The sequence below is a fragment of the Dromiciops gliroides genome, chromosome 5, assembly GCF_019393635.1.
Source record: "Dromiciops gliroides isolate mDroGli1 chromosome 5, mDroGli1.pri, whole genome shotgun sequence".
NCBI lineage: Eukaryota > Metazoa > Chordata > Mammalia > Microbiotheria > Microbiotheriidae > Dromiciops > Dromiciops gliroides.
Genome location: NC_057865.1, coordinates 172,476,540 through 173,053,255, shown reverse-complemented (window position 1 = coordinate 173,053,255; position 576,716 = coordinate 172,476,540). Strand labels below are relative to the sequence as shown.

General features: G+C 38.0%; 1 protein-coding gene across 4 annotated transcripts; it reads right to left on the bottom strand.

The window, feature by feature from the left end:
• Positions 1 to 118,858: 118,858 nt before the first annotated feature.
• On the bottom strand, positions 118,859 to 436,749 carry SFMBT2 (Scm like with four mbt domains 2). Of its 4 annotated transcripts, none has more exons than XM_043967955.1 (21): positions 436,625 to 436,749; positions 384,475 to 384,627; positions 372,098 to 372,192; positions 367,987 to 368,227; positions 268,811 to 268,899; positions 266,664 to 266,910; positions 253,218 to 253,315; positions 229,754 to 229,855; positions 225,879 to 226,026; positions 216,326 to 216,408; positions 210,245 to 210,371; positions 189,940 to 190,053; positions 184,803 to 184,845; positions 178,370 to 178,440; positions 174,690 to 174,829; positions 148,556 to 148,665; positions 136,878 to 137,053; positions 131,797 to 131,963; positions 131,137 to 131,397; positions 129,812 to 129,940; positions 118,859 to 124,135 (listed from the first exon to the last, which is right to left on the bottom strand). In XM_043967955.1, the coding sequence occupies exons 2-21, from the start codon at positions 384,575 to 384,577 to the stop codon at positions 123,995 to 123,997; spliced, it is 2,685 nt and encodes an 894-aa protein (XP_043823890.1). In that variant the 5' UTR covers positions 384,578 to 384,627; positions 436,625 to 436,749; the 3' UTR covers positions 118,859 to 123,994. The 4 variants fall into 4 exon arrangements, with proteins under 4 accessions (XP_043823890.1, XP_043823892.1, XP_043823893.1 ...); XM_043967957.1 differs by lacking the exon at positions 436,625 to 436,749 and adding an exon at positions 434,137 to 434,240; XM_043967958.1 differs by lacking the exon at positions 436,625 to 436,749 and adding an exon at positions 432,384 to 432,507.
• Between the last annotated feature and the right edge of the window lie 139,967 nt (positions 436,750 to 576,716).

Sequence of the window (576,716 nt, the reverse complement as noted above, 5' to 3'; positions counted from 1 at the left end):
TCTAGGTCAAGTGACTTTCTCAAGGCCATAGAGGTATAAAGCATCAAAGATAATATTTGAACCTAGGTCTTTTATTACAATAGGGCTAGGGCTCTTGATCTCTTGAACTTTGGCCCTGGGTCCATGATGTCACTAGTGGTGAGAGGCCACTGTATCCAGACCAAACCATGCTTCACCATGGCCATTTTCTTGCAATCTGTCCTGTCTTTCTGTTTCTTGCTCTGGAATTAGAAATTGAATCAACACTACCCTTATTCCTGGAAAGGGTGTTGCCCTATTGATCACTCACTCTCTCAGTGATTTGCCAAGCCAAAACACCTTTTACTGCACCCACTCCCCTAAAGTATTGTCTCCCTTTCTCCTAATTATAATATAAATTACTTGAGAGTAGAGACTGTTTTCCCCTAGTATTTTGTATCCCCAAAACTTAGCACAGAGCTTGGCACATAGTAAGCACTTAATAAACTTTTTAAAAATTCATTTAAAAGGGATAATTGACTTTGGGCCAGGTCCCTGAATAACACAATTTACTCAGTGGTTTAAAGACTTTGTCATGATTGACATCCAGAGAAAGAATTTCCTCCACATACCATTCATGCCTTTTGGCTCTCAGGTTACCATCCTCAGAAATGACGTCTACCCCTAACCTGGCGTTATATAGTATGAAAAAACATCCCTGTGAAATCCTTGACATTCCTCAGGGAGAACACAAATGCAGTTGTCATTATTATTCTTGGAAAAGATTCAGCCATTAGGAGAATTGCTATTTCAAGAAAAAAGGCAGCTGCTGCCACCAGGAAAAAAAGGCTTGACTGCCCAGGGAAGGTTAGAAAGAGTCATCATTTTCTGAAAGGTTTTGAGGTTTTTTAATCTGGCAGTATTGATGAGTTATTGGATGTTATTTATATATGCTTGGCATTTAGTTTGCCTCATACCCTAGATATAATAACTGCCATGGTAACAGTCAAGGAGAAGAGCACACTTGTATTATTAATAGTTTCCATAGCATTTTATAGTACTGTATACAGTAAAATCTTATTAATTTAAAATACAAGGTAGTTGTGGTGGGGCAGTTTGAAGTAAATCAAGTTTGTATTAGCCAATATTTTGATTAAGGAGCAACAGATTACTTAGCTGTGAAATTTATTTTAATACTTCACAATACAGTGGGAACAGCACTGCATTTGGAGTCAGAAAACTGGGGTTAAAATCTGCTACTTAAATAGTTAAGTAACAGTCAAGGTACTTAACTAACTCTATGAGTTACTTAAGTATTTTTAAGTATCCTCCCATATATACAAGGCTGTATCTGATAACACAATCCTAATTAACATAACTAATAATAGGTTCTAAACTTTCATGCCTTTGTCAGGTGAGAATACTTTTAAAAAAATTTTTTTTTTTTGGCGGGGCAATGGGGGTTAAGTGACTTGCCCAGGGTCACAAAGCTAGTAAGCGTCAAGTGTCTGAGGCCGGATTTGAACTCAGGAACTCCTGAATCCAGGGCCGGTGCTTTATCCACTGCGCCACGTGAGAATACTTTTTGACTGAATTATGGAGTCGATCAAATAAACCAAAATGGAGGTGCCAGATAGGTGAAAACAATTCCTGGACACCTGTACTGAATTAATTAACCAATCCACAAAGGTAGGCACAGACAGCCTAATCAAGTGGGGAAGGAGTGAGGTGCTTCAGGCTGATGAAATTAGATGATGACAATAGGGGAGGAGGAGGAGAAAATGTTTAATGAGATTCATCCACCTCTGAGCCTTTGTTGGTTGGTTGGTTGTTGTCCCTCGTTCTTGAAGAATACCAAAATGACATCACTACATTAGAGTCAAGTTACAGTGTGTCTGAGTGTGGCTGATCAGACCAATACAAGCTCAGAATGTTCTGCTACAGGTCAGGCACAAAAAATCCATGTGAACATCTGGGTTGGATTCTCTAAATTTGAGCATCTGACATTTCTTTTGAGTTACTTCAATTCTACTTTGCTCACAGAGCCAGCACCTTCTCTGATGAGGGCAGACCATGCTGGATGGTCCCAGTGTCTCCCATGTCATACAATCAATTCCAAAGTTTTTAAGAGAGACCTTGAGAGTGTCCTTATATATCTCTTTCTGACCATGATGTGAGTGCTTGCCTTCTGTGAGTTCTCCATAAAATAGTCTCTTAAGCAAGCATACATTTGGCATTTGAACAACATGGCCAGCCTATCGGAGTTGTACTCTCTGTAGTAGAGTTCAAATGCTTGGCAGTTTAGCTAGAGAGAGGATCTCAATGTCTGGTATCTTTTGCTGCCAGGTGATCTTCAGAATCTTCCTAAGGCAATTCAAATGGAAACAATTCAGTTTTCTGGCATGGTGCTGGTAGACCGTCCGGGTTTCACAGGCATACAACGATGACGTCAGCACAACAGCACTGTAGACCTCCAATTTAGTTGTCAGTTTAAAGCCTCTTCTTTCCCACATTTTCCTTCAGAGCCTCCCAAATGCTGAGCTACTTCTGCCAGTGCATGCATCAACCTCATCATCAATGTGTACACCCTGGAAAGTATACTGCCAAGGTAAGTGACCATAGCTACATTTAAAACTGTAACTGATTGGTTCCACATATGGATGGTGTGGTGATGGCCGATGGAGCACCTGTATGTTCTTGGCATTAATTGCTAGGCCAAAATTATCACAAGCAGAAAAGAATTGGTCCATACGTTGTTGCATCTCAGTTTCAGAAGTTGCACTGAGTACACAACCATCTGCAAACAAAAAAATGTACATATATCTGGACCTATGCGCACAGTATAAGAAAAAGTGATTCCAGCAGAAGCATTTCTTCAACTACTTTAAAAGTCAAGCTTCAGGAGCATTTTGAAGAGGCATACACTTTGCACACACATACTGAGTGTGTATGAATATATGTGTGTATATACATACATATATACATACATACACATATAAATAAAAACAAAGAAATATGCAAAGAAATGAATGAATGCACACACACGGCTAGCAATTGCCTGAGTGAGTCTGGACTTGAACTCATGAAGAAGAGTCTTCCTGACTCTAGGCATGGCACTCTATCCACTGTGCCACCTAGCTGCCTACAGATAGATAGTATTTGGTATATATTTTGTAACAACTGTAGTAGCTTACTAGTTGTGTGACCCTGGCCAAGTCACTTAATCCTATTTGTCTTAGCTTCCTTATCTATAAAATGAGCTGGAGAAGGAAATGGCAAACCACTCCAGTATCTCTGCCAAGAAAACCCCAAAAGGGGTCACAAAGAATTAGACACAATTAAAAGTGACTAAAAAACAATATAGATATAGATCCTGTGTTTGTATTTGCCGTGTGTGTGTCTGTGTGTCTGTGTTTATTTTACCTCCATCCATTCTGTCATTACTACTGGACTAGCAACAAACAATGCATACATCAGGAAGCTGAGAGAGGACAAAATAGATACTTAGAATAGGTGGCTTTAGGATCTAGAAGGATCATTGCCCTTCAGAGTCCATCAAAAACATGTACTAAAGGTGCGTTTCAGGAGGGGTCCACAAAGGGAGAAAAAGACTTACTATACACTTGTTTGGAGCCATATATGCTAAGACTGTTCCCTAGATCAAAGCTTCTTAAACTGTGAGTTGTGACCCCATATGGGACTGTATAACTGGATGTGGGTGTTGCAAAAAAATGGGGCACCAAATGTTTGATTTGTGTACATGTTTTATATACCTATATACCAAGGGTCATGTAAAAAATTCTTGGGCAAAAAGGGGAGACGAGTGGAAAAAATTTAAGGAGCCCTGCCCTAGACTCTCTGTAAAATTGCTGGAGAGTGTGTCCCAGATATTGGGGGACAGTAGAATATTTGACTTTGGTTTTATCCATTCTCTCTCAACAAAAATCACCTTGTAAAAATTAATTGATACTTGGTTAACATCAGTAGCTAGATGGCTCAGTGGATGGAGAGCTGGATCCAGAGTCAGAAAGAGCTGTATTCAAATCCAGCCTCAGACACTTACTAGTTGTGTGATCCTGGACAAGTCACTTAACCTCCATCTGATTTAGTTTTCTCATGAATACGAGGGTATAATAATAGCATCTACCTTACACGATGGTTGGTGAAAATAAAACCATATAATACCTTTGCAAACCTTAAAGTGCTATATAAATGCTAGCTAAAATAATTATTTCAATGTTATTATAATTATGTATGTGTATTATAATTATTAATTGGTATCAGAGCAATATCAACTGATTAATTGGTATTGAAGTATACTAGATACGAGCTAAAGAACAAAGCCATAGACCACCCCAACCCTTCAGGGTTACCCCTAAAACCTTGATGGGAGATGTAGGACAAGCCTCTGACTACCCAACCTAACAATGTTCATGAGTTGGGAGAGATATCTCAGAGCATACACTGTATTTAAATATAAAATGATTTTTATGCATATCCAGCTGTTTTTTTCAGGTAGGGAGAAGAGAGAGTCCTGTAATCTCAATGGTATATAGTTGCACTGATACACAAATTTTCTCTTTGTTTGTACAGACCCTGTAAATTATTGTCTCCACTTTCACTAGAATTAGAGAATCACTTCAATTTCCTGCTTTCCTTTGCTAGTAGAGACCTGACATGAGTGTTCTAGGTAGGCCACTTGGCCTTCTGTCCCACACTTAGTAAATGGAAATAATTGTATCTGGCCTGGCTTGCCATAGCATGAGATAATGTCCTATAAAATAGATTGGACTGCTTGCTGGAACTAGTCCATCTATGATATACTCTTGACATTTAAATCCAAATAGTTCAGCTCTATTTTTTTTAATTCAGTGGTAGAAATGAAATCTGAAAAGAAGCTTCCAGGGGACTTAGTGGGGCTTGGGGCTATTTTTTGTTTGTTTAATTCATGAGAACTAGTATGACACTGGATAGAATTCTGAATTGGAATCAGGAAAACCTTAAATCCTATCTCTGACACTGGCTGGGTAACCAATGGCAAATCTTTTAACCTCTCTGAACAATCCATTTTCCCATCTCAAAAATGAGGAGGGTTTGAGCAAATGGCCTCTAAAGTCTCTCCTGGCTCTAAATCTATGATCCCAGTATCTTCAATAGCACAAAGTGAAGGATTCGCTTTATAAAGAGTAGGAAACCAGTTTTCAAGAGAAGCCTTCCCCCCTGCAATATCCCTAAAAGTTAATGCATTCTTTGATTAAAGACCCCCATTGATGAAGAACTCACTACTACCAAAAACACTATATTCTGCTTTTTTTAAGTTGATGTAGACTTTAATATAAATGACAAAATGTCAGAGGATTTTTGGATGAGTAAATGAATAGATAGATGAATGAATGGGATGAGTGAATGAATGGATAGATGAATGAATGAATAAACAGATAAATGAATGAATGAACAAATAAATAAACGACTATCATTGCACAGGAGTGTGACATTGGACAAGCTTAGTTTCTCATCTGTAAAATGAAGAAAATTGTACTAGGTTGTTCTAGGATCCCTTTCGGTTTTAAATCTATTGTCATTGAGTCGTTTTTCAGTCCTGTCTGACTCTTCCTGACTCCATTTATGGTTTTCTTGGCAAAGATACTGGAGTGGTTTGCCATTTCCTTCTCCAGCTCATTTTACATATGAGGAAACTGAGGAAAATAGGATTAAGTGATTTGCCCAGATCACACAGCTAATATGTGTCTGAGGCCAGATTTGTAATCAGGGTTTCCTGACTTCAGGTGCAGTACTCCATCTATCATACCACCTAGCTGCCCACTAAATCTACAATCCTATGAAAATGTGTGGCTGCTTTTTTCTGTAGCTACCCTATGACCTGGTGAGCAAGAAGACATTCTTTCACTTAAAGATGACAGGTGAATTTGGATCAGAAGGGGAAACATAAGGGCATATTCTGCTAGAGATTAAAAAGGAATCATTTGTTGTCACAAATTGAAAAGTAGAAGGGAACTTGTGGTTTAGGCAAATGATTAACAAGGAAGGAAGCAGGCAAAGTGAGACCCAATCCTTTCTAGGCCAAAACTCTTCAATGAATGTTGACAATAGAATTTCAGATTATCTTGAGTATGAGAAGCTAAATTGAAAGTGGAGTTAGACACAAATGTCTCTCAAACAGAAATACTTCAGTGAATTTTTGTTCAATAATCATTTAGAAAAATTTGTATAGAAAAGAAAAACATTAATAGCTTCTTTAACATTCCAGTTGCATATCCCAGGATCTGTCATTTCTACAAGGCTGTTTAATATATGAAATAAACTAGGGGCTTGGAGGAAGAAGAGGGAGGAAGAGAAAGAAGAGGAAGAAGCATTGAAGTACAATGAGGACATGGTGGTAGAAAAGCAGAAAGAACTGGAGACAAAAGAGAATTAAGATAAAGAAGAGAAAAAGGGAGAGGGGGAGGAGATACTTTATTTTACTGGTTGGAAAAAAACACCATAACAACCTCCAGTGCACTCTCCCATAGAGACTATAGATATTGTTACTACAGCTTTAAGGAATCATTGAGTAGTTTTTGAGAAGACCAAGAGTTTAATTGGTGTTATGGAGAGATTATAAATTGTGGTGGCTGAAGAAAGAACCAGGGCAAGGGGAGGACTGAGAGAACTTTTTCTTGAAAGAATTGAGTTTAACCTGTATTTTTCAAAGAGACATGTTAAGGATTTTTGAGAAAAGACTTTAATTGACCTCCTGAGAGAAGTAAATGGTAAGACTGTGTTTCCAGAATTAGAAGATAGCAGTTGTAGTGATGGTTAAAGATGACTGTGGGTGTAATCTGTCTCATAGGTGGTATGTTGTAAATAATCATTTGTCTTTTTTGTTGTTGTTGGTAGGCTGTTAATAAGTAGCATAGACAGAAATCTTGATATTAATGATTTAAGCCTAGGACTTTAGTGGGGTTGAAATATAGAAAGGAATGGATAAAAGCTTATGGGAAAAGAAGTATCTATTGTTTATTCAATAACATTTAACAAACTTGAGTGGAAGCTTAGAGCTAATTGATTAATTAATGAGAGAAATATTGTGGTTTTTGGCAATTAAAAGAAAAATATCAGAACAAGCCCCCTGGACTAACAGAGAACCTGGAATTATAGAATGAATAAGAAAAAGTAACCAGTAGTAGTGAGAGACAGTTGATCATCCCACATAAGCTGCTCAGAGGTATCTCTCATCAACCCTTGCTACAAAAGAAAAACCTAAACTGTAGCAATTTTAACTAAAAGGAAAATGGTAAAATAATCTCTGAGGAGTTAACATACAAAGTATGTTTCTCTCTGTCCCCACTGAAGATAGTGCAAGAGGAATTACATTCTGATTGGAGGAGGGATTTAGGTTTTAAAAAAAGTTGCTAAACACTGGAATCAATTACTAGAGTGGCCTATGGAAATTTCTTCTCAGGAATTTATTATTTTTTTAATAACAGGATAGCCAGTGATCTATGCTAAGAGGCAATAAAAAATGCTGATCTCATATATCCTGCTTCCTGTATACTTCCAGTGTGTGCATTGAACATAGGGATGAGGGCAAAAATAAATGTTACAATATCATAAACCTGTTTGTCTGGGTCAATTCCAGCTTGGGAAATTAAATTACATTATACCAACCTGAGTTTTCTTCAAATTACCAACTGGGTCGCATCATTTTCCATTCCTATCCCAACATGCTGTGAATTGATGCTGTGCAGCTGCTGAACAGCTGTCTATTTCCACTGCAGGGGTGACCACATTTCCATAGTGAGCAAAGTAGTACTTGTCCAAAATGACAATCAGTGATCATCTCTGGGATCGAAGCTGGCTTGTAAATGGATATTCTCTAAGTGATTCTAATAAAAATTGGAGGGAGGAGAGGAGTTTAAAAGAGGTTTTCAAGCTTTAAAGTCAGAGAGACAGATGGTGAGAGTATACTCATGGGTCTATTGATTTGTTATATATAAGGGTTTCCTGTAGTTAGAACAAGACTATAAATGTAAATTCCTAATGGAATCCTTCCCCTCACTGTTTTTTTCCCCCTAGAAAGATTGTTAGATTATGTTCCATGATACAATTAGTCCAGTATTATTGTAAAGGTTCCCCACTTGCACAAAAGTTATTAATTCCTTCAACAAATACTTATTAAGCACCTTCTATATGCAAAGGTAATAAGCTAATCTCTAGGAATATGACAAAAACAAATCCATCTCTGACCTTAAAGAGTTTCCATGCCTTTTTATATCTTCCTGACTTCATTTACCCCTACCCAGTTGAAGCCCAGTAATTAATGTCAGCATATGGTACCCCATCCCTAAGGGATATAAATCTCCTTCCCCTCATGAGCACTTAGGCTCACAAGGGACCACTTGAAACTGAAACCCAAAGGCTTCAAGAAAGGATTTGAGCCTGAGACCACGAAATCTCTCCTACCCTTTTGAGGGGGTTTCTGCCTCCTCTCTAGAGATCTAAATAGTCTTTGTGACTTATAGCTCTGCCCTTCTTGAGGGTTCCCCCGCAAAAAGGGAAATTTTTTTAGCATTTGTTTTTTAGAATTTCATTTTCCAAATTACATGTAAAAGCAAATGTCGACATCAATTAAAAAAAAACACTTTGTGCTCCAACTTCTCTTCCTCCCTCCCTTCCCACCCCCACCCCAAGAACTCAAACAATTTCAATATAAATTATACATGAGTAGTCATGGGAAACAATTCTACATTAGCTAGGTTGTGAGAGAAAACAGATAAAAACAAAACTTCAGATTAAGGAATTGTCAAAAAAAAATGTGTTTCAGTCTGTTTTCAGATACCATCAGTTCTTTCTCTGTAGATGGATTGCAATTTTCATAAGTTCTTTAGAGATATATTGGATCATTGCCTTGCTGAAAATAACCACATGCTTCCCAGCAGATCATCTTACACTAATGCTATTATTTTGTATACAGTACATTTCTCTCTGTTTCAGTTCATGTGGGTCTTTCCAGGTTTTTCTGATAGCATTCTGTTCATCATAATTTTTATATAGTACCTTGAACCTGACAGAGGATTTTCTTCACAATTGCCCAGCAGAATAGATACCATATGTTTTGACATTGTAGTCAATCACCGTAACTATTTCCCTCCATCCCATTCCCTTCCAATGATATTTACTCTATTGTCTATCTTATTTTGCCCTATTCCTCCTCAAAAGTGTTTTGCTACTGACTGCCCCCTCCCCTGCTCTACGTTCCCTTCATTCACCCTTCCCTCCTTATCCTCTTCCCCTCCTACTTTCCTGTAGGGTTAGATTACTCTTCCCAATTGGGTGTGTGTGCTATTCCCTCCTTGAGCCCACTCTGATGAGGTTAAGATCTTTGAGCTAATTCTGTTTTCTAAATTTTTCTTCCTCCCTCCTTAACAAAAGCAATTCAATATATGTCACACATGTGGTGTTAAGCAGAACATCTTTGTCTTCCTCGAAAGTGTTTTATTTTTTTACAGCTCCCTCCCCCAAACTTCCCCCCCCCCTCCCATCTCCTTCTCCTCCCACTTTTCCTCAGGGCAAAAATATATTACTATACCTGCTTGAGTATGTATGTTATTCCCTCTTTGAGCTGATTCCGATGATAATGAGGTTCACTCACTCCCCCACTTCTTCCCCCTCTTTCCCTTTACTCCATAAGCTTTTTTCCTGTTTCCTTCATGTGAGCTACCTCTACCCATTCCACCCCTTCCCTAGTCTATTCCTCCTACCCCTCCCCCCTATTTTAAAGATGTCATCATGCATTAGCTAGGTGGCACAGTGGACAAGGCACCAGCCCTGGGCCCAGGAGGCCCAGAGCCCACATCCAGCCCCAGACACTAGACAACCCACCCTGTTTGCTCCACAAAGAACAAGGGTACAGAAAACAAATGCTTTACAAATAACATCTCTTCATATTCAGCTCAGACCTGTGTCCCCTGTGTATTCCTTACTGGAAAAGTTCTTATGAGTTGGAAGTATTATTTTCTCATATGTGAATGTAAATAGTTTAACCTTTTAATGTTCCTCATGATTTCTTTTCCCTGTTTACCTTTTTATGATTCTCCAGGGTCTTGTATTTGAAAGTCAAATTTTCTATTCAGTTCAGGTCTTTTCATCATGAATGCCTGAAAGCCCTCTTTTTCATTGAAGTCTCATTTTTTTCCTCTGAAAGATTATACACAGTTTTGCTGGGTATGTGATTTTTGGCTGTAGCCCAGTTTCTTTGTCCTCTGGAATATCAAATTCCATGCCCTCTGGTCCTTTAATGTAGATGCTGCTAGATCTTGCTTTATCCTTATTGGAGCTCCACAGTATTTGAATTCCTTTTTTATAGCTGTTTGAAATATTTTCTCCTTGACCTGGGAGTTCTGGAATTTGGCTATAATATTCCTGGAGGTTTTCCTTTTGGGATCTCTTTCAGTAGGTGATCGGTAGATTCTTTCAATTTCTATTTTAGCTTCTACTTCTAGAATATCAGGGCAATTTTCCCTCACAATCTTTTGGATGACAGTGTCTAAGCTCTTGTTTTGGTCATGGTGTTCAGGTAGTCCAATGATTTTCAAATTATCTCTCCTGGATTTTCCAGGTTAGCTGTTTTTCCAAGGAGATATTTCACATTGCCCTCTATTTTTTCACTCAATTGGATTTGCTTTGCCATGTCTTAGTTTCTCATAAGGTCACTAGCTTCCATTTGTTCAATCCTAATTCTTAGGCAATTATTTTCATCAGACAGTTTTTTATCTCTTTTTTATCTCCTTTTCTGTTGACTTTTTTTCTCATGAGTCTGCCGTAGCACTGTCATTTCTCTTGCTATTCTTTCCTCCTTCTCTCTACATCTTCCTTCTATCTCTCCTACTTTCTCTTCAAAGTCCCTTTTGAGAGCTTCCATGGCCTGAGACCAGTTCATATTTGGCTTGGAAGCTTTGGATGTAGGGTCTCTGTGGTTGATTTCTTCTTCTGAGGGTGCCCTCTGATCTTCCTTGTCGCTGAAGAAACTTTCTATAGTTCTGAACTTTCTTTGCTTGTTCATCTTTTACTTGACTTTTAAACTCTCCACTTGGGGGCCCTGCTTCTTGGCTACACTACTGTTCCCAGATTCAGAGGGTCCTGGGTGTTTTGATTTGAGGGAGGGCAGGTTTTACTCTTGCCTGGCCTGTTCTCTGGTCCAAAGATAACCTCAAGCCTACTTACTAAACAACCAACCAGGAAAACTTTCTGTGGTGTGGTTCTTAGCTTCAATGAGCCTGTGCTCCTCCCCCACCTGGGCCTCCTGCCACTCAGGATTTCATCCTGGTTCCCTGCTGGGGTGGGACAGCCAAATTCTTCCCTAGGTCCCACTGATACCCCTACACGTTCCCCACTGGCCAGCTGTTCTGCCCTCTCACCCAACAACATATTCAGTTCCAGAAGACACTGCTGCTGTAGCTGATTCAGAGGCTCTGGGGTAAATTCCTCTGGTGCATTGTGCCTGGGGACTCTGTCTGAGTGATGGGGGGGGGGGTTGGACTTTAGTTGTAGCCCAGCACAGCCCCTGTAATCTATCTATAGCTGGAAAATAATCTCAGCCCATATTTTTGTGTTTTTTTCTGCTCCAGTGGTTCTTTTATTGCTGTTTTTGGGGAGCTCTGTGCGTTTAATGTCTTTCTTCCACCATCTTGGCTCCGCCCCTCAAAAAAGGGGCTAGAGAATCAAGTGACCACCTCATTTGGTGGATTTCTACCATATTCCTCAGAAACCTATGTAGTCCTTTCAACTTGTAGTAATAATTTTGCTCCACTGTTAAGGGAAACAACTTGAGATTCGAGATAGTCATTTAACCCATGCCTCTAACAGACCTCTAATTTTCCCCAAAGAAACATGCAGATCGTTTCCTGTCAGCACTCCATTGGTCCACTGCTATTGTTACCAATCCAGCCTCAGTACCCTGTGTCCCTGTTGTGGTGCCCTCTCATCCAGCTTGTGCTTCATCACTCTACTGCTTACATGGATTCAACTCTCAGTTATACACTGCCTCCAGGCCATTCGTTTTGCCTAAAGTTCTTGGTTCTTCCCACTACTGTCACTATTTCCCATTGTTTGTTATCATCTCCAGAGAGGTGATGCCAATTCCATATAAATATTTTATTATTTTCCAGTTACATATAGAGATAGTTTTCAAAATTTGTTTTTATAAGATTTCTTGTTTCAAATATTTCTCCCTCCCTCCCCTCCCTCCCCCCACAAAGACAACAAGTAATCTGATATAGGTTATACATGTACAATCACATTAAACATATTTCTGCATTAGCCATGGAATGAGAGAAAAATCAGAGGAAAAAGGAAAAACCTCAAAAAAGAAAAACAACAACAAAAAAAAATAGAAATAGTATGGTTTGATCTGCATCCAGATTCTACCGTTCTTTTTGTTTTTCTGGATTTGGAGAGCATTTTCCATCATAAGTCCTGTGGAACTATCTTGGACCATTGTATTGCTGATAAGAGTCAAGTCTATCACAGTTGATCAACACACAATGTTGTTGATGCTGTGTACAGTGTTCTCCTGGTTCTGCTCATCTCACTCAGCATCAGTTCATGTAAGTCCTTCCAGGTTTCTCTGAAATCCAGCTGCTCGAGATGATGCCAACTCTTAAAGAGTTAGAACATGGAATAGGGTCTCCTCAGGTGGCTATGCAACCTTCTCTCTACTCATTCTACTACACCAATTTTCACTCCTAGCTGAATTAGCAAAAGTCCTCTTCTCGTGCACACTCTCTGTCCAGCTACCAGGAAATGTACTTCCCTATCAGTCAACCTCTTCCACTGAATCTTGGGGTCCTGGGACTCACTTTGTGCTCTTATATCATTTGACTTTACAATATCCAAGGACAAATCATGAAAATTCATCTGTGTCTGCCTTGAAAAAAATTGAAAAAACAAAATAAAAAAGGTTCAGAGCTAGGTGTTATTCCCAAAAGAAGCACTTGTGTGATAGAGTAACCTACCATCATACAAATGTCTAGCATTTCCCCTCTCACATTGCTGTTCATGATAAAATGTGTTCAGGTATATTGTGAGTTAAAGAGGCTTTTGTGGACTCAGGTGTAAAATTTAACCACTATTTATCACATTGTTTCTAAAGGAAAGTGTTTTTAATGTCAGCATATGGTACCCCACCCCCAAAGGATATAAATTACCTCCTCCTCATGAGCACTCAGGTTCACAAGAGGCCACTTGAGATGGAAACTTGAGACTTGAGTAAAATTTTGGAATATTATCTATTCCTAAATTAGCGACTACTTGCACTAAGACACTTTTTTCTAGTGTTCAAGATTGGGTTGCAGGTATTTGTATGAAAGTCATGAAACAAAAAACTTTAAAAAATCCTTCTATCCTTTCCTCCTCTGTTCTTCCCCATCAGACTTCTAATAGCAATAATACTCAGTGATGGTATTTCATTTGTGCTTAAGGTCTACCTCCCCAAACTAACATAGTTCTTTCTTGTTTATATTTTATAAGATATAAATCTGAGAAAACAAAAGATTAAGATTTGTGGAGATATTGCCATAGATAGAGAACAAGGAAAAGAGCACCTGGAGGATGAAAGAAGGAATGAGATGGAGTAAGTTAACTATTTCTTAAAATGAGGTGCCATGAATGAAATCATGCTTGTATTGAAAATCCTTTTCATAATATGGTTTCACAATATATTTAATTTCTAATGAATGTTTTTCAAGATCCAATCTGTGACCTGATTCAGTCCTTTGGTCCAATTTGTCCAGTTTTAGGGAAAAGGATGCTAAATCTTCCCACAATGAATGTCTTACAATTTAGTTCTTTATGCATTTTTCAGGTAGCCTTTTCTTCAATTATTTAGTGACTATATCATTTAGAGAAGGTGTGTTTTATATTCATATTGTTTCATTATCTATGGGACCTTTAGGAGTAATGTGATTGTCTCTCATGGTTTCATAGATTTGTTGCAGGAAGACAACTCAAAGGCTAGTTAGTCCAAATCCTTCATTTTACAGATGAAGAAACTGGAGTTTTGATATTTATTTCCATGATAGTTTTACCTGAAATCATGATAGTTATGCCTACATTTTTAGAATTAGCTGAAGCATTATGAATTTTATTCTAGTCCATTCATATGAGTTCTATAATGATTTATGCTTCAGGTATGTTTCCAGGAGGCACCAAATTTCTGAGTTCTGTTTTCTAATCCATTGTGAAACTCTGTTACTTTCAAAATAAGGCTTCTCCTCCATCATATTCTGCTAAATTGCTTTTTAAAAATTAGTACAATGTACTTATAAACACCCAATTCAAGTCTCTTCACTTATCTAGAGATATCTTTCGATCCTTCTTCTAACACACACACACACATACACACACCCCCCACACATACATCTCACACTCAGATACTGGAATTCCACTTCTACTTCTACTTGTGGGATGTTTCCTACATTTCACTACCTAATTTAAAAAAGAGTAAGATTTCAGATTGGATTAGTGCTAAAGATTCATTCACCCTTTGATTACGACATGAAAGATGGTCCTTGTACTAGGGAGGCACCAAGAATTCTACAGGGTTAGAGAAATGTGCTCTTGAGGGCATTGAAACAGTTGTGTTTACTACCCTTACCATCTACCTAAGATCTGGATAGCTGTGTCATAGACTTTGATAAAGCCCACTTTAATACTTGAGTTGTACTTTCAGCTCTGCTCTCTCTTTTTCATTCCATGGCGGTAATTCATACCACATAATCCTCTACTACTATCAAATGAGTGTTGCTGACAATTATAGGCTATATGTGAGGTGTTGTTAATTGAACAAACACACTAGACTCCACCTCTGTCATGGGATGCATTCCTAAGTTATTTTCCAGATTCAAGCTATCTAGGGTATAGCTAACTCAGGGCTTACTAAATCTGCTTGTTCTTCTCTCAGTCTCTAACCATGCATTTGGACTCTTGAACAAAAAATATTTTTAAATAGCTATACACTTTGAGAGTAATTCCACATAGCATGAGAATGTACATAAGTGGTTTGTTTTGTTGTTGTTGGTTTTTGTTTTTGTTTTTTTAAAGACCTGACTTCCACCTGCAGGCCACATGCCTATAGTCGATATGTTTGAACACTTTCCCACCCAGCCCCTCAAACTCATTCTCCCACTGGCCAGAAGGAAATCAGGAAGTAGAGTAGTTGAATGAGTAAGAGGAGCAGGGGGCTTTTTAGGCACAGTTCCTAGGAAGCAAGAGGAAGATCAAGACTATGATAGAGTCACCAATTGCAGTCTGCTGACCCCACCTTCCAGCAAAGTCATAGCTCCATTTGCCTTCCCTATGATCCTCTCAGTCTCCCAGTTCCCCACCTGCTTGGCAGGAAAAGCATGAGGAAGCAGCTAATCTTGGAGCTGAAGAAGCAGAAGACCCTCACTCTTGCCTATTTTTCAATATGGCTTTTTTGCCTTTCAGTTACATGGCCTCTTGTTAGAAGAAAATTCCTTCCAAGGTTAAAAGCCCCCAGAAACTTGGGGAGCTTGGGCTAATTAATGTCTCTATTCTCTTTCTACCAATCCTCCATAGAAATGTGCATGGCACGAATTGGAGAATAGGCAGAAGAGATACCATCTCACTAGAGTCTGAGAATTATACAATATCATTTCTGATTTTGGGAGGGGGTCTTCACTAGGGTTTTTTTTTCTGCAGTCATCAGAACTTACACAATTACAAAAATACAAAATGACACAGTTCATCTACATATTTATCGCTTAGGATTAACTCCAACCTAGCATAGACATACAAGAAATATAAAAACACTTCGCTTTTCCCCAAGCTCAGTTCAGGTATCACCCATTTCATGATGTTTTCCCTGATTTTTTCTCTTCATATTACCTTGCTTAATAAAGTAGTGTAGTTTATTACTAAACACATATACATAGGAAAACCAGTACTATGTCTAGTTAGGATGAAGATATTATTGCCTGGCTTTAATATTTGTTTCTATGCCTTTTTCCTATTCCCATTCATTGTCATGGATGAACAAAATAATTTTTGTGTTGAAAATCTTGAAGTGAGTGTCTGGACCTCAGAAGCTCCTGGAAATTTATTCAAAATTATTGATGGCTAGATACATTTTACCAATAGGACATTAAATAGGGAACCACAAAGATATTTTTAATCATAATAAAAGTGAGATTTCTGATGGGACCTTGACCTTTATATAATAGCACAACACAAAAATGTATTAATGAAATATTTCCTCAATTAATCTGGGGCACAGTATACAAATACACACACCATTGGCCAGAATGCTTAACATGCATAAGGAACATGCATGTGGAGGCACATAAGTAGGGAAGATGTATGGCCAGACACATGCATGGATGGATACACCCATAAGGAAAATGTGGGGGCACATGAACATATAGAAAACACTTGGCCAAGACCCACATGTAGAGGTGGCTCGCCACTGATACTGCATGAAAACAGATGTCTTCTGGTGATATCTTTGACCTTCTCCTGCCAGATATATAATGTGTGTTTGACAATAAGCCTCACTTATGTTTGCGATTATGATACTTAGGGTATAAAGGACCCTGTGATTGGCTGGGGTAGCATGGATTCAAAAGAGTTAAAAAAATAGATACGTATAAACAAGAAGTTACTAAATGCCAGAGGCATCTCTACTCCTTCTTCCTGTCATCACCATAGGATTGGACAATTTAGAGATGGAAGAGAATTTGGAGATCATGTAGTTAAATTCCTTATTTTTCATGTGAGGACACTGAGGACCAAGAATGTGAAGTGACATACCCAAAATCCCACAGTAAGTAGCAAAGCCAAGAATCAAACCAAGGTCTTGTGACTCCAAACTTGGTGTTCTTTCCATTATTTCTGGCTGCCTCTTAGTGGAGATTTAGACCCCTCCTACAGGAGTCTGACAACTACAGACTGTGCACATTAATAAGTGCGGGAATTAATTAGGCTCTGTGTGGATATGCATATATAGTAAGATTAATGAGGTTTCATAATTAACAGACTCTTATTTCAAGGATCTGTGATTTCAATAGTGTGGATTCACCCTCCACCAATGTAGATCACAATCTCTCTCCATCTTTATGAATTACAGAAGCAGGAAAAAAATAATTACATACTAGTCAACCTTAGAGGTAGCTAGGTGGCACAGTGAATAGAGGACTAGGCCTAGAGTCAGGAAGGTTTGAGTTCAAATTGGGCCTCAAACACTATCTGTGTGACCCCAGGCATGTTACTTAACCGTATTTGCCTCAGTTTCTTCATCTGTCAAATGAGATAGAGAAGTAAAAGGCAAATCATTCCAGTATCTTTGCCAAGAAAACCACAAATGGAGTCATGAAGAGTTTGACATAACTGAAAAACTGAACAAAACCAATCTTATAGTCAGTCATTTGTGTAATTTAAAATTCTAAATGCCCCCCCCCCCAGTTTTGGGGGGAAACTGACTAAAATCACTGATAAACAAGTTTAGAATTTTTTAAAGATAGCAAAAGAAAGAGAAAGATTGAGAAGAGATTTCTTATAACCTGGCAATCCTAGCCTTCCTAATCTCCCACTTCTGAAGTTCCCTGCCACCATGCCGATGTCTCGCAGCCAAAGAGGAAGCACAGTCCCACCAGCGTCTCCTTCCTCCTTCGTGTCCTCCTCCCAGAAATGGGTGGCTTCTCAAGTTGATTGGCTGGTAGCCTTGATAGACAGTATCCACGAACAAACATCACTTCCTGATGCAAAGGACCTTGACCACGTAGCTTGCCCTCAGAGGCCTTCTCCTCATGGTGGAGCTTTTCTACAGTAATTCTCCAGCAGGTGGCATCATTCCAATCATTACAGTCAATAAACATTTATTAAGTACCCACTATATGGCAACCACTATGCTAAGTACTACAAATACAATGATGGACAAAAGCAGTCACTAACCTCAAGGAGCTCACAGTCTACTAGGAGAGATGACATGAAAATGGCTGTACAAATGAGATATATACAGGATAAATTGTATAGCATCATCAGCAAGAAGGCACCAGAACTGGAGGAGATCAGAAAAGGCTACTTAGAGATAGTGATATTTTATCTAGGACTTGAAGGAAGTTCAGGAAGCTAAGAGGCAGGAATGAGGAAGGATTCTAGATGTGGGGGACAGCCAGGGAAAATACTCAGAATGAGGAGATGAAGTATCTTATGTAAAGAAAATCAAGGAGTTCAGGACTACATGGAGATCAGTAGAGAGGGAAAGAAGAGATGTGAGATGCCAAAAGACTAGAAAGATGGGGTGCAGGGTGGTTATGAAGGACATTGAAGGCCAAACAGGGGGTTCCGTATTTGATGCTGGAGGTGCTAGGGGGACAATGGGATTTATTGAGTACGAGGTTGAAATGGTCAGACCTCTGCTTTAGGAAGACCACTTTGACCACTGAGCATATACTGGAGCAGATAGAGACTTTTTGCAGGAATATCAACTGGCACATTGTGAGATAATGAGGGACTCTGCCAAGGTGGTGGCAGTGTCAGATGAAAGATGAAGGCATATATAAAAGATGTTACAAAGCTAAAAATCAACAGGTCTTGCAATAGATTGGATGTGGAGAAAGTGAGAGAGAAGGAGGTATTGACAAGTGACAAAGTGACAAAGAAGGAGGTTGTGAACCTGAATGCCTGGAACGAGGGGGGTGTCCTCAACTGTAATTGGGAAATTGGGAAGAGAAAAAGGATGAAGGAGGGAAAAATAATGAGATTAGTTTTAGACATATTAAGATATATTTGGGGTGGAGCAGCTAGGTGGCGCAGTGGATAGAGCACCAGCCCTGGATTCAGGAAGACCTGAGTTCAAATTTGACCTCAGACACTTGACACTTACTATCTGTGTGACCCTGGGCAAGTCACTTAACCCTCATTGCCCCAAAGGGGGAAAAAAAGATATATATAGGATATCCAGTTTAAGATGTTTAATAGGCAATTAAAATTTTGAGATTAGAAGGCAACAAAGAGACAAGAGCTGAATAAGGAGGTTTGAGGCTTATCAGCATATAGATGATAATTAAAACCATGGGTGCTGATGAGATCACTAAATGAAATATGAAATCATATATATATACATATATATATGGAGAGAGAGAGAGAGAGAGAGAGAGAGAGAGAGAGAGAGAGAGAGAGAAGATCTCAAGACAGAACTTTGTGGGACAAGCACGGTTAGGGAGTAGACCTGGCTATAGATCCAGCAAAGGAGATTAAGGAGTGGTAATGGGAAGATACATTTGAAAATATTTTGCCCCTTTATTTTTTATTGATATATTTTGTTTTTGCATTACCTTCACTTCAAAATAGGCATAATGAACCCTAACATAGATTTTTCTTAATTAAAAAAAACAATTTGGCAAAACCAACCAAAAAAGCAACCATAACTGATAATATAGTCAACATTCATGGTCTCCCAAATCTGTAAAGAGGAAAGAAAAATACATTTTCTCAACCCCTCTAGAGCTAAGTTTATTCATTATAATTACACAGAGTTTAGCATCACTTTTTGTTCTTTCCATTGTAGACATTGCATACACAAGCAGGAAAAGGAAGACCATGCAATGTCTTCCCATACTTCCTTATATCAGTTATGGTTGCTTTTTTGGTTGGTTTTGCCAAACTGTTTTTTTTTTTAGCTTGAGAATAGACTTTCAAGAGATTAAAAAATCTTTGAAAATCATAACGGTTCAACTATTGTTCTATTTTAATCCACTAATCATGTTTTAATATTGCCATCATTTGAGACAGTGTTAATATAATAATGACAATAATATGAATAAATACCTAGCATGTATATAGCACTTACTATGTATCAGGCACTGTGCTAAGCACTTAACAATCATTTTCTAATTTGACCCTCACAACAACCCTGGGAAGAAAGTGCTATTATGATCCTCACGTTATAGATGAAGAAAGTGAGGCAAAAAAAGGTAAAGTGATTTACCCAGGGTCACGCAGCTAAGAAGTATCTGAGGCTATATTTGAACTCAGGTCTTTCTGACTCCAGGCCAGGTGCTCTACCCACCATGCCATCTAACTGCCTCAAGGACATAGGGGTGGGAAATTGTAAAAGTGAAATAAGTATGAAGATTAATGATATGAGAATGAGTCTGAAAGGTTGTTGTGGAAGACCAGGGTGGCAAAGTGAGGGAGAATACTTGGCATTAAGGTGATAAAGAAACAAATACTTTAAGTAGGAAGAAAAGAATCATAGGCATCTCTTAATGGAGTGTCTAAGCATTGACACAAAAGCATTAGAATAAAAGCAAAATCATTAGAGATTCAAAAATTTCCTCAATCTTTTCAAGGTGTGACTTGGTTTTAACCCCACAGCCTTCTCCATCTCAGGCTACCAAGAGACTGAGATGGGGAATAGAAGCCACAGAAGGAAATAAACCATTGGACTTGCAGTCAATTCATGGAGACCATATGAAGATCTTCAAAAAAAAAAAGAGTGGAGCTGGCCCTTCTGAAATGGAAGAAGCTGTTTATCTTCCAGGAAATTATGATAATTATCCATTGCTGACATCAAGTGAGAGATCATGGGCTAAGTTTCAGATGCAGAAGAAAGGTAATGATCAGTGATTCCATTTGAGAAGAACTGAAGAAACTACTTCCTTCTTGACCTAATAATAGAGGATCTGCTTTCTCCTCTGGGCATGTATCCAGGAAATGACAGGAAAAATTCCCAAGATTTATCAAGGATTAGGGAAGTGATTTTTCAGTTGTTTCTGATTCCTTGTGACCCCATTTGGGATTTTCCTGGCAAAGATACTGAAGTGGTTTGTCATTTCCTTCTCTAGTTCATTTTACAGATGAGGAAACTGAGGCAAAAAGGTTAAATGACTTGTTGAACTCAGGTCTTCCTGACTCGAGCCCCAGTGCTCTATCCACTGTGCCACCTAGCTGCCAAAAATTTGTCAAAACTGATAGCACACTTTTTGGTCATTCAAATGAGAACAAATGATACTTCTTGAAGGATCTAGAAAGTTTTGCTAAGAACTGAAATCTTTGCCAAGGCATTCAAGTGTTTATGATCACAGGTGAAGTTTTTTTATAACTGCTGTCAATAGCAAGGGTGACAAAGAAAAATGATGATTTGGAAAGCAAAGAGCTGTTTAATAACATGGTATATAAGAATAGAACTTGGACTTCTGGATGACAGCTTAAAAATTAGGGATGATGGACTCCTGAATGATTATGGAATTCACCTAAAATAACTATAAGAATATGTAATATTTGGAGTCTTGAAAGCCTAATAAAATAAATTTAAACTGAGAAGAAAGGAGGGGGAAAATGTCTGTGAATGTCCAGGGGCTACAAATATTATAAAGAATAGCTACAATGGAAGAGAAAAATAGCTCAGGAGTTAACAGGAGACAAAATTCAAAAAGAGAAGCACTCATAGTAACAAGGTCCTTTGTAAATTCCTGGGATGCTCTCTCTCTCTGTCCTTATTTCTAATTCTTAGCTTTTCTACCTTCTTCCAAGACTCAACTCAAACCCCACCTTTTTCAGGAAGACTTTTCCCATCTTCCCTCACTCCAGTCCTAATACACACATGTGTGTGTACACACATACACACACACACACACACACACACACACACACACTGCTTGTGTTTTCCCTCAGAGATTTATATTCCATAATGTATATATCATATCCATGCATGTTATATACTCTCCATTAGGGTATGGTCCTTGATGTTAGGGATGATGTTTTTGCCTTTCCTTGTATTCCCACCTCTTAGTCAATGCCTGGCAAATAGTAGGCACTTAATTAAGGCTTGCTAAATGACTGCTAAACAGGTTGGACTAAAGAATGTGTTCTAAGGAGGTAAGTTTTACATCATAGCTATCACTGAGACTTGGTACAATGGGGACTTTGAATGGAATGAGGCTCTGGAAAAGTATTCCTTATTCAGAAGGCATAGGAGAAGTAAGAGTCAGGATTTAGCAGAGTGTGAAGGAGCATTGCCTCCTAAGAAGGTATGCTTATGTGGATGTACAGTGGATACACAGCACTAAAAGGTTTGTTAGCCCCATGCAGACAGGGAGGTCCAGGATACAGTTAGATAAAGGAAAGATTATGACCTTGTCCTCTACTTAAGTTGTCTTGGTGTGGCCCACTCATTTGTTCATTTCCTGGGAGAGAAAAATTCTGTGAGGAAATGGAAGACCGCAGATCCTACAAGACTTCAGAAGTTTTCTGGAAAATAACCTCTCACAGGATGCTGACTAGATGTTGTTTAGCTGTTGGAAATTAAATTAGGCCTGATGTGGACTGTCTGACCCCACATCAGACAGGGAGACCGTTGTCATGGTGAATAGCTGAAAAAAGGTATGTAGAACAAAAGATAGAGCATAGGATGTGGAGTCAAGAAGACCTAAGTTTGGATCTTGCCTCAGAAACTTACTAGCTGTGTGGCCCTGGGCAAGTCACTTAACCCTCATTGCCTGAAAAAAAAATAATACTATCTATTTTACAGGCTTGTTGCAAGGATCAAATGAGTTAACATATATAAAGTGTGTTGTATACTTTAAAGCACTATATAAATATTATTAAAAGCAGATTGAAGGCCATAGGTGTTAGCTAGCTTGAGTGACTTACTGGTTTCTAAAGGAATTTCCTTCTGGGAAGAGTGACCCATTCTACCTTTGCAGTTAAGGCTCTGAGAAACAAAGAGTCTTCCTTCCACTCAACAATGGAAGAAAGCTAAGTGTATGAGTTTTCTGTGTTTATAAAAAAATGCTATATAGAGAAAGTCAATGGAATTTAAAGTAAAATAGAAATACAGAACCCACTATTCCTCCTCTGAGAAAGCTAAAACATCCCCAGCTGAATATTTCCACTGAAGTCAGAAAGAGAAAGGAGAGAAGAGCTTCATCACCTTATGCCCAGTGTAACCGTACCAGCAGCAACAACCAGACCAGCTGTACACTGTCAAGCAATGGCCACAGGAGACAAGCAAGAAGAAATTCCTGGCAGAGATAACAGTTCCAGTGGAGATTAATTACATGCCCATCAGAGATTGCATGCTGCATGAACCATTCAGGGAAAAGTCCCAGTGGTAGCAATCTATACCATGATATCAGTATAGTCTATATTTTGACCCTCCACTTGTGTGGCCTGGCCACATGGGATCTGTCTGTATTCATTCTTTCCACTGGTATTATCGGTATTTGTGGGACAATGTTCCCCAGTTTTATGTGAGAAATGTTTGATTGTTCCTTTTCTTATTATATCATTTCACTTGAAATACTACATATGAACAAACCATTGTTGGTTTAGTGTTTATGTGGCAAACTGATACAGATAGATTTGTCCAGTATTTTTCTGGAAGTAGATCACATGATATCAAGCTAATTTAGATAGATTCCTACTGATTCCTCTTTATTGATTTTTATGGTAGCTACAATTTGCTCCATGTTATGGATTATAAATATGTTAGAAAATTTGTCAAATTGCCATCTTTGTAACATTTATTTTTAAGAGTTTGAATATGTAGGCAACACATTCACAGACTGTTAAAAGGCATTATTTAATGGAATTTTGTGGCAATTTTTTTTTATTAACAATGAGCTTATGACAAGGATAATAAAAGAAATGGATAGAGAGTAAGAGCTGGTAGACACAATCCTGGTTGTGTTCATTTTTTCTGCAAAGTCAATTCAAGCAATTAAAGAAACATTTATTCAGCTCCTACTACATTCCGATCCCTGAGCTATAAACTGTGAAGTCTGAGTGGTTAAGTTTGGTAGCAAGAGGGGACAAGAAAAGATTTGGAAGAACAACTATGGGGAATGAGACAGAGTTAACAATGGTAGAGCAGATGGTTTTTTGAACAACAGAAAAGACTCCTGGGATATGTCCTGTGAATCTGTGATGGGTAAAGCCAGACAACATGACTTCTTCTCAACCTTCTACAGATAGCCTCAAGTGGAGTAAAAGAAAAATAAATAAATAAAGCTTAAATTAGTTAATTTAATTTAATATCATTAAAATATAAATTTATTTGCCTGAAACCATTTGTTCTATTCTGTCTCAACATTTCCACAGAGGAGAATGAAAAAGTGTTGCTGACACTTTGATATAAAATGCCAGAATGGAGCTAAGCAGGACACTATAGATAATGTTCTTGTCCTCTACTCTTAGTTTTAAAGCAGCCATAGATTCATTGAAAAAGCAAATCTGTGCCATGGAAAGTTTAAAAAGGGATATTTTCAGAGAAACCTGTGATACTTGTATGAAATGATGAGAATGGAGTGAGCAGAACATATTTTTCCATGTTTATGTGCTTGTTGGCTTCCCCAAAAAGATTGCCTTTCTTTGTATCCACAGCTCTTTGCAGTATATAGTAGGAACTCAATAAATGTTTACTAAGTGACAGAACTAGGAGAATGATTGACACAGTAACAACATCTTAAAGAAAAACAACTTTGAAACACTTATGAAATCTAAACAATACAATGACCAACTTCAGCTCTACAGGAGTAATGAGAAAGCTGCCTACCTTCTAATTGATGTGTGATGGGCTCAGTGTATAGAAAGAGACATTTGGACATTATAAATGTGTGGATTTGTTTTTGCTTGACTATGAATATTTGTTATAAGCAGTACATTTTTCCTTTCTTGTATTTAGAGGGGACAACTGAGGAGAGCTAAGAATAGGGCTGCCAAAACAGAAGAGTAGAGAGCAAAGAAGGTCACTGAAAGCATTTTTAAATGCACAGAGGAGAACAGAAGGGAGTAGAGAAGGAAACGTTGATGGGGAGTACAGCTTTGAAAGTAGAATTTCCAATTTGTGCTATACTGTTTTTTTAAAGCAAGTTGTACATAATAAAGGGTTTTTTCCTGTTCTACTTTGTATAAGGAAATGTTCTTTTTTCATTTTCTTGATGTCTGTTAAATCTTGAATTTAAAAATGTTTATAAAAAAGAAAAGAAAAGAAAAGCACAGACAAAGCATGCTGGATCATCACAGATGACATAAGAGAACTGACTCATGTAGCCATGTGGGGTTACTATGATGGACTTTCCCTGAAATGAATTCGAAAGTTCAGGATCCCAGATGAGAATTAATCAATTTCCAGTTAAAGACTCACTGACCAGGAATTAAGGTTCAAAAAATATAAATCCTGAAGGTACTAGTTAAGTTGAAGTGGCTCTCCTCTCTCTCTGTTCCAAAGTAAGATCTCTTTTTCTGCAGAGAAATTTTAGCTAAGGTGCTGGGGGTGAGGAGGGAAGGAGCACTCATGGGGAAAAGATCTGGAAATGGCTTTTCTCTTGGCAGGTCTTTCTTCATGTTTGATGACTAGGTGTGTTAGGATTTCTTCTATCTAAAATAGCTGTAATTAGGAAATCTTCAGGGTTTTAACCTAGAAGAGCTGTAGCAGAGCCCACTCATTCTTTGATAAGGAAGGGAAGGCAGCCCAGAAAATGTTTCCACCTGAATCCAGAAAAAGGAGAGAAGAGCTTCACAAATATTTGCCTAATGGAGCTATGCCACCAGTGAGCCAACAGCAACCACAGGACCAAGTGAGCAGCCGCCATGTGAGACAAGAAAGAAGTGATGCATAACTGAGACTCTTCATCTGCTTAAATCTTTGCAAGCTAACTATCATGCAAAATCTGGAGCGGTGGAATCAGAGAATTCAGGGCTCCTAAGTGGTGCAGTGAATAGAGTGCTGGGCCTGAATTCAGGAAGACTCATCTTCCTGAGTTCAAACATGACCTCAGATATTAATCAGCCATGAGACCCTGGGCAAGTCACTTAACCCTAGTTGTCTCAGTTTACTCATCTGTAAAATGAGCTAGAAAAGGGAATGAATGACAAATCACTCTAGTATCTTTGCCAAGAATATCCCAAATAGGGTCAGGAAGAGTTGGATACAACTGAACAACTACTTCCTGAGTCCAGGCCCGGTGCTATATCCACTGTCTACCTAGCTGCATAGTTACATTCAAACTATTCCAGACATATGTCGCAAACAGGCACATATTTTCCAACCTCACAAATGAACAGTCCTTGGTTGGGGTGCATACCCATTTTTGTGCACCAGCTTAAGTGGGTAGCCAAGGAAGCTACTCACTCTTGGTACACATTTATGCAATACTTCTTAGGCTCACATTTACCTTGATGATTACAGGGTCTGTATTGGGTAAAACCAGGCTGGTGCTTCATCTCCAGCATAATGGTAGTGTTGGCAGTCTAATTGCATATACACACCCAGAAAACAACAACAAAAACAACAATCAGCAACCATTGAGAATGAGCTTACAAAATATAATTGTGTAGAACTGGGTAGAAATGTAACTGGGTATAATGTGTTTGATAGAATATCTAGACCCCCTCTCTCACTCTATTACGAGCAAGGTTGGATCTTAGGGAGCTTCTCAATAATTAATATGTTCTTACCCTTCCATTGGGCCACTCCAGCAACTCCCTGCCAGTTCCTGTTCCCCTCTTCATGGCCTGAATGAGGCTCATTTTGGAGTGGACCACCTCAGACTTCAAACTCCACAGGTCTATCACAGTCACTGCTACCTCTGCCCACCAAACAGCAAAATAAAGTTCCATGGGACTCTCATTAGGGGAAAAGACTGTCACAGAGGGAGAGCTCTTGGGATCTAAGAGCAAGGTTAAGTCGGTGGGTTAAGTATCCTCCCAACTACCTGAGAATTCATCAGGGCCACATGACTGCCTTTTCCTAGGTCCCTCCTCAGCTACCTTTGTGGATGTAAAGGAGGAAACATCTGGATGTCGATAGTAGACTTCAGTCATGCCCTGCAGTGAGAAGGATCTCCTATTCAGATATGGACTAGGCTAGAATACCTCTGAGGTCTACTGGAAATCTCTAATTCTTCTTTAATAAAGAGCTAGTATCGAATTCTCATAACTCCCTATAGAGGCTGTTCAGTTCTTATAGGAATGAATCTTTACAACTCTGTATCATATCAAATATGTCCTTGAGCTTACTACTACGAGGGAAGGGAAACAAACATTTATTAACAAGAATGCTGCTCATAATGACAGGTGATATTTACAATATACCATTTATAATATAATTCCTCCCTTGTTGAACTTAATGGATGCAGTCCACACTATCTAAGCTAATTATGGTTAAGTAGTCCTTCATTTAATCAGATTATCATTAGCAGCATATAAAAAAACCTTAATAAAGCAGTCATGCTTTAGCACATAACAGATAAAGATTAAAATCATGGCTATTGGAGATCTTCTAATTCAACCAACCACAAATGCGTCATGATGAAACTTTTAAGGAGGAGAGAGACCTTAAGTGAAAGGCTAATCCTCCAACTGGCCTTTCAATAGTGCTCAGCTGAATTGATTTGGATAAATACAAGCAGTTCTGCTGTTTTCAAAACTCAAATTTATTCCAACACAATTGGTATATTAGGGAATAGTGTGAGCATAAGAAGGATTTGGGGTTTGCTTAGGCATGGTTTTATCATCCAGGAATACTGCACCATTGGTGGGGTGTGCATGGGTAGGGGCAGGGGCGAGAGAATGGGGTAGTGACCTCTACTGATGAATTGCCCCTCCTTCTACTTTACCAGCATGTAATGGGGCCTGTGGGAAGGGGAACTATCTGGTTCTAAATGGGGCTAAGGGTTGTAGAGGCCATCTTCCTAAACCTGGAATACTGTGAGAGCTACCGGGAGGTCCAGGATATAATACCTGAGGGGAGTGGGAGGTAGGGACCTGGAAAGGTAGGCACAAAAAGGAAGGGCAGACTGGGAGACCGTTAATATGCCCCTCCCCTATACCGGAAGAGACACAATAGTCCACCTGCCCCTTTAAACCTCTGCCACTCCCAAACCACATGCCCTGGAAAAAGCTCAGCCAGAGATGGTCCACAGAGATTTCTTCTGTGGAAATGGGTTTGGCACTGTGACGGGGGTGGGGTGTAGGGGTGCTCTACAGCGCCTCACAATGAGCCCGTGCCAAAGGTTTCCCACTCTCGGTCATAGTGTGATCCTACCTGTGCCCCGCAAAGGACAGCAGCAGGCGTTGTTGGGGACTCGGGTCACATGGTGAGAGTTCCTAATGCGGTGGCTTTGTCTGGAACTGAGTTTGGATGCCCGCTTCCAACTTCAGGTCTTTCTCAAGGTAAACCGCCGTATTTACTATTTGTCCTTCTGGTGCAGTAGAAGCTGTGGGTGGAGGAGTGTTGATCTGCACCAACTACTCTACTTCCACCACGGGCTGGGGCTGTAAAAGTCAGAGCACCTGCCAATCCCTAAGCAGCCCAATGCCCACGATGCCTTCGCTATTTAGTGTAGTATTTACGGCGTTCTTAAAATTTGGCATCTATAAAACTATGTTACCGTTTTTATGAGGTTTCTATCTTTTTTTAAATGTGTCACTGATGAAATTTTTTAACATTGTTCCCCTAACCCCATTTCCCCCACAAGTCCTGTGGTTTTTATTGCCCAATTTTGCATATCTCTTTCCTTTTTTAAAGCCTTATGTCACAGTATAGCAGAACTGCCTATAGGTATTTTTCTTCTTAAAATCTCTTTGAATGAAAACTTTTCTTTGACAGCATTTTACAGGGTCAAAATCTTTACAGATAGATAATTCTCTTATTTCTTATTTGTATGAGTGTGTCACAGTCTAGCAACAGACTATACATACATATATACATACATAAATATACATAATATATTACACATACATATATTACATATAGACATATAGTATAGACATATATACTATGTGTATGTTATGTATATACACATGTATATATTGAATATTTCAAATGCAATTTAAGAGCAGTCTTTAGCAGGGAAGAATAATTACAAAATAAATTAGAGGGGCAGCTAGGTGGTGCAGTGGATAGAGCACCGGCCCTGGATTCAGGAGGACCTGAGTTCAAATCCGACCTCAGACACTTAACACTAGCTGTGTGACCCTGGGCAAGTCAATTAACCCCAATTGCCTCACCAAAAAAAAAAAATTAAAAAAAAATAAATTAGAGCTGTATACTCTTATTTGAAAGGCCAAATATTTGTTTTAAATGTTACATTTTTCAAACCATTAAAGGCTGAAGGGTTTGTGATTTTGATTTTTCCAAGTAAGCCTAAATTTCACACATATTGCGTGTCATATAGGAGCTAGCTCAGCATTGACAATTGGTGAATATATAGGATCTAAAACAATAATTGTTATAAATATATCTATATGTATGGGTACACTTATTATAAACACTTTACAGATGAGAAAACTGAGGCAGATAGAGGTTAAGTGACTTGCCTAGGGTCACAGAGCTAGTCAATATATGAGGCCCTATTTGTTGAAAAATATTGTTGAATCAACAGATATTTATTGTTGCCCAGAACTTATGTGTGTATGTATGTATACATATATAAATATATGTGTACCAATACACACATTTTCTATATTCATAAAAACAGAAAAATGGTTTTATAAAAACTTTTATTTCTATTCTATTGACCCACATTCTCAACCCAGAAGTTTAAACACAGTGATAGAAGTGACACCTAGTATTTTTCTGGATCCACAGGAGGCACTTATTTCATTAGACAGAATTCAGCAAATTTATTAACTGATATGGCATGAGTGTTAGCTGCAGAATCTGTTTGAAGCATATATTGATCAGGCAGAGCAAAGTAAAAGAGATTGTGATGAAACCAGTATAATGATATTGGGATCAAGAGAAGAGGATATCCTGATAGCTGAGAGTGTGAGGGAAGGGCATTAATTAGTAAATGTAGGAGGAGCTAAAACAAACCCCATCAGCCACATACAATTTCTTCAGCTTAATAATATTTGAAAACTATTTAATAGGTTGGTATAGTAGGTACTCTGCATATATTTTAAAGTTCTTGGAAGAATTATCACATTAGCTTAAGTATAAATCTTTGCACATAAGTAATGGAGTTACAATATGCATAGCAAACCTCTAATAATCACCTCTTTTATATTTCACATTTCAATGGCAAGGTGATATTTAAGCATTTCCTGAAAGTTTCATTATAACAAGATGAAATCAAACAGCTCAGCTTCAGGGAAAAGGAATGGAAAAGTAGTAAGAAAATAGTTTAACAAATGGTAATGCTGAGCTTGTATTCCTGAGAAAGAACTGTAGTCTCTTCAATTTTCCATCGAAATGCAGCCCTCAGAGATTCTTCTGATGTTTGGGAAGTCAAATTGTCTTATTAAATTGTGCAGAAATTGACAGATTCCAAACAAATAGAAGGAGTAATCATTGGAGAGTGTACAATAATCTGGCAATATGGAAATTACAAATTATAATATTTCCCCCCGAGTAACTGAAATATGCAAAAGAACAACTGCATAATACAATACAGTTTGTGTAATCCCTGGGTAACTGCTGTTAGCAAGCTATTTTATCATACTTGCACACTTCTCAGCTAATAATGAATGCACAAAATTAAGTTTTAAATGAATTATGAAATCTTTCAAAGTTCAGTTGTTACATAAAGCTCCATTGGCAAATAGCAAAAGACTTCAACTTACTAGCTGCATAAATCTTTTTTAAATGATTGTGTTTACTTTGACACCTTTAAAAAGGCCTTTATTTTTCTATTCTAGATTTTGGGGAGGAAGGATCTATTTTTCACACTATAACTATATATTGAGAGAGGTCCTGTGGTGTTTATGGTGGGTAGAAAGTTGGTCTTGGAGCCAGAAAACCTTTGGTTAGGGTCCTAATTCTCACATACGGGCTATTTGACCCTGAACAAGTCATTTACACTCTCTTTGTTAAAGGAAACTCTTTAAAACTCTAAGTTGTAGAGCAGGTGCTGACCTGAATTGGTAGAAAGAATTTCCTCCCCTGGGAGTTCCCTTTAATTAATGAAACCACAGTTCAGTACCTATCCCTCTTGTAGATTGTATTCCAGGTATGACAGGAGTGGGAGTATTATTAAATATCATTTTACAGCCATGATAATATTCTAATCAAGTGTTATTAACCTACACTTAAATATACTGTGCTAAATATATATACACATATCTAATATTATAATTATACTTAATATTGTGATATACTTAATGTTTTTTCTAGACACTAGGAGAATCTACTAAGAAAATGAATTGTTGGTGGTCATTACATTATGCAGCTTTTAGTTGTTAATGGTTTATTGTCAGTGTGGCAGTATAGAAGTCTCCAGTGGAGAACCTGAGAGATCTTGGAAGTCTAATAGAGACTGAAAGACCATTTGCTGAGTATATTTTAATGGAGATTCCTTTAGTGTATGGATTGGACTAGATGACCACAATGCCCTTATGAGTCTCCAATTCTGTGATTCGGGGAAAATGCAATAGAATAAAGACCAGTTATAGGTAGAGGGAGGGATGACTGATTACCTGTGTGTAGTTCCCTGAAGTTACTGGCAGAATTACATAATCTCAGAATTGAAAAAGACCTCCTGGGTGGTCTAATTGAACCCATGTCTGAAGAATTCCTTCCTCAACTTCTTTGACAAGTCATCCTCCAGCCTCTGCTTGAAGAACTCTAAGGAAGGAGAATTCATTGCCTCCCAAGGCATCCCTTTCCTCTTTGTGATAGCTCTGAGTGTTAGGAAATCCTTTCTTGCACTGAAGCAAAGTCAACTATTCTACAACTTCTGTGCTTTACTCATAGTTCTACCCTCCAGGGTGAAAGATAAGTGTAATTCTTACACTTTCACAAAAAAAATTATATCCCATTGAGTATTCTCCAGGAAAAATATCCCCAATGGTTTCAACTGATCCTTGTATTCACTGACTGGTTCTCTCCAGTTTTCTTTTAAGCCCAGTCACTTTCCCCTGGCTGTCTTCCTGAAATGTGCTACCCAGAAAATAGTATGGTATGGTGTTCTCTATGGTAAACCTATGCTTAGAAAAGTATTTCTCTCAAAGCCTGCTGGTTGGACAGACTTCATGAGTCTTCCAGAGCTTCCATGGCCTTGACCCTGTTGGCCAGGTTAGACTGGTAAGTGTAGAATCAGGAGGGAACAATGTCTATGAAAACAAGGGAGGAAAAGTGCTGAGGAAGAGGAGCTGGCTACTAGTACAAAAGCTACAGATAGGTCAAGAACAGCGAGGATTTTTTGTTTTTAGTGAGGCAATTGGGGTTAAGTGACTTGCTCAGGGTCACACAGCTAGTAAGTGTTAAGTGTCTGAGGCTGGATTTGAACTCAGGTCCTCCTGACTCCAGGGCCAGTGCTCTATCCACTGTGCCATCTAGCTGCCCCTAGAACAACGAGGATTTATAAAAGGTCAAAGGATTTAGCATTTAACAGATCACTGGCAATCTCAGAGAGAACAGTTTCATACTGGTGGGGCAGATGCCTGAGTGCAAGGGTGTGAGGAGGGACTGGGTGGTGAGCATAAAGCAACCGCATGTGTATCAAATTCCTCTTTCTAGGAATTTAGCAGTGAAAGGGAGGGAAGTGATTAGACAGTATCTTGAAGGATTGCTGGGATCAAATGAAGACATAAGAAGGAGATCAGGGCATATTTGTGGGCAGTGGATGTGGACTCAGTAGAGAGGGTGAGAGTGAAGATCAAAGAGAAAGAGAGAATACGGCCAATGAGGCTTAGTCACAAAAGATATGGGAAGCAAGGGAATGGATGTAGAGAGTTATTGAGGTGTGGAAGTAGGGGAGAGAAAAGGCCTCACAACAGGTGGCCTCAATTTGCTAAGCAGAGAAATAGATGAGGTACCTGCGGAGGGTGGAGAGGAGTAGGAATATGGAGAAATGGGGGAGAAGGGGCAAGAGGGGGTTGGGAATATCCATTTTAATGACCATTCTAACAGTTGGAGCTCTTCTATTTTTCTGTCTGGCTGGGGTTGACACAAGGAGGATAAGCTACTGTAGGTCACGGGACCTCGCTCCCACCTGGAGCTGGCGCAAAGCCTAGAGTGCATGGTCTAACCGCTACCTCTAACTCACTGAGTCTATGTTTCTGCTTTTCAGTGATGGAGGTTAGAGGTGGCTACAAGATAGCTTCAGAAGGTATGAATACTGAGCCTCCCAGCGGTCTGGGAGAGGATCCCAAGCTAGGCTTTACATCTAGCCAGCCCAGTATCCAGGCCTTGCTGAATGATTTGATACGGTCAGCGGCTCAGGTGGTGCGATGGATAGAGTGGTTGGCCTGGAGTCAATAAGGAGTGAGTTCAAATCTTACTTCAGACACTTATTAGCTATGTGACTCTGGGTAGGTGAGGAAGCTGAGGCAGACAGAGATCATGTGCCTTGCCCAGGGTCATATAACTAATAAGTACCTAAGGTGAGATTGGAATTTGGGTCTTCCTGACTCTAGGCCCAGTGTTCTTTCCATTGTGCCATCAAGGAATTGACTTAGACATCTACCAGACATGAATATAAGATTGATTGGATGATCGGATATTTGGGATACGTTCTCTTTCTTGATCTTTAAAGCCATTTCCCCTACCCCAAGTTTTCTACAATTAATTCTGAATTTTTCCCTCCAGCACAATCTCTGACTCATCTCTTTCCCTAAATCGACCCTTTAGTGATCTTTCACATAATCTCTGTTGCTATTATCTGGGTTATTGTATCCATTACTAGACTGTGAATGCCTTGTCTGCTACCTGCTTAGAGAGAGATATTTCCACCAAAAGCAATTCAGATTGAAGAAATGGTATATGCTGTCCAGGTGCAGCTGATTCAGAGGAGCATGAGAGATGGGGACAATCTAGGCTAGGCATAGAAACACCTGTTTGCAGGAAATAGTGTGAACTAAATCAATGTTTAAGTTTTCTGTGAAACTCAGACATTGCAAAAATTTCAGTCTGACTTTTGGGTCACTCATCAAAACTTCTGTATTGGAAACTACTTGATCTAATTATCAATTTCTTTTTCTCATAATTATCCATTTTTTTCTCATCTAGATATTACTTTCCATCTCTGACCACATCCCAACCCCAGCTCAGCCCCTGCCTCTCTGGCCACCAATTCTGGTCCTGAAAATTATCCCCCTTTGTTCTTGGCCCTTTCTCTCTGGGCATCTTCCAGTACAGACTTTTCTTGCTTTCTGATGCTAGAGATCCAGAGCTATGAATGACTTCAGTCACAACAGGTCTCACTTCCTAGCTTCAAATCAGGTGGGAGTCAGGAGGGGGCACTGTAAAAGTCTTTCCAGCTTTTATTATGTAGTCCTGAACACTGAGTATAATTCTCTTCATCTCATGAGCTCATAATTAATACTTGCTCATTTGTTGACATGACATAAGAGCATCTTAATTCTTGTGTATTTGAGCTCAGTGGACTTAGAATTCTAACCAAAGGAGACTAGAATTTGGCACCTAGTGAGTGCCCCAGGATCAGATCTTTTAGTCCAAAAGGACAAACTCACAAAACACTCAATAACCCAATCCCAGTAGGGAGGTTGGGAGGGTGGTGGCTTAGAGAGAGGCCCCATAGCCCTTGTTCTAATGTGTTTGAGCCTTCATTGGAGTTTAAATTGAGGGACACAGACAGCACAATTCATTTAATTACCCTGCCATTTTCACTGAATGCTCTTTGACTTAATTTCTTCTCAATGAGTGTAAAGCGTCAAGAGACTCTCACATAAACATGGAGTTGCCTTTGACAGCTTCTGGGAAAGAGCCCCAAGGGAGGAAAGGATAAAGATTTACAGTCCTCCAATAGGATTGCACAACAGCTTTTGGCATCATAACTTTCAAGGGCTTAATTACTGCCTTTAAAATCAGAGCCAGAGTTGGGCACCATGTGGTAGCCTGTACAAGAAAGAAACAGCAAGTCATAAATCCCATGGTAACAGCAACAACAACTACAAAAATCTGAAAGAAGATGCTACGGCCATCACAATGCTCCACCATATTCCTCGTAGAAAGAAGCTTATATTTATGTAAGAAAAAGGACAGGGTAAAACTGGAAAGAATAGTGGGCTCAGAAATATTGGGGAATCATAGCTGGAATGACCTTAGAAGGCACATCACTATGTAGGTGATCACTAAGTGCCCAGGTACAATGTGAAGCACTCTATAAATATTATCTCATTTCATCCTCACAAAAACCCTATGAGGAAGGTGTTATAATTTTCCCCATTTTACAGTTGAGAGAACTGAGGCAGACATCAAATAGCAAGCCCAGGTACACACAGCTAGTAAGTGTCAGAGATCAAATTTGAACTTGGATCTTACTGACTTGTGCTCTATCCATTGAGCCACCCAGATGTCTTTAGCATCTCATATTTTTAACATCAGTATTTTTCCAAAGATTTTTTTTTTAAATTGAGTAGTGGTATAACATGGTCTCAAAATAGTTACAGTTAAGTTTTGCTTAAAGGAAAATGGGGAAATGTATAGTATGCTATAAAATATTAAAATAATGAATTACTCAAGAATTGTGAAAGATATCAGAGAAATATACATATAGAAAAAAAAACACAAATGGAGAAATGACTGCTGGACAGAGATAGCACATGTGTGTTTTGCTAGTATAAATGCAATATCAAAATTATATAGATGGGACCACAGATTCATGGGAATACTGGGTTAACCAACATTTTTATGATAACGTATACATTGGAGTAACTAGCATTCCTATGATAACCTGTAATTTATTAGAGGAAATAACCCAGTAGTCCATTTTATATGAAAATATAAATCCATCAAAAATAACTCCTATATAATGAAAAAATGTTGTTAAGTCCTTAATAGGAAACATACAAGTATTTTAGAAAGGAAAAGGACAATGGATTACTAATTGATATCTGTCCTAGTCACACTAGAGCTTACCAAGCATCTATCAGAGAGAAGAGAAAGGGCCAAGACAAGATCTTTTCCCACCAAGAACATAAAAAGAGAAGAGAATCTACTGTCCTCAATCAATTTGAAAGAATAAAAGCAAATTAATCATTTAGGTCCACGCACTACTTCAGCTTTTGTCAGCTAACATGCTTCTAGTCATATTCCCTTTGGTATGCTCCTCAGCTCCTCCCCACTGAAGTTTAGTTTACATCTTAGAATCTACATTCTATCTGAATTGGAGATTCCCCAGCCTCCTTCTTTTTTAGAGCATATTATTGGTGCTTTGTTTTGTTTATGTCAATGTCATTTGGGGTGGAAAAACAAGCCTCTCCCTCCACCTCCAGAATGAATCATCCATCACAACAAAGAAAAAAATTATGCACAAACACCCAGCAAAATGACCACATCTGATGTTATATTCAATATTCTGCCCTAATAGTTTCTTACTTCTCTGCCATATTTCATTATTTGTTCTTCAAAGCAATCATTATCTTCTTAATTACTCAAACTGAAGTTTTTCATTAACATTTCTGTAGTAATTTTGTATATTTGAGGGACAGGGTCAATTTATTTCACTCTGCATTGGTTCGTGTAAATCTTCCCATGTTTCTCTGAATTTCTGTTAGTCACCATTACTCACCGTACAATAATAATTGATTACATTAATATACTAAGGAGGTTTAGCCATTCCTCAACTGATGAGTACCCATATTGTTTTCAGGTATTGATGTCACAAAAAAGTGCTATTATGAATATTTTGCTACATGCTTGACCTTTGTTTCTTTTGTTGGGAATATATCCCCAGTAGAGGGGTCACTGTGTAAAAAGGAATGAACAATTTAATCACTTCTCTTGAATAATTCCAAATCAGTTTCTACAATAGTTCCCACCCCTTCAATATAGATTCTTCCCATTTTTGGTAATCCTTACCATTTCCACATTATGAAGTGAAACCTCCCAATTGTTCGATGTACATTCCTCTTCCTATTAGTAATTGGTAAATGTATTTTGTAGTTTATAATTTCTTCTGAAAACTAATTGCTCACTTGTTTTTTGTGAGGCAATTGGGGTTAAGTGACTTGCCCAGGGTCACACAGCTAGTAAGTATTAAGTGTCTGAGGCCAGATTTGAACTCAGGTCCTCCTGACTCCAGGGCGGGTGCTCCATCCACTGCACCACCTAGCTGCCCCATTGCTCATATTTTTAATCCTTTATCTACTAAGAATTGGCTCTTGAGATTATAGGTCTGTGTTAATTCCCAATATTGTTTGGATATCAGTCTTTATTAGTGTTTTTTGATGCAAACATTTTTTTTCTCCCACTGGATAGTTTCTCTTATATTCTTTCCATTGATTTTATTCACGCTAATTTTTTTTTAATGTAAGTAATTGAAATTGTGTTTTTTTATCTTTAGTGGTATCTGTCATTGCCTTGGTTAAGAATTCTACTCAATCTGTATTTGTTCTCTGAAAAAAATTATTATGTGGCCTTATATATTCAGGCTATGTATTCATTTCGAACTTATTGTGTTATAAAGTATAAGAGTTTGCCTAAAACTAATTTCTGCTAAACTGCTTTGCAGCTTCCCTGGCAATTCTTATCAAAAAGGAAGGCCGAACTAGAAAATTATGTTCTTGAGTTTATCAAACACTTTTTTTTTGCCTCTGTTTCTTCCTTATCTTCTCTACTCCGCACAAGTACTTTTCAAGGTTTTAGTCAGTATTAAATTGTTTCAATAACTACTGATAATTATCTGCTATTGCCATGACCCTTGCATTTGTTCTTTTTCCCTATTATTTTCCTTAAGTTTTTAGGTGTTTTATTCCTTCAAATTAGTTTTATTTTGTCTAGTTTTACAAGGCATCCTGTTGATAATTTGATTAGAACAAAAGTAAATCTGTACATTGTTTCAGGTAGTATTATAAGTTTTACTCTATTCATCTGTCTACATCTACAAACTTATTTCTTTCCAGTTATTCACTAAGGAGTAGTTGTATTCATGTAAGTCCTAAGCACATCTTGGTAGGTAAACTGCCAGATAGTTTATGAATCTTAAAGCTATTTTGAATAAATTTATCTTATTGTTTATTCCTTGTTCTTGTTAATGCCATAGAAATGCTAATGATTTTGTGTTCTGCTACTTTACTGAAGTTGTTAATCAGCTCAATTAGTTTCTTCATTGAATCTCTGGGTTATTCCAAGAACATTAGCACGCTGTCTGCAAAGAGGGTTAATTTTGTCTTCTCTTTACTGACCTTTATACCTCGAATTTTTATTTTCTTGTTGCCAGTTAGCTTTTCTAGAACAACATCAAATAGTAATTTTCCCACCCACACATTAAAAACATTCAGGAGTCCTTGAGAGATAAAACAACAGAAACGCTCCCATTGAGAGCCCTCTGACCATAAACATCAGACAAGGCATAATGCAGAGAGATAATCTGCTCACCCAAAATGTTTTTCACTGTGATAGAGGAGATCTAGTGCAGATTCTAAATTGAAGAAGGAATCCCTGTGGATGATGAGGTTCTCCAGGTGTTCTGATTTGCAGATGATTCTGCAAGCTGCATGATGTGCACAGATACTACTTAACAAATGGAATGAGTGAAGAAAAAGATGGAGAGGTTTATTAGACAGTATTAAATGAGTGGGAATGCAAAATGCAAAGTGGTAGAAAATGGGGGCTGCCTTCTCCACTGAGAAAATGGAGGTTGCTGGGAAATTAGGTGCTGTGCATATGGATCCAAACCAATAAATAGGAGAGCTGGGAGTAGGACCCCAGAATTCCCAATTATTCTTTAGCTCTAGGGCACAATATCTTTCTCTGTGCAAGTCTCTGACTTACTGCCATGCAGCTCCAGGTGAAGGACACATATCTTATAAGCTGCAGCTGTGATGCTTAGAGAGCCCACAAGCTTTAGCAGAGAGAGAAAGACTGTTAGACTATTTGGGTATTTTCCAAGCTTTAAGTATTCTGCAAGTAAAGAGGGATATTGAGTTTCTATGGCCCCTTTTTGCAAGGATTGAGTTCAATGATAAATATACTTGTAATGGAAATCTCACTGCCATACCTACAATTTATTGTCTGCATAGATCTTTAAGTTTAACAGCTATTCATTAGTGCCTGTTTTTATGAATCACTATTTAGTAGAGTTGGTAGGAAAAGAGATTCTACACAGCTGCTCTTTTATTGGGTCAAATTTTTTTTTATACTGTGCCCTTTTGGAAATAGGACTGAGGGTTTTGTTCTTTGTTGTTTTTAATCTGACTTAGGGTGTTCATTGGAAAAACTATTACACTGGTTTTTCTTATTGATTTATAAAGTTGCTATTATAATGTGCAAGTGCTTACACTTTCTAAAAGGGATTAGTTATAAATAAATATTACTACTTAAAGGAAAAGTACAACATAAGTCTCCCACAATACTGTCACCTATAATGGGTAAGTGGTATCACCTATAATGTGTAAGTCATCGTATCATGATGATAACTATCTGAGAAGTGGGTAATGAACAGGAAGAGGGAAGCCAGTGTAAGAATTTATGAAACTAAACTATCCCCTGGTATCCTTAAACCTAAAGAGAGAAAGAATGGGAGCCAATGAACAGGAGTAGTAAAACTAATGGTGACATATTAAATTTTGATTAGGCCAAGCCTCAAACCAAGGAAGAGCAAAGGGCCTAGTGGAAAGGGTTTTCCAGTGGATTCTGCAGCCTAAGAAATATGACCCCTGGAAACCCTACGTTAGATCATGATTAACTCTCCCATCAAGGTGGGAATAGCTTGTCTCCCCTCATCTCTTGGAAACCAGAAAATCTTTGTCAACCAGATTATTCTAAAAGAAATTCAAAATGGCAAATCCTTATTGAATAGCCAATCATAGCTAGTACTGGTTTAAGTGCTGAAGAGGAAAGTGGGGAATAGGCATGGATGTAGTGGTAAGTAGAAAAGACTGTGGCATACTCCCTGCCTTCAAAGAGCTTACAAATTATTTGGGGAGATAAGACTAACACGTACCACCAAACAATTATAGGACAACAAAAGAGAATATATTGAATAATGAAGTGATATGCTTTGTATAATCATTTTTGGCTAGAGCTATTTGATATTTGGATAGCTTATTATAGTTTACATTTCCACATAGATTGCATCATTTTATCATCATGAGGTATATATTTTTATTTTTTCCTTTTTGCAGGGCAATGAGGGTTAAGTGACTTGTCCATGGTCACACAGCTAGTAAGTGTCTGAGGCTGGATTTGAACTTAGGTACTCCTGAATCCAGGGCTGGTGATTTTATCCACTGTGCCACCTAGTTGTCCCCTCATAAGGTATATAACACAAATAGTTTATTTTTCTTTAACTGCCTTTAAAACACTTGCATTAGTAACTTCCATTTTAATATCACATTTTCAAACATATTCCTCTTTCTCTCCCATAACAAGTAAGCTATCCATTCATTGTGTAACAAAGATTTTTTTTAAGGAGAAAAATGGTTTAGCAAAAACAACAATACATCAAGTCTAGGTAATATTAATGCCATTATTCCAATCACAATAATAGCTTATGGTTATATTGCAGTTAGTTGGCATGGTGGATAGAGCACCAGGCCTGGAGGCAGGAAGACTCATCTTTGGGAGTTCAAATCTGGCCTCAGACACTTACTAGCTATGTGACCCTGGGCAAGTCACTTAACCCTGTTTGCTTTAGTTTCCTCATCTATAAAATTAACTGGAGAAGGAAGTAGCAAATCACTTTAGTATCTTTGCCAAGAAAATCCCAAATGGGGTCATGACTGAAACAACTGAACATCAATAAGAATATAAAGTATTATAGTTAATTACTTCACAGCCATGCTTAAGGGACACAGTGTAGTACAGTGTAAAGAACACTTGCCCTGGAGTCAGATCTAGATTCATATCCTATATTTGACCTTTAAGGCCTGTGTGACCTTATCTCCCTGGTCCTCAGATTCCTCTACCATAAAATGCGCAGGGTTGGATTAGGGTTGCCTTAGAAGGCATCTGAGGCCTCTTCCAACTCTGGATCTATGAGAGTATGATCCTTTGGTAGGAGGTAAACATATTATCCCTATTTGAAAGATGAAGAAACAGAACAAGAGATTAAGTGGTTTGTCATGTAGCAATTATTAGATGTGGGACTTAACCCAGGTCTTCTGTTTCCATGCGTATAGAAGAGGTGAGAGTTTAAATAGTCCCTTTAGAATGAATGAGGAAAAATAGGTGGAGAGGGATGGTACACAGAGGTTTATCATCTTCTTTTCCTGAGAAGGTAAAGAGATATAAGTTGAAAAATGGGAGATCTTGTATTCTAGGACTAAAAGAAATCTTTAAAGTTTGTAGAGTGTGTGGGCTAGATGGCCTATGGGATTTGAGAGGAGTTTTAGTCTGGTTTCAGTTCACGTGAGTAGGTAAAAATATAGGGGATCCAGTTTCTAGGCTATATGTGTGATTGAGGGGCTCATGCCATGTGACGGTAGGGTCTTCTGATTGGTTGTGGAACTGGAAGAACTGATAACTCAAGTTACTGTACCAGAAATGAATATGTAAAAGAAGTCGCTCTTCTCTATAATGCTTTCCTTCCTTTGGAGCTTCAAGAAGGTAGGACTACTTTGAGAAGCCTCTGAGAATTGGGCAGGAAGATGGTTAGTTGCCTTTTCTTCAACCTGGCCATGTTGGTTGTGAATGTGTGAGTGTCTCTGGACTTTAATGTTTTGATCTTTAGCAAATGAGGTGAGATATACATGTTCAGGCAGAGACCTCAAGTTCAGAAGAGCCACAGGTCTCATCAGAGGTCCCATTGGCAACCAGACATAATGATAGCTAAATACAGTGGAAGCAACTACAGTTAAATAATGACTATCATCCAAGGATGGCATCAGTTTGAGGGAGAGGTACTGACTATGAACTTAAGAGAAGCAGGGATCCTACCCAGGATGGAGCAACATTTAAGGAAAACTTGGTAAAGTCTCCAAAAAGAGGGGGGGAAAACCTATTTGTAGGACAGGATTGTGAATACGCCTTCACCACACGCTTTCCCTAAAATTATGCCTCACTACTATTATTCTTTGAGTTTGGATCTATTCTCCCTAGGGACCTTATAAGTAAAAAAGGAGTGTCCCCCTAGTGTGGGATGAATGTTTTAGAACTGTTTTTGCTATACCTTCTCAATATCCGTTTTTCCTGAAAGCTAATAGAGTCAAGTAGTTGATTTGTGATGGTGAGAACCCTGATGGAGATCCAGGAGCAACAATATTAGAAACCCCAGGTCTTGGGGGCGGCTAGGTGGTGCAGTGGATAGAGCACCAGCCCTGGATTCAGGAGGACCTGAGTTCAAATCCGGCCTCAGACACTTAACAATTACTAGCTGTATGACCCTAGGCAAGTCACTTAACCCCAATTGCCTCACCAAAAAAAAAAAAAAAAAAAAAAGAAGGAAAGAAAGAAACCCCAGGCCTTTAGAGTGATCCCTAGAACCTTGATGTGAATGGTCATTTAGCCTCTTAGGACCCCAACTTGTGAAAGCCAGTGCTATGTGGGGGTTTGAGCTCTAGGAGTCTGCTACAAAGTCTTTCAGTCCATTGCTTTCAGCAAGGTTTGCACCTAAGCCATGCAGACTTACTGACTAATCCTGAGAAAATGAAACAGAGAAGCTGATTTTTTTCTGGTTATGGTCTTGTCACTAATAAGTTGTGTGCTCCTAACCAAATCACTTCATAAAATCATAGCATTTCATAGTTGGAAAAGAACTTCAATGTCCAATCCCAACCTGAAAAAAAATGTGCCTGAACATAGTTATCCAGACTTTCACTCTAGTGAGGGAATCTCACTTAGACCTTTCTCATCTCCACATACTCTGTGATCCGGTGACACTGGCCTCCTTGCTGTCCCTCACACAGGACACTCCATCTGCCAGCATCTTGCACTTTCACTGACTATCCCCCATGCCTGAAATGCTTTGCTTCCTTTTCACTGCCTCTTGCTCCCCTGGCTTACCTCAAGTTTCAACTGAAATCCTGAGCCTTCAAAAAGCCATTTCTGCATCCTCCTTAATTCAAGGGCTTTCCTCTTGATAATTACCTCCAATTTATCCTGGATACATCTTGTTTGTATATATTTGTTTGTGTGTTGTCTCCTGTGTTAGATTATGAACTCCTTGAGGGCAGACTATTTTTGTTTTCTCTGTATCCCCAGCACTTTGGACAATGCCCGGCACATAGTAGGAGCTTAATGAGTGTTTGGTGACTTAACTACATTGTGAGACAGACATTGCACATTTGGATAGCTCTAATTTTTAGGAAGTTTCTCTTTATATCAAGCTTCTATTTGCTTCTTTACTACTTCCAACAATTTTTCCTTAACTTTGTCTTTTGGGGCCACACAGAAGAGATCTGATCCCTCATCTAGACTATGACATTTAAAGCATTTAAATATAATGCCATATTCCCCCCAGGTTGTTTTTTTTCTTTCCCAGCCTAACATCAAGAGTTCCTTAACAGAGCCCTCCTATGGCATGGGTTCAAAGCCCTTCACCATTCCCAAAGCCTTCCTCTGGATGTTCACCAGCTTAGACGTTTCCTTTTAAGTGTGCTTCAAACCCGAGTTCAAATCTGGCCTCAGACAATCATTATCTCTGTGACCTTGGGCAAGTTACTTAACCTCTGTCTGCCTCAGTCCTCTCCTCTGTAAAATGTGGATAATAATAGTACCTACCTCCCAGGGTTGTTGTGAGATGAAGGTAAAATGAGATAGTATTTGTAAAGTTTTCTACAAAGCAGAAGGTGTTACATCAATGTTATTGAGTCATTTCAGTTGTGTCCAACTCTTCTTGAGACCATTTGGAGTTTTTGTTGTTGTTGGTTTTGGGCAACAAACATTTATTTAATTTTTTTCCAGTTACATGTAAGGGTAGTTTTCAACATTCATTTTCTTAAGATTTAGAGTTCCAAATTTTTTTCACTCCCTCCCTTTCTTCCCCCCTCCACAAGACAGTAACCAGGTTATATATGTACAATCCACAAGTGCTTGTTATATCAGTTCTTTCTATGGGGGTGGATAGTACACTTCATCATTAGTCCTTTGGGATTGTCTTGGATCATTGTATTGCTGAGAGTAGTTAAGTCATTCACAATTGCTCATCCAACAATACTGCTGTCACTATGCACAATGTCTTCCCAGTTCTGCTCACTTCACTATACATCAGTTCATATGAGTCTTTCCAGGTTTTTCTGGGATCATCCTGTTTGTCATTTCCTATAGCACAATACCATTCCACTACAATCATATGCCACCACAGCTTCTTCAGTCATTCCTCAATTGATGGACATTCCCTTGATTCCCAATTCTTAGCCACAACAGAGTCGCTATAAATATTTTTGTACAATTTCCCCCCCTTTTCTCTTTTAAATAATTACTATATTGTTAACTGTTTCCTTCCATCCTATTCCCTTCCCCATGATATTTATTCTATTATTCATCTTCTTTCTTCCTATCCCTCTTCAAAAGGGATTCTCTTCTGTCTGTCCTCTCCCCCAATCTGCCCTCCTTTCTTTTGCCCCTCTCTCTTTATCCTCTCCCCCTCCTATTTTCCTGAAGGGCTAGAGAGATTACTCCACCCAATTGAGTGTGTATGTTATTTCCTCCTTGAGCCAATTCTGATGAGATTGAGGTCTTTGAGTCAATCCTGATGAGTGTTAGGCTCATTTATTGCCCAGATTAAATAGATTTCTCCACCCAATTGGGTGTGTTTGTTAATCCCTCCTTGAGCCAACTCTGATGAGTTTAAGGTCTTTGAGCCTTTTCTGATGAGTGTAAAATTCATTTACTGCCCTGCTCCTCCCCCATTTCTTCCCCCACTCCATAAGCCCTTTCCTGTTTCTTTTATGTAGGACTTTACCCCACACTACCTCTGCCCTTCCCCCTTCCCCAGTGCATTCCCCTCACCCGTCAAGTTAACCCTAAAGATGTCATCATGGGGCAGATAGGTGACACAGTAGACAAAGCATCCACCCTGGATCCAGGGAGATCCCAGCCAAAACCTGGCCTCAGACACAAGACTGCACAACCTCAGGTATGTCCCCCACCACCAATTTTTTATGGTTCTCTAGGGTCTTGTATTTGAAAGTCAAATTTTCCATTCAGTTCAGTTTTCATAAAAAATACCTGAAAGTCCTCTTTTTCATTGAAGTTCCACTTTTTTTCCTCAGTTTTACTGGATACATGATTCTTGGTTGTAATCCCAATTCCTTTGCACTCTGGAATATCATATTCCATGCCCTCAGATCCTTTAATGTAGAAGCTGCTAGATCATGTGCTATCTTGACTGGGGCTCCACAGTACTTGAATTCTTTCTTTTTGGCAGTTTGTAATATTTTCTCCTTGACCTGGGAGCTCTGGAGTTTGACTATAATATTCCTAGGACTTTTCCTTTTGGGATCTCTTTCAGGAGGTGATTAGTGGATTCTTTCAATTTCTATTTTACCTTCTGCTTCTAGAATATTTGCAATTTTCCCTGAGAATATCTTGGAAGATGATGTCTAAGCTCTTTCCTTGATCATGGATTTCAGGTAGACCAATAATTCTCACATGATCTCTCCTGGACTTTCCAGGTCAGCAGTTTTTCCAAGAAGATATTTCACATTTCCCTCTATTTTTTTATTCATTTGGATTTGTTTTATTTTGTCTTGTTTTCTCATAAAGTCACTAGCTTCCATTTGTTCATTCCTAATTCTTAGGCAATTATTTTCATCAGAGAACTTTTATACCTCCTTTTCCATTTGGCCAATTTGGCTTTTCAAGCTGTTGACTTTTTTCTCATGTTTTTCCTGCATCACCCTCATTTCTCTTTCCATTTTTTCCTCTACCTCTCTAACTTTATGTTCAAAGTCCTTTTTGAGCACCTCTATGGCCTGAGATCAATTCATATTTTTCTTGGAAGCTTTAGATATAGGGGTCCTGATGTTGACATCTTCCTTTGAGGGTACACCTTCATCTTCCTCATCAATAAAGAAACTTTCTATCATCCTTACCTTTCTCTGTCTGCTCATCTTGCCTTTCTTTTACTTACCTTTTAGCTCCTTAAAGTGGGGCACTGTTTCCAGGCTGCACTATCCCAAGCTTCAGAAGGTCCCAGGTGGTATGATTTAAGGAGGAGCAGGTTCTTCACTTGCCTGGCCTGTTCCCTGCTCCCAAGATGACCCCAGACCAACTTGCTAATCAACCAGCTTTGTGTTTTTTGGTTGTCAGCTCTGACAAGCCTGTGCCCCTCCCCCATCTGGGCCACAGCTACTCAAGCCTACCTCCTGGTTCCCAGCGGGAGTGAAAAACACAAGTTCTGCCTCAACACCAGCATAAACCCTTGTAGTCTCCCTCCTGCCCAGGGCTCAGCCCTCTCACCAGGCTGTGAGCTTAGTTCCAGATGACACAGGCGCTTTAGCTGATTCAGAGGCTCTGGGGGTCTTCTTCTCTGGTGAAGCCTTTGTGGGACTGGATCTGTGTCAGGGTGACTGTGGGGTTGGGCTCCACTCCTGTCTCAGCACAGCAGCTCCCTACTTCTGACCTTCCAAGCCGTTCTTGGTTAGAAGATGATTTCAGCACATTCTTCTGTGGGTTTTGCTGCTCCAAGCATTGTCCTATGGCATTATTTGGATGTTTTTTGGAGCAATCTTGTCATGAGTTGGAAAGCTCACTGCCTTTCCTCCGCCATTGTGGCTCCTGAGATGAGTCTTGGAGGGGTTTTATTTTGGCAAAGATATTGGAGTGATTTCCCATTTCCTTCTCCAGCTCATTTTACAGATGAGGAAACTGAGGCCAACAGGGTTAAGTGACTTGCACTGGTCACACAGCTAATAAGTGTCGGAGGCCAGATTTGAACTCGAGAAGATTAGTCTTCCTGACTAAGTACCCAACACTCTATCCACTATTTCACCTAGCTTCCCAAATGCTGTTAGTTATCATTACCATTATTTTAATCTTAATTCAACCTAAGATCATATTAGTTTTCTTATCTAATTGATGCCATTCACACACACACACACACACACACATATTTGGAGGGGGGCAGAGCAATGAGGCGTAAGTGACTTGCACAGGGTCACACAGCCAGTGTCAAGCATCTGAGGCCAGATTTGAACTCAGGTCCTCCTGAATCCAGGACCAGTGCTTTATCCACTGTGCCACCTAGCTGCCCCCAACCATTCACTTATATTGAGTTTGCTTGCCTTCAAAACCAGTTCTGTTACTCGTTTCATAGGGTCAGATGGTTTCAGAAGCAGAATTAGAGATCATTTAATACATTCCCTTTATTTTATACTCTTCTACCCTTTGGAAAGGAGAGACCTTTTACAGATAGAATTATTTTATAGGAGTTTTTGGTAATTTGAATAAGGAAAGTATTAGTGTTACATGTGTTCAGCCTTATTATCAGTTTAAGTAAATTCCTAATGTCTCTCCATCAAGATTCATCAACTGGGGGTCGACTAGGTGGTGCAGTGGACAAAGCACCGGCCCTGGATTCAGGCATACCTGAGTTCAAATCTGGCCTCAGACACTTGACACTTACTAGCTGTGTGACCCTGGCTCTGTGACCCCCAATGCCCTGCAAAAACCCCCCCCCAAAACAAACAAACAAACAAAAAAATGATTCATCACCTGGAAATTGTGATTACTCTTCTGCCATTGACTGTTCATTTAGGTCTAAAAATGTTGAGAAGAGAGAATGTAGCTGATTGGCAAAGTAATATTATTAGCATTTGAACTTGGACATTGGAGCATTTGCAGAGCTGGGTTTTAGCCCTTTCATGGACATATTCTGCCAGCCCTTCCCACAGTGACCGATGTTTTAAAGGTAAAACATGTAGCAGCAGTGAGTGACCATGGCCATAAGTAAGTGTCCATGGAAAAAATTCTTATATATTTACTTGACCTCAGATTTAGAAAACATGTTAGTGCTCTAATCTAACTTTTTCTCCCTCTGATTCCCTTCCTTAGGGGGATCATTGAAAAGTGAAATATTCTCATTTTGCTTTTGAATCAGAAGAAAGTGAGAAAAATATGAGAAATCCATCTAACAAGAATTTCCTAAATAGATGTAGGGATGGACAGCCAGACAAAAAGAGCATTTATTAAATATTATGTTCCAGGGCTGACTATATAAGTAAGCAAAAGCATTTCTGCCTACTAGGTGGTTATATTCTAATTAGGGGCAAACAATACATAAAAGAGAGCTGGGGGGGGGGAAGGGCAGGTACATATGCAATATCAGGGTGTGTAGATTAATAAAAAGTGATGTGAGGGCCTAGTTCCTGGAATGATAGGGCAAAAGCTCACTGATCAAAGACCAGTGTCATAGGCTAAGAGTTCAAGACTCTGGTGGGAGGCAGATGAGGAGGCTAGCCAGAGGGCAGGCAGCACAGCAGCCTTGTGGATGAAAACTAAAGCTGTATGTATGCAAGTCCTATTAGATGAATGTACCAAAAGCAAAATCGCTATGTCATCCTGACACAAGGCTCCCATCTTTGACAAAGCTAGCAACTGGCATTATTTCATCAAAACTGATGGCTTGACTAGGCAACAAATTTTAGTTTTAAACTCCAGCCTATTCACATGAATCATTTTTCATTATTAATGACAGGTAAATTATGAGTGTGCAAGTGGGTGTTGTCTTTCTGCCTTATATCATAAAGAAGGCCTTTGGGAAAAAAGCTGTAGTTCTATGTAACTTCTCAAAGGCAGGCTACAGGGGTCTGCATGGTGCACTAAGTAAACCTTTGATGATGATGAATGCCAACAATCTCAAAGGGCCTCATTTTGTATCACTCATGAATTATATCACAGTGCAAGTCATGCATAGAGGCAGCCTACAATGGGAGCTGTATCCAAGTGTAACAGAACTGGACATCACAAACAAATTATAATACTCGTCATTGTCAGCTGTATTATTTTGAGGAATAAATGTCAAGATAATTAATATTCCTCAACAGTTGATTTTAAAAATTGAGGGTTATGATTATTTTACCCTGCAACTATATAAAAATATGGGCATGCCCAGGTGTCTTTCTTTCTTTCTTTCTTTCTTTCTTTCTTTCTTTCTTTCTTTCTTTCTTTCTTTCTTTCTTTCTTTCTTTCTTTCTTTCTTTCTTTCTTTCTTTCTTTCTTTCTTTCTTCCTTCCTTCCTTCCTTCCTTCCTTCCTTCCTTCCTTCCTTCCTTCCTTCCTTCCTTCCTTCCTTCCTTCCTTCCTTCCTTCCTTCCTTCCTTCGTGCAATGAGGGTTAAGTGACTTGCTGCTCGGGTCACACAGCTAGTAAGTGTGTCAAGTGTCTAAATCTGGATTTGAACTCAGGTCCTCCTGAATCTAGAACTAGTGCTTTATCCACTGTGCCACCTAGATGCCCCTGGTATTTCTTTTTTTTAAAATGTAATATGCTGAATTTTCCCCCAAATACATATTAAAACAATTTTTTAGAAAGTTTTGAGTTCCAAATTCTGTCTTTCCCTCCCTCCCCAATTTAATAAGCAATCAGATATAGGTTATACATGTGTAATCTTGTAAAACATTTCCATATTAATCATTTTGTATAAGAAGTCTCAAAAGAAAAAGAAAGAGAGAGAGAGAGAGAGAGAGAGAGAGAGAGAGAATAGCATGTTTCAATCTGTATTCAGACAATATCAGTTCTTTCTCTGGAGGCAGATAGTATGCTTCATCATTAGTCCTCTGGGATTGTCTTAGACCATTATATTACTGAGAATAGCTAAATCATTCACAGTTCTTCATCGAACTATATAACTGTTACTGTGTAAAATATTCTCCTGGTTGGTTTTGTTTATTTTTTTCATTTATATACAATTTTTTATTGTTCTTTTTTTTTTTTTTTTGGTGAGGCAATTGGGGTTAAGTTACTTGCCCAGGTTCACACAGCCAGTAAGTGTCATGTGTCTGAGGCCAGATTTGAACTCAGGTCCTCCTGAATCCAAGGCCAGTGCTTTATCCACTGTGCCACCTAGCGGCCCCTTGTTCTATTATTTTTTTTAGAATTTTATTTTCCCCCAATTACATGTAAAACCAATTTTAACATCAATTTTTAAAATTTTGTGTTCCAAATTCTCTTCCTACCCCCTTCTCCCCCACCCTGCCCACTGTAAGAACACAAGTAATTCAATGTAAGTTATACATGTGTAGTCACACAAAAATTTCCATATTAGGTTGTGAAAGAAAACAGAAAAAGAAATTAAGAAAAAGAAACTAAAACTATATGCTTCAAACTGTATTCAGATACCATCAGTTCTTTCTCTGGAGATGGATCATATTTTTCATAATTACTTCAAAGTTGTCTTGGATCATTGTATTGCTGAGAATAGCTAAATTATTCACAGCTGATAATCTTGTACACAGTACATTTCACTTTGCAACAACTCATGTAAGTCTTTGTAGGTTTTTCTGAGAGCATCCTGCTCATCCCACAATTTCTTCAGCCATTTCCCAATTGATGGGCTTCTTCTCAGTTTCAAAGTCTTTGCACTAGAAAAGGGCTGCCATAACATTTTTTGTACATATAGGTCTTTAACTTTTTCTTTTTTATATCTTTTTGGATACTGACCTAGTAGTGGTATTACTAGGTCAAAGAGTATGCATGGTTTTATAGCCCCATAGCTATAGTTCCAAATTGCTCTATAGACTGTTTGAATCAGTTTACAACTTTACCAAGAGTGTATCAATGTCTCATTTTCCCCATATCCCCTACAATATTTGTCATTTTTCTCTGCTGTCCTATTATCCAATCCACTAGGTATGAGGTAGTAACCCAGAATTGTTTTGAGTTGCATCTTTCTAATCAATAACGAGTTAGAGCATGTTTTTTTCCATATGGATGTAGATAGCTTTGATTACTTCATCTGAAAATTGTTTGTATCTTTTGATCATTTTTCAATTGGGGAAGAGCTCTTATTTTAACAACTTTGACTCAGTTCTCTATGTGTTTGAGAAATGAGGACTTTATCAGACAAATTTTCTTCAAAATTTTTTAACAGTTACTATTGCTAACTGCATTTCCTTCCATCCTATTCCCTCCCCATGGCATTTATTCTATTCTCAATCTCCTTTTGCCCTTTCCCTCCTCAAAGGTGTTTTGCTTCTGACTACCCCCTCTCCACTCTGCCCTCCCTTCTTTCACCCTTCCCCCCTTATCCCCTTCCCCTCCTACTTTCCTGCAGGGTAATACAGATTACTATATCCAATTGAGTGTGTATGTTACTCCCTCTTTGAGCCAATTCTGATGAGAATAAGGTTCCCTCACTCCCCAGTACCTCCCCCATCTTCCCTCTACTGTGTAAGCTTTTCCTTGCTTCTTTTATGTGAGATACTTTACTCCATTCCATGTCTCCCTTTCACTTTCTCCCTGTGCATTCCTCTCTCACTCTTTAATTTTATTTTTTAAAGACATCATCCCTTCTTATTCAACTCGTACCAGTCCCCTCTGTCTAAATATACTCCTTCCACCTGCCCTAATAATGAAAAAGTTCTTAGGAGTCACATGTATCATCTTCCCATGTAGGAATATAAACAGTTTAAACTTTTAATATCCCTTATGCTTTCTTTTCCCTGTTTACCTTTTTATGCTTCTCTAGAGTCTTGTATTTGAAAGTCAGATTTTCTATTCAGCTCGGGTCTTTTCATCAGGAATATCTGAAAGTCCTCTCTTACATTCAATTCCCATTTTTTTGCATAAAGGATTATACTCAATTTGGGGGGTGGGTGAGTAGATGATTCAAGTTTGTAATCCAAGTTCCTTTGCCCTCCAGAATGTCCTATTCCAAGCCCTCTGATCCTTTAAGGTAGAAGCTGGTAAATCTTGTGCTATCCTAACTGTGGCTCCACAAAACTTGAATTGTTTCTTTCTGTCTGCATGCAATATTTTCTCCTTGACCTGGGAGTTCTGGAATTTGGCTATCATATCTCTGGAGGTTTTCATTTTGGGATCTCTTTCAGGAGGTTATCAGTGGATTCTTTCAGTTTCTATTTTACCTTCTATTTCTAGGATATCAGGGCAATTTCCCCTGACAATTTCTTGGAAGATGATGTCTAGGTTCTTTTTTTGAACATGGCTTTCAGGTAGTTCAATCATTTTCAAAGTATCTCTCCTGCATCTATTTTCCAGGTCAGCTGTTTTTCCAATGAGACATTTCACATTGCCTTCTATTTTTTCATTTTTTGGTTTTGCTTTATTGTTGAATTTCTCATAAAGTCATTAGCTTCCTTTTGCTCAATCCTAATTTTTAAGGAGTTATTTTCTTCAAAGAGATTTTGTACCTCCTTTTCCATTTGACCAGTTTGGCTTTTCAAGGCATTCTTTTCCTCATTGGCTTTTTGTACCTCTCTTGCCATTTGACCTAGTCTGTTTTTTAAGGTGTTATTTTCTTCAGTATTTTTTTGTGTCTCCTTTACCAGGTAGTTGACTTTTTTTCATGATTTTCTTGCATCACTCTCTTTTCTCTTTCCATTTTTCCCTCTACCTCTTTTACTTTATTTTCAATGTCCTTTTTGAGCCCTTTTAAGGCCTGAGACCAATGCATACTTTTCTTGGAAGCTTTGGATGTAGGAGCTTTGACTTTGTCATCTTTCTCTGAGGGTGTATTTTGATCTTCCCTGTCACCATAGAAACTTTCTGGGGTCAACATTTTTTTCTGTTTGCTCATTTTCCTGACTTATTTCTTGACTTTTAACTCTGTTAATGTGGGGCACTGCTTCTAGGATGGAGAGTACACTGCACCAAGCTTCAAGGATTTTGTTCACCTGTTTTCAGAGATACTTCTGGGAATTTGTAAGTTTTTAGTTCTCCCAAGGTTGTATGATTTAAGGACAGGTATGTTTATTACTCTCCTGGCCTGTGCTCTGGTCTGCAAGCAACCACAGGCCTGCTTTTCTTCCCTGGAACTATGAACACAGTCCTGCTTCACTGTGGCTGCAAGCTCTTGTGTTCCTCCCCCACCCTAGGACTGCTACCCAAGACTGACCTGGATCCCAATATGGACAAAACAACAGAGTACTGTCTTAGTGCTAACAAAGATATCCCTGTAATCTCCTTCTGGGCAATTGTTCGACCCCCTCACCCTCTGTGGGCTGAGTTCCAGATGCAGTTGCTTCTGCTGCTGATTCAGAGGTTCTCAAGGCCTAGTTTTCTGTGGCTGTGTCTGTGTCTGTGCTGGTATGGCCTATGCTGGGCTGCACTCCACTCTCACCTTTCCTATTGACCTTCTAAGTTATCTTTGGCTGGAAAACTACTTCTCCCTGCCTTTTTGCAGGTTCTTCTGCTCCAGGAATACTCTTATGGCATTATTTGAAGGTGTTTGTTGGAGTCTTGGGGAGAGTTCAGGCAAGTCACTGCCTTTTCTCTGCTGTCTTGGCTCTGCCCTCTTCTGGTTGTGTTTCCTTTAGTATAAGTTCATGTAAATTTCTCCAGGTTTTTATGAAATCATCCTGCTTGTCATATTTTATAGCACAATAATATTCCATCACAATTATACACCACAGCTTGTTTAACCATTCTCCAATTGATGGGCATCCCTTCAATTTCCATTTCTTAGTCACCACAAAAAAGAACTGCTACAAATATTTTTGTACAAATAGGTCTTTTTTCCCTTTTTTTGGATGTCTTCAGGGATATAGAACTAGCAGTGGTATTGCTGGCTTGAAGTGTGTAGACAGTTTTACAACCATTTGGGCATAGTTCCAAATTGCTTTCCAGAATGGTTGGATCAGTTCACAGCTGTACCAGGTTTGGCTATTTCTAAATATTGACTTGCTCATGGAATATCACTGATACATCTTTGCTGCATTATACTGGGGTGGAAAGGAGGAGGTTTGTGGGAGATGGCAATTGAAGTATTGTTTTAAGAAGCAAATGGACTTCCAGCATAGAGGCATCAATCAATTACAAAATGCCATCCCCAGTGTTTCTGAGGTATGCTTCCCCATACAACACTACAGTCAAAAGAAAGTGGAATGAGTGGAGCCATGTATTCAGTGAAACTGGCTTAGCTGAAAGGTTCACCAAAATAGCCACTTTAAAAAAATTGCTTGTTCAGATTTTCAGGTGAGACTATGTAATCATTTCAATAACATCTACTCCCTTGTGGAAGGAATAATAATTCCCACGGTCATGACACATAGGTTGGGTTGTCTTTCCCCAATCTCTTACCTGTGAAGGCTAGCTTAGTTTTCCTTAAGAAGTATTTGAATTGATCTAGATCATTGAAGGACATCTATGTGGCACAATTGATAGAGTATTGGGCTTAGAGTCAGGAAGACTCCTCTTCCTGATGAACTCAGGAATCTGGCCTCAGACACTTACTAACTATGTGATCCTGAGCTTAACCCTGTTTTCCTTAGTTTGCTCATCTGTCAATAAGCTGTAGAAGAAAATGGCAAACTGCTCCATTATTATGGATTATGACTAATACTACTGACTTAATTTCATGGTGGCCAGTATATAAAAGCCAGAAAATGAGGAGTCAGGGGCTTCTCTCTTAGGCTAGCAGACCAGAATGGCTAATACTGAGGCAGAGAAACTATACCCAACTGAATCAATGTTTTGTCCTTGCTGAATATCCTTTTCCTATTGCAGCTAAACTCCTAGATGTTCTGAAATTGTCTCATTTCATTCCAGTCCTAAACTTGAAACATTAGACCAATCTAAATCAGTCAGTGAGGCAATAAGAATTTATTAAACACTTTCTATATGCCAGTAACTGCACTAAACAATGGGGATACAAAAAGAAGGCAAAAGCAGTCTCTTGCCTCAAGAGGTCACATAATGGGGAAGACAACTGTGTACATCTAGAAGATATACACTACAATGGAATGTAACTGTAATGGGCAAGTACTAGGATTGTAGTGGGAAGGGGAGAAGGTAAGACCAGGAAAAATGTTCCACTGAAGATGAGATATCAACTGACTTTTAAAGGAGGTCAGGGAAACTAAGAGCTATAAGTGGAGACCATTCCATGCATGAGGGACAACTGTGAAAAAAAAAACAACAGTCAGGATTATCTTGTGGGAGAAACAATGCATTTTTGAACTCAGATTTTCCTGACTCTAGACCCAGTTCTCTATCTACCTAACTACTACTGCCCAAGAACATAAAAAGGCTTACATGCTATGTGGGATTAGCACCCTTTGGACTAGATGGAAATCCCAAGACATTGTAAGTCACCTTACCTTGACCTGCTGACCACAAGTGTTTCCACATGGAAATGAGGAAGACCTTGTCAACCACAACTTAATGCTATTAGATTCTTTTTTTAGTTGTCTTTGTATTATTTTGTTTTTATTTAATATTTATTTTACATGTAATTACATATAAAAACAATTTTAACATTCTTTTTCTTTAAATTTTTAGTTCCAAATTCTCTCCTTATGGTTGGGCTATACTGATATGATAAAGATAACAACACTACCTAAAGTAATTTATAAATTTAGTGTTATAGCAAATTACCAGAAGATTGTTTAAGAAGAACTGGGCAAAATATAATTGTTTTTATTATTTAGGGGAGCAAAAGGTATAGAACTTCAAGTCAATGAAAAAAGTACAAAGGAAGGTAGGTTTAGAAAAACAAGATCTCAAACTATAGTATTATTTTTTTTTAGTGAGGCATTTAGGATTAAGTGACTTGCCCAAAGTCACGCAGCTAGTAAGTGTCAAGTGTCTGAGGCTGGATTTGAACTCAGGTCCTCCTGACTCGAGGGCCAGTGCTCTGTCAACTGTACCACCTAGCTGCCACTCAAACTATATTATTTTGGTTTTTTTGTTTGTTTGTTTTTTGTTTTGTCTTTTTGCGGGGCAATGGGAGTTAAGTGACTTGCCCAAGGTCACACAGCTAGTAAGTGTCAAGTGTCTGAGGCCAGATTTGAACTCAGGTACTCCTGAATCCAGGGCCGGTGCTTTATCCACTGCACCACCTAGCTGCCCCCTCAAACTATATTATAAAGCAGTAATCCTCAACACTTTGGTTCTGGTTTGAATTTAGAAAAAATTATTAATTATACAAATTAGGCAAATAAGACCCAGAAATAATTGAACACAGTGTCATTCTGTTAAGTAAACCCAAGGAAACAAAGGACTAGACTAAAGATTACACATTTTGTAGATAGAAATTACACTATAATAAATTACTATAGTAATCTAGTATATGATAAACCCAAAGATCCAAGCTTTTGGAACAAAAACTCATTATTTGACAAAAACTGCTGGGAAAACTGGAAAATAGTATGGTAGAAACTCGGTATAGACCAACATCTCATACCACATACTAAATTAAGGTCAAAATGGGTACATGATTTACATACAAAGGATGATATTGTAAGAAAATTAATGGAGTATAGAATCATTTATCTGTCAGATTTATGGCCGGGGAAGAATTTATGACCAAAGAAGATATAGAGAATGAAAATAAATGTAAAATAGATCATTTTGGTTATGTAAAATTAAATAATTATAAAATTAAATTATATAAAATTAAAAAGCTTTTGCATAAACAAAACTAATGTAGTCAAGATTACAAAGGAAGTAAAAAACTGGAAGAGAATTTTTGAAACAAAAATCTCTGATAAAGGCCTCATTTCTCAAATATATAGAGAACTGAGTCAATTTTTTGGTGGGTTTATATACATTTTATGTTTTTTTCCACTAAAACCACTTTATTTATTTAGAATTTTCCCCAAGTTACATGTTTAAACAAAATTTCACATTGATTTTTAAAACTTTGTGTTCCAAATTCTTTTCCTCCCTCCCTCCCCACCACCCCTTAAGAACTCAAGTAATTTAATATGTTGTACATGTGTAGTCATACAAAACATTTATACATCAATCAGGCTGGAAAACAGACAAAAAATTTTAGATTGAGGAACAAAAAAATTTATACTTCAATTTGTATTCAGATACCATCAGTTCTTTCTCTGTACATGGATTGTATTTTTCATAAGTCCTTCTGATAGCATCCTGCTCATCATTTCTTCCAGCACAATAGTGTTCCATCCTAATCTCATTCCACAATTTATTCAGCCATTCACTAATTGATGGGCATCACCCCAATTTTGAATTCAACTTTTTTTAATATCTTTTAGGATACCAACCTTGTACTGGTATTGCTAAGTCAAAGAGTAAACATGATTTTATAGCCCTTTGGCCATAGTTCAAAATTGCTCTACAGACTGTTTGAATCAGTTTACAGCTTTACCAAGAGTATCTTAATGTCTCATTTTCCCCATATCCCCCACAACATTTGTCATTTTCCTCTGCTGTCCTATTATCCAATTCAATAGGTATGAGGTAGTACCCAGAATTTTTTCGACCTGAATCTCTCCAATCAATGGTGTTAGAGAATTTTTTTCACATGGTTATATGTGACTTTGATTATTTCATCTGAAAATTTCATGTCTTTTGATCATCTGTCAATTGGGAAATTGCTCTCTTTTTAACAAATTTGCCGAGTCAAATTTATAAAAATACAAGTTACTCCCCAATTGATAAATTGTCAAAGGATATGAACAGGCAGTTTTCAGACAAAGAAATCAAAGCTATCTATAATCATATGAAAAAAATGCTCTAGATGACTACTGATCAGAGAAATGCAAATTAAAACAACTCTTACGTATCACCTCACACCTATCAGACTGGCAAATATAACAAAATGGAAAATATTGGATGTTGGGAGGATGTCAGAAAGCTGGGATGCTAATCCACTGTTGGTGGAGTTGTGAAAAGTTCCAACCATTCTGGAGAGCAATTTGGAACTATGCTCAAAGGGCTATAGAACTGTGCATACCCTTTGATCCAGCAATACCATTGCTAGATTTATATCCCAAAGACACCCCCCAAAAGAGAATAAACCATATTTGTACAAAAATATTTATAGCAGCTCTTTTTGTGGTAGCTAAGAACTGGAAATCAAAGGAATGCCCATCAGTTGGGGGATGGCTAAACAAAACATGGTATGTGATGGTGATGGAATATTATTTTGCTACAAAAAAAATAACAAGCAACGTGACTTCAGAAAGGCCTGGAAAGACATATATAAAAGGATGTATTATGAAGTGAGCAGAGCCAAGAGAACATTGTACATAGAAGCAGCAATATTATTTGATAAAGAACTGTGAATGACTCGACTATTCTCAACAATACAATGATCTAAGACAATCCCAAAGGACTAATGATGAAACATACTATCCACCTCCAAAGAAAGAACTGATATTAATGGAACAGACTGAAGCATGCTATTTTTTACTTTCTTTTAATTTTGTTTCTTTTAATCAAGTTTTCTTGTACAAAATGAAAATATGGTATGTTTTATATAATCATATATGTATAACCCATATCTGATTGTTTGCCACCTCAGGAAGGGGGGAGTGAAGGGAGGGAAAGAGGGATAAAAATTGGAACCCAAAACTATAAATAAAAATGTTTATTTCTAAAAAAAGATTACCCATTCTGCAAAAATTTGTGGAACAAATGGAAAGCTTTATTGTACAAATGTGATTTAGACTAACATCTCACACCATATAACAAAATAAACTCCAAATGAATAAAAGATCTAGATATTAAAATGTCATAAAACATTGCAGGAAGGTAGAGGATATTTTTGCAACTATATGGAAGAGAGATGATGAGGTAGCAATATCAATGTGGGGGAAAAGAGCCTCAGTGAAACCTTTAATAATACACAGAAAAGGGCAGAAATATTCAGAAAGGAACATAGACAAGAAGAACCATTTCATTACTATAATAATAAATTAGTATGTACTTTAAAAACGGCATGCAATAAAAATACTCTGGTTCATATGCGATCCTTATTTTTCCTTTGTATATTGAAATCTTGTTTGTTGGTGTTTGTCAAATGTACAATAAAAGGAAATTTTGAAAATTAATTTTAATTTTTTTACAATTAAAGATTTGGGGCTTTTTTTCTATGCTTATAGTTTGTCATTCTTTTGAAAACAATTTGTTCATACCTTTTTACCATTTATCTATTGATACAATGGAGTGGAGCCCAAAGAGAGAAGAAAACTTATTTTTTAAACTATTACAGGGGCAGCTAGGTGGTGCAGTGGATAAAGCACTGGCCCTGGATTCAGGAGTACCTGAGTTCAAATCCAGCCTCAGACACTTGACACTTACTAGCTGTGACAGACCCTGGGCAAGTCACTTAACCCCCATTGCCCTGCCAAAAAAAAAAAAACAACAAAAAAGAACCCCAAATAAACTATTACCAAAGAGTTTTGATGACCATAACTTTATAGTATGGTTTATCTCCTTCATTTTGACTTTTCTGATTGGTTTCCTTAAAACCCTAGACGTTTTATTCTTACAAATGATTTTTTTCTACTTCTAAAAATATTCTTTTGTTCATGAAAGTGGTATATCAAAATATTTGTAAATTAAGTAGTTTTGTCACTTTTTATTATATGGCTTGGTTCAGCTATGAGCAATGAATAATGGACAATATATTTTCCAGTTATTTGTCTCACCTGCTTTTCTATCAAGTGGACTTTTTTGTGGTTGTGTCTAAAAAAATTATTTAGCCCATTTCTCTAAATTAGAATTGAGGTGTTTCCCCCCATTTCTAAAGAGAAATGATAGCCTTTTCTATTATTTTTGAAGTTAAAAATTCTTACTAGTTTTTGCAAGAATTATATGCCTACTAATGGAGGGGGGAAGGGAGTAAACCAATTTGTCTTTTATTTTTTTAAATACATAATAGCTTCCAAGCAGATGTTTAAAATATATAGTGATACCTCTCCTCCTGTCTTGTGGGTTCTCATTCAGAGCTTATTAATTTGCATTTTTTATGTTCATTTGTCCCATTTTATTTAAAGACCCAATTTTAAAGTTAATTATACCTTTCATTATCAGATTAACAGTCTGTTCTTGGACCCACCCCTTTACCAAGAATTTTAGGATTGGATCAGCTTGTTTCAGGCTCAAGCCTCTACCAGAGATTAGGAAATAAGTAAGATACAGATGTGAAACTTGCTAGATTGGAAGACTCTGAGAAGAAAGTCTTTCTTTAACCTAAAGCAGATGGGGGTTGTCAATCTTCCTTGGTCAAGCTTAAGGGCTTGTAATACTTCTCTTGAAGTCCTATGAATCAGTGGCTGTAGTAAATTTCTACTTGTAATCCTTGCCCAATACCAAGAATCTTGGATCCATTAAGTTCCCCATATAAGGTATTCAATGTTAATAAAGTCTCATATTTATAAGTATAGTTCCTGTAGTGCTGTATTTGTCAGATACTTCCATTAGCAATTCCATATTCTTTCTGTTCAGTATGCATTTCCATTGCTTATAAACTGCTTTCTGCTCTCAGTAACTTCTCTCAAAGTTTATGGTTCTCTTTCCCAGGACTTGTAGAGGGAAACCAGAAAGCAGTGCTCCTTAGTTGAGTCATAATAACTATGACATTTATAGCTCTTTCAAAGACAAGCTCTTAGCAACCTTATCAGAATATGTTGGAGATGTCTGAGAATGTCACATCATGGGCTTCCCCAGAGCTCGATGGATACTGGTTGAAAATATTATAGAGAATTTCCACATTCAGGTACAGGATAGAATAAATGTCCTTTAAGTGCCCTTACAACACTACGATCTAATGTCTACCTCTGTTGTGAGCTATCATGTCAAAGTGCACTATCTGGATAGGCATAGTCAGGTGAAACCTTGGAGGAGGTCCTCACCTGTCTTTTTTTTCTTCGAATAGATTTTTTAAAATTAATTAATTTATTTATTTTTACATATAAGGTATTTTATTTTTCAGTTATATGTAAAGATAGTTCTCAACTTTTGTTTATACAAGCTTTACAATTTCAGATTTTTCTCTCTCCCTCCCTCCCCTCCCTCCCCCTTCCCCTAGACAGCAGGTAATCTGACATAGGTTTTATATATATATATATATATATATATATATATATATATATTATACACACACACATATACATATATACATACATGCATATACATATATATATAGATATATATCTATACACACATATATATGCATAATAACATTAATCCTATTTCTTCATTAGTCTTGTTATAAGAGAAAAAAATCAGAGCAATGATGAAAAACCTCAAAATAGAAAAAAAACAACAGCACCATAAACAAAAGCAATAGTATGGTTCATTCAGCATCTATACGCCACAGTTTTTTTTTTTTTCTTGGATTTGGAGATCCTCTTCTATCATGAGTTCCCTGGAACTCTTCTGTACCATTGCATTGGTGAGAAGAATATAGTCCATCACAGTAGATCAACACTCAATGTTGATGATACTGTGTACAATGTTCTTCTGGTTCTGCTCATCTCACTCATCATCAGCTCACGCAAGACCCTCCAGGTTTCTCTGAACTCCTCCTGCTCATCATTTCTTACAACACAATCGTTTTCCATTGTATTCATATATCACAACTTGTCCAGCCATTCCCCAATTGATGGGCACCCCCTCAACTTCCAATTCCTTGCTACCACGTAAAGAGCAGCTATAAATATTTTTGTACATGTGGGTCCCTCTCCCCTTTCCATGATTTCTTTGGGAAAAAGACCTAAAAGTGGTATTGCTGGGTCAAAGGGTATGCACAGCTTTATCGCCCTTTGGGCATAATTCCAAATTGCTCTCCAGAATGGTTGGATCAGTTCACAGCTCCACCAACAATGAATTAGTGTTCCAATTTTCCCACAGCTTCTCCAACGTTTATTATTTTCCTTTTTTGTCATTTTAGCCAATCTGATAGGTGTCAGGTGGTACCTCAGAGTTGTTTTAATTTGCATCTCTCTAATCATTAGAGCTTTAGAGCATTTTTTCATATGGGAATAGATAGCTTTGATTTCTTCATCAGAAAACTGCCTGTTCATATCCTTTGACCATTTCTCAATTGGGGAATGACTTGGATTCTTATAAATTTGATTTAGTTCCCTATATATTTTAGAGATGAGGCCTTTATTAGAAGTACTGGCCACAAAAATTGTTTCCCAGCTTTCTGCCTCCCTTCTAATTTTGGATGCATTGCTTCTGTTTTTACAAAAAAATTTTAATTTAATATAATCAAAATCATCCATTTTGCATTTTATAATATACTCTATCTCTTGTTTGGTCATAAACTGTTTTTCTTTCCAAAGATCTAATAGGTACACTATTCCTTTCTCTCCTAATTTACCTATGGTATCACCTCTTATGTCTAAATCATGTATCCATTTTGACCTTATTTTAGTATAAGGTGTAAGATGTTGGTCTATGCTTGATTTCTGCCATACTATCTTCCAGTTTTCCCAGCAGTTTTTGTCAAATACTGAGTTCTTATCCCAGAAGCTGGGGTCTTTGGGCTTATCAAACACTACATTACTAGTGTCATTTACTACTGCATTTCCTGAGCCTAGCCTCTTCCATTGATCTACCACTCTATTTTTTAGCCAGTACCAGATAGTTTTGATGACTGCCACTTTATAGTAGAGCTCCAGGTTTGGTACTGAATAGAATTTTATTTTCCAAAATACATGTAGAAACAAAATTTTAACATTAATTTAAAAAAAAAACTTCGTGTTCCAACTTCTCTTCCCCCTCTCCATTCACATCCCCCCCCCACAAGAACTCAAGCAATTCAAAATAATTTATACATGAGTAGTCATGGAAAAATTCCCATATTAGCTAGTTTTGAGAGAAATTCTCTTTCTCTTACCTGTCTTTTTTAATCATAAAAGTATTTTATTATTTTCTAGTTACATGTAAAGAGTTTTCAACATTTGTTTTCATAGGACTTTTAGTTCCAATTTTTTCTCCCTCCTTCCCTCTCCCCTCCCCAAGACAGAAAGCAATCTGATATAAGTTATATATGTACAAACACATTAAACATATTTCTGCATTAGTCATGTTGTGAAAGAAGAATCAGAACAATAGAGAAAAACCTCAAAAAAATAGAAACAGTATGGTTCAATCTGCAATCAGAATGCACAGTTCTTTTTTCTAGATGTAGAGAACATTTTCCATCATGAGTCCTTTGGAGTTGTCTTGGATCATTGTATTGTTGAGAAGAGCTAAGTCTATCACAGTTGATCACCACAAAATGTTGCTGTTACTGTGTACAATATTCTCCGGGTTTTGCTCACTTCACTCAGCATCAGTTCATGTAAGTCTTTCCAGATTTTTCTGAAATTTACCTGCTCATCACTTCTTATAGCACAATAGTATTCCATTAGATTCATATACCACAACTTGTTCAGCCATTCCCCAAATGATGTTTATTCCCCCAATTTCCAATTCTTTGCCACCACAAAGAGGGCTGCTAGAAATATTTTTATACATGTGGTTCCTTTTCCCCTTTATATGATCTCTTTAGGATACAGACCTTGTAGTGGTATTACTGGGTCAAAGGGTATGAGCAACCCCATAGCCCTTTTGGCAAAGTTCCAAATAGCTCTCTAGAATGGCTGGATCAATTCACAATTCCACCAACAATCCATTCATGTCCCAATTTTTCCACAGTTTCTCCAACATTTATTATTCAATGTTTTTTGTCATATTAGCCAGTCTGATAGGTGTGAGGTGGTACCTCAGAGTTGTTTTAATTTGCATTTATCTAATCAATAGTGATTTAGAGAATTTCTTCATATGACAATAGATTGATTTGATTTCTTCATCTGCACACTCCCTATTCATATCCTTTGACCATTTCTCAATTGGGAAATGACTTGCATTCTCATAAATTTGATTTAGTTGCTTATGTATTTTAGACATGAGGCCTTTATCAGAAACACTGGCTGTAAAAATTGTTTCCCAGTGTTCTGCTTCCCTTCTAATTTTGGCATTGCTTCTATTTCTATTTAATGTATTCAAAATTATCCATTTTGCATTTCATAATATTCTCTATCTCTTGTTTGGGCACAAATTCTTCTCCTCTCTATAGATCTGAGAGGTAGACTATTCCTTCCTCTCATAATTTACCTATGGTATAACCCTTTATGTCTAAATCATGTACCCATTTTGACCTTACTTTGGTATACAGTGTAAAATGTTGGTCTGTGCCTAGTTTCTGCCATACTATCTTCCAGTTTTCCTGGCATTTTTTTTTGGCAAATACTGAGTTTTTATCCCAGAAGCTGGAGTCCTTGGGTTTATCAAACTACATTACTATACTCATTTAATACTGTGTCTCCTGTGCCTAACCTATTCCATTGATCTATTGACTCTATTTCTTATATTGTATATTATATTTTATATTGACTCTATTTCTTAGTACCAAGATGATATTTGTTATTATTTTTTTCTAGTTGTATAAAATAATCTTAGGTAGACTGATTGGTATGGCACTGAAGAGGTAAATTAATTTAGGTAGAATTGTCATTTTTATTATATTAGCTCAGCCTATCCATGAGCAATTGACATTTTTCCAATTATTTAGACCTCATTTTATTTGTGTGAAAAGTGGTTTGTAATTGTGTTCATAGAGTTCCTGGGTTTGTCTTGGCAAGTAGATTCCCAAATATTTTATATTGTCTACAGTTACTATAAATTGAATTTCTCTTTCTGTCTTTTGCTGCTGAGCTTTGTTGGTCATCTATAGAAATGCTGATGATTAATGTGGATTTATTATATATCCTGCAGCTTTGCTAAAGCTGTTAATTGTTTTGAGTAGTTTTTTAGTTGATTATCTAGGATTCTATAAGTATACCATCATATCATCTGCAAAGAGTGATAGTTTTGTTTCCTCCTTGCCTATTCTAATTTCTTTACTTCCTTTTTCTTCTCTTATTGCTAAAGCTAACATTTTTCGTACAATATTAAATAATAGAGGCGATAATTGATATACCTATTTCACTCCTGATCTTATTGGGAATGCCTGTAACTTACCCACATTACATCCAATGTTTGCTGATGGTTTTAGGTAGATATTGCTTATTATTTTAAGGAAAACTCCATTTATTCCTATGCTCTCTAATAGGAATGAGTGCTGTATTTTGTCAAAGCTTTCTCTGCATCTGTTGAGATAATCATATGATTTTAGTTAGGTTTATCATTGATGTGGTTGATTATGTCGATAGTTTTCCTAATGTTCAACCAGCCCTGAATTTCTGGTATAAATACCACCTGGTGATAGTGTGTTATCCTGGTGATAAATTGCTGATTTTATTTAAGATTTTTGCATCAATATTCATTAGGGAAATTGGTCAATAATTTTCTTTCTCTGTTTTGGCTGTGCCTGGTTTAGGTATCAACACCATATTTGTGTCTGTTAAGGGCTAAAATTCTAGCTAGTCTGTCTAAAATATCCAATGAGTGGTCGCCAATAAATTATAAGCTTTAGCAAGAGTTAGATTTTTAAGCGTTTATTAAAGAGAATAAGAATTTGGTAAAGAGAGAAAGAAAGGCCTAGATTCCTATCTATTAAAGGGAGAGCACATTTCTAGCTCCGCTCTCCACCAGAGTCCAAAGGAAAAGAGCCTGAGACCGAGCACCAGTCTCTTCCTTCCTCCTCCACTTGTTCTATAGGATGAGATTATTGAGTTTCCAATTAATTTTCAGTCTATCTTTTCATGGCTCTTTATTACATTTAATTTTTATTGCATCATGATCTGAAAAGGATGCATTTACTATTTTTCTTTCTACATTTGACCATGAGGATTTTCTGTCCTAATACATGGTCATTTTTTGTGTATGTGTCATATATTGCTGAGAAAAATGTGTATTCCTTTCTATCCCCATTCAATTTTCTCCATAGGTCTATGAGATCTAACTTTTCTAAAACCCTATTCACCTCTTTAACTTCTTTCTTATTTTTTTTTTAGTTAGATTTATCTAGTGCTCAGAGGGGAAGGTTAAGAATCCCCACTAGTATAGATGTGCTATTTCCTCTTGTAACTCACTTCTCTAAGAATTTGGATACTATACTACTTGGTGTATATATGGTTAGTATTGATATTACTTCATTTTCTATGGTATCTTTTAGCAATATGTAGTTTCTTTCCTTATCTTTTTAAATTAAATCTGTTTTTGCTTTTGCTTTGTCTGAGATAAGGATTGCTACCCCTGTTTTTTTTCTTTTACTTTAGCTGAAGCATAATATCTTCTGTTCCAATTTTTTACCTTTACTCTATGTGTATCTCTCTGCTTCAAATGTGTTTCTTGTAAACAACATATTGTAGGATTCTGGTTTTTAACCCACTCTGCTATTCACTTCAGTTTAACTAGAGAGTTCATCCCATTTACATTCACAGTTATGATTACTGTCTATTTTCCTCCAGACTATTTCCCCCTTTGTCCTTTTTGTTCTTCTTTCACCTTATTCCTCCTCACCAGTGTTTTGCTTCTGACCAATGTCTCCCTCAATCTGTCCTCCCTTTTATCAGCTCCCCCTCCCTTTTCTTTGCCCTTTCCTCCCCTGGTTCTGCCCTCCCTTCTATCAGTTTCTCCCCTTTCCCCTTACCCTGTTACTTCCCTAAAGGGTAAGCTAAATTTCTTTATCCAAATGAGTGTATATGTTATTTCTGCTTTGAACCAAATCTGATGAGAGTCAGTTTGAAACAATGCTCACCCCTCCCTTCTTTCCCTCTATTGTAATAGGGGTTTTTGTACTTCTTCATTTAATGTAATTAACCCCATTCCATCTCCCTTTTCCTCTTCTTACCATATATTCCTTTTTCACCCCTTACTTTTCTTTATATAATCACATAAAAGTCAATTTATACCTATACCCTCTATGTATACTTCTATTAGCCCAGAAATACAGTTCTCCAAAGTTATAAGTATTATCTGCTCCTCTAGGGATGTAAATAGTTTAACCTTATTGAATAATGGTGTTGTTTTTTTTTTTTTTACTGTTTACTTTTTTATACTTCTCTTGAGTCTTATATTTGAAGAGCAAATATTCTGTTCAGTTCTGGTCTTTTCATCAGGAAACCTTGAAAGTCCCCTATTTCACTGAATGTCTATTTTTTCCCTTGAAAGATAATGCTCAATTTTGCTGGGTAGTTGATTCTTGGTTGTGATCCAAGCTCCTTTGCCTTCTGGAATATCAAATTCCAAGCCTTTGGATCTTCTCATGTTAAAGTTGTCAGTTCCTATGCAATCCTGACTCTGCCTCCATGATATTTAATTTTTTTTCTGGCTGCTTGCAGTTTTTTTCTCCTTTACCTGATAATTGTGTAATTTGGTTACAATGTTCTTTTGAGTTTTTCTTTTGGGGTCTTTTTCAGGAGGTGATCAGTGGATTCTTTCAATGACTATTTTATCCTCTAATTCAACAACGTCAGGGCATTTCTCCTTGATATTTTCCTATAATATGGTGTCTAGACTCTTTTTTTTGATCATGGCTTTCAAGTAGTCCAATAATTCTTAAATTATTTCTCCTGGATCTATTTTCCAGGTCAGTTGTTTTTCCAATGAGATATTTGACATTTTCTTCTATTTTTCAATATTTTGATTATGTTTGGGTTTTTTTGTTTTGTTTTTTTGTTTTTTTGCAGGACAATGAGGGTTAAGTGACTTGCCCAGGGTCATACAGCTAGTAAGTGTTAAGTGTCTGAGGCCGGATTTGAACTCAGGAACTCCTGACTCCAGGGCCGGTGCTCTATCCACTGTGCCACCTGGCTGCCCCTACCAATTCTAATTTTTAAGGCATTTTTTTTTCAGTAAGTTATCATACATCCTTTTCCATTTGGCCACTTTTTTTCCCCACATTTGGCCAATTGTATTTTTTAAGGAATTGTTTCCTTAAATAAGTTTTTCTGCTTTGTTTTCCAAGCTGTTGATCATTTTTTCATAATTTTCTTTCATAACTCTTATTTCTCTCATTTCCCCCTATTTTTTCTTCTACTGCTCTCATTTGATTTTTAAAATTCTTTTTGAGCTCTTCTAAGAAGGCTTTTTGGTCTTGAGACCAATTCATCTTCCCTCTTGAGGCTTTACATGTAGGTATTTTGATTGACAGTATTATCCTCATCTGAGTTTGTATTTTGGCCTTCCCTGTCACCATAGAAGCTCTCAATGGTAAGGGCTCATTTCTGTTTCTTACTCATTTCGTAGTCTAATTTTTAACTTATAAATTTGAGGTCTGCTCCTGGGGCACATGGGCTATTGTTGCAAGCTTCTTGTGCTGGGGCATAGGGAAATGGTCCATGGCTTTCTGTTCTGAGGCCTCTGTGGTTTTTGGATTCCTCACTGCCCTGGGCTTGGTCTTTGTGCTGGGATGGTTTGGCCTAGTTGCGCCTATTCTGTGGGTGGTTCTGTACCTGGCAGTTTGCCCTCTCAGCCTGGGCTGGTGGGTCTCAAAACTGGCCTGCTGTACCACCAGCCTTCTGAGCCAGGACCAAGGGGCCTTAGCTCCTGATATTTGCTGTGGTCAAGAGCCTCCTTATGATTTGCCCAGATCCCCTCCTCACTGGCCTGAGCTGTGCTGTTCTCCCCTTTCACACAAGTAAGACCAACAATTTCTGAAGTCTTCTAAATTATCTCAGGTTGGAAGATTGTGTGTGTGTGTGTGTCTGTGTGTGTGTGTGTGTGTGTGTGTGTATCTTTTTGTAGGTTCTTTAGCTCCAGAGTCCATTTAGAGGCTTGATTTAATATTGTTTTTGAGGGAAACTTGGGAGAACGTAGGCAATTTCCTAGCTTCTTTCTGCCATCTTGCCTCTGCCCCTTACCTGTCTTGATACAGAAATTGCTAGTGTGACTTATGCATAGGGACTAGAGAATAATAACCTAATTTGTTGTATGGTTTCCTCTAAAAATTATCTTAGGTTAGCTGGCACCCTCACTTCATTGGTAGTGGGTGAGGAGAGCCTCTAGATGGATTCTTAGGTGCCTAGCCACTGCCAACCTGGCCAACCCTTCTCCTAGGGCCTTCAGAGAGGGTTGGGGGCATTATGGAGATGGCAACCTATGCCCTGGCTTCCTCCTTTCCTCTGCCCTTTACCTTTCCCTAGTAAAGAGAATGATTAGAAGTCTGGGGACCAAAAGGATGTCCACTTAATCTCAGATTTTAAATGGATATGAAGCCTTGCTGGTGAAACACCAGTAAAATGTAGAGTCTATTTGGATGCCCCCACAATGCAGCACCCTATGTGCTCTGAGTTAGGTCAAATCACTATTTATGTAATTTAGGGATCTCGCGTCTCTCAGCTAGGTGTGTCAGACTGCCCCCCCCCATCTCTCCTCATTATAGCCTCTTTTCACACAAGCAGATTTAAGCTCCCAGAGATAGATCACCATCATGTAATTACATCCAGTTGGTTAACAGTTCATAGCATAATCTTGTTAAGGGAAAAGGCAATTCCTGTAGTTATCACTCTTGCTCTTGAGCCCCCATCCAATGCATTTTCTATATACACAACCAGCCACTCATAAGGTAATATATTCATACAGTGTATGATATTTACACAACTAACCACTCACAAGAATGACATTTCTGTGATCTTAAAAATAACAGTTTATTTGACAGTAAAGCAAAACAAATAATAATACACATGTTAAACTTGGATCATCAGTTCACTCAATAGCCGTTTTGAAGAGTAAGTACACACTTACGGGAATCTGGCAAGGAAACACATGAGGGGGAAAAACTCATGTGCTTAGGGTAATTCACAGCTCTGGACAGCAGGCTTCGATGTTATTGATCCATTCAAGAACATCTGCACCACAAGAAACTGCTTCTCTGCTCACTACTTAACAGCTGATCCTTACCACTTTTCAGCTGGGGAATTCTTTTATCTTTGCCACTCAAACATAGTTTTACAAGTTCTTTCAATTAACTATCACCTTTAAAGGATTTTTTAGAAAATGTAAGCTTTTAATGTGAATAGCAGTTGTCTTTAAGCCACAGAACTACAAAGCTCATCAGACTAGCTATCTCGTAACTATACAGACTAGCCTGACAGTTATTCACTCACTTGGATCTTTCATTGTTCAATCAGAATGTAGTTCACAGAAACACAATTCAGGCTGATTCTTTAAACTAGCTCAACAGGATATGAAAGTAGCTGCAAAGCCCTCTATGCTTTTCATCCTCAAGATGGAAGTGAAAGCAAGGAGCCCTTACAAAGATGTTAATCCCTCTCTAGTTCTAGGGGATGGAAACAGCAAATGTTGGAGGGGCTATGGAAAGACAGGCACAATAATAGACTTTTGATGAACTGTAAAATGACATAAGCTGAATTTTTAGTCATTGAAAAGTCAAATGAAGGTTCCACAGAAAATGAAAAATACCTCTCCCTTCATGGCAGAAAGACAGTGGACCACTAGGGCAGATAATAGTGTACAAATTCAGGCATAATCATTGTTTTTGCTTAACTGTTTTCTTTGCTACAAAAGATTGCTCAGTTTGGGAAGTGTAGTGAAATTATTGCTATAAAGACAAAAATCATCAGTAAAACATTTAGGCAGCAGCTAGGTGGTGCAGTGGATAAGCACCAGCCCTGGATTCAGTAGGACCTGAGTTCAAATCCAGTCTCAGAAACTTGACACTAACTAGCTGTGTGACCCTGGGCATGTCACTTAACTCTCACTGCCCAGTAAAAAAACAAAAAAAAAATTTAAAAATTATTTGTCTTCCTCAGCAAACCTCATTGGAATGCTACTTAGATTTACTTCCCAATAGTGAATACATTCCAACCCCTTCTTAATTTCCCCATCCCAATAATATGGAACCCCAGCAATTGAAGAACAAACCCTGATTTCTAACCCCAGCTGTCTATCTCATTCTTAGGATTTACCCTAATGTGGCCTGCAGAGGACTGGATTCAAATCATGGAAAGCACCAAGACAGTTAGAACTACAAAGTGGGTGGCAAAAAGACTTTTTATTGATAGGGGATTAAGCTCATTTCCAGCAGGAGGAGGAAGTCTAGGTAGAGACTTTGCAAAAGAACAACTGGTAAGGGAACCTCATCATAGTACCTGATATGCAGAACACCCCATGGCACAAAACCTTACTAGTCACTTCTGTCTCATGGCAGTTACAGTTAAGGGAATTCACCCAGCCAGGTTCATACCAATACCTGTTTGTGACATATAATTCTGCTGCACAGGCTCCAACTGGGGTCACTACTATAGATGGAAATTGAGAAAATAGATTTCTTTCCAGTCATTCGTAACACTTCTTCCTCTCTTGCTCTCTTCTGGCATTCGCTGAGATCTAGATATCTCCCTGGCCACCGTTTGCAGTATTGGTTTCGTTTTTCCTCATACTTGCTCAGGAATACCCTTTGTTCTCCATTGCCACAAGATGGTGTTGATGTAGATGATGATGTTAGTATATATTAAATCATTTGATCTTCAGAACAATCTAGTAGAGGTGGTGCTCTTACCTTCATTTTACTGAGAAATTTGAGTCTGGGAGAGCTTGCAATTTGTTCACTCCAAAGTCAGACAGGTTTTGTACTTGTGACTTCCTAACTTAAAGTCCTATGCTCCTCACTACAGAATAGATGCTTCTGAATTGTGTTGCTAAAGAAGACTTTCGAGAGCCTTTTGGACTGCAAAGAGATCAGATCAGTTAATACTTAAATTAATTCAGACTATTCATTGGAAGTACAAATACTAATGTGGAAGCTGACATACTTTTTTTTTTAACCCCAGGGGCAATGAGAGTCAAGTGACTTGCCCAGGGTCACATAGCTAGTAAGTGTCAATTGTCTGAGGCCAGATTTGAACTCAGGTCCTCCTGAATCCAGGGCCAGTGCTTTATCCACTGCACCACCTAGCTGTCCCCAGCTGACATACTTTTGCTCACATAATGAGAAGACATGACTCACTCAAAAAGACCTTGATGTTGGGAAAGATTGAAGGCAAAAAAGACAAGGGGACAACAGAGTATTGGATGGATAGTATCATGGAAGCAATGAGCATGAGCTTGGACAGACTTGGACAGAGAGAGCAGGACAAAAGGTCCTATGGTGCTTGGGATCACAAAGGGTCAGACACAACTGAACAACAAAAAATAATTTTATTACCCTCTAGAAATCATTTTTCAATTAGCAACATTTCATGCAAAGTAGTTGCCTAAAATTTCCAATAGAAGAAATAGAAGGTAATAATAAATGATACTATGTATTTAAAATATGAAAAAAATTGTTCTCTGTAAAATGACTGATTCAGTTGAGTATATTTTCATAGTATCTTGTGTCTATGAATTTGACACCCTGGATTGATTTCATTCAGGGACCAGTGTAGCATAATTTTGATCCAATTACACTTTTATTTCTTAGAAATGCTAAATGTATCACATTTATAATAAATTTTTAATGTATTTTTTTAAAGTCCTATTCTCCTACCTGCCTCACTTTCAGACTGTCCCTCTACTATTGTCACTAAAGAACCTCTGTTACTCTGAGATTCATGGAATTTAAAATTCATTGCAGATTCTGGCAGCTGTTATTTACTGACCCTTTGGGCATTTATTCTTTTTTTCAGTAACTTCAATGCCTAGTTCACATTCTTCCTCTCTGTCCAACTCCTTCACTAAAACTTAGGGGTTTCAATAAGTGGTAAGGTTCCCTCAAATACGTTAACTTCCTAGTTCCTCAATCTACTGAGATCATTCCTTCACCTCTTATACCTATCTTTCCATCATTCATAAGTATTCCTCTTCCATGCTCAAGATCTCCCAAAATCCTATATCTGAACATAATCTTGTATCTTTCCCATTTTCACCCTATCCCTTACTCCTCCTAAACCTATTTGTCTTCACCTTAACTGCCAATGCTTCCACATGTATGTATGTGCATCTGTATATAGATATCTATATCTTTTTATAATATCTTGCATTTACCCTTTCATATCCATACTGTCACCTTCATTTGAATGTAAACCCTTTGAAGGAAAGGACTGTTGTTTTTTTTTTCTTTGTTACCCCAGCATTTAGCACCTACTCTGGCCACTTCTAAGTGCTTAATAAAAAATGCTAATTAGACTGACTAGTCATAGAAGTGAGGCAGAAGACTATTAGGACAGAACAATGAAGACATTATCAGATGGGGTCTCTATGTCATTTATTCACTTTTTTTTTCTTTACCACAAAGGATAAATAGGGGAGGGAAATGGAAAGGGAAGAGAGGAAGTATGCAGTGCCTTCTGTTAAGGGCTAAAATTCTAGCTAAACTGTCTAAAATATCTAATGAGTGGTCGCCAATAAATTATAAGCTTTAGCAAGAGTTAGACTTTTAAGCATTTATTAAGGAGAATAAGAATTTGGTAAAGAGAGAGAAAAAGGCCTAGATTCCTATCTATTAAAGGGAGAGCACATTTCTAGCTCCCTTCTCCGCCAGCGTCCAAAGGAAAGAGAGCGAGCCTGAGCGCCAGTCTCTTCCTTCCTCCTCCCACTAGCCCGCGTCACTTCCTGACTCCTGGTCTTGCCCTCAAAGACCTTCCCTTCATGGGCAGAACTCCTCTACAGTAAGTATCCAGCAGGTGGCGTTATTCCAATCGTTACAGTCCCCCCTGTTGTTCCTCAAGAAACAAAATGTTTCCTTGACGGAACAGTAAAAAGAATATAATAACTATTGCTAACTAATAATATGTGAACAACAATATAGAAAAGGAAGAGAGGAAAGTTTTGTCCAGAGGGGCGATTTTTTTTTTGTCCTCATGAACCGACGCTTTGACATTAGTCTTGCAAAGGGAGGGCCTCTGCAGAGAGTACATGTTACAGATGGTGTATATTATAACAGAAAGAGAAAAAACACAACAAAAACAACAAATCAAAACTGTTCATTTAAAGTCTCTGAAAGTCTTTTCTCAGATGTCCTCTAGGTGTAGTCGTGGAATGGAAGTCTTTTCAGGGGTTGATGTGTGGATACTGGTAATCAGCCAGGAAATTTCCTACAAAATTGAGCTTAACACAACTTTAAAATAGCTTTGTCAATAATCAAATCCAACAATGAAAGTTCTCAAAAACATGTCTAAGGGAATTCAGAATCTTGGTTGTTACACATGAAACATATAATAAAAAAATTGAACCATTCTTTAAAATTATAATATTACCATAGTCCCCCCCTTATGGAGGGTAATTGAGAAGACAATTGCTGCGATATTAATTATTAAAAATAATTTTTATCTTTGTTTCATCACTTTTTGCATCATCTGCCTAATTATCCTCATGCCATTATGAGAAATTAGAAAATCTAATATAATTGGTAACAGGTGTCAAGGCCAAATTCAACACTGTTATTTATCATGACACCTGAGATAATTATGGGGGTTACCATAAAAGAACAGAGAAATGATGGGATATGAGCATTCCCACACTTGAGCAATATGTACTGTCCATGCAGTATGCCAGGTCTAAAATAGGTGGATGGAATATATGTCCATGCCACCGAACATATTGGAGGAAACTGAGTCAGACTTAATCAGATGCATGGGATTGAGATGTCCATGGCATCAGGCATATAGGAGGGAGCATAGAAGCCAGGTGTAGAAGTGAGATGGGTGGGATGAATACTTCCAGCCATCTGTACAATATTGTGGGGAAAAAGAGAATAAAATATTAAACCAAGAGAATCCAACCTCAACATTTGTCAAAAGCCGTTCCCTCGGCCATACCTTGACTTCATGCATGTCTCCCCTCATGTGACAGTTCAGTGTCTGCTCTTGCATGTATTCCTCTTGTGATTGGATGGCATCTTGGCCAACTGGCATCTGATAACTCAGAATAAAGGCAATTAGTGTCTTAAATGATAAGTTCCCATAATCCAAGTCTCATATGGATTTAAAAATTGAGGATAATAAATGATTGCAAAAAATGTGAATACATCTTGACTCAGAATATAATATATAATTATGCAACAATTTCAAATAATACCTTTTTTTTACTTAGTATACAATTACTTTTGTGAAAAATCTTAACATATTTAAATACAAGTTAAAGCACAACACAATCCTAAAGAAAACTTTTTTGAAAAAAGAAAACTTTTACAAACATTCCCCTTTTTTTTTTAAAATATGCTTATCAAAAATAATACTTCTAGAATCAATTTACACTTGCCATGGCAACCAATTTGCCAAGGAAATGCTTTAAAGAGTTTGATCAAATAATCAGTTGAGGAAAAAAAAATAACAAAAACAAACAACTCAGAATATGGGAGCACAATACTCCTAGAATTAACATTGTATTATGAAATCAAAACCATGTTTAAAAATAGATAGATGAATGAATAGAAGAAAATACACGTGGAATAATAAAAGACAATGAAATTCAAACTAGGGAAATCTAAATGAATATGAATTTAATATCAATAAGAGTATTATAAAATATAAACTTGATCACATGACTATAAAAAGCTTTTACAAATATTCTCCTTGTTTTAGAAACTAAGTATAAGACACAATCTCAAAAGCATGAAAATCTCTATGAAAATAAACCCATACCATTAATTTCAAAATGTATATATAATAGCACAGAAATCCTATGTAACCTCTGAACTGATACTATTACTCTGAGTGAATTCAGAACACTTTTGATTCCAATATCTAAAATCCCCAATACTCATATCAATACCTTGCTGTTTACTTCTACATTTCTGTAAAATATATATACTTCCATGGCAAAAGAAGCGGAGTCTTGAACTATGGTGATGATTGTCATTCTCATTCAGCTTAAGGTTTTCTTCTTTAACCCCTCTATATTGTCTGTCAGTGTTTTCACCATACAAATGCTTTATAAGATTACTAATTAAAGACAAAAGCAGGTTAGCAAAATTATGAACAAATCGAGCATATCTGGAATTTAAAGGGTTTTCTAAGATTGTCTCAGAAGCACAGCCAGGCTGGGGAAGGGCTGAGCCTAAAGCTGCAAATGCAGGTAGAAAAAGTTGAGCATGCGCATCAGATCTCTGGACTTCCCAGGCAGGGGAAGCTATGGGCTTGGCCATAGGAGGAGTAGAGGGTGGGGTCTGGAGAGGAGGGGAGGGACCAGAGCAATTTGAATCAGACTTGATTTTGAACTCAGGCCTGGATTCCTCTTCCCCCACTTTGCCTCCAGGTGCTAGGGGATTAAAAGCTTCTAGAGGGTGGGTCATTGCCTCCAGGCATGCAAAATTAGAGCAACAATTAGTGTTAGAACTGGGAAAAGCTGCGGGAATCTCTACAGGTTTCTCTGAAAAAGCATGGTTGGGAGAGGGAGAGATATTTCTTTGTGGTAGTACATTGCTGGCTCTTCTAACAAAAATAAAAAGAAAAACAGAAAATCCACAAAAACAAAGCATTAACATGATCTTATCTCCCATTTGTCTGGTTAAACAGACTAAAATCAAAAATAGGATAATTAGGGAGTTTAAAAGGTCCATTTGAAAAAATTTAAAGGGAAAACACAGCCAGTACGCCAGTACTTAGCAGTTAAAGGGAGAGGGAGGGGAAATTTCTTACCCAACCAGAAGATCAGAAGACAGGTTTAGCTTATCCCTTCGTGGTCGCCATCTGTTAAGGGCTAAAATTCTAGCTAAACTGTCTAAAATATCTAATGAGTGGTCGCCAATAAATTATAAGCTTTAGCAAGAGTTAGACTTTTAAGCATTTATTAAGGAGAATAAGAATTTGGTAAAGAGAGAGAAAAAGGCCTAGATTCCTATCTATTAAAGGGAGAGCACATTTCTAGCTCCCTTCTCCGCCAGCGTCCAAAGGAAAGAGAGCGAGCCTGAGCGCCAGTCTCTTCCTTCCTCCTCCCACTAGCCCGCGTCACTTCCTGACTCCTGGTCTTGCCCTCAAAGACCTTCCCTTCATGGGCAGAACTCCTCTACAGTAAGTATCCAGCAGGTGGCGTTATTCCAATCGTTACACTACTATGTGCCAAACACCTTGCTAAACAATTTACAATCCTTATCTCATTGATTCTTACAACAACTCTGGGATGTAGGTGCTATTATTATCCCTACTTTTTAGTGGAGAAAAGTGTGTCAAATAGAGGTTAAGTTGCCCAGGGTCACACAGGAAGTAAGTGACTGAGGCTGGATTAGAACTCTGATCTTCTAGCACTCTATCCTCTGTGTTAACTACTTACCTATAGCTAAATTGAAAGGGTCCAAGTTTGAAATGACAGATGTAAACATAAAAGATTTTGTAAACAAAAAAAGTAATATAGGGAGCAGCTAGGTAGCACAGTGGATAGAGTACCGGCCCTGGAGTCAGGAGGACCTGAGTTCAAATCCAGCCTCAGACACTTGACATTTACTAGCTGTGTGACCCTGGGCAAGTCACTTAACCCCAATTGCCTCACCAAACAATAATTATTATTATTATAATATAAAACCAATTGAATATATTTAAATTTATTTTTATTCTGAATTTAACAAACACCCAGCAAAGCAAACTATTTTTTATTACAGAGAAGAAAAGATTACACATGAAACAACTATTATCTACTATATACATCTTACTTTTCCTTTCAGGTCTATAATATATTCATTGTAAAACTGTCAAAGCTTTTCTACTTCTCTGTTTCCTTCAGACTTTCTTTCTGTTTTTATTTGTATTTTCTTCTCATTTTTTTCTTGACTACCCTATCAGTATTGACCTTCATCCCTTCCAATCTCCCCAACCAAAAAAGGAGAAACAAAACCCTTGTAACAAACACATATAATCAAGAAAAAAATATTCCTATATTGGCATAGTATAAAAATGCATATATCATTCAGCAACTTGAATCTAACAACTCTGTGTCAGAAAGTGGTAGCATGCTTAATCAGCAATCTTTTGAAATTATGGTTGGTTATTACATTGATCAGAAATTTCAGGCTTATAAAGATTTTTTTCTTTATGATGTTATTATTATATAAATTGCTCTCCAGTCTCTGCTCATTTTACACATATCCAAATTTTCTCTGAAACTATTTTTTCTTAGAACACAATAATATTCCATTGTATTCATATATCATAATTTGTTCATTCATTCCCCAGTTTGTGTCTACTCTGATCTTTAGTTCTTTACCAAAGGGCACACATAATTGAACGATCTTAGTTACATAGTTCAAAACTATTTTCTATATAATGGTTGGAACAATTCATAGCCGTACTAGAAATAAATGTATTTTCCCACAGTCCCTCTACTAATCATCATTTTCCTTTTGTAATTTTGCCAGTCTGCTAAGCATAAGGAAGAATTTAGAGGTTGTTTTAATTTCCTCTTATCTAATTAGTAGTGATTTTTTTCATATGACTGTTGATAATTTGGATTTCTTCCTTTGATAATTGCCTATTGATATGTTTTGACCATTTAACAATTAGGAAACACCTTGCTCATATATATTCTTATTTTTTCAATTAACAAGCATCTTCCCTCTAAACTTTCCTTCTTGCCCTTCTTCACCATACTCCCAAATCGATAAGGAAGAGAACCCTACAATAGATATTCATCATTAAGCAAAACACCTTCTCTCATTGACCACATCCCAGAAAACATCTTACTCTGCATATCTCTCTGTCAGGAGGTGAGAAAGATTATAAATTATTGTATCTTTTTAATTGTTGATCATTGCATTGTTCAAGACTTCTTGGGGGCAACTAGGTGGCAAAGTTGATACAGCACCAGCCCTGGATTCAGGAAGAGTTGAGTTCAAGTCCAGCCTCAGATACTTAACACTTACTTGTATGACCCTGGGCAAGTCACTTAACCCTCATTGCCCTGAAAAAAAAAATTTAAAGACTTCTTAACCCTTTCAAAATCATTCATTTTTACAATGTTATCATTATAGTATAAACTGTTCTTCTGATTCTCATCAGTTCAAAGTGACATGAATGTGGAATCTCCCCTCCCCCTTTCTCATTTGTACAAACCTATACTTGCACCCCGAAAATTTTGTGACATAATAAATTTTGTTATACCTTTATTCTTCTCTTTTCCTTCCCAAGTATTTTTATACTCCCCTCCCCCAACTCTTTCATTATTCTTTTAGAATCATCAAAACATTACAAAATTCACTCTTGGATCCTCCATCTTATTTGACTCCTTCTATAATATCTGCTGACATCATTGCTCTCAAGGGATACTGATATTACCCTCCCCATTAGAATGCAAAGACTTTTAAAATATTTTCTGATTGTTTTCTTGTATTTACATTTTTGTATTTCTCTTTATTTCCTTGCTAGTGATTCAGTGTTACCACTCAGCTGTAGTCTTTTCATGAGGAATACCCCCAAATTCCCTGTTTCATTATGGGTCCATTTTTCCCCCATAAGATTGCACTTAGTTTTACTAAATAAGTTATTCTTGGTTGTAATCCTAGATCTTTTGCCTTTTGGAATATGATGATCCTTGTTCTTTGCTCTTTAATAGTGGTGGTTACTAAATCTTGTTTGATATTGACTTTGATTTTTTAGTACTTGCATTCTCTCTTTTTGACTATTTGCGCTATTTTTTCCTTAGGCCCAGAAACTCTAGATTTTGACTTTGATGTTTCTGGGAGATTTTATTTTGCAATTTCTTTCATAAAGTGACTAATAGCTTCTCTCTATTTTTACTTTGCCCTCTGGTTCTAAGAGATCTGGATGGGTTTCTTTCTTTCATTCTTTTTTGTTTTTTTAATTTTTTTAGTGAGGCAATTGGGGTTAAGTGACTTGCCCAGGGTCACACAGCTAGTAAGTGTTAAGTGTCTGAGGCCAGATTTGAACTCAGGTACTCCTGACTCTAGGGCCGGGGCTCTATCCACTGTGCCACCTAGCTGCCCCATATATTTTATTTTATTTTATTTGGTTTTTTGGGGTTATATTTGTTTTGTTTTTGCAGGCAATGGGGGTTAAGTGACTTTCCCAGAGTCACACAGCTAGTAAGTGTGTTAAGTGTCTGAGGCCGGATTTGAACTCATGTACTCCTGAATCCAGAGCCAGTGCTTTAACCACTGAGCCATCTAGCTGCCCCTTCATTCTTTTTTAATCTTTTTTTTTTTTTTTTAGTGAGGCAATTGGGGTTAAGTGACTTGCCCAGGGTCACACAGCTAGTAAGTGTTAAGTGTCTGAGGCCGGATTTGAACTCAGGTACTCCTGACTCCAGGGCCGGTGCTCTATCCACTGTGCCACCTAGCTGCCCCCATTCTTTTTTAATCTTAAAAGTATTTTATTATTTTCCATTTACATGAGAAAATAGTTGTCAACATTTGTTTTTGAGATTTTGAGTTCCATATTTTCCCTCCCTCCTTTCCTTTCCCCCTCCCAAACATAGAAAACAATCTAATAAACCTTATAAATGTACAATCAAATTAAACATATTTCTGCATAAGTCATATTGTGAAAGAAGAATCAAAACAAAAGAGGAAAAAAACCTCAAACAACAAAAACAACAACAATAACAAAACCAAAAAAGAGTAGAAACAGTATGGTTCAATCTGCATTCAGATTGCACAGTTCTTTTTGCTGGATATGGAGGGTATTTTCCATCATGATTCCTTTGGTATTGTCTTGGATCATTGTATTTTTGAGAAGAGCTAAGTGTATCACAGTTGATCATTATACTATGTTGCTGTTACTGTATATAATGTTCTCCTGGTTCTCCTCACTTCACTCAGCATCAGTTCATGTAAGTCTTTCCAGGTTGTTCTGAAATCTGCCTGTTCATTTCTCACAGCACAATAGTATTCCATTACATTCATATACCAAAACTTGTTCAGCCATTCCCTAATTGATTGGCATTCCCTTGATTTCCAGTTCTTTGCCACCACAAAGAGAGATGCTAGAAATATTTTTATACACATGGGTCCTTTTCCCTTTTTTATTATCTCTTTAGGATACAGACCCAGTAGTGGTATTACTGGGTCACAGGGTATGAACAACCCCATAGCCCTTTTGGCATAGTTCCAAATAGCTCTCCAGAATGGCTGGATCAGTTCACAATTCCACCAACAATCCATTCATGTTCCAATTTTTCCACAGCTTCTCCAACATTTATTATTTTCCTTTTTTGTTATATTAGCCAGTCTGACAGGCATGAGGTGGTACCTCAGAGTTGTTTTAATTTGCATTTATCTAATCAATAGTGATTTAGAGAATTTTTTTTCATATGGCAATAGATAGCTTTGATTTCTTCATCTGAAAACTGCCAGTTCATATCCTTTGACTGTTTCTCAATTGGGGAGTGTCATGAATTCTTATAAATTTGTTTTAGTTCCCTATATATTTTAGACATGAGACCTTTATCAGAAACACTGGCTGTAAAAATTATTTCCCAGCTTTCTGCTTCCTTTCTAATTTAGGCTGCATTGCTTCTGTTTGTACAAAAACTTTTTAGTAAAAAACAAAACAAAGCAAACAAACAAAAAATCCTTTTTAGTTCAATGAAATAAAAATCATCTATTTTGCATTTCGTAATATTCTCTATTTGTTTGGTCATAAATTCTTCTCCATAGATATGAAAGGTAAACTATTCCTCTCCTAATTTACCTATGGTATCACCCTTTATATCTTTATTGTTTCCCCCTTGCCTATCTAATTCCTTTAATTCCTTTTTCTTCTCATAGCTGAAGCTAACATTTCTAATATAATATTAAATAATAGAGGTGATAATGGACATCCCTGTTTTACCCCTAATCTTATTGGGAAGGCCTCTAAATTATCCCCATTACATATAATGTTTGCTGATGGTTTTAGGTAGATACTGCTTATTGTTTTAAGGAAAGCTCCTTTTATGCCTATGCTGTCTAGTGTTTTTAATAGGGATGAGTGCTGTATTTTGTCAAAAGCTTTTTCTACATCTATTGAGATAATGATGTGATTTTGGTTAGTTTTCTTTTTGTTGTGGCCAATCACATTGATTTCCTAATGTTGAGTCAGCCCTGCATTCCTGGTATAAATCCCACCTGATCATAGTGTATTGTGCAGGTGATAAATTGCTGTAATCCCCTTGCTAATATTTTATTTTAAATTCTTGCATCAATATTCATTAGAGAAATTGGTTTATAATTTTCTCTCCCTGTTTTGGCTCTGCCTGGTTTAGGTATCAGCACCATATTTGTGTCATAAAAGGAATTTGGTAGAATTACTTCTTCACCTGTTTTCCAAATAATAGTTTTAGTATTGGAATTAATTGTTCTTTAAATGTGTAGGAAAATTCACTTGTAAACCCATCTAGCCATGGAAATTTTTTCTTAGGGAATTCAATTTCTTTTTCTAAAATGGGGCTATTCAAAGCCCTTTTGGCATAGTTCCAAATAGCTCTCCAGAATGGCTGGATCAGTTCACAATTCCACCAACAATCCATTCATGTTCCAATTTTTCCACAGCTTCTCCAACATTTATTATTTTCCTTTTTTGTCATATTAGCCACTCTGATAGGCGTGAGGTGGTACCTCAGAAGGGCTTTATTTCCTCTTCTGTTAATCTGGGGAATGTATAATATTGTAAATATTCATCAATTTCATTTAGATTGTCAAATTTATTGGCCTACAGTTGGGCAAAATAGTTCCTAATTATTGCTTTAATTTCCACTTCATTGGTGGTGAATTCACCCCTTTAATTTTTGATATGGGTAATTTGGTTTTCTTTTTTTCTTTTCTTTTTTTTAAATAAAATTAACCAAAGGTTTATCTATTTTATTGATTTTTTTCCTAAAACCAGCTCTTAGTTTTATTTGTTAATTCTATAGTTTTCTTACTTTAAATTTCATTAATCTCTCCTTTAATTTTCAGAATTTCTAGTTTACTATTTCATTGGTAATTTTAATTTTTTCATCATAAAAGCTCTCAATGGTAAGGGTCCTTTTCTGTTTTTTACTCATATTTTAGATTTTTTTTTTTTTACTTTTAAATTTGAGGTCCATTCCTGGGGCACAGGGGCCACTGTTGCAAGCTTCTTATGCTGGGGGATAGGGTCACTGGTTTTCTGTTCTGAGGCCTCTGGGCTTTGAAGATTCCTCATTGTCCTAGGCTTTTTCCTGTGCTGGGATGGTCTGGCCTATTTGTGTCTGTCCTGTGGGTGGTTCTTTAGATGGTAGTTTGCCCTCAAAGCCAGGGCTGGTGGGTGTCACAGCTGGTGTACTGAGCCAGGACTGAGGAGCCTGAGCTGCTGATCTTTGCTGTGGGCAAGAGCCTCCTGCTGACTTGCCCAGACCCCCTCCTCCCTGCCCTGAGCTGTGTTGTGCTCCCGTTTTGCCCAATTGAGAAAGCGCTTTCCTGAAGTCTTCTAAATTGTCTCGTTTTGGAAGATTATGTCTCTTTGTCTTTTTGTATGTTTTGTAGATCCAGAATCCATTTAGAGGGTTGATGTATTGTTATTTCTGAGGGAAACTTGGGAGAGCTCAGGCAACTTCCTGGCATCTCTCTGCCATCTTGGCTCTGCCTTGAGCCCAAATCCAGCCTCAGACATAAGCCACTCCACCCTGCCTGCCCCACAAAAAGCAAGGATAAATGCTTTACAGATATCATCCCTTTGTATTCAATGAACACCTGTGCCCTCTAAGTATATTCTTTCAGCTGCCCTAATACTGAGAAAGTTCTTATGGGTTGGAAGTATTATCTTCTGATGTAAGAATGTAAACAGTTTAAACTTTTAATGTCCCTCATGATTTCTTTTTCCTGTTTACCTTTTATTATCCCCCAGGGTCTTGTATTTGAAAGTCAAATTTTCTATTCAGTTCAGGTCTTTTCATCACAAATGCCTGAAAGTCCTCTTTTTCATTGAACTCCCATTTTCCCCCCTGAAGGATTATACCCAGTTTTGCTGGGTAGGGGATTTTAAGTTGTAGTCCCAGTTCCATTGCCCTCTGGAATAGCATATTCCATGCCCTCCAGTCCTTTAATGTAGAAGCTGCTAGATTTTGTGTTATCCTGACTGTGGTTCCACAGTATTTGAATTCCTTTTTTCTAGATGATTTTTTTTTTCTCTCAAGGAAGAAAGATGATCCACTATAGTTTCTCCTTCAATTTCTTATTCATTGCTTGATCTGGTATTCTTCTTAGATAGTACTGAAGTGGTTTCAGTGGGTACTAGTCCATATTCCTCCTACTCTGCCATTTTGATTGTGACCATACTTATAAATTTAAACCAGTGCTATATATACTTTGCATGTGAAACTTTTATCAGAGAAACTTGCAGTAACTTTTTCTTTGGCTATCTCTTTCCCTTCTAATGTTATCTTGTTTGTTTTTGTTTGCATAAAATTAATCAGTTATTCAACAGTCAAAATTGTATATGTTACCTTTTATAATATTTTCTATCCTTTGTTTGGTCATGAGCCCTTTTACTATCAATAGCTGCAGAAAAGACTTTTTTTCCTTGATCCTCTAATTTATGATGCAGTCTTTTATATTTCAGTCATCTACCATTTGGAACTTACTTTGTTATATGGGGTGAATTATTAGTTTAAACCCAATTCCGTCAGACTGCTTTCCAGTTTTCTAATAGCAACAGGTTTTATTGAATAGGGAGTCCTTACCCTAGTATTTCGGGTCTGCAAGTTCATGAAGCTGATATGTTCATTTCCTTCTATATGCTTTGTACCTAATCATATACATTGATTAACTTTTCTATTTTTTTAAGCAGTACTAATTCATTTTGATGATTATAACTGTAATATATATTAAACCTAGAAAGGCCAGGTTCCCTTCATTCTGAGGTTCTTATTATTTTCCTTCAGATTTTTTACCTTGTCTTCCTCCAGATGAATTTTGGGATTATTTTTCTGATTTTATACAGTAATTCTTTGGCAGTTAGATGGGCAGGCTACTAAATAAGGAAATTAATTTAGGTGATACCATCACTTTTATTATTTGGAAAGCCAACACTGAGCAATTAATATTTATCAAATTATTTATCTCCTCTCTCTCTCATATATATACATATACATATATACATATACATATACATACATATATATATATATATATATATATAAAGACTGTTTTGTAGTTGGAATCATATCATTTTTGTATGTTTCCTGTTTGTTACATTCCTACAGACATTATACAATCTATAATTATTTTGAATGAAATTTCTTCCTCATTTTTTTCTTGGTAATATACAGAAGTGCTGAATATTTATGTTGATTTAGATATTAATTATATTAATTGATTTTATTTGACACTTTAGGATTCTCTAAATAGACTACCATATTATCTGCAAAAGCAACTGATTTGTTTCCTTTTTGCTTGGGATTATTTCCTCAACCTTTTCTGGTTTTATTGGTATAATTTGTATTCCTAGCACTTTCACAAATAATAGGTGTGATAATGGAAAATTTTGTTTTGCTCTAACCTTTCTCCATTGCATACAACATGTTGAATTTTTGATAGATAACTTTTGTCAGTTTGCCAAAGCTTTTTGCATCATTTTCATAATCACATAGTTGTTATTATTGTTCTTAGTATTCCTGATATTGAATCTACATTGCATTTCTATTATAAATTATAAGTCCAACTTCATCATAATATTTAAATATGTGTTTGAAACTCTTTGCTAATATTTTTATATTGTTATTCATTTGGGATATTGGTTTATCTTTTTCTTTCTTTGCTTTTTCTCTCCTTAGTATTAAGCATCAAAACTGCATTTGTATCATTAGAAGAAATTTTGGAGTATCCCCCATTTCAGAATTAATTGTTCTCTTGATATTTGATAGGATTCACTCGTAGAGCTATCGTGTCCCTATTTTCTTTTTTTGTGTGATTTTTTGTTTTTTTAAATTTTTTTAGTGAGGCAATTGGGGTTAAGTGACTTACCCAGGGTCACACAGCTTGTAAGTGTTAAGTGTCTGAGGCCAGATTTGAACTCAGGTACTCCTGACTCCAGGGCCGGTGCTCTATCTATCCACTGCGCCACCTAGCTGCCCCCCTATTTTCTTTTGGGGAATTTATTTGTGGCCTTTTTGAGTTCATTTTCTTTTTTTCTTTTCTTTCTTTTTTTTTGCAGAACAATGAGGGTTAAGTGACTTGCCCAGGGTCATACAGCTAGTAAGTGTGAAGTGTCTGAGGCCGGATTTGAACTCAGGTACTCCTGAATCCAGGGTCAGTGCTCTATCTACTGTACCACTTAGCTGCCCCGAGCTCATTTTCTTAAACTAAGTTTTATCTAAATTCATTTTTCCTTGTTCTGTTAATCTGGGTATAATATTTTTAAACATCCATTCATTTCATCTAAATTATCAGTTTTATTGGCATATAGACATGTTTTTTTTATTTTCAATTATTCTTTTCTAATGAATTCTCCTTTTTTCCTTTTCGATACCGAGCATTTGGTTTTCTCCTTTCTTTTTAAGAAAGACAAATGAGGGGTGAAGCCAAGATGGCAGAGGAAAGTCAGTGAGTTCCCTGAGTTCTCCCCAAGACCCCTCCAAATACCTTCAAATAATGTCATAAGACAATTAATTCCTGGAGTAGCAAAACTTGCAAAAGGACAGGGCAAAATCATTTTCCAGCCAAAGACAACTTAGAAGGTCAGCAGGAAAGGTCTGTGTACCAGGGCGAGAGTGGAGTGCAGCCCGTCATAGGCTACGCCAGTGAAGACTCAAACCCAGTGTAGTACACACTAGCAAACCAAGCTTTGGGAGCTTATGACTTGGCTGTGGCAGCAGCTGCTTCTGTAACTCAGCCCATGGACAGTGAAGGGGTCAAGCACTTAGCTGGGGGAGATTACAGGGGTCTCTTTTCTGTCTCTGAGGCAGGACTCTGTTGTTTTTCCTATGCTCAAATCCAGGTTGCAGTCTTGGGTGACAGTACCAGGTGGGGGAGGGGCATAAGCATACAAGAGCTTGCAGCCACAGTGGAGCAGGGCTCTGTTCTGGGTTCCAGGGGAAGCAGGCCTTTGGTTGCTTATAGATCAGAGCATAGGTCAAGAGAGTGGTGATCATACCTCTTCTTAAATCATACCACCTTAGAAGAACTAAGGACTTACAAATTCCTAGAAATATCTTGGAGAACAGCTGCTCAAGCCCCCTGAAGCTTGGGACAGTGAGCCCTCCTCCCTGGAAGCAGTGCCCCACTTTAAAAAAGAGTAAAAAGTCAAGAAATAGGCTGGGAAAATGAGCAGACAAAAAAATTCTGACCCCAGAAAGTTTCTATGGTGACAAGGAAGATGAAAATACACCTTCAGAAGAAGATAACAAAGTCAAAGCTCCTACATCCAAAGCTTCCAAGAAAAGTATGCATTGTTCTCAGGCCATAGAAGGCCTCAAAAAGGACTTTGAAAATAAAGTAAGAGAGATGGAGGAAAAAAATGGAAAGAGAAATGAGAGTGATGTAAGAAAATCACAAAAAAAGAGTCAGCAGCTTGAAAATCTGAATTGGACAAATGGAAAAGGAGGTACAAAAGCTCTCTGAAGAAAATAGTTCCTTAAAAATTAGGATTGAGCAAATGGAATCTAATGACTTTATGAGAAATCAAGACACAATAAAGCAAAACCAAAAAAATGAAATAATAGAAGGCAATGTGAAATGTCTCATTGGAAAAACAACTGACTTGGAAAATAGACCCAGGAGAGATAATATGAAAATTATTGGACTACCTGAAAGCCATGATATAAAAAGAGCCTAGACATCATCTTCTAAGAAATTGTCAGGGAAAATTGCCCTGATATTCTTGAAGGAGAAGATAAAATAGAAATTAAAAGAATCCATTTATCACCTCCTGAAAGAGATCCCAAAACTTCTAGGTATATTATGGTCAAATTCCAGAGCTCCCAGGAGAAGGGAAAACTATTTCAAGCAGCCAGAAAGAAACAATTCAAGTATTGTGGAGCCATGGTCAGGATAACAGAAGATCTAGCAGCTTCCACTTTAAAGTATTGGAGAGCTTGGAATATTATATTCCAGAGGGCAAATGACCTGGGATTACAATAAAGAATCAACTACTCAGGGGAAAAATGGGAATTCCATAAAAGAGAAGACTTTCAGGCATTCTTTATTTATTTATTTTTGGTAAGGCAATTGGGGTTAAGTGACTTTCCCAGGGTCACACAGCTAGTAAGTCTCAAGGGTCTGAGGCCAGATTTGAACTCAGGTCCTCCTGAATCCAGGGCCAGTGCCTTATCCACTGCACCACCTAGCTGCCCCATAAGGCATTCTTGATGAAAAAACCTGAGCTGAATAGAAAATTTGACTTTCAAATACAAGACCCTAGAGAAGCATAAAGGTAAATGGGAAAAAGAAATCTTAAGGGATATTAAAAGGCTAAACTGTGTATATCCCTACATGGGAAGATGATACTTAGAATTCATAAGAGCTTTCTCATTATTAATGCTGCTGAATGGAGTATATTTAGACAGAGGATACAGGTGTGAGTTGAATAAGATGATATCTTTAAAAAAATAAAATTAAGGGGTGAGAGGAATGCACTGGGGAAATGGGAGAGGTAGAACAGGGTAAAGTATTTCACATAAAAGAAGCAAGAAAATCTTGTGGAGTGGAGGGGAAGATGAGGGAGGTGCTGGAGAGTGAGTGAACCTTATTCTCATCAGAATTGCCTCAAACAGGTAATAACATATACACTCAATTGGGTATAGTAATCTATCTCACTCTGTGGGAAAGCAGGAGGAGAAGGGGCTGGGGGGGTGTGAAATAAAGGAGGGCAGAAATTGGGAGGGTGCAGTCAGAAACAAAACACTTTTAAGGAAAAATAGGGTAAAAAAAATAGAAAATAGAATAAATGTCATGGTGAAGAAATAGAATGGAGAGAAATACAGTTAGCAATTATAACTGTGAAAAAAAATTTGAAGTAAGTTCATCTGACAGGCCTCAGCTCTCAAACACATAGAGAACTGAGTCAACTTTGTTCAAATAAGAGCCATTCCTTAATTAATAGATGATCAAAAGATATGAAGTTTTCAGATGCAATAATCAAAGCTACCTATAGCTATATAAAAAAAATGCTCTAACTCACTATTGACTGGGAAGATGCAAGTCAAAACAATTCTGGGGTACTACCTCATACATAGTGGAATGGATAATAGGACAGCAGAGAAAAATGACAAATGTTGTAGGGGATATGGAGGAAATGAAACATTAATATACTCTTGGTAATGTAAACTTATTTAAACATTCTGTTAAAACATTTAAACTATGGCCAAAGGACTACAAAACCAAGCATACTCTTTGACCTAGTAATATAACTACTAGGTTGCTATCCAAAAAGATTTAAAAACCCCAAAAAGTTGATTTTGAAACTGAGATGCCCATCAATTGGGGAATGGCTGAACAAATTGTGGGATGAGAATATGATGGAACACTATTGTGTTATAAGAAATGATGAGCAGCATGCTCTCTCAGAAAAACCTGCAAAGACTTATATGAGCTGATGCAAAGTGAAATGTACTACATACAAAATAACAGCAATATTGTAAAATGATCTGCTGTGAATGACTTAGTTATTTTCAGCAATAAAACAATCCAAGACAACTCTGCAGGGCTTATGAAAAATGCAATCCATCTCCAGAAAAAGAACTGATGGTATCTGAATACAGAATGAAGCATAATTTTTTAGTTCCTTTTTCTAAAGTTTTTTTTTTGTCTGTTCTCTTTCACAACCTGACCAGTGTGAGAATTGCTTGAGTTATTAAGGGGGTTTAGGGAGGGAGAGAGGAAGAGAATTTGTAACAAAAGTTTTTAAAAATCAATATTAAAATTAGTTTTTACATGTAATTTGGGAAAAAATAAAATTCTAAATAAATAAAAAGAAAGACAAATGATCTGTTTTGTGATTTTTATTAAACAAAAATAAACCAGTTGTTATGGTCTCAGAGCTCTTTACAATGAAGCCCATTATCCATTCAGCTACCAAAGTGATCTTTCTAAAGTACAAATCTAATCATGTCACTTTCCTATTCATTAAACAACACTGATTCTCCATCTTCTCTAAGATGAAAAATAAAATTGTTTGTTTGGCTTCTGAAGGCCTTCATAATCTCATACCTTCTTACCTTTCCCATTTCATCATATTTTATTTCCCACATCCTAAGATCCTATGACATTGCTGTTCCTCACACAAAACCTTTTCACCCAATTATATGCATTTTTACTGGTTGTCCTCCATGTCTGAAATGTTCTCCCACCTTACTTCTATCTTCTGACTCCTTTCATATCTCATTTAACATCCTACTTTTTTTCCTTTCCTGAGTTTTTTTATTGGTAATGCCTTCCCTCTAAAATTAATGTTCATCTACCTTTGTTCTGTGACCCACAAATTCTTTAGGAATAAGTTATTTAATTTCTGATTTTAATCTATTATTCAAGGTTCTTTTAGGGTTTTTTGTAAGCAAAAGATGTTTACTTTTTTGCATTTATTTTGGAGGTTTTAGTCCCCTAATAAGACTTTTGTAAAAGTGCTATATTATATACAGCTCAGGAATAAGCAAAAGCTTTTCTATTTCATTTTAAGAATAACCAGAAATAAACTATATCTAACTTTTCTATTATTCTGTTCAGGTATTAATTTCACTCTTGATTAGTTTTTTGTTAGATTTGTCTAGGTCTTAAAGGGATACTTGAAGTTCCCTGCTATTATAATTTCACTATCTTTGTTTCTCTCTGTAATTTTATATACTTTTCCTTATCTGACTTCCTTTTTGTTTGCTCTGCCATTTAGTATATATCTAGTAAGTACTAATATTGATTCATTATCAGTTTAGTATAATTCATTGCATATATAATGTATTTTAAAGTTTATAATGCATTTTAAATACTGTATAAAGTATAATGTAGTTTCCCTGTTTCTTTTTTTTTCTTTTTTTCTGTATTTTTCCCTGTTTATTTTAATCATGTCCACTTTTACTGTTACCTTGACTGAGGATATGATTACTATTTTTGTTTTTATAGTTCACGTGAAGCATAATATATTTTGTTCCAGTCCCATATTTTAACTCTGTGTAAATCTTTGTTTCAAGTGTGTTTCCTATAAATAACATATTGTTGTATTTTAGTTTATGATCCATTCTGCTATTCTTTTCCATTTTACATGCACAGTTATGCTTATTAATTGTGTATTACCTTCAATCCTATCCTTTTTATGCTTTTTCTTCTATGTGTTCCCTTTCCCCAACCATCTCTTTAGAAGGATGGTGGTGAACAAGCAGTGTGCCTAACTCTAGGGAGCTAAAATTGAAATGACCTGTTTCTGCTCTGTTGCTCTTCTCTGAACTATTAATTTTTCTTTCAAGTCTTTCCTTCAAAGTTTTCACTTCTTATAATATCAATTTTTGCTTTATTTTTTCTAGGTTATCTTGTAGGCTTTGTGAACAACCCATTTTATTTTCAAAAGGTCTCCTGAAGGTTGTTGTGATGATTTTCTCTTTTCCAATGTTTTACTCTTCGTTAACTCAACTCACAACATTTCTTAAAACTATTTAATGCCTTTAGATATATTTCTATGATTTGGGATTTATTGCTTGGACAAAGCTCTCTCATCCCATGTTCTTGAATGGGATCCCATTAGGTCCCAGGTTTTTGTTACAGGCTTTTACTTCCTTTGAAGTTTCTGTGCTTAGAGGAGTGGTAGATTCTGGGGAACTGGGTGGTCACATGTGTTTCCCCAGTTCTAGATTCCTTGAAGAGAACATTGTTTATTTTTCGCAATTGCATGTAAAATAATTTTAAACATTCATTTAATAAAAATTTTGAGTTCCAATTTCTCCCCCTCCCTACCTCTTCTACTTCCTTCCTGAGATGGTAAGCAATTTGATATAGGTTATACATGTGCAATCATATAAAACATTTTCATATTTGTCATGTTGTGAAAGAAAAGAAAGACCAAAAAGAAGAAAAAAAAGAAAGTGGAAAAAATACTCTTTGATCTGCATTCAAACTCCACCAATTCTTTCTCTGGAGGTGGATAGTATTTTTTTAACATGAGTCTTTTGGAATTGTCTTGGATCATTGTATTGCTGAGAATGTCTGTCATTCACAGTTGATCATCATACAATGTTGCTGTTACTGTGTACATTGTTCTCCTAGTTTTGCGCACTTCACTTTGCATTAGTTCATATAAAAGTCTTTCTAGATTTTTTTCTGAAATCATCCTGTTTATACTATTCCATTAAATTCATATATCACAACTTGTTCAGCCATTACCCAATTGATAGACATCCCCTCAATTTCCAAATCCTTGCTACCACAAAAAGAGCTTCTATAAGCATTTTTTTTAAACAAATCGGTACTTTTTCTTTTATAAAAATCTCTTTGGAATACAGACCTAGTAGTGGTATTGCTGTATCAAAAGTTTTATAGCCCTTTGATCACAGTTCCAAATTATTCTCCAGAATGGCTAGATCAGTTTATAACTCCACCAACAGTTCGTTAGTGTCTATTTTCTTACATCTCCTCCAACATTTATCATTTTCATTTTTTGTCATAATCTGATAAGTGTGAAGTCAAAAGCATTTTTTGCATCTATTGAGATAATCATTTGATTTTTGTTGAAACTAGCTCCTAATGTAGAATCAGTCCTGCGTTCCTGGTATAAATTTATGGTTCTTGTGGTATATTGTTGTAATCTCTTTGCTAGTATTTAAATTTTTGCATCAATATTCATTAGGGAAATTGGCATATAATTGAGCAAAATAGCTCCTAATAATTGTTTTAATTTCCTTTTTTTTTTGTTGGTGAATTCACTACTTTTATTTTTGATACTAGTGATTTTTTTCTTCCTTCTTTTTTAAAAAATCAAATTGACCAACAGTTTATTTTATTGGCTTTTCATAAAAGCAGCTCCTACTTTTATTTATTAGTTCAATGGTTTTATTAATCTCTCCTTTGATTTTCAGGATTTCCAATTTTGTGTTTTATTGGGGATTTAAAATTTATTCTTTTTTCTAGGTTTTTTTTTTACGTCACATACAATTCATTGATCTGTTCTTTTTCTCTTTTTATTGATGTAAGCATTTAAAGATATAAATTTTCCCCTAAGTACTGCTTTGGCTGCATCCCATACATTTTGGTATATTGTTTCATTGTTGTAATGTTCTTTAATTAAATTGTTTTTATGATTTGTTCTTTGACCCACTCAATTAATTTTTAATCTATCTTTCCATGGCCCTTTATTGAATGTAATTTTTATTGCACTTTCATCTGAAAAGGGTTCATTTAAATTTCTGCTTTTCTGTATTTGGATGTGAGGTTTCTATGCCCTAATACTTGGTGAATTTTTATATAGGTGCCAAATACTGCTGGGAGAAAAAGTATAGATAGATAGATTGATAGATAGATAGATAGATAGATAGATAGATAGATATTCCTATTAAGTTTTCTCCAGAGGAGTATCATATCTAAATTTTCTAAAATTCTATTCACCTCCTTAATTTATTTCTTGTTTATTTTGGAGTTAAATTTATCTACTTCTAAGAGGGGAAGGTTGAGGTCCCCCACTAGTATAGTTTTACTGTCTGTTTCCTCATGTAACTCATTTAACTTCTCTTTTAAGAATTTGGATGCTATACCACTTGATGTATACTCATTTCTTATTGACATTCCTTCATTTTTGTTAACTTTTAACAAGATATAATTCCCTTCTTTATCTCTTTTAATTAGTGCTATTTTTACCCCTACTTTTTTTTTTTACTTCAGCTGAAGGATGATAGCTTCTGCTTCAACCCCTTACCTTTATTCTGTGTGTCTTTCTCTTTCAAGTATGCTCTTTGTAAACACCATATTGTAGGATCCTATCTCTTAATTCACACTTCTGTCTACTTCTGTTTTATGGGTGAGTTCAATCCATTCAATTTCACAGTTAGGATTATTAACTGTGTTACTTCCCTTCATCCTATTTTCTCCCTATCTATTCCCCCCCACCCCATCTTGTCTCTCTCTGTCTCTCTCCTCCCCCTCTCCCTCTCTCCCCTTCCCTCTTTCCCTCCCTCCCTCCCTCCCTTCTCCCTCTCTCTTTGTTTCTCTCTGTCTCTCCCTCTGTCTCTCTCTTCACCATGTCCCTCCTCACAAATGTTTTGCTTATGACCATTGCCTCCCTTCTATTACACCCCCCATCTCTTAACTACCTTCCCTCCTACCTAAAGGGTAAGATAGATTTATGTATCCAACTAAATGTGTATATTATTCTCTTTGGGCCACTTTCAATGAAAATAAGGTTCAAGCATCACCTACCCATCTTTTCTTCACTGTAATAGCTCTTTTGTATCCCATCATGTGAGATAACATATCCCATACCATGCGATCCTCTTTTTCTGCCTTTAATTTTGTTGTTGTTGTTTTTAATATCATCCCATCATAGTCAACTTATACCTATACAAGTATCATCTTCCTGGGTAGGAATGTGAACAGTTTAACCTTATTGAGTCCCTTAGGTTTTCTCTTTCCTGTTTACCTTGTTATGCTTCTTTCGTGTATTATGTTTGAAAATTAAATTTTCTGTTTGGCTCTGGGTTTTTTATCAGGAATGTTTGAAAATTCTCTGTTTCATTAAATATCATTTATTTCCCCCTGAAAGATTATTCTCAGTTACACTGGGTAGGTGATTTGGGGTTGTAATCCTAGTTCCTTTGCCTTCAGGGATGTCATATTCTAAGGCCTTCAGTCCTTTAATGTAGAAGCTGTAGAGCATTATGTGTCCTGTCCACCTAGTCAGGGTGCTTTTAAGGTCTAATGAACCACTGGGACTTTCCTAGTTGAATACTGCCCCTTCTGTGGTGCTTCAATGCTACCTGGTCAGGATGCTACCCTGGAGATTTCTCAGTTAGGTCTTTGCCAAAGACTCCTATGCTGGAGTTTGTAGCCTATTGTGAGGAGGCTTAACGCTAGCTCCCTGTTCAGGTTTGACATTGGAATGAAATGAGGCATTGGAAATTCACTAAACAGTTAATGAACAGTTATTTTACCCTACAAAAGCAAGTTTATGCAGCAATGATATAGTGATTGATACCCAGCTTGTCTTGTCCCTAGCCCCCCTTGTCTCCAATGGAAAGGTGTCTGGCCTTCAGAGTAGCATATTATTACTCAAAGGGTCTTAAGAAATTTACCAGAGGGACTTTGACTCCATGTGGGTGGGGCTTTTTATGCCTCTAGGTTCCCAGAAAGCTGCATCAAAGGAGAGAGGAGTCAATCAAGTTCCAGGGACAGCTTGAATAATTCTTAGGGAAAACTAATCCTTGTTGTGGGGGAAATGAGGGATCCTTATCCTACCACTCAGCCTGTTTTCTACATTTGTGCTGGCTTCTTTATCAAGACCCCTTTGTTCAGTACTTGGCAGTATTGAATGAATTTACTAAAATTCTTTGGATTTTTTGGTCATTGTTCAGTCTGGTACTGTTTTATTTTTTTAAACCATGGTTGTTGTAAAAATGTGAGAGTTGGGATCCTCTGTACCTCTCACAGCCATCTTTCCTGGAAGTCCTTACATGATGTCAAATGCATTTAAAAAAGAATGCATTTTGCATTATACCATGACACTCATAGCAAAGTTTGGCTGCTTTTTAAATTATCCTTCAACTTTAGGATGCAGTCAGTCCTGCATTTGGAGAACACATTTATTCTGGTTTTGGAAATTCCCATTATGCTTTTGGCTACCATTGCCACAATAACCTCAGGTTTTTGGAAGGAGGCTAATAACTAAAATTTCTGTCAACATCTTCAACAAAAAGACTACAAGTAGGAAATTGGATTTGCTGATGCCTGTAGTGTAATTCATTTTCTGCTTTACATGTCCTAATATCTATACTCAAACTTGAGCAACCTCCCTACTGGCAGGAGAAAGCTATGGGAAAAGTGTAAATATTGTGGAAGATAAGAACTCATTTGTCTGAGCCTTGAACATTATACTGGAGGCAGTCACAAGCTGCCAATTTTGTCACACACCTAGTCAATTCAGGATCAGGGCCTCGTGTCTGAGAGATTTTGTACAGATTGTCACAGATGTCAGTCATGCCTGATCCAGAACAGTCTTCTGGTGACCACTTACTCACCCTTGTTTCAGTGCTCAGAATCTTTCTCCTTATTCCCATAGGCTTTGTGTAGGGCAAGATTTGGGAGAATAACAAAACAAGAAGATGGTAACAATTATATTTTAACCAGAGAAAGGACTGTATATTACATGAAGATGTGTGACCCTTCTAAAACATTAAAAATGTCTGCACAAAACCATTGGGATATTGTTTTTAAGTAGTCAAGGGAGACAAGAGATGTTTTTACCCCAATTTTGCCAATAATGCTTTCTCAATGGTAATATAATTTTTCTGCTTAAGTTTTACTTCCCTTCTAAGACCCTTTTCTAGTCTGGTATAACTTTTTCAAATGTTGCTAAGGATTGCTGGATTTTTTTTTAAAGTCAATAAAATACTTTGAGCCACATAGCAGGATGTCTGGTGGCTATACAGAAACATAGACATGGCTTTACAAATTTAACTGTAAGTAAAGGGGACTTTGTTAGCTATATTTTGAAAAATAAGCATGATTAGCTCCTAACAGATTGTACTTGTTTAAAAAATGACTACAGTCAAAGGTCTACAGTTAAGGAAGAGAAGAAAAACCCCTCCATACCCATATTGGACAGAAAATCATGTAGAATCTACATTTATTCATTCTCAACCCTTAGATTATCTCTCCCAGTGAGTGTTGTGTGATCTCAAGTAAGAATATTAAGAGAACTTTTTCTGTCAATTTCCAAAATCCGTTCAATAGTAATGTGCCTAGGACTGACTGTAAAATGATTTGAAAGTATGAAAATATTTCACAATAAAGAACATTTTATACAAAGCATAATGTAGAGCAAATATAAATCACTAAAACTTAAAAATAGGGTGCAGCTAGGTGGCACAGTAGATAAAACACCAGCCCTGGATTCAGGAGGACCTGAGTTCAAATCCGGCCTCAAACACTAGTCACTTCCTAGCTGTGTGACCCTGGGCAAGTCACTTAACCCTCATTGCCCTGCAAAAAACAAAAACAAAAACAAAAAAACTTAAAAATAAAACCATTAATGGATAGCTTTGGTATAATGGAAATGTATACTATTGGGATCTGAGGCCTTGCATTCAAATTCTGGCTCTCATGTTTCCTACATCTAACAATCTGAACAGTTCCCTTGGGCATTTAGCCTCCCCAGGCCTTAGTTTTATTAACTATAAAATGAGGTGGTTAGAATAAATGGCCTCTGGGGTCCCCTTCCTAGCTCCATGTCTATGCTCCTTAGATCCTATAACCCAGTCTGTGTTTTGCTCTTTGATAAAATTGATTTCAGAGTTAACTTTGTCTTGACATATATGACCTACAACATAGATTGGCCCAGAGTAGGATAAATATAATGGATGAGGGAATCTAAAAGTCATGTGAGAGAGAGAATGCAGCAATGGGAAGGAACATGAAAGTTAAAGTCAGAAGACTTGGTTTCTGGAGCTGCTGTGTAAGCTAAGTTTTTCCTCCTCACATTTTTTCATCCATTAATAGAGGCAATGATATTTTCATTTTCAACCTTGCATGGTTGTGAGGAGCAAACAAAGCAACACATGTAAAGGGCTTTGTGAACCTAAGGTATTATATAGAAACTATAGGCTTTAGATCAGGAAGGGACCTTAGAAATCTCCTAGGCCAGCACTTCTTTTTGTTTTGTTTTGTTTTGCAGGGCAATGGGGGTTAAGTGACTTGCCCAGGGTCACACAGCTAGTAAGTGTCAAGTGTCTGAGGCCGGATTTGAACTCAGGTACTCCTGAATCCAGGGCCGGTGCTTTATCCACTGCGCCACCTAGCTGCCCCCAGCACTTCTTTTAATACATGATAAAATGGAGGCTCTGAATGAAGAAGTGACTTGTTTGAGGTCATGCAGATAGTAACAGTTCTAGTATGTGAACCCAGGTCCTCTGATATAAATGTGCACTATTATTATATGTCCTAGTCCCAATTCCGTGCCCTAGATAGGAAAGTTAAGTCAAATGAAAGAAGATGCTTTTCATGATAATTTTCTTTAGGTCCAAGGACAAGTATATACTTTGTTACATGGTTGTCCAAAAGGAAACCTCTAAGGTATAGTTCTTGTTGTTTACTAAGAATGCTTCTTATCCAAGTTTTATTCAAGTTGATTTAGCCCACTGGGGCAACTTACAGTCTGTGGAAATTTCTCTTTCTGTCAGTTCTATGCTAACACCCAAGCAACCCAGTCCACTCAAAGATTCATCTGGTAAATCTGGGAATTTGTATGCATTGTGGTGAGGGTGAGAAATGGGGCCCTTTCATTTTGTTCTCCATGCTGATTACTTATTGCAAATGCATTTCCCTGTGTGGAAATTAGTTTCAATATTTAATTTTGACTTGACACTTTATTATTTTATTCTGAAGGCAGCAAGGTGTACTTTTCTTCTCTTCACACACTCACATGAAGTGTATTCTTTTTCCCCAAAAGCAATATAAGCAACTTTAAAATATTTTAACATAGCTGCAGCTGTCATCAAAATCTTAATAATTTTGTTTTATATTGTTTTCCTACTGTTAGACCCACAGTTCTTTGGGGTTTCTATTAAGAAAGGATTGAGGGTTAGTCTATCTCAAGGACTAATTAATTGTTCCTCAGCAATCTGGATTATTACAATGGATTAATAGGTTGCTTCCACCTCAGAGGTGTGATGGTTAATGCTTTTAACAACCAGCTCTCAAGAAAAAATATGTATCCCCAACATCCCCAACAACATTAACATTAACATATGTTAATCTACATTAAGATATTTTGCCATCATTTTCCCAAGTCTAGACAGTCAACAACAAAATAATATATCAAGCTCTGATTTGTATCATTTGCTGATTTTTGAGATATAAGTACTCATACCAAAAAATTTAATTTATCAGTACATAGTAGTAGTTTTGAGCTAGGTCCATTACATCTCTACACTTTGTTCTCTCCCCTTTCCCCTTTTTATAAGGCTACCAGATTAAGCAGGTTCCTCATCCATAGACTTCAACATGTCATATCACTACTCACTCAAATGGCTTCTCATATGCTAATTAATGAAATCCAAATTCTTAGCCTGACATTCAAGGCTCTCTGCTAACTTCATTCTACCTTTCCAACTATACTGTTGTTCTCCATGTATTCTAAGTTCCAGCTAAAACTGAACCACGGTTGGTTTGCAATTGTTTTTGTTAAAGTTCTTTTATATGCCTGGAATGCCTTTCCTCAACTACCCTTTCTGCTGATCTCTTGAAATTCTGTCTTTTAAAATCCAGTTCCAATGTCAACTTTTCCAGAAGGTCTTTGTTTGGAGGCAATTAGAGTTAAGTGACTTGACCAGGGTCACACAGCCAGTAAGTTTCTGAAGCCAGATTTTATTTTATTTTTTTTAATAAAAGTATTTTATTATTTTCCAGTTACATGTCGATACAGTTTTCAACATTGTTTATATAAGATTTCCAATTTCAAATTATTCTCCCTCCCACTCCTCCCTTTCCCCCTACCCTATACAAAAGGTAATCTGATATAAGTTATATATATGTGTGTGTGTGTGTGTGTGTGTGTGTGTGTACACACACACAATAACATCAAACACATTTCTGCATTAGTCATGTTATAAGAGAAGATTCAGAGCAAAAAGGAAAAACCTCAAAAAAACCAGCATCCATATTCCACAGTTCCTTTTTTTTGTGGGTTTGGAGAGCCTTTTCCATCATGTGTCCTTTGGAACTTTCTTGTACCATTGCATTGGTGAGAAGAATCTAGTCTATCACAGTTGATTAACACATAATTTTGATGATACTATGTACAGTGTTCTGATTCTGCTCATCTCACTCATCATCAGTTCATGCAAGTCCTTCCAGGTTTCACTAAACTCCTCCTGCTCATCGGTTCTTACAGCACAATAGAATTCCATTACATTAATATACCACATTTTGTTCAGCCATTCACCAATTGATGGGCAACCCTTCAATTTCAAATTCCTTGCCACCACAAAAAGAACAGCTATAAATATTTTAGTACATTTGGATCTTTTTCCCTTTTTTATGATCTCTTTGGGGAAAAGACCCAAAAGTGGCATTGCTGGGTCAAAAGATATGCACAGCTTTATAGTCCTTTGGGCATAATGCCAAATTGTGAAGCCAGATTTTAAATCAGGTCCTCCTGACTCCAGGGCCAGTGTTCTATCCACTGCAACACCTGGCTATCCCTTCCATAAAGGCTTCAATAATCTTCCAAATCAATAATGATTTTCCCCATTGGCTAACACATAGCTCTTGCTTTTGCCCTTCTATTATACGCTCATCAAACACTATTTTATATTATAATTAAAATTTTCAAGGAAAAATAGAAAGGTGTGTGTGCCTGGTGAGGGAGAGCATGTCACAATATGTTACAAACCAGATGATTCAAATGGGAGGTGATGTAAAAAATACTATCAAAGAAATGTATAATCAGAAATAAAGATGGGATGGTTTTTATGGTGAGAGTAATAGGTAAACAGTGAACAGCCTACATGTTCCATTGGCATCCTAGATGTCAGAAAAGGCTTCCAGGCAGGGAGTTGAGTAAACTCCTTATCTTCATTTCATACACCATACTATTTACATATTATGCTTTTAATTTATATAATATGCTATTTCTCTTGGTGATCCCATCAGTCTCATGGATTCAATTATCATCTATTTGCATATGATTCCCAGATCTATTTGCCCATCTCTCAACTATCTTCTGAATTCAGTCTCACAACTTTAATTACCTATGGGATATAGTATCTTGAACTGGACACCCCTAGACATCTTAAACTCAACATGTCCAAAACTTAATTCATTATCTTTCCCTCCCAAATTGTCTCCTTTTCCTAAATTCTTTATTACTACTGACAGTATCACCATCCGCCCAGTTACTCAGATCCCTATTCTGGTTATCATCCTCATCTCCTCATTATCCATCACCACCATCTCCCACCTTAAATCTTTTGCTATGTCTTATCCATTCCACTCACTCAATATCTCTCCTATGTGCCACTTTCTTTCCTCTGACATTGCAATCACTCTGGTGTAGGCTCTTATCAATTCATATCTGGACTATTGCAATAGCCTTCCAATTGGTCTTTTTGCCTCAAGTATATTCCCATTCCAGTCCATCCTCTATTCAGCTGTCATAGTGCAATAATTAAAGCACAGGTTAGACAATATCATCCTTCTATTAAAAAGTTCCAGTGGCTATCTGTTGTTCTCATGATGAAGGGTTTTAAGGATTTTCCCTCTGTTTGGCTTTTAAAGCCCTTCACAGTCTTGTTCCTTCCTTCTTACTGTGAGGGCCAAAATTTGATATACTGAGCATTATTTGGGTGACTCACCTTAATATTGGGGTCCCAGAAATATGAGGGACCTTTAAGGTTTAACCCTCCCCTCTGAACAGCCCTTTTTTAGATATTTCTCCCAGGCCAATAAGAAAGGAGCCTCTAAGCATTAGTTCACAAAAGGATCAGATTTTATTACTTGGGAATTAATTAAACAACAAAGGTGAAACTAATAAAAATCAAAGATAAGGAAATAGGAAAATAGGATTACAGATGGATATTCTTAACTCTAAGCTTAACCCAGACCCTTTCCAATTTAGCTAGTTCAAAGGAATTTAGGGTTTTCTGTAACTCACCAACCACCAAGACAGAGCGAACACGCGCCACCACAAGGGGAGTCGACAGATAGAGCACAAACATGTGCTGCGCACCACCACCACCACACGGGGCCAAGCAGAAAAAGCAAGAGCGAGCTCGAGTACGGGAAGTAGCCTGCCTCCCTTCCGGGAGCTTTCAATCTCCCCTCCCCCAAAAGGGGAGGTCCATCAAAAAGCTCAGGGTGGCCCAGGTGTGGCCCCTCCCAAATGAGTTAGCTAAAAACAGGAATATTATTCTTTACTACAAATAATTTTTACCACACTACCTTTCCAGTTTTCTTATGTATTCCTGCCCTCCACAAACTCTATAAGCTAATGACACTGGTCTCCTTGAGATTTTTTTTGACAGGGCAATGAGTGTTAAGTGACTTGCCCAGGGTCACACAGCTAGTAAGTGTCAAGTGTCTGAGGCTGGATTTGAACTCAGGTCCTTCTGAATCCAGGGCCAATGCTTTTTCCACTGAGCCACCTAGCTGCCCCCCTTGAGGAATTTCCTATTTCCTTATTGAGTAAGAAAATCAATATTCTGATTCCATGCATTTTCATTAATTGTTCCTAGGTCTAAAATTCTCTCCCTCCTTCTCTCTGCCTCCTGGCCTCAAGTCTCACCTTAAATCCCACTTTCTACAAGATCTTCTTAACTCTAGTGCCTTCCTCCGAGATTGCTTTGAATTTTCTGTGTATATATTATTTCTGTACATAGTTATTTATATGTTGTTTCACTGAACTGTGAGTTCTCAAGGGTAGGGACTGCATTTGTGCTTCTTTGTGTCGTATATAGGGGCTGCTAGGTGGCATGGTGGTTTGAGTGCCAGGCCTAGAGTTAAGAAGATGAGTCTTCTGGAGTTCAAATCTGGCCTTGGATGCTTACTAGCTGTGACCCTGGGCAAGTCCTTTACCCTGTTTTCCTCAGTTTCCTCATCTGTAAAATGAGCTGGAGAAGAAAATGGCAAACCATTTAAGTTTCTTTGCCAAGAAAACTCCAAAAGGGGTCATGAAGAGTTGGACGTATCTGAAAAATTACTAAAGAACAACAAAAGTATTCCCAGTGCTTAGCATAGTGCCCACCACATAATGGGTACTTTAAAAATTGCTGCTTCTTCCTGTTGAATCAAGTCTAAATTCATCTTTTTGCAACTTTCACTATTCTAAAATAATGCAAAAGAGTTACAAAATGGATTGAAAGGTGGATTCCAATAATATGCTTCTCTCTCATATATAAAAGTTTAATCCAGAAATATCCAAGAAGATTCAAAATGAAAAATAACTCTAAAATTTACCATGTTATTGACAAGTTATGAAAAGTGGAAGTAGCACTAATATCAGACAAAGTTGAGTTCAAACCAGAAAATATTACAAGAAATAAATTATACAATAGGAAATAGATTGAGGATACAAATAGAAGGGTTGTTCTTTGCAATGAGAATGATCATTTCATTAGAGTCTCGGGCAAGGGAAAAGATAATGGGTGATAACATAGAATTTTGAGGTATAGAGTAAGGGGAATGGGGAGCTCATAGTAAGTAGCTTCTGTTTTGTCAATCAGTGACAGGTGAGTTCTGCAAAGAGAGAGGGAAAGGTGATTTTAGAGAATACTTAAGGAGAAAATAATTTGGAAGAAGTGCTGTGGGGATTCTAAAAGTAAATTAGGGGAGATTAAAGAATGTAGCTGCACAACACTAAGGGCCTAATTGAAATGAGATTGCAAAATTGTAGTGGACTCATTTGGCAGTTATGTGACTTCTCCACCAGTACTCAGAAACAAAAAATGTAGGAAGATGGATTACATACAGTGTAATCAATCCAGGTTTGGGATTCTGCAGAGCATGACTGGTGATAGGATATGGGCACAAGGAATTCAAAAGTGGAGTGCAGCATATACTTATTGTAAGGGCTGGTCAACTATGGAGTCAAGACTGAATGGAGGAAATTGAGGCTATAACCAAAGTAGGAGAACAGGGAGGAATGGAATGACAGCAAGTCCTAGAGAGGATAGATAATAGATTTTGAAGGACTAAAACAGAGGAATTAAGAGATGAAAGGACAGGATAAGGTCAAAAAGAAAAAAAAATTAAAGATTGAGACCATGAAAGTAGTAATGTTATGGATAATTATGAGATCTAATTTATGGGTGGCTAAGGTGATGTGAAAATGTCAGCTAAAGAAATTGAAGGTTATAGGGGAATCTTAGATGGCTCCATTGAGGAAGCAGCATTTAAACTAGGCTGGAAAGGATTGTAAAGAGCAAATAGGGATAGAAGAAAAAAAATTCCAAGCCTAAGGAATAGCATCATCAGGGTAAAGAGCCAATTAAGTACAATGGACAGCAAATAGCCAGTTTTACTAGAGTTTAGAGCACATGAAGAAAAATCATATAAGACTGAATAGTATCAGATTATGGAGGGCTGAGGAGTTTGCCTTATTTAGTTGATTAGAGAGTAATTGAAGGCTAAATAGAGGAGTGATGTAACTAGATGTGTGTATAAGTAAGATTAATCTGGCATTGGTGTTAAAGATGAATTAGAGAGGGCAGAGAATGGAAGTTCTGTTAGGCATCCTATTGTAATAATCCAGAGAGATAGTAATGAGAAGATAAATGCAAGAGGGCTAGCAGTGAAAATAAAGAGAAGGCAGTGTGTCGGGGAGATAATGCGTAAGTGGAATCCCAATCCCCTAGCCAGCAAATTCCCACCTCCAAATAATTCAGTCACCATCTGCCCAGACAAAAATCCTTTCCCCTGCTGTCTTACTCTGTGCTCCCATCCTTAGCCGTCTCAGGCCATCGTGATCCATAGCTTTCTTTATTCTCATGTTCAGCTGTGTCCTCTCGAACCCCTCTTAAATTGCTGATTAACTTCTCTTCATCCTAATGCTTCTGGTATTTGCAGAAACCTGCCTCCCCATGGAAGACTTAGTAGCCCTCTTCAGTATTTTTCTTTTCTCTCTTGCTTCTAACATACTGGGCTAAAAGGAAGAATGGGCAGATTATTTGTTCCTCATAGTCACATCTAGATCATCTCTTCAGTACAGACATTTGGCAACTTATCTGCCTTAGATGTTCACTCTATTTGACTATATCATTAACTCTAGGACCCTGCTGTGACCATCTACCAGGTAAAAGGTCACTATCTCTCTGTTGTTAAGAACTCCACTGTTGTTGAGTCGTTTCACTTGTGTCCAACTCTTAATGACTCCATTTGTATTTGTTTTTGTTTTTGTTTTGTTTTTTGGCAAAGATACTGGAGTGATTTGCCATTTCCTTCTCCAGCTCATTTTGCAGATGAGGAAACTAAGGTAAACAGGGTTAAGTGACTTGCCCAGGGTCATACAGCTAGGCAGTATCTGAGAACAGATTTGAACTCAGGTCTTCCTGACTCCAGGAAGTAGCACTAACATTAGACAAAGTGGAACTCAAACCAGAAAGTATTACAACAAATAAATTATACAATAGGACTTTAGTACCTGGTTCACAATCTTCCTTTCTACTTCAGTCCCTCCCTTACTAAAGACTTCAACATACATAATATCCCTTGTGGATTTTGAAGTTTGACTCTGTGGAAGAAAATACATTTGGATGAAATGTTGGAAGCATGATATTGGGGAAAGGGAGAAATAGTAGGAATATGGAGTGGCTAAATACTCATTCTTATTTGTCTTTTCTTTTGGTTTACATATATCAGTCCATCACTGGACCTCTCAGGTGTGGGTACTACATTAGTGCAAATCCAATCAATTTATACTTCTACATTATATTTGATTTTTGTCTGTGACTTCCCATAAATCCTTCACAGATTGGCAGCCAAGCATGGTGGAAATCATGCTCATGTCTTTTGGGTAGCAGTACAAGCATTCAGGCCATTTACATGTTGATCCCTCATTTTTGCTACATGACTTTTTAAATCAAACATTTCCTAGTTGAACTTTTATTTCATCACTTGAATGCAATTTCCCTCTAGTGCCTATGCTACATGGTTATGAATCATTGACCACCACAATCTCTGATGAAGCAAAACTGTAGATGATACAAAGAGCAATGAAAAAATGCAACGTTGGTATAAATAGGTTGCTACAATGAATATAAGTAACATATGGATTATCTAGGAATGTACAGATCAGCCTATTCAATTTTGCGGGGGCATACTCAAAGAAGCTTCTTTGGCCTGCTTGACTTTCATCCTCTCTTAAGAGAGAAGTACAGCAAATGCTGAGCAGAGGACACTTGAAAACAAGCACATTAGTTAAATACTACCTAGCTTCCCACAGAAAGGGGTCAAGCAACACAAGCTAGTAGGTGAACTCCCCTTCCAAGGTATTTCATGCTTCCTTGGTTAGTGAGCACCAATTAAAATTTTACTCTAATCCACCTGCAGCTTGGAGACCTCTGTTAACTTCAAGTGGCCTTGGCTAATTGCTACAAGAATGTTCTTGTACAACTTCCCATATAAAAATTCAAAAACATCTTATTGCAACATTTATCCTATTCCACATTATGATATTACATTGCTGATATAAAGGAACACTGAACAGTGTTATTATCTACACATTTAGAGTTACAGAGTTGTGGATATTAGCAAATGTGTGTTTGTAATAGACTCTTTAATAGTATTATTCAATGCACAGAATAACCATTCCCTGTACATTAGTATTTACATTAAGAATATAATTTATTTTTAATGGAATATTCTAGGGTACATTGGAGCATTTGCTGATGTTTCAGAGCTTGAAATGGGATTTCTCTCCAAGTTCATTATCTCTTCCTTTCTCCAGCATCTTGTTTCCTTTCTGCTTATGCAATTTTATTGTGATATCTGGCAACAAAATAAAAATACAGACTACAGGAATCTTCTGATTTAGTTGCTAGTGGAATATCATTCAGCTACTGAGACCAACAGCATTACGAAGGATGGTTACAGAATCCATTAGTTACAAATATGTATAACTTTTCTATAGAAATCCTCAGTTTCCTTTCCTTCCAGTTTCTCCTATTGGTAGTAGAAGATAGCAGATTTTTCAGGGACATACAGACAGATGCGACTCAAGCAATGGACCTCAAGATTTAGAGCTACATGTCTAGGTAGGTCAGGGGAGAAGTAACTGGTTGAGTACCAGGTTGTTTTACTTGGTCATTTGGAGGAAGAAATCTCTCTTGAGTAGCTGAGGTCCTCATTTAGATGCTATACAAAAGTAGTCCAAGGCTCCTATCCTTTTTATCTATCTATTTATTTATTTGCTCATTCATTCATTCATTCATTTTGTTTATCCTTTTTATTCCCTAGAATATGCTGCCCCTGAGACAATGCCCTGATTTGGGGTTACTCCCTTTACCCATTAACAGTAAAATGGACTCATTTCATGGGAAAAATCACTCAGGACATCTGTAAAGCCTCAAGTAATAAACAGATTTTTCTTTAGATTATAGGATTTGGGCTTAAGACCTAACTCTCACACATACTGGCTGTTTGACCCTGGGCAAGTCACTTAACTGCCAAGTACTCTAAGATTATAATCATCTATAATAATCATATAAAAATTCATACTATAATATAGTAATCTACAATAATACAATAATTATCATCTTTAAGATTATAAATTGCAGAGGTGCCAACCTGCATTGGTAGAGGAAGTTCCATGATTAGGGAGTCCTCAAAAAACACAGGTCTACTTGCTCATCTCTTATATATTAAAGAGTCTCTGAAGTATACTGTAACTGAAAATTTGTGATTCTGTCTAGACCACCACTAAGCATTACTCACTACCTATAGCTGTATAACTTTAATAAGTTCCTTAAACTCTGAGTCTCAGTTTTCTCCTCTTAAAAATGGATGCACTACTTTTTTTTTTTTTTTTAGTGAGGCAATTGGGGTTAAGTGACTTGCCCAGAGTCACACAGCTAGTAAGTGTTGTGTCTGAGGCCGGATTTGAACTCAGGTACTCCTGAGTCCAAGGCCGATGCTCTATCCACTGTGCCACCTAGCTGCCCCCTGAATGTACTACTTTTAAACTGAAATATTTTGAGGTTCAAAGTGATATTTAATGTAATATGTTTGATAATCCTAGAAAACTGTATAAAATTGAGTGTTTATTCTCCCCTCTCTCCATCCTTACCCCCTACTCAATCAACTCTACTTGCTCCTTATTACTTCCAGGAGCAAATATAAAATGTTCTATTAGGGGGCAGCTAAGTGGCACAGTGGATAAAGCACTGGCCCTGGATTCAGGAGTACCTGAGTTCAAACCCAACTTCAGACACTTGACACTTACTACCTGTGTGACCCTGGGCAAGTCACTTAACCCTCATTGCCCTGTAAAAAAAAACAAGAGTGATTGAAAGCATTTTCATATGATTATAGATAGCTTTGGTTTCTTTGAAACTACCTGTTTATATATGTTGAGCATTTATCACTTGGGAAATGACTTTCATTCTTACAAATTTAACTGTTATCTAAGAAATGAAGCCTTTATCAGAGACACTGACTATAAAAATTGTTTTCTAGCTTTCTGCTTTCCTTCTAATTGCAGTTGTCTTGGTTTTATTTGTGCAAAAGCTTTTTAATGTAATAAAAATGATCCATTTTGTAATGCTTTTTATCTCTTGTTTGGTCATAAACTCATCTTTTCTCCATAGATCTGAAAGGTAAACTATTATTTGCTCTCCATTTGCTTATGTTATTACCCTTTATGTTTAAATCATGCACCCATTTTGATATGATCTTGGTAATAGTGTGAAGATGTTTGTCCATACCTGGTTTCTGACATACTATTTTCCATGTTTCCCAACAGTTATTGTGAAATAGTGAGTTCTTATCACAGAAGCTGGGATCTTTGGTTTTACCAAACTTTAGGTTACTATAGGCATTTACTACCATGTCTTATGTACCTACACAGTGCCATTGATCCATCACTCTATTTCTTAGCCAGTACTACATAGTTTTGATGATTGCTGCATTATAATATAGTTTTAGATCTGGTACTACTATGCCAACTTCCTTTGCATTTTTTCATTAATTACCTTGATATTCTTGAACTTTTGTTCTTCCAGATGAATTTTGTTATTTTTTTTCTAGCTCCGTAAAATAATTTTTGGTAGTTTGATTGGCATAGAACTGAATAAGTCCAATAATTTTGGCAGAATTCTCATTTTTATTATATTGGCTCAATCTAGCTATGAGCAATTGATATCTTTTGTCTGGGAAGTGTTTTGTAATTGTGTTCATACATTTCCTGAGCATTTCTTGGCAGGTAGATGCCCAAGTATTTTATGTTGTCTATTTTAAATGTAATTTCTTTCTCTTGCTGCAAGTTTTGTTGGTCATATGTAGAAATGCTGATGATTTATATGGGTTTGTTACATTCTGCAACTTTGCTAAAGTTGTCAATTGTTCCAAGTAGTTTTTTAGTTGATTCTCTTGGATTCTCCAAGTATGCGATCATATCATCTGCAAGGGACAATAGTTTTGATTCTTCATTGCCTATTCTATTTCCTTAATTTTTTTTTCTTCTCCTATTGCTAAAGGTAACATTCTAGTACAATTTTGAATAATAGTGGTGATGTTACCCATCTTTGTTACACCTCTGATCTTATTGAGAATGCATCTAGCTTATCCTTATTATAGATAATACTTGGGGGTGGTTTTAGATAGATACTGGTTATCATTTTTTTTTAGTGAGGCAATTGGGGTTAAGTGACTTGCCCAGAGTCACACAGCTAGTAAGTGTTAAGTGTCTGATGCCAGATTTGAACTCAGGTACTCCTGACTCCAGGGCTGGTGCTCTATCCACTGCACCACCTAGCTGCCCCACTAGTTATCATTTTAAAGAAAGATCAATTTATTCCTATGTTCTCTAGTGTTTTAATATGAATAGGTGCTGTATTTTATCAAAAGCTTTTATATATATATATTGAAATATTAGTTTTGTTATTGATGTGGTCAGCTATGCTGATAGTTTTCCCAATATCGAGCCAGCCCTGCATTCCCAGTGTAAATTCCATTTTGTCATAGTCTATTATCCTGGTTTAAATTGCTGTAATCTCCTTGCTAATATTTTATTTAAAATTTTTGCATCAATATTCATTAAGAAAATTGGTCTCTGATTTTCTTTCTCTGTTTTGTTTCTTCCTGTTTTAGGTATTGCCACCATATTTGTGTTATAAATTAATTTGGTAGGACTCCACCTAGAATAGTTTATAAAGTATTGGAATTAATTGTTCTTTAAATGTTTGATTAATCCACTTGTAAATCTGTCTGGCCCTGGGGATTTTCTCTTAGAGAGTTCATTGATGACTTGTTCAATTTCTTTTTCTAAGATGGGGTTATTTAGTATTCTACTTCTTCTTTTACTAATCTAGGCAATTTATATCGTCATAAATATTCATTGATTTCACTTAGATTGTCAGATTTATTGCCACACACATGAGCAAAATAGCCATAAATTATTGCTTTAATTTCCTTTTCATTGGTGGTGAGTTCACTCTTTTAATTTTTGATACTGATAATTTTCCTTCTTTCTTTTTAATCAAATTAACCAAAGGTTTGTGTTTCTTAAATTATTGGGGCTAAACTGTGCTTTCTAAAATTATGGCTACTTATATATTAATGTGTATTTATATAATAATGTCTATTGCACTTATTTTGCCTGCTACTTTTTGGTGCTTGATATTTTTGAGGACCAATAATTCAAGTAGATTTTGTTCTTGAACAGTGCTCCAGGAAATGTGACAATGACAACATTTGTTGGCTTGAGGTCTGATTTTTTTATAAATATACTGATATATAAATATACTTTGTAACTAATTGAAACATGCACAAATTTATATAAGTATGAAAACATGAGCCTCTGTTAGAAAAGTGAAAGATGTTGAATGTATCTTAATCTAAATTAATCTAGTATGATCAGAAGAAAGAAAGTTTGGGTGTCATAATTTCTCTCCATGGGGTTAGATAATCAGTTAAAATGTATTTTTAAAATCTGTACCACAAAACTTAATGCTTCAATAAAAGTTGGCTTAATTAAAAAAAATTAAAAAGAAAATTGGATGCTATACCATTTGGTACATATGTTTAGTATTAAAATTACTTCATTTTCTATAGTACCTTTTAGCGAGATGTAGTTTCCTTCCTTGTCTCTTTTAATTATATCTATTTTTGCTTTTGCTTTGTCTGAGATCAGGATCTCTACCCCCACTTTTTTTTACTTCAGCTGAAGCTTAATATATTTCCACCTCGGCCTTTTACCTTACCTCTGTGTGTGCACATGTGTATGCACACGTGTGTGAATGTATCTCTGCTTCATATGTGTTTTTTAAAACAATATATTGTAGGATTCTGGTTTTTAATCCACTCTGCTATCCACTTCTGTTAAAATTACTAACTGCATATTTCCCCAAATCCCATTTCCCCCTATTTATGCACCTCTGCCCCCCACTCACACTCTCTCTCTGTTTTTCTCTGTCTTTCTGTCTCTCTCTGTCTCTTTCTGTCTCCCCTTCTCCCTCCTTCTTTCACCCTGTCCCTCCTCACCAGCGTTTCACTTCTGATCGCCGTGTCCTTCAATCTTACCTCCTTTCTATCAGCCCCCTGCATTTTCTTTTCCCCTTCCCCTCATATATATATATATATATATATGGGTAAGATAGGTATCTATAGCCAATTGAGTGTCTATGTTATTACCTCTTTGATCCATATTTGATGAGAGTAAGGTTCAAACAATGCTCACCCCCTCCCTTCTCTCTCTTTACTATAATAGGTCTTTTGTTCCTTTTTATGTGATATTTACCCCATTCTGCTTTTCCCTTCCTTCTTCTCCTGGTATGATCCTTTTTTCACCCTTTAATTTTTTATATCATCACATCAAAGTCAACTGATACCCATAACCTCTATGTAAATATTCTTTCTAACTGTCCTAACAGATACAGTTCTTAAAAGTTACAAGTATCATCTTCCCATGGGATGTAAACAGCTTTATTTTATTGAATAACATGTTTTTCTTCCCTGCTTACCTTTTTATGCTTCTTTTGAGTCTTTTATCTGAAAAGTGAATTTTCTGTTGAGTCCTGGTCTTTTCACCATGAAGGTTTGGAAGTCCCCAATTTCATCAAATGCCATTTTTTCCTCTGAAATAGTATGATGTTTTCCTGGGTAGTAATCCAGGTTCCTTTGTCTTCTGGAATATTATAAATGTAGGAGAAGCTGTGGGAAAATTGGAACACTAATGCATTGTTGGTGGAGCTGTGAACTGATCCAACCATTCTGGAGAGCAATTTGGAATTATGCCCAAAGGATGATAAAGCTGTGCATACCCTTTGACACAGGAATCCCACTTTTGGGTCTTCTGCCCAAGAAATCATGGAAAGGGGAAAGGGACCCACATGTACAAAAATATTTATAGCTGCTCTTTACATGGTAGCAAGGAATTGGAAGTTGAGGGGGTGCCCATCAATTGGGGAATGGCTGGACAAGTTGTGGTATATGAATACAATGGAATACTATTGTGCTGTAAGAAATGATGCGCAGGAGGAGTTCAGAGAAACCTGGAGGGTCTTGCGTGAGCTGATGATGAGTGAGATGAGCAGAACCAGAAGAACATTGAGTGTTGATCTACTGTGATGGACTATATTCTTCTCACCAGTGCAATGGTACAGAAGAGTTCCAGGGAACTCATGATAGAAGAGGATCTCCAAATCCAAGAAAAAAAAAAAAGAACTGTGGAGTATAGATGCTGAATGAAGCATACTATTTCTTTTGTTTTTGGTGCTGTTGGTTTTTTTTTCTATTTTGAGGTTTTTCATCATTGCTCTGATTTTTTCTCTTATAACAGGACTAATGCAGAAATAGTATTAATATTATTATGTGTATATATATGTGTGTGTATATATATATATATATGTATATGTATATAGATATACAGATATAACCTATATCAGATTACCTGCTGTCTAGGGGAGGGGGGAGGGAGGGGAGGGAGGGAGAAAAATCTGAAATTGTAAAACTTGTATAAACAAAAGTTGAGAACTATCTTTACATGTAACAGAAAAAATAAAATACCTTATTTGTAAGAAAAATAATAAAGTAAGTGGAAGTGGCGTTGAGGAGAGTTGGAAAAAGAAAAAAAACTCAGAACTTATTACTAACAAAAAAGGCAACTGTGCAAACATCAGTAATTACTTATGATTCTAATGACCTACTTTCTCTACAACTTTATTTTATTTTATTTTACTTTCCACCATGTAAAAACTTTATGAAAATAATATATACACAGGCATTAAGGGCATTGTTAATGATGGTAGTAGAAGGAAACGGGCAGGCTTTCAAAAGTGATATTCCATTATAGACCACATCTTTGTCATCAAACAATGCATTAAAAGTTCCAGGTAAATAGAGGGTCCCACTGGGCTTATTGTTTGTTGATTCTTTTAAAAACATTTAATTAGGTAGAGCAAAATACCACCTCAAAGTGTCTTTTCCAATAAAGTATCCTCCATGGACATGTGAACATTATAGGAAATCATGTAAGATAGAAAAGCAGAGATAATCTTGTTAGATAACCATCATATGTATTAATCAAGGACTATAAGGGGGAGATGAGTATTTGGCACTAGTGTTCACTGTTGTCATGGAGAGTCTGCACAGAGATCAAGCTGAATAGATGCACTATAAATGATGTGATCTGCTAGATGTTCTTGTTTGCAGATTATATTGGTTTGGTTATATTAATCCCTGAAACATTGAAGAGCCCCAGAAATAATATCCATTATTATTCAAAGAGTTTGGCTTAATTATCCATGAAAGAAAAGCCAAGTGGATGAGGAATGTTTATCACCCTATGAAATGGAGTTGGATGGCCTATCGATCTAGCTATATTTCAGCATATATGTGTGTGTGTGTGTGTGTGTGTGTATATATATATATATACACACACACACACACACAAGTGTATATATATATACACTTGACTATGCATGCCTGTATATGTCTATATTCATACATATAAGGGAAGAAGGGAAAAAGCATTTATTAAGTACCTACTATGTATTAGGCAATATGATAATAAATATTTGTTACAAAGATCATATCGCATTTGATTCTCACAACAACCCTGTAAGGTAGGTGCTCTTATCATTCTCATTTCACAGTTGAAGAAACTGAGGGAAACAGGGTCACAAAACTAGTAAATGTCTGAGGTTGCATTTGAAATCAGGTCTTCTTCATTCCAGGCCCACTGTTCAAATGCATCACCAGCTGCCTCTATTTAATACATTCAGGCAATATGGTATGGTGGATAGTTGCAGCCTTGGGGTCAAGAAAATACATGCACATACTATATATATATGTGTGTGTGTGTGTGTGTGTGTGTGTGTGTGTGTCTATTCGTCCACCCATCCATCCCATAGAGGTAGCATGGATTAGTAGTAGATGGTGCCAGGTTTGAGTCAAGAAAAGCTATCTCCCTGATTGGTTGTGTAACCCTCACTAAGTAACTTAACTTCTTAATGTTGTTGAGAAGTTGCTGACCTTCACTGGTAGAGGGAGTTTTCTCCACTGAAAGTTACCTGTATTAGGAAAATAAGCATTCCAGTGTTTGTCTGTCTGTCTGTCTTCTATCCGTAGTCTATCTGTGGTCTATCTATCATCTATCTAGGTATGGTCTATTTATCTATCTATCTCATCTGTCTGTCTATCATCTATCATCTATCATCTACCTATATCTATCTACCTATCATCTATATATCATCTCTCTATCATTTTTATGAGGCACTACTGTTCATAATCTACCATCATTATCTGTTAACACCTTATAAATAAGTATATTCAATATCACAAGAATAATGATATAAAAATGGGTCTTTGTTTCAGTAAGAAGTTTGGGTTCATTAAAAAGTGTAATTTTTCAAAGATAATTCAACCCATGCATTTCTTCCTGTTCAACTCTGGACCAAATTCATTGTTGAGTAGAAATGTCTTCTATCCAAAATGTGTGTATACACATGCAACACAGGCACACACACACACACACACATACACACACATATACACACAGTATGACTATTAGTACAGCATGCCTGTTTTTCCTTTGTAACCCTATGTCCTTTACATTACTAATATATCTGTGGAATGAAGGAAAACATATACAGTTATATACTGTGCAAATATGTGCCATATATGTAAACAGACATATATATATATATATATATATATATATATATATATACACACACACACATTGGATTTTATTTTTGGTTGCAAGAATATCTTGAGAAATGTTGTCAAAAGTCTAGATCAACTAAACCAATAACATTTTTTAAGTCTAATAACTCCAAGGAAAAAAGGATACGAAGTTAGTCTGGTATAATCGGTTCTCAATGAAGTCATGCTGGTTCTTTGGGATTGCTGTTCCTGTCCTATAGATAGTCACTGTTTTTAATAATATATCCTAGAATTTTGCCAAGTTAAAGAATATCTATTAAATGCTTATTGAGTGACAGGCGAAAACACAAGCAGAAAGATAGTTCCTTCTTCTCAGGTATCCATAGAATGAAACTGAAAAATGTGGGGTGAAGGGAAGGTACAGAGCAGATGAAGGTATCTGGTGACAACATAGAGAAAGTCCAGGAGAGTCAGAAGTATAAGCTGAAGTGGAAAAAAGACATTGTTGGTGTAGATGCCCTGCTTAAAATGTTGGTGCTGGGAGGAAGTAGACAGGCAGACAGGAAGGGGGAGGAGGAGAGAGGGAGACAGACTGCATGGATGTAGGGTACTTCCACTGCTTAAAGTCCAGGAATTAAGTGAGTTTCCAAGGCCAAGTGAATTTCTGGGGTAAAATCTCTCAGGGTCCTGGAAAGTAGTTCATTTGGATCTGGTGACTTGGACTCTTCAGTGACAGCCAGACACTTTCATACCACCTTCCTACTTGGGTTTCAACTCCTTATCAGCCATTTTTCCTATTTCCTGGTTTTCTTCAAGACTGATCTAGTGTCATCATCTGCTCAAGGCTTTTCTTCATCTTCCCTCCCTCCCCTCACCCAGTTGTCATTGTTTCATTACCAAGATAGAGGTGTGCTTTAACCAGTTCATATTGGATCCCAGAGTCAATTGTTAATTTTTCATTGTATTTACATTTTATAGTAAACTCTACAAACAGGGCTTTCTTTGTTTCGTTGATTGTGTAGACAAGGAAGTAATGGAGAAAATGTTAATGATGAAGATTAAATTATAAGTATGACATGCCTACTTCCTTCCCCACTCCCCAAGCCATTTGTTAAATATTTACCAGTATATCCCCGAATGTAAGGTCCTTAATGCCAGAGATTGTTTTGCATACCTGATGCCTGGGATAGCTAGGTGGTGCAGTGGATAGAGCACTGGCCCTGAAGTTGGGAGGACATGAGCTCAAATCTCACCTCAGACACTAACTGTGTGACCCTGGGCAAGTCACTTAGCCCCAATTGCCTTTAAAAAAAACCAAACCTCTGGGGTCACCTCGAGTCGTCCTGATGTAAATCTGGACCCAGATGGCTCTGGAGAGAGAACAGTGAGGTTGGTCACCTTGCATAGCCTTCACTTAAATTTAATTCAGTACAAGTAGAGACATCACCTCAATGTCGTGGTCCTCTTCAAGAAGGAAGGACAAACAACAACAATCAACAAGGAGTAGGGCTTCATTAATTCTTATTTATTAATTTATTAATTCTTATAATCAACAATGGAACCTTTTGAAATTTCTTCTCCTAAATGAGACAACTGCAAATTTCCCCCTCCTCCGTCACAAACTCTAAGATGATGTAATCACTTAAGTAGTTTTTCTTGTTGAGAAGGAGGTCCAAAACCCAAGTTTTCCTTGTCAGTTTCTTCACTTTGTGAAAGATTATCATTGAGACAAATTTTAAAAAGTATTAATTGCTCTTCTTTTGGCAGGGAACTACAGCAGATGTCTGGATAATTGAAGCCCCCTCTTTCCCCTCCTCTCTCCCCATTCCCTTCATTACTATTTCAAGCACCAGGCTTATGATCTATATCCCAGATTCTCTGATGTAAATAATTTTTATTCCTTCCTCCATTTAATATTTAACTCAAATATTCTCCACCACATATACTCTGTGATTTTGGGATTGTTCTCTCACATTACTACATATATGTGCATGTATTTTATGCACATGTATGTACATATACATATATACACATAATACTAACAACATCATACCCCTTAGTCTCCTCTCTTACTTTTGAATAAGGTATGTTCTTCTAAGGCTATATTCCACTCATAAGTCCCATCTTACCCTTAGTAAGACTTTAGTAACTCAAGACCTAGGAGGCAGTAGAAAGAAGCACCAAATTTCAGTGAATAAAGCCATTAATTCACTCTAATAAAGAAATCACTGAATCAAGTCCATATAATGCCAAGGATAGGTAGAAATGCCAATTATCTGAGTATTTGGGGGAATATCAATTGAAATGAATCTTAATTTTCCTAATATTTAAATTCCTATATTGGAGTGATATGAATACTTCAATGTCTAATTTTGAATACTTTATGAAAAATGTTGCATAGAATCATGAAAAGTAGTAGCACATAAATAACTATCCCTATTTGCTGGAGGAAAAACCAACATAAATTAAGAAGCAACATTAACAATGAAACCACTCCAAAAAGGCTGTATAGAGAATTAATTTTCCCTCAGAACATTACTATTTACTTAAGCTTCTGAACATGCAAACTTTTGGTGATTGTTTTCCCTACCAGTAGAGGTCTTTTTACATCTATAGACATAGACATACGGTTGAACATCTATCATCTGACAGATTACAAAGGCGATATCAGCAATAAACCATAATCCAGAAAACAGCAAAACAATGTCATCAAATTGACCTGAAGGGTAAACTGGTGTGTGTGTGTGTGTGTGTGATTTGAGATTTTTTTTTGGCTTTTTTTAAAGCATCATTTACACAAATCACTCATAGAAGTATTCTGAGTCCTATACTTTAAACCAATGCCAAAATGAGTTGTATGAATTCTCTCTTTGGTTTTGCTCGACATTAAAAATAACAACAATCCTTGATGGAATTATTTCCTTATAAATCATTGCAACCCATCTATTATGTCGCAGCTCTATTTTCTCTTTACTGACAAAATGTCTAATCTTTGTATCATACTCAGTGAAAGCAGTGTTCTTATAGCATATATTTTAGGTGGTCTTTGAAACACTTACTAAACATTGATTATGTTCTTACCCAGGACTTGGATAAAGTAACAGTAGTAGCAGTAGGGATTTTTTTTCTTGTCCACTCTGTTAAACTACACAATACAAAGAGAGGAAAGGACCTGGTGAACGTGGACAGGGCAGATAACCTAAATAAGTGATCAAAGTGGAAAGAGACCTTTGGGATTAAGGAAAAAAAATACATGACATTTAAATAGTGCTTTCATTTTTTAAAGGTATTTTTCTTTTATGGTAATCTGCACCTGAGATTTCATTGGTTTAGGGGAATTCCCAGTGTGCAAATTCCCTTCCCTCATCAAGATCAGCAACTGGTCTCTAATCAATTCAGAGTTTCCTGGTACCTCTGAGAAGTTGAATTTCTTTTAATCACACAATCAATATAAGTTAGGGGTCACATTAGAACCCAGGTCTTCTTGACTCCAAAGCAGGTCCTCTAACCACCATCATGTTAGCTATCTTTATATTTGTTACCTTACCTAATCCTAACCGTAACACCAGGATGAAGTGGAGCAGGTATTATCTCCATCATACACAGAGGGTTAGCAATTTGCCCAATCAATCAGCTAACTGTACAAACAGGTCTTAAACCCCAATCTATGTTTTTCCACTGGAAGACACAGAGTTTGTATCTATCTGTATCTAAAATGGTCAACAAATCCTGCACTAATTGAAACAATTGGAACCATTCAAAATGGTATGGTTGTTGGTTCTGACTTCAGAGAAGCAGGGTGGATTTTTGGTTTTGTGGCTTATCTAAGTTTGCTATCTACTAGAAACCGATATGCTTCCAAATGGGCTGCCATTCTTTGGTAAGACTTATCTATAGTTTCTGAAGAAATATTTGGAAAGATATATTCATTTTCTCTTTGGTACAATAATTCAGAAGCCAATAAAAATCCTTTAGTCAATAGCAGTGGAATGCCAAATGTGATGACAACCAGTGATGGTGGTGGCAGACCTAGATCCAAATGCTCACTTAACTTACCCATGTTCTAGCTCCCCTGTTAATAAGCAGGATAGAATCATCTGATTATACACATTAATGTTCCCCACACCAAAAAAGAGATGTGTAAATCAACTTCAGCCTTTATGTTGTTAGCACATCAGGACCAGAATTAATATATAATCATGGAGGGCCATCTACTTTGCTTTGGCAGAAGAAATTAACCACCTTGAGTTTTGGCTCTCAGATAAATGTTTTAACCTCTACATAGTACTTTATACTAAAAGAAAAACTATCATGAAAAGATGAGTCATTTGAAGGAAAGAAGTAGTCATTTACTCATCTTTCAAATATAGGTCAGACACAAGCAGTGATTGTGGTATTCATTATTACTTTATTAACAATGTGGCTTACAATTTTTCAAGTAAAAAGGGGATTTCTTTTTCATTTAGAATAAAAATTAAAATATAACTCTGAATATAGATTTTCATTTATTTACATGAAAACATATATACAGAATACAATCTTACAGCAAACTAACAACATGCCCTTTGTCCTGCAAATTTCAAAAGTAAAAACACCATCAATTTTCTTTTACACACCAAAAAGTACACAACATATGAATCAAATTTCAATACAAACTATTCAAACTGGAATGCAAAACAGCAAAAGGGCTTTCAACATTCGCCACTAGAAAGAGTTTATGCTTCTAAACATCATGCTATTTCCCATTTTTGGACAATAAATGAGAGAAATTTTTTTGTCATTTTTCATTTGTCTCAATTTCCCAGCATACAAATTATTATTATTATCAGTTTTTAGCAAAAGATTGTCATCCTACAATTTTATTTTTTCTTCAATACATCATTCCTACCCACACGGGACCACTGTAATTCCTGGTTAAGGTTTGGCACTGCTTACATTCTCATTGTTATCTGACCTTAACCATTTTCACTGATAGTTTAAAAAATTAAATGGAGATAACTTGGGAAATCATACTAAGTATAATTTAAAATAATGGAACAAATGTGAGAAAACTTGGCCAGAACTGAAAGAAGCATCATGTGTTGGCATTTTTAGTGTGATAGAAAGATGTCTGGGTAAAGTAAGAGGTTTGAACCAGACCAATTAGGATTCAAACCAAAATATTTAATGGACACATGGCATACTATGACTCTGATGATTGAAAATGGGAAAATATATGGTCTGCAGAATTTAACCACACCAAATTTAATTTAAAGGGAGGGTAACACAGATTAATTTTGTGCATGTTTTCTTATAAGAAAAATTGCACATTCCTAGTAGAACATTATCACTGTTATCATTGTAGCTACTTTTCTATAATTTTCATTTGCTTCTGAATTATTATTGCACCAAAGAGAAAATAAGAATATCTGTTTCTCCAAAGTTTTCTTCTGTAGAAACTATGAATGTCTTACTCTATCGAGTCCCTTCGAATATCTGTGTTTTCTAAAAATGGAAAAAATCGAGTCTCATGATCTTTGTCAAAAAGTGACTCTGATGATCCAAATTACAGCAAAGTTGTTTTTAAAACTTTTTTTTTCATTTTCAGTTATACAGACACAATTATAAACTCTTCTTATTTTTTAAGAAAGTATGAAAGCCCCCTAGTGCTTCCAAAATATGGCAGCTTAAGGAGAAATATCTTAGAATGGGGTATTTGCTACAAGATATAAAGGCAATTCTCAGTGTTCTGCCTGACTTAACCTTCTTAGCTCTAAGAGGAAGATTAGGAAATTCTAGTCAATCTTTGATGGGCAGAAAATGATTCATTTCCTAAAGGTAAGTATTAGCCTGCATGATGGGCTTGAATCATTATAATTTACTGAGGAACAACTAAGAATTAAAGTTTTCTAGTGTAGTCCAAGGGCCAGGGGTGGGGAGGTGGGGTGGAAATGGATAGGGGTGGTGGGGCAATGAAAACCATTAAATTTTAAACTTTATGTCTACATTAAGTTTTGCTAACTCACATCATGTTTTAATATGCTATGGGAACTTAATTCTGTAAAGGAAAATTAGTGAATCTTTTACTATGATGATATTATTCCCATTATTTACTTTTTAAAAATTATGTTTCCCTTCATTTTTCCTTTGTACAGCTATAGTCCCCATCTTTAGTAAGGATATATATGTATGTGTGTGTGTATACACACACACACACACACACACATATATATATATATATATAAATATACACACATATATATCATATATATGATACATATTAGGGAACAGGAGAGGAAATTACTATCCTTCTGATGGGATATAGCAACATAGTGTGACTTTTTGGGGGTGGGTGCCAAATTGCACAATTGCAAAGACTGTTTCTATATGGGACAAGAGGAATTAAGTCAAGTTTTAAGGGTAGTGAGTTGCATAACGTACATAGAACCAAAGTATTTGGGGGGAATCTAGTCTCACAAATATTTTTAAGGGAAGGCAAATGACATATAGGGAACTGGGAAGAAATGATATGGAGGAGCTATGACAAAGCACTCTGGAGAAAAGTTGAATAAAAAGAGACTGTAGCTATTAGCTTGAAAGGGGCAAAAAGAGATTGCAGTTAGAGGTTTGGGAGAGGTTCAGAATGGTGATGATGGTGGTCTTAAGAGTTTTCCTGGGGGCAGCTAGGTGGCACAGTGGATAAAGCACTGGCCCCGGATTCAGGAAGACCTGAATTCAAATCCGACCTCATACACTTAACCCTCATTGCCCTGCCAAAGGGGAAAACAAGTTTTCCTGCCCTAATTAGCAGTGGTATAGAGGAAAAATTTAACTGGTCTTCAGAAACTTTTATTACTTTAATAGAAATGGGGGAAAACTACATATCTAAAGAGGTTTTTGTGTATGTGGTTTTTTTTGGGGGGGTGAGTCATGTTAGTTGTTCTAATTTGGGGAAATTAGAGTGTATATACTGAATTTAAGAATCAAAAGTTCTGGAAGATATTAGCAACTATATTGAGATGTGGGTCACTGCTATACATTAAGCATTACAAACTAAAGGGAGGAAAGCTTCTGCTATCCCTCACTTATTTTATTTGAACATTGTGGTCCTAAAATGAGTTCATTTTTTTTCCAAGAACTCTGAGGATTGTCACAATGGAAGACACTCTAATTGAACCAGTCATAGGCTTGACTGAGACTGTGTCCATCTCCTCCTCCTACATGCACAAAAAGGTTGAGTCAATACTACACTCACCCCATTCTTGTCTTGTTTGGCAGAGAGAAAATAGTGAGAAAGTAAGTGATAAAGATAAGGAAAACAACAGGCATTTAGTTCCATGAATCCAAACCAAGGCTGATCATCCAGAGACCAGTCCCACTTTGATTTATGGGCTTCATTAACACACCTGTTGGTCATGATGATGTCTCACCCTTCCCTCTCCAATTCCCCTCTACTTCCTGAAAAGGGCAGGAGAAGTTGATATCAATACAAATAAAATGTTGCAGTGCGGTTGGCTCATTTCTTCATATCAGTTTAAATGAAACAAAAATAGCATAGTTTGAAAAGGCCACAGAGAAAAAGATCATAAAGAAATGTCCACCAAGAAAAGGCCAGAATTCTTGACGTCTCTCAGTAACGTTTAACTTCGGGATACAGTATTTTGAGCCAAGGTAAATGAGGACACAGGGCTAGGAGACCCAAAGTGTAACCAAAGTAGCTTGGAGAATTCAGTAAAACTCTACTACAAACCAATGATGAAACACAAGGCATTTTTCTAGCATTACAATGATGTCAACAAGCATTGTTCTACATGATGCTCCATCAGGGTTCTCTACACAAAAGTCCATTCATTAAATGTTTATGACGTGGCTGTAAACAGTAGCTTTAGGCTGAAACAAACACATCTCAATAGCAGAAGATATATGTGTAACTTCTCACTATTGTCTACACCAGTCCCAAATGCTGAATAAGGGTCAGCATTTCTAATCTGACTTGTCAGAGAAAGTTTAACAAATGAAATATTTCCATGATGTATACAGGAGTGAGCTCAGGTCATAGGTTTATACACTGTCAATGCTGAAACCAAATTTTGAGTGGGGAAAGATCAAAATAGTTATTTTAGATAAGGCAGTAACTGCAGATGTGAAACAATTGTGGAGCTCAGCTTTTGAATAATTTAGGACTTGTCACCAATTTAAAAAATAGATATATTTTAAATGGTGGATTAAAACTCACAACAGGTTATAATAATTCTTTAAGAAACTTCCATGTCTTGATGAATGCTTGAGTTATTGATTGGATCTCATGGATGATTCTTTTAGTCCAAGAGTACTCTTATCCTGGAGCCACACAGAGGTCGATAGGTGGTCTATTTCCTTAATACTTAATACCTGGAAAATGTTCCATATTGGTCAGGTTGGGGATCTGGATGGAGGCGGCTACTGTGTTACTAGGGGAAGTCCAGTTTTGTCTACCCGGATAATGCCATTAAGAGAACGGACAGCAAATGATTTGAGAGCAGAGGGTCTTCAGTTCACAGTAATCCTTGTTAGATCTCCCATTCATCCTGTTGAAGTGATCTGTGAAATCTGGGCTACTTAAACCCAAACGAAGCCAAGTCAAGCTGATAGGTAACACATTTTGGAACTCCGCCCCAAGGAATTTCAGCTTGTCTATGACAGAAGTCTCAAATAACACCTCATCTGACATGTTCCATTTCCTTGTTTTGTGATGCTTAAGTAATTCCTTTCAACATGTTGTCCTATAGTTCAACTTCCTTAGGAAAATTACAAGAACTCCCTTCCTGATCTGGTTATAAACAAATTAAAGGGACAAAGCTTTATTTCACTAAGAGTTCTGAACACTGCTGTCTCGGCAGACTTTTTCTAGATTACAGTTCTCCTTTCCCACGCTCACTTTTTCTGAGTGCGCTGACAAAACTAGAGGATTAGTTGGGCTTTTTCAAAATGATATCCTGCTTTAATATATATCTATCAACACTCATGCCATAAATGTGACAGAAATGTGTTGATCACTAGGATCAAATTGCAACAGCAAAAGTCATTTGAAAATGTGATCACACACATTTCAATATGAAAGAAGTGTGGACAAATTTGCTGGAGGCTTATTTGTAGCTCTTAATTTTTTTTTAATTGCCTGATAAATATCCCACATAACTGCAGAACAAACACACCACTGACTCCTAACCTTTGTCTCGAAAGGAGTAGGAAACCTCAATCAGAAGGTGCTGTGGGTTTAGTGGGAAAAGGGGAGCGAGGTCCCACAAATTTTTGCTATATCATGGGATGCCACAATAGAAAACAGCAAGTTATGCTCTTAGCAAGCAGTTGCTGTGGTACTTCAGTGTGCTTTAAAAACAGAGACATATTAAATAAATGTCGGGGACGGGGCTGGAGGTTGGTGGAGAAGTCTGCGTTTTTCTCACACTGAGATTTTTCTTAGTGCTTTAGTTTCACACTTCTGCAGGCAGAAAAAAAGCCTGTCCCCAAATGGCCCATCCCCCATGCAGAAATCCTCCGAGACAGGAAGGGCTGAAGTTAGTTGGCATATTGTGCATAGAATGCAACTTTAACTCTTTCAATCTGATGGCAAAGCTTGATGGCAGGCCCCAGCTTCAGCTCCATGCACTCCTGTACTGTGGGAAGCGTCAACAGTAGAAGGGCTTGGCCGTCAATATCCTGGCAGAAGAAAACAAGGGTTAGAAAGGAGGTTCTTAAAGTTTTTTTTTTATCATGGATTCCTTTCACAGTCTAAGAACAATGTTTTTAAATGCACGAAATTAAAAAAAATATATTATAAAGGAAAACAATTACATTGAAATAGCTTTAAGGGGCAGCTAGGTGGTGCAGTAGATAGAGCACCAGCCTTGGAGTCAGGAGTACCTGAGTTCAAATGCGGCCTCAGACACTTAACACTTACTAGCTATGTGACCCTGGGCAAGTCACTTAACCCCAATTGCCTCACTTAAAAAAAAATAGCTTTAAACGAGGGAAAAAGAAGAAGAAAGTTCCTGGACCTTAGGTTATTTACTCCTGTATTACAGAGACAAATGATTAATTTGCTGGAGCAGTGCTATCCCAAGGTAGGTCCCTGGCCACATAAGGATGCTTTCTCCTTTGGTGAATGTTAGGAGACCTCTGGATTACTCTGAATCCAGTGGGAATTGCAAGATAAGTTAGCTTAAAAATTTCACCTTTATTTAGGGATACAGCCTAAAGCCTATTTTGACCTACTCATCACTTATAAAGTTCTTATTTCAATGGCATTTATGTATCTTGAAACAAAGACGGCCCTAAGATGGATTCCCTATCTTACTGAGGCTTGAACGGAAAAATCAGTCCTTTGGATCTTAAAATAATTTTTTGGGGGTGTTCAAAAGTATTTGATGAAGTAGGATTAGTTAATGGCTAGCTGCAAGCAAGGTAGACTAAAAGTGGAAGGAAGGGGCCTTGGAAGAAGAGATCTGAAGGTACCAAAAGTCAGGGAGGAACAAGAGGGCTGCAATGGAAGGTAAGAAGATATCAAAAATACATCTTACCTATTCACAACTTTTGTGAGGACCAGCCTAAAGTACCCATAAACACACACACATAAGTGATAAAGAGTTGCCTTCTTGTAGAGTGGAGAAATTCAGAGGTAAACTTTAACCGTAAAAATTTAAGCTAACTCTTTGACTGGATAAGCACTGACCTTGTGAACAAATGCCAAAATCTAGCATAATGTGGATTTGGTGAGGAGTGCTACCAGTTTCCCTTCCCATTACACTTATCTGGCATGGATGTGACCATACTCAAGATAGATTATGGAGCTGAGAAGCCAAGAAGCTGCTACTATTAATGGAAAAGAGTATGTAGGCTTTTTCCCCTTAAATACTTAATATAGAGGGAAGCCCTACAATCTTTTATAAATGGTTTCTTCATCACCAAGTCTCAAAGAGATTTTAAGGTAGCTTCTCTGGAAATGGAGGAAACCAGTGGTCAAATTGTAATTAGAACTTCCCAGTTTCTGAAACTCACAAGCTTATCCTGGGCATGGGATGCCATGATCTTTCTAAGCTATAATCATGCAAGTGCAATCAACATATAAGACATGGCTAACATCCACCAACAAACAGCAGATTATTAGTTTATTTTGCCTACGCGAAGACTTGTGTCTTCAAAATAACGGTCTGTTAATTTAACTGATCAGAATCCTTAGCACAAAATGGTGTTCAAAACAAAGGTCTACCAAGCTTGGCAACAAAAGACTCAACACAGATTATTTATTTTTCATTTAGTCTAACTCAAAACTGTCATCTTTATGGGCTTAACATGCTAAAATAATGAAAACTGCCATCTGTATAAACAAACCAGAAAGCTAGGTATAGATATGTCGATAGCAGTGTTGTCAATTTTGGTTTTTGATTGCTGACAAACATTAGGCATGACGTATATCAAGAAATCACTGTCCTAATGCTAAAGATGCAGAGTTGTCATAGATTGTTCAAGTTGTAAGGGACATGAGGAAATTATTGTGCTCCAGTTCATCTGTAAAATAAAGGGTTGGTCTAGTTATCTCTAAGATTCAAATATGATTGCATTCGAGATTATAAATTACAAATGCCAACCCAAATCCAAACCTGAGACCATACGTTTATTTGCATTGTGCTTTATCATGCTTATTTCCACTTGTTCTATCTAATCGTATTTTCAAAACATGCCTGTTTGTGCCTAGCAGACAGTTAAAGTTGTTTGCCAAAGGTTACACAGCAATTCAATGACATAACTTGAACCTCTGTCACCTGATCTTAGATATAATTATACTACACCCAGGGTTGCTGATATCTTCAGTAGACACCCTCAAAGCAAGCATTATGACAATTGTTATTTTTAATATTAATATTGTCAATAATGGGCTAACATTTTAAAAGTTTAAAAGCACGTCACAAATATTTATCTCATTTTATCCTCACAACAACCCTGCAATTTACAGATAAGAAAACTAAGGCAGACAGGTTAATTTACTGGCCCTGGGTCACATACTTATTAGCAAATCTCTGAGGGAGTAAGTGAACTCCAGTCTTCCATACTCCAGATGCAGTATTCTGTTTCCCATGTGTCTGTACCATGTGTCTTTAGTACCAGTCTACTATGCCTACTACTTTTATATGCTAAGAATGAAAAACTTAAAAATGATCCAACAGTTCATCCAAACTTCCCTAATACTGCCAAAGGGCCATCATCTTCCCCATCACCCAGGCTTGTAATCTAGGTGTCATCCTCAATTCTTCTCTTCTCATTCTTTCCACATATCTAATGCATTGCTGAATCTTGTTCTTTTTACATGAATATATCTAACATGTCCATAATTATTTTTATAATTAAAATGTGACCTCCTTGAGGGCAGGGAATGTCTTTGGTTTTCTTCCTGTCCCCAACAGTTATCAGCACAGTTCCTGGCATACTGTGCACATTTACTAAATGACTTGTGACTCGACTTAAACAAAACTTAATCTTTGATTCAGAAGGCAATTCAGTGTCTTGCAAGGGTGCAGGATGATTATTTTAAACATCAATTATTAGTATATAGTTGTGTAGGTATAGAAGGTATAAAATTGTCCCCCCCATTCCCCTTTAAATATCAGATATTCAGTTAACTTTTCTGTCAAAAAATCTTTCCTATTAAAATGTTAGAAAATGGACCTCCCAGGATTAAGTTATTTCAGCTTTTCTGTTCTGTGGATGGTAGGTATGTACATGTGCAAGTTTGGAGAATGAAATGATAAGCATGCTCATTTCAGCTGCTATAAAATTTCAGAACTAAAAGGAAACTATGAAATTCTTGGAAGTGCTTCTTTTTTTGTTTCTAACAATTCATTAGTTTATGATATTGAAAGTAATAAATGTATATAAAGATTCTACTTTTTAAAACCTACAGAGTTATCATATGTTTCATTTAAAATATCTGAGGGTCATCCACTGGAAGCCTCAGTGAAATCAGGGTCTTAATGTTTAGCCTAATAAACATCTTTGCCTTAATGCTAATTTGTTAAGAAGGTAATTAAGGGTCTAATTGAACAAAAAGGGGGGTGTCAAATACCCATTTACATTAAAAGCCCAGTTGTTAACAGCTTTCTACTATGACAGGCAAAATGCTTAAAATTAAATTTGATTTTAAAGATGAATAAATGTACCATCCCTTAAGGTTACTCTATTTTCCCCTTTCGATGGGAAAAAACTCCCAAAAAACAAAAACAAAACCCTAACATTCTCAACTGTCAGTAACTGGAGCCAAGCTTTTGCTAACTGACGTTGAAAGGGCCACATAGGGGGCTAGAAACCCATAGGATCTAATGAGTAACACCCCTAAAAGTAGATTTGGGACAAGAATAAAGACAATAAATAAAGACAAAAGAATAAAGCAAAGTAGAAAGAACCCTGAATTTGGAGGCAGAGGATCTGGGTCTGAGTTTATAAAACGAGGGGGTTGTTGTCCCCTAAGATATGTAAGTCAACCCCAAATTTTACTAAGTAGACTGTATTTATATGTATATAGGTATGCATGGCCAGTTCCCTAATGGAAATGGCCATTTTAATCTATTTCTTATGACAATTTAGCAGTTGGATATTAAAGCATCCGTTTTTTGTTTCTGTCTTAGTTGCTGCACACAGTTTTCTATGGCTTATAAATCGGTCCCTTATTAGCACCTAACCTGGAAAGCAATTGTTCAGTTTGCAGTTTTATCAGTGGTTCTGCCTGAGTAGTAAATGTTTCTCCTTTAGGTGTGATAGTAGGGTGGAAGTAGAATTCTGGAAAGTAGTATAGACAGCGCTTGCTTAGCTACCAATAACCCTGATACATGTTTGAAACAAGATTGAGCACATCATATTCAGTTTACTATTAAAATGGAGAAGATTCTATATACACCAACAAACCCTAAATATGATAGGCCCTGATGTCACGTTTTTGTTTATTGTGTTTTCTTACTTTTGCTGGCTGGAATATTCCACATCAATAGAAGTGCTTAGTGTCTGTTATAGAAAACTGAGTTTCTAAGTCAAGGGTATCCATGAACTTGGATGGTGAAAAAAATTACATTTTCATTTTCACTAATCATTAATCTCTAATTGAAATGTAGCATTTCCTTCAATTATTAATTAAAAAAAAAACACATTATTAGATCCATAGGGTTAATTCAGCAGTCTGCCACAGAGGACCAAGACAACACAAAAAGGTAAAGAATTCTTCTTCTAATTGAAGACTTTTCTGCTTATCTAGAACAGCCCCTGATGTTTGGACCCTCCAGAGCAACAGGCTATTGACCACAAGAGAACACATAACATTCTTCCCTCCTATAAAAAAATAACAACAAAACTTCCCCTGCTATGGACCATAAGAAATAGGTCCATATCTTATCCCTTCCATTCCTTAATTTTCTTAGCCTAATGGTGGGAGTATTTATGAATCTATGGAACTTGTCCATGGGTACATAGGACACACCACCATTTTCTGGTGGCCTTTGAGAAGAAGGAACTTGCAAATCACTAAGAAAAATTTGGTAGCTTTTTTTCCCCTTCACTCTCCATCCCGTCAGATGATTATAGAAATGGTGGTCTTTTTTCGATATATTTTTGTAAGGATGATAAAAATGTGGTTTTATTCATTTTTCAAACACAAAGTCTTTTTAAAAAATGAAAATTCAAGTGAAAATTACTTTTTCTACTGGAGAAAATTATTACTGTAACTAAAAATTGTGAAAATGCAGATAATGTGCTATGTTGAACAGGCATTGTAAAAGGAAACACTGATGGCTTAAATTTGAATTTGTCCACAAAGCTAGCAAGTCATTGATAGGTGGTAATTACAAATTTCAAGGAATACATATTACTTTATAGGAGGTGGGGGTAGGTAGTAAAACCTTGATATCATCTTTATTTTAAGAGACTAGACAAAAAATGCTACAAGTTTTTGCATCTGTAAAATGAGAAGTGATCTTCTAGCCCTAAACTTGACATGCTGAGAAAATGCCCATCTTTGGGTTGTACAGAGGAAAGACATTATTTACAACTTTTTGGCAAGGCCCTCACAGATTCTTCACTTTCACTTTCCACAATGAAACAATAAGCCACTAAAAGTTGCAGTAAAACCATAGTCCATGTTGGCAGGAGAAGGAAATAAAACTCATGAAATAAATTTGAGTTGGAACAAACCTCAGAAGTCATCTTGCCCAACTCACACCTGAGTAATAATTCCAACTACAACATACCTGACAAATGGTCAAGTAAGATTAAATTAAATTTTAAAAAAAGTTTCTTAAGCATCCCCATGTTCAAGTAAGAAGCAAAAAAGAAGAAAAAAAAAAACCAGTAGCATACCTGTTCCTGAAATATTTTGGCCAAAGGAGCACAATCTGTCAGTTTAATAAACCTCACAACATCTGTCACCGTCCATTCCAATGGGTTACTCTCCAGAACAAGCTTTTCTTCCTCTTCGTGTTTTACTTCCTATAGGAATTCAGATGTGAAAAGGAGTAAAAGGAAATGATAAGTATTGGGGCAATAATCTTGATTAATTTTGAAAACCACTGAACCAAACCCTTCCACATATAGGACATTGGTAGTATGTAAGATACATTAATTCTCTCAAGTCCCCAGACACAGAAAGCTTCAATTTACTAAATAGACTATCAATAACTAGGGTCAAGGTCATGCCTTTAGGGGTTGATATGACTTTAGAGCACAACACACAGGAGCAAAAAAAAATAGTACCTATGGGCTATCTTAATGTATCACATGTTAATAAAAAGGCAGGACATTTTAGGCCTTCTTTATAAATAAGCAAACTACGATATATAAACACAACTGATGATTTGCTAAAACTGATGGCACAAGAAGCTGTGGTGCATGTGTTTGTCTTTGTGGACAACAAATAGGGATATGTACTCAGCTCTGTTAAGTCCCAATTCAGTGCTGCTTTTTTTACTTAGTCTGAAATTCCACCTCCTTGAAATATGTCAAAAGGTGGTATGCCGTATCATTCACAGATTCGCCACTTGGCTATACACACAAAAACAAAACTCAAAATGCAGAGGCTATAAATATATTGAAATGGGACCAGAAAAAAATCTGTAATCCCAGATTCAAAAGGGAGATCACTCTACCCATGCTCTTGGGACCTAACCCACTGCAGACTGGATGAGGCTCTCTTCTGTTTTCAAAAGACTCGAAAAAAGGCCGTCTAACTCTTTCCAGTCACCTGTTTTGATGTGCAACAACCCCAAAAAGAGAATCCTATTATTTGAAAGGACTCCCAAGGCCATATAATCAAAGCCATCCTTGAACAGGAATCATCTCTACAATGTCCCGGACAAGTAGCATCCTTTTGAAGGCCCACTACCTCCAGGGCAGCCCACTATACTTCTGGACATCTCTCACTGCTTTGATTTTTTTTTTTCTTTACAGGGAAGTGAAACCTGCCTCTCTTTTTCTTCTAACTACTGCTTCTAATTCTGCCATATGGGGATATCTCTGTTCCACGTGTTGGCCCTTCGAATGCTTGATGACAGCTATCCTGTCTTCTCCAGGCCAAACATCAAATACTCTTTCAGAGAAGTTTTTGTTTTTGTTTTTAAAGCTTTGCTCTATGCCCATGGACTTAATGCACCAAATCGAACCCTGAGGGGGGCTCTCCATCCCTTTACCTCTGTCCTCTCCTGTTTGACCTGGGGGCATTTATCTCCTTCAGCACAGGAGAACGTCTGTGCTTTCCGGCTCCTCCTAGCTCTTTCCACAGGAGGCGGTCTGTCTAATTCTGTGCTGCTGCGTAACGTGACGGCTCTCCTGGGACGGGCAGAGGGGACTTCTGCTGAGGAAGTGTCAGTCTGGTCATCCCGAAGCTCCGAGCTGGTTTCCTCACTCCCCGTGTCCTCTTCCATGGCATCTGCATCCTCTTCTTCACTTTCCTGCCATAAAGAGAGCATCTGTTCAAAAGTAGTAAAGCTAAAAGAGACTGGTGTGTCTAACAGGGGAGGGAAGACTAACAAATCAGCCCAAACCAGGCTTCTCATTCTCAGGGAGGCCTTATCCCCAACAGGGATACTGCACTTTAAAAACTAGCTTGCATGGTCTGTAAAGACCAAGTATCCTTAATATTCTTATAATCTGTTCCTACTTTGTGACTCTGGCCCAAGCTATGACTGAGTATATCTGTGCATAAGTTATCATCCTTCCTATAAAACAATCATGCTCAGCAAAAATGGGCTTATATCAGCGCACAGCAGTTATAATCCTCTCTATAGAACAATCACACTTATCAAATGTGGGCTGATAGGACTTTTTTTTTTTTTTGGAGAGATACTCACCTCTGCCGATCCTGCCGCAAAGTCTACTGTAGATGATCGCCTTTTCTTCTGCACAAAAATGGATTTCCTTCGTTTCCTCCGTCTAGTTGGCTTAGGGGGCCCAACTTCAGTATTGTTTTCTCCAATTGGGGGTTTAACAATCTTCCTTCTCTTTCCATAATAATAAGCTAAAGGAAAGTTAAAATAAACTTAAAAGTTTCCATAAGTAAGATACTTACTAACAATGCCATTTGTTCTGCTCTCAATAGAGATGAAGAATCCTGGGCGTTTTCTCTAGCTGCCCCCCCAGGTCTGAAATGCTCTCCCTCTTGCTCAACCCTGCATACTGACTTCTCTGGCTTCTTTTAAGTCTCAACTTCTTTTCATAGGAAATCATTCTTAGAAGAGACTTTAAAGGCTATAGGTCATATCTTTTCACTGGTTTTGACGAGAAGGTGGAAGGGTCAAAAATGTCATCACCAGTATCTAGACATGTTCAGTTCTTTATGCTGTTTACTATAACAATCTCTATCAGGTGGAATGTTCTTACCACTTGTACCTAGGTCTCAATTTTGTGGGACAGATACATAAAAGCTGTCCCTTAAGAGACCTCCACTTCATTTCCTAATCTGAGCAAGACAAAAATGTTCTGATTTCAGAGCACAAGGCAAAGCATCTTCTAACACTTACTAGCTATGGGCTTGGTCACTTACCTCTAGCTGCCTCAGTGTCCTCATCTGAAAAATGGAATAATAATGGCACCTTCCTCCCAGGGACAAAATGAAGTATTTGTAGAACATGTTGCAAACTTTAAAGTACTATAAAATATTAGCTATTAAAAACTCTGACTTTCTTCCAACTCAACTACTCCAAAAAATAAAAAATTTAGTTCTCTGACATGAAATAGCGAGTAGTAGTTATCAGTATAAATGCCAACAACATTCCAGGGAGAAATAGGTGTCTTCGATCAGCACTAATGAATAATTCATTCATTATATGAACTAAATTCATCATCAATTCCCCAATTATGAGAATGAATACATATCGTATGAATGAACTACATATAGTCATGATAAAGAGAACTCATTAATTAATCAGAAGTTCATCTGTCCCACTATGTGATTCTCGTTTTATAAAAGCACAGTGAAAAGTAGCAAAGAAAGTTTTCTGGGATGGGGGAAAAGCCAAATTTTTGCAAAAGTTCAACTTCAGTTGCAATTATCTGCCCCATATAATCTATATAATCTTAAATCCTGGTCTGTAAAATGATGAGGAGGACCATATGATTTCTAACATCCCATCTAAATTATATGATTCCTCAATAAACAAGCTAGAATTTAGTCTATACTGATGACGTTTAATGACCCATATTCATCAATCAAAGCAGTAAATGAGAATAAATAATTTTAACCCCACTGATTTAGATAAGTAACAGTAGAAAATTTTCATATGGATGATACTTGTGCAACCCCCCCCCATAAGATTCTAAACAAAGCATTTATAAATGTGATTTATCATCATCTTCGGATCAGCCTCTTAATAGAGGCAAAATACCCCCTAAGAACCTGGAATGATTATAGAGCACTCTCTCCCTATTTCTCCTGGGACACAAGTTGCTGAGCATGCATATACTACTGATACATGAACAATACCTCATATTTATTTAGCTGAATGTACAAGATAGAAATGAACAAGTATCCATTTATGTCGGGAAATTCCAAACTGGGCATGCAGTCTGTCGAAATCTAATTTTTGGAAGTAGGACTATAGAAATCAGGGCTGGTTTTACAGAATGAAGTAAGAAGTGTGGCATCTTTTAAAGCCTTTGAACTGGATTCAAGAACTTGCACCTTACTGTTCAAAATTCTACCCAAAGATTGTTTTATCTTCTTCCCTCTGGCTCTTTATAAATTCAATTCAGCCATCAGCAATATTCACTGTGAGCTGACCCAAGGGATGTTAAAAGATTTTGCAGCTTATAAAGCAAGACCTAGAAAAATCTTTAGTTTCACTTTCAATAGTATTTAATTTTAATTGCAGTTGCCTGCTTTTCCCCCTCCTAAGCCTGAAAGGAAAGAGTGGCTTCTTTTTCCTCTCAATACCAGAGGCCAAGTTTGGTGTTCAGTCCTGTCCTCCTGCTGTACTCACTAAGGGTGGCTCCTGAGTGGACCACAGTACTGTGAGTACTAAAACCCTTTTACAACTCGCTGTAGTTTTATAGACATTGAATTCAATTCAAACATTTATTAAGTTTCCTCTTTATATCAGCCATCACACCAGGTTCTGAGGAATATAAAGATAAATAAAAGATGGTCCCTGCAGTAGAACACATAATTTCATATGGGAAAATGGCATGTAAACAAATAATTATTACATGTATACAAATAGCTTATATTATACATGTGTACATGCCTATGTGTTTGTATAACACAAGTTTGAGAACTGATGAGAATTCTGGCATTTGCAGAGTGACAAGCATCCCCTCTCAGCCCTGAGAACTTAGGACGACTGAAATCTTTGAAATGAAGACAGATGTGAGTCATGCCTTGGAGTACTTAAAGGGACACACACAGTCTTCAAGAGACAGAGAGGAAGGAAAGGGGGATAGTAAGAGCAGCAGCAGCAGCAGCAGGGAACAGTATCCACAGTCCTTTAATGAGCTGAGTTAGAAAGATTTGCCAAGTGATAACTTCATGGGAAAATTGAAAGGAAGCCTAAGCTGTGTGAGAGAAGGGAGAGATGGAGGTAGGACAAGGGGCCCTGTAAGCATCTCAGAACAGAGGACTCGGGCTTCTGCTTGTGTTTACTACTTCAAGGCCTAAGGGATGTTCTCAACAAGTTCTGCTTTTTCCCCAACTTCCCCTCTGTGTTACTGTTCAGTAACAGACAACATAATATACTCTGCTTACTTTGTTTACCTAAGTTTCCTGTGTCCTGATACAACCCCAAACATAAAAGATACTAGGGATTAGCTAAAGCTATACAAAAACTTTCAATTACAACTGAGTCAAATATCTATCTAAAGGTTAAGGGTTTTGTTTTTTGTTGTTGGTTTGTTTTTTTAAACTGGGAGCTCTGAGCTATTATGATTACACTGTTACTTATTCATCTGATACAAAAATCCATAAAACATCAGAGAGAGTCTGGCGGACCAGAGACACATCATATTGAACCCAGGAGAAAAGTGAGCTAGAAGTTGTAATCAGTTTGGCTCATTAGCCTCTGGTGTGAGAAAGGAAAGAAACCCTGGTGGAAATAGGCAATAGGTAAGATATATAAGGGTAGGTAACGGACAGCCAGGTGATGCTGTGGATAGAGTACCAGGCCTAGAGTCAGGAAGACCTGAGTTCAAATCTGACCTCAGACACTGTGTGACCTGGGCAAGTCGTTTAATCCTTTTTGCCTCAATTTTCCCGTCTGTAAAACGAGCTAGAGAAGGAAATGGCAAACCGCTGCAGTATCTTTGCCAAGAAAACCCCAAATGCAGTCACAAAGAATCAGACACAGCTGAACAATAACAACAAAGGTAAGATAATGTGAAACACATGTAAGATTCAGCTCCACCACTTCCAGAAGAGAGGAGGGAACAGAAACAAAAGTGCATTCTGTATCATCGCCCAATGCTGTTGCACAAATAACTATAATATAAAGCAGAATGTGATAAATGCCTAAAAGAGGGACAATGTTCTGTGAGAATTCAGAGAAGAGTGGAAAGCTTCATTGAAGAAGAGGCATTTAGGTCAGACTCAAAAGGTTGGGAGAGGATTCCCATGCATCTGGGATGATGTGAATGATGGCATGTAGTTAAGATCTTTAGAGACATGTCTTAGGAACTATGAGCTCAATATAGCTGGGATATTCATTATTTGGAGAAGAGGAAGAAAAGTGTGGAGGGGTAGGTAGATCAGAACAGTGTTATAGATGGAGATTCTGTAAAAGGTAATACTCTGTCCCATTCAGTAACGATTGCTTTCTCTTAGAACAGACTGGCCCAGTTGGAAATCAGTAGGACCTCTTGGGGGTAACAATGGCAGGTGACAACTTCCATTACAAGCCCTATCTGATGCCCATCCACTGACTCATGACAATTTCATGGTTCTCTTGCTCCTGGCCTTGTGACTGCTAACTGTGAACCAAGATAAGACGTAGTCTTTGCAGAGGAACACCTGGTCCAGGGTGGATACTTAATGAGACCACATATCCCTGCAGCAGTCTAAACATCCATTTTTTTTTTTTGGTGAGGCAATTGGGGTTAAGTGACTTGCCCAGGGTCACACAGCTAGTAAGTGTTAAGTGTCTGAGGCTGGATTTGAACTCAGGTCTTCCTGATTCCAGGGCTAGTGCTCTATCCACTGCGCCACCTAGCTGCCCCAGTCTAGATATTCTTGGTGGCATATTCATTCACTTAAGCTACAGCTTCTCAAATGACCTAAGAAAAATAATCTGTGTTCCCCAAAGTGTTTAGCCAAGTGGCTGAGAAACTGGGTCACTGACAAATATGATGAACAAAACTACTACTACTACTACTACTACTACTACTACCACCACCGCCGCATCAACATATAAATCAGTTTAATCCATACATCAACAAAAATATTCTTTTTCTTATTTTATAAATCGTGTTGTCTTTAAGAATTTTCAAAATCATTCAACCTTCCGAGATTCCATTTGATGTGGAACAACCTCTGTTGTCTGCCTAATGATCTGTCTCATTGCCTCTTACTATTTTATTTAATATTTAAGAAGTAGTGTAGTTCAGTGGATAAAGAATCCATCCTAGAATCAGAAAGGCTCAGGCTCAAGTGGTGACTTTCTTCTCCGTACCCAAAGTAGTTGCCAATTTTCAATGATAGAGGGAGTTTCCCAAAATAATAAAATCACAGATTTGTTCTAAACCCTCCTCCCAACTCAAAAGACTGATATATGTCTAGAGAAGATCCTTCATTCCTGTGAAAAAAAAGTACTGAAAAATGACTAGAAATAAGAGGCAGAGTGGATTGTGGTGGGCATAGGGCTTTTTTTGTTTTGTTTTGTTTTGGGAGGGAGGGGGGTGGAGAAAAGGAGAGATATTAGTTTGTGCTAGTTCTGCAATGAGGACTTACTGTATTTGGTTTTGGTGTGGATGGAACAGTTTTCTGGGCAGATTTCTGTAACCAGAACAGGACTAAACAGATTTGGACAGCATTCCAGCTTGGCACAAACTCTCTTGCAGAAATCTGCTACTTGGTCAGATGTTCGTACAATCTTGACAACTGCCCTATATGTTTTACCTCTGTACCTAGGAAGAGAGAAACAAAGTTGTTTTTTTTTTAAAACCTGACTTTTATTCATAGTGCCAGTTTCTAGCTCAGGTTGCACAGATATCATATTTTAGACTAATAAAGCAAATTTAAAGTGGTTTACTTTATTTGGTTTCATATTTCTTAGTAAATTCAATTAAGTTTCACTAAAATGCAAGCACCTATTAAGTGTAAGGAACTCCCAGCCCTCCCTCCAGAAAAGAGATAAAATCAGACATTTGTTCAGACTTTTGAATATAGTAGAAATTGTAACACACAAACACACAGAGGTGCAAAATCAAAACATACATTTGTCATTAAGTACAAAGGAGTTGGGTAATGCAAAATGTTACAAGAAATTTAGAGGGTGAAATCAATTCTGGTTGAGGGAATCAGGCAAAGCTACAAAGGAGAGGTGTCCAACTCCATAAGCTGTGCTTTGAAGGAAAAGAAGGATTTCAAACAGCAGTGATAAATGGAAGCAGAGGGAATTTCATTTCAAGAATGGCAGACAAGAGGATAAGACATGATAAGGGAAGGATGAAAAATGAGAATGGGTGAGTCAGTAAGTGGCAAACTCATCAACAAGTTTTTTTTTATTTGTAATAAAGTATTTTATTTTTTCCCGTTACATGTAAAGATAGTTCTCAACTAGCAAGTATTTTTATGCTGTAGTAACAATGAATTTTGTTTATAAATGGTTGATGATATGAAGGAAGTGTTAAAACAATCCAGTATAATAAAATTTTTCATTAAGTTTATTCTCATTTAGTAATGTGCAATTTAATACATGGAGCATAACTAATGAACATTAGTACCAAAAAATAAATGTTATTAAATTAAACTTGGGCTTTTACATCACATTTCATTTTTGAAAAATTAAGTATACATAAGTAATTATATTACCATTTTTAAAACTATGTACTTCAGAACAAAGAAATCTTGTCTTGGTAAACACTGCATAGCTGCTTCTAGAAATTCAACTGATTTTTATTATTCAAATATGGCATTTCTACAAAGAAGTGACAAGGAGAAAGACCTACCTACAACGCAAGGTCATTTTTTTTTTAAAGAAGTAAAAAACCAAAGAACAAGCCCAGAGCCTCAGGTGTGAGGAGTAACAAAGCAATGAGGGAGTCCTAGCATCAGGTCTGAACAGACATTGCCATAACAAAGACTTTTTTCATTTGGATCTCACATTTAATATGTTATAGTTCAAAGATTACTTGGTTACTTATTAAAACTAGGAGAGAGAATTTATAGATAGTTATGACTTCCAGAACTACGTAAACAAAAAGATGCAACTCTGGTGAAAGCCAGAAATCTTCCTCCTATCTAAGCTTCACAGTAGAAGCTAATAGGAAAGCTACATCTTGAGTTACCACTTATCCCAATTTACCCACAAGAGGAGAAAGATACTGGATAAGTAGGTAGAGTCCCCCATTCTCATCCCCTTGCTTCTTAAGTTTGAACTAGTGTCTCTACTTTTTCCTCTAAAATGCAGCCATTCTGTCCAATGATACTACTAGTAGGCCTATACCGCAAAGAGAATAAAGAGGGAAAGGACCCAGTTGTACAAAAATATTTATAATTGCTCTTTTTTTATAGTGGTAAACTTGTGCCCATCAACTGGGGAATGAATAGCTGAACAAATTATGATATGTGAATGTCTCAGTATTAGTTGTACCATAAGAAATGATCAAAGGGATGGTTTCAGTGAAACCTAGGAAGACTTGTAGGAAGTGATACCAAGTGAAATGAGCAGAACTAGAAAAATGTATACATTAACAATAATGTAAAAAAAAAATCTCAATCAATTTTGAAAGACTTAAGAACTTTTAACAATGCAATGACTAACCATGACTCCAGAGAACTTATGATGAAGCATATAACCCAACTCCCAACAGAGGTGATGGACTCAGGTTAAAGAATGACACACACCTTTTGGACATGGCAAAGATGATCATTTGTGTTGCTTGAGTATTCATATTTGTTATGAGGTTCTTTTTGTTTTTAGTGAGGAATAGGAAGGAAAGAAGATAGACTCTTGCTAATTGAAAAAAATCAGAAAATATTTAATGCACCCATTCTAACTGCAATTCCCTTTAAAAAAAAAAAAAAACCCAGATTCACTCTGAGGAGAAAAGAAGGCAAGAAACCAGGGAAATCCAAATTATACCTGTTAAATCACTATTCTCATCTCTTTTGTTGAACAATGTTGCAAACAGATCAATTGTTTCTCCTCCTGACAGTAGCCACTGGTTCTTGTAAGTCAGTCCCTTTTAGGGTCCCAGCTCTATAAAAATCCTCAGGAATTTTTCCTCTTTTCTTAGAAGTGAAGGCACCACTTTTTTTAAACCTAAAGGAAATTTCAATGAATACCCTGAGGGTAACAACAGAGGTTCTGGTATCTAAGCTTTCCTAAATGTTTATTTCAGTACACAGTAATTTCATCATTGGAACTTATCCATCTTTTGTATATATCTGCAATATTACTGATCTGGGACAGAAGGACCCAAGAAATTATTCCGATGCTTTTTATTGATATGATTCCAATCCTAGAACACTGTAGTGGCATAGAAAGGCTTGGAATGATCTCTTTTCTTATGAAGGGAAACGCTCACTGAAAGGTTATGTGGCCGTCCCAAATTCAGTGGGCATCCCAACGCCCAGGCCAGAGCTATTTGTTGAAGAGTATGCTGTTGCCTTACAGAGACCACGTGACTTACAATGTGACAAGGAGCAACTCAGCACTCTCAACAAAATCTTTGGTTACGATGAGGACATGGGTTCTCTTTCCTAGGTAGATGTTGCCTACAATCCATAGATTCCTCCCTCAGGTCATTTGACCTTCTTCCATCTTTCAACATGTCTCCAATTCTTTCTGATCTTTATGACCATTAAAATTGGCTCAGTGATTACATCCACCATGTCTTTCTATACCTTGGGATACAACTATATCACCTTGTGTTTCAACTCCCTATCAGATAATTTTTGTGCTGCTCTTTTCAGTCCAAAGATCATTCTCCTTGGCAGAAGAAAGAAAAATAAAGATTGAATAATTCTGCCTTTTGTCCATCATTCCTTATCAAGGTCCCATCTACTTTTCTTTGATGCTCCTTTCCAACATTGTTAGAAAAAAATGTTTGCCTTCAGCAACTACTCTTTCAAATCTCAATTCTACTTTTCCTTTCTGATCAACCCCTCTGGTATGCTAGACTTGACTTTCTACGTAATGGTGGTTTTTTTAAAAAATCCTTGGTAATAAAACCATATTCTAAGTCCTAATCAGCATCCTTCTTCTTTAACTCTAATAAGGCTTCCACGATCCACTCCTGGGTAGCTCTCACCCATGACATTCATTGATTTAAAATGAAAACGTCATCAAATTGTGTTGGTAGCATGAACTACAAAAATGCATTGACTGAGGTTAAAATAGTATCCAATCTGTACTTTGTCACTGTTATCTCTTACAATTTATACAGTCCTTGGGATGATTGGGTTTTGTATTAGAAGGCTAAAAAACAGACTTTTGGATGAAGTTTTAAAATTATAGAAAAGTAGAAGTTCAGGGTCTAGATGAAATCAAGGTCAAGGCTTAAAGTGAGGAACCTGGGGCTCACAAATATATGCATGTTTACTGAATTCTCTAACAATTGTGTCTCTACCTGTTTCAAATGGACAAACAAGTTATGCTATAACCAATGTGTATTCAGGATAAAGATTAAACTGCCTAAGAGAAAAGATATGGAGAAAAAGTTCCCCAAAGCGTATGATAATTTGGGGGGGGGGCAGAGATAATTTCTTAGGATTCAACTGGAAAGTAATAAAAAACGTAAGAAGGAAGGTTAATTATAAACTATTTCTTAAATCAGGATAGTTTCAACAAACATTAAGCACTTAGTATAGGCAGAATTTTAGGCTATAGAAAAGCTATTATCATTAAAATTATTGTTAGCATTATGTTTCTTAGTGAATGAAGATGCAAAGAAAACTAACATATTAGGTCTGCCCTAAAGGACTTTATAATGTAGTAGGGGATATAAAACACGTACAAAAATAATGAAAGAATATGATAAATGAAGAGGCAAAGTAAAAGACATTTGAGTTCTGATTGGGGGAAGGGAAAGGGGTGACTGAGGATGACCATGAGAAAGGTAGCACCATGTGAGGTGTGAGGTGTCTTTAAAGACAGGTAGAAACTTGAAGAACAGTAAATAGAGAAAGGCCAAGGGTACTTGAATTTTGGGCACAAAGGAGCTGAATTTGACATTGATGAAGAAGATGATGGTGGCAATGATGATAGTTTGTGTATGTAGAGTGCTTAAATAGTTTTTCAAATTGTTGTTGTTCAGTTGTTTTTCAGTCATGTCTGACTCTTCATGAGCCCATTTGGGGTTTTCTTGGCAAAGATCCTGGAGTGGCTGGCCATTTCCTTTATCTCATTTTAAGGATGAGAAAACTGAGGTGAACACGGTTAAGTGATTTGCTCAGGGTCACATAGATAGTAAGTGTCTGAAGCCAGATTTTTTTTTTGTTTTGGTTTTTGGTTTTTTTGGTTTTTTTGCAGGGCAATGGGGGTTAAGTGACTTGCCCAGGGTCACACAGCTAATAAAAGTCCAGTGTCTGAAGCTGGGTTTGAACTCAGGTACTCCTGAATCCAGGGCCAGTGCTTTATCCACTGTGCCACCTAGCCGCCCCGCTGAAGCCAGATTTTAACACAAAAAGATAAATCTTTCTGACTCCAGGCTAGGCACTCTAACCACTGTTCTACTTTGTGCCTCTATAGTTTTTCAAATACCTACACATATTTTTTTCCTGTTTAGTTCTGTAGGAAAGCTATCACAAATATTCCCCTTTTACAGATGAGGAGACTATGATTCAGAGCACACTTTCATGGCATATCTAGGGCAAATGTCTTGAGGGAGTGGTCTCCATTGTTACCCAACATATCTAGGGTCATATAACCAATCAGGTGGTGCTAGGACTATAATGCAGAACTTTTGATCCCTAGTTATACTATTATCATATTGCAAAGGAACACTAGAATCAATTGTAGGGTTTGTCCAGTGAAATTCTCCCCAGAAGAGGGGAAATGTATGACAAAGAAATAACTCCTTTGTTTTGTAGCTTGAATGTATGAAGAGAGACTGCCGAAAAAGCATGGTTTCACATTTTCTATTTCCTACTTTTGATGTTAACCTGGAGGAAAAAAAAATCCTTAGCTATATAATTTATTAAATGGTCCAGCAAAGCTACTGTAAACACTGAGATTTTAAAGCATGCCTTACGAGTAAGGAAGAGAAAAAGCAATGGGGAGATATTAAAATGAGACAACTAAGTTGGTTCACAATAGAAAATTCCCCAGCATTATAAATCATCTCAGAAAGAAGGAAAGGAAAAATGGAAAGATCACTGCATCAGAACTGAAGAATGGCAAAGACACCATAAAAGGTAGTTGGGCATGAAGAGAGAACATCCATTCCAGGCAGCTCTTAGGTAGGGTGTTCTAGTTAAATCCTTAACCTAGTTAAACTCTTTCCCCTGCTTTTCTTTAGAAAGTAAAAGCTCATTTGTTGGTTGGTTTTGCTCAGTGAGGTTTTTCCTGTTGTAAAGATGTCAGGAGATCAAATAAGAGAGTCATCAGACTAGATAACCTCAAAAGAAAAGGGAAAATAGAGTTCAGCAGACATATCACAAGTCTGACATTGAGGCATCCACATAGTAGTGAGGGGAGAATTCAATTCATCAGACATCCAGCAGAGGCCTATGTCAAAAGCAGAGAAGCTGATACTTTTCTTTGTTTGCCTTAATGATAATTTTCATCTTTGAGAGGTGGATGAAACAATAAAGGTAATTCTCATTATATGACAGTTTTCATCGACCAGGATACACTAATTGCTGGGGTTGTCAATAATGGGAATCTTGGAGGGAAGTGATAACCCCATGTTAGAATTTATGGTAGAAAAAAAAGAGGAAAGATGGTCAGCGAATTGGACATGCACCCTCAATTTGGGCAAACCGAGTTGCAGAGTATTTAAAGGAAAATTAGATAGGATCCCATAGCCAAAAAGTCTTGGAGGGAATTCAACCCAGTGGGAACCTGAAGCTCAGAAGTATAAAATTACAAAGACAAAGCGAAACAATTCCAAGGAAGAGGAATATGGGGCACTGAAATCAATGTAGAACTCATCAACCTACTCAGATTTTTAAAAGACTTATACAGATTGTGGGAAGCGCAAAAATAATAAGAGACAAATTCAAAAGTTTGGCATGATCCTCTAAGAATTAAGACCAAACATGGCCCCAGAGAAGAGATGATAAAATGCACATCCAATCTTCTTCCTTGTAGAGGTGGAGGACTATGGGTACAGAACATAGATACACATAGATACACACATGCCTTTAGATAATCAATGGATTCTTTCAATTGGCACTTTGCTCTCTGTATTCAGAGGTTCTAGGCAGTTTTCTCATATTATTTGTTGCATTATGGTATTCAAGTTTTTGCCTTGTCATGTTCTTCCAGAAGAGAGGTGTCAAACATGCCTCACTGCTTGAACTAGATTAAAATGTAATTAGGAAATATTTAACAAAACAAGTAAAAATACAACACAACATAATGTTAATGTGATTTCTAAGTCAATGTGAAACCTGTAGGGATTCTAATGTAGTTTTGTGGCCCTCTTTTCTATTCAAGTTTGAAACTACTCTTCTGGGAGACCCATAATCCTTAAATTATCTCAATACATCCTGTCTGTGAGATCAGATCACATTTTCTTTAACTGTTTACTGTTTTGTTGCTTCTCTTCTTCTTCCAGAATGTCCTTCACTTTCATATATTCATATTCCAAATCAGCTATCCTCTCATTTGTTTCTTTGATAAGATTTATTCCCTTGGATTCAAATTCTTCTATTCTGTCAATTATTTATCCGGTGCAGTCCATAAATTCATTCGTATTTCTTATTTCTCTTTTAAACCATGCAGTAACATCATGCTGGGGTTCCGCAGGGTCCTCTGCCTCATCAGGTGTTGATTTCTTTTCCTTTGTCCTGTAATACTTTTTCACAGATGCTTGAATTCTCTTCCCTGATCGGGAGGCCATTTTCTCTTCTGCTATTAATATCTTCCCTACTGATTTAGCTGTTCATGCTCAGAGTTCTTAGTTGAGTTTTCTTCCTCCTGATAGCTTTGGTAATTTCAGATTTTCCCCTTTTATTTTCCCCTTCTGATTCCTTTTCTTGTGATGCTGTTTTAAACATAAAACCAATTCAGTCTCCACCTACATTGGGCAATTCATGTTTCACTGGCCTCCGGTTCAGCTTCTCCTTCAAGTGACTTCTGGGAGAATGGAATTGGCCTCAGAGAGTTGCTGGGCTCTTTTCCCTGGGCCTAGTAGAAAATCACCCGGCCCAAAACTCATCCTGCCCTGGCTTCCTAGGTTCTCTGGCCGAGTATCTCCATAGCACAGAGCACTGCTGTGGTGCTGTCCTGGCCAGGACAGGCTTCCCTCCCTGCCTTTTGGTTTTCCCTGGAAGAAAGAGGATGGAAGGGGAGTCGAGTTCTGCTCCAAGCCTGTGGGTTGCCTTGTCCAACCTTGCTCCTGGAACCCAGTGGGAGGTCGGGGAGGGATCGATGGGTGCATTAATAATTATGGTTTAGCCTTGTATGCTTTTTTAGCTTCTTAGGTTTTTTTCTCTTTCTTAGTGTCCTTGACCCTGGAGAAAGCTGAAGTTGATTTATCACTTGCACATAATTACTTATTTTAGAGAGGTCACACAGAGCAGAGAAAATACTCCTCTATCTTGTTGGTCATGTAACCCAGAAGTCTCCATTGCATGTACTGTCAGACATGTACAATAGGATAACTGACCATGAACTGAAAGGGACCTCCGAGGACCTCCCAATGGTCACACAGGCAATATGGCCAAGCCAATATTTTTAACCCAGGACATCTGACTCCCAATCCAACATCCTATCCACTGGACCATTCTACTTTGTGCTGGCTAATTGTGATGAACTGCTTTTTATCCTAATGGAAAAAAAAGTATTTGTTATAAAGGGGTTGTTCTCTGGGTAGGGTAGTAGTGATAGATGCATTCAGAAATGAAGTTGAAGGAAAATGATGGATGATAATGAAATTATTTTAAAAAAAGAATAGTATCAAAAATTGTCAAAGCTCAAAACAAATTGCAACTGGTGAGGAACCCTAGCCATCAAATGATAACAGAAAGATGGCTCTCTAATGTGGTAGTGGTGGTGATGGTAGCAGTAGCAGCAGTAGCTAATATTCATGTAGCACTTACTATGTGTCAGGTACTTTTCTAAGCATTTTACAATTATTATACCATTTGATCCTCACAATAGCCCTGTGAGGCAAGTTTAGAAAATATGCCTAAAGTACTGGAGAACAAGGAAATACGATAAAAGGGTCTTTTCTGCCAAAATATCTAATAGTAGCTGACTGAACTATATTATGTAACAGCTCATTTTTATCACTGGTATTCAATAAATGGTCATTGATAAATTGATAGACACCTTAAATACTATTTAAACACCATAAGAATCTCTTATGGGAAGGAGGAAAGTCTTTTTTGATGCCACATACATGAATAAGAAGACACTAGAAAATCCCTACAGAAGACACATGATAATTCTTATGTAGACAGTATACATCGATATAGACCCCTTGTTCAATGATACTTTAAACTCCTTCCAATACATAGGTCTTTACAATAAAATGTGAAAACACAAGAACTAAGAATGATAAGTGATAGTAATCGCCTTACCCCCACTGGATAATCAAAACAATATCTTTCTTTGAAACACTGTTTGCAATTGATTTGGGGACATATACCTTTGACAGCTAAGTGAATTAAATGCAAGTTAATTTATTCACAACAGCAAGGATTTCTGCCTTTCAACTAAGTGGGAAAAAGCCCTCTCCTTCCTTTCCTACCAAAGTAAACAGCCAAGTTGTCAAGATCTAAAAAGCTGTCATTCTACATCAGAAGGAATGAGGTGACTCAACATGTAGTAAGATAACACTAACATTCCTGCTGACTATAAACCTGTCATCATTAGCAGCTGCTCAAAGATGCTATTGTGATCTAGCGTACTCGAAACCCAGTTGAGACAGACATTTTCTCATTATAAGTTGCTGTGTAAGATTCTGAAATGGAACTTACTGTCATATTTGATATAATAGGTAATACGTTGCTTTTAGAATATGGCAGGGCCAGATTTCACAATGCCTGTTTTGATTTTATTAGGCTGGATTTAATAAAAGCCCTGATCGACTTGGCAACACAAAAACTAGTGCAAGCTCTGCAAAAAGGACCATCCCTGTTTTGGAGCATTTGGAACAGGCTACTTAGACTTTGCCACTGATATGAAGGACACTCAGTACTGAATCCGCTTGAGGAGGAATTCCCTAGGGAAAGTGAAGTTGTTTGAATGCTCCTATCTGCAGTTGACATTTTGCTGATAGAATCAACCCTGACACTAAAGAGCCTTCCAGATTAGAACCATAATCATTCAAAAAAGCTCAATGTAACCATCCACACAGGAAAAACAAAAGGATGGAGAATACTTTCTAAATGATGATTTACCATATATATTTACAGCATATAAAGCTGATCATCAGGTTAGATAGATAGATAATCTTGGATGGACACTGCAAAAAGACAATGAACCAGCCCCAGCATTAAACAGAAGGAAGATTGAAGCAAATTGTGTAGTGCTTTTAATGACCCCAAGCTTCTTCCTGAAATAAAAACCTGTTATTTTAATACTAATCGTTTCTGGTGATGGTATACGACTTTAAATTAAAATGGGTTGTATCATCCAAAAAGCAAAGCAAAGCATAAAGTGAATATTAATAGGCTTCAGCACAATACCAACAATTTACAACATGAACAAAGCATTGCATGTTATTATTCAAGAGATAAATGGTTGGGTCATCTATAAAGAAGCAGGGATGACAGAGTGTGAGTCATATAGGTATCCAGGTAATAGCAAGAGACCTTGATGAAGGCCCCATCAAGTTAGGTTGATTCCTGTAAGATTAATGAGAAGGCATGGACAAGAGTCAGATGAGATAAAAAGGCATGGGATCTATGATCTATACCCACAGAAGGGAATACCCACATTATTCAGCTCATAGAATCACTAAAATTATCCTTATCTGTATCTATTAGATTTATTCCATGTGCACTGGATTTAGGGTTATGTTTGGGGACCAAAAAAGAAAGAGATTTTCCTGGCTGCCCAGATAATGAATCACCTTCCAACAATTAAGATTTGCTATGATTTTCTAACACTATGGACTGACCACATATGATAATGACTCTACTACTACAGATAATTTCCTTTTCTGTGCCATATATGAGGTTGGTAACAATGAGTTGCAGACAGATTTTCCCTAAAACTTCCTTGAAAATAAATGGATGGGGGCCGGGGGGGAGGGCAGCTAGATGGTGAAGTCAATAGAGCGTCGGCCCTGAATTCAGGAGGACCTGAGTTCAAATCTGGCCTCAGACACTTGACACTTACTAGTTGTGTGACCCTGGGCAAGTCACTTAACCCTCATTGCCCCACAAATTAAAAAAAAAAAGGAATGGATGGAAAAAGTCAATTTGTCTGGAGCAAAGTACATTGTCTACCTATGTATTCCTATATCCACTAACACATTTGGCTAAGGGCCCTCAAGTTCATATTTCTGGAAACTGAAAGCAAAGTAAAAATTTCTCCTTAGTAAGTTTACCTGCAAACAAATGGGAGTTGAGAAAATACCTACCGTCCCAAGACACAATCACTACTACCTTTGATCAATCCCAAAGAAATGTTAATACATTGTCCTAAAAAAAAGAGAATACTTCCAGAGAGCAAGTGCTGTGTTTTTTCATATGCTCTTTCTGGTATTTTAACTAAAGATATCAATACAGCTAGGTCCAGATCAGTGTGAATAATGAATTCCCTAAGGTAGATGCATTATTCTCATTTGCACTGCTTATTTCCAATGGACTGGAACGAATTATCATATTTTGTATCATTAGAACTTCAAAAAAGTATGAATTCAAATATATGACACTACAGGCATTTCACTATTTGTGCTAATCAGGGACTTGTATTAAAGTATGTTCTTCATATAAATGAAAAGCCTTTCTCCTTTAAATCCACCAAAGCCTACATATGTTCACTTTAAGGATACAGTATCAGAGTCTACTTTTCAAATGAATCAATCTGATATTTGCTACTGAACAATTAAACAAAAAAAACCTTTGAAACCTATGCTTACATATACTGCCTAAGTTCCTGTCCTAAATGTAATTAGATATAATAAAACTCTTATAAATCTGTTTTCATACACAGTACATATTACTTCTGGACAAAAAATTTAACTTCTTTTAGTTTTTTAAATAGCTCATTGCTGAGTCAATAAGACATAGAAATTTAAGCATTACTTAAAGCCAGGTGTCCCAGAGTAGAAAATACTCACTTTGCTTTCAGGGTCTCCTCTTGGAAATTCCACTGTGGGTCTTCCACAAGCTGTAGTTCCCTCAATACCCTTCCGGGCTTGTAAGCTGCATTAATTACCATGCTAAGAACCTAAAAGGGTGGGGTGGGGTTGAGGGACAGGAGGAGAGAGAAAAACACAAAAGCAAAACAGTCATCATGGTGAACTTCAGTGATGCTCATTTGTACAGAAACAATCAAGCTATCACCCTCACACCCTTGACACTTGAAGCAAAATAACTATTTCACCTAACTTAAGTGAAACATCTTGGTTAAGTATGAGAAGATCACCTTGACAGATAACACTAGACTGGTTCACCATCAATTGGCTACAGCAGGTGATGACCTCAATCCAAGTGGTTAGTGAGCTACTCATTACAGAGAGGGAACTTACTTTCATTAATTCTTCCAGGATAGATGAATTAAAACCACTTCTAAAAGAAAGAATTATGTATTCTTCTCTCCAATGGGATGTTGTTCTGATTACTTTTTAAAGAACTAAATCTTTAAAAGCTAAAATACAGATGGAACAAATAAAAATAAGACAGTCTACTCATTTTGCCATTTCCTGTGCTGACAGAACCATTTATGCCTGACCTATGAACAGGTGTAGCTAGGTAACAATTCTCTGCAGTTTCCTTGGAATTCTCCCAATTTATGAGTATTTAATCCTTGGCAAACTTCCCCTGAAATATATCTATTTAGGAGGCTTTGGCTGTGAATCTAATTCTCATACAGCTCTTCCCTGACTTGTCACTTCAACTCAATGGCCAAGAAAATAAATACCAGATAGTATCTTTTTAAAAGGTTATGTTGATAATTCTTTGTTTTTATGCTACCCCAAACTGAATGCTCGCTTAAAACAAAGACAAATAGTCAAGCACAAATGAAACAAAACAACCATATCTGAGAGAGTTGGCAATGTTTTTCACCTGTCCCACATGTCATCTCCCAAGGGGAGGGGAGGATGTTTCATAATCTGTCCTCTGGGACAAGAATGGGTCATTGAAATTAATCTAAGTTCTATGGTCTTTACGTACTGTTTTCTTCAATAATGTTGTAATCATTGTTTATATGGTTTTCCGGGATCTGCTTATTTTACCTTGTACCACATTTTGTGCAAATCTTCCTACTTTTCTCTGAATTCTTCACCACCATTATTACATATTGTACAACAATAATCTATTACAATTTGTTCAATCATTCCTCAATTGATGGGTACCCACTTTCTTTTCAGGGTTTTGTGTTTCCACAAAAAGTGCCATTATGGATATTTTGACACACATGGGACCTTAGATGCTCATTTTTTCATGATGCAATTTACTGAACTAAAGAGACCTTTTTTCTATGAATACAGAAATGCTCATCTTATTTGGCATTTAAATACAATTTTTAAAAAAATATAAAGAAATACATAGAAGACAGGTGATATAAGTGTTCAAAGAAAGCAGAAAAACTTGCACAAAAAATCCTAAAAGTGAGAAAAAAAATCTTATGTGATTGGTGGATTGACACTATCATCAAAGCAATATACATTAATGCAATGCCACATAGTTAGGTCAGGCCTTATAAATCAATAAAAGATGAATACTCAGCCCCTGAAGGAGGACCGTACTGACCCAAATATAAATGACCCCCAAATAATGGCTGCACCCTCAAAATGAAGTCTCTTTGAATGCAAACAACCTGGTTTGGAACTTGATTTCAGAAAAGAAATCACTTTTTTTGCCTTAACAATTAAAATTAATTTTAACAGCATTCATTAATACGATAAAAGCTACATGGAAGGTATAGCTCTTCTTCCTCAGGTTAGGCCTCTGCTGATGTTTTGATGGTCTAAATGTCTCTCCATCAACATGTTTCAGTAGGTATGCTAAAAGGCCACAAGGATGAATTACAAACAGTTCTAGTGTGATTGTGTGTATGTGTGTTTTTATTAGAATCAGCATTTGATTTTTATTGTTGGCTGTCACTACAGTTTATGGGAACCGAGCTTTAAAATAAATCTAATTAGAGCTGGCTGAAATAATGTACAAAGTGTTTACCAACAGACAATAAAATTTCAGCTGATTCTGTTCATTCTTTTCTGCTGAGAAAACCCCAAGAGCTACATTGTAGTAAGCTGAAATGCATTTTGCTCTTGTGGAAGGAAAAAAAAAAAGACCCATCTAGCTCAATTTAATACAGAAGTAGGCAGCAATTACATTGTACAAAAACATCAAATGTTTTACCTTAAAAATGAGGGTGTAACATATCATTCATCTCCAAATTCTCTCAGCCTTTTTGCAAGGAACCGAAACCTCTCCCTAAAGTAGCTTGAAGTACTTTTTAGCCATTCCCATGAAATAGCTTAGGGAGGCTACACTAGCCAAAGAGCTTATCCGGATTTGCTATGCATATTCCAGGAGTTTCTGGTGTATATGCTAAGGGTACCAAATGATAACAAAAGGGCAGTGACCCCAACAGAGAGTACTCCTGGCAGCTGAGGATAAGAGGGGAAGGGTCACAAATGCAGAATCAACAGAGCTTCTAATCCCAATTTGCTGGTATGTGGGTGGCAAACAGAGCATTAAAAAAAGGAACCATATACTTCTTACAATGCAGAGTCCTATGCAGCTATGGGAGAATCACTATGGAATCATTCTCAAACATTGATTGGATGCCTACTGCCACAGCTACAACTTATTCCTGTTACTTCTAAACAAATCAATGCAACCATTATCAACCTGTAAATCATTTACTCAATAATATTTAACAAATAACTCAAATGTATATAGAACTACCTACAGAAAACTCAAAGAAATAAATATAAGCATTTCTGCCTACAAGAAGTTTACAAATGAGTTTGGAAAATAAGACATTAGGGTTTTAAGTAAATATGCAAGATTAATTACTAATGGTGCCTTATGGGGAATATAATAATTTGATACTCTGCCTAATATAATAATATAATAGAATTAGACTATGAAGTAGTTCAACTGTAACTTTATGTACCCTTTTGCACAGCTACTCTCATAAATAGTTAGTTGCCAAGTACATGCTGTGATTTAATTTTTAGCCTTGAAAAAAGTTTCAATGCAGAAATTAATTGCTGTTTCATAGAAGCTAATGATAAGAATGTTTTTAGTCAAAAATGTATCAAAGTAGTGTGGGAAGTTTTTACAAGGAGGCAAATTAGAAGAAAAACTAGAGAAAAGTACAAGATACTCAGTGTGATAGCTTCCATGCAATCTATTTAAACAAGCTGTTAAACCTTTGGAGAAAGGAGTCATGACAGTAACTCTGATCATAAACATTTTAAAGCAAATTTATTGTTCTTCAGTTGTGTCAAATCCTTCATGACCCCATTTTGGGTTTTCTTGGCAAAGATACTGGGGTTTGCCATTTCCCCCTCCAGCTCATTTTTTTTACAGATGAGAAACTGAGGTAAACAGGGTTAAGTGACTTGTCCAGAGTCACAAAGAAGTATTTGCGGCTAGGTTTGAACTCAGAAGGATGAGTCTTTTTGACTTCAGGCCCAGCACTAGGTGCCCCTTTTTAAGCAAAGTTAAATCATTAGGAAGTAGTCAGTACCACAAGGAGATGAGATCTGGGAAACCATCTCAGTCAGATTTCCCCTGGTTTCCTGGGCATGCACATGGACATGGCAGGCAGCAAAAGCCAACAGGGTTTAGAGCTAGTTGCAAACAGCCAGTAGCAAGCAGCCCACAAAACTCCAGAGTGCAATTGGAACCAAACTAACATATAACTGGCATATGTTTAACAACATAACAATACAACATAGAAATTTTAATTTGTGGTTTTCCAAGTCAATATGCCACTCATAGCAATGCCTTTCTTTTCCATTTTTATTCTCATTTGACACTACAGGTTTAGAATAAAAGCTTCTTGGGCGCAGTGGATAGAGCATCAGCCCTGGAGTCAGGAGTACCTGAGTTCAAATCTGGTCTCAGAGATTTGACACTTGCTAGCTGTGTGACCCTGGGCAAGTCACTTAACCCCAATTGCCTTACCAAAAAAAAAAAAAAATAGAATAAAAGCTTCTCAGGTGGAATTCCTTTCACTGGAAATTTTGAAAAGACTGAATTACCATTTGTTGAGTATGCCATAGAGGAGATTCTTGTTCAGGTATAGGTTGGGCCAGATAGTTTCTAAAATCAATATTAATTCTGAGATTCTGTGCTATTCTGAACAGTCATGACAGATAAGGAATGAGATAGGCCCAGACCACAGTAAGAAAAAGAGAATGGATTACATTGAATTTGGGAAATTACACATATAGCATTTCCAATGATCTAAAGCTCATCCCTAATATATAAAAGTAACTTTAATATATTTTTATTTTTAACAGTCATTATTACCCAGTGATGATGCTATATGGGTATGAATCATAGAAAACTGTGATCTTTGAAGCATCAAAAAAAGTATGTGACTCAGTGGGCAATGGAGAGATACACGATAAGTGTAACTGGTGGTAGCAATGGTTACTTCCATAGAGGAAGTAGTGTAAATGGGGAAAATGAATTACTACTTACATACATTAGACAAAAACCCAAAGAGGGCAAGATAAGGGAAACTACTATCTTTGAAAAAGGGACATCCAAGTTAAAGTTATTAATAGAAGGAGGAGGAACTTCTTTAAGGCAGTTTTAAGGTTGAATTAATAAAAGAAATAATAAGAATAACAAAGAATATACTCCCTTCCAACAGAATAACTGGAAACTATTTACTAACAATTGTAACATGAAATTATTTAGCAAATGTGCAGCTCTAAAACTGTTTATCTGGTATGTGACAGGTCCACCTTCTTTTCTAACTGTACAGTTCCTTGATGATATCGTTTACATCTTTCTTTCATTCCACTGAGAATCTTCTGGCATGCCGTCATATCTATTATCTGTTGTAATATTTTCTCTTTTGAAATCAACTTTGTCTGATGTTATTGCCCCTCCCACTTTTCATGACTTGACAATAGCATGGATTTTTTTTTTTTTTGGAAGAGAGCTTTTAAGACTTTTAGTCTACCAAGTGAAATACTTTTGGTGGGGGCGGGGGAGGGGAGAGGTAGTCAACATAAAAGAAACCTATTAAATTGTATATAACATTATGAGTGAAAGATTGCTTACAAAGTCTCTTCATGTTTTCACCAAGGATACTCATTATTTGTGACTAGATCATTTTAAAGGTGATTTTTTATAAAAATGGCTAAACAGGCATGAGTTTCTGAAGTTGGTTACATTTTCAAAATTTCCCCTTCAAATATAGTAATAGTCTCTGTGATATTTTCTTTTCACTAGTAAACTTTGAATTCTTCAGCAGATCTTGAGTCCATCAAAATGGGGCTGTCCATGAACAAACCAACCTAGCTGAAGTAGCAAGGTACCCTAAGGGAGAGATGTGAGGCACACTTTTCCAGACAAGTCAAACCACCTTGAACATCATCTTCCCTGTAGACCCAGATAGAAATATCTTAGTACACTGAACTCCAAATCCTTGGGAATAGCCATATTTCCAGATCATAGCCATCATTCTGGGAAGCAACCTCTCTGGAGATCAGTTTGATAACTGCTCCTGCAAGTGCTACAGGTACAGTTACTGAAGAAGCAGAAGAGAAAATTCTTTCCAAATTCCTTGTCCTTGTCAAGTAGTTGGGTATCATAAATCAAAATTATTTTATTGGTGGAATTAATATTAAAGAAAAATCATTATCTTTGTTGCTTGTACCATAAGGATCATGGGACCTTTCTATCTAGCTGTCTTGTAGAGCAGGTACTATCTTACTCTCCTATTTTTACCATCCAGCAGTTAGCATAGTGCTTTTTACATATTCAGCACTGAATAAATGCTTGTTTTTCCATTCATTAATTCAAATACTTTTTAACAATGTAGTGTCTAGTATATCCTATCTTCTTTTATTGATCTTTCTTTTCTTAATAAAAGTATTTTATTATTTTCCAGTTACATATAAAGAGTTTTCATCATTTGTTTTCATAGGATTTTTAGTTCCAAAGTTTTCTCCCACCCTCTCTTCCCTCCCTCCTCCCCCAGACAGAAAACAAACTGATATAGGTTATATGTGTGCAATTACATTAAACTTATTTCTGCATTAGTCATATTATAAAAGAAGAATCAGAGCACAAGGGAAAAACCTCAAAAAATAAGGGGAAAAAACAGCCCCAAAGTAGAAACAGTATGGTTCAATTTGAATTCATAATCCACAGTTCTGTTTTCTGGATGTTGAGAACATTTTCTATCATAAAGTTCTTTGAAATTGTTTTGGATTATTGCATTGCTAAAAAGAGCTAAGTCTATCATCATTGTTCATCACACAATGTTGCTGTTACTGTGTACAATGTTCTCCTGGTTCTGCTCCTCTCAGCCAGCATCAGTTCATGTAAGTCCTTCCAGGTTTCTCTGAACTCCTGCTCATCATTACTTTGCACATTGATTTTTTTTTTTTTTTGGTGAGGCAATTGGGGTTAAGTGACTTGCCCAGGGTCACACAGCTTGTAAGTGTTAAGTGTGTGAGGCCGGATTTGAACTCAGGTCCTCCTGATTCCAGGGCCAGTGCTCTATCCAGTGTGCCACCTAGCTGCCACCATACATTGATTTTTAAAAAAACTTTGTGTTCTAAATTTTCTTCCTCCCTCCCTCCTTGACCCTCCCTATGAAATCAAGCAATTCAATATAAGTCAAACATATGCAGTTCTTTCTCTTTTTTCCCTTTCTTCCTTCCTTCCTTTCTTTTTTTTTTGCAGGGCAATGAGGGTTAAGTAACTTGTTAGGGTCATACAGCTAGTAAGTGTCAAGTGTCTGAGGCTGGATTTGAACTCAGGTCCTCCTAATTCCAGGGCTGGTGCTTTATCCACTGTACCACCTAGATGCCCCCATATGTGTGCAGTTATGAAAAACACCTTCTTATTAGGTTGTGAAATAAAATAGACAAAATAACTTTAGAATGAGGAGCTAATAAAATTATACTTTAATCTGTATTCAGATTCCATCACTTCTTCCTCTGTTGATGGTTTGCATTTTTCATACATCCTTTTAATATCATCCTGCTTCATCATTTCTTTCACAGTTACTATTGCTAACTGTATTACCCTCCATCTTATTCCCTCCTCTTGATGTTTACTCTATTTACTATCTTCCTTCACCCTATCCCTCCTTGAAAGTGTTTTGCTTTTTACTGCCCCCTCCCCCAATCTGCCCTTCTTTCTTTCAGCTCCTCCCCTCCCACTTTCCCTCAGGGCCAAAATATATTACTATACCCACTTGAGTATGTATGTTATTCCTTCTTTGAGCCAATTCTGATGAGAGTAAGGTTCACTCACTCCCCCACTCCTTCCCCCTCTTCCCTTCCCCTCCATAAACTTCTTGTTTCTTTTATGTGAGCTAATTTTTCCCAGTCTACCTCTCCCTTTCCCTTTCTTCCAGCGCATTCCTCTTACCCCTTACCTTTATTTTAAACATGTCATCATGGGTCATCTAGGTGACACAGTGGACAAAGCACTAGCCCTGGGCCCAGAAGGCCACAAGTCCATATCTGGCCCCAGACATAAGCCACCCTACCTTGCCTGCCCCACAAAAAACCCAAGGATAAACAAAAAATAAATGCTTTACAGATATCATCCCTTCATATTCAATTCACACCCGTGCTCTCTAAGTATATTCCTTTCAACTGCCCTAATATTGAGAAAGATCCTATGAGTTAGAATTATTTTCCTCCTATGTAGGAATGTAAACAGTTTAATATTTTAATATCCCTCATGATTTCTTTTTCCTGCCTACCTTTTTATGCTTCTCTAGAGTCTTGTATTTGAAAGTCAGATTTTTTATTGAGTTCAGGTCTTTTCATCACAAATACATGAAAGTCCTCTTTCTCATTGAAGTCCCATTTTCCCCTGAAAGATTATACTCAGGTTTGCTGGGTGGTGATTTTTGGCTGTAGTCCCTGTTCCTTTGCCCTCTGGAATATTATATTCCATGCCCCCCTGTCCTTTAATGTAGAAGCTGCCAGATCTTGTGTTATCTTTACTGTAGCTCAACAGTATTTGAATTGTTTTTTTCTAGCTGCTTGCAATATTTTCTCCTTGTCCTGGGGGTTCTGGAATTTGGCTATAATATTCCTGGAGGTTTTTGTTTTGGGATCTCTTTTAGGAGGCAATTGTTGGATTCTTTCAATTTCTATTTTACCTACTGCTTCTAGAATATCAGGGCAATTTTCCCTGACAATTTCTTGGAAGATGATGTCTAAATGCTTTTTTTGATCATGGTTTCCAGGTAGTCCAATGATTTCCAAATTATCTCTCCTGGATCTATATTCCAGGTCAGCTGTTTTTCCAAGGAGATATTTCATACTGACCTCTATTTTTTTATTCATTTGGATTTGTTCTACTGTGTCTTGGTTTCTCATAAAGTCACTAGCTTCCATTTGTTCAATCCTAATTCTTAGGCAATTATTTTTTTCAGAGAGCTTTTGTATCTCCTTTTCCATTTGGCTATTCAAGCTGTTGACTTTTTTCTCATGACTTTCCTGCATCACTTTTATTTCTCTTTCCATTCTTTCCTCCACCTCTCTAAATCTTCCTTCTATCTCTCCTACTTTCTTTTCAAAGTCCCCTTTGAGCACTTCCATGGCCTGAGATCAATTCATATTCTTCTTGGAAGCTTTGGATATTGGAGCTTTGATTTTTTTATTATCTTCTTCTGAGGGTATATTCTGGTCTACCTTTCCCCCAAAGAAGCTTTCTATTGTCCACTGCTTCCTCTGCTTACTCAGGTCAACCCAGAAGCAGATGTCTGGTTGAAATCTTATTCTCTATGGTTGGAAGCTTGGTGTGCCTGTGCCCCTCCCCCACTAGGCCACCACCACTTGATTTGGCCCATTGCTTCAGAACTGGGGCACTTCACCCCAACTTCAGCTGAAATTGCAGCCACTTCACCATGGCCAACCACCAAACCCCCTCACTGGTCCACGAGCTGAGCCTCAGAAGAAGCTGCTGGCTCTGAAGACTCTGAGACCCTGGAGGTGCAGTCTGTTCTGGCCTGGGTATGCACCACAAACTGAGCTCCTCTCTCAGCCTACACAGCAGGTGATCCCAATTGCCATCTTTGACTGGAAAATAGTCTCACTCTATTCTTATATAGGTTAGGCTGCTCCAGGAATTGTCTTATGGCATTATTTTGGAGTGAGTAGATGGGTTTATCAGGAAATTGGGGGAGTCACAGTCTTTCCTCTACTATCTTTAGCATGGAATGTTTAAAAGTAGCTTTTCACTTGAAATATACTTAGATTGTTCTGGATTAAATATATTTTTGTAAAGCAGCATATTATTGGGTTTTCACTATTCTGTGACTTTTACATAAAGGAAAGTGAAAGTTGCAAAAAGATGAATGACATGCCACCAACAAGAAGCATTTATTAAAAAACACCTACTAAGTGCCAGGTCCTTGGTTAAACACTGGGGATAAAAAGAAAGGCAAACAACAGTTTCTAGCCTGAAGTGCTCACAGTCAAACAAGGAAACAATATGCACATAACTTTGTTCAATAAGATACATACACAGGATAAACTGAAATAATGCATACAGGAAAGGAATTAGCATAAAGGGCGCAGGAAAAGGCTTCTTACAGAAGGTGGGTTTTTCTTTTCTTTTTCTTTTTTTTTTGGTGAGGCAATTGGGGTTAAGTGACTTGCCCTGGGTCACACAGCTAGTACGTGATAAGTGTCTGAGGTCAAATTTGAACTCAGGTCCTCCTGAATCCAGGGCCAGTGTTCTATCCACTGCACCACCTAGCTGCCCCAGAAGGTGGGGTTTTAGCTGAGACTTGAAGAAAACCAGGAGCCTGAGATGAGGGAAAGCAACCCAGGTAAGGGGGCCGGCCATTAAAAAAATGTAGTCCTGGAGATAGAATATCTTGTTTTAGAAACAGCTAAGAGGCCAGTGTCATGGGAATGCAGAGTATGTGGAGCAGAGTGAGGTGTAAGACAGGGAAGAGGACAGGTTATGAAAGGCTTTAAAAGTCCAACAGGAGATTTTCATGTTTGATTCTGGAGGTCATGAGGAGCCAGTAGAGTTTACTGAAGATTGGTGAGGGGATGGTGGTGGTGACGATGATGATGGCGGTGATAGAGTTTTAGAGCTGAGAGGAAGAAGAACAGAAGTGTAGAAAGACATGAGGCAGGGAAACCAAGCAGAAGTATGTTTTATTACAAGAGTCAAGGTATAAGATGATGAGGGCCTGCAATAGGGTGGGGGAAGGGTCAGTGACAAGAAGGGGGCATATATAAGAGATGACTAAACATGGAAACAGATTAGATATGGAAAATGAGAGTTAAAGATGACACCTAGGTTGCCAACCTGGGTTCACCACCTAGGTAAAGAAAAAAGATATAAGGAAAAAGAGATCACATTTGTATTACTTGCATACAAAAAAAGATGTAAATAACATCAAGAAACTGTACAGCTGGAAAAGAAGGTGGACCTGTCACGTAACAGATGAAAAGTCTGAGAGCTGCATGTGTACAATGCACATTACTAAATAATGTAATGTTACAATTGTTAGTGAATAGTCTCCAGTTATTTTCTTGGAAGGGAATACATTCTTTGTTATTCTTATTATTTCTATTATTAATTCAAACTTAACAAAACTATCTTAAAGGAAGGTCTTCTTGCTTCTCTTACTAGCTTTAACTTGGATTTCACCTTTTTCAAAGATAGTAGTTTTCCTTGAAATTATCTTGCCCTCTTTGGGCTTTTCTTTCCCCCCCCTCCCAGCCTGTTTCTCTGACACCCCTTTTTATCCCTAGTGATTTAACCAACACAGCGTTCTGAGTATGTTCACATTTTTCAGCAATGATTTAGCCTTAATTATTCAATTACTTATCTTTTGGCCTGGGAAATAATTAAGCATTTTATATAAATTTTTCAGTCTCTATGCTTCTCAAATATCCATCTCCCATCATTTTAGAGCTGCAAATTTGTTGGATAATTAATTCTGTGTTTCTGGATCATGTTTCTTAATTCTGTAAATTCCGTATTCCAATTTTTTCAGTTTTTCCTTTGTCCTCCATGAAAATAAAATACTGTGATCTGAAGTCAATTATTTCTGTCCTAGGAGACTGAAGTATTTTTCTTTACTGTTGTAGCACTGAAGTTTAATCTATCTGTGTGTCTGTCTGTCTGTCAATCTCTCTATCTATATGGATTCTTCCTTATTGGGGTGCTGTGCATGCTATTTAATTCTGGGAAATTTTCTTGGATAATTTCCTGAAATATAGTACCCAGATCCTTCTCTCCTTCCAACAATTCTCATCCATTCCAACAATGACATCCATAATTCTGTTATTTTAACATGATCTCACTTCCAGGTATTTTGATGTATATGGATATAACCTGAATAATTCAATGATTTTTGAGTTCATATTTTCTATCTGTTCTTCATTATATACAATTATAGTTTTCTATTACAATAAATCTATTGCCTTATGGATTGGAAGGATTTTCTATGATAAAATTCACACTAATAAGAATAAAATAATAGTAGCTAACATTTACACAACACTTTGCATATATCAGCTCATTTGAATAGGGAGAAAGAGACAGACACACTTACCCAGGGTCACAAAGCTAGTCAGTGTTTTTGGCAGGCAAATCTAGCACTCTGTGCACTGTAGTACCTAACCACCTTCTCACTTTTTCATTATTTACTCATATTCTTTAACTTTAAATTTCCACTTAATTGTGTGAACAAAAAAAATCCTTTTTTAAAAATTTGGTCTTATTTTTTTTAATATAAAAAACTGCTGTATAATTTCATTGAAGTATCCCTTTGAGTATGTCCTTAAGATATCCTTGTGTATTTCTAGTTTCATTTCCATTGTTCCTGGTACTTCAGGTGATTCATTTGCTCTGAAGCAGGGCATCTTAACCTCATATCCATGAACTTGTTTTGTTTTTTTAAATATATTTTGATGATGATATTGCAATATAATTGCCTTCCTTTGTATTCCTATGTATTTTATTTTACACACTTAAAACATATTATTCTGAAAAAGGGGTCCATGACACACAAATGTTAAGAACCATAATATTTTTAATTGTAAAAGAATTGCTTTGATCATTTAAAAATAATTGAATGGGTATGAATGCTTAAGCTGTTTCTCTTATTTTTTATTTGCCTATTTGTTATTGGAGTTTTAGGGTTTTTTAAAGTATTCCATCCCCCTCTTCAAAGGAAGTGGCAGTAGTGGTATCAATTTTTTGCATGAGAAAGGTGGATACTTTTAATTTTAAAAACACCACAAATTCATTTCAGACTATATCCTCCATCTGTAAAGATACATATATCAGATACTTCATTAACATCTTAATGAATATGATTTATGTATTATCCACTTATTTGAATCTAGTTTACATGTTATATGGGAGTGTGATTTGGTTCAAAAGGACTTAACCACTATAAATTCACAAGTTAACTGATTTTGAAATGTAATGAATAAATTAATAAGGTGAGTTCACATCTTGTAGAGCTATCACTTATTATATAGTAAATTATTTCTATCTAGATTATATATGCATTACTACATACACTCATAACTGAGTGTATTTTTTCATAGTTCCTCTAACATAAAACGTGTAGCATTTTTGTTTCTACAATAAAATACTTGGAATATATGCAAACTTAAATTCACGTATACTCCACCCTGCCCTTACCATCATATACAAAAGTATTGCAAACAATGGGCAAACCCTTTGATTTATTTATTATAAATGTCAGGTCAAATGATTGGGTATAACTTAGCCATTAAATATCTCATACTGAGGTCTGTGCTCACGATGCTTTATAGATATTTCATGTATTGATTATAAATATTTCCCTTTAGATGAATATATTAAAATGCAGCATTTTCCTACCTTCTTTTGGAGAAAGTAATTTCAATCCAAGTAACATTATCATTCCCTTTTAATATTATTTCTCTCTGCCCTGACCACATCCAAATTTTGAAGTGTCAATGTCCCACATTCTACTATAACCTACTACTCCATCATATTCACTTGGCTTCAGGCTGTTCTCCAACTTGTTTCTCATACATAATATGACTTTAGCTACTCCATGTCTTTCTTTTTTGGTAATTCCATACCCTGGTCCCAGTGGCCTGTGGCTATCACAAGCCTTCACATAACCCCTGAAAGAGGATGAAAGACACCATCTCCCACCAAAAAAAAAAAAAAAAAAAAAAAAAAGGATACCAAATTTTGCCTGGAAGTAGTAATTCTTGATGTATTTACTAAAAGTAGTAACCTTCACTGGATTTTCTTTTTTTGTGACCTGTTTCCTAACTCATTAATTACATTAATCATATCCCTATTGTCCCTAACAATGTCTCCCCAGACCAAGAAAAAATATCAATAAATACACCTTCAAATTCTATTGCAGTATTCTATTGTGGTTTATGGAATATTAGGTACATGGTTGTTGTTGTTTGTCCTTCATTCTCAAGGAGGACCATGACATCAGGGGGTGATATCATGACTTGCCGTGAATTGGATTTAAGAGAGGGAAGGCTGTGCAAGGTCACAAACCTCACTCTCTGCTCCAGAGCCATCTGGGTGTAGTGGCAAGATACACATTAGGATGACTGGAGAGGGCCCCACATGTTTGAGGCAATTGGAATTAAAGTGACTTGCCCAGGATCATGTAGCTTGTAAATGTCTGATGTGAGTTTTGAACTCAGGTCCTCCCAACTTCAGGGCCAGTGCTCTATCTACTGCACCACCTAGCTGCCCCCAGCAGGTTAATGAGAAAATTTTGAATGAAGGAAGGAAAAGATGTGGTAGCAAACTGCTTGTTTTACTAGCTATACCAACTTCAGTTCAACAATTCCTTACAACATCCCTCATAGAAGTATCAATAGTGTTGTTTGGGGTGGAACTTATTGTTTTTTCTGGCTGTACAATCACATTATTTCTCTTCTTTTGTAAAACTGCTTTATGTGGTTGGAATGCAAGAAATACTGTCTACAATTACACTAAGTACAGCTAGATTTTAAAAATTCCTTATAAAGATTAGTTAAGAATTCTTAAGTCATACCAAGACATTAAAGATTTACTTTTTAAGACATATTTAGTGTTTTTAAAAATAATAATATCAAAAAGAGAGACAAGGATCAAACCCAGAGTCATATAGACATGGGTTCAACTTTTTTGCAACCATGGGCAAATTACTTCACTCCTCTGGGCCTCAGTTTCCTTATCTGGAAAATGAAGGTACTATGTGCTATACCTACCTATTCACAGTGATTTAGAAACTTCAAGTGCTATATTTATATCATCATCAAATGAAATCAGTGAAGATTAGCTTGATCCTTCCTTTTCATTCATACTCTCTCTTCTATATTTTAAAAGTTTTTAGGAAACATATATATACATATACACATATATACATACACACACACACACACACACACACACACACACACACACATATATTTGCAGGGCAATGAGGGTTAAGTGACTTGCCCAGGGTCACACACCTAGTAAGTGTCAAGTGTCTGAGGCCAGATTTGAACTTGGGTCCTCCTGAAGCCAGGGCTGGTGCTTGATCTACCTGACTGCCCTGTAGGAGGCTTATAATAATAAAGGGAATCAAATTTAGCCCAAAACTTTATCATGCTGCCTTTATAATTTAACTGAAATATTTACAAATGACTGTCCTTTAGAAATCACTTTAAAATGCTAATTCTAGGTATTATGAAACAAACTAAAATTTTTAAATGCAACATGACTACCTCAAGATTGTCACCTGCCTCTGCCCAATGTCCACCTGCCTGAAACATCAAGCAAAATGAACTAAATTTTAATTTTGTTGCTGATCCTTACCTGACTTATTATAGGATTTTTTCTAAGCAACACAGGAACTCTTGCTTGTACATCACAATATGATTTGGATATTTTTGATAACCAAGTGTTTTTTTTTAATATATCTTATTATAGAGGAATATTTCTTTCATGAAAGGTAAAAAATACAAAAATATTTCTTACTTCAAATCATTGTATCAATAAACACCTAATAAGCACCTACTATGTGCCAGGTACTTTGCTACATGCTAAAAAAATACATATAAATACATACCCCCCAAATTCCTACTCTTAATAAATGATTTTCACAAGCTGATTCTAGTTTTCTTAGTAGATAAACCAAGTAGTAAATCAAGGTTTTTGGGTCTTGAAATCTTCTGACTTCAAGCAAATATATAGAGGTTCAACTAGTTTGATGCTGTATTTTTTTTTAATCAACGGAGCCACTGAGGGTTTTCTCTTCTGCAGGGTCTGGAAGGAAACAGTAGGGATGCAGCATTTAGTCGCCTCTCTCTAGATTCCTGTCAGGGTCCTTTCTTCTGTTTCTCAGTCAGCTAAGGGTTCCTAAATATGGCAACTGAACATTGCCTGCAAACCAAGCATAACAAAAAGCTTTCTTCTCTTCAGATTCCTACCAAGATCAACCAGATTTCATCTGGTTTGTATGTTCTATTTTGTCAAAAAAGGAACGACGAGTCTGACTTCCCCTAAAGCTCTACCAGCCTGTCCTGTTTTAATTACGAATTTCTTCATAAATGGGGGAGCCTACAGTGAATTGCATTTTTGTGAGTTTATGGAAGATTCACTGGGTAGGGTTATAAAGTGCTTCAGAAGCTCAGCAAATTCATTCTTACAGAGTTCCAAAAGCATAGTCTTTATTTTGGTAATTTACTTCCAATTGAGTACTAGGATTTTCCAAAAAAAAAAAAAGTTTCCTTTGAAAAAAACATCATTTGAAAGGCATTTGAACAAAATCTCCTCTACTTTGGAAGGCTATTTATTTCCTTCGCTGCCACCCCCCCCCAGTAGGATTCTATTATCATATTAGGAACATCCTCTTGCAATGACATTATCTTTTAGTCTCATTCATATACAGATGAACACTGAGGAAAACTGACAATGCTTGAAAAAAATGTTTCTCCTGGGAAAAGAGCAGAGTAAAATGTACCATATGATGGTGGTCTCCTCCTTCGTGAATACACAATTCCCAATGAAGTCAAGAAGAGGCATGAGGTATAAGGACAGATGAGAAAATGAAGTAAGCAAAGTAAAAGATCAATTTGACTTTGAAGAGTGACTTTGTTCATTTTTTTTAAACTGGAAGATTCCCTTGCTCTGTGAAAATCCAGGGAACATTGTGATAGCAGGACCTAATGCAATGACAGGCTCACTATTAACATTTAATAAATATTAAAATCACTGTTACAATTCACACGTTTTAGGATGTTTCTTTTTGGGGAGTGGCACCTTGAAAATATTTTTATTTGATTTTTGAGAATAGTTAGTAGATGAATTTTGTAACTACCTCTCCTAGTCAAATTTCTACCCACCCATCCTTCAAGGATCATGTGGTAAGCCACCTATTTATCAAAACTGATCCTGATCCCAGTAATCTGAGATGGTCTCTTTTGACTCTAAACGTTCATGGTCTTTACACTTGGTACAAATCAATCCCTTCAATTAACAAGCATTTATTACATGCCTGCTAGCTGCCAGGGATACACAAACGAACAAAAACGAAACATCCTTGCTAGTTTGAGATGTCTGCCACATATCCAGTTTGACATGTATAACAGGTCATTGGAGATGTGAGACCAAAATTCAGGAGAGAAGAGAGAGGGATATATAGATCTATGAGTCATCTGCATGGATTTTCATGCTTACCGTATTAACAGTAGAGTGTAGAGAAAAAAAGAGGGCTCAGGAGAAACACCCAGAGTAGGGTAGGGGTAGGAATCTGAGGAGTAAGACAGGAAGGTCTCTAAATGGATAGTCAACAGTAGCAAATACAGCTGGTAAGATGACGAGACCATCAGCAGTGGCCATTAAGAGACCTTTGGTAAATTGAGAGAGAGCAGTTTCAGTAAAGGGATGACATGAGAAACCAACCTACAAAGTAGCTGAGGGAGGACTAAGAAAAGATGAAGTAGAAGCAGTGAGTGCAGACAGTTTTTTTTCCAGAAGTTTGGTTGAGAAAAGGATGAAAGCTTGAAGTCACTGTAAAGGGTAGTGAAGGCTGAGGGATGGGAGCAACTTGAGAATGTCTGAAGACAGGAGAGAAGGAATCAGTGAAAGAGATAGGCTGAAGATTCAAAAGAAGTCGAGAGAGCAGATAATTAAGGCTGTAATCTCATGGAAGGGATGGGAAGCTCAATGAGATCAAGCTCACATGTGGAGAAGCTGGCCTTGGCAAGGAAAAGGTAATCTGATTTTAAGAGGCTAGAGGAAATGAGAGAGCAGGAAATCATGTCAAGGGGCTTTGACATAAAAGAAAAAAGAATAAGGAACTTAGAGCTGATGGGTTCAATTTTCTCAGTGAAATAAGAAGCAAGGAACTCAGCTGAAAAGATGGGATTAGGGGGAATTCTAGGAGATTTGAGAAGAGAAGAGGTTTAGAAGTATCTACAGCAAGGCAGGGAATCATTTAGAGAGGAATAAAACGTTTTCCTTGCTGCACCGAGGGTCAAGTAGGGATCAGACAACACAAATGTGAAGTGTACTAGGTCAGCATGGTCGCACGAGCAGCCTGTGAATAGGAGCAGAGCAAACAGATGATGGGAGTGACCCAAGGTTGGGGTTTGGCAAGAGATGAGTATGACAAAAGGTCAAAGGATTCAAGGAGGGCGCATTATGGGATTGATTGGGTTAACTAAAAGGCTGAGATTTGGAAAGGATGAAGGTGCAGTTGGAACAGGGGTAATCACCCAAGAAAGGACTGAAAGGTGGAGGAATCAGGGGACCATGATGTGGGTGAAGAATAAGATTAAGTGTGGTGAGGTATAAAGAGTGATAGAATAATAAGAAATTGCGATCAGATAAAAAATGTCAGTTATTGATCAAGGAAGTGGAACAGTTGTATCTAAATGGTCAAATCTATGGTGAGAACATCCATGAAGAACCGAGAGATTAAGACGCTTGAAAGAATATTAACTAGAGAGGATGCTGTCCCCTAGTATAAGAGCAGTAGTTGGTGCTGAACCCGTTGAGTAAAAGAGGAGAATAAGCTGGGGGCAAGTACTCTCTGTGTAAAGGGTGAAAAGTCTTAGTTGAGTAAATTTCAAAGGCAGGGAGGTTGTTGAAGATGTTTACAAAGGGGCAGTGGGGAGGAAGGAACATTTTGACTCTTTCTTGGGGACCAGTGGATTGAGGTATGAGAGAAGGAACATCGAGTCAGTGCTAGAGAAACAACCAAAACTTCAGCATTACCTGGGAAAAGCCATGTCTTTGTAAATAATAGGATGTTGGTTCATCATGAAATTCCAGAGGGCCCAGTGAGAAGAGATGAAGTGTGACACAAGGAAGGGTGGAGTTGGGGAGAATAGGGGTGAATGATTGCAAGGGTTGAGCAAGAAGGAGGTTACTCCTGTGTAAGCAATGATTAAGTAACACCAGGATATGGAGAGTGACAGGTGTTGGGAGTTCACCTGTCATATGGCAAATCAAGATCTTCATCAAAATTAGTTCATTTCAAGTCTTCAAAATTAGAATGTTCTATACATCCACATGTAAACTGCAAAGGTTGAGAGCTACCCTTTTCCCTCTTGCATTCTTTGTCATCAAAACTTGCTAATTCTTCTCTAAAAAATGTTATGAAAGGAAGCCAATAAAAGCTGCCCCATATGCAATGAAGGAGGGGTTCATAGGATGCAGCAAAGTTCCCGGCTGGTAAATCAAAAAGTATAATGAACATAGGGAAAACTTAATCGGGATAAAATATCCCACTGACCAAGAAGTCAAGAATGAGAAGTAAGTAGATACAGTCAATTATTCAAGGAGGAAGATCTACCTCTGGTCATTAAACCATTTTGGGGGGCAGCCTCATTCCAGTGTATAGAAAATAACACCACTAACAAAGAATCCTCTCACCTGAAGAGCAACAAAGGTAGGAAGGAGGTTAGCGGGCACTCCATTCAATGCAGAATTCTAAGGCATGGAAACCAAATAAAGCTTCAGTGCAGTGTAACAAGTTGAGATTTCATTGGAGCCTCCAGCTCAAACCTATTTCACATGTCAGTGAAGCAAAGAAGGGTAGCAATAGGCCTGGAATCCTCAGTGACAGCCTGTCTGCTCCCTCTCTTTCCACTTCAGATGGTGTGGATGGGCAATATTTCAATCCTCCGCTGTGTTGTTGGAAATCATAATCCACTTGACTGGCTTATATTTGTCATACTTATTGGAACCATCTCAAATCCAGAGATAATTACTAGAGGGCAACGTTTTGCAGACTTGCTAATATTCTATTATCCCAAGAAAGCTAGAGAGAAGAGCTGTGATGATGGATTGTGATCACTAACAAATCCTAAGAGTCAGGTTGGTAATGGGCTGAAAGGTTGCTCAATAAAGGCTGTACTTAGGAAGGAGGCATTTTTATTCGATTATGTACAGTTGTAATGCCAGGACCTACTGCAGATAAGATATCATGGAAACACTAGCATCTAATGTCTCTCACAACCCAGATGATTTATTTTAGCACAACTTGCCTTCCAAAATTGCCACTCAGGGTTGTAAAGTAAATCAATTAATCAACAGGCATTTACTAAGTGTGTGCTGTGTGCCAAGTACTGTGTCAGGTGCTGGGTATACAAACAGGAAGAATGAAACAATCTCTTTGTTTGAGGAGTTTAAGTTCTCACAAATGAGCTGATAAGTAAATATATAAGTATATACAGATTAAAATAAAGAGAATAAATACAAAGTTGTTAAATACGATTTAGTTTGGGAGAGAGGGCATAGAAAAGGGTGATAAATAAGGAAAGACTTTATACAGAAGATAATGCTTGACTTGCATCTTAAAAGAAGAGGTAAGCAAGAGAGTATTCCAAGTATGGCGGATGGCCAAGACAAAGGCATGGAGGCCAAAGTTGAACCTCTGTGTGGGAGGCACGGGGAGAAAGTCCACTTAGGTGAATCCCAGCGTGTGGGAGGGGGCGTATTCAATAAATCTGGGAAATAAGTTGAGATCAGATTACAAACATCTTAAAAAGCTAAACATTTGAATTTATATTTTCTCCAGGAGGCAACTGGAGTTGGCTGAGTTGAGGGGAGGGTCATAGACCCATGGCTAATATACAGGTGGGAAATAATGCCAAGAATTTAGTCCTTTCAAAGTAATGGAGATGTTGAAGGGGAAGAAGAAGATGCAATGATTCAGTATGAGTGGTGACTCAGTCCCCACACCTCAAATTTCTCCTTTTGTGACCTATTACTCCTCCCTGCTCCTCTAACACATACACCCACACCCATACCAGTACAACACACACAGGCATAAGCAGCTACAGCGTCAAACTGAACCTCACAGTCTCCTTCTCTTTGCACGAAAGTGGGAAGAATGCATACAGAGAAAACTGCACTGCCTTCAAAACCATCCTCATGGTTAGCAGCATCTCCCTGTCATGGCAATGATTTCACCAGTTTATGAAATATTACATCTTGCAGCACCTGGCCCCAGCTCTAGCCTGAATTCTTTCTCCCCCTCTCTCTCCCCCCCATTCATTTTTTTCACCATCTCTTAAATGTTCATGACTGTTTAACTAATTATGTCTATAATTTTGCATTCCTTGACCAGGTAGCAATAGACACAAACTTCTTCCTTTCTCATTCCTTCCATCTTCTGGGTCTGACTGAGACCTGGATAAATCTTGATGACATTGCTTCTCTCTTCCTTGGCAACATTTTCTTTCGGATTCTGTGCTCACTGATCCCAGTGAGGGGGCCCTAGCATTCCTTGTTCCCCATTGCTCCTAAGATTCTCCTTCCATGATTCCTAAAAAACACCCCCATATCTCCCTGAACCTCAAAAAGCACTGACTTGATCCTACTCTACTACTATCATCCTAAGTCATTTCATCTAAACTCTTTGAGAAAGCCATCCACAATCAAAGCCTCTGTTTCCTTTCTTCTCACTCGTGAAAATGATGCAATCTGGCTTCCAAGCTCATCGTTATCTCCTAGATCTAATGGTCTTCTCGGTCTTGATCCTTGATGATCGTTCAGCAGTATTTGATAGTATTGATTCTCTTCCCTTCCTAGGCAGTCTCTCCTATCTAGGTTTTCCTGACATTGCTCTTTCCTGGTCCTCTTCCCGTGTATCTGATTCCTGCTTTTCGATCTCCTTGGCCAGATCTTTAGCCATGTCACAAGACATACCCACTGAGAATGGGTTCCATCCAAGGCTCTTTCCCAAGTCCTCTTCTCTTTTCCTTATGTATGTTAAAATCTATACACCCATGGGGCAGCTAGGTGGCGCAGTGGATAGAGCACTGACCCTGGATTCAGGAGGACCTGAGTTCGAATCTGGCCTCAGACATTTGACACGTACTAGCTGTGTGACCCTGGGCAAGTCACTTAACCCCAATTGCCTCACCAAAAAACCCCCAAAAAACAAAAAACAAAATCTATACACCCAGTCCTAATCTCTCCCTTGAACTACACAATCAACTTGCCTTTTGGACATCTCAAACTGTATGTTCCATAGGCATCTCAAACTCAACATGACCAAACCCGAATTCATTATCTTTCTTCCAAAAACCTTCCCCTGTTCCAAAGTTTCCTATTACTACTGAGTGTACCACCCACCTCCCAGTCACCCAGGCTTGTTAGCCTAGGTGTCATCCTTAACTCCTGTTACCCCAGAAATCCCAATCTGGGTTTACCAAGTCCTGTTGTTGAAACATTTTCCCCTTCCTCCTTCTGATAAACCTAATGCAGGCCCTCATCACTTCAAACCTGCACTATTGCAATAGCCTTCTGTTTGGTCTTCCCTCAAAAGTCTCTCCCTACTCTAATTCATCCTTGACTTCACTGATTCCTATCCTTTTGTATCATGGCTTCAAAGATTTCCCAAATGACTATATTCACTTTATATTTATATACATGCTTGCTATCTCCTCTATTATAATAGAGAATCCTTTCCAGTTGAGATTATCTCATTCTTTTTATTTCTATTCCCAGAGCCTAACACACAGTGAGCACACAATAATTAATTATGTAAGGTCTCCTCTCTCACTCTAGGTTCTACCTATCCAAAGAAAAACTCCTCCTTATTCAAACACTAACACCACCTTTGTTCCTTTAGGTTGTTGAGAAATGAGGTGTCATTTAGCATTATGAATTTCCTAAATGTGTTGATACCCTTTGCTTTTACATCACTGTGATTTCCGTTGTAACCATTCCCTTCAAAAGAGTTATCAGTTGTGACAAATAATTTTTTTTTTACAGAGGAAGAGAAAAAAAACCATCCAAACTGATTAACATATTTTAAAAAAGATGTTAAATCCAATGCTCCACACCTGTTCCCCTCAACCCACCTCTGCAAACTTTTAGACATGTATTTCTGATACCACTGACTGCTTAAAGAAGTAGAGATGCAAAATTTAAAAAAATTAAATTAAAAAAAGTAGAGATGCTCTGCCTTTTCTTCAATTACCTTTTCAATGTTAAATGTTAAACACACACACACACACACACACACACATACACAGAGGCACTGGTGCTAAGGGAAAAAGCATTAGCATAAATATTGGTTTGGCATAACTTATATTTTTCTTACACTTATGGAACTGAAGAGCTTGCAATCTTCCCCTGCCTCATGCACTTTGTAAACATCAGCAGAAAACTAGTTCTATCATCAGCAAACCGCTCAGGCCTGGTTTGAAATTTGGCCACTGTCACCTATCACACCATGAGCTTTCTGATTAAGAATAACTAACTAGTTTTGACTTAAAAAAATCATTTAATAAAAGTCAAACAATCCAAGCGTAGAATGGGCTTAACCTTAGGCTGCCCTGTTGGCCAACGTACCTGACAGATATCTGAATATCTTATTTCAACAACTGGAAGACAATTCACTCAGAAACAGCCTTGAAAAATCCATTAGTTCAACATATTTTCCCAGGCGTTTTCAATGCACCCACATACGCCCCCACACACAGTGTCATAACAAAGATGTGCCTATGGGCACTGAGTAGCAGTAACTTTCAGGAAGGCAATAACTAGTGAGGATCTCATTTTAAATTTTTATTAAAATTCTTCCTTGTGCCCACAATCTGATATCTTTTTGGCTCAGCTTAATTTCTTCTGGGTTGGTGGTCCCATGGCAAACTACATGGATATTGTTAATCAAGGCATCATATCACATATCCCATTTGCTTTCCTACCTCAAATGGCTAATGGTTAGGGAGAGCACTCAGCAATTGAATCTACTTTCCACCTCATCTGGGCAGAACCTCCGACTGCCAACTTGTATGAAACAATAGGATAAACATCTTGCATTTCCCTTCCCTGAAAAATTTAAGGGGATAAAAAGGGGGGGATGGTTTCATTTTGCTGCTGCCTCATTTCATGTGTTAAAGCTTAATTTTTTGTGCCATGAGAGAAATTAACTACAAAAGGATCACTATTCAATACTTGTCACAAATGAAGAGGAACATTGCTGTCCCTCTGCTTAAGAGAGAACCCTGATGTTTAGGGAAACAACAAAAGAATAACTGTAAGAAAAGTCCAAACATTGAACTGTAATTCCTATTAATCAATCTACCTCTGCATGAAATAAGCTCACCTGCAAAGAGGCAGAATAACAAAGAATCATAAAGTTGGAAGAGATTTTTAAAAGGTCAGCTAGCCAACCCTATACCTCTGTGGTGGAAAGAGTTCAGCCCTGGAGTCAGAAGGACCTGAGTTCAAATCTGACCTGACACTGTGTGAGTCTAGACAAATCACTTAACCCTATTTGTCCCAGATTCCTCATCTGTAAAATGAGCCAAAGAAAGAAATGGCAAACTGAAATAAGATAGAAACAAAGAATAAAAAGGATCTGAGGAAGCTGAGGAACAGAGTTGTGTTGGAAGAGGGGAAGGCAGAAAAATCTGATACAGGGGAGAATACCTGAACTGAGGAGAGAAATATAGAAAAAGGAGCTCACAATACCTCAAGAAGAAGAAGAAGAGTTAAAGGGATCAGACTGCAATAGTGGGGGTTGGCGGCTCCCTGGTCATAAGTGGGTATGGAGGCTGCCTTCTGTAAACCTGACATTACTAAGAATGAAGTCAGTCTGTTGTCTTCTGAATTCCTGTTTTAGGAGGCAACCAGGCACTTCCAAAAACTGATGACCATGACTTACCTCTGGTCCTTTGTGTGCTGACCATTTATATTGCCAAAAGCTGAGTATTAGGAACCTTGAGGAAGGCATTGGGTGGTTTTCATTTTTGTTTCTAATCAGTCATGGACTTCAAAAGAGAAAGCAGAAATTATGAAGTGTACAGCTGATGAAAGAAAGTAATAAGTGGCCAAGAATGAGATATGGATTTCTGAATTGTGGGATGGTATCTCATGGCCAGGGATGAAATATGACTGACAACAACTGGTTAAAAGATACATTTTGTCTGGAGTCCCACAATTCAAAAAGGCTTTAAGACAAGGAGAAAGGGGGAACAAATGAAGCTTACATATAGCCACCAGGTTAGCTACCCAAAGAGTTGTTACAATGCAGGAAGAATGATAGTAGGCATGCCCAGATGAAGCTATCCAAGAAAGAATCATAGATTTTGAGCTGGAAGGAACCTTAGAGGTCATCAAATTTAACCTTCTCATTTCATGGATAAGGAAACTGAGGCAAATGGAGGTTTAAGTCCCTTATCTAGGATCAGTAAGTGAAAATTGAACCCAGGTCTTCCTGACACCAAGTCAGTCACTTCTTTTCACTATACCACATTAGCTCAGGCACTCAAGGCTACTGTCTCTGTTATCCTAGAAGAGAAGAGTCAACAGAAGAAGTCTAACAGAAATGTACAAAATAAAGTTAACAAAGTGAATTAGAAATCTTAATGCAAGGGGGCACATTTAAACTCAAAGACATCACTGAACCTGGCAAATGAAGTAAGTTTCAGAAAAGGGAGTATCTTTTATTGAAAGGAAGGAACAAGACAGGTTGGGGGATAAGTGGGTTGGGAGAAGTATCATTTTATTTTAAGATATGTTCATTTGAGGAAATCTAAGAATCACAAGGGGAAACTGTTGCAGGAAATGCCTTCTCTTGCGGAAGAAAGGAGGGAGAAACAGAAAAATATACGACATAACAGGCCAGAAGGAGTAAACATATGAGTTCAGAAAACCCATCAAGACTGAGGAGAAAACACGCTACAGTAATGGCAGACTTCAATCCTCTGGCTCTCTGCTATGGATATTCAGCTGAGAATGGAGCCAACATTCATTTCTTGGCTCAACAATGACAGTTACATCCTTCCAAAAAGGTAAAGAGACTGACTAGGGTAATTGCTATTGTGGTTCTGAGTATGACCCAAATCTGTACCAGCAGAATTAAGATGGAGTCTTTATCAGCAATGACATCTTCTAATAGAAAAATGACAATACAATAATATATTATAGTTATTATATTGTATCACCTACACTAAGTGTTTGTCGATACTTTGTTTTCTGGGTCCCGAATGATGCATAGTTGTGGAGCCTTGGCAGGGGAGTAGAGAAGATAGCTGTGGAATGAACAATCTGGTGTGCCTACATCAGGAAAGGAGTGGCTCCTTTGGGATTAAAGCCATCAGAATACCCAACAGTGCGTGTGGGGGAAATCTAATGAAACAGGGTAGGGAAAAGTGACAGATTTTGTAAGTAACCACTGAATCCTCAAACCAAAGGAGTTTTTATATATGCATATTTTTAAGAACATGAACTGCTCATAAGTCTTTGTAAATACTGATGATAAATGACAGAATTTTAATTTTCACAAATGAAAGACAATACTATCAATAACTGGGACTATTCCCCTAATCCCTCAGGTTTTTGTCCTCAAATTCCATCAATGGTATCAATATGTTTTGGGTTTTTTTTGCAGGGCAATGAGGGTTATGTGACTTGTTCAGGGTCACACAGCTAGTAAGTATCAAGTATTTGAGGCCAGATTTGAACTCAAGTCCTCCTGAGTCTAGGGCTTGGTGCTTTATCCACTGTGCCACCTAGCTGCCCATCAATGATTTTATCAATGTATACAAATAACCCACATAAAATCATAAAAAACAATACCTCTTTAAGAACCAGCACACATTTGCCAGGTCCAACAGATTGAGGTAGCTCTGCGATTCTTCCTTTGTTCAGGTAAGGGCCTGAGAAACAACGATGGTTGATGAAAAGCTGAGGGCAGCAGTATTTCCCATTGACAGTACCTGATGGGGAAAAAAAAACAACAACATGATTCCTACTTGAGAATCACAATTTTTGTGCATCAGGGAACAACCAGAAAACCGTGTGAATTCATTGGGCTGGCAAAGCTCCGTGAAGAAGTAAGTCATCAGACATCCTGACTTATGAGGAATCCAGAGTTCAAAAGGGAACTGGTTTCAAAAAGGAATGTTTGTACCTAGAGAGTTTTAGAGAAGACAGGGCAAAAATCAAGATGTATGGATTCGGGTCATAATCTCGTAAAGAAACTTGAAAAATATCCAGGTACAGAGTTGTAAGCTTTAGAAAAAATTGTTTTTCTATAAATGTAGTTATGATTCTTATAGTAGAGAGAGGGGTGAACTTGAAATCGGTCGGACCTGAGCTGAAACTCTGGCTCAGACATTTACTATTTATGTGACCCTCATTACTTAACCTTGCTCAGTCTCAGTTTATTTGTCTGAAAAATGGGGGCAATAATCAAACCTACCTCACAGTATTATTCTTTTTTTTTAATTAATAAAGTATTTTATTTTTTTTCTGTTACATGTAAAGATAGTTCTAAACCTTTGTTTATACAAGCTTTACAATTTCAGATTTTTCTCCCTCCCTCCCCCCCCCCCAGACAGCAGGTAATCTGATATAGGTTTTATATATATACATATATACACATAATAACATTAATCCTATTTCTGCATTAGTCATGTTATAAGAGAAAAAAATCAGAGCAATGATGGAAAACCTCAAAATAGAAAAAAAAAAACAACAGCATCAAAATCAAAAGAAATAGTATGGTTCATTTAGCATCTATACTCTGCAGTTCTTTTTTTTTTTTTTTCCTGGATTTGGAGATCCTCTTCCATCATGTGTTCCCTGGAACTCTTCTGTGCCATTGCATTGGTGAGAAGAATATAGTCCATCACAGTAGATCAACACTCAATGTTGATGTTACTGTGTACAATGTTCTTCTAGTTCTGCTCATCTCACTCATCATCAGCCCACACAAGACCCTCCAGGTTTCTCTGAACTCCTCCTGTTCATCGTTTCTTATAGCACAATAGTATTCCATTGTATTCATATACCACAACTTGTCCAGCCATTCCCCAACTGACGGGCACCCCCTCAACTTCCAATTCTTTGCCACCACGTAAAGAGCAGCTATAAATATTTTTGTACATGTGGGTCCCTTTCCCCCTTCCATGATCTCTTTGGGAAAAAGACCCAAAAGTGGTATTGCTGGGTCAAAGGGTATGCACAGCTTTATCGCCCTTTGGGCATAATTCCAAATTGCTCTCCAGAATGGTTCGATCAGTTCACAGCTCCACCAACAATGCATTAGTGTTCCAATTTTCCCACAGCTTCTCCAACATTTATTATTTTCCTTTTTTGTCATTTTAGCCAATCTGATAGGTGTCAGGTGGTACCTCAGAGTTGTTTTTATTTGCATCTCTCTAATCATTAGAGATTTAGAGCATTTTTTCATATGGGAATAGATAGCTTTGATTTCTTCATCAGAAAACTGCCTGTTCATATCCTTTGACCATTTCTCAATTGGGGAATGACTTGGGTTCTTATAAATTTGATTTGGTTCCCTATATATTTTAGAGATGAGGCCTTTATCAGAAGTACTGGCCTCAAAAATTGTTTCCCAGCTTTCTGCCTCCCTTCTAATTTTGGATGCATTGCTTCTGTTTGTACAAAATTTTTTTAATTTAATGTAATCAAAATCATCCATTTTGCATTTTATAATATACTCTATCTCTTGTTTGGTCAAAAACTGTTTTCCTTTCCAAAGATCTGATAGGTAGACTATTCCTTTCTCTCCTAATTTACCTATGGTATCACCTCTTATGTCTAAATCATGTATCCATTTTGACCTTATTTTAGTATAAGGTGTAAGATGTTGGTCTATGCCTAATTTCTGCCATACTATCTTCCAGTTTTCCCAGCAGTTTTTGTCAAATACTGAGTTCCTATCCCAGAAGCTGGAGTCTTTGGGTTTATCAAACACTACATTACTAGTGTCATTTACTACTGTATTTCCTGAGCCTAGCCTATTCCATTGATCTACCACTCTATTTTTTAGCCAGTATCAGATAGTTTTGATGACTGCCACTTTATAGTAGAGCTCCAGGTTTGGTACCACTAACCCACCTTCCTCACAGTATTATTCTAATGATCAAATAGGATAATATATGTAAAAGCATTTTGTACACCCTTAATTTACTACATAAATGTTAATTAGTGTTACTGTTATTATTATTAAAAGACAGGGTCAAGTCAGTTAATATTTCTTTGTCATAAGCTGGCATTTAAAATAAAAACAAAAAATTCTCAATTTAAAAGCTCTAAGTCCCTGGAAGAATGCCAACAGGCAAAATTTATTTTCTGAATAATTATAAAGGGTAGTATTCTTTGACATGTATATGTATAGCAGCTAAAAGTTGTACCTCATTAGGTAAGTTTACTGCTTGTCTCCAGCAAGCTCTTATAATTTGCAGAAAAAATTAAGTTATTAGCTAAAGCCTGGCTGAAGAGATTTAAATCAATTCTAAATTCTGAATGAATATCACTGATGTTTCAGTTCAAATGACTTCCAGTTGGAGATGGAAGTGTTAACAGATTTCAGGAAGGTTTGTTCTCATGAAGAATTCAACAAAGGACACAAAAGGTAGAGGTATAAATGTTATTTTCCTGCATCTAGGAAAAAGGGAGTAAAAGAACAATTATAGACTATAAAAAAGTAGCTGACATGGTTGTTTGAACCATTCTTTAGACTGAATTCGACACAACTGGTAAGATTATTAAGCTGGCTTTTGCATTTACATGAAAATTCTTCAGTAGGATTAACCCTGCCAAGACCTTCATAGAAAAAATAATTTTAGTAAGTCTACCCATAAAATTATGCCTTTTAATACAAAGATAGCTTCAGATAAAGGCATTCTTTCAATGTCTTGCAGCTTTTAAACTCAGAAATCTTAAAATGTAAGATCCTAAGTTTCTGAACCTCAGAGAATTCCAAGTTGATTTTTTTATTTGACAGATAAGTGTTTCTTAACCAAATATTACTAATACACAACCATCACTATTATCTTTGTAGATTAACAAAGGGTAGCATACTGTAGCATTTTCAGAAAATGAAGTAAGATTTCCAAAAAAAGAACCTCATGTTAATTTTTTCCAAAGAAAAAACACCTCCCCCACCTCACAAACCCATGGAACCTATTACCAATTCTCAAACACAGTCAAGTCGAAGGAATAATAGAAATCAATCAATCTAATAATCAAAGAATCTATCATTCTCTGGTAAAAATGTGTATTGGTAGACAAAAATTAACACAGGTACTGACCAGAAGGTGATAGAAAAGGAGAAAGGCATTCATTTAACCATTGAGGAAATAAGGAAGAAAAATATCCAAGTAATCTCTGAAGAAAAAGAACCAGTTGTAAAGATGAGGGAGACATTAGGATCCACTTAAAAACTACCTGCTATCCAGAGAATCAAGGAACAAGACAGCAGCTAGGCACAGTCTGGCTTAACTCACCTGTTGTATCTGGCTGAGGAAATGAACAAAGGTCATGAGGTATTTTCTCAACAGGCACTGTGGATGGCAATCTGTTGATAAAGAACAGAACACAACAAAACTAAACAAACCCTGCTTTGGACCTCGTGCTTAATTAGGAGAACCATGCCTTCCTATTACCTGCTTACTGGAAAGAATACTGACCTTGGAGTCAGAAGAGACCCAACTTCAAACCCCCCCATCAACCCCAAGAACCAGTCACTCAACAAGAACCTCAGTACCCCCCTCTGTAAAATGGGAATACCTGTAGAACCTATGTAATTGAGTTAATGTGAGGCTCCAATGAGATAAGGTATAGAGAGTCCTTTGTAAATCCTAAAATGCTATGTAAAAGCAAACTATGATTATTAATCTACTGCATGAGATTAAGAGAAAAACCTGTGGCCACCCTACTGCTAGCAAGAAGGGATGTTTGCATCTTGGAGCAGTGTGAGTAATAATTTCTGAAAAGTTAAATTTAGAGGACTTGTCCGCCGTCAGTGTTAATCCACAAACCACCCTGCAGTAATAAAAGGAGCCTGTCATCTGCACGCTCTCGTTTGCTGCCGTTAGATTTGCCACAATAAATTGGAAATGCTATGTTGCTTCTGATAAGACACTAATTATGTCAAGTCTATTTTACATTCAGTAAAACTCTGACTGATTCAAGTCCAAATATAAGCCATAGATATTGTCATTACCGTCAGTATCTGAGAACTGTTATGGAGGGCACTGTAGTGTCGTGGATAGAATTTGCCTCAGAATCAAGAAGACCTGGGTTCAATCTATCAGGAAGCATTTATTCAGTGCCTAATATGCCAGGCACTGTGCTAAGCCCCGGGGATACAAAAAAGGACAAAAGAGAGCACCTGCCCTCAAAGAGCTTACAGTTTAATGAGGGAGACAGCATGCAAACAAATACATACACAGCCAACTATATACAGGACAAATAGGAAATCAAATAAAAGGAACAGCACTTGAGGAGGCGGGGAAGGCTTCCTGTAAAAGGTGGGGTATTAGTTGGGATTTAAAGGAAGCCAGGCAGGTCAGTAGAGAGAAGTGGATGAGGGAGAGCATTCCAAGCATGAGGGACAGCCAGGGTTGAGAGAGTCTTGTTTGCGCACCATCCAGGAGGTCAGAGTCACAGATTGAAGGGTACATGTTGGGGAGTAAGATGTAAGAAGACTGGAAAGGCAAGAGAAGACTGGGTGATGAAGGGCTTTGAATGCCAAACAGAGTTCTTGGTATCTGTTCCTGGAGGCAATAAGGAGTCACTGGAGGTTTTGAGTAGATGGGATGACGTGGTTGGACTTGAGCTTTAGGAAAGTCATTTTAGTGGATTGGATGTGGGGCGAGACGGATTGGAGTGGGGCGAGACTTGAGGAAGGCAGACCCACCATCAGCCTATTGGAATAATCCAGAATTCAGACCGAGCTTCTCTCTGTGACTTCTCAGAAGCCAAGGGGAAACTAGCTCTAAAACGATAAACTGAAAAACAGTAGTTGTTGATCTGCAGTGATAGAGGGAGCTTTCTAACTGGGAGTTTCCCATACCAATTAAATCAAAGGTCAAGTTAAAAAAAAAGCCACACTTTGTAGAATACTTGGAGGGACCCTGTGGGCTGGTCAAGATGGTTAAGTATTATCCCTTAAGAACCACTTCTCTGTAGGGAAGATGAAGACTTCGGGAATATGTTTTTTCATTGCTGGTTTTTGTTTAAAGGCTATTCATGCTCTTAAGTAAAATAAATGTTGGTATATAATTACATAAATCTGAGGATTTCCAAAGGTCTCAATGGGTATTTTTTTTTTTTTACTGCCTTTGCAGGAACACCGATTCCTAAACGTGGGAAAACCATTTAATATTACTCTTCATGTCAATTCTCTCTAAAGTAAAATGGAGATGGCAAAACTAATCTGTTTTATAGGGCTTAGTAAGACATAACTAATCAATAATACTGTAAAACCTATTATGAAACATAATGTTATGAAACTGCTTCAAAATTGGGACATAAAGACACAGATTGGGTATATGATCCTGTTTCACACGCTTCAATTACGATTGTTCAATGGCTTATTAGAAACTCTTACGGATAATTTTGCTATCACAGGATATAATCCCTTTACCCTTTGATCCCTAATATCACAAGAAACACCAGGAAAAAAAGGGGGCCCTGAAGACCAGGCCTCCCCCTCATTTCAGTTATATCCTTTTAAACAATTCTCTGCCACAAAAAATAGTTGAGGGAAATAAATATGTAAAAAGCAACAGAATACTTTACCTATACAAGGTGTCCCAAAAATCTTAGTGCAGTTTTAAGGTTTAATAGTTTAAAATGGAAGTAGACGAATATCCCCCCCTATTAGAATGTGAGTTCTTTAAGGGCAGGGGCTATCTTTCACCTATGTTTGTATCCCCAGTGCTTCTCACAATTGTCTGGTACATGGTAGACATTTCATAAATATCGATTGATTGAAATCACATGCATGTGAAATCATGCACATGCATGACTTGCCTTCCCTCCCCCCTCCCCTTTTTGGGACCTTATCCATTATTTTATCAATGCAGGAGACCTGGTTAGTATGGAAACTCTCTCCACTGATAAATACTGGCAACGTAACTGCCACTTATAGCCTTAGAGCTGGCTGGGGCACTAAGAGGTACTTGCTGAAGGTCACACAGCTAAAATGTTTCAGAGGCACACCCTGAACCCAGATCCTCTTAACTCAGAGGTCAGTCCTTTGTCTGCCATGTCACACTGCTTGCTGTGCTGCCCCTATTAATAATAAAAAGAATTCTGATGCCGGATACCAGAGGCCAAATTTACCCTCTTCCAACCAATTGTTGTCAATCAAGTCATCTCTGCTTTTTTTTTTTCTCAGAACTGCTATGCAGCACGGAGCTGATTTTTTCAAAAATATAATGACATTTTACTTGGAAAAATAAATTGACAAGAGGAAAGGAGACTTTGAAGCCTGATTTGAAATGTGACCTGGTGAATGAAGAAATGTACTTTTGGCCTCTCTCAATAAGCCCATAATGCAAAGCATATTGTTTCCATTGTTTTGACCTTTTCTCCCTTCGGATCCCATAAAAGACTCTGTTCCAGTTCTGTAATGTAAAACTCTCTAATGCATTTATTACATATTACTTTCTACTGCAGCTGAATCCCACAGGCCTCTACTGAACTGTAAGACCCATGAGGACAGGAGTCATGTCTTACCTAAACTCTGCGTCTATCTCTGCACCTACCATTATTATACACATGAGGCATTTCATATTAATTTAACTGAGTTCTAGGATGAGAAAAACTTAAATTATTAGGGGAACATGACAGGGATTGCTTTGAATGGTCTATTTCAAGAAATTCAATTCAACAATTCAATGTAGTTCAACAACTACCATGTGCAAGGAAGGCATGGTGCTAGGGACTGGGGACATGTAATTCAGAAATCACAGTCCTTATGCTTGAAGCTTGAAATTATTATTATATTAAAAACATTCATTATTATTTATTCAGTATTCAGAGAATCATTTAGCAAGTAAAAGGTATAGGGAAGGGGCAACTAGGTGGCACAGTAGATAAGAGTACTGGCTCTGGATTCAAGAGGACCTGAGTTCAAATCCAGACTCAGACATTTAACACTTCATAACTGTGTGTCCCTGGGCAAATCACTTAACCCCAATTGCCTCCCCCCCAAAAAAAGAAACAAACAAACAAACAAACAAAAAAGGTATAGGGAGCCTCTACCAGTCATCCATCCTTATTTAGTATAATCTGCATATATTTTGGTGGCTGACTTTAAAAGTTAGCAGAATGTAAGCTTTTTAAACAAAAGACAGAAACTTAATTACATGAAGTACAGAAAGCAAGGACGTTACTGTAATGACATTGACACTGTGAGATCGATGTTGGTCTTTCTGTCATGGTCAAAGAACTGCTACCTATGCTCCAACTGAAGGCTTGTCTCCCTTCTAAAATGGAAATTGAAAAGGGCTTAGAGGATGCTCCTTTGCACTCCAAGTGATCAGAGAGAATAAAGTGATCCTATAAAGGAGGATGAAAAAGAGCTTCAAGTCTGTAAACAGAAAAAAAAGAGCTTGAAAGGCAGAAGTTTTCTTCTGATCTTTTTCAGGAAGTGAGAGGGAGGAAAATAAAGGGGAAAGAGAAGGAAGAACACTGAATATCTGGAGCTAAAAAAAAAGAGATGAGGTTACTCTGAAAGATAAGGGAGCTAGCTACTCTAAGGAGAAGTAGCTGCTCATCCTTCAAAGAAGGATGATGTGGAAGAAGCCCAAGACCATATCATCCAGTAAAAGTCAGAGGAAGAGATGAGTTATGCATGAAGAAAACTTTGCTGATCTGATAGCAACGGGAAGGAGTTCCACTTTCTTCCTAGGGCATGCATTTATCCAGAAAGGGACCAGGACTTTTCCTAACACTGTCAGACTTACTGACAAGTACCTATTTTCAGTGATTCATGATAATGCCAGACCCTAGAAAAATTCTAAAGATTATGAAGCCTTAGGCAAGAAACCAAAGACCTTAGGAACAAGGATAGTGTATACCCCCCCCCAACCACTATTGGCAAAGACTTTATGAGAGAATGGTGGATTTGGAAAGTGGTACCTGATAAATGGATTTGGATTTCTGGATCATGGATCAAAATGGGAATTACAGCATCTTGGACAGGGATGAAGGCTAATGGAACAAGGTTTTTTAAGAAAATGTATCTGCCTAGAATCTTCTAAGTCTAATTAAGGGATATGGATAAGAATTAGATTTGTGATTTCATTGACATGGGGAACAACTGCCAGGTGAGGGAATTTTTTCTACCAGTTGGCACCTTCTCTTATGATTTACGGTTTTATAGAATCCTCTAGGGCATGGAGAGGTTAGAGGACTTGCCCAAGGTCACAACAGTAATAAACCACCAAATCTAACTCCCTTATCTTTTGATTCTGAGGTTGGCTCTCAACCACAATGTCTCTGATTTTTAAGTAGAAAAACAGTGAACTGAATGAATGAGCATTACCATATGTTTTGTCACTGCTCCCTAAGATCCAACAATTCTTACTATTTGCCTTATGGCTATTCCCTCCAGACTCCAGGTTACTGACATCTGACCTGCCATTGTAACCCTAGTAACTCTTTGGATTTGACATTTTTCCTATTTCTTCCATTTAAATAACAATAGGTAAAATTTATATAGCACTTACTATGTGCCAGGTCTGTGCAAATAGTATTTCATTTGATCTTCACAACAACCCTCAAGGGAAGGTGCTATTATTACCCCCATTTTGAAGATGAGGACACCGAGGCAGACAGAGGTTGAGTGAATTGTCCAGGGTCATACAGCTAGTAAGTGTCTGTGGCCAGATTTGAATTCAGGTTTTCCTGATTCCTGGCCCAGTGCTCTTCCCAGTGCACCACCTGGTTGTCCTCTGCAGCCGTATCCTCCTAGATGCACAAATTATCTCCCATAATTTGAATGGAAGCTCCAGCATACTCTCAAATCTGTATATTTCCTCCCAGAACTTCACAGGGGAGCCACCCAAAGAGCATTCTGACTGTCCACCCACCATCCTGCACTCTTGCCACATAACTAGCTCACCTCTTCCTGACACTTATCTCTTCGGTGTTCCTAGGCTCTAGGTTAGGCGTAGCTTGCCTATATTCACCATGGGCCTCCCCACTGCCTTCTGTGCCACTCATTTTTAGTTCTTCTAAGGCAGTGGAATTCCAAGTGTTTCTGCCACAGAGCAACACCAGTAAAAGGCTAGTACTGAAAATACAGTCCTTCGCCTTCATGCGAAGCCTGGGGTGAGGTCAACAAAAGAAGTCTATAGTTTCTCCAAAGCAATGCAGTCTGCTCTTTTCTTGTTCAATTCTGGGGCTCAATTGATGGCATGTTTATTGGAATTACAGATGTCACAAAGCTTGGAAGGATAGCTAACATACTGGCTAACAGAGTCAGAATCCACAAAAGAGCACAGCAGGTGAACAAGACAAAATGTATTACGGTAAAATGGAAATCTTTCACTTGAGGCCAAAAGAAAATCTACTTCGTACATACAAGAGGGGTGTGGCACCACCAGACTATTCAATGTAATAAGATCTGGAAGGAGCAAAGGTGCAATACAGGAGCTACCTAACAAAGTCCCTAACCACTCTGGGATGCTGTAATTCCACGTGCAAAGGGCCTTTTGCTTTAAATATTCTAGATCCTGAAGAGCCCAGCAGAATGTCTTGCACTAGCAGGTTAAATTAGCAGGTTTTGATTGAAGGAAGAAAAAGATGTGGTAGCAAACTAGTTGTTTTACCAGCCCCCTATAGCAGCTTCAGTTTAACTGTTCCTTACAACATCCCTCATAGGAAGAAATATCAATAGTGTGGGTTGCGGGGGGGACTTACTGTTTTTCTGGTTGTACGACCGCAATCTTTCTCTTCTTTTGTACTAGAAAGCAGGCAAAAAGGAAAAAAAAAAAGAGCTGTGTTATTCTGACATTTGGGCAACTGTATCTTAAGAAAGTGTCTATTATAAAAATACAATGCCCTTAAGGTAGCATTTTTAAAAGAGAAATGGCTGCAATCATATATTAATTTCTTTTTGTATAAAAATAAGTTTTTAACTCATCAGAAACATGTTCTAAACAAGACAGAATACATTTAATGTTATCACTGCATGGTGTGCTATATTTTAAATGCTCTTTTAAGAAAAGGCAGTGAAAAAACTCACAGATATTGTACCATGTAGAAATACACTGTATTTGTTGCAAGCAAGACTACCCAGCATGATTTTTTCTACAAAAACTCTAAAGCCTGAATACTGTTTCTACAATATTATAATCTCAATTAGGTATGATTTTTAACTAAAACACATTTTATTCTTTAAAAGGGACTGACTGATGCATTGTAAATTTGGCTGTCAAATATTAACATAAACAGAAAGATTTTTTTTTCACATGTGAAGATATTTTCCTGCAAATAACCCTTTTCATTTAGATTTATTACTGTCTATTTTTCACCTTAATAAAATTAGACCATCACTTCCTGACACATTAATTTTGGCATAAACCAACTACATCTCCCCCTAAATAAACAGGAACTAATTCCAACACATGAAAAGCTGTGAAAATTGGAGAAAAGTGTAATATACTTTAGATTATTAACTATAAGCTTTCTTTTTTCCCGTCTGGACCTCTGATGTCAGTGATGTAGGGAGTTCTTGGTGTGTCAACTCCCTCTCTCAATGCAGGCACACACATTGTTTGAAGCTGGAAACCCTCTATTTTTTAGACAGTTGCATGGGGCACTGAGAAGATTAAAGTGATTTATATCGGGTCACAAAAGCAGTATGTGTTGGAGCCTTGAGTTGAACCCATTTCTTCCTATCCCTGGAGTGCCAGCCTCCTATCTAATATACCATATTGTGAGAAGCAGTATCATTCAAGGGAAAGAGGACCGATTCTAGAATGAAAAGATCTGGGTTCAAAATCTGCCTCTGATGCTTATCACTAAGGAATCTAGCCCTCAGTTTCTTCAGCTGAGTGTTAGCCTAGATGACCTCTAAGGTCCCTTGCAGATATGTCTCTTTGATCTTATGGTCCTGCTAACCTCAATGTTAGCTTATTTGTCAGAAATTAAATCAGTAGTAACAAGACAGGATCTGGAGGTGATTAAAGTAGTCAATAGAACCCCTCATTTCGATACTTCGTGTTGTGTCCATTACCAAAAAATACTCTAAATTTGGTGAAACTCTAGATTCACTTATAACTTCTAACAATCAATGCCTGTTAATAAGATTAGGGAACTCGACACTAGACACAGAAAGTTGCAATAATGTGGGAAAATACTATCGCATTCACCTTTAATTTATATAGCCTCTTCACTCAGAACAGCTTTAGGGTCTTTTACTTTCACAGAGGAGTGTCAGCTCTAAACACACCAAATTTAGTGAGAAACTAAATGTGGATCAAGTTAGGGAAAGAGCCCACAATGGTGAAATCCGAGATTGTCTATAAAGGCAAAGCTTTAGAAATGACGTGAGAAAACTCCATCACTCAGGCAAAAACACCAGCTGTTAGGGATGAACTGATTCTCCTCATCTTAAAACCCCAGCAAGGTGGTGGTGGTGCTGCCTGCTGCAAGAGAGGGGGTTTCTCAGATGGCAACGGGAGGAAATTCAAAAGCCACTTCATACTCCACACCTCTTTTGTTTCCAAGCCTAACTGCCCCTCCACCATTCACTGCAATTGCTCTGTTTCTTCAAGCCCTTGTTATCTCTCACCTGCAGTACTTACTGCAAAGGCCCCCTAACTCATCTTCTACAACCAGCTTTCCTCTCTTCACACTGTGGCTCACATAATCTTCCCACTGCACTAGTGTGACCCCAGCACACCTCTAACTAGCCTGGTGCTTCCCACTGCCCAGGGAAGAAAGTATCACTCCCTTATCTTGTTACACAAGAGCTTTTATATTCAGGCACCAAGTAATCTGACCAGTCCTATCCTACACTATTTCCCTTTACATTATTCTACATTCCGTCCACTCTCTGTAGCCCATACCCTTATTCCTCTGTTATCTCCATATCCATGTGTTTCCCATTTGCTTCCTCCACCCATATAATTCCATCTTCTCACATCCCCAGCCAGGGAAATCCCTACCTTCTTTCAAGACCCAACTCAGTTGCCATATTCTCAATGAAGCCTTTGCTAGGCCCTGTCCTCCCCAAGGGATCTTCTATCTGGTTAAATTTCTTACAGCCCCTTGACCAGACATCTCATTTTCAGTAACATTTCTCCTTATATCATAGTCATTTTACCCCTTTAGAGGGTATCTTAGCAAATCTTTCTGTAGGTGCCTAGAGCCTAGGACATTGCCTTTTAAGTGCATAGCAGATATTTAATCAATGTTCATTGAATTGAGCTGATTTTGTATTTGTAAGGACTCCTGAAAATGAAGATTCCTTTATGGCTTTCAGTAACATATTCCCACATCTAAGAATCATCCCTGGGAAAGAGAGCTGAATTATGGCACACTTGAAGACAAGAAACCAACTCTTAAAAAAGGACTCCGTTTTCAGTCTCTGAGTGTGGCAACAGTTGTAAAGGTTTTAAAATAAAGCATGGTAGGGAAGGCATTGTGAATTTCTGATACAGAAAGCCAGACAGAAAGATAATTATTGGCCACCATTGAACATCCATCATCCAGTTTGCAACTGTGCCCTAAAAACGACCTGGGTTTTCCATTCACTTTTTTTTTTGGTGGGGCAATGAGGGTTAAGTGACTTGCCCAGGGTCATACAGTTAGTAAGTGTCAAGTATCTGAGGTCAGATTTCAACTAAGGTCCTCCTGAATCCAGGACCGGTGCTTTATCCACTGAACCACCTAGCTGCCCTCCATTCACTTATAGGGGACATCCTATATGTACTGTCTCTCCATTAGGATGCAAGCCTTTTGACCCCAGTCATTATTTCTGCTTTTTAATTTTTTTTTTATCATATAATAGGCCCAGAAAAGGTAGGCAACTTTGTTACAGTTATAAAAACTAGTTAGTAGTTTCTGAGGACGTTCAAGTGGTATAGTGGGCAATAACATTAGATTTGGACTCAGGAAAGATCAGAGTTCAAATTCCATCTCAGACAGTTGTGAGTTCTATGACTCTGGGCAAGTCACTTCATCTTTCTCAGGCTTAGTTCCCTCCTTTATAAAATGGGGGTAATAGCATTTACCTCATAGGGTTGTCATGAGAATTAAATCAGAATATGTAAAGCACTTTGCATAGGTGAATTGAGGCTAGTATCCATTTTTGTGTAGAAAAAGGTTGAAGGGAAAACCTTCGATAAGGAGAACCTATGCAGTAATTCTGGAAACTGGACCTGTGTAATAATAATGTTTTTATTATTTTTTTAGTCATGAACTATTATTCTATCTATAGCTCTGATTGGTAATTTTTTCCACGTTCCTGTAACATGTTGATAATGTGACCTTTATAACTAAGTCACATATGCATTTGGAGCTTATCTTAGTATAATATGGTCTAAATCTAATTTCTACCCTATTGCCCCTCCCTAAATGCTGAGGTACTACTATTCATATATCTTCTATGCCCAAACTCTCCCTTATGTGCCTGACTTCCTTTGGTATTAGAAGCTCAGTACATGAAAAAAATAAATACACACACAGAAGCCACTTTATACCAAGATTGTGTATATGTTCCCTCTATAATGCAATGATCTTTTTGCTCATGAAAAATTTTCAGAATTAAAATGCATGTGGCAGGTACTCATGTATACTGCATACATTTGAAAATATAGGAAACATAGAGTTTAAGTGACTTTACTCAGCCAAGAGTTTTCTGAGACTAGATTTGAACTCCAAGCCTAGCACTCTATTCACTGCACCATCTGATGTTTCTCTGCATTTTGGAAATAGCCAAGTGTCATCAATGTGAGCTCTTTTTTTTTTTTTTCAGGGAGTTCCTAATTCCTATAAAATATGAAGGTATGTGGCAGAAGAGAAAGACAATTAAATTAGGTTTCAGAGGAGATCTGGTTTCTAGGCCCGATGGTCATTTATTGGTTGTGTGATTTTGGCAAGCTAGTCAACCTCTCTGATCATCCATTTCTTCAATGAATCAGACAAAGGAACAGAACTACATCTCCAAGGTCCCCTTCCATGCTTGAATGATGTCATTTTGTGATCTCTGAAAGGCATGGAAAGCACACTGGGAATAACAAAAAAGTATGCATTTTCTTTAGTTTTTTTTTTTTTAGGCAATTCTAACATGCCAGATCAGCATGAATCTTTTGCCAAAATCAAGCACCCATGAAATGATGAAAATAGTTTTCAAGTATTTCAGTTTTGTAGTAAGTATCTTTTGTTGGAGATTTCTTGCAGCATTCTTAACCTAAAGACATTAAACATGAGGCCTTGCAGTATGCCCTTCTGCAATACACAGACCAGGAAGAAAATGCAAGATTCAATTGCCTTAATTTTGACACAGTCGAATACATTGAAACAAACCAGCTTCACCATGTCCAAGAATGACAAATCTTATTGATGACTCTCTGTTAAGCATCCGGTTAACCAATTGTTTACAGTAAGTTGGTAAATAATTGGAACCAATTATGAATCTTTTCAAGAAAACCTTGTGAGAAAAAGTATCCCCTTCCCAACAGCCATAATGTAAAAATATGAAGTAAAGATATAGATTTAACTTAGAACCTTTCAAATCTACAAACTGGACAGAGACACTAAATATGGAATCAGAATTTCTGATGGCTGTGTAATTTTATAATATTTAGAAAAGCTTTTAATATCGGGCCTGGCACATAGTAGGTACCACATAAATGCTTATTCTCCTCACTTCCCCCATTTGCAACTTGAGAAATGGCCAATAATTACTCCTGGATGTTATAGGGATGAATGAAAAAAAGTGAGAATTCTTTAGCTCTCTGGGAAATCAACTGATCTTAAGACTTGGTATGACAATTACTTCAAAACTGGGATAAGCTCTATCACAACTAGGTGTACTGACTATACTTACAAACTGCTTTGTGTGGTGGAGTTAAGGGATAAGCATTTGCTTCACACCAGCCAACTGGGAAGATGTCCATAGACTCTACATCAACAATGTACTCTGGAACAGGAGGCTGCAAGCCTGCATTGGAAAGAAGCAAAGTCATTAATTACACAAATCTAAACATTCTTCACTAGTAAGAGAAATGAAGTTATAAAAAATAACAGTATATCTGAAGGATGGGGCTCCTCAAAGGACTAGGCAATACAAATCCTTCACAATGTCAAAAAAGGTACTAGGTTTAATTTGGCAGATAATTCCTGTTTTCATTGGGAGTGATTCCACTATTCAAGTTCACCATTCATCTATGTTAGAAACACTGACATGAAAATCTTATCATTTATAATACATAGCAAGTTCAATTGTAATGTAGTTGTGCTGATAACCAGTGCTCTAAATTTCTTCTAGACAAAGCCATAGGGAAATAATTTCCTTGCTTGGCACACTGAATGGATACCACTTTAAATGGATCCTCATATTTATAAGTATTTTTTAAAATCAGCATTTATCTACACTGAATAATGCCATAATTCATTTTCTCCAATGAAACAAAAATTATATGGTAAAAATCCATTATAAGATGGTTATGATTATACTGACTCTACTATATCATGAATTAAATTGTACCCCTCCCCCAAACCAGATAACTCTTATAGGAAATGTCTAACATAACAGTAATAGCTTGATAGCCTATAAAAAAGTGGTATTCTGGGGCTGCTAGGTGGTTCAGTGGATAGAGCACTGGCCCTGGATTCAGGAGTACCTGAGTTCAAATCTGGCCTCAGATGCTTAATACTTACTAGCTGTGTGACCCTGGGCAAGTCACTTAACCCCAATTGCCTCACTAAAAAAACAAAAACAAAAACAAAAAAGTGGTATTCTTAGTCCCAATTATTTATAAGGAAGTTTCCATCCATTTGTTTTCTACCTTTGATTCATTACAAAATAGATGGTTTGAGGATTGAATGCATCAATCCATCAAGTAACAAGCATTTATTAAGCCCAGATAACATGTCAAACACTGCTAGGTTCTGGGGGTGCAAACAAAGAACAAATTCAGCTTTTGCTCTGTAGGAACAGGGGCAGATAGAACATTTTCACAGACAAATAAATATAGGACTTATGCAAAATAAATGCACGGTGACTGGAGATGGAAGGACAGGATGATAAACAAGTAAGGGAATCAAGGACAGCCTCTAGAAAGAGGTGGCACCAGAACTGATCCGTGAAGGGAGCCAGAAGTTCCCAAAAGGAGGGAAAATATTCCATGGAGGAAGCCTATTTGAAGGTACAAAGGTGGAAGATGAGTAAAGAACATATGGAACAGCAAGTATGCCAGTTAAGCCAGTTAAGCTGGAGTGCAGAGTACATGAGGGGGAGTAATGTATAATCAGTCTAGAAATATAGACTCGAGACAGATTGTGAAAGGCTTTAAATACATCACTTAGCAGAGTATGTGCTCTTAACCTAGAGTTAAATAAAGCTACTGACATAGATAAAATCACTCTGAAATATGAATCAGGTCATATGTACATATATACATTACCATTATTATTAGTTACCTTGAACTTTCAATGTATTCTCAAAGGCACAAAATTATTATAATTATTATTCAACCCTGACTTTCTTTGCTCAAGTCTGCCATAATTTGATGGGCGTGTAAGTTTAAGCAAAAGAACAGGTTTTTTAGAGCATATTTTTCAACAAAGCTTACTGATTAAAAATCGTTCTAGTCCAGTATCTAACTCAGTTGGCAAAAAAGCAATATCAAATAATGAATCAAAAAATGCCTGCAAGTGAAGCAACTGCCCAAAAAACAGTTCTAAATTAATGAAACCCAGATGGAGAAGTGACTCTTGCTACACTGAAAATCTCACAAATCCCAAAGGTGGTCAGTAAGGCAACCTCTTTAATGTCTTTTCCCCTTATAACAACTGTACATCTTATCATCCTTGGGAAGATAGTGCTAAAGGGATTAGAAAGGATAACATAAACACTGCTTGCTTTGCAACTGCGCAATGCATTCCTTAACCATTGAGACTGCGTTTTTAGATTGATCTACAAGTAAGATTTTACTATGATCAAAGGATTTTGCATTAAAGGTAACTCTCCTGGGCAACTAAGAATGTGTTTATATCCTATTCTTCACTTCATTTTTTCCCCTAACCTTATCAATGAATCAACCATTTTGAGCTTTATTATCTATACTGATTTAGCAGTGTCACACTGAATCTTCACATAAGAAATTAATCTCATTAAAGTCACTCTATATATGTTAAAGCCACCTTTCTTTAGCCCTGAACCCAAGCCCTTTAAGCTACATACCCATGAATCACTCAATAAATAATAATTGAAGAAAAAGGCCTATTTCTTTTATGTAAATGCTCACTTAAAAGTCAGATTAATGAAGGCCAAATTACCTTCAGGAAGTGAAATCAGCCACTTCCTTAAGTGGTAGGCCACTTCCCCCTTAATGGGATAAAAATAACAAAAGATCTAAGAATACTTTCTGATGCATGAGCTGTATAAATGATCCTCCTAACTGCCATGGTCCATTTTTAGACCTTAAAATAGTTCTATTCTTTGACATGGGAGGGGAGAGAAAGGAGGGGGTAATGTCCTCAGATCAGCTGATATTTTCAACTTCCAAAAAAGCTCTAATTGCCCTTCCAACTGCAATCAATGCATCATGGCATCATTCAACTGCTGACACACAAACAACTTGGGATGAGAATAGAATTCAGAGAATCTAGTTCTATTCAGAAAGTAATTCAAGTAATACTAGAGCAAAAAAAATGAAGGCAGCTTCTGTGTGCCATTTATGCACCTATTAAGCTCCAATGATGTTCCAGGCCCTTTGCTAAGTCTTAGGAATACAAAGGTACAAATAAAAGAGGATTCCATGACTTCAAAGAGTTTATACTTTCTCTACGTTGTACATTCCTCTGAGGGACAGTTCAAATGATAGAAATCATTGCTCTGAGTGTGTATGTCACTATCATTTTCCAAAGAGCAGTCAAAGTGAGGACAGAAATATGGAAGAGGCAGAAGCAACTTCAAGGCAAACAGAAGTAGGGTTATCAAAGACATTTAGAGTCACGATATCTAAAGCTGAAAGGGAATCCCCTCCTACTTATTGATGAGAGAAGGGAGGATCAGATAGGCACAGGGGCTTGCCCATAATCACACAGCAAGTCAGCAATAGCATTGGGACAAAATACTGGATCTCCTGACTCCTTGGATAAGGGCTTCTTAAAAATTATTCCACAATCTTCTCCTCTTTGTAAATCAGTTCGACATTAATCTGAGGAAGAAAAACTGTTAATTTGCATGTCAGCTTCTAGCTTTATTTTTCACTTTCTTGGAAACCAAAGGAAGCTCCAAATTTGGATATGTTCAGCAAAAGTAGATGCAAAGGAACAAGAAAACCCAAGGATGAAAAGTTGGCTCTATCCTCTGTGAAGAACTGAAAAATGGCACAGTTTCATCCACCTGCCTTGCTTTAGGACCCCCCAACAGTTCTAACTATGAGCATATATTTTGTTTTTACTTGCTCAAAGAATATGTTTTCCTCAGACTTCTATACAACCTATTGGAAACTATGTGGAAACATCCACATAAGGATGAAGAAATACAGGGGAATCAAAGGAAGCTTTCATCAAAAGAAAATGCTTTAGGTAGGGAAACCATAAAAGGGAACAACCCTACTAACCTTCTTAGCAGAGGTGACAGCAGAATCTGAAAGGGGTGGGAATGATAAAAGGGAGACATGAGGAAGTGAGAAAGGTAATTATTACTAGTAAAAATGGACATAATGCATGTCATACAAAGGTATATAATTAGTTATATTGAATGTATTAACTTCATCAACTAGTTGCCTGCCCAAACAGGTTGGTTTAACAGGCATGTGATGTTTTGCATTATTTCTTTATTGAAAGAAAAAAAAGAAAAAAAAATCTTCATTTTTGTTTTAGGTAACTAGAAAATATGATGTAACTCCCCGACTTACTCATGTTCCAAGATCCTGTGCATTCTATTCACCAAGCAGGTTGATTCACTTTTATGGTGATGAGAGTAGGGGAAGAAGGAAACAATACTGACTTTTGGCTCCATAGATTCTGGACTTCTCTGAATCTCATCAATGCACAGATTATGCCCTGCAGTTATATATGTACTCACTCCCTTAAAACTGTTGCTAAAATCTCAGTTCCTGTGTCTTAATGTATGCTGAAAAAATGATGACTTGACATTAAATCAGTTCTGGGAGTGAACAACATCTTACTTCTCTAACCCCATAAAGCCAGTTAGACTCAGATCATGATAAGCATCATGGTGTATTTGACCAGAACATAGTATATAGTACTTTGGACAGTCACCCTTCATCCTAACAATTGTGAGCTCAGATAGATTGCAGGGCTTCTTTACAGCCATGGGAGCCATTCTAAGGCAGCACCATGCTAACTCACATTCAATGATTGTCTCTCCCTACAGTACATATAATTTTCCCATCGTAAGATCTGAATCACTTGACTTGGTTTACCAGGGACCAGTTGGTACCAAATTAGACCTTCAGGTCCAGCTTAAGCCAAAAGAGAACTGCAGAGACTCTCATGAAATCAATTTTTCCTTCAGAGGTTGAGAAACGAAGAATAATCTGTCCTACTGATCAAGAGTTCTACTTCGCTGCTAAAATGCTCTTAAGGGCCACGTGCCAGTCCACAGGGCCACGTGCCAGTCCACTACATGGCCCAAATGAACCGAATACTTTGTAACCCTGGGTCACCATTTCCTTAATGGCACTAATAAATTCTTTGATTGTTTGGATTTCTTTACCTAAAACCTAAAAGTCTGGGTAGTTCAATATAAACATAAATAATCTCAAAACTGCACAGTAACTAAAAAACCGTTTTCTATACTCTAACAAAATATACTCTTGTTATGCAGTAAACTTAAATTCATTTGGCAAGTATGTCCCCTTCTTTTGAATGTGCCTAATTTGATTTGATTGTTTATGTGTCTTAGCACCATTACTGATTTAGGTAGTGTGAGTTGCTATTTGTTTTTCCTTTCATTTCTGTTTTTTCTTATAAGGGTCTCCCTGAAAGAATACTTCACAAAATGCATGCATGTTTCGATTTTATGCTGCTACTTCTACAAATAAAAACATAAGGGAAATGAAATTAGTCTGTTGAAGTTTAGGATTATAACCAAAGTTAATGTACACCTAAGGTGAATTTTCTTAATACCCACTGACCTTCCTTTTAAAATCCCAATTTTTATCTCATTTGGTCCAGATTCCTTTTTATGAATGTCTACAAATCTGAAGGAAGCAGAAGGATGAGGTAAGAATAATATTAATAATTGATAAATGTTCACTTTTTTTTTAGTGTTTTAAGGTTTGATGAAGAGCTTGCTTTTTCTATGTATGTATAAAGTTAAAAGCACCTAAAAACATTTACTAGTTCAGTCACTAAAAAGAAGTTAATAATCAGTCTTAGAAGCAATATGGTATAGTGGATATAGGGCTGACTATGAAGTCAGGAAGACCTGAGTTCAAGTCCTATGCTTGATACATACGGGCTGGATGACCCTGGACAAGTCATAAGCTCTCCGTGTCCTAGGCCAGGGCTTCTTAAACGTTTTCCAACTCGTGAGCCCTTTTTGCCCAAGAAATTTTCACACCATCCCAGGTATATAGGTATATAAAACAGGTATATATAACCTTTGACTGTTGCCGAATTTTTCATGACCCCCACATTCAGTTACACAACCCATGTGGAGTTGCAACCCACAGTTTAAGAAGCTAAGTTCTAGGTAACTCTCTAGGACTTTAAGTTGCAGGGAAAGAAGATGTAGATCTGAATTGTTATAGGGACTTTCCCTGTCAGGAGTTCCCTACATCACTGAAATCACAAGCCCCGTCCTGGTTACTTTATTGCTTTCCTTAGCCGGAAGACAGTTGGTGCAAGTATAGAAATCCCCATTTTACAACTTGCTAAAAGAAACATAATCAGTGTTGTCCTCATTGTCTTCAGAAAAATATAAACTACATCACTTATTCATGATCCAAGGTATTTTCCACTCTATTATCTAGCAAGCCTTATTTACTTTTAATGATACCAGAAGGGGATGTATTGACTTTGGGCACCTTCTTTGAATTTCTCATAAATGGTTATGCGACTTGCCTTGGGTATGACATTTAGTACAAAGGGCTGAGAAATTCTGGCTTTTCCAGATCTTTTTGAATCCTGACGCTGTGAACCAATGTCTACAAGTCTTGGTTTTTTGTCATTTCCAAACTGGATGAACACATAATCTATGTCTTTATCTGAGTCATTGATAAATATATGAAACCACTTAGGGACATAGGATCATAAATTTAGAGCTGAGTCAAGCAAAAATACCTGAGGTACTTTCCTACAGATCTCCTTTCAAGCTGTAACTGAATCAAGAACCCAGAGTCCATGATGATTTTTAGTTTTTGTTGTTTATCCATTCATTTCTGTCTGACTCTTAGTGACCCCATGGACCATAGCACACCAGGCTCTTCTCTCTTCCACTATTCCAAGTCTGTCCAAGGTAATGTTCTTCAGGTCCACAATACTATTTATCCATCTCATCCTCTGCTGTCCCTTTCTCTTTTTGCCTTCAGTCTTTCCCAACATTAGGGTCTTTTCCAATGAGTGGACATATGTAAGCTGATTTCTATTTAGCAGATCCAAATAAATTACATTTCAGGATACAGAAAGAATTGGCAAATGTGAATGCTGAGTTGATATTCATGATCTTTGAAAGATCAGACAAGAAAAATGGTGCAAAAGAAATAAAGAAGCAGATGACATGCTGATTTTCCAAAGAAGGGAGAAATTGAAGTCTGTAAACAACAGGCCCAGGAGCTTAAATTTGCTTTCTGGAAAAACTTTAGAACATATGTATGGTTTGTTAATGTAAAGAAAAGAAGAGTTGTGATCATTAAAAGCCAAGATAATTTCCTCAAGACTATGCCATATAAAACCAATTCATTCAGTTTTGTAAGAAAATTGCTAGCACTAATAATTCAGGGAAATACTTTACAGACTTAGTTTACTCTTAATATAGTGAAGCATTTGGCAAAGTGTCTCATGCTGCCCTTGTGGAAAAGATGGAAAAATAAGGGCTAGATAGTAATACAGTAATGCTGATTTACAGTGGTTTCAATGGCCAAATACAACAAATACTCATTAACAGACTAGTGCCAACTTGGAAAAAGGTCTCTAATGGATCATCCAAGGGATTTATCCTTTAATGCTTTCTACTGAATATTTCTATCAATCATTTCTATAAAGACTTGGAAAGTATGCTTGTCAAATCTTCAGATGACACAAAGCTAGGAGGGTTAACAATCATGATCCCAAATTATCTCAACAGGCTAGAACATTAGGATGAAGTTTATAAGATGAAATGCTATAGATATAAATCTATGTAGACATAAAGCTATATAGACAAACAGATGCAAATATGAACTACATTTAGGTTAAGATAATTAATTTCTTAAGTATAAGAAGTATAAGTAGACAACAGTTTATGTGAACAAGATCTTTGGGTGTAGACTATAAAGCCAGTATGATCTAATAATTCAATTCAATAAGCACTTGTTAAGCCTTTACTATGAGACAGGTACTGTATGATGTGGCAGCCACAAAAGCTAACATGATCTTAGGCTGCATTAAGAGACACAGTATCCAGATTCTTTCTTCTGTCCTCTGAACACGTTTGGAATACTGAGATCATTTCTGGGCACCCCATTTTAAGAAGGGCATTAACATGATGGAATCTGTCTAGAGTATAGCAACCAGGAGAGTGAACTACCCTCAAAAATATGTTGTAAGAGGTCCAGCTCAATTGACTAGGAATTCTTGGCCCAGAAAAGAAACTATTTATGAGAATACATGGTAACTGTTTTCAAATAAAAGTAAGGGCTGTCATTACAAGAGAGAAATGACTTATTCTGCTTGGCCCCCAAAAGTGGATTTAGGAAATGATGGGGGGAACCTAGAAAAGAGGAAATTTAGGGTTGATGTAAGGAGAAACTGACTAACAATGATGGTCATATAAGCAACTGTAGAGTGGATCGCCTAGAGGTCTCCAAGCTAAAGGCTGGAGATGCTGGATGGAGGAAATTCTTGTCCTGGTATAGGTTACACTAGATAGATGGTCACCGGGGTCTGATTTTATAAATTCTTAAGTGCCATCTTGAAAATACAAGTTATAAATCTTCCATTTGTTCATGATTGTAATCACCTGTAAGATCAACAAGCAGCTATTTCACAAGCGCTTACTTTGTGTCATATATTAAACAAAGTACTTTATAAAGTTCAAAGTAAAAAAGACACGGCTCTTGGTGCCCTCCCCTTGCCATGAGTTTACAGTCAAAAGCTATAAATAACACAGTCTCACAAATCCCTGTCATTTATAGAATATATTTTACTTATATTACCGGGGGAGAGCTTTATGATGTCCAGACAGGTTAGTGACACAACAAGGTTAGAGTTCCGAATGGGTTCCCCTGATCTAATCTTTGATACCACCCTGGTATATTTGAGGGATTCATCTCTTTGTATTTTGAAAAAGAGAGGAGTTTAAATTCCGCCATGTGGATTTTGACTGACCAACCAAAGAGGGTTTTTGTCACCATCTAGATGTGAAAATGGGTAAAACCAACCTCTAAATATACTTAGTCTAATACCACCACCTCAAAACCAAGGCGATTGAAAATTCATCGCATCAGACCTCTTGGGTTTATATAAATAAATAAAACTAGAAAAATTAACAGGGGCCAGAAGGGTTATAGGTTTTGGGTCCTCATGAGTATCCCTCTCTACTGGCTAGGACAAAGCAATTTACCTTGTCATTTTGGTAAGGTACATTGAAAAGAGAGGCGGCATTGAAGTTGGAGGATCCAGGTTTGATGGTCACCTCTGATGCTTACTATGTGTGTCACCATAGGCAAATCACTTAATCTCTGCGAGTTTCTGTTTCCTCATCCGTAAAACAAGGGAAATGGCCTCCAAGCCCACTGAGGTCTCTGCCAACTCTGAGAGGCACAATTCTATAATCCATTGTTAATTCTCTCAAACTCTGAATGATCCAAGGTGTCCGCAACCATGTGGCATAAAATACATATGATTAGTGCTAGAAGTGTTCATTTTATATTACATTCAGATCAATAAATAATAGCCAACAATTATGTAGCACTTCTGGTAAACAAAGCATTTCACATCTGTTCCACCATTATTCATGAATATACATTTTCATTTATTCATGCAGAGCTCCTCTTCCCTCTTCTGCTCAAAAAGGATGTCACTGCGACCTAATTGTTCACTGATGTTTGTAGTGACTGACTAGCAAACACTTATAAATCTAAATGGGGTAGAGCAATTCCTAACATTTGCTCACATCTACACATAATATTAATATAGTCTTTTTCTCCCTAAAATGGTAGTGCTACAAAATGATCCATCTTGTGTTGAACTCCAACCCACTACATAATCTTCATGACTCACTTAAGGCAGCTTTCAGCTTGGCTCCCAACAAAGTATTCACCATAGAAACACATACCTCCAACTATCCCTTTAGTTGTCCCTTCAGTGACTCAGTACCTGTAGTACCTATTCCAGTCATGAGTCTTAAAGTCAGGTCAGCTAACAGTAAAACAGAATCCTGGCCTCTAATGATACTGAACCATCCTGGGATAACCAAGTACCTCAAGTCATTAAGAAAAAAAAAATCTGGAAAAACTCCAAGGGATGAATTACCTAAAATTCTGTCATGCCTGACAGATACTGTCCTATTCCCAATTCCACCTCCCAACCCTGCCCCCCATACACACATAATTATACACAATTAAACTTAATTCCACGATGACCTACTCTCCCAAAATGGCAAGGTAAAATGCTTTGTCTTAGATGGTAGAGAAGGATCCTCATGAGTATTCAAAACCTATAACCCTGCTAACCCCTGAAAACTTTTCTAGTTTTATTTATTTATATAAACCCAAGAGGTCCAATGCATTGGATTTGAGCTCTCCAGAGCTACAAAAGCCTGCCCCTTGCCAGCTTCACCTGTTACATCAAGAAGAATATATGTTAATTCTGGGGCCTACATATTACTCTAGTCTCACAAAAGACACCTAAGACAGTACAGTTAGACTGCTGGGCCACCAGGACCTGGTGAATTTCTTTGCATCCTCCACAGATATGGCTGCAGTCCCTGGCAACGTCTCTGAATTCTGTCACTGACCTTCACCTGCTAAGAGGCCACATTGTTGTTACTGGTGTGTTCTTCAACTTGTTTAACAAAATATTCTGATTCATTCCTGCACGGATACTGCCCCACATGTGCACTCCCAAGTCTTTCCAACTTCTGTTTAGAGCTGCTTTTCACTTAAATGTCCTTCCTTAAATTTTAATGGCTGGGATACCAAGTTTACCTTCCAATTGCAAAAGGCTTTTCTGAACTTGCTAGGCATAAGTATCAATATAACCATGGCTTATGACTAGTTGCCAATTTGAAAAAGAAATCATACATTTAATTCATACTTTAAACACTTCCCAGGACACCAATAAAGTTGACTGCCTTGTCCTCTGAATCTTCATGGATTTCACACAAAATTGCAACCTTCATGCCTTTCATTCTAATTAAGATTTGTGTCTTCATGCACATCCCCATTCTTCCTAACTTCTCCCTTGTCGTTTGCTGTTACCTCTGGGGGCAGCCACCTGATAAAGATCCAATTCCAGCCAACCCTGCTGCTCCACAGGGCCAAGGAGTGCACCATCATTGTGCGGGAGCTCCCCTTTCCACAGGGGATAACATATGGTTATGGATTTAGCATGGCTCAGACACAAAACTTACCCAGGAACATAATTTACTCTGCCTAGCAAAGTCTCATTAACTTTAGGTCAGTATTCTCTGACTCATTCTAGGCTGAGCCAATTGGATCAATGTTTCTGTTACCAATTTCTAACAAAATAACCCCTTGCTCAACCAAATCTCATTCTTGGGCCCAGCAAAAGTGATTCTTAATTCTAGACAGGCCTAAAGAAAATGAATGAATGAATGAATGAATGAATGAATGAATGAATGAATGAGTGAGTGAGTGAGTGAGTGAGTGAGTGAGTGAATGAATGAGCAAGCTTTTATTTAGCATTTGCCATGTGTCAAACATGATAGTAAGAGCTGAGGATACAAATGCAAAAACAGTCCCAACCCATAAGGAACTTATATCCTGATCAAGGAGACAACAAAATGGGAAACAGGACCAGAACGGGATAAACTGGTCTGCACAGATGGGTTGACTGGATCTTAGAAGAGTAGGCCAACACACCCCATCCAGGAATGAAGACGAAGTGGATTTGATCATGGCTCATGGTTCGAGAGCTAGGAGATGGGGGTGGTGGAAGGTGGAGTCTTGGGGAGAAAAGTAGTACAGCAAACAATTCTAGAAAGGACAGCCAGGTATCAATCACCTGTGGGAACCCAATCTTGGAATTCCCAGAAGATGAAAATGAAAGGTAAAGAAAGAAAGAAATACTCAAACTCTGACATTAATGAAGTTACCTAACATCCCCAAGCATTAGTTTTCTTATCTGTAAAATGGAAATAGTTTACAGAATACATACATATACATACATATATACATGTACATGTATACACACACGCACACGTATATATGTATGTATGTATATATATATGTGTATGTATGTATGTGTGTATGTATATATATATATATATATATACACACACACACATATACACACACATATATGTTATAGACAGATTTAGATACAAGGACATGGGGAGGACAGTTCTGGGCACTGCACAAAGTGCCCTGACCTTTAAGCTGTCTGGGCTTCTTTAGAGCCCTATACTTCATTTTCAGTTAGTTGCTACCTTAGGGGATACTCTATCAAGCCCCTCATTCTCCACACAATTCCACACTTGTAATGGTCAGCTCCTCTCTGTTGCTTCTGATCTACTCCAGGCCGTAGCCAGAGTCCAGGGAGTAGAACTGAATTAGGTAAAAAGCAGCTGAAAGTGGAAGGTCCTCAATATTACTGTGGTCTGCGATATTTTATGTGACTTGCCAACTTGAATTATTTTAACAATGTAATATATATTTCTGATGTGGAATATATATATATGTTTATGTGTATATATATGTATATATGTACATATGTATACCCACATATAAATGCATATATGTGTGTGTGTGTAGAGATATATCTATATCTATATCTATATATATCTATCTTGTGATCCACTGGCTTTCTTGCTGCTTCTTGCAAAAGGACTTCCTTCCATTTCTTCCATCAGTTCCGTGCTCTTCCGTCCCACAATTCAGGCCCTTTTCAATGGCTGTCCCCCATGCATGGAATGTTCGCCTGCATCTCTCCTTCCTGGCTTCTTTCAAAACCAAGCTAAAACCCCAGCTTCTATAGGAAACCTTTTTCAATCCCTCTTAATTCTAGTGCCTTCCCTCTATTAATTATTTCCAGTTTATCCTGTACATAGTTATTTTGCATGTTGTCTCCACTGTTATGAGCCCTTTCAAGGTAAGGGCTGTCTTTTTTTTTTTTAACCTTTCTCCGAAACCTCAGTGTTTAGCACAGTGTCTAGCATATTGTTGTTCAGTTGTATTTGACTCTTCCTGATCCCGTGAACCACAGCATGTCAACACTATCAATAGGGTTCCCTTGGCAAAGATTCTGAAGTGGTTTGCCATCTCCCTCTCCAGTGGATCAAGGTAAATAGAAGTTAAGTGATTTGCCCAGTGTCACACAGCTACTAAGTTTCTGAGGCTGGATTTGAACTCAGGTCTTTCCAACTCCAGGTCCAGAGCTCTTTCCACTGAGCTACCTAGCTGTCCCTACCTGAAACAAACTAGATGCTTATTAAGTGTTTATTGACTGACTCCTCATTTGGAAAAGTCTGTGAAAGCTTCCAGCGCAGTATAACATATTATTCAAATGTAGATTTCTTTCCTCGCCTAATGCCCTGAAAAAAATGAAAACGTTAAAAAGAAGTGATCTGTTCTAAACATCAGCCACTAGGAACGAGGTATGGAATTCTGATTAGACCCTGGCTTGAAGTGAAAAATGAAGTTTTTTAAAGAGTCTAGGAGCATTTCTTCTCGGGAGACATGACCTCCAAGAGCAACAAATACACAGCCTTCTAACTACAAAGTGCTTCAGAGCTAATACAAGAAACCATGAGGACAAGCTGATCTAAGGATAACTTCAGAGGTTCCTCTGGTCCATGTTTGTCCTAAAAAGAAATCTGAAATGTATATGAGGTGACTTGGAATATTTTTGCCCTGTGCCTGGTTTAATGTGGCTGCTATGCTGCTGGCACTGACAGAGTAAATATTAGTCATAATGATAATAGCAATGATGACAATAATAGAAGTGATTATCTAAAGCAGAATGTTTATATAAAAGAAAACCCATTCCCAAACACAAAATCCCATCATCACAAATTGTTCTTGATGACTGTCAGGAGCTTTTATGAAAGAGCTTGGAATCATTTCCAAACATGCACCTAAAATAAAAATACCCTGCTCACAGATCTGTTATTCATTCCTCACCCTCCAACATCTGCTCCTTTACGAGCCCTTGAAAGGATATGCAACTTCAGAGGAGTCAACCATTATACCAAAATGATCATTTTAATTATCTAAAAGTGGTCCATCAACTACTTGGTAAAAATACTTCAAATCAATTTAATGCATAAAAATAACTAATATAATTAGTGACAAGCACTTTGCAAATTGAAAGTGTGATTTCAATGCTCTATAATCAGAAAAACCACCATCATAAAAATAATTTAACAGTCACAAAGTGACCAGAATGAACCTTCACTGGCTCCCCTTCACCACCCCTCCCCCTGGACTTGAGAAGAGAAAACGTAATAAATGTGAAGCTATGATTAATGAGAAGTATGATTAATCTGTCACTTCAAACATTAAATGCTAAACAAGGGCAAACAATCAAGCAAAGACCAGCAGAAATTGTAGTTTTCTAAGTGATGGGTGAGAGGCCTGATTTTCCTTAAGCTTTTCAGTTATTTTAAAGCTTTGAGAACATAGGCTAGATTTAGCCAGTATTGAATGAATCTGGGATCTCATCTGACATGTTTTCTCTTCCATCAGGGCAGATCAATCTTATTTGAGGTTTGTCGATGTTCTCCAATGAAAACGTATTCGACATGTTATGGAATCTGGCCTCTAAACCATTTTAAATAGTGAAGGATAGGATCAATGAGGCACTAAGGCTGTCAATCACATTATTCTTCCCTCTCACCACAGGGCTGGCCCATCTCCTCTTCCAATCATTTATTCCTTCAGTGATACCTCTTATTCTACCTTCCTATGCAGAGGTCATTATTGGAAATATGCTGAAACTACCAAACATCTATTACTGTTGCCTTTAGTGTCACTCACAACTTGGATTCTCGGGAGCTTGTGATATTTCAAGATTCACAGACATAATGTCATCATGGAGAGAAGAACTCTGTTGAATATATGGAGTTTTGTACTAAGATTATTAAAAGTTTAGTACATTTTCCCCAAACCCAAACCACTCTCTTCCTTCTACTCAATTCTAGAATCAACACATGATATCTAGTGCCCAGTCTAAATGGGTGAACATATCAAGATAATTCATTTCTTATTGTTCAGTCATTTCAGCTGTGTCCAACTCTCTGGGACCCCATTTGGAGTTTTCTTGGCAAAGATACTAGAGTAGTTTGCCACTTCCTTCTCCAGCTCATTTGATTGATGAGGAAACTGAGTCAAATAGTGTTAAGTGACTTGCCCAGGGTCACACAGCTACCAAGTGTCTGATGCTGGACGTGAACTTGGGAAGATAAGTCTTCCTGACTCCAGGCCCTGCATTCCATCCACTGCACTACCTCACTGCCCAGGATAATTAGTAGCTGTGTTGTTTGTTGTTTTAAACCATTCATTTTTATTTGTTTGGACTGTTAGGAAGATCTCTTCTGAGAAATCATGGATCTCAATGAAAGACCCAGAAACAACTGGAATGCCTCACCATCAATAGGGAATCTCTCTTCCATTTGGACCCTGTAGAAGTCTTTCTCCATAGCTGGAGCAAACAACTTTGGTGATCACGCAACTCCCTGTTTTAGATGCTGCCTGACATTAATCATCAGAGAGTCACTGAACAAAGATATCTTTGTGGCTATATTTCTCAAAGAATACTGTATGATTTTAACATATGCATGACAGACCCTTTCTTATAAAAGCCTTTAAAGATGAGCTTTGTTCTATCAAATCAAATGCTTTTCTGTAATGAACAAACACACACAATAGAATCTTGTATTGGCTACACATTTCAGTCAGTTCTGCAACTGCATGCATAGAAAGTGTTGCAGAGAATTATTTATAACAGCTTGCCTTTCCTCTTTTCTTATTTTCATCAAAGGTATCCTTCAATATGCATCTCTCTCATTCTTATGGTGGTTTTAAAAAGTGTGAGAAAAAAGCATTTGGGGACATGGTTATTGATGTACTCTCAATTGCTTTTTCAGAGTGCTTGTGTCTTCTGTGATTTTTTTCCTAGTATTTTGCAATGTTTTCTTTGAAGTATCTTTGTAAAATGATCCCTCAATATTTTTAAGATGATTAGTGTTCTATAAACTTTTAAAATTATGTACCCTTACCCATATTTAAGCACATACTCCAAACCATGTATATTTATTTTTAAATTATGTACATATAATGTACCAATATACTAATATATGTACATCATAAAATATATGCAAAAATAGAAATTTTAAAAGATGAAATAATAGTATTGTTAAATGGTGCAGACATCCTTTTTACTCTCTAACAATACTATTCATATACTATTTTTTTCAATGACAGCAAAGTGATTGCCTAGGCTTTGTTATTTTCAAAATAATTTTGTGCGTGTCTTATAGATTTGTAAATAATAAATGACAGTAATTATTCAGTTGATGTAGCTAACCTAGCATGTTAATTTCTTTTTTGTATTTAGATTATTTTACTGAATATTACACAATATAACAATCAAATAACAGATCATAACAGTCAGAAAATATAACAGCTTCTCAGCAGGAGTCCTGTTTTTCTGTATGTATATATTCACATGCACAAAGAAGATACAAAAGTGAATGGAATGATTTCAACTCAGCAGAAAGTCTTCAAAATGAATTCATTCTCTTTATTTATGTGCTTCTGTTTACAGACATTAATTTCCTACTGATGCTTGCCTATTTTAGTTGTGTTTCTCTGTGAGTGTGAGAAAGTAGAGTGATCAGTTTGACTTCCTGAGTGCAGGAGAGGAGTAATTCATAACCAGGCTAGAAAGTGAGGTTAAAGGCAGGTTGTGAAGAGTTTTAAATGCCAAAGAAAGGAGTTTACATGGATAGTAGAGCCACAAGAGGTGGCCACTGGGGAGGGCATGGTCAGACCTGTGTTTAAGGGAAATCACTTTGACAGGTATGTAAAAGATTGAGTAGAATGGAGAGACCAATTAGGAGGCTATTCAATAATCCAGGTAAGGTGATTAAGGTTTTAACGAGGGTGCTAGCTACGAATGAAAAAGGCTGGATATGAGAAAGATGATGTGACTGTAGAAAAGTCATGATGTGGCAAATGAGAGATGAGGATAGCACTGAGGTTGGGCCATGGACATGACTGGAGAGCCCTCAACAGAAATAGGGAAATTTTAAAGAGGAGCACCATTTGAGGAAAAGGATAACATAATGAAATGTGCAGTGTAGAGTACAAGCCATCCATGCTTGGTCATCTCATTTGATTCATTCTGTCTCATATAAATTAAAAAAGAGGTGGGAGGGGCTCTCACTCAGGAGTCACTGCCCTAGCAAACAGAGTCTATCCTCTGGGAAGCTCATCTAGGGAAAGCAAAAGGTATGTTGAGGAGTAGAAAGTTACCCAGTAACACACGTATAGCTACTGATATGGATAGTCTAAAGCCAACATTTGATGGGAACAAGTAGGAGGTTGGGAGTTTGAACAGTGGTAAGAGAGGACAGAGTAGAGGAGGTGCTAAGCCCATAACTGGTGAATGGTTGTGCTAGAGAGATTTATATTTTGTCAACATCTGACCCTCTGTTTGGCAGATCACAGGAGAGATCATGCCTTGGGAAAATACTGTGGCTCCCATTTTGGAGACTGAGTTTACAGGCTTCCTCAGAGTATATTTGGTCTGATCCAACTACTTCTCCTATCTTCATAGTTTTGTGTAACATTTCTACTTCCTGTTGGAGAAGTTCTTCTGATATCAATGACAATAATAGGCTGTAAAACATTTGTTCCATTTCACATAAACTTATCACCCTAACAGGAGAACATCTGCCAATGCTCTTGGGATGATGTGGTAGACAGTTGGGTTTTACACCATACATTTTGAAGAATTATCCTTGCATCCACAATTTTACACTATTTTATAACTTAATGTGGCTCTGAACATTCCTCTATAGAATTCTACAGATGTATTTGTATTCTAAACCAGTGTAGTCTTTGACTGCATGCCTTTTCCTTTGGCATTTTGATCACTAATATGGTTCAGGGACTCATAGTGCTTCCTTGGTGTAATGAATGATTTGTTTGTTTTAGCTGAAACTGTTGTTCATTAAGATCGACATTTTTGCTTTTTCCATTTTCTCTCACTGATGGCTTATTTTAATATATCAGGTTGAAACCATTATAACTGCATGCTGATATAGAACCTGATGTTGATGTTAACCTCTGGTCCAAGTAGCTGAACATCTGACTGCATGCATGCATGCATGGTTGATTTTGATAGAACTTCCCACATCAATAACCAGACATTTACTTTCAGTTAGCCTATAAAGAACTTTCTTTTTGTGATATTATTTCACAATCACCTAATCATATCTTCACCACCTTCCAAGTCTCTCTTGCAAGAGATACAAAAGCAGTCTACAAGCTCTTGGCCTTTTTTTGTTTCTCGAACCTGAGACATTTTTCATTATTTCATTATTTTCATCTTCCCCTGTACCCAACTTTGCATTGAAATCATTAATTTAAAAGTTACAAACATATGTTAGACTATATCAGATTGCTTGCCATCTTGAGGAGGGGAAATGGAAGGGAGGTGCAGAGAATAATTTGGAACTCAAAATCTTATAAAAAATTAATGTTGAAAACGATCTTTGCATGTAATTGAAAAAAAATACAATTTACTAAAAAAACCCACCATATGTTATAATACTAGATTCAACAATACTATTTTTAAAATATCTGTATATGGTCTAGGAAGCTGGACACTGTACTTTCCAAATCTGTTATAAGTATTCTATGTTAACTAGATTTCACCTAACAGGCTAGTGACAAGACTTTAGAAATGTGAAGAGTAATTAAACAAAAGCTAAATGAATTTTTCCAAAGTACAACATACAATGTAGACTACTAAAATAAGATTATTACTGTTTGAAAAATGAAATAAACACGAGATGTTGCGCATAAATGCTTGAGAACCAGAAGGCTGTGGAATCTAGAGGGTTAGGCATTAGGTAGGATGTCAAAAGCCTTGAAATTGAATCTCAGGCACATCTTAATGGCTCTGTTAGCTTCCCCACCTATAAAATTCGGGACACTATTACTGCTGTGTTTGTTAACTAATTAACAGCTGTAAAGCACTCTGAAAATATAAGCTGCTAAATAAATAATGACTGCAGAGGAATTTTAAACATAATGTGTTAAATAATAATGAAACATGGGCTTCCAACTTTACCATTTTTGTTTTCAAAGAAAGAATGTAAACAAACCTTAAGCCTTGGAATACATGTTTCATCCCAGTGCAAATTAAATTCAGTGTTTTGAAAATACAAGAAAAATCTTATTTCTCCGAGGATAGCCAACTCAGTCCTAAATGTGGTAATGAAAACAAAATGCAATCTCTTTCTTCTGTTTAACCCTAACAGGCCATGCCATTTTGAGATGTACTAACTTGAGAAACTGGATATTTTAGAGGATTATTATATTATTCAACTGGACCTTAAAGTGTAGTAGATTGATTGAATGAGCATAAAAGTCAATGTTACAATCCAAATGACAACAGTCATTAAAATTAAGTGTTAATGAATTTTAAAGTATTTCTTGGGGACTAATGGTGCCAACACAAATAGAATTCTTTTAAAAAGTTAATGCCTAGAACAGCTGCTCTCTACCTTTTCCAAACCAGTGTTAGGATGTAAAATGCCATAAGGCTGAGAATGAGGCTCATAAAACTATAGACTACCTAGGAACTTTTGATTTTGTTGGACTTATTTTCTAGGGGAAAGGAGGAAAGACAAAGATACCTCAAAAAGTTCCAAACTTTATGCTTATACATTAATATTTTTAAGGCCTTCTAAGATAAAAACCACAGATAGGGAGAGTCAAGATTATTTCAATACACTCATACAAGCTATTTTTTAAGCATTTTTTTTCTAGAAGACATACTTATCTTATTAAGTGTCTGAAATAACAATACGAGGGCATTATGGAAAAACAAAGTGTTGTTGAGGGTTTTTTTAAAGCTCAAATCCATTCTCATTACTTCTTCCGGAAAAAGTGGCAACAGAAAACTATCGATTTATCTCTAAAGTATCCCAAATCTCATTAGCGTTCCCCTCTTCAGAAAATACAATTCTTAATCTTCCCAACTCCACTGATCGTGCTTATACCTCTACAAAGAGCATACATAAGGAATGATCTGTGCAGCACTGGAAGAATTCAGGTAAAATCCCATTCATTACACAGTTGATACAAAAGCCAATCCGTTCCATTCTTTTGGAAATATAAAACAAAACATCTACTAAAGATAATGAAGCAAAAAGAAGGTAAACAAATAAATAATGCAAACATGCAAATATTTTATCTAGATAATAAGACCCCAACATTCCCGTTTTAGTGACTCATGTTAATCTGATTGTAGCATTAGCTTTTATGATCATACAAGCAAAAAGACCACTGTGTTCCAAACATAATTATCTCACCAACATCTCATTTCATGAAATTATTAGTTAAGAAGAGAGGCTCGGAATGAATTTATATTTGATTAGTTTCACTTACTTAAGAATATTGAATAACTTAAGCCTCATTTGCATAAAAGCAGAGCAAAGGCAGGGCTGCTGGGGGAGAGACTATTAGAAGAGCAGAATTCACATGCACACAGGAAGTGTGCTAAGTTTCTAAAAGGCTCTTGCCACATGTACATACCTTCCAGGTGAAGCCACATCAACCTTCCTTTCACACTGATGATAGAGGCCACACAGAGTTCCCCGGGGTTCCTGGGGTTTACAACTTCAAGCTTCATGTTCTTTGTAAAACCACGGCTGAATGATGTCTGTAAGGAATCAAGCATGCATGTTGAGTCAATATGTACCAAGCCATGGTAAGATGAAGTAATTAGGCCATGCAGAAAGAAAATGGGAGTTTTTATTCCATTATCAGCAGGTCAGAGCTATGAAGAGAACTGGAAATTATCTAATCAAATCCCCTTCTTTTTCAGAAAAGAAAACTCAGGAACAGAGTTGACTCATCCAAGGTCACACAAGAGTTAAGGGGCAGAGATGGAATTCAAAATTCAGATCTTCTGTTTCCAGTTCATAGTATTTTCTACTATGCCAGTTATTCTAATTCAGCTCCATTCCATGCACCAATAAAATAGTGGAAGCATGGAACCATTTGTCCAGCTTCTTTCCAATATCCATTAGAACTGATCTGATGCCCTATTAGGGGGGAAAACTCATGGCTGGAAGCTAATTTATAAAGGATCAATAACAAAAGTTACCTATGAGTTTACTTTACGAAGCATTTAGATGTGGCAGGGACCATAGGTCTTTGTAGCTCTTAAATCATGTACAGAGGCTTTCTGGGAAGGCATTAAAAATGAGCACATGTGAACTGGACCCGTAAATCCCCAGACAACTTTCTTTTACAGCTTTATTTAAGTATAAACTTCCCGGCAGCTCGGTGGCCCATAAAGCACTGGCCTTGGAGGCAAGAAGACCCAAGTTCACATCCAGGCTCAGACACTTACTAACTGTGTGACCCTGAGCAAGTCACTTCACCCTGTTTGCCTCAGTTTCCCCATCTGTAAAATGAGCTGGAAAAAGAAAACCAAACCACTCCAGTATCTGTGCCAAGAAAACCCCAAATGGGGTCAGAATCGGACAAGACTGAACAACAAAAAACGTTGTGATTTTCCTCCCTAATTCCTAAAAGGGAATCTTAATCCCCCTGCTTTTCAGCTTCATTTTACGTGAATGTAAGATCTTTGAAGGCAAGAACTGTCTTTCTTTCTTGTTACATTTGTATTCTTAGCCCTTAGCACAGTGCCTAGCATTGTGCTTAATAAATACTGTTAATCAACAATTTCAGTATCATTCCGGCATCAATTTAAAAAGAATACCTGGTAGTGAGTGAAGGGAGATTATAGTTAAGTGAGATTTCATAAAGATGACTGACCTCATCATGAATGGACTTTAAAATCTGCTTTTGCTTTTATATTCAGGATAATAGTTCTGATCCTTCCACACTCTTTTGATTAGTATCATTTGTGGCCAATGAAATATTTTTGCAGAGTTAAGGTGACAGTTTAAAAATCTATGATTAAGGAATGATCCATAATGAATTTGTCCAGATAGGATTCAAACCCAAGATCCTAGCCTTATTATCTAGCTATGCACTAAAAAGCTGAGCTATCTGGCCACATGCAAATACAGCATCTAGCCTCCCCAAGCAACCTTCCATCCAAATACTTATTAAGCATTTAATTTCTCAGATTAAATAGAATTGGGGCTATTAAGAGGAAACCAGACATAGGAAAGGGTACTAATGAATAAGTGAGTAACCAAAGCAAGCAAACAAAAATAAGAAATAGGAAGAACTAGATAATTCACAAAACAAAATCAGTATCTGGATAACAGAGTTGTTCTGTCTTTATTTGATGCCATTCTGTTTTCCCTTGTGCCACTTAGATGAATGTGAACAGCTATCACTGCTTTAGCATACATATGCTTGCCCAAATTATATTTAGTTCAGTAAATTATGTGAAGTGATACTAGAATATTTGAGAAAAATATCGCTGTCATTGTATGCCCACAATACAACAATGAAGTAATGATGTGGAATTGTCATGTGTGTCAAAGAAATCAGTCTCATTACTTTGTAATACCTCCTTGTATCATTCAAATAAAGTCAAATGTAGTCTTTAAACCATAAAAAAAAAAATAATAATCTACCATGTAAGTGGAATGGCAAGTTATTTGCATCCATTCACACCCAAATCGATTGGTTCCATACTATTACTATTCTTTGTAAAGTCTTACTCAAACACATTCCCTGTTCTTCTTACTGAAGGGCCCATATATTAGGCACTGAGCTTCTCTCAAACACCGGACCAGGTGCCTACTAACCCTGTTAGTCAGTGAGTTACACTGCTTTCTATTGTAGTTAACAGGGAAAAACTAAAACCACACAATCTGCTTTCCTTTCAACTCACCGCTTGAGGCTAATTTGTAAAGGATCGATAACAAAACAGTTACCTGTGAGTTTATTTTACTAAGCATTTGGCTGTGTGGATCCATTTCATAACTGCCTATGATTGTCAAACATCCCCAGGGAAATGGAGACAATGCATGCACTTCCGCATTAGATCTGCGGTGCTACACTGGAGATGTGTGATTAAAAAATGAATTTATAATAAGCATTCTATCAAAGGGCTCTTGTAGTGAGCTGACAAATTCAACAACTTGCCAGTTAATGCAAGGCATATGCCAACAGGCAGATTATAATCCTGCCTATTAAATAAATCAAGAGCCAGAAAACAAAAGGGAGAATTTTGGTAATAAGCCTTCTGCTAATGAATACACAACAACAACAAAATAATTAAAACCGATTTCATCTTTAGGGAATCACCATCAAGGTTCAAGAGCTGGCAGGTGACAGGGGACATTTATGAGTCCCTCTATTTTAAAGTTTTATTTAACAATGGGAGGAGCAGAGGCCAATAACAGTCACAGAGGACTCCAAAGAGGAGAGGATTAAGAAAATATTTAAAGTCAGGGATGAAGCTTGACCCCTAAAAAAACTGGAAATTAGGTAGAGATGTTCAGAATTTTCTCCTTACACCCAAAAAGAATGATAAAAATATGATATAAACATAATAAGAATATAATATAATATAATATGAAAAATATCTCCCTTAGCAGGAAAAAAAAATACAAGAAGAAACATATTGGGGAGTTCTCTATGGCTCCTGAGGTATATGGAAGAGCCTAGGAGCCTATTATTTCTAAAATAAAATACAAACTGCTATTTGCCATTTAAATGTCTTTACAGCTTAACCCCTTCTTAGCCTCCTAGTCTTTAAGAGAGTATTTTTTTAAACACATTCTACAGTATAATCATACTGGCCTGACTGGTCCTCACACGTGACAATCCAGGGCCCATCTCTGTCTTTGTAGGCTGTCCGTCCCCCCCCCCATGCCTGGTACATTCCTCTTCCCCCCCTTCACTTCTACCTCCAAGATTACTTCTTTCAAAACTCACTTCAATGCCTTCCCTCCCAGGACACCTTCTTCCTTCTCCCCTCCATCTGTTTGTGCCTCCCCTCTAAGGCAGAGGTTTCGGGAGTTTGAAAAAATATTTTTATGTATTTGTATTTTATATTTTAAATATGATTTATATATTACATATTATATGATTTACATTTTTAATTGCTATATTTCAACACGCATAATTGGATTCTATGTTTTATTCTAGGCATTTATAAACATTATTCTACAAAGGGTTTCACCTAATAGCCAAGGGGCCTGTAACACAAAAAGAAGCATGCTGCTCTGTATTTATCTTGTATGGACTAATTTATATATGCTGTCTCCTCCATTAGAATATAAACCCTTTGATGGCAAAAACTGTTTTTGCTTGTTCTTTGGATCCCAAGTGCTTAGCCAGGGGTACCTGCAACATAGTAAGCACTTAGTGAATGCTACTTAGATTGACTGCTGTCTAGCACCAAGAAGAGGAAATTCAATCCTTTTATCACCTACCATCCCTTTAAAAACTTGAAAACAAATATTATGTCCCTTGATCCTCACATGCTAAGACCTTGAGGCTGTTTATTATACTTATTGGGCACTCCTAGATTGTAAGCTCCTTGAGGGCAGGAATGGTGTTTTGCCTCTGTATCCTCAGAGCCTGGCACACAGTAGGTGCTTAACAAATATTTATTAACCAACTGTCTCTTTGGGACACATCAGGTTTATTAATATATTCCTAAAATAGTATCTGACTAAACATAAAACTACAAATATGGTCTGACCTGTGTGGAATATGCTTGGATGGTCATCCCCCTTGAACAGTCTCTAATAATCGTATTAGCTTTTATGGCTGCCCAACCCATAAGGACTCATTCTGAACCTGAAATCCACTAAAACCTTACTTTTACAGTTGAGGAAACTAAGGTCCAATCTAAATCCAAACTAAGATGAAGACTTTCAATTCAATTCAAGAAACATTTATTAAGAATCCGCTATAAGGGGCAGCTAGATGGAGCAGTGGATACAGCACCGGCCCTGGAGTCAGGAGTACCTGAGTTCAAATCCGGCCTCAGACACTTAACACTTACTAGCTGTGTGACCCTGGGCAAGTCACTTAACCCCAATTGCCTCACTTAAAAAAAAAAAAAAAGAATCCGCTATAATAAGGCACTATCAACTAATAGCAGTTTATTTTTAATATTAAGGGACAAGAAGTTTCCTTTATTTCTGATCAGTTTTCTCATCAATAAAAGAAAGGGGATTCTTAAGGTCGTTTTGCTGAAATGCTAGGAACTGATAATGTTTTACAAACTCTAGGATGGGAACTATGATGATGACAATGACGCTGATGTCTGAGGACACAGATTCATGAGATGAGCTCAGTGGACAGACAGAGAGCACTGCACTTGGCACCAGAAGGGTCATATGCTCAGATATTTCCTAATTGTGTACGATCACTTAATTTGTCAGAGCCTCATTTTCTTCATCTATAGAAAATGTGAAGAAACCCAATCTCTGAAGCATTCCATGTGAGCAACTGTGTGTGGCCAAAGAAAAAAAGATAGGAAGCCATCATGGCCACAAGCAAGGGAGGAGAAAGAGATTAGGGAATAATTAGGGTCAGTTTTAGCTTAGTTAAGTGGGAAGATCACTGACAGCTAGACAGCACAGGGTAGTCCTGCAGACTCAACAGAACTCAAGTTCAAACGAACCCTCAGACAATAGCTGTATATCCTTGGGTGAGTCAATTAACCTCTATTTGCCTTGGTTTCCTAAATCATAAAATGGGGATAATAACAGCACCTACCTCTCAGAGTTGGTCTAAAGCTCAAATAAGATAATATTTGTAAAGTACTCGGCACAGTGCTTGGCACATCATGTTATGTAAATGTTTACTCCCTTCCCTTGCTTTCCTTTCTCTTCTCTTCTCTTCTTGGAATCAGAGGACCTGGATTTCAATTTCGGCCCTGCTATTTACTGTTTGAGACAACTGGACAAAGTACTTAAATTTGGGAGGAGAGGTGGGCCCTAGTTGTGCTATCTGCAAAAGGAGATTGGTTGAACTAAAGCCCTTTCTTCTAGTGCTCGATGTGTGATCCAGCTTCTTCCCAGTAAGCCTATGAAGTCAAAACGAATAACTTCTACAAACTATTTAAGGCAGGCAATCACTGTGTGTAAAATAACGTGTTCTCATATGTAATTATGGTTACTTTATGTGCCATAAAATCCCAATGACTACACCAATAAGATCCACTTGAAAAAGGTGCATGCTCAGAACGAGCTAGTTAAAAACAGACTATCAAAGAATAAGCCAATTAAAGGTCTTTGAATAGCCCCACCCTCAAACACATACACATGCTTAAGGGGGTTTTAAGAACATGCTTTAAGAATGTGCTTTGGGGGTGGTGGAGTTCAGTTATTTGTAACACTTCTAGGATAGCTTTTAAGGATCACGGGCAACAAGGTCAGAGACATGATTCAAAAACTCCTAAGCTTTTATGATATGACAACATAATGATATATCACGTCCTTGTACATTACTGTGGCTCTATAGAAAAACTCATAAACAGACCTCCAGATTCACGAGGCCTTAACAAGACTACCGACATTCAGGATATTTATACACAAAAGCTAATCCTTCAAGTTTTCATATATTCAATGAGAGAGGAAAAGAAAATAATATGTCAACCAGGGGAAGAGTGCTAACACTGGATAACAATCTTATTTAATTTGCAGTAACAAATAACACACTTACATTTCTGAAACAGAAATGAGGCGCAGCCTCGGCACCATGCTGTTTCTGATAATCTGCCCAGTCAAAGTCCTGGCCAGCATAACCTGTACATGATAAAATAAATGAAAAAAGTATTTGTTAGGCCAAACTAGAGATGAGTCAGGAAGTTTGTGATACTTCCATTGCTGAATGGATAAGAGATACAAAACTAAGTCCTGATAGGTAGATTACTTTCAATCAATCAAATAATATTTATTAAGCACCAGATACTGTGCTAAGCACCAGAGATATAAAAAGAAGTAAAAGAAAATCCCTGCCCTCAAGGAGTTTATAATCTAATGTGGGAGACAGCATGCAAACAAATATATACAAAGCAAGCTTATATGCAGGATAAACAGGAAATATTTAAAAAAGAGAAGGTACTGCAATTAAGAGAGTCTAAGGGGGCAGCTAGATGGCGCAGTGGTTAAAGCACCGGCCCTGGGGTCAGGAGTACCTGAGTTCAAATCCGGCCTCAGACACTTAACACTTACTAGCTGTGTGACCCTGGGCAAGTCACTTAACCCCAATTGCCTCACTAAAAAAAAAAAAAAGAGAGAGAGTCTAAGGAAGGCTTTTCTGTAGAAAGTGGGACTTTAATGGGGACTTCAACGGAATCAGGAAGGTCCACAGTTGGATAAAAAAAGGGAGAGCATCCCAAGCTTGGGGAACAACCAGATAAAATGCTCAGAGCTGAGAGAGGGAGTGTCTTGTTCACAGAACAACCAGGAGGCCAGTGTTACTGTCTCTAAGGGTACATATGTAAGCTGATTGCACTTGAGGTCAAATAGTGTTACCTATGTTTGCAGTACCATTGGACCAGTGGGCAAGCTTATATAGGAATGAATAGCTGAAAGAAACAAGTATTTGGCACACAGTCCATCAACTTTAAAATTTTCTTTAAAAAAATTAAGAAGGTATGATACATCAATTTCTTTTTTCCTTTAAAAAGCAGCAATTCCCTGATTAAAATAAAGGTCAAAATTCAACCCCCAAAGTATATTTGTAACCATTTAACTCCACACTCCAAACTGTCCCAAGTTAATAGAGGAAAGGTTAACACCTCTCTATTACTCTGTTTTCCCTCGTGACCTAGATGGTATACAGCCTGATGCCTTTACAGGTTCTCTAACCTTCTCAAAGGAAAATGAAGCCCTTACATTTACACCTTGGTTTCAGCTGCCTCACTTATAGTTTCTTTCTCCTGTTGATTGGTTCTTCTATTTTTACAATCTGGCTCCTTAAAGGATCAAACCCTTTTTCCTTCCACTAATAAAAGTTTTTCTTGTTTTTTGTTTTGGTTTCTTTAAGGTTGTATTGATTTCTTTGTGAGCTTCTATAGTCATCTGGCTTTGGAAACTGTCTTTTCAGGTCAAAACACTTATGTTTACAAAAACAAAGGAAGTATCTCAAGATGAGGTAGCAGTATCATGAGATAAAAAGAACACCGTTCTGAGAGTGAGAAGATCTGGGTCTTGGATCTGCCACTAACTAGCTGTATGACCTTGCCTGATTAACCTTTCTTAGCTTTCATTTCCTCATCTTTAAAAAGGAGGGAGTTCGCATAGCCAATGCTCTGGAGGACCCTTTTAGGCCTAATATTCTGTCATTCTAAGATGATAAATTGATTTCCTTTGCCTAGCTTAGCAGAACATTTGCTTTTTTCTTTGTACGGGGTTCATTCCCTTCTCTCTTCATGAAAGAAAAAGAAAAATGAACAGGAGACAATTTGGGCCCAGCACACTTCCTGAAGGGCTCCGCAGTCTCACCCTCTAAGGACAATGTGAAGGAACTATTATGTACAGAAATGTGAGTAACTATTATGGTTCCCTGGGATCTTTTGGTTAAGAATTAATTTATTTCGGGGCAGCTAGGTGGCATAGTGGATAGAGCACCGGCCCTGGAGTCAGGAGGACCTGAATTCAAATCCGGCCTCAGACACTTAACACTTACTAGCTGTGTGACCCTGGGCAAAGTCACTTAACCCCAACTGCCTCACCAAAAAAAAAAAAAAAAAGAATTAATTTATTTCTTTGGATTCAAGGATGATGACAACAATCAATTCTTTAAAATATCCAACAGAGAGAAACCATCTTGTTTTATTTTTAAAGTTGAATTGATGATTTTTGTTTTTACACAAGACATCTGTCAATATCTCCCAACATCTGCACTACCTCACACACACACACACACACACACACACACACACACACACACACACACACACTCCATCCAAAGGAAAAAAATAGTTAAGCAAAACCAACACACACACAACAACTATATTAGACAGTGAAGACAGAAACAACATTCTACCCCATGGTCCCCATCTGCCCTTCAAGAGGAGGGAGGCATGTTTCATTTGGAGAAGCCATTTTCTAGAGATGGAAGAGCCTATTGGTAAAAGCAAACAAATAATTGTAATATTTATTATACTCCATAAAAGGCAAAGTATAGGAATCCCCTAAAACATTAAGATCTTTGAAATTGCGAGGCTCAGTGTTTTAAGGGACCACTTAGCTAACTTTAGAAAAGAAGCACTTTAATTCAGGTTCCACTGCTGGCTTGCAAGGATTGTGAAGTCCCCAGTAAGTAAGTGTTATTTGTACAGAGAATAAAAGGCCTACAGAAAAATGAAAATCTGAGCATGTAAAATTGTCTAGAAAAATTAATTTAATGTGATTGTACATATATAACCTATATCAGATTGCTTTCTATCTTGCGGAGAGGGGAAGGGAGGGAGGTAGAAAAATTTGGAACTCAAAATCTTATGAAAACAAATGTTGAAAAAATTAAGAGAGACCACATCTTGAGTCCAGCTGGGCTACCCTGTTTCTCTTTTTTGTGTGTAGGGTTTTTTTCGGGGGGGGGGATATAAGGGGGCAACTGGAGTTAAGTGACTTGACCAGGGTCATATTTGAATTCAGGTCTTCCTGACTCCAGGGACAATGCTCTATCCACTGTGCCACCTAGCTGCCTTAAGCCACCCTATCTATTTATTTATCTATCTATTTCTTTACGGCAGGCAATAAGGGTTAAGCAACTTGCCCAACATCACACAGCTGATAAGTGTCAAGTGCCTGAGGTCGGATTTGAGCTCAGGTCCTCCTGAATCCAGGGCCAGTGCTTTATCCACTGCACCATCTAGCTTACCCCCACCCTATTTCTTACCCCCCATTTTCTTATTCTTCATTGAACACTGTGACCTGCTTTATTTCTGCCAAGACTGTTCCATTCGTGTCTGGAGTTACTTGGATCTGGTGGCTACTGTCCTCCCTGGGTCTCTCTTATGGACCTTTTCTGCAGCCAGGCCTCCCTCCTTGGCTCTCCTCTCTAAACTTCCACACCTCTTTGCTTCAGCTTCTGTTTTCCTCTACTAGCTGTGAGGATTACACATAGAAGCTCAGCTAGCTTACAAGACCACCAGGACAAATGACCAGGTGTCCTTAATACTTCAATTAACAAACTCATGGACCTCTTAACTTAAAATTAAGATGGTAACCCCCCCCAAAAAAACCCAACAAGAAGAAATCCTCAATGTCATATATAGCTTCTCTCTATGGTATAGGCATAGCCACAATGATGTTTGTTTTCTATTAAGTAATTGTTTGGGAAAATTTGGGGAATCAAGTACCTATTCCTCCCATATCTGGACCCAAAATGATTCACAATAATAACTTGGTTCTCAAAACAATAATCTTCCCATAGGCCTTAGTGCAATCCTTTCTCTACCTAGCTTTACCTATTTTTCCTTGGGTACATTTGATCCCACAATTTGATGTAATCTGAGGCTTCTGAAAACAAGTACCTTTTGTGAGAAGCAATTTCTCTTCCCTTCCATCTCCACATATGTTCTATCCCCCTTGTAAGCTCCTTTGAGAAAAGGTACTGTTTCGAATTTTAACCCAGGAATTCAGTGCTTAATAAATGTTTGTTTTTTGTTACAACCGACCTGAATTGCAAAAAGCTAGGTTTCCATTCTGTCCCCTTTGCCTAGAATCTCATCATGCCTATTTCATCAGGGAGTCTCAAAATCGTAGTATTATTCAAGTTGGAAGGAACCCCACATGATTAGCTGGTCCAGTCTCTCTTCTCTCTTCCAGCACTGGCAGCTCATTACCATGCCCCAGGAACAATGTCGTTTCCTTGTGCAGTACCACCTGCTTAGACTTTTCCTTCCTCCCCAAGGGACCTCAAGTCACTTCATCTCTTTAAATTCCTCTTCCTCTAGGCTTGATAATGAGCTCTTTTTGTACAGCAGTTTTGTGACAGCTCCTGGAGAACTGCTATATAAAAACAAATTGCTTTGGATTGTATTATAAAGAGACAGGGGTCAATTACCCTCATTAATCAACAAAGACAGAACAAGAAGTAACAAGGCTTAAGTGAAGTCGGAAAAATGTGTTTAAAACCCTGTAGAAGAAACAAAAGCATGCATAAAAACTTCAGAACTATTAAGATTTGCAATAAGCAGTCGGGGGAGCCTATTAAAATCTCAGTGGCTACAGCCAAGACTGATTGATCGGGATGAAGTTCTGATTGGCACAGGTCCAAAGGGGATAAAATAGATGATCTGTTTCCTTGCTACCAAAAGAAATTGACATTAGACAGATAGCTTCATGATTTTGTTACCTAGATCTTGGAGAGGACTCCAATTATTCAAAAGATGACATATTGATTCAGTATCTACGAAGCATGGGACACTGCATTAAACACTGGCAGATGCAAAACAATAGCAATAACAATAGTAGTGGTGTGTGTGGGGGGTGGGGGGGAACCATACTAGATTGAGGGTTATGGAACCCATATCCTCATTCTGAGAACACTATTTGCTACCTGTGTGGTATGGGTCAGTTCTTTTAACCTCACCTGAGAATGCTGAACAACACCCTGAATAGTTTTTAAGTGGGACATTATGTTTTTTCAGTCAATGTTTTATTCTACCAATTAAATGATTTAAAAAAAATACGTAACAAGCCATGGGATCCTAAGTAGATGTCTCTCTCTCTCTCTCTGTCCCTCTCTTTCTCTGTCTCTCTCTCCCTCCATTCCTCCATCTCTCCTTCCCTCTCCCACTCTCCTCCTTACCCAGGGTCAAACAGCTGGTAAATTTTGGGTCTGGATTTGAACTCAGGTCTTCCTGACTCCAGCGCTGGTGCTTATTCACTTCACCACCTGGCTGCCCTTTGTGGTATTCTCTTAATAGTCGTTTTTAAAAATAATGAGGGGCAGATAGGTGGAGCAGTGGATAAAGTGGATTCAGGAGGACCTGAGTTCAAATCCAGGCTCAGACACTGGACACGAACTAGCTGTGTGACCCTGGGCAAGTCACTTAACCCTCATTGCCCCGTCCCCCCCAAAAAAGTAATAATGTGGCCCAAGAGCTTTGGTCTCTTTCCCCACTTCTACCTTTCTGTATCTTATGAATCAATTCCCCCAATGCTCTTATAACTGTGTCATCACCTCTAGTACAGATCTCCTCTATAAACACTAGCTCTATTCCAGTTGTTTTCTTGTCATTGTTCTCTTCGAGTCATTTGAAATCAGAATCAAAGTGTGAAACTCTACTGTCCTTGATGGTGAAAAAAAGTTTGGTATAAAAATTTTTGTGGATCTTTACAAACCATCAAAATCTGCAAGATCCTTAGCATTCTTTCCATCTACTCTGCTGCAATCAACTACAGAAACCCAGAGGGGCTCATGAACTACAGTAATTACACAGGCCTGAAAGCTAGTTTAAATTTTTGTTCATGGGGCCAGAGAATTCATCAGTTCTTTCTTTGGAAGCAAATGATATGCTTCATTGTTGGTCCTTTGGGATTGTCTTGGATTATCGCATTGCTGAGAACAGTTAAGGCATTCACACAGTTCTTCATCAAACAATATTGCTGTCTCTGTGCATGATGTTCTCTTGGTTCTGCTCACTTCACTATACATCAGTTCATACAAGTCTTTCCAGGCCTTTCTGAAATCATCCTGCTTGTCGTTTGTTATAGCACAATAATACCAAAATGTTCTTCATATCTGCAATCTAATTTTCTTAAAAAAAAAAATCAGCTAAAATCCTACCTTGTACAAGAAGCCTTTCTGAGTTCTCTTTAATCTGTGCCTTCCCTGTGATTAGCTCCAATTTTTCCTACCAATTATTTGTCCATAGTTGGTTTTTGTGTGTCTCCCCAACCAGACCATGAGCTCTCTGACAGCAAAGACTGTCTTTTGTTTTTCTTTCTATCTCCAGAGTCTGGCAAATAATAAGCACTCAATAAATGCTTGTTGACTTGACTTTCCAGCATGGCAAAGTCTGCCCAAGCTTGTCCCCAAGAACTCAGGATTACCTCCACAATGTAATGAGATGCTGCAGTAAGGAAGGAGAGTAAAGGATTAAGAAAAATGTGATAATAGGAAAAAGAGTCTAGTAGTGATCTGTAAGATGAATGGCAGGAGGGAAGGCCTAGAGGCATGATGGTGAAACAGAGACCTTCAAAATTCCAAGTGTTTAGTAAGAGAATCTAGCCTAAGGTAAGAGCCATAGGAATGGAAAATCAGGAAGGATCTGTTGCCAATAACTATGGATTCAATTTAATGCCCAAATCCAATTAAATCCCAAAGCTAAACCATTACTATTGTGATGGAGAGAGACAGAAGATAAAGTGGCTACCTCTGCCATATATCTTCTGTGACTAGTAGCCTCAGTAACCATATGCCTACCCTGAGCAAAATTACTATAGACTTTCTTCTCCCCTGATCTAATTAATTGAATGCTTGATAAAATTATATTCTACCCGTTCCATGCCTAGCTAACTTCCTCTGGCTATTTTAGCCAAGAGAAACACTTAGGTGGAATATGAGAGGTGTCTTCAAATATTCAGAGAGCTATAACCACAGAACTGAGACCCAGTTTGTTAGCTTGGTCTCAAAGGGCTGAACTAGGCACAAGGGGTACAAGTTATGAGAGTTATCAAAATGTGCAATGGGCTATGTTGGCAGTAGGTTCTGACTCAGATGGGGTCTAGAGTAAGATGACCACTTGTCAGAGATATTTTAAAAAGGATTGTACCAGTAAGACTAAGCTTCTGAGGATTTTTCCAACTCCGAACCTTTGATTTTATGGAATTCTTAAATCTCAGATATCTAAAGACCCCAGGATTGTTCTGTAATTGAACAACAATACGTGGTGGGTCAGTTATTGGCAAGTTTTTCACAGAATCGCACTCTCCAGAGTTGGAAGGCACCTTGGAGGCTATCTGGTCCATTAATGAGGGGAATATAGAAATACTCAATGACTTACTTTTCAGTCAGTCAGCTAGGCAATAAGTATTTATTAAAGACCTACTGTGCGCCAGGCACCATGCTAAAATGCTGGGTATACAAAGAAAACAAAAGACAGTCCCTGCTTTCAATTACAATTTAATAAGGGAGAAAACATGAAACACCTATGGATGGACAAGGTATAAACAGGATAAAATGGAGATAATCAATAGAGGGAAAGTACTAGTATTAAAAGGGATCAGGAAAAGCTTCTCACAGAAGATGGGATTTTAGCTGGGGCTCGAAGGAAGTCAGGAAGCAGATCTGAGGAGGAAGAACGTTTTAGCCATGGATGATCTACCAACCCTACTTGGTAAATATCTAAATAAGAGACAGAAATAGGACAAATTTGGTATTACAGACGAGAAGTGTGATTGGAAATCTCCAAAGAATTGAATTCCAGATAAGCAGAAGAAGAAAGAGTTTGATGAGCAGTTAACAAGTAGGTGCCTCTGAGAACAACTGAGAATTTACTTAATCAAGAATGAGAAATGCAAAATAGAGACTACAAATATTGATATTTTCTTGCAGTAAAATATGGTGGTTCAAAACAGTTAATTCAATCAGAAGCTTTTTGACACTATCATACATCCAATTGGTCATTATAGGACCTTAGAAAGTACGACATACAATGCCATCATGTGTAGTTAAAGTACTATAGTACCGTCTGTCAAGAGTAAATCTCTTGGCTTTCATTTTAAAACCTTTGATGTTAAAAGTGATAGTAGTTAGCTGTATGACCTTGGGCAAGTCACTTAACCCTCATTGCCCAACCAAAAAAACCCAAACAAAATAAAACTGATAGAAGTGATCTTCAAAGATGGATGAGTTCAAATGTCCTAGAGTTTATTGTTTAGCTTTTCTTTGTATCTTCAATATTTTTTGAGGTAAATTTCATGCCTATTACAAGCCATCTATACTTATAGAGGTAGTTAAAGTCAACCAGTATTAATGTGACAAATAATCTCCTTCTCCAATTTTGTTCACCAAACTTAGAATCACCAGCTTGTTCGCATCTACCAGGCTACCTTCATCATGTGTTCAAATTCAATTTGAAATTTAATCTTCTCTGTGAAGCCTTCCCTTGTGGGGCTGCACCTTGTTCTACTTTCCCAGCAGAGTAGTAGTTGGGGGAATGTTGTGGAGAAAGGAGGAGGAGGAAGCAACTGAGTAGGTTCAAAGTTTGACTCAGCATGCTGCTTTTGATTTAGAATACAATCTTAGCTAGAAACTGGAGGAGGCCTTTAGAGATCATCTAATCCAATCACATCATTTTAAAGAGGAGGAAGTTGCAGACTTGTTCCAGGTCACAAGCAAATACATGACACAGCCAGGTCTTAAACCCACTTAATTGGGACAATGGCATATTGCCTGACAGTGGTTCAAAGAGTGAAAGGAATTCCTGGTCCCTGATTCTCAGCAATAATTTATTTAGCCTTTTCTTGTAACTACCTGCATCTGGACATGACTTATAATGTACCAGACGTAGGCAGGCACTCAGGAAACCTGGGCTTCTTGGGGAAAATGAGCTCATTGAGCAGAACACACAAAATTAGAAAAGCCAACTTCACCAGAAATAGGGAAAAGAGTATTAAATGTTGTAATTAGGAAAAAAACATTTCCAGTCCTATTCACCTTTGCTATTGTAGTTATTCCCCTCTCCTCTCTGTCGCTCTGTGTATCTCTGTATCTCTGTCTGTTTCTTTCTCTCTCTCTGGCAGAAGTCTCTGGTTGTGTCTGTATGTCTGTCTCTGGTGTGTTCTTTCTCTCTCTCTCTGAACTAGGTAAAACAGGCCATTTTTTATCTCATTTCGTACCTAGACTTAATCACTGAATGGGCATCGCCCCAGACAAACTGAGACCTGGGAAAGACCTTAGCTTAAAAATGCCATTGCCTCCCATTGCATCCAGGATCATCTCCGGCCATCCTGATTAACACCTTGCCAATGGAGTCAGATGGCTCTAGAGGAGAGACTGCAGCAGATGACTTTGCACAGTCCTGACTCACTTCAACCCAATTCACATGCAAGCCATGACATCACCTTCCTGAAGTCATTGACAACCAACAACAACACTTCTCTTATGGCTCCCCAAATTTACTTTTGCAACACTTCCCGTTCAGCCATTATTCACATAAGCAAAGGTATCATTTCATTGTGGATCAGACGAAACAAAAATCCAACCACCCAGCCATACCCCAAACCAAAGCAAGATATTAATGAATACAAACCCTTGGGTGGTGTGAGGTTGACTCCATTTTTAAGGCACCACTGTACAGGTAAAATCCCTAAGGAATCTGCATGGCACAGCATTGAGATTTTTTTAGCTTCTGGTCTCAAGTCATCAATAGTCACTTGCAAATAATGATTGTTAAAAACCTAAATGTAAAAAAAAAAGTCAAATGTTAGTTCTTATGTTGCTGAATCCCTAGATATTAAATACTGCCACATTTCTATGCATAGGCAGAGAATGAATGTTTTTGATAGGGATGATTTAATCAGAAATTACTGTATTCCTTGTGTGTCACTGAATTAGTCTAGTTGTCAAAAAAAAGTAGAAGTGGTTATCATGACTTTTTTTTTCAGAGAAACTTTAAAAGTACCTGGTAATTTTTTAAAAGATAGATAAAGAAGAAAAAAAAGAAAATTCAATATATAAGAGCTGGGGGTGGGAGAGGAGAATATCATCAGAATAGGGAAAATTAAGAAAAACATAGAGGCAATTCACTTAGAAGTGACCCGAAGGAAAACTAAGATTGACATAGAAAGCTTGTCACTTGACCAGTCAACAAGCCAGGCACTGTGCTAAATTCCTGGGATACAAAGAAATGAAGCCCCTGGTCACTTGGTACTCCCATTGTCATGGGGGAAACAATGGAGCAAACAACTACACTTATGTACAAAACACAGGGTAAAGTGGAGTTAATCCCAGAGGGAAAACACTAGCAGTGGAGGAACTGAGAAAGGAATCTTGTAGAAGGTGAGGTTTAAGATAAGTCTTGGAGGGAGCCACAGAAGCTAGGAGGCAGAGGCAAAGATGGAGAAGCTTCCAGCCACGGGGGCCAGGCATTGGGAAAGACCAAAAGAGAAGAAGGGCAAGGGGAAGGGGTAAAAGGAATAGCAGAATGAAGAGCGGGATGGGGGAAATGCATACAATTAGGACAAAAGGGTCATACAGCAGAGCTGTCCCAATGCAGGAAAGCATGAAAGATGAGGAGAAAAGAAGGGTCAAATGAGGCCAAAAGGTTAGTAGTAAACTTTTCCCAACTTGTCAGAGAGGCAGGAACCAAAGACCTCTGATTCTGATCCGCAAAAGCCACCTTTCTCGGGAGGTGACGTCGCGACCAAGGGAGGCTTCTGAATAGCACCTCCATTTACACAACTCCTTTAGGGAGTGGTTGACTAGTCCCTTGATTCTATTGCAGTCTTCAGGTAATATCAGTACAACAATAAATGTAATAATAACAATTCCATTGGCTAGGCTTGGATGCTAGAGTTTTACATAGCTAACAAGAGTGCAAGAGACCAGCTGGCCCATTTCCTTACTTACAATGCATGTTACACACATGTTGTGGAACCACAGAGTACCACGTCTAGTTCAACAAACACTTATTTTCCAGAGAAGGAAACTGAGACCTAGATAGTTTTAAGTGCCTTGTCCAAGGTCACCCAGACTGCTGGTAGTAGAGTCGGGATGAGAAGCCCGGATTCTGAATTCCCATTCCAGTGTCCTTTCTACAAAAGCACGGTGATGTTATTCTAGAATCACAAGGATAGGGGGCTGCTAGGTGGTGCAGTAGATAAAGCACCGGCCCTGGATTCAGAAGGACCTGAGTTCAAATCTGGTCTCAGACACTTGACACTTATTAGCTGTGTGACCCTGGGCAAGTCACTTAACCCTCATTGCCCTGCCCCCCCCAAAAAAAATAAAAAAAAAAAAATCACAAGGATACACTCCCTTTAATGCTCCAGCTGGGTGCTTTATTAAAAGTTCCAGTTCATGCCTGTCTGCATTTGTCTCTATTCATTATACTGTTATTTTTTTTTCCTTTTAAACAATTTTCCTGAAAATAATAGCCTTGGACAAAAAAAAATGAAATTTAAATTATGGTAGTCATAACAACATGGTTTATGCAATACTGCACAGTGCACTATTCTAAAACATTTCCTAAAGCTAAGAGGAAATATATACTTGTAATACTCCTGAGACACAAGAAAATTCTGTGGCACCTCTTTACTAGAAGATGAGTCTTAAATAAACACATGATAGTTACTCATAATAATTCTGTGCACTGGAATTATCAAATGTTTGAGAAGTATGATTATGAGAGGGACAAAATGTTAAGTAGGATAACTAACTGGTTTTTTTAATCTTTGATACAAGGACACTATACAAAGGAATAATGGCATGATAAAGAAAACAATTAAAATATTAGGGAAAACTTGTTCCAGATAGGTCTGATTAATGAAGAAAAATATCCCCACCAGTAAAACCCCCGAAAGAAATATTTCCAACTAGATGGGGAATAAAAAGGACTTAGAAATATGTGCAGACACAAAGCTATACCAATTAGAATGAGTCACTCTGTAACTATGATTTAACGTCATACATAATAATGAACTCCTAAGCCCAAAAAAGTGGGGCAGAGGTGGAATCTTTGGTCTTACCAAGCTAACCCCAAAAGCTGTAGCCACACATTGTTATTCTTTAAGCACCAGGTGAAGGTGCTATTGCAGAAATCATTGTCTTTTAAGACAACTTGATAAATAATACAAATAAACCTGCAGCTGGCATTACTGTGTCAACTGTTGCTGGAAAGAAGGGAGACTGGCCAGGCTCCAGCAAGCTATCATTCGTCAATATTTGGAAAGAAATATGCTAACCCTAAAAGCAAACCAGTATGAAGATCTCCAGATGGTAAAGTGGTTCAAGATATGAAAGGGAGAAGTTTAAAAAAAAATCTATATACCCTGGCTCTTGGATCATCATTCCTAAATACTATTTTATTTCTCAAATCTGAGTCATACTTCTCTTTCCTTCCCCCCCACCCCTACCAAAAAAAAGGCATATCTTCTACAACATTTGTTGTATCTGAGAACATAAAAACTAAAAGGAGACAGATGGTAAGGATTAGTGGTTCCGAGAAAGCTACTATTTCTATTAGAAAGCAAAAATACTCCTAAAGAAGAAAAGGTTAAAATATGAACTTTAGAGCCAGGAGCCTAGTTCATTGGTTTAAATGATCAGAGGGCAATTACCTGAAATATTTCTTGCTTCAATCCCTCAAGGTTCAATAATTTTGTCTCACTGGGGTACTCCCTACATTACCACACATCCCAACCCCCATATGCCTGAGCAGACAGGTCTCTGAGATTTGTTGTGGCTGAAAAATTCATCACCCTGCAGCCAATATGTTGATGAGTCTATCCAAATTTAGCTAGGCTGTTCCTCAGGCGACAGACTGACAGAGTCAGTTGCTAGGCCCCTACTTGAAGCCCTTCCAAGCTGGTAGGCTCTGCCAGAACTTGTTGGCAATAACCTCCAAGAACACATGGTCAGCTCCACACCATGAGGAAGCATCAAGGCAGCAATTTGGTGGGGTTACCCAAATCGCATAGACTAAAGAAGAAAAAAAGAAAGAAAAAGAAAAACAACAAGTATATCCAAGTTACTATCAGGTAACAAGCAAATTAATACTGTGGTGATAATATATGACCCTTACCTACAAGCATGAAGGCTAGGAATACTATGGGATTTTATACTTGATCTTGGAGGTGACAGGGATCCATGATGAGATATTGGGTTATGATCCTTTCTCCAGGCTCCAAGACATTATTTACCTTCAACACCTCTGCCTCATCCCAGTAAGATGGGAAGGAGCCATATCACCCTCCCCATCGTATACACAAACCATCTGATGGGATTGACCCTAGACTATTCAAAGAATCTCTAGCCAAACTAGAAATAGTACCAGACTGTGAAGTAGCAAATCTATGTTTGTGTCTGCTGGATGGGCCCTTCTGCCTCTCCATGCACAAAAAACATTCCAGAGGCCTGCCTTGGAGGCTGAAGCACTTGTTTAATCCCCTGTTCAGGGGGGCTCACCTTAGTCACTGATGCAGGACAGATATTAAAGGGCTCGCTCATATCCACTGCCTCCAGTTTCATCCCAACTGTGAAGAAATGGCTTCGTAAATCCGCATGATCCTGTGGGGGGAGGGGGAGAGGAATGAAAAAGAGTGAATGCAACTACAGTGCTGAAAATTAACTCAGAGACTGTCAGGATAATATCCTCCAACATTTTATTTGGCAACAACTGAAATCTGCCTGAAATAATTAACTCTCCCGGCTTCAAATTTCTAATTATTGCAACATACAGCAACTTTGATTATTTTCTGCAGGCTAATAGCTTTTTTTTCCCAGGAATTTGGAGGAGAGGGAGGAAGGGGTTTGTCCAAAGCAATCTTTGAATTTAGAAAGAATAAAGAACAAATTCCCATAATGTGGCTTTTCTCCTAATAGGCAGGAAATGCTATTAGTTAAAATACAACCCAGTTATGCTAATAATAGTAATAGTAATAATAACAGCAACTCCTTACATTTATATAGTCCTTAAGGTTTGTAAAAACACTTTCCTTACCACGCTGTGAGGTAGGTAAAAACAATCATTCTTTTTAAAGGCAGACGCAGCAACATGGTTGAATTATAAGCTCTCTTCTAATGCAGATCACAATTCCCCTACAATATGGGTTCTTAATGGAAGTTTTTAAAAATTTTGATAACTGCATTTTCTATGTAACTGTTTGTAATCCTATATGTCTTATTTTATTGCATTTAAAACCATTCTTCTAAGAAGGGTTCTACAGACCACTCCAGACAAAGGGTCCATGCATGACACAGGTTAAGAATGTCTGCTCTAGCGATTATCTTATGGGTTTTATCCCTGTCTTCCATCACTAATTGTATCCTATTCCCAATCAATCAATAAACACTTATTAAACACCTCTATTTTGGAGATGTGTGCATATAAAGGTTGCTAATTGCTGTATGAATGATCAAGACCTCACCTCTACTAAATAGGTTTAAGCATTTCTTCTTGTTTACTCGTGGGATGCCAGATTTATAACCCCCTCATCACAATCCCCTTCAGAGTTCTGCTGCCTTCTCAGGGAAACAAATTCCAGCATTCACTTTAGTCATACAGCTATAGATACAGCTGGCTAGAAGCTTGAAACTAGGATTTATCTTTCTGAGATGAAGGCCACCTCATCACTCACAGGCTATATAAATAGAGGCGGATAAATGGATGTATTTACAGCCTAACCCATAGGAAATAATGGCCACAGATAAATTCTGGCATTTCAAAATACTTACTTTAGTTGAGCATGAAGTGCACAGGTCTATAGGGGAATTTGTTTCCATTTTTCCTTGAATTAAAAGCTAGTCTGATTAATTTAGCTTTGCTAATTTAAGTCTGACCACAATCTACAGAGTCCACCAAATGCAGGAGAGCAATGCAGAGGCAACTACCATGGATCAGATGTGATTGAGCCATCTCTACAAATAATGTCTGAAGGGAGGCTAGGGGAGGTCTAAAGTCGTTGAACTTAGGAACTAATGATCCAGTATTGCCTCTAGCAGACTGTTACCACCCAATACCTACCCTCTTCACCATTCCAGTTCCTCCATTGGAGCCACAGATTGTAAATACCCTAATGGCAACAGATGCTATTTCCCCCCTTAATCTTCTTGCCCCATATACCCCTCTAGAACTGTCTGCACAAGGAAATTACTCCCCAAATTGCTGCTTATCTGGACCAAACAACAAGCATCAATTAAGTGCTCACTGTGTACCAGGCACTAAAAAGACAAAAGTGAGACAAACAGCTGCAGCCTCTGAGGATTATATATATTCCAGGCTAACAAAACTACACAGAGGAAAATGAACACCCACTACCACCACTACCACCACCACCAAAGTCACAATTTACAAAAATTTAAATTAATTTAATTTTAATTACACAGTTTACATTTCATTGGTATGGCAAAGGGATTCTATTTAATAATAAGAACCAATCTACTTTATTTATTTATTTTTTGCGGGGCAATGAGGGTTAAGTGACTTTCCCAGAGTCATACAGCTAGTAAATGTCAAGTGTCTGAGTCCGAATTTGAACTCAGGTCCTCCTGAATCCAGAGCTGATGCTTTATCCACTGAGCTACCTACCTGCCCCCAGAACCAATCTACTTTTAAAAAATCATTAGAAAAAGGTAGCTGAGAAAAGCAAGGCAGAAGAAGAGAGAAATAATAGTAAACATTAATTTAGCACTTATTGTGTGCCAAGCACTGTGCTAAGTACTTTATAAATATTTCATTTGATCTTTACAGCAACCCTGTAAGGGAGGTATCATCATCACCCTCCTTTTACAGTTGAAGAAACTGAGGCAAAGAGAGGTTCAGTGACTTGCCCAGGATCCCACAAATTAGCAAATGTTTGAGGTTGGATTTGAACTTGGGTCTTCCTGATTCCAAGCCCAGTGTTCTATCCATTGCACCACCTGGCTGGTAGTAGGAGTAATTCAAGAATATTAACATAAAAGTTAAAATGAAAGCCACTGGTTGGTGGACAAGTTATGCCTCATTAACTAGGCACAGATTCAATTCAATCTGCAAGAACTTAGTAAGTGCCTACTATCTATTAGACACTAGAGACACAAAAACAAAAAATTACTTAGTTTCTGTCCTCGAGGTGGGGGCAGGGAGAACATTTACATACATAAAATTATACAATGGGGAGGAAGGAATGTGTTGCACAAGGGACACTAAACTTCATGTCTAAGGAATAGCCCCCAAAAATGCATTTGGCTGGAACATGAAGGGGAATAATGAGTACAATTATCCCTTGCACATCATAATTTCCCCATTGTGGTTGTACTATATCGTGGAAATTAAATGGTAATTTGGTGGGGGGTGGGGGAGAGTTTTGCAGAAACTGTAGATGATACGCAAAGGCCAGAAGATGACACAGAAAAAGTTTATAAACTCAGAAACGTATAAAATATATATATAGTATTGACATATTTTATCTTTTAATACCATAATAATTCAGACTTCTCTTGAAGGGCCAACAAGTTTTATGCAGATTTTCCAGGAAGCCGAGCCCCTAACGCCCTGCAGTGTGGAAGGGATTTCTATAATAATGACAGAAAGGTAGGCAAGAGGCAGATTGTAAAGGACATTAAATGCCTGAAAAAGAAATTTATATTTTGCGCTAGAGGTACCACTGAACTTACTTACTGAGCAGAGGACTGGCATGATCAATTCTCTGCTTTAGGAACATCATTTTAGAAGCAGTGGAGAGATACACTTGAAAGAGGAGAGACCCCAAGCAAGTCATCCAATTAGGGGGCTACTGACACAGGCCAGGTGAGAAGTGATGAGTACCTGAACTAGGCCTTGGTCACCAGAGCTGTCAGGAGTCTCTCCTAGCAGTAAGCAGAGCACGCATCAGACCTGTACTAACATTTCCAAAACTCCTAGGGTCTTGAGGGCCCAACCACTGGTCCATAAGCTGGTAGTTCATAAAAGCTGGAAAGACTCTAAGTACAGGCCTGGTGACTGAGTGTAAGATGCTCACTATCTGAGAACCAATCTAGTTCAGTTCAGAAAGGCTTTTCCCCAGGCTGGGTGCAGGGTGATGAATTTTCTCTCTGGGGCAGCTCTTCATCTATTAATCATGGAAGGTTTGCAATCCGCGTCAAGGGAGGGAGCAGGCACAAAATTACAGATTGTGAATGAGGCATTCTAGTCTGTCAACAAGCAGTCAACAGCACTGAAGAGCTTACTTATTATACATAAGTGGATCTTCTAAATTACAGAGATTTATGAATTTTTTTAGGCACTAAAACCTTGACTTTAAATATTTCTGATGGAAACTTTTTGAAATTGCATTACACATTCCTTCACTTTCTAAAAACAACCTATGATGCTAAATGTAATTTAAATTTGTGAACCTCAGTTGTGTTGGGGACGGATGTAAGACCCAGATTTGTGACTTCATTAAAGTACATGTCTCCTCCCCAGTTGGGATGTTAGGGTTTTTTTCTGCCTTTATTTGCATCCCTCACCATTTAGAACTGTGCTTTATGCATAGTAATAAGAAGGACAGGATCTATGACTTAACTTGGATAGGGAATTCCCAGGTGAGAAAATTCACTCTCTACCAATCCAAGTTGGCACCTTCTCTGCAAGATATAGTTCTAGAACACTGAGAGTTGAAGGGTCTTGCAGAGAATCACACAGTTAGCAAGTGCCAGTGGTGGGACCTGAACTTGGGTCTTTCTGGCTTTGGGTCTGGCTTTCTACCCATTCCTGATTACTATACTATAACACTAATGGGCAGCTAAGTGGCACAGTGAATAGAGCATAGTGGATAGCGTCAGGAAGATCTGAGTTCAAATCTGGGCTCAGATATGTACTAGCTGTGTGACCCTGAGCAAGTCACTTAATCCTGTTTGACTCAGTTTCCTCATCTGTAAAATGAGCTGGAAAAGGAAATGGCAAACCACTCTAGTATCTCTGCCAAGGAAATCCCAAATGGGGTCCCAAAGAATCAGACACAACTGAAATAACTGAAAAATAACAAAAATAATACTAATATACTATTTTGATACTGCAATATTTTCTACTTCACATTTACTCACTTTCTCAACAGAATGATGAAACTGATTTAAATTACATTGTTCATAACCTACTTGCTTATTTCTTCCCTCAAAGTTTCTATCAGTGTTGACCTTTCGTATTTGTTTACATTCTAGCTTAACCTTGCCTGCCTCATCCGGGCCCAGAATGCTAGGACCTTTTATATTAGATTAGTCCAACTTGAACTATTCATCTGATTTTAGACCTCAGATCTACTTTATCAAAGGATCATGGATTTTGAGCTAAAAGGGAGCTTAGAAGCCATCTTATCCACCACCATCCCACCCTCTTTACAGATAAGGAAAACCGAGGCACAGAAATATTTATTGACTTGCCTGGGATCACAAAGGCAGCAAGTGAAACAATCTGGACTGGGACTCAGGTATCGTTACACCAAATCCATGCCTGTTTGCAAGAGACTATGCAAGGCCTACCCCAGGTTTCCCCAACTCCTGTAAGTCTATTCTTCATCCTGTGCTCCCAGTCTCATCCTGATCTCCCAGACATAGATCTACATCCTGTAACAACATTTTAGGAACACAGCGTCTTCTGTGCGGTCTTATTTAAAGACCCATTTGTCTGGTGGAAGGCCTCTCTTTTGGAGTAAATTACATCAGTTTGAAGAAAAATACTTCCTTCAAGGCCTTTCTGACTTCTGTGTTTATGCCATACAGTTATATGGCTGTGGCTATATTCCACATGGTTGATGTTACTGGATGCAAACTTCAAGGTAAATGTGCTGTTAACAATGTTATTTATTATCTTCAGCTTAGTGGTCCATGAAAGGCTTCTAGGTTAAGAAAAGATGACGTTGACAAGTAAGTCACACAATCTCCCACTGTATCCTTAATTCTTAATCTCTGTATCCTTAATTCAGTCAAAGACAACTTCTTTGTCTCTCTTCTCATCTATGAAAATGACTATATAACACATTTACCATAGAGGGTCAGGATGTGAAATACTAATTAAAACGACAGTTCTGTACATTTAAAAAACAATACTGCATTTATTCAATAGTAATACTTACTGGTTACTATCCCACATACATAGGTTTTTTTCAGATAAACATTTATTGATTTCTTATGTTTTTACATAACCTACATTTTCTAGTGCATCCCTCCCTCCTCTCCCAGAGAATCATCCCTTATTTTAAAATTTTTATAAAATGAATAAAAAAAGAAAGGGGGGGGTAGGAAATAGTGCAGCAAAACTAACCTATATTGTGAAAAAAGTCTGTCATTTGCAATGTTCTTAGCCTAAATTTCTTCCCCACCCCCTCACACCCTTCCAACCAGGCTGGTGATAAGAGAAGTATAGGCAACAGAAAACAAAATACCCTTAGCCATACTATTAATTTTGCAATGAAATCAGAGAGATGACTCACTCTGGACAGATCTAGTCTGAGATCAGTCCTACTATCAGTACTGCAAGCTAAGGAAAGAAAGAAGTTTCAAGTTCTTGCAGATAACCCACAAAACAGATAATCTGTCTATCAACAATCAAGAACTCACTATTGTGTGAAAGATTCATTTTTGCCTTGGGCAAATTCTGGGGTATAAGTCCTACACCAATATTATTAGATCAAGAACAACATCATACCTAAAATCACTTGGCACTTGCTAAAGCCTCAGAACATTTACAAATATGTGAGATAATATTCCAAAAAGTGTCCTTTTTTCAACATTGTGGAGTCCAGTCAAAAGGGATGTAGAAAACCTACTTCTCCTTAATAGATGTTGATAATGCCATTCCCATCTACATTCATTCGCTACACTTTTTATTCTTGCCCTAAAGTAGTTTCATATTGATCAAAAGTAAAATGGCATTCATTTTATTTGAAGAATGTCTTTTCAAGTAGCTGTAACAATTTCTCTTCAAGGGAGCTTATTTTTAGTCAAGTATAGTACTAGTGACATTGAAAAAAACTTGCTTTCCACACTCCTGTTTCAATCAATTTTATTCTCACCAGTGCCTAAGTAGGAGTTGGATTGTACTGGATGACCTCTGAAGTTTCTTCTGACTCCAAATTTCTGTAATCCTCTAGGTCACTCACTTGTAGTAACCAGAAACAATGGCTTCAAGGAGTCACACTCACCCTTCTGGGACACAAAGAGGTCACTGTAATGGAATGCTACTTTGTCTTTCTCTGACGAGTGACTTGGGCACTAGGAAAACATAGCTCTCTGTGTGTTTTGGTTTTGTTTTTACTAGCTAGGGAGGCCTAAAGACGAGTAAAAGGAATGGTTTATGGGGCAAGCTCCAAGAAGAGACCAAGGAAGATGAGCTGGAGGGCCCATTAAGAAGGGCTAGCTGTATAATGATATAGGGCACCTCTTTCTCAGAGGCAGGATGAGAAGATACCGTGGCATAGGAGTAGCCACAAGATGGTAGCTTTAGAGCTGAAAGGGCCATTAGAGGCCATGGAGACCACCCTCTTAATTTTACAGATAAGGAAACTAAGACTAAGAAAGGGAAAAATGGCTTGGCCAAGGAAGCATCTGAGATCAATTTTTTTTTTAATTTTTTTTAAGTGAAGCAATTGGGGTTAAGTGACTTGCCCAGGGTCACACAGTGAGGTGAAATTTGAACTCCGGTCTCCCTGACTCCGGGTCACCACTTAGCTGCCTATGAGTGCCACCCTAGCATGTGAAAAGACTTTATAGAAAGGCCTCAAATAAACCCCATAGATTTTCAGTGAGGTGTTTGTGGGAAAACATGGATAAGGTTACACAGGATAAGGAGGCATAAATGGGTGGCAATATGTAGGAAAAGAGGGAATTATCCACATCCATGAGATCAAAGGTCCATGATACATCGTGCCCAGAATGGAGGTGACACTTCCACAGTACTCTGTCCTGGTAAAGCACATTTGGAGTATTATGGCCAGTTCTATATACTTTTGGAAGGGCATTGCTAAGATGGAGCATTTTCAGGACAAGGTGACCAGGATGGCGAAAAGACTTCAAATCACAGCAAATCAAGAAGGAATGGGGGCATCTCTGATTAAGCTTGAAAAAGGATCAGACTAACCAAGAATCATTTCATTGTCTAGGGGACTAGGACCTAGCCTAGCTAGGCAGCACTGTTTTCTCATCTATAAAATAGAGAAAAAGGGGACTGACTAAGTTCACTGATCTCCCAGGGGAAATGTTAACTGATTCTTTGCAATCATTCAAATCATAAATGGTGAATCATCCTAGTTAAATTAGTTAGCTTTAGGTGTTGCTTTCTTCTGGAAAAAATAAAATGAAAACTTGATGTTGGAAGTTTCTGCTCTTTATTTGGATGAAAGGCACGATGTATAAATATAGCTATTAATAAAATACTACTGCCAAAAGGGATGGCCTGATATCAGTCAACAATGATGGGGCATAAACAAAGTTGGGTTGTTTTTTTAAGCGTGACAAGCTATATTATTGCAAACTGAAGCTTTTGATAAATTATAGACATGACTGAGCTTCAGTCCAAGTTTGTGTGGTAGGGAGCAAAGCATTTTATTTATTTCATTTACAAAGAGATAAAGTAACTGAACACAACATGGGTTCATTTTAAACGCGACTCTTCCCTTACTTGTGTCATTTTGGAGTTGAACACTTTTATTTGCACTCCAGATGACTAAGGAATTTGAAGTTATGTTCTTTTTAATTTGGGATGTAGCTATCTGCTAACATTCCTTTCTTTTACTCCCTTAGATGATTACATCCCATCTGACAAACAGACCCACAAATACAGCTATTAAAGCTTAAAATTGCACAAAGACTTTTGGAACATCATAATACATATATGTGTATATATACACAAATGCACAGGTATGTGAATAATGTATGTATACAGAATAGGTTCCAAATAGTCACCACAAACATTTTTAAAAGCACTTGTTGAGGATTTTAATTAACACACACACACACACACACACACACACACACACACACACACGGCAGAAATCAACATTTGAATGCAGATCTCCACTACTGACTATTTCAAGATAGATGTTTTAGCTGAGTCAAACTGTACATTATTCTTTTCATAATTCTTTTCTTCTCTCTTCTTCATGATGTAGTATGAGGAAAAATAATATTGATGTAAAAAAATCTTGAAAAGAGTAACAAAATATTTTTGGTATATCATCTTTTCATCAAAAGAAATGATACCACACAAGATTTTTTTTCCAGTTCTGATGCTCTGATTGCTTTAGTCCACAGGGAATTAGAACATTGCATAGGCTTCTCTTCAAGACCCCAATTAATTTACATAATTTCTAAGAATAGGTTTCAGTGAAGTGAAAGGTTGTTAAATTAGTAGTATACTCAAACTGATACATAGTGACCTGCTCTTTCCATTCCTTATTCAAATAGACATAGGTAGTAGTATGCTACACTTAAAAATCTCCAATGCAATTATTGTATTGTTGCTGTTTCCTTCCCTATCAATGACCTAGTACTCATGTTTAGGAACTCTGAACCAAAACCTTATGCAATAAAAAATTACTACCTTAAATATTGGTTTCAACCTAAAATGGCAATTAGGATGCCAGCATTTATTAAATCAATAAGATCACTGGATTTGTTTTTTTGCAACAAATTAAATTTAACTCGTGAACTATTTATAACAAAAATGTAAGCTTCTATAAGCCAAACTCATAAAAAGCACTTCTATTTTCAGCTTACAGTGGCAAGATACAGGGTTTTGTTTTGTTTTACAAGTGAAATACTAAAGAAAAAATGCAAAAAAAAAATGTGTTTGTGATGAGAACCATGCTCTGCAACTTGAATCCAAATGCTTCTAACTGGAAATTACTATTTTCACAATATTCTGAACAAGTAGCTCTCCAAAGTCTGTCAACAAATGGATCAATATAAAGAAGGGTCAGTACTAACTGCATTTCTTCAATAATAACAAATAGCACCTTGAATATATTTTTAAAGGGGTAAATGATCCATTCTTCCTTATATATATTAACATCATGAGAAAGGTGAACCATAAGCAAGGATTGCCCTGCCTTCCTCATATCTACTTAATTCTCTCCCCAAAAACCAAGGGCCCTCCCTCATGTTACCGCAGCAACACTCTGTATAGTCTGAGTACTCCGGGCTGCAAGAGAGCATGGCAATATCACTGCTGGACAATTTTCCCCCCTAGCTTCGTACCCCAACCATGAGAAAATAGCTGGTGGAATTACTGATGTGTGCCCCTTCTGCTTAGGGCATTGAGACAACTAAATGTTACCATGGTAACATCACTGAATGCTCTTAACTATACTGCCCCCGCCACTAAGTCCTTATTCAGGCCTTTCCCTTCAAAGAAGGAAGTATGTAATGAATAACAGTTCTGAGGGGGGAAAGCATGGGGGCGGGGGGAAGTGCCCACAAAATGCACAATTTTGCTTCTCCTTCTCTAGCTGTTGATTCAACGGCCATTGAAAAATGACCCTCAAGAGTAATAATCTTGTGAATAAAATGAAATGCAACCCGGCATAACATCTCCTCAATGGGAAGGCACACAAACACCCAAGGAGAGGATCAATACTGCATATAACCCATTCATCTCCTTTTTTCATTCCTCCTGCCCTCTGCTTCAACTTGTTACCCCTCTACTTCCAGCCAAGGGGACAAAGTAGACTTTTGTTCTTTCCAAGCCTGTGTCCCTTCCTTTGTTTCCAAGTCTCCATAGGTAAGCCACCCCGGGCTACCTTCAGCCCTTCTGGGATGCATGGATCACCATGGGCTGAACCTCCTTTAGTTAGGGAACCTGACTTATGCAACGACGACTCTGTGCTGCGGTCATCTTTCTTTAATGCCATAAGGAAGGTTACTCGTGTGTAACTAAAACATGTTGTAAAGGGTTAGAGAAAGAAAAAAAAAACAATAATACTGGCAACCCCCCAGGGTATTTCATACCATTTAATCTATGTTTATAGAAATAGAGAGGCTGTTTAATAGCAGAAGTTTTCTTTATCCCAATACAGAACAACATCCTGTAAATAATTGAGTCTCTGTTTAGGAAAAGGGAAGGCTCATTCTGACCTCAGGCACAGGATTATAGAGGTCATTATTCAGAGCCAATGAAAATGTGATTTAAACCAGTAAACATTTATAAATACATAGTGCCTACTACATGCAAAACGCTGTTCTGAAGGCAGGAGCAAATACAAATTTAAATAAGGCACAGTCCCTGCCCTAACAGAGCTGATCATCTAGAAAAAGATATGGTACAAATCGATCAATTAACATGCATTTAATAAGTGCTCACTAGGTCTAGGAATTATGCTGAGTAAGCTGTGAGGATAAAAGGCCACAAGAATACTCAAGGAACTTACATACTAATGAATGTAATAATAATTTATAAAACTAAGAACAACAAATAACTAAGGAAAAGTTAAATTGTGGGTCCTTTACACATGGACAATTTTCATATGCAATATTTTGTCAACTATTCATTTTCTACTTCTTTGGCATATTAATTGCAAATATTTTGATTCAAATGAATGAAATGCATAATTCTCACCCAGTTTAGTAAACTCTTTAGGTATTTTGGGGGGGGGGGGTTAGGTTGTGGTAGATTAATCATTCTCTTCTTTATTTCTATGCCTCATAGGCTGTGCTATCTATACCCAGTGGTCTCAAAAAGTCTACACATATGGAGTATGTAAAAGTCCAACATATCAGAACCACCTTCTCTAAGATCAAATAAACCTAAATGGCAATCACTGCTCCTTATGAAAATAAGATAAGCCACCAGCAGTCAATGGAAAATTCTGAGGAGAAACAGAGAATTGTAAGAATCATTGAATCATAGATTTCAGATATTGTTGTCCTTTCATTTTATAAGTGAGGAAACTGAGGCCCAGAAAAATTAAACAACTTGTCTAAGTTCACAATGAACATTGCTTAAAATCACCTGTCATTTTTTATTAAATATATAATCCACTGAATTATAGAAAACTAATTCAATGAATTATATATTCAATAAAAAGCAGATGGTTTTTTAATTTAATTGGGATATTCTATATTCAATTATATAACTGTTATAATAGCTAGTATATATTATATCATAGTTATAAATATATGTGTGTATCCATACATACATATATTCGCACACACGTGTGTGAGAATATAGGATCTCACTTCAAGATTTGCCAAGAGTTTTACAAATATCTCATTTTATCCTCACAACAGTCCTGGGAGATATGTATTATTATTATCCCTATTTTTACATAAGGGGAAACAAAAGGCAACAAAAGTTAAATGATTTGCTTGGGGTCACAGGGTTAGTGTCTGAGGGAGGATTTGAACTCAGATTCTTCAAAGTTCTATCCACTATGCCCTTTCCGTTCCGTGTGTGTGTGTGTGTGTGTGTGTGTGTGTGTGTGTGTGTGTGTGTGTGTACATATGTATCTGGAGAGAGGGGAAGTGGAGAGAGACAGAGAAAGAGGCAGAGACAGAGGCAGAAAGAGGAGGAGGAGACAGGGAGGGAAAGTGGGAGGGCAGGAGGAGGAGAGGAAAGAGAAAGAAGGGGATGGGTGGAGAGGGGAAAGCACTAGGTGCCTGACAAAATAAATTCAAACTTGCAACCATTCCTTAGGCATCTACTACTTGGCAAGGCATTGGTCTACCTGCTGAGGAACACAAAGTTAAAAACAAAAAGCACCTGTGTCCTCATCGAGCTTGAATTAACCTTGTACACAAACAGATACAAAGTTCATACAAAGTAACTGGGAATGATAAAATATTTCCTATCAATAAAATCACAACTCCCCCATACCTTCTCATCTCATCTAATTTCAATCCACATCCTCACAGCCATCATCCAAAAGGTCTATGAGACTCAGAGCACTGGCGTTTCAGCCAGAGCAGCATTTAGGTCTTCAACTGTTTTCCTTTATTCTTTTTCTTTTCTATTTCATTTATGTACTAAAACAAACATTTCCATAACATAGTATAATAAAAAAAGACAATTGTACATAAAACTGCAAATCTATTATGCACCACTTGCTGTTTCTTTTAAATATATAATAACATTATCATGTAATTTTTTTATTTTTTCTTCCCCACCTCCAGAGATGGCTACCTTATTCTTGCTAGACCTGTTTGTGAAGTTACACTTCTATCTGCTCTCTTTGATGCCATTTCTTGTGCCCAAGTCTTCACTGCTGGCCATCATATTAAGTTTTTCTGTTATGGTCTATCCTAATCCTCTCACCTAGAGATTCACAGAATCACAGCTCAGAGCTGGAAGAGATATATAGTTGAACCCCTGCCAGAATAAGAACCCCCTCTACAGCTTCCCCAGCAAGTCTTGTGAGCCTACACTTTGAAGGCATTCAGGTGAGCCCACTATCGAGCAACCTGACTCCCATTCTCTGTTGAGTAGCTCTCTTAGTGTACAATGTTTTCCCCTGCCCTAAGCCTAAATTAGCTGCAGTAGTCTACACACACTGCTTCTAGATCTGCTCTTGATCCCTTCAAGAGTTCTAAGCCCTCTCCCAGATGGCAAACTTCATGAAGACTGAGCTACCTTACACCCTAAGTGTTCTCTTCTTGAGATGAGATAACTTCCACCAATCCTCATGTCAGGTCTCCAGTTTATCAATCAATATTCTCCCTAAAACCTGATCCCAGAACTGAATTGCAAATGCGGTCTGATAGGGCAGGGTATAACAGAACTGTCCTCTGCCTAGTCTTGGACACTGTCTCTCATGACATCCTAAAATTATATTGGCTTTAGTTAACTACCACATCACACCACTGACTTGTAACTGAGCTTGTAGTCAATTGAAATCTCCCATGCCTTTTCTTTTTTAAATACATATTTATTCATTGATATCTATCTTTCCCCCAATCTTTTTCCAAATAAAATGTTAGGTGGTCATACCTTCCCCCATCTTATACTTGATGAAAATTATTTAGGAGGGGAAAAAAGTCTCATGTGTAGGACTACATTTATCACTAAATTTAATCTTATTAGATTTGGCCCAATGCTTTTTAGCCTGGCAAGATCTTTTTGACTCCTGACTCTATTACCCAGTCTTAGTTATCACCTTCTCCTGCATTAAGCCTCTCCTCATCTCTTTAACTGCTACTTCCCATTAAAACTTTTTTTGTGCCCATTAAAACTTAAGCTCCTTGTGAGTAGGGATTGTTTACTTTGTTGGACTTGTACCTCTGGTGCATAGCATAGTATCTGGCAAACAGTAGGTGCTTAATAAATACTTGTTGATTAACCAGTTATCTCTTCTAGCTTCTATAAGCTTGTCATCCATGCTTTTTATTTAAGTCATTGACAAAAATGTTAAACAGTACAAGGCCAAGCACCAAAGACTACTTTCCAAGTTGACATCAAACAATACTCCAGCTATTCAAGAAGTTCAAAAAGAACCTTATACTATCATCTAGCCCCCATCTCTCCACCTTGTATACAAGAAAATGTTGTGGGAACTATTACACTATGAATCATATTATAGTGCCTAGTTATTTTCTAGGACTTTTCTGATGATGAGAAGATGTTCTCTTCTTAGAATTTTGTAACTGTGCCTTGTGTGTATTTGTGTACATGTGTGAAAAAACTATGGTTTTAATTGTTTCTCAATTTCTTTTGCTTTTACCCCTAAAATCAGATAAGGTCTCCCTCATTCCCTAAATTTCTATTTCATAATTGTCTACTTGGTCTAAGGCAGTTCCATAGCACCTAGAATCAGAAATGCAATCCTCCATATCACCCGATTGGTCAAAAAGCATTGAAGACACTACAATGCTATATTTTCATACCTCTTCAACCAAGTATTATTATACTCAAAACATTTAAAAAATTGAGCTGAAAACAGATATAATAAATAGCACCTTGTTTTTCCGAACAACTGCCATTCTGGAGCCTTGAAAAGAAGGGATGACCTTAATGCTCATCAGAGATGGAAATTTTCCTGTCCAAAAAGGGAAACTAAGAAACCATCACTGGCAGAGCTGAAATGCTCCTATCTCAACCTGGACACGAATTTGGAGAACTCTACCACCTTCTTCCCATCTCCACCCCTCCCCTGAGGTCTGGTAGAGAATCTCCTTCACTATATCTCTTCTGAACATCAAAGTCTTGTGCAGAAGTTTTCTCTTTTTCCCTTCATTAATGTAGAATTACCTGAATTAACATATAATGAATCATTCATTTGGAGAAGCCTTTACTGCCAAATGTGGGAATTGAAGAGAAGAATGAGATCAAGTCTTTTCATTTTAAAATTCCTCAAACTAACACAAAGGAATCTCATGCAAACTGATGCAATGAGTGGTCCTAGTTAAGAACAGCAAGAGACTTTGTTAAGTACTAAAATATAAGTATACCAAATAACTGAATATACTAAGCATACTAAATAAATAAACAGGTAGATAGACAGACAGATAGATAAATGTGCTAAAATATCTGCTAAAAACAGAAGTGAAATCTATTTCAACATGATCTACCACCTACCATAACTAAGAAAGATCTAAATCCAAATCTGGCCCCAGACAAGCTGTGTGATCCTAGCCAAGTCCTTAACCCTGTTTGCTTTAATACAATGGAGAAGGAAAAGGTAAACCAGTCCAGTATCTTTACCAAGAAAACCCATGGCTAGTATGGTCCACATGGTCGTGAAGAATCGGAAATGACTGAAGAACAAAACCACCTACAACCTGGATAAGTCCCTTATTCTCTTAGAAAGTCAGTTTCCAGGGCGGCTAGGTGGCGCAGTGGATAGAGCACCGGCCCTGGATTCAGGAGGACCTGAGTTCAAATCCGGCCTCAGACACTTGACACTTACTAGCTGTGTGACCTTGGGCAAGTCACTTAACCCCCATTGCCCCCGAGGAAAAAAAAAAAAAAAGGAAGTCAGTTTCCTCATCTGTAAAATCAGAGTCTTGGACTCTAAAGTCCCCTCCAGCTCTAAATCTACGATCCTATAATCCTATTAATAGATGCAGCTTTGAGATTTAGCTTGTATTATATATATATATGATACTAAGAGTTATATTTATTGTAAGATCATAACTTCATAAAAGTCAATGTTCCCTACGGTCCATTTGTAGCCATGACATTCACGTGCTTCAAAATTCAAGATCTAATTCACACAAAAAAATGACAAAAATACTTCTTCCTCCCTACCTCCCCCAAACCACATTGCTCAACTTTCTAAAATAATTCACTCTTATTAGAAATAGCCTTTTCGGGGCAGCTAGGTGGCACAGTGGATAGAGCACTGGCCCTGAATTCAGGAGGACCTGAGTTCAAATCCGGCCTCAGACACTTGACACTTAACTAGCTGTGTGACCTTGGGCAAGTCACTTAACCCCAATTGCCTCACCAAAAAAAATAAATAAAATAAAAATAAACAAGAGAAATAGCCTTTTCCCCCATGTCTTGCTGAAAGTGATTTCTGTATGAGATTCACTTGCCTGCAATTTACCAAACTGGGAACTCTACCATAGCAGAGTATTACCAATACCACAAAAGGAAAATAATCAATACTCATAACTACCACTCAAACAGTACTTGTACTATTTATGAAATCATTAACAGGAACCTTTCCCCTCTACCAAATGCTTGGAACAAGGGGACATGGGGGGTGCTGTTTTGAGAGATAATAGAAGGACCCTTTGCAAAATTGTATTTGAGGGCCCAGAATTTATAGCACCAGCAAATACAGAGAGCAGCAAGCTGCCGAAGAAATGCAGAAAAGCCAACCTTCAAACATATCCAATTCCCAAATACCATTTGCATTTTTTCTTGATAAGAAAAATTATCAGGGAAGGGAAATTCTGTCTTTAGACATGGCCACAGGTTTTTTCATAGCTAATGTATTAAGCTGCTGAACAACAAAATATTAATCACCATAGAAACTGCAAAAATCACAATCCATCCGTGCTAAAATTCTAATGGTGTACATCCTTTCTTACCCCTTTGGCAATACCAGATGGAGTGAGAAAGAAAGTCTTTTCTCTCTTTGTGGCACTTAATCTTCCCTCCACAGACCTAAACCCTGGCCTCATATGAGAAAATAGAAGAGAGAAGTTTTTGCTAAAGGTTAAGTCTACATGCATGCTTACAGATATGTTCATTTATATCTAAGAAGAATTTAATAATAGGGTTAAGAATTCTCAGCATGTCCTGTGATCAAACTGTCTTGAATATTCTTAATCAGATGGGAATATGTACATGGAAAGCATTATTCAATGTCTCTAAAAAAATCAATATTCCACACAATATTTTTTCATCATTTATTATTAAATGGTAATCTACAGGAAAGGAATATACTAAAGAGAGGATTAACAATACAGGTCTTTGAGAGAAGACCCACTGAGCTTTAGCTAATGCTTTCACACTACAGTATACCATCATAAATGTCCTTCCTAAATAGAGTTTTGGGGTGTTGTAACTAACTTACACCAAGAATTCCACCTATGACTTGCTCATATTGGGAAGGACCTATGCCTTGGCTAGAGAGACCTTCTCCATGGTCTTTTGCTTGAAGCCATTCCTGATCCCTTTAAATGCTACTGCTCTCTTTCCCAAACTACTTTGTGCTTGCTTATAATATTCTCTTTAGATTTATTTTAAATAGTCATATATGTATTTATTGCCTCTCCCATTGGAACATAAGCTCCTTCTGAATAGGGAAATCCTAGCACAGTGCCAAACACATAACAGGCACTTAATAAATGTTTGTTGATTGGCTAATTCACATAAATCATCCTAGTAAGATTATAAAAAGTTAATATAGGTTAGATTTCCCCCACCCTCAGGTTTTATGTAACTGGATTTTCCCCTTTTTGTTTTTACCACAGTAGTGGTCATAACATAGGAAAATCTGTGCTACTTTTTAGTTGGTGGTAAAAATGCCAACTTTAGTTTTGGCAGTTAGTCCTTTTAGGAGCTAAATTAGATAGAAAGATAGAGAGGAAGTAAAGTGAGGGAGAGAGGTGGAAAGGAGAGGGGGGAAAGGGGAAGGGGAAAGGGAAAAGAGAAGAAAGGGAGGAGGGAATAGCTATTGATAGATACACATAAGGAACTCTTCAATAAGTAAACTCCCTCTAATAATGCAGATCTGAACCTTCTTGGCAACTTACAGTAATCAAGGACTGTTTAGGGCACTGAGAGCTTAACTAACTTGTCCAGGGTCCTGTCAGTGTGTCCCTAAGGGAGGAGTCTTTCTGACAATGGCCAGCTCTCTATCCACTTTGCCACACTCTCTCTTCTTCCTACTCTCCATATATGTATACACACACGTACACTCATACAAATTTAACAGTTAATAGATTTCCTTGAATTCCTCTTCAACTGAGATGATTTCTGTACTTGAAATTCAATTTCGTGGGTTGAGCTACCAACACCTTTCTTTCTAATTCACAATGAATCACAAGCACATTCACTGTTTCTATCATTTATTGTACATTTCAAACATTTTCACAGAGGATTAAAAAAAAAATCCAAGGATCAAGTGATGTCATTTCTTAAAGACATAAAAAGGGATAATAGATGTTGGTGGCATTTCAAACAGTGTTTTCCTTTCCTTGCACTTACATATTAACGAGGGTGGTTTAACAAATCCTCCCTCCCCCACCAACTTTAGAAATTTGCATTTCCTTGGAAGACAGAAATAGTTTGCCAATAAATGGCAAATTGGGAATACTTTTCTTCATTTGCAGAACATCTGTTTGATAGATACATTAGCTGCCACTGAAGCTGCTATAATTTAAAATTTACAAGCAAGTAGGGTGGAGTGTAGATTACAAGTTACAAAAATTACAAATAATGAAAAGTACTATGAATTATAATAAACAGCATAGATCTGCAAAAATCTCAGAAAAGATATTCCATTATTTTTCAATATATGTATTTTTCTTCCTCCGCATACACATATTGTTCCCTTCTAAAGCCTTTCTAGAAATGTGCAAATTTTAAAACATCTAAGTTGTATCTGTACATCCCAAGGGAATTAAAGAACTGAAATTATCATTCAAATAATTCTAGCTCCCCAAACAACTAGCCACCTAAGAGCCTTACTTTACAAAGGTAATGACATCATAAATAGAAACCTAGCTAGTCTCCATACATGTTAGGTTCCCCATGTATGTCTAAATATGTCCAAGCTTATATCAACATTGAGGCATATCACAATGGTGGACGGTAGAGCCCACTTCTCTAATGAGAAGCCAGCCTTCACTCCTAAAACCTGGATATTTAAAGAACGCTCATGTGATACTTAATCAAATGATAGCTCTGGTGGCTCCACAGTGGGACACAGTGTGAGACTAATTTGGTCATCTTGGCTGCTAGATATTTTCATATCATTCTCAATCAATGGGCTGCCTTTTCTAGCTCTGATGATTACAAAGCTGGCTCAGTCTCCGATAAACCTACCCTGCTCTAGACAATTTATTCAAGATTGAATGAAATGTCAACCTGACTTTTAAAGCAGCCACCTGCCAGTAGACCAGTATCAGCCTTACCCATAGACTGAGCTGGAAGGGACCTTGGTAATAATCTAATCCAATTCCATCATTTTGCAGATGAGGACATTAAGGCCTATTAGTGAGTAGCTCAGAACTAACTAATGCATGAACAGTTCATTAAAGACATAGTTTACCAAAAATTTCAGTAAAAACAAAGGCAAAACACAAGCAGCTTTGATAGTTTTTGGCATAGATGGAGACAACCTTTTCATTCCCATCTACCCCCACCTCTATCCAGGAGGTGGGAAATAAATGTAACTAGATGCTCTGCCTTTTCCCTTTTTACCACAATGTTGGTCATAACATAGTTTGGCAAATCTGTGCTACAGTTTAGTTGGTAGTGAAAATGCCAACTTTAGTTATGGTATGTAGTCCTTTCTGGAGCTAATTTATAGAAGGAGGGAGGGAATGAGAAAAAAGAAAGGAAAGAGAAAAGGAAGGGAAGGGGAGGGGAGGGGAGGAAGGTAAAGAAGGAAGGAAGGAAGGAAGGAAGGAAGGAAGGAAGGAAGGAAGGAAGGAAGGAAGGAAGGAAGGAAGGAAGGAAGGAAGGAAGGAAGGGAGAAAGGAAGGGAGGGAGGGAGGAAGGAAGGAAGGAAGGAAGGAAGGAAGGAAGGAAGGAAGGAAGGAAGGAAGGAAGGAAGGAAGGAAGGAAGGAAGGAAGGAAGGAAGGAAGGAAGGAAGGAAGGAAGGAAGGAAGGAAGGAAGGAAGGAAATCCTTCATTAAAAAAGGGGTGGAGTCTACCTTTCTTGAAACTTGAGTTTATAACCCCACTGGTAACCCACACTAGTTAAAGGTGATCCTGAGTCTGGCAGCAATATATAAAAGTACACACACATATACTTTATGCTGAAAACTTTTGTTGGCTAATGTGATTCATCCCATCAAACACCCATTTATCTGAAGTGTAAAAAGAATGGCCTTGAAATATTGTTCATCTCAGCCCATTAAATGTGCTTAGCTTTGACTTGTGTCTCATAACAGCTGAACATTATGACAATTTCCCACCACAACATGCATCTAGGATGATTCATTGCTGAATCCAAACATATATTCCTTGCACCACAATGAAAATAACTAGAAATAAGTTTGCCTGCTGGGAAACAGTGATGATCAAACAGTGATAACAGGGAAAATACTGAGTCTATTTTTGGACTCTGCAGGAACATATTTGCATGCTGAAACTTCCAAAACTTAAGAAAAACAAAATGGATTTTTTTTCATTCTTGTATTTTTAAAAAATTATGACCACCAGTGATGCAGCCTAACAAAACCCATATAATTTCTTTAGGATTAATTACCTTCATGTGAATGTAACTACCTACCACAGAATTTGGCTACGTGTTTAAATTTTTTCTTATTCTGCTCTAAAATACAACAATTTTCAGTATCTTAAAAGTTTTACAATTCCATCAATCAACAAGCATTAATTATAACTGCCTCCTATGTTCTAAGGACTGTGCTAGCGATACAAAGACAAAATGTGTCAAACCCTACTTTCAAGAAGTTTATATTCCGTCTGAAGTTTAAATGACTGGCATGCAATTTTTTGTGGAGGCAATCGGGTCTTCCTGACTCCAGGGCTGGTGCTTTATCCACTGTGCCACCTAGTTGCCCCAAATGTACATGCAATTTTTGATCAATGACCAACAAAAAGATGAATCCACAAAGAGCTTGAAACTGTTAATCCAATGTATGAGTCATTCAAGACCTTTAGGATTTCTCCTACTCACTAACTTTAAATCATACCACACTATGAAGTAGTAACAGAAGTTGATATTAAAAAAAAAAAAAAAAAGAAAGAAAAGTTGCAACTGTGGGCCAAATTAGGTTTTAAGATGTGCAATAGCACTCATTCAAATGTAAGATTAAGAGAGATTGTGGCAATATTTTTTCCATTTTATCCAATGGAGCAATAAACCTATCCACAATAAGAATACACGAAAATATGTACTAGTTGGGCACCTCCTACATACCCAATACTCTTGTTAGATAGGCATTGTGAGAGATACAGAAGTGGCATATTCCCTGGCGTTTGCCCCCAAAGAGATTTGGATCAAGAGAAGGAAGGCTAGGCAAAAGAAAAATTACCAGAGACAAATTCTCAGGTACTTCATGAAAATGACTAAGTCTAAACAGAAATCAAAAGAAAGAAAAGACTGGGTTTTGAAAAATGTAGGTGAGCTACCAAAATATTAATCATGATTGATTTTTATTTTTAATTAAACTAAGCAAACAACAACAACAAAAACCTACTGGTAGGTTTATTCATTTTTTTTAAAACTTATGAGCTTTTCCAAATGTATTTCTAAATAATCAACCTGTACTTCTAATTATGCCCTTATTATATTAACTCAAGATACAAAATTCATTAAAAATGAAATAAGAAAGTTATAGTGGTTTATATATAGCTTCATTTTTCAGTATCACCTCAGGAAAGCACAAAGGATTGTGTGGTACATTATCTGAAGCGCTTATACGTTATTTCATTAACAGGATCAGTCAGAAAAAAAAATGCCTTGGCAACCCTGATTTGTCAGCAATTACTGCTACTGGTACAACAATATCTTCCGTCAAGCAGATTAAAATGTTGTAAACATGTCAAGCAGTTCATCCTTAAGACATATATCTATATCGTAAATTAAGAGATGTGTCTTTGTGGCCCCATTTTTAGAGGCAGGGAAATTATACAACAGAAAGATGAGTCATTTTTTTTTCCCAATCTGCCAAAAAAATTGAATCAGTAATGGAAATAAGACTCAGAAGACAAACATCCAGATGACTATCGATCCCCTTCTTCAACAAGCAAACATTTATTATGTGACTAAGATGTATGGGGATTTTTGAAAACAGTGCCTACCTTCAAGGAGCTTAAAAATTATGATTTTATTACATTTTTAAATCACTGCAAATATTACCATAAAACACAACCATGCTATTCCAGTCTAGAAAATTAACATATATATTATACTGGCTTGGAAACTAACCGGAAAAACTTCTAAGATTCACAGGACCATAGATCTAGATCTGGAAGAGGCTTCTAAGGTCAATTTGGTCCAACCTTCTCATTTTACAGATGAAAAAACTGAGGCCCAGGCAGATTAAATGACTTGACCAAAGCAATAGAAGAATCACAGGCAGGATTTGAACTCAGGACATAAGACTATATATTCAATGCTCTTTCCACTGAACTATGCTGTACTAGAATGGACTTTTCCATCTACATTGGGTGATGCAGTGAGTGGATAAAGGACTGCACCTGAAGTCAGGAAGACTTGAGTTCAAATCCAGCCTCAGACACTTACTAGTTATGTGACCATTCATTTAACCTCCCCTCATTTAGCCTCAGTTTCTTCATACTACCACCCAGGGTTGTTGTGAAAATATTTGTAAAGTGTTTTGAAAACCTTAAAAGTGCTAAATAAAATGATATAATGACAGTGTTTTCCCTTTGTCCGATATGCAAGGGATAGAACACTGGGCTGGGAGTCTGGAAACAGGTTCTGGTCTCTGTGTGAACTTCAGTTTCTGTGGACCTCAATTACCCCATCTACACAATAAAAAGGTTGGACTAGGTGATCTCTTTTCTACTCTGAATTCTATATTCTAATTCTATAGATATAAGCATTTTTCTCCAGGAAAAAAAAAATATTCCTACCAAGTTAAAGTTCTCAAAAAATACAAAAGAAGGGGCAGCTAGGTGGTGCAGCAGATAAAGCACCAGCCCTGGATTCAGAAGGACCTGAGTTCAAATCCTGCCTCAAACACTTGACACTAGCTGTGTGATCTTGGGCAAGTCACTTAACCCTCATTGCCCTGCCCTCCCCCGCAAAAATACAAAAGAATATCAGGCATTCAATCCATTTCAGATTGTTTGAAATTTCACAAATTTCCTGTCATTATAACAAGTAGACAGGTAACTCCCACTTACATATGCATTAGGCAATCAATACCTTTACCCTCATGGGTAAAGGGAAAAACTGAAAAAGTTACATAAAGCCACCTTAATAGTCTATGCTCAATATATTGTCTGCTGAATCAAAATTGAACTCGGAAAGGATAGTGGGTCAAAACTAGAATTCAAATGTCAAACCTAATTCCTTTTTCTTTTTATAGGGCTATAGATCTAAGGCAAGAAGGGACCATCAACACTGAGCACAACCTCTTCATTTACACAAATGGATAACTTAAGGCTTGAGGAGGTTAAGAGATTTGCCCACCATCACAGAGGGAATACACTGCAAAGCTTGGATTAGAACCCAAGCTACCAAACTGAGGGAAATAATTGATTAGAACATCAACACACATTTTGTGTAACTCTGAAAACATTCACACATTTATTAATTTCTGGCCTCCCGTCCAAACCTATATTCTAGAGAATAATAAACAGCTTACCTTGAACACTTCCATCGGAAGAGGAAATTTTGCAGCATCATTAAGGGATTTTTCCAGAGCACATTTCCATTCAGATGTTGTCTTCAAAGAATAGATTTCTGGGTGAACAACAACAAATCACATAACAGTGTATAGGCCAAAGAGTGCTACAGCTCTGTGTATTCATTCACAAATGTTAACTTTGCAAACCCTCAGTAAAACCTAATAACCACAGCAGTTACACTGTAAGCACTACAAAGACCTACTCCCAAATTTGTGAGATTAATGGCAACTTGGGATTCCATTATTCAATGTGCAAAATGGGCTAAACAAGACTCCTCTAAAGGGAGCATTTGCATACACTCTACAAGCATTCTAAAAGGGATTTAATGGTATTAATCACATTAGCAAGACCTTCAGTGATGCACTACCCACAAATCACCTAGGAAACAATATCCACTGATGAAGAACTTAATATCTGATATATTTCCATACTAAAAAAGCGTTCTGTTGCCTATCAGTCACCATTATTACAGCACATTTGTCACCAAATCTCTAAGCTTTCTGCATACTGAAAAAGAGATCCATGTAAATCATAAAAATTACTGAAAGGTAAATTAAAATTTACTAACCAAGTTTAATATTTACACTTGAAATGTTGCTGTTAACACACCACATGCTACCCATATTTGTTTCTGGGGGAGAAATTACCCATTTGGGTTATTCACTCTGAGTGTAAAAAAAAAAAAAAATTAAAAAGAAATTGTCAAGTAATGTTTTTACCTGTGGCTGAAACTTCAAGGGAATTTTATGATCTGATCTCAACAGATTTAAGACCTTATCAAAATAGGATTTGCAGAAGCACTCACTGGAAGTGGATATGTTTATGCCATCACTATATCAACCTAGGCTACTTTAGACAGACAGACAGGATATGAATATGAATTTAAGTACAGTTAAAAGGCAACATTAAACATTTGGGGCTATATTTTTAATTCCTTGCCTGTCTGCTTTTTAACATGTGGCCATATATTTTGATCCTCAGTGCTTCGGGATTCACCTTGTTCTCTAAGACCTTGTAGGATGTGTATGTGTTCATTGTCTCTTTATTATTTTCAATACCTTTTTTTATGGTAGGTAGGAAATGCTGCCCAACCTCACTGAACTATCAATGCACTGATGGCTGACGAGGTTCAAAAAACCCAAAAGGTATCTTAGTATTACTCGTAAATAATGGCAGCCTATATTTGAGCACAAATGGTACTTCTGTATTTGGGGGCAAAGGCTTGTATTAAGGCTTTTTTTTTTTTTGTAAATAGAGGAGTTACCGTTTACAACCAATTAAGGTAGAGGGATAAAAGGAATAGATCATGGAATTTGGCAATAGTGCTACAAAGTCAGTCAAGTCCTGATGTGTCTTCATAGCGTATATTTAACTTCTGATGGCTAGGCTAACACTTAGGAGATAGAAGGCATTCAATGAACGCTGATTTGCTAATTCATTAAATGGCTTTTCCATCATAACAAACTGCACAAGAGAAACGATTTTCACGGAAGTTACTAAACCTGGGACAAAAATAACCAAGATGATAATATGCTGAAAATATGGTTTAAGGTAATTAAACAGTTCTTCAAACACTGAATGCTGCATTGCTTTTAAGTAGCCAGACTGGAGTGATGGCTTTATTCATTATTAATTAACCACCTACTTTTTTGTTATTTTACACATTAGGGGATTTTGATTAGTATTAACTCATTCATTCTCAGGATAGAATAATGTGCTTCACAAAGCCCTATTCTGATGCTTCAGAGTAGCACTGAGGTGAATCTGAAGTCTTAAAGACTTTGTGAGTGGAGCACCAGGTGTGAAAGGTTTACCATGCTGGATGAGTCTGATACCAGCAACAATCTGAATCTGCTTTCCAAGGACTAGATGAAGATCACCAAAAAGTGAGCCATTTGGCCAAGGCAACCCAATAAACAAAAATACAAAATGGCCCAAAGTCCTATACAGGTTCTCTGGTGACAGTGGCAACATGGCTGAAAGGGGGGAATCAAGTGTTATAAATTACATATTTTAAACATTAACTAGGAGTTCTGTTTATTACTTTTTAAAAATATATAGATAATAATTTCATTACGTTAGTTTCTCTCATATATTTTATGAATTTGAAAACATTGTTCTAAGATGTCTTTCTTGATTGCCCAAGTGGTCCACACTACCAAAAAGTTTAAGACATTTTGAATGTCTGAAACTCTTATCTGATGGTTACTCTAAATTGGTACTCTAGCCAAGCAATCTACAAGAGCCTTGTCCAATGGCCACTGGATTTACATACTACTAGAAGAACTAAATACTATCAATATTGGCATTCTCACTCAACATGGAACCAGAAAGGTGAAATAATGAAAATAGAAGATGGCTCAGAGGTTCCAGTGAGAAAGGCAAAGGAAGGATTTGGTAGAATTGGTTTTATCCTATGCCCACTCAAAGGCAACACCATTCCCATGGTATATTTGATCATCTTATGTTGCAGAGGTCATGATAAGACTACCATAAAAATAACAGCAGCTTATATACCAACATCTATCTATTCAAGAAGCTGAAGACTTTAAAAAATAAATTCCATGAAGAACACAGTTAGATCCTCCAAATTATATGTATCTACATTTGATACTGGATGACTTCAATTGCAAAGGTGGAAACTGGTGAAGCTGATAAGATATATTGGAAAGTATGAATCAAGGAAAAGGAATGAGAGGCCAAAATGGAAGGTCTATACAGATGCCCCTTGTCTATGAATACTTTCCTCCAGAAAAATAAAATCAGTAGGCACTAAACATTATGAGCTAAATAATATTGCCAAAAAAATGAAACTGATTATATTTTAACAGAAAGGAAATGATTCACTACTTGATAATAGGAGTCATTCCTGAATCATCTGTCAGGGTACAGTGTGACCACTGACTTGTTAGATTCAAGTACAAAATTAGTACAAAGCCAGAATAAAAATAAGAAAGAAAATATGGTGTACAATTAAAACAACTCAATCTGGGCAGACAAATATATTATTGATAACCCCCCAAAAGAAGATATAGATGGAGGAAAGAACATAGACCACAAACTACAATCATTTTATTCAGAAATTTTTTGAATAGGAATCAATTACCATAACAAAAAGACCACAAAACATCCTAAAAGGTTTTTGAGTCAGCACACACTCGACTTATTGCCAAGTGAAGAGAGTAAAAAACAACACGTGTTTAGAAATAAAATTGTTTGTAAAATCTTATGGGGAAGGATGATGAAGATTATGAGCAGTATTATTTCATAAATCAGACAGATAATGTTAAGAGTAAAATTGGTTTAAATAGGGGCAGCTAAGTGGCTCTGGATTCAAGAGGACCTGAGTTCAAATCCAGCCTCAAACACTTGACACTTGCTAGCTCTGTGACCCTGGGCAAGTCACTTAACCCTCATTGCCCCCCCGCCAAAAAAACTGGTTTAAATAAAACTTGGTAAGTGACCCAAGTAAGGAAATAATCCCAAGAGAATCTAGAGATGAAAAATGGAAAATCAAAAAACAAAAGAAAAATGAAGCACCTCTATATATTTATAACAAATGTTTTTTTTTCACCATCAAGGGGAGTAGAGTCCATATATATAGACTCTAATATTCCTGTGTTTGATGTCCTTATAGAGGAGATTGAAATGATGTTAAATAAAATAAAGGAAAAGGAGCTGGATTAGACTAAGTGTACATAGAAGAGATCTTGGCCAGTGGTAAGAAAATTGTGAAGTTACTGAAGGACAGAGCCATGAAATAAATGAAGAAGGAGAAAATACCAAAGGTATGGAAATGATCTGTCTTATATGACTTCTTTTACAGGTACATCAACTTTTTATGAAGATAAACTATCCACATAAATCAAGGGCACCCTTTGATGAGGGGATAAGAAGGGAGCAGGTAGGCTTTTGCAAGTGGTATTACATAGCTGACCATACCTTTACCATCATACAACTGACAGAAAGATACAGCAAATCTAGGATTCCATTCTGCTTTAATGCTGATTGTAAAAAAAAAAAAAGCATTTGATTCATTAGATCAAAGCACTACTTTGAACACTTTCTTCTAACAAGGTGCCTCCTATTTATATATCAAAGTGATCAAAAAATTGCTGAAAGATCTAACAGATATCCTTGGTAGATTAATGAGTGAATGAATGGAAAGAATGAATGATAAAGCATTCACTAATAGTATGTGCCAAGCACTATGCTAAATTCTGGGGATAAAAACACAAAGGGTTAGGCAATCCCTGCTCACAAAAAGCTTATACTCTAAATGGACAGAGTAATGTTCAGCATCAGGGCAGATAAAGATCTGAAAATTCTAAGAACAGTTATATAGTGTGAGAAAATAATGGGTCTTGGAATGCCCAAAAGCCCCAGCTCAAGGGGCTTGATTGGATTGACTAACTCTGCTGATTAACTCACTTAAAGTTAATTCAATTAAAATCACACCTGCCTGGCCCTCAAGAGGGTGTGTTCTCAGAGGGTGTGAACGCTGACCTCAACACGGGACCACCCTCAAGTCCAGTGAACCAATGGATTTGGGTGATGCTAGCCAATTAGCTTGAAGCAGTGTGTAAGGACCACCTCTCCTCTGGAAGCAAAGAAAGCTTCCAGGGGAAGTTTTGTCTCTCAGACAGGCTCGTGGTAGAGGACTTAAAGGAAGAATCAGGCCAGGCTGGAGCTCTAGGCTACATAGGCCTTTTCTTAACTTTCTGACCTCGGTGTTCTCTTTTTATTAATACTTGGCATGCTTTAATGTTTAATGCCCCAAAACTGGTGCTAAAGCTTCTAATTTATAAGTAACAACTATATTAGAAACCCCAGCTAATTGTCCCCAAACTTGGGACAGAAATAAGGCGACTACACATAGTTTTACACGTCACAATAGCAAGGTATAAATAGAAACTTAGAGGACAATATTAGGTCAGATGATAGTGCACAGGGATCATGAGGGTAGGTTAGGACAAATGGTAAATCTCAGAAAACCTTCAGATTTCAGAGGCTGGGCAGAGGGAAAGGCCTAGGAGCCTTTCATCTTTTCAGAAGGATTGTAACTGATGACTTCTAGCTCATCCAAATGGTGTCTCCTCGCTGAGGTCTGTGGAAGGGTATTACTGTTAGCAGTCTTTGCTGCCTGGTCTCCCTGATGGAGTATGATCTGAAATATCCTTCAATCAAATAAAATAGGGAAGTGTAGGCAAAGTGTTTGCTCCTACCATCATGGAAGAGATCCAGAGCAGAGTCCAAGGCAAAGAAACATTCCCTTATAAATGATGAGAAAGCTATATGTTCCTATTGGTGACTGACACCTTGAAACACTGTGGAACCTCCTGAAAAAGATCCATAACCACTCTAAAGAATTAGATCTGAGGGCAGCTAGGTGGCGCAATGAATAAAGCACTGCACTGGCCCTGGAGTCAGGAGGACCTGAGTTCAAATCCGACCTCAGACACTTGACACTTACTAGCTGTGTGACCCTGGGGGCAAGTCACTTAACCCTCACTGCCATGGAAAAAAAAAAAAATAAGAATTAGGCCTGACTCTCCACATAGACTGGGTTGGAGGAAGGGTGAAAGTACACAAGTGGATGGATATAGCATGAAAAAAAAAATTGGCACAGTACAAGATGTAAATTTTATATAAATGATGACAACTTCACAAGCATTCTTTATCATTTGTGTGTCTTCTGTTTCTCAGGGGGCAAGAGGTAGCCCCACCAGATTTTCAGTGACAGTAAGAACAATGAGTCATTTGTGGATGAAACTGGGAAGGCCCCACTCTCCAGCAATACCAAGTTAGGAAAGCTTGCATCTGACTTAGTGGGTCACCCGACTGAAGTCAGAGTAAAATGCACATGGGTAGTATGCACCTTATAAATGTAAGCATGCCAGATAGGGATCAGCCTAGAGTGATACTGATAGTAATCTGGGACTGGCATGCTGAACCAGGGATGCTGGTTACTGCAAGGGATCAACATATATGAAACATTTTTAAAGGAACTGGGTTCAGAAAGAGAAATAAAATGAGGACATGGGATAAAATGAATAAGAATGGAGAAGTACAAGTAATCATCAGCTTGCTAGCAAAGCATTAAATTAGATGAGTGGCTCAGCTGAGAGAAACAGAGTGAAAAGCCGCATCCTTTGGAGCCAAAAAGAAAACAGAGGATTTCTGTGAGAGGAGCCTAAAAGACATTAAGTCACTGGGTCAAGGAGTATCAAGAGAACAACTTCAACAGAAATCAACAGAAGAGAGGCCTAAGATCCACCTGCCAAAGAACTCTACTATTCCAAGGGCCTATGGATTTCTCTCAAGACCATTAGGTCTGGGCCCAGATTAGAAGTAAAACAGACTTGCAAGAAATGGCAGATTATGACTAAAGGAATGCCATGTTGACAAGAAAGGAAATCAAACTAAGCAAGGGACTCTTTAACATTCTAATCTATGCCTAAGTACTTAATGAAAATGTATATATTGATAATATTTTAGTTATGTAGCTAATTAAATTAATTAATAGTTTTGTTATTGGTTAGATTAATAAAATAAATACACAAAATAATGACAATTAAATTGTATTCATTAACAATTACTATATTTAATTAGTTATAGCATTCCCTGAGATTTCCTCATCGGTAGTAAAGATGATTTGTACACTCGAATGGATTCTGGCTATGATGTATTACAACAGTCAAAATGCATTTTGCGGGTAGTAGAGGGGAATGAAAAAGAGAAAGGAAAACTATGAAATCCTCCACCATCACCACCACCCCTGGCCCATGGATTTTGGAAAACAAAGTATCTTCTTATGGGATTGGGGAGCTTCCTTTTAGGGTGGGGGTAGGGCACTGCCCACAAGGTTGAAGGCAAGGCCAAGTGCTACTCAAATTCACCAGATTAATAGGGAATTTCTGTTTCTCCAGCCCTTGAGGCACCCCACGATGAGGGCTCCATCTGGATTTCTGACACAGATCAGTCTTCAAACTATGCCCAAACCAGGGATTACTGAAATCTTCTCTGACCAAAGCCCCAAGGCCAGGGGCGTAGGAGGTAGGCATAAAATCATAAGCCAAACCACACCCAGAAAGGGGCTTCAGCCAGTGCATAGAAAAGATATCTCTGTCCTCCTTCTAGGAATGCTGCAGATGAAAATGGAATTTAACCCTGGGGCTTATTTCTCTTTTTGTAAAAGGTGAAAATTAACTGCAGTGTGGTCAGTTATGCTCAACCACCTGCAGAAGCTAAACACCGAATCGTTTCAATAAGCAGAACTGCACATGTGTGCAATTCATTAGACGGAGGCATTTAGATTACACTGGCAAGTTTATGGACAATAAACAGTACTGTTAAAAGAGCATAAAGCATTTTCTTAAAATGCTAGTGTTGCAGGTAATTTAACAAAGTGCACCATGTCAATGTGTGTTTAGGGGAAGTAATAAGCAATTAAAATGTGTCCTGATTCATCTTTAACTAGAAGCCTACATGAAAATGAGGCAATCTTCCTTTGTAGGATTTGGCAACTTGCTTTATAATAAATGTTACGGGAAGCCTGAGTGTCAAAACTAACTTGGAAAATCCTGAGCTGAAATAACTTTATTCAATTCAACAATTATTAAGGGAATACTATATACAAGGCACCATGCTAGGCACTACCTTTTGTTTGGTTGGTTTTTTAAGGGGAGGGGATGTGACTTCGTTGGTATAGGGAGAAAACTCCCTCAACCAAGGGAGATCAGCACGTGCCTGGGGCACTGGGAGGTTACTGACTGCCTGGGGTTATAGAGCTATGGTACATCCCCCAAGCCAGCTGGCCACCTAGAACATAATACTGACTATTCAGGCACTGGGGATAAAGGGACAAGCCTAGAGAAACAGTCCCTGCCCTCTTGGAATTTACTTTCTACTAGGCCCAGGTGTTCTCATCCTGAGGTATATGGACTTTTTAAAAAGGAAAGGCTAAGACCAAGGATATAGGCGGAATGACTGGCCTTAAGAACAAAACGAAGCAGCCCTGTCCTCAGAGACTGAAGTGAAGGAGGTAAAGATGTAGGGAGGTTTCAAGGGAAAAGCTAATGGCCTTGAATTTCTCAGTAAGGCAGAAATGTATATTAGTCTGCTGGGGACTGAGGGACAAGGGGAGAAAAAGAATAAGAAAGAGAGGCGGGTGTCTGGATCAACTTGGATGGCTTGTGGGGAGGGAACATGACAAAGTATCAATCAAAAAGAAAAAAAGGATTATTATGCCCCAAGTCAAGGTCCAGATGAGATTAAATAGCATGAGTTTGCAGTAGACTCAGATGACAAGATTATTTGATTTCTTCTAATGAACCTCACCAGCAACACCAGGAGCAGAAAAGAAGATGGCGGATTTGAGGATTGGCAGGAACTACATGATGACAGGCAAGAGGTAAAGGGCTTTAACGGTGATGGCTCAATGTACAATTAATTGGTCAACTGTGAGCAGAGGAAAGAGGGAGTGAAAAGAGATGACAGTACTATAGTAGTAATCATGAGGATGAAAAATAGATCTAAGATTAAGGTTATGGAAGGACAGGAACAAAAATTTTAAAGTTTGAGATCAAATAGGCAACACATTCACAGGTCTAAAGATCTAAAGTATGATCCACTATGGAGGCTGCTAACAAAGAATGAAAATAAAAGCAACAGAATTAAAAGAGGTCAATAAGCTAGGTGTGGCAAAGGGGACACCAATAGGGACACTATATTCCTCAAGGAAGAGGGTAGGAGTGATGGGGAATAATGTATGACAGATACAAAATTCCTTTATTAGAAAGGGATTTTAACTTGAAGGCTGGTAGGCAACAGCATTTGACAACATTTTGTTTTGGTGGAATGTTCATTCTAGAGATATCAAAAAAAAAAAAAAAAAGAATGCCAGGTCAGGAAAAGACCTCAAAACCTCAAGATGACTGTCCCTCCAGAATGATTCTAGTCAGGGCATCATCCATCCACATGCCTTATTGTCTTAAATCAGAACACTTGGGAACAGAAAGGGCCCGATTCTAGTAACACTCTACCATGAGACCTCATGTCCCTACTGTACAGATGTGCTGAGTTCAGACACCAGATTGAAACTGTGAGATTTAAAATTGGATATTAGATCATAAATCTCCCCTACTTAACTTTTCCCTTAATTTATCTCCCAGACTAGTAAATGGAAGAAGCTTCTGGTTTTCTAGATAGAGCCTTTATTGTATATAAGGTGTTGTTGATTAGAAGGATAGGAAAATAGAAATACAGTACAAATCGTCTTAAATCTAGGCTTAGTCTATATTCCTTATAAAAACTCACCAAACCGAAAAGGCCACCTTTGGAGTGAGGGAGACCGTCTGTGCCGTGCCGCCAGGAGTCCCGCCAAGCAGGACCTTCTCTCCACCCCGGAAGTCAAAAAAAAACCCGGCAGGCAGTCTGACATGCGCAGCAGGCGGACTGTACCCGGCAGGCAGTCTGACATGCGCAGCAGGCGGACTGTACCCGGCAGGCAGTCTGACATGCGCAGCAGGCGGACTGTTCATCTCCTCCCCAAAAGGGTGGTCCTTGAAAAACTGGCGTCTTTCAGTTATCCTAACCGACTGTTAAAAACTTTCATATTTTACCACAAAACAAAAAGACAACAGAATGCTCAGTTCCAACCACACTCAGAATCAAAAACCTAGTGAGACGACAGCCACCAAAAAAAAGCAACTCTAATTCTATTCAACAGGAACATAACAAAGACATAGAAATGAATGCAGCTCATCCCAAAACTACAATCAGTCATGAACATTTATTAAAAAGCTATTATGTACCAATACTGTACTAGGCCCTAGGGGTACAAAAGGTGATATGGTAGATAGAGTGCCAGGCCTGGAGTCAAGAAGACGCATCTTCTCAAGTTCAAATCTGCCTCCAATAATTACTATCTGTGTGACCCTGAGTAAGTCACTTAACCTTGTCTGCCTCAGTTTCCTCATCTGTAAAATAAGCTGTAGTATGAAATAGCAAACCATTCCAGTATCTTTGTCAAGAAAACACTAACTAGGGTCACAAGGAGTCCAAAAGGTTTTAAAACAACAGAACGACAGCAGTACTGCTGCCTTCTCTCTCTTATCTCCAAAATCTATATGAAAATGCTCTATACCCACACCAAGAATTTACATCACAAAAACAGGAAAAGAAAACAGTAAAGAGAAGAAAATCAACTCTGGTGAAGTCTCCCATTCATAAGAGGATGGCTTCTTGGAAGGTTCAAAGGATCAGTAGAAACCTTCAAGTAGAGATGATCCTGAATGAGACATCTATGGTCTTCCTGACACTGCATCTTTTTGAGTCCAAATAAGTCTTTTGCTCCCTTATCCTAAAGTCACACGATCCCTCAGATCATCTTTAACTAAAATTAATGGTACATAGACTCCCTGAAGCTTGGAGAGATAATCTACAAAATGATTTGCTTCAGCAAATAAGGAGGAGGGGAAGGAAAAGTTTATGTTTAAACAGAGGAGGATAGAAAGAAAAAGAGGAGTGAGAAGAGAGAAGAAAAAGAAATGAGGAGAGAGAGCGATAACAAAGAGAGGGCAGTTGGGTTGCACACTGGATGGCGTCCTAGGCCTGAAGTCAGGAAGACTCATCTCCTTGAGTTCAAATCTGGCCTCAGACACTTACTAGCCCTGGGTAAGTCACATTACCCCGCTTGCCTCAGTTTCCTCATTTGTAAAATGAGCTGGAGAAGGAAATGGCAAACCACTCCAGTATCTTTGCCAAGAAAGCCCCCAAATGGGGTCACAATGTGACTGAAATAACAACCGCCTAAATCACAAAGGGAGGAAAAATAGTTAATTCTGTGCAAAGTAGCAGAACACCAGCCAACAACAGGCTATCTTCATCACATCTACCTATCTGTCTGCACTCAGCTAGTGAAGAAATCAGACTAGACAACATTCATTTGTTCAACAGTAAATGGAGTCAGATCCTTGTTACCTGAAGGGGGGGCTGTAACTGTAATTCACCCTCTCTGGCATTACAGAAATGAGATTATAATATAAACACTACATCTGTTCTATCTTTAAAGTTTTAAATACTTGGAACAGCTTGATTCCTTGATTTTCCCTTTTTTAATACAAAGCTAATATCTTTCTTCCTAACTCATATGGGTGTCGAGAGCCTTAATCAGATTACAGCCAAGTTTTCATCTTGTAATTACTATATTTGGAGAACTAAAAGGCGCTGAGCCTCTGTTTCCACTTCCTCTCTTTTCTTCCTCCCATTCCACCCTCTCTCCCAATTAAAATGTTGAAAGGACACTTCCAGATGATGCCCTGCTCTTCTCTCATCTTTAAGGACTACCATGAGCTCTCCAGAGAAAAAAGGACTACATTTGTCTTGGAAAATGAATGAGATTTTTTTTAAGATTAAAAAAGGCATTCACTGCTAAAGAGAAGGGTACAGTACAGATTCCACAGACAGATGTCTCATGATAATATTTTCTATCCGTTCTACCTAAAGGTGATGTCAGTGTTTTAGGAATATCCCAAAACATTCAACAAGCTGCTTATAATTCTTTGTTTGGTTATCAGTTTTTGGAATGAATGGCAAAAGAATCTCCTTCAAAATTTTATAAGGTAATTATATCCTGAATTGATATTTACACAGCCAACGTTTTACACAGAGTACAATCTTCTCTACTAAGCTATGGCTTTTCCATGGGATCCAATCTTAGATACTTCCTCACAATACTGACATGCCCTTTGTTTCTTTGGCTATAGAAATAGATTGTTATTATACTCCAAAATTACCCAGGTTATAAATAGACTTCTTGGCTGCCTTTCAAAATGTTGCCAACAACAATAATAATGAAATACCATTTAACATTTCTATAATCTCTCACAAATTTTAAAAGGAATATGAATATTTAAGGGAAGAGAACTAGGAAGTAAATATTTTGCAATTAAAAGCCCTTGGGAACAGCTACAGAAAAACACCTTGGATTTGTACTATAATACAAGCTAATTCCCTTTTTAAAAAAAATTAGGAAGCAGGGGAGATCCCCTCGGAGGAGAGGTCTGAACCAGTGATCTCCCAGTAAAAAAATTTTTCTACCAACGCAGATCAGAAACTGTTGGGGTCTTTATAGTCCTAGAGAGCTACCTACAGAACCAAGACGTTAAGTGATTTGCTGATGGTCACACAAACAATATTTTTCAGTCAGAAATCGAACCCAGGTCTTCCTCACTCTGAAGTCAATTCTATCCACCATGCTGTGCTGCCTCTTTTGAGAACTAATACCTAAGGAAAAGGCTCTACTATCTTTAATAACCCAAGAAGTTGAGTTTCTTTCCAAAGATGGCTTTTCCAGAGGAAAGAATATTTTTTCTGTTGTATCTCAGATTCCTCAATAACTCCATTTCTTTCTAACTGAAATTTTCACATCCAAATGTTGATAAGGTCCATAAGCAGTGAGACATTTAGCTGCAAAATGTCTCACAGCCAATAATAATACTTTCGGCCCATAATAAATGTTTCTCATACACATGTTATACAACTGTTTGGATGTAGGCTGCATAACAACTGGTAAAAAAAAAAAGGGGGGGGGTGGAATCAAAAGAACAACTCCAGGAAAACTGGAGAGAACTGAAAACTCAAATGTTGCTACACTGTTCAATTGTTCAATGGCCTATTCTTATCAGAATAGATGACCACTCTCATTTCCTATGACACTGCAACTTCTGAAAGGATCATAAATCTTGAGCTGGAAGGGTTCTCAGAGACCATTATCTAGTTGAAAACCCTCATTTTGCAAATGAGGAAACTTATGCCCAGAGAGATTAAGTGATTTGACAAGTCGAACAAATAGTAAGTACCAGTCAGAATTTGGACACAGGTCTTCTAACTGTACTAAGCTGCCATCTCTTATGTCCTACTAGACTGTAAATTCCAATGTTAGGTGACCGGAAGGGTGCAGCGCACATAGTGTGTATTTCATAAGTGGTTTGGGAGATTTTTTTGCCACTTCTTTGTCACAAATTATTTACTGAGTTCTAAGATCATACTCTTTAGAAGCTATTAAAATGCATATTTAACCTTCAGCAATCTGTGTGCAGAATACAAAGAAGCACATCATTCAGTAGATACCATAAACCCAATTTTCAAAAGGACTCCTTGTTGAGTCTCAGATTTTCCTTGCTTAATCATTAAGCAGCCACATTTGAGAAGAACATGAAATAAAATTTTGTGGCTATCGGCAGAAATGGCCTTGCCAGGTCTCAAACTTCTTTTTATTCACCAATTTATTTCCCAGGATCCAAAAATGAACCTGGGCATTCATTTAATTCTAAGGAGGGAAAAAGTCTTTTGGAAGATGTTGTCCACATTAAAATGCTGTTACATGCATTAACCTTTACCTGAAGGTGGATCCATTCTGTATTTATTCTCTTGACACCAACCGACTGGTCGAAGTCTGTAATCCAAGTAAAACAACCACTGGTCATAGGATTCAGTCTCCTCCAATCCCACATAGCGAAGGCGTAATCTTCCTCCAACATTTTCAATCACACTAACTATCCAGTACTGAAAGGGGTTCTGAGAATCCTGAAGTTCTATTAAGGAATCAACTGTAATGAGGTCTACAGGGTTTTTCCCTCGCAGAGGCTGTTTAAACAGAAGCAAAACTCCTTATTTTAAACTTTATTTTGAGACTTCTCATGGAAACAGATGACAGCAGAAGATTATATTTTTTCACACTACCATCTAAGCTATCATCAAACAGTCTGGTGTTTCCCTTCCCCCCACCCCATCCTCTCCATAGCCAACCCCCACATTTTCCTTCTTACACACACACACACACACACACACACACACACACACACACACACACACACACACACACACACGATTTTGCCAATTCCTATATTCTAGCAACAAAATCACATATAAACAGAAAATAACACTTTGCATTTATTTCTTACCAAACAAACCACCACCACTACCACCCCACCTCCCTTCCTTATTTGGGTAAGGATGTCTTTAGACTGATTTTAATTTTAACAGGTAAAATAATGCTGGGACATAAAACATATATTCATTAATAGAGAAAAGGCTCTTCTCTCAAAAGATGGTTATCATTGGGGTTATTAAAATGGCATAGTTTAACACTCTAGGAAAAAATATCCCTTTAAGCATTAGCACAACTTTAGATACCTAGTACACTCTCCTGTCATAGATATATCTATGTCTGTAATGGTTAATGTCCATCAGTAATTAACTAATTTGTAGACCATGATTGTGTAGTTATTTCTTTTCTCAAACTGACCTGAAAGTTGGATTACTTAACCTACTGTTGAAATCCTCATTAAGAATTGTTACTCCATTAAAAGGTATTGAAATAATCATCCTTGCTGGGAAAGGGTAGCATAAAGTACCATGGATCTTTAACACATTTTTATTTTCTAAACATGCCAAATAAAAACAGCAGCTATCAATTAAACAGAACATTGGAGTTTTCTGTTTCTTTTAAAAAAAATGTCAAAATGATTAACTTATTTACTGATGGCCATTTCCTAGTAGAGGCCACAAGCCTGCATGTATTTTATTCATGAATACATACATACATACATATGTGTATATATATGTATGTGTGAATGAATGAATGAATTCATGAATTCATGAAAAAAGGAATAAAGAACTTACGGACAAAACTCCACACATTATATCACATTTTTTTACACCTAAAAGGATTGCTTCTTTGATTTTTAGCATTATTGAACAAAAGCCACCAAACCAAAGCGTTTTGCTTTTTTTAGGGGATTATTAAATAATAGATTCTGCAAAACCAGATGAAACATATTTGGCAGTTCATTTTTCAGTCCAATAATGGTTTATACCTCAGTACAATAACTTTGTTATTTTCATTTTACATAGTAAATATACAAATATATCTTGTCACAACAGTCTGTCAAAGAAAAATAATGTTTCCAAATGCACTCTCATGATTGTCAGCTATAATATTATTTTCTTCAGCACAGCCTATAGTTTAATACCAAAAGTCTAATATTAACCTTAATACTTAAAAAAAAAAACAGAGTAAGCTATTTCCATTCTGGTTTGCATAAGGAAAGCTTACTAGGTTATTAATTTTCACTTGAGCTATCTTACCTCAGGGTAATCCTTCTGAAATAAAATATTTAGTGTGGAACCATTTATTAAACTAATCCTAGAGCCTGCACTAGAATGTGTCTAACTTCAGTTGTGACATGAGGTCCTACAGAATGATATGAAAGTAAGCCATATATTAACTACAGTAATGTAGTGATTGATACATGTTACCACAGATGAAGATTCTGCATTACCATGAGCATAAATGGCCAAGATTTATGCAGAGCTATTCGTGGACTTTGATTTAAGTGCACGAAGGCACAAGCTCTAAAATGTTTATGCCAAATACAACACATTCGATATTTGGGGGTCCTAAGTTAGAGGGTGCGCACAAACAAAATGTGACCTCCCCAATCAAAGAAATAAGCTAAAAAGCAAGAAAATACGTAATACATACACCTTCCAGTAAATTGGCGGGTGCTGTTCGAGAGCCAGTCAAATCATGTATAAGAAAATCCGTCCAGTCTGTGTACTTCTCTTTGATGGCTGTGAAAAGAAAAGGTAAGGAAAGAACACGTAAACACAAAGAAGTCAACCGGTTAAAAGCCAATCGCTATTTCAATGACTCTAATGGGGCCAATGAATCAACTAACAAATACTTATAGGCTTACCTATTCTGGGACAAACACCGCACAAGGGTATTAAAAAGGAGTATAAAGATGCAGACCTTGCTTTTAAGAACTTTACAATCAGAATAAAGATCTGAGATTTATATCTATTTCAATCTTAGTACAAACCAGAACATTAGAAATTGCCAAACTGGAGGGCAGAGACAATGCACACTACAGAAAGTCAGAGATGGGAAAGACTTGTGAGGACAGGCCAGACTATAGAAAACACAGAACAAAGAAGTGAGAGCTAAAAAGGATGTTCTCTAGTATAAAGAAAGTGTAGGGACTGATGATGGAAGGTTTCAAAAGCCAATAGCAAGCCACTGAATAGGCAGCTGAAGCTAAGTTAAATGGAGAGGGGCAAAGGAAGGTGGGGCGGGGAGAGCAATGTTAGAGAGGCAGTTAAAAAAGTCAGGCAGCACCTGAATCCTCTAAGAAGGGGTGACATTATAAATGAGGAAGAGACAGAAGGGAGATAAAGTTTGATTGTTAACCAAGAGACAAAGACAGGGAGGAAATCAAAGACTATCCCCAATATTTGGGTGTGTCTTAGGATCCAATAGAATGGCTCCAGGTTGGAGGTATATTTCACATACAGCAAAGTACAGTCTGTACATACAATAAACACTTGAACACATACAGACACACACACAAACACACACAACTGCTTTGCAAATTTAATTGAATTCTGCATGGATATTTCTTACAATCTTGTGAAATTATACATAAAACGTGTTTATTAATGCTTAGATGTGCACACAGACTTCAAAAAGATGTTATTGTTTATTGCCACCATCCATGCAAAAAACAATGGGCATTCCTTTTAGGAGCGCATGTGAGAAAAGCATAGCCAAACAACTACAGCTGCAAGAGACAACTCGATAAAAATCTTGTCAACAGAGAATAAATGTCAAGGAAGACATTATCTGTCTAGGTTCTTGTCAAGACTTGTGAACAAGTTCTAAGATTTTCTACTGCATGTTAAACTATCATCTAGGTGGCACAATGAACTTGGAGTCAGGAAGATCTAAGTTCAAATCCTGTCTCAGACACCAACTATCTGTGTGATCCTGGGCAATTCACTTAACCCCTGCCTCAGTTTTTTCATTCATAAAACAAGGATAATAATAACACCTACCTCCCAGAATTATTGTGAGGATCACATGAGATAACTTTGCCATAATAAATATATTTAAAATAAGTAAAAAGGCCTAATATTTCATTAACTTTAACGTTAATAATAATGCTTAGTCCTTAATAAATGGTAAACTCCCTTAATTTATACATATTGACTTTTATTTTCAAACTGAGATCAGAAATGTGTTGTGTTATAAAGCAACTCCTTTTAATAAACTTCTGAACATTTAGTAAACTTTCTGGAGAGAGGGAAACGGGGCTGTTCCGTGGATCATCAAATAGCCTTTTTTTAAAAATACATGGAGTGAGATTTTAATCAACAGAAGATAGCCCTTTCAACTCAGCATCCATTCAAGTCATTCTTACCTTGGCAGGTCATTAAGTGTTATTTAAAGACTCAAACTCTAGGAATTCATAAATCCAATAGCATAATTTTACACAACAGCACCTTAACAAAGAAGTCTTGTCTCACAACAGGAAATAAGTACATAAGTGAACCTAAATTCCAAACCACCAAAATTTTTTGTGAGTATATTTCAGGATAACAGGAAAATATTATGTATCTTAATCAGAGCTGGAAATGTCTTCTGAAAGAAGACAAGTACAGAGCAGGAGACAGTAGAGAAAATTATTCTGATTCAAGCTTTCAGCATTTGGAAAAATAATGACAATTTCGAACTTTGAACCCAAGCCCACACAGTGTAAACAGTTCAACAACTTGTCAGCTTTCAAGGAAGTCTCCTTAGGACAAATTGACATAGCTCCCAATCAGTGTAATATGTTCAGGACCTCTCTCTTAAACAATCAGGCTCTTATGTTGGGGGTCAAATGCATTAAAAGTGACAACCTACTTTCCTTATCTCTGACTGATGTAACAGACAGCAAGTCAAACATCCTATCTTAAACATATCAGCTCTTCACTCATTTTTGTGATTTCAGGAGGTGGACAGGTCCCCTCGGCTGAAATACAGGTCAAGTTTCACTGAGATACTTCTTCTCAGGCACACGTAGTCAGGAAATTCTTTGGATGACAAAGTAACAAACTTGGAATTTCTCTTCATTTTCTTGTTATTTTCTTTTTTCATTTCTTTTTCATTTTCTCTAGTTACTTTTTTGCAGACAGTTGTTCCCTCTCTGAAAAGTCAAATTTCCTATAATTTACCTCTGGGATAACACAACATAGACTTTTCAGAGTCCCTTGGACAGCAAGGAGATCAAATCAGTCAATACTTAAAGAAATTAATTCAGGTTATTCACCAGAAGGTCAATTACTGACGCTTAAGCTCAAATACTTTGGCCACATAATGAGAAGACAGGACTTGTTGGAATAGATGCTGATGTTGGGAAAGATTGAAGGTAAAAGGAAAAGGGGCCAACAGAGGGTGAGATGCATAGATAGTATCATGGAAACAATGAACATGAACTTGGACAGACTTTAGTGAAGGATAGAAGGGCCTGGCATCCTATCGTCTACAGGGTCACCAAAAGTTGGACACAACTGAACAAGAAAAAATCCAATAAAAATGATAACTTGAAAAAAATTTCTATCACATATTACTTTTATAGATAAGACAACCACCATGAAGAACCATGGTAATGGGTATGCCCTGTTAAGAGTAAAAGTCCATGGGGGCAACTAGGTGGCACAGTGGATAAAGCACCTGCCCTGGATTCAGGCGGACCTGAGGTCAAATCTGGCATCAGACACTTGACACTTAACTAGCTGTGTGACCCTGGACAAGTCACTTAACCCTCATTGCCCTGCCCCCCCCCAAGAAAGAATAAAAGCCCACACATATAAAGAATGATAAAAGGTTTCTAGCTAGCTAGGTTTCTTCATTAGGTTAGTAAGTACTATAGTCCCGAAAAGACATTTAAAATTATCAGTCTAGTTGATATTATCTGGTTGAAAAAGAGAAAAATTTAAGTTACTTAATCTCTCAATCTAATTCCTCCTTATTCCTTTACTAATGTCAAAGGGGTTTTCTTTTCTCATAGTTTTCTTTTAATAATTTTTTTTCTGCCTAGCTTCTGGAATAAACTCTCTCCTGAAAGGTGCAATTACATTGTAAAATACATTTAAACAGTTTTCAAAACAGGTTTTCACACAAAATCAAACGACTCAATAAGCTGGTCTTATACACACACACACACACACACACACACACACACACACACTCTTTGAAGCTATATAGCATTATGTAAGCAAAAACCTAATTCAGCATCTCTAATGGACTGTAACAATCTTAAGAATGTGCCGTGGTCCCTGCAGTCACAAGAAATCTGTAGCAAAAATGCACTCAGTGGTGCACAACATGCCACAGGAGAGTCTGGCTGTTTAAAGAACACCACACAAAAATAAAACCAATGACCAAGACAGAACAGGAAGGGCTGAGGGGGAAGACAGGCCCATGTATCAATAGCGACAGTGGCAGTAGGTGATTTCCAGGCAACTCACGTTCCAAAATTGGATTGTTCCCACTTAGAAAAAAGTCATCTCTTCCTAAAAGGTGTCTGTCTGTGACTTAATTAATCCATTCAAACTCACCTTTGTTCACAACAGAAATGGGCCCATAAAACAAGATGCCCAATAAAAGTATAAAAGGCTACAGTGGGAACTTAAAGAACATGTCTTGATGTATCTGGAAACTTATTAACAAAGGACAAGGAAGGCCAGTCTTGAATTGTTGCTGGGCAAATTTAAGGTACATAAGAGGCAGAATAATATAGTGGAAAGAGTCAGTCAACAAACATTTATTAAACATCTATTATGTGCCAGGCACTAGACTAAGACTTAAATGTCCTAATCCTAATTCACACTTGCCTCTTTAGGGTAATAGGTCTTTGAATCTGTCTCCTAATTCATTAGACTGTGAGCCCTGGGAGGACAGGGACTAACTTCTGCCTCTTTTTTGTATCCCCAGTGCTTAGCACGGGTGTCTCGTATATAATAGGTGCTTTTAAAATGTGTATTGATTGACTATTGAATAAAATGGAGATAGGACTTATAACACACACACACACACACACACACACACACACACTCACTCACTCACTCACTCACTCACTCACTCACTCACTCACTCCTGGGGTTATTGTATGAGGAAAGTAACATAAAGCACTACACAATGATAAATAGTCACTATTATTCCTCTATTCAAATCCTATTCAAATGACTAATCATGGAGGTAAGGTCTAAGGCCAGGCCAGTAGCCTTGGATGATGCTACCAAGGAAAGAAGTACCTTGGGTATGAACCCAGTGCTGAATTACATGCCTGCTGTCAAAGAAGCAGCAGAGCTCAACTGAAAAGGGCTAAGACACCAGGCTAGATGGAAGGTAAAGACCTTTTTCAGATGTGGCAAGGCACCGAGTGATAGAAAACTTGTGAGCTGAGTCATGGGGGTACATTGTGTTCTCAATATGATAAAATCCCAGATCTCTGAAGCATCATCAAGAAGCAGGGGGCTCCAGACTTATCTTTGCCAGAAGTTTTTAAGAAGAATATGAACAAAATCTTTCGTAACTGGTTCATCAAGGAAGAGAGACCAGATTATCTCCTAGAGTCCATCAGAGTCTGTAATTCAATGATTTCATCAATTAGAGAAATCAAATGGTAAGTTCCTAGTGTGAGGGGTATATTACACCAGGGAGTATAAAGGTCACAAAAGAAAAGATAACATTATTTCTGCCTTCAAGAATCTTACAATCTAGTTAAGGAGACAACATAATGAGAAAAGAAGATGTGAAATACAAAAGAAAAATGCTGGACTCAATAGCTGGAAGAATCTGGGTTTAAACCCTGACTTATTAGTGTATGAACTTCAACAAGACCATTAACCTCTGATCCTCAATTTCTTCATCAAATGAATTTCTTCATCAAAATGAGGATAATATCACCTACATTAGCTACCTCACCACAAAAACTATGCTATGCAATTGGGTAGACCACCCATAAAACCAGTTATTATTAGTATAAATATCCAGAACAGAAACTGGGCAATGAATTGGGTCCAGCACTGAATGGAAAGAGAAGAGGTTGGACCGACCTTGGGAAACTATGCTATGATTTCAGTGACCTTGGGCTTCTGCTTTAAACAAGGGCCCATTTTTTAACGTAAATAGTCTTTCAGTGATACTATATGGCTCCAAGCCAAAGAACACTGTGGTGACCAACACATTAAGGTGGGGAGCTACTTCACCATTTATAAAGGACAGTGGTGAATGTGAGTGGCCAGTGTCATATTACCAGCAAAAAACAGGTGTAGGAGAATAGATGTAAAGGACATCATTAGAGAAATATATGACTAGAAAAGAAAACAGACTCATCATGTACAGGACATACAATGCCAAAAGTCCTACAGGAAGGCCCACCAGAAGGAGCATGACAAGAAAACACGGACATCGCAAAGGGAAGGAAGGCACATAAGTGGTATAATCAGCACTATTAAGAGAGAGTGCATCTATCCGTGGCATCACAGATCCACCAAAGTACTAAAGAAATGCCCCACGGGGTCTCATTATGAGCATGAAACAAGGTAATACACATAAAGTGCTTTGCAAACCTTAAAACTGCTACCTCTGGGGCAGCTAGGTGGCGCAGTGGATAAAGCACTGGCCTTGGATACAGGCGGACCTGAGTTCAAATCCAGCCTCAGACACTCAACACTTACTAGCTGTGTGACCCTAGGCATGTCACTTAACCCTCATTGTCCTGCGCAAAAAAAAAAAAAAAACCCAAAAAACAAACACACACACACACACACACACCAAACAAACAAACAAACAAACAAACGAAACCAAAACCTGCTACCTCTTATTATACAATGACATAAAAGTAAAATAATATAAATTGGGACTGGCCAAAACATGTGAAGTTATCAGTGAGGAATTGTGCTCCACACTAAGCCCTTTCCAATTAAAACTTTAAAAAAATCTTCTCAGGGGCAGCTAGGTGGCGCAGTGGATAGAGCACAGGCCCTGGAGTCAAGAGTACCTGAGTTCAAATCCGACCTCAGACACTTAACACTTAACAGCTGTGTGACCCTGGGCAAGTCACTTAACCCCAATTGCCTCACAAAAAAAAAAGAAAGAAAGAAAGAAAAGAACAAGAAAAAGAAAAAAAATCTTCTCTTTCTAATTTGCACTTTTCAAGGAAAGTCCCACCTAATCTGCTGAACACACTTGACAGAGGCCTGCATTTTTCCTTTAAAAATGATTTAGCTAGCAATAATGTTATTCCATGTGGTTGAATACTAATTTCTCAATTTTCACTTCTGTTGTTTCACCTAGGGGGAAAACCACATTTCAGAACTGCAATCCTAATTCTATGACTATGAGAAGATTATGTTTCATTCATTGGATAAATTCTTAGAAGTCTATTCAACCCTGATCTCCAAAGCAAAATGGGATCATTCATTTTCTGACAGATATCATCAAAGCCAAATTGAAAATGCAAGTAAATGTACCTATACAAGAGAAATGGTTCTGAAAAGTTTCATTTAAATCTTTATTTTAATAGCCTAAATAAATAGCAGTTGAAATGCATAAGAGAAGAATTTTTTAAAGGCAGCCTGTATGAGTTTCCTTTTGAAGGAAGAATCTTTTTATAATCTGAATAATAATTTCTTTTTCTTGAAATTCAGATTTTTCTACTTCAAAACTATTATTTTTATACTGAAACTTACACAATTTGTTAATAACATAAGTTATTACCAGCTTTCTTAAATACTCTATTTGTGAGAAATCTGAAGCATCAAAATTATACAACTCATAATTCTTAGAAGAATTTTTTTTCATTTTTTTACAGAGTATAATTTATTCTAAGTCCAGCCTTTCTGACCTTAGGATTACAGATCAGTACTAATTTGGCTATGATGATTCTGTTTAGAATCATGTGTCAATCAAGGAAATTATACTGGAAAATAAAAATAAAATTGATTTGACTTTCTACATGTTAAATTCAATTTGATTTTTTTCCCTAAATTAGTCAAAAGTATCTTCTAACTTAAGGTCTCTTTCCACCAAGTGTAGTCCCTAGTTTACCCTCGCAACAATTAATCTTCTAACAAAAAGATCTGCAATTTAAAAAGAGCACTGTGTAGACGATTTTTCTTCAATTTTTATAAGAGGACTAATATAGTTACCAAGGTATATACTAAAAAACATCAAAATGGATGCATATGTACACATAGAGTTCACACCATATTCCCCATCATTTGGATATTTTTCCTACATTTAAATCAGATATATGTGTTTTTACTGCTTTTTATGTTATGTAGTAATGCATTATTTTGAAAGAAAAATTGTAATCATATGTTTTTCTAATTTCTAACACATAAACATAACTATAATCATAAAATCCATCAAATCTGGAATGGATTTACCTCAATTCAAACTGTGCATCTGTGTTTACTGCTTTGCTCATAGCTCTATTATTCACTTATTCTAACAATCCAATGTACCTCTCTTCTTACTATAGGTGAACCCATTTCAATATAAATTCCCTGTGTTTATTTTTTTAAACTATTCAAGTGGAAACCATGTCAACAGTAACGGTTTCATGTGTGTATTTGTGTGTGATGTATTCTCTTTTTTGGCGGGAACGGGTGACATTTCCTTACTGTGGGCCTTTGATGGAAGAATCAAAGTTCAACAAAGTTGTTCCGACAAGGACCAAGATTACTGCATCTATATTTATAGGTTTTGGGTTTGATTGTACCAAGGATTCTGGTTTCTATAGTTTCTGTACACCAATCCTCACCTCTGAACTCTCTCTGTCTCTGTCTGTCCAATATTTCAGTTTCCTACATCATTGCCTCCACACATGATCTTCCTGCACTCCATTCTGCAGTACCCAGAAGCCCTCACCCTTATGCTATCCCACTCTTGACACTACTTTCTACCCACACTTCTCTCTGCCACTCTGTCACTCCTGGCCCTGCTGTCCTCCAACCTTTGCTCCCCTGAAATTAGGAGATACAAATAATTACAAAAGAAGACTCAAAAAGAGAAAAACAACATTCACAAACTTGTGAAAACGTCTGTTTTACATCTTTTTTGTGCTCAACAGAACTTACTGAAGTTCTGTCAAATAGCAATCATAGTGTACCATCCATCAGAGCTCATATATAACCTACAATGACATCAGATTTATTTAATAGTATATTTGTATGCTCATGTATCTTTTTTTTCTGTCTCGTTTTCAGATTAACATTTGTTTACATTACTCAGGCATATTAGAATTTATTTTTTTTTCTCTCATAATATATGTTCCCAAATATCTATGGGGGGGGGGGGTCTGTCTAGAGTCAAAGACTTGTAAGTGGCCACTGGAGTTCTACTTCACTGTGGTCTTTTGGGCATCTCTAAGCCAGTCCTTTTCAGATAAGGGCAGACAGAACACATGAGTTGATGAGGCTACGGTGCTGTAATTCCATCTGAATCATCTTCCTTCCCCCTTCCCCACCAGCAAAGGGACTAACCATTCCCTGTGAACACACTGAAGTCCTGCTAACACTCATTAGAGCAATCAGAGGTCTACTAAGCTAAAGTAATTACACTAACTTGGATGAATTAATAACACCTGCTTCTAATAGAATCAAGGTACACCTCCTGCCATCTGGCATAATTTCTTTAAAGGGCCAAGAAGTTAAGTGGCCTTTAAGACTATTAAAGGGAATTTTAAAATCTTGGCATTGTCCATTGTTTAGAGAGATTCATCTAGTAGGAAATTGAATTGCTGTTGTTAACTCATTTCCTTCCAGTCTTTTCCAGGAGCCAATCGCCTACTATCATGGATGCAGATGTAGAACATGAAGGCAGAGAAATCCGTTCCAAATTCTATAAGTTTTCTGTCTAGTTGGACCCATGTTTGTGTTGGAAATAAAAACCAAACTCTTCATTTCAAATCATTTGCTCTAAGCCCTCTTACATTTGATATAATTTTCTCTTAAGGCATTAGACACTTCTATTTCTTTCCTTTCTACTAGCATAATTTTCCTAAGTACCTATTCCCTATAAAAAAGCCATCAATTCCAAATTGACAAGTCACCTAAAGTCCACAGTTCTAAGTTCAATGGAATTAGACACCTGCTTGCCAGAGATTTTATCCCCTCAGGGCTTTCTCTTGTTTACTCTCATAAAATAATTTTTGTGTCAGAGCAAGATTGCCTTCATTGTGATTTTTCAAAATGCCACATTTAGGTACAGGAAATAGAAGAATAATGAGCACACGTGCATAAAAATCTGCACATTAGCATGAGAATCACATATGTCCAAATAAATGATTCAGTCTGTTTTCAGGCAATTTACAATTTAACATGATTATTAATTATTTTTATTTATTATTAGTATGTTATAATGAAGGTTTCTATTTCTTGATTTGCCCCACTTCCTCCTTCTCTGAAGTACATTTTATTCAATAAGTGCATAAAAACATTAGAAAAGAGCAACTAAAATGAATAGGTGAAAGCAGGATTAATGAGGGCTGAAAAGGAAATTTCCCCAGGCCACATCTTTAGGAACACTATTCCATATATTAGAATGAGTTTCAGGAAGTTTACATAGTTTCTTGGTGAAGAGTGGGAGGGATCACCATTTTACCCATTCTGAGAGCACATTTTTCAACCTTGAGAATTTATGTCAATTATTAGTAATATGAGAAAAGCATAGAAAATGCGTACATACGGTGTCCCTTTGATCCTTACAACAACCTTAGGAGGTAAGTTCTATAAGCATGATCTACATTTTTAAAAGATAAGGACACTAAGACTCAGAAAATGATGGTCACATGGCTAGTACAATGTCAAAGACACTTTAACCGCAACACCACATTAAATCTCTAACAGGCATATCTAACGACTTAAAATTTCTTAATGATTATTTCTTAAAACATTCTGTAGGTTTATAGAAAGCGCTTTCACCACAAGATGCCTGTAAGAGACACAAAGCATATATTTTCCCCATTTGAGAAAGTCAAAAATGGTGGCCCAAATAAGTCATGTAATTTGTTCTAGGTTATATACCTTTAAAAGTACTATAACTGAGATGAAAGCCCCATGTATTCTGACTAACTGCAGTGGTCTTTTGACTACACAGTACCTTCTGGTGTTTCTTTGCATAAATAACACAATGAATTCTGAACTAGGCCAGAATAGCAAATAAATTGTTCATATATTTTGATATAGGCATATGTCCCAAGGAGGTCAAAGACATCTAGAAAGACTTGTATAGACCCAAACAGAATTTTCTGTTGCTAATAAAATGAAATATACCAGATCCCTGATACTTTGGAAATGGATGAACAAATTGACATAAATTAATATAATGAAATATTTTTAATATAATGGATGGCTATTCTGTAAGACAAAACAAACATGAATAATTCAGAGAAACATGGGCCTTCTTTGAACTGAAAGAGAGACAACAACACTCAGAAGTGAGCACAATAACATGAAGAAAGACAAGACAGAATCCTGAACAATGCCATGCTCATTCTTGATATGAGGACTTATAATGAAGCATGCCTCCTCCTTTAGTAGAGAGGTCAGTCATGACTGCAGGTGTAGAATGAAGCATAGATCAACAGATTGGGGGAGGGGAGTGCTAATCATAGTTCTCTGTAATGAAGGTAGGTTTTGATGGGGAACTAGTATTGAGAAGTGACAAACAGAAGTCAATAAAATAGTAGTGGCTTGTGTATCTATGTGTAAAAAATAGTAAAAAAAAAACCCATTTCAATGACTTTAAATGTAACAATTAATTCGTATGGACTTTAAATTACTTAAACGACAATTGTTATATAAGAACTACTGAAAACTAACTGAATTTTTACTTCTTTTCTCAACATGCAAACTGAATTTCAAAATGGGTAAAACAGAGGGAATTTTTATTCTTAGAAGACTCTTTGGAAGTCTTTAGAGGGTGGGTTCATATCACAGAATTACTTTAAATTCAAATTTCTTCCAATAGATTTGAAATGTCATTTGATTTAGAAAAAATCTACTTTTTCTTTAAACAGTTTCTGGGGTGTGTTTTTTTAAGTGCCTACCTATCACAGAAGTGAATCACACTTTTCTCATATATGAGCAAAGTACAATGGGCATTAGACACTCCAACAGGAAATTAGCAAATCATGACTTTTCTTTTCTTTTGGTGAGGCAATTGGGGTTGTCACTTGCCCAGGGTCACACAGCTAGTAAGTGTTAAGTGTCTGAGGCCAAATTTGAATTCAGGTCCTCCTGAATCCAGGGCCAGTGCTGTATCCATTGTGCCACCTAGCTGCCCCAAATAGTGACTTTTTAATATTGATTTGCTCAATAAGCATTTATTAGTCACCTCCTATGGGCAGGTACTATGTTAGCTGCTAAAGAGACAAAGATAAAAATGATATACCTACCTCACAGAACTTTTATGTTATATTATAAAAGGGAAATAACATGTATACTGAAAAACAAATATAAGAAATATAGACAGTCACTTCTTTTTTTAATAAAATATTTTATTATTTTCCAGTTACATGTAGAGATAGTTTTCAACATTTTATAAAAGATTTCTAATTTCAAATTTTTATCCCTCCCTCCCTCCCTCCCCAAGACAGCAGGTAATCTGATATAGGTTATATATGTACAATAACATTAAACACATTTCTGCATTAGTCATGTTATAAGAGAAAAATCAGAGCAAAAAGAAAAAAACCTCAAAAAAGAAAAACAACAGAACTAAAAACAAAAGAAATAGTATGGTTCAATCAGCATCCATATTCCACAGTTCTTTTTTTTTTTCCTCTGGATTTGGAAAGCCTTTTCCGTCATGAGTCCTTTGGAACTTTCTTGTACCATTGGATTGGTGAGAAGAATCTAGTCTATCACAGTTGATCAACACGTAATGTTGATGATGCTATGTACAATGTTCTTCTGGTTCTGCTCATCTCACTCATCATCAGGTCATGCAAGTTCTTCCAGGTTTCTCTGAACTCCTGCTCATCATTTCTTACAGCACAATAGAATTCCATTACATTCATATACCACAACTTGTTCAGCCATTCCCCAATTGATGGGCAGCCCCTCAATTTCCAATTCCTTGCCACCCCCAAAAGAACAGTTATAAATATTTTTGTCCATGTAGGTCCCTTTCCCCCTTCCATGATCTCTTTGGGAAAAAGACCCAAAAGTGGTATTGCTGGGTCAAAGGGTATGCACAGCTTTATCGCCCTTTGGGCATAATTCCAAATTGCTCTCCAAAATGGTTGGATCAGTTCACAGCTCCACCAACAATGCATTAGTGTTCCAATTTTTCCACAGCTTCTCAAACATTTATTATTTTCTTTTTTTGTCATATTAGCCAATCTGATGGGTGTCAGGTGGTACCTCAGAGTTGTTTTAATTTACATTTCTCTAATCAATAATGATTTAGAGCATTTTTTCATATGGGAATAGATAGCTTCATCAGAAAACTGCCTATTCATATCCTTTGACCACTTCTCAATTGGGGAATGACTTGGATTCTTATAAATGTGATTTAGTTCCCTATATATTTTAGAAATGAGGCCTTTATCAGAAGTACTGGCCATAAAAATTGTTTCCCAGATTTCTGTCTCCCTTCTAATTTTGGATGCATTGCTTCTGTTTGTACAAAACCTTTTTAATTTATTCAAAATCATCCATTTTGCATTTCATAATATTCTCTATCTCTTGTTTGGTCATAAACTATTTTCCTTTCCAAAGATCTGAAAGGTAGACTGTTCCTTCCTTTCCTAATTTACCTATGGTATCACCTTTTATATCTAAATCATGTACCCATTTTGACCTTATTTTAGTATAAGGTGTAAGATGTTGGTCTATGCCTAATTTCTGCTATACTATCTTCCAGTTTTCCCAGCATTTTGTCAAATACCGAGTTCCTATCCCAGAAGCTGAAGTCTTTGGGTTTAATCAAACAGTACATTACTAAAGTCATTTACTACTATGTCTCCTATGCCTAGGCTATTTCATTGATCCTCCACTCCATTTCTTAGCCAGTACCAAATAGTTTTTTAATAGAATTTTATTTTCTGAAGTATATGTAAAAACAAAATTTTAACATCAATTTTTTAAACACTTTGTGTTCCAACTTCTCTTCCCCCCTCCCCTCCATTGGCACCCCCCACCCACAAGAACTCAAGAAATTCAAAATAAGTTATATATGAGTAGTCATGGAAAAATTCCCATATTAGCTTAGTTGTGAGAGAAAACAATCGAAAAAACCCCAAACTTCAGATTAAGAAATTGTCAAAGAGGAAAAGAAAAATAAATTTTAAAATGTGTTTCTATCTGTTTTCAGATACTATCAGTTTTTTCTCTGCAGATGGGCTGCAATCTTCATAAGTCCTTGAGGGTTATATTGGATCATTGCCTTGCTGAAAATAACCACATGCTTCCCAGCAGATCATCTCCCACTATTGCTGTTATTTTGTATACAGTACGTTTCACTCTGCTTCAGTTCATGTAGGTCTTTCCAGGTTTTTCTGATAGTATCCTATTCATCATAACCTGTATATAATACCTTAAGCTTGACAGACAATTTTCTTCATAAAAGCCCGGCAAAGTAGGTACCATATGTTTTGCCATTATAATCAATCATCATAACTTATTTCCCTCCATCCCACTCCTTTCCCATGACATTTACTCTCTCTTCTTTTGACTTATTCCTCCTCAGAAGTGTTTTACTTGTGACTATCCTCTCCTTCACTCTGCACTCCCTTTTTTCACCCTCCCTTCCTTATCCTCTTCCCCTCCTATTTTCCTGCAAGGTTAAATAGATTGCTCCTCCCAATTGGGTATGAAAGCTATCCCCTCCATGAGCCCACTCCAATGAGATCAGGGTCCCTGAGCTAATTCTTTGTTCTAAATTGTTCTTCCTCCCTCCCTCCTCAACCCCTCCCTATGAGATCAAGCAATTCAATATGTCATACTAGTGCAGTAATGCAGAACATCTTCATCTTCCTTGAAAGTGTTTTGCTTTTTACTGCTCTCTCTCTCAATCTGCCCTTTCCTCCTTTTCCTCTTTCCCCCTCCCCTTTTCTCCCTCCCCCTCCCCTCAGGGCAAAAATATATTACTATACCTACTTGAGTATGTATTAGTCCTTCTTTGAGCCAATTCTGATGATATTAAGGTTCACTCACTCCCCAACTCCTTCCCCTCTTCTATTCTCCTCCATAAGCTTTTTTCTTGTTTCCTTCATGTGAACTACCTCTCCCCAGACCATTTCTCCCCTGCTCCCTCCCCCAGTTTATTCCTCCTACACCTCAACCCTATTTTAATGATGTCATCATGGATCAGTTAGGTGGCACAGTGGACAAAGCACCAGCCCTGGACCCACAAGGCCCCAAGCCCAAATCCAGCCCCATACATAAGATACCCCACCCCATCTGCCCTACAAAGAACAAAACATAAATGCTTTACAGATATAATCCCTTCATATTCAGTTTAGCCCTGTCTTCTACGAATTGCATACTGAGATAGTTCTTATAATTTCAAAGTATTATCTTCCCATATAGGAATGTTAACAGTTTGATCTTTTAATATCCCTCATGAAGTCTTTTTCCTATTTACCTTTTCATGCTTCTCCAGGATCTTGTATTTGAAAGTCAAATTATCTATTCAGTTCAGGTCTTTTCATCACAAATGTTTGAAAGACCTCTTTCTCATTGAAATCCCATTTTTGCCTCTGAAAGATTATACTCAGTTTTGCTGGGTACATGATTTTTGGCTGTAGTCCCAGTTCCTTTGCCCTCTGGAATATCATATATTCCATGCCCTCCGGTCCTTTAATGTAGAAGCTGCTAGATCTTGCTTTATCCTTATTGGAGCTCCACAGTATTTGAATTCCTTTTTTCTAGCTGCTTGCAGTATTTTCTTCTTGACCTGGGAGTTCTGGAATTTGGCTAAAATATTCCTGGAGCTTTTCCTTTTGGGATCTCTTTCAGGAAGTGATCGGTGGATTCTTTCAATTTCTATTTTAGCTTCTGCTTCTAGAATATCAGGGCAATTTTCCCTCACCATCTCTTGGAGGATGGTGTCTAAGCTTTTGTTTTGGTCATGGTGTTCAATGATTTTCAAATTATCTCTCCTAGATTTATTTTCTAGGTCAGCTGTTTTTCCAAGGAGATATTTCACATTGCCCTCTATTTTTTCATTCAATTGGATTTGCTTTACTCTGTCTTGGTTTCTCATAAGGTCACTAGCTTCCATTTGTTCAATCCTAATTCTTAGGCAGTTATTTTCATAAGACAGCTTTTTCAGTCTCCTTTTCCATTTGGCTTTTCAAACTGTTGACTTTTTTCTCATGACTCTCCTGCATTGCTCTCATTTCCCTTTCCATTCTTTGCTCCTTTTCTCTACATCTTCTTTCTATTTCTCCTACTTTCTCTTCAAAGTCCCTTTTGAGAGCTTCCATGGTCTGAGACCAGTTCATATTTTTCTTGGAAGCTTTGGATGTTGGAGCTTTGACCCTGTTATTATCTTCTTCTTCTGAGGTTGTATTGTGGTCTACCTTGCCCCCAGAGAAGTTTTCGATGGTCTTCTGCTTTCTCTGCCTACTCATCCTGGCTTACTATTTCTTGGCTTTTAACTCCTTCTTAAAGTCTCGTGCTGCTTCCAGTACACACTGTTCAAGCTACAACGTGGCCTGAATGATGGATGGGCTTCTTCTCAGCCTGCCTGGCCTCGCTTTCATTTGATTTTAAACTCTCCACTGGGGGATGGGATGGGAGGGGTCTGCTTCTTGGCTCCTCTCCTGTTCTCAGCTTCAGAGGGTCCCAGGTGTTTGGGGTTGAGGAGGGGCAGGTTTTAATCTCACCTGTCCTGTCCGGAGATAACCTCAGGCCTATTTATTAAGAAACCAACCAGCAAAGCTTTCTGTGATGTGGTTCTCAGCTTCCAATGAGACTGCTCCCCTGCTCCCCTCCCCCACCTGGGCCTTCAGCCGCTCAGGATTTCTTCCTGGTTCCCTGCTGGGGTGGGACAGTCGAATCCTTCCCCCCAGTCCACTGGTACCCCTGCACTTATCCCTCACACCAGCCGTTCAGCCCAACCGTGCGCTTGGTTCCAGAAGACACCTGTCAGTACCAAATAGTTTTGATGACTGCCGCTTTATAGTAGAGCTTCAGATTTGGTACAGCTAGCCCACCTTCCTGTGCATTTTTTTTCATTATTTACCTTAATATTCTTGACCTATTGTTTTTCCAGATTAATTTTGTTATTAATTTTTTCTAGTTCTATAAAATAATTTTTAGGTAGTCTGATTGGTATGGCACTGAATAAGTAAATTAATTTAGGTATAATTGTCATTTTTATTATATTAGCTCAGCCTATCCATGAGCAATTGATATTTTTCCACTTATTTAGATCTGATTTGATTTGTGTGAAAAGTGTTTTGTAATTGAGTTCATAGAGTTCCTGGGATTGTCTTGACAAGTAGACGCCCAAGTAGTTTATACTGTTACTTTAAATGGAATTTCTCTTTCTATCTCTTGCTGATGAACTTTTTTGGTAATGTATGGAAATGCTGATGATTTATGTGGATTTATTTTATATCCTGCTACTCTGCTAAAGTTGTTAACTGTTTCAAGTAATTTTTGTTTTGTTTTTTGGTTTTCTGCGGGGCAATGGGGGTTAAGTGACTTGCCCAGGGTCACACAGCTAGTAAGTGTCAAGTGTCTGAGGCCGGATTTGAACTCAGATACTCCTGAATTCAGGGCCGGTGCTTTATCCACTGCGCCACCTAGCTGCCCCTCAAGTAATTTTTTTGTTGATTCTCTAGGATTCTCTAAGTGTACCATCATATCATCTGCAAAGAGTGATAGTTTTGATTCCTCCTTGCCCATTCTAATTCCTTTAATTCCTTTTTCCTCTCTTATTGGTAAAGCTAACATTTCTAGTACAATATTAAATAACAGAGGTGATAATGGACATTCCTGTTTCACCCCTGATCTTATTGGGAATGCCTCTAACATCTCCATTACATATAATGCTTGCTGATGGTTTTAGGTAGATATCGCTTATTGTGTTAAGGAAAGCTCCACCTATTCCTAAGCTCTCTAGAGTTTTTATTAGGAATGGGTGCTGTATTTTAGATAGTCACTTCTAAGGAATTAGAGCACTCACAACTATAGGAAGTGGGGTAAGGCTGATGTTCTTCCAAAAGATACTGAGGAGAAACCGGACAAAAGAAATGAAAGATAGCAGTACCATGGAAGTTTAGGTAGGAGAGAGTACCTAGGACAGAGGTTCTTAACTATTTTTGCATTATGGAACCCTCTCGAAGTCTGGTCAAGCCTATGGACCTTCTCTCAGAATAATGGTGGGGGTTTTATGTATAATTGAAGGAAATGCTAATTTTTAAGGTTAATGAAAATAAAAATATAAACTTCCCTTATACAAATTCACAAACCTTCTGTAATCTGTCTGGATCCCAGGTTAAGAATCCCTGGTCTGGGAGGATAAATTAGGTAACAATGTCAAGTGCTAAAGAGGGGTCAAAGAGCTAACACAAAGAGGGATTAAAAAGAATAAGAACTGAGAAAAAGCTGTCATATTTAACAATTAATACAGTATTGGTACCCCTGGGAGAGAGCAGTTTCAGCTGTGTAATGAGGTCAAAAGTCAGATTGCAAGGAGCTAAATTTTGGAGGGAAGTGAAGCAGTGGGTGGTAATGAGTGTAGACAGTTTTTTTTAAGGAAGGGATGGGGGGAAGGGAGAGAGAGTGAGAGAGAGGGAGAGAGGAGAGGAGAAGAGAGAAAGAGAAAGACAGAAAGAGGGAGATAGAGTGAGAGAAAGGGAAGGGAGGGGGAGAGACAGAGAGAGAAGCTGGGGTGGTATAGGTGGTATGAGCAGAAGAGAAGGCAGGGAAAAGATGGCAAAGGGGGTGGTACAGTCAATCTGGGAAGTGAAAACGGATTGGCATGAAACTGGAAGACTACACAGCTGAGAGGATATAACACAAATCTGTAGTGAACACAGCACTGTCATAAGCCTTCTTCCATCACCAATCAATGGCACATGTATAGGGTTAAAAAAGGCTGATAATGGAAGTAATATAGGGTTGGGGTTTGGAAAAGGATGGGCAGCAGCAGGAGGAAAGGGAAGAGATTCAAAGGTATGGGATAACACAAAGTTCAACTGGTTTACTATGGTCATGATGCACCAAAGAGCCCAGGAGAAACCAAAAGCAATATGACACGTATCCATTGAACCAAAACGTACAGCTAATCAGGATATATTTATTATTTAGATATAACTTCTGCAAACCACTGACTTCTCATATGTAATTATGCTACTTTCCAATTCTACCAGATCAGCAAGTCAAAGATATAAAATGTCACTTTTTTCTTACAAATAAAGATTTTTTAAAAAATCTTTAAGTCAGACAAGCAGAGTGACTTGCAGAGAGGAGGCACTAAATAAATACTTGAATTGAATTTATTCTACCTAAAGTCCATTATATCATTAATAAAAAATAAAAATCTTATGACAGAGCAAGGAATGTTCCTCTCAACAGATACAAATCGGATTAGTATTAATTTATAACTTTATAAAGATCAATTTTGATTCTACCTTCCGTACCTATAAATACAATTATCATTATATACAACTTCAGAGAAAGACAATTAAGAGAGTCAATATAATGATTCTATCTAAGTGTTCAAACCAAGATCTACCATATTTATAACACACATTGAAATTTCTCTCTTTGGTGAAAGTAAAACAAAATTGGAAGCCTGCATTTCATGAGAAAAGTGTGGTACACGAACAATCAAGTGCAGCTTTCTTAAGCACGATATTCCTATAAGCATTTGGTAAAGCAATCAAGTAAATGGTTAGACAGGTGGTAGTTAACCGGCATGTCTGCAAGCAAATCATGCTCCTAAAACACAGTCAAATTTTGTAATACTCAAGAAAACTGTCCACTACCTGCCTTCCAAGCTGCTTCAAAAATAATTAGAATTCTGTTTATGAAGCAATTTGTATTCCTTAGGAACAGATAGAAATTCAAGGCATTATTCTTCATAAAAAGAAAATTTCCAAGTGTTTTCACAAGCTCAGTTGTCTCAAAACAAAATGGTTATACAGTTAAAGAAGATTTAAATTCTTCCCAGTACTGCTCTAAATGTACTTTACTATTCCCAGGACATACATACATACACATATACATACATACACACACTCTCTCTCACACTCATTTGGCACCTTCAAAGCATATGAATATTTAACAGCTAAAAACTACAGAGTTATTAATAAGAATTAATATTAAGAGTGATTATGTGTATACATTTTGGCTATACATGAGTTTGCTCTGAAAAATGAAAATAGAAGTCAAGAGAACCTGAATTCAAACGCCCTTCCTCAGACTCTTACTCATTTAATCTTTATGTGCCTCAGTTTAATGATTTACAACCTGGGGGTGGTAGGAATTAAACTTAATGGCTGCTGAGGTCTCTTCCATTTTGAAACCAATGATCCTATGAAACTACATTGGAATATTTTTTAATTTCAGAAGACAGAACCATTTAAAAACTGCTTTTTTTTTTTGAACGTGAATAATCACAAATCAAGTAAGATACACCACATTATACACATTTATGTGTTGATCAAATGTGATAGACTAGATTCTTCTCACCAATACAATGGTCCAAGATAGTTCCAAAGGACTCATGATGGAAAAGGCTCTCCAAATCCAGAAAAGAAAAAAAAAAGAACTGTGGAATATGGATGCTGATTGAACCATACTATTTCTTTTGTTTTTGGTGCTGTTGTTTTTCTATTCTGAGGTTTTTCCTTATTGCTCTGGTTCTTCTCTTGTAACATGACTCGTGCAGAAATATGTTTAATGTTATTTTATATTTGTGTGTGTGTGAGTGTCTCTGTGTGTGTGTGTGTGTGTGTGTGTGTGTGTGTGTGTGTGTGTGTGTGTGTGTATCCTATATCAGATTACCTGCTGTCTAGGGGATGGAGGGGAGGGAGGGAGGAAAATTTAAAATTTGCAATCTTATATAAACAAATGTTGAAAACTATTTCTACATGTAACTGGAAAATCATAAAAATACTTTTATTAAAAAAAAGAAACACCTTGGTCTCCCCTAATAGAATGTACAAAATACTGCCAAAATCAGGAAACTGTTTTCACATAAGCCATGGAACGCATACACTCATAGAATGTGGTCAAACTGAAATTCAGACCCCACAGGGTCTTTAGAACTGGAGGTTCCTTCCAGACCAACACATTCATTTTATAGATGAGGAAACTGAGCCCTGGGAAGGTTAAGTGATATGCCCAAAGTCACAAAGGTAATATAGTGGCAAAGCTAAGATTTGAACCCAAAACCTCTAATTCCAACTCCCATGTTCTCTCCCCCTGTATGTTGCTACCTCCCAAATAAAAGCCTATAGCAATATCTATATGTATATGTATAGAGATATATAGATATAACCTATATCAGATTACCTGCTGTCTAGGGGAGGGGGGAGGGAGGGGTGGGAGGGGTGGGAGGGAGAAAAATCTGAAATTGTAAAGCATGTATAAACAAAAGTTGAGAACTATCTTTACATGTAATGGAAAAAATAAAATACCTCATACATAAAAAAAAAAGCCTATAGCACCCAGTATTTCCAGGTGATCTCCTAACCAGGACTTAGAGAATATACAAGATCAGGTGCATTCTGGGTGGTATGCCCATAGAGCTGATCTTGCTCAAAGAAGAATGTCTTAGGATTTTGTTTTTTCAGCAATATCATGTTTCCAGAAACTTTCTATTAAAATCAGTCTTGTACATTGGGGACCTATGATTTCATTACTGGGTAGGTATAAGAACTCCCTCCCCCAGGCAGATCTCAACCAGTACATAACAAAGTATTAGAGATTTGGCTGAGGCCCCAAAAAGTTAATTGATTAAGTGACCCAAGCACAGCGAACATCAGAGTAGTTGACTGAAGTAAAAATCTATCCAAGAAAAATCTATTTAAGAATGCCTTAAAACAATAACAAACAAAATTCTCTAAGAACCAGTTCATTGTCATCCCTGGAAAGCACTGTCAGGGTAAAATTTAAAATTTGCTAAGGGTAAAAAAGTGAAATAAAAGGTAGAATTTTTTTTGTAAAACAAGAATGCACCATTCAATAGACCAAGCATGTCCAAAGGTGCTGTCCATTACACCTTTCAGAAGCTTTCAGTCTAGGGTAACAGAAGCAAAAAGTCCTGCATGTTATATACATACTTACCCTTAATTGTAACTCTTATTAATAACCCCCATAGTTTTTAGCTGTTAAATATTCATCTGGTTTAAAGATGCCAAATGTGTGGGGGGGGTATGCATGTGTGCATGTATGTATGTGTGTCCTACACTGGGCATTTGTAATAAAAGAGTGTTAACAGGTCTGGATGAGCTCTAAGATCAACTCCAACTCTAAAAGTCTATGATTCTAGGAATCCATTATACTGGGCAAAAAAAAAAAAATAAGATAAGGAATTTATTAAGAATCTGCACTACTTTGGGGAATACAAATAAAGCCCCACTCTTCCCAAGTCTCAGGCAGCTCACAGGCTAAAGGGAGACAACATTCAAACAAATATCTACAAACAAGAGATAGACAGACAGACAGACAGACAGACAGACATGGAGCGGTTAAGTGGTGAAGTGGATAATATACTGGATCTGGAGTTAAGGAGGACCAGATTCAAATCTGAGCTCAGACACTTACTAGCTGTGTGACCCTGAGCAAGTCACTTAACTCCTGCCTAAAACTAGAGAAGGAAATGGCAAACCATTCCAGTATCTCTGCCAAGAATACCCCATGAATCCTTGATGTACATATAGACTATATATACATATAGAGAGTGAGATGATAGATATATGTGTGTATATAGACATTGATGTATGTAAATATACACATGTCTATATGCACACAGATACATATGTACATGCATATGCATATCCCTATATAGGATAAATTGGATTCATTTATAGCAGCTTTTTGTGTTGACAAAAATGGGGAGTAGCTGAACATGCTATGGTATATGAATATAATGGAATATTATTGTGCAATAAGAAATAATGAACAGGCAGATTTCAAAAAAAAATGGGGGGGCACGCAGCTAGATGGCACAGTGGATAAAGCACTGGCCCTGGATTCAGGAGGACCTGAGTTCAAATCTGGCCTCAGACCCTTGACACTTTCTAGCTGTGTGACCCTGGGCAAGTCACTTAACCCTCACTGCCCCACCATAAAATAAAAATAAATAAATAAAAAATAATTTTTAAAAATTGGGAAAGACTTCTCTGAACTGGTGCAAAGTGAAATAAGCAGAACCAGGAGAACATTGTACACAGTAATGGCAACACTGTGATAATCAACTATGAATGACTTAGCTCTCTCCTCAGTAATACAATGATAAAAGACAGTTAAAAAAGATTCATGATAGAAAAATGCTATCCACATACAGAAAAAAATCTAAAGTACTCTGAATGCAGACTGAAGCATACTATTTTCATTTTATTTTTTTGTGTTTTTTTTCCTTTCAGTCTCTTTCTTTTCTCACAAATACAGCTAATATGGAAATGTGTTTTACATGATTGCACATATATAACCTATATCAAATTGCTTACTGTATTAGGAAGAGTGGAGAGAGAAAAATTTGTAACTCAAAATTTTGTAAAAAATGAGTGCTGGGGCGGCTAGGTGGCACAGTAGATAGAGCACTGGCCCTGGATTCAGGAGGACCTGAATTCAAATCCAGCATCAGACACTTTACACTTAATAGCTGTGTGACCTTGGACAAGCCACTTAACCCCAAATACTTCACCCAAAAAAAATTAGTGCTAAAAATTGTCTACATAAAATTTTAAAATAAAATACTATTAAAAATAAATTCTTCAATTAATAGAGGGAAAAGCACTAGCATTAAGGGAATCAAGAGATAATTCTTGTAGAAGGTGGGAATTTAGCTAGGACTTTAGGGATACTGAAAAGCCCAGCTGAGGAGGGAGTTCATTGCAGGAATGGAGGGAGGGCCAGTGAAAATATACACAGTTGGGAGATGGCGTATCTTATCTGAGGAACAAGGGAAGAGCACAAATTGCCCAAAGTAGGGCATATCGTCAAATAGGCAGTCCATTGAGATGGTTCAACATCTAGTGTCTTTAACAATCTGTTAAGACATCTTTATTTGACTATTTCATCAATATCTCAAACTCATTATCATCTTCCTTAAATTCATCTTTTGAAGACACCACTGTTCTTCCCTTACTCGGGATTACCTTCAGCTCTTCCTATCCCCTTCATTACCACATTCAACAATTTGTCATATCTTGCTAATTGTTACCTCCATAACATATCTCCCATACTCTCTATTCTTACCACTTATGTGGTCAATATCCTAGTTCAGACTCTCATCACTTTTCTCTTGGACTATTAGAACAACTTCCTTAGTCGTCCCCCAGATTCCAGTCTCCCCACTGCCTCCCATCCATTCTCCACACAACTGCCAAATTAACCAACCATGGGTCCTGCTCAGCCTTCACAGCCACACTGGGCGAAACAGCTCCTATTAAAAAGAGGAAAGCCACCCCCACCAATTGCCAACCAATTGCCATATACAAGGAAGGCAAGCCAGCCTCGCTGAAGCAGCCAGCCACCCTAAGAGACAGGCAAGTCAAACCAACACCGCCTTAGCCATCATTTCCCTTCAGACTCCACTGAAGACAATCTGGAATCCTAACCCCAAGAATCTTGAAGCAGTCCCTGTGGACACAGAGCCTGGTGACTGCTCCTGCAGCTATTGAAGACTCAAAGGCAAAGTGTTTGCCAGCGTGTTAGCACTCTCAAATGGTTCCACATCAGAAACTGGTAAGATTTTGTCAGTAGAAATGACATTAAAGAGGAGGCATTACCATCTGTTTTGCTGCTGCACCCTGAAGACCATGGGTGCTTTCTACCCAATTTGCAGCTAAAGCTTTCCTTCCCTATATGCAGTCTTCCTCTTTAGAATGACTGAGTAACTTGATAGCAGGGATTCTTTAATTGTATTTCCAGTACTTAACACCATGCTTTACAAACAGTAAGTGCTTTCATTTCATTCTCCTACGCAAAAATGTTCAGAGATAGGGGGTGGCTAGGTGGCACAGTATATAAAGCATTGGCCCCAAATTCAGGAGGACCTGAGTTCAAATCCAGCCTCAGACACTAGTTGGGAGACCCTGGGCAAGTCACTTAATCCTCATTGCCCCACAAAAACAAAAACAAATAAAAAATGGGGCAGTTAGGTGGCACAGTGGATAAAGCATAGACCCTTGATTCAGGAGGACCTGAGTTCAAATCTGACCTCAGACACTTGATGCTTACTAGCTGTGTGACCCTGGGCAAGTCACTTAACCCTCATTGCCCCATCCCCCTAAAAAATGTTCAGTGACTCCTAGGTAAGATACAAACTCCTCAGTCTGGGCCCAACTTTATTTCCAGATTTATTTTAAATTACTCCCTTTCACAAACTCAATGTTTATGAACCAGCCCTGCTCATTATTCCCTAAAATCAACATTTTGCCTCCTGTACCTTGGCATAGGCTTTCTCCCAACCCTGGCATGCAATCCTTTGTCACCTTCATGCCTCTCAAAACCATTGGATAATGTTTATTTAAATGAATTAACGGATTAAATTAAATGAAAGTATTAAAGTATTTGAAGGTCTCTGGTAGAGACCTGGTCCCAGAAGACAGAATAAGAAGGAATATGTAGAAGTTGCAGACCAGCATTTACACTTAATAGTAAGGGAAAACTTCATAATTTTGGGGAGTAGTAGTTTAATGTACTTCCACAGAGATGGTGAGTTCTGCCTTCCTGAAGGTCTAAAAGCAAAAGTCGGGTGCCTTCTTGTCTAGTGACTTCATACAGAAAATTTTTGTTCAGGTATGAGTTGGACTGGATGGCATTTTGGGTTCTTTGATTTCATGAAGAAGCAATGTGGATAGATAATGAGCTGGGCTCATTAGTAAACACACACACACATACACACACACACATACACACACACACACACACACACAATCTTGCTAAACTGTGAAGCTTGAATTTAAGAATATTGATCTCCAAAGAATCAAAATTGCAAATCACCCAAAGAGCAAAAGAGAGAAATGAGAGAGATATAAGTAGATCATTCAGTCATTAAACATTTATTATACACCAACAGTGAGCCAGTGACTGTGCTAAGGACTGGGGATAGACAGAAAAACAAAAGACAGTCCCTGTTCTCAAGGAACTCAGTCTAATGCAAACAGCTACATATAAACAAGCTAGATGTAAGAAAAATTGGAGATAATACTAGTTTCTTCCCTCTGTTGTTTAAGTAGGTATGCTACATATAACTGACCAGGATTTAAAGGCAAGAAATAGTATAAATAACAACATTAAATTAATATATAATGGAAAAAGGAGACAGACTATTCATGTAGAAACCATGAGTAATAATAAATGGGAAAGGGAAGTGTGCTGCTCTGGTAATCAGAGAATGTTAAAATACTGTAAGTTCTCCAGCTGGTTGGGCAGGTATTCTCTATGGAGGATTTATAGAAGGACATGGGAAAGAATCACATAGGATAGCGGGTATGGAGAATTTGCACAATATTCCTGGAGGCTGTACCATATACCAGTAAACTCACGGTACACTCAAATATCAAAGAAGAAATACTGAAGAGATTAGAAGTCAAGAAACCTAGATTTTGATCTAAGAGTTGTTTACTTTTCTTAGAAATGATTTTCCAACAAATGTGAGCCCCCAAAGCAAGTATCCAAGCCATTCTTCCCTTTTTCTGTTCAGTCTAACTTTCTACTGAAAGTTAGGTAATATTGAATTTGTTCCCTACGAGGAAAAATAATTTGCTATTTAGAATTATAGCCAAAGTATCAGAGGAGTTTCACAAAACTCTTTAAGAGAGCCACAGAGACAGGAAGACCCCTCTTCCCCCGTAAAAGAAATAAGCAAAATGTCTGCTTGCCCCCAAGTAGCTCTGACCATAAACAGAGAGTCTATAACCTCAATCTAGATCACTTTCTCGACTCAAAAAATTATAATCAGTTAAAGTCCTGATCATTTGTACTTAGTACAGTGAATGGAACACAATATGATCTTGGTAAATGCTTCTTCCCTTTCCCCAAAGTGCTGGACTTGGCCTGTGGATGACCCAAGTTCAAATCCTACCTCATATATTTACTAGTCCTGTAACCCTGGGCAAGGCATTTAACCTCTCAACAATTTCCTCATCTGAAAGATAGGAATAATAGTGCCTACCTCACACAGTTGTTGTGAGAATTAAATGAGATAATATATAATATATAATTATATATTATAATTATATGTAATATATAATTATAATATATACTACCAAACTTTGAAAACCTTAAAGCACTATATAAATGCTAGTTATTCTTATTATCATCATCAGCTAATTGAGAAATTTTCAAGACTTACCTTTGTAATTTCTTTTAAAGTCCCTTATATCTAACCTAAATATATCTAGCAGCAGTTTCAACTCATGTCCTCTTAGCTAACTTTACTGAGCACTCACAGAGAGTCACCATTCTGCTTACCATAAATCTGCCAACTCTAATGCATGTTGTTGAAATACACTATTACAGGTCCAGTTTCAATGGTCCTACATTATTTTCTACGAGTTAAAAGACAGTGGATGGAAGAGTCAATGATAAAGATAGGTTATGAATTCCTCTCAAAGTCAGGAGAATTCAAGAAAGGCCCCAAACACATTGGATGGGCTCCCATGCCTTCATTTATGGAAGGTCATGGACAAGAGTGACACAGGACAGGCAAGTATGGAGGGCTGGTGGTCTTCGTGAATGGAGGAGGAACTTCAAAAGTGGACTCATAGATCCATCTGAATAGGAATAATCTGTCTTCTGAACTTCGATTAATATTGTCACAGTTGTGACAATATTCTTTGCTTGGCCATAACGCTATGGGGAATTACTATTAAACAACTTTGCAGGCATCTATTGCCATTAACAAAGATAAGTAACTTGAGAATGCATTTAGCACTTTAATAGCAGTTGTGACACCGATTCCGTGTAACCCGAAGTCAACCCCCTGGAAGTTCTCCTTATTGCTGTCCTACAGATGGAGATTCTCAGTCAATGATACAGGTTGTCAAATAACATCATCAGGAATGGTTGGCTGTTGTCCTTCACTATCGGACATCACTCTGTTGGGGTCAAGGTACAGTGTGTCTGATTAAGGCGGATCAGACCAACAGGAGCTCAGAAGTCTCTACCGCAGGTGACACACGTATAGTCCATAAAATGAGGAATTAAGAAATAAGGTATGGGGCAGCTAGGTGGTGCAGTGGATAGAGCACCAGGCCTGGATTCAGGAGATCCTGAGTTCAAATCCAGCCTCAGATACTTGACACTTACTAGCTGTGTGGCCCTGGGCAAATCACTTAACCCCAAATGCCACACAAAAAAGAAAGAAAGAAGGTATAATGGCTAAATAGAATGACTGTAAAAATTTTTACGTATGAAGTGCTATATAACAGCTCAAGTATTTAAAAAAAAATTATCTGCAACAGAAAAAGAGGGTACTGAGAAATGGCAAACAAGCTCTTCCTTCCAGCAAAGCTGAAAAGTCGAAATATTTAAACCATTATCTCTATTTAATTAACAAAAAATAACACACCAGTATCTTTCTGGGCTTTAACTCTTGCCCTCATTATGTTCACTGAGGAGAAAGCTTTGAATGAGGAAAGTCCTTGAGGACTTCCTCTATATGATAGTTAAAAATAAACAAACAACAAAAAAGCCCATGCTGTAACCTATCATAAAATATCTCAATAACCATTGTGTAGCAGGGTCACTGTATGTAAAAGAATATGGAGTTTTTCTGCATGACAGTAATTCATTCTGAGTGTACCATAAATTCTGCCTGCTTTATTACACAAATAGAACTCATCTGGAATCACTGCATGAGCCAGTTCAAGAACTCAGCTATAAATAGAGCCTGGGCAAATTCCCCAAATCTTCACTCTATTAATAAAATGAGATCAAAAGATGTTTGATGAAATATGCATTTACAATGAGAATTATTTTAAAAAGGATAACATTGAGATTAATAGCCATTTATGTGCCAGTTCATTTTAACACTAAAACCACAGTAAATAAGATCTGGGAGTTTAACAAAATAAAACCATTTTGTAAATCCTGGAAAGCTATTCAACTACTTATGCTGGGCAAGAATTCTCATGCTAAATAAGAATAAAATGGTTTTTTTTCTTCATTCTATTCATGGAGTACCTCCATTGGGAAAGGCAGGTTAAATGGGAGGGGAAAACATTCAGGCCAGCCAAGGTTTGTTCTCATTACAAAGCTAGGTTAAGACAACTAGGTATAGTGTCACAACTCCCATAAGCTCTTTGCCACTTTTACCACTTTTTGTATTGTAAAATATAGCCCTACAAGCTGAGGAATCACTCAAATTCTGTTAGTATTGAGAATAAATGTGGAAATCTGCCTTTCCAGGGAGCCATATCCAGCCAGGTACTTGTCCTTTGAAATGTTCTCCACAGATAAAGCCACCTCTGTAATCAACCAGCAAAAAGAAAAGAAAACCAGATATGCTACCATTATGAATCCTCTTAGGACACTGAATGACTTTCTTTTTTAGGAGATGCCTCCTTGGTTACAATCTCAGTAAAGAGATGGATGTCATTCAGAAGAAGAGGCAAAGGTTAAAAGGTACAAGAGGAACAGAATGATCACACTTCCACTTAGAAATTGGGTAAACTTTAGTCAAGTTGTTTTCTCCTCACTCTATCTTGGCCTCCTGAATCTATCGCATAACAAGGCTGGGTTATTTATCCAACATGATTTACAGATTTAATATTCTATAATCTGATGACTTTACTAATTGGTTCGGTCCACTCCATCAGACCCACCCCCAAAATATGTTCTTTCCTAAATATCAACTGGAACTGGAGTCATCCCCAAAGAATTACAAGACTCAGTGACTCAGTTTCCCAAGTTTTACTGCAATACTGTGAGTGGTCACTGAGTCATGTAATTCTTTTGGGACAACTCACGGTCAATTTGATCAATTAATCCCATCCCACATCAGTTTGATCAAAGGAGGAAGAGGGAAATGGTGATGAAAATCCAGTAACATGGAAGGGGTCCTCAACTGCTAAGGCAACACTAAGGATAATGATAAATGCTGAGTAGTCTTTTGCTTATGCAAGACTTCAACCCAAATATACCACTTGTAAATACGTGGAGTATATTTCTTAAGTCAATTAAAGGCTATTACTAATAAATAAACAGATTACATCCCACACACCAACTTGATAATAAATTCAGAATGTATTTTCACATAGAAATCATGTTATAAATAGTAATTTGTACCATTACAATGGGAATAACATATTTCAGCTACAACTAACCATCAACATTATTCCAACCAGTAAATGCTGCCTACCAAGTTCTAACTCAGGGACTTTCTTATGCACATACGAAAACTGCTGTGCATTATAGGTAACTGTGTTGGCAGGGGCTTTGTTTTGTTTCAGTTTTTTAATCCCCTCCCTTCCCCCAACCCAGCATTGAGCATTCAGCAGGCACTTTAAAAATGTATGTTTCCTCTGTCCCTAAAGCAGTAACAGCTGGGCAGAGAAAATAAGAACAATGCTTTTTGTCTAGTGTGGCTCTTCCCCCAAAGGAACAGATGATCCTAGGCCAGTGAGACTAGATAACTGTCCATTTGCATGACAAAAAGTACTTCTATAGGGCAATCACTCCCCAGTGTTCTGAAATGAAGAACTAGAGAAGACATGCACTTACGAGTGGCTCCAGCTTACACAGGAGGCTCAGACAGCAGGGTACCAGGGGAAGACACTAGAGGCCAGTGTTACTCTTATCCCTTAAGTCAACTGTTACCAAAGTTAGGGATTCCCTGTTTCCAAAAAAGCTCTTGTTGAATAGCAGGGGTCCCAATTTACAATATTAACTAGAAAAACCATTCACCACTGCTATATAAATGGAAACTCTCTCCTGGAAAACCTGCTAAGAGTGAGTAGAGGTGTAGCAAATAAGGAGTGACATCTGCACTTGACATGGTCTTCTCTCTCTAATAACCAGACGTCTTCAAAAACTACCATTTTTTAATAGACACTGAAAACAACTGGGCCCTCTCCTGCTTTTTTTTAAAATTAGAAGTACTTTTTTTTTTTTAACAAAACACATCTTGCAAAAAAAATTACTGCAAAAATTTAGCTTGTGTAACCAACTTCTTAATTGCGCAAATAGTAAGTGTAAAGTGGTGTCTGAGCCAATTTGAAATTGAGCAATCAATCCGCTCAAAAATCTTCCTCCTAGAGGATAGAATATCACATTTCTGGCAAGATTGTAAAATCGTATTGTATCATCTAGCCCAAACAAGAGCACATATGATGTTTAAGGAAACAACACTAAAAAGACGTGCTAGGACATAGTCAACACTGTTGAAATACTCTGCATCCTTGCTGTTCTCAACACTAGGAAAGCCAGCGAAGGGGAGGGCAGTCTCTAGGGAAGAGCCCCAAGGAGCCACCAAATAAGGCTATTTCATTATGTTCCCTTTTCATGCAAAGCTGGACTTGGAGTAGGAAGAGAACAGGGTTCAAACCCCATCTCTGATGCTTACTAATTATATAACAACTACTATCATGGAAGGCAAGTTTTGGGCTATGCGTCTTTGGAATCTTTTTTTGGATCAAATGCCTTTCTTTTCTCCCACTTAAAAGGATTTGAATAGATTCAACAGTTAGCTCAAAACAGAGGTCTGATTGTTAAAATCTCAGTGTGAGCATTTACATCAGAGCAATCTGCAAATACTACATATCAAAGCTTGATTTACTGTTTTGTTAATTGTCTAGGCTTGAGGAAGTGATGGAGAAATTGTTAGTGATGCAGATTAAATGGAAAGTGTGATGTATTTCATTTACTTATTTATTTGGGGGGAGCTGGTTGTTAAACATTGACTAGCATACCTCAATGGATCACTCTAAATCCCAGGATCCTTGGATCTCATTGCCACCTAATTGTCTACATACTCCCAGTCCTCCTTTAATATAGCTCGCCTAAGTTGCCTTATACCTGTGGTTTCATACTCACTGTTTCAGATCTGACACTTCTACTTTATGCCACCTGTTTCTTGCTTCTAATGTCTCATTATCTTAAAATATCACTATAGATTTATTTTTCTAATCCTATGCTAAATAAGAACCCAGTGAATACTACAGACCCCTCTAGACTAGAACCTCACAGTGAATCTCAGCAAGCAAAAGAGAACTGGCTGGAGGAAACAGAGCCATCTTTGTTGCTGGGGAATACTTTGCTTTGCTGCTATGAAATACTTCAATATTCCAAGGATCTGTGATTTCATCAAGATATGTAAATCCTTAGCTGAAACAGATCACACCCCACCCAGTACTTCACTAACCAGTCTTCACAAGATGCTGGTCTTCACTTTGTGGTGCCCCTTCTGGTATTAAGCTTATCTAGTCATTCCCTGGGCCAATTTACAAAGCTCCTTCAGCTTTGAGAGGTGCAAGGGCTTGCCTTCCACTCATATAGCCAAAAGAGAGAGTCGAAAGTCACTGTCCCACCTCTACTGGTTGCCACAATAAGATCTGAATGGATTCTCCATGAGATACGAGTGTTGTAAATCATATCATGACCCCCAGCATTGCTGTTATCACAGGAATCACTGCATCACACATCTAGGACTTGAAAAGTTGTTGCCACACTCCCCAAAGTTAACAGTATAGCCTCACCTTCCAAGAGGTTTTTAGAGGAAAAGAAAAAGGAACACACAATTTGTTGCCAAACTTGGTAACACAGTAGAACAGGAGATGTCTCTATGTTCATCCAGTAATGAAGGTCAATCATAACAACTGGCAGGGTAGTAGTAGTTTTTCCCCCATTTAAATGATCAACAGTGAAATTACAATTACTATGTTTTCCCAATATGTCAATAGTGAATTTGATTTCATTAGTTAAGAATAAATGAGGCACAGGAGCAGGCACGGGAGGGAATAAGAACATCACTTCAAAGATTGCTACTCACACCACCGCCGCCACAAATGCCAAAAGTTTTTCAGTGTAATGAATGTCAAAGGAAATCAAACTATCTATAATCATTTTTTAATATTTGCCATGTACAGTGTGGGGGATATAAAGAGATAATGCACTCCAAGTGCTTTGCAACCATGAAAACACTATTATCAACTTCTTCAAATAAATCCTTGTTTACAGATGAGGGAGGATGTGTGGTGCAATTGAAAGAACACATGCTTCGGAATTGGGGAAGCTAAGTTCAGATCCTGGGCCTGCTGCTTGCTACCTGTGTGACCTCTCTGCTGACCTCCAGTCTCACATCTCTAACTGCTTTCCAGACATCTCAAACTGGATATCCAATAGACATCTTACACTCAGGAAGCTCCCTACCCCCAGCACCCCAGCCTCATTACTGGAAAAGGCAAGACCATCATCCCAGTCCCTCAGGCTCACTACCTAAGAGTCATCCTGGACTCCTCACTATCTCTCACCCCCCATATCCAAGCTTTTGCCATGGCCTGTTGGTTTTACCTCTGAACATCTCTCGAATATGCCCCTTGTTCTCCTCATTCCTAGTCTATTAGCAATAGCCTGCTGGTAGGTCGGTCTGACTCAAGTCTCTCCCCACCCTAATCCATACTCCATTCAGGCACTACAGTGATTTTCCTAAAGCATAGGTCTCATCATGTCACTCCTCAACTCAATAAACTCCACTGGTTCCCTATTGCTTCTAGGATGAAAATCAAAATCTTCTGTTTGGTATTCCAAGTCTTTCACAAGGTAGCCCCCCTCCTACCTTTCCAATCTTCTTACACCTTATTCCCCAACACATACTTTTTAAACCCCTGACACTGGCCTCCTGGCTGTTCCAAGAACTAGACATTCCATCTCTTGGTTCTAAGAATTTTCTCTATATAGAGAAGATGTTGCCTGAGCTACATTTTTTTTGGCAGGGCAATGAGGGTTAAGTGACTTGCCCAGGGTCACACAGCTAGTAAGTGTCAAGTGTCTGAGGCCGGATTTGAACTCAGGTACTCCTGAATATCTGGGTGCTTTATCCACGGCGCCATCTAGCTGCCCCCCCAGCATTTTTCTCTAGCTATCCCTCACACCTGGACTGCTCTCCCTCTTCATCTCCATTTAGTGCGTTCCCAGGCTTCAAGTCTCAATGAATTCTCACGTTCTAAAGAAGTCTTTCCCAATCCCTCTTAATTCTAGTGCTTAATCCATGTTGACCGACTGACCTTGCTTAACTGGCCCTAGTTTCCTCATATGTAAAATGAATGGTTTGAACTAGAAAATCCTCCCTTTCTAGCTCTAAATATATGGTTCCTATGAACACTCATCAATTCATCCACCCATTTAGGTTGCTTAATAGTTAAGTTCTGGGCCCTAGCATTTACTGTATCTCATTCAATGACAATAGCTCAGAATGTTCCCCCAAAAAAAGATGTAACAACAAAAGCCATTAAAATAAACATTTTAAAAATTAAGATTACATTTTAAATAAATATAAATAATAATTTTCCAATAAATAGTAATAATAGTTCACCATGGTTAAATGACAAAACTGTTAAGTAGGACTGAAAACACAGGTCTCATGGCTAAGTACATGCTTTATTACACTCAAGAAGCTAATCTCTTTAGAAAGATATATATATGTCAAATGAGTAAGTATCTCGATGATTGAAAAGGAACACAAACCCTGATTTTCTTTGATACTCAGATCATTTACTCACTGGCTCTCACTAAGCCTCTTCTAGCCTACCTTGGCCATGAAAGGGAGTAAGGTACTAAGGAAAGAACAATGGATGTGGAGTCAGAGGGAAGGAATTAAATCCTATTTCCATCCATTACTCCCTGTGTAACTCTGGGAACGTCATTTACCCATTTCTGGGACTCAGGTCCCTCACTATAAAATGAGGGGAATGAATTCAATGGCCTCTGAAATTCCTTTCAAGTCTAGCTCCATGAGCCTAGGATCTCTGCCACCTCAAATGGATGAGGTCTGTGACAATGAAAAAGAAGGCAATGAATGTGAGCCTGAATATCTGCTCATGATTATAGTATACAGGCAACCATGAATCTGTACATCTTTAATGCTATAACATTGAAACAACCAAGCAATGGCAGCCATGAAAGTCAACGATGTCCCACTTGGCCTGGCTCCAAAAATGACCAAGCACACATCATAAGGAGAGCAAAGGCCTTGGCCACATGCTGAGCTCCCTAATTCTTCTCTAGTCTATTTCACAAAGTTACCCAACCCCATCCTCAATCGGCTCCTTTACTCTTGTCTCTGAGGAAGAGACAGCCCATCTTCTGTTCCAAGGCCAGTCCCTCTACTACTCTTGACTCCATGTGATACATCTTCTCCAGTAGACCGACCTCGCAGTTATCCCTTCCCAAACCCCTCTTTGTTGTTCACTCTCCAACTCTAAAGACTTCTTACATATTCCCTATAAATAAAAGGTTTCCCCCATCCTTAAAAAAAACCCTTCACTTGATGCTACCATCCATCCCCTCTATTTCTTGCCCTCTCAACCTCCCTTACTCAAACTCCCAGAATAAGCCATCTACCCTCACTGCCTCCACTTCCTTAATTCTCAACCCTTTGCAATCTAGCTTTCAACACCATCATCTACTGAAACAACTCTACATGGTTATTTCTGTTTCTCAGTCCTCACTCTTCTAAAATTCTCACTTTTGACCTCTACCCATCTTTAATCCCTGGCTTTCCTCAAAGGTCAGTTTAAACACCACCATATACAAGGTCTTTTTTCTGATGCTATTATCCCCAGGTGTTCATGTGTCCAAAAAACTAGTTCATATTCATATATATATACACACATACACACACACATACACACACACACATACACATGTATATATATACATATATATAAACATACACACACACACACATATATATATAGGTGAGGCAATTGGGGTTAAGTGACTTGCGCAGGGTCTCACAGCTAGTGTCAAGTGTCTGAGGCTGGATTTGAACTCAGGTCCTCCTGAATCCAGGGCTGGTGCTCTATCCACTGTGCCACCTAGCTTCCCCTCATATATATTTTTATAAATGTATATGTATGCAAGTTCCAAAAGGATAACATCCATTTCAATTTCATTACTCTTATTGTATCCATGGCAGAGAATATAATTTACATCTAATCAATAGTTGACTGCTTGCCCATTTCTTCCTCCTAAATACTCTCTCATCCCTGGGTTTTTCTGTTGCAGCACTACGGTGATTTTCCTATCTACCTGCCTAACTTTTCTCATCATTCCTGGGTTATATACTCTGTATGTATGGGTGTGTCCCAGGGCTTTGTCTTCTCTTATCTCTATAAACTCTCTTTCTTGTTGATCTGATCAGATCCCATCAGTTTAATTCTCTCTCTGAAGATGACTCTCAAATCTATATATCTAACATATCTCTTTCTCCAACTGAATATCTCTGACTGTCCCATAGATATCTCAATTCAACATATCTAAAAGTTAACTCAATTTCTTTCTCCACAAACCACTTTTCTTCTGAATTTCCCTATTACTATCACAATGGACTATCACCTTAACCCACGTTATCAACTTTGAAGTCAAACCTGTCTTGCTCTTCCCCCATATCCAAGTTTTGCCAAGTTTTGTTGATTCTACTTCCACAGTATCTCTCACACATTTGTCCCCTTCTCTACATTCACACAGCTAACAACCACTGCCCTCATTATCCATCACTTGGACTACACTGCAATAGCTCCCTAATTGATCTGGCTGCCACTGCTCTCTCCCCTTCCCAAGACATCATCCACAGAGCTGCCAAAGTGATACTCCAGAAGCAAAGTCCAGTCATGTCCCTACAGTGATTTCTAGCTTCGGGATAAAATAAAAATTCCTCTATTTAGCATTTCCATGCCTCCATTGTCTGGCTCTAATCTATTTATCTAGACTTAATTCACCTTATTCTTCCTTGGGCTACACTGCAGCCTAACTATTCTACCTGGTGTTCCTTGCACAGATTGACATGTGTACAGGGTATGCCAAGTATAGTTGGACATGGCCTGTCTCAAAATAAAAAATGTGTCTCATGTGGGAGCAGCTAGGTGCCATAGTGGATAAAGCACCAGCCCTGGATTCAGGAAGACCTGAGTTCAAATTCAGCCTCAGACACTTCTGTGTGACCCTAGGCAAGTCACTTAACCCTCACTGCCCCGCAAAAAACCAAACCAAAACCAAACCAAACCAAACAAAAAAAGTTCAGTTATAGTTTCTTTGGTTTGACCAAAAAAAAAAAAAAAAAGGAGTATACAATGTTGGCCTTAAATTTAAAAAATCTTTACATACACAGGCTAAAGGAATATACCACACATGCACTTAAGACTATACATTTCACCTCCCATACATCCCTGTGCCTTTGCATAAACTATCTCCCAGCTACCCACTGCCTCTTAGAATTTGTAGCTTCACTAAATTCTCAGCTTAAGGATCATCTCTTATATGAGACTTTTCCTGATATCACTCATCACCCACTGAATATGCTTATTGTATATCTTATATTTACCTATGTCCTGATGGCTTCTCCCCCAATAGAAAGAACACTCCTAAAAAACAGGCACTATTATATATATATATATATATATATATATATATATATATATATATATATAAAATTAATACTTGTGTTGCAGGTTATAGAAGGAATTGGTTGTCTTGCAGTCACTGCTGTTATTTATTGCTGGACATAATGCTACTATAAAATTAGTGAGAAAGAAGACAAGTTGCAATTGTGGTAGAAGATAGAGCCGATCATACTTTTTTAAACTACATTTATCTAATTGTGTGGCTCATCCTCTAACTTTAAAAGCTGTAATTAATTTTACCCAGAAGAAACTCCTACCTAACTGAATGAAGAAAACAGTATATTTTGGGCATGATAACCACAAGCTTTGGCAAATTCCAAATACTATTATAAATACCAAAGGTTATATCAAATACTAGCTCTGTTTGCCATTACCTCTTAACATAGCCATAGTAAAAATCATATTAATCCGATATATCTCCTCTTTCTAATCAAGGAAATGAGTACATCATTACTGCTCTATCCCCCAAAGGAAACTGAGAATTAATGAATGTCATGACTGGCTTGCTATATCAAAGGATCACACAGCTAGGTGGCACAGCGGATAAAATACCAGGCCAGGAGTCAGAAAGACCTGTGTTCAGATCTGGCCTCAGATACTTACTAGCTGTATGACCCTGGGCAAGGCACTTAACCCTAATTTGCCTCAGTTTCCTCATCTATAAAATGAGCTGGAGAAAGAAACCATTCTAGGATCTTTGCCAAGAAAACTCCAAATAGGATCACAAAGAGTCAGACATGATTAAAAAGACTAAACAAAAACAAAATCATAGGATATTAGATTTTAGAGCTCAAAGGTACCTGAGAGGTAAGTGATTGGAGACAGTCTTCTCATTTTACAGATAAAAACATTGACATTCCAAGTTTTATTTTATCAATAACTCAAGGGCTTGTGATTTCATCAGTGTGGGAAATCCCACACCAAAGGTGTTTAAAACCCTTCTGTAACTTATAGTCTTAGAAAGATTCCTGAAACAGAGAGAGATTATGCTTTGTACATGGTCACACAGCTACTAAGTCTAAGAGGTAGGATCTGAACTCAAGTTTTCCTACTGACTCTAATCAATAGTCTACCCAGTATGCCATGCTGCCCTTCTCAATAAAATTCTACTTTATTCTAATTTTACCTTAATGAAATTCTAACTAATATAAGCAAGCTAACACTCAATAATCCATAGTAATGTAATGGAGGAAAAGTAAGTGATACAAATAATAAAAACTATGAATAATTTTACATTATAAGTTGACATGAACGGCACAAATTTTAAAGGCAGACTATATTTCTAATTATCTTCCATTTGGGCTAATATTAAAACTGATGTGTATTTCCTGAATACACGACTGAAACATGGGAAGATGACTTAAGGATGTGGAGAAGTAGCATGGCATAGGAGAAGCCAGTCAGAGAAAAGGAACCCCAAATACAAGCCTAAGCTCTGACACTTGCTATCTAGATAACTCTCAAAAAGTCGTTTAACCCCACAAAGCCTCCATTTCTTTACTTGTAAAATGATGGTAATAATAATAATACTCTTTCTCTTACCAAATTGTCTTAAGAAAAGTGATTCGTAAGCAACACTGTATTATACAAATGAAATTTATTACTGTTATGCTGAATAGCAAGAAGAAACAAGGCTGGGTTTAAACTCTGCTTTGATTGTATTTCTTTTTTTTAATTTCTAATTTTAATTTTTAATTAATTTCTTTACTTAGAATTTTATTTTTCCCCAATTACATATAAAAACAATTTTTAACATCTATTTTTTAAATTTTGTGTTCCAAATTCTCTTCCTTCCTCCCTCCCCACTCCCCTTCTTTAAGAAGGCAAGCAATTCAATTACTTTGAAAAATGTAAGCATAGTTTCCCATGACCAAATGACTTCTAAAAAAACCCAAAAACCAAAACAAAACCTCTGTGCAGAAACAGACATAAAATCAGTTATTTTCTTTTCAATAATCTTTAATATATTGGGATCCAGAAGGGAGTTACTGAACTTTTGCACAGAATACAGAATAAACGTTTCTAGGGGCCAGGGCTGCACCATCAGCCCTTGATGCAGACAGTTCTTGGCTATGGAGAGTAACAGTTGATAAATTCTTCCACTGAGAGAGACTCATAATTCTTCCATTTGGAAATTAAACTAAGGAGAATGTAAAATGATTCAGAAGGAAAATCTGGCTAATAAATCCTTCACAACCTCCCCTGGAATCCAGGTAGCACTAACCCACCTGAGTTTATCTTGACTGACTCACAGCAAGTACAACTATCCATGCAGTCATTGAGCTACCCAGAGCAATAAATGATTTCCCTGCAAACGGCTATGATTAATCACCAGCCTTCAGTTAAAGTCAATATCCCACTCACATCATGTTGGCAAAAAGAAAAATTTGGTAATGAGAAATGGCTTTACTTTATCTAGACGGAAGACATATAAATTACAATCAGATTATGTAGATAAAATACAAGAGCTAAATTTATCTGCTGTGACTACAGTTGTCACAGCCATCTTTTAATGCCTCTAAAAGGATTCATATTAGTGCCAGAGTCAGAGGAGAGCTTTATAAATAAGAGAATAACAACATCTGAAACTATAAATTTGTAATCCATACAAGTATCTTTCCCTTTATGATAGCCATCATCACTCATATAGGCCAAAAAAGGCCAAACAACCATGGTGAGTAACTTGGGTCATTAAGTTTGGGAAAAAGGTTACTCATGAGGGCTGATGATAGGTAAAGAAGGGATTAAAGTGGCATTGTACATAAGAGAAATCTATTTGAAAGTGGCACAGAAAATCAAGCACTGGACCCAGAATCAGGAAGACCTGAGCTCAAATTCAGCCTCAGACACCTTTTAACTGTATTACTCTGGGCAAGTAACTAACCCTGTTGGACTCAGTTTTCTCGTCCGTAAAATGGGGGTAATAATAGCAGCACCTATGTAAACAATGGATTGGGCACCAGAAGTAGAATCAGGAAGACCTGGGTTCAAATTCTACCATAGACATTAATTAACTGTATGGCCCTGATTAAGTTATTTACCTTCTCTGTACCTTAATTTCTTCATCTGTAAAATGAAAAGACTAGATCCAATGACCTACTTCTAACATCCCTTCCAGCCCTCAAATCTAGGATCTTATGACTTACCAAGCCAACTGTGCCATTTGTTAATTCTCAGTTCCTTTGGGGGATAGAACAGTAATGATGCACTTATTTTCTTGATTAGAAAGAGAAGATATATTAGATTAAGATGATTTTTTACTATGGCTATATTAAGAGGTAGTGGCAGACAAAACTAGTTCTTGTGAGGTTGTTGTGAGGATCAAATGATATGATATTTGTAAAGTGCTTTGAAAAATTAAAATGCTATATAAATAGTGGTGGTGGTGGTGGAGATCGTAGTAAAAATCCAGGGGTAGATTCAAAGCAGAAATCATTTAAGTAAAAATCAATAAAAAGAGAAACAGTGATCTAGGCATTTGTTCCCAGATGACTTAGGAATAAAGGGAGAATAACTAAGGAAGCTGTAAAGAGATCACAAACTTGGCACAGAGACATGATTTAGCAATGAAGGATGTTTAATATCCAGACATCTGCAGGTGCTCTACCCCTACAGTATGGAAAGTATCTGATGAACTCCTGTATTACTTCAACAATAATCCCATTTTCCCCCCAGAAAATAGAGGAATCAACAAGAGGAACTGCTATTCCACACCTCATTCCAAACATCAAGGAAGACCTGGATACTAATGCAGAAATGAAAGGAACATTGGTAGGCAAACACTCCATCTTAAAATTTGCCAAAGGGAAGGAAAAAAACCCTGGGTACAGTGTGACACAGACCCCCAATTTGGGGAAAGCAGAGTTTAGGAAATGGAAATATTGAATCTCCTGGCCTAAGATGCTAGAGAGGGAAGACAGCTAAAGAGGAATGGGAAGCAATTAAAAATGAAATTCAGAAGATATTAACATAAAGAATTCTACTGAGAAAGAATCGACAGGCATATATTTAAAGACAACTAGAGAAAATGGAAACAAGAGTAAATAACCAAGAATGAATACAGAAGATTGGCACAGTCTTGTAGAAACTGTGTCACAAACAGTAAATCTTAAGAGTGAGCTATGGCTCTCTATTAATGTTGCTGACAAAAAGAAGTCTTGTGGGGTTATGCCCAAAGCAGGATGGAACAGTAATTACCATAATAATGGTAAGCAGTAAAAAGGTAGAACTAGTCAAAACTTATTGTTTCTTTTTTTCTGCTAAAAAAGAATGATCTTCATAATAGGCAAGAAAACAAAAGTCACTAATGGGGAGTTATAACCCAAGAAAAGGGAGGAAATATTAAAAAAGCACCTAGCTAATCTCAATATATCACAGACTGAACAAAAGGAATCCCACAGCCTTAAAACAAATGGCTAGGATTCCTGAAGCCACTTTCAGTGTTTTCTGAATGACAGGTGAAAATAGAGGAGGTGCTATAGAATTTAGATAAATACCCTGGTTAGAGGAGGGGGAGGGGAAGGGGAAGGAGAAAAGAAAATAGGACATGGCTTCTAAAAATTATAGGCCACTGAACTAGTGTTGATTCCCAGAAAAATTCTACCACTCTTCTCTCCTACCATGAAGTCTCACTAACTTTACTTTTCCTCCCTTTGGAAATTAACTTTACTAGTTAACTTGTTTGAATATGACTGCCCTCAACCCTAAAATCACCACTGTGCCCCCCCACACACACCCCTACTTTTGCTACTCATATGTCAATCTTTAATCCAGGGTCCCTCCCACCATCCACCTAATTAATTCTTTTTTTTTCTTTTTTTTTTTTTAAGTGGGGCAATTGGGGTTAAGTGACTTGCCCAGGGTCACACAGCTAGTTAGTGTTAAGTGTCTGAGGCTGGATTTGAACTCAGGTACTCCTGACTCCAGGGCCGGTGCTCTATCCACTGCACCATCTAGCTGCCCCCACCTAATTCATTCTTACTCCCAAGCAACGGTGATAAGATTAACTCAAGTCCAAATGAGCTGAGTCTAAGCTAGTCTAAGAAAACTAAGAGGATTTATTTGGTTTGGGGTTTACCCACACATATTGGAGAATGGAAAAAGATCAAACAAAGGATGGGATGATGATAACCTGTGTCCTATTGAAAGTACAAATGTCCACTTCTCATTTTTGTTTCTGTTTTTTTCCAACAAGGAGAATGACCAGTGAACTGGAAATGAAAGAATAAAAGTGGCTTCTAGGGAGGAAGCTGATACCCAAGATAATTAAGGAAATAGTCAAACAATGCTTAGCTGCCCCTCTTGAGGTTAAGTCATGTGGATGAATCGTATCCTTGAGACTTGGCAGACATTATTGCTGAAGCACTATGGATAATCTAAAAGATGGAGAAAAGAATAGAAGAGGAAACTCAGGAATTGAGAAGGGTGAATGTGAGGAATTTAGCAAATGGTAAGAGAATTGCAAAATATAGATCAGTCAGTCTTACTTCAATTCCTCGAAAAATCCTACAAAATATAAAAAAATAGGGCTAGTGAGCATCTGGAAATAAAATGGTGATAACTGTGGCTTGACCAAGTACAGTTCATGCCAGTCTAGGATTTCCTTTTTTGATGAAAGAACTAAACTGGTAAATCAGGAAATGCTGTAGATGTTGTAAAAGTTGTTGTTCTAGGTCTTTAGCAAGATATTTAACAAAGCCTACCATGTTCTTGTGGAAAAGACAGACGTGGGTGTGATGACAGTAAGATTAGATGGATATGAAGCCAATTGGGTAGCAAGACCCAAAGTTGGCTTGATGGAGATCTCCAGAAAAGTACCCCAAGTTCTGTGATGGATGAAACCCTATGTTGTTGAAGCATTTTTATGAACAACTTGAATAAAGGTAAAGCTTTCATACTGGTAAATTGTTCACCTCACATAAAGATGTAAGAGATCATTCAAATGCCAACTGACCAATCCAGGATGCTCCCCCAAAATATATCATAGGGTCATAGATTTAGGGCTAGAAGGGCTCTTAGAGGCCAGTGAGCCCAAAACCTCATTTTACTGGGGGGAGGAGGGGAAGGAAATTAAGGCACATAAATGTCTAATGCTTGATATGAACTAAATCTTCCTGAATACAAGCCCAGCACTCTATCCACCGAGTCACCTAACGGCCCCAACAGGCTAAAATTGATATTGATAAACTTTGAAACTGATAAAGTGAAGAGCAACCAGATGAGGAAAAGCTAGACTGGAGAAGAGGCATCAGGGATGTTTAGCCCAGAGAATGGAAGACTCAGAAGGACATGACGATTGTCCTCAAGCACAGGAGGGACCACAATGTAGGAAAGGGGTTTAGCTTGGACTGCTTGGCTCTAGGAGACAGAACTAAAAAGAATGTGGGATGGTTACGTGGCAATAGCCACACTGATGAGATCAAACAATCAGGTTGGCTGATACTATCTCTTTAACTGTACGATAGTCTATAATATGCACATTTAACATAATTTTTTTTTTAAAGTGGACTTGACCTGATTTAACATTTGTTTTCAACATAATGATCTATTTACTCACCAGATGGTTTCTGCCCTTCAAGGGAGCTTCTAGTACATCAAAATGGTGTTTCTTGATTCAAGCAAGACGAAAAATTATGGGGGCATCTAAGTGGTGTGGTGGATAAAGCAATGGCCCTGGAGTCGGGAGGAACTGAGTTTAAATCCGGACTCAGACACTTGACACTTACTAGCTGTGTGACCTTGGGCAAGTCACTTAATCCTCATTGTGGAGAAAAAAGGAGGGGGGAGGAGGAGGGAGGGGGGAAGAGGGAGGAGGAGGAGGAGGAGGAGGAGGAGGAGGAGGAGGAGGAGGAGGAGGAGGAGGAGGAGGAGGAGGAGGAGGAGGAGGAGGAGGAGGAGGAGGAGGAGGAGGAGGAGGAGGAGGAGGAGGAGGAGGAGGAGGAGGAGGAGGAGGAGGAGGAGGAGGAGGAGGAGGAGGAGGAGGAGGAGGAGGAGGAGGAGGAGGAGGAGGAGGAGGAGGAGGAGGAGGAGGAGAAGGAGAAGGAGAAGGAGAAGGAGAAGGAGAAGGAGAAGGAGAAGGAGAAGGAGAAGGAGAAGGAGAAGGAGAAGGAGAAGGAGAAGAATCCTGAAGTCAGGTGGTAGACACATAACACACTCAAGTATAAGCAGAACAAAGCACTATTTTATACCAGGGTTTCTTAAACTTTTTCCACTTGCGACCCCTCTTTTGCCAAAGAAATTTTTCACGACTTCCACACTCAGTTACAATACCCCATATGGAGTCGCAACCCACAATTTAAGAAGCTAGGTTTTATTCCAACAGGATATCATCTGCCACCCACAATCAGTGAACTAGGGATGTAGACCTGAAGAATTAGGTCCTTTCAGGTGAAAGAAGAAATCAAAGTATAGAATCTCCAATGGGATGATTTAAGAGAGCCCTATCCTGAAATCAAAAGATTCCTTTCAACTCTAAACTTGTTATTCTTGGGGCTGTTGAAAAGTCATACAAAAGTACCTTTGCTTTGACTTCTAGCAATGCCACATTTACAAATTAAAGTCCCTGGGGTTGAAAGATTTATTGTGTCCTCTTCATCATGATTAACACCACTATTTCCTTCCTCTAAAGGATCTTATGCAGTACAGCCCATAGAACCACAGAATTTTAAAGTTGAGACAGTTCCTGGAGTTCATTCTACACTTAAAAGAAAAGATACCCTTGATAGTATATCTAACAAGTTTTCCTTAAAGACTTCAGGTGAGATGGAACCTACACCCTTCTGAGGAAGCTCATTCCACCTGTGATTAGCTCTAATGATTAAGTACCTGTACCTTCTATCAAGGCCAGATTTGCCTCTTGCAGCTTTTCCATACAATGCTCCCAAATCAGGCCTCAGAGACAAATCAGAGCAACTTGAATCCCTCCCCCTTGCATCTAGTAACTGTTCAGATATTTGAAGGCAGCAGACCTTGCCCTACCTACAGTATCTCTACAGTATCTTCAGGCCAATCAACAAGAATTTTTTTAGCTAATCCTTAAATGCTATGAGCTCAAAGCCATTCACTCCTCAGTCTGCCCTGCTCTGGAAATTCTCTAGATTATCAGTGTCCTTACCAGAAAGGAAAACAATATCTAGGTGTGGTCCAACCAAGACAAAACAGCAGGAATGTCCCACCCTTATTCTGGGTTATTGTCTTTCCTTATTGCATCAGCCTAAGATCAGATGCTTTCTGGGGTGACATATCACATTATATTGATCTTGTATCACAATAAAATCCCTGAGATCTTTTTCAGATAAACTGCTTTTTATCCACACATCCTCTATCTTGTATAAAGATGGTTCTCTCTGTATACATTATTATTATGTCGGTTAAAAATAAATTGAGTATAGACCCCAATTAGGACATGACTTCAGATCTGCCCAGGGCATGCCTGCCAAACGTAAATAAATATATTAGAAGCCTGATATAACATAGGAAGTCTATGAGCTACATATTTTTACAAAAATCAGTGTTAAAAAAAGGTTTCACTCTATTGTCAGAAGGGAAAAAAATTCCTTCTCAAAAGGGCAGCAGATGGAGTAAGGCAGATGGAACTTACAACATTCAACAGGCTTAGCTGTTTCCACTTACTTGGTTTCAAAATAATTCAATCTGAAAACCTGGTTTCAGCAGTTAAATAAAAATCCACACAACATTAACAAACAACAAGGCCACTGTTGCATTATTGCTACTTAAAATAAGAGCAAATTCTAGGCAACTGAACATCAGTAACGAATGGTCTTCCACAAGACTAATCAAGCAACTGTACTCTGATTTCTTAATGATTATTTCATCACTGGGATTTACATACAGAAAAATATATCATCTCTGCTTCTAGAAAAGAAACCAGTAGACTGTTTTATAATCTGAATAAACAAGGATGTAAAGGGCTGTGTTAGTTAGCCAAGAATTCCTGAAGAAGGTCCAGGTCCAGTGATTGAAACTGTGCAGTAAAGAACAGTCAATGGTTACACAAAAATCTGGGGGTTGAGGTCTACAAGTTTATGTATGTTCTTATATAAGAATGAGGAGACAAATATGCATGTGATCAGAAAAAAAGAACTTAATTATATTTGACAAGACAAAATCTCTAAAAGTCAGAAAAAGTCAGGGGTCCTAAACTGTGCTAATTTAAAAACAAAGCACAGGGGCAGCTAGGTGGCGCAGTGAGTAGAGCACCAGCCCTGGAGTCAGGAGGACCTGAGTTCAAATGCGGCCTCAGATACATGACACTTACTGGCTGTGTGACCCTGGGCAAGTCACTTAACCCCAATTGCCTCACCAAAAAAACAAACAAACAAACAAACAAACAAAAAGCACACTGCTCTCAGCACACTGAAGAACACAAACACAAATGCACATACAAATACCTGTCTTCGAAGGAGCAAAAAATGCATGACTCCTCCCTCCTCCCCCAGCAGAATTCCAGTGTTGATCAATTTAATGTTCCATTCAATAACTGGCCGTTCAAATACCCTACTATAATAAATAGAAACAACTCAGCTTGTCAAAAACAAATGGTGTCCCCAAGACATTTTTTTTCATAAAAGCACCCATCTGTGGTCAACTGAAATACCTAGATGATGTGACAACCCAGTCTAGAAATAAATATTACATTCAGATATCCTTGAGAATATGGTAGGTGATGTTGTGAGATGTAATCAACAAGAGGTTAAATATAAAAACAATCTATAATATGATAAAAAAAAAACATTATCACTAGCATTAAAGGAAATCTTCTGTTCCTGCCATATGGCATTAGGAGTTATGATGATCCCTTTCTCTACATTTCTTGACTTCTCATGGGTACGAAATGCATCATGTGAGATTAAATAAATGCTTGCTGAATAACACTGGATTCATGAAGTCTCCATTAGAGTTTTGAATAGTTGATGTAACAAGTGATATTTCATGGTTCAAAACATTTAAAAAATGTTAAAAATTTGTTTTAATATGTAGTTGGGGAAAAACTAAAAGATATTCAATTTTTTAAGAAGAAAAGGAAAGCAAAGAGTTCATAAGAGAGCACACCTAACAACCCTTGACGAATCTATATTATCAGACTCAAAGGAAGTGGTAATGAATGGCAGAATTTAGATGTGATTATTGAGCCATTATTGGTATTGTTTGAAATATCCTGGGAAAATGGAAGAAAAGTCTTGTTATCAAAGGAAAAAAAAACATGTTTTCAAAAAGACAGAAGAAAAAAGAATAAATAGAAGAGAAGGAAGAGATGAAAAGAAAAAGGAAGACAAAGAAAAGAAAAAAGGAAAAAGGAGAAAAGACTACAAATTAACAGAACAGTCAGCTTGACTTTCATTCTTGGCAAAATCTGAAAACATATTAATAATTATTTATTTAGCCAATATTTAGAAAACAAACAATAAGCACAAATAACCAGAATTACTTCATAAGGACAAGTAATTCTAGATTAACCTCATTTTACTTTCTGAAAGGATTATTAAACATTTCAGCAAAGCATTTGACAATTTTTCCTATTATCCCTTTGGGGGGAATGGGGATGTGGGCTAGATGATAACAGTTGGGTGGATCGGGAACTGGTTGAAATGGCGAGGTCCTAAAAATAATAATAAATGAGTAGGAGCTTGGGTTGACCTTCTCTAGCAACTTTCTCTAGAAAGTCGGATGCTCATCACAAAACAAAAATGGAAGTTTTGTGTATGGATGGTTCTATAGAGAATTTGAGAAGAGCCTCAGAAGATTAGAACCTGGGTGTGCAGTCCACTGGGCAGCAATGTGGCACAATGGATACAGTGCCAGGCCTAGAGTCAAGAAGACTCATCTTCCTGAGTTCAAATCTGGCCTCAGATACTTACTAGCTCTGGAACCCTGGGCAAGTCACTTAATCCCATTTGCCTCAGTTTCCTCTTCTGTAAAATGAGCTAGAGAAGGAAATAGCAAAGCATTCCAGTATCTCTGCCAAGAAAACCTCAAATGAGGTCACAAAGAGTCAGTCACAACTGAATAACAACAAAGTAAAGTCCAGTCAACCAGGTACGGTTCTAGCAACTTAAGGTCTTGGAAGCTGACAAGCTCCAAACCAAAAAAACATTCAGAAAGAAATAAACTGCTGCAGGAGGGATACAATACCAAAATGCAAAGGGAAACTCCCAAACTAGGAAAAAAAAAGATTAAGATATTCTATGAAGAATATTTACATCTGAATGATGAAATTGGCTATATCCTATAAAGAAATGGATACTTTGAACTAAGAGAAGACAAGTGCATCTGAAGAGAAGAGGCATGATAAGAATTCTAGCTGGGATTTATCATTGCTTCATATTGGATTAAGCAAATGAGGTAAAGGCAATGAGGCTGTTTGATGGAGAATTGGTTTGGACAGCAAACAACCACCCAACTGATGATTTTGATGCTTGAGGACAGTGTATGCAGGCTGTGGCACCAAGAGTACAGTGGTACCCAACTGACTAACATACTACTCAGAAAAAGGCCAAACATGATAATTAAGCAAAGTGTTAGCAATTTCTCTTCTAATTATATGACATAGATTTGAGACTGAGTTATCTTTCCTTTGAAAGACTGTCTGATTCAAGTAATTTTTTTGAGTGAAAGGAAAAGGGAACATTAGTTTAATATGGAATTTACTCAGATAATTATTTTAAAACGGGAGAAAAATAAATTGGTAGATACAAATTTGGAGTAGCTCTTTTATGGAAGGACCCAAGTATCTGACCCTGATGCTGGGGCCATTGAAAAAAAAATTAGCATATCAGAAAGTATTTATGAAACATTTGCTATGTACCAGGCACCAGCTTAGGTGCTGAGAATACAAAGAAAAATGGAAAAGCCTGCCCTAAAAGATCTTATATTCTATCACTAGAGACAACATGTACATAAGTTGGATAAAAGCAGAGAAGACTTTCCAATGTTAGCAGATAATACAGAAATGGAAGGGATATGTACCACATGTGGTGACAGAATCAGGATCCTACAAGATCTCATCTGGCTATAATGTATAACCAAATCCAATACCAAGAAATTTAATAGTGACAAAAGTAAAAACTTACACATGTGCAAAATATCTCAAAGCTTCTATATTCCTACTCCTTCTTGCTCTAAAGGTTACTGGAGGGTGTACTCTTATTTCAAGAAAAGAGTCAGTTTTGAATTAAGGGGTCCCTGCCCCATTAATTAAATTAATTAATTAATTGAAGCACCTCATCAATCCAATCCTTTTTTTTTTTTGCAGTGCAATGGGGGTTAAGTGACTTGCCCAGGGTCACACAGCTAGTAAGTGTCAAGTGTCTGAGGCCGGCTTTGAACTCAGGTACTCCTGAATCCAGGGCCAGTGCTTTATCCATTGCGCCACCTAGCCGCCCCATCAATACAATCCAATGACTCACTGGGGCCACATTTGGATCAAGGCAACCCTGTCATACTGGTGACAGTTGTTAACTTCTATACTGCCAGGAATGGATAAGCAGGCATTCTTATACTGGCTCCCTGTTCCTGAGTGGGTGACAGGCATCATATCACACATTCCATGATGAGCCAGGAGCCAATGCAGGCAGGCTATTAACAATGGGTGATGTAAGTTGTAGCAAGGCAGATATAGGCTTTCGAGGCAATGGACTACCTTGGGTAGTAGTGAGTTTCCCCCGACTAGAAGTTTTCAAGCTAAGACCAAATGACTTCTTTGCTTTTGGAGGATTCCTAGAAAAGATTTCTTACTTGGGTACAGGTTACATTATATTTCATAGGAGGACAGGATCACAGACCTAGCACTGGAAGAGACTTTAAGAGCCATCCAGTCCACCCTACCCTCAACTGCCAGATAAAGAAACTGAGGCCCAGCAAGGTTAAGAACTTGCACAAGTTCACACAGGTAGAGTGTCAAAGGTAGGATTTTAACCCAGGTGCTCTGAATCCAGAGCCAGAGCTCTTTCCCCTGTACCATGTCCTCTAGGATCTCTTCCAACTCTGGAGTTGTTTGGATACAGAGATACTTTAAAGGTGATGAAGGGTAAGTGGGTAAGACATCAGCCAGTGAAATGAGAATAAAAGACGAAACCTCCACGCATTTTATTTTCAAAGGAACTGTTGTAAAGAGTGGCTACTCTTCACGAGCATGGGCATCAAGACAAAAGAGCTTAAAATTATCTCAACTACATATTCCACCATTTTAAATTTCTTTCATTTGAATAAACAACTATTGTTGAGTCATTTTTTTCATGACTCTATTTGGGGTTTTCTTGGCTTTCTTTAAAGAAACTACAGCAGTTTGCCATTTCTGTCTCCAGCTCATTTTACAGATGAGGAAAGTGAAGCAAACAAAGTTAAGTGACTTGCCCAGGGTCACACAGCTAATAAGTATATTGAGGCCAGACTTGGACTCTGGAAGATGAAACTTCCTGACTCCAAGTCTAGCACTCCATCCACCTAGCCATTTAGCTGCCCAACAACTCCTTCAGGATGCAAATATCTTCTTTCCCTCCTCCTAAACACTAATTCTACTAATAATTCACATTTTAAAGCAAGTGGCTCTGAGCAGATCCCTATCTAGGAAGTGTCAATTATGGGGAATAGGGACAAAAAGAGTTAATAAGAAAGAGCAAATCGACATAGATGAGTTTACTACTCAAACCCACAGTTCCTCCAACTCCCATTTCTGTACTTACTGGAAACTAAAAACTCATTAACCTTTGCCAAAGAATGCCAAGAGCCGTCTCTATAGTTCTAGATTTAATCTTATGTACTGCAACCATTTAGCAGGGTTTGCTAACTTATCAATATATTTGTGGCTCATTATTAAACAATTACTGCAATTTCAAGGTAGAAGAGATTCTTCAGATAAAACGATTGTGAACTATCGGGCAGCTAGGTGGCAAAGTGGATAGAGTGCTAGACCTGGGGTCAGGAAGAATAATCTTCCTGAGTTCAAATTCATCCTCAAACACTTACTTAATTGTGTGACCCTAGGCAAGTCACTTCACCCTGTTTGCCTCAGTTTCCTCATCTATAAAATGAGCTAGAGATGGAAATGTAAAACCACTCTAGTATCTTAGCCAAGTAAACCCCCAATTGAGTCATGATAAGTCGGACACCATCAAAAAGCATGAATTGTGGAATATGATATTGCTTTCTCTCAAAATATAGTCTCACGTTTTATGGGACACCCACTGAAGAGACTGAAACCACAAAATTTGGGGGAGATGACCATAATCAGAGAACTTTTATTCGTTTTGCTGATGGGGGTCAGTTGACCGAGGTAATAAGAATAACAGCTAACATTTATATAATCACTGGCTTGCTATCAGTAAACCATCAAATAGCTGAATTTTTAAGTCTTGTGTCACATCCTAAAATGGGTCAGTTACCACCTGTGAACTTAAGATGCAAGGAGGAACTTTGTTCAATAACAAACACTAATCCTTCACAACAAAAGCAGAAACAAGAACCCTACCCAAGTGAATGCACACACTGTTGTGTCTTCTTGGGCTTTTTCCTGGTTTCATCAAGCATTTATTGAGTAGTTATGTGTCTAGAACAATGAATATGCACACTGAGGAGCATTTATGACTCATCTATCACCATACTAGAAAAATATACTATATAGACCATTCCATAGCCAAGCAGAGAATAAATGAACAAGACAAGCCAGCTAGAAGAGGTTATCAGTAATTCCAGATCACAGAAATTCTACTGTAAGGAAGAAAGGCTAAGATCTCTCCACATCCCCCCTCAAAGCTACACACAATTCATTTCAGTTCAAGAAACTGCATTTTACAAGCATTTATTTGAGTTCACAGTAGCTTTGTCTTTTGCAGTTTGTTCATTTTGATTGAGTGACATCAACTCCCAGCTTAAAATCAAAAGCTTCAAGCCAGGCCTCACATGTAACCAAGTGCAGACTACTTTGTTCTCTCCTTCAAAAAGGTTTATTCTACACAATACCTGTGGTACTAGAAAATAATATGCTGTGTCCTCCATTAAAACAAACTGAGTTCTAGATTTAACAAGACTATTGAGAGAAGGACCTGATTTCAGTGGGTTACTTTTTTCCTACTTGACTCTAGTAGATAAAATGAATGGAATCCTGTCTTCTCCCCAAAAAGACCAACAACAAAGATGCTCAAAGACTTGACAAAACGAAAACAAAAAGATGAATTACCCTCATTTACTCTAATATGCTGTCAGATATACCATAGAACTTTAATTCACTGAACATGTTTTCTTTTAGTATCAAACAAGAAATAAGCTTTTTTTTTTTCTATGCAATTGCTATGTTTTAAATTAACTGGTAACTCATACTTAGATTGTAGCTTCCAGAAAGGACTTGATAAAATCGTACAATTAATTCTTGGGTATCCTCCCTACAATAAACATTAGAAAGGGGAAAGGGGAACCCCTCCCAAAAAAAAAAAACACAAAAAACTAAGATATAGTAGCCACATCTCCAAGTCACACACTAAATCAGGCAGAACTGATTGAACTTCTAACATACACAGAAACTGTTTCTTCCCTCCGACTTTGCTAAGAAATGCTAGGAAAATGATATTTTCTAAACAAAATAACCAGTTCAATGGAAGATGATAAAAGACTTCAGGTGGAATTTTATTCATCCCGCTAACAAAATTAGCGAAATCCAACAAAGTCATGATGAGAAGTCAGAATTACCAAAGTGCGGGCATGTATTTATTATTCATTTATTGTCTATTTATTGTAATAGTCAGTGATTTCCACCCTAAGAGGTCCATGAGATAACAGGACTTTGTCCTTCTCTTCCCCATTGGTCACCAATTCCAGCACTGGTCAAAGAAATAAAAAGAATGAAGCAGACTACCTTAAAAGAATTCCTATTCAAAATTACACTGAATACTTTTTTTATAACCTATTCCCCCAGGACCCTCCATGTGTTGTTTTTAATTAATAATGTGACAAGTTTTATTACAGGATTACTCATGTATAATACAAGCTAACAATCATTCTAGAGGGAAATAGGAGGAAGCCCTTGTGTAAAAACATCCAACCTTTCAAAAGGCTAGTCTGCCCTAAAGCTTCACCACAGCATGTACAAGCATCTTGGCAGTGGCTGAGTCTAAGATCCTGTCAGAAATGATGTGCCTGATTGAAACAGACACAATAAGGATATTTGCCAAGTCTCTGTGCAGGCTTCTACATTTTCTTACTAGATTTAGAATGAAACTATTTCTTCAAAAGCATCTATTGACTAAAAGTTCTCTTTACAAAGCTTTCATATGTACCAAATACAGCAAATGAACAACAGGGCAATAATACATCCCTACATTTAGGAAAGGGCACGAAGAGAAAGGGGGAAGTTGTAAAAGAGGATAAAAGAATGGATAGGTAGGAGAAAACAGGTTATAAAAAAATCTGGAAGGCATGAGTTCTAGCAACAACAATAACAAAACAATCATTTTTTCCCAGTCATTTTTCCTCGTGTTAATGCTTCAATTTAGAGTTGGTTGGGTTAGGGTTTTGTGGGGAGGTTTTTTCTTATAGAAAGTCTACCTACATCCTTTTAAAATATCTTTTCATTTAAAATGCTTGTCTTCTTCAACTGAGGAGACCCTCTAGCCAAGATAAGTTAGGGGAAAAGCACTGAGAAAAGGATACAGTGCTACATAAATATGATCTTTTTATAAGTAATAAAATGTCATCTATGGAGAGTAGAATGAGCTAAACCTGAGCTGTGAAATTAGATTTGAAATCCTCTGAGGCACTTCTGGGTTTTCTTCTATGAAATATGGGAAGACCTAGGTGGAATGTACCAAGGCAGAGTGGACAGAGCACTGGTGTCTAAGTTCAAATTCCACTTTAGATGCTTACATGCTGTGTGACGCAAGTCACTTCATTTCTCCGTCTCGATTTTCTCATCTTTAAAATGGGGGCGACAGTACCTATAACACTTCCTTTACAGTCTTGTCAGAATCAAATGAAATAGGGTTTTAGATATTGCTACCATTATTGACAATTCTGTTGTTGAATCGTTTTTCAGTCATGTTGAACTCTTCGGGACTCCATTTGGGGTTTTCTTGTCAAAGATATTAGAGTGGTTTTCCATTTTCTTCTCCAGCTCATTTTACAGATGAGGAAACTGAGGTAGACAGGGTTAAATGACCTGCCCATGGTCACAAAGCAAATAAGTATCTGAAGCCTGAGATTAGTCTTCCTGATTCTAGGCCCACTTCATCACATAGCTGCCCTTTATTATCAATAACAATAGCATAATAATATTTACATTGGCTAAAATAAACCTTTCAAGTCACATACCCATAAAGTTTGCCCTTCAATTTTCTTTTTTTTTTCTGTCTTTTTTTTTTTTTGGCAGGGCCATGGGGGTTAAGTGACTTGCCCAGGGTCACACACCTAGTAAGTGTCAAGTGTCTGAGGCCGGATTTGAACTCAGGTACTCCTGAATCCAGGACAGGTGCTTTATCCACTGGGCCACTTAGCTGCCCCCACCCTTCAATTTTCTAAGCAGTGCATAGTGATTTAGTTGCACAATTCTGATTGAGTTTTATTTTCAATCATGAAGTGAAATCATGGCAAAATGCATTTCCCATTCCTATCTTTCCATATCTACTTTAAATTAACTACTTCTCTTCTTTTTCCTTAAATATTTCTTCTTCAACTCAATCCAAGACTGGCTCTTTTTCTTCAACATCCTCTGGGTGGTATAAGAGAAGGCCATAGAACCATGCAGCCTTCACCTGGGAAATACCACGGAAGCAAACAGGTCACTAAAAGCCCTACACTCCTTTTTAGTGACTTCTGCCTTTTTGTGTCTCCTTTTATCAAATTTTACTAAGGTCCTAACATGATCTGTCATTTCTATTAGAAAATCTGGTTATGAGTTTTTAAGTACTAACCACATCAAAAGGCTCAACTATGGTAAGTCATGACAGACAGGGCCATGTGCCTCTGAAACATCACTAGGAAATAAGTTTACTAAGAAATCCTTCTATCTGATAATGTCAGGGCCTAAAACCTTGATTGCCTTTCCCAGTGACTGCTACCAGAAGTCATGCCTGAATGCCTACCATACCACTACTGCATGTTCTAAAGAGGTGAGAACCTTTGCCTTGATGTTGGCAATGAAAAGTGAGGCCTATGAAATGAGATCCTGAGTGCTCTGGAGGATTCACTAAAAAACAGCAAGGATTATAGTTATCAAATCCACCACCAATATAGACTGCAGCAGGCCCAAGGCCTTGTTAGAAGGGTTCACAAAAAAACCCCAAAAAATAAAAAACAAAAATTTAAATTTTTTAAAAGGTTCCATAAATCATCGTGGTGATGTGTATTCACAACATAAACAGCATTTGGGGATGCAAAGACAAAATGATTCAACAAAGCTAGAAAGAGTTAACTTCTGATGAACAATCCTTTGGTGAAGAGCTAGATACGGCAGCATGGCATATGAGAAGTAGACTAGATTTATATTCAAGGGGAAAAAAACCCAAATTAGATTTGAATTTGCTTCTGTGTGGCCATAACCTGACAGTTTCAATTCCTCCTCTCAGTTTCAATTTTTCATCTGGAAAATGGGGATAGCAAACACCTGTCATGTTTTCAGTTGTGTCCAACTCTCTGTGACCCCATTTTGGGGTTTTCTTGAGAAAGATACTGGAATAGTTGGACATTTCCTTCTTCAATTCATTTTGCAGATGAGTAAACTGAGGCAAACAGGGTTAAATGACTTGCTCAGGGTCAAACAGCTAGTAAGTGTTTAAGGCCAGATTTGAACTCATGAAGATGAATTTCCCTGATTCCAAGTCCAGTGCTCTCTCCACTGCCACATAGCTGCCTGAGTATGACAGGTGTTGGGGGCAGCTTAATGGTACAGTGGATAAAGCACTGGACTTGGACCAGCTTGAGCTCAAATTTTGCCTCAGAAGGCACTTATGAGTTGCACAATTTAACTGTTCTCAGCCTCAGTTTCCTAATATGTAAATGAGAATAACAGCTCTTACTTCAAAGGGTTGTTCTATCAAACACGATTATATATGTAAAGCACCTTGCAAATCCTGAAGCACTAGATAAATATCATTATTATTATTATTATTATTATTATTATTATTATTATTATTATTATACCCTACATCACAGGATAGGGCAGTTGGTAGCACAGTAGATAGGATCCCACGCCTGGAGTCAAGGAGACCGGAGTTCAAATCCAGCCTCAGACACTTACTAGCTATGTGACCCTGGGGAAGTCACTTAACCCCATTTACCTCAGTTTTCTCATTTGTAAAATGAGCTGGAGAAGGAAATGGCAAACCACTTCAATATCTCTGCCAAGAAAACTAAAATAGGATCATGAAGAGTTGGACAGGACTCAAACAATTCAACAACAACAACATCACAGGGTTACTGTGAGGATCAAATTGAAACCATGTATGTAACATGCTTTAGAAATTTTATGACTATATAAATGTCAGGTGCTACCATAAGCATTAATGAGACGGGTCATCAGATGGAATTTATGCATACACGTGGTATGCATGCTGTATCGATGTCTGCTGCATCATCCAGCAAATACCCAGGGCCACCTATATACAAGGTACAATGAGCAAAGAGAAAAAGCTGGGCAGACTGGCTCAAACTACTGGAATTCATCTCAGACACCCCCAAGGCAATCTGTCTCAAGGACCATAAGCAGATCCTGCCACCCCAGCCCCAGGGATCAGCTCAAAGGATTAGAGGTCTCATCTTGGTTTTTTTCCCCTTTGTTTCTTGCCAGAAGAACAGCGGTGAAGGTTTATTTGTTGTTGTGTTGAGTATTTTTTTAAACAAGAGGAGTTTTCTATTATTCCCTCTCACCAACATGTAGCCAGCCTGTTTCTCAAGATTCCCCTTTTGTACATGCTGAAAGATGAATCGATACCATCAGCCAACTTTATTACATTTCTCATTATTTTCAAAAATAACGACTCAGGCAAGGTCTGTGGTTGCTATTCTGAGATCCTATAAAAATCAACTGTTTCAGGTCCACTCTTCCCTTCAGAACATATCTCGTAATTAATTTGAATTACATCACCTGACTTCTTATGATCAAATACTAATTAATCCCTTTTGTCCCATAAGGGTATAGCATGTAAGGAAAGTAAATCAGCACCCTGGTGGCCTTATGGACATACATCACATATCCCTTCATACTTTTAATCATGCATCCTCAACACAGCATAACCCCAGGAGGTATATTACATGCTAAATACAAGGTGTTAATTTATAATCACCATAATTACATAATCAAGAAAAACTCCATCAAGCCACCTTTTGTCCTGGTAAAAGAGTGTGTTCATTCTCATTCATTCTCTCTCTCTCTCTCTCTCTCTCTCTCTCTCTCCCCCCCCATCCCTCCCTCCCTTCCTCTTTCTCTCATTTGAAATACAGCATGCCCTTTCCCTTGTCAAAAGTGCTTATTTAATTTTTGCTGCTGTCACAAAACCAATCACACACTGTCATACCTCTCTTGCTGTCAAGAGACAGGAAAAAACAACAAGTTCTCTAATCTTTGACTTTTGATTCCTTTACTCTCTGTCTGATTTTTGTTGCACAGTAAAAACCCTTTTGTTGATGAGTGACTGTCAGCATGTTTGAAATCATTTTCAAACACTGGTAGAGTCAAACTCAGATATAACATGCCTTGAATCCAAGTACAACATCATTACAACTCTCGCTTAACCTTGGTGTGGGTCAGGAACAGATATTTCATTAACTTTTGGTTATCCTTAAAACCATCACAATCGTCAGATTCTCTTTGGGGTTTGTGTTCTCACAAAGGGACTGCAGCCTATCAAATCTCTATTCAGTATCTTGGTATTACTAAGAAGTAATAAGTAATGTCAATTCCACTACTAGCTATTTTATGCCACCTCATATATCCCCAAAAGACTAAAATCTTATCCTATCCTTCCATCATTTTGGAGTACACTTACCATATAAATTAACTCCAAATACATTGGCATTGGTCTTGCAGTTTGTATTTCATAAGAGGAAGATAATATACATATTGGATGGGGAATTCAAACAAGCTATGTCTACCACACTCATCAAAGAAAACAACTATCAAACACAATGTACTGACAATCAATAGAATTTAGTAAGTACTGAGACAGCTAGGTGGCACAGTGGATAAAGTACTGGTCCTGGATTCAGGAGGACCTGAGTTCAAGTTTGGCCTCAGACATTGACACTTATTGGCTGTGTGACCCTGGGCAAATCATTTTAACCCTCATTGCCCTAAAAAAAAAAAATAATTAATAAGTACCGACAATGTGCCAGTAACTGTACTGAGTCTGGAATAAAAAGAAATCCCAAAGTTACCTTTTGGAACAAGAGGTCTCAGGAAAGATGATGATACCCAAAGCGGTCATGACATGAAGGATCCAATCTCTTTTATCAAGTGTAAATGTGGCAGCAATCCCTACTCACAAGGAGCTAACATTCTAGTGTGTTCTGGGGTTTTGTTCCTGAACCACTAGCCAGCAACTTGTGTGTTTATCTAGATTCAAACCATCAACTCTCACTTTTGATGTCACAAAAATGTCTTCTCATTAGCACTACAACTTCACACAAGGTCTATTGCTCTCAGCAACATAAAAGAAACTGTGTTGTTGGTCCCAAGGAATAGCTAGAAAGTAATTCTGTTGGCCTCAGTTTTCTCTTCTGTAAAGTGAGACTAGTTATCATCTATAAAGCACCCCTTATTTACTCTAAATCTATGATCTACTCCAACCCCTTTATTTTACAGTAACTTGCAAAGTTAAATAACTTACAAGTGACTTTTAAGCAACAGGCACTTGATAAATGTTTAATTTAATTTAATTGGCCAAAAACACATAAAATGAGTGACCAAGGTAGGACTAGCTCTGCCCCCTGTCTTCTGACTCTCGGTTCAGTATTATTTTTATTATACCCTATTGCCCATGGAGAAAGGGAAAGGGTTACAATATTTCAGAAATGCATATGTAATATAACCATTAATTTTCATCTTCCATAATGACCTTGTTTCCTATCTATAAAATAAGGATGTAGATATAACTATTTAAAGAAAGTCAGATATGTTAAAAACAAATAGTTAGAATATATTCTTTAAAAATTATAAAGAATAGTTTCCATTCGGAAGCTCACATACACAATTGGTTTACACGTCCTACTCCATTAACTCCAGTACCTCCCTACTACCTCCAAGTTCAAATATAAAAACCCTCTGTTTCGCATTTAAAGACCTTCATGATCTGGTCCCTTCCTGCCTTTTGCCAGCCTGCCTATCTGCAGCTCTCCACACACAATGCTACATGTCTACGCCTTTACATTCATTGGCTGTCCCCCACGTCTTGGATGCCTCCTCATTTCCCTGTCTTTCTTCAAGATTCAATTCATATCCTATTTTCTCCAGAAGCCAATTCATCTTCCTGCTAATGCCTTCCCTTGGAGATTACCTTCCATGTCCGCTGTGTGGATCTTATATGTATATAGTTACTTGCAATTGTCTCCTCCTGAGGGAAGGATCTGTGTTTTTGCAATTTTTTGTATCTCCAATGCTTAGCACAGTGCCTGCCACATGGTTAAGAGATAACAAATGCTTATCAACTGGCTGGCTAACATTTAGGAATTAGAAGTATCATACCGTATCATATCACATGCTACACTAGGACGCTATAAAGTTTTTTTTTTTGTTTGTTTGTTTGTTTGTTTGTTTTTGCAGGGCAATGAGGGTTAAGTGACTTGCCCAGGGTCACACAGCTAGTAAGTGTCAAGTGTCTGAGGCCGGATTTGAACTCAGGTACTCCTGAATCCAGGGCCGGTGCTTTGTCACTGCGCCATCTAGCTGCCCCAGGATGCTATAAAGTTGAAGCCAGTGATGTTGATAATGCTAGCTGAGCCCCTTAAGGGAAAGGACAACTTCTCCACGGGATCATTTATATTTTCATTGCATTTGGCTGAGTAAAGCATTTTGGTGTTATCGTTCAATCACAAGCAATTCTTCATGACCCCATTGGGGTTCTCTTGGCAAAAATACTAGAGTGGTTTGCCATTTCCTTTTCCAGCTCATTTTACAGATGAGGAAACTGAGGCAAAGAAGGTTAAGTGAGTTGACCAGACTCTGAGGCTATGTTTGAACTCATGAAGATGAGTCTGACTCCAGGCCTGGCACTCTATCCATTGTGCCACCTAGATGCCCCAAGTATGTCATTATCCCAATGTTAAACAATGAAAATGCCTTATCAGATCCTTCCCTCCAGTTTTTCACCTATATACTATATCTACAACTAAGTTAAAGGGGTGAATAATTTAATACATTAATTATTTTAAAATTCTTTCCATAGATTAACATCTCTGTCAATTCACATCTGTAACAGTTGCTACAGTTGTGAATTTTGATGGAAAATGAACTATAGAACATCAAGTCTCTATTAATGTGAAGGCAGCAAAACCCATGCCTAGGACACTGTGTATATGACTCTGTGGGGGCTAAGGATAGGCTTAAAATACACTTTACTACTACTACTAGTAGTAGTAGTACTACTACTATCACCACCACCACCATGAATAATAATAACAATGAATAACAACAACAGTAATAATATAGCTGGCATTTTAAATAGCTTCTAGAGTCAGGTAGACCCCAGTTCAAATTCAGCCCAAGACACTTACTAGCTGTGTAAACCTGGACAAGTCACTTAAACTTCACCTATCTCAGTTTCCTCAACTATAAAATGAGGGTGGTGTAAGAGCACCCACTCTGCAGGATTGTGATGAGGATCAAATGAGGTACATGTAGAAAGCACTTACCACATGGTGCCCAGCACTTGATAGTCATATACATAAATGCTTATTTCCTTTCCTGATATCCATCTATAGAAACAGTGCTTGGACAAAGTAGGTGCTATATAAATGCACATTCCCTTCCCTTCCCAATATGCCTTAGTAAAGGGGGTTTCCTCCTTGGGAGTTTCCTATACCTTTTAAATCACAAATCCAAGGACCCCTCTAAAAAAAAAGTGGTGTAAGGTATAGTATATGCTTTTGGATGGAGAAAGATGATTATGAGATGAAAAAAACTGAGAGCTATTGATTGTAATACACTGTGAAGAGATGGTTCTAGGACAGTGTTTCACAAACATCCCCCCCCCCCACCGTCAGATCATAGTATTATTCTTTGTCATTACAAATGCCCACCCAAGAGACTCAAGCAGCATGAAATTATAAGTGTGAGCTCTATACAACTCAGTTACACCTACCCCAAGTGTGCCAGGGCATATCCTTTGAGAACTACTGCTTTTAGATGTTATCTGGAGATTATTCAGAAATGTATTCTGTTCAAGAAAATGGTCTTTTAATGGCTCCTCCAAGAAAAAAAAATCCTTCCCTTCCCCACTCCACCCCCATGTTTGTTTGAATAAATTCAATCAATGTGCTGTATTGTTGCTTACTGTGTCATTCCTAGACTCTAGAAACATATGGTTTATCCAGGAAACAATACCCTTAAATGATGACTATGGACCCATCATAATGTTGTAGAATGAAAGAAAAATCAAATGCTATTCACAGCTGGCCCAACAACTCACTGTCAGATCCACCTGGCCCAGGGAATACCAAGTGTTCATTGCACAGACTTCATACTTTTGTTTCCCTTCTGTCCAAAAACAAACCAAGACTCCAACCAAGACTGAAGCATTAAGAACAGTGCACCAAAGCTTACTATTTGTTGCTTTGGATTTTCAGAGTTCCTGAAAGTACCTCTGTGGTACATCTCAAAATTACTTCCTTCATTACATTGGCATGGAAGTGTAGAGAAACATCATTAAGATGCCACAGCTAGGAGGTGAATAAAGTGTTCCAGAGGACTCCCCATCATCCTCCCAGAGCACTGGGTCACACTGTTAATTAAGAACATTATTCTCTACCTGCACAGCCTTAAATGCTATTATATTGATGGCCAGCATAAAGGTTTTTCAATAGCTCTCTGTAACTACAATATCTCTGTTTCACCTTCAGCTAAAGAGCCACGTTTATTTTAACTTGCCATTTTCAATTTTCACTAAATGAGTTCAAAACACTTTTTTATTTTCCAGGCTGAATTAATCTCATTTAATTTATTATTCCAACCACACACCCTTGAAAAAAAATAAATTTCTTCCACAAATACTATGTGATCATGAGCAGATTATTCAACCTCTCTGTGCCTCAATTTCCTCCACTGTAGAATGAAGGGGCTGTTCTTGATGGCCACACAAAGGAACCTTACAACTCTAAATCTATGACCTTATTATCCTAAATGACAGGTTAAATTTACATGTGAGTGAACTTTTATTTTATAATTTAATTCATCCACATTGTCTCTGGGAAGGCAATATATTAAAATACGTGGTTGTTTCCATGATATGATTTGCAGCATAACATTTTATGGTGACCCTAATTATCTTGTGCTCCTGTGCCTAAAGAATCTAAGCAGTATGTACCTCTAGGTTGCTATGGAGAATGTGCTGATCACCACGATTAAAATTTCAAACTAAATGTATTCCCTTCCTTGAGAAGGGAATTTATCCTGAGAAGCTTTCTGAGGCTATAAACAAACTGTCATAAAATCTGTGCTAATTTTAGAAAAGGAAACTACTTCAGTTCTATTCATATTAGTGAAACAATATATTATCACAATCAATGTTGGGTTTCTTAAGCAAAAGTGCTTTTTAAAAGTTAAGGTACAAATAACAGGCAAGTGACTATTTTTGTTTGTTTATGACAAAGGATTGAGCCTGATACTGGCAAAGATCCTGGTCTATGACTGCCGAAATTGTTAACAATTTAATTAATTATCTGGGAGGTACTGGAACTCTAGCCATATTTTAAAGTTTTAACGGCTGTACCTTTTATACTGTTGAGTTGTGATTACCAAAGGACATTTATTCATTCAAAAATAGGGGCGAGAAAGAATAGTAGAAAACCAGCTCAAAACATATCTTTAGCCAGAATTTTGTTTCCTGATACAAAATTTAGGAAAATACACTAAGTGGAAATTGAACATTTTTATAGTTCAACATACTTCCACATAATTCCATTTGCATAATGGGGGAGGGCATAGGATCACTTTAAAATAAGGTTCTACTTTATAATAATAAAAGAGTATGTTAATATGTTAAATTGAGTCATAAAAGCCTATTTTCTGTGTAATTACCTTTTCCTTTTCTCCTGTTTTCTTCCTCACTGCTTTCTTTACACTAGAATTAGCTGGAGCTCAACCCTTAACAATAATCCTGCTTGGCACTTACATAAAGCTTTATAAACACTAACTAATTAATCCATACAACCACCCCCATTTAGCATATGAAAGTACCAAAGACCGAAAATACATGGCAACTGATTGGCTATGCCTTGTGGATTCCATCTTCACATCTCCCACATCCATCCCCTTTCTCTCCACTCACACAGGCCACCACCCTGGCCACTTCAGGTCCTCATCTCCTTTCACCTGAATTACAGCAATAATCTACCTAATTTAAGGGTCATATAACCTTTTTTTGGGTCATGGACCTCTTTGGGTCTCTGGATTCCATCTCAGAATAATATTTTTAAATACATAAAATAAAATACTCATGATTACAAAGAAACCAATTATGTTGAAAGAGATATGGAAATACTTTTGAAACAAATTAATGGATCAAGAATCCCTGTGCTAATTGGTCTCCTTTGCCTCAAGTCTTTTTCCTATTTCGATCCATCCAGTACAGTCTTGACTATGTAATTCCCCTGCTCAAAAAATTCATTTTCCCCCACTGCCTCTGGTATCTAGCACTTAAAGCCTTTCACAGTGTGTTCCTAGCCTCCCTCCCCAGGCTGTTTTATACCTTACTCTTCTTCATGCACCTGACATTCCATCTCCTGTCTCTTTCCTTTTGTACAATTATCTCCCAAGTCTGAAATGTCCTCCATCCGTGCCTCAATTTCTTAGATTCCTGGCATCCTTCAAAAGTTCAGCTCAAGTTCCTCACCTACTATAGGAGGCCTTTCCTGCCCAACTCCCTCACCTGCTGTTACATATCCCCCATTACCTTATATATACTGTGTCTGTGTATGTGTATCTTGTATTTACTTAAAAGTAAGTCCCTTTCCCCTAAGAAAACATAAACTCTTTATAGGTTGGGAGAGTTTAATTTTTTTTTTGTCTTTGTATATACCATATCAAAAATAGCAGGCTCATTATACCAAATTTTATTGATGAAATAATATTCATAAAAAGTGTTTAGAACAGTGCCTGGCACATAGTAGGCACCTTAAAAATGCTTCTTCCTTCCCCTTGTCTATTATATAATTTCAGCAACCAAACTACACATCCAACTTGTGCAAACCACTGCTAAGTTGCTACGGGGCTACCACTTTACATATTTGGGTTCTCTGATGCCATCAAATATCAGTCACTGGAAAATCATGATGTCACTAACAGAGCTAGGGAAGTGGGGAGGAAAAAGATGGATTTGTGAAGGAAAACGGAAAAAAGTTTCTCCAGGCATGCCGAGTTTGATGCAATAGAAAAGGGTTTAGCTGCAAACCTTCAGTAGCAGGCAGGTTGGAGATCTGAGGCTGGGCCTGAAGTGAAAAAGAAGCAACCAAAGATGCCAATTTGGGAATGAGCAGCAGCAGCAGAGCTGAGGGAAAACCTCTCCAAGGAAGAGAGAATAAAGAAAAAAAGAATAAGAACTAAGTCTAGGACCCCAGTGCCTGGAGGCAAGAGGCAAGAATAGGGGGGAAGAAACAAGTCAATGGCCACAGAGCTCTGGGGAAGAAATGAAACCAAGGAAGAAAAGGCCACTAGATTTAGTAACAGAAAGATTACTGGTAACCTCAGAGAGCAAAGGTTTCAGTAGAATAACAGGTAGATGCCAAGCTGCCGTATTAAAAAGAGAGTGAGTGGAGAGAGAATGAAGGCTGAGAATGTGGATTAGAAAAATCTAAGTGACCGTGGTGGCCAGATAATTCCCCATCAGGCCTGATTCTGGACAGAGCTGCTGTCAATCCTCTGAACTTCCTATACTGAATTCCTGTAACAGAAACAAAGAAGGAAAATAAAAATAAATTTTGGAATGATTTCTCACTGATTACTTTTTATTGACTTAGCTATGTCATTTTTTTATTACTAATTACTATACTAACTTATTAAGGATGTTTATAAGTCTCAATGAAACTGGTATTATCACTATATGAATGGACTGGTGGCCCTGTCACTCTTAAAAATTAGATGTTAGCCTCTTGGCCAGAATGGTTCAACATGCAATGCTCAAATTAAAGTGATTCCTAGGTTCATGAGCACAAATTAACTTTTCTATGGTTAAACTGCCCTACAAATTACAAACTTATTCACCAAGATAGCTTTAAACAAAGAAATTGGGTCTTATAAAAATTCTCTTTAAAAATCACCTTTTCAATAGAGCACATGATTTCAGAAAGACAAAAATCAGGATAAACTCTCAGCAAGGGGCAATTTTGATCTACAATCACTTTATGACAGTTTTCAAATATGGTCTGCAGATCTGCCTCCAGCTGGCCACCCAATGAATCTCTTATAGTTTGTTGGGTTTTTGTTTGTTTGGGTTTGGTTTTTTTTTTTTGGTTTTGGGGGGTTTTTTTAGTGAGGCAATTGGGGTTAAGTGACTTGCCCAGGGTCACACAGCTAGTAAGTGTTAACTGTCTGAGGCTGGATTTGAACTCAGGTACTCCTGACTCCAGGGCCGGTGCTCTATCCACTGTGCCACCTAGCTGCCCAAGTCTTTTATAGTTTTAATATTGACAACAATCATCAGATCTATATTTTATTGTGTGAATTGAAATTGTCATAACTTGATTACTTCTGAGGGTTTGTAATCTAAGAGTGGGTCATTTCTCCATGAGTAATAATATTATTTTAAATAATGATGATAATGATAATTATAGTTAGCATTTGGATAGGCCTTTAAAATTTGCAAAATGATTTACAAATATGATCTAATTTGCTCCTCACTACCCATTTTACACATGAGGAAACTGAGGTAGACGAACTTCCCCAGGTTCACACAGCTAATAAGTATCTGAGGCTGGATTTCAACATGGTTCTTTCAGACTCCAATATCCATACATTCTCATTCTGCCTGACTCTTGTCCATGTCTTTCTTCCCAGAGGATCTTCCCATAAGTGCTGAAGACTTGCCTCTGGTTCTTTTAACGTTTTGTGGATACCAATTCAACAGTCAGGTTTTCCAACAACTATTACTCACTCTCAACATATGACCAAGCCCAACTCCTTTTCCAGCCTTACATGTCCTGAGAGATTTCTTGCATGACTTCTTAAAAGCATATCATCACTAGTAATATATTCCAACTTACTCTCAGACACCATGAACCTTCCCAGTGCCTGCAATTTTTATTCTTCTAGGATCGTAGTGTTCCAAGATCCACAGACACTTTATGTTTTGGGGGTGTTTTTTGTTTTTTAATGGGCTTAGGTAGCAGGAAACATCTTGGAATGATGGACAATCCAAGACACTTTCCAAAATGAAATCCATCTCAATCCATCTCAAATCCCTCCACATCTCATTATCCATCTACATGGCCTAAGACAAATGCACTGATGCACCTTTTTATGATATTGGACTTTTAAATGTTTTCTTTGATGTACAATCTAAAGCTATACCAGTCTTCATGTTCATTCGGGATAGTCAGTTCTTCTTACCACTTACTAGCTCTGTGATTTTGATCAAGTTACAATTATTTGAGCCTCAGTTCTTCATTGTATGTCTGTTGACAATTAGAACCCATACTTTAGTCATCTATCTCTCACAGTAAGAAGCAGGCATCCACACAAAGTGGGTGCTCCAAAAAACTTCACTGAAAGTGAGAACAAATTAAGCTAATTATCACTAACAGGATTTTTCCTAAGGCCCACATTCCAATGTATAAAAGTCTATTTACATGTAACCAATGGTTAATTTGCATGTGATTTATACATCTCTCAACAGATCATGCAAGCTTTGTTTAAGCTTCCTTAAAGTTACAATCTGATTGCTGTTCTTTAAAAGTTAACCTTGGGCATCTAGATGGCACAGTGAATAGAGCACTGGCTCTGGATTCAGGAGGACCTGAGTTCAAATCCAGCCTCAGACACATGACACTTACTAACTATGTGACCCTGGGCAAGTCACTTAACCCTCAATGCCCTGCGAAGAAGAAGAAGAAGAAGAAGAAGAAGAAGAAGAAGAAGAAGAAGAAGAAGAAGAAGAAGAAGAAGAAGAAGAAGAAGAAGAAGAGAAGGTACCAACGTATGCTGATAAAAGAAATTTTCTCACCTGGGAATTCCCTAAACAAATAAAATCATAGGTCCAGTTTATATCCTTGAGAGAGTCTAGGTGTCTCAGTTGTAAAGGGCTAGGCATGGAGTCAGAAAGACCCAAGTTCAAATCTTGCCTTAGAAGCTTAATAGCTATGTGACCCTGGGCAAGTCACTTAACCTTCATCTGCCTCAGCTTTAAATAGGGATAATAATACCTTATCAGGTTGAGAGGAGCAAATGGGATATCTGTAAAGCACTTTGCACAATGTCTGGTACGTGAGAGACACTTAACAAATGCTTGTTTCCTTCCAGATCCCCAAATGAGAAAGACTCTGAAACATTATGTCATTAAAGTAAAGAGTAGAGTGGAGAAGACCTCCAGCATTTTTTTTTGAGGGGGATACTTAAAGGCACATCACTCAGACATGCCCTCCAAGAACCACACAAGTCTTGGAAAGGAAAAGAGGAGATAACAAGGCATGGTTCTAACCACTGGGTATATTCTCTTCAATCTGGGCCTTCTGTTAGAATCTATACAATTTTGTTTTAAAGAAAACATCATGTCCTTATGTAACTAGGGTATCTTTTCTCATTGGCAAGGAAAGTAGAGCTTGCATTTCTAGATAAATTAATTCTGGATGTCTCCATCTGTGATGCCAAAGCAAGTGATATTATTTTCACCAGATCAGCAAATCCTCAGGATTGCTTAAATGGAGTCAAACTGTGGCACCGCCATGTTGTTAAAACTGCTATGGATGGCTCAGCACTGTTGTTAAAGTTAATGCTTAATGCTTGGGAACCATCTTTATTAATGTTTTAAAGTTGGAAGTCCCTTTTACTTTTAGGCCCAAATAAAATGATTACTTTCCAAGTCCAGGCATCAGTGGATGACTTTTCTTATGAAGTGGCCAAAGAATTAAATGGCTACTTCAGTCCCCTGGGAAAGAGATAAAACCAGGCAACTATGTGGCGCAGTGGATAAAGCACCAGTCCTGAATTCAGGAGGACCTGAGTTCAAATCCTGCCTCAGACACATAACACTTACTAGCTGTGAGACCCTGGGCAAGTCACTTAACCCCAATTGCCTCACCAAAAAAAAAGGAATGAAAGGGATAAAACCCTCTTCTCCTTGCTATTCCTTGCACAGATGCCCATTCAGGTGATTTCAGAGGTAACCACACGGTTTCCTATAATCTGTTCTATGCCAAACAATCTGTCTTCACTGCCAAAATCCCTTGATTTAACTGAGCTACAGAAACCTACAACCCCTCATGACCTATCTCTACCAGATACTTGCTTTTGGCCATCTAGGAAATAATTTTTTATCTTCTCAAAAATATCCTCTAAAGTCATAATATTCTTTTTCTACAACCAAATAATCTACACTCATTAGGAAATCCATGAATATTTATCAACTAATTACTTTGAAAATTTTCATTCATTTCACCAAAAACTAAAACAACATATAATGAAACTAGGAAACATGTCTTTTCTTCCCAGAAAAATGATTTAGTTCAGTTATGTAGAAGGCAAGTCATAAATCCCAAAATAAGCTCCAATGGGTGGATGACTTACAAATTAGAGGAACATGGAAGAAATGTCTTTTTGGATCCATGGATAGAGGAAGAATTCATGACCAAACAAAGGTCAGAGAGGATTACTGAAGATAAAATGGATTATTTTGTTTACATAAAATTTAAAAGGCTTTACACAGGGGGGAAAAACAATAATGTGGCTAAAATCACAAGGGAAACAGTTACATGAGAACTTTCTGGCAAATTTCTCTGATAAAAGGTCTCATTTCCAAGATATGTAAGGAATGTATTCAACTTTGTAAAAGATATAAATATAGATATACAAACACATAAATGTATACATTTTAGCAGCTTTTTTGAAGTGTCAAAGATCTGGAAAGCAAGGAAGTGCCCACCAACTTGGGAATGGTTGAACAACTTATGGTATATGAATGTAATAACATCGTGTTGCCAAAAAAAAAGGGGGGAACAGTTTTAGAAAACCCTAGGAAGATTTGTATGAAATGAAACAAAGTGAAGTTACCAGGAGAAAAAAAATATATGTAATAACCATATATAACACTATAAACACAGTCTTGAAAGGCATAAGAACTCTTATCAATGCAACAACCAACAACTTGATAAAAATCAGTGAAGCATGGTACCCATCTCCTGCCAAAGAGGTGATGAACTCAAAATGCAAAAATGAGACCTACATTTCTGAACATGACCAAGGCATGAATCAGTGTTGTTTGACTGCATATATCACTTATAAAGGTTTGGGTTTTCTCTCCCTTTTTTATAAATTATCAAATGGGTTGGAGGGGAGGTTAAAAGAGAAGGAAAATTATTCTCAGTTGAAAAAATTTTTTAAAGTTCCATTAAAATTTTAAATGAATGAATGAATGGTAATTCTGTTTTACAGTTAATTTGTTTACATAAAGAAAGAAAAGCCGACTTAGGGTCAGAGCACCTAGGTTTGAACCTTGTCAGCTGCTTTCTATCCCTTGTAACCTTAAGTAAGTCGCTTTACCCTCCCCTATCTCAGTTATTTCAGTTCTTTCCCTTAGAGGGTTAGACAAGATGTTCTCTTTTTTTGGGGGGGGGGGCAATGAGGGTTAAGTGACTTGTCCAGGGTTACACAGCTAGTAAGTGTCAAGTGTCTGAGGCTGGATTTGAACTCAGGTCCTCCTGAATCCAGGGCCTGTGCTTTATCCACTGTGCGACCTAGCTGCCCCGGACAAGACGATCTCTTTCCAGCTCTAAATGTATAAGCCCATTATCCTTATGGCCTGAAAATAGGTGTATTCCAAAGATTCAGAACTCATCAAATAACACAAAAATACCAAGAGAGAAAGCCAGAACAGCACTTTCATACTTGATTTCAGTTACCTAGAAATTTTTAAAGCTCAGAGGTTTGGGGATAGAAAAGGTAAAAGACAGAGAAACTATAATTAAGTGGTAATAAAATCTTCCCCTCAAGTACTTTACATAATGAACTCTAAAGTACATCTTCCACTTTGCCTTTATATTATGCCAAAGGAGAATAAATTCAATTTGGTTGAAATATATTTGATTCTGAAACAAATGGCTATTAGGAAAAAAAACTGGTTGAGTGTACCCATTAAATAGAGGCAATAAGGTATATTGAAAAGAGTGGTAAACCTGAGATTAAGAAAAATCTATGTTCAAATTCGGCCACCAACACTTTATTAATTAATCTATGTGATTGTGACCTCTCTGAGCTTCAGTTCCTATATCAATAAATCAAGATAGTGCCATTTACCTCACAGGGTTATTGTGAGGATCTAATAAGATGTGAGGGTAGCAGAACTTGGGGCCATCCCAGGGAACATGTTCCCTAAGCTCCCCTGAAATGTATCTTGGCACACATGACTAAGAATTTAGTCACTCCCTGGTTGCTTCTAGCCATGTAGTGACCCAGAACTGAAACTACATGTGGGTCTTAATAGGATGAAACAAATCCTGATTGGTCCCTTGGTGCTCCCTTCAACTCTACTGCAGCAGAAGAGGGGTGTATGTACTGTGTCACTTTTAAAAAAATGAGAGAAAGCTTCTGGCTAACTCACTCTTACCCCCATTGGGCACAGTGTAACTCCAAGAGTTGCATTTGGGGTTCTCCACTTCGATATACAGTACTGTCAGTTCCAGCCACATGGCAGCTTGTGCAATTAGACAACTAGACAAGCTTTCACCTGGGACCCTAAATGCCTTTTACTTGTCTCTTTACTGATCTTAAGGCAACAAGTATCTATCCAGAAATCAGAGTGCCCAAGCTTGTTAATTAAATGGTCCAAAATTTCAAGGGCCCATCAAGTCAGAGCTAAATGACAGTGAAGTAAGTTTCTACATTCCAAACAGGAGGGTTCACCCAGGCCTGGCTGTTTTACTACCAGCCATGCCTTGGGAGCTGTGTAGACAATGCAGAGGTGAGGTTAAGTATAAAACGCCTGAAAAGCAAGCCTACAAACTACATTATGTTCTGATGAGGCTTAAGTATACACCCCCAAAGAGTGTAAAAGTAGTTGTAAGCTGTCTCTGAATTCTGTTTAAATACTGTTTTTTTTATGAAATGAGAGCATTTGGGTGTTCTGTGCTTAGCAGTCCTTTTGTGACGAGCAAATAAAAATTTGTTTCATACCTGATTCATACTGTATACTGAATACCTTTTTGATCACACACACAACACACACACACACACCTTTTGGAGAAACCCTAAATGTGAGCTGAGATCTGAGCTTTAAATAAACTGTCTGAAATGCTAAGTTATAGGGTTTAAGGAATCAAAAGAATATGAGAAAAAGAAGCATAGCCCCACTTTTCATTAGAGGCCAGGCTTCCCCAAGATTGAATCTGGTCAAGCTGTATTCCTGTGTCTCAGGCAGAAGGCCCCCTCAGTAAATTGTGTGCACAGAAATGATTCCTCAAAGGTTAGACATGTAAAGCATTACAAGGCCAAATGAATGTAAAAATGTAAAACTAAATGTAAAACATGCAAACCTTACAAGGCCAAATACATGTCGATTATTAGTAGTAATCATAACAGTAACTCTCCTATCAGCTACAAATCTACCCAAGTTTCTGACTCACAGGGTCTCTACTTAAATTTGTAATGGGTTCAAGGGTCAAATATAAAGTTCCCCCACTACTGAGAAGTTTGCTTATGCTATTCAGAGTACTAAATATGTTAGCTCTATTACTATACACCCTTAGAGGAAGTACTCTTTTATTCCTCAGGCCAGGTAACAGCAATGAATGACCTAGAAGAGTCTCTGCAATTATAAAGCACCTACCACACTCTCACAGGTATCCCTAGGTGGGTTACCAACACATCCCAATGCCAATTTCATGTTATAGATAAGGAATTGTGCTTTAGGTCGGCCCGAGGTTATAGAGCATAGTAACAACTAGTAGTGCAGTCAGACATGAAACCTCTAAACTCTAAGAAAGCATTTAGTAAGTGAAGAAAAAATTTCAGTCTATGGAGTAAATATTAAATTAGGTCCCTGTACATGCCCAGTAACCTCACTACTGTGACTCAAGTAATGATTAGATATTTATAGCAGCACTTTTTATGAAAGCAAAACAACTGGAAACAAAACATGTACCTATTGTGGGGACCAATTTTTAATTGGGGAGTGTTAGCTAAAGCGGCTCGCCACAATATTGGGGCAAGGAAGGAGACAGACAGCCTCCCTCAAAACAGAGTAGGATTTATTTAACAAGAACGAACTTAAAAAAACACAAACAGGATCAGTAGGATCAAGGGAAAGGAAATAAAATGGGGAAAGGGAAATTATACAACCTGAACAATATCACCGCCCATGAATCAGCTGAGAACACACAGCAGCATCCTGTCACCTTCCAGCTTCAAGCTAGAATGGTGAAAAAAAACCTCCCTTCTTCCCAGTGGACCACAGGCTGACCACACACAGCCCCCAGCCAATTGGCTGGCCACTCTGACAGTCACATGACTGCCTTCACTGGGCTTCCAATCATTATAATTTTGCCAGGCCCATGTAGACGTCGGCGAGTGGTGATGACGTGAGGTGCCAGTGCCATGGTGACAGCTACAACAAGTGGGTGGAGCACTGTGCAGTTTGCGGGGCCCCAGGCCAGTGCACAAGCTGAGGGTTTTTTTTGAAATTTCTAGCCAAAAGATGGGATCATAAAAACCTCAAATAACAATTATTTCTTTATACTATCAATGGGGAAATGCCAAACAAACTATGGCACATGCATATAATGGAATATTTTTGCAATGTAACAAAGGACAAATACAAGAATTTCAGGAAAAGAAAGGAAGATTTATATGAACTGATGGAGAGTAAAGCAAGTTGAGCCAAAGGAACAATATACACAATGACTAAAATAATGTAAAACAACAACCAAGAGGCAATCATGCTCATATTAATTTCATTGGCCAATCTAGTTTTGGAGAAAGGATGAAAAAAAAAAAAACCAACACATATCCTCTCAGTAGAAAGGTAGTAAACTCTGGAACAAAATGTTGCATATGATGTTACAGGATTCCATTTTGTCTGTTGTTGTTTTTTTCCCCTTTATTCCAGAGGGAATTCAATTGGAGGAGGGGGAAATGGACAGGGAAGGACACTAAAAATATCCTTCTTTTTTTTCAAAGAAGTAGTCCTGTGAGATAACATAGTAAAGCCCAGTGCTCACATCCTAAGACCGTGGTGGCACAGATTTGAGACAGACATTAATCAATTAAGAGCTTATTCTGTGCAAGCAACATAATATAAACGTAAAAGGAATATAAAGAAAAAGCAAAACCAGCACCAAGCCTGAAGGAACTTACATTTTAATAAGAAGACATAAACAATGAATAAATTCACATGAAATCTAGACAGATTAGAGAGAAGATAACCTTAGAGAGAAAGAAGGCACTAGCACTGGAGGCCACCAGAAAATGCTTTCTGGTACTTCAGCTGAGTCTTTAAAAAAAATAATAAATATTTATATTTATAGTTTTGAGTTCTACATTTTACACATTTTATCCCTCCTTCTCTCCCTCCCTTTCCTCCTCCCTGACGTGGTAAGTAATCAAATATAGGTGTGTGTGTGTGTGTGTCTGTCTGTCTGTCTGTCTGTCTGTCTTTGTCTAATTATGTAAAACATTACCATATTAGTCATTTTGTACAAGAAAACTTGAATAAAAGAAAAATGAATGAAAAAAGTGAAAAATAGCATGCTTCATTCTGTGTTCCATCAATATCAGTTCTTTCTTTGGAGGTAGATAGTATGTTTCAGCAAAATCCCTTTGGGATTGTCTTGGATCACTGTATTGCTGAGAATAGTTAAGTCATTTGCAGTTCTTCATCAAACAATATTGCTGTCTCTGTGCACAATGTTCTTCTAGTTCTGCTCAATTCACTATACATAAGTTCATATAAGTTTGTCCAGGCCTTTCTGAAATCATCCTGCTTGGCATTTCTTATAGAACAATAATATTCCATCACCATTATATACCACAGTTTATTTAGCCATTCCCCAACTGATGGGCATTCCTTTGATTTCCAATTTTTAGCCACCACAAAAAGAACTGCTATAAATAGTTTTGTACAAATAGGTCTTTTTCTCTTTTGGGGGATGTCTTTGGGAGTGGTATTGTTGGATCAAAGGGTATACACAGTCCTATAGCTCTTTGGGCATAGTTCCAAATTGCTCTCCAGAATGGTTGGATCTTTTCACAACTCTACCAACAGTGGATTATTCAGCTGAGTCTTGAAGGAAGTTAGGGATCCTAAGCTTTGAAGGAAAGGAGGAAGAGCATGGAAAGGCAAAGAAGTGGGAGTGGGGCTTTTCTGTGTAAGAACCAGCTAGTAGGCTAGTGTGACTGGAGAGAAGAGAACAGGAGGGAGAGTAATGCATTAAGAAACTAGAAAGACTAGGAAGGGTGTACACTGTGCACATCTTTAAATGCCAAATAGTAGAGTTTATATCTGATCTGAGAGGTAATAGAGGGCCAGTGCAGTTTATATAACAAGGGAGGAGTCAAGTGGAGAGAGATAATAAAATAACTATAGCTTTGATCCCAGATAAGCCTTAATACTTTTGATGCCAAAAAACAAAAGATAAAAATATGAAGCAATGGAGAGTGTACAAAAAGTCAATATGTAACAGAATTACAACATATAATGCCCTAGGTTTAAATGTCAGGAAGTGGTGTATGGGGATAACACTTAACAAATGAACAGAAACCTAGAGATGCAGTTTTGTTGTTCAGCAATTCAGACACAGAAAATATCTCTGAGAAAAATATTAAGAGCATTTGGGACAAAATGGTGGGGTATTTCTTTATCCCACCCTAGAGGACACAAGTACTAAAGTTGTTTATTCCTATGTAAAGGAAGGTCATGACTCAATTTATCATCAAGTAGATTAATGCTACTCACCACTTTCATGTTCTAGATAGAAAAAAAAAAAGACACTTAAAAACAATACTCTGTCCACCTCCTGATCAGGCCACACTTTAGTGATTTAGATATATCAATGAAAAAAGCTATTCAAGAAAATATCCAGGGTGTATTTTAAATACTTAAATGCTAGCCAGTAACAAAGAATAAGAAAAAGAAAATGTGTATCTTATTTGACCAGATAAAGGTCTGACAACACAGGATAGCTCCATATAGTGGGGCTTTCTTTCTGAAATAATCAGAGGAAAGAGAGCCACTCAATAAATTGGCCTGATCTGAGAGTCCAATAAATACACTCCTAAAGCATGCTGCTCATCCCTAGGCAGTAAGTGAATGCCTTCAGGGGATCATTTAGAAAATTACCACTGTTGGGGCATTTAATGATATCCTGGCTTACTCAAGGATCACAGCCAACATCTTACCATTGTGTAGACTAATGATTACTATTGAATTTATTAGACATTTATAAATACATAACATGGAAGCCGCACAGCTGTTTAGTGACAAAGTCATTTCCCCCAGAATGGTTTCATTCAAAGAAAGCAGTTGTAAATCCAGACATTCATCCTGGGTCTAAGAAAGAAAAATTAAGTTTTAAACTGGCCTACAACAGGACAAAACTTCTTAAGTCTTACTATGTGTTTGGTTTTGGTGTTGAGGGTACCGTGTTTTTAACTTCTCCTAGCAAACATATTTTATTCATACACATAATAAAATTTTAAAAAATGAAACAAAAAGCCGCCAATAACAACCTTGTCTACAACTACAATTCCTCCACTGAAGATAAAAGTACCCAGATGATTTTTTTTTACATCGTTCAGGTGAGGATTTGTTTAAAAAATAAAAAGGGAATCCTATCTGAGAGTCAATGATGGCCTTCACTCAGACATTGACTTTGGGCTCTACATCTTGCTTTGCTTTAAGTTTAAAATGTCATGGATTATCAAGGAAATGCTCTGAAATAACTATCTTGTTATTCATCTATGACAACAAGCAAGTGACAGTAGCTTTTTTTTATTAGGTGGGGAACAGAATAAGTATCTATAAAACACCTACTATGTTGCAAGGCATTGTGCACTTTACAAATGTTTTCTCATTTGATCCTTACAACAGCTGTGGAAGGAGGGCACTATTGTGATTCCCATTTTACAGTTGAGGAAACTGAGGCAAAAAATGTTTAAGTGACTTACCCAGGAATAAACAGCTAGTAAATGTTTGAGACCAGATTTGGACTCAGGTCTTCCTGACTCCTGACAGAGCACCCTATCCACTGCACCATAGAGTTGCCTCTAGATAACATTTCCTACCTAATCCAAAGCAAGTAGGGATTGTTTTATTCTTTTTCTTTGTTTTTCCAGCACCTAGCAGAGTACCTGACATATAGTAGGTGCCTAATAAACATTCTATGACTGATTAATTCATCATGACAGGGAGATGATTCTGGGGGCTCAAACTATGCCAACAGAGTACAAAGTCAGGCAGATACTACCAACTAAAAAAGCTTTAGGTATGAGCCTAATAATGGACTAGATGTTGCCTAAGGGCCAGCTAGCTCAGTTAAGGGAGGCTCATTACCAGGATGGTCATGCAGTGATGACTTCCAAACAATACCAGTTCTCAGAGATAATCCACTGGCTTATAAATGAGTTGTATTACATGTCACTGGAGGAAGTGCACACCCCCCAAAATCTACCATATATGATTGAAGAGTCACTACCAATGACCTCTGGAAGATGCTCAAAAAATGGTAACAGCACCAACGGACCAGCAAGAGGTGAATGCTATCCCAATTTGGAGTGGGGGGTGGGGGGAGGTAGTAAAACAAATGAGACTGGAGCTTGAACACTATAGGAGTTTGACTCCCATCCCTGGCAAAATTTTAGCACATAGTATTAAAAGAATGGCTCGTGAACCATCTAGAAATGGAAAGTCAACTTGGCTTCATCAAAAACAAATTAGAAGGGGGCAGCTAGGTGGCACAGTGGATAGAGCACCAGCCCTGGAGTCAAGAGGACCTGAATTCAAGTCCCGGCTTCAGACACTTGACACTTACTAGCTGTGTGACCCTGGGCAAGTCACTTAACCCCCATTGCCCAGCAAAAAAATAAAAATTAAAAAAAAAAAAAAGATGGGGCAGTTAGGTGGTGTAGTAGATAGAGCACTGGCCCTGGATTCAGGAGGACCTGAGTTCAAATCCCTGCTTCAGACAGTTGACACTTACTAGCTGTGGGACCCTGGGCAAATCACTTAACCCTCATTGCCCTGCCCTCCCTTAAAAAAAAAAAAAAAACAAATTAGAGAACAGAAGGTGATACACAAATCATTATGCACCTTCAAAAATAAGGTGGGGGAGCTGAAGTACACTGTCAGACACAGTCAAGATGGCAGTCAGTTCTCCTTAACTGTTTTTCCCTCCCCAATCTACTGCTCTGCATCTAACCTCCCAGCGTTTGCCACCATGGTGCATCAGCAGCAGCCATCCTACCCTGTAGCCTCATTGCCCCTTTGGCTGCCTAACCCTACAATATCCCTCCACCATACCACACTGGTCCCCTTCTCCCATTGCTGTGTTCCTCCTGGAACCTCCATTTTGGGAAGGGGTCCAGCCTAGCCAACTTTCAATCCCTGGAGGAGCATTCAAATAAAGGCCAAAAAGGGGCTTCCATTTCATGCCATGTGAGGATCAGTTAGGGGAAAAAGAACCAAGATAGCTGTTTTCAAGGATCTGAACGGCTGACACTGGAACTACATATGAGACTATTTCTGCTTGACCCCAGAGGGAGAATTAAGAATAATGGGTAAAAGTTGAGAGAAGTAGATTTAAGCTTCCTCTAATACAGTGACTCTCAAAGTGTGGTCTAGGTGAGCAAAGTCAAAACTATTTTCCTAATAATACTAAGACACTGTAATTTCTAATATGGCCAATATGAATAGATATAATGATGACATAACAAAGCCTGGGGGGGGGGAAAGGGGGGGAGAGTCCTTGATAATTTTTAAGACTGTAAAGAGGTCCTATGATTTAAAAGTTTAAGAGCTATTCATAGAATGAAAAACTTTCTAACATTTACAAGGGTTTAAAATGGAATAAATAGTGGACTCCTCACTAGAGTTATTCTGGCAACAGCTAAATGATCATTTTTCAGGGATGTTGGAGAAGGAATTATTTTTCCAGTATAGGTTGGTCACTGGGGCCCCTTCTAGCTCTGAAGACATGTGACTGTGTAACATTATAGATGCCTGAAGCATTAGACCACACTTATTAGTCTCTTAATACTGTGAATCAAGCCTCTAATACCATACACTTAAGCAAACTTGGTAAGTAACCATAATGAAATCAAAAAAGTAAAATACTCCCCTTTCTTAAAAGTAAAGAGAAACAATGACTTAGAAAACAATTTACTTTAGATGAATCAATTCTTCCTTTTTATAATGAGTATATATCCTCACCTACCCCCATTAATAGGGAATGCCTATTATTAGGGAGTTGTGGGGAGGCTGGAAGGAGGTATGGACTACAGTAGGACACACTTGTCTTTCTTCACTTAAAACCTGAGAGGAAGAGACGGGGAGGAAGAAAAAATTTGGAACTCAAAATCTTTTAAAAATAAATTTTGAAAACTATCTTTACATGTAATTGGAAAAAATAAAAGACTATTTAAAAAAAACCCTGTCAGGAAAACAATGACCAAAATGATATTAAATATATATGACTTTGATGACTGGTATGGATGACCACAAGAAAGAACTTCATGAACTATTAAAGAAAAGATTAAGAAAATAACACATCATCAGAACACATTTCATTAAAAAAAAACATCAAGTTTGACCAAACGAGCTTGTGATTTTTAAAATTTATACAATTTTTAAGATAAACAATGCCAAACACAAAGGCAGTTATAGAATTAAGGAGACAGAAAACATGTTCTTTCCTAAATCACTCCAACACTAGATTCCCTCAAAAAACAGTCCAATTGGTCTTAAGTATAAACTGCCATCCATAGCCATGTGGAAGAAAAGAGGTAGACAATGAAATAGGATGGAAAGATGAGAGAATGCTCATCTTAAACATCATTCCAATCACCCTCATTAGGCTAATTTTTTTGGGGGGGGGTTTGTTGTTGTTGTTGGGTTTTTTTGTAGGGCAATGGGGGTTAAGTGACTTGTCCAGGGTCACACAGCTAGTAAGTGTCAAGTGTCCAAGGCTGGATTTGAACTCAGGTACTCCTGAATCCAGGGCCGGTGCTTTATCCACTTCCCCACCTAGCTGCCCCCAATTAGGCTAATTTTTAATTATTCCTTTTGCCTAAGTACTGTAGCAATTCCGGGGAAGCCAAGTTAGGCATTGTGACTAAGTCTCCTGAAATCCTCTCAACTTCACTGTTTGTCATGCTGTGTTTATCCATGTACTTGTTCCACGATTTATAAACCATATGGTTACCAACTCCTAGGATGTCGAGTTTCCCAATTTCATCTCCATGACTGTTAGCAGCCTATGAAGGCCATGCAACTGCAAGCCAGAAGACTACCAAAACAGAACAATCCCTTAATGGTCTTTTTTTTTTTTTTTTAAGTGAGGCAATTGGGGTTAAGTGACTTGCCCAGGGTCACACAGCTAGTAAGTGTTAAGTGTCTGAGGCCGCATTTGAACTCAGGTACTCCTGACTCCAGGGCCGGTGCTCTATCCACTGCGCCATCTAGCTGCCCCTAATGGTCTTCTAAGAAACACTTAATACCTGTTCCAAACAGTGGCACTGATTTCTGCAAATATACTTTACTTTAGATTCAAAAAATAAAAAGATAGTATATACTCCCCCTTTTCCCCTATTTACAAAACAATCATCATGGTTAAAAGGTCTAGAACATGAAATTAGAAAGATCCGAGGTAGAACTGTGTCACAAGGCTAGAAAAACCTTGCTTTCAGATAGAACTACCTAAACCATCTTAGAGAGACAAGTCTTTCCCTTGTTTCCTAAAAACATCTACAGAAATAATCAACTAGCCTTTAAGACAGTTTAATGTCTAAACTAAATTCCTTATGCCACAGGTCATAGGCCATATCCAGAGCTGGAAGGGGCCCTTATAGGCAATCTAATTCAACCTCCTCATTTTAGTTCTATCAGCATCCTCTAAAACATATACCCTACTTTTTAAATGTATTTTACTTTTAATTTATGGAACAAAACATGCATTTCCATAGCACAGTATAATAAGAAAAAAGATGATTACACATGAAAGTACAAATCCATTATGTACAACTTGTTATTCCTTTTAAACATATAACAAAAATAATAATTTTCTCTTTTTTCCCCCTTTTTTTCTTTCCTGCTCCTCTCCCACCCTAGGAATGGTGACCATTAGATGACACGTGTGTGTGTGTGTGTGTGTGTGTGTGTGTGTGTGTGTCTAAATTCATTCTACACATACTTCCATTTATCATTTCTTTCTCTGGGTGCAGATAGAGTCTTCCTTCATATGTCCTTCAGGGTTAATTTGGGTATTTACAATAGTCAAAATGTAGTTCTTAAAACAATATATACCCTATTTTACTTTCAAATAAAGTCCCAAGCAGCAAACCAAAATAAGACAGGGTCACTCTCCATCAGGTTTATGATCTCAATGTGTGCTTTGTTAATTTAAAAGGACATTCAGCCTTTTTTTATTCAAGATTCCTACCTACAGGGAGATTCCTCAAACTCCCAAAGAGATTCCAAAGAGCTTAATGCTCTTAAATCAAGAACTGGGACTCTGGAAGTCTACACACTCTCCAGCTCTGTATAAATTATGTAGTATGAAAATTCTGAATGGCACTCATAAAAGTTTGGAGAGAATAATAATTATGGTGAAGTAGCAGGAAGCAACCTAATAAGCTTCTAATGTGATTATAAAACTTGAGAACAGAAAGGGACCTCATAGATTTTAGCCCAACCCTCCCTTTTAACTGATAAGGAACTTGAGCTTAGAGAAATAAAAACTTGCTGCCAAATCAGTTACCTTAGTACCTGATTGGTCTTTTCTACTGTACCACAATATCATGCCTCTGTTATATGAAATATCAATATAGATTACTCTGTGTACGTATGTATGTATGTGTATGCATGTGTGTGCATATACACACATACATCTCTAGATATGCATATATGTTTGTATGTGTATGTGTGTTGCATTATATATAGGTATGTATGCATATGTGTGCATATACATGTATACCTAAATACATATACTTAAGCTGAATAGATAAACATGCATTTTACGTGTATATGTGTATGTACTGGGGCTACTCTTCTTACTTCAAAAATCACTATTACTGAGGAAGTAGAGGGAAGGAAAGGGCATTGGTATGACAAAGATATTAGTCGGCATGGCTACAAGGCATCAACCATACCATGCCCCACTGATGCTCTTAAATTCCTAAGGTTAACCTAGTACACCTGTATTGGTTGCCTATACCACAATCACTCTGCGATCATACAAATCCATAATTAATTGGGTTCTTAATCTCTGTAATATCTCTTTCTTTGTAAAAGGAAGACAGATCAAAATGTTTTAATCAGTAGTATTATCTTCAAATTACAATGCACCACTTGACAACTGTTTTGCTATACAATTCCTCTTCAGTCATTTCAGTTGTGTCCAACTCTTAGTGACCCTGTTTGGGGTTTTCTAGGCAAAGATACTGTAGTGATTTTCCATTTTCTACTCCAGCTTATTTTACAAATGAGGAAACTGAGGCAAGTTAAGTGACTTTTCCAAGGTCACACAGTTAATAAGTGTCTGAGACCAGATTTAAACTCAGGTCTTCCTAACTGCACACCTAGGGCTCCATCCACTGTGCCACATAGCCACCCTATATATATGAGTATATAATGTATATATAATTATAAGAGAAATTAATTTTTATCAAAGAAAAGCAAATCAGTAGCTCTATCTACACATATATGTATATATCTGGGGATATACATATTGTATGCATATGTATATACACCTGTATGTGTATGCACATAGGCATAAACATAAAACTACCTAAGTCCTTAAGGAGCACAAGACTCCACAAAGAATAGATGATTTCATACACTATTACAGATGTACCACAATACAAAGACTCAGTGGGACAGCTAAACAGCACATCTGATTTATCCTAAGTATTGGGAAGAAGATAACAGCTTGGGTCATTAATCTCTTTAAAAGTTAATACAGGGGAAAGTACATATCCCATTAAATCAACACCAGTAAGGACAAGTTTAAAAATCCAGCATACTAAACTAGCTGGGGAAAGTATGCATTTACAGTACAAGAAAAGCCAGGAGAAAATGTCTCGGTGTTAAATCTTAAGAATTTTTTTACATTGTCTTTGAGATGTTTTCTATGGCTGAAACAATCATTTTATATGGTAAATTCAAATTAGCTAAATGAGCCATCTAATCAAGTGCCTCAATATAGTTAGAATCTGGGAATTAGGAGGTAGGAGGAAGGATGGAGAGGAATAAGAGTTTTGTGGTGGTGTTTTTTCTCCAAAGGAAATAAAATAGTATTAAAAAAGCAAAAATGACTGAAATCTGCTTATTTTATAGATTTTTACATTTGAAAATCCTCATATGGTTAAAACATAGAATACTTATGCTAATATCCAGTGCTATACTCTTCTGAAAATAAAGTTTCCTTTGTTAATAAAAAAAAGCCTTGAAATGGGAGTGCTAAATAAGCAAGCATTTCAAAAAATAAAATTTGATTGAAACATTCTGTACTTATATGTTAAAGGGCTGCTACCAGCTATGTTAATAGAATATTTAATTGACATTTATTTGCTGGCTGGTTATTTATGTTAACATCCTCCCTGCATAATACTTCACGGAAATCCACTCTAGAAGGGCACATAAATACATACACTTAACTGAAAGGACCATTAACAGTACTTATAAATCTAAAGATCCACATACATTAGAGGATCTAAAATTAATTTTGATGGGCTCACAAATTACACGCCAGACCAACAGATGAAGAATGTGCCAAGAAATGGGTAATTCCTTCACTGGTATTCCCAATGTTAAAGTAAAAAAGTATTGTTTTCCTTAGTTTCACAGAATACATCTGTGACTAAGTAATATTCCAAATCAGATTAAACAAAGCATATAAATTATCATGTGATCTCTTTAGAGCAATTAAAAAAAACCCACCACCAAACTTTGAGCTAGAAAAGCCATAAAATGAATTTAAACTGCCTTTGGGGTTTTTTTGAAGATTTTTGTTTGTTTTGATGACGCGTTCTGCACAGTTTGCTTTGCTTTACAATAGCCTTAAAAGAAATTCATCATGTAATTTTCTGAGAAATGAACAGAACAGATGCTAATAACATGAAACAAATGTCTATTGTGGAAAAATAATTACAGATTTATAATGGCTATAATGTACTCCATAATCCATGATGGGCTTTAAGAAACCATTAGTAACTATTGTGTAAATATGGTTATTATGGACTTTTTAAAAAATTAGCATTGTTTACTTAACTATCTCCAACAGCTTTGTTGTTTGAAGAGAGATAATCAGAAAATAAACAATTATGGAATTTCTTAATATACGGTTATTTTCCAACTCTGTGGAGTTTCTCTGAAATTATATGCCTTTGGAAATATAAGTTGATCATGGCAACAAGATGCCAAGGAACAGGCCTATTAAAATGCAAGTGCACCTCACTTTATGTAAAAGTTCTGAAATTCACTTATTTTTGTTGTTCAATTTAAAATGTAACAAAAGACCTTTTAAAGTTAAGGATAATTCTTAATGCAAATAATCATCCTCTAAGTTATCAGTGCCTAAAACAGTAGGCACTTAATAAATACTTGAAACAAAGACATATTTGACATCGTGATTCTAAGGGAGTAAGGCAGGGTTTGGGTTTTATTGTACATGGCACTATATTATACCACATCTAATTCACCTAAAAAAAGTCGTAATAATATATAATATATTATAAGTTATATTATTACATTACAATTATAATATATAATATACTGCACCCTATGGTGCAGTATAGCAAATATTTGAATGGGTGAAAAGTCAAGAGACATGACTTCAAATTCTAACTCTACCATTCCACTTTCAGTTCCAAGAATGAGGGACTAAGAAATAGCAAAAATAAGAATTTTAGCATAACATGTACTTGTCATCATTGTGACTATGAAAAACTTTAATAATATTAGTGGTGGGGGAAACAGTATTAAAAATGGGTTATAATTTAATTGTTATATCTGAGAGAAAATGGCATAATGGATCGAGTGCTGGGCTAGCAGTCAAGAAATCTTGTGTTTAAATAGACCCTTGGGGCAGCTAGGTAGTAGCACAGTGGATAGAGCACCGGCCCTGGAGTCAGGAGTACCTGAGTTCAAATCTGGCCTCAGACACTTAACACTTACTAGCTGTGTGACCCTGGGCAAGTCACTTAACCCTAACTGCCTCAATCAATCAATCAATCAATAAATAGATCCTTGCTAAGTTGTGTTACTCTGGACACACCAGTCCCTACTTAAAATGTCATGAAAGAATTAGGCTTAATTAGGCTTACTTTCGTGTGAAGTGTTGGAGAGATAAAATAGATGAGCAAGACAGTTCCTGCTCTCAAGAAGTTTCTACTCTAATTAGGGCAGACAATACATATAACAAGGTTCAGCTGCAGAAGAGATAGAATGGGCCCATTAAATTCTAAAAGTGCAGCAGAAGGAAGGATGGCAAGGCCCAGAGCATTTTAGTAGGCACTGTTCAAATGGCAATGCCCAGAACTGTGGTGTCCTAGAGGTTTTATGGTTTATTTATGCCATTTTATGGGGAGGCCTATAGTTAGTTCCTACAAGCTCATCCAAAAAGTTTGAGCAGCCAAAGTAAGGAGACCTGAAAGAGCCTGACTAACCATCATTTGTCACCATCTAAGTCATGGGGCAGCTAATTGGCAAAGCTAGAGCACTGGCCCTGGAGTCAAGAGGAACTGAGTTCAAATCTCACCTCAGACACTTATTAGCTGTGTGACCCTGGGCAAGTCACTTAACCCCAATTGCCTTAAAACATTTGGGGCTATCACCAGTTGTCCTGATCTTACTACTGGACCCAGATGGCTCTGGAGGAGAAAGTGAGGTTAGTGACTTTGCACAGCTCCCCCTCACTTAAATCCAATTCAGTGCAAGTCATGACATCATCCCAATGCCATAGTCCTCTTCTGGAAAGAACAAACACCACCACCACCTTCTAAGTCAGAAATGAGCTGAGGTTTCAACTGGTAGATGGAGTAGAGTTTCAATTATGGAATTATAGATGCTTCATATAAATAGGGCACAAGAGGTTTTATCAGAATTCTGTCATATGTGGCTATGAGTTTTAAAGGAATAGAATTTAAACCATGGTATATATGTCCTGATCTATGCAATGATAATTAACTATAATTCTGTAATTTTACTGTAGCTCAAATAGCACATTTCTGCCACAGAGCTCAAAACATTTTTCTGTGATCTCATTTTTCTCAGTCACCTTCTAAAAGCTAAGTAATTTAGATGACTACTGCTGTAGCTAATTAATTGACCAAAATATACTAAGACCTCATTAATTCTACACTGTAAGAAAATGAGTTGAATTTTTCATACTAAATTTTTACCCACACACTGAATTCTTTTAAAAAACTGAAATTGACCCTTTCCAAATACCAGCATTTGTTTAAATTTTAGCTTTTTTTTAAACCACTTTAACCATAATTTGTCAGGTTCTTAAATAGGTTCTAAAGAATTAGAGCTAGAAAGGCCCTCCTACACCCTCATTTTATAGATTAGAAGCCTAAAGGTCAAGTTACTCAGCCACAGGAGCAGTAAAGAACAGAGCTGGATAAAGCCTAGGTCTTGGGCTCCAAATTGAGCGTTTCTGCCACTACACCAAACTACCTTCACAAGCACATTATACTAACATAATTTAATTTCTTTTTAAATGACTTGGAGGAAGTTAATTATTAGCATGAATCACTGTATTATGCTATATATGATAGAGGGATACCCTCAAAAGCTACTGATCTGTGTACAGGGTTGTCTGCCCCTAAGCTAAATTACCCCAAAGCTATTGTGGTATGTATGCGAATCTCTTTAAAAAAAATTTTTTTTTCCTCCTCTTTTACTGTCAACTGTTGTTAACCTGACTTTCAAAGTCCTCTTCCCTCCTCACCAATCCTTCTAATTAATTAATCATGGGCTTGAAAATCATTTAAACAAGTCTGTTAGGATTAAATATAAAAACAAAAATAAAGGGTGTGGTTTGAGTAAATGAGCCAATGTGACATCAATTTCAGCTCACTGAATTAGCCTCTATTGTCTTTTTTACTGATTCAATAATGTTCTGGACATATAAGCCCTTCTTTCTGTGGATGTGTTCTCTCTATTCTAAAGTGCTCGACTCTTTTGCCCAAGTCCCAGAAATTACAGCTGCAAACATACCCATTTTCCCGAAGTAACATAAAATAAACACAAAGGTCTTTCAATTAATCAGGAGGAAAGAAGGAGATCTCCAAGCTTTTGGCTCCAATTTTCTTGATTTAAAACTGACAGATTACACTTTAGAGAGACCTTTCAATTTAGTAATCGTTGACCCACCACTACAGAAGTGACAGGCCACTGCGCCTGCATCAGGTTAGCTCAAATGCCATAAATTTTCACTATGGGTTAACAGTCCTATTAAAACGATTAGCATAGATAGATAAAGACAGACAGACATTCAGACAAAAAGACATACTTTTTTTTAACAGAAAAGGATGGGAGGAATCTCTCCCTATGTCAATGAATGACATACAACTCAGGTTTCCCAAGAGTATCACTTCAAGCACTTTCCACAGCCTTTCCAGAGGACAGAGATCTGGGCAAATCAATCAACCATCAATCGATAAAGAAGCATTTATTAAGTGCCAAGTACTGTGCTAAAAATCCTGGGGGTTCATAGAAGAAACAAAAATAGACCCTGCCTTCAAGAAGGTTACATTCTAACAGGATACAACATGCAGATAAATAGAACATATATGTACTAAATATTTTTTTAAAGATAAACTGAGAATGTAGTGGGCCAAAACAAAAAGGAACAACTTGCCAAAAAAGGCAAAAATGAACTGTCATCTGGATAACTGACATTAGTTTCTACCTAATTAAACCTCTATTCAACAAATGAGGGTGTCACCAGGGTGTATCTGAAAAGTCCAAATATTTGTTCTATTACAAACATACATTTTGCCAATATATGTGCAAAAACAAAAAAGGAAAAGGAAAAAAAGCAAGCCTTGAGCTTAGAAGAACAAAATAAGGCCCACACCTCACAACAAATAAGGGGGAATAAATAATTAAGGTGAATTTTAATTTTTTCAGACATTAATTATTGCATCATGTATGTATTACTATATACTCTCATTGTAACATCTGTATAAGTATTCTTCATAGTTTCTGCAATACAAACACTTTGGTTCATCTTTATGAAATCAAACATTTTTTAAAAATACATTTAAATTCACCTTGAGCCAGCTAAGTGGCACAGTAAATGGAGCTCCAGGCTTGGAGTCAGGAAGATTCATCTTCCTGAGTTCAAATATGGCCTCAGACGCTTACTAGCGGGTGTGATCCTGGGCAAGTCACTTAACCCTCTTTACCTCATTTTCCTTATCTGTAAAAGAGGCTGGAAAAGGAAATGGCCAATCCTTCCAGTATCTTTGCCAAAAAAAACTCCAAATGGGGTCACAAAGAATCGGACACAACTACAAAAAAGACTGAATAAAAACATTCGCCTTAGTAACCACTTCCCTTCTATATGATTTCATTAATACAACATGTTTGTTTACAGAAACTAATGCGAAATTAATACTAATTACTGGCCTATCTATTACTTGGAATGTTTTTAACCCTTCCTTCTTGCTTTCCCATGAGTTTTCTTAGAGAAAAACAACTCTCCTAGATGTCAAAGAAGTGAATACTTAAAATATTTCTAAATCTCTCAGACAGTTGGGTGATCCCAATCACATAAATGCCTTTGCTCTACAAGTTATTAGTGATAATGAACCACTGCAACGACTCTTAAGATTACACTTCTAAACATCTAAATCTACAAGACACAGCTTCCTGACAGTGAAGTATGCTAGAACAGTAACTAAGGGGGCCTGTGCAAATGTATCCTCTCAAAGACTGTAAACAACTCCCAATTACATATAAGGCACGTTCATGATGACTGTGGCACAAATATTACATTAGCCTCGGGCAGACGTGTTAACATTTTCACCCCTGTTTTTACAAAAGAAGAAACTGAGGCTCAGAACAGGTGATCTGCCCCAAGTCAGAGAACTAATTCCTGTCACAGCTAGAATTCAAATCCAAGCCCTGCGGACTCCAAACATATCCTCTACATTTTCTTGTTGTTCTAAAATGGGAGAGGTTTTCCTCTGGTTGGAATGGTTTATCTACACTCCTGCCATAAAAAAATAGGAACAATTACTTGACCTCTCGAGGATCCTTCTGTGCGGTCCATTATATCCCATGGTATACATGTGGCATCTGATTTTCCCAAGCTGAAGTCCACTTAAATGAATAGTATTCGAAAGTCCAGCACTAGCCCCCAAGCGCTCAACAACAAGCAATCTACAGGTCATGCACAATGGGCAAGGCACAAGGGATACAAAGTCAAATATGAAAATTGTTCCTACCCTAAAGGGGCTTATATTCTACTCCTGGGAAACAGCGTATAAACTGATAGATAAGTAAAAATATATTAAAAGTCACCGGGGAGAGGAAACAAATTGGTGGAAGCAGAATTGAACCTTAAAAGGAGGTAAGGATGCCAAGAAAGAGAGGAAAGCAGGGATTCCAGGGGAAGGAGTAAGAGAAGGGGCAACCTGTACAGAAACAAAGAGGTAAGAGATGGAATGTCACGTCAAGGGAGCGTGAAGAAGGCCAATTTGGCTGGAGAGTTCTGTGAAGGGGGAGGAATATGAAATCAGTCAGGAGAGGGAGTCAGGAGCCAAGTCGTGTTTGATATGCCAAACAGAGGAATTTGCATTTTTACCTAGAGGCAACTGGCATCCACTAAATCGCTTTGAGAGACATGGTCAGACATGCACTTTAGGAACATCAATTTGGCAACTGGATAGATGATAGATTAGAAAAGGGAGAGACTGGAGGCAGGGAACCAATTAGGAAGCTACTGCTGTAGCCCAGGGAAGAGAAGAGTGCCTGAACTAGGATGGTCGGTGAATAGAAAGGGGACAGATGTGAGGGACACTGTGAAGGTAATGTTGGCAACTGATTGGATGCTATTAAAACTAACAAGTAGAAGGAATACAAAGAAATCTGAAAGGACCTTTGTAAGCAAAACCGGAAGAATTGAGCATACATTCCAACACAAGGAAAAAGAATGAGACTGAATGGACAAGGAATCCTGATGGGGACTCAAAAGGAGTGATTAAAAAACCTTTCTATCTTATGCACTGAAATTAACTAATTAAATGTAAATAGTTACAAAGCAAGTTGAGTTGGCTGCATTGATGCTCATTATTAAGTTTTAATAAAACACTGGGTTTTTATTAAAGGCTTCTGGGCAATAGAAATACCTGTAAAGAGTACACATCCATATTTTATTCCATAGAGACCATCCTTGGACCATGGCTCAAAGCCTATTTACCCAATTATACTTTCATTTTAAAAGGCTTGGTTATCAAGTACCGGCACAAAGACAGTACAGAAAAGTAACATCTGACAGCCTCCCAAAGGGAGAATTAAGGAAAAAATCCAAAAAGCAAACTCAAGCCCCAGACACACTTCATAATAAAGGCACATAAGCAACTATCTTATTCAAATCCTTAATAAACATTTGTATACCAGAAGGGTATATACTAGATGAATTATTTGTAAGTAAGCTTTAGTAGACCCGTGCTCCTGGAGAACATTAAGCATCTAAGGAAATCAACACCAGCCTTAGCACCTAAATTCTAAAGGAAATAAGAAGAATCCTACTGAGACCTATATGTTAAAGCTTAGGGTGGGGGCAGCTAGGTGGCGCAGTGGATAGAGCACCGGCCCTGGAGTCAGGAGGACCTGAGTTCAAAGCTGGCCTCAGACACTTAACACTTACTAGCTGTGTGACCCTGGGCAAGTCACTTAACCCCAATTGCCTCACTAAAAACAAACAAAAAAAAAAAGCTCAGGGGGGAAAAAAGGAATCATAATTCTGTTATTATATTTCAAAGGAACTGGCCTTATATTTATGCTATTTTGTTTAATTTCAAACCCACCTCCCACTTGTTGTGCTTCAGTTGTTAACCATCATGGCCTACTCTGTGATCCCTTTGGGGGTTTTCTTGGCAAAGACACTGGAGTATTTTGCCATTTCCTTCTCTCTCATTTTTTTTCTTTACAATTAAGTAAATTGAGGTAAATGTAGTTATACAACTTGCCCAGGATCACACAGCTGATAAGTGTCTGAGACCAAATTCGAACTCAGGTCTTCCTGATGCCAGGCCTGGTGCTCTATCCACTGTGCCACCTAGCTACCCTCATCTCCCACTGCCCCCAATATCAAAAGCACTAAGAAATAACTCCTATCCACTATCAAACTGATAGTCATTAAACTGATCATATCTTTTGATCCCATCAATGATCCCATTAAGGAAGTCAAGAATAAAAAGAAGTAATAATGACAATAATAATAAAAAACTATAATATTAGCTAACATTTATATAACACATTAAGGTTTATTCACAAATATTACTTCATTTGATCCCCTAATAACCCTGTGAGGTAAGTGCTATCATGATGCCCATTTTAAAGATTAGGAAACTGAGGCTAAGCAAGGTTCAGTGACCGGCCCAGGGTCACACATGTATTAAGTGTCTGAGGCCACATGTGAAGACTCCAGGTTCTGCACTTTATCCACTGTGCCACTATATGTCCTCATAAATAAACAAGTACAGTACTGTAAATGAAAACATTAAAAGGTAACTAACCTCAGATTAAAGACAAGGACCAGTTCTGATTCCAGAAGAAAGGTAATGAAACAGTTTTCCAGGAATAGTGCAGCAAGAACAATACTAGATTTAAAGGACCCAGGTCCAAACACCACCTCTGTCCCTCATTACCTGTATGGCCTTGAACAAGTCACTTAAACTCTCTAGCCTCAGTTTTCTCATCTCTAAAATAGGTTGGACTAGATCAAAGCTTCTTAAACTGTTGATCACAACCACATATGGGGTCATGTAACTGAATGTGGGGGTCGTCTGCAAAAAAATTGGCAACAGTAAAAGATTTCTGAACATACAAGGACAAAAATTATACCTGGGGTTGCATAAAAATTTCTGGGACTTTTGCTTAATTGTTTTTCTCTGTGATACAGTTGTGGGTATGGGGGGGGCATTTTGAATACCAAGAAATGTCTGTGGCTTTTTGAAAAGGGCATCAAAAAACACATAGCAAAATAAAGGTATATGTGAATATGTTCACATAGTTTTTACCAGACCTCTCAGGTTTCCACCTAAGCTTTCTTTCTGTTAATATCATAATATTCTAAGACTCATCTACTCGAATTATTGTCTGTCAATAATGTTAAGACAAAAACTACCATGGCAATTACAAGTGTACACAGTACTCTCCTCTTTTAGTGCCTATAATACATCCCAGAGAAGGCATTAAGATAATGCCAGAGGAGATTCTGGTCTGTTGGCTCAGCTGTAAGACGGAAATCCATACCAAATCCAGCTGTCAATCACGACATCCACGCTCATGCTTCGCGGAGCACAAAATGAATGTTTGCATTCAAGCTTTAATATGGTTTTAAAGGCAACCTACTTACAAACGGAGGTCACCACTGTGACATTCTCAATCCCCTCCCCACCACGGACACACACACAGTGATCCGTGTCTGCCCACTGAACCATTCCCACCCTCCTTGTAAGAACCATAGGAGAGTAGATTTGGAGTTGGAAAAGACCTCGGATGTCACCAAGCCGAACCCCTTCATTTTACAGATAAGGAAACCAATGCTCCAGAGAAATGGCTTATCCAAAACTACCCAAATGCTAAGTAACTGAGCAGGAAGTCTAAATCCAGCACTGTTTCTACCACATCATGCCACCCCACCTGACTCATTGTCTTTCCCTTCCTCACAAGAGTCAAGGGACCAGTCCTTTGCCCAGCTGCAGTAAGAATAAAAGTACAGATTTTTTTTTTAGTTGGAAAGCACATTGGAGATCATCTTGCTGAGTCCACAATGGTTAGTTTGCCTAAGGTTATATTGCTAATTGATGGTAACCCATTCCATAATTTTCACTGACATCTTCTGGATTCTCTATACAAATTCCAAACATCTTGCAGATGCTACTGATGTATTTTTAAATGTCTGATCAATGGTTTTTTAAAATTTAATTTAATTTTCAATTCAGGGAACAAAACATGCATTTCCATAACACAGAACAATAAAAAAAATCATTGCACATGAAACTTCAAATCTACCACATACAACTGGCTATTCCTTCCAAATATACAACAATCATGTAAATTTCTTTTTTCTTCCTTTCTCCCCTTCTCCCAACCCTAGAGAAAGCTACCATTCAACTATATATATGTACATATATATATAGTATTATAGAATTTTATATATATACACATATAAAATTCTATACACACTTCTATTTATGTTGAAGCAACTAACAGAATTACTGAGTTTCCTATATGCTGCATTTCCACTCACATAAGATTCCTGATGTTAGCTTCTTTGCCAACACAATACCACTGCCAACTTCCACAGAGTGCACCTCACGACTCCTGCATCACTTGCAAGACATCAGCCCCTTCCCTATTTTTATATCTCTAACTTGCTTTTCTTCCCCTTGCAAGAGAACTGCTACTATACCCTACCACTCCCTGACCCAGACAGGCCTACTTCAATTTTTAAAGGTCAGTTAGATTTCTCCTACTTTCCAAAGAAGTCCTTATCCTCCAGGCTGACTCTTAAATAGTAATAACTGTTCACTGATGTCAGTGGTCCAACTGAAGAATAGTCACAGACAAGTCCTGGCATCATTTCTTGTTTCTACAATTGCTATAAAATGACATCAGGCAAAATCAGTTCCAGGAAGTAGGTAGAAAAAACAGAACAGGGCTGAAGGCTGACTTCAATCTTTTTTTCCTATATCTTCATAAACACTGCTTTATTCAAATTAGTATTTTCTCACTTGCTAACTTAACATGCATATCTGTTATTTCCCCCAATGTAATATAAGTTTCTAAAAGGCAGGACCTGTTTTTTTTTGTTTGGTTGGTTTTTTTGTTGTTGTTATTTTGTTTTGTTTTGGTGAGGCAATTGGGTTTAAGTGACTTGGCCAGGGTCACACAGCTAGCAAGTGTCAAGTGTCTGATGTCACATTTGAACTCAGGTCCTCCTGACTCTAGGACTGGTGCTCTATTCACTGCACCACCTAGCTGCCCGCCTGTTTCATTTTTGTGTTGGAACCTTTAGTACCTAGCAAGAGTGTGTGGCATTTAACGAGCCATAACAAATGCCTGTTGATTGCTTGATTATATGTATATTTCCTAATTTCAGTAATGTTGCTGCTTCTTTGAATAGTAATCAGAAAGTCACTATGCCAAGAGAGCTAAGTTTGCATATTAAATTGTAAAAATAATCTGATTCTGAATGTTCAAGGAGACCTTTTCTTTAATTTTGACCACAGAGAGTAGACACAAAACCTTCCTTGGTTCATAAATGTGCACCATCATATAACACATGCGCAGATGCACCTCAGCAATTATAAGATACCTCCTAAAGGATGCCAAGCTGCACCTGCCAATGAAGGCAGCTCCCTGCCCACAGATATTACACTATGAGGTAATGTCACTCTCTCTCAATAAATAACAATGAAACAGTCAGTGGATTAAATGATTTCCTTACATTATCACCATAAACAATAATTATTTGGCAGCTGCCCTTTCCAAGCACTGTATGTGCTGATGAATAAATCAGGCATTATTGATTTGTTCAGCCAAAATGTTTTACATTTTACTCCTCTAATAAGAGCCATAATCTTCTGCTGCAGTAATGTAGTATTTTTTTCTTAATACTTTTATTATGAAAGATTAGTCCCGATTAGTCCTATCTAGGTTATAAGCAAGTACATGGTTCTTTGAACTGGCAATCTGTGACTAAAGCCTGGGCCTCTGCAAGCACATCCTTATTAATGGAGTTCTCTGACGGCTGATGAAATCAAATCTTAATGACAGATAGTTGAGCTGCCGCCATGCTGTTTGCCTCCTCATAACACTTAATGGAATAACTGCTGCTCCCATTAATTCACAGATAAAATTAATTTAAAAGAGCAATGCAGGAAAATATGGCAATGTGAAGAGCTCAAAGTGCTTTCTAAAACTGTCATCTAAAATAATAAAATTCTCCTCACAACAAAAATGACTTGAGAAAAGTATAATGACCCTGTAGATGATCTCAGAATGCCACTCACTATATTTATGATCTACTTACTGCAGAGGCCTTCGACTTTCAAAGAAAGCAAGTCCCTTATCACAGTGCCCGGCACACAGTAGGCACTGAATAAAAGCGTATTTTCTGGGGGAAGCTAGGTGGCGCAGTAGATAAAGCACCAGCCCTGGATTCAGGAGGACCTGAGTTCAAATCCAGCCTCAGACACATGACACTTACTAGCTGTGTGACCCTGGGCAAGTCACCTAACCCTCATTGCCCTACAAAAAAAAAAAAAAGGAAAAAAAAGTGTATTTTCTTCCCTTCCCTTCTGGACACCCCCTCCCCCACTGTCTTGCCTAAGAAAATATTGACACTACCCAAACACAGAAGCAGTCTCATCCCCAACCCAACTTTGTGGATGTCATTGCCACCTCTGCTCCCAAATCATAGTATCCAGAACTTCTATTTGTTCTCTCTGCTTACATGAAATAAATGGGCTTCTGCCTGCACAGTCCTTTCTATTCAATGACCAAAATCACCTTAATACAGTGGCAATGGAGAAATGGGTCAAAGCTTACACAAATAAATCTCTCACTGCAGTTTTTTATACATTAGTCAAGTCAAAATTTACAGTCACCAGTGATGCCACTTGACTTCTGAGCTACATATGGAAACCTTGAGCTAGGCTTCAATGGACCAAGATTTTGGTCCCAACTCCATCACAGAATCACCAACTAACTGCAGTACAGGTTCACAATCTCTCCTTGCCTCAGGGTACACAAGTGAAATTGGGAGAAAATCTTGTAGTATTTACTTGTTTCAAAAGAGGCATATTAGAGATGATTACAGGGAAGGGAACTTTTCATTTCATCCCCCGTTTTTATAGATAAGGAAACTGACGATCAAAGGAGTGACTTGTCCAAGGACATACATTCTGCTAGTGCCAGAGATGGAAACAAAATCCATTTCTCCTGAATCTTAGGTCCAAGGCTCTTTTTACTAAAATATACTACTAATAAAGGAATGTCTAGACTACCTTCTAGCAACTCAAACCAGATCAAATCATGCATTTTCATCATCCGAGTTAATATTTAGTATGACACCTTCCAAATTTAGCCATAGCTAACCCAAAATAGTCACAAGTTTCAACTCCACAGTTTAAAGGGTCTATAGTTGCCTCTCTAAGGCTCAAAAATCCAAAAACAAGAATCCTGGATCAAAAAGAGATTCTACTGTTCCCCTGAAGAACAGCAGCCTCTGGCTACAAAGCAATAATTATCCTGTACTAGAGCAATCAATAAAACCTCTTGCCCCATGACCTTGGTATTTCCTGACTTTGTTCTCTGGGCTGCAGATTTGTACACCATATTGATTATTAGCTAAATTTTTAAAGTTTTTTTTTTAAAAAAAGAATAATAAAAGAGAAACATCCTAAAAATCAACATAATTTACTGTTGTTAGGATAATAAACCTTTCAACTCTATTAGTGTTGAGTTACTAGGCACCATTTGGGTGGGGAGGGTTGCAGGTTTGCTTTTTACAAGGCTTTTTTCTGTTTTCCCTTTTGAATTTGTCATGTTTGAGGTGACTGGTTCTTGTTTAACAGCACAAATCAGTAGGTTACAAATGTGGCCTACTGCCTCCAAATTCAGCATTGTGTATCAGGCTGACTCTCACGATGCTCTAGAGAGAGCATAAAAACTAAGACGCAGTTGGAACCTGACCCCAAAATAGCTAATCAGAGTTTTTCCCCGAAAAATCTCCTTCATCATCATAAAAGCAAGTATTTTATAAGCAAAGATGTATTTTTTTTTATATTTTTTTTGAGATATTTTATTTTTTCCATTACATGTAAAGGAAGTTCTCAACTTTTGTTTATACATGCTTTACAATTTCAGATTTTTCTCCCTCCCTCCCTCCCCTCCCTCCCCCCTCCCCTAGACAGCAGGTAATCTGATATAGGTTATATCTATATATATCTATACATATACATATAGATATATATATACACACACATATATATACACATAATAACATTAATCCTATTTCTGCATTAATCCTGTTACAAGAGAAAGAATCAGAGCAGTGATGCAAAACCTCAAAATAGAAAAAAAAAAACAACAGCACCCAAAACAAAAGAAATAATATGGTTCAATCAGCATCTATACTCCACAGTTCTTTCTTTCTTTTTTTTTCTTGGATTTGGAGATCCTCTTCTATCATGAGTTCCCTGGAACTCTTCTGTACCATTGCATTGGTGAGAAGAATATAGTCCATCACAGTAGGTCAACACTCAATGTTGATGATACCAAAGATGTATTTTTAACAGCAATCAATCAAATATGGGAGATGGAGGGAGAGTGGATAGAAAAATTACAAGTGCTTATCCCAGTATTCATCACGAGATCTCTCTCTCTCTCTCTCTCTCTCTCTCTCTCTCTCTCTCTCTCTCTCTCTCTCTCTCCCCCTCTCCCTCTCCCTCTCTCTCTCCCCCTCCCTCCCTCCCTCCCCCTCCTCCCTCCTTCCCTATTTCCATTCATCTGTCTCTGTCTCTCTTACTGTCCCTTTCTCTCCTCTTCTCTCCATCCCTCCCTGTCTCCATCTATCCACCACTGTATCTCTGATTCTGTTTGTCTCTCCCTCCGTGTATGTGTCCTTCCTGATGAGGGGAGGCAGGAGAGACAATCACAGTGATGCCAAACTTAGCTTGGGCACCCACTTGAATGCAGACCTGCTGTAACTCCGAACTCCCTAATTCAAATGATTCACCAGCCTCCATCTCACCTTCAGCAGGAGCTGCAGGCATAGGTCACCAAGTTCAGTTCAAGGTTTATTTTGCTGAAAAAGCCTTTATCTGTCGCTGTGCCAATGTTGCTTTAATCTTCTTTAGCAAATGAAATGTACTGGGGATCTGTAGCTCAGTTGGTCAGAACATGTTGTGATAGAGGTCAAGGTCACGGAGTTGATCGTCACACAGACCCGCTGTGTACATGGTAACATACCATCATTCTAACCTAAACCTGTTCTCTCATCAGTGTACTAAAACATCTTAAGAAGGACTAGGCAAGGGACAGCTAGGTGGCACAGTGCGTAAAGCACCATCCCTGGATTCAAGAGTACCTGAGTTCAAATCTGGCCTCAGACACTTGACATTTACTAGCTGTGTGACCATGGGCAAGTCACTTAACCCCCATTGCCCCGCCAAAAAAAAAAAAAAAAGGACCAGGCAAGAAAGTGCAAATAGCCCAACAAAATCCAGCCTCACCAAATAACAAAGAAAAAGCCTTATTACTAGTGGGTCAGGTATTTTAAAAGACAGTTAAGTTTCATAGCTTGGAAAACTAAAGTGATTTATAACACGTCATGCAAAGCTAATATGTCATTTAACTTTAAAACATTACAAACTCAAAACATCATTAACCCTAAAACACTCTTACATTTTGAAGGTAAGTTCTACATTAAATGCATACAGGAGAAGAGATTATAACCAATATTTTCGATACAAGTGAATCTGCTCACACACGAAGCATAGAATCATGAGATCTGATGCAGAAGCTTCCTCGCCTGAACAGCAAAAGATCACAGTTTCCTAAATTCTACTTCCAGTATTCAGCCTAATCCAGTTTTCAAGTGACCTTAGGGGTAGAAATTTCCCAAGCTCCCTTGAGAATGATGTAATTTTTCCACATCTGTTTGGTTTTCTCAATGCTTCACACCACGACCGACCGTTTCTTGACAAGGAGGCAGATTAAAGCTTATTAGAGGAAGGCTACTTAAGATGCTCAACAGTAGTGTTCAAAATGTCAGCTACCCAAAGTAAAAGGAAAAAAAAAAATGATGTCATCAATCTCCAAAGGAAAAAAAACCAGACTCTCTCTTTGGCATCCTCCCTTCAGTTTTCCTTCCCCCACCCCCATCAAATATAAAAAAAAACAAAAACAACAAAAAAACCAATTTTAGCTTTGTGCTCAAACATCTTCATCTGTTAAAGGCTGTGGATGGCGACGCTGTCAGATCGGACTCTGACATCTAGAAATGGATTCTTTGTCCTATCCTTGTCCCTGCCAAAAGGAAAAAAACAACGACCTATTCCTCAAATAATGAAACAAAACACTATTTCCAAAAAATGTATCAGAGTTGTTTTACCACTAATAGTTTTTTTTTTTCTGGTTCCAATTCAACATCTCTATATGATTTTCTTTCCACTCCCGTGGCAACTATGAACATCAGGATAGAGACACAAGAAAGTCTTCAAAATGGAGAACAGATGAGTAGAGCTTACCATCTGGTGGCATCAACACCTTGTTGTTTTGAGTACACCATCCCACGGGATGAAGATCAGCCGTCATCACATCGCACCAGAAATCAGCCTTTCGATCCTCTCCGTAGCCACAGTAACGTAGCAGCAGGAGCTGTCCGCATGTGGTTATGATGGTAGCCACCCAATATGTGTCTGGATTGTTCTTGTTAGCCACTTCTAATTTCATCCCAGGCTGAAAGCTGCTCTGAAGGCTGATTTCCACCTTATAGAATCAGAAACACATTGAAATGATTATAATATGCAAAGTAGAGAGAGATCATTTACATAGATAATAGCAATCAATAATGATACAAAGTCCAACCCAACTGTGCCCTGATTAAACAAGTAAGGAATGGAACCATTGTTGAAAGCAACGCACAAAGTTAATGCTATTATTCTACAACCTTGGCAGACAGATAATTTTTTTGTGAGGCAATTGGGGTTAAGTGACTAGCCCAGGGTCACACAGCCAGTAAGTGTTAAGTGTCTAAGGCCAGATTTGAACTCAGGTCCTCCTGACTCCAGGGCCGGTGCTCTATCCACTGCGCCACCTAGCTGCCCCCCAGACAGATATTTTTTAAACCCAGCAATCTACCAACATGTTTGCCAATTCAGAAAAACCATACCAACATTGGTCTAAATTTCACAATATCCCTTTGATGATGTGTCAAAAGTCATCAGCATCCAACAAAGCATGAATGCCTATGCTGAAATCACTGTGTTTGTACTATGGAGAATACAAAGAAGAAATGTTCTCTGCCCTCAAGAAGCTCCCAATCTCGTAGAAAATAAATATCCATGGACTGAAAGACAGTGCCAAGACATTTCTAAGTGAGCCAGTGGGTGATTTACTTTTCTCAACTACAGCAATTATTCTTTTTTTTTATTTATTTTTGGGGCCCCTGGGGCAATGAGGGTTAAGTGACTTGCCCAGGGTCACACAGCTAGTGTCAAGTGTCTGAGGCTGGATTTGAACTCAGTTCCTCCTGAATCCAGGACCAGGGCTTTATCCACTGAGTCACCTAGCTGCCCCTCACAGCAATTATTATAAACCATCTGTTGAAGCAAAGATAGGGTTGTGATTTGTGTCTGTGAAGTAATATACCCACACCAATGAAATCATGGCTCTCTGAATTATAGAAGTATAATTGATTATGCCAAAGGCTTGTGGCACAGTGAAAAAATGATGGGCTTGCAGCTGTATGACCCTGGACGAGTCATTTAACCTATATGCCTCAATTTTATCATCTGTAAAATGGTGATAATAGGAGCACCTACCTCTCCCTGGGTTGTTGTGAGGATCAAATTAAGTAAGTCTCAAATGCATGCATGGCACATGGTAGGTGCTTAATAAATGCTCATTTCCTTCCTTCCATATGCAGGTATGAAAAGCAATTCTGAGACTTGGCTCTTTTAGCATTGTCAGGCTGTGCCTTAGTCTTAAGGCTCTGGGGTTTTATGACCCGTGTATGGCAAGTCAATGGCACGGTCATTCATAAGCATTAAAGCTCTGTCCCTTGAAGGTAGAAGTCAAAGAATCCTTCGCATCAGATAAGATGGAAATAAAAAGAACTTAAACAAAGGGAACTTTGTATCTCCCTTCACAGTGGAACATCCCACTTCCAACCGAGTTGCCAAGCTTAGAGATTCAACACAAGCACTAAAGGAGGGAAAGTATAAGGCACAATCCTCATTTTGGTCTATGATGCCCTGAGTACTTGGGAAAGTGGCCCTAAAAGGAATGTGTTCCTCAAACAAATTCCTACTTCCCACAAAAAACTGTTTACAGTGCCTTAAAAACACATACCCTCAAGCTTAACCTCGACTATAATGCTGCTAAATACAATTTCTTTATTTTAGTAATAACCCAATTAAGAAAAGGATTGTGCTTTCTTTGGAAGCTTGTCCAATGGTGAATATAGCATCACTACTCTTCAGAGAAGCAACATTAATGATAAAAACTGTTTTCTTTGGCTCAGATTCAATAAATTTTATGTAAATTTATAGCAACCTAAAACTAAGCACTTCTAACCACCCAAGAATCTCCTTTGACTGCTGAACCTCAGATGCTGTGTTTAAAGTTAAAAGCTACATCCTAAGTTGGAAAATATTAACTAATATATTCAGACTAAAAGTAAACACCCTGATGGAAAGAATAGACACAAGTATATAGAAATAGAAAAGAGAACAGGAACGTGTAACCCAGGAAAAATAAAGCTTTCCATTTCAAAGCCATCACATGACTTCTTACACAGTCAAAAAAGTGGCTCCCTGACCCCAAATACCACCCAACTACCTTCTCATTCGTTGAAAAAGCCAAGAAACCCTTTTCTTTAAAATGAGCCATACAAAACTCTTTAAATCCAATCTACAAGCCTTGTTTCAAGCCTCTCCCAACAGATAAGTGGTCACAGGATGTGAACAGCTTTCAAAAGAATTGCAAACTATCAACGACTATTATTAAATCCTTCACATTAGTAATAAAACAAATACAAATCAAAACAACTCTGAGGGTTTGCCTCACATCTAACACAACAACAAAAGATGACAAAGGGCAAAAACAGTTAATGTTTTGTGAACTTCTGAGAGACAGGAATGCTAATACATCATTGGTGGAGCTGTAGATTCATCTCTCTGACTGCTCTGGAAAACAATTTGAAATTCTGCAAGAAAAGTAACTAAACTACTCATACTCTTTGACCCAACTATCCCAGTACTGGTTACATCCCCGAAGAAGTCAGGGGTTTTTTTTTTTGGTTTTGTTTTTTTTTGGCTTTGAACTCAGATACTCCTGAATCCAGGGCCGGTGCTCTATCCACTGTGCCATCTAGCTGTCCCTAGAAGTCAGTTTTTTTTAAAAAAAGACCCCAGATATATGAATATAGTCAGAGCAGAATTTTTTTTGTAGGAGCCAAAACTGAAAGTTAATAAGTAGATGTCCAACAACTGGGGAATGGCTGAATAAATTGTGGTAAAATGATTCAATAGAATCATACCATACCATAATCAATCAATAAATATTTATTAAGCACCTACTATGTGCCAGGCACTGTGCTAAGTGTTAGGAATACGAAAAGATCAAAGACAGTCCCTGCCTTCAAGGAACTTACAATCTAAGAATTCCAATAAGATGACAAATCTGAGAAAATCAGAGAAGCATGTGAGGATTTCTATAAGCTGATACAGACTGAAGTGAGCAGATTCCAGAGAACAATAAATAAAACGACAATAACAGAAATTGAAAGAACACTAAGAGAATGGTGAGACTCTCCTATTTTAACCATTGGTCTTGGTTCCAGGGAACTGATGATGAAACCCACCCTCCTCCTTTCAGAAGGGAAGCTGCAGAATTTTACTTAATGCTTATTCTTTGTACAAGAGATGCTCATTTGAGGGAGGGGTATTCAGAAATAAAACAGTTTTCTTAATGCGAGACTCCATCATCCCCTTCTACCTGACCCAAGGTTCTGTATATACACAAAGAAAAAACTTTCATAGGTACATAAGGGTAGAAAATAAAACCGAACCAAGGTCTGTCTGCTTGGTTGTTTTAACAGAGCATCCCAGGAACTACTCATTTAATTTGCAGACTTTCTGTCTGTCCATATTAATGGCACCTGCCTCAGGCTGTGTTCCCCTAGAGAGCAGGGACAACATCTGTCTAATTTGTTTTGCACAACACCCAGCACACCACCATCTACAGTCGGTCAATATACACACTGAGTGAGCGCCCACCATTATTAACTATGTGCTTAGGTATTATGATGTCTGAGAAGAAAAACAGTAGGCAAGTTTACAGTCTAGGCTGGTATGTTTAAATCAATATTACTCAATGGCAATAAAGATATTATTTTGAAGGACAAGAGAACCCTTTATTGTAGACCCTTTGCAGGTAAAATAAGATTCCTCATATCTTCTTGTCAGCTCTACTTCTTAAGACAAACAAATATAAAACAGCTGAGTTTCCTTCCATCCTTCAGTTTTCAATGGCTCTTTGCTTCTTGGTCGTTGTTTAGCATCTATTTCTAAACTCACCCCAAACCATCTAAATGCAAAGCATAAAAAGGGGAGAAAAAGAAATGGTTTTACATACATGTTTGAATGACGTATGAGGGGCAGCAATTGCACCTGTTTCTTCCAAATATTCACCCCAATTAAAGTCGGGATCTTCCATGCTTGAACCTTCATCTGTTCAAAAACAAAACGAGACAAAATTTAAACTAAAATAACGCCCCCCCGCCAAAAAACATAAAAATATTAATCCCAAAGTAAAATAAGTAAGGCAAGAGCAACTCAGTCAGACCATAATGATCTTTAATGCAAGAAAAACTGATGCGCCAGCTTAAAGGGATTTTGTTGGCTTCTGTGAGTGGCTTTGGTTTGCTGGTTATCAAGACAACTGCTGGGGAAATGAAGCCATGAAGGAATTCCACTTTGAGGTCCTGTTAGCATCAAGGTTTTAATAAGCTTTCTAAAAACAAAACAAGATGCTTTACAGCATCCTGGCATTTCACTGACATCTTTGCTGAGCACAGGTTTGGAGTTATTGAACATAGATACATCAGACTTCAAAGGGATGACCATGGGAACCCAGGAAGCAATGAGATGTCTCTCTCCACACGGGGGCCTTCAGACATTTTTATTCATTCCTCTCTCTTTATGTGTTCACTGAATTTACTATTTGCTTAGCACTATATTGGGTTCTCTGGAGAGTACCATAAATAGAATCAGCCTTCTTAGGGTCATTAAAAATCTTTATTTGATGGATGAGGAAACTATAACAGAGGACTGATAGGCATTTTGTTCAATTAGTATTTACTGAAGGCCTACAACAGACAAACAATTAATTGTACTAAGTGAAGATTACATTGGTTAACTAGTGGCAGGACAAGCACCCCATCCAGAGGTTCCAGTGCTCTCTTTCCACTGTTCTTAAGGATACACAGTGATGCCATTCTCACTAGAAAAAGCAATCCCTGCTTCAAAAGACCTTACAATCTGATGAGGGGGAGTTACCAGCCCAATAATGGAAAACAGGAAATATAAATAAATACACAAAATGGTGCTGAGCCTAAGATGCCATCTACGGTCACCTTTCATCCCGGAGAGAATTTTGACCTGATGTTATCACTCTGTTATCAGCAGACTTCCTATAAAATCTACCCAGAAAATTCATTGAGAAATTACCTACGACATATCTAGAACTATTTCATCTCCAGGAATTTCTCACTTCATTATGGGCTGCAGCTATTTTGTATCTACTGACACACACGTGTTGTCTCCCTGACAACATGTAAATTCCTTGAGAGTAAGAAATGGGGTTTTGTGTTTTTTTAGAGGGGGGTTGGATTTTGTATCCCCCAATCTCCAATACCTAAGTACAGTTCCTGACACATAGCAGGGGCTTAAATGTGATTAAACACCCACAACAACTTAATATTCTTCTTGCAACAAACATGTTGTATAAATCATTTTCATGTTCGTTCAGCTTGATAAGACTCAATGACTACTACTGTCTTCACAGGACAGATGTAAGTAAGATTTTAAGCCTCCCTGTACCTACCAATTTGAAAAATATCTAAATGTGAATTTAAGGGAATAGGCAAAAGGTGACTAAGATCTCTCTCACCTGGCTTAAAGGGGTAAAATAGAAAAGAAGAGCACTGATTCTTTAGGACTTGGGTTCAAATCCTGACTCTAACATTCACTACCTATTTGAGAACTGGAATAAGTCACGATCTCCTGGGGCCTCAATGACCCAACAGTAAAATAAGGAAGGTTGGATTAGATGGACTCTGACATCCTTTTTAGATCTAGTATTCTAACTAACATGCTTCCTATGAGACCTCAGGCAAAGTCACTTACTCCTTCATGGGCTTTCTCATCTACAAAATAAAAGAGTTAGACTAGACAGCCCCTGAAGAGGTGCCCTTTCAGCCCTGGATCTAAGACCCTATGAGATTCTTTTCAAAAGGCCTCTGAAAATTGTCTCTTATGTTTTTTGCTTTCCTTCTGAACTTGGAGACATTTGTTTTATTTTTACAAAAACTTTAAAATTTAATATACTTGAAATTATCCATTTTACACCTAAACGTTGCTCTCTATTTCTTGTTTATTCATAAATTGTTTGCCTATCCATAAATCTGATAAGCAATATGTCCCATGTTCATCTAATTTTCTTGTAATCTCTCTCTTTATATCTAGATCAGGGCTTCTTAAACTTTTTGCACTTGCAACTCCTTTTCACCCAAGAAATTTTTACACGACCCCAGGTATATAGGTATATAAAATAGGTATACATAACTTTTTACTGTTGCCCAATTCTTGACAACCCCCACATTCAGTTGCGTGACCCCATATGGGGTCACGACCCAGAGGTCATATCTCTCGGTCATGTTATCCACCATTTTGACCTTATCTTGGTAAATGGTGTGAGATATTGATCTATGGCCAGTTTCTGCCATACTGGTTTCCAGTTTTCCCAACAATTTTTACCAAATATAATGAATTCTTATCCCCAAATCTTAAGTTTTTGTACTTGTCAAATACAAGGCTATATTTATTTGCTGCTGTAAATTGTATGTCCACTCTCCTCCATTGATCTACCTTTCTATTGCCCTAATAATAGGTCTTGATCTATTGACTTTCAATGTGTTACAGTAGACTACATGCAAATTTGGTCCTCCTAATATTTTAAAATTTGTGTTCAGTATACTACTTCCTGATGAGACCAGTAGATTCTGTATAGACTTATCATCAGGAAATTCCAAATAAAGTGCACAAAATATTTGCAACTTAGGACCACATAAACTAGATCTCAAACATTTTATCAAGGAAATTCTAACAATCCCTTCCCCTAGTCAAGTCAATAAGTATTTATTGAATGCCTACTATGTGCCAGGCACTGGGCTAAGGAAGTACTCAAGAGAACTTCCCTATTACTGTAATGAAAATTCACCATGTCACATTAAGAAAATCCTATAGCTCCTCAGTTTTAAAGAAAAACACATATATTAATCAATAATAATCACTGTGAAGTCTCTTGATTTGGAAGACAGAAAGCTATCTGAATGACCAGAATATTAAATTATTAATAAATAAAAAATCCATTCTCAAGTTCCCAAAAGAACCTAGGATACATGTGCTTTCACAGAGGAAAGGAAAAAGAGTTTGCTTGTATTTTACTGTCAAATAAAGATACTTGGGCAGCTAGGTGGCGCAGTGGATAAAGCACTGGCCCTGGATTCAGGAGGACCTGAGTACAAATCCAGCCTCAGACATTTGACACTCACTAGCTGTGTGACCCTGGGCAAGTCACTTAACCCCCCACTGGCCAGCCAAAAAAAAAATGTAATTGGCAAATAAAGATACTTGAGGCAGCTAAGTGGCACAGTGGATAAAGCACCAGCCCTGGATTCAGGAGGACCTGAGTTCAAATCTAGCCTCAGACACTTGACACTTACTAGCTGTGTGCACCCTGAGCAAGGAAGGCACTTAACCCTCACTGCCCCACAAAAATAAATAAATAGATAAATGAATGAATGAGCAAACAGAGTAAATAAACAAATAAATTAATTAATCAATCAATTAATTAATTAATTAAGAAATATAAAGATACCTTTAGGAACATAGATCCAAGGCCAGAAGGGACCTTGGTGGAGTTCAACAGACCCCCCCCCCATTATACAGATGACAAAAATGAGGCAAGAGATTAAATGGCTTGTACAGGGACTCACTGCTAGTAAGTGTCTCAGATGGGATTTGAAAGCAAGTCTTCATGAGTCTCAAGACCAGTGCCCTATCTACTACACCACATTGCCTCACATCAAGTTTACTTTCAACACTACAGCATATTCCTGAATGAAGAAGTACGAATTGGGGGGAGGTGAGGGTGAAAAACAAAAGAACATGTTTATATGTCTATGTTCTTTTACATTAACTAATATTATTTTATTCAATTACATACTTCATCCCCAAAAGACTGTCAATGAGAATTCAATCTGTGCAAACTTTAAAAGAAAGAACAGTAAATATTGAGAAAGAAATGGTGATCAGCTCCTGATCTTTGGAAGGCTTTCAGAGTGGCATGAAATGAAATGTTAAGCATGAGCCTGGAGATAAAAAAAAAGGATTTGAAATCAGGTAAGGCCAATGACTTCTCACTCTGGAGAGTTTCTGGATGATGTCACAGCTTTTATTTTTTTTCCACCTCTTTCTGAAAGCTTACTCAGTGTTAGCTGGTAACATTTTAGTATAGTACAAAAAAGATTTAGCCATCTCATGGGAGGAAATAACCTCTGAACATATCTATACATCAGATAAACTCAAGGCTTTGAGGAAAGAACTGAGACCTCTCTTTCCGATGACCATCTTGGGCAGGACTCTTCAAATGGGTAAAATTACATGTGATGGCCCTTGAGACACCTGTCACAGTTTTAGGAAGCCAGCTGAGATTCCTGGGAAAATCCTAATAAAGGCCACTTTTGTAAGCTATAAAATTAAATTAGGGCAGACTGGGGAAGAAAATATACTGTTGAGTCCTATTGGAATTATTTCACAAAACAGGCAATGAATCTACCATTCAGTACCACATTAAATTGAATCCCAGAATGAGTTAAGGGGTTCTGCTAAAAGATGTAGGTTTTCCCAATGAGTCTTGATTTCTTCCTTCCCAAATAGAAAAATCCAAAGAATACAATGGTTGCTATATTCCCATCACTGGGGGGGGGGGGGAAAGACAGGCCCCCTATTCATCCTGACACTCCCCCAGTCTGAATTTACATCAACATTTTATCTACAGACTTCATCAGGAAATTACATTTATTGTGTCTGTAAAAATAATGTCAAGGAATCCATTTATCACCGTGTCAGAATATTGTTTTGCTTGCTTTTATCACACAGAAATTGAAGGAGCTGAGAATTCCCAGAAATTGTGTTTTAGTATATTTCCTTCTTTGTGCTTCTTGTGATAATGCTGTCAATTTCTTTTGCTGGAGAGGTCTTCAGTTCCTAGGCTACCTCATCTCTTTGTGCTCATTCCAGGCACGTTGCCCGTGTTCACAGGATGAGGAGTAATTTTATGTTGTGCCTATTTCATTTACAGGACTTGGGTGTCAGTTATTGATCCTCACTATTATTTGAGCTTTCTTAAGGAAAAGAGACCAGGACAGGAGAGGGAAAGAGATTGTTAATAAGTCTCCAAGTCCATTGTTTTAACCTGAAGTTCTGTTTCAGAAAAACCATCACTGGCAGAAAACACAGCAGTTCCCTGACCAGCAACAGGCAGAGAGATAGATACACACGGGAGAAACAAACTGGTATAGGGCAGGCTAGATTTTCCCTTTCTTCATCCCAAAATGACAAGCTAGCTAGGCCCCATGTCACAGTTGTTTGGACTTCCGAGTTACTTAAAAAAAAAAAAAAAAAGCATCTGAGGTTTGGGGTCATTTAAACCTGGCTAGATGTTTGGTTAAAATAGTCATACCTAGATGCATAGTATGGATCTGTTAGATTCTATACAGACCCCCTGAACATTGGCTCTGAACATAGCATACATTTGTACAGTATTCTATTGATCAGAGATTTCCAATAAATATTGAGCAAGCTTTCTAAAACTAGCTTCAGAATTGGAAAGGATTCACTTTTTTTTAACAAATGTCAAACTTTAATGCTTACTGTATTAGTGTATTTGAATATATCTATCATCAAAGGTTGAAACCACATTAGAATTCTCCCATTTCTTTGTGTGTCCAAAGTGACATTCTCACTCTTCCTATCTACAAAATGACTGGTTATGTTCCCACTCCCAGTTACTCCTCCCTTATTTTAATACCCATTTCTACTTTCACAAAGCCTCTTTTTTCTTTGGAGAACCACTAAGGGCTCCCCTGATGTAACTGTGAAGGCAAAATAACAGGGAATGCACATAAGAAAGAATCAAGAATCCCCGACCGCAGAAAATTAGATACAGTATGAATTGTGAGGACATGGTGGTGACTCAATGGATAGAGCACTGGGATTGGCAGTGAGGAAAAATTGAGTCCAACTCTTATTATTTCATGTAATCCCCTAAGCAAGTCACTTAACTACCCTCAGAATCAGTTTCCCTCTCTGTAAAATGGGAATGATAATAACCTCTACCCTCCCTGGATTTTCATGAGGACCCAATAACATGTAAAGCACTTTACAAATCTTAAAGCCTCTATTGTAGTATAGCATGTTATGTCACATTTGTCACATCTTATCACATTATGTGATGTCATATCACATATATCATATCCATGCTTTCAGCAATCCAACAAGAATAACCAGAGGGGGGAAAAAACCGCATACAGAACCCTGGTGTACCTGGAGCCACAAACTGTCAGAACAGGCTTTCCGAGAGGGGCGGGGCCAAGATGGTGGAGGAAAGACATTAAACCCACAAGGCTCCTGATACAATCACCCCAAAAATAGCAATAAAAGAACCCTTGGGGCAGAAAAACACACAAAAATACGGGATGAGAGTTTTTTCCAGCTTTAGATAGATTTCAGGGGGTCATGCTGGGCCATGAATAAAGCCTAACCCCACAATCTGGCCGACACACCAGACACCCACCAGAGGAATTTGCCCCAGTGCCTCTGAATCGGCTGCAGCACAGGCGTCTTCTGGAACCAAGTGCTCAGTCTGACTGAACGGCTGGGGGGGGGGGGGTAAGTGCAGAGGTACCAGTGGATGGGTGGAAGGATTCGACTGTCCCACCCCAGCAGGGAACCAGGAAGAAATCCTAAGTGATGGGAGACCCAGGTGGGGAAGGGGAGCAGGGGAGCAGTCTCATTGGAAGCTGAGAACCACACCACAGAAAGCTTTGCTGGTTGGTTGCTTAGTAAAGTAGACCTGAGGTTATCTCTGGACCTGAGGACAGGCCAGGTGAGATTAAAGCCTGCCTCTTCTCAACCCAAAACACCTGGGACTCTCTGAAGCTGAGAACAGGAGTGGAGCCAAGAAGCAGCCCCTACCACCCCCAGTGGAGAGTTTAAAATCAAATGAAAGTGAGGCCAGGCAGACTGTGAAGAAGCCCAACCATCCCTTGGGCCACGCTATAGCTTGAACAGTGTGTTCTGGAAGCAGCGCCAGACTTTAAAAAGGAGTTAAAAGCCAAGAAATAGTAAGCCAGGATGAGTAGGCAGAGAAAGCAGAAGACCATCGAAAACTTCTCTGGGGGTAAGGTAGACCACAATACAACCTCAGAAGAAGAAGATAATAACAGGGTCAAAGCTCCAACATCTAAAGCTTCCAAGAAAAATATGAACTGGTCTCAGGCCATGGAAGCTCTCAAAAGGGACTTTGAAGAAAAAGTAGGAGAAATAGAAAGAAGATGTAGAGAAAAGGAGCAAAGAATGGAAAGGGAAATGAGAGCAATGCAGGAGAGTCATGAGAAAAAAGTCAACAGTTTGAAAAGCCAAATGGAAAAGGAGATTGAAAAATTGTCTGATGAAAATAACTGCCTAAGAATTAGGATTGAACAAATGGAAGCTAGTGACCTTATGAGAAACCAAGACAGAGTAAAGCAAATCCAATTGAATGAAAAAATAGAGGGCAATGTGAAATATCTCCTTGGAAAAACAGCTGACCTAGAAAATAAATCTAGGAGAGATAATTTGAAAATCACTGGAGTACCTGAAAACCATTACCAAAACAAAAGCTTAGACACCATCCTCCAAGAGATGGTGAGGGAAAATTGCCCTGATATTCTAGAAGCAGAAGCTAAAATAGAAATTGAAAGAATCCACCGATCACCTCCTGAAAGAGATCCCAAAAGGAAAAGCTCCAGGAATATTATAGCCAAATTCCAGAATTCCCAGGTCAAGGAGAAAATACTGCAAGCAGCTAGAAAAAAGGAACTCAAATACTGTGGAGCTCCAATAAGGATAAAGCAAGATCTAGCAGCTTCTACATTAAAGGACCGGAGGGCATGGAATATGATATTCCAGAGGGCAAAGGAACTGGAACTTCAGCCAAAAATCATGTACCCAGCAAAACTGAGTATAATCTTTCAGAGGCAAAAATGGGATTTCAATGAGAAAGAGGTCTTTCAAACATTTGTGATGAAAAGACCTGAACTGAATAGATAATTTGACTTTCACATACAAGATCCTGGAGAAGCATAAAAAGGTAAACAGGAAAAAGACTTCATGAGGGATATTAAAAGATCAAACTGTTAACATTCCTATATGGGAAGATAATACTTTGAAATTATAAGAACTATCTCAGTATGCAATTCACAGAAGACAGGGCTAAACTGAATATGAAGGGATGATATCTGTAAAGCATTTATGTTTTGTTCCTTGTAGAGCAGACAGGGTGGGGTGTCTTATGTCTGGGGCTGGATTTGGGCTTGGGACCTTGTGGGTCCAGGGCTGGTGCTTTGTCTACTGTGCCACCTAACTAATCCATAATGACATCATTAAAATAGGGTTGAGGTGTAGGAGGAATAAACTGGGGGAGGGAGCAAGGGAGAGATGGTCTGGAGAGAGGTAGTTCACATGAAGGAAACAAGAAAGCTTATGGAGGAGAGTAGAAGAGGGGGAAGGAGTGGGGGAATGAGTGAACCTTAATATCATCAGAATTGGCTCAAAGAAGGACTAATACATACTCAAGTAGATATAGTAATATATTTTTGTCCTGAGGGGAGCGGGAGGGAGAAAAGGGGAGGGGGGAAAGAGGAGAAGGAGGAAAGGGCAGATTGAGAGAGAGAGCAGTAAAAAGCAAAACACTTTCAAGGAAGATGAAGATGTTCTGCATTACTGCACCAGTATGACATATTGAATTGCTTGATCTCATAGGGAGGGTTGAGGAGGGAGGGAGGAAGAACAATTTAGAACACAGAATTAGCTCAGGACCCTGATCTCATTGGAGTGGGCTCATGGAGGGAATAGCTTTCATACCCAATTGGGAGGAGCAGTCTATTTAACCCTGCAGGAAAATAGGAGGGGAAGAGGATAAGGAAAGAAGGAAGGGCAAAAAAAGAGAGTGAAGAGCGAGGGAGAGGATAGTCATAAGTAAAACACCTCTGAGGAGGAATAGGTAAAAAGAAGGTAGAGTAAATGTCATGGGAAGGGAGTGGGATGGAGGGAAATAGTTATGATTGATTATAATAGCAAAACGTATGGTACCTACTTTTTGTTTTATTTTGTTTTGTGAGGCGGTTGGGGTTGAGTGGCTTGCCTAGAGTCGTGCAGCTAGTGGGTGTTGAGTTTCTGAGGCCGAATTTGAACTCGAGTCCTCCTGGCTCCAGGGCCAATGACCTATCCACAGCGCCACCTAGATGCCCATGTGGTACCTACTTTGCTGGGCTTTTATGAAGAAAATTCTCTGTCAAGCTTAAGGTACTATATAAAGGTTATGATGAACAGGATACTATTAGAAAAACCTGGAAAGACCTACATGAACTGAAGCAGAGTGAAATGTACTGTATACAAAATAACAGCAATAGTGGGGGATGATCTGCTGGGAAGCATGTGGTTATTTTCAGCAAGGCAATGATCCAATATAACCCTGAAAGACTTATGAAGATTGCAGCTCATCTGCAGAGAAAGAACTGATATTATCTGAAAACAGATGGAAACACATTTAAAATTTTTTTTCATTTCCTCTTTGACAATTCCTTAATCTGAAAGAAAAAAAAAAAAAGAACAGGCTTTCCTTTAAACAGAAGATCGACCTCACGTAGAAGAAATATAATATTTCTAACATGATGGCGTCATTGATGAGTAGAAGAAAGCACTTTAGCAGAAGGAAACAACAGTTAAGGTTTCGTAGACGTGAAAATCTGGTGCTTAGCTGGCTTCTAAAGGCTTCAGAAAGCTTCTTATGCAAAGGGGCACAGCTGCAACAGAAGGCAGGTGGCTTGGGGTTGATATGCTAAGCAAGCAAGATATGGCCAAAGCCAGAAGCTTTAAGAGTTGAAAACCACCACACTCACTCAGCAAACACTCAAAAAAGAAAGACTTAAGAAAAACTTGAAAGTATATTAGTAGGGGGCAGCTAGGTGGTGCAGTAGATAAAGCACTGGCTCTGGATTCAGGAGGACCTGAGTTCAAATTCGGCCTCAGACACTTGACATTTACTAGCTGTGTGACCCTGGGCAAGTCACTTAACCCTCATTGCCCCCCCCCCCAAAAAAGTGTATTAGTTAAAAAAAACTAATTCAGGTCAATCCAGCAAACTCATATTTAGTGCCTACTCCATGCATGGCATTGGAGAGAAAAGATAAAATGGAAACTACCTGCCTTTAAGGACCCCTCATTCACTGAGGGATAAACCCAAAGAAATAACAATAATAACAACAGCTAACACTTTTAGAATGTTTACTATGTGCCAGGTACTGTGCACCTTACAATTATTATCTCATTTGATCCTCACAGCAACCTCAGTCATTTATTTTTAAGTTGTGTCCAACTCTTCATGACTACATTTGGGGTTTTCTTGGGAGAGATACTGGAGGGGTTTGCTATTTCCTTCTCCAATTCACTTTACAGATGAGGAAACTGAAGCAAACAGGATTAAGTGACTTATCTGAGGTCACACAGCTACAAAGTATCTGAGGCCGAGATTTGAACCCACAAAAATGAGTCTTCCTAACTCAAGGTCTAGAACTCTATCTACTGTGCCATCTCGCTGCCCCATAACAACTAAATAGACAGATGCTATTATTATTCACTTAATAGATGCGGAAATTGAGGCAAACAGAGGTTAAATGATTTGCCCAAAGTCACACAACTATTTAGTGTCTGAGGCTGGATTAGAACTCAGCTCTTTCTGATTCCAGGCCCAGCCCTATGGTCATTGCATAGGAGTGGGAAGGTTAATGGAAGAGGAGTTCAAGAAAGGTCTCCCGTAAGTTGTAGCCCTAGAACTACGGAACGAAAAGGTATTTTAACAAAACCAAAACATAATGAGATCATCAGCCCAATTATGTCAGTCCTAAAGATTAGGTCTATAAAGAATGCTTCTAGAGATTTCCACTGGGAGAGAAATATGTTTCCACTTGTCTTTTCTCATTTCCACAGCTCCATAGAAAGAGTATGCTGGTAAATATTTAACAACCAGCTCTTCCAAGAAAAAAAAAAAGGAAAAAAATGTACCCACAATAAATTTCATCAGCATTATTGACATTTTATCCATCACTTTCTTAAGTATCTAAACAGTCAACAAAACAATAAAGAAAGTCCTGATTGTTGCTTTTGAGGATTCTCAAAGTGTGCACTGTCACGCTGAAAATTTTACAATCTGATGGACAAATTATTAGCCAGCTCCAAAACAGCCCTACTCCAGAGGGCATTTCAGGCCTTTATTTTATCCATTCGAGGTCCTTCTGAATCCTGACTTTCTCATCTGCCACATTAGCTACCCCTCTCATCTGTGTGTTCTGTGAAAATTTGATAATCCTATGTCTTTATCTATGTCACTGACAAATGTGTTCAGCTGGATCTGTGCTGGACAAAGCCCTGAGACATATCATTAGACTTCCCTGTAAGTTGACATTGATCCATCTAATCAGCCCTCATTTAGAAACCTCATTTCCTGAGCTATATACCCTTCCCATAGTCTCTTCATCTTGTCCATGAGGATTTCATGAAAGAACCTTGTCAAATGTCCTCCCTTCTCAGAGCATTTTCCTAATCCAGCTGTCTAAAGGTCTCATCCAAAAAGGAATGAAGTTAGCATGAATTACTTGTTCTTGGTGAATAAACCCATGCTGGAGCCTAGTGATCCTTAAGTATCTACAAGGTATCCATTTTTAATGGCCTGTTCCAAAATTTTTCTAGGGATTAATGTCAAGATTACCATCTATAATTTTCATAGCAAAAGTGGAAATGACCTGGAGGTCATGTAAATCCAATTACTGTCAATGTAATTGTCTTACTGTACAAAAGAGGAAACTGAGCACCAGGGAGGAGACACATCCAGGATTCAAATCAAGCTCCTATGACTTCAAATCCTTTCTTCCAACACCATGTCACTCTGCTGTCGAGACCAGGGCTCCTTAAACTTTTTCCACTAAAGACCAAGAAATTTGAACACAACCGTAGGTGTGTGTGTGTGTGTGTGTGTGTGTGTGTGTGTGTATGTGTATAGGTACACATAAACTTTTACCACTGTCTTTTTGTTTTTGTTTTTTTGTTGGTTTGTTTGCGTGGGGCAATGAGGGTTAAGTGACTTGCCCAGGATCATACAGCTAGTAAGTATCAAGTGTCTGAGGCCGGATTTGAACTCAGGTCCTCCTGAATCTAGGGCCAGTGCTTTATCCACTGCGTCACCTAGCTGCCCCTGGCTTTTTACCATTATCAAATTTTTCATGACTGGGGGCATTGCCCCATGCAAACAAACCAACAAAAAAACTGGAATTACCTTCCTCCTATTCTGAAAAAAACCCACAATGATTTTATAACTCAAATAGTAAAATGAACCTGGATAAATCAACTCACCTGAATCATATTCATTATTACCATTGGCTGGACTGTTACATTTCTCCAATGACAAATGGGAAGTCTCTTGCATGTTGGAAACCAATGATACACTGCTCTCCATTCAAGGAAAACTATATTCTTCTCCCTATTTCATCCTGTAGGAAGAGTTTCCTTAAAAAAAAAAAAAAAGCAACACTCAGGACAACAGAGTCACATATTAGGACATATTCATCAAGTCAACATATTTCCTATTTCTCCAGGAGAAGAAATCTTGTCCTACTGAATTTTTATTATGACTATTAAAATTTAAAGTACTCTATCTAATGAAGACTCCATAGGCATCAGGAATCCTGGGGTCATTTCATTAAAACCAGAAAAGAACATGGTCAAACTCCTAACTTCATACAGCTCTTTGGATATATGGCCGCCATCTTACTAAGGGGTGATTCACACTGCCCACACTCTAATCACTGGAGTAGACAGAGTTCTGGGCTTGGAGTCAGGAAGATCAGTTTCAGTCTTGCCTAGGCTACTTATTAGAAGCATGACCTCAGACAAATAATTTTATAAAATGTGAATAGCAGCATCATATACCTCAAAGTGTTGTTGTCAAGGTCAAATCAGATAATCTCTGTCAAGAATTTTGCAAACCTTAAAGCAATATGGAAATGCCAGCTATTATTATTATTGTAATGGAAGGGCTGACCAATGTGGGCTTGGGTGTGCCTTCCCTGATTGGTATTAAAGTACATGAGAAATATTCTCTGACTGGTTTCAGTATAACACATGGCTACTTAGAGTGACTGAAAGGGGAGGTACTGTGTGTTGAAGAGGAGTTTTCTGGTTGGCTGAAGAATCAGAAGAAATGATAACTCAAGTGGTACTGGGCCAGAACTGAGCCCAGGTACAAAAAGATCCATCTACCCCTCCCTCAACCCTTTTAGAGTTGTATCATGTCTCTCCAATTAGATTGTGAGCTCCTAAATAGCAGACATCTTTTGCCTCTCATGGTATCCCCAGCACTGAGCACATTGAGTTTAATAAATGCTTACTATCTGATTGACTATCTTCCTCCCCCTCCACCTGGTCGATGGTGCCTCTGATTCTTTTGTGCTTATTCTTTCCTGTAAATGAGCATCCTGAGATGAAAAGTGCCTAGGTGATCTGTGAGTTGGAAAGAGCTATCAAAGAGATCGCACTGATAACTAGAGTTAAATAGCAGCAGGATCAACCAAGTCCATTAAGGGACCCAGTATATTCAGTGAACAACTTTGCTTTGCTCAGCCCAGCAGTGGCCTGGCCCATCTGTCAAAACACCAGGCCCTTCAAGAAGGTAACCTGGCTGAGCCAGAGAACAATTAGTTCATCAACTACAACCAGTGGGAACTCCTCAAAGGGAGAAGAAAGCAGGAGTTGAGAGGCACTCCTCAGCCCTACCCATTCTCTACACAAGTTTGTACTTTTAAATTCAACCAGGGACTCTCGAGGGAGAGTGTGCTTTTCAATTTACTGGATTATTTTGTAACAACGACTCTTCTTGCTATACCATCTCAGCCAATATCATCTTATAAAAGCTATTTGATATCAAACGGCTGGTCAATACTGGGAGGCATATGCAATGGGGACTCATGAGCAGCATTATTAGAAGCTTCCAATCCCTCAGGGTTATCTCTAGAACCTAAAAGAGAACAGTAATACACTCCCCTTCTGGGTTGAGTATTGTTATAATAAAAGGGGGGGAGAGACTGGAAAAGTGAGTCCAGGGGAAGGGATATTTTATTATTATTATTATTATTATTATTATTATTATTATTATTATTATTATACTCATCCAAAACTTAAAATAATCTTCATACTTGATTTCACAGACAGCAAGAGTTTCAAGACCAGTTCTGTAATGCTAGGCAAGTCATCCAATAACACTGGTTTTTTCCTCCTTTAATAGCTGACAGTTATACAGTATTTTACGGTTTGCAAAAGCTCTAAATATACTTTTCATCATTTGATCTTCTCAATGAGCCGTGAAGTAGTAAATGCTATAGGTATCATTATCTCTTGTTTTAAAGATGAGGCATCTCAGAGAAGGTAGGTGACTTGTTCTTGAGCACACTTCTGAGGATGGGTCTGTTTTATTTAAACCCAAGTGTGTATTGACTGATTGCACTTCCCCCTATATCACACTGGTTTTTCTTTAACTGACTACAACAAAGGTTCACCAGTAAATGATTAGAAAGTTCCTGGGGGAAAAAATTGTATACATGACTTTTCTTTAAGCAGAAAGAGAAAGACAGTCAGAGACAGAGATCAATTTGGACAGAAACTGACACCTTCATTGAAATATCAATGTTGTTTCATTATAATATTCCCATAGCTTCTAACTGCCACAAAAGATATGAAATTGCAAAAGCAATAAAATGGAAGACAAATACATAGAACAGAGGAATGACCAAAACGATAACATTTCCTAGGGGCTTATGTAAGCCATCACTAAACACTAGCTTATTATGATACAAGAAACTGCATGTACTGTATGTAGTATTATGCTGTATGCTCTTTGTTCAACCATTTCAGTCATATCTGACTCTTTGTGACCCCACTGGGGTCTTCTTGATAGAGATTCTGTAGTGGTTTGCCATTTCTTTCTCCAGCTCATTTTACAGATGAGCAAACTAAGGCAGACAGGAATAAGTGACTTTCCCAGGGTCATACAGCTAGTAATTGTCTAGGCTGGATTTGAACTCAAGAAGATGAGTATTCCGGGTTCCAAGCCCTATTCTTTATCCCCCATGCTACCTAGCTGCCTCCCCACCAAAAAAAGTTTTTCATAATCAGGGTGGTTGTTGTTGTTGTTGAGTCTTTTCAGTCATGTCCAACTCCTCCTGACTCCATGCGGGGGGGGGGGGGGGGGGGGCAGCATGCGCAGTTCTTGGCAAAGATACTGTACTAGTTTGCCATTTCCTTCTCCAGCTCATTTTACAGATGAGAAACTGAGATAAACAGGGCTAAGTGACTTGCCCAGGATCACACTGCTAGTGTCTTTGACTAGATTTCAACTCATGTAGATCAGTCTTCCTGGTTCCAAGCCCTACACTTTATCCACTGTGCTACTGAGCAATCTAAATATTGAACTCTTGTCCCTCACAAAGCTTATAAACACAGACAACTGACAGTAAAGGCGATATCATGAGAACCATTTGCGCCAAAAGTATAAACTCACTTTCTTCACTGCTCCCAGAGATGGTACAAAAAGAAAGCTGAGTCTATTGTTACCAACAAATTATTTGATGAGTTCCATTCCTGACCCTGAGCAAGTCACGGAACCCTGTTTACCTCAGTTTCCTCATCTGTAAAATGAGTTGGAGAAGGAAATGACAAACTACTCCAGTGCCCTTGCCAAGAAAACCCCAAATGGGGTCATGAAGAGTTGGACATGACTGAAAACAACTTGAACAAGAACATTCCTGAACAATTAGTTCCTAAATATCATTAATTAAAAGGAAACTGTCTAACGGACAGATGGGTTTAACAGAGGGTTTAACAGGCAGGAGGGGACAGCCTGGATCAAGGGCCCTCCTTGAGAATTCCCAGAGTTGGAAAGGGCTCTCGGACGCCACAACCTGTGCCTTACAACAGATCTTCTCTACAGTATTCCAAATAAAAGGTCATTCAGCCTTCACTTGAAGACCTCGAGTGAGGATGAACCTACCTTAGCCTTAAAACAGGACATTCCACTTTGGGATAATTTGAATTCCCTTCCTAACATCATTATTAAATCTGCCTTACTGCAATTTCCACCCTCTGCTCTGAAGTCTGTCCTCCTAGGCCAAGCAAAGCATGTCAAAAAAAAAAAAAAAGAGCCTTCGCATAACTGAAGCCAGCCTCCTTCCCCAAGTCTATTCTTCCACCAGCTAAAAATGCCCGATTCCTTTGACCGTGTATCTCTTGATCCATTCTAGAGGCCGTATGATTGGGTCTTCTTCACTAGCCATGATATGATAGACTGAGGTATTCGCGAGGTCTTGCAGAGAGACCGTAGTATTAGAAAGAAAGATCATGATTGATTGGAATCATCTCTTCCCCCTGACACACTCTACCACCCCCAAAGGAGGGCATGGGTTGTTTGCAAGAACAGTCTTCCCATTGCCAAGATATTGAGCAAGAGTAGAACTGCCATGATTTGATCAATAATGGGTGGAGAGACCAGCACAGCCAAGGGTTTAGAAGCTTCCTCATTCCAAAATGGTTCAGAGGTTTCATCAACTCTGCCTTGAGTTACCCCGAAAAGCTCGAATCCTTTGTTAACATCAGACACAACACAGCCTGCCACTAACACCAAGACTAACTTCCTATTGTGTTTCTATCATTTCCTATTTTCCTTAAATTTACTATCTTTAAATTTTCTCAAATCTGAAAATGCTGCAGTCCTTCATTAACATCAAGTGACCTGTACAAAGGGCCTGTCACTAATATCCAAATTCTAATTCCCTACATTTTCTACTATTTCCTATTTTCCTTAAATTTCTTTTCCTTAAGTTTTCCTATCCTAGAATTTTCTATTATTTCCTATTTTCCTTACACTTAAGGATCAATGCTGCTGTCCACTATAGTATATACCACATGTCATCACTAATGTGCTTGGGATAACAGGGTGTGTGGAAAAAACACTGAGGTCACTGGGTGCAAGTTACTCACTGTGACTGTAACCAATCAAGAGACATTTTAATGAGTGGCTACCTCCGGAGGAACAAGGTATTGTGTGTGCTAGGCACTGCTGGAGATTCAAATCAATATAAGAGGCAGTCCTTAACCTTTATAAGCAACAGGGGCATTGAGCAGACCATCTTGTTGAATGACACCATGACCTACATTTCACAGAGGGAAAAGGAAAGTTGTGTTTAGGGTACAAAGGAGACCAGAGGCTTACTACTCCCCTAAAAATTCTACTAAGCTGCCTGGCATCATGGGAATTTGCCCAGCTTGCTCTCTGCATGAGTGGCATGACCCTACCAATGTCTTCCCCAGGAAAACAACTCTAAATAATATGGATGGGGGGGGCACCCAAAGGGCAGAAGGAGAGGGGAACAGGGAATACTTTAAGAGATGATTCTATGAGAATATGGGAAGCAGGAAGACGGAATTAGTATATAGTAGATCGTGGAAGAAAAGCACAGAAGAAAAAAGATAATGTTGATATGGTGTTCCACAATATACAAAGAACTTTCCTGACAACCACCCTGTGAAGTAGGCAGTGCGTTCCATTTCACATTCAAGGAAACTGAAGCTGTTAAGAGTCACCCTTGACAAGTAAGGCTAAGAATTAAATCCAATTATCTCTGTCTTCAAATGCAACTTCCTTAATAAACACTGAACAGCTTTCCTTTACTATTTGGCTGTATGCAAGAAATATTTATCCAGTCCACCATGGGCTCCAATAAAGAAGAATCAGTGACATGATCTGGTCTTTCCATCCAACTTAATTTGCAACATCTCTTCCCCTTGTCTTTCTCCCAGAATTCTTTGGTGTCCTTGGCATTCAGTGTTCATTTTACCTAGCTCTTACCTATATTCATTTAAAATATCAATGTTTAGTATTCAATGCTCATCAAAATGTATAAAAAAATTTAGGAGGTAGAGGTATAGTATAATACGGCCTGTCCCATTCCTCACAAACACACATACAGATAGACATGGATCCCAATCGCTGCAGTCCCCCCACCCCGGCCCCCCACCATTGCTCCATCCTTAACGAATTTCTTCTGTCACTGCTCCTTGCTTCCTTCTTCCACTTCCCACTCACTTCCCCTCCACAGCTTCCATGAGGTTCTGATTCAGTCCAGGACCACACTATGGCTCTTTATCAGATTTTCTTTTGCGTGCAGCCTCAACTGGTCCAAAGATGCTTTTGCTGGAAGGAGTCCAATTCTTCTCCAACAGGGTCAGATGGTTTAGGGTTCTCTGTTGGCCTCAGGGGGACTTCTCTTACCCAAAGAACTCTATCCCATTGTAGCTGGGTCAGGGGAAAATCAATGGCAAGTTTTTCTCCCTTTGATTTCTCTGGCAATTTTTGTTTTCCATGGCTCAGGCTGGAGAACATGTTCCCAGGCCTTTAGTTGATAATAAGTACAAGGAAGGTAACAAAGCTCACCCCAGGCTACATAAATGGTGCTATTGATGGCGCCTTATGGCCAAAGTGTAGGGCTAGGAGAACAGGATCCAGGTGGAAAGATACATTTTTTTTTTTTAGTGAGGCAATTGGGGTTAAGTGACTTGCCCAGGGTCACACAGCTAGTAAGTGTTAAGTATCTGAGGCCGGATTTGAACTCAGGTCCTCCTGAATCCAGGGCCGGTGCTCTATCCACCACGCCATCTAGCTGCCCCAAGATACATTTTTTTTAGCTAGGAAAGATCAGGTTGAAAAGATCATCCTGTATCTTAGGAAAGGGAAAGGGTTTGATTAAAAAGGTCCTTTGCTAAGTTTGCATTTTTAAGTGGTTTACTTGTCAACTTTTAAGTTTTAGTTTCTTTTGCTAGATAAATAAAAATAAAATCCCTTATGACTGAATGTTCAATAAATATTGCTTTTAAAATTCCCTAGCTGCACATCCTAATGAATTGTGCAGTACATAGCTCTATCTCTATCATTATTTGCTCAAAAATTTTGTGATCTCCAATATTTTCCACTACTAGTGAAAATTTGCTTCCTTTCCATCCCCTTGCTCCCAAGGTGATGTAGCACAGTGGAAAGAGTCAAAAGGACCTGATTCTTGCCAGTTACTACCTGTGGGATGGTGAGAAAGTCATTTAACATCTCTGAACCTCAGTTTCTCCACGTGTAAGAAATGAAGACGATTGAAGGTTGTCTGCCTCCAAGATCCTTTCCACATTAAAAGCTCCTACTCTCCTGCCTCACTTTCAGTATCCTCAAGGGATATAAACCAATTTTAATATTAACTTGAGCAAAACAAAATTGGAAAAGTAAATCTGCAGAGAAAAAGAGGGAGGGAGGTGTGGTAAGAGACAAGTAGGAATCAAGTAACTATTACAAACACAACGTTGAGGGATTTAGCTACCCTTTTGCATTATGCATTCTGGTTTTAGCATGGATAATCAAGAGTGAATAATTAAGGGCTTGAAACATACTTGTTTATCAGTCATAAATTCTAGGATCTCTTGTAAGCTATTAATATTTCAGTGACAAGAGAAGAAAACTTAAAAAAATACCCTGAACCTGATATGGACAAGGTGATTTGTATCAAGTCTTACTGAAGAAAGGAATTTATAACCATGCTTTTTAAAAATTATCTTAAAAATAATCATCAACCATGCCTAGAATACTTTCTTTTCAATTCTCCACTGAATGGGGAAAAAAATTATTCACCACAACCACCAAAAAACAAAACAAAAAGGGAAAACTTAAGTAAAAATCACCAAAAAAAAGAAAATACCAAGAATGGGAAAGTTTCCATAAATTTAACTAATGGTAAATCAGCTAAATATAAGTGGCCAATATGACATTTTTTAAAAGAGTTGAAACTTTTATTATTCTTTACTGGTTTCAATGTTTATACAACTAATCAGATAGTGCTGAAAGGTTAATCTGGGATATTTTCTGTTTTGTTTTGTTTGTTTGAGGCATTAATTTAAGTGTAACAAATCATTAATTTCCAACAGTACTCATGGGTAGCAATCCAAATACCATAGGAAAAAACAATTTACTTAGTGGCTTAAACTTTTTTTTTAATTGGGGGCGGGGGGTATTTTTACTATTGGACCAGGCCTGTGATTTTTTTTTTATAATTAACATTTTTACTTAGTTTTGAGTTCCAAATTCTATCCCTCTTTCCATCTCTCCCATCCCCCTCCCTGAGGCAGGAAGTAATTAGATATAGATTATACCTGTCCAATTATGTAAAACATTATCATATTATTCCTATTATTTAAGAAAACTCAATAAAAGAAAAAAATGAAAGAAATAAAGTGAAAAATAGCATGTTTCAGTCTGTGTTAAATCAATGTCAGTTCTTTATTTGGAAGTAGATAGCATGCTTCATCATCCTTTGGGATAATCTTGGATCATTGTATCACTGAGGAGTTGTCATTCACAGTTCTTCATCAAACAATATTGCTATTACTATGCACAACATTCTCCTGGTTCTGCTCATTTTACTATATATCAGTTCATATAAGTCTTTCCAGGCCTTTCTGAAATTATCCAGCTTGTTTGTCATTTCTTATAGCAGCATAATATTCCATAATAATTATATACTGCAGTTTATTTAGCCATTCCCCAATCGATGGGCATTCCTTCGATTTCTGATTCTTAGCCACCACAAAAAGAGCTGCTTTAAATATTTTTGTACAAACAGGTCTTTTTTCTCTTTTGGGGATGTCTTTAGTATATACACCTAGCAGTGGTATTGCTGGATCAAAGGGTATGCACAGTTTTATAGCCCTTTGGGTATAGTTCCAAATGGCTCTCCAGAATGTTTCTATCAGTTCACAACTCCACCACCAATGGATTAGTGTCCCCAATTTTCCCACTGCCCCTCCAATATCCAACATTTTCCTTTTTTCTTATATTTGCCACTCTAATAGGTGTGAAGTGGTACCTCAGAGTTGTTTTAATTTGCATTTCTCTGATCAATAGTGATTTAGTGCATTTTTTTCAGAGGACCATAGATAGCTGTGATTTTTTTGTCTAAAAACTGCCAGTTCATATCCTTTGACCATTTGTCAATTGAGGAATGACTTGTATTCTTTTTTTTTTTTTTGCAGGGCAATGATGGTTAAGTGACTTGCCCAAGGTCACACAGCTAGTAAGTGTCAAGTATCTGAGGCCAGATTTGAACTCAGGTCCTCCTGAATCCAGGGCCAGTACTTTATGCACTGCGCCACCTAGCTGCCCCCTTATAAATTTGACTCAGTTCTCTATATATTTGAGAAATGAGGCCTTCATCAGAGATACATGTTTCAAAAATCCTTTCCCAGTTTTCTGCTTTCCTTAGAATTTTGGTTAAATTGCTTTTGTGTGTAAAAGCTTTTTAATTTTATATAATCAAAATGATCTATTTTACATTTGCTAATTCTCTCTATATCTTCTTTGGTCCTAAATTCTTCTCCTGTCCATAAATGACAGATAAACTATTTCATGCTCTCTTAATCTGCTTATGGTATCACCCTTTATGTATAAATCACGTGCCCATTATGATCTTATTTTAGTATATGGTGTGAGATGTTGCCAACTTGTGATTTCACTAAAATGTGGTAACTCCCAAGGAGGAGACTCCCTCTACCATAACAGACCCAGCACCTGCTCTGTGACACCAAGAAGTTAAAAGTGACTTGTCCAAGGTCATACAGCTCCAGGTTTTCCTGACTCCAGGGCAGGCTCTCTAGACACTAAGTCACAATGCTTCTGGGAAATTAATGGAAAGGTAATAGACCAAGTAACCTGGGTATCAACTTCAGAATCATTTGTCTATGAGCATTTAAATGAACTGAATAGACCAAATCAATACCAAATCTGAAGGATAAAGATGGAGAAATTTTGAAACTGTTTAACAATTTAACATAAGATAGGAAGAGGGAGAAGGAAAAACAAACACAAGTAAAAACAATGACTCAAATTACTACCATTGCTTTGGAAAGTTTAACTGATACAAAAAAGTCACCATAAGGAGGAGACCAGAATAAGCCTGAAACTACCTGAGACAACAAGTATTTATTCATCCTACCTGTGGGTGGCAGTCATGAGAACACCCATTCAGAAGACAAGCACATTTGTAAAGTACTGAAGATGATGGAAGATACAAGCTATGTGGCTATGAAAAACAAGACAAAACATCAGAGGAGAAGATGATCTTGGTGAGAGCTTGGTGTGAAACTTAGCCAAGATATGTCATTCCAAGAGCTTTGTAGATGAAATTGGAAAGCACAATCAGAAAAATACCATATGAAACAAATCTTCTAACATTTCTATGGTGAGCTAAACTAATCGGCAATGAAATTACAACCACCATATCTGGACTCTAACTCTGCAATATTCTCAACATATTGTATAAGAAGGTGACAATGGTTTTATGGGGGAAATCAGGAAAATTTCTGTACCACATGGAAAAAAACTTGTGCTAGAGGTGACAGAATTTTAAAGACTCTAAAAATAAATAGACCTGAATTCAAACCCTGGCTGTGGCCTATCATAACTATGTGGCTTTCCGAAAGTCACTTAACCTCTCTAAGTCTGTTGTTTATTATAAAATGCAAGGACAAGATGGCCTTTAATGTTCCTTCCATCCCTAAACCTATGAGACATCTACCCATCTACGTAACTTCTCATCCCTATAAAATCTTTAGGAGAAATAATAATCCTTGATAAATATACAAGGAAAGAGGCAGCATGTCACATATTTTTTTCTATAATGAACTACATCTTTATTGGTAACACAATTAGGAGACAGACACAATATAAGGTCCTTGTGTGTCAGATCCTGGTTTGTCAACTTCTGATTTTGAAAAAGCATTTCACTCAGTTGAGCCCAAGACAAGCATAAAGCCTCTCTTAAGAAACAGTATCTTCAAAACCAATTTTTAAAAATGTTACACAATCACATCATGGATAAAAACAGAGATAACTGTGGTGACCTATTGTATGTCAATAACAAGTGAGGCATAAAACGCTTCTCAAAGTTGTTCACCTGAGTCACAAAGCATTCCCTGAACAATGTATAAATAGAATGGTATGGTTCTCTAGCTACTTCTGGTGTCAGATGATGCCATATACTAGTTGCACTGAGCCCCAGAATATTATCATGATGAAGGGTGGCCTTGGAGAAGAGTTAAGAAAATGTATGACCCTCCCACTTTACAGAGGTGAGGGACTACAGTTGAGGAATACTGCATAATGCTGGACATAGATAGTGTATTAGTTTTGCTAAGATGCCTTTTTTCCCTCTTCTTTTTTTAATCTTAGAGAGGGGAGGAAATAATCAAAAATATATACAATGTGAAAAAAGGTAAATAAGATTTAAAGAACTATAGAGGTATTGGTGCAACTGTCACAATGTTATCCACAAACTGATTTATCTGGAGTAAACATTAACATCTATAAGAAGTCCCTCTTCCGGGTCTTACGTGAGCTGATGATGAGTGAGATGAGCAGAACCAGAAGAACATTGTACACAGTATCATCAACATTGAGTGTTGACCTACTGTGATGGACTATATTCTTCTCACCAATGCAATGGTACAGAAGAGTTCCAGGGAACTCATGATAGAAGAGGATCTTCAAATCCAAGGAAAAAAAAAAAGAAAGAAAGAACTGTGGAGTATAGATGCTGATTGAAACATATTACTTCTTTTGTTTTGGGTGCTGTTGTTTTTTTTTTCTAATTTGAGGTTTTGTATCACTGCTCTGATTTTTTTCTCTTGTAACAGGATTAATGCAGAAATAGGATTAATGTTATTATGTGTATATATGTGTGTGTATATATATCTATATCTATATCTATATGTATAGAGATATATAGATATAACCTATATCAGATTACCTGCTGTCTAGGGGAGGGGGGAGGGAGGGGAGGGAGGGAGAAAAATCTGAAATTGTAAAGCTTTTATAAACAAAAGTTGAGAACTATCTTTACATGTAACGGAAAAAATAAAATACCTTATACATTAAAAAAAAATTTAAAAAAAAAAGAAGTCCCTCTTCCATTTGTATTCTATATTAGGTATGCACTATGATAGTGTTAAACACCTTTATTAAGCATGCATCTATTTGGCTTAAGCCTTATTCTATGACCATTTCTAAAATATGCCTAGTTACATCTTTAGAAGAATCTTGTAAGATTTTGACATATGAAGAACAGGGACAATTATCACATGTAATAAAAGCATGCAAGAAAGAGCTTTTACAGTAGAGGTGAAAATGGGTAAGATAGAGGGCAACACTTGAACTTCACTATCATTAGAATTGGCTCAAAGAGAGAATAACATACACACTAAGTTGGGTATATAATTCTATCTTTCCCAACAGGGAGGTAAGTGGAGGAGATTAAAAAAGTGGGGAAAAGTAGTAGAAAGGACAGCAGATTAAGGGAAACAGTAGCAAAAAGCAAAACAGACTTTTGAGAAGAAACAGGGTAAAAAGACAGAGGGAGAAAAAGATAAACAGGGAAAATAGCATGGAGAGAAAGAGACAGTTAGCAAACATAACTGTAAATGTTAATGGGATGATGAACCCACCCATAAAAGGGAAACAGATAGCAGAGTGGATTAGAAACCAGAATCCTACAATAGGCTGTTTAAAAGAAATATACTCGGGGCAGCTAGGTGGCGCAGTGGATAAAGCACCGGCCCTGGATTCAGGAGTTCCTGAGTTCAAGTCCAGCCTCAGACACTTGACACTTACTAGCTGTGTGACCCTGGGCAAGTCACTTAACCCCCATTGCCCCGCAAAAAAAAAAAAAAAAAAGAAAAAAGAAATATACTCTGAAACAGAGAGACAGAGTAAAAATAAGGGGGTGGAGCAGAATATATTATGATTCAGCAGAGGAGGAGGAGATAGCAATGACAATCTCAGACAAAAAAAAAAAGCACAAAGAAGAGAGAAGCAGGGAAACTACATTTTGTGAAGGTACCAAAGAAAATGAAGTAATACAAATACTAAACATAGATCACCAAATGGCATATTATACAAATTCTTAAAGGAAAAGCTAAATGAATTACAGGAGGAAATAGACAATAAAACTTTAGGAGGAGGGGACCTCAACTTTCCCCTCTCAGAACTAGATGAATCTAACCATAAAATAGATAAGAAAGAAGTTAAAGAGATAAATAGAATTTTAGGAAAGTTATATGTGACAGCCCTCTAAATAAAACTGATGGAAATAGAAAGGAGTATGCTATTTTTTTCCTCAGCTGCACATGGCACCTTCACAACAAATGACCAGGTATTAGGGTATAAAAAACTCACAAAGGCAGAAAAGGAGAAATGTTAAATGCATCATTTTCAGACCATAATGTAATAAAAATTACATTGAATTAAGGGCTATGGAAACATAGATTAAAAATTAATTGGAGGGGCAGCTAGGTGGCGCAGTGGATAGAGCACTGGCCCTGGATTCAGGAGGCCCTGAGTTCAAATCTGACCTCTGACACTTAACACTTACTCGTTGTGTGACTCTGGGCAAGTCACTTAACCCCAACTGCCTCACAAAAAAAAAAAATTAATTGGGAGCAGCTAGGTGGTGCAGTGGATAAAGCACTGGCCCTGGATTCAGGAGGATCTGAGTTCAAATTCGGTCTCAGACACTTGACACTTACTAGTTGTGTGACCCTGGGCAAGTCACTTAACCCCAATTGCCTCACCAAAAAAAATTAATTGGAAACTAAATAATCCTAAAGAATGAATGAGTCAATGAGCAAATCATAGAAATAATCATTTCATTAAAAAGAAGGAAGACAATAAGAGAACATAGTAAAATTTGTGGGATACAACCAAAGAAGTACTTAGAGGAAATTTTTTATCTCTAAATGTATACATCAATAAAAGAAAAAGCAAATCAATGAGCAGGGAATTTTTTTTAAAAAGAACCATTAAAAATCCCCAATTAAACAACAAATTGGAAACCCTGAAATTCAAATGAGAGATTAATAAAACTGAAAGAAAACCATTGAACTAATAATAAATAAAACTAGGAGCTGGTTTTATAAAAACAATAACAATAACAATAAAATAGATAAACCATGAGTTAATTTGACGTTTAAAAAGAAGCAAATCAAATTACTTTTATCAAAAATTAAAAGGGTGAATATGCCACCAACAAAAATGAATCATCAGAAGCTGTTTTGCCCATCATATGCCAACAAATCTGACAATCTAAGTGAAATGGATGAATATATCCAAAAAAAAACATTTCCAGACTGACAAAAGAGTAAATAGATTACTTAATTAACCCTATCTTAGAAAAAGAAATTGAACAAGCCATTAATGAGTTCCCTAAGGAAAAATCCCCAGGACCAGATAGATTCACAAGTAGATGCTATCAAATATTTAAAGAACAATCAATTCCAATACTATATAAAGTATTTGAGAAAATAAGCAAAGAAGGAGTCCTTCCAAATTCCTTTTACAACATAAATTGACAATGATGCCTAAACCAAGAAGAGCAAAAGTAGAGAAAGAAAACTATAGACCAATTCTCTAAAAATATTGATTCAAAAATTTTAAGTAAAATACCAATAAGGCAATTACAACAATATATCAGAAAGACCATACATTAGGACCAGGTGGGATTTATACCAGGAATGAAAGGCTGGTTCAATATTAGAAAAACTATCAGGATAACTGTATCAATAACAAAATCAACAAAAATCATGACTATCTCAATAGATGCAGAAAAAGCTTTTGCCAAAATACAACATTCATTCCTAGTAAAAAAAAAATAAAAACCAAAAAGTAAAAATAAAAAAACACTAGAAAACCAACTCAAAAACTAGTTTAAGCAATCAACAATCTTCAGAAGTTGCAAGATATAAAATAAACCCACTGAAATCAGCATTTCTATATTATTACTAACAAAGTCCAGCAGCAAGAGTTAGGAAGAGAAATTCCATTTAAAATCACTACAGACAATATAAAATGCTTGGAAGTCTACTTGCCAGGACAAATGCAGGAACTATATGAACACAATTACAAAATACTTTTCACACACATAAAGTCAGATCTAAACAACTGGAGAAATATTGATTGCTCATGGGTAGGCCAAGCCAATATAATAAAAATGACAGTTCTAACTAAATTAATTTAATTATTCAGTGCCATACCAATAAAGCTACCAAATATTATTTCATAGAGCCAGCAGAAAAAAAAATAAGAAAATTCATCTGGAAGAACAATAGGTCAAGAATATGAAGGGAATCAATGAAAAGAAATATGTGAAGGAAGGTGGCCTAGCAGTGCCAGATCTCAAACTGTATTACGAAGCAATAATGATCAAAACAATCTGGTACTAGCTAAGAAATAGAGTGGTGGATCAGTGGAATAGATTAGGTACACAATACACAGTAAATAACCATAGTAAGCTAGTGTTTGATAAACCAAAATATCCAAGTTTTTTCTGACAAAAACTGCTGGGAAAACTGGAAAGTGGTTTGGCATAAACTACATAGAGACCAACATCATACATGGTACACCTTACACCAAGATACGGTCAGAATGTGTATGTGATTTAGACATAAAGGGTGATACCGTGAGCAAATTAGGGGAGCATGGAAAATTTAACCTGTCAGATCTCTGGATAAAGTAAGAGTTTATGACCAAAAACAGAGGTAGAGAGGATTACAGGATATAAATGGATAATTTTAATAACAATGAATTTAAAAGCTTTTGAATAAACAAAACCAATGCAGTCAAGATTAGATGGAAAGCAGGAAAGGGGGGGGCGGGGGGGGGGGGGGGAGATTTTAGAAAGCTTCTCTGATAAAGGTCTCATTTCTCAAATATATAAAGAAATGAATCAAATTTATAAGAATACAAGTCATTCCCCAATTAATAAATGACCACAAGATATAAAGAAGCTGTTTTCAGAAGAAGAAATCAATGCCATCTATAATCATATGAAAAAAATGCTCTAAATCACTATGGACTAGAGAAAGGCAAATCAAAACAACTCTGAGGTAGTACCACCTCACACCTATCATGTTGGCTAATATGACAAAACAGAAAAATGACAAATGTTGGAGGAAAGACGGAAAAAATGGGACACTAATGAACTGTTGGTAGAGTTGTGAATTGACCTAATCATTCTGGAGATCAATTTGGAACTATGCTCAAAGAGCTATACAACTGTGAGTACCCTTTGACCCAGTAATACCACTACTAGGTCTATATCCCAAAGAGATCAAAAAAAAAGGAAAAGGATCTATATGAATAAAAATATTTATTGCAGCTTTTTTGTGTTATCAAAGAATTGGAAATTGAGGGATGCCCATCAATTGTGAAATGGCTAAAGAAGTTATGGTATATGATTGTAATGGAACACTATAGAGCTATAAGAAATGATTAGCAGGATGTTTTCAGAAAAACCTGGGAAGATTTATATGAACAGATACAGAGTGAAGTTAAACAGAACCAGAACACTGTACACAGCAATAGCAACACTGTATGATGATCTGTGAATGACTTAGCTATTCTAAGCAATCAATAATCCAGGACAATTCTAAAGGACAGATGACACTGTTCTTCCCCAGAGAAAGAACTGATCAAGTCTGAATGCAGATCAAAGCATAATTTTTTTCACTTTATTTTTCTTGCTTTTTTTTTTTAAACATGGCTAATATGGAAATATGTTTTGCATGATTTCACATGTATAATTGATATCACATTTCTTGTCTTCACAATGAGTTGGTGGGGAGAGAGAATTCAAAACGCAAAACAAAAAAAAGTTAATGAATGTTAAAAATAAATAAATAAATATTGTTTTTAAGATTTTGACATATGCTAAGAAGACAGCTTGTTGAATAAAAGCCTTTAAGGCAGCATTCTGCTGTACCAAATCAATTTTGTTTTTTTTGCAGTCAAGAAACAAATGAGCTCTTGTATTTTCTAGCCCTTTCAGTCAGTTTGATTGTAAAGATAATGTCTGCTGTAGGATATAGCTTCTGAAAGCCTGCCTGTTCCCTTCTAACACTTTTATCTGATGAGAGTGGAGGTTATTCTCATAACGATTTTGTAAAGATGGAAAAGAAGGAATATGGTTAGAGTTCCAGCCACTGGTATTTTCTTGATCACTTTTTTCTTGGTAATAATGTCCAACAATAATATTCTTTAAAGACTGAAAATCACTTCATTCATGTCCCCTAAATTGTACCACCCCGCAGTACAGACCTCCCGTGTATACAGGTCTGGAAAGGATGTTTCTCCCATCTGGGTTTTCTTTCATGCCATTTCTACTCTCATTCAGTGCATCAGAGACTGTCCAGTCAACAAACATTTATTAATCACTTATGGGCACAATACTAAGTATTAGGGATACAAAGAAAGGCAAAAACATGGTTCCTGCCCTCAAGGACTTCACATGCTAATGGAAGTAGACAAACATGAAACTAACTAGGCACGTACAATATATAAAGAGTAGCAATTTCAAAAGGGAAAGTTCGAGCACTAGGAGGGCCTGAAAAAGGCTTCCTGCAAAAGGGACCTTAGCTAAGATGATGGAAGGCAGGCACCAGAGTTAAGGAAGCAAGACATTACAGACATGGGAGACATGAATAAGTTGTGAGCCTGGGTAACTTGTAGGCTGGTATAGCCCTCAAAAGTATTAGAGAATTTCAAGGGGGGGGGGGGGGGGTGTCATGCTTTGGGGGGAAAGAGAATGAATTCTGTTTTAGACATGCTAAATTTAAGATGCCTACAGGACATACAGTTTAAGATATCTTAAGGTGAAGATGAGACACTAGCTGTCAGGAGAGAAGATTTTCCTGGATAAATAGATATGAGAATCATCAACACAGGGATGGTTATTAAATCCATAGGATCTGATGAGATCCAAGGATGTGGAGTTGTTGGCCATTTTCCGGGATCATCAATCTAAAGCTGACAGGAACATCAGATATCAACTGATTCAACCACTTCATTTTACATGAGGAAACTGAGTTCCAGGAAGGCTAAGTGATATTTATCCATGGTCAACCCTGTATTGTCAGAAGATAACTTAAAACTCAGGTCCTCTGACTTTAAAACATTGCTCTCAAAAAAAAACTCCAAAAAAACAAAAAAACAAAAACAAAAATAATGCTCTCCATTACACCACACTCTTGGAAGAAAATTAACATCAGTTACCAAACATAAGAGTTGAAGTAAGAACGAATAAAGAAGAATAACTTTGTTCTCCTTTTCCAACCTTAGGAAGGTTTCCAAATTACTTCATTAATTTATTGAATTTTGTTTAAAAAAAAAATCTGAAGGCAGCTAGGTGGCACAGTGGATAAAGCAATGGCCCTGGATTCAGGAGGGCCTGAGTTCAAATCCAGCCTCAGACACTTGACATTTACTAGCTGTGTGACCCTGGGCAAGTCACTTAATTCTCACTGCCCCGCTCCCCCCCAAAAAAAATCCTTCACCTTGCCCAGAACCAATTGCTACCTACTTCCAGAATAATTTGGCTCCCCCACCTTCCTTTGAAATGTCTATTACCTCCTAAACCATTATTCTGAGCTCTTCCACTATTCAAAATGTTAAAACTCCAAAGGTTCCTCTTTGAAAGTTATAACGGGGGAAGCTTGGTGGCGCAGTAGATAAAGCACTGGCCTTGGATTCAGGAGGACCTAAGTTCAAATCCAGCCTCAGACACTTGACACTTACTAGCTGTGTGACCTTGGGCAAGTTACTTAACCCTCATTGCCCCACAAAAATTTAAAAAAAAAAGAAAAAAGAAAAAAAGAAAGTTATAACCAAAGAAATCCAACACACCAAATCAATCTGATATCAGGTTCCCTTCCCTACTCCATCAGTCCATTTTACCAGCAAGGAGGTGCCCTATGAAGTCAAGGAACATTTTTTAAGATACTGGTAAGTAGGATTCGATACAATTTAATGTGCTCAGTGAAATAATGAGACAGTGTTTAGTATATTCAGCACAGAAAAAACATCCATATTGACATTATTGCTATAAATGAAACAAACAAACAAAAAACTAAATGGAAAGGTGACTTTATACCCTTCCAGAAAAGACAAATACAAGTGTCAGGAGTGTGTATCTTGTCAAGTACTTCGGAGAGTACTGATTTTTATCATCTGCAAAGAAGTTGGCCTATAAACTTCGATTTTATTCAAATTGAATTGTTTGTTCATGCAGTCTGATGCTCTCATCTTTATCCTTTCTTATTATTGAGTGTTAACTTTGACCTTTGTTCTAACCAATAAAAATCCTTTTCGACTAACATTTATTAGCACCTACTATGTAAAAGATGAAATGGGAGACAATAAGGAAATAAAGACAAGTTCTGACCAGAAAAAAAATGATTCTAGAATGACTGTCTTGTCTATAACGAGTCAATTTCATTATAACAGACAACTTAATGTTCTATAATCCTGTTAAGGATCACCATTTCTAGGATTTTCAGATTCCCTTCTTCAAAAAAAATTCATGATCTATAGATATGAAACCTCTAAGTAATCTACAAACATCTTTTATTTCTTGATTTCCAATCCAAATATTACAACATACTTTTTGCCATACTCCCTCAATAAAATCAACTTTTATAATAAAGTCAATTTTTTACAATAAAGTCAATGAACATCAAAATATATGATGATGCAAAAGAAAATCCTATGAACAATTTGACTTGATATACTGATAAATTAACTTAATATCATGGCAAATTGTCTCCACTACATAGACTACAACTCCTGGTTTTTATCTCTCTTTACATTTACCCCATTCATCATCTCATTTATCCCCTTCAAATTATCCTACTTCAAATTATTACCTATACTGACACCTTGGAAATTTAGAGCTTATTGTCCAATGCTAATGATTGGAGTGATTATTTTTATTTTTTGGTGGGGCAATGTAAGTGACTTACCCAGGGTCACACAGCTAGTAAGTGTGAAGTGTCTGAAGCCAGATTTGAACTCAGGTCCTCCTGAATCCAGGGCCAGTGCTTTATCCACTGCACCACCTAGCTGCCCCCAGGAGTGAATATTTCTTAATACTATACTTTTAAATATTGAAACTTTATGGGTATCGCAAAGATCATACAGTATAACTAGGCTGGATTTATGCCAAGAATGTAAGACTGGTTTAAGGTTAGGAAAACTGTAAGCATAACTGACCATATCAGTAATAAAAACAAAATCGCAAAAATTAAAATATTATCTCAATAAATGAAGAATAAGCACTTGACAAAAAACAACTCATTTCTATTTTTAAAAATTCTAGAAAGCATAGGAATAAGTAGAGCTTTTCTTAAAATAAGAAGTAGTATCTATCTCAAATCAAGAGCAAACATCATCTGTAATGGGGATAAACGAGAAGTCTTCCCAATAAGATCTGGAGTGGAGCAAGACTGTCCATTGTCACCATTATTTTTCAATACTGTCGTAGAAATGCTATCTGTACCAATAAGACTACCAAGAGAAATTAAAGGAATAAGAATAAGCAATAAGGAAACAAAACTATTACTTTTGTGGATGATAAGATGGTTTAAAGAACTTTAAATAGCCAACCAAAAAACTAGATGAAATAATTAACTTTAATAAAGTTGCGGGATATAGAAAACCCATAAAAATCATCAACCTTTCTATATAGTACCAACAAAGTCCATCAGAAAGAGAAAGACAAATTCCATTTAAAATAACTATATGCAGTATAAAAAAATTGGAAATCTATCCACCAAGACACACATAGGAAATGCAGAGATCCAACTACAAACACTCTTGACACAACTAAAAACAGATGTAAATAACTGGAGAAATATTAATTGCTTATGGGTAGGCCAAGTCAATACAATAAAAATGACTTACTACCTAAATTCATTTACTTGTTGAGTGCCACACCAATAAAACTACCAAAGAATTTAATAATTAAATACATCTGGAAGAACAAAAGGTCAAGAATATCAAGGGAATCAATGTGTAGGGGGGTGGGAGGGGAGGGATGTGAAGGAAGCTTACTTAGCAGTACCAGATCTCCAACCATACTACAAAGGAGTAATTATCAAAACAATTTGGTAGTAGGTAAAAAAATAAAGTGGGTTGATCAATGGAATGGATTAAGTACATAATATACAGAAGCAAATGAGCGCAGTAACCTAGTATTTAATAAACCTAATGATCCTAGCTAGTGGGGGCAAGAACTCACTATTTGACAAAATTGGGAAAAGTGCAGAGCAGCCTGGCAGAAACTAGGCATAGACAAACATCTTACACATAAACCAACAAAAGCTTAAAATAAGTACATGATTTAGACACAAAGGGTGATATTAAAATAAAATTGGCAGAGCACAGAAAAAACTACCTATCAGAGCTATGGATATGGAAAGAGTTCATAATCAAACAAGATAGAGAAATCCTCAGGAAATAAAATGGCTAACTTTGACTACATAAAATTAAAAAAGTTTTGCACAAACAAAATCAGTGCAGCCAGAATTAGAAGAAAATCAGGAACCTAGAAGAAAAAAAATTACATTAAGTTTCTCTGATAAAGATCTTATTTCTCAAATACATAGAAGAATGAGACAAATTTATAAAAATAAAAGCCATTAACCAATTGAAAAATAGTCAACAAAAATGACCAGGCAGTTTTTCAGAGAAAGAAACCAAAGAAATCAAACTCATATAAAAAAATGTTCTAAATCACTAATAGTAAGAGAAATGAAAAACTAAAACAACTCTGAGGTTAATTAAAATACCTCACACTGATCACATTGGCTAAGATGAAAAAAAAAAGGAAAATGACAAATGCTAGAAGGGATGTGGAAAAATAGGTATACTAATGTAGTGCTGATATAATTATGAACTGGTCCAATCATTCCAGAGATCAATTTGGAATTATGCCAAAAGGGCTATAAAACTGTGCATATACCTTTTGACCTTGCAATACCACTACCAGGTCTATACCCCAAGGAGATCAAGGAAAAAGAAAAAGAACTCATACATACAATAAATATTTATAGCAGCTCTTTTTGTGGCAACAAAGAACTAGAAACTGAGGGGATACCCATCATTTGGGGAATAGCTGAACAACTTATAGTATATGTATATAAGGGAATATAGTTGTGATATAAGAAATGATGAAGGGGACCTTTTCAGAAAAGTGTGGGAAGACTTATATGGACTGATGCAAAGTAAAGTGAGAGAACCAAGAGAACAAAGTACATAGCAACAGCGATAATGTAAAGATAGACAACTGTGAGATGCTTAACTCTTATGAACACAATGATCTTCCAGAACTCCAAAGGACTCAAATTGAAAAATGCTATCCACCTCCAGATAGATAACTGTGGGACTCAGAATACCGATTAAAGCACGCTGTTTTTCTTTTTCCTTTTTTTAATATGGTTAACATGGGAAAGAGCAGCTAGACGGCTCAATGGATAGAGTGCCAGGCCTAGAGTCAGGAAGATTCATCTTCCTGAGTTCAAATTTGGACTCAAACACTTACTAGCTGTGTGACCCTGGATCATTTAAATCTGTCTGTCCCAGTTTCCTCATCTACAAAATGAGCTAGAGAAGGAACTGGGAAATCACTCCAGTATCTTTGCCAAGAAAACCTCAAATGGGGTCATGAAAAGTCAGACACAAATGAAAATGACTGAACAGAAATGTGTGTGTGTGTGTGTGTGTGTGTGTGTGTGTGTGAGAGAGAGAGACAGAGACAGAGACAGAGAAAGAGAGAAAAGGAGGGAGGGAGGGAGGGAGAAAGGGAAAGAATGAAGGGAATGAAGAAAGAATATTTTATAAGATACTAGGATGTACTTCACTTTTGAAAAATGGTAATATGAAAATCTGAGTTTAGAAAATGCAAAAGACATCAAAGCCAGAAGACCCAAAAAGCCCAGAAGCCCTCCTAGTAAGCAAACAATCTCCTTGTCAAGCAGAGATGTGGTAACCAGGGATAAGCAGACAGCCTTAGAGTACAAACCTAAACAAAACACGGTCAAACATGAGAGAAGACTAGTGTATATCACTTTACAAAACAGCAAAGTGCATTCTAGGAGGGAAAAAAACCCCTCCAGGTATCATGCTAAGCAGATGATGGCCCCTAAGTAGCTATAGGTTGTTAATTCTCTGGGCCTAAACTTAATAGGAGTACTAGAAGAGAGTAGACCAAATTTGGGAAATAATCTATCATTTTCAAGTTGGAGCCCAAGTTATTCCCTGACATAAAACTCATCCTTTAACTCTATTAGTCTCTATGGGATATTACATAGTTCCAAACCATAGAACATTACAATCTCAGGAGAAGCACAATTTAAGGGGAACTGAAGGAAATGGAAAGATACATGATGAGTGCTAACAGATTTACAGCCAATCAACAACAAAGGTTACACTCAAAGAGGCAAAAGATACCATCAAGAATGTGTAGGAATGGAAGAGGAAGGAGGCCAAGGGCCACAGGAGGAGCAATGAAATGTCCTAGGCAAAAGATGCTATTTGAAAGTGGTGCTACCACATTTGTATTTTATCATGTTAGACTTTTCCCTAAGTCAGACTTGCCTAACCACAAAGTAGTCTAAATTAGTCACTTTATGATGTCTTTTACTTTTGAGGAACAGTTTGAGAGGAAAGAGCCTGTTAGTTCTGTCTGACAGAAAAATGTGGAACTTAGAAGTGAGAATTTATAAAATTCCGACTACCCTTAGAAATCAAGCTGTTTTTTCAAAAAACAGACCTCATCTGACATTCAAAGTCAAAATGATTACTGGAAACGAGCTTGCAAGAAGAATTTGTGAGAAAAAAGAAAATCAACCAAACTGAAAAACTTAGGAGGGCTCTGATGAAAATTCTCACTAAAATTCTCAGTCACTCTAGGATCTAGCCTCAGTTTCCCCTTCAGATAACATGGAAAATAACAGCAATCCCTTCCAAGAATATCCCATAGGACCTATATTTATAAATAAATTTGATGAGGAAAGTCAGTATGTTAAGTGTCATATATCACTATCACTATGTTTTGGGGGGGGGGGGTTTGCTGGGCAATGAGGGTTAAGTGACTTGCCCAGGGTCACACAGCTAGTAAGTGTCAAGTGTCTGAGGCCGGATTTGAACTCGGGTCCTCCTGAATCCAGGGCCGGTGCTCTATCCACTGCACCACCTAGCTGCCCATCACTATCACTATGAACTGCCTTCTAGTTATCTTCATCCTGTCACTGAGATCACTGATAATGTCTAAGAGCATATCCTTCCATCAACTTCAAATACTTCCAAGAAGAGACACAGGCCTTGCGTCCTTCCAGCATCAAGTGGAAGGGGTTGATTGTTTATTGGCAGTAAGTTGGTGAAATTTCACCATCCCCAGAAGCTTAGGGTTTGATTTTCCTTGATTAGCAAAGCAATCTACTCCTTTTCTAAATGGCCTCATTGGTTTTCATTTAAAACAGACTGAAATCTGAGACAAACTGCTGCCCAAGCGCTAGAACTTTTTTTTTTCTTTTACAATCAAATTGACACCTCAATGCTAAGAAACATAATACAGAATGATAAGAGCACAGTCAAGGCATGAAAACGAGGTCTAAGGCAGCCTACTATTCCCACAATAACAACTAAAGACCATGAATTATAGGCCACAATATATCACCTTTAGACCTCCCAATCAAATAGCATGCTAGTATGTAGTGAGCTGTAGTATTAAATTTGTTGTTCAAATTTGGAATATATGAAATGAGAAGCTAAATGCAGCAAATTGTAGAGGATCCAGAAAAGAAAAATTCCAATCAGTGCAGTACAGACTTGATTTGCATTTCTTTGAAAGGCTATGTTTTTTCTTGCCTACCCCTGCTGTATTCATTCAATAAGTATTTACTGAGTGCCTACCAGGAATCCAATCCAGCTATATACTATTCATAAATGGCCATGAGGATTACAAAGATGAATAAGACTTGATCATTGCCCTTCACGGGGTTTAACAGTTAGTGAGATATTCCACTTCTCACCCTCCATGATCCTACAGTCTATTAGTCATCCCATTACACAGAACAGAACAATACCAGACCAGCCGAACAAGGCCAACTTTCTCTTTCTAAAGATGAGAAAAGTGAGATTCAGAAAGGTTGTGACTTTCCCAGAGTTACACAGCAACTACCCCATCAATACAGCACTTAGCACAGTGCCTGGAATAACCTGCTTTCCCAGCACCATTCCAATTTGGGAAGTCCATGCTTCTTGTCAGTTTAAAAGGGACCTTTAGGAGATGTCCATGGGGGAGAAAAATCATTGTCTTGCACTTTCTCAGACTAACTTTTGGGTATTCAAACAAAGTATGCCAAGTCACGGCAACTCATCTTAAAATATGAAACCTAAATAGGACATTGGAAGAATTAGGCCAGTGTGAAAGTCATAAATTCCCAATGAAGTTAATAACCCTGTACAACTCATATTGAGAAAAAAATATTTGACATTATTCAATTAGTATTTGGTACAACACAAAACATTTCAGATGTCACAATAAATTTGGTCATATAATTAGACAGATAGCAGTATGGTCAAGGTACTGGTTTTTAAGCAACAGAATGACTGAAACTGCAAAAAGGCAAAGTGTGTTTTAAGATGTAACAATAGGGGTAACTAGGTGGCACAGTGGATAGAGCACTGGGCTTGGATTCAGGAGGACCTGAGTTCAAATCCAGCCTCAGACACTTGATACTTAGTAGCTGTGTGACCCTGGGCAAGTCACTTAACCCTCATTGCCCTGCCCCCCCCCAAAAGATGTAATAATAATAAATATGTAAAAGTGATATGAATGTAACCAATAAAAATTATTCATGAATTCCTAAGAAAAATAATCAGATAATTTCTTCTCAGGTGACATTTTGTAAAAGTAAATATTACTTGCCACTTTAATGTTAATTATATGTAGGCTGCATAAATGTACATTACATGTAATTATAAATAGTTTCAATATATTGTATATATATGTATATGTACATATATGCTGCAGATTATTTTCAAAGGCTTTGTAGAACCAGAAAAGTAGAGATATAGGCAAGAAGTAATCGATAGTTTTTCAATCATCTTTTTATCTCATAATCCTTAGTTAATGTCCTCCCTTGTCTCCAGCCTTTCACTTCTCCAAACCATTCTCCGCTGAAGCAGTCTTTGTATAAGAAGGGCCTAAGTCACCTGTATCTTTTGCTATCTCTAGTGTTACCTTTATTTACCACCAGACTTCAATAACTCTGGAAAAGGAAAGTGAGGCTGATATCTTTGTTCAACTCTTCCTCACTTAAATCCCATTCACGTGACAGTCAAAACATCACCCTGATATCCTCATTGAAAATGAAGGACCCAGTGGATAGAGCACGGGCCCTGGATTCAGGAGTACCTGAGTTCAAATCCGGCCTCAGAACCTTGACACTTACTGGCTGTGTGACCCTGGGCAAGTCACTTAACCCCAACTGCCTCACCAAAAAAAAAAAAAAAAAGAAAGAACATGAAGGCCCACCAATAATAACCTTAAAGCCAAAGTCAGCAAGTTGACTTAGAGTTGATGTTGACCCTGAGATTTTCCCCTGTGGAAAGTAAGCTTCTGGAGGGTAGAAATTATTTCATTTGTTGTCTTTGTATCCCTAGCACCCAGCACAGTTCCCCACACGAGTTGGCACTCAATTAACATTTGTTGAATTGAAATGAAATAATATCTGATTTTTTTCCTACGCATTGGTCCTCTTCCCTAAATTGTCATTTCCAGTCCTAACTGCTCTGGGTTTCCATTTCCTCATCTTTAAAATGAGAGGTAGCCTGGATGGCCCTGAAGTCCTTTGTGGGTCTTTTATAAGCCTAAGACCCTATGAGCAGTAAAAATAGAAGGAAAGAGTATTCCAGACAGAGAATAGTACAGCATGTGTCCCAGGATCATACGTGTGAAGCCGGAAGTGATTTCCGGTCTAATTTTCTCACATACAAATGAGGAAACCGAGAATCAAAAAGGTTAAACAATTTGCCCAAATTCACCTGCATCATAAACATCAAAGACAGGGCTTGACCTGCGTCCTCTGACTCCAGATTCAATGTTGTTTTGTTTTGTTTTTTCTCCATTGTATCACACATTCCGGAAATGGCAGGTTATCCAGTTTGGCTGGAGCACTAGACATGTACAGGTCATGCAATAAGGCTGGAAAGGTAAGTTTGAACTAGATTATGGAAGGACTCGAATACTAGATTAAGGGTTGCTATATAATCAAGATCAGTAGTAACACTGCAATGTAGAATCCTCTCATTTGTAAGCTGATACCCAAGAGGGTATGGCCCTTAATTTTCTATCTACAGGTATGTGGAGTTATATGAAATTAGGGGAAAACTCTACAAGAGAAGACTGAATAAAGGTATGTTCTTTTGAGTCACTCCTGACATCCTGAACAAAAAATTTACTTTGATGTGGTACTGTCAACATCACTACTGTTTCTCTTATTAAAGGGAATAAATCTTTCTGATCATAAATCATCATGATTTTAAATATGTTAATGTTTACAACAAATACAAGCAGCATGGTATAATGCATAGAAAGCTGGCTTAGAAAGCTGGGAAGGCCTGTGTTCAAGGCTCTCCCTCTGCCCTGTATTGGCTGTCTTATGGGAGGAAATCACTTGACTTCTGTTTTCTCTAGGCCAGGGCTTTTTCCACTTTAGCCAGAGAAATTTTTATGCGACCCCGGATATATAGGTATCTAATATAGCTATACATAACCTTTTACTGTTGCCAAATTTCTCACAACCCCTAAATTCAGTTACACGACCTCATATGGGGTCACAACCCACCGTTTAAGAAGATTTGCTCTAGGCTGGGGGTGTCAAACTTAAATGGAAATGGCTCTGTGCAGACCTACATAGTGACTTAGAAAACTACAAATTAACATTGTCTGTGTTGTACTGTACTGTTATTTATTTTGTGTAAACACTTCCCAAATACATTTTTAATCTCAGTCTAGCTGCACTCCAGAGTTTTGCCAATGGAGACTTTGACAGCTTCCCCCAGGTAAACTCTCTCTTGAGATTCTAGGTTGCAGAAAAGGTGACAACCTGCTTTGATAGAAGGAGTTTCTTCTTTGGGGGTTCCTTGTACTAATGAAATCATAGGTGCTGTCCCCATCTCTCAATAAAAGCAAACATACTGTATATGTAACACAAAATAGATGTTCCTGTGAATCAAATTTGTCCAAATCAAACAATATGTTAAATGTACTTTAATGGTTCTCTATTTAAACAAATTTTTTTTTTTCTGTAAAGCAAAGAATACTTCTTTAGGTCAATAGTCCCCTTCTAATGTTTCTGTTTTATACAGTATATTGTATACTGAGTTTTCCACAAATGGAACAGACCTTTAGCACTAAGACTACATCTACCGTGTAGTTGATTAGTAGCTTCATTCACAGCATTCAAGGAACTTTACAAATGTTTTGTAAATTAGTCATGCTATTTTTAGATCCCATTTTGCAAAACCTTTTGTGCAATTATACTGTGGAAAAAGCTAGAAAATTAATTTCAACCCAACTGGGGATCTATAACCAAGTTGAGGAGACAAGATACACACATGAGTTAAATGAGAAAAGAAAATATCCCTTGCTTTATGCAACAGATGTGCTTCTAAAAATCTCAGAAAGTCACTGAATTTAGAATTGGAAGGGATGCCTGAAGAGCATCTGATCTAAACTGCTAGACTTTGGCGGTGGGTGTTCGTCCTTCGTTTCTGAAGGGGACCAGCGGCATCATGGGCAAAGTCCTGACTTTCAAGGAAATTGGATTTAAGTGAGGCAGAGCTTCTCAAAGTCCTTAGCCACACTTTCTCTTCCTGGGTCATCCAAGTACAAGTGAGCTACCGGAGCTCAAAGAGATTAAGTTACCAGCCTGAGTAGTAGACAGTGGTGCCATAATTCAAACCCAGGTCCTTTGACTCTAAAGCTAGAGGTTATATTCAGTGGGGCATGCAAATTTAGCATTTATACTTCATACCATTTAATGTTGAATAATTACTTAAAGTATCTCACATGCGAAATGTGATCCAGTCCTGTATGAGATTCACACACACACACACACACACACACACACACACACACACACACAGAGTTTTAATTAATTAGCTAATTCACATGAACTAAGTAGAACTGTTGGTTATAACATATGTAACAGGCCTGAATCAATTAATAATTCTACCTGAAAGTGAATATAATTAATTTTATGATTAAATTCATGAATCTATCCATTATTGCATATTGCATATACAATATGTATAGTACATTTATGGATGAATATCCTTTTTAAAAACACTATTATCTAAATATTATCTAATATAATTTTTTCATAAAGCCAATCAGGAATAGGAACTGGACTTCTAATTTCTCAGGTATAAGGAACTCTCAGTCAAAGAAACTCCTTCTACCAAAGTAAGCTGACATCTTCTCTGCAATTTACAGTCCCAGAGAGTTAACTTCACTGAAAGATTAAGAAACTTGTCCAGGAACACAAAGCCAAGACTTGTCAGAGGCAGCACTCAAACCTAAATCTTTCTGGCTTCCAGCCAGTCCTCTCTCCATTACCCGGAGCTGTCCCAAATGAAACAATCACAGCTAACTAAATAAACAAGACATGGGGAAATCCAGATTTCTAAGACTAAAACTAGGTGTACCTAAATAAAATAACACCGAATTGAAGCATAGGCATGGGAACAGACTAGAAATGAGAGAGGAATAAATCTCAGAGATGAGGATTAGTCACAGAAAGTTTTATGAAAGAAAAAGACCTTAAGCAGATCCTTAAAACAAATAGAAGAGGTAGAATGATAGAGAGAATGGAGCATTTGATGCAGGAAAAAAAAAAAGTAGCGTAAGAGTATGGAAAAGAGCCAGATTCAAGTACTAGGTGCATGGACAGGAACAAGGAGGGTAAGATGGAGACAACTAACGAAGAGACTTGAATGACAAGCTGAGTTGGGTTTGACAAGCAATCAGTACCTCTGCTGGCTTATCGACAAGGAAGATAACACTAACACGTGTTTTTTTTTTTAATCTGTGTCATTTATTAGATGGCGAGGAGGAATATTTTGAGATATGGGTGAGGTTTGGGAGAGTAAGAGAAAAACATGGGGGAGATATAGAGAGACACGTAATTGAAAAACAATTAAGTTGATGGCCAAAGATAACCAAAAAAAATGTTAAAAATAAATAAACAACTAGATTCAAAAGCCCTAGTTTCCCAACTGTCTTTTACTCTAGCTTTACCATACTCCCTCTACTACATAATAAAGGCTTAGCAGAGACAATTCCCACTACCATGTTTGACCCCAGAGCTGGCTATATTTCAATGACAATGCTGTAGGGAATGGATTAGAGGGTGGAAGAGGACAGAAAGAATCAACGTGCTATATAACTGTCAAATGTTATTACAAGGGCAGTATCCAAACATCCACATCTCCGTATGGAAAAATCAGGAGTACAATTGGCAGAGATCACACACACCATAGCAGAGCACTAAAGAATCTTTGAAACCTGTCAGATTTCTATATTAAACCATCACCAGCTGCATTCTGCTTTTTATACTTAGCCTGTCTGTGCTAATGCTTATCAATGACTTCCTCCCTCCTGGGGGGGGGGGGGGGGTATTGTTCAGCTAGGTCCTGCCCTGCCTCAGAAACTCCTTAAACACAGCAGAGCCTAGGCAAAGCCTTTACTGTAGGGAAATGAATTTGGAGGCAGGAACCTCACCTGACTCCTAAAAGGCCTTTTCTGAAAGTCTGAAAAAAGGGTGAATTACTATCTTCAGGAGTCGTAAGAATAGTTTCAAAATAATTGCTCTTAGGAGGTGAGGTTTAAGGAAGAACAAAAGTGCACCACTCTGAAGAGACAGCCAAGATAACAGAAAAGTAAGTCCTAGAGCCCTAGTCAGGAAAGGCCTACATTTACATCCTAATTTTGCCACTTACTACATGGACTCGGTCTTTGCTTTCCAAATATTAAACATTCTTACTTGACCAATTTTTATGCATTATATGGGAGAACCGGAAAAGAAAAGAAAGTTCAAGGAAATGGTATTTGATTCAGCAAACCAACACCTATGTCCAACATACCACTTTCTCAAGAAGCCAGGAAAACAGAACAAGTGTTTAATGAGCACTTATGCTAATGTGGCTAACTTCTCTCAGCCTCAGTTTCTTCATCTATAAAAGAAGAGAGTTGGGCTAGGTGACATTTAATGTCTCTTCTACTTCTAATGCTTGATGAATTATAGATCTACCTGCTGGAACAGGAATCAAGAAACCTGAGGAGCAGCTGATCACCAAGCTGACTTCCATCCACTCATTTTTCTATTAAAGACCAAAATCAAGGATTCAGGTTAGAAAAATGAAGGAAAAGGACTCCAGAATGAGAGCTGGTGCTTCCTATCATCAAATATCCCTCTCATTGGTGCAGTGCAGAGAGCACTGGGCTTGAAAGACTCATCTTGAGTTTAAATTCAGCCTCAAACACTTAGCAGCCGTGTGACCCTAGACAAGTCACTTCACCCTGTTTGCTTCAGTTTCCTCATCTCTAAAATGAGCTGGAGAAGGAAATGGCAAGCCACTCCCGTATCTCTTCCAAGAAAACCCCAAACGGGGTCACAAAGAGTCAGGCACAACTGAGACAAGTCAACAACAGCCCCTCTAGAAGTTACCAAGTCAAGACAGCTTTAGAGTAAGAGATATAGGTAGATCTAAGCAAAACTGATAAAGCTAATCAATAGTCAATGGACTAAATTGATCACAGGGCGGTTTAGAGGCAAATGTTAAAAAAGAAAAATAAACTGGACTGAGAAGATCTGTGTTTAAGCCCACAACACACAAAATAACTGGCAGCAAGACATCATTTTCTATCTATCTCAATTTTCCAAAACACATGCCACTACACTCTCTAGAAGACTTTCAATGTTCAGGAACATTTCTCTAAGCTCTCCAAATAAGCAGTAGCCTGCCCCTCTTCCAGACAGAGCACCAACTGGGAGGCAAGACAACTGCCTATGAATGTCTGCTTTTTGATTCCAGACTTCCAACCCAAGTCATGCACACAAAAACTGGCACCATTTCCATCAAATGACAGATTTTATTTTCCGTAGAATATTCGGTTTCTGCTTTTGTTTAGTTCTACTATAAGCATGCAAAGGTTTAGGGGGTTTCATTTGCTTACTTTTAAAAAGAAACATACTGGGAGAAGCATCTTTATAATCTGGAAAGAAAGAAAAAGGAAAATGATTCACTGGCAACACAAATGCTTCTCAAGTGATTTTTTAAGTACTGGACCTGGTAAAAGAGTTTAGGATGGATGTTTCTTTAAAAAAAAAAAAACCTGAGAGATTTGGTGCAAGATGACAGAGTACTTGACTTTCATATAACTCCAGCCTAAAAACCTAAAAAAGAGAAAAATGTGTGCCAAACCTAGAGCAACTAAAGCCGAAACCCAAAGGATAAGACGATAGAAACAATACAAGATACCAGCCTCATGAAATCATATCTGAGAACTGTAATACTTTAAAAGCTCCCACTCTCAGTGTTCCCACCATGGCACAGAACACAGGCAGAACAAGAAACTTCATGGGCTTATGTTTCAGGGTCTGGAGGTAGGGGCCTCTCCCAATTCCCAAAGGCAGTAGTAATTCAGCCTGAACTCTTCCCCCAGTCCACCAAAAGCAGAAAACACTGATAATACAGATCCAAGAAAAGGAAAGGGGAGTGGGAAAAGGGACAGAAAGAAGATGCTGAGCTGGAAAAGATGCCCTAAAAACCTACCTGGGGTCAACGAGCTCGCGAGCTCTCTCTCTCTCTCTCTCTCTCTCTCTCTCTCTCTCTCTCTCTCTCTCTCTCTCTCTCTCTCCCTCTCTCTCCCTCTCTTTCCCTCTCTCTCCCTCTCTCTCCCTCTCTCTCCCCCTCTCTCCCCCTCTCTCCATGAAGTTTACTCTGGGAAAAGAACCAGTCATGCCCTGACACTTTCCAAATGCCCAGTATCAGGGTTCTTTGTAGGAGTAGAATGACAAAGCAGCAAAGAAGAAAGCGGTCAAAAATTAGGAGGTAATTTAGAGTCAAAGCTACTAGGATATAAGAAAAGAAAAAAAGGCAAAAAAACAAAGTCCACAAGAAAAATGGAGCCTAGCTCTCAAGCACAGAGACCAACAGGGGGACTCACAAAAAAAGATTTTAAAAAGGAGTAAGAATTCAAAGAGCACATTGAACAAAAAGATAAACCCCAAATTCACAATAGGAAAAGAAAAAAAAATTCTTCAGAGTCCCCAGAGATCCATGAAACACCAGAATTTGATTCAAAAGTCAAATAAAACTTTCAAAAGAAGATATCAGGGAACAGCTAGGTGGTGCAGTGGATAAAGCACCAGCCCTGAATTCAAGAGGACCTGAGTTCAAATCTGGCCTTAGACACTTGACACTTACTAGCTGTGTGAACTTGGGCAAGTCACTTAACCCTCACTGCCCGGAGGAGGAGGAGGAGGAGGAGGAAGAGGAGAAGAAGAAGAAGAAGAAGAAGAAGAAGAAGGAGGAGGAGGAGGAGGAGGAGGAGGAGGAGGAGGAGGAGGAGGAGGAGGAGGAGGAGAAGAAGAAGAAGGAGAAGAAGAAGAAGAAGAAGAAGAAGAAGAAGAAGAAGAAGAAGATATCAGCATGCAAATTAGGTTGGAACTCAAAGCTCCCAAAGCAGAATTAACAAAGACAAACAACAGAGTAAACAACTTAGAACACAAGCTAGAGAATGTTTTCAAAGCCTTAGAGTAACTAAACAAGAGAATGACAGATCTGAAATTCAAAAATACTCAAGGAGAAAAAAATTTACAAAAAAGGAGATCAGAATAGTTTTGAAAGGAGACATGAGACTTCTGGGTCACCTGATTAATAAGATGGTGGACTAGACATTTTCTTTGATACCCACAACCTCTCAAACCTCTACAAAACAAAAAGTGTGCCCTCAAAATAAATCAAATTCAGCTGTCTCCATGATCTAGGGCACCCAAGAATAGACAAGAATTTTTTTTTAATGTACTGATGCTCACTGACCCTGAGCTCACAAAGCAGCCCTCCCTCACTTCCTACACTACCAGGAATGAGGGCACAGTAACCGACCCAAGGACACCAAAAAGGCTTACAATAAAAACCCACCTGTGGCAGCCAGGTGGTATAGTGGATAGAGCACTGACCCTGGATTCAGGAGGACCTGAGTTCAAATCTGGCCTCAGACACTTGACACTTAGTAGCTGTGTGACCCTGGGCAAGTCACTTAACCTTCATTGCCCTGCAAAAAAAAAAACAAAAAAACCCACCCCTACAACTTGGTCCCCCTTGACTCTTTCCAGTGCCTGGAAACCCCAGCTCCAGATGCAGATCTTTGCTCTAGTTTCAACAGCCCCAGAAGCAAAAATCTGCCAGGGCCTGGAACCTGGAAGCACCAAAAGCTCTAAAATGCCAGTGAACTATGGACCAGAGAGTGGGACAAGTCAGAGGAACAAGACATCATGCACTGCAGGGGTAGGGAGGTGGGGAGGAAGCAGCACACTGTGCTGCACTCCACCAAGATTATGGAGAAAAGTACAAATGGGAGCAGTTCTGACCACCAAAAGTTGGACAGGGCAGAGACTTAGGCTGATAAACTGTACATTGCCCAGAAGAGAAAGAAGCTGAGATCCAGCCCCCAAGGAAAGAAACCACCATCAGAGGGGAGGGGGGAGTCAGAAAGTGAGTAATAGGGGAAATAAGGTGGGGGGGGTGGATTAAAAGCATCAAAAATTTCAGGAAAAATAAAACTCAAAGACCCAAACAGATCATAAAAAATAGAAAAAGACCCACATGTACAAAAATATTTATAGCAGCTCTTTTTGTGGTGGCAAAGAATTGGAAATTGAGCCCATCAACTGGGGAATGGCTAAAACAAGTTGTGGTATATGAATGTAATGGAATACTATTGTGCTGTAAGAAATAATGAGCAGGCAGATTTCAGAAAAACCTGAAAGACTTACCTGAAATGATGCTGAGTGAAATGAGCAGAACCAAGAGAACAACAGCAGTGTGTGATGATCTACTGTGAGAGACTTAGCTCTTCTCATACAATGAACCAAGACAATGCCAAAAGACTCATGATGGAAAAAGCTCTCCAACTCCAGAGAAGGAACTATGAAGTCTGAATGTAGAAGGAAGCATATTATTTTCACTTTTTTGTTTTTAAGCTTTTTTCTTCTTTCTTATGGGTTTTCCCCTTTGTTCTGATTCTTCTCTCACAATATGACGAAAGTGTAAATATGTTTGACATGATTGTAATATATTACCTGTATCAGATTGCTTATTGGCTTCAGGAGGGAGGAGGGGAGGGAAGAGAAGGGAGAAAAAAATTGGAACTCAAAATCTTACCAAAATTAATGTTGAAAACCATCTTTACATGTAATTAGAAAAAAGAAAATAAAATACTATTTTTTAAAAAAATCAAAGAACTTGAATAGAAGTAGATAAACAGGAAAAACAATAATGTGGCTTCCAGGTCTAAAAAACAAGCCCAAATATCTGAAAAATTGCTATAAAATAAAGAAAAATGAGCCAACATTTGATGAGACAGAGGATCCTGTGGAATTTGAGGAGAACATGGAACCACAACACACTGATTCTGAATGATTTAAAAGATAAATTATAAATATGAGAGCAGAATCTATAGCATACACAGCAAAAATGATGAGCAGAAGAGAAAAACTGGAATTTGCCATGGCAATTGCTCAAAAAGGAATGAGAGAACTATAGATTGGGAATGCGAATACACAAAAGTGAAGGGCAATTTAAAAGAAAAAAACAATAGCTGGGAAACATCTTTTACAGCCAGTATTTCTGATAAAGACCTTATATCTAAAATATATAGAGAACTGAATCAAATATGTAAGAATACAAATCGGGGGCAGCTAGGTGGCGAAGTAGATAGAGCACCAGCCCTGGAGTCAGGAGGACCTGAGTTCAAATTTGGCCTCGGACACTTGACACTTACTAGCTATGTGACCCAGGGTAAGTCACTTAACCCCAATTGCCTCACCCAAAAAGAAACAAACAAAAAAATACAAATCATTCCTCCATCGAAAAAAATTTAAAATTCTAAATATTACCCCAAAAAAAGAATATTGTAAAGTATCTTTTCACATAATTGGGAAAAATTTTTAAATAACATAAAAATACATTTAAAAATCAATATACAATATCAACACATAATAACAAAATACAAAAAGCAATAATAGAAATGGAAATCTCATTTCAAATAACTACAAAATGCAAAGTATCTAGGGATCAACCTCCCACAAAGTACAAAAAAACTTTTATAGATTCGATTACAAAGCACTCCTTAAAGAAATAAAGAACTTAAGTAGTTGGAAGAATATTCAGTGCTCGTAGCTAGGCTATGCCAATATAATTAAAAATGGCAATACTACCAAAAGTAATTTACACTTTTAATGCTATACAAATCAAATTACCAAGGGGATACTTTATAGAGGTTAATGAAATAATAACAAAATTCTATTTCAAACTACATTATGAAGCAGCAGTCCTCAAAACTGGTATTTGGTTAAAGGATAAATCAATGCAACAGACTAGAAAAGAATATTCAGAAACAAGAAAGCTCAATTACTCAGTGTTTGATAAAGTAGAAAATATAAATCACCTAAGGAAAAACTCCCTATTTGATGAAAATTTCTGGGAAATCTGGAAAGAATAAATTAGCTTTAGACCAACACCTTATACCACATCCCACAATATATTCTAAATGGGTATAGTATCTTAATATTAAAGATCATACTGTAAAAAACACTAGAAGATTAAAAAGATCATATATCTCCTGAAGCTATGGTTAGATGTATTCATAACCATACAAAAGATAGAGACAATTGCAAAAGATAAAATAGATAATTTTTGAGGATCTGAAACTGAAAATCTTCTGCACAGACAACATTAATAAATCTGTGATAAGAAAAGAAATGGTTGAATGGGGAAAATCTTTTGTAGTAAACTCAGATAAGGGTTTTGGTATGCAAGCTATGTAAACAATTAATAAGTATATATAAAACTGATAGCTATTTCCCAATAGATAAATTGTCAAAGGATATGAAGATTCATCAAAAGAACTGCAAAAGTATTCACAACTACATGAAAAAATACTTCTAAATACTAATAAGAGAAATGCAAATCAAAACAATTATGAGGTTTCACCTTACTCCCTACAAATTGTCAAAAATGACACCAAAATGGTGTAAATATTAGAGGAGTTATGGAAACACAGGCACACCAATACAGTGTTGGTGGAACTGTGAAATGGTACAACCATTTTGGAAAGTAATTTGGAATTATGCAAATAAAGTGACTAAAACTGTCTATACCTTTTGAACCAGAGACTCCATTACTGGGCTTATACCCTAAGGAAGCCACACATAAGAAAAAAGTCTCCATATACAGCAAAATATTTATAGCAGTACTTTTTGTGATAGTTAAGAATCGAACAAGGTAGATATCCATCAAGTGAGGAATGGCTAAACAAATTCTGGTACATGAATGTAATGGAATATTGCTGTATTGTAGGAAATTATATGTGATGAATATATAGAAGCATGAGAAGATCTATATGAATCGATGTAGAATGATGTTAAGCAGAACCAATAAAACAATATACACAGTAACTACAACAATCAAAACTGGAAAGAACAATGACACACCAAAAAATTAAAAGCAAATGTAACAAGGCTCAAATAGGTCTCCGATAAAGACATATGACAAAACACCCCCAAACCTACTCCTTTGCAGATATGAGAGATTCACAGATTTTACACATTTCATACGTTTTCAAACTTTTTCAATGAATTGACCAGTTGTACTGACTTTTTAATCTCTATAAAAAATGCCATCTGTCATATGAGAAATTTCTCTGGGAGGAGGAGGGTTACATGGGATACTATCATGAAGTAAGAAAGAGAAAGTATCAATAAAAACTTTTTAAAAAAAAAGAACACACGAATTCTCTACAAGCCAAAGTAAATGACCTTGAAGATAACATGTGCAAAGATAAATTAGAGGCTATAGTTCTCCCAGAAGAACATGATAAACTTTACAAACCTGGATACCATACTACAAGAAACATCCAGAATTTTTTAATATGGACAATAAACTACAGACTGAATAAAACCACAGATCATCACCAAAGAAAAACTTTATTCTTAAATCTCCAAGGCATACAATAGTAATATTTCAGAATTTCAATATCAAACAACAAAGTCGGCCAGCAGTGAGGAAAAAGGTCTTCAGCTATGAAATAACCTCGATTCAAATCACTCCGTATTACTCATAGTCAAGAAATCAAAGAAAATAACAGAACAGAATGGTCCAAAAAGCAGGGGAACTCAAGTGTGAACCCCAAATAACATTCTGCAAAGCCGAGTCTAATGATTAATGGGAAAAGAGAAATTTTCAGTAAGAGAAACATTTGTGAGATTTCTGGGAGACAAGCAAAGAGACAGAAAGAAGCAAAGGGAGTAAGAGAGGTGGGGGAGACATGAGTAGAACATTCAACTCAAACATACCAACAAGAAAACAAAAGAAGGGTAAATAAGTATAATTATCAAGGAAAAGATTAAGAAATAGAATTCTCATAGTAGACGATTTTTTAAGAAGAAAAACAGATTGAACAAGAGAGACCAAAAAAAAGAGAGAAAGAAAGAAAGAAGTAAGGGGCAAAACAAATCTAAGAGGCTGAAGATTTAACAGGATCTTAAGCAATCAGGAGACAGGAAAAAAACTGAACCAATATTCTCTGGACTTGGGCCACAACAGTGGGAAACACTTAAGCCAGGAGAGAGGAGGTAAAAGAAAGAGGGGAGCTGAAGATATAACTCCACCAAGGCCAGAGGTAGGCAGAAACGGGATAGTAATTTATTGTCTTAACTGTAGTAGGTGGTTTTAGTAGAATTATATAAAAACAATAGAGGCACAAGCCTGGGATAGGAAGATTGGAATGTGGATCTCTCCTTTGAAAAAGAAATTAAAAGATGCTATTAAAGAAAAAGCCCAAGGGAGTAGGAGTGGGGGAGGGAGAATGTATGACAGTAATGAGCCTTATAATGAATGGGTTTTGTCTAGGGTCAGAATTCTTAATCTGGAATCAAAAAAAAATTTGCTTCAAAATATCTGGTTTCTTTTGTAATTCTATGTATTTAATGTTATGCATTTAAAAACATTATTCTGAGAAGAGGTGCGTAGGCCTCACCAGTATGCTAAAGGAGTCCATGACTAAGGGACCAGAGGACCTCTTTTTCAGAGGAACATTAGTGCTTCCCAGGACAGCGCACCCTCCTGGGAGAAAGAATGGATAGACTGGGGACACAGAGGAGATCCTGGAACACAGACCTAGAGCTAAGATCTCCTTAACAGCAATACTACTGTACTATAAGAAATGATTACCTCAATGATCTTAGAAAGACATGGAAAGACTTGCACAAAATAACAGAGCAAAATGAGCAGAATCAAGACAACATTGTATACATTAAAAGTGATAATTGTTTTAATAATGACTTTGTGATTTAAACCATTAAAAAAAAGACCAACTTTGAGCTAATAAGTCATTTTTGACTATTATAAATATATAAAATAACTCTAAAAGACATATGAAGATGCTATCTGCATCAAGAGAAAGAGCTGATGGAGGGATGTACAAAATAGTTATAACACACACATATACATATATTCATATATATATATACATGCACATATATACATACACACATACATACACCTATTTGTGTATAATAGTAGCCATCTCTAGGATGAGGGATAGAAGGAAGGAAAAGAAAGGAAAAAAAGAAAGTTACATGATAACTTTATTATATATTTAAAAGGTACAATAAGTTGTACATAATAGATTTGCCGTTTCATGTGCAATCATCTTTTTATCTTATAATGCTATGGAAATGCTTTTGTTTTATTCCATAAATTATAAGTTAAATAAAAATGTGAAAAATAGAATAAAATTAATGATGATGGGGAAAGGGGGGAATTTTTAGCCACATACTTAGGGGGAAGAGAGTGAGGGAATGGATCAACACATTTTTTTTTTTTAACTGAGGCAATTGAGGTTAAGTGACTTGCCCAGGGTCACACAGCTAGTAAGTGTTAAGTGTCTGAGGCCAGCTTTGAACTCAGGTCCTCCTGACTCCAGGGCCGGTGCTCTATCCACTGTGCCACCTAGCTGCCCCCAACACATTTAAAAAAAAAAAAACAAATGAGATGTTACAAAGGTAATTATATTTACCTTAAAATATGATCTGAGTTTTCACCACTGTCCTATGAGATAATAGGTAATAATCATAGCTGGCCATTTATAACTGGAGACTCTAATATAGTGGTAGAGTTGAAAGAACACTGTATTCAGAGTGAGAGAACTTGGGTTTGAATTCTGGCTCTGCGGCTAGACAAGTCATTTTAACTCTCTCCGCCTCAGTTTCCTCATCTGTAAAATAAGATAATGAACTACATTTCTTAGTTCTTTTCCTATGATCTGTGTGACCTAGAGAGCAATTTTTAAGTAAAAACAACTGTGGAAAAAGCACTTCATTTAGAAATCAGGAGACCTGAGTTCCAATATCCATTTAAATATGTATTGTCTGTATAATCAGAGATAAGCCATAATATCTCTGAAACCTCAACGTTCTCTACCTATAAAATAAGGGTAATACTGATACTATATCTAGCACAGGGTTGTTGTAAGAACAGTGCTTTGTAAAACTGAAAGTATTTGGGACAGTGGATAAAGCACAAGCCTTGGATTCAGGAGGACCTGAGTTCAAATCCAGGCTCATATCCAGCTGTATGACCCTGGGCAAGTCACTTAACCCCCGTTGGCCTGCAATAAATAAACAAACAAACAAACAAACAAACAAATAAATAAATAAATAACTGAAAGTATTCTTTTAAAAAAACATGAATTTGGGGGCAGCTGGGTGGCACAGTAGATAAAGCACTGGCCTCAGATTCAGGAGGACCTGAGTTCAAATCCAGCCTCAGACACTTGACACTTAACTAGCTGTGTGACCCTGGGCAAGTCACTTAACCCTCATTGCCCTGCAAAAAGACACAAAACATGAATTTCAGAATTCCATGTACCAGGTGGATGCTAACCACCATACCACATTTCCTTTCCCCCATTTTCAACTCTAAGGAATACGAAAGCCAAATGATTCTCTGAAAATTCTGCTACTTCCACTTGGCAAACATTGATTTTTCTCTTGTGCTTTGAAAAGAGCTGAAATTAATTTTCATTCATATAGAGTAAAGAACCTTTGTTTTGTCAGTATCATTGCCTGAGGTCAACTCTGCCATGGGAATAGGGTCTATGAACAGCTGATGAGCCAGGAGAGGAAGTACAAGACGGTGTTTATATAAGGCTAAGATAAATACCAGCTTTTGTTTTTTGTCTTTAGTTTTCTTCATGATCAAGAAAATCAAATACAAAAGAAAAGCCAAAAACTTAAGTTTGAATCCAAAGTCTGTTTTCATCAGCTGCCAACACTTTTTAGAAAATGAAAATGCCAGCTCCTTCCCAGTCTTTTGATTTCTGTTTTCCACCTCTCCATAAGACAGTTTTCTTATTTTTTTCTTCTTTATATATTTAAAGGGTACCAGTACTGATAGAAGGGGGGAAATGAAATCAATGTATAATCAAAATCAAATGCCGCTCAATACCTTAGCAGCAATTTCAGAAAATTAAGTCCTTTAAAATCTTTAATGCCCAAAACTCATATCTTGGCCCTGTTTGCTACTCAACCTTTTTTCAAAGTTCATTTCCCCCACATTACCATTTATAATTCAAGTCACAGGTCAGTGAACATCATTCTAGTCTACCCCAAATCACATTACCATTAATGTCTTTAGAACTCACTATGTGCCTTGCACACAGTAGACACTTAATAATTAAATGAATTAAATATTGTGGAGTTGATGCAAACATTGGCCTGATCCATTAAGTGCTAATGCACTTAGCAGCAAGACCATTTGATGCCTGCTGTGTCTTCAATAGAGTTGCCCGGGCATCTTGCTGCCTGGGCCTCCAACCAATAACTCCTAAATGAAATGATGACTTAATCAACATACTGTTTTCTGGTGTCACCCCATAGTAAAAGTAGTGCCTTTCAAAAAAGCACTAAAGCTCAAAACTTAGCCTTTAACATTTTGGATTGAAATATGCATTTAAGAAAAATACTGTTTAAGTAAATTTGTCTATTTTACTTTTTATTGTTACCTCTGTCTCTTATATAGCTAAAATTTTCCTTAGCCATAGTTGTACAAAGTACCTCTATCCATTCTCCTCTAATGTTTTTATGATATGATTATGATTAGATCATAGATCCATTTGGAACATATTGTGGAATAAGATATAAAGTATTAACCTGAACTTAATTTAAGCCAAACTGCCTTCCAGTTCTCCCAGAAGTCTTTGTTGAAAAAGGAGTTCTTATTCCAATAATTTGCGTTCTTATGTTTACACAACACTAAGGCAACTTTGTTCAATTGCTTCTTGAGTCTTGCTTGGCTAATCCATTCCCCACTGGTCAATTTCTTTTTTTTTTTTTTCATCAGTATCAAGTAGAAGCATCATGGCACCATGGATAGAGATCTAGCTGGGCTTCCTATTCAGAAAGACCTGAGTCTCACACTGTCAGTGTGACCTTGGGGAAGTTAATCTCTTTCTGTGCCAGTGTCTCCAAATTTTTTGATCGTGTGCTCCGATCAGTATTTTTTCCTAAGGGTTATGTTTTTTTCCGAAGAGTACCTCCATTGCTGGTGCTGTGGGTGTCTGGGTAGGGTTGGTTAATAACTGCCCAGACAGACCTGCCCCTGACTTACAAGGAAGAGGTATAGAGGAGGATTATGGTCTGCAATGAGTAAAGGATAACTGTGGTTGTGTGGGACAATGGACATAAAAGCTACCATCAGGTAGGCTGATCATACACTACTTGGGATCTTACCACTACCTCCCCACACTTTGGAGACAACCACCAAAGAAACTCTCTAAGGCTATAAACAAGAAGTGCTGGTAACACTGGGAGAATGTTATTTCCTATTATTAGTACAGGGCTCCCTATACTAATGAAGTCACAGATGAGTCTAAAAACATTGTTTTGATAAGTATTAATTGAGTTTTAGTAATTCGAGACCTACTTCATTCCTACTTTTTGTCATTATTTTCCTTAAGATTCCTGATCTTTTGTTCCTCCAAATTAATGTTATTATTTTCCCTAGTTTGAAAAGTACCCTATTTAAAGTAGTTTGGTAGCTATGGTGCTAAATCTGTATCAATGCAGCTATACTAAAAAGAGAAGCTGTGGCTTGGGAAAAATCTTCACAGCAAATCTCTGATAAAGGTCTGATATCCAAGACATATAAGAAGCCTATTATAAATATGTAAGAAGATCCATAAACGGGGCAGCTAGGTGGCGCAGTAAATAGAGCACCAGGATTCCGGAGGACCTGAGTTCAAATCTGACCTCAGACACTTAACACTTACTAGCTGTGTGACCCTGGGAAAGTCACTTAACCCTCATTGCCTCACCAAAAAAAAAAAAAAAAAAGAAAATAGAAAATATTCAAAGAAGATCCATAAACAAGGTGTTAGATGTTAGAGCATTGGAACAGGAAGTTTTCAAAAAGGAAAGAATAGCAAGCCAACCATAAAGAAGAACTCTCTGAAGCACTATTAAGAGAAATGCAAATTTACACAATTGTGAGGCTTCCCCCTAAAAGTGATAATCAGCAAAAGTGGAGTACAATTGATGCATTATTGGGAGAGCTATGAATTTATCCAGTCACTTTAGAAAATAATAAGATATCTACATAATATTTTACATACATTTTTCCCATTTGATCAGCAAAATAATCCTAGAACTTAGGTTTTGTTAGCAACTTCATTTTATAGAAATAAGAAATAAGACTCACAGAGCTTAAATGACTTGATAAAAATAAGCTAGTATCCAAGGTACCAACCCAGGTCTTCTTGACTCCCAAATTCAGTGTTTTCTCTATTATGCCTTGCTGCCTTGATAAACAACAGTGAATTATGATAGAAAAGTTGTACCCTCTGACCCCAGCCATACCACTTTTCTGGGTATATAACTCCAAATAGTCAAAGACACTGGGAAAGGTCCCAAACTTTCAAAAAAATAAAAATACTTATAGCAGTATTCTTTGTGGAAGCAAAGAGGATACCTATCAATTGGGAATGGACAAACAGTGGTATATGAATGGAGTGAAATCTATTGCACAATAAAGAAAAGACAAATATGAAAAATTCATAGAAACTTGGAAGGTCTATATGGATTGATCCATGAACAGTAAGCTGAGCCAGAATAAGTCATACCATGATCAAAACAAGGTTTGTTTTAAAAAAAAAAAAAGGTAAAAAACATCAGAATTACGACCTTTGTAGTGAACAATCTTCACGTCAGAGGACTGATGCCTCCCTCTTTCCATCAGAGAGATAGTGGACTATGGCTATGAAATGAGGCGCATATAGTTGGCCAGACATGGCCAATAAAGTTGCTTTTCTCTGATGTACTTCTTTGTAAAAAGGGAAAATTCTACAAGGGGAAGAGGTAGTACAATAAGACATTTTAAAGTACTTTAGCATAGTAAATGGACAAAATTATTAACACAGTCAAAAGACCATCCCATAGTCATTTTTCGTCCTTACTCCCCTTACCCATCAGACACAGTACCCTTGGTTATTGAATCAAGAACAAACAATAATATAGTAATGTGCTCACAGATCATATATGGTAGCAGAGCCTGAAAACATGGGAATTTACACTCAATTCCTACTTAATTTTAACTGAAATAAAAGAAAAACTATATAGCAGCAAATATAGCAGGGAATGGGTCTATTTCAATAGTTTGGGGGGGCGGAATGTTTGGTTGGTTTGGGTTTTTTGTTTGTTTTTTAAGAAAGGCTTTTTCTCAGTCAACAAAACTCCATGAGAGAATTCACAGGATGAAAATCTTCCCCACGAGGAGTTACAGTACATCTCTTTGTACCTTCTCAATAGTTACAGCCAGCAATGTCATTCCCTGCCCTACTTTGCAGAATTTTTTATTATAACAGATATAAACACTATGTATCTAGACAGACATATCATTTTTATAAAAATCAAAAAGACATGAAAAAGAAAATGAAGACAATAGCTCTTTCGCAAACCAGTGTCAAAGGATGGCATCTTGTCATAAGAATAAGTGACATGAAAGTGAAAACAGTTTGATTATTATGGACTCCCAGATAGTTGCCATTTATAAGGATGCCAAGAACTATAAAAAAAAAAATTATGGTCTTTTTTTTAAGTATTTGCAATGTAATACAGATGACAGGGGGAAAGGGAATGATAATGCATACAATGATAATGCTTACTGTAATTATCTTACAACACTGAAGTTAAAAGTTTTAATTTGATAATTGTAGAAAGAGGGGCAGCTAGGTAGGGCAGTGGATAGAGCACCGGCCCTGGAGTCAGGAGAACCCAAGTTCAAATACAGCCTCAGACACTTAACACTTACTAGCTGTGTGACCCTGGGCAAGTCACTTAACTCCAATTGCCTCACTAAAAAAATTAAAATAAATAAAATTTTAAAAACAGAATAAATGTAGAAAGACTGCCCCCAAGTAGTCAGTTAGTTCGTTAGTTAGTTAACCCTGGCTTTCACCCTAGGACCAGCCCATCTTTTCCAATCATACAACTCTTTGATGATTGTACTTGAGTTCTTTTCCATAGATCTTCATCATTCATAGATGTTGCTATTTCCACATACTCAGCTCACACACCTCTCTGTTGCCCTCTGAGTGACATGTATTATTAATTCCTCAGAGACCGAAGTGTTCCATGACTCAATAGACATATAACAATTCTGAGTACTAAGCAACTTTAGAAAGCTACTATGATTTCATGTCTTATCTAAGGCTGCCAGCTGAAAAAAAACCAACCCTAGTTAACAGTGTATGTCTCTCCTAATAAACATCTGGCATAAAAATACGGTTAATACATGGCCTTATTTCCCCCATTTTATCATCTTATGAACTGGCCTAAGGTTTGAGGGTTGGGTTTTCTTTTTTATCCTTTTAATCTTTCAAAAGGAAGAGAGTAGGAATGAAAAGTCTTGGGCTTCATGTTTGATTCTCCTGAAAAGTAGAACAAGGTGTGAAGAGGGGTCATGGAATCCCTATCTTCAGAATTCTTTAAAAGTAACATATGGATACTCTTTAGGTTCAAATGATTCTACATGAAGAATGATTTCATCAAGCCCTGGGATGGTGGGAGCTGAAGCAAGTCACATACTTCTCAGAGGATTTTGCACCCTCAGACAAACACACAATGATCCTACATCATCTGTGAACTCTCCACTTAAGGACTTTTCAGTTTGGGTTTCTCCAGGCCTCTCTAGTACAGCTACATTTCCAAACACTTAGGAAACCGAAGTCATGAAGTTGACTTAGAGATCAACTCATCCAACCACCCCATTTCACAAGTGTGAAAACTGAGGCCTAAAGAGCCTTAAACAACTTTTCCAAGGATTAGGTAGGGCTATATTAGAGACTGCCTTTGTCACACTCATATTACTTAATTTCAGTTCAGAAGATAGATTATTTAGGTATACTTACTGCACAAGCTAATAAACTCAAAGAATTTTTGAACCAGAGGGTCAGCCAGGTGGTGCAGTGGATAAAGCACCAGCCCTAGATTCAGGAGGACCTGAGTTCAAATCTGGCCTCAGACACTTAACACTTACTAGCTGTGTGACCCTGGGCAAGTCACTTGACCCTCATTGCCCCTTAAATAATTAAAACAATGAATTTTCGAACCAGAAAGGACCTTTGAGGCCAACTAGCTCAATTCTCTTATTTTGCAAGGGAGGAAATTGAGGCCCACTGAGGTTAAGTGACAACCCCAATCTTCTCTGAGCAGGATCTCAGTAGAAAAGAAACTGTGTCCAAAAATCTAGCATGAACAGAGCAGGTGGTAACACCAAATGGACACTCAACCACTCACTCTTGCTCATAGAGACACCATGTAAATAAAACCTTTTTTTCTCTCTCTCTTCTGGTAACAGACAAACAAAAGAGGAGCTTTAAAGTCTAGCAAGGGCCCTGGTTGTTCTTAATTACATGCATATAATTCCTAATTCAATTGAAGTACATCCTTTCCTTTCCCTTAATTGCTAAAAAACAAGGTGTCCATCACATAGCATCCCTATGTATGCTCCCCATACATCTGAAGTAGGGTTGAGAGAAGGGATTAGAGGAGAAACAAACTGAAACAAAGCTAGAAGATGCCTCCTCAGCTGGTTTGGGCAGGAATGGGTTCTGGTAATTTAGAATTCTTCATGATGAAAAGGGGAGAGGGAAAAATCCTGTGCCACCAAGTGTTCCTCTAGAATTCACCCGGCCATTTAAAAAAAAAGAAAAAAGCACGCAGCCTAGGGTTATTTATAGCCAGGAGAGTTCAAAAATTAGTCCATAATTGCTTCAAGAAAAGGTGAGGATGAAAAACTCTTTCCAATCAATTCCTCTTCATCATTGGAGAATTTCAGTTCCCAGCTGGACAGCCTATCATAGGTACAATACGCCTTGGGTAATGGGGGTGGGGAGTTTTAGCTATTCAGAAGCACTTCGGGGTGGGAGAGGAGGTGGGGAAGAAAGGGTGGGAGGATGAGGGAGGAGGTGATTCAAGCCCCCACCATCACCCTGAGGTCTGAGATTTTCTCCAGGGTGTTTCTGCCAGAAACAGCACAGAACCCAGGGGGCTTCAAGATAACAAATTTAAGGCCTCAGATACTGTCAGGTTCTCAGTTTGTGTGGGATTCGAGATCTTGTCAAAAGTAAGGTACTCTACCAGCCTAGAACACAGATTTAATATACTTTGTAGGGCAGTTTAGCGCTAGAAAGGAGAGGGTGGGTACTGTAAGGGAGGAGTTCTCTCCTTTTAGGGGTAAACCAGTTTTTTTCTAGGGAAGGTCTATATGTGGGAGGGGGTGTAAAAAGGAAAAGCTAAAGGGGGGGGGGTGAGGGGAGGGAGAAGTTACACACCTCCTGCACTAGCCAAGGGCGTATTCCCCAGTTTCCAGGGCTCGCAGCAGTTCCCCATCCTTCCCCCTCTCTCCCCTTCCCCCATTCCCTCCTCTTTTCCCCTCCCCTGTAAAAGCATACCAGATTTAAGCCCCCTCGCTGGGTTTTCCACCTGGATGAAAAGACTGATCCATTTACTTGGTGGAGGACACAGGCTTCGACTTCTCAGTTCCCAAATCGCTACTGGGTTAGAAGCATATTAGGGGTAAGGGAGAGGGGGAGGAAGAAAAGGGGGAAGCGATTGATCCCGATTAAAGCAGGTTCGGCCCTACGTAGGAAATCGGTTTCCCACCAATCCGCTCCGATTCAGCCGAGTCTGCGCTACTGCTGAAATTGACAAAACGTGGTGCGGGGGAAGACTCTCCTTGGAGCCGGGGGCTGTCTCCTCTCCACGTCCTTGCGCTAGGCAAAGGGGGCTCGGGGAAGAGGGGGTCACATAGTCCAAAGGAAAAGATATGTATATATATATATGATGGCAGGGCATATCCGAGGAGGTGGAGAAGCAAAAAGTTCGTATAAAGGGCAGGGCTTTTGTTAAAAATGGTATCTACTTATATTTCCCCCCAAAAAAGTCACCCCCCCATCAAAATGTAATGTCTTGAAGCCTCTCATCCTCCCGAGAGCCCCCACTTAAGCCTGAAAATAAAAGATCCTGGAGGCAAGAGGGATTCGAATTCTGAAAGCGAAACTGCAAGAAGTTTGGGGATGCTCTTTCCTGTTTCCCTGGGAACACCCCCCCATCTTTCCCCTGAGGTTTCAGTGTCACCTGTGGCCTCCCCAACCGCAAAAAGGCAAGTCCTGGTGTCCTCGGACAGATAGTGGGAGGGGGGAGGGCAAAGTGGGGGATCGGGGGGTTGGCAAGTTCTTCGACTCGTAAAGATCCCCGTTTCCACGTCATTTAATCCATTTATTGGCACCCGTTGGTTAGTAACCTTGCCAGTCAAAGAAACAGCTGAGCTGGCTCTTAGGGTAGCTTAGTTAAAGAGGCGGTGGGTCTGGCCCGACTTCTTAACAACCAACCTCTTGGTTTTCTTTCTCCCTAAAGAAAGAAAAGTACACACACACACACACACACACACACACACACACACGTATCCTGAGGAGTTTGATAAACACACGCACGAATGCATTTTCACCTCCACTGTACAACCACGATGCAAAAAAAAAAAAACTGCAGGTTTCGTGGAGTTGGAGTTAATGCTTTGCTTGTCATAAGCGACGTCAGGAGGAGGGGAGGTGTTCCCGGCTGAAACTGCAGTTTACGAGCAAAGAGCCATTTTAGGCTGGTTTCCTACTTTACCAAAGCCTCTTCTGTTTCCCACAGGCAATCTGGAAGAAGGGGCGGAGAGAAGGGGGGAAAGATGGGACGGGGAAGGAGCTAGGGCTGCTTTCCCCGTTATCAAAACTCTTTATTTTAGGCTTTTCTCAACTCCCAGCCACTGCAATCCCGATGGGGCTGAAATTACGCTCCTTCCCTCTTTGCTAGCCCGTCCCTCCTCCTCCTCCTCCTCCTCCTCCCCCTCCACTGCCTCCGCCGCCGCCGCCACCACCACCTCTGCAACATACACATTACACACGCACGCTCACAGTCCCCACTTCTCCCTCCCCCCACCCCCTCCCAAAAGACCCCCGGAACCAAATGAATTGCAAAGACCTTTTACACAATGTAAGCATCCGTTTAAAAGGGAGAAAGAATAGACTGTATCGATCCCTCCTCCACGCCACTAAAAATACCCAAAGACCAGATTATTGCTTCTACTCCCAACCCTACCCGAAATATCTCTATATTTTTTAAAAACCTAATTTAAAAAAATTAAAAATTAAATGCACTAACTTTCACTTCTGCACGACGGTGCGCCCGGCTCCGCTCTGGTTAAGTTTGCAGACACTGCGGAAGGCAGAGCCTCACTGGTCTACGCCCCCCTCCCTCTTCTTTCCGCTCTCCCTCCCCCTACCCTACGCTAAAGCGCTAACCTTGCCCCTACTCCCTCGGGGAAGGATTTCTCCCGCTACTACACTAAGCAATCGCAGCCCAGTTGTGGCTGCATCGTGACTCTTGGCGACCCCTGTCGGTGTGGCAGGAAGGATCAGAGGCTCATAGATTTAGAGCTGGAAGGGACCTAAGCCCAGCACAGTCATTTTACATAGGTGGAAACTGAGGCACGGAGAGGGTGGGTGACTTGCCCAAAGTCACACACTTATGGTCTGAGGGACCCATCCAAAGCTTCTTCAACAGAAGAAATCATTAGGATATTTCAGCTTTAGGGTTTCCTCCTCCCCATAATTTGGGTTTGTTTCTATAGTTGTACTTTCTCTGGTTCTCAACTCTAAAGTATGGCCCTCAAATTTGGGACTCCTCTTCTAGTACCTTCCCTGGGGTGACTGAGCAACCCCCATGGGGTGTATATCCTGCGCTTCTGAATGAATGTTCTAGCTTTTATCCACCCCAGAGACACTAAGCCTGAAATTTCACCCCCTTGCTCATCCCTCCCCATCCCCACTGATTCCTGGATTACACCTTTCCAATGCCAAGCACTCTACCTACAAGAGTAACCCATTTTCCCATGTAAACCTTTCTCCCAGTACATCTCCTGACTTTCAGAAAGCGCATCTCCAAGAAGTAATCAGGAATAAACTCCTTGCCCAGCATCTTCGGCTCTGCTTTTAAGGTCCTGTCATCCTCTGATGCTCTATACTCAACGTTACTCTCCTCTCCACCCCGCAGCCCCCCCCCAACCCCCCTCCACACACAGAGAAAAGAAAGAGCAGTCCAATTCTTAGCACAGCATGCCTCCTTGCACCGGGAAGAAGGGGGAGAAAAGCCACCAGCGTCTCCAACCACAACTGCATCAGACACCGGACAATTAGCCTTTTTTAATAGGGACCTCCTTGCTCCACCTACTGAGAGAGCCTTTGACAGCGAAAAGACTACAACATAAACACCGAGAGGGGGAGGAAGTGGGGACGAAGTTATCTCATGTACATCTAAAATAAATTATTACATCCATCATCATGTATTTTTACACCCTGAATGAGAAGAGGGAACTTCACTGTCTTCTCCCCCTCCCTTCCTTTCCTGTAATGGACTTTACACACCGAGAATTTTACCGCGGAAAAAACTAGGACAGGTTCGCCCCTATCTTGCTTTCCCATTTAATTCGCTAAAACACCTCCCAGGGTAACCAAAGAGAATAGAACCTAAGGGGTGGTATCTCCTGTTGGGTTTTTTCCCACCTCAAAATCTTTATTTTCAGTTTTTAAAAGACACCTTAGCCCGCCATGTTGAAACTGACACGATTTATAAATATTCATTTACCGCAGTTGTAGAGCTTCGGAGAAAACACGTAAGGATCAGGCTCTAGATATCTGTCCAACATCTCGTGCACCTACACACACACACACACACACACACACACACACACACACACACCCTCCTCCCTCCACTGCTCACCCCCTTTGGTCGCCCCTTATCAAAATAAATAAATAAAACAGTTCGTGCAGGGGTTTTTGCTTGGGGGGAGGGGGGGAACACCAAGAAAAACAAGAGAATAAACTCTACACTACAGAGAGATCAAGTCTAGTCAATTCGAAAAAAAGTCACATGAACAGGAAAGCCCCAAATGACAGGATATTACTTAAAAAAAAAATAGAAGAAAAAAGCAGAGCCCATCCATTCCAAAGCACCCTCCAGAACTAGTGGTAATTTCATTTTAGCTACATATGCAAATCCTCCCCAACACTACTTCCAAAAAATAGATATATGGATATCTATACATACATCTATAAATTCACTAGCTCTTCTCCCAACCATCGTTGCCCCCACCTTACCCTGCAGTTGTTCCCAAACCCCCCCCCAAAAGGGGAGCCTTGGAAGAAGCAAGAGGATAGGGGTGCCAGTGCAAAATGAAGGGCATTCACCAATAAAGATGTAAAGGAGCCAGTGGGTACGAGGGTGAGGAAGACTCACTTTACAAAACCAGACAAAACACTTTGCAACTAGGGTGCTTCGATCTCCTGCACACTCACCCTCGCTTTTCAGAGATGGGCAAAAGGAAACAAAATTTTTTTTAATTTAAAAAACCATTGCAAACAGGCAATCAGGGAGAGTTTGGGAGTTTGAGGTTGGGGTGGTTTCCTTCCATGCATAGCCTTTGCCCCTTGCCCAAAAGCTCTCCTCCCTCCCCCCAACGCAGCCTTTTTTTTTTCTTAAACTGAAAAAAAAAAATCTGCTAATCTGCGCGCTCAACCTGCCAGCCAGAGATTTCCTTAAACATACTAAGTGTGGGACGCCTGGAGAAGCAGCGCCGGGAGCGACGTCTTACCTGGATGAAGTTTTTTTTTTTTCTCAGTCTCTAAAAGGGCAAAGCCCCCCTCAGCTCAGTTGTGAAAAGGCGATCTGCGTGTGTCTTTCTCTCCCTCTCCCCCTCTCCCTCTCTCTCTCTCTCTAGCTCTCCCTCTCTCTCTCTCTCCTCTCTCTCTCTCTCTCTCTCCTTCCCTTTGCTCGCTCGCGCTCTCTCTCCTCTCCCTCCCGCTCTCTCACTACAGACTCATTCCAATATGGCATCCTCCCTCTGCGCATGCCCGACACTCTTTTTTAAGATGATTTTTTTTTTTGCATTCAATTCCTTCAATGACCTTTTCCAGCGGTTGCAAAATTTCTTAAATTAACTGGCCTGCGTTAACAATATAAGCTCCCTTTCCCTCCACCCGCCCACTAGTCCGAACCAGTCCTTTCCGCCCTCCCCCCAAGCCCCCGCTCCCACCCCACCCCAGCTCCCCCTTCCTCCTTTTCTTTAGGTCCTCTTCATAGACTAGCAACTGAAAGTTTAAATCGCCAGCGGTGAAACTGACAAGTACAAAAATGTGACTGGATTGTTTTGTGTTTTGTCTGTTGGCTGCTTCCTTCGCTCTCCTAGTAATTTCTTTCTTTAAAAAAATTAATCCAAGTGTACAAGCTTGCAGGTTCTTCGAAAGTTTGGGGGGGGTGTTGTTTTTCTGTTTTACTAATGTTAACAAGTGTGGAGAAATAACCGTAAGCAACTTTTGCCCCGCCCACTCTGTTGCGCCCCAGCCTGGACTTAAATTGAGGCTAGTTCCTAACAGGCTTTCAGGAACCTTTTACCAGGGAAGAGAGGAGACCACATGGGGAACTTTCCCACCGAATGGGAAATTAGCTAGGTGTTCCCAAAGCTGTACTGATTTATGGAGAGAGAAAACAAAACTATTTTATTTATTTGACATGTTCTAGAAGTGTTGAAGTGGAACTTTGGGATAATTCCAGCACTAGGTAGGAGCTTGGGACTGGCTACACTCTTAAAAATCCCTTCCAATGTTAATAAACCCTATGATATTGTCAGTAAGGTGGGCTCTGCCCCCGCTGGTGCATGGTACAAGGCTCTAGGTCCGGAATGGAGAGGAGGCAGGTGTAGAGAACAGAAGGTAGAGAAAAGTGGGGAATGAAACATTAGAGACTCAGCGACAGCGAAAAATTACAACATGCAGTTTGTCGGAGTGAATTCATCCCAGTGGTGCTACATCCTGGGCTTTGGTTTAAAATCAGTCCATTACCCGGAAAAGCAGTTTGGGAGGGGGGATAGGGAAGGACACAGTCTTCCCTACCCACACCCTTCGGGTTGATGCCTGATTGATTCATTGATTGATTGATTGATTGGCAGAATCCTAATGAAATCACAGCCTCCCCATACAGGGGATTGCGTGGAATTACTGAATAGGACCCGGTGTTTTTAAAAGCTTGGATTTAGATTTTGCCCGTGATTTGGGGTTTGGGTTTTTGAGGGAAAAGTGGGTCTGTGATGGTGCTTGAATACTAAGGGAATTTTTGTGTGTACTTTTTTTCTCCTTGGGAAAGTTGGTGTGTGTGTCTGGGGGGGGGGGTTCCCCAATTGCCACAGATGGAAAAAACCTCTGGGTTTTATGGCCGCTCCTTTCTCCTCCCCTCCCCCCTTGTCCATCGCGGTGGCCCAAGTTGTATAGAAGCAGTTTGTCTCGGTATCGAAAAGGTCCTAGTCCCTTGCTCCACCCATTCCTCCCCCTCCCCCACCCTCACCCCAAGAGATAAGTAAACTTTAGGAGTCAAGCATGCTGAAATGTGGAAAGGGTACTTTGGTCTAGCCTCTGATGAGCCTCGGGGCTACGGGACTCAAGCTAAGGACTGACCCCGGGAGGAAGAATGTGTCACCGGTAGACGCTGAAAGTAGCGAAGTGTTGTCCACAAGTTCAAAGACTGATCTGGTGACTATGGGTCACGATATGAGATGGGAAGATGGGTACTGTGGGAGTGGGACGCAGTTGAGGAGGGGGATGTTAAGGCCCAGGATCCGGAATTTCACTTCATCCTTTGGTGTTCTGAAAGACTTCCCCCGACAGCTCAAAACAATAATCGCCAGAATTAATGCAATGCCCGAGCTACGTACAGGAGGAAAAGTATGCTTCAAAATTCAAACTATCAAATTCCCCCTTAACCAAAACGGCGGGTTCAGGGGGTCTGGGCTCGAGAGTAGGGAAGGGGCACGCTGCGGGTAGAGGTGTGCATGCAAACACATTCAGACTGGGCGGTAGGTCATCCAAATCCGGCTGTTTCTCCCCTCCCCCCTAGAAAAACTTCAAATATGATCCTGGGATCCTAATTCTAGGAAGAGTGGAGTCAATGCCCTTCTCCGCATCCCCACGACTTTCCCCCGGAATTGGCAGAAATACACTTTGGACAGAGTGATTCTTCCTCCTCCAACCTTCCCTGCTTACAGACCCTCAATCCCATGCGCGCGCATCAAGTAGTGCCCTAATTCAGCCCCGGGGAATTGCGGGATTGTCCCCCTTGCACTTTGCGCAGCTCCGACCTTAGGTAGAACAAAAGTGACCGATGGTCACAGCATCCTTATTAATGCAAGTCCTGATCAGCCAAGAGAGCTGAACCTGGCTCCTGAGCCCGGCGCTTCCTGTCCTATTATACCAGCATACACACTTGGAGACACATGACCTTGTGCGTATCCGAACTAGTGTGTTGGAGAAAGACCAGGGCAAAACCCAGGGACTGCCCGTAAGTCAGAGAGCTGGTCTCCGTCCACGTGGACACTTTACATTTTTATTTGCTAAACCCTTCTTCACTCAAATGCTCTCCCCGGCACTGCTCTATTCATCTGTGGACTTACTGTCCACAGATGCCATAGATGAAATTTACTGTTTCATCTTCAGAGGACACTTCGGCTGTCCAAAGGCCGCTCAGAGATCAAGAGCCCTTTCAGCTTCCCTGACGCAGCTCAGAAGCTCCGGATGTTTTCTCTTTAGTAGGGAAAAAAAAAATGCTTTCTCCCCTGGGCTGAAGAGTCTGTCCTTGCAGCTGTGGTATGGGGTGTGAGAGGCCAATGGAAAGCTACTTCGCTATTATCTCCAGTGTTTCCCATTAATTTTCTGGATGTTTAAGGATTCGAAGAAATCTCTTTTAACAAAGTGAACAGATAAGCAAAGAACATTCAGTCCCTAGACTGATAGATGTTACAGTTTATAATGTGTGCAAATTGTGCCAAGTCTAAATTCTTTTCAATTTATATTAATGTTGAGACCCTCGTGGTTAGGATACCTATCACCTGTGACTAAAATATTGTGTTACACTTTAGTTTAGGGATGTTAACTAGAACAACCACAGATTAGAAAAAGATGGGGGAAAGGGTTTCATAGTTGTTCCTATGTATGTCCAACTTCTTATAGCATAATCAATGCATTTTGCAATCCTGTAAAACTATTTCCATTTTAAAAGCATCCTTTGAAGCTCCATTTTTTGTCTTCTCTTTTGCTTTTTCTATTTGTTTCTCCATGGCTTCTGGAAAGTTCCTTGGTTTTCTACCTTAAACTTTTTCCCCATTCTCCTTCTTCCAAGGACACCAATGAGAAAGATGAAAATTGGTTAGGTGATTCCCGGAGGCAATTAAAGTGGCCCCTTCCTCCCATTCCAATACCTTCCAACTTTAATTTTTATTTCAGAACTAACTACATTGGGGATATAGATATTCAGAGTTAGGAGCCACAGTAAATCAATTAAAGCCAAAAAAACAGCATATCCTGCCAAAGCTAAAGCATTGGTGAAACCCACTGATGCCTTTCCCAAGTCAAGGAGACTTAATGTGCTCACTATTAGGAATTATGCTTTCAATGCAGGGAGATTTAGCCAAGCAAACCCCATTATGATTAATACCACCAAATCCCTGTGCACAATGTTAAACATTTACCCTAAATCTAGCAATAAGCATTTTACCATACTCATAGATTAAAATTTTCATTTCACTGTCTCCTATGTGACCATAAACTGCAAGTCACTCCTTTCAAAATGAAGCTGTATTTTTTAAAGTCTAGTTTCTAAGACTTGGAAAAACTTTCAGGATTAATAGTGCTGTATTACATAAAAAATTATATTTTATCATGTCCTCAACACTTCCCATGCTATTCCAAGTTTTAAACTGATATTTGGAGATGCATAACCAATGGATCTTTTTCAGTAATAAAAACTAAAGTTGAAAGATCCATGCTAAGCATCCTCTGTCTTCCCAAGCATCACTTCAAAGGTGATGAAGGTTGGTTGAGAATCTTTGCTGTGTCACCTATTACATTATGACCTATGGAAAAGCACTTAACCTATTTGGGCTTCAATTACCCTATCTATGAAATAAGGAAGATTGACTTAAATGACCTCTCAGGTCTCTTCCAAATCAAAATCTATGTTCCATCACATCTATGTGTATATGCTTTATATAAAAGATACATGATAACTAATTTCTCATGACATTAATCTTCACTCCATGGGAAGAGCTGGGACAACTCACTCATAGTTCTGCCACTCCTAAATTATCTTTCCTCACTGGAGAAGATAAATGCCATATGGGATAAAAGCCATCATTTTTTCCTAATATACAGAATGACTCAAATATTTCCACATGCTTAAACTGCTAGCTTCGAACAAAAGCAGGAAAATAATGCTCAAAATTTATCAAAACCAACCAGTGGAAAACCTTAGTGCTTCCAGAGTCTAACTGGAGTCAGAAGACCTGGGTTCAAATCCTGTATGACATATATCAATCACTTTTATGACATCAGGCAAATTCTCTAGGTCTGTTTACTCATCAGAAAAAAAGGTGGGGAGAAGTTGGACTACATAGCTTCTGAGGTCTCTTCCAACTAGAAAACTATAGATAGAAGGGGGGGGAGGAAAATGAAGGAAGGAAGAAGGAAGTGAGGGAGGAAAAGGAAGGAAGAAAGAGAAGCGAAGGAAAAAGAAGGAAGAAAGAAAGACATTTATTAAGTGTTTACAATGTGTCAGACGCTATGTTAAGTGCTGGAGATACAAAAAGGAAGACAACAAATATACTAAAATTGTAGCCAGTTCAGGCTATTTTGATTTGGAAAGTCACAGGAATGATGAGTGGATCCAGAAGGCAGAGTAGAATGACATACCCTTTCCAGAGGCAATGGCAATATTAAATTGATTATGGTTCCAGATCTGACAGGTGGACAGATTGGGGGGAGGGGAGAGGAAGAAGAGATATATTCACAGTTGCAGGCAAGAGGTGGCTCATGTGTAAAATGAAGCATAGTTGGGGCCAGCTAAATGTATTGGACTTTGTGGATCACTCCAGTCACGACAGTGGGGGCCTCAGGATGGGGGTTCCAGAGCAGATCCCATGACCTAATCCAATATGTCAATGCATCTGTGTTCTCAATGATGTCATTGTTCCCTCTAATAACATCCTAATGCCATCTATTGTCTCCAAAAATGTATAATGTGTTTCTTTTTCTTAAATTTCTCTTTTTAAAGTAAAGCTAAATTATTTTTTCATTTTAAATTTAAAGTTTGTTTCTTTAGTTTGATGACTAATGTCTTTTTTGAATAAAAATATTATCACCATGAGATTGTTAGTTCCTTGAAGGTAAGAACTGTTTTTGATTTTCTTTGTATCCCCAGCTTTTTGCACAGTACCTGGCCACATAGTAGGTGCTTAACAAAAAAGCTTGTTGACTTGTGGTTGTGGATTCAATAAATGTTCATTTTTTAAAAAGAATATAATTTCCCAATGAAATGTGCTCTACTCACTTGTGTACTGATGGCAGTTCAACAGGACCTGCCCCACTCTAAATGACTCCTGTCCATGTTCTATTATAAGGTCACCAGTTGTGCTGGGGACCTTCCTCATTTTCTCCTGACATCAGAGAGATACCAGTGCAGTATACAGGTTGAATTGGTTATCCCTTCCTCTTGACAGAGACCAATCTGTCTTTTCTTTCTACCATCTTCCTCTTCCACTCATTCATTTCTTGGCTGACATCTTTTATTCCATTTCTCCTATGGAACTCTTCATTTGTAATGTGTTTACAGCCTGCCTGCGCACACCCATGTTCCCCTGTGTTATATTCATTTTTAGTTATATAGATACCGGCTTCTAGGCACAACTTCTTTACCCCCTTTGTCCTATCACTACTCACCTTTAGTATTACTCATGCTGCTGAAAGAATGATTCAAGAAACCACATAACAATGTGGTCTGGGTGCATGACCAATTTGTATTACCTTGTCTCGCGGGGATCTTCACTTCAGCACAGCAATCCTTATTCTCCTCTAATTGACCATCTGCTTCACCTTTTCTTCTGTCTTAAGCCTCTCACACTATATCCTTATTCTTCCTTCTCAACAGAGGGCCTCACCTCAACTTTTGCTAAGAAAATAGAAGCTATTCACTGTAACTTCCCTCTTCTCTCATATTATACATTTCAGAACCCCCGACCTAATCCCCCAAACTTTCCTCCTTTGCTTCAGGATTAAGCAAATGATGAAGAGTTGGTCCTTCTATTTGTCAATGACATACCCTTTATTTATGGGATTTGCACCCTTGACCCCATCCCCTCCCATCTTTTATAGTAATTTGCTATAAGAGATCACCTCCCTGTCCTCTATTTTCTTTTTTAATTTTATTTTTGTGGGGCAATGAGGGTTAAGTGATTTACCCAGGGTCACATAGCTAGTAAGTGTCAAGTGTCTGAGGCCAGATTTGAACTCAGGTCCCCCTGAATCCAGGGCCGGTGCTTTATCCACTGTGCCATCTAGCTGCCCCCTCTCTCCTCTATTTTCAATCTTTCCCTATTTGCTGACTCCTTATCTACTGTCTCTAAATACGCCCATATTTCCCAGCTTTAAACAACCTTCACTTAATCTTACCATTCTTTCCCTATGTGCCCCCACTATATATCTTTATATATAACTTCCCCTTTCAAAACCCTCAAAAAATGTATTTATTCTTCATTTCTATTTCTCCTATTCACTTCTCAAATCCTTACAATCTGCCTTCTAACCTCATCATTCAACAGTATGACTGATCTCTCAATTGCCAAATCCAATGGCCTCTTTTCTGTCTTATTCCTCATGACCTTTCTACAGCAGTTGAAACTGTGGACCACATCCACCTGCCTGGCCCCTCTCTGCCTCAGTCTCTTTGTTGAAGCATCTCTTTGAAAGGATGTACTCCAGAACTTTGTCCTACACTCTTACTTAAATTCCCATTCCATATCTCCAATTGCCTATTGGACCTTTCCAATTGGATGTCATGAAAAGCTATCTTATACTTGAGCTATCTAAAACAAAATTCATTGTCCTTTCTCCCTAATCCCTCCCCTGTAGCTTTTATCGGGGGTACATCTGTATGTTCAGTCACCCAGGTTTGTGACCATAGGGTCATCTTTTACTCTTCCATCTCCCTCATTCTCTATATCTAATCATTTTACAAATCATGTGGTTCTACCTCTATAACCTATATCCCTTCCATTCCCTCTTCTCTACTTACATGATCCTGGTTCAGACTCTCATTGCTTCCTACAAAGATTATTGTAATAACCCCCTGGTTTCCCTGCCTTTCTTCCCTTTCCAATCCATCCCCTACTAGTTTGCCAAACTGATTTTCCAAAGCTTAGGTCTGAGTATGTAACTTTTCAACTCAGTAGACTCAAGTGGCTTCCTATTAACTCTAGGGTCAAATACAAACTCCTCTGTTTGACATTTTAAGACATTCACAACCTTATTCTAGCCAAAGTGGCCTGCTTGCTGTTATGTGCACATGACATTCCATTTCCCATCTCCACACCTTTGCTTTCATTGCTTGCCTACTAGGTCTAGATGCACCTTTTTGGGCAGCTCCACCTCATAGGAATTTCTAGCTCCTTTCAAGACTCAGTTCAAGTTCCTCCTGTTACAAGAGAAGTCTATACTGATCACTCCATGGGCTAACCCCTTCTTCCTCAGGAAATTACTTTGCATATGGTTTGTATTTATTCATCTCTGTTCATGCTGTGTCCCTTCCAAAAGAATGTGAACTGCTTGTGGGCACCAAATCATCATCATGTCATTTGAAAAGAGGAACATATGGAGGACCTCACCATCTAGGTATAGGCGATCCCTCTTCAACTTGGACGCTGTGCTGAATATCCTCCATGATAGCATTAAATATATTTGTCAATCATTGTCTTAGATCCCTTCCACTATAACAATGTGTCTGAGTCTCAGACAGTCTAGGGCTTTTTTCCCAGGAGATCTGAAATGCAGACATATTCCCCCCTACCCCATTTCATCCTTTGCTTCTCTCTTCCCTACTCCCGATGCAAGAACTAGTTGAATAAAGCAGAAAAAGCACTAGATTGGAAAGTTCAGAAGGGGTTCTAGTGACATCTCTGTCACTCCATAATTAGGGGTCCTCTTAGGAGGGTGTCAGACTCGATGATCCCTAAGTGCCTTCCAGTGCAAAGAATCCAAAGGCAGAAACCACCTCCAAAAGTGGAATGAGCTGTCTCAGGGAGTAGTAGGTTGCTCCTCATCAGATGTCTTCAAGCAAAAGCTTGTCAAGTATATTATAGTGGGGATTCCCTTTTTTCTGGATATGGGTTGGACTAAATGGCCACTGAGCTGGATCCCTTCTAATTCTGAAGTTCCATGAGTTAGTGAATCTTCAGTTGAATGTGTTCTCTATTTTAGGGGGAAAGTTTAAATCCTGGGCCCTTACACAAGAAAACCAAAAAAGAATCATAGGATCACAAATGTAGAGCTGAAAGAGATGTTTGAGGTGATTGGGTCCAACCCTTTCTTTTTAACACTGGAGGAAACTGAGGATCAGGGAGAGTAAGTGACTTGCTCAGAATTGTACAGCCAATAAGCATCTGAGGCAGGACTGAAACAGATTCTTCTGATGACCAGTCCAGTGTTCTACCCACTATATCATGCTGTCTCCATCTTTTCTTCTATTTCTTTTCTGTGGCGACCTGATGGGGAAAGTCTCTAAACTGTTGACCAAGGTCTCTCAAATTTTATGTTTTCTATACCCATGTGTGCATATATACATAGCTAGCATTGATATAGCTTGAAGATGTATAAAGCACTTTCAAGATATCTCATTTTATCTCCACAACAACCCTAATAGGCAGATACTATTATCCCCATTATACAGAAGAGGAAACTAAGGCAGACAAAAGTTAAGTGACTTGTCCAGGGTCACACAGCTAGAAAGAACTGAAGCTAGATTTTATTAACTCAGTTCTTCATGAATCTAGGGCTAGTGCTCTATCCATTGCAGCACCCAACCTCTATATAACAGTCATATATTTCCCACAATACTATATTTACCTCAACACTATATATTTACCTCAATACTATAAGTAGTCATGATTTTAACCCCTTTCACTGACTCAAAATAGACCCCTATTCCTTGGGAATTGGAATTTCATGAGTTGCTTTGTCCAAAATCTAGTTGCCAACCTTTATGTGAAGAATCTTTCCAAACTTAGCCAGGCTATTCTTTAGAAAATGGACAAAATCTACTGTTAGGCCTATGTTCCTGATCATTCTATCTCAGTAGGACTGAATAGATCTTACACTCCATTGGAATATACAATATACAGCACTGTAATGTTAAATACCAGGATTGTAAAGTATACCTTTGAATTGGCAGCTAGGTGGCACAGTGGATAGAATGCTGGGCCTGGAGTCAGGAAGAATAGAGTTCAAATTTAGCCTCAGACCAATACTAGCTATGTGATCCTGGACAAGTCATTTAACCTTGTTTTTCTCAGTTTCCTTATCTGGAGAAGAAAATGGCAAACAACTCCAGCATCTTTGACAAGAAAACCCCAAAAAGGGGTCACAAAAAGTCAGACAGGAATGAAAAATGACTGAACAACAACATTCTTTGAATACAGGTGGTAATCTCAGTCCAATATTCAATGGAATACACACTTCTATGATTCTTTGATAGTATATATTGTTCAGGCCATTCATTCTCTTAACCCACGCTCACTGACAAAACAGCTGAAGGGGATTAAAGATACAGTTTGCCACAGGAAGGTTTGTTTGTTTTGGGTGGGGAAGGGTTACTAATTAAAAGTTAACTGGTCCAGGTGTGAGTGACCCTGGTGTAGTAGAGAACTACAAAGAGAACCTTCAGAAGACAACATAAAAGCAAACTGAATAAATTGAACCAAGCAAACAAAAACCCAGATTACACGGAGAATTTAGTATAAATGCAATGCCAATTTATGTTTTATAAGTATAACAATTTTATTAAATATCCACACACATATGTGTAGATGTATGCATTGTGTGTGTATTCATGCATGCATGCATGCATGTATGTATGTGTGTATATGGGTTAGGTAAGTAGTACCTGTGTTGTGTTAAGAGTAAGAGTATTGTTCTATCATATCTTCAAAGATCCCAATTCATTTGTGTGTTTTTTCAGGAAGTCAGTGACTATGCCTTTTGATTATCTGGTACATGAATGAATGAAGCATTTTATTAAACATTCACTGTATTCAAAGTCCTGGGGATATATATATTTTTTAATTAAGACAGTCCCTTCTCTCAAAGAGCTCACATTGTAATGGGAGAGACAAAATATATGGGAGACTTCAGCTGCGAGTCAGAAAGAATGGTCCCATGGTCCTTGGGGAGCAACAGAAAGGCTAATATCTCTACTTTAATATCATTTCCATTGATAAAACACTATCAGTTTCTGGTTTTGAACCATCTGAGAGTGCCAATAACTTGAGTGGCAATAACTTTCTTTTCTGGGTCTTCAGTAGCTGTGTCTGTAGCACCTACAGGAGCATTGCCAGGCTCCATCTCCACAGGATTAAGGTCAATGGGCTATTCCCAAGGCTCTTGGGTTAAGAGTCCTGGACTGTCTCCATCAGAGTGAGGAAAGATGGGAGTCAAAATGGTGGTAGTGGTGGTGGTTTCTGTGGGTAATGAGGAAGGGGGGCCCTTTCTCCAAAATGATTCCTCCCCGTAGTGATGGCAGAGAGGCTGGTCTGATGGTCTGGGGGATCCTGCTGTTATCAAGGCTTTTGGGCCCAGGATCCTGGGCTGGCTCCATCAGGTCTAAGGGGAGATTGTGGCATATGATATCTCTTGTCTCTCCTTCAGGATGTCCTATTACTTCAGATAGGCTGGCTTGCCAGATCTGTGGGTGGCAGTTGGTTGGCATATGGTGGGGATGGCTGACCTCTACTTGTTTGGAGTTGTTTCCCCAAATGATGGCCTTGAAGGCTGGGCTAATTAAAAGATTACTACCACTACTATTATTCTTACTACTACTACTACTACTACTACTACTACTTATAGTAATAATAAAAGGCAATGATAAAAGCATTATCACACTGAAATCTGTAAAGTCTTGATGTACAGTGCCATCTACTGGAAACAAAAACTGAATCGGCTTCATTCAAGTATCCAGATTTTTATTTTAAAAGAAGGAGCGTTATTGGGGAGGTGAGAGAATATGGACAGTTCAAAAAGAATTGCATTCTTATACAGCTTAGTACAAGATGATTGGCCACAAATGGTATCTTGAAAGCCATACTTTAAAATAGCCTCCAATTTTATTTCTCTTAAAACTTTAACTTTTTAAATGAAATTAGCCTTCATGCTTATAAATTTTTCTAGAATGATATCTCCTGACACTTTCACTTTTGAAAATGAAGATATTGGTAATAAAACTCCATTTCTAATAAAGGACTAGAATTTTATTTCATACCTCGGTAAAGATCTGGTTATGTCCTTGTAAATGCTGCTGAAATGGGTAGGGATAGAGGATTCCACAGCTTTTTTAAATTGTCCAAAGGCAAAGATTAAAGTTTAACAAAAACTCCAATAACCTATTCATGTTTCCCAAACCAATTTCTATAAGAGGAAAATATCCTTTTTTAAAAAATGTAAATAGTATTTTTAAAATTAAATGTAAAGACAATTTTCCACATTCATTTTTCATCAGATTTTAAGTTCCAAATTTTTCTCCCTCCCTCTTTACCCTCCTCCCTCCCCAAGATGGAAAGTAACCTGAAATAGGTTGTATATGTGCAATCATATAAAACCTATAGGAAAACTTTTTCAAAGAAAATATTGCTAATTGGGAAGCGAAGGGAGAAAAGGACTAACTAGTGGAAAACAGATATCTGATTTAAAGAATTACTTTGTGTTTTTTGATAGGAATGTGATAATAGGAAGAATAAGCTAAATATATGCTTGGAAGCTATTTAGTAACATAAATACTACCTCTGACTTCTTCCTCTTAATCTTAATGTGAACTGAGCAATGGACACTATTATAACCAAATAGGAAATTACAGGAAAATGTTATTTTTCCAAAGAAATAAAACAAATTCATAGGCATTCCTAGTTTTCCAGAATTCTGTATAATATCCCACTAAAATAAAATAATTCACTATAGTCAATATAATTAAATTTTAGTTTCTCTATTCTTATTACCATAGTAATAGAAACTTATTATGGGAATAAGGAGTAGACTGTGATTTCATTAATATAAGGAACCTCCAGAGGAAGAAATTCTACCCATGAAGATCACCATGTTCTCTTTAACTTTGTTTGTTTGTTTGTTTGGGGGGCAATGAGGTTTAAGTGATTTGCCCAGGGTCACACTAGTGTCAAGTGTCTGAGGTCAAATTTTAACTCAGGTCCTCCTGAATCCAGGGCCAGTGCTTTATCCACTGCAAGTCACTTTTAGTCTTAAAGAGATGCCATGGGGGAAGGTAGGTGGCACAGTGGGTAGAGCACCAGCCCCTCAGTCAGGAGGACCTGAATTCAACTCCAGCCTCAGAGACTTGCTAGCTTTGTGACCCTGGGAAAGTCACTTAACTCTGATGAGAGAAAGAAAGAGAGAGAGAGAGAGAGAGAGAGAGAGAGAGAGAGAGAGAGAGAGAGAGAGAGAGACCTAAAAGCACTGAGAGACAGGATCACATGGACAAAATATGATAGAAGAAAGAGTGGAACTGAGATTTATCCTGGCTTTGAGGCTGGTTCTTTATCCACTATACCAACCTGCTTTATTATGGGAATCCATTAAAATTTTTAGGACCCACTATTTCACTGATGAGGGCACTTTCTCCACTGATGACTGTGATAATCCCTCCACAACTTATTAGGTGGTTTAAAGTTATAGAGGCCAAAAAATCCATCTCTCTGAGACTCATGGAATAATGAGACCCTCTGATTTTAGCTAGGCTGGTCCTTGGTCGAGAGTCTCTCACCAGAGCCACCTTTGAACCCTTTACTGATTGGGTAAGTACAGTCTGTTTGAGCTTTGAGAACCCAGAGTCACTTCCATATCACAATGAGGTATCAGAAGAGGACCACAGGAATAGAGACAGAGAATGCTATTAAAAATACTTTAAAAGAGTGACTATTCTGTGGCTTGGTGATAAATTAGAAGGAGGTGTCATGCAGAGTTCCTTAGCATTTTCTTTTGGGTCCAGGGTTATCCAGTATAGGGCCCAGAAAGGAATCTGGAGAATTTCTACTTGAAGTAGGTGACCTAAATTATAAAATGGCATTATATTAGGATGAGAGAAGAGGGCCTAGAATGTGTGCATCAGATAAATATAAGATTTTTTTTAATGGAGGCACTGCTACATTAAGGTAATTATCTAAGGTCCAGGGGTAGGTGAGGACATTTCTGCCTGGTGACTGCTGAAAGGACTCTTCAATGCCACAACTGCATCGAGGTGGGGTCACTGACCAGAGGCAACTCAGGAGAGATGTTTCTCAATGGATGACTTTACTCAGCTCTGCCTCACTTAGATCTATCCAATTCGAATACAAGTCAAGACATCACCATCATGAAATCATCAGTCCTCGTCAAGACTGAACAAACAACTACATGAAACATTCCCCGTGTCTTCTTTATACAGCTTTGCTCCCATCGTTTCTCCACTTTCATTCCATGTGCTGTTTCTCTTCATGTCTACAAACTAGCAAAATCTCAAGATCTTATTCAAGTTCTACTGTGCGCTTCTGTGCTGTCCCCATTTGCTCACAGTTATCTCCCCATGTTACGAAATCCTATGATGCTCATTCACCATAGCTTTTAATGACTTTTTATGGAACCACAAATTTTAGAACCTAATGTGCATTTGAGGTCCTTTATTCCAACTTCTTTTTTTTTTACAGATGTGGAAGCTAAGCCCCCAAGAAGTTATGATTTGCCTAGAGTCATATAGCTAGTTAGTGGCAGAGCAAAGCACTGGACTTTTCTCTCAATTCTCAATCTACTGTTCTTTCTCCTGTAGCACGCTGTGTTTTCTATCAAATGTTGGCTTGTATTGTTCATTAATTCTTTATGTTCTTATATATTGCTTCAACTAGACTATAAACTCTTTGAGAGCAGGGACCATATTTTATACTTCCTTGTGATTCTTATAGAAACTGATGGAGTATCTGCCAATAAATTTGTTGATTAAGCTGAGTGGTTTGCATTTAGTGGTTTGGGCTCACAACAATGGTCAAAGGGATTCTCTCTAAAAATTATTTAATGGCACCTTATGCAGGAAATAATTGCAGAATATTATGAAGAGTATATTAAATTACCCTGGGGGCTCACAACATAATTTTGTTATTGTTGCAAGGGGTTCATAGAACAACAAAAAAGCATTGGGAACCACTGATTAAACTATGTTCTTGATTTTTTTCAACTCTTTAAAAAATATTTATCTTTCCCTGTTCTGGTTGTTGATAAACTACACGGTATTAAAAAGATTAAAAATGAAACTTTCATTATATGCCTGTAGAAGGTTTACTCAAACATAACCCTACCCCGTTCCCTTAGGCAGGACTGGTTGGGGATCAGGTATTGATGCAGATGAATGAAAGTGGAGGTGGAGTTTTCCTGCCAAATGGCTATTTTGAGCCATTAACTAGCTTCCCAGAAGGACCAAGAGAAATCCCAGGGGGATGAAGTGGCTGGGAGGCATGGGAGCCAGCATGGAGTACTGATTGTGCTCTCTCTTGACTGGAATGTAGACAGGCTGGAGCCCAAGGAAAAGCAGGCTTGTGCTGCAGAAACCCAAAGACAAGAAGGGTAAGTGGACACCCTAGAGGCAGACACAGGTAAGCATATTAAAAATGCTGCACCTTCTTTCAAGGCCCTCAAATCCACCAATAACAAAGTGCTTGATTGTGTGTATGAGCAATCCATGCCCTCAAACCTACTGTAAGATGATGCTAGATTTTGAATAAGGGCTATACTATGGGTTCATTGAGTGATAAGCTGCAATGAAAGTAAGGAAGAGGACTCATTGAAATGGGGTCAGGATATTCTTTTATTTCTTATTGTGATTATCATTCTTTAATATATCTGTTCTTTTGTTACTCAGGGAAGAACTCTTTTTTATTTTTATAAGACCTGCTGGGAAAGTCATTTGGAAAAAAAAATCAAGGTTATACCAACTTCCTATTCATTACATGATAATATGCATTCAATATGCAACCTGACAAGAAAAGGTCACATTATTTAAAAAGAAAAAAAAAAGAAGAGATCAGATACTTTCTTTTTTTCTCTCCCATTAATTTTTATTTCCCAAATTACATGTAAATACAAATTTAAAAAAAAAACTTTGTGTTCCAAAATCTCTTCCCCCTCCAAGAACTCAAGCAATTCAATATAATTTTCTGCAGTCATGCAGAACAGTTCCACATTAGCCAGATTGTGAAAGAAAACAGACAAAAACAGAACTTCAGATAAAGGAATTAACAAAAATAATTATGCTTCAATCTATATTCATACACCATTAGTTCTCTCTCTGTAGATGGACTGCATTTTTCATAGGACCTTCAAAGTTGTCTTGGATCATTGCATTGCTGAAAATAAGCAAGTCATTCACAGCAGATCATCTTACAGTATTGCTATTATTTTGTATACAGTACATTTCACATTGCATCAGCTCATGTAGGTCATTCCAGGTTTTTCTGATATCATCCTGCTCATCATTTTTTTAAAGTAAACTGCATTTATATAGTACTTTAAAGAGAGATTTCCTTACACTAAACCAACGAGGTTGATTCTTGCAACAACAATAATAGATAATATATAGTACTTATATAGTACTTTATACCTGACAAAGAATTTTCTTTACAATAGCCCAGCAAAGTAAGTACCATACATTTTATGTCATCATCGACCAATTCTCCTCATCATCATTAATCCATCCTCATTGTCATCAATCAATACCAATCTTCATACAATCACCACCAATCCATCAATCATCATCATCTTATATTACTCTTGCCTCTGCTTCAAAATTTTTTCACAGTTACTATTGTTAACTGTTTCCCTCCATCCTGTTCCCTTCCCCATGATACTATATTTTCCGTCTTCTTTCACCCTATCCCTCCTCAAAAGCAATTTTCTTCTGACTGCCCTCTCCCTCAACCTGCCCTTTCTTCTTTCACCACTCTCTCCTTATCCCCTTCCCTTCCTACTGTCCTGCAGGGTTAGATAGATTACTCCACCCAATTGAGTGTGTATGTTATTCCCTCCTTGAGCCAACTCTGATGAGATTAACGTCTTTAAGCCAATTCTGATGAGTGCAAGGCTCATTCACTGCCCTGCTCCTCCCCCAAATCTCTCACTCACACACACACACACACACACACACACACTCCATAAGCCATTTCTTTTTTCTTTCATGTGGGATTTCACCCCATTCCACTTCTATCCTTCACCCACTCCAGTGCACTCCTCTCACCCCTCAATTTTACCTTAAAGATGTCATCATGGCGCAGTTAGGTGACAGTGGACAAAGCACCCACCTTGGACCCAGGAGGACCTGAGCCCAGATCTGGCATCAGACATAAGACACTCACCCACTATACAACCCCAGACATGTCACCTAACTCCAACCACCCCCAAAAAAGATAAACAAAAAAAAATGCTTTCCAGATATCATCCCTTCATAATCAATTCCCACCTGAGCCCTCTGTCTAAATTTATTTCTATCATCTGCCTTAATACTGAGAAAGTTATGAGTTAGACATATCATCTTCCCATGAAGGAAAGTAAACAGTTTAACCTTTTAACATTCCTCTTAATTTATTTTTCCTGTTTACCTTTTTATCTTTCTTTAGGGTCTTGTATTTGAAAGTCAAATTTTCTATTCAGTTCAGGTCTTTTCATCACAAATCTCTGAAAATCCTCTTTTTCATTAAAGTCCCATTTTCCCCCTGAAAGATTATACTCAGTTTTGCTGTATAGGTGAGTCCTGGTTGTAATCCCAGTTCCTTTGCCCTTCAGAATATCATATTCCATGCCCTCAGATCCTTTAATGTAGAAGCTGCTAGATCTTGTGCTATCCTAACTGTGGCTCCATAGTACTTGAATTTTTTTCTTTTTGGCTGCTTGCAAGATTTTCTCCTTGACCTGGCAGCTCTGGAATTTGGCTATAATGTTCCTGGGAGTTTTTATTTTGGGGTTTCTTTCAGGAGGTGATCAATGGATTCTTTCAATTTCTATTTTACCTTCTGCTTCTAGAATATCAGGGCAATTTTCCTTGACAACTTCCTGGAAGATGATGTCTAAGCTCTTTCCTTGATCATGGTTTTCAGGTAGTCCAATAATTTTCAAATTCTCTCTCCTGGATCTCCTTTCCATGTCAGCTGTTTTTACAAGGAGATATTTCACATTGCCCTTTATTTTTTTAATTCATTTGGATTTGCTTTATTGTGTCTTGATTTCTCATAAAGTCATTAGCTTCTATTTGCTCTATCCTAATTCTTAAGCAATGATTTTCTTCAGAGAGCTTTTGTACCTCCTTTTCCATTTGGCCAATTTGGCTTTTCAAGCTGTTGACTTTTTTTTACATGACCCTCCTATATCACTTTCATTTCTCTTTCCATTTTTTCCTCTACCTCTCTTACTTTATCTTCAGAGTCCTTTTTGAGCACCCCTATGGCCTGAGATCAATTCATATCTTTCTTGGAAGCTTTGGATGTAGGAACCTTGACATTGCTATCTTACTTCTGAGAGTGTACCTTGATCTTCCTTGTCAGTAAAGAAGTGTTCTATGGCCCTCACCCTTCTCTGTCTGCTCATCTTGCCTTGTCTTTTTTACTTGACTTTTAACTTCTTCTTAAAGTGGGACACTGGTTCCAGGCTGCACTGTCCCAAGATTCAGGGGGTCCCAGGCGGTACAATCTAAGGAGGACCAGGTTCTTCACTTGCCTGACCTTTTCTATGGTCTGTAGATAACCCCAGGCTAACTTGCTAATTAACCAGGCAGCAAAACTTTTTGTTCTGTGTTGTTAGCTCTGACAAGCCTGTGCTCCTCCCCCACTGGGCCACTGTCACTCAAGCCTACTTCCTGGTTCCCAGCAGGGGTGAAAATTGCTACAACGTAACTGTAAAAGAGAAGCCAGTAACAGAGGAGAAATACAGAGAAAGGCTTCCAGAAGAAGATGGTTATTGAGCTCAGTCTTGAGGAAATCTAGGTTTATAAGAAGTAGAGGTGAGGTGGGAAAGCATTCCTGGCATGGGGCTAGCCAGCACAAAGGCATGGACAAATATGGGAGATGAGGCATCATCGTGTGTCAGGAATAGCAAATAGACTGAACCAAAGAGAGCATGGAGGGAAGTGATGTTTAAGAATATTTAGGAAGCTAGGTGGCACACTGGATAGAACACTAATCCTGGAGTCAGGAAGATGAGTTCAAATTCAGCCTCTAGTTGTGTCACCTTAGGCAAGACATTTTACTTCAGTTTCCTCAACTGTAAAATGGGGATATGAATAGCACCTACCTCCAAGGGTTGTTGTGAGGATTAAATGAGGTAATATTTGTAAAGTGATTAGCAAAGTGCCTGGCATTATATAAATGGTCATTATGGGGGGCAACTAGGTGGCACAGTGGATAAAACACTGGCCCTGGATTCATGAGGACCTGAGTTCAAATTTAGCCTCAGACACTTGACACTTACTAGCTGTGTGACCCTGGGAAAGTCACTTAACCCTCATTGCCCCATAAAAAAAGATTGAAAGAGAATCAATTGTGAGGTGTTTGATATCACAGAAGACTTTATATTTGATCCTGGATGTTATGTTTACTTTGTAGGGGGTAAAATGGACAGACATAAGATTTAGGAAAATCATTTCTGCAGATGTATAGAGGATGGATTGGAAAGACTTGAGTAGGGGCCAACCAAGGGGGCCATTGTAATAATATTGGCAATAGATGAGGAGGACCTGAACTAAGGTGGTGTCTGTGTGAGTAGAAAGAAGTGGATTTATGTGAGAGATGTTATAGTGGTACAAACAACAATATTTGGCTACTGATTGGCTATGTAGGGGTGAGAGTAAGGAATTGAAGATGACACTGAGCTTATAAACATGGTTGACTATTCCCTTGACAATAACATGAAATTTGGGAAGATGGGAGAGTTCACAGGGGGAAATATAATGAGTTCTCTTTTGGACATCCTAGGGTTGAGGTACCAAATATTAATTTTGAAACATCCAATAGACAATCTGTGATATGGGGCTGGTTCTCAGGAGAAAGACAATAACTAGATGCAAAGATCTGGGAGTTATCTACATAGAGATGATCATTTAACCTATAAGAGCTGATGAGACCAAGTGTATATAGATCAAGAGTAGAGAGAGAAAAGGGAAGAGTGTCCAGGATAGAGCCTTGGATATGCCCCCAGTTACTAGGGATGACACGGATGAAGATACAGCAGAGAAGTCTGAGGAAAAAGAGTAAGACAGGCCAGAGGAAAAACAAAAAAGACTAGTAGTGTTAAGAAAAACCACAGAGGAAATCCAGAATGGAGTTCTGTTCTAGGCACAGGGGATAGGAATTAAAACAAGAGGAAATACAATCCCTGTCTTCAAGCCTGCATTCTGAGAGGGGAGATAACACATAAAAGGGAGGTGAAAAGTGTGTGTGGAGGGGGAAGGATGGGGAGGGAAAGGCAGAGAGAGAGAGAGAGGGAGATACAGAAGCCCAACATAAAAATGGAGCTGCCAGAAGGTTCCAGGGGGAGAAGGCAGTTGAGTCGCAGTAGTGAAGTTCAGAGAGTCAGAAGTATCCCTGGGATGGGGGAGAATGCATAGTCAGCCTAGTCTTATTCTCCAAATGGAAACCCTAGAAGGAAATCATCAGTGAGAGAAGGAAAAGGAGTTACTGACTTCATCAAGGAGTTTGTCTTGAGAAGGACTAGAAAAAATATAGGATATAGCTTATTGAGATGATAGGAGTTAGTGAGAATATTTTTAAGATTGGTGGGAGACTTAGGCATGTTTATAGGTGATAGGGGAGGAGCAAGTATATAGGAAGATGAAAGGGAGTATGTGTGGTTATCATAGTGGGGGAAATCTGTTGGAGAAAATAAAAGGGATTGGGATAAAGGACACATGTACATGAATTGGATTTATCAAAGAGAAGAGCAACCAGCAGAGACCAGAATAAAAGAGGTTATGGTTGGGGATAGTGTCCAAAGAATACAAGATGAGAAAGGGGGAAAAGAGGGAGCTTGTGATGAATGACCTTGGTTTTTTGTTTTTTCTTCAGTGAAGGTGATGTCTTCTGCTAAAAAGCTGGGGGAAGGGGGGTGTGCTATGTGAGGTGAGGAAAGAAGACGTTGGCCATAACCATCATGTTAAGTGGGATGGAAAATCAGTTACAGAGGAATAGAATGTTTATATTGTTGCTGTGAGGGCCCAGCTGGGATCATATTACATAAATTTGTAGTAAACCCAGTTGTAGTAGCACCATTTAATGACACCTTCCAGCTCCCTACAAGAGTATGTGAATATGAGCAAAAGAGGCAGATGGTGATAGAGATCCAGAGTTGGGGTTTGGCAAGATGTGAACAGTGATCAAAAAAGAGAGTAAGGAATTCAAGGGTGAAGGGCTTGACCTGGTACACCAAGGTATTAAGAATGAGAAGCAAGGTGAGTATAGCTAGAATATGACTCATAGGCTTATAAAGAACTGAGGAGTTGAGGAATTGAAGCTCACCATGAGGACAAAGAATATATCTAGGAGGTGTTGGCAAATATAGAATGTTTATTATTATGATAAAATAATAGAAATTCAGAGTTTTTGAACATAGAAATTAAACGCTTATGGATGGTTGCAAGATTGAGTTTTTGATGACCCCCGTGTCATCAAGAGGTGTAATGGTGGTCATGGGGGCTGAGTAGATTAAGGAGCTGGGAAATTGGAGTAATTTTGAAGTCCCCTAGAATGAGGTGGGGGGGTAAGAGTTGGAGTGGAGAGGACAACTGTAACTAAATTAATTTAGAGAGGAGGGTGGATGTCCTGGGGGCCATTACATAATAGGCAAGAGGATCTGGTTTGGATAACAGATTTGGGATACATTGGCTTTCAGAGAAATAAAGGCTGCTAAACAAGATGGTTGAGGAAAATCTGAAAGCAGAACTGGTGAGCAAGAGGTACCCTAACTTTCCTGCCAGGACCATGCGAAGAATTATAAGAATTGTAAAGAATGAAGTAAACAGGGACAGGAAAGCAGTAAGTACGATGAATTCAACAATATAAATGGAAACATAATGGGGGTGGAGAGGTATTGGCACATGTGTAGATCACCTGGGATGGTGTCTCTCCCTTTGGAGAATGTCCAGGAGACTACTGATAATGAGTAAGGGAAATGCCTTGGAGAGACAGACTATGGCGCATGCATCGACACCTGTAATTGATTTGAGTCAGCTAACCATGTGTGGAAGAGGAGGAGCTTTGATTGGCTATGGAGGCATCCACAAAGGCTCGTCAGCTTTAGGTACTATCTCTTTGCCTCATTCACATCTGGGAGAGTTGGATGACTCCTTCACTCACGGGGACCCACAGAGGGAGCGGCCCCTCCAACACTGGGGATTGCAAAAGACCAGGAATCTGAGAGTCAGAGCCCAGGTCAAATGTTGCAACTTGCCCAGCATTAATGCTCCTTGGAGCAAGGGGTGATCTTTGAGATGATCTTCCAGTCCCAAGGCCATTGAGAACAAAGACAAGGACTCATCTGGCATAATGTGAACTTGGTGAGACTAATGCTATGTAGGAACGGAGCTAAGTTATGAGCTCCCAGAGCCTTGGGGGAGGGGGAGCAGGGAAGAGCAGTGACATTATGCTCCTTTGCAGAGACATCGAGGGGGTTAAATGTAACTAGGGTGCTAGTCACTGGGCTCCTAACAATTAGGAGAATGTGGCCAATTGGGGATTAATCTGATGGCAATAAAGGAAGAGAAATATCTGTAAACTTCTGAGGGTTTCCTAGAGTTCTGGAGTTCCCCTGAGGGGGATGTAGCCTACCTTCATTTTGGGAGAGAGAACCAGAGCACACATGCTACAGAAAGGAAGAAGAAAGAAAGAGAGAGCTAGTGTCAAAGGCCAGATTTGAACTCACATCTTTTTGGCTCTAGGTCTAGTGCTCTATCCACTGTGCCACCTATCTGGGATACCACTATTGGTATATATGCCCAATAGTGGTATCACTGGTATAAAGAATAGATGCAGTTTAGTAATTTTTCTAGAATAGTTAAAAATTGTTTTCCAGAATAGTTGGACTACTTCATAGCTCTGACAACAGTGCACTAGTATGCCAATGGGATAAGAAAATTTAACATTTTGAACTTTTTTCATCCTTGCCAATCTGATACTTGTTGAGTATTTCCATTTTTCTTTAGAAAACTGCCTGTTCATATACCTTTATTACTTGTCTAATGGGTGAATAGTATGTATCTGTGTTTGTATGTGTTTATGTACATGTATACATGTATGTACTATATTATATACATACACGTGATACGTATGTTATATATACTATACATAGATGTTATATATACATGTGTATATGTGTACACAAATATGTATATGTATGTATATGGTATATATTATTGCATATTTTTATCAATCTCATGTATATCTTGTATATTAGACCTATTTCAGAGACATATGCTATGAAGATTTTTCCCAATTATTCTAGCTTTGATTTTCTTCATATAAAAGCTTTAAAATTTTATATTATCAAAGTTGTCTATTTTAATTTTATGGTCACATGCTCAGGGCACATCCATTTTCTGTCTGTTGTGGTCTATGATATAAGATGCTGATCTAAACCTCATTTCTACTAAACTGCTTTCGAATGTCCCCAAGCAATTCTTATCAATAGGAAATCTGTACATAAGTCATTTTTGTTCTTGGATTATAAAAAAGTAGGCATATCAGTTCTTCTTGAAAAGTGACCCCCAGAGAATGAACTTAATCTACTTCTTCTTAGAGCTAGATTCCTGAGCCAGGAGGTACACAAGAACCCTGTCACTGGACATTTCATATGGCTTCATCTTCATTAAGCTTCCTTTGAAAGTATAACTGATTTTCATTTCAACTTCACAAGACAAACACTGATCCTTATAGCAGGTGGACAAATGTATTTGTTATTGTTATTTTTAATGTATTTTAATGTGTAGTTTTCATTTTAATGTGTATTTAAGGGAAAGTTTTCATAGATCGAATCCCATGGATTCATTTATCTTTATGCAGATGATTCTCAAATCTACTTATCCAGCCCTAACCTCTCTGCTGATTTTTCCTGAATATTCCTGAATTTTCAACTGCCTATTGAATACCTTAAACTAAATGTCCCACAGATATTTTAAACTTAATACGTCCAAAACTGAGCTTGTTTTCTTTCCTTCCAAACCATGCCTTCTTCTTACTTCCCTATTAATGTTGAGGGTAATACCATCTCCCATCATCTAGGCTTACAGCTTAGGTGTCATCCTCAACTCCTTGGTCCCTCACCCCTCCTTTCCAAACAGTTGCCAAAGCCTGTTGGTTTTTACTTTTATCTTATACAATTCCTCCTCTCCTCTGAGACTGATACTACCCTGGTGCAGGCCCTCATCTCTTCACCCCTAGAGCATTGTAATAATATACTCATTGGTCTCCCTACCACGTGTCTCTCCCCATTCCAATGCATCCTCCACTCAACTACCAAAATGATCTTCCTAAAGTGTACATTTGGTCCTGTAGCCTCCCAACCCCCTTTCAATAAACCCCAGTGACTCCCTATCCCTACAGGATCAAATATAAAACCCCTTGTTTGGTATTCAAAGCCCTTCATAACCTGCCTCTCCCCCTTTCCAGTCTTTTTACCCTTCCACCTAGTCTGTGATTCAGTGACATGAGCCTTTTTGCTATTCCTCAAACAAGACATCTCCTGAGCATCTTCACTGTCTGTCCTTCATGCTCTTTGTGCTGTCACTGCTCATCTCCACCCTCTGTCTTCCTTCAAGTCCCAGCTAAAATCCCTCCTTCTACAGGAAGCCTTTCCTGATCCTCCTTAATCCTAGTGCCTTCCTTCTATGTACAGAGTTTCTCTGTACATAGTTGTTTACATGTTGTCTCCCCTATTAGATCTGGAGCTCCTGGATAGCATGTCTTTTTTTTTTCTTTCTCTCTTTTTTTTTTGCCTTTCTTTGTCTTTCAACACTTACCATGGTGCCTGCTACATAGCAGGCCCTTCATAATAAATATCGAATGACCAACTATCGAAAGAAATAGGCTTTAGAGTAAGTAGTAGTAAAAGTAGCAATATAGAAATTATAAGAAACACCAGTGAAATGAAGATGTCAACCTATATGATAATACCTAAGTCTCTGTGGTTTTTATTTAACGACCAAATTCCAGCTGAAGTCATGGGCCAATAGGGATAGAATAGGAACAGACCTTGAATTGCATTCCAATATGGCACTAGGGTTTCATAAAGTTTTTTTGGTTCAATCAATGGAGCTCTAGATTAGAAATCAGGAAGCAAAATCTAATACTACCTTTTCCACAAAGTGGATGACTTTAGGCAAATTCCTTAACCTCTTTTAGCCTTTCCTGTTTAATCTTCAATAACTTTGGTCCCTCCCTGCTTGTAGAGATGTTGGGAATAAATGGGATAATACACATTGAAAGGGGTTTGTGCCCTTAAAGAAGTACTATAAAATTCAAAAGTGTCACTGATATTTGGAAGAGGGAGATTTTTTTAAATTGTTCATTTTTATCATTGATTACATAGAGATTAGATTGTCTTTGTATGCTAGAGGAGATGAAGGAAACTGGTAGCCTTTTTAAAAATAATAAAATTTTTGCTCAGGATTCATCAAGTTTCTAACTAGCTTCTCAATGACCTGAAGCCAAGGGAGGGGGTGGGGTGCAGAATGAAAGATTTCATTAAAGGTCTCAGTGCATGGGATTATAAATCAGAGCCCAGATTCAAATCTTGACTTTGTGACTGACCCAGAGGATAAACTGCATTTGGTTTATGCTGTAGCACTCCCTTCTATAAAATGAACATCTAGAAATCATCTGTCAGGGCAGCTAGGTGGCGCAGTGGATAGAGCATCAGCCCTGGATTCAGGAGGACCTGAGTTCAAATTTGACCTCCGACAGTTAACACTTACTAGCTGTGTGATCCTGGGCAAGTCACTTAACCCCAATTGCCTCACCAAAATAAATAAACAAATAAATGCATGAATGTATAAATAAATAAATAAAATAGAAATCATCTGTCTCTTTCCCTACTGAGGGATAATATGGAAGGTTTTGGCTTCTTGGAGAAAGGGTGCAGTAAGGTTTTATTTTGTGAAAGCAGAAGTTAGTTACATGTATATCTTCTGGGCTCTGATCTACAGAACTGTTGTTCTCACTCATGAGGCCTCATTTCCTTTGTCCTTCTGTTATTCTAGAATAGGGCAATAGATACATCCTGCTGGATAGGAATCACCCTGTTGGGCAACTGAGGTCTTTAATAACTTTAGATGAAGAAGCATTCTGATGTCTTTTTAAGGCTTACAACATGGGTTGTAGCTTTTAAATAATAATAATAATAATAACAATCAGGGCAACACTTTAATTGAACCACATGTTAGAATTTGAAAGGACTTCAAAAGATGAAACAGGCTGCTCCCCCTTCCACCTCTGCCAATCCAACTCAGAGCCTTAAGAAATTAACATTCCAACCCTGCTCCTGACACATACACACTCTTTACCCACTTACAGATCTCAAAGTAATTATAAGCATCATTTCATTAACTATCTTAATAGTCTATTAAAAGACAACTTTTATTAAACTACTTTTATAAATAGAGGACCTTGTGGGGATATGAGACTTCAAGAATAATAAGTAAGGGTTGGAGCAGCCACGTGGTTGACAGTAATAAAGCCTTTGTACTTTGGTTCTCTTTAAGATAGTAACTGGTCAGTACTGCCCTTTCTCTTCTAACCAGCGCAAGACTCAGAACAGGTGGTCTTTTATCTATTCTGCATAAAATGAAGGAATATGGCTCTTTTAAATAGCATTGTTAAAATCTGAGAGGAAATCAACTCACATGATCATATGATTTAGAGATGAGTGGTATCTTAGAGATCTCTAGAATTCAGGGACTCTAAACCTGAGGTCTGTGCATTTGTGTGTATTTGAGAGAGTGTGTGTGTATGTATGTATGTGTGTGTGTGTGTGTGTGTGTGTGTGTGTGTGTGTAGGTGAGAGAGAGAGACAGAGAAAAACAGACACAAAGACAGAGATAGGGAGAGACAGAGACAAAGAGAGCATCAGAGACACACAGAGAGAGCTATATTTCTATATAATTGTTTTCCTTTGTATTATCATTTGTTTTCTTTTATGCATTTAAAAACATTCTGAAAAGGGCTCCACAGTCATGAGGTTACCAAAGGGATCCACAAAACAAAAATGGTTAACAATCACAGATCTAGATCTACCTCTCAATTTTTTTTGCTTTGTTTTAGTGAGGCAATTGGGGTTGTGACTTGCCCAGGGTCACACAGCTAGTAAGTGTTAAGTGTCTGAGGCTGGATTTGAACTCAGGTACCCTTGACTCCAGGGCCGGTGCTCTATCCACTGTGCCACCTATCTGCCCCTCTCAATTTTAATTATATGGAAAGAGAGTTCCAGAAAGAGAGAAACCACAAATTTGGTAAATTATAGGGTCAGGATTAAAAAACCCAAGTGTCCTCTGACTCACAATCTTAACTTTTAGGTGTGGAGTAATAATAATAATTGGTACAAGGGGCAGCTAGGTGGCGCAGTGGATAGAGCACCGGCCCTGGAGTCAGGAGTACCTGAGTTCAAATCCAGCCTCAGACACTTAACACTTACTAGCTGTGTGTCCCTGGGCAAGTCACTTAACACCAATTGCCTCACTAAAATAAATAAATACATAAATACATAAACAAACAAACAAATAAATAAATGAATGAATGAATGAATGAATAAATAAATAAATAAATAAATAAATAAATAATTGGTACAGGTACCAGAAGCAGAATTCAGACCTAGATCCTCTGACTTCAAATCCAATACTCTTTCCACTACCTCTTGTTATACTTACCATCCAGTGACTGTTAAATTCTAGTTAGGTACCAGTTACTGCCTCAATCATCCAATAAGGCTCTATCAAGTGCCTACTATAGGCTAGCCTCTGTGGGTACAGGTATAAAGAACGAAACAATGCCAAAGAAGTTACATTACTCAAGAGAATATAAGTCAAGAAAGTTATATGCTATCAATGTGTTCAGCAAAAACAGTTATGAAATTAGCCATTTTAAATTGACCTGACATGAAGAAATTATGAGAACAAAAACACCAAATTTAGCATATCATTCTTCCTTTATCTTAGATGAACACGAACATTAGGACATAACCATGGCAAGAAAACCCAATATATAAAAGTTGGAGTTTATAAACTAAATAAATTAGGAAGTAGCTATTATTACCAGGTTTTGGGGGGGGTTGTTTTTGTTTTTTGTTTTTTGGTGGGGCAATGAGGGTTAAGTGACTTGCCCAGGGTCGAACAGCTAGTAAGTGTCAAGTGTTTGAGGTCAGATTTGAACTCAGGTCTTCCTGAATCCAGGGCCAGTGCTTTATCCACTGTACCACCTAGCTGCCCCACAAGTCTTTTTTTGCTTAACAAAAAGATTCACCCAAAGAATTTGAGAGGCAGTACAGCACAATGAAAAGAATGCTGTGAGTAGAGGAGGAAAAACTGAATTCAAATTGCTAGGATTATAAATTGTAGAGTCACCCTCTGAAGCTCAGTTCCCTCATCTGTAAGTAGTGATAAAATTGTACTACACAAAAAGGGCTGTTTTGAGAAAATCACTACATAAACTTTAAAGTACTTTGTAAATGTGTTATAATTCCTCTAATTTCCTTAATATTTTTGTTGTTGTTCCAGATCTATGACTTAATTTGTATGGGGAATTTCCTGTGTGAGACTCTCATGTCAGTCTCTAATAGTTATTACCCTTATAGTTATACAGTGTCTTCTGGGGTAAAGAGGTTCAAGGATTTTCCTATGATCATACAGCTATTATGGTTCAGAGTCGAGACTTGAATACACATCTTCATGACTTCTGAGGCAAATTCATCTATCCAACATTGCATGCTGTCTTTAAAAAGCTCCCCAATTCAATTCAATAAATGCTCATAAAGATCCCACTATGTGCAAAGCACTGGTCCTGGGCCCTGGAGCCACATATAATTATGAATAAAACATAATCACCTGCCAAGACAAAGCCAGAAAATGCATGGACCTAATTATAAAACACATTTATATAAATAAAGTCCAATTTAAGTAATTGAAGAAATATAAATTGTTCATGGGTGAGCAGTGTCAATATAATAAAAATGACAATTCTACCTAAAAAAAACCTATTTATTCAGTACCATCCCAATTAAATTACCCAAAAAATTATTTTACAGAGCTAGGAAAGTAATATTAAAATTAATTTCGGAAGTGGATAAATATTTGCAAAAATACAAATTGCCCAGGTTAACTGAAGAGGAAATAAAATCCTTAAATAAGCCCATATTAGAAAAAGAAATTGAACAAGCCATCAATGAACTCCCCAAGAAAAAAATCTCCAGGGTCAGATGGGTTTACAAGTGAATTCTACCAGACATTTAGAGAACACTTAATTCCAATACTATACAAATTATGTGGAAAAATAGGAGAAGAAGGAGTTCTACCAAATTCCTTTTATGATACAAATATGATGTTGATACCAAAACCAGGCAGAGCCAAAACAGGGAAAGAAAATTATAGACCAATTTCTTTAATTAATATTGATGGAAAAATCTTAAATAAGATATTAGCAAGGAGATTACATCAAGTGATCACCAGGATAATACACTATGACCAGGTGGGATTTATACCAGGAATACAGGGCTGGTTCAACATTAGGAAAACCATCAACATAATCAACCATAGCAATAAGAAAACTAATCAAAATAATATGATTATCTCAATAGATGCAGAGAAAGCTTTTGACAAAATACAGCACTCATTCCTAATAAAAACATTGGAGAGCATAGGAATAAATGGAGCTTTCTTAAAAATAATAAGCAGTAACTACCTAAAAGCATCAGCAAACATTATAAATAATGGGGATAAGTTAGAGGCATTCCCTATCACCTCTATTATTTAATATTGTACTAAAAATTTTTGCTTTAGAAATAAGAGAAGAAAAAGGAATCAGAATAGGTGAGGAGGAAACAAAACTACCACTCTTTGCAGATGATATGATGATATACTTAGAGATCAACTAAAAATTAATTGAAACAATTAACAACTTTAGCAAAGTGGCAGGATATAAAATAAATCCACCTAAATCATCAGCATTTCTACACATGACCAACAAAATCCAGCAGCAAGAGATAGAAAGAGAAATCCCATTTAAAGTCACGGTAGACAATAGAAAATACTTGGGAGTTGACTTGCCAAGACAAACTCAGGAACCCTATGAACATAATTATAAAACACTTTTCACATAAATCAAATCAGATCTAAATAGTTGGAAAAATATCAATTGCTAGGCCAAGTTAATATAATAAAAATAACAATTCTACCTAAATTAATTTACTTATCCAGTGCCATACCAATTAGACTACCTAAAATTATTTTATAGAGCTAGAAAAAATAATAACAAAATTCATCTGGAAGAACAAAAGGTCAAGAATATCAAGGGAACTAATGAAAAAAAATGCACAGGAAGGTGGTGTGATGTTGGCAATGATCAAATTTAATACATTCCATTACATTCCCTCCTCTTACATATACCTGTCTTTCCTCTTGTTGCACATATATTCTTTCCAGGGCCTGCATTAAACTTCACAGGAAGTTAATCTCTGAAATGATGTTTCCATAATTCATAAATTTCATATTAATTTCACCAAATACAGAAATGCATGCTATGCTGCATAACTTCAGTTTACAAATTGAGTTTAAAAGAAAGCAAAAGAAACAAAAGTCAAAAACAAAAACAAAGAGCAAAAGATTTGCTTTAAGGGATAGCCAGGTGTGATTACAATCCAGTTAACTTGAAGTAGGCTAATCAGCAGTCAATCACTCTCACTTGATTCAATTTCCAGGTGGGTCTTTGAGTATCTGCTAAATCCCATTATTTAATCACATTCCCCTCTTTGTTTCTTCTAGGAATAGGTGTTCCTTGATGAAACAGTAAAAAATAATTAAGTCTTTGGAAGTCTTTTCTCAGTTCTCTTGTCTTCTTGGAGTGGTAAGATGTCATCAGGAGGAAGCTGGATTCTGGTCTGGAAAACTGGGCTCTGGACTCTGGACTTGTCAATAATCAAATCAAACAATGGAAGTTCTTAAAAACATCAATTGAGAAGACAAGAATAGCTGTACCAAATCTAAAATTTTACTATAAAGCAGCACTCATCAAAACTATTTGGTACTGACTAAGAAATAGAGTGGTGGATCAATGGAATAGAATAGGTACAGGAGACACAGTAGTAAATGACTTTAGTAATGTACTGTTTGACAAACCCAAAGACTCCAGCTTCTGGGATAGGAAATCAGTATTTGACAAAAACTGATGGGAAAACTGGAAGATAGTATGGCAAAAACTAGGCATAGACCAACATCTTATACCTTATACTAAAATAAGGTCAAAATGGGTACATGATTTAGGCATAAAAGGTGATACCATGGATAATTTAGGAGAGAAAGGAATAGTTTACCTCTCAGATTTATGGAAAGGAGAACATGTTATGAACAAATAAGAGACAGAGAATATTATGAAATGCAAAATGGATGATTTTGATTACATTAAATTAAAAAGTTTTGTAAAACAGAAGCAATGCATCCAAAATTACAAGGGAGGCAGAAAGCTGGGAAACAATTTTTATAGGCAGTATTACTGATTAAGGCCTCATTTCTAAAATAGAACAGGAACTATATAAGAATCCAAGTCATTCCCCAATTGAGAAATAGTCAAAGGATATGAACAGGCAGTTTTCTGATGAAGAAATCAAAGCTATCTGTTGCCATATGAAAAAATGCTCTAAATCACTACTGATTAGAGAAATGCAAATTAAAACAACTCTGAGGTACCACCTGACACCTATCAGATTGACTAACATGACAAAAAAGGAAAATAATAAATGTTGGAGAAGCTGTGGAAAGATTAGAACACTAATGCATTGTTAGTAGAGCTGTGAACTGATTCAACCATTCTGAAGAGCAATTTGTAACTATGCCCAAAGGGCTATAAAGTTGCGCATACCCTTTTGCTCATGAAAAAGGGGAAAGGACCCACATGCACACAATTATTTGTAGCTGCTCTTTTTGTGGGTGGCAAGGAATTGGAAATTGAAGGTATGCCCATCAATTGGGAAATGGCTGAATAAGTTGTGGTATATAAATGTAATAGAATACTATTGTGTTGTAAAAAACAATGAGCAGGACTCATGATGGAAAATACTCTCCAAATCCAGAAAAAAGAACTGTGAAATCTAGATGCAGATTGAACCATACTATTTCAACTTTTTTGTTTTTCTTTTTTGAGGTTTTTCCCTTTTCCTCGGATTCTTCTGCCTCAGAGAAACCTGGAAGGACTTACATGAACTGATGCTGAGTGAGATGAGCAGAACCAGAGGAACATTGTGCATAGTACCAATGACATTGTGTGTTGATCAACTGTGATAGATTTGACTCTTCTCAGCAATACAATGGTCTAAGATAGTTCCAAAGGACTCATGATGGAAAATACTCTCCAAATCCAGAAAAAAGAACTGTGAAATCTAGATGCAGATTGAACCATACTATTTCAACTTTTTTGTTTTTCTTTTTTGAGGTTTTTCCCTTTTCCTCTGATTCTTCTGCCTCAGAGAAACCTGGAAGGACTTACATGAACTGATGCTGAGTGAGATGAGCAGAACCAGAGGAACATTGTGCATAGTACCAATGACATTGTGTGTTGATCAACTGTGATAGATTTGACTCTTCTCAGCAATACAATGGTCTAAGATAGTTCCAAAGGACTCATGATGGAAAATACTCTCCAAATCCAGAAAAAAGAATTGTGAAATCTAGATGCAGATTGAACCATACTATTTCAACTTTTTTTTCTTTTTTGAGGTTTTTCCCTTTTCCTCTGATTCTTCTTTCACAGCATGACTAATGCAGAAATATGTTTAATGTGATTGTACATATATAACCTATATCAGATTGCTTGCTATCTTGGGGAAGGAGAAAAATTTGAAACTAGAAATCTTATAAAAACAAATGTTGGGGCAGCTAGATGGCGCAGTGGTTAAAGCACCGGCCCTGGATTCAGGAGTACCTGAGTTCAAATCCGGCCTCAGACACTTGACACTTACTAGCTGTGTGACCGTAGGCAAGTCACTTAACCCCCATTGCCTAAAAAAACAAAAAAAAACAAAACAAACAAAAACAAATGTTGAAAACTATCTCTACATGTAACTAGAAAATAATAAAATACTTTTATGATAAAATAAATAGATGAGAAATTTTTAAAAATAAAAGTAAATGAATTCAAATTTAAAAAAATTTGTTTAGAAGAACAAAAGGTCAAAAATATCAGAGGAATTAAGGGGGGAAATGGAAAGGAAGGAGGTTTAGCAGTACCAGATATTGAACTATATTATAATGCAGTAATGATGAAAACTATTTGATAGTGGGTAAGAAATAGAAAGTTGGATCACTGGAATAGAGTAGACATACAATGTACAGTAGTAAATTATTATAGTAACATTGTGTTTGACAAATGTAAAGATTTAAGCTTTTGGAATAAGAATTCACTCTTTGATTTAAAAAAAATTATTAGAAGTTGGTGGCCTTCTGTGGTGCAGGGTCGGGAGGGAGGGAGAAAGATAGTTTAGAACTTAAAATGTAACAAAGAAAATTAAATTTAATTTTTTAAAAAGTGAATGAGGATGTTCCATGAACACACATCATTCCCCAGGTTGGAGCTGTTTTATAGCTAGTTCTGGTCCACAAACCACATGAATGGAAAAAGAGATTATTGATGGGCTTCATGTCCTAAACTGGGATGGATTCAAATGATGTTATCCACAAAGGGGCTTGCTCTTGGCTCTGGCTTTTCCATGCCTAGTTATTCAAGTGAGAAAGATAATGCTATCAGTCTGGGCCTTCCCAATGTGTAGCCTGTTCTTTATGTCTTTGTGCGTGTGTGTTGCTTTAGGTGAAGAAGATTAGAGATGATTAGGACTTTGTCTTCATACCTGTACATGAGGCTAGTCCCCGCATAGTTTAGTTTGGTTTATTGGAACAAAATGAGACACTCAAAAGTCATTCAACAGTTAACAACAATAACAAAAAAGTTAGCTATAGTAAGTTGAGGATCTTCAACAAGAATAGGCATTGAGGTGACTGCAAGCAATTCAGCTGTTCCCATCTTTATTCACCAGCCAAGTATCTGCAAGGTCCTCTCTCATCTGCTTTGTACTCAGATGATAAGGAGGTAACATCAACAGACTAAGTCCTTAGTCCCCTGAGACAACCAAGTCTCAAGGAATGTCTTAATACCTTTTTTACAGGGCAATGAGAGTTAAGTGACTTGCCCAAGGTCACACAGCTAGTAAGTGTCAAGTGTCTGAAGCTGGATTTGAACTCAGGTACTTCTGAATCCAGGATCGGTGCTTTATCCACTGCTGCCCCTTGTCTTAATACCTTTTAAGAAAAAACTAGTGACTCATCCACCATTCGTCATGTAGCATTTGGAAATGAATTTAGTCAGGGCAAAAACTGTGCATTTCATCTGAGCCTTTTCTGCTCAGAGACTGAGGTAGTATAGGGGGGAGTGTGACTCAGGTGGTGGGGGAAAACATTTATAACTTTTGTTCTTACTCTATCTTTTCAGTAAATATCCTTTTGTAAAAGTTAATTGATGTTAATTGTTTAGAATGGAGTTTCTAATTATCAGCAGTAACAGAGAGGGAAACACTAGAATGGGGACTTGAGCTGATATTAGCGAAACATTCCCTCCAGTCCCCCAGGGGTGCCCCCTAGAACTGTGATAGGGAGCTATAACCAGCTGCTCTGAGAGACTGAGTTCAGAGTGTCACTGCATTAAGTTATCATGAGATAATTTTATAGAAACAAACAAAATTTTTTTAAATTTATCTTAATAAAACATTAAGTATCTCAAGGAAAATAATGGAAAAAAGAAATGAAGAGGTCCTAGCATTACCAGATTTCAAACTATATTATAAAGCAATGATCATCAGAAGTAGTTGCCAGTGGTTAAAAAATAAAAAAGTTGATCAATAGCACAGACTGGGTAGGGAAGATTAAGATAGTCAAAGTAACTTCATATTCACTGAGAATGCAAACAACTGGGGTTAAAAAGACCTTATTTGAAAAGAAGTTCTTGGAAAACTAGAAAGCAATTTGCAGAAATTAGGTTTAGATTAACATCTTACCACAATAAGTTCCAAATGAATACATGACCTAAATATAAAACTTCATATTATAACAAATAAGAGGACTTCAGAAAGAGTTGTCATGCACAATTATAAGTAGGGGGAGAATTCTTAACTAAATAAAGAATATACATGAGCATAAAGGAAAAAATATAAATTTAGACTCCATAAAATTGAAAAGATTTTACAATAAAAATTATGCAAATAGAACATGAAAAAAACTTGATTTAGAATATTTATAGCAAATACATTTGATTAAGTTCTGGTATCCAAGGTATATAGGGAATTGATACAAGACCAAGAACCATTTCCCTATGTACAAGTTGTTAAAGTACATGAATAGATAGTTTTTAGAAGTAGAAATATAGACTATTAGCAGTCACATAAAAGAATGCTCCAAATCACTACTAATAAGGGAACCACAAATAATTCTTAAGTTTCATCTCACATCCATCAGATAGACAAAAATTACAAAGGATGAAACTGATCATTGTTTTGGGCCTGTATGAAACTAGATACACTACTCCAGTATTGGTGGAGCTGTTCATCCTTTGTTTTTGAAGAGGACCAATGACATCATGATGTTAGAGTCAGGCTACAGTGTGTTCAGCTGTGGCTGATCACTTCAATATGAGCTCAGAAGGCTCTAACACAGGCTGGGTACAAATAGTCCATTAAAACAGTTGAAATGGAGATGTCTCTGGATTTGCACAGCTCACATTTCCTTTGTGCTACTGCAATTCTGCTTCATTCATCGAGCACAGCGCCTTCTTTGATTCAGGCATACCATGTGGAACTGTCCTGTGCCAACATTTCTCATGTCTCACAATTGATACTAATCTTCTTCAGAGATACCTTGAGAGTGTCCTTGTACCACTTCTTCTGACCACTCTGTGAGCACTGACTTGTGCGAGTTCTCTGTAAAATAGTCTTATGGATACATATGCATTTGGCATCTGAACTATATGGTCTCGCGCTCTTTCCTTGGGACTCTGGTGGAGAGTGGAGCGAGAAATGTGCTCTCCCTTTAATAGATAGGAATCTAGGCCTTTTCTTCTCTCTTTACCAAACTCTTATTCTCCTTAATAAATGCTTAAAAGTCTAACTCTTGCTAAAGCTTATAATTTATTGGCGACCACTCATTAGATATTTTAGACAGTTTAGCTAGAATTTTAGCCCTTAACAAGCCCATGACTTTGTTTTACTCCATTGGTGATTGGGAAAGCATAAAAGCAGCATGCTTCATGCAGAATTTTTGTTAGCATGCCATTGTGAAACTGGCATACAATAATGACAAGCTTCTCAGGGCAACACAATTTTGCCACGATCCTCCACAGGCCCTCACAACTGACAGGATCAAGGGCCTTGGTCAGATTGGTGAATGTTGTATACAGAACCCTGTTCTGCTCCGGGCATCTTCCCTGGAGTCATCAGCCAGCAAACACTATGTCAATAATTCCTTGGCCCTTTCTGAAGCCATATACTGCCTCTCAGACAGATGACCGTCTTCTAGGTGAAGGATCAGCTGATTAGGGAGGACTCTGGCAAGAATCTTACCTGCAATGACTGAGAGAGAGATACTCCTGTGATTTCCTCAGCATGGCCTGTTCCCTTTTCCTTTATAGAGACAATGAAGGCATCCTTGATCTGGCAGAAAACTTTGTTTTGTCATATAACCCTGAAGACTTCAGCCAGCTTCTGTAGAAGCAGTGGGCCCCCTGCCTTATAAATCTCTGCTTGGATGGAATCAGCTCCAGGCACTTTGCCACTTGAGAGGAGCTGGGTGGTATTCAATACCTCTTGTTCAGTTGGAAGTTCAGCTAGAGAAGGATTGACTACAACCTGAGGCATATGGTCAGTGGCTTCTGCATTTGTTGAGGATGGTCTGTTGAGAAAGCTATGGAAGTGTTCAGCCCATCTCTCCAGGATCATGCCCTTATCACCAATCAATATGTCTCTATCAGCACTGAGTAGCTGAGATGCACCAGAGGTCTTTAGCCCCATCGTCTTCAGGGCATCATAGAAGCACTTTGGATTATTGCTGTCAGTATAAAATGAAATTTCATCTGCCTTCTTACTGAGCCAAGAATCCTGCATCTCTCTAAGCACTGTTTGCACTTTACTTTTGGGACAGTTTCTCTTCTTTTTTAATACATGTGGCCACTTTATTTTTTAATTGTTATTTTTTTTTTGTGGGCCAATGAAGATTAGGTGACTTTCCCAGAGTCATACAGCTAGTAAGTGTCAAGTGTCTGAGGCCACATTTGAACTCAGATCCTCCTGAATCCAGGGCCAGTGCTTTATCCACTGCACCACCTAGCTGCCCCTCTGCACTTTACTTTTGATGGATTTAAACACTGTATTCTTGGAGAGGGATGAGCTGTCCTGTAACCTCTGTGGAGTTCACATTTCTCCTTTGGCAGCTTCTGAATTTCCCCATCATTTTTGTCAAACCAATCCTGACGTTTGTGAGTATTCTAGCCCAGATGAGCAAATGTAGTACACCAATTCTTTGAAAGCTGCACACTTCTTTCTGCTCCACTGTTACTGTTTGCTGACTCATCTTTCCTTCTAGGTCAGTGGTGCACTGTTCATATAAGAAGCAGTTCTCTAATCTGTTGATGCTGAGTTTCTTCACTGTTGTCTTGCCTTGGGGCCAAATGCAAATGTTTAGCTTGAAGAGGATGTCTATAATCAATCCAACACTGTCACACATCCTCTTTCATCACTCTTACATCCTGCCTGTCTCTTTTCCTTACAATGACTTAGTCTATTAAATGCCAGTGCTTGTTGCAAGGGTGTGTCAACCACATTTTGTCATGATTAAGCAAGTGGAAGACAGTGTTGGGATGAGATCATGAGATACACAAATCTTCAGTTGTAAGTGACAGTTGCTGTTGCTATTTCCGACTCTGTTCCTCCCAACAACCCCTTGCTATGTCCAATAGTCTATGCCTACTCTGGAATTAAATTCACCCAGAATTAATTAATGATAAGGGTCTACAGGTCTTCACAGAATTATCCTTTGACCTCACCAGGGTTCATCATGGTGGGTACATACACATTGATGATGATGGCCTGGCACTTTCCTGCAAGTGGTAGGTACATTGTCATGAGACTTTCATTCATTCCTTTTGGGAGGCATACAAGCTTGCTGATTATATTAGATCTGATTGTGCAACCTATACCAACATCATGGTGCTCTTCATCACAGTGGCCACTCCAGAAACACACATATCCGGCTCCAACTTCAGTAAACTGGACTTCATTTGCCATCCTTCTTTGACTCAGAACCCCTATCTGCAGGCAGTACCTGCTGAGTTCTCTCACAACAAGAACTCTCTGCCTCTCCAGTCTGCTAGATTTTGTGTTGTCTACAAGTGTACACATGTTCCATGTACTGATGATGAATGGAATCATCTTTGCAAAAATATTTGTACTTTTTTGTGTGTTTCAACCACAGGGTGGGATCCCTGCCTGCTGTGATAAGTAGGCCAGGGCTAAGTAAAGCAGACAATTTTAGGGCACGTTTTCTAGACCCTTCCTCATACCAGGAAGGGAACAGTTTGGTGCCAAATCCCACTGCTACTTCAGTCCAGTGAGAAGATGGACCAATGCCCTGGGCTGCCTATGTGCAGGATTGTGACAACAGCTCTAAGTGTATCCATACTTGCTGCTTCATCACTTTCCTGTTGCCAAAGGACTTCCAGATAGGTAAGATAGTAAGATACTAAAAAAATAAGATAGTGGGTGATGAGTGATGTCTTGACTTGCATGTAAATTAGATTGAAGTGAGGCAGAGTTGCAAAAAGTCATCAGCTTCATTCTCTCTTCCAAGTCATTGAAGTCCAGTGGCAAGACAAAAGTCAAGATGGCCTGGGATGCAGTGGATGACATTGGTACTTTTAATGTCTGACCAATCTCTAAGTGCTTCATAGCACCTGCTTCAGCTGCCTTCATGGCCCCTGGAATAAATTGTTCTCATTCAACTGGGGTAGAAATGCTTGGGGTAGAATCCCTTTAACTAAGTAATGAGTTTGAAGCCTGTCATTTACTTTTTTTTTTTTGGTGGGGCAAAGAGGGTTAAGTGACTTGCCCAGGGTCACACAGCTAGTAAGTGTCTGAGGTCACATTTGAACTCAGATCCTCCTGAATCCAGAGCTGGTGCTTTATCCACTGCGCCACCTAGCTTCCCCTCTGTCATTTACTTTCAACTTGGTTTAGTCCATCTGCTGAGACAGTTTTACCAGGGTGTAAAATGTGTATGCCACCTACACATACTACAACTTCTTAGAGCTACAGGTGAAAGTTGGGTGACAGGTGGACACCAAATGTGGATGAGCAGCCATGAAAAGGGTTTGGCAAGCCCTCACACCAGAGATGCTAGTCCTCCTTGAATACCCAATATACCATATAAACTGGTACAACCATTTTGGAAAACACTTTAGAATTATTCTAGAAATATCACTAAAGTATCCACACCAAGGAGGTCAAAGGCAGAGGAAAAGATCCCATAGGTACAAAAATGATGTGTAAATAATAAGTTTCCATGGTAAAATAGAACTGGAAGCAAAGCTGATATTGATTGGGGAAAGCTGAGCAAATTGTGAGGTATGAATGTAATTGAACAAAGTGCTGTAAGAAGGAGAAAATATGAAAAATATAGAGAAACTTTAAATGACTTGTGTGAACTGATACAGTTCTTTGGAAAGCAGAACCAAGAAAACAATATACACAGTGACCTTAATATTGTAAAGAAAAACAATGTTGAAAGACATCAGAACTTTTATAAATGTACCAATATTGACTCAGAAATCAATGAAAGATATATCCCACCTCTGGACAGAAAGGTGATAGACTTTGGTGCACATTAAGACATGGCCAGAGTGTTCAATTTCTTCACTTTAGGAAATTTCTCTTTGATAAGGGGCTTCTCAGAGGCCACTGACAAATGACAATAATGATTTCTTTAAAGCATCAATAAAACACATATTTTGGAAATACATTCATAATCTGTATATGTCAATAAGGAAATATTCTCCATCTACCAAAAATAAGTATCATAGAGTTGAAGAACTTAAAGGAAACATGAGATATCATCTCCTCTTACCCTCTCCTTTTACACATATAAATAAAAAAAGCAAAAACTGAAACTCAGAGAGGCAAAGTGAGAGACCCATTTGAGAAATGACATTAAGGAACTGTATCTTACCCAAAGATGACCAGGATGATGAGCTGACTAGAAACCATACCATATGAGGTTGGATTGAAAGAATTAGTGATGTTTATTTGAAGAGGAGAAAATTTATGAGGGATATAACTGTCTTTAAGAATTTTAGCTTCTCCTCAGTGGAATAAGGATTAAATTTATCTGCCTGGTCCCAGAGGGCAAATCTTGGAGGGATGCATGGAAATTTCAGAAAGGAGGATTTTGGCTCAGTGAAACACCAACAAAAAATGTCCCTACAATTTCCTCTCTCAAATTAGAATGGATTGCTTTGGAAGATAGTGAGTTCTTCTAAAGTAGAAGTTCTCAAGCAAAAACTGGCTCCTTTTGGAGATGTAAAGAGGATTCCTGCCCAGGAATGGATAGAGTAAAGAGTAGGTAGAAAAATCAGATCACCATCAATAAACATTTATTAGGCACCTACTATGTCCCAGGCACTGTGCTGAGGATACAAATGGAGGCAAAAGACAGTCCCTGCCCTGAAGGAGCTTACAATCTAATTAAAACTAAATAAATTAAGAGAATTCACTTCTAACTGAAGAACAAACAGAAGGGAAAGTACCTCTAAGATTCTGTCCCATTATCAAAATCTTTACTTCTTGGTGATTCAAGTATAATCAAATAACCAGTTAAAGAGCCTGAATTAGAACTCAGATCTTCTGGCTTTTATTCTAGGACTCTCCTCCTATGGTACAGAGCCTTTCTAGACACACTCTTTTTGGGGAACACATTCACAGCATAAAGTAATACAGTGTGCTGTCTGGAAGCAATTATTACAGCAATTTGCTTTTCTGCTTCATTTCAATGCTCTAAGGGCATTTCTATATAATCAAGGTAAGATTGTTATGTAATTATCTAATGTATTGGGGGCATCTAGCCAGTCAATCAGAATGATTTGGTGGTGGTCAGGGAGGGGGTGAGAAGTAATTAAAGTTGTGGGTGCTAACAGAGGAGGGAAGTATGGAATAATAATTTTCCTTATTATAATAAATCATCCAAAATGACTCTAAAGATAGTCCAAATTCACCACAGGTTGTCTAAATGTTCTACATTGTTCATATAAGTGGACATGATATTTAGAAGAAGTGCAGTGAGGTCACTAACTTACTTTCTCCAAGTTTGTTCTCTAGGGTATGCACCACACAACCCTTAACACATTCAAAATTTTGGTGATGATTTGATTTTCATGGCCATAGCAGAAAGAGCACTTAGAAGTCAGGAATTCGAGATCCCTGCCCTGCCAATAAGTAGCTGTGTAACATCTGTGAAGTCACTTCACCAAAGTGACACTTCATCTGTAAAGTCACGAAGTTCATTAAACTAGGTGATCCCGAAGATCTTTCAAACTCTACATTTTATGATTCTCTCCTTCACATTCAGGAGAGCACTAGAAAGGTGTAATCCTAGGAAGAGAGGAGTAGAAAACTATTCTTCTGCCCTCTCAGATTTATCACTTAAATTTTTCTCACCCCTGGATAGAAGAAAGAATTGCTCTTTGGCAGCAACTGCAAATATCTATCTCTATCTCTAATCTATATCTATATATCTATCCACCATCAGAGAGACTTCTCAAAACTGTTTCTAAGAGAGGAAGAGAAATTTGAAAAATAAACAGGAGAACTAACCATGTGAGCTGGCTCATCCTCCATCTTCCTTCCATTCTCCTTCCTACCCTATCCCTTTGTGGAGCATCAGGTTCCCTGTAGTTTATATTTAGAGGGATAGTACAAGGGGATTTGCATGATGTAGGTAACCCCCAAAATGTTATGTTCACTCATATAAGGACATGATGACAAGAGTGATTCCCTCCTACTCAAGCGTGTGTGTGTACACACACACACACACACACACACACACACACACAATCAGAGGAGCTTCTCTACAGGAGAGAGGTGAGAAGGTGAGTAAAGAGAGGATATGTCAACTCTTTTTTTATAACCAACATTCTACTTTTTATCTCAATTGCAATAATTTCAGATTTAGGTCAGGTCATAGAATTCAGAAACCCCCAAGACTTATCTAAGTTCATGCACATAGTAGACAGAAGGGATGCAATTTGAATGTGTCTTCTGATTCAAAGTCCAGTGTTTTGTTATTTTTCCATTGCCCCACACTACCCACGTGTAATGGATAATTCAGTTATGTGATTAATCTGAGACAGCAAAGTGTGATCCTCTTTCATTTAAAAATGGTACTTGGGGAATTAAGATCATCATTTCCCACCTGGCTACTTTCCCAGCTTTCATCATGTTCAAAAATTCATTATTCTACGGGATTAAATCAATTCAGAAACTTGTACCTCTTTAGATAATTTCCCATCATGCCCTGGGTAACCCCTTTCTACCCCCCAGTTTTCAGCCTCTTTTTATGTATTGGCTCCTTCTTTACACTCTAAACTCCTTGAAGCAGGGACTGTCATGCTTCTCTTTGTATCCCCAGTGTGGCACAGTTCCCAGCACATAGTAGGAGCTTAACAAATGTTGGTATGATTGTCTGACTCTCTTTGTGATGGAAAGACCATTAGACCTTGAATGAAAAGACATGGGTTCAGATTCCTGTGGGAAAAACCCTAGATGTGGTAAGAGAATATCTGGGTCCTAGTCTTATCTTTTCCAGGTACTAGCTATGTATGCTTGTACAAATAGCAAAATTTATCTGAGCCTTCATCTTCTTATCTACAAAATGAAGATAAAACTTACATAACTTATTAACAGGGGCTGTGAGGAGTGAGATAATATATGTGGAAAGTATTTTTAACTGTAAAGCTGAAGATTAATAAAAACTATTGGAGACTTGTACTTCTACACCTCAAATTACACCATAAAGTGATAATTATCAAAACTAGCTGATACAAGATATTCTGATGCTATAGTATATCTGTGATTTCATTATTGATCACAACCCATCTATTCCTACCCATCCTATATGACATGATCTCCAGTAAGTTCACCACAGGAGAGGCACCCAACTTGTTGATGTTCTACCTCATATTCTTTTACCTCATATTTATTCTTTTTCCTCATTGTAAGAATACCAATGGAGTACTTGGGCTGTGCACTGGCTACTTTTTCCGCTCACATATTCTTTTTTTGGTCATATATTTCTTTGATGAAGTCCTTTGCATTCTTCCTGCATACTTTTTAAATTGTAATATGTTGCTGACAACTCACATCTAATATGTACCTTTGGGTGATTGTTATCAATTAAAATCTTAAAATGCTATAATATTCAATAACATAGAGTTATACAATATCACTAGCAGTGGATAGAGCACTGGGCTTAGAACCAGGAAGACTCATCTTCATTAGTTCAAATCTGGCCTCCAAAACTAACCAGCTGTGAGCTGTGAGATCCTGGGCAAGTCACTTAACTCAGTTTCTTCATCTGTAAAATGAGCTGGAAAAGGAAATGGCAAAACACTCCAGTATCTCTGCCAAGAAAAGCCCAAATGGGATCACAAAGAGTGGGATGTGACTGAAGCAGAATACTGATGTTATAAGGATGGACCTCTGTTTCGGAATCGTGTGTGTGTGTGTGTGTGTGTGTGTGTGTGTGTGTGTGTGTGTGTGTGTTTTGTTCTTAAAGTCATTAAAAGAACTTTACAATTTCCCAAAGTAACCCAGCCTGTTCTCCTCCTCTTTCTGAATTCTGAGCTTAGATCATTACCTATTTTCAGTATCTGTCCAAGATAAAATATCCTGATGGATAAACTCTATAGGTTTTCCATCCAACTATATGTCATAGCTTGTAGAAAAAAGGATTCTTCACCCAAGTGGTTTTTCCTATGTCTATGGATGTATCTCACTGAGGTGATTCTGCAATATTCTGGGGCTTAATGCAATGAACATGGCATCATCTGCAAGGAGGAGCATCTGGAGGATTTCACCATTTACAGAGAATCTCTCTTTGACTTAGACACTGCACTGGATATCTTCCATGAGACTGACAAACACATTTGGTAAGCATATGTTTCCCTGTTTTATGTCACACTTGATATTAATACTCAAAAGGTTGTCAAACAACATAATCTCTGCTATATTTTTTTAGCAAACTTTTATAGTTTTGACATATGCATAGAAGACACCTTGCTGGAGCACAGCCTTTAAGGCAACATTTTAGTCTACCAAATAAAATGTTTTTATATAATCAACAAATGATGCTGGATAAAATGAAAGAAAAATTATTCAATGGAACAAAATATAAAATCCAGAATTAGAGCCAAAGGCAGGTTGATATTTGATAAATTCATGATTAAAAAAAAGTTTAGGAAAGTAATTCATTATTAAGTGAAAACTTCTGAAAGGAGCCAATCTTCTTGTAGGCAAAGGAAGAGCAATAACGAAACTAACTAAGCATCTTGGGAGATGTAGTCTTCCCAGCCTGGGAAGAAAAGGAATTCTCACATGACTGCATAATGGCCTGGGAAGCTTTTGAACTAATGTTGTGTTTCTGAGTCAGGGAGATCCCCACGTGAACAGATGGCAGAGAGAGAGAGAGATAAGAAGCATTTCCAGGTTCTGCAAAGGTAGCAGTATTCTTATTTATCAGAGATACAGACAAGAGTGGTGACTAGATTAAGAGACAAACTCAATCATTAGTGAACTTTCCTTGGCTGAGAAGCCAGGTAGCTGATAAGTGCCTTCTTCTTTTTTTTAATAAAGATTTATTTTTTATTTTTTGCAGGGCAGTAAGAGCTAAGTGACTTGCCCAAGGTCACACAGCTAGTGTCAAGTGTTTGAGGCCAGATTTGAACTCAGGTCCTCCTGAATCCAGGGCCAGTGCTTTACCCACTGTGCCACCTAGTTGCCCCCTGATAAGTGCCTTCCTTTCCACTTTCTCTTCCCTTCTTCTTTTATCTAAGGAATGAAGTTTAAATCCAGATTTTCCCTCTCTCCTTTCAATCTGTTCATTACTATTCCAGTAGTACTTTAAACTTGATTTCTCTTGATAGAAGATGAGCTTGATCTGAATTGTTCTGTGTATATGCCTTTAATTGTGTTCAACAGTACAAATAACGAAGCAGTTGACTGTTGGACTAATTTAATTAGCTGAAATTTAATTGGCTGGGATGTTTCCTTTCCAGCTTAGTGACAGAGGCCATTTAGGAACTTGATGAGCTGTTATAATTTTATTAATACTGTGTATTGATCATCTTTATTTTTTAAGCTGTCTCCAAATTAGCAGAGGAAAAAATCCCCAAAGATCCAGGCCATTTCCTCTGGACAAAAGCAATTTGTTCTTAGCTTTAGCAGATCTCTTTAATAGGGTTGCTAGAGAATTAATCTTCAGTGGGGTACAGAGGAGAGGGCTAAAGCTATAGAGAAGGCCATGCCTAAATCCAAGTTTCTATACAGGCACAGGTGTATCTGGGAGGATTTAGGTCTTTCCACTCCCAGAAAAAGGTATATTATCCAGCCAGCTATCCTCAACAACAAGGACAACTGCAAGTAACAGCATGAAAATAAACAGACATAGCAGATATGGACAAGTAGCTTTCAAAAAAAAACCAAAACAACCCAGACATTTGTGAAATCTGTTAAAAAATCTCTAGTCGTCATAAAAAGTGACAAACAATTCAGAAATATCACTATCCAATAAGTACATTTTTTAATTATTCAAAATCACAAAAATTCAGTGCTGGCTGGGCAGTAGAGAAATAGGCATACCAAGTATAAAACTGGGGCTCTACTGATTATCCCACCCACTTCCAACTAATTAACTTTGTTAGATAAGAACACTTAATTGAATCAGTCAATCTATGCTAAGTACCACCAGGGCCTGTACATCTCCTTCAATTAATCAAAGTCAATGTGTAAGACTCTTGGTCATGCCCTAAGGAATTTGTATAAAAGAAAGGAAAGGGGCAGCTAGGTGGCGCAGTGGATAAAGCACCGGTCCTGGATTCAGGAAGACCTGAGTTCAAATCTGTCCTCAGACACTTGACACTTACTAGCTGTGTGACCCTGGGCAAGTCACTTAACCCCAACTGCCTCACCCCCCCCCTCAAAAAAAAAAAAGAAAAGAAAGGAAAACAGAGATTTCAAGGATCTGTAAGCTACAGAAAAGAGTAGAAGTTATAGAAGAGAGTGAGGGTTTTACAAACTGTGCCAAAAACTGGCAGCCACAGGACAACCAATTAAAGGAGAAAGAAATTATTTGACTCAGTTGTGACAGAGAAGGAAGGTATTGAGTAGGGCCAAAGGCCCTCCATTCATCTTGGAGTAGAACACTCAGGTTGAGTAGGTATCCACCTACTCAAGGACTGTGAGAAATACTGAGGAAAGGTCTAGTCTTTCCCTAGCCTTCCCTCCTAGTGCCTATCTATCAATAGATACTATAATATAATCTGCTGTTTTGTTACCCAAACCTTTCCAGTAACCTAAAAATTTGCTTCTACCACAAAGAAGCAATGGATTATTTAAAAATAAGATATCAATGAAAGTATAAGCAGAGAGACTAACATCTGCCTAAATATTAGAAACTATCTTTTTTTTTTAGTTTTTTTTTAGGAACTTTCTTAACCACTGTGATTGAATTCATAACTTTTCATTTAAAATAAACTATGAAGCCACAGAGGAGAGAACCACATGGCCAGTATATTGATTAAAGCAAGCTAGTTATTATCACAGTGTTATACTATTATGTTGTTAGTAAGACTATGACTTGACACAAACACTTTAGAAAGTAATATGGCATTATATAATGAAAAATATTAATTGTATCATTTAGTCCAATGATCTCACTACTAGGACTATAACCTGGGAACATTGTTCATGGGGTGGAGGAACACTATTAGCTATTTAATAATACTTCCAGCAGCATTACTTTTAGAGCAAAAAAGAAAAAGGAAGAAAAGAGAAGAAAAAAAAAACCTGGGGATGAAAAATCATAAGCCATTGATGAATGGCCAGGTATAAGAAGATGAATGTAAGAATATGTCTTGGTCCTGTAAGAATAGTGTCAGAAATTCTAAAGCTCAGAATAAGCTGGATTTGTTGAATAAAGTTTGTGGAGGATTACCAAAAACAGGTGGGTTTTTTTTAAGTTACATTGAGAGAAAAAGAAGGATCAAAAATGGGATAAGACCTTTTTATGGGATAGATGGGGTTTTGCTAAGTGGCAACAGAAAAAAGGCAGAGATATTCAAGTCTTATTTTGCTTCTGTCTTCTCTGCAAAGGAAAATGACCTTCACAATTGAAATGACAGAATAAGAATTATTAAGAAGGAGTTGATACTCAAGATAAATAGTAAGTGAACATATCAGAACTCTTGAGGAATTCAAGTTACCTGGCCCAAATGAACAACATCCTTGGATCCTAAAAAGAACTGGAAAATATAATTGCTGGGCTACTGGTGGTGAAATATGAAAGACCATGGAAAACAGGATAGGTATCATCAGACTGGAGAAAGACAAATAACCCAATTTCCAAAACAGTGAAGAGATATTTTGGGTCATGTGACAAGATGGAGAAAACAGACATTATTTCTGATCCTTATAACCTTTAAAACCTCTCCAAAACAGAAATTATGTACCAAAAATGAAGCAATCTCAGCAGTCTCCATAATCTAGGACACCCAGAATCCAAAAGGTTTTTAAAAATCAAAAAAGGAGAACAGAGTACGGAAACTATAAGTCAGTGAGCTTGACTGCTATTCCTGGGAGAATTCTAGACTAGAAAATTAAAGAAATAGGAAATATCTAGAAAGGGAAGAAATAATTACAACTAGATAGTGTGGCTTCATAAAGAACAAATCCCTATTTTAAAAAAATTTTTAAATCCCTATTTTTAACAGCATTATTGAACTAGTAAATGAAGGGAATATGGTAGATACAACTTTACCAAATTTTAGCCAAGTTTTGGGTTAGAGTGTTTCATACTATTCTTGTGGAGGAGATGGAGTGATACAGATTAGACACTGGTACAATCAAATGGATTCAGCATTGGCTGGATAGCTAGAGTCAAAGAATAGCTGATGGTTCAGGAGTTGTCCTGTGTGGTACCCAAATGGAACTGTGTTAATTTTTTTTATCACTGACATGGAGAAAGAGTTGGAGAATATACTCATCAGATCTGTAGATGATTTGGGAGCTATATGAAGGGCTGTCATGTGGAGAAGGAACTAGATTTGTTCCATTTGTCTTATGGTTGGTCTCTCTTCACCACAGTCCATACTCTACTCATCTATCAAATTGACCTTGCTACATAAAGGGCAAGTCTGACCAGGTCAGAACCAATACATTCTAGTGACTCCCTATCACTTCCAGGATCAAATATAAAGTCATCTGATCAGCATTCTCTGAATCCTCTGGAGTCTAGTCACACTGATCTATTTGTCGTACCTCACACAAGACCTTCTATCTCTAGACTTACAGGCATTTTCACTGGTTGTTCTCCATGCCTGGAATTCTATCCCTCCTCATCACCAGCTCTTGACTTCCCTGACTTCCTTCAAATCTCACTTAAGATGCTACCCCTCTACAAGCAGCCGTTCTTGATCCTCCCAATGCTAGTACCTTTCCTCTTTTGATTATCTCCAATTTATCTTGTATGTCTTGTTTTACAAAAGTGTTTTTATGTTGTCTCCCCTATTGGACTTTAAGCTCCCCAAGAACAGGGACTGGGTTTTGGTTTTGGTTTTGGCCCTTCTTTGAATCCCCCAACACTTAGCACAGTACCTTGCACATAGTAGTTGTTTGATATTTGCTGACTGACTGACTCCAGAGGACAGAACAAGGTGGAAGTTGTAAAAAGGGAAATTTAAGCTCTAGGACCCCCTCAGAGCCCAGTACCTCCCTCCTGGCTCTGATTTGAACTCTGTTTTAAGTAGCTACCTCTTTTCCCTCCTTCCCCAGTCCCAAACCCCACCCCTCTTATATCACACTGAACATAACTTGGTATTAATCCAAGCTAATTTTTTAAGCCTGAGCTATGGTGAGAATAAAGGAAGGTGGATTGAGGAAGAGTCATTTTGATGTTGGTGGGGTTGGAGTGTGGAAAACAAGGGGGACCAATCTAAAACAAGCATCCAGAGAGATGGGTCTCTTAATTAAATTGTTCACACACACACACACACACACACACACACACACACACAACTCATTGTTACAAATGTTAAATAGCACATGGCAAAGGATTCATCCTTGGGTTATTCCACTAAAGATTTTTCTGTAACTTGACATTGAGCTTTTGATTTCTACTTTTAGGCTATAGTCAATTTGGAACCCAGTTACTGTGCCCAGTGGTGTTAAACTCAAATAGAAATGGCCCACTAGGGAGCAGTGAGGTGGCAAAGGGATAGAGCACCAGCCCTGGAATCAGGAGAACCTGAATTCAAATCCAACTTCAGACACTTAACTAGCTGTGTGATCCTGGGCTTATCATTTAACCCAGATTGTTTTAAAAAGAAAAAGAAAAAAATGGCCCACTAAACCATAAATAAGGATTCCTGTGGGCCACATATTGACTTAGAAAATCACATATTAACATTATCTTTGTTCTATTGTGTTTTTATTTCGTTAAATGTTTCTCAATTACATTTTAATCTGATTTCCTCACTAAGTGGTATGAATTCCATATTTAACTCCTCTGATCTAGCCCATAAAGCTTGTCCACAAAGATAAAGATAAAGGCACATTGTCAAATGATTTGCTGAAAGATAGGTAAGCTATGTCTACAGCATTCCCTGGTCCAGTAACCCTACCAATAATGTTGATTTGGAATGCCTTGTTCTTGATGAACTATGATGTTTGCTAGTGATCACTACTTCTCTTTGTAGATATTTATAAATCATCCTTTTAATATAATAAGCTCCAAAATTTTATAAAATTTGAAGTCACATTCACTTACCTACAGTTTACAGACTCCACACTCTTCCAATTTTCAGAAATTGGGACATTTGACCTTTCCCAGTCCTGTGATACATTTCCCATTCTTCATCTTTCAAAGATTACCGACAGCGGCTCAGTTATCAAATCAAGGAGTTCTGTTAAGTGCCCTGGGATATAGTTCATCTGAGCCAGATAACACTGGTACTCTGTCATCCTTATCCCTCTTAGTTCTACTCTGTCCATAATCCATCAACTTCTCTCTCCTTCCTAGCCTCTGAAGCCCCTATTCTGTCAATAATAGAACTCATTATCTTCCCTCCCCCCGCCCCAAGATCCCACACCTCTTTCTTATATCCACCGTCCTACACAGATTCAAAATGATGGCATCACCCTGGACTCTTCTTCACTATCACTCTCTAATCCAGTCTGCCAAGATTTATCATTCCTTGCCCCCGACAATTCTCACATCCGCATTCTCTTCACATGCACAACGACTTCCCCAGTTTAGGTCTCTTATCCTCTCTTTCCTGGGCCATTAAAATAATGTCCAAATCGATCACATTTCTTATCTTCTTCCACTTCTCCAATTCACCCTTAGCAGAACTACTAAAGTGATACTCCTAACCCTGGGGCTATGTCATTTCCGGTTTCAAGAAGTTCCATTGGTTTCTAAGGTTCACAGTCCTCCTCTCTACTTTGAAACCTACCTCATACTTGGGAATTCTAAGACAGTTACTGTCATCTCCTCAAATATCTTGGCCGCCCGCCTCATCAACCTCCTAAACTCCTGTGAACTATGCCTATGCTATACTCTTTCTCACCCATGCACAAGGATGGCCATATCCTGGATTTTAATATCAACTATAAGTGTCCTCATGTCAAAATTCAGAACCCTGAATACTCTGATTATAACCTCCCATCTCTCTCTTTGCTTCACTCTTTTTTTTTTTTTTTTGTGCGGGGCAATTAGGGTTAAGTGTCAAGTGTCTAAGGCCATCTTTGCTTCACTCTTAAACCTATTCTTTATCCTCTCTCTACCCATTCATGTTCTCCCAGTCTATCAACGCTGCCCTGATCTTGCTTTTTCCCTTAACAGTTTTGATCCTCTTCTCTTTTAAATATCTTGAACTGGATATCAAATAGACAAGTTAAACTCAATATGTCCAAACAAAACTTATTATCTTTCTCCTTAAGCCTTCCCTCTTCTACCTTCTATATTACTGTAAAAGGCAATACCATACACCCATTCCCTCAGGCTCACCTCCTCATTCTCTTACCACCCCCTCCCCACATCCAATCTGCTGCCAAGGTCTTTGGTTTCACCACTGCCACCACTCTAGTGCCATCCCCCATCACCTTATGCTGGAATTACTGCCATACTAGTGGTGGGTCTGCCTGCCTCATGTCTCTCCCCACTCCATTCTCTCCTCCATTCGGCCACTTGAGTGATTTTCCTAAAGCACAGGTATGATCATGTCACACCCCGGCTCAGTAAAATCTGGTGGCTTCCATTGCCTCCAGGATCAAATACAAAATGTTCTGTTTGGCATTAAGAATACTTCAAAACCCTCCCTTTCCAGTCTTTCTATGTCTTACTCCCTACCTCATGCTCTCCAGTCCAGTGATACTGACCTCTCAACTGTTTCAGGAACAAGACACCCAATTTCTCCACCATGGGCATTTTCTCTGTCTGTCCCCTGTACTTGGAATGTTCTCCCTCCTCATCACAACCCACTGGCTTCCCTGGTTTCCTTTAAATCCCAACTAAAATCTTCTATAGGAAGCCTTTCTGATCTTTCTTAATTCTACTGCCTTCTCTTTTTAAATTATCTCCTACTGGGGCAGCTGGGTGGCACAGTGGATAGAGCACCAGCCCTTGATTCAGGAGGAACTGAGTTCAAATCCGGCCTCAGACACTTAACACTTACTAGCTGTGTGATCCTGGGCAAGTCACTTAACCCCAATTGCCTCACCAAAAAAAAAAAAAAGAAAAAGAAAAAAAGAAATTATCTCCTATTTATCCTGCATATAGCTTGTCTGGATATATTTATTTGTTCTCTCTCCCATTATAATGTGAGTTCCTTGAGGGAAAGGACTGTCTTTTGCCCTTTTCTGTATCCCCAGGACTTGACAAAGTGCCGGGCACATGATAGGTACATGATAAATGTTTATTGATTGACTGACAAAACATGTTATGGGGGCAGCTAGGTGGTGCTGCAGTGGATAAAGCTGTAGCCCTGGATTCAGGAGGACCTGAGTTCAAAAAAGGCCTCAGACATTTGACACTTACTAGCTGTGTAACCCTGTCACTTAACCGTCATTGCCCCACAAAACAAACAAACAAAAAAACACAACAAAAAATGAAAAGAAAAGAAAACATTCTATGGACATTAAATATGTTGTCTATGCTACAAGGTGGTTTTTTTTTTCTTAACTTTGTATCACTTCTACTGTTCCAAATTCTATTCTATCCACTAACCCTCAGGGATTTCCTCAGCCTCTTAGCAGATTTCATTTCTTAATCCCTTTCATAGTCAAACACCTAGAAATATATATAGATATATAGATGCATGCATGTATATATATATATATATATATATATTCATATTCATTACCACTACTTCTTTACCACCTCATTCCCCAATTTTTGGTAATATAGATCCTACCCTATAATACCACAATAACTGCTCTCTGTAAAATTACCAGCAATCTTTTTTGACTTATAAAGCTGATTACTTAGTTCTCATCCTTCTTGACCTCTCTGAATGTTTTTGACACTGACAACCATCCTGTCCTCAATATTCTTTCCTCCCCAGGTTTCTACCACTCTGTTTTCTACTGATTCTCCTCTTTTTTAATAAATCCTTCCTATTTTTCTTTGATGGATCACTATCCATGTCCTACTTCCTAGCCATGGGTGTCCCCCAAGGCTTTATCCTGGACCTTTTTTTTCCTTTCTCTCCACCTCTCTCTTGTTGAACATAAGGCTCAAATATTATTGCTATGCATATGTTTTCCAAATCTATATATCTTTCCCTAATTTATCTTCTGGCCTCTAATCCATCATTACAAACAATATGCTGAAAGTCTGCACCTGCTTGCTCCCCCCCCCTAAGCATCTCAAAACACCTGAATGCAGCTGTCTCCTAAACTTCCCAGAAACACTGTCAAGGACACTGCCTTCCTTTCAGTCACTTTTATTCACACCTTAAAAGGATTCCTTGACCCTTCCCTTTTCCACACTCTCCATATCCAACTAGCTTTTAAGTCTTGTTAGTTCTACACCTACATACTTCTTGCATTTATCTCCTTTGCTCATGAGTGTACCACCCTAATTTTGGTAGTCATCACTCTTTACTTGGGTTATTGCCATAACCTTTTTTTTTTTTAGTGAGGCAATTGGGGTTAAGTGACTTGCCCAGGGTCACACAGCTAGTAAGTGTTAAGTGTCTGAGGCTGGATTTGAACTCAGGTACTCCTGACTCCAGGGCCGGTGCTCTATCCACTGCACCATCTAGCTGCCCCATTGCCATAACCTTTTAAGAATCTCTCTGCTTCTAGTGTCACTACTCTCCAAGTCATCCTCCAGAATCACACAACTTGAAAGCCGGAAAAGACCTCAGCAGCCAGCTATTCCTACCTATATCCCACATGTGGCGAGTACACTATATGTGGAAAGACTTTGCTGGTGCATATGTGTGTGAAAAGACAGCAATATAGAAGATAAACAGTGGTGTTTCCCTCTGGGTTTTGTGTGGACTTAAATTCACTTATATAGAAAACACAAAGCATATTGGGTCTCCCAAAATACTGGTGGGGTCAGACCCACATGGCTTTATGGAATTTATGTGGCAGAGTTCCCTTGAAATGAATTTGAGGACATAGCCATATAGATAAACATTTTTAAGGGCTTACTATGTGTGCCAGACACTGTGCTAATTACTAGAGATACAAATACAAAAAACAAAGACGGTCTCTACTCTTTTTTTTCTTTTTAAAAATTTATTATTTTTTCCAATTACATGTAAAGATAGTTTTCAGCATTCATTTTGTAAGATTTTGTGTTCCAAATTTTTCTCCCACCCTCCCTTCCCTCCCCCTCCCAAAGCCAGCAAGCAATCTGATATAGGTTATATATTACATTCATATTAAACATATTTCCACATTAGTCATGTTTGTAAAAGAAGAATCAGAACAAAAGAAAAAACACAAGAAAGAATAAACAACAACAACATAAAAGCAATAACAAAAGTGAAAATAGTATGCTTCAATCTGCATTCAGAATCCATAGTTCTTTTTCCGAATGTGGAAAGCATTTTCCATCTTAAGTCATTTGGCAATGTCTTAGATCATTGTATTACTGAGAAGAGTTAAGCCTATCACAGTTGATCATCACACAATGTTGTTGATACCATGTACAATGTCTCTTGGTTCTGCTTATTTCACTCAGCATCAATTCATGTAAGTTGTTCCAGATTTTTCTGAAATCTGCCTGCTTATCATTTCTTATAGCACAATAGTATTCCATTACATTCATATGCCACAACTTATTTAGCCATTCCCAAATTGATGGACATCCCCTCAATTTCCAATTATTTGCCACCACAAAAAGAGGAACTGTAAATATTTTTGTATATGTGGAACCTTTCCCCATTTTTAGGATCTCTTTGGGCTATAGAAATAGTAGTGGTATTACTGGGTCAAAGAGTACCACAGTTTTATAGCCTTTTGGTCATGGTTCCAAATTGTTCTCCAGAATGATTAGATCAGTTCACAGCACCACCAATAGTGCATTAGTGTTCCAATTTTCCCACATCTCCAACATTTATCATTTTCCTTTGTTGTCATATTAGTCAATTAAATAGGTGTGAGATGGTACCTCAGAGTAGTCTTAATTATCATTTCTCTAATCAGTAGTGTTTGAGAACATTTTTTCATATAGCTGCAGATAACTTTAATTTCTTCATCTGAAAACTGCTTGTTCACATCCTTTGACCATTTCTCAATTGGGGAATGACTTGTATTCTTATATATTTGATTCAGTTCTCTCTATATTTTAGATATGAGGCCTTTATCAGAAACAATAGTTGTAAAAATTGTTTCCCAGCTTTCTTCTTTTCTTTTAATTTTGTTTATATTGGTTTTGTTTATGCAAAAACTTTTTAATTTAATGTAGTCAAAATAATCCATTTTGTATTTCATTATGTTCTCTATCTCATCTTTGGTCGTCTTTGCTTCTCCAGAGATATGACCAGTAAACTATTCCTTCCTTTTCTAATTTGCCTATTATATCTTCTTTTATGTCTAGATCATGTACCCATTTTGACTTTACTTTGGTGTAAAGTGTAAGATATTGGTATATGCCTAGTTTCTGCCATACTGAGGGCTCCTACTCTTAAGGAGCTTACATTCCAGTTAAGAAAGACAAGACACAAAGAGGAGCTGGAAAATAGGGTAGGAGAAGGTTCATGAAAAGGGTACTAGTTTGGGAGCAAGACAGAAGATGAAGCAGTTCAGAGAATAAGTTGACCTGGGAATGAAGTGAGCAGCATCACTAGGGTCCTTCATGAAATGGTGATCCTCAACAGGAAATTAAAAGTGGAAGCCACATGGACTTTTTAGCCCTAAGCTAGACAGAGATATAGGCAGCAATGACTAGGAAATACAGCTTTTTTTAAAGTTTTGCCTGATGGTACAGGTTAAGTGTTAGCGGCTCTGCTTTGTGTTCTAAAGAGAATGGCAAAAAAATTTAAAATTAAAAAAGAGATTGGCACGTGAGAAAAGGACTCTTATGGAGAGCAAAGCCATAGCCACGTGTCTGAGATAGACCACTACTTGAAGAAAAAAAAGTCATGGAATTTATTTTTTTCTCTACTAAAGTTATTTAAACAATTCAGATAGTTTTTGATTTTCTAAAAGAGCTGTGTCAGAAAGGGAGAAAAAAGCAAAAAGATTTCAAAGGAAAAAGCATAACAGAGTTATCTTCCTGTGAGGAAGAGATAGCACCTCAGCAAAGGGCTCCAGCTGAGTCAGAATCTGGAAGAAGAGATAAGTTGGACAATGATGTGTTTATTGGAACCACATCTGGCAGTGACTGGCAACAACCATAATACCGATGGAGCCACATTGGTCAGCAACCATACCAAACCAGTAAGGAGTAATGACCAGTACATTATACATATCTGGCAGAGAGTACACTGTATCCAGAAGAGACCACCTGGCACACAAAACCAGTAGAGATCAGACCTGGCCGGAAAACAATGAATAACCAGTGTGCCTGTGGCCAGTGCCCCTGCAAGTATGACTATTGCCCCATCTACCTGTGTGTCCTGCCACGTGTGTTCCCTCCCTAGCAAATGCATCAGATGTGCATGTTCCCTGAGTCTTTCCCTTGCTATGTATGTTCCTGTCACATGTTCACTCCCTCCATTCCCCTTTATGCATGTGTCTTGGTCACATGTGTTCTCGACATGTGTGCCTCTTCCTGTTTGTTACCTATGGATTATCTATTCTTGCCATTGATGGTGTGTGCTTTTGCAGGAGAGCGTGCCCTATGTTTATCACAAAAATACTTTATTGCTATTTTTCTCACACTACTATTTCATTAAATGCTTTTGCTTTGAACTAATTCTGTTCCCTGGCTGAGGAGTAAAGGTAAAAACGTGCAGCAATGGGGGCCCTTGATCTCTGGTTTTGAGTGGATGCAGGCCTACCAAGTATCTTGAATCTGCTTTGCCTGGGGAATTCATTATACAAATTCATGGAGGGGGGTGCCCCTCCACTAAAAAAGGAATCCCTGTAAAATACACTTGACAGGTGGTCATCCAGGTTTTGTTTGGAAACTTCTAATAATTGGGAAGCCTCTGCCTTCCATTCTTGGATAATTCTGTTTGTTTTTCTTTACATCAAGAACAGTGAAAAGAACTTATTGATGCTCAGACCCTTATTGTAGCTTCTAGACCACCCTTCCTCACCTGAAAACTATAAGACTTTTCTCAGTTGCAGGTGAGGGCTGCATTGTAAGAGCTATCAATGAAATATACTGCATGTTTGTGATTTAATGAGGTGTTAATTGGGTACTAGAAGAACATAAAAAATATCACATGGGGAGAGTGGATGAGGTAATTGTGTAAATGCTGAGGTCTGTAAGTCTCAAATTAAAGTGGGCTGAACTTGCCTTTTCTATGTTTGTGGCCTTCATTAAAAGTTGGGAATGCCCAGCATTCAAAAGAGGCAGAAAAGAGTAGACTATAAATATACTTTAGAAGTTAAAATGAAAGAGGGGCTTACTTAGGGTTATCAGAAAATGAAGGAATGAACTGAAATAGAAAAATGGAAAATTCAGTAGAAGAGGGTAAAGCTCACAGTGTCATCAATTCGTCAATGGGATTATCTTAAAGAGCTAACTATTTATATGTATATATATATACACACACATACATACATACATACATACATACATAGATATATGTAACGGATTTGCATGTAGCCTAAAACACTAGCTTGTGCATAATTCCCATTGATATCAATGATAGCGATAGGTAATGATGAAAGAAGGAATGACATTCATTTCAGTACTGGAGCTTGTTGAATTGGACTGTATCTCCCCTTGTACCCTTATCCATAAAAATCAATATTATCTCTTAAGTGGCATGTATCTTCTTGGTAATAGTAACATTTTCTTAATATATTTTTTCCTTCAGCCCTCAGGTGCACATGCAAAAAATTTAGGCTGTCTTCCCCATGATATGATAATTACTGCTATATTTAAGATGTAATACTTGTCTAAAAATATGTATGTTAAATGCAGTATCTGAGCTACACACACTATGATTATCACTCATTCTAATTTCTCAATTGATTTCCAAATAGTTTCAAATCAGATAGGTATTTATTGGAACTTTTTTCTCTCAGAGAAAAAGAGCATGTATGTTTTCATCTAAGGGACACGTTCATCACTTATAACATATTTAATAATATTTAGTCCTAATACTAATTCTTCATAGTGCTTAATAATGGGTTAAGTGGTGTCTTGAAGTACCTTGAACATTTAAATTGCCATATAAAATATAATAATGGTTCATAGTGATTAGCAGGCCAGCATTAATCCCCCTTAGTTTAGATCATACCAGAGAAAAAGGAATATGGGTAAAATAAAAGTCTAAGAGCTTAGGCTCTCACTTTGGCTTAGCTCAGTTCCTGGCACATAGGAGGTGTTTAATAAATGCTAGTTGACTCTAGTTATGGCTTCCTTCCTATGGGTGCATCACATAATGTTATAGATCTGTCTTTTCCCACATGGTGCTTTGCAGAGGTATTGAGAGAGAGAGAGAAAAAATGTCCTGCCAATATCGGCCAAGTCTTGTGATATGTGGGGTTTAAAAAAAAAAAAGTATGGTATGGTCCTCATTTAAGATTTTCTCCTAAGTAATGTTTCTCTTTGAAGTGACATGTTTTTGAGAAGACTCAATCTTTTTTTTTTTTCAGGGCAATGAGGGTTAAGTGGCTTGCCCAGGGTCACACAGTTAGTAAGTGTCAAGTGTCTGGGGCTGGATTTGAACTCAGGTCCTCCTGAATCAAGGGCCAGTGCTTTATCCACTGTGCCACCTAGCTACCCCTGACTCAATCTTAACACCACTAAAAAGCTAAGAGTATTGATGAAAAAATAAGTATATATTCAAGGTAATTCGAGGACTTTGTGGATATCTCAGAATGTAAATCATCCATCCAGTGATTCACAAGTATTAGTAATTTTTTTTAATGGGAAATGGTTTCTGCTTAGTGACTTTCTATTTTATTTCATTTCTACATTAGCAAAATGAAGCATGTTAATTCTAAAAATCCATGGAAAATCTGACTCTTTCTATGGACATAGGTTGGATTGTTTGCAAAAAATGTCTGGGTATTTTTTTGAGCCAGGCCTATGAAGTCCTATACTGGCATTAGAGGCTGCTGGGAAATGTAGTTTTCCCTGATGGATGAAGAGATGGAAGGATCTTCCATGGCAAGAGCCATATGGAAGAAGGGAGGCCAGGATTTTTGGAGCTTTTTGAGGAAAGGGTATGGAGATATGGATGCTTTTGTGTCCTGAGAGCTGATTGCAAATCAAGATCACAGCTACTCTAGATTGACTCTAGAACTGATGATAATCATGTGCCATTGGAGTCTTGCTTAAGGAGTGATCTTACTGTGCTGGACTGACTGTTTGCCTAAATGTGCCTGCCCTGTAGGGCTATTGAGACCTGGTACATTTATCCACTCCTCACTTCCTCCTCCTCCTCCCCTGTTACATTGCTATCTAAAGAACCAGGTTCCCATTTGGAGTTTCCTGTTTTTTAAAAATTCATTTATTTAATGTTTGTGCTTTTATAATGGATTTTGTCTCCAGATAAAGATAAACTGACTTTTATTGTCCCAACTTATTGAATTCTATGAATATTTGGCATAATCTGCTCCCCAAAATAGATAGGGGAAAAGACAAGAGGGAACCTGTGAGACTAATTGCCTGGACTTTGAAGAGAAAAAACCCACAAGCCTATATCTAGTTCTCTGGTGGCAGAAAGGGAAGCTTCATCTATAAAGGAGAAGGTGAAATGTGGGGGAGGAGTGGAAATTTTTTATGTAGATTACCAACTGTCACCCCCTCCAACAACAGCAACAATGGGATATTTTCCTCAATTATCTAAGATATTCAGGGTTAATGGGGGGAGATGGAAGATAGGTCAGCTTAATTATGCAGTGAAAATGATTATGTAGACCTGTCCCCAAAAGACAACTATTTTTTTTCTGTAAATTTCTGAGAGATTACTTAGACTTTTAGATTTTAGGTTGCATTAACTAACCTTCTCATTTTATTCAGGGTCTTTGGAATCAGATTTAATTTAGAATTTCTAAAATATCACAGAGAAATAGCCCTGCTGCTAATATTGCATTAAATTCCTTGAAGATTTCATCGAACTCCCTTTAATATATCTTTTACCATTGTAATATAGTCTATTTAGCCGTGTACATCTTTCCAGAGATATTCAAGAGATAATCATACACCTGTGGAATTTTTTCTTTATTCTTCAAGAGCTTCTTTAGTATTTAAAATCAATAACTTTTCCCTCTCATTTCCTAACACATAAAATTTCCCCCCTTAGAGAACCCTTTCATGAAGAGATCTTCAAATTCTTCTTTATGTTACCAGGAAATTACTCTACCTATTTCATATATAGAAAATAGAGGTAAAGAAACTAAGTCACTTGTCTAACTCGGGTGATAAATTAATAGCAGAGCTTTTATCATTCAATAGTGAGGGTCTTCACAAGGTCCTATTCAGAAACAGATTATAATCTAAGCATTAGATAAATATTGTCATTGAAACAATCAGATCAGATGATATATTTTCTGTAATTCTCATTTCACTGATACCTAACCTAAGCTTGAGAAACAATTTTTTCTTAACAAAGATTTAACAGCTCAAAGTGACAGTTAAAATCATATTGTTAAGCTATTATTAGTGTAAACACACTAAACAGGGCATTGACTATCTATTATAATGTATTATATTGAATCATTAAAACTAAACTGCACCTATCAAAATAAATCATCCAAGTACTTCCAGTTATGCAGAATCCACAATTTTTTTTTTTTTTAGGCAATGGGGGTTAAGTGACTTGCCCATGGTCACACAGCTAGTAAGTGTCAAGTGTCTGAGGCCGGACTTGAACTCAGGTACTCCTGACTCCAGGGCCGGTGTTTTAACCACTGTGCCATCTAGCTGCCCTCTCACAATTTATATATATATATATATATATATTCATTCATTTATTTATTCTATAGACTCAGATAATCATAGAATCTTGGGTTTTACAGCAACCATATGCATCATCTAGTTCAACAACTAAAGCTGTCTAGAAATCCTTAAAGTATTTATTCAACCTTCTTAATATTTCCAGTGGCAGAGAATTCAGTATCTTATAAAACAGGCCATTTCATTAATTGTCAGGCAATGCTTTCTTATTTAAAGCTGTAATCTCTTTGTAACTACTATCCACTGGTTCTAGTTCTGTATCCTGAAACCTTATGGAATAAATCTAACAACTCAAGCAGATGACAGATCTTAAAAATGTAAAGATAATTATCCTGACCTCCTAAGTCTTCTATCTAAGCTAAACATCTCCTGTTCCTTTCATTGTTCTTCATACAATATCAGGGCAGTTAGATGGTTCATCAGGCCTGTAATCAAGAAGATCTCATTCAAATCTGGCCTCAGACACTAGCTGTGTGACTCCTGAGCAGGTCACTTAACCTCAGATTGTTTGCCTCAGGTTCTTCATCTGAAAAATGGGGATAATGATAGATCCTATCTCACACAGTTGTGAGGATCAAATGAGATGATTATCTGTAAAGCATTTCTCATAGTCCCTGGCATGTTGTAGGCACTATAAAAATGTTAGCTATCATCATCATCACCACTACCACCACCACCATCATCGTCATCCTTGTTATTATCTGCCTGCACCACCCTGGCTGCCTTCCTTTTTGACACTTTCAAGTTCATTAAAATGCAAGACCCAGGGGCAGCTAGGTGGCACAGTGGATAAAGCAATGACCTTGGATTCAGGAGGACCTGCATTCAAATCAGGCCTCAGACACTTGACATTTATTAGCTGTGTGACCTTGGGCAAGTCATTTAACCCTCATTGCCCTGCAAAAAAAATAAAATATATAAGACCCAAATTGAACACAATATTTTAGATGGAGTGTGACCAACACAGATCACAGTCAGCTTACTCATTCATCTATTTTGGATATTGTATCCCTATTAATAGAGCCTAGATCACACTCTTTCCCCCGTCATATTATGCTGTTGACTCATCAAATATGCAGCCAATTAAAATACTTGTCTACTTCAAATTAACTAATATTCTCCTATATCCTTTAATTGTCCCATGGATTTTAAGTACTAGATTTTGCATTTTTCCTATAAACTCTCATCCTCAGAAAAATATTTTCAATATTTTAGATTCTGAGTATGTCTTACAACTAACCAATCAATGATAAGCATTCATTAAGTACCTACTAAGTGTCAGATGTTAAGCTATGAGGATCCAAACACAAAAATGAAACACATCCACATTGAGGGGATTAGAGGCATGGCGCCCCCATGATCTGGACGTTTTTCATAAAACTTTTTTGGCCCTTCCTTCATACCAGAGAAGAAGTCTGAATTATTATGATATTGAAGGATAAAATATGTCAATATTATACAATACTCTCTATATATTTTATGCATTTCTGAGTTTCTAAACTTCTGTCATTTGCTGGTTTTTATGTGTTGTCTACAGCTTCCACAAAACTAAAAAATTCCCATTTAATTTCTCATAGTGACCCAACATATATTTGTTGGGTTCTATATTCAAAAAAGGAACACAAAGAGAATTGCCAATGAAACTGTGAATCTCTTCCCTATTATTTGCTTTTAAAATAAGTATACATTGAATCCAATTCATGACTTTCAAAACTGTCCTGCTTGGCTGTGTTTCCTTCTGAACTACCTTCTATATTTCTTTTTTTTTTTTACTTTGAGTGTTTTTCTTTTTTTCATGCATTAACGTTGCTACTCTAACCTACCCTCCCACAAAAACAGGGGGAAAAATCCAATACTTATTTAAAAAATATAAGCATAGTCATGCAAAACAAATCCTATGGGGAAACCACAATGAGGAAAGTCATGATGTAGAAGGGATATCTGTAGTCTCTGTATCTATGTGACATTTGTTATCCATCACATTTTTGTGTCATATACACATTTGGAGCTTTACCCAAGTCATTTTTTAAAAACCCTTCAGATATTAAAGCCATCAAATCTTAGAATTGAAAGGGGTCTAAGGGGTCATCCTGTCCAACCCCCAGCCCTAAAAGAATCCACACCACCAAACACCTGGCAAGTGGGCATCCTGATTTTGCTCAGAGACCTCCAGTGTCCAAGGCAGCCCATTCTACTTTTGAATACATTTTTGGACAAAGTATGGATTTGTTTTGCTTAACTATGCTTATTTTTAAAAAATAAGAGTTGTTTAATGTAGTTTAGTTTTATGTAGTTGTTTAATATACTTTAATGTAGTTGGGTTTTTCCTTATAACAAACTTAAATTTGGCCCTAGGAAATTTCTACCTAGTTCTACTCTTGGGTGCATGGGCAGGACGGGGGCTGTGGGAGGAGGTTGGGGAAGAGTAAAACAGATCAAATCTGACACCTCTTCCACAAGACAGTTGTCATCTTGGTCCCTGAATCTTCTCTTATCTAAATGAATAATCCTCAATTCCTTCATTCAATTCTCCTTTAAGTTAATTAGAATGGAGACCCCTTAACTTGGCTGTGGATGACCTTTAGCTTCCTAAATTGTAATGCCCAGAATTGAACATAATTCTCTAGATGTGCTAGAGTGTGATTGCTGGCTTTGGAACCAGAGGTCCTAAATTTGAATCCAAGATCTGCCACTTATGACTTATGCAACCTTAGGCAAATTATTTAACCTCCCTAGGCTCAGTTTCTCTCTGTATAAAATGAAGAAGTTAGATTAGATGACCTGAGACCCCTTCCAGAAAAGCAGAAGCAGGGGAGGAAAGGGGAAAGAAAAGGAAGGGGGGTTGATAAAAGGGAGGGCAGACTGGAAGAAGTAGGGGTCAGAAGCAAAACACTAGTGAGGAGGAATAGGGTGAAAGAAGAAAAAAAAAGTACAAAGGGGGAAAATAGGATGGAGGGAAACAGACAGTTACAAGAGGAAATAGACAGCAAAACTATACTATTGGAGGATTTGAACTTTCCCCTCTCAGAACCAGATAAATCTAAGCACAAAATAAATACGAAAGAAGTTAAAGAGGTGAATAGAATTTTTGAAAAGTTAGATATGCTAGACATCTGGAGAAAACTGAATGAGGAAAGAAAGGAATTTACCTTTTTCTCAACAGTACGTGGCACATACTTAAAAATTGGCCATGTATTAGGGCACAAAAACCTCACAGTCAAATGTAAAAGGCAGAAGTAGTAAATGCGTCCTTCTCAGATCATGATGCAATACAAATTATATGTAATAAAGAGCCATGGAAAGATAGACTAAAAATTAATTGGAAACAAATTCCCAAAAAGAGAATTTCTATATTCAAAGAGGGAATACAAAGAGAACTGCCAACAAAACTGTGAAACTCTTCCTTACTGTTTGCTTTTAAAATAAGTATATATTAAATCCAATCCATGACTTTCAAAACTGTCCTGTTTGTCTGTGTTTCCTTCTGAACTACCTCTATATTTCTTTTTTTTAACTTTAAGTTTTTTAGTGTTCCTTTTCTGTTTTCTTTTCCATGCATTAATATTCCTACTCTCACCTACCCTCCCATAAAAACAGGGTAAAAGATCCAACTCTTATTTTTTAAAAAATAAGCATAGTTAAGCAAAACAAATCCACACTTTGTCCAAAAATTTATTTCTTCTTCTATTCAATAAGTCCATCCCCTCTATGTGGCAAGATCAGCAAATTTCCATCCTATTAGATTCTACCCAATGTTCAAACTAATAAGATATTTTTGGACCTTGCCTATATCATGTGGTATGTTAGCCACCCCTCCCAGCTTTGTTTCATCCATAAATTTTATATAGATGCCATTTTATATGGGGCAAAGAATAAAGCCCTTTGATGTGTAACCATGCAGCCTTCTCTGTGTTAATATCATTTCACTAATCAACATATATTAGATATCAATGGTCAATCAGCTGTTATCCTCTGGCCCACATTTCTGCATCTTATTCACAAGGATTTGTGAAATACTCTATAGAATATGTTATTGAAATCAAGATATGCTACATCTATAGCAGTCTGTCAGGAATTAGCTTTTCTCTCTCTGATTTTGCAAAGTACTTTGTACCTCTCTTATCATATTCTCTTCTATATGACCATTATTGTATAACATCATATATAATAATATGTACTTGTGTACGAGATGTATCCCTTCTGCTAGAATGTAAATTCCATGAAGGTAGGGACTACATTCTAATTATCTTTGTATTTCCCTTGGCACCTAGCATATAGTAGGCACTTAATAAATCAATGTTTGTTGAATAAGAGAATGAATCTCTCAATCTACTATTATTACTTTTCAATATTCATTTTCATCATTGGTGTTTAATTTCTAAAATCTCTGATTCTGCAAAATATTATATTAAAATGAAATTGGGCATTTATTTTCTGGTCTTGCCACTAAGATACAATTGAGTTTGGTCTCTGATAGATTACATTTATGGGATTGCTATATGATTTTCCTACTCTAAAACGTTTTTACAGCTTTCCACCATAAAAGTCAATCCAGCTGACAAATCTTGGCCATTGCCTTTATATATGTCTGTCTGATTTAATGTGCTTCTGATTAACAATGGAGCTTGCTGCCGCTGTCAAAATAAGTACTGTATGAAATGCCTTTTTAGAAATGACTGTGTTTTAAAAAGTGAGATTAAGCAAACAAGTCATTCTTGCTAGCAAAATAATTGATGGTGTTACTGACTATTTAATATTATGTTAAGCCAGAATTCACTAGAGACAGTTTACTACATTAGAATAAACAAAGAGAAAAATGTTCAATAGATAGCAAACAGTTCTTCACAAGTGAAACAAGTAAAGAGAACTGGAAAACATTTGTGTTTGAAAGGGTGAAAGCCAACACTGAACAGGAATAGCTTGCTGGATTTTTCCTTGCCGAACTGACAGAAATAATTTTATGAAAACACAAGCATGGATTTGTATACTCCAAGTTCATTTGTGCATTGCTAGAAATCACTCATAAATGTTTCCATAAAAGAGTATGATCAATTTTCAAACCAAAATGCAGTTCTTAAACCTCGAAGTCCCCATACACACACACACACACACACACACACACACACAGATCTTTCAGTTTTTAAATCTTCATTTTCCTTCATAACAGTCCAGCCTTGTTTTCACATTCCATTTACACTCAGGGGAAAAAAAATCTATTGACCTATTTTCCATGGTCTCCTTTAAGTGGGAGTGTCAGAAAGAGAAATTGATGCACTCGCCTCTGTTCTCTTGCTGAGTTAGGCATAAAATACATTATTAAAAGGTACTGGCTAGCCACTACATAGTATTTTGCTTACATCTGCATGATACTCTATGATGTCTCTGTAATTCTTGTGTGTGTGTGTGTGTGTGTGTGTGTGTGTGTGTGTGTGTGTGTGTGTGTGTGCTCGAGTGCGCCCACATGACGGGTATGTATTTGGAAGTTGGGAGAAGTTTTGTTTTTTCTATCCTGGATTGCAGGGATAGAACTCAGTTCTCTTTTCAGGACACAGCTATGAATACCACAGTGGCATCTCTAAAGAGAGGCTATTCCTTCTCATATTCTCCATCTTCCTTCTTCATGTTCTCCACTCCCACTGGCATTCTTATTTGGTGCAAATGTTCAAGAGAAAGAGAAGTGCCAGCTCACCCTAAGATGAAGTCATTATGCAACCCAAGGTGTACTTGGTCCCACTTAACTCATTTAGCATTCCCATCCCTTTCTTACCTTGTTTCACAAAGAACACACTTTTTAACAACAACAAACATTTATCAAGTAGAGTGTTACTCCATGATGCTAACTGCTTTTCCCACATGTAAAGGGGAAAACTGTCCCAATGAGAGGGGAAAGAGGAAAAGAAAGGAGATAAAAAACTCTCACTAACTTATATGTATCCATTTTGGGGAAAGTAATGGGATTTAATCCTTATGCCCAAATACTGTATAGATTTTATATCTCGGTCATTGAATATTAGACATCTCTATTTGTTAATATTATATATTCACTCAACAAACATTGTTTAAGCACACCCTCTGTTTTTGAGAATTCTGCTAGACACTGGAAGAGTACAAAATTTGGATCATACACATCCTGCCTTCAAGAGATTAGTGGTCTAGTAGAGAAAAAATGAATCAAACTTTAATTCACAATACTACATAATAAGTGCAACAGAGAAATGCTGTCCACAAGATTATGCACATTGTTGGTAGACCATCTACTGTGATATTTGTACAATTTCCATACCATTGTACATATTTGTGTCCTCCTTATACTTATCTGCATTTGTCTTGTTTCTATTTGTCTTATTTATCCCATGGCCAGGAAGCATGTCTAAAGGACCAATGTAGCTCCATGTACTGATTAAGAACCTAAGAAATTATCTGTGCTAATGAAGATACATTATTACACTGGTCCTACAATGCTGCTCATTATATTTTACAATATCTGACCAATACATATTTTATACTACCTCCAGCTTTCTATGCTTTAGTTTTCCTGTCCTTTAAAACATCATATATTTGGGGCAGCTAGGTGGCACAGTGGATAAAGCACTGGCCTTTGATTCAGGAGGACCCGAGTTCAAATCTGGCCTCAGACACTTAACACTTACTAGCTGTGTGACCCTAGGCAAGTCACTTAACCCCAAATGCCTCACCAAAAACAACAACAACAAAAAAAAACAACATGATATATTCATTCACAGATGCTGTTTCTTTTGTCTTTTGAGATTTAATTTATTTTTAATTAACAAAAATGTTTTCTCTCTCTGCCTCCCCTTTTTATTGGAAAAAAGAGAGAGAAAGGAAAAACAAAATCCTTATTACACATATGCATAGGCAAGCAAAATTAATTCCACATCGGCCATATCCAATATCTCATCCTTCACCCTGAGTCTATCACTTCTCTGCTAAGAGGTGGGTTGTGTGGTTCATCATTGGTCCATTGAAAATATGATTGGTCATTGTGTTGATCAGCATTCTTAAGTCTTTCAAATTTATTTGTCTCTATGATATTGCTGTTAGCATACAAAATTTTCTGTTTCTATTCACTTTACTTCATCAGTTCATACAAGTCTCCTGAATTTTCTCTGAGCCATCCCAGTCATAATTTCTTATAGTATAATAGTATTCTGTTAAAATAATATACCATAATCTGTTCAGCTATTCCCCAAACAATGAGCACTCTTTTAGTTTCTAGTTCTTTGTCACTACAATTTTTTTTTAATATATATGAATCTTTTTCCTCTTGCTTTGATTTCTTTGAACTATAGGCCTAGTGGTAGTATCACTGGGTTAAAGGATATGCACAATTTAGTATCTCTCACATGTCCATTAAATCCATATTAAAATCCATAGTAGCAGAGTGAATTATTTCTAGATGATATTCTATTTAATTCTGTTATAATGGCCATGGTTATAGGTGCCACCACAGAGGGTTTGGTTGACTGGTAGGTACTCATACCCCCTTTATTTCTGAAGATTTAATCATCTACACTGTGTTAAAATAATTAATTGCCTTTTTTTAATCTTAGGGGCCACATAATGGACCCTCAAATATATTTTGTCCTATCCTTTCTGTTTTGTGGAGTATATATCAGATGAAAAGTTAGGAGTTGTGGCAAAATAAAGGAATTTGGCAGATGACCAGGGGTCCCACCTGATTGATTTAGTAGTGTTTGAATTGGGTGTTAATGAGAAACTACTAAGTACCCACTTAAAATGATTAGATGTTTAGCCACACCTGGCAGGCCCTGTTAAACCTACTTTAAACTTAGCCAATACTGAGAAGGAGCATCCTCAGAGGCTGTGGACTGCGTCATCAACAGGGGACCAGCCTCAGCCACACAACTTGAAGGACCTCCACTTTGGGGGGGGGGAGAAAAAAGTAGAAAAGGGGACCCCCAACAGGAAGTGGGGGTTCTTGCCATGGGGGAGCTTCCGAGCAGACTGGAGATGGGCTGCACAGTTGACTCCCATAGAAATTACAGACCCTTTTGGTGAGTTAATAGAAAAAGGCCAACTCTTCGAATTAGCTGAGTCGCAAACAAGTTTTTGGTTTTGAGACAGTCTTTCTTAAGAGCCAGGAAGCTTATCCATTTTTTCTCTTTCCCTATTCCTTTGTCACTTTATTTATTTCACCTTTGTTGTATATTTTATTCCCATCAATAAAAACTGGTTTGTCAGTGGAAAAGAGGCTGTTAATCTCCTTTCTTATTAGCCTGGGAGAAATAACTACAAAAGGCAGTTTGGAGGAGAGGAAACTTTGGATCTAGAGGTCCTTCATTATTTTCTGAACCCCAATATTACAGCGAGTCACCCAATTAACTCTCCCCATAATTATTTGGGCCTTACAGAGTAGAATCACAATAACTCAGAGCTCCAAGTTAGAAAAATTCCTAACATTTAAGCCGAGGTTTAGTTTTCTGCCTAATTAAATTTATGTGTGTCTCTAGCTAACCCTCTTACCTCTTTATATTTGGAGAAAAAATTAGGAAGCTGGAAATATTTAGATAAAAGAAATTAGCAGACTATATTACAGTTATTAGATAGATTGCTAAAGAATAGGCCTTCTTTTTCTTTAGGATTTCACAAAATCCCTGAAGAGGTGGGTATAACTGGCACCTTTAGCCCCAGTCTTCTTTTCCTGACATACTTGTAGGGATGGGGCCCCTTCTCAGCACCCCACTTTCCTGCAGCAGCTCAGTCCTCTTTCTAGTCTGTCCTTTCATTTTCTCCTTTCATATGTTTTTCTCCACCTGATGATTCTTTCTAATTCAGCTCATTAAGTCCTAGGCAGGGCCAGGGAAACTTCCCTCCATTGCTTCTGCTATTTAGATCTTGAGGTTTCCTCTCTTTCCACCTCAAAAATTTTGTGTCCCTTTCAGAAATTCTAAGCATGCTTAGTTCTGCTTGAAGATTATCAGAGTCTCAAATAATTCTCAGGTCTGAACTAGAAATCCCACTCTGAGGAGTGCATTGGGCAAGTGGTACAAGTACAATGGTATCTCATGAGAAACTCAGATATTTCATTCCCTTAGATAATTAACACTGTGATACTGAACTCCTGAAGGCTTAAGGAAGGCAATCCTTGAGCAAATCTGGATGTCTTGCACAAGTACTACAGAAGAGTCATATTAGGTAGACAAATTAAAGGGATAACAAGTCAAATAAGGACCTAGGGTAAAAGACAGGTAGGGGGATATTTGAATTACTCAGTGACTCCAGAGTGTTATTTCCCCTTTATGTCATTAGTCATGTAATCAATCAACAAATATTTATTAAGCTGTTACTCTGCCTGGCAAGGGACAAAGAGGCTGACTGACCATGCTTAGTCCCATATGCCTGGGCTTCCATTTGCAGTGTTCTTATCTATCTGGAGGATGGTGAGCCATTTACTATGTTCTAAACCTCACAGTACCACTGTTGTGAACCTAGTGAAAGATACGAGTAGGTTGGAGAGAAGTTAATAGAAAAGAGGATCGGTGTTGTGCCTCAGTTTGAGGTTGTTATCTCTATTTGGATTGTAAAATCCACATTTGACAATCAGCCAAAATTATATTACCTACACCTCCCCAATCACATTGTAATTTAATCTTGGGCTTAATTTTTTGTGGTGGTGGTTGCCTTATCCCTAAGGAAATTATATTTAATTATGATAGTAATGTGTTAAGTGTTCATATGTATGTGAGTATGTGTTTGTGTGTTTAATGGAAAGGCAATTAAGGCATCCAAACAGAGCCTATGGCTATTGCAGACTAGCAGGAAGGTATCATATGGTGAAAGAGACAGAGAACTTTCTGTGAAAAATGTGAAGCATAATGATATGAAATTATAATAAATGTGATGAAAAGTTGAACATACCAAAGGATTAGGGGGGAAGAGAGAGGTTCTCTTGTCTATATGCTTGAGGGTAAGTGTTATCATCAATTGTGTTACTGCAATGTATTGGCTACTGGGGCCTAATGTCCACTTTAAGCAGTATCAAAAGCTATACCAATTGAAAGATAATAAGAGGAAAATGAGTAATGAATCAGTTTTATTGTATGCTATAAAATGGCCTTCATTGAAACAGTCAGTGTTTAGGCTGGATAATAAAAATGAATGATGAAGGCAGACATTTAACATGGGAATCGGTTCAAGCAAGGAACATATTTTCTGTTTTAAAAACCTCACAAATATTCAGGGTTGTAGAGAAATTCCTTGCTTGGAAACTTTCAGCCACCTACTGCAAGTTTTTCTAAACACTGGTAAGCCGATACTGTTCTTCCCCTTTGCATCATGAAATACTCAGATACCAAGAAAAGAGTGACAGAATGTAACTTTGGGCAAGTTACTTCATCTCTCCAAGTCTCAGTTTCCTTTCCTGTAAAGTGGCATATCATTAAAATAATTTTGTACTATTTACCTCAAAATGTTGTCCTTAGGATTGAATGAGACAATACATACATACATACATATGTATGTATATGTATGAATTGTATAGAGTATATTAAGTGATTCTTGTTATTATTATTAACTTAGGGAACGTAGAGCCTATATTCATTTTATGGCCTAGAGAATTAGCCTGTCAAATTAGTCCTTTGACATTTATATCTGGGATACCATCATAGAGGCATGATGGGCCTGGGCCAGAAAGGAGTAAAAAGAGGAGATTGGGTTGGATGGATGGCATTTAGGAAACTAAACAGTGTTTTCATTGATTCTAGTCTGTTCGTTGCAACAAGAGCCCATCTCTTTAACACCAGCATTCTCCTGGCAATGGTGTATAGCTGTGAATCATGTAGCACAACACAAATTACAACTACAAGCAGCTCAAAGGACAACAGAAGAATTCGTGGTAAGCATAAACAGTTACTAAAGTCAGCTCCTCTTCAGGAAGTAGAATGAAAGGAATTGTCCAAAGTATGCAGGCCTAGGAAAGAAGATCAGCAGGTAACATTGCAAATGTGATAAGCAATGAGTAAGTACCACTGGCTTCCAAAATGCAAAAAGAACAAGAGAAAGGCTGGATAGATCATCAGTGGAGGATAGCACATAGCTCATTACCAAATCCCGGAGCTTCCATGGAGCAGGTTCATCTCAAGGACTTCTCATTATAAATCTCATTGGCATGTTTTTCCTCACCCGGGTCAGTACCTCCCACTGAGTCATATTAAAGTAGAGGAAAAAACACTCATACTCTTTTCCATTAGCCTCTCCAAATTCTGTTGATTTCTCGGTGACTAGGGCCAAGCCATGCAGACTGCTCTGAGGCCCAAGGAAAACTTGGAGATGGAGGGTATGGAAGGGGTAAGCTATGCCAGCCATTTGCCAACTCTGTCCCAACAGCACAGGCTGCACTGGGGCTTTGTACTTCATTATTCTTTTGTTCCAACTCCTGTAGTTGTTATCTTGAACCAAAACTTCTTTACCTCAACTAGGAACCCTTTGCCTCTTGATGCTTCAACCAATATCTGCTGCCTCAAAAGGTACCATATTCCTCAGGCAGCTGCTACTTCCCAGACTACTTCCTTGGCAAAGTGTTACAGCTGTTTCAGAAAAGGCCTGTCCAGGCTCACAAGCCTCAAGGATTGCTCACACATTTCTAGCTCTTTTGTTCCACCCACCCTCAGGCCCAAAGCCCTATCTAATACACAAAAGGACCACCCTTCTCAACCATCTGTATTTCCTGGATGAGTTGTAAATATTGATTGTTTTCCATTCTGGCCAGAAACACGGAGGGTCTTCCCTTCCCAGATCGATCCTTTTGTGAGGGTAAACTAGGCCATCTTTTGTCTTGATTCTTACATAGCCCTTAGTCTTTGAATGGGCTTTGCTTGAGACTAAGCAAGATCTGGAAAATACCTTAATTTAAAAAGGCCAAGGTCACCCAATGCATCCCGGGCCATTTCCAGTGGTTCTGATATACATCTTTCCACTGAACTCTGGAGGAAAGAGTGAGACTGATGATTTTGCACAGCTCTGCCTCACTTACATCCAAAACACATGCATGGGGGGCAACTGGGTGGTGCAGTGGATAGAGCACTGGCCCTGGATTCAGGAGGACCTGAGTTCGAATCCAGCCTCAGACACTTGACATTTACTAGCTATATGACCCTGGGCAAGTCACTTAACCCTCATTGCCCCACCAAAAAAAAAAAAAAGAATGAGTCCAAATCACATGCATGTCAAGACATCATCCTCAAGATATCATTAGTCCTCTTCCAGAAAGGACAAACAACAACAATGAGTTACAGTGCTAATATTCACCTCACTCCCTATCTCAGAGTCAGTATCTTCTACTGAGTTTTTATGAACCTACAGAAACAGCATGAGAAGGCAAACAAAAGTTGATCTGTATCAATGAAAGGAGTACCCTCACTGATGAAATCATTAATCACTCACAGTATCAGCATAAGGCCTATTACAGACTGTTTTTTCCATTTTAAAAATTCCTGAAGTTTGGGAAGAATATGTTTATAAAATACGAGGTGCATATCAGATATAGGAAATATGGATATTCTTATCAAAATAATGAAAATGAAGCATTAACTCTTCTGGAAGATATTTAGCAATGGTGCATCTTTCTTTTCCCTTAGGAGGCCCAGATAATAAACCCAGAAAGTAAAATGAGTATTTTTAAAGTGGTATTTTTATTGATGTATTTTGTTTTTATATCACCTTCATTTCTGAATGTATACTTTTTCCCTTACCATGCCCTTCCCATTGAATCATCTTTTGGAAAAGAAAAAAATAATAATAACAAAATTTAAAGGAAAGCGGTTTAGTAAAACCAACCAACACATAAACTAAATCTGACAGTATATACAAAATATACACCATATTTTGTGTTTCTTAACTTTGCAAAGAAGGGAGAGAAGTACATTTTTTTATCTATCTTAGGGGCAAGTTTATTCATTTTAATTATATAACTTCTAGTTTTGTTTTTTCCCCAATTACACTATAATAGTCACTGTGTATATTGTTTTCCTGGTTCTTACTTTGTTCTGCATCAGTTCATTTAAACCTTACCATGCTTCTATGAATTTGTCATACTCACTATTTTTTATAATGCAATAATATTTTAATTCAATTGCAAATCATGAACTATATTTGTGAAATATAATTTGTTTAACCATTACCCAATTGTTGGTTATCTCCTTTCATTTCTAATTATTTGGTATTACAGAAAGTGCTACTATGAATATTTTGCTGTAAAAAGAACTTTTCCTTCTGTCTTTGGCTTTCTTGGGGTACATGCCTAGCAGTGGGACCTCTGGGTCAAAGAATATAGTCATTTTAGTACTTTTTTTAAGCATAATTTGAAACCACTTTCCAGAAAGAATGGTTGGACCAAATTCTAACTCTAAGACAGCATATTAAGGTATCTGTATTCCTTCATTATTGACCATTTCCATCTTTCACCTTGTCCAATTTGGGGAGTGTTAGGGGATAAGATGGATATTATTTAGAATCAGTTTGGCTTTTTTTAACCTAATAGTATTGTATTTTTTTCCCCAATTACATGTAAAGATAGTTTTCAACATTCATGTTTATAAGATTGAGTTCCAAATTTTTCTCCCTCCCTTTCCTCCCCCCTCCCCAAAACAACGAGCAGATATATGCTATACAGTACAATCATGTTAAACTTTATATTTCCACATTAATCATGTTGGGGGAGAAGAATCAGAACAAAAGGAAAAACCTATAAGAAAGAAAAAAAGTGAAAATAGTATGCCTCAATCTTCATTCAGACTGCACAGTTCTTTTTCTCCATGTGGAGAGCATTTTCCATCAAGAACCTTTGAAACTGTCTTGGATCACCATATTGCTGTGAAGAGCTAAGTTATTCATACTTGATCATCACACAATGTTGCTGTTACTGTATAAAATGTTCTCCTGGTTCTGCTCACTTTACTCAGCATCAATTCATTTAAGGCTCATCAGGTTTTTTTGAAATCTGCTTGTTCATCATTTCTTACAGTACATGTATTCCATTACATTTATATACCACAATTTGTTCAGCCATTCCCCAATGGATGGGTATCCCCTTAGTTTCCAATTCTTTGTTACCACAAAAAGAGTTGCTATGTCTATTTTTATATATGTGCGTCTTTTTCCCCTTTTTATGATATCTTTGGCATACGGACCTGGTAATGCTTGCTGGGTCAGAGTGTATGCATAGTTTTATAGCCCTTTGGGCATAATTCCAAATTGGCCTCCAGAATGGTTGGATCAGTTCACAACTCCACCAACAATGCATCAGTGTCCTGATTTCCCCACATCTTCTCCATCATAATCATTTTAGTTTTCATAGATGTGGGCCAAAGGCACAGGAGTTTGCACAAAGCTAAATATACTTTGTATATTTGAACAATTAAGTTTATTCATAGGTAATTGGGTGACCATATCTGAAAAGTATTTCTTACTGGCCAAATCTAATAAGAAAAATTGACTAGGCATCGGTAGAAAAGCATTTTTAAAAAAAATCCATATCTGTAATTTCACAGGCATAGGGGGCTCTGGAAAAAGGTTTCTAGTGATGTGCCAAAAGATTCTTATCCTTTTCAAGGTTTTTATCAGAGTTGAAAGAAATCCTAGATGAAATGCTTATCAAATATGGATATGATATGAAACTATGAGAAACAGGATCCAGGATGACAGACTAAACATTTTAGCCCATTTAAAAACTAATAATAATAATTGTAAAAACTGCACTTGGACTAAAACAGAAAAATGAACAGACACAACCTCAACAACTGAAGGACACTTAATAGTAATGTTTCTAATAGGTTTCACTGAGAGCCATAGGAGGTACAGGGGTGGTGAGAGGCTCTGCCCTGGGATTGGACATTTAGAGGATACCAAGACTTCAGTCACTAGATAAGATTATTTCTCTGCTTGCTTATCCTCTTTGGCTGCAGCCATAAGGGTAATGGTCTTGTGGCTGGGGCAGGGGAGGACTTTTGTTTTTTTTGTTTTTTGTTTTTTTGTTTTGTTTTTGCAATGAGGGTTAAGTGACTTGCCCAGGGTCACACAGCTAGTGTTAAGTGTCTGAGGCTAGATTTGAACTCAGGTCCTTCTGAATCCAGGACCAGTGCTCTATCCCCTGTGCCACCTAGCTTGCCCAGGGGGAGAACTTTTGGAAGCACATAAAGTTGTAATATGCCATGGAGTGCTTTGTTTCTTCCCTCAATCCCTTGTACCTATATCCCAGTGGAATCTACTTGTCCCACTTTCTTCTCCTTGCCATTGGCACTTAGCTCAAATACAGAAATTCCTCCCAGTATCAGGCTGAGGGGGTGGGTCTCCATATGAGCACCCCATCCCCTTCTGACAAAACTCCAAGCCTTATAATCTCTTCAAAGGGGAAACCCATCATATTGAAGAAGGCTTCTACTGATAATCCCTTTGTAAACTTTGTAAACATTAGAACTGTCCTTAAATTGAACTGGCTATCTTTTAATATGGGGATGAATGCTGGACTTGGGTGTCAAAAAGTTGTTGCCATTGTTGTTTTCAGTTGTGTCTGACTCTTCATGATCTGTTTGGGGTTTTCTTGACAAAGATACTGGAGAGGTTTGCCATTTCCTTCTCCAGCTCATTTTACAGATGAAGAAACTGAGGCAAACAGGGTTAAGTGACTTGCCCAGGGTCACTCAACTTATAAGTGTCTGAGTCCAGATTTGAACTCAGGAAGATGAGTCTTTCTGACTCTGGGCCTGACACTCTATCCACTCCCCATGGAGTCAAGAAGACCTGGGATCGAATCTGGATTTTGATCTGTGACAAGTCATTTAACCTCATTGAGTTTCACTTCCTCAACTGTAAAGTGATAAGGTTAGACTAGATAATTTCTATGGTCCCTTCCAGCTTCAAATCCATTATATGAACTCATAAGTAGGAAAAACCACTTATCAGATATGTAGCAGTTAGAGCACTGGACATGGAAATAAAAAAAAAAAACCCAAGTTCGGATCCAGCCTCAGACACTTACTATCCCTGGCCAAGTAACAGCCCGTATTCCTCAGTTTCCTTCTATTGAATGAGAATAATAATAACACCTACTTTCCAGGGTTGTTGTGAGGCTCAAATGTGATAATATTCACAAAGTGCTATATAACTGTGAACTCTTATGTTATTACTAGGAATTCTTTCATTGGTTAGTATGCTGAACTAGATAAACTAGAGATTTTCTTCCATATCTAATGGGGCAAGGGAATGAACATTTATTTATATAGTGCTTACTATGTGCCAGACACTGTAGTAAGGGTTATTATCCTCCTTTTACAGTTGAAGAAACTGAGTCAAACAGAGATTAAATGACTTGCCCTGGGTTCCACAGCTAATGAGTGCCAGAGACTGGATATGAACTCAGTTTTTTCTGATTCCAGAGCCCCATAATCTATTCTCTGTACCATTGAGGTACCTCTAAGATTCTATGCTTCGAGGTTGTAATAGTCCACAGCAATTATTCCACTTAAAAGCTCCACAATAAACCACACATCTTCCAGTTTACATGTTTGTGCAATCAAAAGAACTTATGAGAGAGCAGTGTGTGTGTGTGTGTGTGCGCGCGCATCGGGGAGGGGATGTGGTGCTGATTTGATAAGAGACTAGGAAGAGAAAACATTTTTCCCCTTTTCCCTTTCTGTGAAGTGATTGATCAGCTTTTCCCCAGTGGAATTTACAAAGGTTTCAGTCTATAAAGGCAAACTGAACCACCCCATCAGTCTCTGCCACTGTAAAATGAAGGGGATGGCATGGAAGAAAAATGATTCTCAAATATAGAGCAGCTCTTTCCTCTTCCCTCCCACCTCAATATTGGGTTTGCCATTTCCTTGGATCACTTTTATTTTTCAGAGCGCTCCGTCCACAGAATGAGTAAGACAAGGTGACTGCTAGGTTATTCTTCTCAGTCTCTTGGTCTCTGTGAGTCTCAGAGAATAATAAATACAACACAGAGTGACGAATAATCAGTAGTGAAGGAAAACAGATACTCATCTCAATGCAAAGAGAAAAAGGAAAATCTAGCTTGGCATTTCATTGAGCATCATCATTATGACTCAAATGATCCAACAACTCCAGCTAATACATTTTTATAAATTGACTGTTGCTTTCCTGTAATTCACCTGAAAACTCCATTTACTTCACAGAATCCCACAATTTGTGAAGTTGTTGTTGTTCAGTAGTCTGAGCTTTGTCCTTCTCTTCATGACCCCATTTCAGGGTTTTCTTGGCAAAGATAATGGAAGGGTTTGCCATTTCTTTCTCTAGCTCATTTAATAGATGAGGAAACTGAGGTAAACAGGGTGAAGTGACTTGCCCAGGGTCACTTAACTAGTAAGTGTCTGAGGCCAGATCTCAACTCAGGAAGAAGAGTCTTCCCGACTACAAACCCTGCACTCTATGCATTGTTCCACGTAAAGGCCCTTAATTTGTGAAATACTAATGTATAATAATTAAGAAATGGACATAACTGCCTAGCCATTGCTTACATTTAAATAACGCTAAAGGTGTGTAGAGCAAACTTGAGTGCCAAAATAACCCAGTGAAATAGGTACTACAGATTATAATTATCCCAATTTTACAAACGAAGAAACTAAGGCTCAGAGAAAGTGGTATGTCCAAGGTCATAGATTTAGTGAGTGTCAGAGAGAGAATTTGAAACAGGCTCCTTCTGTTTCCATGTCTGTACCGCTATATTGTGTTGCCTCTCCATCAAAGCATTTGTCATTCAGCCATATACAATCAGACTGTGTTATCTGTAAGGTCTCTCCAGATTTATAAGAAAATATATTGAGTAGTGATATCTTAAGAGTTCAATAAGAAATTGGCAACAAGTAAATGATACTGTATCCAAAAGATAGTAGAGGTTATTATAGGTTATGACCTGTAATAAAATATCACAAGTATCTTGGCATTCCCATAATTCACAGTCAATAAAAGACTCTTTTGCTTTATCATTGAGAATTTTTCCAAAGTATAAATCAGATCTTGAATAAGGGTCTTCCTTCATGCTAAGAGAGCGGAATAATAGCTCAGATGATCTAGTGTATCTAAAAGTTATTCATCTTCAGTTTAAGGAAAGTACTCAATTTTTTTTCCTTTCCTAATGAAATCTCCCTTTCAAATTCAATTGTACTTAATTTAAAAATACTGATTGAGCTGAAGAAGGAGGCAACTGAATATGTGCTGGGTGGTAGGTAAAAGGAAGCCAGCTAAGATTAAAGATTTACCATAAAAAATTCAAGAAGTCTTAGGCTAAATTGGGAAGCAGCAGGTGTGTTTGGGAATAAAACACATCCCCTTAAAACTGAAACAGTCTCCCATAAGTATGAACAGGGTCCAGGAAAAACTGAGTTCAAGCTTAGATAGCACACATGGGAAAGAAGTAACTCACAGCTCCTGTTGCTAAAAGTCCTTTTCTCCTCTTTATGGGCTGCTCAAGAAGTTCTACTTAACCATAGTGAATCTGTATCCATCCATCCTTGACTCCCAATGCAGGCACCTCAGCCAAATGAATAAGTACACCTCTAAGACATTATATAAAATAAGTCTTAAGTCTTCTGGACTCTTTGAAGCTTGTGAGGTCCTCTTTTTCCAGACAAAAAGAAGAGGGAGGGATAGATTTGACTAAGACTCAAGTTGAGGTCTCTTTCCTCCCTCCACCCCAAGAGAGTTCATCTTCCAGTATGTTCTAAAAAGCTACAGTTGCTCCAATTTCTGGGACTTAATCCCTTCTATACAGTTAATGATTTATAGACAATTTCTGGGTCTTGGTCAAGTCCTCAGACTCTCTGAACAAGATAGGTTCCAGTTCAAAGGTCTCTTAGCACTAAGTCTAAGTTTTCTGAATGATTCATTGGTAGACACGTGTTCTCACCTAATTATGGTATGAAGGCTAAGTTGAGATGGGTTGGTTTTGACCCTCAATCTTACATTAGTAAGATAGTCCTGCTTAAAACTTCACATTGCAAAAACCCCTTCTTTTATGGCATTACTCAGCCTCTCATCTAGGTCTTCAGCATAGACATAATAGGAGAAATAAGAGGTAGAGAATTAAAGAGAAATTCTAAGACTTCCTATTATCATCCATTTGTACACTCTTTTGACAGTTCAAAAATTACTAAATAAGATTACCACAGATTAATAGTAATGCTCTGTAAAGAAATTATTTCCCTTTGTCACCATTACTTAAATATGGCATATTCTTGATTTATGTTGATGCTTTTTTTTCAGGGAATTCTATCATATTAATTTATGATTTCCCAACCAGTACTTTATATGACATTTTAGTATGTCATGACATACTGGTTTTCCTTCATTTTCTTTGTGAATTTTTTAAACCAGAAAGGTAGAGACAATAAGGAAGTGGAATGATGGCTAGTGTACATATCTATGTGGTAGGGTTGTGGTATAAAGCATATCTGAGACAAATAAATGGTTGGAGAGAAGATGCAACAGACAACAATCTTCTATCCCCACAATTGATGAGTCTCAAATTCAAAAATGTCAGGTGCAGGAGCAAGAGAAAAAGAAATGTTAACTTCCACATTATTACCCTGAAAAACACTTGAGCCTGCAGTATTCATACCAATTTACTTTCTTTGGTAGAAGAAAACAGCTTATGTTTACACTGATTTCTTTTTCTTCAGTGTGCTGCCTACAGGTTGCATTATCAGCAGAACATCTCTTGTAGTTGCTTCCTAGCACAAGATTCCAAGGGTGGTGTGTTTATACTTCAATGTAGCATACTATATCTGACACACTCATCTTTGGCTATTGGTATGTCTTGTAGGATCTTTTCTAACAGAAAGTTCCATTTTACTCTACTGATAAATGGTCTTTTACTTCCCGGATTTGTGGGCTAGATCAACTCCTGTAAAGAAATACTGTTCATCTTTACTCTGTCCCCAGTGGAGTGGCTAGTGCATCAGAAAATCAATGTGTATTTGCTGCAAATTGGCAGGGCCCAGCAGTTATTTGCTCAAACATCAGAAACACAGATACTGAATTGCTTACTGAAAGCAGGGTTGTCCATTATTTGTAACAAACTATTTGTAACAAATTCCACTTTTATATAATCTGCTTACTACTACAAAAAGCCCATCTTGTTAACATCAATATTCTCTTAGTGTTCTATGGTTATGATTCATGCGATATCAGACTTTCTAAAAAATCACAATTACTAGGGGTTTCAGCCAAGATGGGTGAGTAAGAGGTTGTATCTAAACCTAGTTCCCCTTCATCACCTCAAAATATAAGAAATGAAACATATGGAATAATGAAATTGCAAGAAACAGCAAAGGGGATCAGAAGGAACTCAATACAGGAACAGCATCATGGAAACACCAGCAGAAAGACTGAAAAAAAGGAAAAATTGGCAGTCAAGATAAGAAACCAATACAATGAATCGTAGAATACAATACAATACTGTGAAATGAAGGAAATTGGCTTGAAAATCCCTGATGAAAGGGAAAATATTACAATGAATTCCACTGGATTTCTAGGAATGATAATAGAAAAAATCAACCTCCAGATTGAATCATTTAGAATAATATAATGGCTGAAGAAAACAAAAGAGAAATGGAAAAGATCTCCCAAACAATCAATTTTATATCTCCATTACGAAAATTCTCAGATCTGGGCCTGAAGATTTCTAATGCTTTTCTGAGGAAATTTTGTGGAGGGAGAGGAAAACTCAGGCCATTTATGTATCATTTATACAACAACCCTTCAAAAGGAAATCAATTATTGAAATCCGATTATGTGCCTATGTTGATGATGATGTTAACATCATTGAAGATTTTCTTCAGTTAAGGGACAGTAGAACTGAAGATAAATTTTAGTTCATTAAAATGTATTGCTTTATGGCTAACTCATTGGGTTTTTTGGATAGGGAGAATATAGTAGTTGTAATTATTTTGGTTAAACTTTTAAAAATTAATGTTGAAATTAAAAAACTGAAAATATTAACTATTCATAACTTTATTTTTAACTGAAATTCATCAGGAAATATATCATTCCAGTTCAATTTTTCTTTTTTTTTAATGTTTTTTTCCAGTTCAATTTCTCAGTTATTTCTAAGGTTTTGCAGCATTCCGTGTGTTTTATGTTGCTTGGCATTGGCAGAAGTAGACCCCCCCCAAAAAAAAAATTATAATGTCTATACTTTAACATTGTAAAATTTATTTTTCTTGTTTGGATGGAAAGTTAAGTAGTTAAGGAATTATGTAAACCTTATGATACATTTAAAATTAGGTTTCTTTCTTCTGTAAAGTACTAATCAGCTTTAAAATTAACAAGTTTTGTTTAAATAATGACGGTTGGAAGACAGGTAGTTAATAAATTAAGCTTTTAATTGGGCACAAGTACAATGATTTCAAATCATTAGAAAGCCTGTGATATAGATTATCTTTGTTTTACTTTGTTTTCATTGGATTAGTATTTTTAGTTGGATAATTGTTAACGTTTGTATAGATTTTGGCTGTTTTGTGCGGTTCTAATGCATATCAAGAGGAAATCTGTTCAGAACATTTTAGGAACAGTCAATTGAGCCATTAAATGTTTTCCTATTTAGCATTCGTTATTAATTGGGTCTGATGCCTGCTAGAGTATATATATTTTTTTACAAATAATTCCTTATGTATTAGTTGTTCAGGCATTTTTCAGTTGTGTTCAGCTCTTAGTGATCTCGTTTAGGGTTTTCTTGGCAAAGATACTGGAGTGATTTGCCATTTCCTTCTCTAGCTCATTTGATAGATGAGGAAAGTGAGGTAACAGGGTTAAGTGACTTGCCCAGGGTCACACAGCTAGTGTCTGAGGCCTGATTTGAATTTAGGAAAATGAATCTTCCTGTCTCCAGGTCTGGTGCTCTATCCACCACTAAAATTAGTTACTTCACTTTTTAAAAAGGCAAATATGAAGTAAGATAGCTGATGATAAAAATTTGCTAAGTATGATTTTGTCAAAATCATATTTATAAACCAAAATAATCTCAAGATAGTATTATACTTAGGGTTTATTTTTCTCCTTATAACTTTTCAGAGCACAAGCGATATAAATTCTCAATTTAAAAATGCAATTTTAAAAAACTTAATTATATTTAATGATTTAGGTTTTTTATTTTATCCTATAACAGTATTTCCCAAATTTTAGTTTAAAAAATGATGATAGGGCAGCTAGGTGGCACAGTGGATAAAGCACCGGCCCTGGATTCAGGAAGACCTGCGTTTAAATCTGGCCTCAGACACTTGACACTTACTAGCTGTGTGACCCTGGGCAAGTCACTTAACCCTCATTGCGCCCCCCCAAGTGATGATACATTTGAATTTTTAAATTTGAAAAATATATATATATATTTTGATTTTGATTTTGAAAATGTCTTGAATTTTGTGTAATTACACTTACTAGCTGTGTGACGCCAGGCAAGTTGCCTAACCCCAAATGCCTTAAACATCTGGGGTCATCTCCAATCATACTGATATATATCTTGCCACCGGACTCTGATGACTGCGGAAGAGAGAGTGAGGTTGGTGACTCTGCACAACCCTCCCTCACTTAAATCCAGTTTACTGCACGTCTTGACATCACCCTAGTGTCATGGTCTTCTTTGAGAACAAAGGACAAAACACACGTATATATGTATATATACACACATATCTGCAAATGTGTGTGTGTGTGTGTGTGTGTGTGTGTGTGTGTGTATATATATATATAATTACTCTGTGATTTTGGATACCACTAATATATTTTGCTAAGTAGTTTCAAAATTTTTGTATTAATGTTTTTTGATGTCTCATATTTATTTCCTAATATATACCCTTCAACCCAATCCAATGCCTCTCCCTTAAGTAAGCCTTTCTTTGTAAAAGCCAACACCAAATCTTGCATATGCAACATTCCACATCCATTGTCCCCCACTTCTCAAATAAAAGAAAAAAGATATATTTCCTCATCTTTTCCCTGATCATTATAATTACACAATGTTTGGCTTGGTTTTATTTTTATACCCATTTTGTATATTGTTTTACTGGTTTTGTTTACTTCCCTCTGCATTAGTTCATACAAGTCAGAGAATCGGCACATCGTAGACCTAGAGCTGAAAAAGATCTTAGAGACCATCTGGTTCAACTCTTTCATTTTACAAATGTGGAGACTTGAGGACTAGAGAATTCATAATCAAAGAAGGAATAAAGGTGATCATGAAAGTCAAAATAATTTTCTATTTTGATATATAAATAAAAAAACTTTTGTTCAAATGAAATAAAGCTACTGACTGGGAAAAATCTCTCTTAAAAATAAATAATAAATAAAAATAGAGAATTGAAATATATATATATATATATATATACATATATGTATATGTGTATACACACACACATATACACATACCATTCTCCAATCAGCAAAAATAGTGACAGCCTTTAAAAGAGAAAATACAAATTAGGACAAACACACAAAATGCTTCAAAGCCCTAATAATAAAAAGAACACAAATTGACACAACCGAGAGATATTGCCTCCCCTATCAAATTGGCAGAGATGATTTAAGGTGGAAATAGTCAATAGTGGAGGGGCTGTGGGAAGATCACCAATACACCATTCATGGAGCTATGATATGTATGGTCCAATCATTTTGGAAATAAATTTGGAATCTCATACCTTTTAACCTAGCGATTCCCATTATAGAACAAGAATCCGAAGAAGGCAAATGACAATGAGGAAGCATGAAGGAATTTTTGCTTTTGGACTTTTCTTTTGAAAACAAAATATGTGGCCATTTATTGGGGAATGGCTAAATAAGACCCTGTTATATGAATGTAATGAGTCACTGGAAATGGACTAAGCACCAAGCTTCTAAACTGCTATTCTCAGGAATACTTTACACCCCACAAGATTTTCCATCTTTTAATTTCAACATTAATTTTTAAAGTGTTTGACCAAAATAATTATACCACCGCATTTTTTGTAGTAAGAACCAAAGCCAACCCAATAGGATAGTTGTAAAAGCAGTACCTTTTAATGAAATAAAATGCATTCTCAGTTCCTCCATCCCAGGAGCATTAAGTGACTTGGCCAAGGGTCACACAGGTAGTAAGTGTCTGAGGCTGAATTTGAGCTCAGATCTTCCTGACTCCAACCTCAGTGCTCTATCCACTTCACCACCTAGCTGCCTCTTCACAGCAGAGAGATCACAGGATTTGGAGTAAGGAAGACAATGGTTAATGCTTACTAGCTGTGTGCTCACAAGCAAGCCCCTTAACTGCTCTGAACTTCTGTAAAGTAGAAATAAAAATATCTCTCACCTCCCTCATAGCATTGCATCAATCAAATGAGATAATGTGTGTGAGCATTGTACAAACTGTTAAGCACTCCATCCTACAATATAGTCCTTCAGTCTCTATCAGAAAAGGCTTCCTTCTGTTTTGTTACCTAGAAAATGGAGCGTTTGAAGAGCCATGCTCTTTGGTGCCCTCCGGTGTCCAATAAATAGCCAAAGCCTCTTTTGGCCTAGCAATGTTAAAACTGAGGCCCTATTCTTGCTCTCCAGGTGAGATGAGATTGACTACAGAGCTGTGCTTTTCTTGCACTCTGTGACAGAGCCAGCATTGTTTCTTCATAGTATTGTGGGACTGGAAGAGGGATTTAACCCACCCGCCGCTGATGACATCACTCACTCACACACACACACACACACACACACACACACACACACACACACACACACACACACACACACCCTGCCCAGCTGCCCAGTGACCCATGCCAATAATGAATTTCTTCTTTCTAGAGCAGAGGAGGAGGATCTGTCCAGATAAAAGTGAAGTGTAAAGACAAACAGGCCAAGCAAGTGACTAGAATTTTAGAGTGCATGAATTCCAGCCTTGCTCTGTTCCCTGGGATCAGTTAGCTTCTCTATCCCTTAATAGCAAAAATGAATTAATTATATGATGTAAAATCATTTGAATGAGAAATCTTTTATTCTTATACTTTGGTGCCCTGACATGATTTGTTATCAAAGCTGGAAGGGACCTTCAGAATTGTGTAATCCAAACCCCTCCTTTCATAGATAAGGAAATCAGGTGGAGTGACTTAGCCATAGAGTCACCGTTGGAGTCAGGGTTTTGATTCAGATCCTCTGGGTTCACATACCAACTTTGTTACCTAATGACTTTGGACAAGTCACTTAACCTTTGGGTTTTTTTTCATTTGTAAGACTGAATGGAAAGGTTGGACTAAATGACCTCTAAGTTTCCTCCTAGTTTTAATCTGTGATTCCATCCTCAAAATCACTTTACGAAATTTTCATTTTCCACATAAATTTCATATCCTCTTTTGATACCAAATATTTTAGTAAAAACTTTTATGAGCAACCCCAAGGAAATATGTAGTTCAGGATCATGAGTTCTATTTCACATTTATTGTTCCTCTAAGTCATTCAAATTCCTTGTGTCCTCAGTCCCCTGATAACCTGGTAAGACATTGTAACACAAGAAAATGCTTTGCCAACCTTAAAGCTCTATATAAATGCTATCTATCATTATTGGAAGGAAAACATTTCGTTTTATGTTTATATCACTGCTAAATTCTTCCTATTCTTCATACTTTTTAGAAACAAGATCCTCCAATTATTATAGATTCTATTATTGGATTTTCCCTTTTTGTGCCTTTTAAATCATTCACACTAAGTAATGCTTGTCAGAAATAAATAATCAGGGTCATTGCTTGGTGCTATAACTAAGATTCTATAGCAAAGGCTCCATCTCAGGGCAACTTCCAAACCCCAAGAGTTTAGCCACATCTCATACAATAGGACATACAAATGTTTTGGGGACACAAATAAACCCAAAACAATAATTAGTTATTTCCCTGGTGGCTTATTTAACCAAGAAAGGTTCCTGCTTTCATAGGACTCCACATGCCTTGAGTGGTGTTTGAAATATTCTCGGATTCCATACCATCTGTAATGGGTAATTGATACCCCTGATTAATCAAGGGTGATCAAGTGGCACTCCATTTGTGCAGGTTGGGTTTTCAGAGGGAGACAACTACTCTCTTAAGCGTTCTAGGGGGTAATCCTGAGGGGCTCTGGCAAGTCGAGGTGGTCAACTCAAATAAAGGTTGCTCTCAGGTAGCGCCACTCTCAAGTAAGAGTTGGTTAAGACCAAGTGAAGTATCTCTCATGTAAAAAAAAAATTAGTAAAGAATCCAAAGGGAACTCATATGTAAAGTATACACATGTGGCCAAAAGGTAACATAGCTATCAAACAAAATAACACGTAAAATACTTTGGAAGCCTTAAAGTATTATATAAATGCTAACTACTATTATAATCCCACAGCAGAAATCTCAAACATCATTTCCTTTATAAATTATTATGGTACTTTGAACAGGATGTTAATATAAACTTCATTTAAAAAGTCATCTGGGGGTAGCTAGGTGGTGCACTGGCCCTGGAGTCAGGAGAACCTGAGTTCAAATGTGGCCTCAGACATTTAACTTACTAGCTGTGTGACCCTGGGCAAGTCACTTAACCCCAATTGCCTCACCAAAAAAAAAATTTTTTTTAGGCCATCTGCAGGGGCACCTAGGTGGTGCAGTGGATAAAACACTGGCCTTGGATTCAGGAGGCCTTGAGTTCAAATCTGGCCTCAGACACTTGACACTTACTAGCTGTGTGACCCTGGGAAAGTCACTTAACCCTCATTGCCCTGCCCCCCCCCCCAAAGACAAGACAGAAAAAAAAAGTCTTAAAAAGCCATCTGCATAGACTTTCTCTGCCACCAGTCACTACTATTCTGAAAGCCGCTGCTACCAACAACTTGAGCTGGTGGAACCTCTGATGTCTCTGAAGGATCTCCTGAACTCATATATTCACCTAAACATTTTCCTCTTAGAATAATCATTCAACCTAAGATCAGAAAAGAGTAAACACAAAAGAATGAGAGGTGCCATGTGCTCATGGACACATGGTATCTGGGTAGGATATAGGGCAGGTTTGATTTCCACTGACTTGACAGTTCCCAAAACTTCTTCCCTCACTGTCCACCAGAAATATATGTCAATTTATTTCATGGAAAATGTATTTTCATAGAAATTCAATTCTTGCTCAGTACCTCTGTGCTTATCAGCTCTTCCAGCACTGCATTCAATTAGAAGGATTTTCATCATTACATAATGCCAGCCCTTCAAACATAGGAAAGTGTAAAACCTCTTTTCAAGTTCCATATGTTGGATTGAACATCCTTGTCTTAACCCTGAATTTATTGGAAAGGATTCTAGTTTATCCCCATTTCAAATAATAGTAGCTCTTTGTTTTAAATAAGTGTGGGAAAGAAGAAGTATTAGGCTTCATACCAAACTGAAGGTCTGCCAAGTCATCCTGATGACTACACTGTTGTATGCCTGTGAAACCTGGACAGTCTACCAGTGTCAGGCCAGAAAACTGACCCACTTACTTCTATTTGAATTGTCTCAGGAAGATCACCAGGCCACAGAAGAGACAGGTCACTGAGGTTCTCTCTAGAGCTGGACTGCTGAGCATTCAAACTCTATTGCAGAGAGAGTAACTCAGATGGGCTGGCCACATTGTTCAAATGCCCATCGCAGGCTTACCCAAAAGACTCTTTTACAGAGAACTTGCACAAAGTAAGCACTCACATGGTCGTCAGAGGAGGTGGTACAAGGACACTCTTAAAGTCTCTCTGAAGACCTTTAGTATTGTCTGTGAGATAGGAGGAACACTAGCACAGGACCATCCAGCAGAGCATGCCCAAATCAAAGAAGGCTGTGTACTCCCTGAGCAAAGCAGAATTGTAGAAAAACAAAGGAAATGTGAACTGTTCAAATCCAGAGTCACTTCCACCCAACGTGTTCTAACTGATCACTTGTGCCTAATCTGTTGTAGTGCTTTCCAAACTTGCATTAGGCTGATCAGCCACAGCTGAACACACTGTACCCTGACTCCAACAATGTGATATCATTGGTCTTCTTTGAAAATAAAGGACTTAACACCAGACACCTATCAGAATGGCTAATGTGATTTAAAAAAAAAAAGGAAAATAATAAATGTTGGAGAAGCTGTGGAAAAATTGGAACACTAATGCATTGTTGGTGGGACTGTGAACTGATCCAACCATTCTGGAGAGCAGTTTAGAACTATGCCCAAAGGGCTATAAAGCTGTGCATACCCTTTGACCCAGCAATACCACTATTAGGTCTTTTTCCCAAAGAGATCACAAAAAAGGGAAAAGGACCCACATGTACAAAAATATTTATAGCTGCTCTTTTTGTGGTGGCAAGGAATTAGAAATTGAGGGGTTGCCCATCAATTGGGGAATGGCTGAACAAGTTGTGGCATATGAATGTAATGGAATACTATTGTGCTGTAAGAAATGATGAGCAGGAGGAGTTCAAAGAAACCTGGAAGGACTTGAATGAACTGATGATGAGTGAGATGAGCAGAACCAGGAGAACATTGTACACAGTATCAACAACATTGTGTGTTGATCAACTGTGATGGACTTGATTCTTCTCAGCAATACAATGGTCCAAGATAGTTCCAAAGGACTCATGATAGAAAATGCTCTCCAAATCCAGAAAAAAAAAAAGAACTGTTGAATCTGGATGCAAATTGAACCATACTATTTCTATTGTTTTTGTTGTTGTTTTTCTTTTTTGAGGCTTTTCCTTTTTGCTCTGATTCTTCTCTCATTACATGACATGTTTAATGTTATTGTACATATATAACCTATATCAGATTACTTGCTGTCTTTGGGAGGGGGGGAGAAAGGGGAGGGAGGGAGAACAATTTGAAACAAGAAATATTATTAAAAACAAATGTTGAAAACTATCTCTACATGTAACTAGAAAAAAATAAAATATTTATATGGGGAAAAAAAGAAAATGGACTTAAAACACAAAGAACATGAAGGACTAACAATAAACAATGAGTAATTTTAAGGAAAAATCCATTTTTTCCTATTTTTCTAGAGTTTTTAAATGAAAATGTGTCAAAAAGGTTTTTTCTGCATCTATTGATATAATTAAGTGATTTAGTTGATTTTGTTATTAATATGATGGGTTGTTTGTAGTTTTCCTAATATCACAAAACCCTGTATACTTGGTATACATCCAACCTAGTCACAAGTGTATAATTTTTGTGATATATTGTTTTAGTCTCTTTGCTAATATTTTATTTTAAATTTTTGCACATATATTCATTAGGGATATTCGTCTAAAGTTTTCTTTTTCTGTTTTTCGTCTCCCTGGTTTATGGACCAACATCATATCTAAGTCATAGATGAAAATTGATAGTATTCATTCTATTTCTATTTTGACAAATAACTTATATAATACTAGAATTTATTGTTTTTTAAATGTTTGGTAGAATTCATTTGTGAATCCATCTGTTCTTGAAATCTTTTTCTTTGGAATCACATTTAGGGTTTATTCAAATTCTTTCTCCAAAATTGGGTTATTTAAATTCTCTAGACCAAATTACCAGTCTGAAAAATGAAAAAAAAAGACTTCACAACAAATGAAGAAATAAGGGATATCATTAAAACTATTTTTCCCAACTATATGCCAACAAAATCTGTAACAAATATAATATATGAATATTTATTAAAAAATTGTCTTCCTTTGTTCAAGTCTCACCCCAGATACTCAAGTCTTCCTTTCTTCAAGTTCAACACTCCACCCACTACACCAATGTATCTACCTATGCAGATAGCAACCAATCCATGTCTTAGTAGGCATTGAGATCAATCTTCATGAGTTCATGTGACTGAAAAAATTAATTACTAGGAGCCAACTTTTTGGTGATGGGACATTACACTTAGGCTGTTTTTTGTCACTGGGCCCATCCTCAAAGCTTTTTGCTTTGATGCCATGATGTTTCAGAATTTTAAGGGACTGACAAGTGGCAGTATGTGAAGGTGGGGAGTGGGCAGCATTTTGCATGTGAATATATATGCATCACGATGAAGTATCAGTTAACATTGTGAATGAAGTCAGCTTTTGGGGTTTTTTGTTTGTTTTTTGTTTATTTGTTTTTTATTTTGTTTTTTGTTTTTGAAGTCAGTTTTTGTAGCCTGACTCAGGATTCTAATCCCTTTACAGGAGGTTGGGAACAGAAACTTTAGAGTTCTAAAGAAATGATTTAAAAATAAATTCCTGAGATACAACCCATTTGTAAGGGCTGACTATTAAATACTTCAGAATAAAATTATAATGAATATCATTTGATCTTTCTTTGATGATTCAGAATCTAGCTGTACTTCAGGGGCATCATTATAGTATCCCATCACTGAGGTAGTGTGGATGCAGTAGGTCAGAGGACCTGGGCTCAAATCCCAGCTTCACCAATTCCTGCCTGTTCAACCTTCATCATGTTCTTTAGCTACTCTGTACCTCAGTTTCCTCATATGTAATAAAAGAAGATTAGGCTAAATGGCTCCCAAGGTCCCTTCCTGCTCTAAATTTATGATCATATAAATGAGTAGAAGTACTAGTTAATAGTAGATAAAAGGATAAAAGGCTGCCAATAATAGGAAGCTGTTTCCTCATGACCCTACTAATTTCATGTAATGCTCTGAAAAAAATTAAAAGTCACTAGGAGGAAGGAGTTCTCTGATTTCCCAAGCCCCTGAGGAGCAGCACCGAAGAGTGAGAAAAGCACTTGAGTGGAAGCCAGGAGACTTGGATTGTGTTCTTTCTAGCTCTGTCACTAACCAGGTAGGCAACTTCGGGAAAGACCCCAATCTCTCTGGACCTGTTGTCTTTTCAGAAAAATGAAAGGGTTAGAGTAGATCTGGGGCTCCCAAACTTTTTAGGTCCCCATGCCCCTTGGTTTTCAGTAACCTTCTATTCAGCATAAAAGGAAATAAATTCTAATTTGGCATGTATATATATATATATATATATATATATATATATATATATATATATATACATATATATATATACATGAAAAAATAAAAAGATGAATTAATTTTTCACTAAAAAATGCAACTCCCCCAGCCCCACTTAATGGGACAATTTTTTAACACTTCAAGTAGGATAATATAAATATAGCCAGCATTTACATAATGCTTTGAGGTCTGCAAAGGAATTTACACATATTATCTGATTTGATCCTCTCAACAACCTCCGGAGTTAGTTTCTTTCATGATCCCCATTTTACAGATAAGGAAACTGAGGCAGGCAGAGAGAGGTTAAATGGTTTGCCCAGGGTCACACAGCTAGTAAGTATCTATGGTAGGATAGTAAATGTCTGAGTCAGGATGGTAAATGTAACTGTTTATCAAATATTCTTTATACTTGCTAGACAAGCTTCTTGTACCTCCTGTGGGTAAATGGACCCCAGGTTGGGAGCCCTGGGACTATATGATCTCTAAATGCTTCCCCAAGTATAAGATTTTATGATGCTGTTGTCAATGGCTGGTAAATCTAAACATAGTAGTTTTTCTTTTAAAAGAGAAAAGGGTAAAATGAAAGGCAGATCTTATACATTCTATTAAAATGTTCCAGTATCCAGACTACTGAAATCATGTAAATCTATCATTCCAGTACAATAAAATTGTACATTTAGAGTACAATAAAATAAAATAATCTGTATTGGCTGCAGACTTAAAATACAAACTCTTGTGTTTGATGTTGAAAGCTCTTCTCAACATGGTTCCAACCTACCTTTCCGACCATATTATACATTTCTCTTTTTCATGCATACTTTGATGCAGCCAACCTGGCCTTTTGGCTGTTTCTTGCACATAGCATCACATCATGTCTCCCATCTCCACTCTTGAGTAAGCCATCCCTCACATCTGGAAAGCACTCCCTCCTCATCTCTACCTCTTAGAATCAGAAATTTCCTTTAAAACTCAGCCCAAACATTACCTTCTTCTTTTTTTTTTTTTTTAGTTAGAATAAGATGGTAGTTTATTTAGGGGCAAGGGAAGGGAAGGGAAGGGAAGGGAAGGGAAGGGAAGGGAAGGGAAGGGAAGGGAAGGGAAGGGAAGGGAAGGGAAGGGAAGGGAAGGGAAGGGAAGGGAAGGGAAGGGAAGGGAAGGGAAGGGAAGGGAAGGGAAGGGAAGGGAAGGGAAGGGAAGGGAAGGGAAGGGAAGGGAAGGGAAGGGAAGGGAAGGGAAGGGAAGGGAAGGGAAGGGAAGGGAAGGGAAGGGAAGGGAAGGGAAGGGAAGGGAAGGGAAGGGAAGGGAAGGGAAGGGAAGGGAAGGGAAGGGAAGGGAAGGGAAGGGAAGGGAAGGGAAGGGAAGGGAAGGGAAGGGAAGGGAAGGGAAGGGAAGGGGGAAGGGAAACCATGAAAGAAATCCTTGAACTTCTCATGGGGAGATAGGCACAAAGCACATGGCTCAGAGGTACCAATCTCCTTGAGCAGGAGACTGGTAGGTACTTTTATAGAGGACTGATGGGGGTGGAGCATCTGCCTGTGAAAAGTTCCTTTAGTGAGGGAGGACCATCCCCCACTGGCAGTGACTAGAAGAATTGGGTGAGGGGTGGCTACGGATCTCTCTTCAGGATACAAAGGCCACAGCCACACCCAAATTTATCTCCCCAGGGTTAAGGGAGACCAGAATGGAGGGTGGAGATCGAGGGTGGAGAATCTCAGTCAGATTTGGTTCTGCTTATCTCTCTAGGCATCTGTCCTTTGGTTTAGTTTCTCAAGGAGAAGATTCCTTGATGTGCCCCAGAGAACTTTTGGGGTGCTCTGCACCTCATGACATTTCCCCACTTCTCTATATATAAGGAAAGGGGACGAAGATTCTTCTGAAACTGCTTCATGCTGACCGGGGATCAAAGAAATCACGGCTCAAGGGAGGGGAAGGGGAGAGAAGTGGAGAAGGCCTGGAATGCGAGCTGTGAGGGGCCCAGAGAATCCAGAGGGTGGGAGGCGACACATAGGCACAATGGGTATCTGCCATGAATCCTTGAGCCTAGATGGAACAGACTTAAAAAATTAAAACTGACCAGAGCAAAAACGAAAAGGTACTTTATCAGATCAGGAGTAAAGTGTGACCGCTTTTTTTCCCAGTGGAAGCTGGAAAGGCTGAATGCAGGACAGGGTGTGGCCTGCTTTACCAGAGTTAAGTAATCAGATCAAAGCCTAGTTCTGTGAGGGGCAGTGTCTGTCTACATTTAGGGTCCTTTTATCCCTTCTCACTTTGTACCTTGATGGCATGCTGGGACCTGAACCAGAGAGTAAGACAGAGGTCACCCCAAAACCATTCCTAGGCTTGCCTCCTATGTCCAGCTTGGCCATGGGCCCGACAAGGTGCTGGTCAGGAGAGCAAGCTGCAGAGCGCTGGATTTTTGCTAAACCGATCTCTTGGGTGCTGCCCTGGGGACAAAGACGTAGGAGAGCTGGCCTCACCTTCATGAGGTGTCCCCCACTTCTGTGTCCCAGTTTACTGCAGCTGCCAGAATCTTGGCCAGCCAGAGTTCTGCTGATAGCAGATGTGGTGATGGCTGCTGCTATTATAGAAGCTTGGTCTATGGAGCGGGCACAAGCCATCTTTTCTCTCTCTTTAGCTACTGCAAGGTCCCTGTTATTAAAAATCTCCTCCAGGTTTTGTGTGCCAAGCGTGGTCCAGATGTCTGGTTGAGCTTTCAGCGAGTCTGCCCTCTGCTGTCACATGGAAGCTGACCCTCTCTCTACCTCTCTGTGACTTGAATGGGAGGTTGAGTCAGGTGGGAGAGGGAGAAAGGAAACCCAGAAGGGAGGTTCCCACCCCCCAGTTTTGTGTGGCAAGAGGAAAGAGGAAATTTCTGTGTCCCTTCAGACATTTGGGCACCAAAATGTAAGGGGGGAAATGGGGTATGGGTTTGGGTTAGGGGTTGGGGTTCTTAGGAATTCCTCTTTAAAGAACTACACCCTCTTGCACACAAAAGTAGTTAGAATAAGATGGTAGTTTATTTAGGGGCAAGGGAAGTGGGGGAGGGAAACCATGAAAGAAATCCTTGGACTTCTCATGGGAAGATAGGCACAAAACACATGGCTCAGAGGTACCAATCTCCCAAACATTACCTTCTAAATGAGACCTTTCTTTATCCTCCCAATAACTAGAGCCTCCCTACGAAACCTGTCCTGTATTTATTTCGTATATTTGTATTTGATGTATACTTATAGGTATATGCATTGTCTCTTTGGCAGAGTACAAACTCTTTGAAGATGGGATTTCTTTCATTTTTGTCTCCGAAGCCACAGCACCAAATATATGCACAGCACATAGTAGGTACTACGCAAGTGCTTATTGATTGATTATTTATCCCCTTGTAGGTCTCATTACTTGATTTTTTTGCAGGACAATGAGGGTGAAATGACTTACCCAGGGTCACAGAGCTGGTAAGTATCAAGTGTCTGAGGTCAGATTTGAACTCAGGTCCTCCTGAATCCAGGGCCGGTGCTTTATCCACTGTGCCATCCTGCTGCCCCCTCATTACTTGATTTTTTTATGAAAAATAATGACAAGTTGATGATTTCTCTCCTGGCTCTGTTACTGACTCTTTGGATTTTTCCATTTTGTGTTATCCCCATGTCCTCACGTAAATATTCTTCCCCTCTCCCTCTTCCTGCCCTTTGCTTTCTAGCTCCCTTTTATGTGTTGACTTCCCCCATTAGAACATAAACTCTGTGAGGACAGGCACTCTTTTTTTACTTGTATTTGTATTCTCAGCATTTAGTACAGTGTCTTTTAAATTATTGTTTTGTTGTTCAGTAGTGTCCAACTCTTCAAGAACCTGTGGACCATAGCATGCCAAACTTTTCTATCTTCCACTATCTCTTGAAGTCTGTCCAAGTTCATGTTCATTGTTTCCATAACACTATCTATCCATCTCATCCTCTGCCATCTCCTTTTCTTTTTGCCTTCAATCTTTCCCAACATCAGGGTCTTTTCCAATGAATCCTCTCCTCTCATTATGTGGCCCAAATATTTAAGTTTCAATTTCAGTTTTTGACTTTCCAGTGAATAGCTTGAATTAATTTCTTTAATTCTGTTAAATATTAAGCACTCAATTAGTACAATAGTCTCTCTCTCTCTCTCTCTCTCTCTCTCTCTCTCTCTCTCTCTCTCTCTGTCCATCCATCCATCCATCCATCCATCTAACCAGTAACCTATTTATTAATAAAACATAGAAAGTTATGCCGGTAAGGAAGGAAACATCTACTAAGCACCTCTTATGTGATAAGTAGTATAATAAGATCCAGAGATACAAACATAAGTAAAAAGAGAGGGGGCAGCTAGGTGGCACAGTGGGTAAAGCACCGGCCCTGGAGTCAGGAGTACCTGAGTTCAAATGCGGCCTCAGACACTTGACACTTACTAGCTGTGTGACCCTGGGCAAGTCACTTAACCTCCATTGCCCTGCTAAAATAAATAAATAAATAAATAAACAAACAAACAAACAAATAAACAAACAAATAAATAAAATAAAAATAAAAATAAAAAAGAGAGATGATCCCTGCCCTCAAGGACCTTACATTCAAATGAGGGAAGACAGCATGGTAAAGGGTAATGAAGAGGGAAAGCTATATTTTGTATTGTAGTAGTTTATATGAGGGGCAGCTAGATAACACAGCAAAGAGTGCAGGTACTGGAGTCAGGAAGACTCATCTCACTGAGTACAAATCCAGCCTCAGACAATTACCAGCTGTGTGACCCTGGGCAAGTCACTTAACCCTGTTTACCTCAATTTCCTTATCTGTCAAATGAGCAGGAGAAGGAAATGGCAAACCACTCCAGGATCTTTGCCAAGAAAACCCCAAAAGGGCTCACAAAGTGTCAGACATGACTGAAAAATGACAACAAGGTTTATATGAGAACAACTGCAGAGAGCAGCCAGGCTATTTATTGCTTAGTTTGGCATAACTTATGCTTTCAGCATTTTTCTGATGGGAGTTCAGGAGTTTGAGGGTGGGGAAGAGATCAAGCACTAGTTTACACCTCCTGAAACCAGTCTGGGTATCCTGGTACATTCAACGTTTGCCGGCCTGCTCTGTAGCATTCATATGAGCACACTTGAGGGTTTTCTTTTTGTTAAAGCATGACTGGAACTTTAATCTGCTAATATTGTTTGGATGAAAGCTACTCAAAGAACAGGCAAGCCTTCTTGAACCTCAGCACTGTGTTGTGAAGACTAATAGGAAGTCATGTCACCAATTCCCTGTCCTCTAACAATAATTCATTCTCTTTGATTTTAACGATATATTTTTTTCTCTCTCTAGGCATTCAGCAAAGAATAAGCCAATGTTTTTCATAGAGCAAAACTTCGTGTATCTTGAGGGAAATAGAATGTCCCCAGGAGAAGTATCCTCCATGTTGTTAAAGAGTCTTTGGGGAAGGGTATGGTAAGAATACTAAACACAGTAGTAGGTAGTGTTCTGATGCAAATGAGAAAATCCCACATAATGGACTATTTGCAGTAGTAAGCATGAGGAGCTCTGACTGAAACTTTAATGTTTGACAACTTACATATAAAGGGCTAGGACATTCCTTTTAATGTCTCTTAGAACATGTGATTTTGAGTCTGTGTCTCCTAAACCTTTAGATGGTATTCTGCTCAAACCCTCATGTGCAGGACACACACACACACACACACACACACACACACACACACACATATATGAGTTATATGAATACTGTGGTATAGAAGTCAGTCTCATTTCCAAGATTGTCCTTTACTGACACACAAATGAATTTAGTGCCAGAACAAGAGATAGGTAAGGGAGGCAGTAATCACATTCTACACCCTGGTCTACCTTCTTGCCTTTAAAACATAAAACTTCTTTAATTCTCTTTTTTTTTTTTTTGTTAACCTCTCCCTTTCTTGTTCCTGTAACTGTGGAAGAAGGAAGGAAGGAAGGAAGGAAGGAAGGAAGGAAGGAAGGAAGGAAGGAAGGGAGGGAGGAAGGGAGGGAGGGAGAAGAGAGAGAGACAGAGAGAGAAAAAAGAGAGAGAGAGAGAGAGAAAGAAAGAAAGAAAGAAAGAAAGAAAGAAAGAAAGAAAGAAAGAAAGAAAGAAAAAGGAGTTTGACCTTTCATTTCTATTTTATACATGTAAGCATTTACAGATATAAAATTTCCCCTAAGAAGTGCTTTGGGGACAGCTAGGTGGCCCAGTAGATAGAGTACTGGCCCTGGAGTCAGGAGGACCTGAGTTCAAATCTGACCTCAGACACTTAACACTTACTAGCTGTGTGACCCTAAACAAGTCACTTAACCCCAATTGCCTCACCAAAAAAAAAAGTACTTTGGCTACATCCCATAAGTTTTGGTATGTTGTCTCATTATTGTCATTCTCTTGGATGAAGTTATTGACTGTTTCCATGCTTTGTTGTTTGACCCACTCATTCTTGATCTTTGATTCCAAAAGTCACTTCTAGTTCTAAATTCTATAATGCTATTCATAGCACTTGGGCCTCTGTTCATACATGCTTCCCTCACAAGCAGGTGAATACTCCCAAAAGCTGCTTTGGGTTTAAGGCATTCTGAGGATCAGCAATCAACCGAAATCATAGTTTATGAGCCCCCATTGATATGTTTATTTTTATTTGCCTACCAGAGGACATACCTACCAATTGGGAAAAGAACAAAGAGATGTACAACCAGGTAACATGCAATGGAAGGTGCTGAAATAAATAATATGCATGTCCAGAAAACATATGAAGTAACACATGCAAAAAACGTGTATGGCTAGGACATGAAAATAAAAGGTACAAATTAAAGTTTGACGTGAGAAGGGCACACACACAGAGGGTACCTATGTAGCCAATTACATGTGGCCAGGATACCTCACGCCTCCATTGCTGCAGAGATGTTAATGAATTTGGGTAGTGAGTGAGACATCATGTCTTTGCTCTCTGCTGGTTTGCTGAACTGCTCTCTGCTACCAGCTCTTGGGCTTCAGCTCTCTAGCTTCTCAAGGCCAACCATTGCTCTCTCTGCTACCATCTATTGAGTTATGATAGTTAAAAATGTCACTCTAACAGGGAGGGCTAGGATTCTTTTAATGCATTCCTACTGGCTATAAGCTACCATGCCTAGACAGGCAGAACAGAAGCTATCAAAGCTCTAGATTAAATCTATTCTTTTAACTGCCTGTAACTGGTACTGATTCAAAGTCTGTGGTGGCAGGAAATGCTTTGCATCGTTGGGGTTAGGAAATTCCTTTAAACTTTTGTTACAACTCTAATTGAGAGGGATATTCCCCATCCCCAATCATTTCAGGGGGTCTTTGGCAAAAGAAAAATCATAGGAGTTATATGAAGACCAGAATGCTGAAGTGAACCCCATTCCCAAGATCTTTCATTGATATGACAATTAATTTAGGACAAGAACAAGAAATAGTTGAAGAAGCCAAGGCAATCACATTCCATCTCTGGTTCACCCTCTGACTTTTATTATGCCTACCTGGCAGAAATTAAACCTCTATGATCATCCTTCCCCCCACCCCCACCCCAGGGCAATGAGGGTTAAGTGACTTGCCCAGGGTCACACAACTAGTAAGTGTCAAGTGTCTGAGACTGGATTTGAACTAGGGTCCTCCTGAATCCAGAGCTGGTGCTTTATCCACTGTGCCACCTAGCGGCCCCCATGATCATCTTTAAAAAAAAATTTTTTTCCTAGACCATAAGTGCTATATCTCAACATCTAAACTTTGCCATTACTAAACAAAGAAAGCATGTAATGAAGTAAAAGAACAAAACTGGCACAGAGACTGAAAAAACTTTGCTTATAATTTTGCCTCCAGTATTACTAGCTGTGTGGTGTTACAGAAATGACTTAAAACTCTCCCAGCCTTAGTTTCTTCATCTGTTTTGTTGTTCAGTTGTTTCAGTAGTGTATGACTCTTAGTGTCTTCATTTGCAAAAAGCCTCTAAACAGGGGCAACTAGGTGACACACTGGATAGAGCGCTGGACTTGGAGTCAGGAAGATCTGAGTTCAAATCTGGCCTCAGATATTTACTGGCTGTGTGACCCTGGGCAAGTCCCTTAATCTGATTGACTCAGTTTCCTCATCTGCAAAGTGGGGATAATAACAGCACCTACTTCTCTGGTCATTGTGAGGATCAAATGAGTTAGTAATCATAGAGTGCCTGACACATGGTAAGTGCTTAGTAAATTCTTATTTCCTCCCTCCCTCCCTCCCTCCTTCCCTCCCTTCCTTCCTTCCTTCTTTCCAGTTGCACGGGCACTCATGGAATATTAAAAGAATTAGAGGCAGTCCTCCAATATCTTGAGTTAAAACTTCCATGCAGACTTCATGGAAGAACAAAGCCCCGAATGGTACAGGATGAGAAAGTGTGGGTGAGTTGTTTTCTGAATCCCTGGAAGGAGCATCCACACTGATAGTATCATATGTAGATCCATAGAAATGTGCTCCCATAAGAGAAACAAATATCCTTTAGTTAATTATAAATGAAAAGTCCTCTCACTTTCCACACCTGGTTTCTTGACAACCTTGGGCATCCATGCAATGTACAAACTTCATACTTTATGCACCTGCACATTACTAAATAATCACGATAAATCCCACACACCATTTGACAGGCAGTATGGAATACTTTTAAAAAATCAAGGAACTTGGAGTCAGAGGCCCAAGTTGAAGTCAGGACTCTGCCCACTTACCATAGGTAAGGAAGTGGGTAGAATTCTGGCTGTGGGGCCTTAGGCAAGGCATTGAACTACCAAGTCTATTTATATCCCTACAAAGTGGGGATTTCTCACCCCACATATCCAAGCTATTGCCAAGGTCTGCCAATCTCATCTTTGCAATATCTTCCCAATATGCCCCTGTCTCTCCTCTGAGACCACTACCACTCTGGTGCAGGCCTCATCACCTCACACGTGGATTATTGCAATAGCCTGCTGGTGGGTCGGCTACTCTAATTCAGCCTCCATTCAGCCACTAAAATGATTTTCCTAAAAAGCCAGTCTGATTATATTACCACCCCCACCCCTAAGACAATAAACTCCAGTAGCTTCCTATTGCCTCCAGGTGCAAATACAAAATGTTCTGTTTGGCATTCAAAGCCCTTCATAACCTACCTTTCCAGTTTTCAATCCAGTGACGCTGGCCTCCTGGCTGTTCCACTCCATTTTTCAGTTCCTGGAACTCTCTCTGGCTATCCCCCATGGCTGGAAAGCTCTGCCTTCTCCATTCCAATTACTGACCTCTCTGACTTTTTTTAAGTCTCAACTAAAACCCCACCTCCTTCAGAAAGCCTTCTCTAACCCCCTCTTAATTCCAGTACTTTCCCTGTTAATTATTTCCTATTTATCTTGTATATAGCTTGTTACACACATAGTTGTGTGTATGTATGTATATATAAAGGTGTTCTATATATAATACACGCACATGCATAAACACACATACACACGTGTGTATATATACACACACACATAAGTATTGTGTGTATATATACTCATACAAATGCACACACATGTTTGCATGTTGTCTCCCTTGTCCTTGGGGATAGAAATGTTGCTTCTTTTTGCATTCCTAGTGTTTACCACAATGCCTGCCCTAGTAGTGGGTGCTTAGTAAACGTTTACTGAATGAATGAATGAATGGGGGTATGGGGAAATAAATAATGCTATTTTGACTACCTGCTAGGGATATTATGAATATCAACTAAGATAATACAATCAAAAAGATTTTATTCTAAAGTGCTATATAAATTAGCATTATTTGTACATTCCAATCAGACATATCTAACAAGCATTTTGAATGGCTTTTATTCTAGGTGATAGAAATGCGAGTTGGCCTGTTAAATGCCTCATTTAAAATTGATCTATTGTTAATTTCTCTGGGAGCTATTGTACAAAAGGTGAAATTCAGGGATTAAATGCACAAGCCATCAGAACTCAAGGCTTAGAATAGATGACCTTTGATATCCTTTTCTACTCTAAAATTTTATGACTCATGAATACCTAAACATATGGCTATTTGTGTCTAATAGTAGGGGAGGGGGAGTGGGTGAGAAAGGGAAAGAAAAAAAGGAGAAAAAATATGTATAAATTTATTACATATAATAGCAAATTATACATAATAGATGTTCAGTTTCATGTGCAATCATTTTTATCATACCATGTTATAGAAATTCTTGTTTTGTCCTCTAAATGAAAAAAAGTAAAATAAAATGTCTTGATCTTTCTATCAAGTGGGGTTTCCTTGCCCAGAGTCAAACTGAGCCAAGAAATATCTTGGATTTCAAGCACAATCATCTTTTTTTTTTTTTTTGCAGGGCAATAAGGGTTAAGTGACTTGCCCAGGGTCACACAGCTAGTAAATGTCAAGTGTTTGAGGTCACATTTGAACTCAGGTCCTCCTGAATTCAAGGCCAGTGCTTTATCCACTGTGCCACCTAGCTACCCACTACAATAATCTTTAAGGACAAAATTCTTATCCCTTGTGACTCTACAAAAAGGATTTTCATACCTATGGTTCATTCTTACAATTATCCCCTGAAGCCGTAAGTTGGCTCAAAACGAGTTCAATGCAATAATACAGTATTAAATTTGTGGTTATTTATTGCCAAAAACAAAAATATTTTTCATTTAATTTTTATGTGTTTTTCCTTGTATGCCTTTAAATTTCTAGTTCTATATTCTTGCAAACTTATAATGCATTATATATTGTCTTTGTGACAAATATCTTTTATAATTTAAACTGTTTGGCCTTTTCACTTTTTTATCTTGGCTATCAGTGGTGATTTTGAACAAGACATAAGTCTTCTAGATCTTGGTTTCCTAATCTGTGAAATGAGGTTAGGCTAGATGATTTCTGTAATTCCTCTACCCCAAGCATGCGAAGACTTTCCCTGACAGAATGGGAGGATGAGAACAATTTGTTCCAACAGCCATGAAGGCAGCTGAGGCAGATGCTGTGAAGTACTTAGAGCCTGGTCGGACATTTAAGATGCCAAGTTCATCCACTGTGTCCTAGACTATCACCAGTTATCCTGACTCTTGTCTTGCCATTGGTCTTCAGTGATTCTGGAAGAGTGAGGCTGATGATTTTGTGTAACTCTCTATCACTTAAATCCAATATACATGCAAATCTGTCATTGGTCCCCTTCAAAAATGGTTGAACAATGACAACAAAAACCACCTTGGTTGTATGTGGCTACAAAAAGTGCCTTATGATGTCCCAAAGACTGTTAATGATTGACTGTTAATATAAAAAAATGTTCCTAGATCAACTAACCATGTACTTTCAAACTTCTTAGATCTGTTAGTGTAAAATTAAAATTAAATACAAAACTAGAAGACTTAAGATGAGAATATATGGCATGCAATTGAGGCAATTTTGGTCCAGCCAATTTAAAACAGACTATTGGTGCAAAAAAATGGTAAATGAATAAAAGAATAAACACTGAGAAATAGACATTTTTAAAGAATTTAGCTTATGTAAATCAACTAGGAGACCAAAACAGCAGACAAGCCATCTCAGTGCAGACACACTCCATCTCCTTGCCAAATGGAGAAATGTGCCAGGCAAGTGCAGTCACAAGCTTGGAATACAAACTCATTTGTAAAGTTTTATAGAGACAGATGTTGGAAATGATGATTATTACTTCATAATACAACGAGAAGCAATTGAGGAAAAAAATCTGGTGAGAAATTCAATTAGGTAAGATGATCCCAAGTTCACGTAAGGACAAAACTGGAAAGAGGCTAACAAACATGTATAGAATGGAAAAAATCTGTGAAGGTTTCCATAACAGACTCCTTTTCTCCATCAATAATTCTCCATCCATGATACTGGATCCAAACATTACAGTCCATAATAGGCTTCATTATCAAGTGGGAAACAAAGATGGAAAGAACAGTTAGACAAGATCAAATATAATATAGAAAGGAGGTCTGTAATATAGACAATCCAAACATGAAAGTTTTGGGGAATTGATTCTCAAGATGCCTGAAGGAGAAGATCTCAAGTACTTTGAAAAAAAAGATGTTGGATTTTATTGCCCCTAAAAAAAAGGTACCTGGCAAAATATAAATAACTACTCATCAATATGCCTCCTCTCTCATCTCTACAAAATCTTTAGGAAGAATTTCTCAGAGCTCCTCACACAATCATGAAAAAAACCCTACAAATAATGCCATAAGACAATTCCTGGAGCAGCAGAACCCAAAAAATGATGGTGTGAGATCATTTTCCAGCCAAAAATGGCTTAGAGGGTTGGCAGGAAAAGTCTGTTGTACCTAGGTGCATCATGCAGATCCAGCCCCAGGCAAGCCATGCCAGAGAAACAGGCCCCCCAAAGCCTCTGATTTGGCTGCAGTGGTGGCTTCTTCTGGAACTAAGCTCATGGTCTGGTAAGAGGGCTGAGTGGCTGGCCAGGAGGAGATTACAGGGGTCTCGGTTGGTGCTGAGGTGGAACTCAGTTGTTTTATCCATGCTGGGAATCAGGAAGCAATCTTGAGTGGCAGCCCAGGTGGGGAAAGGGCACATGGTTGCCTGAAGCTTTCAACCACAGCAAAACAGATTTTTTTTGTTTCCAGGTTAAAGAGCAAGTAGGCCTGCGGTTATTTACAGACCAAAGCACAGGCCAGGTAAGTGGAGAACTTGCCTCTCCTTAAATTGTACCACCTGAGACCCCCTGAAGCTTGTTACAGTGCACCTTGGAAGCAGTACCCCACTTTAAGAATGAGTTAAAAGTCAAGATATAGGGTAGCAAAATGGACAGAAAAGGATGCATACCATCAAAAGTTTCTTTAGTGACAAGGAAGATCAAAATGTACCCTCAAAAATGTACCCTCAGAAACAAAGTCAAAGCTCCTACATCCAAAGCTTCCAAGAAAAATATGAATTGGTCTCAGGCCAGAGAAGTGCTCAAAAAGGACTTTGAAGATAAAGTAATAGAGGGAGAAGGAAAAGTAGGAGAGGGAGAGGAAAAATGGAAAGAGAAATTAGAGTGATGCAGGAAAGTCATGAAAAAAGGTCAACAGCTTGAAAAGCCAAATGGAAAAACTCTCTGAAGAAAATAATTGCTTAAGAATTAGGATTGAAAAAATGGAAGCTAGTGACCTTATGAGAAATCAAGACACAATAAAGCAAATCCAAATGAATAAAAAAAAAAATAGAGGGCAATGTGAAATATCTCCTTGAAAAACAGCTGACCTGGAAAGTAGATCCAGGAGAGATAATTTGAAAATTATTGGACTACCTGAAAACCATGATCAAGGAAAGAGTTTAGACATCATCTTCCAGGAAATTGTCAGGGAAAATTACCCTGACATTCTAGAAGCAGAAGGTAAAATAGAAATTGAAAGAATTCACCTATCACCTCCTGAAAGAGATCCCAAAATGAATACCAGGAATATTATAGTCAAATTCCAGAGCTCCCAGGTCAAGGAGAAAATATTGCAAGCAGCCAGAAAGAAACAATTCAAATATTGTGGAGCCACAGTCAGGATAACACAAGATCTGGCAGCTTCTACATGAAAGGATCTGAGGGCATGGAATATGATATTCCAGAGGGCAAAAGAATTGGGATTACAACCAAAAATCACCTATCTAGCAAAACTGAGTATAATATTTCAGGGGGGGGGGAATGAGACTTCAATGAAAAAGAGGACTTTCAGGCATTCATGAAGAAAAGACCTGAAGGGAATAGAAAATTTGACTTTCAGATACAAGTCCCTAGAGAAGCATAAAAAGGTAAACAGGAAGAAGAAATCATGAGGGAGGTTAAAAGGTTAAACTGTTTACATTCCTACATGGGAAGATGATATTTCTAACTCATAAGAACTCTCTTAGTATTAGGGCAACACGTGGGAATTGATTATGAAGGGATAATATCTGTAAAGCGTTTAATTTTTTAAATCAATTTTTGTTTGTTTTGGTTTTGCGGGGCAGTCAGGGTGGGGTGGCATGCCTAGAGTCAAACAGCTGGTGAGTGTTTTATGCCTGAGGCTGGATTTGGGCTCAGGTCCTCTTGGGTCCAGGGCAGGTACTTAGTCCACTGTGTCACCTAGCTGCCCCATAACATATTTAAAATAAAATTAAGGGGTGAGAGAATTGCACTGGAAGAGAGGGAAAGGGAAATGTGGAATGGACTAAAATATCTCACAAAAAAAGAAGCAAGAAAAAGCTAATCAAGTGGAGGGGAAGTTGGAGGAGAACAGGGGAGTGAATGAGCCTTACTCTCATCAGAATTGGCTCAAAGAGGGAATAACATATACACTCAAGTGGGTATGGTAATATATCTTGTCCTGCAGGGGAGTGGGAAGGGAAGGGAATAAGTGGGAGGTGTGAAGGAAGGGAGGGCATATTGGGGGAGGGACAGTTAGAAGCAAAACACTTTTGAGGATGGAAAGGGTAATAGAAAATAGAGTAAATATCATGGGGAGCAAATAGGATGGAGGGAAACAGTTAGCAATAGTAACTGGGAAAAAATTTGAAGCAGAGGAAAGAGCAATGTAAGATGATGATGATGATGGTACTTACTTTGCTGGGCTATTGTGAAGAAAATTCTTTGTCAGGTATAAGGTACTGTGAGATTTAAAATTGGATATTAGATCATAAATCTCCCCTACTTAACCTTTCCCTTAATTTATCTCCCAAACTAGTAAATGGAAGCAGCTTTTGGTTTTCTAGATAGACCTTTTTATTTATAGTTATGATAGTCACAAGGTGATGTTGATTAGAAGGATAGGAAAGTAGAAACACAATACAAATCGTCTTAAGTCTAAGCTTAGTCTATATTCCTTATAAAAACTCACCAAACCGAAAAAGGCCACCTTTGGAGAGAGAGTCTGTGCCGCGCCGTCAGGAGTCCCGCCAAGCAGGCAAAAACCTCCTCTCGTTCTCTCCACCCCGGAAGTCCAAAAAACCCGGCAGGCAGTCTGACATGCGCAGCAGGCGGACTGTACCCGGCAGGCAGTCTGACATGCGCAGCAGGCGGACTGTACCCGGCAGGCAGTCTGACATGCGCAGCAGGCGGACTGTTCATCTCCTCCCCAAAAGGGTGGTCCTTGAAAAACTGGCGTCTTTCAGTTATCCTAACCAACTGTTAAAAACTTTCATATTTTACCACAGTACTATATAAATGTAAACTATTATTGTTGTTGCAATAATCAACCTCATGGGTATTTTGCAAGGAAATCTCCCTTTAAAGTACTATATAGTGGGGCAGCTAGGTGACGCAGTGGATAAAGCACTGGCCCTGGATTCAAGAGGACCTGAGTTCAAATCTGTCCTCAGACACTTGACACTTACTAGCTGTGTGACCCTGGACAAGTCACTTAACCCTCATCGCCCCATGAAAAAAAAAAGAAAGAAAAAAAAAACAAAAGAAGAGAGAGAAAATAAAGTGCTATATAAATGTAGTTTACAATTAAAAAAAAGATGATCAGGATGCTATCAGAAAAACCTGTAAAGACTTACATGAGTTGATGCAAAATAAAACTTACTATATACAAAATAACCGCAATATTGTAAAATGATCTGCTGCAAATGACTTGGTTATTTTCAGCAATGCAATGATCCATGACAACTCTGAAGGACTTATGAAAAAAGGAATCCATCTACAGAGAAAGAACTGATAGTATCTGAATACAGATGGAAGTATATTTTGTTGTTGTTGTTGTTAGTTCCTTTTTCTAAAGTTTTTTTTTTGTCTACTATGTTTTGCATGACTGCAATGTATAACTTAAAAAACAAAACAAAATCTTTAGGAAAATAATTAAAAACCTGTTAGAACATCCTTGATAGTGGCATGAGAAGAGAATGGGCAGGCTTTTGGAAAAACAAAATAGTTTATAGTAGACCACATTTTTACTACCAAACAACTAAGTATAACAGGTATAAGATCCCACTGTGTTTCTTGCTTTCACACTATTAAAACAAAATGCTTTGGGGGGCAGCTAGGTGGTACAGTGGATAAAGCACCGGCCCTGGATTCAGGAGGACCTGAGTTCAAATCCAGCCTCAGACACTTGACACTTACCAGCTGTATGACCTTGGGCAAGTCATTTAACCCTCATTGCGCTTTCTTAAAAGCTCTTCTTCAGCACAGGGTTTGCCATTCCAATCTCCAGGCAGAAGTAGCATCTAGCATCTGACCTTCTACTCCAGTTCCTCTGCTCCAGCCACTGAACCAGAGACCCTCCAGAATCCTTGCCATCTACCTCAGGAGGAGATACTGAACTCCACCCTAGAGCTGGTGCTGGGGCAGAGCTTTCCTTATTGATACTTGGTGTCTTGTGACCCTATCGGCTACTAGTCCACAGACTTGGGTCCATCCAGCCTTCAGCCCCTGCCTTTGACCCTTTAACGATCTGATTACTTGGCTTCCAGGAAGAACTAGCAGTTTTCTATCTCCCTTGCTACCACCACCCAGGCACCACCAACCCTCGGCCCTATCAAGGAAATAATTTCTACTAGAAAGGACATAAAAATATATTGCATTATGATGCCATTCAAAAATCTTGTGATTCGAAGTCATAGGCTGCCCAGCCAGAGCTTTCTTCCTCACCACTCTCAATTCACTAATATCCCATCCATGTATGAGGATAGGGGTTGATTGAGTTAATCCATCAATTACCTAGCCCCTCTTAAAGTTAGTGACAACATACTGTGGCCTGATACCTTTGTCAGGTAAGAACAATCAATCAATCACCGGTTTGAACGTAACAATCATGTCTAAATTAAGTATACCTAATTGACTGAGTAATTAATATCAACTAATAATTATGAGCAAAGCATAACTCATTTATATCCTATGTTACTCTTTCCTTTCATCGTGCAGAAAATTCCAAATCTGTTTCTCTGAATTCCTCATATTCCATCATTTGTGAATCTATAATTAATATTCTATTATGTTCATATATGAAATTTTTTTCAGCTATCCAATTAATGGGCAACCACTTGGCTCTAATCTTTTGCCACCACAAAGTATTGCCATGAATATTTTGGCATATAATAGTCTTTTGTTTCTATCTTTGACTCCTTTGGTATAAATACCCAATAGTAGGACTTCTGGGTCATAGCACACGAACTGGTTTAATCACTTTGATGATACCTGCTTTATGACATCATTTGAGTTCTGGTCATTTTCATTTTTACTTTTTTCCATCGGTTTCCCTTTAAGTTCTGTCCCGTTCATTCTTTCAAACAAGGGTTCAGCGTTCTATTCAAGAGTGGGCTGGAGCCAGCTCTAACCAGCTTGCTAACTAATGCCCTTTGTTAAATTTTCAGTAGGAGGAGAAACTGGCAATCTACAAATGAGGGATTGACATTGTTTTGCTGACTGTACCTAAAGTGTTAATAATGCAGATTAAACTTAGAAGTGTACAGTCAGACATTCCCCCATCCCTCCAAAAGTCGATTGTTAAAGGTTTAACAACACACCACTGTACTGCTCTATAAATATTTGTTGAAATACTTGAAACAAAAATACAGTAGAAGGCTGAAATCACCACCAGACTGGAGGCCAAATTAGTGTGGAGGAACAACAAAGAAAATATTCAACAACAACAACAACAACGACAAACAACTACTGGCCTTTATCTAGTAATTTTAATGTTTGCAAGGTACTTTTACATTCTTTCTCTCCTCTGAGCCTCACAACACCCCTATCTCTATTCCACTCAACACAGTGGCAGTGACAAACCTTGTCATCTCTCCTCAAGTTTCTGTGGCACTTTCCCATCCCTCCCACCTCCCAAACTGAGGCCCTCACTTCAGACTTCAAACCATTGGAGACCATTCACTAAGAACTCTCACCTCCTCCTCATCTCCCATGACCCAGATGCCTTCTGCTACTATCTTCCCCACTTCACTTCTTCATGGGAGACAAGGCTCTCCCAGCTCTAGTCTAGCCTCCACTCAGCTGCCAAACTGATTTTTTAAAAATATGCTCAGGTGTGACCATGTCACCGCTCCCTAGCCACCTTCTCCATTCAACAAACTCTGGTGACTCCAGGATGAAAGCCCTTTACAACCTGCCTCCTCCCTGTGTTTCCATCTGGTCATGCTTTATTCCCCTGCAAGATCCCGGCCTCCTCACTGTTTCTCAAATAGCTATCCTTGGGCTCCATGACCTTTCATTGATTTTGTGACCCCTGGCTTGAATTCTCATCCCCTTCACCTCTGCCTCTTAGCTTCCCTGACTTCCTTTAAGAGTCATTTCAGGGGCCAGCTAGGTGGCACAATGGATAAAGCACTGGCCCTGGAGTCAGGAGTACCTGAGTTCAAATCCGACCTCAGACACTTAACACTTACTAGCAGTGTGACCCTGGGCAAGTCACTTAACCCCAATTGCCTCACTAAAAAAAAAAAAAAAAAAGAGTCATTTCAAATCCCATCTTCTTCAAGAAGACTTCCCTAGTTCCCCACCCCCACATACCCCCAACTAGTGCTTGCCCTCTCAGATTACATCCCATTTGTAATGTACAAGGTTGCTTTGTCCTCCTACCCCTATTAGAATGTGAGCTCCTGGAGGGCTATGTTTTAGTTTTTCCTCATATCCCTGGTGCTTAGCACAGTACCTGGAGCATAGGAAGTGTTTTTTTGTTTGTTTGTTTGTTTTTGTGTGTGTGTGAGGCAATTGGGGTTAAGTGACTTTCCCAGGGTCACACAGCTAGTAAGTGTCAAGCATCTGAGGCCAGATTTGAACTCAGGTACTCCTGACTCCAGGGCCAGTGCTCTATCCACTGTACCACCTAGCTGCCCTGAAAGTGTTTAATAAATAGTTATTGATTGACTTTTTATGTTCTCTAGTTCTAAAAGATAGCCGTTAATAATTTGGTATAGTGTTGTTGTTCAGCCATGTTCAATTCTTTGTGACCCCATTTGGGGTTTCCTTGGCAAAGGTACTAGAGTCGTTTGCCATTTCCTTCTGCAGCTCATTTCAGAGATGAGGAAACTGAGGCAAACAAGGTTAAGTGACTTGCCCAGGGTCCCACAGCTAGTAAGTGTCTGAGGCCAGATTTGAACTCAGGAAGGGGAGTCTTCCTGACTCCAGGTGTGACACCATCTGCTGTACCACCTAACTGCCCAATTTGGTATAATACTAGGTATATAAATTAATTTAGGTACTACTATCAATTTTTATTATATTGACATGGATCAACTATGATCACTGCTTCTTATAGACTTTTTGAACTTAAGCATACATTCTGTCCTGGCTAAATTGGCCCACTTCTGTAAACTCAGCATTCCACCTTCTACCTCCATGCTTTTGCATAGGCAATCCCACAATAATCAGACTGTATCCCACACCCACCCGACCCTCATACATCCAAATGCCTATTTGTTTGTATATCCTCATCTGCAACACTGAATCCATAGTATAATAATACGCATCTCCCCATCACAACTCCTTCTCTTCTCCTGTTGGTTCATTCCCCCTTTGGGTTTTGGGGGACTTTGGGGGGAGGAGTGTTTGTTTTTGGTCCCTATCTGTGGTTTCATCAATATGCAGAACTCCTTATGAGGAAAGGCCTCTTCTAAAGCAGACAGGTTTTAAACAACTTATATGGTAGCTAGGTGGTATAGTGGATAGAGCACTGGGCTCAGGAAGGTCTTAGTTCAAATCTAGCCTCAGACACTTACTAGCTGTGTGACACTGGACAAGTCACTTAACTTTATTTACCTCATCTGTAAAAATGAGCTGGAGAAAGAAATGGCAAACCACTCTAGTATCTTTGCCAAGAAAACCCCAAATGGGGTCATAAAGAGTCAGACACAACTGAACAACAACAACTGAACAACTTATAGATTTGGAGCATTGCCTGAGATGGGATTATTAGCCTCTTGCCTCCCTAAGCAATGGCCATCAAATAGAGTGGAGAAACCATAGTCTTGTCTCTTCCTAATAGCTTATAAACACTGAGTCACCACATCTTCATTTCATGGTTTGAGAAATTGTTTGCCCCATTAAATTTCTTTTATTTTGTGAGGTTATTCTCTACCCAATTCTGTTCATTTTCAGAAAGAAAGCCAGAAAGTCTTCAATCCTAGGGAAGATCTAGCTTTTCTCATGAAAAGTTCAGCTTTGCAGTATACTTTATGGTATAAGATGATTTTTTCTCAGAATATGTTTTAGTCATATGTCTATGAATACATATAGATTCATAGGCACATACTTACATGTATAAGTGTATATATATGTCTATATATGTCTATATACACATATATATTTAACTTATTCTTATACAATTAAGCTGGTGCTTTTTGATATATAATCTCTCCCTCCTGGCTCTTTGCAAGATTCTCGCTATGGACTAAAACATTGGATTTTTGGTGACTACAATTCTGGGTTCATTAAACTCTGAGTTTCTCCTGCCAGTATATAGGTAGGCTTGTCCTTAGACAGCAGATATATTGATAACTAGGGCCATACTCACCATATATCCAGTTTAGCAGGATTGTCAGAGCTTGTATTCTGATAACATAGCTTTTATAATTCAGCATTTCAACACTGTGGTAAGGCATCAGAACAGAACTTTTGTCTTAGAATGCAAACTTATGCTATATTAATAGAAATATAGTGACCATATCAAAGGAAGTAATAGCTCCACCCTACGCTGTCCTATTTCTTAAATTACACTGATTAGAATACATCTAAAGGAAGGTGAGCAACAAGTGAAATATAAAGAATGGTTGATAAAACTGAGACTATTCAGCCTGAAGACTTATTAGAAAACTTATTCAGGCATGAGGTGGTGAATAATTTAATAATTGTCTCCAAGCATTTGTGCGGTCCAATTTATACAAGATTCTTATATATGATCTTGAGCCCCAGATAATTATTTGAAGGCAGCTATCTTGTGAATGAGGGACTATATTTATTCATTGTACTTCCAAAAGGCAGAAGACCAATGAGTAGAAGATACAGAGGGGCAGATATGGCTCAATAAATATAAACTTCCTAACAATATAGAGTTATCCACAAATTTAATGGACTGCCTAAGGAGACAGAAAGTTTGATGGAACTGGGGGGTCTTCGAAAGGAGACTCATTGTTCATTTGTCTTAGATATGGATCTAATACTCTTGCATTAGATGAAATACCAGATTAGAATGACCTCTACGGTGTCTTCCAACTCAAAAGTTCTATGATCTATAATTGAGCATAGTATGTGTATAGAAGAATCTATGAAAAATGAAGTTGCACCATAATGTTACTGACACTCTAATCATCTGAGATGCAGTCTGCATATTTATTTAATTTTTTCTAGTCAAAATTACCTGAAAATAATTTTGTTCACCTTATTCATTTCCAGGCTGCCAAAACATCTAAACAGAGATATTTTAGTAACAAGATTATGGAGAAAAAAACCTTTCTTACTCTCTCAGAGATAGAATATCTTCTTAATCTGTAGTCAGATTAAGTGTCTCATAATGGTAATGACACATAATTCAGGAAAGGTCATGTAGCTAAGAGGACTAAGCCTTGAACTCAGACCCAAAAATCTGTTTTCTAATTCTTGGCCCACCCTTTTCTTTTGCAGTGATTATGGCATTGTTAATGTACATAACTCTAAAAAGAAGGAATTTGTCTACTGCTCAGAGGTGGTATCAGTGGTAATGATCGCCAGGTTTACATACAAATTCCTATCCCGGTTTTACGTAGGGATTATTTTCAGTGGCTCATTTTGGTCATTTGCATTAGGGATGTAGACCTCAGATCCTTACCTGGTGGATCACTAACTCAATCCCTGTCACAATTGTCTTTTCCTCTTCAAGTTTTACCAAGGTTTCCAAGACAGAGAAAGTACAGGTGGTAAAATTTAAAATTGGATACTAGAGCATTAACCTCCCCTTTTAACCTTTCCCTTATTTATCTCCCAGATCAGTAAGTGGAAGAAGCCTCTGATCTCTAGTTAGAGCTTTTATTGTTTGGAAATTACAAGGTGATGTTGATTAGAGAGGCTGGAAAGTAGAAATACAAACAAATAGTCTGAAATCTGTCCTGGAACTTGACTATCAGAGTTAATCTCCTAGGGAGATCTATGTGCTCCTTCTTGTGAAAAAGTTGCCAATTTTTTATCCCCAAACTCCATTTCTCCCCTCATTTAATTTAATAAAATTAGATGCAGTGTTAACAAACCACCGATGAAAAACAAACCTTACTCAAATCATACAACAATACATATTTACTAATGTTGATATAAAAACGTGTTCTTCAGTGATGGTATGAACTGAGATATTAGGCTGATAAAAAATAGAATAATTACAGATGTGCATGGTATGGTAAAAAATTACAAAGTCTATAAGGTTGGAGGACTGTGGTTCAAATTCTGCTGCAGAGACTGACTTCCTGTGGGGCTTATTTCCTGACTCACTTAATCTCCCTGCAAGTCAGTTTCATCATCTGTAAAATAAAAGTGTTGAAATGAGATGCCTTCCAACTCTAGATAAAGTATTCTATGATCCTCTGTGCAGCAATTTGTAGTGGAAGATAAGACTAACCTTGACAAGTGGGTGTTAAATAAGATAATGTCTAAGGTCCTTTTCATATCCATATTCTAGGATCCTTATGGAAATAGAATATTTCATCGCTTCTTTTACAGTAATAATAATAATTGCTCATCATTGTTCAGTTGCCTCAATTGTGTCCAACTCTTCATGATTCCATTTGGGGTTTTCTAGGCAGAGAAACTGGAGTGGTTTTCCACTTCCTTCTCCAGCTCATTTTACTGGTGAGGAACTGAGGCAAACAAAGTTAAGTGACTTGCCTAGGGTCACACAGCTAGTAAGTGTCTGAGGCCAGATTTGAATTTAGGAAAAAGAGTCTTCCTGACTCCAGTACCTGCACTCTATCCACCTAGCTGCCTCATACTGGTCACATTATTAAAATTCACATTGCATATTTCCATGGGACTAGAACCAATTACAATAATTTACATAATTATAATTTCAAATTGTGAGAATTAGAATTTATGGGACCACTTGAGGGGATTAATTATTTGCATTAATTGGGACCTAGCTGTGGTTGTGTAATCATCAATATTCTTTCAGCCTGTTTCCCTTATCACCTAGGTTATATATTTGCAAGACTGCTGGCTGAGATTAGGCAAACATCAGTGACAAAACTTCTCTTTCTGAAGCTAATTACCCTGACTGGCTTTCAGAGTAAAGACTTAGAGTCATTACCATCATCAATCAATTAATCAGTCAACATTGCACCTACCATGTACCAGACACCTAGTTAAGTGTTAGGAATACAAAAAACAAAAATGAATGAGCCTCTGACTTTAAGGAGTTTATATTGATCAGGGGAAATGGTAGTACACATATAACAATAACAACAATAGCAATAACAATAGGTATAGAGTTTTAAATTTTGTCTTTAGACACAAGAAAAGCAGGGCAGTGGATAAAGCAAGGTGCTTGGGAACAAGAAGACCTGAGCAAGGAAGACCTGAGTTCAAATGAGGCCTCAGACACTTACTAGTTGTGTGAACCCAGGCAAATCAATTAACCTCTGTAGGCATTAAAATTAGCCTCAGGCTCCCCGAGCAGAGCTGCCCCTCCCCCTGCATTTCAGCTGCAGGGGGGCCTCTGAGCGGGGCTACACTGAGTGGATGAAAAACCCTGGGCCCTAGGCCCCGGGCATGGTGAGACCCCTGCTCATAGTGGAGATGTGTAGGAAAAACCAGAGGGACACTGGAGCTGGCTTCACCCAACACCCAGCTCCCAGCACGCAGCATAGGGGCTCTGCCTGAGTTTCACCTGAGAGAGAAGGTTAATAAAAAGAGATGCTAGGGGCAGCTAGGTGGCACAGCGGATAGAGCACCGGCCCTGGATTCAGGAGGACCTGAGTTCAAATTTGGCCTCAGACCCTTGACACTTACTAGCTGTGTGACCCTGGGCAAGTCACTTAACCCCAATTGCCTCACCTAAAAAGAGACAGACAGACAGACAGACAGACAGACAGACAGACAGACTCTAGAGATGCTGGGGGTTCACAACAGTACAGAGAAAGGGCTTGCAGTTAGACAGTCAGGGGGGACGCTAGAAGAAGGTTGGTACAGAGGCAGTGGCAGCAATGTCAGGAGAGAAAGTTTAAAAAGCTGACAGGTAGTATTTTAATTTTGTCATCCTACTTCTTTTGTTGCCTTTATCCCTAAGTTTATTCATCTAAATAAATGCTTGTGCTATTATTTTTAAAAAGGCGTTTGCTTATCAATTTGGGAGGAGCAGTGTGGAAATTTTTTTAAGGGCCCATACTAATTTAAAAGCAGTCAGATAGCCAGCCAAAAGTCCACAGATTAGGCACAGTTAGTTAAAATATTTTTACATATGAATGGCTACCCAGATGGGACTTACGACCCAATTATAATTTTTCTTATAGTTATAAATTTTCCACTCAACTTATAGTTAAAATTTTTCAGTTATAGATAAATTAATATTTTTAACACCTCTCTTTGCCTCAGTTTCTTCATCTGTTAAATGGAGATAAAACAGCATCTACCACCTGATGGTTGTTATGAGTTTTCAATAAGATAATATTTGTAAAGCACTTGGCATAAAGTAGGCACTATATAAACACAATCAATCCTCAACTTTCCCAGGAATAACATAACTAGAAAATGGTAACAAAAGTCACAATGTGGATGTTGATCCATTAAACCCATGGGAAATAGGGGGTTAAGTTCCCACAACTACCAAAAACTATAATTTTTCTCTAGAGGCTACTGAAAACACACTTTTTAAAAAAGAATTCTTTATAACAAAATATTAATTCTGATAATATGAATTTTTCCTAACACAGTAACCTAAAATAACCTATAAAATGCAGGGCAGAGAAGAGACAATGGACAGAACCAGAGGGGCAGGGGTCAGTGATGTCAGAATCCCCACAGGGGGAAAAAACAAGGGAAGGGGCCCCATCATCTCCAATCTCCCTTGGCTCTGTAGTTGAACAGTCTCCTGGTGAAAAGCACGTGCCCTAGAGTAAGCCCCTGCCCCTGTGGGAGCTCAGAACTCCCACCTGGCCCAGGTTGGCTCTCTGCCTTCAGTTGCCAATGTGAAAGTAAAAATGAGGTTGTTAATAAAATCACATGAATGATTGAAAGTTGAGGATTGACTGTATTTATGACTTTCCCCTTAAGGTTTGCAAAGCATTTTACATATGTTAACTTGTTTTATATATATTTTTGTATACATATATATATTTACATATAAGTTTATGTGAAATATAGATAACTAAAAGTGTCTGACAGAACTCAAACCTGTGTCTTCCAGTTCCAAGTCACCACCACAATAAAAGGCCAATTAAAAGTAGGTCTCACAAGCAGGCAGATTTCAGAGAAACCTGGAAGGACTAGCATGAACTGATGATGAGTGAGATGAGCAGAACCAGGAGAACATTATACACAGTACCATCAACATTATGTGTTGATCAACTGTGATAGACTTGATTCTTCTCAGCAATACAATGAATACAATGGTCCAAGATAGTTCCAAAGGATTCATGATGGAAAATGCTCTCCAAATCCAGAAAAAAAAAAAAAGAACTGTGGAATATGGATACAGATTGAACCATACTATTTCTTTTGGTTTTGGTGCTATTGTTTTTCTTTTTTGAAGTTTTTCCTTTTTGTTCTGATTCTTCTCTTATAACATGACTAATGCAGAAATGTGTTTAATGTTATTGTACATATATAACCTATATCAGATTACTTGCTGTCTTGGGGAGGGGAGCAGGGAGGGGAGAGAGGGAGAAAAATTTGAAACTAGAAATCTTATAAAAACTAATGTTGAAAATATCTAATCTAAAGAGCTATATAATGTTAATTATTATAATTAACAGGGCCTATAGAAGGAGAGAGGCAAGGAGGGAAGACTTGGTCTCAAAGTCAGGAAGGACTAGGTTTAACTTCTGCTTCTAACATGCATTAGTTATGTGATCCTGAGCAAGTCACTTAACCTCTTGGTGATCTAAGCAACTCTCTTTGAGTCATCAAGGGTCATGACTTAGTCATCATACTTTATTTCTCCCATGTGTTAAGGGTTAAAATTCTAGCTAAACTGTCTAAAATATCTAATGAGTGGTCGCCAATAAATTATAAACTTTAGCAAGAGTTAGACTTTTAAGCATTTATTAAGGAGAATAAGAATTTGGTAAAGAGAGAGAAAAAGGCCTAGATTTCTATCTATTAAAGGGAGAGCACATTTCTCGCTCCCTTCTCCGCCAGAGTCCTCAGGAAAAAGCCCCAGAGTCAGCGCCAGTCTCTTCCTTCCTCCTCCCACTAGTCCGCGTCACTTCCTCCCAAAGAAAAGACTCCTGGTCTTGCCCTCAAAGACCTTCGCTTCATGGGCAGAACTCTTCTACAGTAAGTATCCAGCAGGTGCCGTCATTCCAATCGTTACAGTTCCCCCTGTTGTTCCTCAAGAAACAAAATGTTTCCTTGATGGAACAGTAAAAACAATATAATAACTATTGCTAACTAATAATATGTGAACAACAATATAGAAAAGGAAGAGAGGAAAGTTTTGTCCAGAGGGGCGATTTTTTTTTTTTGTCCTCATGAACCGACGCTTTGACATTAGTCTTGCAAAGGGAGGGCCTCTGCAGAGAATACATGTTACAGATGGTGTATATTATAACAGAAAGAGAAAAAAACAACAAAAACAACAAATCAAAACTGTTCATTTAAAGTCTCTGAAAGTCTTTTCTCAGATGTCCTCTAGGTGTAGTCGTGGAATGGAAGTCTTTTCAGGGGTTGATGTGTGGATGCTGGTAATTAGCCAGGAAATTTCCTACAAAATTGAGCTTAACACAACTTTAAAATAGCTTTGTCAATAATCAAATCAAACAATGAAAGTTTTCAAAAACATGTCTAAGGGAATTCAGAATCTTAGTTGTTACACATGAAACATATAATAAAACAAAAATTGAACCATTCTTTAAAATTATAATATTACTATAGTCCCCCCCTTATGGAGGGTAATTGAGAAGACAATTGCTGCGATATTAATTATTAAAAATAATTTTTTTTATCTTTGTTTCATCACTTTTTGCATCATCTGCCTAATTATCCTCATGCCATTATGAGAAATTAAAAAATCTAATATAATTGGTAACAGGTGTCAAGGCCAAATTCAACACTGTATCATGACACCTGAGATAATTATGGGGGTTACCATAAAAGAACAGAGAAATGATGGGATATGAGCATTCCCACACTTGAGCAATATGTACTGCTCATACAGTATGCCAGGCTTAAAATAGGTGGATGGAATATATGTCCAAGCCACCGAACATATTGGAAGAAACTGAGTCAGACTTAATCAGATGCATGGGATTGAGATGTCCATGGCATCAGGCATATAGGAGGGAGCATAGAAGCCAGGTGTAGAAGTGAGATGGGTGGGATCAATACTTCCAGCCATCTGTACAATATTGTGGGGAAAAATAAAATAAAATATTAAACCAAGAGAATCCAACCTCAACATTTGTCAAAAGCCGTTCCCTCGGCCATACCTTGACTTCATGCATGTCTCCCCTCATGTGACAGTTCAGTGTCTGCTCTTGCACGTATTCCTCTTGTGATTGGACTGGCATCTGATAACTCAGAATAAAGGCAATTAATGTCTTAAATGATAAGTTCCCATAATCCAAGTCTCATATGGATTTAAAAATTGAGGATAATAAATGATTGCAAAAAATGTGAATACATCTTGACTCAGAACACAATATATAGTTATGTGTAACGATTGGAATGATGCCACCTGCTGGATACTTACTGTAGAAGAGTTCTGCCCATGAAGGGAAGGTCTTTGAGGGCAAGACCAGGAGTCAGGAAGTGACGCGGGCTAGTGGGAGGAGGAAGGAAGAGACTGGCGCTCAGTCTCGCTCTCTTTCCTCTGGACTCTGGCGGAGAAGGGAGCTAGAAATGTGCTCTCCCTTTAATAGATAGGAATCTAGGCCTTTTTCTCTCTCTTTACCAAATTCTTATTCTCCTTAATAAATGCTTAAAAGTCTAACTCTTGCTAAAGCTTATAATTTATTGGCGACCACTCATTAGATATTTTAGACAGTTTAGCTAGAATTTTAACCCTTAACAGATGGCTGACCACGAAGAGGAAAGCTAACCCTCAGTCTTCTTCTGATCTGCTGGTTGGGTAAGAAATTTCCCCTCCCTCTCCCTTTAACTGCTAAGTACTGGTGTACTGGCTGTGTTTTTCCTTTGAATTTTTTCGAATGGACCTTTTAAACTCCCTAATTATCCTATTTTTGATTTTGGTCTGTTTAACCAGACAAATGGGAGATAAGATCATGTTAATGCTTTGTTTTTGTGGATTTTCTATTTTTCTTTTTATTTTTGTTAAAAGAGCCAGCAACTTACTCACACAAGGAAATATCTCTCCCTCTCCCAACCATGCTTTTTCAGAGAAACCTGAAGAGATTCCTGCTGCTTTTCCCAGTTCCAACACTAATTGTTGCTCTAATTTTGCATGCCTGGAGGCAATGACCCACCCTCTAGAAGCTTTTAATCCCCTAGCACCTGGAGGCAAAGTGGGGGAAGAGGAATCCAGGCCTGAGTTCAAAATCAAGTCTGATTCAAATTGCTCTGGTCCCTCCCCTCCTCTCCAGACCCCACCCTCTACTCCTCCTATGGCCAAGCCCATAGCTTCCCCTGCCTGGGAAGTCCAGAGATCTGATGCGCATGCTCAACTTTCTCTAACTACATTTGCAGCTTCAGGCTCAGCCCTTCCCCAGCCTGGCTGTGCTTCTGAGACAACCTTAGAAAGCCCTTTAAATTCCAGATATACTCCTTTTGTTCATAATTTTGCTAACCTGCTTTTGTCTTTAATTAGTAATCTTATAAAGCATTTGTATGGTGAAAAGCCCGACAGACAATATAGAGGGGTTAAAGAAGAAAAACTTAAGCTGAATAAGAATGACAATCATCAACATAGTTCAAGACTCTGCTTTTGCCATGGAAGGGTATATATTTTACAGAAATGTAGAAGTAAGCAGCAAGGTATTGATATGAGTATTGGGGATTTTAGATATCGGAATCAAGAGTGTTCTGAATTCACTCAGATTATTAATGTCAGTTCAGAGGTTACATAGGATTTCTATGCTATTGAATATTGAATCTTGCTTATTGAAGTCTTATTTCTTTTTGATGAATTAATCACCACTTTAAGTATCTGCTACTGTTATACTAGAGAATTCATGTATAAGATGATGTGGTCTAATTGCTAAAAGAAGATTATGTAATAATGTCTAAAAGAAGATTATGTAACAATGTCTAATATAATCAGCTATTTACATTTGTTTATTATTTATATGTCATTATACTCTGGGTATGGTTTGGAATTATTGTATATATCACTAATATATTCTCAGTTATGCAGCATAGCACACATTTTTACCATCATATTGTCTTTGGTGAAATTAATGAGATTTCAGAAATATGGAAACTTATCATTTCAGAGACTAACTTGCTGTGAACTCTGATGCAGGCCCTGGAGAGAATATATGTGCAACAAAAGGAGAGACAGGTATACATAAGTCCATGGTTTGCTTATGATGGTGACTATGTAGAGCACAATTACTAGGCACAGTCCAGTATTCATCCTCTCTCCCTCCTAATTTAACCTAATTTAACTGAACTTACTTATCTTTTTATCTCACTCAGTTGAATTCACCTGTGGCCTAGCACAATCACTGGCTGTCTCGGAACCATGAGATATGGTATGATAACCTTTCCATAACATTTTCAGGTGTCATGAACACATACTAAATTTGACTTTGATCCAGACACATGGTGGTAAAAAGTGTTACTGATTGCAAAATGCTATGCTAAGGTTTAGTAAAAAAAAAAAAAATACAGCAATTCAAACAGTTAAAGAAGAAATCCAGCTTTCCAGACCAGAGTCCAGAATCCAGAATCCAGACCAGAGTCCAGAATCCAGTTTTCCAGACCAGAATCCAGTTTCCTCCTGATGACATCTTACCACTTCAAGAAGACAAGAGAACTCAGAGACTTTATATGAACTGTTTTGCTTTATTAGCTTTTACTATCTCCTTTCTGTTATATACTATCTGTAACATGTACTCTCTGCAGAGGCTCTCCCTTTGCAAGACTAATGTCAAAGCGTCGGTTCATGAGGAAAGAAAAAAAATCGTCCCTCTGGACAAAACTTTCCTCTCTTCCTTTTCTGTATTGTTGTTCGCATATTATTAGTCAGCAGAAGTTATTATATTCTTTTTACTGTTCCGTCAAGGAAACATTTTGTTTCTTGAGGAACAACAGGGGGGACTGTAACGATTGGAATGATGCCACCTGCTGGATACTTACTGTAGAAGAGTTCTGCCCATGAAGGGAAGGTCTTTGAGGGCAAGACCAGGAGTCAGGAAGTGACGCGGGCTAGTGGGAGGAGGAAGGAAGAGACTGGCGCTCAGTCTCGCTCTCTTTCCTCTGGACTCTGGCGGAGAAGGGAGCTAGAAATGTGCTCTCCCTTTAATAGATAGGAATCTAGGCCTTTTTCTCTCTCTTTACCAAATTCTTATTCTCCTTAATAAATGCTTAAAAGTCTAACTCTTGCTAAAGCTTATAATTTATTGGCGACCACTCATTAGATATTTTAGACAGTTTAGCTAGAATTTTAACCCTTAACATATGCAACAATTTCAAATAATCTTTTTTTTTACTTAGTATACAATTACTTTTGTGAAAAATCAGAACATACTTAAATACAAGTTAAAGCACAACAGAATCTCAAAGAACTTTTTTTTTGAAAAAAGAAAACTTTTACAAATGTTCCCCTCTTTTTTTTTTTTTTTGGAATATGCTTATCAAAAATAATACTTCTAGAATCAATTTACACTTGCCATGGCAAACAATTTGCCAGGGAAATGCTTTAAAGAGTTTGATCAAATAATCAGTTGAGAAAAAATAACAAAAACAAACAACTCAGAATATGGGAGCACAATACTCCTAGAATTAACACTGTATTATGAAATCAAAACCATCTTGCAATTTTTTCAAAATTAGATAAATGAATAGAAGAAAATACACATGGAACAATAAAAGACAGTGAAATTCAAACTAAGGAAATCTAAATGAACATGAACTTAAGGAGTATTATAAAATATAAACTTGATCACATGACTAAAAAGCTTTTACAAATATTCTCCTTGTTTTAAAAACTAAGTATAAGACACAATCTCAAAAGCATGAAAATCTCTATGAAAATAAACCCATACCATTAATTTCAAAATGTATATATAATAGCATAGAAATCCTATGTAACCTCTGAACTGACATTATTACTCTGAGTGAATTCAGAACACTTTTGATTCCGATATCTAAAATCCCCAATACTCATATCAATACCTTGCTGCTTACTTCTACATTTCTGTAAAATATGTACCCTTCCATGGCAAAAGAAGCAGAGTCTTGAACTATGGTGATGATTGTCATTCTTATTCAGCTTAAGTTTTTCTTCTTTAACCCCTCTATATTGTCTGTCAGTCTTTTCACCATACAAATGCTTTATAAGATTACTAATTAAAGACAAAAGCAGGTTAGCAAAATTATGAACAAAACAAGCATATCTGGAATTTAAAGGGCTTTCTAAGGTTGTCTCAGAAGCACAGCCAGGCTGGGAAAGGGCTGAGCCTGAAGCTGCAAATGTAGTTAGAGAAAGTTGAGCATGCGCATCAGTTCTCTGGACTTCCCAGGCCGGGGAAGCAATGGGCTTGGCCATGGGAGGAGTAGAGGGTGGGGTCTGGAGAGGAGGGGAGGGACCAGCACAATTTGAATCAGACTTGATTTTGAACTCAGGCCTGGATTCCTCTTCCCCCACTTTGCCTCCAGGTGCTAGGGGATTAAAAACTACTAGAGGGTGGGTCATTGCCTCCAGGCATGCAAAATTAGAGCAACAATTAGTGTTAGAACTGGGAAAAGCTGCAGGAATCTCTTCAGGTTTCTCTGAAAAAGCATGGTTGGGAGAGGGAGTGATATTTCCTTGTGTGAGTAAGTTGCTGGCTCTTTTAACAAAAAGAAAAAGAAAAATAGAAAATCCACAAAAACAAAGCATTAACATGATCTTATCTCCCATTTGTCTGGTTAAACAGACTAAAATCAAAAATAGGGTAATTAGGGAGTTTAAAAGGTCCATTCGAAAAAATTTAAAGGAAAACACAGCCAGTACACCAGTACTTAGCAGTTAAAGGGAGAGGGAGGGGAAATTTCTTACCCAACCAGAAGATCAGAAGACTGAAGTTTAGCTTTCCTCTTCGTGGTCAGCCATCTGTTAAGGGTTAAAATTCTAGCTAAACTGTCTAAAATATCTAATGAGTGGTCGCCAATAAATTATAAACTTTAGCAAGAGTTAGACTTTTAAGCATTTATTAAGGAGAATAAGAATTTGGTAAAGAGAGAGAAAAAGGCCTAGATTTCTATCTATTAAAGGGAGAGCACATTTCTCGCTCCCTTCTCTGCCAGAGTCCTCAGGAAAAAGCCCCAGAGTCAGCGCCAGTCTCTTCCTTCCTCCTCCCACTAGTCCGCGTCACTTCCTCCCAAAGAAAAGACTCCTGGTCTTGCCCTCAAAGACCTTCGCTTCATGGGCAGAACTCTTCTACAGTAAGTATCCAGCAGGTGCCGTCATTCCAATCGTTACACATGGGTGTGCTGCTGCTAAATATTTAACAACTGGCTTTCTCAAAACTCTCAACACTCTGGTAAATTTAACATGTGTTATCATTTTCACCAAAGAAAATGATTATCTAGAAAAGTGATTGACTAGGCAATCAACAAAACAGTGGATCAGACCCTGATTTGTGGTGATTGCTGATTTCTGAGGTGCCAATCCTGACATTGAAAATTTAACAATCATTCTCTAAAGTCAGTCTGAATCATCTACAGAATACCTTTCCTTAACCCCACCTTATCCAATCAGTTGTCAGTTCCTGTCATTTCTACCTTTGTAACATCTCTTATCTGCCCTCTTCTTTCTTTCAATACTGCAACCACCCTGGTACCTTGTTGTTTAGTCATTTCCCAGCTGGGTCCAACGCTCCATGACTCCTTTGGGGATTTTCTTGGCAGAGATGCTAGAGTGGTTTGTCATTTCCTTCTCTTCTTCTTCTTCATTTGATAGATGAAAAACTGAGACAAACAGGACTAAGTTACTTGCCCAGGATCACACAGCTACTAAGTTTCTGAGGCCAGATTTGAACTTGTGAAGAGGAGTTTTCCTGACTCCAGGACCAGCACCTATCTACATTTCATGCCTGTACTACAGCAATAGCCTATTGGTTGGTCTTCCTTTCACAAGTCTCTCCTTACTCCGCTCAGCTATCAAATTGATCTTCCTAAAACAGAGTCTGATGATATCACCCTCCTATTCCTTAAACTCCAATGACTCCCTATTACCTCAAGGATCAATATAAAATCCTCTGTCTCTTAAAGCCATTCCTATTTCCCCAGTTTTTTTATACCTTAAACCTACCCCCTGTACCCTACATACTCTGCAATCCAGTGACTATTCTCCTTGCTGTTCTTTACATATCGCACTCCACCTCCTGACTCTGAGCATCTTCACTGGCTGGCTGTCCTCCATGCCTGGAGGTCTCTCCCTCCTAGCTTCCCTGACTTCCTGCAAGTCCCAGCTAAACTCCTACCTTCTACAGGAAAGTGTTCTCAATCCCCCTTAATTTTAAGGCCTTCCCACTCTTGATCATTTCTATTTTATCTTGTATATATAACTTGTTCTCATTGTATATTGTCTCAGTTAGACTTTGAGCTCCTTGAGAGTAGTGGGTATCTTTTGCCTTTCTCTGTATCCCTAGCATTTAGCACAGTGTCTGGCACATAGTAATTAATAAATGCTATTTGACCGACTCTATTGCAGAGAAGGTGATAATCTTCATTGGAAAAGGAATTTCCTAGCAGAAGGCTGGAAAACAATTTTACAGCAAATGTAAAGCCCTCATTTCTCCAATATATAAGGAACTGAGTCAAATTTATAATACAAGTTATTCCCTAATTGACAAATGGTCAAAGGATATGAACAAGTAGTTTTCAGATGAAGAAATCAAAGCTATCTATAGTCATATGAAAAAAATTCTTTAATCACTATTTATTAAAGCAACTCAAATTAACACAACTCTGAGATGCCACCTCACAACTCTCAGACTGACTAATATGACAGAAAAGGAAAATGATAAATGTTGGAGGGGTTGTGGGAAAGTTGGAAAGCTAATGTACAGTTGGTGGAGTTCTGAACTGATCTAATCATTCTGGAGAGCAATCTGGAACTATGGCTAAAGGCCAATCAAGCTGTTCATATCCTTTGATCCAGTGATACCATTACTAGGTCTGTATCCCAAGGAGATTAAAAGGGGAGTGGGGATGGGGAACCTACTTGTACGAAAATATTTATAGCAGCTCTTTTTGTGGTGATGAAGAATTGGAAATAGAGAAGATGCCTATCAATTGGGAAATGGCTGAACATGTGGTATGTGAATGTAATGGAATACATTGTGCTATAAGAAATTATGAACAGGAGGATTTCAGAAAAACTCGAGAAGACTTACATGAACTGATGCAAAGTGAAGTGAGCAGAATCAGGAGAACATTGTACATAGTGACAGCAACATTGTACAATAATCAACTATTAATAACTTTGCTATTCCCAGCAAAACAATGATCCAAGACAATTCTAAAGGTCTTATAAGGAAAATTGCTATTGACATCCAGAGAAAGAATTGACAGAGACTGAATGCAGATCAAAGCATACTATATTCATTTTCTTTTTTTCTTTTGGTCTGTTTCTTCTTTCACCACATGACTAATATGAACATGTTTTATATGATTGCACATTTATAACCTATATCAAATTGTCTTAGGGAGGAATAAAATTTGGAACTCAAAATTTTTAAATGAATGGCAAAATTTGTCTTTATACATAATTAGGTAAAATAAAATACTATTTAGTAAAAAAAAGGAAAAGGAATTTCCTTACCTAGTAGTTCCTTAAACCACTGAAATTTCAGTAGTTTCTCCAGAGCCAATGCTTCCCCACCCCCACCCTCACCCCCAATGGTTACTAGACAATAGAGAAAGAATAGTCTTACTAGATGTTACCAGTTTTACATAAATGTCAAAGGAAGAAAGATATTTGAGTCCAACACTAGTTGTTCTAACAATTGGTGCTTCTGTTGTCCTATCGATTAACCGCTTTTCCCAGCACTTAGCCCACCACACAAGCAGCGACAGAGTAAGGAAGTTATTCAAGGATTCTTTGAGAGCCCCAATACCAGCAGCTGCCCATCAAGCCCTTGGGAATCATCCTCTTTTGTTCTACAGTTGAGTTTCTCTGCAGAGATAATCAGATACTCTCTACCATCTGGCCATGGTAGTTCATTAAACTCTGTGCTGTTTCTGTTTAAAATGTATAAAATACTCCAGGCTATTTTAAAGCAGTCTCAGGGCTGGCACATGACTATATATCATTTATGATTTGATTGGAACAATCTCAGTTTTTCACCAACTCCCTCTATCTTTGACTAAAGCCGAAACATGTGCAGGGTTTTCTAGGAGCCAGACTTTGAAGAGAATGAGACAGGCTTTTTGAGTAGTCATTAACAAACATGTGTGTGTGAATGCAGAACACATGGGCATGCACGCATGTATACACACACACAGCTGCTATCTTAGCAGACTTATAAAAATGGTACTCGGAATTGGTAAAAGCATAACGCATGAGCTCTCCTCACCTCCTCTCTCTTTTTTTTTTTTTTGTCTCTTCCCCCTTTCTTTTCCCCTCTTAAATCTTTTCTCTGACACATACTGGTTCTGTGACCGTAGGCAGGTCACTTAACCTCTATGACACATAGAGCAGTATGCCCACTTAACCTCTCAGTGTCCCCAGGCATCTCGCTAAGAACATAATTATAGGGGAATTGTCACACTGAACAGACCCCATCCAGGTGTCTCTCACACTACTGAAACTAAAGGTCTAGATTTAAAAAAATATATTAATACCAGTTCCTATCAAAAAATTTCCTTCTTAGAAAATGTCCAAGTTCCTAAAAATCAGGTTCCTTATGGAATGTAAATTTTCAGTGTCAGTCAGTCAACAAATATCTATTAAGGGCTTACTATGTGCCAGGTGTTGTGCTGATTACTAGGAATACATCAGCTCATTTGTATATACTTTTTATAACTAGGGGAGGAATATTTTAATCTAAAAAGCATATAAAGATTTGGAGACTGAGGAATGAAAAATGTATTGAAAAGGACTATTAATTTGATAAGGAAAATGTGGGGGGTTGTGAATTTTTAAGTGAAAAAATGAGTCAGAGAGGTTCAGGAGGGTATCTTCCAAGCCATGTTAATAAATAGGAACCTGAGGAAAAGAGAAGTAACAGCAGAGGAATGGGCTGAAGAGTTCTTCCCTTGGAGCTGCCAGTTAGTTAGTTGATATACATTTATGAAGTGTCTCCTATGTGCCAGGAATTGTACTAAACTCTGCCAATACAAATATGAAAAAGAAAGACAGTCTCTTGCCCTCAAGGAGCTTAGAGTCTAATGGGGAAAGACAACCCCTGAGAGGAAGCTGAAAAGGGGAGGGGGAAGGTACCCAGCTTAGGGACATGATGGAGTCCAGTCCAAAGGAGTACAGCTGGTTGGAAACTAATATTTGGCTGGCTTAGAAGCCCATGTCACATGATGATGAGTATCCTCGTGGTGAGGTTTCCTGGGGCCATGGTGGAATCCAGTCCAAGGAGTGCAGCTGGTGGGAAATGAAGTTGTAGGAATCAGAAGCAGTGGGAGTCAAAAGCAATCAGCTGAGAAAAGGCTTCAGCTCAGTGATTCCTGATTGTTATGGGAGAGAACTGACTTCACTGGCCAAGATTGTCAGTGATCATTATTACCTTCATGTACCACCAAGAGTTTGGGGAGAGGTGGAGCTTCTCTTAAGTCTGTTACTCTTTGCTGCCACCTCTAGCTTAATGAGGAAAACCAGAGGGGGCTTTGTAGCTACTTTGTATTATGGTGTCCTTTCGTAAAGAGTCAGCCTGAGATGTGATATAGTGAGTTCTGTTCTTATTGTTTAACAACGCAGCGTGAGGGGATAACTGGCTAGGCTGGTTTGTAGAGCCCAGAGATAGCTATTTTGATGAGCTCTGCAATTCTCTGACTTAAAGAGCTCAGGGATTTCTGCAGTGACTTGCTGTAGAAGCCTCTATCTTACAGGGATGGTGGTGGGAGAAAGGGGTATTAAGAAAGAAGCCGATGCCAAGGAGGGAATAGCTGTAAGCAGAATAAATTTCCCAATTGTGATGGAGTATCTTAGATTGTTATTGTTCAGTTGTTTCAGTCGTGTCTGACACTTTCATGACTCCATTTGTGGCTTTCTTGGCAAAGACACTGGAGTGGTTTGCCATTTCCTTCTCCAGCTCCTTTTACAGATGAGGAAACTGAGGCAAACAAAGTTAAGTGATTTTCCCAGGGTCACATAGCTAGTAAGCATCTGAGGCCAGATTTGAACTCACAAAGAGGAGTCTTCCTGACTCCAGGTCTGGTGCTCTATCCACTGTGCCACCTGGGTGTCCTATCTTAGATTACCTTTTAGATAATTGGAAAGTAGCTGAACATAGGATGGCATATTAGTGTAATGGAATATTACTGCCCTGTGAGAAATGACAAAGGAGATTACTGTAGAGAATCCTGAATGCAGGTTGAAGAGAATAGAATCGGTAGAACAACAAAATTGTAAGGAAAAACAATATCGAAAAGCTTAAGAACTCTGTCGATGCAATGACCAACCATGTCTTCAGAGATACTGTGATGAAACACGATTTTGATAGATTCAAGATACAGAAAGAGATATTGTTGGACATGGCCACCATATGGACCATTTTATTAATAAGACTATACTCATTTGTTAAAAGGCTGTTTTTTCCTCACGGTTTTTAACAGTGGGGGGAAGGGGAGGTTGAAAGGAAAGTTAATAGTGATACCAAAACAAAGGATCATAGAAATATTTTTTTCAAATGAGTAAAAAAGAACTGAGAGAAATTTAGAAAGAAGCAGAAAAAGCAGCAGAGTTTTGAAAGTAGTGTGTAGAATGTATTATGTACTTTTAAAAAAACAAGCAGTGGGGCAGCTAGGTGGCGCAGTGGATAGAGCACCGGCCCTGGAGTCAGGAGTACCTGAGTTCAAATCCAGCCTCAGACACTTAACACTTACTAGCTGTGTGACCCTGGGCAAATCACTTAACCCCAATTGCCTCACTAAAAACAAAACAAAAAAAACCAAGCAGTATGAAATGCAGTTTCATAATTTCTACTGAGCATACATAATTGCCCTCTTTTGCTATTGAAGTTCAAAATACAGAATCAAAAAGAAACCTCTGGGGCAGCTAGGTGGCACAGTGGATAAAGCACTGGCCCTGGATTCAGGAGGACCTGAGTTCAAATCTGACCTCAGACACTTAACACTTACTAGCTGTGTGACCCTGGGCAAGTCACTTAACCCCAATTGCCTCACCAAAAAAAAAGAAAGAAAGAAAGAAAAAAAAAGAAACTTCTACCTTCATATTCTTGATGAAGATACAGGAATATTTAAGTAAACAATATATGGCAGTCTATACTTCACAGGCATGGGGAAGAGAAGGTGAGGTAAGAAAAGATTCTTTTGGGGAACTTCCATCATTGCTTTAAGGAGTTGAGTACAACTGTTAATTTCAGTCTGAGTCTTCTGTTCAGAGATAAACTTCTAGAGTCCACTGACTCACCCTGACCTCTCCCTTCGCTGCTTACAGCTCCTCCCTCCTCTCAGTTTCTTTTTGTCTGTCATCCCAGGGCCTTTGGTTCTTTCTATTAAGATACTGAAGTCCCAGGTGGGACTGGGCAGTCTCCCCAAAGCTGTTGCTACTGCACCTCAGATCTGACTCCATTCTCTTTGTCTGCTCTCTTGAACGCTCTACCTTTGCCTTATAGTTGAAAGATCATGGTAGTCCCAAATCATTTTCTGGGCTGAAAGGGAATGCTTTCCCCTTTGAGAACTAACTAGCATCTTGAGCTTTGTAGTTCAAGCTCCTATTATGCTATTTTTGAAAGCTATTACTAGTCTCTTTATCCCCCCTGCTCCTTCTGCAAAGAAACAAAGGAAGGAAGGAAGGAAGGAAGGAAGGAAGGGAGGGAGGGAGGGAGGGAAAGAAAGGAAGGAAGCAAGGAAGGAAAGAAAAGAAAGAAAAATAAGTCTTTGTAACCCCTATGCATAGTCAAGCAAAACCAATTCCTACGTTGGCACATATCCAGAAATGTATGCCTCACCTTGAGTTCATCACCACTCTATTAGAAGGTGGGTAACATGCTTTATCAATGGTCCCCTGGAATCAGCTGGTCATTGTACAGACTGGAATTGCTGAGTCTTTCAAAGTTGTTTTAAATTGAGTTTTGTGCTAAGCATTTCCATGCTTCCCAATTTTCTCCTCAGTAAAAGGGAGGTTAGTACTAAGAAGAAGAATATGAAACAAAAATCATGGGGTTCCATGGTGTGCAATGGGCTTCTTACATCTTGTCATCCCACTATTTCTTCAACAGTCAGCAAAAATGTGTCTCTGTCCACTACGAGGTGAGAGAGGAAAGCACATTATTTGGCAGGTAGGGGGTTTGCAAGAACAGATGTTTTCTAAATTACAAAGGTTCTTATGGTTTACCCTAGTCCTTAGCATCAGCTACAGGACATTCAGTTAAATTCCTTAGTTCCTTCCCATCCACCTTTTTTTCTGCTTAGTCTTGGCCTTGGTTTTAGCTTGGCACAAATTCAGTCAATCGATGAAGCAAACAATAAACATATATTAAGTGGTTGCTGTGTACCAGGCACTGTGGTGGAAATTTGAAGACAAAAATGAAACAGTCCATGTACTCAAGGAGCTGAAATTATTTGGGGGGAGATGGCATGAACATATACAAATTGTATACAAAAATAAATATGAGGTCATTTGGAAGGCACTAGAGAGACCGAGGGAAAGCTATATATATATATATATATATATATATATATATATATATAGCGAGAGAGAGAGAGAGAGAGAGAGAGAGAGTCGGTGGCATTTGAGCTGAGCTTTGAAAGAAACAAGGTAATTCTAAAATGTGGAAGTGAGAAAGGAGTACACTCTAGACACTGGAGAATTATATAAGTAGAAATGAAAAGAGTCAGGAGTGTCATGTGTTAGAAAATGCAAGAAAGCCCATTTGGGTCGAATGCAGAGCATATGGAGCACAGTAACGTCTATTAAATGAGAAAGGTAAGTTGGAGACAGATTGTAAAAGTCTCTAACTTCCAATCCGAGTAGTTTGTATTTGATCCTCTAGGTGATGGGGATTCATTGGAGTTTATTGAGTAAAGGAATGACATGCTCATATCTCTGATTAGGAAAATCACTTTCACAACCGTGTGGAAGATAGGATGGAAAATGGAATGGAAGAGGAAGAGATTTGAGGCAGGGAAACCATTTAGGAAGCTAATGTAATAGTCCCAGGGACTGTAGCACAGAGCAGCTAGGTGGTGCAGTGGATAAAACACTGGCCCTGGAGTCAGGAGGACCTGAGTTCAAATCCAGCCTCGGACACTTGACTAGCTGTGTGGCCCTGGGCAAGTCACTTAACCCTCATTGCCCCCCCACACACACACACAAAAATAGTCCCAGTGACAGTATAAAAGCTTGAACTAGGGGGATAGTAGTCTGAACTGAATGGAGAAAAAGGGACAGATGTTAGGGGTATTGTGGAAGTAGAACCAACAAGATGTAAAGCATTACCTTGAAGTTGAAAACCTGGGTAACTTGAAAGGATGATAGTGCCCTTGACCACAAAAAAAAAAGTTTAGAAAAGGGGTGACTTTGGGAAGGCAGTTTTCAGTCTTGTTGAGTTTAAGCTGCCTAGAGGACATTCTGTTGTAAATATCTTACAGGCAATTGCTTATGCAGAACTGGAGGTCAGAAGAGAGACTAGGGTTGGTTATATAAATCTGGGAGCCATCTGCTTAATGATGCCAATTAAATCCACACATGCCCCATTGCTACAGATTTGGCTGTGAGAGCTGCTGTTTTCAGCCTTCTAATAATCTCATTCTGCAGCCTTAAATGATCAAATATAGGATTCTTTCTGCCCACAGACACTTCAGATCATTCATTCTTTGCTACACTTTACATTAATTCTTTAAGGCCTGGGAAAGTGATTCCCTCTTCTTCACACTCCCAGTGATAAAGGATACTTCCCTAAGTCTCAAACGGATTCTTAGGTTAAAGGAATCCAGTACCTGGGCAAATAATTAGCACCTATAGGCCCCCCGAGTCAGCACTTCCCCCAGACCAATTGCCTACCTCACCTCCATTCCTCTGAGGGTCTCCAAGCTCTGGCTGGCATCTTCTAAAATCTGTGCAAGTTTCTCTCTCCCTCTCCCTCTGCCTATCTCCCTCTCCTTCCACCTTTCTCCCTCTCCCTCTTCCTCCCATTTCTCTCTCTCTCTCTCTGCCCCCCTCTCTTTCTCTCTCCATCTCCCTACCCCCATTCTATCCCTCCCTCCCCCTCTTTCTCCCTCTCTCCCTTTTCCTCTCCCTCTCTCTTCTTTCCTCCCTTCTACCTCTCCCTTGCCCTCTTTTTCCTTCCCTCCTTTCTCTCTCCTCCCTCCCCCTTCCCCACCTCCTTGCACACTTTCTTCTAAGTTATCTTTTTAATGAGTTCTTTCCTTGATGGTCTCTTTGATCTAGGTCATATAGGTTGGATGGAATATTTCATGCAAGGAACAACAAAAAGGCCGGTGTTGCTGGATCATATAGCGCAACAAAGGAAGTAAAAGAAAAGACAGAAAGGGTAGGAAAGAGACAGATTGTGAAGAGTTTTAAATGCCAAAGGAGGGGTGAGGTTCCTAGTTAATCTTGGAGGTAATGGGGAGCCACTGTAGTTTATTGAATAGCTCATTTAGGTATAATTATTTCCTTTAAGGGGCAGCTAAGTGGCACAGTAGATAGAGTACTGGGCCTGGAGTCAGGAAGATTCCTCTTCACAAGTTCAAATCTGGCCTCAGATACAAGCTAGCTATGTGACCCGTGGCAAGTCACTTAACATTGTTTGACTCAGTTTCCTCATCTATAAAATGAGCTGGAGAAGGAAATTGCAAACAACTTCATTATCTTTACCAAGAAAACCCCAAATGGGGTCATATAGAGTCAGACAGGACTAAGAAATAACTGAACAGTAACAATGTCCTTTAAGGTAGTGCAGTGGATAAAACACTGGCCCTGGATTCAGGAGGACCTGAGTTCAAATCCAGCCCCAGACACTTACTAGCAGTGTGGCCTTGGGCAAATCACTTAACCCTCATTGCCCCTGAAAAAAAATTGAAGATGGTAGATTTTTGTTGGCAAAATGCCAGCTATATTTATGATGATAAGCCTCTGATACTCATGAGAGTATAAATGATCCCATGTAAATCCATCCCATAAACAAGTATATAGGATCATAGATTTAGAGCCAGAAGAGACTTTAGGTATTATCTATTCCAATGTTTTCATTTTACAAATGAGAAAACTGAGGCTCCTAGCAGTTTAGTGATTGCTAATTACTTGGAGTCATTGACAGAGGTAGAATCTGAAACTTGATCTTCTGCTTCAAAATTCCCACTTCTTACAAATTAGGCTAATTCTTTCCCTAAAGGGCAAGGCTTGGCCCAAGGGATTCAAGCCTCAGCATCCTGGAAGCAACTTTCTGGTGATCTCAGGCTGTTGATGTGGTTTCCTGGTCACCTATGAACATGAATTTGGGATTCCATACTCTGCCCAGTTGACCGAATGCTTTACATACAGAGATGTCACCCAAGCTGAGTGTTATGGCAAAACAACTTTTTTTTTTTTTAAACTGCTGAATGATCTATAAATGTCTCATTTCCTTATGATATCAGAACTAAACTACTTGGGAATCAGCTTGAGTCAGGCCCAGCTCATGACAGCTGCATCCAACTCTACCTTATGTTGGGCTTAGATGGGTGCATAGCATACCATCATCCCCACTCCCAACCCCAATAGAATGCAATTTCCTTGAGGGCATAGACTGTCATTTAAAAAAAAAAAAGTCATTATTGGGGCAGCTAGGTGGTGCAGTGGATAAAGCACTGGCCCTGGATTCAGGAGGACCTGAGTTCAAATGCAGCCTCAGACACTTGACACTTACTAGCTGTGTGACCCTGGGCAAGTCACTTAACCCCCATTGCCCCACCAAAAAAAAAAAATCATTGTTTCTCTATCACACACCATAGAGCTTTTTGTACATAATAGGTATTTGATAACTATTTTCTGAATTTTTAATTTTTTTCTTACAATGATAACCCAAACCCCTCTATCCTATATTTCAATGCTGTTTATCCTATCTGTACATAGTGACAGAAATGATTATTAATAACCCCATGACTTGGGGAGACCCAGAGTTTCCCCCATTTTCTAATGTCCTGATTTTTCAAAGTTCAGTTTCTTGAAGGACATTGCTGATAATGAGACTGGACTTTCTTGTTCAGACCCCACGCAAGTGGAATAGCCAATGTGTTCTGCTGGAACTTGGGTGGGGCATAAATTCTTTGAATAGATTGCCCAAGATTGGGGTTTACTCAAGAAGTAAATGGCTTAATCAAAGTTCTGGCCCAGCCACTCATTATAATATTCATTCTCTTATTAATTGTTAACCAATCAGAATTAATTGGCACTTGTCTTCCCAAAGGACATATAACCTATGAGTAGTTGCCTTCTAATGGTAGGTTTTGTGGTGTGTGTGTATGTGTGTGTGTTTATTTATTTATTTGTTTATTTTATTTTTGTGGGGCAATGAGGGTTAAGTGACTTGCCCAGGGTCACACAACTAGTAAGTGTCAAGTGTCTGAGATCAGATTTGAACTCAAGTCCTCCTGAATCCAGGGCTGGTGCTTTATCCACTGTACCGCCTAGCTGCCGTGTGTGTGTGTGTGTGTGTGTGTGTGTGTGTGTGTGTGTGTGTGTGTGTATGTGTGTGAGAGAGAGAGAGAGTGTGTGTGTTTAATAGAGTTTTGGACAGAGTTCTTTTGGTAAAGAGATCATAGACCTATACTGAGCTGGGTCTGTGTGACTGGGTACCCTCTCTTCTTCTTCCACTGAGGGAGAGGGAAAGGTACAAGAGCAGTGCTTGATTCAGGGTGTGCCCATGCTCAAAGTACATTTATTCCATTACGTTTTTAAGTATTGAATCAGATCAAATGAGCATAAACTGATTATAATTATGATGTAGCCCAAGTTATACTTAGTATATATTTCACAAGGGTTAATGTTAAAAGCAGGTAAGGACACTCAGTACATTCATTAGTTGGAATTCTGTTTACATTTCTAATGTCGACTATAATATAATTTGTATGAAGAGAATTCTTCTACCTTTCTTGGGCTTATTAGTAGTACCCATGACTAAACAATAATGTTTTTGTTCCCATAAGCAGGCTTACATTTTACACACTGAGTAACAGGACCTGGTCTGTCAGTGTTTTCACAAACTAACACTTGAATAACATTAGTCCCCGTTGATAACAAATGCCATAAGAATTCCTAAGCTATATAGCCTGAGTATATAATGCAGCATACAAATGTACTGATTTATATGCAAATATTTTATGATCTACTTAGACTCCAAAATAAAAACACTTACAGAAACACTGAGCAAATCTATCCATCATAAATCCCCTCATCCAGGAATTGAATTGGTAATATGTAAATATGTAAAGGCATTTCAAAGACCCAGGAGATTAGTGTGAGCATCACTTCCCACCTATCACCATTATCAGCTGCCTCCCTTAATTCTCAACTGCATGCTTTTCTGGCAGTGTCAGTTCTGGCCACTTGATAGTTACCACATTTCATTCTCAGGTATATTTCCTGCCTTCCTCCTAAAGAAGGGAACGGAGTCCTTAGCTAACATCCCCAACTGCTTAAAACAAGCCTTGCCATAGCTGGCTTTCCCCATGCCATTGAGGAGAGCAATTCCCCTGTACTGCACATCCTGTATAAATTGGAAAGGATTTTACAGAACGTCTCTTCCCACCCCTTCCTGGATAGGAATCTTCTCTATGACATCCAAAATAGACATCTGAACCTCTGAAGGAATCGAGTGACTGGCAAACCACTAGCTCCTGAGGCAGCCCGTTCATTCTCCTTTTAGATAGAATCAATCGTTTGCTTGTACACTGAGCCCAAATCTGCCCCTACACTTCCCACCTATTATTTTGTAGCTCAGCCCTCTGGGGGCTCAAGGAGAGCAAAATCTTATCCCCCAACAACCCTTTGAAGCCACTTCTCCAGATGAAACATTCGCAACTCTTTCAACTGTAAGAGGGTCCCTAGCCCTTCTTAAAATATGCCCCAATGTTACAGATGTGGTCTGAGCAAGGCAGGTCTATCACCCCCCACGAACTCTCTTTGCAAAGTCTAAAACCACATTACTTTCTTCTTACTGGACCATTTTTTATTGATGAAATAACTCTATTTTCCACTTTTCATTATTTTAGAGTCTAAGAATTATAGAACTGGAGGGGGGAAATATCCCACAAAAGTCAGAACTCTTATTTGTACTAAATCCCTGTGTGGAAAAAGAGGAAACACCTGGAATATCATTCCATTTCAGAATGTGGTTATATGAAATGAATGAGACTTTCTCTAACAAACAAGAAACACTTATGACACTTGTATTAACTGGAAAGGTGGGATTGTTAAATTATTTACCAGATGTGCAATAAGTGCTTGTAAAAGAACAGCACCTAGAACAATACCTGACATGGTGCCTCTCACAGAGCATGTATTTGTTGACTCTGTACAACTAAACTGAAAGGAGGCAAGGTGTTATTCGTGCTGAACGTGAACACCATCTTGTACCTTTAAGAAACTAAGATGTGAGGCAGCATGGTGTAGTAGATGGAAATCTAGCCTCTGAGCTGGGGAGATGGGTTCAAATCCTTCTTCTGACGGCTATATATCTTGCCACTAGACCCAGATGGCTCTGGAGGAAAGAGTGAGGTTGGAGACCTTGCACATCCCTCCCTCACTTAAATCCAATTCACTACAAGTCATGACATCATTCCCATGTCATGGTCCTTTTCAAGAAGGGAGGACAAGCAATAACAATACATGTGCAATTATGTAAAGTATTTCTATATTAGTTATTTTGTATAAGAAGACTCAAATAAAAGAAAAAACAAAAGTGAAAAATAACATGCTTCAGTCTGTGTTCAATCATCATTAGTCTTTTGGGATTGTCTTGGATCCCTATATTGCTGAGAAAAGTTGTCATTCACAGTTCTCCATCCAACAATATTATTGTCACTGTGCACACCATTCTCCTAGTTCTGTTCACTTCACTTTGCATCAGTTCATGTAAATCTTTGCAGGTTTTTCTGACATTATCCTGCTTGTCATTCTCATAGCACAATAATATTCCATCATCATCATATACCACAGCTTATTTAGCCATTTCCCAATTGATGTGTATCCCTTTGATTTCCAGTTCTTAGCCACCACAAAAAGAGTTGCTATATATATTTTTATGCAAATAGCGCACGCTCTCTCTCTCTCTCTCTCTCTCTCTCTCTCTCTCTCTTTTGGGATGTCTTTGGAATATAACCCCCTAGGCAACTCTTTAAGAATGTAAGTCACAGAATAGTTATCCATTTACATTGGTAGCGAGGGTTCTCTTTGCCAATGAAATCACAGGACCAGATAGATTCCTCCACCCATCCAAAAAAAAAAAAATCCAAAATATTCTGTACTGTACTGTCTAAAAGACCAGTGCTCTCCCTCTCAAACTACTTTATTTTTGGAGGGGCAATGAGGGTTAAGTGACTTAAGGTCACACAGCTAGTAAGTGTCAAGTGTCTGAGGCTGGATTTGAACTCAGGACCTCCTGAATCTAGGGCCAGTGCTTTATCCACTGTACCACCTACCAGCCCCCAGAATATAAGCTCTTTGCAAATAAGGACTCTTACACCTCCTTACCAGCTGTCTTGCTGCCCTAGAGAAACCAAGGATGTGAGGCACAGCTCTCCTTGTTGGTGACTGACTGCCAGGACTATTATTTCAGGAGGGCCCCCACCACCTCACTTCCAGATCCAAATCTCCAGACTTTTCCACCTCCTCATCAGCCTCCTTGCCTGTATTTAGTTAATTCTCTATCCAAATCACCTTTAGGTATTGTCTTCCCCAATAGAATTTTAGCCCCACCACCACCACCAGGGCAAAGTATGCTTCTTTTTATATTTGTATTCCTAATACTGAGGGTAGTGAGGTGGCACAGTGGATAAAGTGCTGGGCCTGGAGTCAAGAAGACTCATCTTTCTGAGTTCAAATCTGGCCTCAGAAACTTCCTAGCTGTGTGATACTGGGCAAGGCACTTAACCCTGTTTGCATCAGTTTCTTCATCTGTAAAGTAACCTACAGAAGGAAATGGCAAACCCTCCTGTATCTCTCCCTAGAAAGCCCCAAAAGGGATTGAGAAGAGGAAATGACTGAAAAGGACTGAAAAACATAACATCCCTTATACTTAGCACAATGTCTGGAACACCATAAGTGTTTATTAATACTTTATCAAGCATCTAACTCTTTTTACTTGTATTCCCAGCACCTTTTACAGTGCCTGGTACATAAAAAACAATAAATACTTCTTGATTGATTACATTCTCCTAAAACAATGTGAATCCACATTAGCAACATGAAAAGATCCCATGATTACATGTTCTACTATCTGTGAGATTGCCTTTCTTTCTCTTTACCTCTTAGAATATCTATGGTATGCCAAAAGGAGGAGACTTCCAAAGTACAAGTAAATGGAGACCCTCAAATAGAAACACATCATCTTCTTACTAGTCTGAACCCATACCTCTTCTGTTATCTTGTTCTACCTCTTGCCTCACAAACAGAATTCAGAATCTCCATTTGATGGTTGAAAATCCAAGGGACTTGGGTTATATTGCTCTCTTACTGACCCCTATAGACTAGAGTCTATAGCCAAAAGTCATTCTAGTGGCACCATAAAATGTGAGAGCTAGAAGAAATTTATAGTAGAGTCAGCCTTCTACTCTCCATAGATGAGGAATCTGGAGTCTTGAGGCATGAAGTGACTGGCCCAAAGTCACCAAGCTGATAGCTAGCAGAGTTGGGACTAGAATCCAGTTTTCTGACCCTTAGTCCAATGTCCTTTCCATATACCATACTTCACAGTTTGAGGAACCTGGATTTTTTGGTCTTTTCTCTGTTTCTCCTTGCCTGTTAGTTGTCATTTACCAGAAACACACTGCAAAGAACAGAGTTGGTATTTAAAGCCAGTGAAATGGTTTAAAATGTCCCTCCAAAAATCCCCAGATGTGTCATTAGGGAACTTCACAATATAATTTGAAGAATGTTGCTCTAAT

Excerpts from the sequence above, each read along its gene's own strand:
- SFMBT2 (XM_043967955.1), bottom strand. The coding sequence starts at position 384,577 with ATGGAGAGCAGTGTATCATTGGTTTCCAACATGCAAGAGACTTCCCAT. Across the intron at positions 372,193-384,474 it reads TAATAATGAATATGATTCAG|ATGAAGGTTCAAGCATGGAA; the intron begins GTGAGTTGATTT and ends GTTTTTGAACAG. Across the intron at positions 184,846-189,939 it reads TCCACCACACAAAGCAGTTT|TACAAAAGAAGAGAAAGATT; the intron begins GTAAGTATAGTC and ends CCTGCTTTCTAG.